A 463,540-nucleotide genomic window follows, 5' to 3' on the forward strand; every position below is an offset into this window, starting at 1 on the left:
GGGCAGCCCAGCCCTCCCGGCTCCCTCAGTAATGGACGGAGGCAATGGCGCAGATCATCCCGCCAAATGCTGGCTGATCCAAAAGCCATTTCCATCCAGGCTTGGGAGAGGCGCGTGGGCCTCCCTGCCAGACGGGGGGGCGGGCCCCTGGGGTCTGGGCACGCCCCGAGGCCAGCGGCACTCAGGGAAGGAGCCCCCTGCTGCACCAGGCAGGCCATGGCTGCCACTGAGCAGGACCTCGCTGCGGGCTGCTCAGGAGCGGTGTGTGCAGGGCTGCTCCCTTCATTTGCTCCCCCTTCCCCGGTCTGTTCTCTGTCCTTCTCAGCCGCCAGGAGCTGACGCTGCCAGCAGCACCCTCTGGGCTCCTTTGCCTCTGACCTCCCGGCAGGTTTGGGCTACGGGAGATGGGAGCACAGAAAGGAGAGAAAACCGCGATACCCCTTCCCTGCTTCCTTCCTCCCTGCTCTGGCAGCATTTCGCCAGTAACCCCTGCTTCCCTCCCCTCCCCTGGTTCCCGGTCTCACTCTGTCAGCCCTCTGTTCCAGCTGCGGTGACTGAGCCTTGCCATCCCTGCGGGGCCTTCACCTGCCCACACCCCTGTGGACGGTGCCTTCAATACGGCATCTTCATTAAACCACCTGGGGCGAGCTGTTTTCCACCGGGACCCTGAGGGACAGAGGGTGCTAGAGGAAGGGACTGGAGTTGGGGCTGGGGACCCAGAAGCGTTGAACCAGAGGGGCAGCGAGGGGCCTGCTCAGAGCACAGCCCCTCTCCAGATCAAACTGAAGCCCCTCGCCCCTATTTTGCTTCCCAGGCTGCTTGGCTCTGCTTGGTCTGCCCCTCATTCCAGACGGGTGGCCTCAGGTATATCCCACCTGGACCTCCAGCCAGAGTTGGAGGCCACTCTGTCTCCTCCTTGTGGCCATCGGGAATGAAGAGGTCCTCCAGAGATGGTCAGCTTCCCTTGGAAATGAAGATTTTAAGTTTTAAAAGGGGCAGCTCACCCAGCATCCTTGGATTTTTCTATTCCTGAGCCCCCTTCCTCATTACTGTCTGCTTACGACTGGCATTGGGATTTTATCAGGAGAACCCTTTGTTAATCACCACCTCCGTGATCCTGGCCCTGACCTAATTTCTAGGATCACGGCCAATGTCACTCCTCTCAGTCTGTTGGGCTTTCCGTTGGTTGAAGCCACAGCCGCTCCAACGTCGCCTCTGTAGTAACCCCTGAGGTGGCTCTTCTGTTGATGGACAAGTCCATTGTTTCTAGTAATTCTTACATCTAGTTGTTTTCCAGAGTTTCCAGCCCATGAGTGGCACCACCATCCATCCAGTTCCATGTGCTGAAGACTTAGGTGTCATCCTTGTACCTTTCTCCCATCTTCTCCCAAAATCCAAGCTGCCCCCTCCTCCTGGGGAGCCTCTCAAACCCACTCGCCTCTCTCCAACTCCGCTCCCAACGCCGCAGCCTAAGCGACCACACCTGGAGGCTGCATCCCCCCGGAACTCCCTGCACCCACACTGCCCTCTCCCTGCAAAGCCATTCCGCACCCCGTGGTCTTTGAAAACGTGATCAGACCGTGCCAACTCTTAGAATCCCTTCAGTGGCCTCCGCGGTGTGGAGCATAAAGACCAAGTTCTTAGCGTGGCCCATAAACTCCTGGCTGCTCTGGCCCCTGCTTCGGTCTCTGGCTGCATCTTGAACCATCTTTCCCCTCCCGCTCTGTACTCTCTCCATGAAGCACGCTGTGGCTGCCACGTGACCCTCGTGCTGTCCTCTGACCCACAACCCACCGGGCCCCCCCGTCTCCTGTTCACCCTTCTGATCCGAGGCATCGCTTCCTCTGAAAATCCAAAACTCCTCTAGACCAAGGCAGGCCTCCCAGTTAAATGTGGAAACCTGAACCGTCCTTCAAAGCACCCACCACAGGGGGAAAGATTCTGAGCAGCGTAAGGTCTCTCAGCAGCGGCACTAAAGCTAAAACCAGAAGCAAGGTATCCAGTTGGACACTGAGTCAAAATGACTGTCAATCCAGATTTCTGTTCCCAGCCAAACTACTTACCAAAATAGTGAAGGTAGTAAAAATATATAAAATCATGCAAGAAGAACTCGATATTTTATCTCTCATGTACCTCTTCTCACCGAAGCAGGTGAAAGATGGGCTTTGGACAGCAAAGATGGGACACAGGGAACAGCAGGAGGAAGGAGGGGAGCCTCAGGATGGTGGGATGGGGAAGCCACAGGGTGCAGGGCCCCGGGGGACACTTACTTCAGACTGCGGCCAGAGGAAGAGGAGGAAGAATGGAAAAGACTGAAACAAAATTAAATAACTTCCGTGCCCGATCACAGGGAACATATTGGCAACCATGTAGCAGAGCAATAAGGAAAATATGAGGATACACCGAGAACCTGCCAAACCTAAGATTGAAGCCATTGTTAATCCCCCCCAAAATGAGAAGTACTCTAGAAAAGAGACAAGGGACAAGAACATGTCTGGCTCAGCAGTTAACAATATTTATAAAGTTACAATATGAACACATTGGTTTTTCTTTAAATTTAGCCAAAACTATATGGGGGGGGGGGCGCATGTGTATGTGGAAAGGTAGGGAGTTGGTTATCATTAAGTCCCTACCTGTCCGATTTACCATGGCTGGAAAGCAAAAGACAATGTAAAAATAACTGGTAAGTCAAGAATGAGCTGCCCCAAACAATTGAAAACAGAGGCCCAGACAGACGTCACGGTCACAGCAGCATTACCCATGACAGCCAAAAGTGGGCGCAACCCAAATGTCTATAGGCAGATGAATGAATCAACGATGTGTGGCGTATGCCTGCAATGGGATATTATTCAGCATTAAAAAAAAAAGGAAGGGCATTCTGACACGCCACAGCATGAATGAATCTTGAAAACGTTATGCTCCGTGAGATGAGCCAGTCACAAAAGGACAAATGTTGCGATTCCACTTACGTGCTACAGCTAGAACGGACCGATTCAAAGAGACGCTAAGTAGAACAGAGGTTGCCAGGGCCTGCGGGGAGGAGGGGAGAGCTGTTTTCTGATGGGCATGGAGTTCTAGTTGGGGCGGTAAAAAACGTCCTGGAGTTGGCGGTGGCCGTGGTTGCACGACATTGTGGACGTGCCTCAGGCCGTGGAACTGTACGCTTAAAAACGGACAAGGGGGTTGCAAAGACACATCTGTGGATGAGCACTGTTCAAAGTTGCGGCGGTGGCTGCAGGAGCAGCAGCCAAGCGCTGCGGGCTCGCCCGGGGAGGCGATACCAGGACCCGGGAGGGGTGCGTGCTTTTCATTCCAGTCCCGGTTGCACGATTGTACTTTTAAAAATATGATTAACATTTTTACAACGCTTGCTGTGTGCAGACATGCTTTAAATACTTCACGTAGATGGGCATTTATGCCTTGTATCACTGTGAGGTGGGTACTTATAATTGACATTTTGGGAGAAAAAAAAAAAGAGTAGGGGAGATAGGACCAGAGCAGGGAGGGCTCCCGCTCCGGCGGCTGCTCTCCAGGGTCCCTGCTCCCGGTCATCCTGTTCCGCTGCCTCTCATGCGTGTGGACGACAGTGAACAAGGCAAAAATGACTTTTAAAATATGCTGCCCTGGATATCCATATATATGTATATACACAGGGTGGGGCAAAAGTAGGTGAACAGTTTTTCGTATAGAAAATGATACAATAATTATGAACAAGAGAAGCAGAAACGCTGTGTCCCGTGCACTCACAGCTGTAGATCTGTATTAGGTGCTGGTGTGAGAGGATCGGGTACCTAGGGGTCAAATACCCGCAATTTGTAGAAAAGAAAAAGCATGGCATCCAGTCCATTGTGTGGGCACAAAAACTGTTCAAACCCCCTGGCACTGCCACTGTGCTCACCTTATCACAGAACCGACGCACAGAACCACGTGACTGTTGTCTGTTTTCATCATTTTAACAGGTCTGCCAGTTTTGGGGGCTCCCCACCGGCCCTCCAATTTTGCCTCTCACCTCTCCTGTAACGATGCTCCCCACCATGGCGTCTGTGGGATACAACGCTCGAGAAATGAGCCTGGAGGGAGTAAACAGAGCTGCCTTCAGAAGAGAGGGAAAGAATTTTGCATTGAGAAAACGTGTTGAAATACTATTCTTTTAGTGAAAATAGTTACATCGCAATTTCAAATTACATTTCCATTTGAAATGGAGTCAATTTGCACCACCTACTGGAATATACAGCTCTATAGAGTCAGAGGTTTCAAAATTATGGAACCATTTTTAAGAATTTAGAGTTACGTTTCTAGTTACCTTGAAGAGACCAGTCCTTTTGCCGTGTTAAAAATGCCAAATGCTAATTTACTGTAGGGACGATTTTCTAGAACAGATTCTCTTTAGAAGCCACATTTAATCATCTAGCTAAATTAACAAATTGTACAACTGCTTATAAGAATAAAATGATTACTCCAAACACATCAACCAACGAGATAAAAATGTAAATTGGAAGCAAAACTGAAATCAATACACATTATCAGTTGCTAATTCACTATTAAAAAACGAAATTCAAGCAAACAACTGGAAAATGACAGGAAACATAAGCAAACAGGATAATAAACAGAACGTAACTCAACATTAATTAAAAAAGAACTCACCCAATGAAAATTTGATAGTGTTTATATCCAAAGTAATAACCATTTTGTCATGGCTTAATTATAGCTGAACATCAACACACAAATATTCACATTTAAGATCTTTGACATTTTTAAGGAAACCTCGACAAAAAATTTCGTTTCTCATGACAAACTACTCCAAGCAATAAATTTCTGAATATATAGTAGCAACATTTATTATTGTGTAAATTGACAGATTCAGAAAAAAATTGCATCTACGATATCTACCATTCTAGATGAAATTGCTTTAGAATAGGAGCCTAAATATATTACATTTTAATTTCTTGAAACCTATTATAGCATTTCACTTATTTTATGGGTATTTTGTCTGAAAATTGATTTTATTTTTATACGTCAACTAAATTAGATGTCAACTAAATTAACTGAAGCATAAAATATGCCTGCAAGATATATTTACAAGTACACACTGCAAAATGGTGTGCAAGTAACAAGGACCTAATTTAAACTCACAAGCACAAAAGAGCCCGTGCAATGGTGGCCAACTCATTCATAATCCCCTTTGTTGTCTCAGGTGATTTGTGCACGACAAGCCTGTTTGCAGTGACAAATGTCACGTGCAAGGTTGCTGGAAGGTTTTTCGCTCTCCCTTGAGCCCACTGCACGTGCGATTTCACTCTTACGGTCCTCGTCTGCATTGGAGAGCTTGGTGGCTCCACTGGCACCAAGTCAGCAGGCAAGCCTTCCCCAGCCACCCCTGCCGCGAGGTGGGGTCACCACCTCCTAGAAAGGGCTCTCACACGTAAACCTGTAGCCCCGCCCTCTTCTTACAGCTCCAGCGGCACGTCCTCCTGCCTGCTGGTTTCTCTCTCAGATGCCCCAAAGCCACTTCACATCCCCGTATCCCAGAGCCAACTCATGACCTACCCCCCCTACCCCACCCTCTCCCACGCTTTTCACCAGGTAGCAGGGACCACTATGACCAAGGGTAAAAATTACTTTTAAAATATGCTGCCTTGAATATCCATATATAGGCATATACACAGGGTGGGGCAAAAGTAAGTGAACAGTTGTTCATATGGAAAATGATACACTAATTAATAACAATACAAGGATAAACGCTACGAGAATACAAGCCCAAGAAAAGGCAGCATCACAGAGCGGCCTGGCTTCCCCAGGGCACCGCCCCAGCGCAGCTCCCACGGAGCCAAGGAAGTGCCCTGCATATGGGCTCAGTACGCTGCTGAAGGAGACTGGGGGCCCTGCCTTGCTCGCCTCCCAGACCCCCGGGGCACGGGGACCCGCGGCGGGCCCCCCACCCTGCGGGACGCGCAGGCACCCACGTTGGTAGCCCTCGCACAGCACTTCGATGGGCGCGGACCTCTCGCTGAGAGCCACTTCTTCCCATCCTAATCCCATCTGTCCCCAGGGCCCCGACTATTTTAACTTCTTAAACCTCTCTGGAGCCTGCTTGCCCCTCGCCCTCTCTCCCACTACCCCACTGGGCCGAAGGACCACCCTTTCTGGCCTGGGCCAATGCGAACGCCTAGGGGAGCCTCATTTACTCCGATCATGTGACCCCTTGCTCAAAGCCTTCCACTGAGGATACAAAGACATTTCTAAGCAAAGCCACGGAGGCCCTCCCAGGTCTGGCGCCTGCCTGCCTCCCGGCCGCATCTCACACCCGGAGCTGCCCCGGCTTCGCCCAGCCTCCCTAGCGCCCCCCTGTGGCACCCCCGCCACGCTCTCCGCTGCTACCGGGACTTGGCCCCTGCTTTTCTCCCTGCCTGGAATTCTCTCCCCTGACTTTCTGCCTGGTGACCTCCTCCCTGACGTTCCTGACTGGGTCACCTCAGGCTTTGCAAGTTTACATTTGGGGGGCACTCATTTGAAAGCCACTGTGTACCCCGCCAGACTGCTTTTACTCACCTTGGCGTTCCCAGCACCCAGCACGCCGCCTGCACGTCGGAACCGTGGAATCACTCCGACCAGAGCCGCAGGGAGGCAGGCTCACCTGGAGTTCCAAGCCCGCTTTGGGGCCCACGCAGTCCACTTCCCGGGGCCTGCTCCCGGCCGAGGGCCTGGTGTACGGACCCCTAGGCCCGAGGGGTGGCCAAGGGGCATGTGTTAGGAAGAGAAAACATATCGTTTAATAGCTTCCAAGGGGTGGCTGTGATAAAGAAGTGGTAGTCAAGGAAGGAGGGTAGACACGTCTTATTGAAGAATTCGCTAGCGTGATATGTAATGTTAGAGATTTAGGCACAGGCTGTGAACACCTCCACCTGTGGTCTTTCCTAGGAGCCACAAAAAAATTAAGATAACAAAAACATAGGCCCAGGTGTGGTTTCACGAATATCCAAGAATAAACTCTGTCTCTTTGCTTAGCATTGAGGTGGTCCTCTGCATCCCACCTGAGATCTGAGTTCCGAGGACCAGCGGCTCATGCAGTGAACAGGGACGTGAACGACGGTCAGAACTCCTCGATAAAACACAGTGGTTGGGGGCAGGGATCACACTGAAGCCATTCGGCATTGAAAACGTTCCAAAACCATGGCATGATGCCGAAGCTTTAAAAGTTACGTTCCTTGGGCAGTGGGACCGTGCATTTTCTTGCCTGTTTCTATTTTGCCACTGTTTGCATTTTCAAAAACAGAAGCGTTTATGTCTGTAATGAAAACCTTATTCTGTTGAAAAATCAAGTTACTATTCTGTTTCATTTACAGAATGTTCGCATTTTGTCAAAGCTTACTGCCCTCATACGGAACGAATGCTAGAAATTCTCTGTTCCTGTATTTATTTCACTGGCAGAGGCAAAAACCCCATCTTTTCAGAACTTGGTGGGAAAGGACTGTAGCTTAATTTCTGTTGTGTGTGGCAGGGAGTCTCAGAGAAGTTTCCTTTACAGGTTAAAGCGTGTTGCCTGGCTGGTAGGCCCGGGGTCTGTTTGATTTCAGGCATCTCCCGGAGTTTTTTGTACTAACCTTGCTGCCTAATTTCCATTAAACCATTTCCTTTGGTTTCCTAATCGGTGTCTGGAATTTGGTTTTCATAGCCATGCTTCCGGTGATTCAGTTTTGTGCCTCCGGACTTAGAAATGAGAACTGACTAGTTATTCACCTAGAGGGAGCCCAAGGGCCACTCTGAGAGCCCGAGTCCCCACCTCATACCTCCCGCATGCCCCTTCCATGGTGAGTCAACAACCGGTAACTGCTGTCCCCCCCAGGCCACGCCCACTTCTGCACTTGGGCAATTGCTTTTCCTGCACTGTCCCACCTCAGGCCTGACCCTCTAAGTCCCTCCCCACCCGCCTCAAGCTCCCCTGGACCCTCGTGGCCTTGCACCCCCTTCTCGGCCCTGTGGGCCCATCACCCCGGGGAACCCCCCACCGCACTGCGTACTTTCTCGTCTCGGTGCCTACACTCTGCCTTTTATAGCTGAGCACTTGCTACAGGCCTTGTCCTCTCCCCAGAACTAGGTCACAGGCCCTTGTGGTCTGGCACCCGGCTCTGGTGGTGTCTTTAGCTCCGCACTGTCCGCTGGGGAAACTGAGCCACGCGTACACTGCTTGGTCAATCTCACCATTTCTCAGAATTGCTTAGGGTTCGCTTGAGAAACCTGCCTTTTCATAGCCAGTCCAACAGACTGACTTAAGACAGTGATTGACAGAGGAGAAGAAAAAGGCCAGAAAAGGCAACGGGGAGGATTAAATGAAACAGGACTGAGGATGAGCTGATTTCATTAATAATAGGAGGAGGGCAGAGGAGGGGAAAGCAAACTAGGATTGTGCTGACAACTGTTCCAGGTGGACTATGGCGGTGGGGACAGGGGTTTGCCTCACCGTTCTGTCTGCCTAGGTGTGTATTTGACACTTTTGTGATGAAAAGATTCAAAGACAAAGGCAGAGGAGGAGCAGCAGCAGCGGGGTTGCGGACCCAGAGGAGGCTCCGGGCAGATGGGTATGAACTAAAGGGCTGGGATACGGGCCTCCCTCCACGGAGGGGGGGGGGGGGGGGCGTCCTTCTCTGCGGCAGCGCTCGTGCCCTGCACGCACCCCTCCTCCTGCGGCTATGTGCGCCTCATTCCTGTATATGGCTCCCCAACCCATGTTCTAGAAGATTCCAGATGGGAATGGGAGGCCCACAGAGCCGGGCTCCACTTCAACTAATTGTCACCTGTGCAGGTGGGCAACCTGTCACCCACATATGTGATAAGGCACAGCTGAGATCTCCCGGGGCAGAAAGTCCATGATGTTTCTTAAATCACACCCAGCAGGTCCCCCTACGAGGAAGGACACGCCCTGGACAGGAGTTCTTGCACTCTGGGAGCCTTCGGGGGGCAGGGGGGGGGACACAGAGACCTGGGCGGACTGCCTTTTGCTGGGACCGCACGTGGCTCCTCGCAGGGTCCTCCCAGTAGCTGTGAGTCGCCGTGAGTCGCCGCAATCAGATAATAAACAGTCCCTCCAGACAGGACGCACGAAGTGCTGTATCGATTTCACACACAAGCCTTTCCACAGCAACCCCAAATACCCACACAGTTCTAAGGGTGAGCAAGCCCGAGCCCCTCCAACAGAGGGGCTGAAGTTTCTCCTCCCGCTCTTGTGGTCTTTCCTACTGCCAGGCCATTAAAAGAATGATATCGGTCATTCTCCATAATGGAGAAGCCACGTCTTTTGCGCAATGTTGATAAGCAAGAAGAAGATTCCAGAGAGGTGCGACACCAGCCGGTGAGTATAAATGGCACTTTTCCACTTGGTGTGTGCAAAATGCCTTTTGTACCAGGATCTCAAAGCTCTCCAGGAAGCAAGGCCATGACCGGCACTCGCTCAGGGTAAGTGTGAATGGTCAGAGCTGCTTAAGTCACTTGTGATAAGAAGGAACAAAAGTCCAGACATTCTTAACATGCAGTGTCCCTGCCTTCTGGGTAGGAAAACAAAAGTGTGCAGATGGATAATGACATCTGTGGATTCTGGCTTCATTTCTTAGGTGGAAAAAATGTAAATAAATATGTAAAAAATTGTCATATATGGATAATACCCGTGGCTCATCCAGTAGTTACCATTCTGCCCAAGAGCTGCATGTGACGGATCCTATTACTGGGACCTTGTGACTGCATTACACTGAGAACATAAAATTGAGCTCTGCAGGGCCCACAAGGAAGACAAATGTTACAGAAATGTTCAGTGAAGATGACCAGGCTGCCGCTGTGACACTTGACGCTTTTGCTCTCAGCGATGCATCCCTTTTGTTTTCTCCACGGGAAGCCTCCTCGTATATGCTCAATAGATAAATGATTCATTAGGGGCTGCAAAGGCCGAGCCCTCCTTACTGGAAAGGCCGCGAGAACCCACAAGCAGCGCCTGGCTGCGGTGTTGATTGGAAGGTTCATTTGGCGAGAACTCTTTCCTTCTCACCCTTAACCTCAGGGGCAAGCACCGCACGCATAATGCCTGGGCTCCAGCCACCAATGAGGGCCCTGAAGAGTGGATACTTGTGACTTTGAAACTGTTCCTGGGGTTCATGGATTCAGCGTCGGAGGATAAACCTCACAAAGGCCGTACGAGCACTTCTGCTGTGAAAGTAACGCTCAGCAGAGACCTCGCTCGCACGGTACTCTGAAAGTCAGCACAGGCGAACGGCTTGCAAAAGAATCCGAACCAATCCGCGCATGGAGAACAGGAAAGAACGCCTTCCAGTGCTGCCCAAGTCATTTCCAAATAGGTTCAGATTCTTTGCTTAAATGTTATTAGTCTACAGAACAGCAATGAAATAACTAGCACCTGCTAATTAAATAAGGTATCATGGGGCTGCAACCGAGAGTGTCTCGCTAGGACACAGGTAAATTCCACGACAAGCTCTGTGTTGTCTTACACTTTAAAAGTCTTCCACTCTGGTTGGATTAAAGTGTAAAAGGGAAATAGGGATCATTAACTTGGTAATTGTGCTTGGCTTAAAGCACAGCTAGCATCTGGTTTTTGATACTATGAAGTGTCTAAAGTAGTCTTTCTGAAAGTGGTGGTTTATAAACTTTTTTTATCACTCCATTATTAGGTTAGAAAAAAATTCCTGAACATGCAGCCCCAACATTTATTTATTTATTTATAAATGATATACACTCAGTAATATAGTAATGTAAGAACAGAAAAGTAGAAAATTGTAAACGTCTAAAGCAACAAATGTTGCTAATACTTCTATTTTGACAGAGAACTAGTTCTGATGTCACCAATATTTTTAAAAAGAGATTGAAGTGGTTGACTGGGTCTCTTTTATTTTCGAGACTCCTGGTTGAAAATTTTGTGATACCACATTTGAAGGGTTGTTTTAAGTGCAGTTCATTCTAAAACTTGTTTGAAATGGCTGTCATGGTTTAAAATAGCTGAACAGGTAAGCCAATCTGGAAGAATCACGCGCTCTCAGAGCTCACCACGTCGCAGGGCGCGTTGCAATTGTACCCGCAAATTACGCAAAGGTTTCAGCTGCGATTTGGCTGGTCAGGTTTCCATCGTCGGTGAAATCCATCAGTCTTTCTTAGAAACCAGGTAAACGCTGTCAAGGAATGATTCAGGTATTTAGCTAGTTGCTTTTCATGCAATTAGTTTGCTCTGTGCATGAGGAAGGAGGGTCAACGGAGGGTTGTCAGGGAACAGAATTAAGAACGGGATGCGGCAGAGCGGGGAGAGGAAGAACCCTGCCAGCAGCCTGTGAGCCAGGGCTGCAGCCAAGTTTTGCAGGTAAACACATCAGTTGGCGGCTGATGGAGACAAGCCTGCGCATTCTAAGTCGGCCAGCTAGCTGGTCAAAGGAGACGATGAAGACGCGGATGGGTTTTTCCAAAGCCCTGCCAGTGTGGCTGCAGGGCTGCGAGGCTTGCAGTGTGGGTGGGACGTCTCCCGTCTCCCCCCTTAGCCTCCTGCCTTAGCTAAGTGGGGCCTGCACCACTGGCCTCCTTACAACTCCTGGGCGTGTTTAAAACCCAGCTCTCCATTTGGAAGATTTTTAAACATGCTTAGAAATTTCAGTTTCTCAGTGAAGTGTGCAGAAATGGCATATATATATATATATATATATACACACACATCATCGTTAGCCACAAAATCACCTAACATTGGAGAGATGGCCAAACATCTATTTTCAAAAATACAGTCTTCAGAGGATAAGATTCCTTTGAAAACTAATGGCTTTCTCACTCATTGTTAAAACATCACCTCCAACTTGAAGGAACAGGTTAAGTGTGTTTTCGTGAAACTACAGAGCACCCCAATTACAGCTACTTATCACAGAAGAGATGAGGAAATACAAGAAAATACAGTAGCTCGTTTTCAAAGTCTGACGACTCTTTTGAGTGCTGTGTCACAAGGTGATCTGTGATCTCTGGCACGTGGGCGTTCCAAGGTCACCCCTCACCTTATTACAAAACTTGGAGAGCAGGCTCGCAAGACCTGGTTTTGTCACCACATGGATGGCCACCACATGGAGCCCATCTCAGCCACCATCGGCTGCGGTCCAGAGACACTCAGGGCCCCTCCTGGGGGGAGCATTAGTTGTCCCTGTCACATCTGTGCTCAGCTTGATTGTGTGTCTCATTTCAGACAAAAGCGCATGGCAGTGGTGTTGGTCCATTCGGATCAGAAGTGTTAAGATCTAGCCTGGACGTTGGCAGTCTCGATCTGGCACTCCAGCTGGCATCGCTGCTGGCCGAGGTGGCTTCATCAGCCCACGCCCTGGAGCAAAGCTGGCAGGGCGAGTGAAAGCATGTCCCAGATGTGTGGAACACACACTAATGTTTGGGGCATTCTTATCCTGACGGTTTCTTCATAGTTTATCTGAAACTTCAGTTTAATGGAGCACCCTGTAGCTTACCCAGCAACCCCAGCTGTAAGTCCCTGGCGCTTGGGGGTTGCTTGTTTCAGCCACATGTGGCAGTTGTACTTGACCAATATCCCAGGGCACCATGGTCCAAGGATGGGCACCTGGGTCGATGCATTTTGGAAGTCTGAGCAAGGCTTCATTTTGCCCTTACCTTTCAGATTTAAAAAAAAAAACAACAAAATGACAGCTCCTCCTGCACCCCAGATTTTCTTTGGAGGGTACTACCCCAAGGTGGTCAGATACTGGTGATTCCCCTGAAAATGCACATTCCTTGACGTGATCTCAGAGATACTGATTTAGACTCTGGGGGTCGCTGGTGGTCTCACTTAAGTCTCTCAGGTGATAAATAAATTGGAAGTTCCACTGGCTTGTGTCTGCAATGTGACTGTTTAGAAGGCTACCTGGGAGAATGGGTCACGTGTCCTGCCTTTGTCCTAATCAGCTTTGCATTAGGTTCACAGCAGTTCCGTTCTCCTGCCTCGGCTGCGCTGCTCTCATCTAAAGACGATGGGACTGGCTCAGGCAACCCTGCATCCCTCCTCCAGCTCTAAACATCCAGGACCAGGAGTTGGAGCTCAGGGCCACCCAGGGTCCAGCGGGCAGAGTAAGCAAGTGAGGCTGGGTAGACGGGACTCCAGGCCACAGAGGAGACTGTGGCAAACTGTCAGGCATGAGCCCTGTTCAACTGCTCCCTGATGGTTCCCCTTTCAGAGGGGGCTGTTTAGGGCCTCGGAGGGCCCTCGGCACACCTGTCGGACATATAATTATTTTCCTGGATAGGTTTCTAAAAGGATTTCTAATTTTGCTTTGGAAAATCCTGTGTGCTGTGCATTACTGTCAATTTATAGCTGATTGGGATTTCTCTGAAACCATCATGCAGGCTGGGGGCATTTTGTAATCAGAGAAAGTCTAACCTACAAATTTTAGGATGGAACAAACTGTAGTACTAAATTTAATAATTAAAGACATTGATGTGAAATATTTGAGAGATACTTCATTAAATGTTTTTAGCTTTGATTTTGCAGATTTAAAAAATATTTCAGAGCCAACATTTTCATGCCTCAAACATTTTGGTACGTGTTTTAAAAACCTGTCAGCACTAGCCTTTCTACCTGCCTTGCCTAAGAGCTCAAAGAGTGCACTGCGCCCGGTGTTGGTAAAACAGGGATGACCAGATAGGACACTGTCCACTGAGCTCACAGTCCACAAGGGAGACAGAAACAAACAGGCAGTTTTTCTATTAAGTGACAAGTGCAGGATAAAACTACACACAAGCTTTGGGAACAGGAACCCTAAGGGGGAAGGTGAGGGGATGTCAGGACAGACTATCAGGGATGATGCCTGAGTCCACCTAGAGAAATACGCCAGGGGAGGAAGGAAAAGACAGTCTAGGCAGAGGAAAAACACCAGCAGCAGTGACGTGTGAAACGGCTTGTTCCTTGTTCCATAACCAGAAAACTATAAGCAGTTTGTTTATTCAACAAACGCGCCTTCAGCAGTGAGAGCACCAGGCATGGGGGAGGCAGGAAGCAGGGAGAGTGCAGCCTGGGGACAAGGCCCAGGATAACCGTGTCACCAGCGCAGAGCAGAGCGGTGGCAGACAGGGAAGCACACGCCAGGGGATGCTGGGAGGTGGGAGGTGGGGGGCGGGGCAGACCCCCTTCAAATGTGAAAGTCTGAAGAACGATCCATGGTTTCCCACATTTCAGTCGCTTGCATTAGAAGCAATGATAATAACTTTTAAAAACCCACAGCACATAAAAGTTTTTGAATAGGGAAAAGAAAAATAAGCACTCAGAGCTAGAAGAACATATTTATAGACTTGATGTAACTCAAGTGTGCCCAGTGTCGCCTGCCCTCAGGGGTCACCCTCCTCCCCTACCTCCAGTCCCAGCCCTGTGAGCGGCCCCAGGAAACCCAGCCCCTCCTCAGTCTTCTCTGCACTTGAGAGCCCCTGAGTACCTCCCCCGGCCCTTCCAAGATCCCTCTGCAGCTCTTTTTCGGTGCGGAGCTCCTGGCTCCCTCCATCTCACTCTTCTCTGCCTTTCTTCCAGGCTGTTTCCAGCACATTTTCCCACTAAGTATCATCAACAAGAATTCAGGCACACACTTCTCAAGAAATCTGCAATCTGAGAAAATAATTACTCCTGCCCTTCTTACACAGGACTATACAATAAAAACAACAGAATTTAAAGATTAGTAGAAGCAAAATTACACATATATGCTTAAAAGCTTAGTAAAAATTACATTTTACTATAAAATACAGGCATTCCTTGGCAATATGGCGGGTTCGGTTCCAGACCACCGCTGTAAAGGCAGAATAGCGATGAAGCGCGTTGTCATCTTTTTGCTGGTGGAGAGTTTTGCCTTCAGTTTGTAAAAAACGCAACACCTGTGAAGTGCAATAAAGTTGAGCTCAAGAGAACAAGGTGTGCCTGTAATGCATAATCAGAAAGAAAAAAATAGGAAAATAAAGCAAGCTTTAAGGAACACATTTTAAATCATCTTACCACTCATGTTTTTAAAATTAGGATTGTATAGCATTTCTGCTTTTTAACATATTATCATTCAACATCGTATCGTGTACAATTTAAATGTTCTTGCAAAAGAAGTTAATGGTTACACAAGTTAATAGTATTATGTACCAAAGGTAGACTTAACCATTCTCCTGATGTTAGATATTTGTGTTCAATTTTTTACTATAATGTGTTCCCCCCCAAAAAAATCGGGTGCAAAATACAAACAAAATTATAAATATCAGAATCAGTACATGTTGACGTGTCTACAGTGTCCTATTATATCAGATTCCTCGTTAAATAAAACCCGTGAAAATGTTTTGTTACATTTGAAAGCAATTTGCCAGTTGAGCTTGTTCAGTCCCAAGGGTTTCTGAATATGCACGTATTTACCAGAGCCTAATGTAAATTGAGAAAGCCACATAACTGCAACACAAATTAATCGTTCAAAAAAACTTCCAGTATTTTACCGCAAAGCATATTTTTATGAAGGATGTGGCTGCATTTAATTTCGCTTGCTATGACACTGGGTGCTGAGTCCGAGGGTTAGAGAGCCTACTAGCACCTTCGAAGACTTGAAACGGCCCCGGCTGTTTCTCTTGCTCCCGGCTCCTCAAAGCGCTGGCCTCCTCTCCTGGGAGCCTGTTAGAAATGCACACGCTCAGGCTCATCCCAGACCTACTGCATGAGAATTTGCCCGTCAGCTCGAGCCCCAGGTGCTTCCTGGACCACCCGGACCGCCCTCGGCCAGTGCCCGGGGCCTGACAAACCGCGGGTTCTCGGAAGATGCTGCGACCGCGGCACCTGGCAAAACCCTGTTGAGGGACCACCGCCTCTGAAGCCGGGGCGCCACTTCCACTCTCGGGACTGCGGCCCACGCGGGCATTGTGATGCGGGGACAGGACGCCCAGGCGGGGCAGGCTTGATCTGAATGCCCCTCGCCTGGCACGTCTCCGAGAGCCCGTTTGTAAACCGAGGAGGTCCTGAAGACTGGGGAGAGAAGGCTGCCAACACTGCACTACATTATATAACGGACGGCAGCACCTCCCCGCCCACGCAGGGAGGACCTCGGCGACACCCACCATGCCCCGAGCCCAAGTACACGGAACTGTCAACAAAGACCAGCAGTTTGCGAGGGGTGGAGCCTAAAAGTCAGATACCGCGAGAAGTGGTCTTCTGAGTAGGCTGTGAGAGCGCATGCGCACTACAGCTCCCGCCCCTCCGCGAAGGTGGCTACCACCGGAGGCAACGAGGCAGGGCCTCAGGCACAACGCTCGCGAGATTTGGACGTGCCACGGTTACTTCTTCCTGTGAGAGGCCGGAAGTGCGGTGTGAGGGGCGTTTCTTGGGCGCATCTGGGCGTTTCTGGCGCCTTCTGTGCTGTGCAACCGCGTAGGTGGGCCCGGGTTCCCGTCGCGGCGTCTCGGGTCCTGCTTCGCCTCGCTTCCCCGGTACCGAGGCGATGGGGGACTCCAAGGAGGCCGGGGCCGAGACTCCGCCGGCCGGGGCCACGGCTCGCGGAGGACTCAGCCTCCTGTCCCCGGGAGAGGCTGAGGAAGCTTCCGCACAGGTGAGTCCGCGGGGCGGGACCGCAGGGCTCCGGGGCTGCGGGCGCGTTCCGCCGGGGAGGGATGTCACGGCTCCCGGCGGCTTCTGGCGCCTTCTCCGCGCTTTCCCGGTAGCTCCCTCCAAACGGGAGTGCAAGCCTGTGTGCCTGTCGCCAGGTATCCAGGTATTTACTCGCAAGTCATTCGTGGCAGCAGCAGTCCTGGCCGCCCCAACCGATCGGTGAGCTAGACCCTTTCTGTGCTGTCAAGGCTCGTGCACGTAAATAGTACGCGCTTCCAAAGTGCGGCGCAGCCGTGAAAAGAGGGAGGAGACGAGGGGGTGCCAGGGAGGAGCCGCCCGAGGTGGGCCCGGGCACAGCCGCTCAGTGTTTGCTGAGGTCTGCGCGAGCGAAGGGTAGGGTCGTGGATGCGCCCCAGGGCTTGCGGGGGGCGGGTGCAAGTGACGGCCGCGAGGGGCCCCCAGGGCCGCCGCGGAGAGTCTTAGAGAGTCAGAGGGTTGATGACTAAACCTTTGCTTACAAACAAAGGAGACCCAGCTATCTTACCGCAAACTGCTTTCCGAACGGTGTATGTTATTCAAGTTAAAATACGTCTTTGATACTGAACAGAGGTTTTATCACACGTCGTATTTCGTTAACGTGACAGTGTTGACTATTCCTTGGTTCCTGTTTCTCCAATTTCTATGGATACAATTTAAAAGGTAGATTGGCCAGCGTCCCAGCTGACATCCATAACCACCCTACTCCTTGACTCAAGTTTTATCTTTGAAACTTTTTTTTTTTTTTAAAGAGCTAACGAAATGTGACCGATGATGCTCACGGGTGTCAGGGCTGTTAGTAGCAGGCGACAGGCACGCTGGCGAAGCCGGACGCAGCGGGCGTTTGTTTTCATCGAGAGGCGGGTCTGTTTCGTTCCCGGGGTGCTCATCCAGCTCCCCTCCGCCCGCTCCCTAGGGATCCGCCCTGTGCCTCGGGGGCAGCGAGGTGAAAAGCCGCGCCGTGGTCAAGTACTCCTCCGCGCCGCCGCGGGCCGCCTTCGCGCGCCTCGAGGAGAAGACGGACCTGAAGCTCCCCCCGGCCAACTGGCTGCGCGAGAGCGCCAAGCTGGGGCCGGCGGGGACTACCATTCTTGGCAACAGTAAGAAGAGCAAGCCATTTTCAAGGTAAATTCAATCCGTGGGCTTGTTTTGTTTTTGAACGTTTTTATTTCTTTTTACAGAGGGAAGGGAGGAAGACAGAGGGGGGGAGAAACACCCGGTACATGCCCATGTGCCCTGAGCGGCGTCTGACCGGCTGCCTGTGGCGTGGGGACAGTCGGGACAGTCGCCCGGCCGAGCCACACTGGTCAGGCTCAGGCAGCGTGTTTTCCCGGGTGCCCCAGACCCCTGCTCCGCGACCGCACTCTGCTGCCCGTGTCTCAGTTTAACTTGTAGTGCTCAGCGTCGGGACTCTGAGGGCCCCACCTTTCTGCTGCTAATGGGGTTGCATATTGTGAAGATACCACCAGGGCACGTCTCTTACGCGTCTGCATCGTGTTATTAACAAAGCTGAATTTTAACCCTTAAAATTCAAGCGGATGCTCTATTTTTAGCCAGTTCACACACCTTTGGAATATGTGACTCCAGAGCAGTAAAGCGACACCCGGGGAGGAGAACCGCCCACGTTGCCTGTCTGCCCTGGGGCGTTTCCATTCAGGGGCCTGGGTTTGTCAGTCCCAGACCCAGAAACCCAGTGTATCGGGTGGCTCGTGCCCTTGCCTTTGACACTTGCTGGAAACCCCGCTGGTGCTGCTGAAAGCTGAGTAGCCTGGGGCCTTACCAAGACCACAGTGTGAACGTCCACAGCCTTGTAGACCCTTGAATGTGGGGGGGCGGGGGAGGCTCTTTTCCTCTCCGCGATTGAACCGCCTTGTTTGCACACAGCATATAGCAAGTGCCGCAAGTACATTCGTACCTTAGAAGCCAGTGGTTTGGAAATTACCTTAATGCCACTTGAGGTAAGAGGTATACTTGCAAAGTGTTGTTTGTAGCAATATTTCTACTAGTAAAAAGTTGAAATAACCTATATATATGGCTTCATTTAGAAGGATGGCTTAATAAACTATGATGTGTGAACACCATGAAATGTGATGAGGTGATTTAAATGGTAATTATATTGACTGTACGTACATTGTGTTACGTACTTTATATGTTGCTGTCACTTCATTCTCATGACAAGCGTTTGAGTAGGTACTGCTGACTAATTTTCAGGTGGAAAAACTGAAGCTTAGGAAAGTTAAGCAACTTGCCCGGACTACAACATGAATTATCAGGGAAGGCTTTGCAATCAGGCGGTCCCGGGTTAAGTATCCTGGCTCCCTGCTGTTTACTAACAAAAAACGATAACTAACGTCAGGTGCTTTTCAGGCTTGTAGGTGTGCTTCATGCTGTGTCTTGTGCACCCATTTTCTTTCGTCCTCTGGCTGATTGGGGTCAGGTGTACTTTTGTTACAGCTATATGTATCTCTTAAAACAGTATTGTATGTTACTTGGAACACGGTCACAAACACTAAAATCCTGTTAAATGTTTTTGTTTCTGTGTTTGTTACCTTCCCACGTAAAAAGAATAACATCTTGAACTAACTGACCTCTCAGAGATATTTTGGGGTTTGTGATTATACAAATGAAAGTAATTGTTAATTGTTTTTATTCTAGATGTTTCCTATGAATTGCTTCTAATTATTACTCTGTTTTATCAAATCTTAAGATCCCATTGATTTTTAAGTAGCACCATTATTTTATATACCACTAAGCAGGAAAAACTAGCCAACTATCCTGGTAATAGGCACGCTGATTTCAGAGATGTCAGAATGTGGAAGACGTGCATCCTCGAAGGGTAAAGGACAGTGTTCTGTGATTTGACACTGTTGTGTCATTGTGAGCATGACCTTCGTGGCCTTTGTTCCCTTCATTAGCTTTGGGATGGCGTACGACTTCATCGATTCCGTGGGTAACGATGTGGATGTCGTCTCTGACTCGGAGGTGAGTGTCCTTACTGGGTAGTGTCATCGGGGTGTTTGTGGTAGGGACTTAGAGCATGCTCTGTTCTGTGGTCTTGAGAAACTACTGATGACAGGAGACAACCATCTGTTCATTGAACACCTTTTTGGTTGTTAAAGTAACACTCCTCTTTGATACATCTCCTTTCTTCAGAGAGGAAGGAACAACCCCCAAAACACTGGCAATAGTGATAATACTAATATTGATGGTTGTGTTTTAAAAATAGAAGTTACAGGTGATTATAATGTTTGGGATGATTTTGTATGTTACCAGTGGAGAATTAGAAATGATGCCTCTAGCAAAATCTCTTGCTCCTTAGTTGGTCAGTTTTAATCCGATACGCTAGAAGCCTAGGTCAGTGCAAGTGGGACCTATCATGTGACACTTAACTTTAGGGAGTTCTGCCGTATCAAACTAAACCTGTGATCATCAGTTAGGTTGACACAGTATGACTTGTAAAGTGCAGGTGAAGGAAGTTTGAAAGATCTGTCTTGTGTGTATATTTAGCTCTTTGTATAAAGTACAGTTTGTAGAACCTTAGGTAAATAACATTTATTATGCTTTAAAATTGAATGAAGTTAAAAATTGAAAGATCATGAATCACTAAGATCTTTTTAAACTCTTCTTTCTCTTAATTTTTTTAAGAACATAAAAAAGCTGCTGAAGATCCCCTACAGCAAGTCCCACGTGAGCATGGCTGTGCACCGTGTCGGAAGGACTCTCTTGTTAGATGAGCTGGATATTCAGGAACTCTTCATGAGATCTTCGCAGGTATTAATTTTTGTGGAAAACCACCTGAAAAGCATTAACAACTTCAGGGCCTTAGAAATAATGATTGTTTCAAAGAAAGGTCGAAGTGGAAACATAGTTGAGTGCTTTGGCAACTGAGAAAGGTAAGTTTCACTGATAATAAAAAAGCTTTGGTAAAAAGTAGAAAAGAGAATTGGCAAGAACCTTATTGATACCACAGCCAGGATTCTTGTAGGAAAATGATGAATCCAATGCAGAAAGTTGTGAAAATTTCTGAAATTAAAGGGACTAGTTTAAATTTTTGAAAAACCCTTTGATGTCTCCATTAAAGAGATTCTTGAGAAACAGGACAGCCAGGAAATGTGAGAAATGTTGTTATTCCTACAAATCTTTAGTTATTAGAATTAACTGGTTCTCTTAAAGCAGAGGCTCTCAGTCTATGTTGGTAAATGACTTTTCCCCCAAGGTATTGATGGTGGATGCTTTTGTAAAAAATAACCATGTTGCTGTTCGCGAGGTTTACTCTCCATTTCTATGCTTAACTTTTCATGGACTATTTGCAAATAGTTCATGGTTCTGCCAGTCCCATAGGCTATTTTTTTAAAGACTGTTTCTGCAGTGCTTTGGTAAAAGAAGATAAGTTACAGTCATTTAAATCGACGTTTAAAATAAATGTTATTCCTGTTAAAAAGACCGCAGTTGTGTTCGGTCTGTTATGTATGTGCTAGCTCCGGGGCAAGGTCTCGAATATGACAGTAACTGAATCACAGCCCTTGCTCCCCAGCAGCTTACAGCTTTGGTGCTATGCATAAACACACACAGATCATTGCGGTGCCGGGTGCGTCGTGGAGCTGACCCAGGCACTGAAGAAGACGCTGTGGGGAAGGGTCGCCTCCGCGCTCCTGGCTTGGGGAAAGAAGGAAGTCAGGGAGATTTCCTAAAAGAAGTGATACGGGTTGAATCTGGAAAGATAAATGCTTGAATATGTATTTATGAAACAGTATTCAAAAAAGAGAAGGTATTTCCTGTAAAAGAGTAATAAGTAACAGATGGTTTTGATGCATTGATCAATTTCTTCTGTTTTTCAGACGGGTGATTGGACATGGCTAAAAGAATTTTATCAAAGACTTATTGATCAGAAGTGGCAAAGGAAGAAAAAGAGCAAAGAGCACTGGTATCAGAAGGCTATTCTTTCCAAGTTTTTATATTACAGGTACTTGGCTCCTTGTTCATTTTATCTTAAAAGGAAAAATCAAATTCTGATCTAAAATTTAATTTGAAACCAGTAAAAATAATAATTTAAGGTTTGCCACTATGGTATTCTTGACACTTTAATGTCTTATATTTTTTTAAAAAATAAGACTATGTTTGATTACAGAATTTAGGTTTTAAAAAGTAGTTGACTTACATGAGCTTAACTGTAGTAACTGTGTGATATTTTTTGTTTCCAACGTGGCCAGTATCAATGGTGATGGAGCCGCGCAGCCCGTCCCGTCTGCTGCAGAACAGCAGGAATCGTCCAGCTCCGATCAGACAAATGACTCAGATGGGGCTTCGTGGCCCGCCCCCTTTGACATGCCTGCTTCCGTTTCCGAAGATCCCAGTGCTTCCAGTCAGGTGAGCTAGGGCCGAGGTGCTCCCTCAGTAGGCTCAGTTAAGATGACAAAACCGAGGAGCTCCTTAATAAAAATAGATGAACAGGAGTAAAAAATATTCTGTCAATTCATGTCTCACAATGAGAAAACAATACTTCTTTTAGTTTTTCAAGATGGAATTTACAAGAGGTATGAATGGCTAGATCAGATTTTTAAAATTCAAAATATTTAATTTTATCAGCATTAAAATAGCTCACAATGATTATCAATACTGATTATCTCCTTAAAGTCATGAGTATTACAATATATAATAAGTATAGTGATATAGGATATTTTAAACTTTAGATGTGTAGTAAATGCCTATCAAATACTGATTCAGAGACTTGTTTGTAATTTAAATACTGACCTTAATTTTTAGTCAGATTATTAGGCCTAAAATCGCCATTAAGATTTTCTGGATGAAGTTCCTGAGTCATTAACTCACATTAATCTTATAAAGCTTTTAAAAAAGAAAAGAGTAGAATAGTGTCTGTATTGTCTCTTACATTCTTGGTTTCTTCTTATTGCTTGTTGACTTTTGTTATTGCTTCGATAAAAGAAAGAACTAATTCCATAGATGTAAATTGTACATGTCTGTTTTCAGGAAAATATATTGACAGACTCGAAGAAGATAAAAGTATGATGTTTAACATGGTAAATTGTTCTCACATATTGAAAATTATTCATCCAGAATGTTGCTATCTTTACAAATTACAGGATTACAAGGAGGCAGATTTAACTTGATTTTGGTTTTAGTAGGTTTTAAAATGGAGAAATCGCATTAAACTATGTAATGAATTCAAGTGTTTCCTAAGTGGGAGAAACCAAGGAAAAGGAAGGAAGGAGTTAGAGTGCAGGTTGGCGTAGAGGAGCCCCAGGAGCGGGGCGCAGTGGCCTGAGAAGGGACATGGGGGCTGGGTACCAGCAAGGTCCCGGGTCACGATGTGGGGACTGGTTACACTGGTAATTTGCTTTGCCCTCGATCCTGATACTGTATTATTTGTTTTACCATGTTCCCATATGTGATTATGTTTCACCAAAGGAGTATTAAAAAACTCTTTTAGTCTTCCTTGAGTTCAAAACCCACACGTGACAGAAAGACACACTACAGAAACGCCAGTCTCCTACCAGCCATCGCCCCTCGCCCAGTCTGCCCTTACCTCATGTAGGGATCACTGCGAGAGGTCCCGGAGGCTCTTGAGAATTTGCAGACTTGCATGCAGAGGAAGTGACTGGCATCTCGTTAATGCCTCTCATGCTGTGTACTTCATACCGTGTACATGCTTGTGTGTATACATTGTTCTCATCCCCAGAGCCGCATGTGTGTCAAGTACTGATGGCATCATTTTACAGATGAGTAAACCAGAGCTCATGGGGAGTAGGTGTTTGTCTGCGGCCACACAGCTGGTGCAGACTGAGGGCGTAGAGCCTGATCTCTCTGGCTGCGCAGGCCTGTCGTGGAGCCGCCCTCTGCCATGTCCATGGCTCCACACGTTTAGTAGGGCCTCGGGGCAGTCTGGTTGTCTTAGCGATGGTGTGTTCCCGGGATGCACTGGCCTGCTGTGAAAATAATCTTTTGTGGGCTATTTTTATAACATGTTATACAGCCTAAATTTCAGCATTGAGAGATTTATTTTTGTCTGCAAGCCACCACCTCATGAATTCTTGTTCCACAGACTGAAACTGCTGGTTTGAGACCTGGGTTAAGCACTCACAGGTGAAACAGGTGTCTTTGGTATGGTCTTACAGCCAAACACACTTTTAGCTGGAACGTCACAGCCTAGAACCCAGACTCTCTAAAGCAACTACCTGGCAAACAGGACTTTGGAAGTTGGTCCATAGGTTAATAACTTGGCTGTATAAAAATTAAAAACTTGGAAGCTCTGTTAGGATTTTTAAGGGGAAGTCAGGACACCCCAAAAGCACTGGACATTCACACATGCAGCCCCGGCCTCGCAGTCATGTGTTGATGCGCACATGGGGTGAGAGGCGGGAGTTCACGGACAGAGCAGTGGGCGTGTACATGTGCTCCCCCATTGTGGGGACTGTGGGCATTGGCACAAAGAGTTAATGTTTCTTAAGGCCAGCTGCCCTGGTGATTGGGAAATCGAATGGTGGGCTGAGTCTACCGTTGTCAGAAGTCCCCTTTTGTAAAAGTGCTTTCCAAAGCTATTCTGCGGAATGCATGAGGAATAACAAGTCCTGAGATTAAATAAGCTTGGGCGTGCTGGATTACACACAGGTAAAGTAGATTTTTCTACCGCAGGACCTATAAGAGACTTTTTAATGGTAATAAGTAAGCATTGTCACTTCCCAAAAGCAAGTTGACAGTAAGTAGCGTTTGTCACAGCTCATTCTGGAACTCTTTCACCGAGTATCGCAGGGACTAGTGTTCTGTGAAACACACTGATAAATGCAGAATGGCTTTGTTATGGTGGGAGTGTCACAAGTACGGTTGGGGTCTCTTAGGAATATTTTAATTTCATAGAGGTGGGGTAGACTAAAGAGCAGTGGTATTGAAATTCACCCAGAAAAAGAGAAAAACTTAAAACTTTTACAGCTAAAATAATCTTAAATCTTTTTTGAGTAAGATGTATATGTGATGAGCTTGTTAAAGTAGCTGTGACCGTTGAGAGGGACATAGTACACAGTGACGAGAGTTACGGCTGTGTCTTGGCCAGGTTCACACAAGTAGGTTTGAGGCGTCTGCTGGGAATGCCTGGGTAAGACTGTAACGATAGGCCATTTACGAGAAACTGGCATCAGAATCACTCCTTATCCTTGCACTTTTCACAGGGAAGTGAGCCTCTTGAACCCTCATACATAGTGGGGCATGTGGCCTCAGCACCCAAAGAGCAAAACCTAACTACTTTGTTCAATGACGGGGAGAACAGTCAGGTATGCCTTCCGCGGTGTCCGCCTTGAGACGCCCGTCCGCAATCTACTTTGTCATTTAAAAACTACTCTCCGTTGGACTTCATAGGGGAAAACAATCTGCCTGATCCTGAACATCGCTTTCTAAACATCTCTGATCTTACACCGTGTCATGTTTACTTTGCCTCCTCTGCCTTTTCTTTTTCCTAGTCTTTCTGTGGATCATGGGGGGAGTTATGGATCTCCTGTGTACTCTATAATAATCTTGCTTATTTTAAATCAAAGGGCCTTAAAAATGACTTTGTTCGGAATATTTTATGGACATTTGAAGATATACATATGCTGGTTGGCTCCAACATGCCTATATTTGGAGGAGGCAGATATCCAGCGGTCAGCTTACGTCTCAGGTAAACCTAACTGGCGTTTCTGTGGAATCGCTGTCCTGTGTGCTCTTACTTACCTATTTGGGCATCATTGCCTTTCTCTAATTTTTTTCGACCTCCCCGTTCCTTCGCCAGTTGAATTGGCACAATAAGGAAAGAGCTGTTATGAGCAGATGCTGAAAGCCCTATAGCTGGGTTTTCGTTGCAGTTCTCGATGAATGAGGTCAGAGGCCTGATGCACTGGCTTCGTCTTATGTCTGAATCTGCAACTTGTGAAAATATAATAGCACTTATCTAATTAGTGAGGGAGGTGGTTTTCCAGCTTCCTATTTACTGTGAGCGTTTTCTTAATGCTCCAGGTGTGTGTGCTCACATTCGTCAATGTGAATTCTGACTCTGGCATTGCGGTGCATGCGGGCGTCAGCCTTCCCCCCTCAGCTTGTTGAGGAGCATGCAGGAAGCCCACAGTCACCCGCTGCCATCTCTCCTATTCCTGCAGAAAACTTACAACAGATACCAGTTAGAAATGCAAGCGGAGCTTATGAAAAGATGTTAAATATAACACACCACATGAGCTGCGTGTGCATATCTTGTCAGCAGAGGCAGCTTATATGGCACTTCCCATCTAGGGAGCACGGATTAAATAGTTAAATGGGAGACATAAGTCTCAGATCATTCATTATGGAACATCTCAATTAAACCAAATAACACTAGAAATGTATATTTTTAGGGATAACAACAAACCAATTAATGTGCTAACTGGAATTGACTATTGGTTGGACAACTTGATATGCAATGTACCAGAGCTTGTGATGTGTTTTCATGTAAATGGAATTGTACAGGTAAGATACAGTGTGAGTTTTCTAATAATCTCTCAAGAGCAAATTGGTGCAGAGAGTACCTCACCAAAGTTTTTAAGGCCCTTAAAATCTAAGGTATATTTTTGGCAAGGAAGGTAGCTGTGAATGAACTGAAATTTGAGCGTTTTCACATTTAAGTTGTTAATAGAATTCTAGATGTTACGGGAGTATAAATTTACAGGTTAGTTTTGAGAAGGTTGTAAGTATACTAACCCTACAGCTGTGGCCATAGCACTCTAATTTTCATGCCAGCCACCCGCATGAGTTACCTGACAGTGTCTGTGTGCTGGAGGTGGTGGTTCAGTGCGCAGATATGTACTCAGTATACGCAGTTTCAGCGGAAGGCCACGGTGGCAGCCGCATAGGTGCAGAGCTTGTAGAGCAAATTGTTGTCGAGCACGTTCTACTCATGAGGCACTTTGTACCCATTATAAATTTCGGGGGGGGGGGGGCCTGGAACAAAAAGTAAGGTGTGCTCTTTACTCAGAAGGATATCCAATGGGGAGTAACAGTGTACAAAGAGAAAATGGGAAATGGCAGATTAAGTATTGGAAGCATAATACACTGAGGTCTGGATGTTCGTACAAGGGCGAGATCACTTCTGTCATGGTCTGAAAGGGACTTTCTGGAAGAAGTGGCATCCTAACTTGACCTCGAATGATAAATAGCATTCCAAAAAATAAGAGACGGATTTGTGAAGTCTCGTGTTAGTAAACGAGGAGTTGGCAGTAAATAAACCCTGTGAGGGAACACGGGATTCCTGCAGCAGCAGAGCGGCAAGGTTGGCAAAGTCGCAGCCACATAGTAGAGAGCCTCGAATGCCGAGCTGAGCAGTTTGGACCTGGTTCAGCTGGTAACCTGGAATCAGCGAAAGCTTTGTGTCTGGGGTGTGATATTCGTGTGTTGGGATGTTAATTTGAAAACATCCCACACAGAGGACAGGCCAGGAGGGTTTGGAGGCGACGGCGGGCCAGGTGCGCATGGTTTTTAGAAGTGGCGTGATGATCGCCACTGTCGATCTGTAACGTTCTCATACTTACCAAGAATCTACAGCAGCCACAAAGGCCAGGGTTCGTTGCATGCATTTTTGTTCCGAGTGCTTTGCTAAGAGCCTTACAGGCCTGCCTTACTTGACGCTCTCGCATCAGCTCTTAGCTGCCCATACACCTTTATCCCCTTCTCATCTGGGGATTCTGGGAGCCCAAGGGAGCCACCCAGAGCCACACTGCTGGGAAGCGGTCATGCTGTCATTTAAGCCTGTCTCTGACCAAGGCCATGCTTTTGACCATTGGCTCTTCGCCTGCAGTGTGCATCGGAATCCCTGGTGGACTCTTTGGAAATCCACGTGCCCAGGCTGCGGTGTTTCAGAATGGGTGAGAGCTTTGTGGGTGATTCTGATTTGCGCCCTTGGTTGAGAGCCGCTGTTACACCATCACCCTAAATGGCAGCCTTCAGTGAAAGGCCGTGGGCGGGGAGAGGGGCGGCGTCAAAGGGAATTCTAGGGCTTGGCTCAGGCCCTGGTGTTGTGGCAGTTTGATCGTCTGAGATGGGGGCCTCGAGTTGGCGTTATCATGCATTCAGTTTGAGGAGAGCATCGAAATGCCCAGCGAGCATTTTAAAGTTGCAGGCATTAGAACAGATGGGGTTAGATCCTGTTGGAGTTGGTCACCAGGAGAATCTATGACCCTAGAACATGGGCGCCTTTCCCTGTGCCGGCGAAAGGGAGAGAGCTTCCGGACAGAGGGGAGGAGAACCAGGGTATGCCGTGCGAGATCCGGGAGGGCTTTCCATGGGCCACAGGGGGTGGAAACCAGCCTCTGGAGACTGGGTTTGGTCCTGTTTCCCAATTGGTTTGGAGTTTCTGGTCTTGGAGTGCTTTGGAAAATGTGCTGAGAGGAGTTACGGGAAGTGTGAGCACAAGACAAGCTAGAAGGAAGCACGGGGCATTTAAAAATTGTGCCGGCGAGGCCCACGCAGCCTTCTCTTTCATCGTTGCCCCCCTTCGTCCCCCCATGTGCTCATTCCTGTGAAGGAAGAGTCCACAGCTCAAGGGCAAAGTGCTCTCTCCTGGAGAAACTTCCCAGGTGGCTCTGATGTCCAGGGGAAAGGTCTGGGGGAGGCAGCCTTTGTTTACCCTCTCCCCAGTGGAAAGCCATTGGGGCGGAGAGGCTGGAAGAAAGTGGGCTGTGAGGTTTGTTCCATGTGAGAGCAGAAGTGCGATCCCACCAGAGCTTGCGGTTCTCAGGCCGGCAAAGGTCCTGGAAAGCCGCCGCTGGGCCGTCATGGGCACGGCGAGGAGGCGGGGCGGGCTCCTTGGGAATGTGGGGGCGGGACCATGGTGGCAAACCATGGGCTACGTCTCCTGCCTGCTGCGCGGGTCACCTGTTGCAGGACTTGTGTATTTGCTTGCTTTTTAGTAAGGGAAGTGTTGCTGCCTTGGTTTCTCTTAGACTGCCTTCCATCTGTGTTTTACAGAAGTACGAAATGATAAAGACAGAAGAGATTCCTGATTTGGAAAACTCTAATTTTTCTACTAAAGTCATAAAAGACATTGCACAGAATATTTTATCATTTCTGAAATCTAATTGTACCAAAGAAGGACATACCTATTGGCTATTTAAAGGTGAGCTGATTCTTGAGCAAATAATAATTGATTTGAGTGACTACTATAAAATGAGGTTTGTTTGTTTGTTTGTTTTTTCAGCGAGCGGCAGTGATATAGTGAAGCTCTATGATCTCACTACTCTTTGTGAAGAAACTGAAGATAAATACCAAAATCCATTCACAATGCCAGTGGCTATTCTCTTATATAAGTGAGTGCTGTCAGACCTGAAAATCAAGAGGTAGCCTTTTGTAAAACTTAGTGTGCAGTCACACCATCCAGGCCAAGGCTTTTAAATACCTGTTAGATTTTCATAGTTTAAAAAAAAAAATGTGTATGTACGCACACACACACAGACTGTACCGACATAAACTTGGGAGGCTGGGGAGTACAATATTTGTCGTTTCTTATGGCCCTTACTTTGTTGGGAGGAGAGAGAAGCATATCTAGATTTCAGCCTTGCAGAGAATGATAAACGGGGAGTAACGTTGATGTAAACTTATTTCTTTAGGGTTGCTTGCAACATGATGATGAAGAAGAATCAAAATAAGAAACACTACGGAACTATCAGGACATTGCTTCTTAATTGTCTTAAGTTGTTGGACAAAAGCAGACACCCTCAAGTAAGATGAACGTTTCTGTGCTCTGTAAAAAACACCACAGCATTTTCACAGAGAAACATTGCCTAGATCGAAAGCCACCTCACTCAGGGTGGCAGCCAGGGAGCCTGGGGGTGCTGTCGAGCACTGGAGGTGCGCCTGCTCCGAGTCGCAGCGCGCTGTGAGCACAGCACGCACTCTGAGGTTGGAGATGGTGTGTGTGTGCGCATTGCGTGCTTATTGAGTCAAATGTGTTATTGAAGTTAAGTTCACTAGATTTTTAATGTGGCCACGAGATTATTTAAAGTTTTACATGTGGTTCAGGTTGCATTCATCTTGAACAGCACTGTCCTATAAATGTAGAACTCACCGGTAGTGCTTATTTTCCTTTGTTGTATCACTACTTGGAAACCTATTTCATAGTATCATAAGATATATTTACACAAACGGACCTTGTTAATCACTGTTACTAAAAATTAGGGTCACCTTCCACACTTCCATATAGAGTAAGAAAAGCCTCTCGGTCACGGCCCGCAGTTTTACACTGCCCGCACCCTTAGCTGTCTGCGTTCGACAACTGTGTTTTCTGGTGTAAGGCTAGTTGTAACCTACTTAAACTGGAAGGTGTGTAGTATGTACGCTTTTTTTTTTTTTTTTTAAAAGATTCAGGTTAATATTTATTGTAGCCACATCCAGTTTAAAGATTATTTTAGAGACCAAACAAAGAGACAGCGTTTTTTGCAGAAAAAACAGTTTGTGACTTAAATACTAATTGCTGATTGAAGTGGTGGTGTTTAGTGGGTAGTGAACAGTTTATGCGACAGTGAGAAAGTGGGGCTGCAACTGTTAGGTGTCTGTGACTAAGAACCACTTAATAACAAATAATAGAGCGGAAAAAAATAGTAATATATACATGCCCATTTTAAGAGGCACCAGGATGGACTTCTCCCTCACTATGCTAGTGGGGGATTTCCCCTGGGACCACAGATTGCATAGTAAACATTAGTTGCCCATTAAAGATAAACTCATTAATTTATAGCTTATGAAGAAAAACTCTGTTTTCTCAGTTGATAGGATACTCTTGCTAATGTAGTTATAGCACTCTGCACATGAAAACTTTTGTCTCCAGGGAAACACAGTTGTCACTTTTTTTTTTTTTTTTTTTTTTTTAAGAGTGAGGGCTGGGGATGGAATAATTTCAGGAAATAAACATCAACCCATAAGACTTTAACAGTATATTCAAAGTATCAGTAACTACAGATTAGGAACATTTCTGGGTGGGTTGCAGTCTCTGGTAGAAACAGCCTGTTGGCAGACCCCCCTCCCCCCCCCCCACAGTTTGTTAGAACAGCAGTAAAACTCATAGAGCCTGAGACTGCTCAGCTTGGATGACAGCTGCTCGTATTTTTTCTTTTTATAAGATTATTGCTTCAGCCAATTACATGCTTTCAGAACTTTTTCAACTGGATGAACCTAAAAAAGAAGAAGGTTCAGAATCTCCTTTAAATGAGAATTCTGATGAAAGTTACAGTGAAGAGGAGGAGGAGATGCCGGACAGCGATGAAAATGGGTCCTATAGCACCGGTTCCGATCCTCCAGAGGATAACAAAGCAGTAGCTATAATTAAGTCTGTTGGAGAATTATCAGTTCCAGAAAAATACAAATCCATTCATCAAATCAGAGTAAGTATGTTTAAATTTGTATTACAGTGGTACCAATGAGAAACAAACATTGTCCAGTGAGTGCAGTCAGCCTCTCAGAAGATGGCATGACTCAACAGATCCTTCATGGGCCAGGGTTTCCTAATCATTAGCTTTATGAATTCTAAACGTGGATTTATGATTGTCCCACGGTAAGTGACGCACATGCAGACTTTCGGTGGACAGATTTGTGAACCACATGTCAGTGTGTTAATGTTTATGTGGGAGATTTTCCTCCCGGTGACCCGTCACAGTGGACGGGGGTGCTTGCTGGTCCATGTGCTGAGAGGCCTGGCGCCTCACCCCGCTGCTGCCTGGTGGTGCTTTCTCAGTGACCAGAGCCGCGGCCTCTGGGGGGCCCTGTCTCTGGCCCGCTCAAGGCTTGATAGACCCGGACCACCTCCCACTCTTTAGGTTCCTGTTGATGGGGAGTGTGTTGGCCGTCCTACCATCAGTTTTTTCCAGGCAGTATAATGACATTTCAGTTTCTAAATTACAGCCACCTTCCAGGCCAGCCTCCCTGTGATCAGGTCCAGGTCACCATGAGAGGGGGACACAGGCGTCTTTACAGATACTCCCTTAATGTAAGCTCTTGAGTTCATTTTTCAGACGGAAGCTCCATCCCAATGGGTTATTAGAAGACACCTCTCTGTCACCTAAGACATTGCCTGTCCTTCAGACCTCCTCTCCGTCAACTCTGCCCTCCCATTCCTTTGTGCCATGCTGCCTGTCTTCTGTCCCTCATACGCAGCCTGTCCCAGCTGCTGTGGCTGCAGTTGCTTGTGCTCCACACGCCCCTTCCCCTGATCTGCACATGGCAGCCTTTTTCTAAGTCTTGCATTCTGACGGACGTGCCACCTCCCCTGGAGGCCTTCCTTGACCACCCTCCCCAGGCGTGCTCTGTCTTCATCTCCTTCCCCAGAGGTGTCCTGGCCCCTGACTAAGCATGCAGGTCACACAACGAGACCGTCGGTGGGAGTGGTTACTGTGCTGCCACGCTGCAGTGCTCAGTAGAGGTGGAGCCGACCTAGGAGACTGGGTGTACGTTTATCTAAAACATTAGTCCTGTTCACTTGTTTGTTTTAACAGTAATTTTTAAAATTTTAGTGCTTAAAACAACATTGTGTGCTGGAAGATCTTTTTATTAGGCAGGGCTTGTGTTGATGATGATTGTTATATCAGCTTAACCTTAATACCTCACTAAGCTGAATACACAGGCACATTTTGAAATTACTGATTTGTAGAGATTTAGTAATTCCCAGGAACTGAGAGCTAGGGAATTTGTCAACATTGGTAGCATATTAATAATTCTAAATGTTTGTTTTTGAAGCCCAGTTGTGCATTTCCAGTTTGCCACGACACAGAAGAGCGCTGTAGACTTGTCCTTAGCTATGTTCTAGAGGTAAGTTTTGTTAAAATTTGTGCCTCATATGCAAATAGCACTTGTTTGTTGGTGTCTGAAGGACATTCTGCTTTGAGTTTTGTTCTCCCCTTTAAGCATAAAGTGAAAATGGGTTTTTCCCAACTCTTTGAAGTCAGGTTTTTAAAATGTTTTCAAAATACTAATTCTCCTAAATGTATTCAGTAGTCCAGATATTGCCATATGTTTCATTTCTAGCTGACCTTCAGTGATAGTAAATGTTTCTTCTTTTTTAAAAGGGCTTAAAGTCTGTGGATAGCAGCATTAAGAAAGAAAGCGACCTCCCTGCAGCTGACCCCAACACCCCAATTCCATTAAAATACGAAGACGAATCCACAAGGGCGGGTCCTGAGGGTCTGGAGAAGCAGATGGCCTTGTTTTTGGACAAAAGTAAGTTGAATCGATGTGCAGATAAGGCCTTTTTAATAGAATACTAGTTCTTTATCAACAGCAGACTCATGTCAACTCAAGCATTCATTGACAGGAATTCAGAAAAAAGATAGCATGTGAATGGAAAGTAGGGGAAAATACCTGTTCATTCAAGACGCGAAGCAGAGCAGGATCGCTTTGATGCTTTGATGCTTTGATGCTTTACAGGTCTCTCTAGTGAGAACATAAGGAACCTGCGTCTTCCGACTGTGGAACTAATGCCTTCGGCCTGGTAGGGTTCTCCTCAGAAATTCCTGCTTCAGTAAGAGCAGTCATGTGTTTTAAGGGCAGACTGAGTAAATTTATAGGGAAAAAAAGAAAAAAGAGTAGCCTCAGGAACTAAACGTCCCAGCTTCAAATCCTGGCTTTGCTCGGGCAGGTTGTGCACTTTTCTGAGTCTCATTTTCTCTCACAATGGAGACAACCATCGTGCCTGCTTTAAAGGGTTGTTCATGGATTAAATGAGCGTGTAAAGTCCTTAGTGCCCATGAGGAGCACCATCGGAAGCGCTATCCAGTGTTACCTGGGGCACTCGAAAAAGCTGGAAAGGTCACTTGCAAGTAGATCTAGTTTGTTCCTCAGGCACGTCACTTCATGAAGAACATGTGGCCTTTGAAGTAAAAATACGAGTTTCTTGTTTAAGTGACCTTTCTTTTCCCAACCTTACCCTTTTCCCCCCTTTTAAAATCGGTTTTGGCTTAAAAAAATTATTTCGAAAGCCTGTATGTTTGAACTAACACCAACTGCTTCGGGACCTCTGTCCATGAACAGAAACAGAGCGGGGGAGGGCAGGGCTCCCCAGCATTTCTGTAGCGCTGCTGTGTGCCGGCCTTGACCCCAGACGCGGCAAGGGGACCCACACTGGGATGTCTGTGCCTTTTCCATGGGTTTGTTGTTTTTTGGTTTTTCCTCTGAAAAGCCTTTTATGTGTCGTCTTCCCTCCCTCGCGTCTCAGCTGTTGAAAGCCCCGCTCATACTCAGGGCCTCTACACCCACCTCTGTCCCCAGAGTCCCTCGCTCCCCTTCTACCAGGCGCGCCTCACGCCCTCACCGGCTGTGCCTGGCAGCCTCGCTCCGGACACGGTGTGAGCCAGAGCGCCGCCTGGCTTATCTTTGTGTTTCTCCCAGTGCCTCTCACAGAAGCAAAGCCAGGATAGAGGTGCTTCGTTGCTTCGAAAGACTCACATTGTAGCTGATCAAAAACAAAAGAGAAGGAGGGGATCTTGAAGCTGGAGATGGGGGGGCGGTTCCTGCAGCATTTTGTTGTTCTCTCTGAAACTGGACTGTATTTTGTTGTGGTTTGTACTACGGGCCTCTCTCTACCTCCAGTCTGTGCAGTCTTCAAGGATAGAGGCCACGTAAGTTCATGTCCTTGTTTCTGGTGCCTAGCACAGGGCTTGGCACAAGAGGGTGATAACAGGCTGGGCTTTAAAAAAAAAAATCCTGATAGAAGAAACAGTCCTCTAAGACAGGAGAGAAGAAACACAGGCATCCACGCAGGGAGAGAGCAGTAACCTGACCTCGGCTGCCGGCCATGGGGTGGAGTGCTGGGAAGTAAGACAGAAACAAGGCAGCCTAGGGAACGGGCTAAGGTGCTTGTGCGTAGCTTCATAAGTGGCGGGGAGCCACTGTCATGTTTCAGAAGAGGGCTCCACCGCGGTAGAGCTGCGCTTTAGGAAGGTAACCTTTTGGCAATCACGTAGACTGGAGGAGGGAGGCAGGTGACGGTCGTGATGCTGGCCCTGGAAGAGGGGGACAGCTGCCAGCAGGCGGAGGCCTCCGGACATCTCCAGTGAGCGTGTCCGTGAAACACTGCCGCGTTACTCCCCCATGGCGTGGCGTGTGCCTGCCTTGTTGCAACAACAGCACCTAAGCCTGGAGTGTTTCTACTAAGAAAGAGAAATTGTGTTTTTTGGTGACGTACATTCAGATAACACGTGCTGCCTTTTCTCCGCACCCTGTGTCACAGTGGGCTCCCTTCGGAAGGGAAATTACTCTAGTCAGTCCGGAATGATCCCCGGATCTTGGCAACATAAGATGAAACTCCAGCTGATCCTCAAGTCATCGAAGGCCTATTATGTTTTGTCTGATGCTGCCATGAGTCTTCAGAAATACGGGAGAGCGTTACGATACATTAAATTAGCTTTGCAGAGCCACGGTAAGTCACTGTAAAGGAATGCATTTATCCGGCATTGGGAGGGGGCACAGAGAAGACATCTGAGTCACAGTAAAATTTTACTCCTGTTTCTGTTGTAAGATTTTATTCTAAAACTTTTTCGCACCTTGTATATTACCTAGTCCTTTATTTTCTGCTCTAAGTGGTTTAATGTGTCTTCACTTTGAAATACATGAAGCCATAATTGATACCTGACATAAAATAAACATAGAGCAGATACGATATTACAAAGCTTTCAGCTGGTAACAGGTTTTCATAATACTTACTGTATTCATTAATTCTTCATGCCCCTTTTTTCCTCCTCTTTTCCCTTCCCATGTAGACACTTACTGCTGCCTCTGCACCAACATGTTTTCTGAAGTGCTGCTGTTTCTTTCTCAATATCTGACACTCTGTGGGGATATCCAGCTGATGCTGGCCCAGAATGCGAACAACAGAGCGGCGCACCTTGAGGAGTTTAACTACCAAACCAAAGAGGACCAGGAGATCCTGCACAGCCTCCACAGGGAGTCCACCTGCCAAGGTGGGCCGGGGCGCGGCCCCCAGGGGGCCGGTCTGCTTACGCTTGCTGGGGCGTGTCCCAAGAAGTGGCAGAAATGGCAGTGTATGTTCTAAGACTAGTGCTGGTTTTCTGCACTTGTCTTTTCATGAGGTTTTTCCAGGTCATGCTTCTAGTCAACGAACCAAGCCATGGTTTCTTTTGAAAAGGAGTAACAGTTGGTAAAAGTAGATTAATTACTTTCTGAATAATTCCTGGGGGTTCAGATACAGAGATCATTTTTAAACTTAGCTCAGGGTTGGCAGTCTGACTGAATATTATCTTTTTTTTTTTTTTTTTTTTTTGAGTTACTAGATTTTTAAACGGGGACATAGGAAAACCTGGCCCGCAGCAGCAGGACCGTCCCTTGTAGCTCAGGATAGTATTAGGAGCCCTGAGGTTAGGGCCAGAAGGAGAGGAGATCGGTCTTTGGTAATGGATCATGAATTATTTTATTATACTCTTTAAGTTGTTTATATCCCATGTTGTCCACCTCCCAAAAAGTTTTCGACAGTGTACATCCAGAGAAGTACATTGAGGGGAAATGTATTTCTTTTTAGTTTTTTTTTTTTTTTTTGCCCTCTTTCTCCCCCCTTTACTCTTCTGAGTTTCTCATTTGATTTTAGTAGACACTGTGAGAAAATCCTCACTGTGTATTTACCACTCTTACTATATTAATTTGATTTAAAATATTTCTTTGTGAGAGTGAAGTTCTCGTGTATGTGAGTGTTACCATCAGGAATGCTACCCCTTCACCCCTTGAATTTGGGGTCTGCACCTGTTCCCTCCCGTCCTCGCTAGACAGCATGTTTGAGTCTTTGAGAGCTCATCGAGCAGCTTCTCCAGCGAGTCAGACCTACATGGGCAAACTGTAATGCATGTAACTGCCTCTGGTAGCAATCGGAACTTCCACTAATTAAAAAGAAAAAGATGGTTAACCCTGTGTCAGTTGACAACTTCAGTCCTGTACCAATAAGTAAGTGTACCTAGTAAAATGTGGGTTATGGGAGTTGCTTGGTATTTTTAGGCAGAAAAGCATTTATGAAGAATATTCAAACAATGTCTTGAGAAAATACAGTTTTCTAAAGAAATCTTTACTTTGAAATTAAATTTTTTGTTTTATTGATTGAATCTTAGTATGTTTATATTCCATTTATTTTATTATCTTAAAAGTATCAGATTACTTAGATGCTAAGGAAGTAAGATTTAAATGACTCACGGTGGTGATGTTTCCTTTTTTTTTCTTTTAAGGATTTGCATGGGCAACTGATCTGTCTACAGACTTAGAAAGCCAGCTTTCAGTTAGTTGTAAATGTTACGAGGCTGCTAATGAAATCTTGCAATTTAGTGACTTAAAAAGCCAAAACCCAGAACACTACGTACAAGTATTGAAGAGAATGGGTAACATCAGAAATGAAATCGGCGTGTTTTATATGAATCAGGCTGCTGCACTACAGAGTGAGAGAGTAGGTGAGTAACTCTTCATTGCCCATTCTGTTAGAAAATCACATTGATTTTACGTGGTTCATGCAAGGCACGTGATTTTATGTCATAGGTGCTCAGTTAAAAAGAATATTTTATTCTTAAATTCTCAAGAAATAAAATTAGAAAAAAACATTATTTCCCCTTGGAACTCATCATTTCAATGCCCCCCGTCCTCCAACTGCTCCATCAGAGGTGGGCTGGACAGCCAGCCTCACTGCAGGGGGGCCAGTCCGCTCACAGGCCGGGGGTGCTGCGGGGGGCCAGTCGGCTCACAGGCCGGGGGTGCTGCGGGGGGCCAGTCGGCTCACAGGCCCGGGGGTGCTGCGGGGGGCCAGTCGGCTCACAGGCCGGGGGTGCTGCGGGGGGCCAGTCGGCTCACAGGCCCGGGGGTGCTGCGGGGGGCCAGTCCGCTCACAGGCCGGGGGTGCTGCGGGGGGCCAGTCGGCTCACAGGCCCGGGGGTGCTGCGGGGGGCCAGTCCGCTCACAGGCCGGGGGGTGCTGCGGGGGGCCAGTCGGCTCACAGGCCGGGGGTGCTGCGGGGGGCCAGTTGGCTCACAGGCCCGGGGGTGCTGCGGGGGGCCAGTCGGCTCACAGGCCCGGGGGTGCTGCGGGGGGACAGTTTGCTCACAGGTCGGGGGTGCTGCAGGGGCAGTCACATAAGCTGCTCTCTGCCTGTCAATCTGTGGACTGTGCTTGACATTAGGGATAGAGGTGATTGCTAGTAGGAGGACCTGGGTTTTTTAAAAAAATAATTGTTTTTTTTATATATACGTTTATATATACTCTTATAAATTGTTTTACATATAATTTTTTCAAAATAATTGTTTTACATATATGCATTTATATATACTCGTGTAAACTTATATATATGGAGAGAGAGAGAGAGAGAGAGAGAGAGAGAGAGAGAGAGAGAGAGAGAGAAGAACCTGTGCGTTTAAAGTGCCTGGACAAGGAAGGTGGTGGAGGGGCATGGAAAGCGGCAGTCAGGGGCCTAGAAGAGGCGATAACCCAGACGCCGCCTCAACTCCACGGGACCACGTCTGCTGACTCTTTAGAGAGCAGTGCTTTGCTCGGGTGTTTTTATTTGCTTGCTGTGGTCTCCGCCAGTTCATGCGGAGCTGTGCCTGGGGGCTGTGTTAGGCTGCTGTAGCGTGAAACCACAGACAGGGCGGCTTAAACAACAGAAATTTGTTTCCCACACTCAGGAGGCTGGATGTCCAAGATCAGGATGCCAGCAAGTGGCATTTCTCTGAGCCCTCTCTCTGGGGCTCTCACCTTCGCCCCCTCTTGTTGTGTCTTCCGGTGGCCCTGGTGTCCGTCTCTTACAAGAACACTGGTCACGCTGGATTTGGGCCCCACATCATAGCCTCGGTTCACCCTGACAGCCTCTCTGAAGGCGCTGTCTCCAGAACCGGCTGTCGGCGGGGCAGTTCCGGGGATTTGAGGGCAAGGAGCGCACTGTTTGGCCCATGACAGGCGTGTGGGCTCCAGGTAGCTGGCTGTCCCCTAGACATCCTGTCCCTGCCACCGTCCTCTCATGAGCGCATCAAGGGACATTGATGGGGCTTACGTGGGTATTGGCTTACACTCTGTCTTTTTTTGCTTTTTTAAACAAAGTGAGCAAAAGCGTGTCTACTGCAGAGCAACAGTTGTGGAAGAAAAGCTTTTCGTGTTTTGAAAAAGGCATTCACAACTTCGAGTCGATCGGTGACGCCACGAACGCTGCCCTTTTGTTATGTAACACGGGGAGGCTCATGCGGATCTGCGCACAGGCGCACTGTGGCGCTGGGGACGAATTTAAACGTGAATTCTCACCGGAGGAGGGCCTGTACTACAATAAGGTAACGCGTTTGCTTACATGCTGGATCTCACCCGTTCATGCCTGATTGTCATTTACCTTCGCCTTTGCACCACTAAAATATTATAAAGCCAAAAGAATGAAAACTGTGGCGATGGCCCAGGCCTGGGCGGATCACTAGCTCACTTAGAAGTAGGCCTAAGTACACTAAGAATTCAGTGACGAAGATGGTACTGGATTCGAGGGTTAAAACACGATGATTCAGTAAAGTGTGTTGGCGTTACCAGAGTAAATGTCAGATGGACTAAAGGTCCACAGGAGATGAAATGAAAGCGCCTGAGGAAAATACGGGCAGAAGATCGTTTTGTGGGATGAGTAGGACTTTCCTAGTGTAACACAAGCAGAAATCATGAAGGAGGAGGAGGATAAATTTAAATGTGCAAAGATAAAGTTTTTTAAGGGCACAGCAGGAAGCAAAATTGAAAAGCATACCACAATGTAGTGAAACCATTTCTAGCACACGGGACAGATCAGAGGTTAATAAACCCTTGATATGTAACAATCAGGAATCACTGAAAATAAACTGTCCCAATAGAAGAAAGGGCAGGTAACCTCGAACAAAAAATTCACATATGTAATGAAAATACGTGGTTAATATGTGAGAAAAATTTCAAAATTTGAACTTTTATAGAATTTAAAAATTGAGTTTCTTTAACTATCAAGTTACCAAGTATTTTCTGGGGCAAGTAGTAACATTCGGTGGAGAGGGTGCGTAAAAACAGGCACGCATGTCGAGTACATTGCCCCCCACTTTTTGAAAGTTGTCTTTCATTAAAGACCTGCATTAGTACCTGTTTTCAATAATGGAAAGCAGTCTGAAGCGGGTGTTTGCCTTTAGAAAGAAGGTGAAAAACAAACTCAGCATCCAGCCTGTGCTTTGCAGTGAGCAGCTACAGAGGCGTGCGCATCCCGAGCAGCAAGGGTGGCTCCGCCAAGTTCCTGCCCAGGAGCCGCACGCGGCCTCTGCGCGTGGAGCCCCAGAGCTGTGGGCTGTGGCTGAGCGTCTAGGCTTTGTCTCCGCTGACTTGCGGCCTCTGTTAGTGAGGCGTGTCCCAGAAGGTCAGGAAAGCCTGAGAGAGCGAGCTTCCGAGTGTCACGCTCTCCGTGAAACTGGATGTAATTAAGCGCTCCGATCGCGGCGGATGAGATAAAAATGTGTGCGCGCTCAGTTTAGGGCCTGGGAACACCCAGAAAACTCTCTCAATGGTAACTGCTTTGCTTTCTGCCACTTAGACCACAAAAGGTTTCCTAGGAAAGCTCTGCTTTCCAGTCGCGGGGAGGCGTGTGCTTCAAAGCTGTATAAATTGGTTTAGCGAAGGATGGTCACGGCAGGGCATGTTTTAGAATAGAAGACCTGTTTTTGTTTTTTAAGTTCACATACACACAGAAAAGGAGGTAAACATACACGAAATGCCGGTGTTCTGCCGGGTGACAGGATGAAGTGCCATCGGGCTGCCCGGCAGGACCGCCCATCTCACCGGCGGCAGCAGCAGGGGAGCTGCTTGTTTTATAGTCTCACCTGGCAAACTGTTATCCTTGGACGCATCGATGTTTTTCTTTAACTTACTTGTTACGCAAGCTGTAGTTTTCATCCAGAAAGAAAACAAAGGGGACGGTGAATCCTCACGCCTCGGCCGGAGGCAGGAAGCGCCACAGCTCCGGGCAGACAAGAGGGGGAGCCTGGGGCCGACCTGCCTGTCGTCACTGGAGCAGTCACTGGAGCAGCCACGCCGACCAGCAACCGATTGACTGCTTTCCTTCTCCTAACGCTGTCCTTTCATGAGTCCGCCCCAGGCGGGCCAGCCTCCGCGGGACTTGGAGAGCGCTTGTGCTGTGGCGGGCGCTGACGCCGCTCCTCCCCCGCAGGCTGTCGATTACTACCTGAAAGCACTGCGGTCGCTGGGGACGCGAGACGTCCACCCTGCCGTCTGGGACTCCGTGAACTGGGAGCTGTCCACCACCTACTTCACGATGGCCACGCTGCAGCAGGACTACGCTCCGCTGTCCAGGAAGGCCCAGGAGCAGGTAGACTGCGCGCCAGGCTGCGGGGGTCTTCACCCTGTACCTCCTCGTGAAGGACGCTGAGCATCTTGTCCCTGACAAGCAGCGTTTAAATGTTTTTACGCTTCTTATATAAAATTATAGGCTGCTCTCTTTCCTTTTTGCCTCCCCCTTAAAAAAATGAACAGATTGAGAAAGAAGTCAGCGAGGCGATGATGAAGTCCCTGAAATACTGCGACGTGGACTCGGTGTCGGCCCGGCAGCCCCTGTGTCAGTACCGAGCGGCCACCATCCACCACAGGCTGGCCTCCATGTACCACAGTTGCCTGAGGAACCAGGTAGCGCCTTCCGGCGTCAGCTCAAGGCCGAGTCTGTGGGAAGGCCTTCTGGGGGCTTTCCTTACGCTTCGGTAGATATTTTAAATGCGTCCTGTTCTGTTAGCTGCTTAGAAAAAGTTGTGGCGTGTAGGCATGGTCCCCTTTTTTCCTTATACCATACATTTTTCTCTACTTTGATTGGGACTAAGTTTGCAAAATTATGTATTTGGCTGGGTGTTTTATTTTTATTTTTTTAATTTTAATTTTTTTGTTCAAATACATTTGTCCCCACCTTCGCATCACCACTTTCCCCTGCCCTCCTCCCCTGCCTCCCTCATATTTTGATTTTTTTTAATATAGTTAGGTTTTCTAAGAACAGTTTTGTGTGAATCTCGAAGTACCCATCTTTTACAACTTTTATTGTGAAACGTAGCATGCATATAAGAGCACATAGAATATGTGTGGAAAACGTATGTACAGTTTAAAGAATCCCGAGAAGAAAGCCCTGCGTCCCTCGCCCCACGGCTAAGGAACAGAGACGCACTACCCTAGGGTCCCCCGGTGGGCCCTCCTTGCGGAGTCTCCCTCCACACCCGCCAGAGTGTCCACTGTCCTGCATTTTCTGTCATGTCCATACCTTCTGTGTGTTACCACTTAAGCAGCATGTTCACATTTTACCTGCTTTTCAGCTTTATAGAGCGAATCATCCTGCATGTACTCTTTTGTGGCTTAATCGCCTTTCGCGTAGCACCATGTTTTTGAGATTCTTCCAGATCGGTGCATGTAGCTAGTCATTCTCTCAGCTCAGTGATATTCATGAAATGATTATGTCACAGCTTATCCATTCAGTAATTGCTGAACTTCTAGGTTGTTCTGTTTTAGCCTGTTAGAAATAATCTACTACAGAGAGTCCTGTATGCGAATTCTGGTACTCAGGTGCCTGCATTTCTAAGGATAATCTGAGGCCCAGCTTGAAGGTGCCTGCCTGCCTTCTTCCCTCCCTCCCTTCCTTCCCCTTGCTTCTGCCAGGAGGCTTGTGCTTAGTAGCTTCTCAGGGAAGACTTTCGTTTTGTTGATTTCCCTTTCTTAGCACAGTACCAAGACAAGTCAGCTTGCACCCGACTTGGGGCGAGGGTTTACAGCTGAGTTGCCTTTTTCCTGAGATTATTGTCCTTTGAGGTCCGCCTTCATCAGAGAAGATTTCCTTCCACTTTGTGCTAGCCCTCGACTCTCTGTTTTTGCCCATAGGAGGCCCCCAACCAAAATTCAGGGTTGCCCCGATGGCCTAATACTGTCAAGGCAAAAGCAGGCATAAGAGTCCTAAGACAATTCAGTAGGGGAAGGATTGTCTTTCCAGCAAATAGCGCGAGACGTGGATATCCACATGCAGAGTGGAGTTGGACTCCTACCCTACATCGCATGGTGAACTACCTGGAAATGGATTAAAGACCTAAATGCAAAAGCTAAAACTGTAGGATTTAAAGAAAAACAATAGACGTTGAAAGCGCTTAGTGATCCAGGTAGAGACTTGGTGAGGTAGATACTGTGAGACCCAGGCCTCCGGGTTTGCCTTCTGTCCGCCTTCGGCTGCAGGTCGGCGACGAGCATCTCAGGAAGCAGCACCGGGTGCTGGCCGACCTCCATTACAGCAAAGCCGCAGCGCTTTTCCAGCTCCTGAAGGATACGCCCTGCGAGCTGCTGAGGGTGCAGCTGGAGCGCGTCGCCTTTGCAGAGTTCCAGATGGCCAGTAAGGCTCGCGTTCTCGGGTCGGCGTGTGTGCGGGGGAAGGGGCCGGTCGCCTGAGAGTGAGGTGGGCCTGCGGGGCCCTCTTGGCTGTGAGAAATGCTGTTTCCGGTTTTGGGTTGCTTTGTTGTGGCCCCCAGTGACTTGGGGTAGAGACCAGAAGTCTCAACCCTTTTTGAGGTATTTTTTTTTAACTTAGAGAAATGGATTAGGTTATGTTCAGTGACTAGAAATGTTGGAATGCAGCCCATGCGCCCTTATTTAAAAAAAATTGTGACAAGTCAACGGAGAGAGAGATTTAAGTCACCGTGGACAACCTAGGGATGGAAAAGCAGCGGTGAAGGGGAGGCGGCCCGCTGAGTCCTCCAGCCACGCACGCGGCGCTGGGGGCCAGTGTGGGGAGCAGGCCGGCCCTGCAGATCCTGAGCAGGGCGAGATCGCGGGGCAGTGGGTCTGCGGCCCACAGTGCACGTCCCCCTGCTCCTCGCTGTGATCCACCGGCTCCTTCCACGTGGGGTCTTGGGAAGTACCCCTGTGGGTGGAGGAACAGGGAACAGTTACTCAGAGTTGCAGCAGTTCATCGGTTTTCCGGTTGGTTGTCTACGTCTGTAAAGTTAAAATAAGGGTCGTCCTTGACACACCGGTGACTGCACAAGGAGCCCTGGCCAGGTGCGCAGGAAACCAGGGGCGGAGCATTGCTGCCTCTGGGAGGGGCCTGGGGCCGGAGGAGGCCACGCCGGGGCCGGTGTGTGTCCTGAGACTGTAGTACCTTATCTGAACAGTTTTCAGAAGTGCTCTTTACTGAAAGTGTTTTTGTTAACTATTGACCAGTATATAATACCTGGCTGGGTGTGTGGGGTCGCTGTTTCTGGGGATAGATTTGGGTGATTTTTTTGCATTTCCATCTTTGAATTTTCTGCATGTTTGAATTTCTTAGAATGAGCAAGTATCATTTTTATAAAAAAGAATAGACACTGGGAATCTGCTAAGATGATAAATGTGGTTAATTCCCTTTTAAAAAACTGTTTCATACTTTTGAGTACCTGAGAAGAGTAATGTAGATATTTGAAGGAAAGGGTTGTTAGCCCGGTTAATGATGCTCTAGTTTACAACGCCATTTATTCTATCTGATTTTACCCTGTATTTTTTCTCCAGTACATAGGACTGGAGTTTGCTTTCCCAGTGTAGTTACTGTCTGCCCTCCGCCCGCCAGCAGCATTTCCATGCATAGGCAACAGCCAGCCTTCCTGATGCCATGATAATAGGTCGTTTATGCTGTGAAGCTGCTACATTTATGGAGTTGTGGTCCCCAAGACCACCTCACACCAACTGTCTCAAACCCCCTAAAGCTGTTGGCTCACTGGAAGCCAGAGCTCAGTGGAGCCGATGTGCCCGGCTGCTGTCTGTGGTGGGGGAGGAATAAAAGCCAGGGAGGAGGCATGTGGGGCTGGGCTGGGGGAGTGCTGAGCACGAAGCCCCTCGAGAAGCTTATGGTTGTCCCCCTTCTGTGGAGTTCTGGACTGTACTCAGTGCCCCCAGCAGTGATGCGCGACCATGCGCACTGAACTTTTCCCACGGGGAAGCGCTCCCACGCCTTGGGGTCCAGAGCGTTTGTTGGACACCAGCTTGCGTGGCTGACGGCCGTGCAGCTGGCCTGCGCTCCAGAGCCTCTGGACGTTGCAGGGCCCAAAGACTCCACACTGTAGCAATTATTCGGCTGCCCTGTGTGGTCTGGGATCATCACCCCCTGGGGGCCCAATGCCAAGGCCAGGCCTGTTTGGACAGGTTCATTACCCACCTCAGTCACGGCACACAACGGAGGGTCAGCTCCCGAGAGCAGGGGTGGGGGGGCTCTGCAGTGCCTGGTGGCTGAAGAGACGCGTATTCAGGTCCTGGAGTGAGCGAGGCCCAGGCTGCCTGCCTGCCTGCCTTGCCCAGAAAGCCGATGTGCCTGTTCGACAGGTAGGACAGTTGACCCCAGGTGTTTCAGAGACTTGGCCAGCATCATGGAGCTGGTGCCCGGCAGGTGGCCCTCGTCCCGCAGACCTCTCCTGCGGGTCCCGCACAGCTGACACTGGGTGCTGGTGCCCACTGCACACAGCTGTGTCCTCACCTGCAGAACCAGATGTCCAGGCAGGGGGATGATCCCTCTCTCTCGCTGTATCCAGTTGCTCTCCAGGGATAATTTCTAAGGAAAAGTTGGATTTAGGTATTTATTGGGCTGCTTTTGAGTTCCCTTTAGTGTTTGAAAGGCAGGATTCTTATTAACACAATGACATTGAATGGCTTTCTAGATTTGTATTTACAGAAATGATCATTTTGTGTCTAACTCTCTAGGTCAGAATAGTAATGTTGGAAAATTAAAAACACTGTCCGGGGCACTTGACATAATGGTGAGAACTAAGCGTGCATTCCAGCTCATCAGAAAGGAGCTCGTCGCGGAATCGGACCAGGTAAGCAGAGGAAGTGTTTTATCTGTGCTGCTTATGTATCCCATGCCGAGGGGTGAATGTATAGAGTGGGCCTGTGGGGTGCATGTGTGTATCCATGTATATGCATGTTGTATGTATATGTACAGAGTAGGGCAAAAGCAGGTTTGCAGTTGTCCAGGTGGAAAATAATACAGTAATCAATAACAATACAAAACTAAACTGTTTCACGTACCCAAAACTGTAGGCTTACTTTTGCCCACCCTGTATATACAAACATACGTATCAAGCCTGCATAAAAAGGTTAATAGTAACTTACTATATTTTATTGGTGGAATTATTATTAACTTTTTTTAGCTTGCAAGTGTACGTTTTTTTTAATCCCCATCTGAAGACATGCTTATTGATTTTAGAGGAGAAGGGAAAGAGAAAGAAAAACAGCAATGTGAGAGAGAAACATCGGTCAGTTGTTTCTTGCACACCCCCAACTGGGGACCGAACCTGCAGCCCAGGCATGCGCCCTGACCGGGAACCCAGCCCGCAGCCCCTCGGTCCCTGGGTGACGCTCCAGCCAACAGAGCCAAATGGCCAGGGCTGCAGGTGGACATTTTACATTCTAGAATGACTTGGTTATTAGTAAGGGGTGTAGTCTCTGTTTAGTTTTGCTTTGTGTGCATTTCGTTTAAGAAAAGGCCTTTGCTCTCTTGTAATTTCTGCTGAACGGCCCAGTGTGTGGGCTCAGCAGGCCCTTGGGGGGGCCTTCCCAGTTTGCCCACCCTTCATGCTGCCACTGCCCCTGCTGAGAGCCTCCCCGACCCCCGGGACACCTGTTAGGTGAGAGACATTTCATGGTTAGTTTGTTAAAATGATGTCAGGAGGAAGGAGGAGGGGCAGGTGGCCTAGTCACAGCCTCTACCACCACTGCCGGCCGCAGGGCTGTCCCTGAAAAGAGAAGTCTCGGGTTGCTGGCTCTCTGCCTCGGTGTAAAGCCCCCTGGATTCACGAAGCTCCGTCTGTCAATTCAGTATGAACTGCAGTTGGTGGGAGACTTGAGCGAACCAACTTCTTGTTGTTTTAGCCCAAGAGAGATGAGCCTTCCCCAGCGGCTGACACGGCTCCTGGTCTGAACCGAGAAGAAGCGTTGAAACTCCTCAGCATCTTTGAGTCCCGGCTGTCATTCCTGCTCCTCCAGTCCATCCGGCTGCTGTCTCCAGGCAAGAGGAAGACAAGGTGAATCCCACTGCTGGCGGCGGGAGTTCCTTCCCCAGCGCCTGGCCTGTGGAGGGCACACAGGTGATCGTGCCGACGTGGTGGAAGGAAGGGTTGCGTCCTTCCCTCGGCCCCATGGGTGGCCCAGGACCCCCGGCGGCGTGCTGCTCAGTGCAGAGCTGCATGGAACCCAGCGGCCGAGGGCCTTCCTCACCCACACGTTGCACTGACATTTCAGATACGTTGAGGTGCAGTGGTTCTGTGAGTCAGGAGTCTGGGCTTCAAGTCCAAGGTAATTCTAGCTCCAGGGAAGGCAGCCCCAGCTCAGACGGTGCTGGCTGGCACCGTCTGAGGAGCCTCAGGCTGGGTGTGGGGGCTGGAGGAGGTGCTAGGAGCACCCTGTGCCTCGCCTGTTTCCACAGTATTTTCTTCACAACCTGTCGCATCTGCCGCCCTTTTCCTCTTGTTCAGTGCACGTCTTCCCCCGCCGCCCACCCCAGTAGAACCCAGATGATAGCGTGAGCGCGGGACTTCGGTCTGCTCTGCTCGCTGCCAGGAGCACTTCCTGGTACATGCCGGGCACCCAAATGTTTGTAGAGAGAGTGAACATTGGTTTTAGTTGATGCGTTGAAATAAATGTCTAAACCAGGCCCACAGGCCATAGCTGAACAAGAAAGTGTGGAATAGGCGTTCACCGGGCGCATGCTCCCTGGGGGATGGCCGAGCTGTCCCTGTTGGGGTCTCTCTTTGGATGGTCGGTGGGCACCGCTGTTCACGCCACACCCGTTTTGTCTTTTGTTGTTTTTAACCCAGCAATAACGTGGAAGAAGATGTAGCCCTCAAAACCAACAAGCACATTTACTCCCAGCTTTTGAGAGCTACCGCTAACAAAAACACAAGTCTCTTGGAGAGAATCGACGTCCTCCTCCACCTGCTGGACCAGCTCGCCGGGGGCGGCGCCGTCCAGTGACTTGCCGGGGCTGTGTCTGCACAGGTGCAGCCCGTGCCTTCTGCACTCGGGGGCCCCCCCACCCACTCGGTGCTTCGTTCAATTAAACACAGAGGAAACACCACTTCCAGCAGGCGCCGCCGCTGGAGGGCGGCCTCCTCATTGCGCCGGCGCGGCAGGTCGGGGCAGCGTCACGGACTCCCCGTGGGCAGCGCTAGGGTCAGCGCCTGGCTCTGCGCGCCGGCCTTTCTCTGAGGAGAGTGTGGTGCCTCCGTATTAATAGACTGGCTGGGACACAGTTATACTTTTAAGTATTTTCGAAGTATGTTTAAGCTACATGGGTTTAAGACATTATTTTGGATAAATGTTACTTTGGGTCAAGGGAACTTTTATCCTGGTGACACTAGTGGTTCAAGTGGGTTAAATCGACAGTGTTTCCCTCCAGGCAGTGCAGAGAGGTCTGCCCGTGTTAAGCTTCAGGGCGGGGTTTCTCGAAGATGCGCCATTGCGCGGCTCTGCGTGTTCAGTGCATGCTCTGAAGGATCCAGTGTTCTTTGACTTTATATGCAAGTTGATCAAGAATAGATACTACCCTCCTTTTTTATTTTAAACTTGAAACTGTGAATAAGGTAAGAAAACTATTTTGAATAAATAAATTATTTATTTAAAATACCTTTGTATTTTTCTGTTTCACATTCTTCACACTGAGTTTTGCTGTGAACTCATTTGATTAATTTTCTGAAGGTTAAAACAATAAAAATAAAATGCTGCCCTGCACTGAACGCTCAGCAGGATGTTAGTCGGCACTTGCCGCGGCCGCAGGGCTCCGTCTCGGAGCACACGCACTGCGCTTGCGTCTTCTCCAGGCCTGGGACAGCGCTGTGCGCGTCCTGTCAGGTGCCTGCTGGGCTTCTGTGCACGACACCGTCGTAGACAAGCGCTCACCCTGCCTCTGAGCCCGGGGGCCGGCGGCCTTCAGGGCCGCCAGCGGGTCATCGTCACTGCAGGTCCTACACGTTCCCTGGCAGCCCCTCTGGCTGCCCCGCCTTGAAGGGATCTGAACTCTGCTGGGAGAGTGTGTGAGAGAGAGAGACTGTAAGATGCGTTTTTACAAACTGCTTGCTTGTACATTCAGACTTTTAGAAGTTCCTGACAAGGAGCTGACGTTTGTCATAGCTGGCAGAACTCTCGCCATTTGTCCACATCCTTGTTTGTTTGCATCGTCCTTGGGACAGATTTGCATCCATTTTCAAAAATTAAGCATGGAAGCACTTCAAGTTTTGACTGAACTGGAAAGCAGCTGCGCAGTTGGCGATGCCTCCTGTCAGGACCGCTGTCTCTGTCCCCCTGCGCAAGCACAGTCACAGTCTCTGCGCGCTGAGCCTGCTCGCTGGGGTGGGCTGCGCCTCGGCGGGACGGACAGTTTCAAAAAGGGCCCTGCTTCAGCAGGAGGAAGCAGGAGTTGGGCACGGGAGCCTCTCAGCTGAACAACCTTTTGGTCATTTTGGGAAATGACTTTTTTTGAGGAAAAGTAATTTTTAAGTGAGAAGATAGAAACCTTAGCTATCTTCCCTTGTCAAAGCCAAAGTATGAAATTCTTACGGGGGGAGGGGTGGAGAAGGTGCTTTTAAAATGTTTTGTAATTTGCTGATTTTAATTTGAAGCTTAAAAGTTCTGTGTTCTAGCTGTTCCTTGAAAGGCATTGTGGCGTTTGGGCCTGATCAGTGGGACAGCGGAATCTTTATCCAGTTAGTTTCAGGGCCCGAATTCTGTCCCCATCATTACATAAGACATCAGGGGTTTTGTCCGTGTTAAGAAGCTATATTATGCGAAAGTCGGGAACCGTAGCACCTATCTTAGAGGTAATTGATGCAGGGAAAAAAACACATCCAATTAGCCCTCGGGACATAAACTTCCATATAAAGTGTTTCCTGCTTTGAAGGGGGCGAGCTACAAAGCTGGCTGTTGCAGACCATTTGGGATAACAAAGAGCGTCCCAGGGATGGACAGAGTGTAGGGCCACCAGGCGGGCGTGAGGAGAGGAGGGGCCGGGGCAACCCCTGCGCCTGACCTTCGGCAGGACCCTTAGGGGGTGAGTGGCGTCTTCTGGGATTGGGTCCCAGGGCTGGCTCCCCATCTCCCCTGGATGTCGCTGGGGGTGGTGGGCAGGTGTGTTGGGGATGGGGCTGCAGAGCCCTAGCGACCGTGGAACACAAAGTTTCCTCAGCACTTTTTTTTTCCCCTTTTCTGGAAAAATAATTGTAAAATTATTTGCTAAAATTATGTTTTGCCTGAGCAATTGATTTTTAAAAGTTCAGTAGTACTTTTTCCATTGGTTTTAACTTAGGGAGCTCTGTCTGCTTCCGTTACTGAAAATCTGGTAGGTTTTCCTTGTAAAAGAAAAAAATTTTCGTGGCAGAGAAGCCCTTTGTCTCCCTCCATTCGCCTATTTTCATGACATGTCCAGCGCGGAGGTGTGGACGTCGCACACATCAAACCACCTCTCGGAGATGGGCTGCTTGGGGAACAGGCCATTGGCAGGGAGCCACGCGTGCTGCTTCCGGTCCCTGTCATCCGCCACTTTCCAGTACGCGTTGCCTTTGAACAGGAAGACGGACTTGTGCGCGTAGGAGTAGTAAGCCGCGTCCAGGTTCCGGAGCGGGTGGTTCTGGGGCTCCACCGCCGGAAAGGCCTCGGCCATTTTCTTGGGGTAAGAACCAAGGACTCGATTCCTATTGATATCGAACGCAAACACCTGCAATGCAAAGACAGCAGGTCTGGCTTTTCTGAAAATCGTTGATTTAGAGCAGTGAGGTAAGGAGAGCTGTGTCTTTGCACCAAGGTCTTTGGACTTAGGGTTCTGAATAATTTTCCATACAATGGGGCGATCTGCCGTGGCCATATTGGTCTGTGGTAACAGCATAACTTTAAACTGAGAACTTGGTCCCCCGAAAGTGTCAGTTAAGGGCTGACAGGAACAACCCCAGGCTGCAAAGCCGCCACTTACGAGGGACTCTTTGAAGAAGTAAATCAGCTGCTTCCGTCGGTCGTAAAAGGCGGTGTCCAGAGGGCTGGGGATGCCCGGAAACCCTTCTGAAATCGGTCTGGGGTAGCTTTTCCCTTGTTCATCTTCCGTGTGGGCCTGGTCCCGGTCGCTGTCGTATCTCCAGTATTGAGTCCCTGAGGGCCAAACAAACAAAAGTTACCGTGGCTTCTCGTAGTGAAATCACAGGAAGGACAAAGCAGACGGCTTCTCATCCAGGCCCCAGTGCGCCCGGCCCTTGCCAGGTGCTCGGGCCACTCCATGCTGGGGCTGACCCTGTGTTTCCAAATCCAGTCCTGTCACCCGAGGGCCCTGCCACCTCGGGGTCTTCGCTGTCTCACGGGCACGCCTGTCCACCCCCAAGTCTCTGGCTGTGAGTCTGACGCCCACCGCCTCCCTGGCGCCCACCTCCCCGCACACACCCTTCCAGGCCCCACCCGTCTGTCCGGTCTGGGCCAAGCCCTGACTCCTGGGAGGCTCTGGCACCTCATTCTGGGTGACAGGGGCCAGCTCTGCTCATTCTACCCCTTCACACAGACTTCTCCTATTGTGGGCTTCTAAGGCAGTTTTCTCTCCAGAATCAGACCGAAACTCCTTGGCGGGGGGTGGGGGCCCTTTCTTACAGTTCCTCGGCAAGCACCTCCGAGCCCGCACAATGCCTCCGCTCAGTCACTCTGGCATTGGCGCGATCGGGGCCTGGTGGAAAAGGCAGGGGCCCGGCACACCTCCGGTGCTCACAGAGCTCTCAGTCTGACGGGACAGGAGGAGTTACACTTTCACGAGCACTGCAGAAGCTTCCTCCCTAAGGGCCCAGGATATCTGTTCTGAAAGCACTTCTTTAACGAGAGAAACGGAGCCACGCAAAGCACCTCTACCTTTAAAAAAATAACGCTCGTCTCTTCTCCACGTCCAGATGTGGACAAAAGCGTCTATGCTGTGCGCCGGGACTCCATGCCAGCCAGTGAGGATGAGGACGGGGTCCCCGTAACGGGTCCGGTTGTTTCGATTTTCATAAAGCCAGTACCAGCTGCGGCGGAAGAAATACGTGCTAAACCTCAATGTCACTTCTCCGTGGGGGTCCCTCTCTTTGCGAATCCAGTCAAATGCGGTATCAAATGCGCCTTCACAGGAACCTTAAAAAAAAAAAAAAGGTCCAGCCCTTGACGCCGTTGCAAAAACAGCAGTTCCTGCTTTCTTGGGTGACTTGCATAGAGACCATTGCTAGGCCGAAGCTTTCTACTGAGACACCTTAAGGCCAGACCCCATATGAGAGTGGAAGTCAGCCTCCCCTGGCAGAGTGGAGGGAGCAGGAGGGACACCGGTGGCCTGCCACGGCCCTGGGCACAGGAGTTACTCCGCCTCCATTATAAACAGTGCTCCGGGTCACTCTCTGCAGGGCCTGTATTTGGGGGATAGTCACATGATCACAGTAAGTGTAGCTGATGCCTCTTTCCTCCGTTAAACTTTTAACCACCAGCCCACAGGCCCTCCGGCCTGAACAATCAAACATTAAAGCCTGTCCTGATACGGCCACGCTGTTCTTTGCCTGAGATCACAGACGACTTCTTCCAGCGGCTTCCAGGTCCTGCGGTTCTCGGGTGCCACGGTCCGGGTGGCCCACTTGTATTTAGAAAACCGCAGTGTCCAAGGAATAGAATGTGTCACGAAAGAGGGAACACAGGGGGAACGAAGTGCAAGGGAGTGTGCTGTGCTCCCCCCTAAGCCTCCGGTCTCGGCAGGGCCGCCTTTCACTAATGACTGATGTCCCTGCACCTCAAGGCAGCTGCCGGGGGGCCATCAGGCCAAGGAGCGCGGGGGTCTTCCCATGCTCCGCCGGCTCCACGGACGAACTCTCCAGGCAGTCTTACCATACAGCTTTTGAATGGCTTTTCTGTCTGACCAGTCCAGCTCAAAGGCGGGCCCCTGGGGAGTGTAATTCGGCTGCATTATGGATCCTGTCCTGTAGCTGTGCGGCAAGCCGAGGACGTGGCCGATTTCGTGGACGGCCACCTAGAAGGGAACACAATGCGTCAGTGCAGCGCCACCCTGGCTGTCGGGGAGCCGAGGACGGAGCTTTCTCTGGGACGCGGACACTCCTGCAGGGAGGCCCTGGCCTGCGCTCTCCCGCCTGTGCCGCGCTGCCCTGTGCCACCGCGTCACCACGACCTGCTGGAGGCCACTGACCTTGAGGAGGCTGATGCCCATGTCACTGGTGGGCGGTGTGAAGTGCTCGTCATCATCAAAGTGAATGTCGCCCAGGCGCCAGGCGTGTGCAAACTCCTGCCCGCTCCCATCAAACACCCGAGGGCAGCCCAGGTGCCGGCCTGGCCAGGGGAGAGGGAGGCGGTCCGGCTGAGTGGGGGGGCTGGCGCCCATCACACAGACCCCTCACCTGGTGGGACCTGGGAACGCAGACCCTGGTGGGGTTCCCTGGCTTGAGAGGCTTGCGGCCCCGTAGCAGAACCAGCAATTGCTGGACCAACTCCTCGACGTGAGGAGTGCGTGAGACGCGGCTGTTCACAAGCTGTGTCATGAAGTCTAAGGACATAAATGGAGCTGCGCACCAAGTGCTCCGGGGGCCGAGAGGCGGGAGGAGACAGCTGTGCTGGGCTGCCAGCTGGGGGGGTGGTGGGCGGGGACTGCTGGAGGCTTACGGAGGAGATGGGGTCGGTCTGAGCCGGACCCTGAGAGCTGAGTGGTCAGGGTGCAGAGCGGGTGCTGCCCAGCGGTCACACTTACATTTGTAGCACTTTTCCACCACCTGTGCCCTGTGTACTTCTCGCATTAGGAAGTCACAATGAGGCTGGCGGGACAGCCCTGAGCACCCAGATGGAGCCTGGGGGACAACCGCCCTTGTACCCCGAGGAGCACGCTGAGCCCCTGCAAGCAATGCTCACGGCTGACCTGCACTGATGTCCCCCTGAGACCCTCTGGGCTTTTTGCAAGGTGACATGCCTGTGCCCTTCCCAGTGAGTTGTAACAAAGCCACATCCACCATGTGCCTGTGCCCAGACAGGCGCCATCTCAGAACAGGCCAGGGGTTGGGGCTGGTGGCTCTGCAATGCGCTCTGCAGGTGACTGGGGCAAGAGGGAGGCCAGGGTGGGGCTCCCCAAACGGCCTCTTCTGCCCCAAGCTCCCAATATGCTCCATCAGACTACGGGGGGAGGCAGAATGGGGCCCAGCAGCCTGCAGAGAGGACACAGTGGGCGCAAAGCCTGCCAACGGGCCCTTCCTACCTCACCCGAAACCTGCCAACGAAGCCCTTCTTACCTCGCCCGAAACCCAGCTTTATGTCGATGGTGGCCGCAGGGGCGGTGAGGTCCTCGCGGAAATTCAGGGGCATCACCTCGCTCCACATCCTGAAGGCCAGGCGGAAGATGTGCCGCTGCTCCTCCACGGAGAGCTGGCTGCTGTAGCCTTCCCCCACCAGCCTCCAGGTCAGGGTCCTTTTGGCAAAGGCCAGGGTGCCCCCAATCTGAGGGGTACTCTTGGGTTCCTGGCCTGGCCCTGGGAGCAGCGTCTGCAAGAAGCGCTTCGGGCGGGCCCGGGGGTGCGGGGCCGGCAGCGGGGTCGGCGGGGTCCGGGGCTCTGTGCTTGTGGCCGGCAGCTGGGGCCGCGCGTCGGGGACGCCGCAGCGAGGTCGGTTCATGGCTGCTAGCGTGGCCACGTCCAGCTTCCCGCTGGCTGGCAGCGCATTGACCTTCTGGAACCTGCGCAGGGCCTCGGCCAGGGTGGCGCCCCGGGGACCCTCCGATGACCGGTCGCGGCGGGAACCCTGGGGCACTGGGGCCGCGAACCCCGCCCCCGGGGGCCCCTCTGCCCAGCCGTATTTGGACAGGAACCGCTGCGGGGGAGAAATGCACAGATCGGTGGGGGCGCGGCCAACAGCGTGCTCCACACCTGTGCTCTCTGAGTGTTTACACGCTACGCAGGCCGGTGTGTATTTGCGCGATGTCATCCGTATTTGCTACGCTATGTATTTACTTCTGTTGGGCAGCATTTCTACTCTGTTACCGGTGGTTTGTGCGAGGCCCCGCACCTGAGAGGCGTGTGCATGCGTGCACACCTGTGTGCACACGTGCGCGTGTATGTGCGGGCGTACACGTGTGCCTGTGGGTGCTTGTGCTGCGCGTGGTTGCGGTCTCGGCTTCCCCTACCTGGGCGGCGCGGAGGTCGGCGATGGGCGTGGCCCGGCGCAGCGGGGACGGCGCCAGGTCCGAGCGGTCCCGGCTGTGAAAGAGAGTCTCAGGCCGGGCTGGCCGCGGGGCAGCGAGCCAGCAGAGCAGCAGGGTCGGACGGAAGATAGAGGCCGCGAGCATGGCCCGGTCTGAGTTCGCCGTCCCGCCTCTGCGCGCACGGTCTCCCTCCTGCAGGAGCCGCTGGGGACGCCCTTATCAGCAGCAGCGCTGCACTGCGGGCCCCGCCCCTCTCACCCGGGCGCGAAGCGTGCCAACGGGGGCCGCAGGCCCCGCTCCTGAGGGGCTGTCCTTTGAAAACCCCAGGACCACCCCTCCTGCTGGGTGAGAACGCCCCATCGCCCCTGGCTCCGTTTGCAGAGTCCTCAGGTCGCCGCAGCACGCACGTGCGGCCGCCGCTGGGTTTCCATGGGGACGCGCGGGCGGGCACCTCTGCGGCCACTGCCACACCCACCCCAGCCAGCGCTGCACCTGCTCGCAACCACCGGGGACCATTTAATTTGGTTGTACTTTAGGTCTATTATTTTAGAGGGAGTGGAAATTGCTTTAAGTTTTTTTACCTCTTATTTTTTTATTTGTCAATGACAGTGGACATTCGATGTAACTTATGTTAGTTTCAGGTGTGCAGGATAGTGGTTAGACATTGCTAAAATTTAGGAACTGCCCCCTGCCCCCACTTAAGTCCAGTACCCACCCGGCCCACACGCATTTCCTGTGCTGTCCTTTGCAGGCTGGCGGTCTGGGTCCTTCGAGGGGTGGGGGTTTGGGGGGTTGGGTTTTGGAGAATTTTGGCTTATCAAATTTTTTTCTTATTGCTTTTGTTCCTCTTTATAAAAGGAATACTTAATCAGTATAGCAAAATGTAAATTTTGAAAGTACTGAGAATAAAGGAGGAAATCCTATGATTTAGATGGTAACATTTTCGTGAACATTCTTGCAGATGTATATATTGTGTACATGCATAGAGAAGTGTCTGTGTGTGCGCCATTTTACATACGTTGCATATTCTTTTTTCTTTTCTTTTTTTAGAGGGGAAGAGAGGGAGAGAAGCATCGATGAGAGGGAGAAGCACCCAACACTTGCGTGTCATATGGGCGCAGACCTGGGGCTGAACCCGCAGCCTAGGTGTGTGCTCTGCCCCGGGATTGGATCGGTGAGCCACGCCAGCCAGGGCACGTATGCTCTATTTCATTTCATTATTGAAACTCAGCGTACTATCATGTGCATCTTTCTGTGTTCATGAATATAGGCGTTTATCGTCCTAGTTAATGGCTACATGGAGCCCAGTCTATGAGTCAGGGATTTTTATCTGAGGATAAACTAGAGTTGCACCTGAGGTTCTAGAACATGCCCTGGCCCACACTGTCCCTCTCTGGTCACCTCAGGAAGGCAGGCAGGGCCGGCTTCCTTGCTGAGAGTGTCCGGAGAGCCCGAGGGACGAGGTCCTCCAGCCGTGACCGCGGGTGAGAGCCTGGCATTGTGATGTCAAAGGTCTGGTCAGAGCCAGCGTGGGGCTGGCTGGCAGTCGCTTGTTCATTCATCATCCAGCAAACGCTTGTGACTGTTCTGGGGACCGGGAAGACGGAAACAGACACAGCGGACTCATTCTCCCCTGGCCCCAGCCCTCATGGAACTTCTGCTCTAATGGGGGAGACGGACAACAAACAAAACAGTGAATGAAAATTTCAGGGAGTGACCAGGGGCTGAGAATGTTACCAGAAGAACTGAATGCCTTGGAGGTGGGGGTGGGGGCGTCATTAGTAAAGGGGGCAGGAAAGGGCTCTTGGAAACATAAAACTTGAGCAATGAAAGAAAAATCGGATAGGTCAGTATATTTGTCCATTTCCTTACCCACATTAATATATGTCAGCGAACACGTGTCTGACCAGTGACAAACGCACTGCACAGTGTGGCTAAAGCAAAGCCTAATCGTCGGGTGCGAAGGCATTGTTCACCTCCCCACTTCACTGCGTTTTCTTTTTTTTTTTTTAATTGAAATCTCAAACCGTGTTTTGATTAGCAGACAAACCGTAAAGGTTTTCTCTGAGGAAACAAAAACCCAAAAAGGTGCGAGACTTGGGACAAAAGCACCCCAGCGGTTCCCGCGCTGTCCTCCCTGCTGGGAGGCTGGCGTTCTGAGCGCGGAACAGAACTGAGAACTCTGCGGCTGGGAGATGCTGTCCCGGCGGCTGATGTCACACAGCCCGGGGCCCGAGGGTGTGACGGACGCAGAGGGTGCCTGTCCATTCCGCGGGCGCTGGCTGGGGGCCGTTCCTGAGAGTCAGGTCTCAATGCTTGCACCGCCGCTGGGCCCGCCGGGGGCAGAGCCCTGCTCGGGGCCGAGGTGCGAGGAGTTGATTGCCGCCGGGTCCTGTTCTCTCGGGTAACGTTGGTCTCTTTTTCACGGTCTGGTGCAGTTGGCCTCACGCAGGTCCGGTCAACAGGACCCAGGGAAGCGTGCCGGCCCTCTGCTTGTGTCTGGGAGGGCTCTCCTGCCCGCCGTTGCTCAGCATCCGGGAGGCCTGCGTTCTCCGGGCTCACAGTGTTTGACGGACCAGAGCGCGCGTCCCAGGTACGCTGGATTTGGAGCCGCTGGATTTCGGAGGGGAATGGCAGAGGGAGCTGTGTGACCTACAGGATAAGGGACGAGGGCCCTTGGGGAGACCAGGTCCTGGTCTGTGCAGGCCACTCTTGTGTCTGAGCCTGGGGGAGGGTTTGGCTGGAAGCTTCTAGCATCTCCTTAAATGCTGAGGTGGCATGACCCAGTCGTCGGTGGGAAAATTGAAAACTGTGTTCCTGTAATACGCGTTATTTACCAGGCCGGTGTGCATAGTCTCAGCAGTGTGCTACGTGCCGTCTTGGAAAGGGGCAGCCCTGAGTTACTCCCACAGAGACGTTTAAGCCGGAGGTGCTGTAGGGGGGCAAGTCTGACTCAGAAAGTGAACACGTTTGGGGTTTGAAACCATCTGCTCGGCGCAGGCCGGCAGGTCCCTTGCAGCTACACGTCGCTGCCTGTGACCGAGAGGGCGGTCCTTCCCACTCTCTGTCCTGCTGAGTCCCTTCTCTTGGACTTCACGTTTGAGTCCCCCGCCGTCCTCGAACCAACCCCTGACCCGCGCTGGGCCGGCCGAGGCTCCGAGGCCTCCTCGGGAGCCCCCTCCGTGGGTCCCACGCAGGAGGCCCTGCGGTTCGGGGCTCATCCTCCCGGCCCTGGCGGCAGCTCACCGAGGCGGCCGCAGGAGGCAGGGGAGCCCCCGCCACTGCCCGCCCGCCCTCCTCTGCCCAGGCGCGCGCGTGACCGTGGCGCCATGATTGAGAGGGTGGACATCGAGACGATGGTGGCCATCGGCGGCGGCTTGCTGGTCGCCGCGTTTGTGCTCATGTGCTGTTTCCTGTGTGTTTACTGCAAGTTGGCCAGCGTCTTGAGGTGAGTGGCGTGGGTGAGAGTGAATGAGACCCCTCCCATGGGACACCTGGGGCCCTCTGCTTGAGCGGGGCCACCCTTGCTCTGGGGCCGCACCCCCGCGGAGGTCGGGGCAGCGGGCAGGTCTGAAAAGGCAAAGGCAGGTGAGTACAGAATCTTGGCTTCTCCCCCTCCTGGCAGGGGGTGTGAGCTCACAGGGGAGAGCTCTCTGCAGACGGCTCTGCGGGCCAGCGCTCCCTGCTGTCCCCTGACCTCACAGAGCCCACCCTCAGCGGGCGATCTCCGCCCAGGGGCCGGCCCTCCCTGTGCCCCGCCGGGCACCACAGAGGGGAGACCGCGGGGCAGGCCCCGGCACCGAGCCTCTGCCTCCGGGTCCCTCAGAGGACGGGCGGAGGCGGTCTCCCCTTGCCTGCGCTGGGGGCTCTCAGGGCGCTCCCTCGCTCATTGCCCGTGGCCTCGGGGACAGCGAAACGGGCCTGGGAGGCTGGGGGAAGCCGAGCTGTGTGAAGGTGCTGGGGGACACCTGACAGTGGGGTGTAGGTCAGGGTAATCACTTGGAGCTTTTTTCCAAGTGTTTTTCACTTTATCTGGAGCAGAGGAGCAGCCCTCCCTGAGAGGAAACGAACGCGGGAGTCTGGGGGCCGGGGCGTCCCCGAGCCCGGCTCTGGCCTGCGGTCCCCCCCACCCACTCCAGACGCGCACCAGGCGCTGACCGGCCGGACCGGCCACCCCCGGGGCCAGGCCTGCGGCGTGCGTCCCTGGAGTCCCTTCACCCTACCTGACACTTGTAACACCGTCTGGGAAGGACTGGGTAGGAACTCGGGAGAGGCGCCGAGGCGCAGCCGCCGGCTGCGGTCGCATGGCGTGATTTGCCGGGCTGGGAACGGACGTTGTAGGAAATGGGCTTTAAGAAATTAATCTATGCTTTTTATAAAATCTCTGCAGGAAACTCTGACGACCAGGGGCACCCACCCCGGAGGCCGGCGGCTCAGTGGGCGGGGGCCACGCCGAGACACTGCCTTCTCCGCACCGGCCACCGCCAGCGCCCCACAACGCGGCTCCGGACAGCGACGCTGCGGAGACCGTGGCCCAGAGAGGGGGGGCCCCCACGTCTCCCGGCCCCGGGCCATCCTGTGAAGTAGAGATGTCCATGCTGAGCTCGGCTGCCTCCCGACTCCATTCTTTGCAGGTGTTCGTGGGGTGGCGGTGGGGTCCCCGCGGGCAGGAGCTGCGCTGTCGCTGGCCCCCAGGCCCCTAGCACAGGGCGCAGGCTCACCAGGTGCCGGAGGCCGGGGCGGGGGCAGGGTGGCTGAAGCTGGCCATTGTCGGTCCGGTAACACTTGTCACAAGGTAAACCTGGACACCCAGCACACGGCAGCGGACCCCGAGCAGCGGCGTTTTTGCTCGCTGCCTGCTGGCCACCCGCGCTGAGCTCTGGGCCCTGCCTCGGGTGGCAGGGCGCTTCCTGCGCTGCCGCGGGAACATCCAGGAGCCAAGTGCTCCGGCCGCTCTTGAGGAAGCTCAGAGGCCAAGAGAGTCCTGGGCCGCTGGGGCCTGGCTCGGGGAGTCTTGCGTCCCACCCTCCTCCTGGGGGCCGTGCTCCTTCCCTGCCTGGGCTTCCAGAACCTTCTGGACTGTTAACTGCCTTCTCGCTCCCAGCAAAGAAGTCCAGGCACAGCCCATTATGAAAGGGCTAGTCTGGTCCCCGCCCTGATCGGTACTTGGGAGGGCACACATTTGGGGCAGCTCTGCAGGGGGGACGGGTGGCAGGGGGTGACCTGGGTTCCAGGGCCTCATCGTCTTCCGTATGGGAAACGCTGTGTGACTCACACACGGGCTTTTCACCAAGTCCGGGGAGTTGGTTGCGTGCCATCCTGTACTGACGTCAGGATGGGTAGGTGGTTCTGTTCCCCATCCTCTGCCCAAATACCCCAGACCTACAGACGGTGCCTCTCTGGTGACCAGAGAACGGAGCCCAGCTCGGTGACCAGCTGGCTCCATCTCTGTGCCGGGCAGCCCACCCCCTGCTCCCTGGGGCTGGCTGGCGTGGGACCTCAGGTTCGGGGAGCTCCAGCCGACGGGGCTGTGGTCCCGGGGGCCCGCGAAGGGGAGTGTGGGTCTGACGCCCCCACACAGACACCCCCGCGGAGACGACCTGCCGCCAGCCAGCAGGTCGGGACCTGGCTCCACCCTACGCAGTCTCGTGAGTGGCATTTAGAGCCCAGTTTTCTTCGTGACATGGACCCACCTGCTAGGATAGTTTTGAAGGGTTTCAAAGAGAAAGGCTGGTCACTAAACGTGAAGTCAGAGGTAAGATAAAAAGATCATTTCTTCCGTAAGGGCTGTGTGTACCTTCCAAGCAGTAACGTGCTTGCCAACGAGACTGAAAGTTAGAACAGCTGCCAGCGCAACTGTGTATCTGCGGCTTTCGTAGCTTTTATCAGGAGTTTTATCAGGAGCTTCTAATGCTGCTCCGGATATTAGTCTTTTTGTTGCTGCTGCTTTTGAAAAACTTCATGATTATACAAATCATAAATCTATAAATAATATGAAAATACACAACTGCTGTGTTGATTTTAAAAAAAGATTCAGTAGTAAGTGTACGAGGAACTTCTAGTACACAAGATTTTCCTTGTAGATGTTTATTTTGCCAGTTCAACTCAATTATTTTATTATTTAGGATTTGATTTGATTGTAACAGGAAATATCAAAATAATAGTGGCTTACACGAAATTAGTTCACACTTCTCTCACACCCAGGAGTCCAGAGGCAGCCTGGTTTCGTGTCCCAAGGTCATCTTGGGCAGGGTCATCTTGGGCAGGGTCATCTCAGGGCCCAAAAGGGTTGCTGGAGCTCCACCTCTTGTATCTGCGTCCCAGGACACAGGAAGGAGGATGGGGCCTCTCCTGCCCTGACTGACTGGGCTGCATTTATGTTTCTGAAGGAGGTCTCCATATGTAGCTTACTGTAGCCCACAACTCACAAAGCAGGAACTTCAAGGTCCTTTTCACAGGATGACTACAACGACTCACACACAGAAAATCTCACCATTCACACCAGGTCTGCTGGTTTTCAGACCGCGGGCGCGTCGGTTTCCTCCCCAGAGACCGCTTTGCCTTGGAAGCAGTACCAGCCAGCGACAGCTGGTCCGCTAGGTCGCCACGGGGTTCACTGGAGGCCCCCTGCTGCCAGAGGACGCCCTCTCGCAGGGCTGGGAGCTGCCCATGCAGGGCGAGGGTCCGGGAGCCTCCACGGAGGGAGGTGGCGCGCACCTGCCAGCCCCGGGCCGTCCTGATCGCTGGCGTCCAGGCGGGTGGTTCCCCGCAGGCACACGGCAGGCGTTGTGAAGGAAGGCATAGCCCGCAGGCAGCAGCCCGCTGTCCTCGCCCTGGCCGACCGGGGGCGGGGCAGGGGGGGGGCAGCAGCCCAGGACGGCCCGGGGCCGCTCAGCAGCGGGGAGGCTGAAGCGCCCTCTGGAGGCCATCGGCCAGGGCGCGCGGTGTGGGGCTCTCCGCGGTGCAGCTCACAGGCAGGCCCTGGGTGGCCAGGGCGCGGGCAGTGGTGGGGCCGATGGCCGCGAACTGCGGGGAGGAGAGGAGGTCTCAGTGCGCCCGCAGCGCCAGGCGCGGCTGGGGGGCGAAGCGTGCAGGGCCCAGCGGACTCCCTTCTGTCGCCCCACCGCTCGCACTGAGAGCCCGTGTGTGACAACACTTCCTGGGAGATGCCCGGCTACGGCCGCAAAGTGCCTTGGCCTCCGCGCTGCCGCCACAGCACCCCCGCCAGCCCCAGTGAGGGGGCGCCCTGCCTGCGGCTCGGGCGGCTCGGGTCGGCGCCCGCCGCCTTGGCTGCGCCCCAAGCCTTAGCTGCGGACAGTTCTGTCTTGTGTCTGGGGGCCCGGGGGCAGGGGCAGGGGCAGGTGCCGCACAGAACAAAGTGTGGCAGGGATGGTGGCTGGACCCCCGGGGAAGCAGAGCAGTCAAGACCAGGGCCCTGGGACGGGGGTCAGGACGCGCCTCCCCTGAACCCAACGCTCCACCTGTGACCGGGGGACCAGCCCTGTCGCCCAAGTGTGCAGAGAGGCCACATGTGCTGGAAGGTACAGGGCCCCGGGCCTGTGGCGGGAGGGCCAGCAGTGCTGGCATTGTCCAATGGCTCCACATGACACCCTCGGCCCCCAGTCCAAGGCCACTGCCCTTGCAGGCACCGCGAGGGCTGCGATGGCATGGAGACCCCCGACCAACACAGTCCCCGAAAGTGCGAACCTAAGTCCTCCGAGTCAAAAGACAGGGAAAAGGGGAATGCTTTTAGAACAGATCATTCTGAGATGTTTCGGTGGGACACACATGTGCCAAATGGGGACACGGGCTCAGAGAGGTTAAGTAAGTTGTCCAAGAGTACCAGCCAGGAAGGGGGGCGGCGGAGCTTCCAGCCCGGCCTGGGCCGTTCCGCAGCCTGCCTGTCCAGTTCCGGCTGCACAGCCGCCCCTGCCACGGGGTGCCCGCCAGGTCAGGAGGGCTTGGACTTTACTGGCAACTCTAGGAAAATTAGTAAAAAAATTTTTTAACTGAAAAGACCTAAAGCACTACCTCACCTTAATTTGATCGATCTTGTTACCAGATAACTCTTGAATATGCTTGAGACTGTATGTGAGGCCAGAGGGGCTGAAAAACGTGATGCTGGCTGGCACGCCCTGCAGGGAGAGAACAGGCAGGGTCGGTCCCTTGCGTGAGGCCGGGAGAGAAGTTCCCCACCCGCCACCGTGGGCCCAAGATGCCCGGCGATTCCCAGCAGGCGGGTTCCTGGTTGATGCTCGAATGTCTTATCCGTGAAGACCAAGTTCAAAAGGGGGTCTGTTTAGAGAGTGGGGTGCAATCAAGAGGCTGGCGCTGCTCCTCTGTCACTGCGCAGCCCCGGGTCGGGCCTGCCTGGCCAGGGGACTTGGGCCCCAACTGCCCAGCCGAGGGGACAATGCCTCTGGCTCGAGTGGCCGAGGCAGCACTGATCCAGTGAGGCAGTGTCAAGCCCTCCGGGAAGCAGAGCAGACAGCAGCCGCACGTGGCCTGCTGCTCCGGTTTGTGTGGACAGCATGTCCCGGAACCTACGGGTGCTCGGGAGACTGTCCTGAGAGGGCGGGGAGGCATCTTACTGAATCTAGATGTGGAGAGGTCCGCCAGCTCACAAGCGCCCTCCACGCTCCTGCCTGAAGCCTCCACAGCAGGTTCCCCCCGGACTCCTTGGTGGGCACAGGACCCCTTCCCAGCCTCTGCCCGCAGCTCCCTGAGCACCTGCCTACGGGAACGCACCTGGACCTCTGTTTGTTTCAGGCTTGCTAGGCCCGGGTGCTGTGCAAGGTGCTTCATGTAAACGATCTCCTTCAACCCCTATGAAACCGTACTAGCTGGGTCTGTCTCCGGCTCACAGGCACAGAGATGAAGCCCGAGAGGTTGCACCCTTGGCCACACAGCTGGGAGGGCGGAACCCGCGGGAGGCCAGGCCTCACCGCCTGCTCTGCCCGGAACTGCACCCACCTGCTTAGAGTAGTAGCTGCTCAGGTTCACTCGGATTCCCGGGTGCGGGGCCTTCTGATAGACGGTGAGGCTCTCCATGGGGATCCCTGCCCAAGGTCAAAGCCAGGGGATGGAGTTACTGCCCTGGGACCCCGTGGTGCCTGCCCCCAGGGCATTCGCGGGGCCCTCTGACTGGCCACTGTCCTGAACGAGCGCTCGGCTGGCCCTCTGCCGCCTGCTCAGCTCTCCAGGGACCATGGCGTGGCTGCTCTCTGGGCAGCGGGAGCCCGGAGCCCAGAGCCTGGGGGATGGAGAGGCAGCAGCGAGCCGCTGCCCCGCAGGACGGAGCACGCTGCCGTCATTGGTGATCAGCCCCATCCTCAGGTTTCATCTGCGGTGGACCCTGCCCGGGGTCACCGCCACACCACCTCCGCGCCTCCCCCGTCCCTGCCCCCCCCGACGGTGCCAGCTCAGTGACACTCTGCGTGCCCCCAGCTGGAGCTGGGCCCCTGGGGCGGGCAGGCCTGACCTGGAGCCAGGAGGCGGCACCTCCACGCCCGCCCTCGGGCCCGGGGTCTCTGCAGGGCTGCCGCTCCTGTCACCACGGGCCGGTGGGCCCCAGGGAGGCGAGGGGGCAGTGCCTGCTAGTCACCTTTGTCCTTGAGCATTTTCGGCAGGGTTTCTCCTTTGAGGGCTCCACAGGGAAACAGGAGAGGCAGCGCTGAGGGCTCCCCTGTGAAGAAAGAATGGGACTCTGCAGGGCTTTGCAGGGGCGTGTGAACTGCCCGCCTTGCTCCCGTGGCCCCGGGGGCCAGCGGCCGTGGGGAGAAGGCGCAGCTGCCACCTCGCCAACTGTGTCCTGCGACGGTTGCAGAGGCGGCGCGGCACCTGGAACACTGACGCCCACGCGAGCCGGGGTCCTCTGCCACCTGTGCCCTGTACTCCCTCACCCACGGCGGCTCCCCGGCCGCAGCCACAGGGATTGGGGGCCCGGGGTCAGGCCTGGCGCTGGCACTGACGATGCCGCCAGAGGCGGCTCCCGCACGTGAAGAGGCAGGGCAGCGGCAGCCGGTGTGGCTCTGCGGCCGCTCCGACGAAGACAAACCGCACGCCCACTGCTGTCCCAGCCAGGACGGCGGCCCCCAGCCGAGTGCCCAAGGGCTCTCTCGCAAGCCTAACCACAGGTGTGTGCAGGGCCTTCGGAGACTCCAGACCCCGCCCCTCGCAGCACCCCTGTCGTCCCCGCGGGGTGCTGCGCTGCTTATTCTCATTCGCGAATGCTGGCCGCTGCCCGCGGACAGGGAGCGTCGCCCTCGCCTGCCGGGACCGGGCTGCGCCTGGTTCTCACCGCCGCCACACCCGGCGAGCCAGGCCCGCGGCTCAGCAGACATCACGGAAAAGCACGGCCTAACCTGCCTGGGGGAGGAGACCCGAAACCATCCCACGTGAAAGCACTTTCCTGCTGAGGGGCGGGCTGCGGCGAAGCTGGCCTGGGAGCCAACCCCCTCGGGACGTGAAGGGCGAGCAGGGGCGGACCTTGCGACACTGCGGGCTGGGCCAACCGCTGCAATAAAGCAACCGCCTCCGTAAAGTGAGTCACAATCTTTTGCTGGTGGAGGGCCCTGCCTTCGTCACGTAAACAGGTCTTTGAAGCACGGTGACAGGTCGGCAGCTTGAACCCAGTCTGGGATAAGCTTTCAGCCCCCATGGGCCAGGGCGTGGTGTGTCCCCATGAGGCTGGTAGACTCTGCAGAGGTGACACATGAGGCCTCCCCAGGGGAACGGTGAGAGGGGCCCGGCGGGCGCCTCGCCCGGCACAGGAACGGTGAACGGCGGGGCTCGGAGGCCCCTCTCTGTTCCTGTAACAGGAAGGAGGCCTGGCCTGCCGGCCTGTCGAGGCCAAAGGCGAAAAGGCCCTGCAGACCCCGAGTGCTGTGCGGCTCGGCGGGAGCTCAGTCAGGGGTGGCAGCAGGTAACGAAGGCAGCGAGGCCGGAAAACCCTCCCCACTTGGGTCTGCAGTGACCCCTCCCTCCTGCCGCCGCAAGCCCAGGAGGGCGCTTCCAAGGAGCTGCAGCCTGGCTGCCTGCCCTCCTCCCTGTGTGTCTGGCCGTCTGTCTGTCTCCTTCCCCTGGTTAAGACTGTCATCTGCCTTTCGCTGTTTAGCTCCTATTTTCTCTTCCATTAGAAGAGAGATCCTGGGAGGGAAGGAGAATTGTCTGTCAGAACCATAAACTATCGGATTAAACTAGTTAATAGCTTTGAGTGCTTAGAGAGTGCCTGTTACATAGTAAATAAGTGTTGGTTATGTAAAATAAATAAGCAATAAATGTGAATTGGCCTGTTTACTCCAAGCATTGGAAGTAGATTCTTAGCTTTTAAAATTAAGCTTCAGAGTTTACTCGGGGAGAAAAATCCTAAGCGCTTTGGTAAAACAAAGGTGAAAGTCCTTTTTATTCATCAAGATGGAGCCTTGCTTGGGTATCTTAATCGCGAGCAGATCTAGGAGGGCCCGCAGCATGCTGGCAATTCATGGGGGGGGGGGCGGTGACAAACGCCCTGCAGAGCAGGCCGGCCAGCACCCTCCGCGGTAAGGGCAGAAGGTGCTCCTAGCCACCCTCCCAGCGGCGGCTCCGAAACTGAGACACCAGCGGGACACCCTGGAAGTGCCACGGGCCTCTCTGCCTTGTGTCTGTGAAGCAGGGGGCACCACTCGATGGCCCTGGGCTGACAAGCAAGGGATGACGCAGTTCTCCTCCTGGAAGTAACGCACCCACGGTGTGCACGGCCACGTCCCCGGCCTGGGGACAGGCTGGGCCGCCCGTGCCACCCTGGAGCTCACGGGTGCTGTCCTATCCAGAGGACCCACAACCGTGCTTCATGAACAAGCCTCTTAGTCCCACCGGGAGGCCAAGAGCTACCATTTACATTGATTTCCACATTTAAAAGGGGCTTGGGTGCATTTGATGGAGACCATCACCCCCTGAAAGGACAACAGAAAAAGGAGCCTGGAGGTGGATCATTCTGGACCCTCTGTGGCCGGTTCAGTCCGGGCCCCTGGGGAGCGGCTAGGGGAAGAGCCCAATCGCAGGGACCCCCTGGGGCGCCCAGCCATTCCACTGCGTGTTCACGTTGTCTCTGTCTTTTGGAGCCGGGGGTGGCGGGTGGGGGGCAGAACCGCCGGCAGGCACAGGCAGGGGCCCTGCGCTGCTCGCTCCTGGCCCGCAGGCCAGGCCGCCAGGGGAGGCGCCGAGGAGAGACTCCTTTCCCTGGATGGCGGGTGTGAGACCAGCGAACGAAAGTGAGTGGCCTTTCTTTGGGGCGACCTTTTTCTACTCACTGGAACAAATGTATCCCGCAAGCTTTTCTGCGTTGCCGCAGTTTTCTCCTTCCGTTTCCAGGCCCATTTTATTCACTGGAAAAAACCAAAACAATACATCTGTTTGCATGGCCATTGAAGTCCCTCTGTTCCTATGCTGTCCCTTCCGTGCGCAAACATGGAGGCTCCTGCTTCCCAAGGCACAGGGAGATCTGACAGGGTGCTGGGTCCTGGCCCTGCCCCCACGCTCCCCAGCCAGGGGCAACGGGGGTCCCTGCCTTTCTCTGAGCCCCACTGAGCTCCTCTGCAAGTGGGGAGGACACAGCCGCACGGGACTGTTTCAAGGATGGTACAAGATGACGACAACGAACTGCTGGCCACCTCAGAGGAGCCCGGGAAAGGCGGGCGTCTCAGTCAGAGGTGCTGAACCTTCAAGACCTAGGGACACAAGAGAGCCCTCATCTGGGGAGGGGCGAGGCCGGCCGCCCACCCCCCGGGGGCTGACACAGGAAAGGCGTGCACGGTAGGGAGGAGCGGTTCCGCAGGTGACTGAGGGCGAGGGCCGCGCGGGCCGCCCCTGGGGGACCCCTGTCGCGGACTGAGCTGGGGCCGCACGCAGGCTCCCGGCTCATTACCAGGTGAGCGCCAGCCACCCTGCAGGGGAGGGTGAAGAAGGGGGACCCCGGGGCTGGGTGGGCGCAGAACGTGGAGCTGCCCTGAGAAGGGAGGCACCCACACAAGGCTGGCTCCTACCGAGTTGCCAATTGGCTGCCCACACCCTCAGCCTTGAATTCACAGACGGTGAGAAGGGGGCCCCGGCAGCCGCACGTGAACCCTCCCCAGCAACCAAGCCCTTGCAGGAGCTGCACGGCCAGCCCTCCGGGTGGACTAGGAAGGGATCGCGCACCGGGAGCCGCGATGCTGCGGCTCACGCGTGTGCGTGGCCTTCCCCAGTGCCCAGGCAGCGGGCACGTGCTGAGGTCGGGCGCGAAGGGCCCACTCTCGGGCTGCGGGTGATGGATTCGGCCTCCAGCCCCTGCCTCCCCGCTGCAGGCGGCGTGGGGGGCAGGAGCCTCAAGTCCCCACTCTAACGCAGGGCTGTTCCCCGGGCAACCACCCCCCACGGTAAGGCCCTGTAAAAAGGCAGCTCATACAAGTAAACTCAGATGGAGGTGAAAGAAGTTTGTTACGAATGACAAAAAGCGCCTTTTATCCTGTGCCAGAAACGAAGACCAAAGACACACTCCTTATCCGGAGGCACAACAGGGCGGCGTCCTTTGGTGGTTCCTTTTCCCTCGGTGGCTTACCTAGAGCAGCGGTGGCATTCCCAACCACGTACACCGACTTAGCGTTCCAGTTTCCCCTCAGAGACTCTTCCCAGACTGTAAGACATGACATCACGCGTGGGGTGCAAAGACCGCGGTGGCCATGCGGGCGGCTGCCCAGGGCCCCTCGCTTCCCCTGACCCTTGTGGGCAAAGCAGACCAGCAGGAGGCAGATCTAAAGAAAATTCCATCTTTAAACTGTTCCTATTTTGCAGGCAAATTTTAAAAAATCACTCCGGTAAATGTTTACGGGTTGAAACATTACAACCCGCCTTGCTTGAAAGAGTAAGTCATTTCCAGAGTTGGCACTAGAAGCATTTTTAATGGGCGCTAGAAAACAAACATAATGTGAAGAATTAATGTGCATGCTTGATATAAAAGTTTTTACAGTCTAGACTTTTCAAGAAAGTCACTGGTCATGAAAAAGAGGTAACCTGAAGTCTAATAAAAGGACACAAAGGTTTTATTTGCAATGTAAACCTGAAAGCAGTGAAGAAACTATCACCTTTGATGCGAGGGTTCATTTATCCGTTAGGTCAAAGTAGAGATACTTCATTTCAGGATCATAAACAATTAAATAGAGGATTCTACCATTTTGTGACAAAAATAAACGTCTTTAAATGTGAATCGAAGACAAACAGAGAAAACAGATTGTATAAATACAGGTCTATTCTGAGGGATGAGGCGGTTGCCGGCGGGCGAACACTCAGGCTCCTCAGCAGTGACATCCGCCTGGGAGCTCAGGAGGCAGCGCCGTCCTGTCTCCCGGGGTCTGTGACTTGGTGCCGCGAGGCGCCCACTGTCGTCAGAAGGCGAAAGGCTAACGCATCTATGTCGGACCTCAAGAAACTGCTCATAAAAAGGTCTTTTTCTGCTCCCTCCAAAGGTTACACAAACATGAAATAACTAGGTGCCTAAATACGTTTTGAGCTAAAAGTCACTGCAATTTTTGAACTGGAAGGGCAGCTATTTCTGGAATCTTCTAGACATCAGAGGGAAGAACAGGCCGGTGGATTGCGCGGCGGCCTGCCCCTCACCTTCGGTTTTGCCATCTCTCTGCAGGCACAGCTCCGCAGCTTCCACTGCCCGGGGGCTGGTGAAGATGAGTCCCCCGTAGTCTTCCGGGCGGGACAGCTGCGTGACAAACACCAACACAGGCGCCTGGTGACGGCTCGGCTCGGCTCGCCATTCCCGGAACTCCAGGTGCTCACAAGATCACCGGGCAAACCAGTTCGCCCCCGACGCCTGTCCGCCCACCCCCTCGGCGCTTACTGAGAGCTGAGCGTGCCCAGGTCTCTGCCGGCCTTAGGGAGCACCGGAGCGCTCCTCACCGGGAGCATCCACCTCCAGCAGCTCAGGGTGGGACGGGGGAGCCAGCAGGTGCTGCGGGGTTGGCGGGTGTGACGGGCTCAGCGAGGGCAGCCGGACGGAGCTGGGCTGGGCGGGGAGCAGGCAGGAGGGCCCGCTTGACCTGCATCTATAGTGAAAGTGGGCTACTCGCCAGGGGCCACGCTGGTGCTGAAACCCCGACTTTCAAAGGCAACGGCGATGAAGCCTACTGGCCACGCATCCGAGCCAGGCGCTGGGCTGTTGTGTCCACGTCCCCCTACCGCCTCAGTGACAGGACCCGCGGGACGGGGACCGTTCTCCCCGCGTGGGTTAAACACGGAGGCGTGGGGAGGCCAGGAGCCAGCCCCAGGGTTGCGGGGGGCATGCGTGCGTACAGAGCTCGCGGTATCGCTGAGCTCGAAGGAGAGAGCTCCAGAGCCACTCGTCCCTGATGGGACCGATGGGCTGCTGGGACGGAGAGGCTCCTGCGAGGACTGTGGGCTCTCTAACCATAGGGTTCCAGAATGATCTCAAATGACGAGGTCCTTGTTCCCTTTCAAAGCTGCTTACGGAAAAGCATGCCAGTGGGGCCCCTTGCATAGTCCCTCAGCCCGCGAGCCCAGTGCACAGGGCGTGGTGGATGCCCACTTGCTGTTTGCTGAGTTAGGAGTAATCGGGAATTGGACTCGAATGGAAAGGAGAGAACAGAAAGGCTTGCCACAGGGCGGCGGGCTGGGCTGCGATGCGGAGAGCACGAGGCGGGGCCCGGTCCCCGGGCTGTGGCACCCAGTAAGCAGGGCTGCGGGGCACCCAGCCTCGGCCTGACACACCCAGATGGCTTTACCGAGACTGTCCCGGCAGTGTGGGCCAGCCCCACGCCGCGCAGCCAGGCTGAGGCTGTGGGGACATGTCCCGGTCTTGAGTCTCAACGCTGCCTCTTACTTGCTAGAGGCCTGGGCGCAGTTGCCCAACCTGGGGCCTCAACCTCTGAGACAGGAAAACTAATGCCCGCACGGCCTATTCACGGAGGTCAGGGCCGGGGCTGCAGGACGGGCCTGCTCCGCTGCGAGCGGTGCCCTCCCCGCGCCCACTCTCCAGGGCGCCTCCAGTTCAGGGTCGGGGAGCCGGTGGAGGCTGGAGCGCAGAGCCCAACGGCACCGTCCTGGAGCTGGGGGGCTGTCCTGCACCCTTTAGAAGCTGGGCAGTGAGATGAGGGGAAGGAGGAAGTGTCTGCAGCTCGGGCTGGCACGCACCCTGCAGAAACCACGTGTCTCACTAGAAATTACAGCGCCCAAGCCCAGGCGGGCCTTACCTTCTCTGAGAGGCTGGGAAGAGACAGAAACTCAAATGACAAAACGGGGATCAGAGTGGCTTCCAGTCCACAGAATCCCAATTCCTGCAAATCAAAGAACATGGTTCTGGGTTGGCCAGGGAGCTTCGGAAAGTAAGGAATCACACGAACAGCTTCTCCGGGGCCAGCCCCTCCACGTTAGCAGGCCCCCTCCGCCACGCCTGCCCTCACCGAAAGGCGGCGCTGTGCTGTCTGGGCCGAGTCTCGGCGCTTACCCTGACGTATGGGTCCTGGGCACCGTCATCCTCCTTGGCGTCTTTCAGTAGAAGGACCTTCATGATGGCCTGGCAGTCCTTCCAGGGCGCTGTGACAGAGCAGGGAGGCAGACCTTCGTCAGACCTCAGAGGCTCTGCGGGCCACAGGGACAGACAGGAGCACAGGAGGACGGCAATCAGCCGCTGGCGGACGCGGCCTCGCCCCTGCGCACACTGACTCAGCGTGATCGGGCTCCTTCGGGAGACCCTGTCACTGATAAGGCGGAGGGACAGCATGCTGGCATGTGATATGACTTGGAAAGGCAGATGAAAGCCATCTGGAAAAGCCCGCATCCTAGCCAAACACTGAAGGCTCACAGAGGAGAAGTGATGTAAATCCTGGGTTGTATCAATAACAAGCAGAGAATGGCCATCTCACATTGGAAGGAAATAAATGGTCACTTCCATTTGAAGACACATACACTAAGTTGGCTCGTAAGCTCCTTAGGAAATAATTCTATTGACTCTTCTACTTCTCAAGTGATGTTTTACAAATGTCATCACATGTCATGAGATGATCTTTCAAAAATTTTCTAACAACCTAGAAAACAATTTATTAATACATATCAAAAACCTTATATACTTCATATCCTTTCTTCCTATAACCTCACATATAAGAATAAATACTAAGACAACATTGATAAATGCATGCAAAGATTAACACAGAGATGCACTGCCTGGTATTCTTGAGATATAAACGGCATACAGCCCAATGAACGAATTGCTTTGTACCGAAGCAACCAAACCTGGGTGGACAAGTAAGAACTATGAATCAAATTCTAATTATTGCTGCTGTCAGGCTCTTAGCTAGAGACTGCGGATTTGGGACAGTGGGCAACATGTCTATCATTTCCGGAAGTCCCTCTACGTCTCAGACGGAAACAGAAATCTTGCCTTTCTGCGGTGGCCTCTCTCGTGTCAGCTTGGCCTGACTGGAGTCCCATTTGCTCTCGGATGCCCGCCTAGTGTGGCTGGGGAGGTGTGACAGGGCCCAGCATGAGCTGGCTTTTAATAGGACGCGCCCTCCTGGGTGACCTGGGGGGCGGGCCCGGGCAGAGGAAAGGCAGGCCGCGGGGCAGCCCCAGGCTTCCCTGAGCAGGAAGCCCCTCCTGCGCGCACAGCCCAGCTTGCGCTGGGTCCTGCCCTCTCCCTGGCTTGCACCGTGGACTTCAGACTAACTCCCAGTTGCACAAGTGAGCTCCTTGCAATAAGCCTCCCAATGCTGATTCCCTACTGGCTCTGTTTCTCTGGTTGATCCCTGACCGATACACCTGCCAGTTTTGGAGGTTCCAGGAATCGGGAATGTCACTGAGTGGCACCCTCTGCTAAAGCATAAATCTGTGCAGGGCACACAAAGCAAGCAACTATTTTTGTAGGATTAAAAAGTGGAAGCTTATTGCTGTCGGAAGCAGGCACTCCTGTGGCCACGGGTCCCTACTCAGCGCCCCCCCCCCCCACCGCCCGTGACTCTGCTGGGGCTCTAGCCCCGAAATACAGACCCTCGTGCCTCCAAAAGCTAGTTAGCAATGCTCTCGAGCCGGGAGCTAGCCTCTCCCAAGAGCGCTCTCTCTAGTTCTCTGAAGCGACATCTGGACCCCCTCGGGGAGAGGAGGTGTGCAGCGTTTATTGGGGGGGGGGGACAAGTGCAGGTGCCACTAGGTGCTGTGAGGTGAAGGGGCACAGGGGACTGGGATGCTGGTGGCTGGGGACCTCTCTGAGGAGCTTGAGATCGGAATGTCCATAGCAGTGGCGGAGACTTGAAGGAGGTGACATGAGTTGAGATCTGAGCGACAACAGCCACCAGGAGAGACATATGAGTCAGAAAGAGGCGCTGGTGTCCCCGGGCGGGAAGGGGAGGCCTGGCTTGAGTGGAAAGCGCGAGGTGGTCTTTGGCATCCCCGAGAAACAGGAACCCCCTGAGGGGTGGGAGGGAGAGGCTGGGACAGCCAGCGGGATTTATGCCCAAGAAAGACCGCTGGCTCCTGTGGCCAGGACAGCGTGGGCGGGGGCGGGGAGACACGGAGGTGGTTCCAGCCGGCAGAGGTTCCCAAGTGGCGGGGGCAGGGATTCCTGCGCCCGACAGGAACTACAACGTAATCCTGGGCGACACCCTCTGTCCACAGCCTGGTGCGTGTCAGTTGGGACCGGGATGAAAGTACCGTAAGCGCCTCTCTTCTTTGACTCCCACCTGACCTTGGCGTTTGTTCACGGCCATTCTCTCAGAAAGCCGACAAACATCTAGAGACAATGCCTGTGTACTAGGGTAAAAAAAAAACCCCTTTACTACAAATCAGTGAAACCAATGACATGAACTAACGGGGAAGACGGAGCCGGCGGGTCAGCAACCTAGGCCCTGAGTTAGGCTCCTGGGCTCTGGGCTGAGTCTTCTCGAAGGATGAAACCACTGGCAGTGCCTTTATTCCCCTTTGCTTCTCAAATTCACGCTTGGACCATGAGCCCCACACTGGGGACGAATCAGAGGGCATCAAGTAAGGCCCCCACCCCTTCTCCTATCAAAGCAACACACGCTCTCAGTGTGGGAAATCTGCCAACTGCAAAAAAATAGATACTTAGTTCCTCATGAAACTAAAAGCAGAATTATCGTATGACCCAACAATTACATTTCTAGGTGTATGCTCAGAAACATTAAAAGCGGGGACTTCAGTAGGTATTTGTACACCCATGTCGGTAGCGGCGTTATTCACAATAGCCAGGAGGTGGAAGGGACCCAAGAGTCTGCTGCGGGATGAGTCAGATGTGGCCTCTCTATACCATGGAATGTTCTTCCGCCTTAAAAAGAAGTTCCGACACACGCCACAACACAGATGAACTTTAAAAACATTCTGCTAAGCGCAACAAGCCGGTCACAGGAGGACAAATATTCTATGCCACTTAAGTACCACACGCCTAGAGTAGGCAGATTCAGGGACAGAACGTGGAAGGGGGCTGCCAGGGGCCGGGCCGGGGCGGGGGGACTTGGTGTCGATGGAATGCTGAGTTTCAGTTTTGCAACATGAAAGACTTCTGGAGGCAGGTGTGGGTGAGGGTTGCACAGCGGCATGAATGTGCTCGATGCCCCTGAACTTTACACTTAAAAATGATTATAACGGTAAATTTCGTGTCATATATTTTACCGCAAACAAAGGGGCGGGGGTGGGGGGAATTACCCGCGATGCCTCAGAGCAACTCTACTGGTACGTTGGCACTGTGCCTCCTGAAACTGTTTTCTAGTTAGCCTTTCAAAAGGTCTCTCTCACACGTTACTGGAAGACGTTTCTGCACCGTTGTGGGACCCGAAGGGGCCACATTAAGCTCCTCCATCAGACGTGGAACCCTGATGTATGAGCACAAGAACATCCACGTTGTGGCCTGGCCGAGGAGACGCAGGAAGGTGGAACCGACAAAACACAATCGCAGGGACTCTGGGGATCCCCACGGTCTCTGGATTCCAATTCCTCCTGCTCCCGAAGGATTCCTGAGCAGAGCTTTTTATCCCTGTTCTGCTTCAGCCTCCAGCAGCCACCACCTCACTCCTGGGGCAGCTCGTTACAGGCATCCAACCCACTCTCCTCGTTTTACAAAAGAAAAAAAGGAAGTTGAAGTCATCTCTAATTAGTGACTTTCTAATTAACAGTCTGTACAGTGGGCTGCAAACTGGTAGCCCGCAGGATAAACCTATCTGGTCGATAAATTTTATTTGGCACAGGATTTAAAAACCCAAGTATTTCTCGTAAAAAAATCAGAATCCCAGGCTCTCTTGAAACGTACAAATCTGCCGGCGCTGGGCCAGCATTTCCCCTTCGCCACAACTGGTTGCAGCGGTCAGGGACGTCCTAGCTTGTCCCCCGCACCCTGTTCTCTCAAAATAGGCTCTGCTCTGCACCTCAGATTTCGCCACTGGCCCTTAAGTATTTAACGTCGATTTCTGTTTTTAAAGAAACTTCGAGAGGGTCGGCTAGAGGTAGGCCCTGGGATGCTTCAATTACTGACCAGGCCGTGCCACCGCCGCGCTGGGGACACGCCCGCAGGGTGGGGCCTGAGCACGCACAGGGATCCCGTAAGCTTCCCTTCGGGGCAGAGCACTGCCCCGGGACTAAAGCCCACACGCCGGTCAGCAGCGGCCTCGGGTTCCGCTCGCGACTCGTCCTGCACTCACCAGCGCCGCAGATGGGCCCCTGCACGTCCGGAGGCCTCCGGGTCTTCCTCGGTACCGTGGGCGGCGACACCTACCTACCTCGCCGGGCTGGTGAGACCCGAAAGGTCTAGGCTCTGGGGCCGTGCCCAGCCCGGCGGCCGGCACTCGCAAGTCGCCCCGGGAGGCTGTATCTCGTGATCCCGATCTGGAGGCTGTCAGGCTGCCCGAGCCGTGACCTCCCGAACCCGGTGGGCGGACCCCTCACCACGTGGCTAGAGCCGCCGTGCTGACGGCCCAGTCCTGGCCCCAGGTGCAGGCACTTGAGCCCGGCGCCGCTGACAGCTGGAGCTCGCGCATGCGCACGCGCATCCAGGCCCAGGGAGCGTTCGCAGCGATGGGTTGAACCACTGCGCGAAGGAGAGAGAGAGCCTTGGAGGGCGTGAGGAAAGATGAAGGAAGGAAGAAAACGGCAAGATAGGACCCTGAAATGGATTTGACTCTGAGGAATCGCGGTCGTGGAATCCAGCTGGGGCGCTGGGGTTGTCGCCGACTCAGCGCCGAGGTTCTCTGTGGTCTCCCAACCCCCTCGGCTTGAGTAGGTGGGTCCGGGAGGGCGGGCGAGTGGAAGTTGCGCAGGCGCAGTGAGGGCGGCAACATGGCGTCCAGGTCCAAGCGGCGTGCCTTGGGCGATGGGGTCCCGCGGCCGCCAGATGCGCCTGCACCTCGCCTCGAGGAAGAAGAGGACGACGAAGTCGAGGACGAGGACGAAGACGATGAAGACAGTGACGGAGAGGAGGATGAAGACGACGAGGTCGTCGACGAGGTGAGCAGCACTCGCGCCCAGTTCGGCTTCTATTTGGGAAAATACCTTCTGGCAGCTGAAGCCGTGCGCGACTGTGTGGGATGCTTGGAGCAGCAACTCCCCGGTACCCGAGGGTCTGTAAGCAGACCCTGCAGGTGATAAAAGGCTCTGACTCCGGCTCCACTTCGGGCTCTTCCACTCCGCAGCCGCAGAAAGTATTTTAAAAAGTTAGAGCCTGGCCGGGTCGTTACCCCCCCCCCCCCCAAGAACACCGGCACAACACTTTTTTCGGAGGCTTTCTTTAGTTTTCAGGCGGAAGCCCCAAATCCTGAAGTGGTCACCAAGGGCATGCAGATTTATCCTTTACCCTCCCACCCCCGCAACCCCTGGCCTGCAGCCTCCCTCCCCGCGCGGCGGTCCCCTGGCCGGTTCCGGAAGCTGCCAGCCCCGTTCTACCGGCAGCCTTTCCAGACGCTCTCCTTCGTCCTGCAGGTTTTCCTTCCGTGCTCGGCTCCCAGCTACGCGGTGTTTTTTCTGCCTGCCCCTCTCACCGAGTCCTGATGATACGTCCTCAGACCTGGGCTCCGTCCAAGGAGCTCCTGCCGCAGTGCCTGGCGTGACAGGCCCTGCGCGTTGGTTGAATGAATAGTGAGGATTCAGTGATCCCCACCGGGTGTCTAGCAGGCACCTCCAACTTAACACCTGCAAAGCAGAATTTGCAGTTCATGCTCATAATCTTTGCTGCTTCTGCGGATGGTCCCCAGTGCAGATGCAATGTGGGCGATGTTTGCCTATTTTTTGTAGACCAGGCAGTTACAGTGTTTTAGGTAAACTTTCTTTCTGGTCTTTTTATTCTGTAGATGGAGGTGGAGCTGAAAAGAGTGGAGGCAGAGGGGAAAAGAAAACTCTGCAGTGGGGAATAACATTTGAAGTAGCTTGGAAAGTGCTGTATGATAACTTGTTTTGTGTGCTATTTACAGGAAGTGAATATTGATTTTGAAGCTTACTCCATCTCAGACAACGACTATGACGGAATTAAGAAATTATTGCAACAGGTATTGTTTTTTACTCTTTACATGTCAATTGGCTTTTCTAAGAAAACCCAGGCCATTCAGCAGAAGCTCTGTCAAACCTCATCCCTTCTGTTTTGTATTCCCTTCCCTGTTCTCTCCACCTGGCCTGGGAGGAGCGACACTTCTTTTCCAGAGCTAACGCCCCCGACTTGGGCCCCCGCTCCCAGCCCCCTTCCTCCATGAACATATTTGAGTATCCTGTGCCCGACAGCACTTTCCCTTCCGTCCGTTAATTGCTTGAACTGCTGGTCTGTTCTTCTCTCAGTCACTCAGTCGCACCCCAACTCCATCGGTTAGAGGAGTTCTTACATAGAAGCCGTATCGCTGCACCCTGTGGGGGCTCCTACTCCCTCCTGGCCCCAGTGGAGATGGCTTTGGTTCCTGCCCTTTACAGCCTTGAGAGTGTCCTAGTCGCCAAGCCCTTTGGCTTTATGTTGGCCCTTCTCTTCCCCTCCCCCATACCTCCTATATTTCCACCGACTGCCTCCTCTTCAATTCCAGTGCCTTCTGCTTCTCTGATTCTCTTGGGCTTTTCCTTTTCTCTTGGGATTGCATTTCTGAGTCATCTTCCTGGTCAAGTCATTGACATTTCTTTATTTTTATTTGAATATGGAAATTAGAAGTTTTATTAGATGCTGTGCTTTGACTGTAATTTAAACTAATTTTTTTTTCTTCTCTTAGCTTTTCCTCAAGGCTCCTGTGAACACCGCAGAACTGACAGATCTCCTGATTCAGCAGAACCACATCGGGAGTGTGATTAAGGTAAGCAGGGTCCTTGCGCCCATTCTGATTAAATTAGTTCTTGGGCCGGGAAAGTTCCTGATTTATAGCAAGCCGGCCAGGAGGCTACATTGGAAAGGAGTCTTAATGGGGGAAGGGAGGCACATGAGAAGGCCGTTCAGGAGTCCAGGGTTATTACATGCGGTCCCCGGGGCCGTGGCCGCGGATGGGAGCGAAGGGGCTGGCCCAGAGGTGTTGGGGAGACCAAGAATGACGGGGCTGGGGAGTGACGGGGTCTAAGGGGGCGGGGAGAAAGGGTCAGGGAAGTCCCAAGGGTCTGGCTCAAGCAACCAAATGGCAGCACGGACGAGGATAGGTTAGGAAGGGGAACGGGAGTTTGGATTGTTCTGTTTTGAGTTTGATTTGCCTGTGACAATGCGCGGGAGCCGTTGCGCCGCAGCTGGAGCCTTGGGCCTGTCCTGCAGATCGGTGGTAACTGAAGCTGTAGGAGTGGCTGCGATGGCCCAGGAAGGGCCGGGGCGCAGGTCATCCCGATGTCACTGGGGTGAGTAAGGTCAGTGGCAGAGCCTGCACGGGGGCTCAGCGGAGCGGCCAGGAGAGGAAAGCCCAGCAGGAGTCAGGGACCGTAGGGGAGGGGAGGGCGCGTTTGGAGGAGCAGGGGCCAGACCCGGGTGAGTGCTGTCCTGCCGTGTGCCACCCTGTCACTCTTCATGGCCCCCGTTGCTGCCTCATACACCGCCTTGCACTTTGTGTCTTACAGTAGTGGCGGTCACCTGCTCGGCCGGTGGGGCTTCAGTTTGGACAGAGCTCAGTGCAGACAGCGCGTGCTTGCTCCGCGTGACAGTGTGGCAGTTGTCAGCGAGGGGCGGGGGGCGTCAGGATGGCTCGCTCACGTGACCTGCACGCTGGTGCAGGCTGGCCATTGGGAACCCGGCTGGGACCGTGGGCCGGGGACCCTCAGTTGCCCTGCGTGGGCCTCTCTACCAGTGGTGGGTCCCCGGGGTGTGCAGCTCAAAAGAACGGGGTGGGGGCATTTTATGAAACAGTGTCGTGCCCGCCACTCGCTGGGTCAGCTGACACGAAGTTCCACACAGGTTCACGGGGAGGGCGCACAGACCCCCCCCCTTTGATGGGAGGAGGGTCTAGGTCACTTTGTCAGAAGAGGTGGGATAGGAGGTGTCATTGTGGCCATCTGTGGAAGACACTCTGCCACAAGACCTCAACCTATTGCTGTTTCTACGTCTGAAAACAAGGACTGTGCATGTACTGACGTGGCGAACGCAGTGAGTTACTGCGTGCGGACGTACTCGGAACTGTGCCTGGCACGTGGCACACGCACGGTACACGTGGAGCTGTCTCTACGGCCCTGTTCCCGGCACCTGTTGTCCAGACCAAACAGGCAGCTCCACCTTGTTCTAATTCTCCATTCTAACTACCTCGCCGACAGCTGTACCCCTTTGTTTTCAAAGCCATTTTTAAAAAGGGTTTGTTTATTCGTGTAAGAGAGAGAGAGACTTCAGTTTGTTGTTCCACTCATGTGTGCATTCACTGGTTGGTTCTTGCGTGTGCTCTCACTGGGGATCGAACCCGCAGGCTTGGTGTACAAAGCCAACATTTTGAAGATTGTTTTTATTAACAGTTTCTACGTCCTCTTCTCTGAACACCCTGCTCTGACTCTTACGTCCCGTCCGCTACTGCAGTTTTGAGACTGTCTGGTGGAGCTGCCAGCACCTTGCGCTACATGCAGTGCACACGTTTCAGACCTTGGGCAGCACCAGTGACCTTGGGGCGGCGGGGGGGCCGGACGGCCCCTGCCCTCCTCAGACACAGCGCTCTCCAGCTGGCCAGCGAGGACACGCGGCCAGCGTCCCGGGACCTGCGGGAACCTGGGAAGAGCCGTTTTCATCCTTGGAAGAGCTGCTGCTCTAACGGGGGACGCGGCCTTCCGTTGGACCGTGATCCAGATACTCTACAATTATGGCTTCCTTGGCTTCCACAGGGACCATGGAGGTGTCCCAGAGACAGCCTTCCTGTTCCTAGGAAAGGGATGGCCCAGAGCTTTTGGTGGCACTTTGGGACTGGATGGGAACCCTGCCAGAGGAGGCGTCCCGAGGGTTTGGCAGGGAGAGGGTGGGGGACTGTGCAGGGCACTGGTGGGGGGCGGCCGGGGCGGAAGGCTCTGGTTCAGGGCGAGGTGCTCTGTGGGGCGTGGCTCAGGTCCCTGGGCACTGAGAGGAGGCTCGGGGGTGGGGTGGGGCCAGAGATGGTGGTAAGAGGGGTGCGCCACGCGTGACGTGACCGTGACCCCAGCACCATGGAGAGGTGGCCCCGTGATGCACTGCCCCGGTGGCTGACGCGCGTCAGGAACGGCGGGCGGTTCCGGGCGATGCCGACTGCTTGTGAGCACAGGGCCCGTGCAGGGCTCCGTAGAGTGGGACAGCGAGGGCGCGCCTTTGTCTGTCTGTGCTGCTCAGGCTGCGCTGCGGTAGCTGGGAGTCCTCTGCGGTGCAGGGGACCCGTCTGCTGCTGACCTGGGAGCGCCAGGGAGGGGGAAATATGCGTCCTTCCTCTGTCCTCCTCTCCCTCCCATCGGACCGCTGATCTCCCCAGGAGGCGCCTTCTCATCTCCTGCCCTCGCGCCCTCTGGTGCCGAGCCGCAGGCCTCTCTCACTCGGGCAGCAGTAAAGGCTTTGTCGTAAAGCCCACAGCCCCTCTGCCTGGGGTCCGTCAGCGGCCGTGTCCCTGAGGTCCAGGAGCCGCGTCCTTCCTCGGCCCCTTCAGACTCTGGTCAGGTCTGACCTCACAGAGGCGGTCCATTCTGTTCTCCGCCCTGATGCACTGAGCCCCGGGGCACCGTGGTGCCTCGGCACTGTTGGCCTCGCCTGCCCGAGCCAGCGGTGCTGGGAGGTGCGGCGGAGCTCAGGAGGCCCCGTCCCACGCAGCAAGTCCAAGGTCAGAGCGGGGCAGCGCCGGACCTGCCAGTTCCGGTGGGAGAGCAGCAGCCTCGCATCACCTCCTTCATCCACATGTGCTCCCCGGGGACTCGTCCCGTGCGAGGCTGTGTGCTGGGGGTGCACGAGGGGCATTCACACCTGGGCGGGCAAGCCAGCCGCACGGGGAGGGCCATGCGGGGGGCGCAGCGCGGCCTCTGGAGAAGGGCTGCCGTCCCAGAGCCGGGAGGTCCCGTCGGCGTAGGCGCTCCATCTGCGCCCTCTGCTCCCTTCGCCTGCCCTCCGCTCCCCGGCCCGCTTTCCCTCCTGCCTGAGTAAGGGGCACCCAGGCCTTGTTTGCACACCCCAGCAGTCGGGGCGGGCCGCGCTCGGAGGGCACGTGGCCTTAGGTGGGGCCGTGTCGTGGGCCCGCCCGGAAACAGGCATCGGCTGGCTCCAGCCACATCATTCCATTCCCTAAACAGACCAACGCAGTTTATTTCATGAGGTTTTACCTGTTCTGCATTTGTAGTATATTGAGAACCTGGGAAGGAAACTGTCAGAAGGGCCTGGTATAAGGAACTGTAGAGCAGGAGGAGACCGTGCAGAATGTAACGAGGAGCGGAGTCCAGGGCGCTGCAGGGCCACGAGCTGGGCGCGCGGCGGTCGGTCCCCGGCGCTCGGAGGGGCAGTGGCGAAGCAGGCAGTGTTCATGCAGGGAGTGACAGCTGGGGCCGAGGTCCCCGGCCGGACGCCACACTTCTTCCCTGACAAATACAAGTTACAGCTATTTTTCTTTTTAAAATAGCAAACGGATGTTTCAGAAGACAGTGACGACGATGTGGATGAAGATGAGATCTTTGGTTTCATAAGTCTTCTAAATTTAACCGAAAGGAAGGTTGGTTTCCGTGACACCTGTCTGAACGGCTGTTCCCGAGGCCCAGGCCACGCTTCCTTAGCGCTCGGTGCAGTGTCTCTACGTCAGGCGGCAACTTCCGTTACAGGCGTGTGCGCTCCTGAGGCCTTACTGTGGTCCCTTCTATTTTGTTCCCAACGGCGCGTGTCCCGTGAGAGTCGCTTCCTCCCCGCGTGTAGAGCACCGCCGTCTGGCAGTGGCACCGGTGTTGGCGTCGTGCTGGCGTTGACGCGGGTGGTGCGCGCGCCCCAGCAGTGGTGCTCCAACCGGGAGGCAAGGGTCTCCCCAGTCAGGGGCGTGCACGGACACCTGCTTCTGTGCCGCTCATCGCTTTTCACTGCTCGCCAGTGAGCTCTGATGAAAAGCAAAGCCAGCTGTGCACCCTCCTCAGATGAGGTGCAGGCTGCACTTTCATTTTTAAGTGAACGTCCAGTCCCGTCCACCGTTCCCCGTGAGATGGGCTAGAATCCCCGCCCCAGCGTGCCCGCCTGTCAGCGCGACCCTGCCTCAGCACCGATCGGGCGTGGCAGTGAAAGGCCGGCCCGGTCACTTTGCGAAATACCAAGGCAGTCACCACCGAAGGCCGAGGGGTTTACAGGCTGTGACAGACACCTGCCCCCCTGTAAGGGAAGGGGGACTCCCGCCCCTGAGGTTTCTCCTGGGAGGGGTGGCCTGGGATGAACAGCAAGCCTTCTCTTTGCTTTCTAGGGGACCCAGTGCGCCGAGCAAATTAAAGAGCTGATTCTAAGCCGCTGTGATCAGAACTGTGAAAAGAGCGTGGTTGAGCAGCTGGACAAGCTTCTGAGTGACACCACCAAGCCCGTGGGCTTTCTCCTGAGTGAAAGATTCATTAACGTTCCGCCCCAGATCGCTCTGCCCATGCACCGGCAGCTTCAGTAAGGGGCTTCGAGGGGCCTCTGGCAGGGCCTCTCCGGTGGGCTCGCGTAGAGGGCGTGGGTGCAGGGCGCCCTGGCGGGGGGTGAGCAGCGGTGTGGTGTGGTGGGAGCAGGGGGTCCGGGGGGCAGCCTGCACAGCGGCGTTCCTGGCGGTCGCCTTCCTAAGGGGCGTTTGTTGTTCTGACAGTGGTCTCCGTGGTCTTAAAGGTATAGGTGGTACACAAATAGGTGAGTTCGCAGAGACTTCTTACTCCCGTTCCACCAGTGTTTCACCCTCTTCGCAGGTGTGTTTCCATAACGTGAACACTGAACAATTACAACAATAACAAAAACTGAGTAAAATTCCTAAATTCCATTGGGATGTTTTATGACTAATGAAACCTTGGTCTTGACACCACATTTCTGGCTTCTCAGGGTTGTTTTATTTTTGACTGCAGTTTCAAGTTGACAAAAATATTTTAAACTTTAACAAGAGCTTAGAATTGGTCTTATTTGGCCGGGGGTCGGGGGGAGACCGCGTGGCTGGGCCCCCGGGCCTCACAGCCTGTGGCCCCCAGGGCCGGCTGCCTGTGCTGTGTGTGGGCTGCTCACGGAGCTGGAACGAGGCGGAAACCTGCAGCTTTCACGTTTTCCTTTATGGAATCACTGCATGTCAGTTATATGCTCCCCCCGCCCCCGGCTGCTACTCACGTTGCGCTTCTGGTGCTGTGGTGCCAATTTGTTCTCTTTGCCTTTTTGTCCTGGGCACCTGGAGCTCATGTTTCTTCGGTGCCGCAGGAGGGAGATCTGCTTCCCCCATCCTCTGCTGGGGAAGGTGGAACGCGTTGTTCCAGGCGCCCTCACATTTCTTGGGGGGCCCTCACACAACCAGGGCTGTGTGTGGTTTTCAGAGAGGCCCCCCTGGCCCCCCCGGACTGCGGTGGAAGCTGGGGTGTCTGTACGTGCCCTGCATTTCTACAGCACAGGAGGAATCAGTCCTGGGCCCGAGCGGGTGGGGGCTGGCAGTCACGTGCGGAGGGCACCGCAAGTGGCCATGCGCCTTTGTGTGTTTCAGTTCAATACTTGCTGTTTTAAAAAAATCCAGATTTTTATTGTTTTTAACCTGTGCACAAAGCAGTGATGTTGAGTGAATTTGAGACGCATCTGTTGCTGTGGATCCACAACTCAGCCCAACTGAGAGAGATTCACTGTACTGGTTATCATAAAAGGCACTGCCATAATCAGTCAAGTGCAGCAGACGGCAAAAACAAAACTCGCTGCCTCGGCAGGGCCGAGACCTGACGTCTGCTCAGGAAGCCTGTGTCGGAGCACAGCCGCCCGCCCGGCCCCCCTGGTCTCCCCCGTGCGCGGGCTTGTCGAGGGCTCGGTTTCACGGGGCCCAGCAGGCAAACCTCACGCGTGTGTGCCTTGTAGGAAAGAACTGGCGGAGGCACGCGAGACCAACAAGCCGTGCGGGAAGTGTTACTTCTACCTTCTGATTAGCAAGACGTTCATGGAAGCAGGAAAAAACAATTCCAAAAAGAAACAGAGCAGCCACAAGAAAGATGAGCTAATGTTTGCGAACGCAGAGGAGGAATTTTTCTATGAGGTAAGACTCCCTTGTTCCATCTGTTTGTTTACATGTATACCATCATTTCTTGACAATAATAAATCATGACTTACTGCTCTCCCATTTCGTGTCAGAGTGGTTTGCATGGGGCCGCTGTTTTTCTCCCTATCCCCAGCTGCTAGCAGCGGACACACGCCTGGCAGTACCGGGCCCCCGCCCCTGCTGCTGGTGGCATCAGGGAGGAGCGGGTCGCCAACGGTGATCTGCGCTGATCACCTGCAGGGAGAGCCGCAGGTCGCAGACCGCTCGGGGGGCGGACCGAGCCTGGGTTTACCGAGCTGGGGGGAGAAGAGGGCCCTTACCTGAGGGCACACCGACAATGGGGCGGAAGCCGCGGTGGACCTGAGCCCCGCCTTTCCCTCCCAGCCCCCCATTCTGGCTCCCATGCCACTCTGCCCATCGTCCCGGATGTCATCCGCACAGTGGGCTTTCGAGCGCTTTCTTCTGCCAGGGTAGCTTGTGCTGTGATGGGCAGCACACGATCAGGAATGAGTGATTTCAGAATTACAAACTGTCGGTGGGTGGTGGTCACCTACCGGCTTGCTCACCTTGAGGTGAGCTGGGACATTTCCGTCCGTGCCCCTCAGGGAGGCAGTTAACGTCTGCCGGTGGGCGTTCAAACTCTGCCCGATGGTCCCTTTGAGCTTGTTTTGTTCTGCAGCTGCTTCCTTTAGCTGCCGTTCTTAGGTAAACATACGTCAAACGTAGCATTTTGTGTTGTCGATGGAGTTTTGCTTTTAGGCTGTCTGAAGTGTCCCCTTAACGGTTCTTTATGTGACTTAGAAGGCAACCCTGAAGTTCAGCTACTCCGTGCAGGAGGAGAGCGATACACGCCTGGGCGGCAGGTGGGCCTTCGACGACGTTCCGATGAGGCCCTTGCGCACTGTGATGCTGATTCCGTGTGACAAGATGAACGAAATCATGGATAAACTGAAAGAACACCTCGCCATTTAGCCCCGCCCCGTGGACAGTGGTGTGCTGGTCTGTGCAAATTACCAGGAAACCCAGTGGAGCTTTACTGAAAAACTCAAGACTTTATTTAGATTTAGGTCCTCTACAAAAAGTAGGGTTCTGCTGCCCGTGTCTATGACACATTTACAAAATAGTTTTTAAAAAAGTTTTGGTCAAATTATGAATGTTTGATTAAAAACTTTCCCAATAAGGAAAAACATGGAGTAGTAATTTAAAGAACTCAATAAAAACTTCTGTTTTTTATTTCAAAATAACATACAGAGTATGACTTTGTCAGGCGCCTCCCGTGTGCGGCGTGGCGTCCTCTCGCCCCGCACGCCGCACCGCGGGCGCGCCCTGCTCCGTGGACGGCCAGCGCGTCACTGCACCGCGCACCTTTGCTCCGTAGTTCCGGGGGCCTTCTCACCCAGCCGCCGCTCCTCCTTTGTGGTGGGGGTGGCTGACAGGCGGCCCATCGCCTGCTGTAGAATGTCCTTGCTCTCACTGGGAGGCAGGTTGCTGAAATAGTACTGCGGTGCCAGCTGCACAAATCTGTTCAAAACAAAGATCGTGTTTTTGGTGCGAGACACCAGACACGTCTGGGCACTTCCCAGCCCTGGGGCCTCTGCCCGTGAAACTGGTACTTAGCCTGGCCTCCTCAGCGACTTCGTCTGCCTTTGTAGAACAGCACTTTCTCTGGTTTTTATGGGGCGACCTGATCGTTCTGGGGTACGCTGGCCTCTTGAGGCAGGCCCCGCCCTGCGCCCCGCGGAATCTCGTGCTTCCCCTCCGACCCAGCCCCGTGGATGAGGACGCGGTCAGACAGGAGGGGGAACCTCAGGGGAGTAAGAGGGAGGGTCTTGGCCTCTCTCTCTTTCTAACACACCCCAGTCTGCACCCAGCTGCCCCGCCGGGTGCCTACTGGTTTCTGTTGGCTCCTGCCTAGGCCGCCCCCGCACCCGAGCAGCGAGGCACCTCCGCAAGGGAGCCCGCGCCCGCGGGGCTGCCCAGCACGGTTGGCGCTCATCGCCGCCGTCCCCGCCCACTCGCTGAGCATCCAGAGGGAGTGCGGAAGGGTCTGAAGGAGACATCACCCTCCTTACAACTCCTCTGGTGCTTTGTGCCCTCCTTGGCAGGAACTCCCCTGCCGCTGGGAGCCCCGCGGCTCTGGGACCCGCCTGCCTTCCGCCTTGCCCCGGCCCGCCCCGGCTCCGGCCTCAGTGGCTCCCACGTGGAGAGCGGGCCGGCCCCCACCCCCAGCGCCTCCCTCCCCGCCGCAGTCCCAGAGGCAGGCCCACTGCTCAGGGAAGTCCCCTAAGCCGCCGTGGAGGCCTGCCTGTAGGCTGCTACCAGGATATACTTCTCGTAACAGAAAATAATAATAACCAAATTGCTGCTTTACTCCCTAATTAGGAACACAACAGAAACCCTCTGTCCTCTGGGACAAAACATACAGCTCAGGAGAGGTCTCTGAGGTGATGCTGATGTAGTTGTTCTCCGAGATGCTGAACCTGTGGAAGAGGACCCACTCCGGCGTCCTCCGGGCGATGGAGTAGCTGGACCGGGGGTGCAGCTGGGCCACCTGCTTGTGCGTCAGCATCAGGTAGTTCCCTGACCCGTCGACATCCCGGGCAATCTGAGAGCACAGGGGTCAAGAACCAAGGCTTTGCGTTACCATGGAGATTGATACACGGGGATGTTTCGTTTAAACAAATCCCGGAATACTGGCACAGAACGGTCAGAACCACAGGTTCGCCACCGTCGCTCCCGCTTCCAGGCAGCAGAAATACGGCGGACGTGTTCTACCCAGAGCTCTGCGGCAGCAGGACGATGAGCGACTCGGGCGAGTCCGGCGGCTACGGTGGGTCGCGTGGGTCAGGGAGCGGAGCCCCCGAGGACCACACACTCCGGCGCTGCGCGCTTCCCTCCAGCGCTTCAGCCCATTCACTCCTGGGGAAGGCCTGTCACGTCAGTGCCTCGCTTTCCCGGACGGAGGAGGAAACCCACGTGAAAACGGCACGTTCTCCATGAGGGTGGCTGTGGAGGTTGCAGGGGACTCCCAGGACCCCTCGCCCTGGGGCCGGCGGGCCTTCCCCCGGCAGAGGCCTGATGACACAGGCCCCGCCTCTGTCGGGCATGAAACCGCTGGCGGCCTGTGAGCTGGTCGCAGGCGGGGGGACGGGCTCTAGCCGATGTTCAGCCAAAGAGAACATGCTGCCAGCTTTCCCTGCGTAATGAAAGGGGACCTTTTGTCCTGTTGGACAAAGTCAACATGCTCTGGCTTAGCCCTTTATTCCCTGGGGGGACGCCTATGAAATACCATGGCTTTAACAGTGTGAGGGTCTTTTGTCTTGAAGTTAAAGCATCAGTGAGGGAACCACCCTGCGCGCGCCCCCGGCACTGGACCCGACGGCTGCCCAGGACGCTGCGGGCGGCAGGCCTGCCCGCGCTCACCTGCATGAAGTGGCCGGACAGGAGGGCCTTCTTCAGGTTCAGGGTGTTCTCCCGGGAGCCGAAAGCGGGTTCCGCGTAGGGGAGCTCGATCCGCTTGATGATCTCTACGAGCTCCGCTCGGATGGCGTCCGCCGTCCTGAGCGCGGCGCAGTCGAGGAAGTAATCCTGACACCACCTCTCCACACAGTCTGGGAGGGCGCGGACAAGAGAAGGCGCTGTTGGCATCGGAAGGGCCCGGGCGGGGCAGGTGCTCCCTCACTCTCTCCTCCATCCTCTCCCGTCCTGAGGAGGAGGTTGCAAGGACAGGACCTCGGGGCCGCGACGGGGGCCGCCTGGGCGCTGCCAGGGAGGAGCCTGCGCTGGCTAGGGTCCCACGGGGTCCCGCGGGGTTCTACGATCCCACGCACTGTGGGAACGGTGTGTTCCCACCATTACCCTAGTCGGGCTCCGAGGGAAGAGAAGAGCGTCTCAGGGCCTGCGCTTTATCTCCTGTGTGCACAGCAAGGACATGTGGGGCCACTTTTAGTCAAACTAGGACGGGAAGAGCTTTGAAAAGCGCACTCCCGGTTCCCTACGGTTCGGCCGCCATTCGAACCGCTGGCATAGTTTTCACTGCACATATTTGTCACACCACCTCTTGGAGCAAAGCGGGTAAAAGGCAAGGTGAGCCCTGCCAGCTGCCTTTGGAGGCCTCGGCCTCTGCCACCCCACTTGGCCCTCCCTCTCTGTCCCTGGAGGTCCCTCCTGTTCCGAAGCCCAGCACAGGAGCTGCACGTAGGAGTCTGCGGTTCCCTCATCACTGAGGACGTTCAGACACCCCGAACGGCTGCCTCTCCAGCTTCTGCAGACACCGCTCTCCTCCGGACCCTGTGCCCGTCCCGCCCTCCGCCAAGCCCTGGCCAGGTGCTGCCCCCCAGCTGCCCTCTGCACAGCAGCCTGCTCCTGGCCACTGCCCGGAGCGGGGCGGGGGGTTCGGGTTGCTTAGGCACGCCCTGCACTCTCCGTCCACGCCGGTGGGGGGTGCGCCCATTACGGGAGGCCCGAAGCAGTGCTCCGACCCAGTGGGCACCGAGAGATGGCGGTCCCTTGGCTGCTCCCAGACCCGAGAGGGCCGGGGTGCTAGTCTCTCCTGAGAAGGGTCCCAAGCTGGAGGCCGGGGTTCCAAGCCCAGGCCCCCGCAGCCCCGCAGCCCGCCAGAGCTCTGGGCCCAGGACGGAGTGTCTGCTGCTCAGCGGACACCCATGGGTGCATTTAGGGCCTCGAGCGCCATTCCCCTGAAGTACCTGATGCGGCTAGAGAGACAGGGTGTTCGATGAGCAGCCACTTAGCTTATTTCGGGAAGGAAAGGTGGACTTCATAGGTGATTTCTGAGAATCCCATGCATTCACTTACGCTCGCTGGCGGAATTCAGAGTTGTGTCCTGGTAGGCCTTGTAAATGTTGATGAGGGTGAAGTGGTCGCCTTCAGGATGTAAAAATGTCTTCCAGCAGGTCAAGGCAGCCTCCTCCGCTCCACGTGGCAGGTGCAAAAAGCAACTGGGAGCTTCAAGGTGCAAAAGGTGACAAGGTCAGCAGCAGTGGAGACATTGCACGTCAACGCAGTGCTCGGGGGCTGGTAGACAGTGGTCTGTCTCACCACCGTGGATAACCATGTTATCCTTATTTACTTAGAGATCAGAAGGGATTTAAGGGGAGTTGTCCTAATTCTTGGTTCTGTTTGCTTTTCTCACGTCTGCCTGTAATGCTGGCTTACGTCACAGTGGGAGTGGGGACGGGGTGCTCTGAGGCCTGAGGCAGGGACAGGATGGGAGCACAAGTCCACGTGCAGCACGGCCTTTGTCAGAGCGTAAAGTAAACCGCGCAGACCCGGAGGAACAAAGGGGCAGGAAGTGAAACCAGGTAAACAAGTCATCGGCGGGGGTGAGGCACACTCAGCAGCACATTTTTTTCAGATTTTCCTTGGTCTGCGCCGACTCCTTCGGCAAACACGAACCCGGCGTGCTCCCAGAGGTCGGGTCCGGGAACGCACTAGGCGCACGTCAGAGCCTTCCAGACCAACGCGACTGCTATAATTATCTACCTTTTTCACCTGTTCAAATACTACCCCTTCACACGGATCCCGTGCGACCCCAGCCGGTACGGGCTCGCCGCAGGCAGACGCAGCCGGGGGTGGGGGCGGGGGCGGGGGCGGGGGGCCGCGCACCTGTGACCATGGCAGCGACGGTGAGCATCTCGTCCACACAGTCGAACTCGCAGGCCGCCAGGATGGACTTGGAGAGCTGGGGGTCGAGAGGGAACTCGGACATGATGATCCCAAACTCAGACAGGTTCCCGTCGTTGTCCAGCGCTGCCAGGTAGTCTAAGTCTTCCAAAGCCTGCATCAAACTTTCCGGAGCTGGGAAAGAAGAAAAAAATCAGGAAGCCTTCTACAACCGAGAAGGAGTAAGAGGTACTGAATTTTCCCTCCCCTGAGAAACAAAGTATCTGAATCAACAGTTCAAGACGAGAAGAACGTCAGGCCATAAAGGAGGTGGTGAAGGGCCGACTCCTGAGCGGGGACAGGAACGAGCCATGCGCTCGCCCTGCATGAACGTTTCGGGGCCGTGGTGCAGGGCGGGGGCCTGAGTTACATGCCGGCGCTGCGGGTCTGGGAGGCCCCATGGCCCGAACTTGCAGGCCAGCTGTACGGGGGGACTGGGAGATCCACGCGAGTCCCCCCACCAGTCAGCAGAACACACAGGGCCCCCCGAGGAGCAGAGGGCCAGTGCCCGCTGCTCACAGGACTCAAGACACGGCCAGCCTCGACCCGCCAGACGGCACGAGCTCACGATCCCCGGGGCCCCGGGCAGGGGACAGGAGCAGGGGACCTCCAGATGCACACTGCCAGTGCCACCTGACAAATCCTAAAGTCAGGACCTGAAACGGTCACCTCATCCCAGGATGAGCTCAGGAACATTTACAGGAATCAAAATGTCCGACACCCGACACAGTAAATGCACAAGGTCTAGCATCCAATAAAAGATGATGATGCATGAAAGGCAGGAAAATAAAGATAACTCGTCGAAACTGACCCAGCGCTCACGATGACAGAGGTAGCAGACAAGGACATTGAAGAGAGTTATTCACTGGCAAACGAGGACAGAAGACTGATTTTCTTCATCCCTTTGTTTCTCTTTTAAGCGTATATAATATTGATACTGGTGTGGTGTGTATTATATATGCTTAATCTCCACCAAAGAAAATCCATTTATTCTCTTTTAAGTTTACATAATTTTGGTAATGGTGTGGTATTATTTCCACCAAAACAATCCATTTATTCAAGGAAAGATACAGTGGTACCTTGGTACTTGTAAATTCGTTCCGGAACTCAAGACGAGAGCCGGAGCCGCCGAGCCCCGAGCAAGCAACAAGCGGCGAAGCGTTTTCTCTGGCGAGGTGGCGTGGTGGCTCCCACAAGCTCTAGCAAGTGCATGCAATGGGTCCCCAGCAAGTGTCGTGTGTTGCAACACTTTTTTCTCCTCAGAATGAGTACAGGGTTTGGCACGTCCCAAAGCCAACGTGTACCGAGGTACGACTGTGTTTTCCTTGTCCTTGCAGCACCAGGTTATAATAAATAAAGACGTGTTTTTCGCCTGTCTGCTTCGTGGTAGAGCAACAAAGGCCACACCGAGAAGAGAACCACATCGTACAAGGCTGCTGTGTTATTCTACCCGGGGAACTGGGGGATTCCGTGAGCGCCCCAGGATGGTTTTCACCGGTCTCAGCTCCAGCGTGTCCCAGTGGGAGAGGATGACTCTGAGGGACCGCCTCTTTGCATCTGAGAGATCCAAGTCACAGACGGTAAAAGCTGACTTATTTGCTGTCTGAACTTTGACCCTGAGCTATTTGTTAAGACTTCAGGCGAACAGTGTCACTCGAAAGCCAGTCACCAGCTCAGATTTAGTCAAGTCCTGTTCCTACCGGGACACGATCAGAGCTCCTGGGAGAGCCCTGCCGCGGGCCGGGAGGGCTCTGACGCCCCGGTGCGTCCCGTCGCGGCTGCAGCCCCGTCGCACGGCTGCCAGCCAGAGACCAGCCCCCGGGCAGGGCCAGGGCCGCGGGGCCACGGGAGCCAGCCCACAGCGAGCCTGCGGGCACCTGGACGGCGGCGGGGGCCCGGCTCAGAGGCCCCTCCCTGCTGTGTGGTTTCTCTCACTGAGACCCAGGCCTGAGCCGAGCCCTGGGTCCGAGCCCGGGGTCCCGTCCGGCTGCTGGCGCGGGGCCCAGAGGACTCCATGTTTGGGCGGTGGCCCTGGGGCCAAACTGAGGCCTTGGGAAGTCCCTGTCCCAGGAAGGAGACAGATGGGCTATTTGGAAACGGAAGTCCGAATGCTCCGTGGGTGAGCCATGAAATGAAGAGGACAACTGCCCTGCTGCAGGAGGGACAAGTGGCAGCGACCAAAACTGTCCCCTTCAGTGAGATGGCAGAGGGGCTTGGGAGCACAAACAAGACTCCTGGAAGCTGTTCAGAGACTGGGTCCCAGAGATCAGCAGAGCTGCCGGCTGCCTTGTGAGCCACAGGACCTTTGGCAGGTGTCTCAGCATCTGCCTTGACAGCCAACCTGCCCCCAACCTGCTCATATTTATGCTCTGGAGCTGAGTTGGCTGCACAGGGGTCGCTGACAGAAGCAATGCCACGGTTCCGCCCACGGTGCCAACGCCGGAGACAGAGGGTGCCCTGGGGCCTCGGCCTGCACCCCCGAGCTCAGGTGGGAGCGCCGCAGGCGACCGTGGCCTCGGCACTTACTGTTTGTCAGTTCCCTTCCAAGGGGCCTACGTGTACTAACTAGTTCATCGCGACTCTACGCACACATCACCTTGATTCGCTCGTGTGCAGACGGAAACGTGGGGTGGAGGCTCCCAGAGGGCAACGTACCGGCTCAGGAGCGAGGCGGGAGGCTCAGAGCCCGGACCGCGCTCGGGGGCCCGTGCTTCCTGGTGGGGCCCCCGATACGGGGCCTCTGCCCTGGTTGGCAGGGACGGCCCCATCCGGCCTCTGCCCCCAGCAGGCTTTTGAGCGGCTCCCCCTCTCACCCTCAAGCGTCCCGGCCCAGACAGTAAGTCGCACGGTCGCTGGACCTGCAGGGAGACTCCATTCTGTGCCTTCTAAAATCTCCCCAGATTTTGTTTCATACTCTGGAAAATTACTTACTTTTTTACTTCTAAGAGCCTCACACTGGCTCGGGTTGTTTTTGGCATATTTGTGCCTCTTTTTCACACTCCTCCCCGCCACCCAATTATAGCAATGAACTTGTGTGGCCTTTTGACAGGTAACAGCATAACCTGCATTAATGAGAAGCCGGGACCAGAGCCCCCTGCCGGTGTGCTGAGGACACCTGTGGACCCCTTGGGGCTGTGTGGCGCGGGGGGGGGGCAGCCTCACAACCCTGCGGCCCGGCCGCACACGTGGTCCACTTCCCTCCACTCTCTTGTGAACGCTAAAGGAACCCCGGTGATTCATAAAGAAGTGGGCGCAGTCCTCCAGTGAACTCACAGGCCAGGCCATCAGTGCGCTAAACAGGGTTCCAGAGCCCCCGGACCCACGGGTCCGTGGACGCTCTGGTCCACACCTGCACCGCCAGCGCGGTCCAGCGACTGCGGGGTGAGCGCCTCTCGGCCAGCACCGACACCAGCCTCCGCGGCCCGACCGCCGCCTGTCCTCGCGCGCTTTCCCGTGTTCTGGGGGCCTCTGTCCTGTCCACGTGCCCTGTCTGGCTCGTGTGTTTGGGTTCAGTTTTCACAGACTATTCCAAAGCCAGTGGTCTAGTCACCGCCGAAGTGAGTCCCAAGTCCAGGCACAAGGACGGCATCTGGTGCAGTCTTGTCATTTCAGCTTGTCCGTCTCCGGACTTCTGTCCAGGCACCACTGCCCGGGGGGAGACCTCCGGGACCCTAGCCACAGGGGCTCTGCCACTCGCGGTGGAGGGCAACCCTCAGCACCAGGAAGGAAAAAAGTAACTGATTTTTTAAAACGGAGGTCTGTATCAAGAAAATTCAATGAATAGCCTGCAACCGAGTTGTGCCAAACTCACTCCCTCGTGGTTCGAGGGCCCTGAAAGGGCGCAGGTTTGCTGGCCTGCGCGTCTCCTCGCCCGCTTAGTCGTGTGTGGCAGCTGCCACCACCCTCCGCTTCTTCCGTTCCGAAGCAGCGAGTCAGAGCTCACCCCCAGCGAGGCTTCCCCCGAGCACAGCACAAAGCGGGCCCGTGCGCGCTGCTGGCAGGCAGAAGCCGCTCCCCTGCCCTTCTGTCCCCCGGGGGCCAGCTCTGAGCCCCACAGAGGGCCACCACGGAGGGGACAGGCATTCCGCATCGTGACGGTGTGCTGCTCTCCCAGGTCTCGGAACGACAGCCCTGCCTCTCTTCTCCCTTCATGATCGAACGTCTGCGCCATCCCAGACGAGATGCCTGGGGAATCAACCTGGTTCCGGAGGAGACGGTGTCTCGTGGGTTCTCCCCAGGTGACCGGTGACTCAGGAGGAAGGCCATTCACCCACAGGGGACCCCGCCACGGATCCACCTTCACCCTCCGCTTGTTCCAGCCTCTGCCTCCACACCCGCTGTCTCTCCTGACTTCTAAGGCCCAGCCTTCCCACACTCCAGTGTCCCATGGCAGACAATGTCCCAGAGTCACCACGAACATTCCCTCGGGTTTTAAAATTAGAGGGCGTTTACCCCTTAGGTAAAATGCTCAGCACGAACCCAACCCCAGGCCTGCCCGCGCTGCCGAGTGCAGAGCTGGGTCTCCGCCGCGCGCCCGCCAGCGCGCGGGCCCGCCTACCTGGCCTGTTCATGAAGTCACAGTGGCCGAGGCCTGCAATGTCAACCCTCTTCATAAACAGCACCATGCTCGTCAGGCTGGCTTCCTGCATTTCTGCCGGCTTCAGTGGCTGCATGTCTTTGGAGGCAAATTCTTCAGAGTACAGACAGAAGAGTTTTCCTGGAAGGGATCAAGGGAAATGGCCTGAGCATCCGTGCTCTGCGAACAGGAACGGACAGCGCCAGCAGGGGCCCGCAGCGCTACCTGAAGACGACGGGCCGAGAATCCGCTTGCGGGTCTCCGCTTGGCTCTGGCTGATGGGCTGCGTGACCCGTGAGCTGGCCCGGATCCGAGGGCTGTACACCTTGAAGCGGAAAGACGGCACCTTTAGTGTCCGGCGGCCGCGGTGCGGCCAGCTCGCAGCCCCGACGTGCCTGCGCCCCGGGCAGCAGCTGCCCTTGTGGACGCTCTGGCAGGGCCAGCCCTTGAGGGGTATTCACTGCGGCTGCGCTCGGCTCTGGGTGGGAACCCCAAGGCCTGGAAAATGGGCTCATAGGGCGTCTGCTTTCCTTGCAGCCTCAGCAAACACGCAACCTTGGCCATCTGCTGAAATACCAGCGTTGTCACTTCTCCAGTGTGACACTGGTGAGTGACAAGGGCCACGTGGACTGAAGGACTGTCACCTGGCCATGCTTTGTCTCCTCAAGGTTCTATGCAAACCGGCCGTGAACTTGGTGGCCTCGCTTTCCCAACGCGCACGGCCTTCCCCGCCATGTCGGCTCACGCGAGAACTGCGTGTGGCGCTCAGTGCTTTCCCGGGGCGGCTGAGGAGCGGGTGAAACCTGCGGGTTCTCCGGGCGGGGGCGCGTTCAACAGGCGCACCTGGCTGCTCCGGGGGCCCCCCGGCAGCCAGGGCCGCCCCGGGCTGGTGAGGCGGGGTGTTTGGGAGACCCGGAGCTTCCCGGGAGGGGAAAGCCACACAACGTCTAATAACGGCAGGGGGCGCGGGACTTGGGTGGGCTCTTTTCAGCCCATAAATGCCATGACTTAAGTCCCCGTGTCTCGGAGAGTGGGAGGCCCTATTCTATTTTTCCCGATGTTTTTCTTTAAAGACAGCTATAAAAAATAGTACTATATTCTTTAAAAATTTAGGGTGGAATTTTACCCTGTCAGCTATAAAGCCAAAATCTGCTAAAATTAAAGTCAGTGCAGTAAAAACTAATTTCCATTCAATTACCTGAGGGAAGATGGTAATTACTTTGATAGAGGGGCTACCAAAAATACCGAGTGGTACACAACTATCCAGGAGCCACCTTGCTTTGCTAAAGAAGAGCCGCTGGCGAGAGGAGCCTTGGTCTCTGCCTCCATCGCCGTCTTTCCTCGAGCCCCTCCCCGGCATCCGAGCCTCTCCAGCGTGTGCTGGACTCTCCTCTGCACACTGTGGGCACCGGGGCTCCCCACGGCCGGTGGTCCATCCTCACTCTCCGGTCAAGGAAATGGTAGGGACCCAAGAAACCGACTCTCGGCAGTAATCAGGCTGTAATCTCAGCAGGCTGTTCCACCTGCTCGGAGACATTTACCTTCCGTCTCTCCACGCCCACGTCGATCACAAACTTCACGGTGTCGCCCCAGATCAGAGCCTCCCCAGGGCTGGCCGTCAGCACCGCCCTCCTCTGGCGGACTGGGCCTCTCTTCTCGGGTTCATCCTGTGGCTTGAACAGCGCACATTTCTCTTTTGGATACAAAGGAATCACCACCAGCTCACCAAGGTCTGGGTTTAAGTTAGATCCTTCTTGACAGATAATTTCATAGGCTTTGTCAATATCCTAAAGTAAAACAAACAAACAAAAAAACCCACCAGCCATGAGAATATAGTACATTAAAAACAACTTTACCATTTTTAAAAGTCCAATTCAGGTAAAACTGTAGGCAAGAGCGGCGCAGCGCGTACAGGGAGCGAACGCCCGTGCTGTGGTCGGTGCGTGTCATTAACTGTGCGGGGAAGGTGTGGCCAGATCGGAACACTGCTTTGGGGAAGGAAACTTAAATTTCATTGCTTTTAGTCCAAGATTGTTTTCCTCTGAAATATACTAACTACTCTGCCTTTACACACTCCTCTGACTTTCCTGGCTGGAGTTCCTCATACCCATTAACGACAGGTAAACGCAGGTGACTCTCACACCAGGGCAGGTGGAGACTGTGCCGTCTCTGGCAGCAGCAAGGGACTACAAGCCACTCCCGAGATTCCCAAGCCCTGTGTACACACAGCCACGCCCCACGGTCAGTCAGGGCTGCTGCCCACGGGCACGTCAAGGCAGCGGGGACGCAAGACGCAGGCCGGGAGGGCCTGCCCCGTGCGTCTCTGTGGGACTCGGGCTTTTAGAAATACCCCTTTGAGTGTTTCACTGCCAAATAAATCAGAAAAAAGTAAATTATTTGTCTGAAAGCTATGCATAAGACATCGTGCAAAAAGCTCAAAAGGCAAGGCATTTACAGTGTTTTCCTATTTCTCCAATCACTAGGTTTTTAGGACCTCATATAAAAAAGATGTCGTTTAATATAATTCTTACATCTTCTTAATTTGTTCCCAAATGTCTACCTTCTTAAGGGCCAAGCTAACTAGCAACATGGAAGGAGCCCCATTTCATTAGACTCATTAGATTTTACTAGAAAGCTCAGTGAGAAAGATGACTTTGTGACTGAGTCGCTGAGATGGATTCCACTCTGCAGCGCTGCGCTTGGCGGAACGGATCAGACTAACCAGGGGCTGGTAGGGAGGCAGGCCTCTAGGCAAACGGCCAGGCGCCCAGGGGCCGGAGGCCTGGGCGGCCCGGGGCCAGGCGAGCAGGCACCCGGGCCGCGCATGGCGCGGGTCTGCATGAGGCAACTCACTTGGGGCAGATTCCCCAAGGAAAGAGAGTGACTGTTCATCGTAATGAATGAAAACTTGTCAAATGGAATAATCAGAACAAATCCATGTTTCCGTTTTTGTAGTCTGATCACGTCATCATTTTCTGTGAGGGCCATCTAGAAACCACAAGGAAGAGAACAGCGCTCGGGCTGTGTGTCCCTGCAGCCGGCTGCTGCGCGGCCTTCCGGGACACGCACGGCTGCCTCCCTGGGGCTACCCCATCCACAGAGGTGGCCTGGAGTCCGAAAGGAGGTTTGATTCCAGCACCCAAGCCAGGCAACGTCCGACCTCACTAAGCCTTCGCAGCGTGCTGAAGTGGGTCTCCTGGTCTGTTAGAACCTGTTTAAAAAGGCATTTGGGCCACTTGTTTTTTACTTGCTTCTGGTTGCTAAAACTTTATAGCTGTAGGTGGGTTCTAATGTTGAAGTTGTTCCAAATGGGAAAAAAAGGATGAAAGAACATGTCAAAAAGAAAAAAGCAAAGCAAAAACAGCAGCAGACGTCGTACGCAGGTCAGACTCCTCGAGCTCAACGGGTACACAGTGCTTTGAGGTCAGAGCCTTCAATTTGAAAAACATGCTTGAAACACGCATCGTGAGCCTCAAATTGCTTGCCTCTTCACCGCAGCCCTCGCCTTCAGTGTGCAGTGTGTTCCCACTGGCGGGACTGTCCTCCGACGACCTGCCACGCTGCGGAGGACACAGCAGCGAGCTGCAGGGAGCCGCCGCCCCCCGTGCGAGGCCACAGCGAGACAGGCTTCCCCAGGAGAGGCTCGGCAGCCCCCTGCCTGGGGTAGCTTCGAGCCGCACGACAGTCTGAACAGGTATCACCATGAATCTCAACTTCCACTTTCTATTTAGTGTTTCCAGTTTTCCAGGTTAGAAGACAGTTAAGGGATAAGGAACAACATACTCTCAATGTCCGGGCCTCTAAGTCTCAACTGAGCACCAAGACACAGGGCAGCAGGTGACCCTTTGGGAGTGTTGGGGGGGTCGCTTTACAGCAGGGGAGCTCAGCAAACAGACTAATGCTTAGTGAACCAAAATGTTTGCAAATACTGCTGCAATTTAAGATGCGTTTCTTAGAAAGGGCAATCAGTACATTTCTCTTAGACTGCTTGGGTTTGTTTTCGTGTGGCAATTGATTGCTATGACAGATTTTAAAATTTTATATAGAAATCAAGAAACCGTCAAACAGTCTGGGGAAAAATGACCAAGAGCTGTCAACGTGGATTTCAGAGCAAGAGAATTTTTTCAAGAGACAGATTCCAAGACCACAGGAGAGGAGTCTCTTAACGGTGCTCTTGACGTGAATGGGGGGAAAGACAAACCTGCCAGGGTCCTGAGCTGCGTTCAGCTTGTTCGGCGGTAGCTGCAGAAGAGAAAGCCGGGTAACAGCTGTGGCACTGGGGGCTGGGCCGTGGGGACAGAACTGGTTTCCACAGAAGGTAAGCTGCAAGCCGGGCGGGGGGTCCCCGTAAGCCCCGGGCAGGGAGGACCCTCCCTCAGGACAGGTCCGTCCGCCGAGCGCCTGCCCACCCGGGGCGGCCTCCGCCTCCGAGGCCAGAACCACAAAATCTGCCCAGAGCCTTCGTCCAGGTCTCTTGCGAGATCTGGAGACCCTGCAAGACTGATGATTTCTTAATAGGAGATGCCTTTCTCATATGACGTTAAGATTCTCTAACTTTCTAAGCCCTGGGATTTGATCATTTCTATCACCAGCCTAGGTAAAAAGGCATCTGCTAAAGTTTGACATTTGAAAGTCACGATGCCATTAATTACAGCTCATATTAAACTTAGAATCAAATGCTCCAAGACCATCCACTACCTCTGATCCTGTTGTAGAACTTAATTTTTCAAAAATCCAATTTGGAATTTTTCCTTTCTCTGACTTGAAAAATGACAACTCATCTGTCTTAGTTATAACCCCCGCCCTCTGAGCTCCGCGCCTTCTTTACCCCCTGCCTCCGGCTGTCCAGCGTTCGGCCTCTCGCTGCGCCCTCCTCCCTCCCTCAGGCTTCTCTGCTGCACTGACACCTTCTCACTGTTTCCATAATCCTTCCCTGTCTCCCTCGTCATTTTATGACTTTCCTTAGGGCTTCCTGCAATACCTTGAATCATGCAAGATTAGGGCATGAAAACAGAATAAACCCTGTAGTAGGCAGAGGATTTACTACTCAGGAAACTGTGTAATCTGTACATGAGACCTTGATGGATATGCTGTAGTTACCATATATTTGACATTCTAAACGCCTGTCTGTGGAGGCAGATAAAACCTAAGTTGTGAGAAAACCGTCGACGTTCCTAGGCCTGGGAGGGGCAGCCGCCCTCGACGCTCTGCATGTGTGACGGAACAGGAGCTTCTGCCAGCGCTGCTGGGAGCAGGCGGCCGCTCAGGGCGAGGCTGGCAGGGAGCTGGGCACCGCTTGTCTTTGTCCGGCTGGCGGCTCCGCCGGTATCGGACGGCGTCCCTTTGGGCTCTGGCTTGGTCACAGGAGTCCCTCTGCGTCCGGGCCACGGCCTACGGACTAGGACTCCGCTCTCTGAGACGGCAGGCAGGCAGAGGCGGTCAGGAAACTGGCCTCTAGGACAAAAGGCCTGATTCTGGAGGTTCCGGAGGCTTCTGACACAGAAGAGTAGACCGAGAAGGTGGGCAGGGGAGCTGCAGTACAAAGCGGCGCCCCAACAGGCGCCCGACCGGGTGGGAGTGGAACGGAGGCTCGACGATGCGCTCCCTGCTGTTTTTTTGCAAACACATTTTCAAGAATCCAAGTTAAGATTTTTCTCCACCTTTTTTAAGAAAAGGAGCCCCGGTATGAGGAGACTGCCTCCTGGGTGGGCTAGAAATTACCCTTTTCTGCATAATATTCCCCTGACTCTCGTAGGGACATTTGTGGGATCCTTTCTTGTTTATCAACTCGGTGCCGCACGGGCAGGTCACATTCCTCACTCCACCAAACGCTCCTGACCGTGGTGGGGGCAGCTGCGGGCGCGGCAGGAGTCAGCCCGTGTCCTCAGGGCTGAGAGAGGCCCAGCAAGCAGGGCCGGCACCCGTGGTGCCCTTGGGGCAGCCCGGCCGGGCGGGACTGGGCGGAGGGCGCGAGCTCCGGGCGTCCACAGACTGTGCCTCGCCCGTTCTGTTTCCAGGGCAGCAGCGTGTGATTTTAGAAACACTTCCTTTTCAGCTCCGGCGTATTTACCTGTCTGTGTTTCTTCCAAAGCACAAAAATTGAGGTGTGGTGGAAACAAATATTTACAGCGTATTAGCAAACTGAAACCTGTGTGTCAGTCATGAAAAGCGTCCCAACAAGGTTAAAAGGTTTCCGACAAGTAACCTTATTACTGCTAGGGTTAGAATATTACTTACTTACTTGTTCACAGGCCAGAAAGACTACAATGTCACCCTTCTCACCAGACTGGTGAATTTCAAAGATAAGGCGTAAAACAGACTCAAAAGACTCCTTCTGAGCCCCACTAAGGTACACAACCTCCACAGGGTGCTTATTTGTCACTTCTACGAGAGGCACGTTTCCATAATAAGAACTGAGTTTGCTGATCAGGAGAGGTGAGGAGTTAATTACGAGCTTCAGTTCTGGTCTTGCTAGTAAAACATCTTTAAGAAGTCCAAGTAACACATCGGTCGCGATGCTTCTTTCATGTAAATCGTCTAAGATGACGACCCCATAGCTACCCAGAAAGGGACTGGACATCATTTCTCTTTGCAACATATCATCAGTACAATACCTACAAAGAAGAAACGTTAAAGTTAGAATACTCTCGTGAGAAATCATACCAAAAACTCCTAAGGACAACAAAAGTGCCTTTGCCATGTCATTTTCTCTAAATCAGGAGCTCTAAATCTTCACTGCAGCCAGGGTCCCTTGAAGGTGACGCAATCTACGGACCTTCAACACTGCGAATACGCATAAGGAGATTTTCAAGTTTATATACAGTCACAGGCCCCTAAAGACCACCTCTGCACCCCGGGTTAAAGACCTCTGCCCTGGATGTTTATTACGGGTATTACCAAGAGCTACATTTAACAAATGCTCTGAGCTTTTGAAACAAAGTAGTGTCGCAAGATACCCTTGCCAGGTAAGCGCTGCCCCTCCCCCCCACCCGTCGGGGGGGCTTGGAGTCAAAGCAGACGCTGTCCAAGGAAGGCAGGCGAGAGTGGTGGTTCTGGCTCAGGCTCCGGGCCCCGCGAGCCCACGACGACTCTGTTGGTGACATTGTGGGAACTGATACCACCAACATGATAGTGGCACAAGTTTGAGATGTTGCCCAAATAATAACCAGACAAAAGCATTGAAAACATAACCCCCTATTTGAGGGCGGCACGCAACTGGGCCAGCGATGTTAATAAAATTGTCCAGAAGTCTTGCGATTTTATTTTTTTGTTATTATTCATTATTAAAAATATTGCTGTCTAGCACCACATGAACATCTGAGACTGTTTACATATTTCCCCGTATCATTCCTTGAAGAACCAACCCCGTAAGCCTCCCGCCCGTCTCAGGAGTTCACTTGTCCCTGTAGGCGGCAGGCCCGCTGCGGCGCTGGCCCCGGCTGGCATTTGGGAACTGGGATGGGGGATCCCCCCACGCCCAGGACTGACCGGGGACGGCTCCTGGTGCTTCCCCTCTGTACCGACAACGTGGTCTGCCCCACCTTGCTCAGGGCGCAGGGCCACTGGGACGCAGGAGGCAGCAGTGCCTGCCTGCGTGACCAGCCCCGGGCACCACCCCCGGGCCGGGGAGGGTCTCCCGTCAGTGTGCCGGTGGGACCGCACACGCAAGCTGTCCCAACTCACTGCTTGCTGGGGAATGAGCATGTCCGGCATCACCCTGCTGGGAGAGGCGCCTAGAAGCCCGCGCCTGGTTCCCGGGGATGGCAGTCATCACAGGCACGTTCCCTTCCCCTCTGCCGACCGCTCTGCGCCTTCAGTACAGTGACTCTGAGCTGGGAGGCCCCTGGCAGGTCATCGGATGGAAGGGGTGGGGAGTGGGGGCCAGGGCGGGGGTCCCGGTCAGTCCTCAATCAACCCCTTTCCCCAAGGGAAGAAAAGAGAGGACGTGAGCGTGGACCAAGCCCTGGAGTGCGCCAGGCCCTGGCTGGTGCGGTGTCCCTCCCTCAGCCATTGGAGCCCAGTTCCACGGCAGCCCAGTCCGCGCCGGTGGGGGCGGAGGCGGTGCTGCAGAAGGGCCAAGCCCAGTCCTGCCCTCACCCCGACCCACGTCCTCAGGCTCGGGGGAGAGCCCAGGCTGAAAGCCGCGTGTCTGCTCCGTCCGCGACGGAGAGGGCTCCCTCGGTCCCCACGGCCAGGTGACCGCGTCCGAGCTCTCCCGCGGGGCAGCCCAGGAGACCGAGGCATCGGCCTGCTGCCTCCCGCGTTCTGCTTGCTCTCCTCCTGCGCCGCGCGGCGCAGGCGTGGATGGGCTACGGCTCTCCTCCAGCTGAAGGAAGCACGCCTGGAACACTTTACAGCATTACACGTCGGGCAAGATGCGAACAGAGGCGGTGCATCCGAACCCGGGTGTTTCTGCTCATCTTCAGCTGATGTTAATTCGTGTGACATAATAAGTTACCACTGCCTCTTGTCGGAAAACCAATTGTTTTAACCTACAGGGCTTCCTCACTGCCCGACCCTGAGCCTCCGCTCCGCCCCAGCAGCGCTCACCCGGGCGCCGAGGAAGGCAGGCCCCTGCAGCCGGAGGTCTGCGCGCTGTGCGAGCCTGCTGGCTCGAGAGCGGGGCCAGGAGGCGCCCGTTAACCCTCAGCTGGACGGGGCAGGCGCGGCCTGGCTCTCCCCGGGGGCCACGCCGGGCGGGGGAAAGCCGGGGCTCAGCCCTCAAGCCTGCTGGCCGGCCGGCGCCCTGCGCGCCGCGGACCCACCCTCTCTGCGCACTGGCGCAGCCACGCGTGCGGTGCTTGAGGAAGTGCTGTTACTGAGAGCTATGTTAATAAAGTGGAGGCACTGCCCACGTTTCAGGCAACAAAATTTAAATTTTAAATTCCTAATGCTACAATTCTGAAAGGTAAGAATATAGAATATAGAGAAGTTTGATTAATACTTTCTAAAACTGTATATATTGAATGTGACTGTAAATAAACATTTGAGTAATTCTTTTAAAATCTGTGTTCTAGAGGGTCTGTATTTGAAGTTTATTGTCACTTCTGCAAGATATCTTGGTGTTTCGTTGAGAGAGACTATTTTACGTAAGTAACATTCAGGTGTCCACTGTTTCAGAAAAGACCAGAAGGAAGCTTAGAGCTAAGCTGTTGCACGTGGCAGCAAAGGAAGGTGGTGGCCACAAAGGACAGTCACCGACTGCCTAGGAGATTAGATACCAAGGGGTTACCAAGAAAACGAAAAAGACAGTATCACATACAGAACAAGGCCTTCTATAGTCAACAATCAACCTTAGAACTTCTCATTTATATAGCTATTCAATCTGAGCTTATGAAAAACGGGGCTAGCGCACATTTCCAGGAAAACGCATCTGGTTTTAATGTACCTTTGCTGTGATAAAAGCAGCTACACATGCACGTCGGTCACACCCATTAGCCTGCTCGGTCCGCACAGCAGCCCCGCGGGCAGGCACGAATCGCCCCAGTTCAGAGAGGGACGCCCAGGCGCAGAGAGGCCAGGTGGCTGGGCGCGCTGCCAGGGAGCAGGCGGCGGAGACCCCCTGTGCGGCACGCCGCCCCCTTCTCAGGGCACAAGACGCCGGAGGAGAGTCAGGGACCACTTCCTATCGCAGGGGGCTTCTCAGTCCATCGTCCTGGCTCCTTTGCTGCAGCCCAAACCCTGTTCGTAACAAAGCAGAGTATCTGCTGACCCTGCTCTGGCTGCACGGATGTCGGGGGGAAAAGAAAGGACAGTGTCCCAGCAACAAGAATAAGAGTAACATGAGCTAAAAAGGCACGGAGGAAGCCAGGCAGCCCGGCCAAGGCCGGAGGACGCAGACCTGCGGCAGCCGCGGCCCGCCTCCCACCCACCTGCCCAGCGCCCGGGTCCGCCCCACCGCACCTGGGCGCCTTTCCGGTCGCCGGACAGGACCTCGACACGCAGGGCAGGGCGACGCGGTGCCAGCAGGAACGGTGGCCCTCCCTTGGCTCAGGACCGGATGCTTGGCTGGGGGTGCGGCCGCCACGGCACCGTCCCGTGGGCGGGACATCCCAGCACACACAGGATGTCTAACGGCGTGCCTCTGCCCCACTGTGACGAAACCACGCAATTTCTCCAAAATTATCTATCTCTGTGGCTTCCTAAAAAGGTCATTTTATATATGTGTGTAATCAGTATTAATTAAGATAAAAACATTGTAACATTTCACTTCAGAAGTGACTATCCAAGGGTCCTTTCCAAACGTTTTCCGAAGTCTAGATGGCAACAGAGACAGCAAAATGCAACTACTAATTTCAGAACAGGCCAGAGCCATCCGTCCCTTATGAAAGCCATGACCACTCAGGAGGCCGCTTCCAGGCGCGGAGGGCGGAGAACTAGCCTGCGGAGCACAGGCCCCACCCGCGCGCTCCGCCCCCACCCGTCAGGGCCGCGCGTCCAGCTGGTTGGCGAGTCCTCAGAGGCAGGGAGGTGTGCACGCTGCATCTGCGCTGCTCACGGGCCACGTGCCTCACAACCAGTTCACAACTATATACGGGTCCGACGACAGGAGGGCGCCAGGGCTGCGGGGGCAGACGGCTGCGCGTCCGCGGGAAGCTCAGGCGCCGCGGGTCAGCACACCCGCTGCGGTGCCACACGGGCCTGACGCCCGGCGTCTTCTGTGTCTGAAGACAAGCGGTGGCAGGGAAGCAGCGCAGGACAAACCGCAGGAGTCCAGAACTGCGCTGGAGCCAGGAGCAGCGAGCTGGGACAGGGACGCTCCTTCCAGCCACCGTCACTGCTGTGGAGCCTCCGCGGCCCAAGCGTGCAGATCCAGCCGCCCCTGCTGTGCGCTGCGGCCCCGCGTTAGCCTGCACCGCACCGTGCAAGGCCGCACTGCACTGCTCCGCTCTGCCGCACCGCGCTGCGCAGCTCTGCTCCCTGGCGCTACGCTGTCCTCGCTCTGCCACCCGTCACACCAGCGCAGGGCTTCCTCCGCGGAGGGCGGACGTCATCAGGGAAGCCCGCCTGGAGCGGGTCGCCCTCGCGCAGACGAGGAGGAATTAGCCGAGCCCTGGGGGGAGAGGCGCGGGCATGGCCAGCAGAGGGCGTGAGTGAGTGCAGAGCCGCGTGTGCTAGGGCGGCTGGCAGACAGCCCCCGGGGCCCCTCCCGAGTGGCGCCGGAGCAGCACAGGCTCGCAGGACTTTGGGGCCGGCCCAGCAGGCTGCAGCCTCTCCTGAGGCCCGGGGACTTCTGGGAGACGTGCAGACAAGCGTCCCCGAGGAGGCCAGTCTGGGGACAACGACTGCGTGCCAGGCTGGCGACACAGGCCAGTCGTCATCACACATCAAGGTGCTCCCAACACAGAAGCGCGGGGGCCGTAAAACACAAGCCGAGAGTCGCCAGCGCAGCGAGGGGGACCCCGAACCCACCTCAGGATGGTCTCACTGGTGCAGCAGTTCTCGAAAGGGATCACGTAGCCAACCTCGTGACCAATGTTCACATCCATTTCGTCCGCCACGCGCAGGGCGAGCTGGACGGCCGTCTGCTGGTGCGCCTGGGTGCACACCACGCCCCCGTGCTGGTAGTGGACGGAGAGGCAGAACTCGGCACACCACTGGGGGACCTGCAGCAGGGACAGGAGACACGGTCAGCTCCCGCCGGGCTGCACGACACCCGGCCCGCTTCCACGGCGGTTTTCCCCGCCCAAGGTGTCCCCCGTGGGCCACGCTGCGTCGTTGTGAGTGAAGCTCGGGACAGCTTGTGTTTCCGCCCAGTCATTATTAGTAAACAAGTAAAGAATCAAAGGGAGTCAGCGGGGACCGTCAAAGCCTGACTCCCAGGTGAAAGAAAGGGCGATAAACACACAAGGCAAAATAAAAAATAGTTTTCACCTCAGCTCTGTTTCTGAAAAGAGAGATGTATTTACGAATTATTATTTTCTCTCTGGTGACAAGAATGCGCCACCAAAAATAAGGCGCATCACATCGCCTCGTGTGTTTGAAGCAATGTAAACATTAAACGGCATTCGGATGGGAAAATCGTGACTCACAATTAAAAGGCATTCACACCTAAATCTCAGCCATCACAACAAGACAAGCAGAGGAGCCTGCCTGACGTCCCCTGGTATTAAACGCCGCCACCGGGGCGCTGACACCTAAACACAAAGCGGGCAGGCCCGGCGAGACGGCGCCGGCCACCCGGGTGCGGGGAGACGGTGTCAGGCTGCTCTGAGGTTGCTCATGGCAAAAGTTCTTTTGCTGAAAATGTATTAAGGGTCAGTCGATTTTATTAAGTCTATTTGTGCAGGAATTACTGAATTCACTTGCATGCTATGACCCTAATGCACTGCCAATAACTTACGCTCTGTCACACGTATTTTTAAGATAAATCGTTCCAAGAGTGGTTTTTAAATAGATTTACGTTAAGTTTTAATATTTAACTATCTTGATAGTTGCTATCTTCTTGGCCCATCATGGAATTCTTAGATCTTAATCCCCACTGTAATTTGAAAAATAAACATAACTTACCAGAAATCACAAACAACTGCAAAACGAATGACTTCTGCAGCCTGCCCACCCCCTGGCTAAACGTGCAAGTGTAGTTCCAGCGTTTTCAGAAAGGTGTCAGCCCGGTCACCAGGTTGAGAGCTAATCAGTAACCTGTACTCAGTGCCCACTGGTCCTGTGAAAGGTGAACACCTACGGTCCTGCGCTCCGGACATCCGGGTCAGACTGAGGCACGCTCCAGGGAATGACGCGGCGCCACGGGGCTGGGTCAGGGGTTCTCGGCCTGGCTGGCCACCAGTCTGTCCCCTGTAAGTCACGGCTGCTCTAAGCTTCAGCTTCCTTCCACATCAAAGGGGCTGAACGAATGGGAGTTGCCCTTCCAGCCTGAGCTCCTGGGTCCTTTTCCCTGGGGCCTGCTGGGACCCCAGGGCAGGGACCCCCCGGGATCACACTTCCTGCCCTTGCTTGTCTGTTCCAGGTGCCCCCACCCACCCGCTGGACCAGGTGCTCCGGGAGAACGGGGGCCTCTGTCTCAGTCACCAAATCATCCCGGGACTCAACACACATTTGTTGAACGAGCACATCAGTTTCTTACACTTCCCATCAGTGGCCTCAGGTTCTGCGAGGCTGAACGCGCCCCCTTGAATGGCTGCACAGTCCCCAGACCGCCTACGGGGGGATTCACCTGCAAGCTTCCATCTTCCTCACTCTCTGGCACGTAATTTTTTTTTTCTTGCCAAATCCCTACTTTTTAACTTGATTCTCCTTGTAAGTGTCCGCTATGGAGGGTCCTGAGCCAAGATCTCAGACATCGGTCTTGTGAAAACTGGAGCAAGGCCGTTTGTTTGAACCCTTGTCTCCCCACTAGACCGGGGGATGCGTAAGCTGCACACGTGTCGTTTCCGTCTCTCTCCGGTCTTCACAGAGGGCCTGACACAGGGGTAATAAAGGTCAGGATGGGTGAGGACGGCACAGCAATTGCAAAGGAGAGAAAGGCTCGGACGTGGGACGCAGCAGGGAGGGAAGTAGCCGACCGCAGAGGAAGGAGGGGCAGCGCTCACCGGCAGGCCCCTTCCGCTCCAGAAGGAACGTGTGCCGAGATTCCTAACTCAGGTACAAAGGTAATGACGTCGTTAACAACAAGGGAGTGGACAGCGAAATTGTTAAGGTCGCCTTGACCTTGGTCGGAGGATGTCCAGGGCAGCTCTCCTGGAGCAGCTGGAAAGCAGGCCAGGAGCCGCCGTGGCGGGGCTGGGGCTCGGGAGGCAGAGGACCTCAGGGCCTCGGAGGCAGCGCGGGGCCCCCTCACCCCGCACCCCTCACGGAGGAGCCCTGGAAGCCTGTCAGAAAGCAGCACCGCAGGGCTGCCCCGGGTGGCGGGCTGCTCAGCTGCTAGAATTCCCACCGGCCGCAGCCACCCGGATCCGAGCATCGTTACCGAAGGCAGTAACGGAAGCCACAGGACTCTCAGCAGCTGACATTTTAATTATTCTTTCTAGACCAATGGCAGTGCCAGGGCACAGTGTGAGGGTGGTGGCCTGTGCCGGACATCGCAAGGGTCGTCGCTGGAATTCGCTGCCCAGGTTCACTGGAGCCACTCGCGTACGCCCAGCCCAGCTGCCCCCTGACTGGCGTCCAGGACAGCGGCTTCCGAACGCTGCCCTTGCACGTCCGTCCAGCGACCACGGGCCGTGTTCCCAAGCTTCTGATTGTGGTTTTTGGCCGCGTTTCATTTATCCCCATTTACTCACATAGACAAATTCTGCAAGATTGGACTGCTACAGTGTGTTTATGCTGGCGTGCCCCTCACATGGGACCGGCAGCGCAATACCCATGCCAGCCCGACAGCCTCCCTTCTCCCATGGGCCCTCGTCCCCAACAGACATTAACTCAGGATGGGGCGGCCCTTCTAAATGCCAGGTGTGATAGCGGGGGCAGACCGAACCCATACAGGCTGGGCTTATTGTAGGGCGTCTGCCGAACCGCTGACAGCCAGCTCAGCAGAGAGACGCAGGCCACAGCTGCCTGCAGGGAAAGGGGGCTCGGCCACCCCTGCCACCCCACCTATCCGCCGCCATCGCATGAGGACGCTCGCAGGGCAAGCCGCACGGCGCGGGGAGCAGCACGGGGCCACTGCCCTCTCCGCCGCCCGTCTGCGGTGCTGGCGAACCTGTCACTCCGCGCCACCCCAGGTCCGCTGCGGTTTGCTGCCCGGGCCATGCAGAGCACCTGCTGAAAAACGTGACTCAGCGAATGCTGGAAGCACAAGCGTTTCCTCGTTTCTAGGGACTGAGACACGATGGCTTCCCCGGGAGCTCCTGCGCACGCTGCACTTAAAACAAAGACCGAGCTGTTCTGTGTTCTGATTCGGAGTCCGCCCCGGGAGCAGCTTCTCCCCACGGTACCTCACGCTCCTCACCAGTGAAGGACGGGCCTGCTGGGGCTCTCAGTTTCTCTTTGGAAGAACCGCGGCCCCCCAACCCCCGCTCCCACCCCCGGCATGAAGGGAATGTTCTAAGGTGGCGCCATGAGAATAGGGAAGCTTCAGGACATGCGCCTTTCTAGGGACTAGAGAGAAGCACTGAATTCTGGGCCACTTAGGCTGTGGTTTAAACAGCACTTAGTACTTAGCAAAAGTTGTATAATTTGGTGAAAAAAACAACTGCTGTTATATCACATGCAAAAATAAACCCATTTACAAAGCAATCTATCTGGGCATTTTGGCAACATACACCCAAATATATACATGCATTTGGTCTAGAAACTCCCCCTGCTGGAAATCACGATTCCAGACACCTCATTCTGAGCTCATCTAACAATTTTTCCACCTCCTTCCAACCCCGCTCTCCATGCCGTCCTCGGGGCTGCAGGCTGTGGGGGCGTCGGGCCTGAGCAGTGGGGTGGGCCAGGAGGGGGCCGAGGGAGTGTGGGCCGCCGGAGCGCACACCTGGCTCCGGTCCCGGCTAGAAAGGCAATCAGCAGGACACGGGCTAGCCTGCCACTGTGGCACAGCTCAGACGAGGGCTCCGGGCGACCAGCATCTAATCTACATCGACGCCTCATCGACCTCAGTAACGGGAGAGCTAGAGTTGTGCTCACTCGGAAAGCAAAGCAGCGCCGCTCACTCGGAAAGCAAAGCAGCGCCGCTCCCTGGGCGGCCGGGCTGCTGAGGCTGGGAGGGCCCGTCCCCGGCCACAGCCCAGAGGGCGGCGGCAGCACGAGGGCCTCCGCGCTGCCATCGTGGGGGGAGCCCACATGAGGGACGCTCCCATTCGCCGCCAGGGAGCCAGCCCCACCTAATGGGTTTCTGAGCGAGCCACTGAGACACAGGTTCCTGCTGTACCGCACGCCGTCCCCTAGGCGCCTGGGCCCTCTGGTTGGACACAAGAGCCCCACCAGGGACCGACAGCCAGAGTGCAGCACAGCGGCGGCCCCTCCGCGTTCAGCGCCACACGCCCTGGACACCACAGAGCCTGCGCGGCCTGGCTTCGCGCGAACACGGGTAGAGTCTGCCGCAGGAGATGGCGGGCAGGCTGGCCCCGGGTCAGGTGGCGATGGCCGTACAGCTGCTCACTTCAGGTTAACTCTCGGTTACAGCCCACCTGAGTCAGGGGAAACTTCAGGACAAAAGCTGGGGAGGAGAAGTAAGCAAAGTAGGTAACTCTAAAAACAAGTCATCCTCCTTCAGGCTTTTTCATAAACCTGCCCCACAGCGGGCTGAGGAAAAGGCTCCACAAAGAGGAGGAGGCCCTGTCCTCTTCCCCCGGCCGGGCACGAAGCAGCCTTCACTCGCCCTGCACCAGAGAGGGCGGGGTTTTCAGGGTCCGGCAGGACTCCCCCCCCGCCACTGTGGGCACCTTGGCTGCGAGGACAGGCCTTTCTTTGAAAGGTTCAAACTCTGAGGTGCAAGGAAACAGCCTTGGAAGCACTTTTTAAAATAACCAATGTGCTTCCAGAATCAAGAAGACCATCCATGCTCCCGTTGTGTAAATGGGTTTAGAACAGGCCCATTTTCTCATCCCTTGAGGACTATTCTGATTTCTCTCGCCTTGAAGACACATGCTGTCTACCCACTTCACCGAACACAAGCATGATTTATTAAAATCACTGAAAAGCTAAAGATGACAAGAAAAACCATCGCTAGGTATTAACATAGTACATAACACACAGGTGTGGGCAAAAGTAGGCTTACAGTTGTAAGTACACAAAACAGTTTATTCTTATATTACCATATATTAATTATTGTGTTATTTTCCACACCAACAACTGTAATCTACCTTTGCCTACCCCATAATACCTGCCCTTAAAGATCACAAATTCTAAAAGAAAACCCAAGGAGTACATATTTAAAAAAAAGTTTACAGTCATGTTGGTTAGCAATTCGGAAACTGCACCGTGGATTTTCTAAGATCAAACAAGCAAAGCTACTGTGAGACGTGAGCACTGGCTCTCCCGGGCAGAGGAGGAAGCCCCAGAGGCGGGAAGCGTAGAAAAGCCCGGCAGTGCTGAGCGGGGGTCAGGTGTCAGCGTGAACCCACGGCATTGAAGGCGCGCAGAGACGACAGAGACAGAGATAACCCAGAAATACACAGACGGGGAGGGGGTGGATGGAGGTGGGAGAGGGTTTGCGGGGGGATAAATGGTCATGGAAAGACTACAATAAAAAATAGAGAGAGAAAGAAATACATGCAGAGAAAAACAGAGAAACAGAAATAGAAACAGTTACAGAGACAGAGCGGCAGGCAGGGAGACAGGCAGGTGGAGAGGCACGTGCGTGCGCACACAGTTACTCCCTCGCTTGGACCACCGAGAGGGCCTGGCGCCGTGACAGGCCTTGGCAACGGGCGCGTTGGCTCCCAGACCTTGGTTTCCAAGTACAGGTCTCCACCGAAAGAAATGGGGGCCCCTTGACCAAAATGGCTGTTTCCGAGGCTGGAACCAGGAGCGTCCTAGATGAGCTTGGACGATCTCACTGGGCCAGAAAGCAAAGAAGTGTCCAAAGAATGGTGGGGACGGCTCGAAAAGACACAGAAGCCATCTTGAAGGGGTTCCCACTGGCCACATCAGGGCAATCCGAGCAACAAAACAAATGGGTTTAGTATCACATGAGAATTTATGAGTCCATGCCGACACCTGTGAATGAGTGAACCATGAAAAGAAGAGCGTACAGAAGAACGCCACGCGTTCCACGGAGGGGGTGCCGGGGCAGAACGCCCGCTGCCTGGCTCCCGCCGGGGCGCGATGCCGGAGGCGGGAACCGTCAGAGGGTGCCAAGCCCGGGAGGGCAACGGCGGCGAGAAACACTCCGCAGCGTCTCCGTGCGTCTCCCCAGGCCTTTTACATAGCGGGGCAGGGGTGCAGGGACTTCACAGTGAAGAGCAAGGGAGCCACGGCCCTACCAGCCAACTCAGTTCACACTACCAGTCGCGGGACCCCGCCCCGAGGAGGCCGCCAGGGCTGCCGTGCCTCTCCTGCCCGCCACGCACGGCTGGGACCTCGGGAACGAGGGATGTGGCACAAACACCTGCCTAACGGGGCTCTTCACAAACGCCAGCGTCATGAGGCACCAGGGCAGACTGAGGCAGTTTCAGATAAAAGGCGATGTAAGAGAAACGACAAAAGTGATGTAATTTTGGACTGGGTTCTGGACTAGAAAAATATTATTTTTATTATAAAGGCCATTAGTGGGAAAAATTGATGGAATCTGAATGTCTGTAAATTAGATAATAATGATGTCAATATTACATTCCAGATTTTGAGAATTTTATTGTGGCTGTGTGTGGTTTTCAGTAAATACTGGATGAAGTATTCGGAGGCAAAGGGCATCGTAGCCTCAACTTTTAAAAGATTCAGAATAAAAATGTGTGCATGTGCAAACGTGTGTTTGCGTGTGTGTGCATGTGTGCATGTGGCATGTGGATGGAAAGAGAATGATAAAACGAATGTGATAGAATATTAACATCTGGGATATCTGGGCGAACAGTATGTGGAAAATCTTCGTACTGCTTTTGCAACTTTTTTTTATCCCCACCCGTGGACAGGCTCGCTGATTTCAGAGTGGGGAAGGGGGAGACAAACACCGATAGGAGACAGAAACATGGATGGGTTGCCTCTTGCAAGCCCTCCAACTGGGGACCGACCACACAGCCCAGGCGTGTGCCCTGACAGGGAACTGAACCAGCAACCTTTTGGTTCACGGGACCATGCTCCAACCAACTGAGCCACACCAGCCAGGGCACTTTTGCAGCTTTTTGTAAGGTGAAAATTATTGCAAAATAAAAACTTTAATGATTTTAAACTTAGCATTTGTCCACAGAAACCAGGAAAATTATACTCATTCAGTTTCACCATTGGATGCTTATGACAAACCAAAATAATTTGTTTTAACAGCTCATCATGCCAAATACCAAGTCATAATAAACCCTCGATGTTGGCAACTATAAATAAGATTAAAGAAACCCCCCCCCACCTATTGTCCATCCCTCCTCTCTTCAAGCTATGTTTAAAACAAGTAAGCCGCAGAGGTAGTAAACAGCTTGGGAGCAGCCATGCACAGTGAAAAGTATTCCTATAATTCTGGCTCAGGAAGTTATTCGTGTTCATTAGACCAATGAGCAACCCCTCGGGGCGACAGCTTCATCCTCTGCAAGGGGAGGGCTTCCACCAGATCACTTCTGCGGTCTGTTCTGATCTTTCCATCACCAGAATTGAGAAACAAATTTCATCATAAAAATACTGCTTGCATTACAGCTTAAGAGGAAAATATATATTTCACTAAAATCAAAACCTTAAGTTCAAATGTAACAACGGCAAACCAGACAGTTAGTATTCATGAACTATCTACCCTCATTTTTCCTCCTTGTAGATGCCGAAATGTGTGACTTCGGGCCTGGATCATATTTGGCCATTCAGTTATTGCTCATAGTCAGGAACATAAGAATTTCCTTGTGCCTTGGATTTCTGTAGCTTAATGAGCTTTACCAGCAAGCACAGCCAAACATCTTGATTATCAGGCGGCTGAGCATGTAAATTTGGCAGTTAAATCCTCAGAGCTACTGGGGGCAAAAAAACATGTAGCCCATCATTTAAAATATAAGCACAATGAGACAGTTTAAATGGAGTTTTTGCTGCTATCCTAGAGAAAATTCAGCGGTACACCGAACACAATGAATATCCACGTAAGTACTATTAACTGTTATTCAGCTGGCTTGAATATGTAAAATTAGGTAACTTAGGTTCTCTTTTGTCTTGCTTTCTGATTTAGAGGCCATCATCGCTAAAACCGAAGGCCGCGCTGGCACGGAATCCCATAGGTAATGAAGTCCAGCAAAGCACACAGTCTCCGCGGGGCCACTCACCTGCGAGCTTGCGCCGCACCTCGCGTCTCCCGAAACGATCACAACTTGGTTTTGGAGCAGCTTCTCCATAAAGGAGTACTTTTCCGTCCATACAGGAAGAGCTTCTCTCTCCTTCAGAAGTTTATAATAGCGGGATGAGTACGGCAGCCCATCAAAAGGGTTCAGTTCCAAATCTTCGCAGGCCAGCGGCCCCCCCTCCTCCCCGTCACTGGAATCGAGGGACTCTGGGAAGGAGCGTGTCTCGGAGGAAGGGTCTGGACAGGCCAGCTCTTCTTCCTCCATCTTGTTGGGAGGGAGCTCAGGCAGCTGACATTCCACCGCCCCGCGTCTCCGACAGTCGCCCTCTGCCACGGTGGGGCGGTCACCGACGCCCGCTCGGCCGGCCCCCCCGCAGGCCGCCCTGGCGGGGGGCGCCGAGGTCCTCTGGCCGGGCCCGCGGTCCGCTGCGCCTCCCGGGCGGGCCCACGGCAGCACTCTGCGGACACTGTCGAGAAGGCAGGCTGAAAACACACACACGAACACGGAAAATCGGGCGTGCACACAGCATTCACAAGAAAGAGCACAGACATCTGGAACAACAGCCCTGTGTTTTCTGTTAATGGGTTGTTGTCTGTCATGTTCATTGTCTGCTTGAAAGGCCAGGAAAAACGGCAAGTGTGTCAGCTGCGGTTTTCCTCCCGGAAGCGCGGAACGCGACCCACGCCGGCCCGGGTGCTCTCTGCCTGACCCCGTCACAGGCCCGGAGGCCTGACCTCCGGTGAATGGAAGGCAGCAGGGGACAGCGTGATGGAGGCCCATCGCGTGGTCTCTGATGCCGCCACCAAAGAGACGCTGAACCTCATCAAGGGAGAGCTGGGGGCCCGGGGGGAGCTACCTCCACTGAATACTGGAGAGTCTGTTGTTATTTAATTTTTAATTAAGAAGTCCTCGTGTTTAAAGGAGAATGTTTTTTAAAAATTGCAACTTACATTTGCTTGCACCAGTTTACAAAGTCAAGTGAAGGCAGAGAATCATTACCTTTTTCCTTCTAAGGCCGTGACTGGCTTTTACTAGGGTCTTCTGTTGGTTTAGTTAAGCCAGAAGTTGCCAGCATGTTTTTTGGGGATTCTAGGGTTCTGAGCCCAACGTGTCAGACTATAGAGGCAGCAAAGAGACATTTAATTTAAACGAAGGCGAGGAATTACCTAAGAAAGGGCAAAGCTGTCAGCAGTGACTCCTCCCTCCACGCTGCGTGGGCGGCCGCCTGCCCCTTCCAGGGACCGACCAGTGTTAGTGTCCGGCCAGCGCTGGGAATAGGCCCCTCTCACGTCCGCCAGGCGACACTAAAAAGAGAAACACTTGAGTGAAAGAGAACAAATCCTAAAATACAGTTCGTGATATTTTGCTACTTGCTCTTTTTACGGCGCCCCCTTGCTGAAACTATGGCTTCGGGTTGTCCGTGTTAGTGGCTCAGAGGGTCCTCTGCTAACCCTAGTAAGAGGGGGTCCCACCGGCCCAGCCAGGCTCCAGGGAGACAGCGGCCCCCAGGAGACATGTGCCGAGAGCCCCTCCGGGCCCAGCGATTAGGCCAGGACCTCCCCACGCAGAGGCCTACTCTGAAGGCAAGACCAAGAGCGGGCCATAATGTTCAAAAACTCACTCAGGGTGGTTGGGAAGAAATAACATAAAACAGAAAATGTGTAGCTCTTTCAGAGAAATAAAAACATTTAAAAACTTTGAAAAACATAGTTGTAATTGCCTACGTGGAGTTAGTGAAATATTTAGTATGCAACTTTATGTCCCAAGCGTGCGATCCTTCCAGTACACTTTAACTGAAACAATGGACTTATCATTACTGGAACTTTTAACTTTTAGAAGGTTATCTTGTTGTTTGCCTTTGTTTTAACTGGCTCAGAGATCCCAAAAGCATATTCTATTTGGTTTCTAGTGCCTACTTAAAAACTTTCTTGAACAGGTAAGATAAAAATTCAGAGTTTATTTTAAAAACTTTATTCCTAGACTTCTAACAAGTTGACATTGTTTTGCTTTTAAGTAAACCAAATTAACTGGCTTTTAAAAAAACTCTCAAATAAAAAATTCACTTTTAACTATTGATTCATACCAAATGCAGTTTGAATAGTCAATTTTTTAAAGAATCCTAGATTCTATGGTAATTTACAATTTTCAGACTTACATTACAGAAAGACTTCTGACACTCAACCAGTGTTTCTGTAATGTAATGACATGCCACTCCCTATGTATAAGTTTTTAAATCAACTGCTTTAACTGTTATATATAAATCAACTGTTCTTAGAATTCCAAATGCCTGTGCCACATTCGGCGCTTTTCAATATGATTTTGATGATTTTTCTTGACGGAATAACATTCTAAAGACTAACATTTGAGTAGAAGCAGAGTTAATAAAGTGTGCTCAGGTATTAATGTGGCTCATGTGCACAGTCTAGTTCCACAGCGAGCCAGCGGGTGAGGGCGAGGGGCAGCCGCCACCAGGTCCCCTCGGCCCCGGCCGCGGCGAGCCGCTGCTGGGGCTGCTGTCCGCCCCGCCAGGCCCGTGCCCGCGCCGCTCCCTGCCCAGGAAGCGCGCCTGCCCGTGCGCACAGCCCCGCTGGCCATTCCCTGTCCCCCGGGCAGCAGCCCAGAGCCCGGGGGTCCCCTAAGCACTGAGCACCCCCCAGAGAGGTTCGCTGTGTGCCTGAGCCATTAACAACCCTCTTAAGAAGGCCTTTACACGATACAACCTATTTTCATTCATACCTCTCATCGCATTTCACTTATTTTTAGTCTCACAGCCTGACCATCAGAATCCACTGCAGGTTTTATCATCGCCAGCTGTCAACGAGGAAAGGGTAGCTCCTGCCTTTCCCACGGTGGCAGGGCTAGAAATTAATTAAGTCATCCCTGATCAAAGGCTTGTCCTCCATCTATCATTATCCTACTTAAATCATCAGGTACACATTGAAAACTCACTATGAGACAAAAGGAATACAGAAGAAGCCAAAATCATGGACTCACCTCCTAAAATGTTTAGACAGAGGCACAAGGCCCATCATAGAAAATGAGAGAAAATTCTACGAGAAAGCATAGCATATGGCCAAGCGCCAAACGGTGCGCTCGCAGAAGAGAGAAGTGCCTGTAGTGGGCATGGGCTAACCCCGGCAGGCTTCCTGGAAAGGCCGGCGGGATGATCCGCCGCGTGAGTAAAAGGGCTGAGGGGTGGCCATTCCTGGAACCCGACAATTTGGGTGCAAACCATGACGGGAGGACACAAGGAAAACAGAGCAAAAATGAAAATCTATGGCTTTCAACATTTGACTGAACTCCTGATGAGTTTCAGAAAGTAGTGGGGAAAAAAGCACCCTCCCCCTGGTAACACAGGAAATAAAAACCCAGCAACAAAAATAAAGACTTCCTCCAACTTGTGATAGTAGGGCTGGGAAACAGGAATAACTCATTCATTTGCTTTAAAAAAAAATTATCTGACTTGCATTAAACAATGTTAATGTCCTGCTAGAGTTATTTTTACTTTGAATTCTGAGGTGGCCAAGAAATTTGAAGAAGAAGAAAGGCTACATCTGTCCCTCGGTTGCTACTTTGTTATACTCCCTGGCACAGCTTCCCTTTGCTACTTTTAGTTGAGCATCAGCAAAGTAAAACAATAAGGTAACTGTTCTACCCAGCGATGAGCTTCAGAACTTTAAAATAAAACTCCAGGCTGTTGTTGTTCACTCGATCACCAACGGCATCTTGAGGATGCCAGGGAAAAGCAAAACACAGCGGTAGTAAACCGCTGCAAGGGAAATCTAATGCCTTCACCCAGCACCTCAACCCCTAGGCCTTCAGCGACTTTCTGAGCTTGGGGTATTTCCTCCAGGAACAAAGCACACCCCTTTGTTGGAAGCAATTTCTCTAAAGCCCTTCTCATTCATTCAGCAGAGGTTCTGCAGAGCTGCGAGAGAAAGACAAACTGAACTCTGTCCCTGCTTCAGACATTCCGTCCCCCCACTTCCTCCGCCCTACCCCCTGAAGTCACTGTTGCTTTTCAAGGTTGCCGCAGCACCTATCACCTAAGCTACTTCCATGCAGTACCAGCCTCAAAGCTACTGATCAATCATTCCTCTGTACCACGATAAAGTACTTCACCAACGCATAGCTCCATTTTTTTCAGGCTTCCAATCTGCGTTTTTGAGCCCATGCCCCTTTAGCGTGGAGATGTGCAATGTTGTTATTTTCCTCTTTGCCCTCTTTTTTTTTAAATAGGCATTTGCCTAATCTTTTACTGTTTGAGGAAATGTGACGCTTCCTCTTTTTTTGTTAATAAATGCCAGGATTTTATCACTATCTTGCCACTCTTGATTGTGATATTATTCATAAGCATCACTGTTCCTTTCTTGGATGAAAAGACCAATTCATGATTGTGCTAATGATTTGAAAACATGTATCGCAGAAGTACTGTTCATCTCAGATAACATAACATCGTACTGTTGATCTCAGAAAACAGATAACATTCCATGCAAAAATGCATCTTCCCCCGTCTTTGCATTTCAAGAAGTCAGTAAAGGTACCATGAGGTGTTTAATTCCCCACCTGCATTTATTACTTGACCACTTTAGCTGATGAATTATGGGTTCTGTACCTATGGCACTGCTTGTCAATATCCACACGTGAGGCTTCGTGCCTTGACAATTCACCTGGAAAAGTCCCCATACAGTCTGAGAGGGAAAAGCCTAATTTGGTGAAACATAATAAGTGTCCGATTCCGCCACAGAATAGACGCTTCTCAGGCTCAGCTAAGCCCGAATGAGTCTCTCCCTACGGGGAAGGCAATTCTCCTCCGCCCGCGTCATCTACAGAGTGGAAATCTCCATTGGCCAAGGATGAGCTACGGCTTACAGGACCCAGAGAGGCTCTCCTTCTCATTTCCCGTAAGGATAGCCTGGAGCACGGGCAGGGACTGACCAGAGGCCGCCATCTCCAGACGGACTCAGAAGTCGATCAAGCGAGCCCCTCGCCCCCGTACTTGCTCTCCTTCGTTTTCTCCTCCTTGCGGTTCGCCGTTTCCTCGCCTGGGAGGCTCTCCTCCTGATTGTTTGCATTTTTACGATCTCCTGGCTTCCTCCAGACCCAACCTGCACCAGTGTTCTAAAAACCAGGCTGTGAAAGACCCTGGTGTGGATACTGCTACATTTAACAGCCCCGCGGAGTCCGGGCGCAGACCCTGGGGGCTGCCTCCGCACCTCCACCGCAAACCGCGAGGATAGAAACAAAACAGACACAAAAAAGCTAACCTAAGCCGAGAGCCCCGAGCCGGGCCCACTGCCTGAATCGTGACACTTGGGGTGACAGTGCCCTGCGGGTCCAGGGCATTCTCCCGGGCTCGGGACCCGCGAGACACGCCTGGCCCACAGCGGACGGCAGGGGAGGCTCCCACCGGCCCGCGGCTTCCCGTAAAAGGGGAGCGAGGGTCCCTCCCCGGGGCCCGGCCGCCGAGGGATCCCCCTGCCGGCGGGGCGGCTGTGCAGAGCTTGCCCCTCCCGCCGCGACGCCAGTCCGGGTGCAGCAGCGTCTCGGAGTCGGGGTCGAGGGGTCCGGGGTCCTGGGCGGGCAGAGGCCCCGAGGCGGCGGGGGTCGCGCTGAGCCCCCGCGGCCGCAGCAGGTGCGCCGGGGCCTGACTTTTACCTGCAGCGGAGGCTCGGAGTCTGGGGCGGGAGATCCAGGCCCCACCGCCCTTACCCGCCGGGCAGGCCGCGCTCGCGGTAACACAGCCCGACGGACGCCTCGGGACAGCGACCGGGAGCCCGCAGGTGCCCGCGCCCAAGGCCGGGACGCAGGCCGCGCCGGGGACTCAAGGGCCGCCAGGGGGGGCGCGACCCCCTGATCAGAACTCAGGGGCACAGTCTTCAGCCGACGACCCGCCGCCACCCAGGCTCTGCGCCCCCGGCGACGTGCGGGCCCTCGCGCCGGCCGGCGTTCCTCGCGGCTTTTGGTCCCTCCCTCTTGCCGTCCTCCCAGCTCCGCCCCCTCCGCCACCAGTTGTCAGGGCAACCGGAGCGACGCCGCCCGCGGAGCTCAGGCGTTAGGAGGGGCGGCCCGGGAGCTGCGGACCATGGAGCCCCAGAGTAAGCGGGCCAGGCGGGCCGGGCGGGCCGGGGGCTCCCCGGGAACGAGGGGGGAGCGGCGCCCCGCAGGCCTTCAACGCTTTCCGCCTGAAAACAAGGTTCCTTCCACGTGCTTTTCTATTTTGGAGCGAGAAGGGGCTACACCCTGCCCAAGGGCGTCCGCCCGGAGCGGGGGCTGCGAGCTCGGGGCGTTCCTCCTGGAATGAGCCCCGCAAGTCCGGTTACTGTTACTATTACCGTTGATGTTGTCTTTATTCTGATTCATTCGTTGTAAATAGCCTGCTTTTAAAACGTCAGCGATTGGACTTGCGCGGAGGCGGGTCTTGCATTCATTGGAGACCTCGTCCTTTCCCTTAACACTCTTTGACATAAAGGAGAGAGGGGGGGAAGAAAAAAAGAAAGAGCTTTGTCCAAGCATATTTGATTAATTACTAAAGGTTCTACAAGGTAGGGCACGCAAAAAAAAAAAAAAATTTTTTTTCTGTTAGTGTTTCCCACATTCTTTGGCAAAAGCTGTGCATTCTGCAATTATCAGATCTAGCAGGAGCTCTTAACTTTTTTCCAAACTTCTCCAGTGATGCAGTGCAATGCTTGGTCCTTCTTTCCCAAGTTAGTTTTGCTTCTTTTGTTCCTAAAATGAGACCAATGTTTTCTATGGAGACTTAAAAGGTCTTAACCCTTTGTGGAAGGATGCAGATGGATTCACAGAACCTTCTTTCTTTGTACAATTTCAGAAATGGAAGTTCTTAGACCAAATCCATTCTCTAGGAGAGATGCTGGCATTTTTTTCCCTCAGGCCATTAGTTTCCAATGAGTTGAAAACTTTCTTTTTTAACTCAGTTACTGAGGAGAAAGCTTACAAGTTGTGAGTTATCGTTGCCTGGGTTGGTTTGATGGTACCCTGCCACTGCATTTATAAACCTCTGGATTCTGCATTTTATGAACCTATTGACAGAAAATTAACACACAACAGTTCTAAAATTGTGGTCTCATGTCAGACTGATGACAGGCTGTGCATGTTCTCTGTTCTGAGAAGAAATGAATGAAAGAGAAGAATATATTTCAAAGACAGCAACTGCATTTCTTCAGGCGTATGTTATTGTTTAGGTGCGTAAACTGTAAATTTCACATTCTTCAGCACCTGCCATCTTTACGTGCTCACTCATTCAGTGTCTAATGCGTTCCAGTCACTGTTCTAGGGATTGGGAACAATCCATGTGGCAGTGTTGGTGGGGGCCATCCCAGGGACACTGAGCAGATGCTGCCCCAAGAACTACTGAAGCTACCCTAGGACCCAAGGCTGGGGGACAAGAGGTGGCCAGGAGGCTTCTGGAGGGAAGTAATATTAGGCAGAATGGCCCAGCAAAGGATGGGGGGAAGGAACTCCAGGCGGAGAGCCTGAGATCTGGAAGGGCGGTGTGGGTCTGAGGCTCAGAGGGGGAAGGTCAGTAAAGCCGTAGCTAAAATGACTGAGGGGCAGGGGAAAAAAGAGGAAAAAAAGAGAGAGCGACGAGGCTGAAGAAGCCCACAGGAGCCGGGTCCTGAAGGCTTTGTAAAACTAGGTCAGAAATGTATCGTGCAGATGAATCTCATTTCCTTGGATTTGGAGATGGAAAATATTTGCTAAGTAATCTATGCTTGGCGAACAACTAAGTTTATTCCTTTCCATGTAGTCTTGAGTGCTTTTATCTGTTTGATTTTAAATAATTCAAACAATCACCATTTACCTTAGGAACTTGTTTCACAGTCTAATAAACACTGTTGTGGATAAATATTTAGTAAATCATTTGCTGCTGCTAGTTAAAAGGACAAGATTAATAAATGACTTCTAAAGTCTCTTTTAACTTCAAAATGTATTTCCAATCAGATTTTACCTGAGATTCGTTATTTCATTGTCTCAAAGATATTGGAGATCCCTATGGATGTGCTATTTATCAAGTATTACAATTATGTATGATTCTACTGTTATCAATATTATATTAAGAATATCTTGTTCCATCAATATTATCTAACATTTTAGACCTGCTGTTTACATGCTACTTTTTTTACTAATGAGTTTTAAATAGCACTTTACAAGTGTAGTTGAATGTGGAGTCAGTAAATTGATTAAAAGGAAGGATTTTTTAAAATTGCTTTTAAGAATTAACCATATATCCAAGGAACTACTAGAAATTACCCCCAAGTCAGTCTTTTCCGCTCTCTTTCCACACACTTAGTTTTCTATTACTGTTAGGAATGACCTTTATTAACTGAGTCATTAAAATCCAATGAACATAAAGCCTTCAAACCCCACAGCTGGATCCCACTCTGGGAACAGGCAGAGGGTGGCAGAGGCGATCACAGCTTTGCTGAGGAACAAGTCAATGAGCCAAGCGGTGAGTCCCTAGGGACGGGGCAAATTAAAGAACCCGGGGCTGTTCCGAGCGGTTGGGCTCTTGGCTTACACGTTCACATCTTTAATTACTTTCTTCCTAAACTAACTACACTATTGGGAAGATAACCCATGCGTGAAATAGCACGGCAAATGTACATCAAATTCCTTTCTTAAAAGAAAGTAAGTGCCCTCATTTCTTAGTGACAAAACCAGGGGACCGCTTTGGGGGTCTTTGGCCCTCCTCTCATGACCTTTAGCCCACCAAGTCCCCTAAGCAAATACATTCTGAGCAAATTTTAAAAAAGGCGTATATTTCTCTAATGCAGCATCAAGGTAAGACCCAGCTGTGACTTACACCCACATTGCTGCCGGCCCCCCAAACTCGCCCTGTATAAAAAATCGAGGCCTCCTTTCGGTCAGGCAGCCGTCTCCTGTCTCCCCGCCCCCCGCCTCTGAAAGGAACGGAGTGGGCATCTAAGCTGCGCGTAGGGCTGAGACACCGGGCTTGGTGGAGCCAGGACTTCCTTCTCCACACCGGCTCCTGCTGGCCCTCCTCCACCTTGAACAGGATTTCGCCACGTTCCTAGGCGCTGCCGCCGCAATCGGTGTCCGCCTTCCCGCTCCCGGCACTGGCCACCTGTCCCACCAGCGCCCCCCACCCGCGGGCCGCTTTCCCGCGCCCCCGGAACACACCCCGGCGCGCCCCTTTCCCCACTCCCTCCTGCAACCCGGGGCTGCCAGCGCCGCCGACTGGGGCTCTGCGCAGTTGCTTCCTCCTCACCCCCGCGCCCCCCCCCCCCCCCCCGGCCCGCACCTGCGCGCTGCCCGGAAGCCAGGGAGCAGCAGCGTGTTGGAAGGCGCGTCGAGTCAGGGTTCTGCCCCCGCTGAAGTCGCTCCACGTTCTGAGGCTCTAGCTGCCTCTTCAAACGCATCTCACGTGCGGCCTCGGCTACATTACGCTTCAGGTGTATTGGTCTTTTAGTTCCTTAAACGCACAAGCTCCTTTCAGGACCCAGCAAGAGTTCCCCTCTGCCTGGGGCACTTTCCCTCCTGCTCTAGCAGCGCTGACTCAGTGTCCTCTGGATTTGCCTTAAAGGACGCCTCCTCCCTGAGTCCTTCCCTGATTCCCTAAAGGAGGCGGTGCCCCTTCCTCTATGCTCTGGTCTCTCCCCAGCCACGATCACAGCCTGTAATTCTTCTGTGAATGTAAACACCTACTTCGTCCCTCCACGGAGAGAGCTCTGGGCGGGCGCTGGCTGAGCAGACGCGCCGCTGTGAACAGCTGGCTCCTTCTCTTTACGTTGTTAAGGGCTTGGGGTGTGCTTTAAGAAGGCCCCCTTAACGCCGCGGCCGAAGGGGTTGCGCACCCGCGGCACGCCAGGTGCTCTTGCTGGGGGAGGCTTCAGGTCGAGTCCATTTAAACTGGGTGCTTATCAATGTCAGGGGGATGGCCAATATGGCATTCCTTTTTCTCTACCAGACTAAATGAGGTATTTGAAGAATCTCATTCTATTGAGGAAAATAAAGGAAATAAGCAAGGAATCTTATTTGGGGGACCAAAGTACTGCCAGGCCACAGACCCAACAAAATGTTGGCTGTGCCCTGGGTCCCTTGTGTGTCGATTGCCTGAAAGACCAGGAGGAATTGGAGTAATGAATCACTTAAACCCAGGGACATTTTAGAAAGTCTGTATAACAATTTTTTTCAGGTAGTCTGAGCCCCTAAAGAATATTAATTCTATCAATTAGGTTATAATTCAAATATTATCATTAAGAAATACATGCATATATAAATCAAGTTTAAAACTAAAAAAAAAAAAAAAATTCCAAAGCAACATCTGTTAAAGAAATAGCCGTAGTTTAAAATCCCCATCAAAATACTAAAATTTATCGCAATCCTGACCTCTGGGGGCTCAGCCAGGCACAGGCAGGGGCCAAACGACTTGACGGTGGCCGCCGCGTCTCACCGGAAGCTCAGGTTCATCCCGGCGACAGCCCCGACCACGGCTGCTCACGAGGCCTTGGGTTGGACCGCTCCTGCGGGGGAGAGGACGGGCTGTCGAGGCCGCCTGCTCGCGAGGGCCTGTCCAGTCTCGCCCAGGCCCCGCCCCAACCGGCCAATAAGATTAGGGGAGGGGTGTGCATTCCAGCATCACCCAAGAATAGCCTGAGTGACTCACCCAGTACAGACGGTGTTGCAAATCGTTTCGAGTAAACAACACACACCAGTGTTCTGTGCATGTCAGCGCCCACAGGGCTGAGAGGCAGGCCAGCGCACCCACGGGCGCTTCTCGCCCTCGGGGCCCTCCTGCTTGCATGTCGGGGCGCTCCTTTCTGACGCCCCGGGTGCACGGTCCCTCAGCTGTGCCTTGACCCCGTCCAGATCCGCAGGGACCCTTCCCTGGCCTTGTCTTCCTGGGGGATCCTCTTATTCTCACACCCCCCTGCTTCCTTGTCTCTGTCTTGAACGTGCTCACCCCCCCGCCACCTGTCTGTCCTACAAGACGTCTCCAGGACATTGCCGTCCCTTAGAAACTTTGCTCTCCGTTTACGGCCTGGGTGACCTTCTTTCCTCTCCGTTGACTGCCTTCCTCTCTACTGTGTCCGCATTTTGGAATACGGTGACCAGCAGCTCCCCACGACACAGCTTCAGTTCCAGAGACCCAAGGAGACACTGGATTTTCTTTCTCAATTCTAAAATCTAAGGGGAGGGCTCTCGTGAAGGCAGCTGGGCCAGAGGCCCATGCCGTGGTGGCAGGGTGGAGGGGCGGCGCGTCCACGACGTGCGGACGTTGCGTGTCAGGGGGCACCGGCCGGCAGACGAGGCAGGTCTGCAGAGCCGTAGCAGTTCCATATCGTGTGCAGGCCCTCCTGCTGGTTGCTGGGGCCCGTTGGCTGGGGGCCTCTTCTTCGCTGCCCCACCCCCCGAGCATCGACACAGCAGAAGCTGGGGCTGACTTAGCTGAGTTAGTTCTAAGGTCCATTCAGAGAAGCGGGGACGTACTTTTTGTGACTCAGCTGCTTGCAAGGTGACAGAGACGAGTACGGCTAAAAATCAGGGCGGGGTTGCAGCCAGGTCGTGCTGACCCATAGAAAATTGCCTTTTATTCCTTTATGGAGAATGTCACAAACATGAAGATACTCCATATCCGACCCCAAGGTTATTCACGAGGGACTTCGCTTTCCCGTTTCTCAGAGTAAAATGATCATGATAGTGTTCTTTAGGAGAGCCCACGCGCCTGTCTCTGCCTGCTGTCCCGTCCTCCGAGATGAGGTGACCTCCGCCTGAACTGTGGGATGTCTCTTGTACAAAATAGTATGAACAGTTTAGCTGGGCACGGAGAGACCGAGGGCCACAGAGCAGCCCCAGGATCCTCGCTCTACGGCCCGCAAGAGGCACGGAACTTGCAGTTCGATTTACCACAGAGTGAGGCCGGCGGAGGAGTTGGACAGCAGCGTCCTCTCCAGCCGCGGAAACGGTCACGCCCACATAGTGCTTTCTGAGCAGTCACTGTGAACACAGTGTGCAGGAAGCCACCTCCGTCCCCTTCCCCATTAAAGACCAAATACGACAAAGGTCAAGGCGAAGCTCCCTAGATTATTTCAAGAAGGAAGTGGAGGGTGGCTTCATTCAGTGGCTGTGAGTCGGGTGAAATCCAGGCTGCGAGCACTTGGAAGGCTTCTGCCTCCCAGGAGGTTATGCGTCGCCTGTCTTGACGGGACAAGAGACGAGAAGGCCTACGCCTGCCGTCTGAGGCTCAGGGGCTTGGAGTGACGGTGTGTGTTAGGGTTAGTGCTTCCCGCTGTGACCTGCGAGGTGGGCTGTTCAGATCTTTGGCAGGGGTGGCAACTGCTATTCAAGCCTGGCGATGGCTCACCTCTGCATTGTGCCTACGTGGGTGTGCAACTTGTCTTAACGTACGCCGCATATATATGACGCGCGTGCGCACACACACAGAGATACATATATATGTACTTCTTAATTTGAAAAATTTTGGAGCTGTAGAATATCTTGAAGAGTCACGCAATGGACGCTCACCTCCTCTTCACAGTTGGCCGCACTCGATTCTGTCCCCACGCTTTCATTTGCTCTCTCTTCCTCTCTTTCCCCTTCCCAGGCACATACACACATGCACGCGTTTGCTGAACCATTTGAAAGGAGTTGCATACACCGTGACACTTCGGTCCTAAATACTTCAGCACGTTTCTCCTAAGAACGAGGACATTTTCCCATGTAACCACGGTACCGTTAGCACATCCCGTAAACTTAACCTGCTAATATTATCTCATATGTAGTCCCTGTTCACGTCTCCCCACTGGTCCAGATCATGGCCTTCAGGGTTTTCCCCCCTTTTTAGATAACCAGGGTTTAGATAATCCAGGATTACACACTGAATTTAATTGTCATATTCCTTCGGTCTCCTTAAATCTAGGACAGTCTCCCTTACGTGTATATTTTCTTTCATGACACTGATATTTTTGAAGCGATCAAGCCAACTGATAGAATGTCCCAGGCTGGATTTGTCCCATTGTTCCTCATGATGCTTTTAAGTCAGGTAGTGTCACAAGGAATGCCGTGTTACACCGAAAAGGTCGTGTCCCTTCCTATCAGCGGGCACAGGATGTCAGTTCTGCATAATGTTTTGACACAATGTCATTGCCGCCACTGAAATAGGAGAGGCCAATTTTCTGGAATGAAATGCAATCAAGAGTTGGGACTCTGCGGCAAAGAAGAACACAAGCCTGTCAAGGCTGCCAGACCGGTGTTGTCAGAGCCGGCCACTCCCAGTTGAGTTGCAAGTCGGTGCTCTGTACTTTACAGGGACAGGGACGGCGGAGGGGTGGCAGGTCGCACGGACATGGAAACATTTCTTCTCTAAGAAACCCCCTCCTGGCAGAGGGGAGGGCCTCACAGGCAGGAAGGGATTGCCCGGTGGGAGGAGAATATTTTCCCGCTCTAGGTGTGGAGCACAGGTTGCCGTGTGGCTCGGACAGGGGATCAGTGGCTGGGTCATGGGGCCCCGCCCCGCTCTCTGTGTTTCCGTGTTCCCTGCCTCCCAGCGTCCGTACGTGTGCACTTACGATCCTAGTCGGGTCTGTCTTCCGTCTGCCGTCCGCGGTAGCTACCCTCACTCCCATCGGTGTCCCTTCCCTCGTGTTTGCTGGCCAGTGGCTGGCCTCTCCGGGGCCCCCGCTGTCTGTGGCCCCCATCTGGTCCCCGACGGTCCTCCTGGTGTCCTCACCTCTGTACTGGGCCTCCCTGTACCAGTGCTGGCCTGCGCGGCCAATAGTGTGTGGCAGACGTGATGTGTCACCTTCCAGAATAGGTCCTAAAAGACGGGGCTCCTGCCTTGGGCTGGTCTTCAGTCTCTCTCTCCCCTCTCTTTCACATTTCTCTATCTTCTTCCGATCGCCTCGGAATTTCACGTCACGAATGCACTCAAGTGTACTTTGGAGTGGCCCGCATGGTGAGGAGCAGAGGCCGGGAAGTGGCAAGGCTGACCCCTGCCCACGGCCCCATGGGTGAGCTTGCAGGCCGGCGCTCCGGCCCCAGCCAGGCCTCGGGCCAACGGCAGCCCTGGCGCCCAATCTGACTGCGAGCTCGGGGGGACCTCCGAGCCGGGCCCACCAGCCGAGCCGTTCCAAGATTCCTGACCCTCAGAAACTGCGAGGTCATCGCTATTTATCACTTTCAGTCACTAAATCGTGGGGTAAGTTGTTATGCAGCCTCGGAATCAGAAGCCATCTTGTATCTGTTACAATAACACTGGCCTTTCTGATTTCAGCCCCCAGTGATCTCTCCCAACGTTTGCCCTCGTTGTCTTTCTAGTCTTTTTAGACTTTATTATTTTACTTTTTGGATAAGTACTAGAGTTACAAGTTTTGAAAAATCAAAAATTGGAAGAGTATGTAGTGCAAAGTCTCATTCTTGTAACACTGCCATCCAGTTCCTGCGCTTACATGGTTCAGAAAGAATTCAACTATTATATATGCCAGCACATTTTCTACAGTTGACCTTGAACAAGGCCAGGGTTAGGGGCGCCGACCCTCCCTCCACTCAAAAATTCACGCATAACTATAGTTGGCTCTCTGGGCCCACGGACGTCCAGCCGAGGTGACCAATGAACAGCACGGGATTGAACTCTGCAGGTCAATTTAAAAAATCCCCTGTGTAAGTGGACCCTCGCAGTTGAAACCCATACGGCCCAGGAGTCAGCTGTAGACCACAGTCCTCCCTCTGATCTACACTTTCCCTGTTTCACCTGACATTAGCGGTCGGAGAGCTTTCTGTTGAGTCCATGGGGAGCTTTCTCGTACAGTCCAGTGCTCTGCTGTGTGGATTTACCGCCGTTCATTTCGCCAGCCGGCCGGGGGTAGACCTCCGGCTTGTTTCCACTCTTCTGCTGTTGTGATCGGCCGACTGGAAGGTGTCCGCACGCTGATCCCTGGCACCGGTGAGTGTGTCGCCTTCCGCGGCTGAGGGCTCGGCACTGCAATTAAGGACGTGAAATGGGGAGAGGAGCCTGGGTTATCCAGCTGGGCCGTGACGGGTCACCGGGCCCTTGTAACGGGGAGGCAGGCGAGTCGGAGTTGGGAATGCGGCGTGAAGGTGGCCACTGCGGTTGGAGGGATGCAGGTCAGGAACCGAGGACCACGGGAAGCCTCGGCTGGCAGCGGCCTCTTCCCGAGAGCCTGCAGGGAGAGCACGTTCTTGGTTTTCGCTGGGCAAGTCCCGTTTTGGACCCCGACCTCCGGAACTCTAAGGTAGTAAATCCGTGCTGTTCATCCTGCTTTGTCTGTGGGAGCTGCCGTGGCCGCCGTCACCAACAACTATAAGCAGGCTTGCGTTCAATAACCCTGTGCAGCCGACCTTTTGCATTTGTGAGAGTATATTTGCGGAGTCAATGTCTAGATGTGGAGCTGCCCAAAGGCAGGGTTAGTGTTGGTAGTTGTTAAATCTGTTTTCCGCCCTGACTGAGCCACGCCAGGTGGGTGGGGCATCGTTCCTCAGAGGGAAGGGGTTTGATGTGGATGTATCTCGCCCTCTCTTCCTCCCTTCCGCTCTCTTTAAGAATAAATAAATAAAATCTTTAAAAATATGTGTTTCCGCAGCCTCTCCAACACGTGTGTCATCAAACTCTTGGATTTTTACTGTCGTGCTAGTGAAAAATCCTAATTCCTCAAACAGCATAATTATAAAGCACCGCTTGTCTGCACAGTACGTTAGGATTTCCCTCAGAGTTAAGACCACGTCCTTACTTCTGTTTATTTTATGTTCTTGCCTGCCTCTTGTCCCCCCCAATACCTGACATAGAGCAGGTTCTTTCTGTTGAATGATAGAAAGAAATCATGTATCCGAAGGCATTTATTTTACAGTAGTTTGTGGAGAAGAAATGTAATGTAGAACCCATTTTACTAAAGTTCCATCTATGAAAACAAATTTCTTCCTTTGTTTTGGTTGAAAACATCCTAATGGCAATGATTGATGAGTGAATAGCTAGCACCTGGTTGTCTGGCACTGTCCTGATCATTTCTGATGACGGATGGATTTAAGGTTGGTCAGCAAATGCCCAGCAGTCCGCGGGGCCGCGGCCGCTACTGCAGACCCTTCCCGCTGAGGCCGACGGCACCCAGGCTCCGCCAGCTGGCGACCCTTACGATTATTTGCACATGAGCTAAAACCTATTTGTTGTACCCTGTTCAAGTACCAACAGCTGCACTGCAGCTGGGGCTGAAGGGCCTTCCCACTGAAGAATGAGACAGATGGAAACGTCTTCCACCTTCTTCCTCGTCCTGCGGCTCCGGGTCCGCACGCTGTGCCTTCTGTCGTCTGTTTGCGCTGCCCACACCTTTATTTGCTTCCAGGCCTTAAAACCCCAGGGAAAGGGGAAGTGATCACCTTCTTTAAAACATCGGAGACTTAAATTAGGTTGCTTTCGATTATAACACAGCCTAGTCGGTTTGAAATTCAATAAAAAAAATCGTAGTGGTTTTGATCTGGGAAATATCCTGGTTAATCTTGTGAGCTGTTAAAATTTTTTTTTAAATATTATATGCCGAGTTCAGCTGCCATACAAACCAATGTTAGAGTGCATATTCAGGATTTTCAGAACTTCCAGGAAACCACAAAAGTTAATGAATTCAGTGTAATAAGTCATGGAAACACAAAACAAAATGAAACAAAACAAAAATCTGTTGACAATGAGCCCAATCATCAAAATTCTTTGTTCCACAGAAAGGAAAAGGATCCATCACAATGAAGCCTTTTAAGAGAAACGGCGAGTCCCCTCATTATCCTGAGCTGGTGGCTGTTGACATAAACCAAACAAACGATGTAAATACAGGTGGACCTGCCAGGCTGCGTCCTCGCCTGAGCAAGGGACCCTGGTGACCCGTGCCGACTGGGCACGCCGCCTCCGCCTGAGTCCCGGGCGGTCTGCCGCCGGGGCAGGAGCGTGTCGGCGGAGCAGACGCTGCCCTGCGCTGGCACCTGCCCCCGCCACGGCTGGGCGGTCGGAGGGTGCCCCGGCTGCAGACAGACAGCTGGCGGCAGGCGGCTGGCTCGCCGCGGTGTCTGTCCTGCTGCATTCTCCTCCCGTCCCTGTCGCTGCTGACACAGCTTCCCAGCGGCGAGTTTCCCTTGAGTGCATGTTAGATAAAAACAAACCCATTTACAGGGTTGTAGCAGTGCCCTGAGCACACTTAGTTTACCATTAGAACTATTGTTGCTAATCTCCCTGAGTAGCCATTACGGAGTGGGACATGACCCCTTCGCTCAGGAAAGCAGCTTCCTATGGCCAGCCGCTGTTTCCTTGCCAGCGTGTAATACACGAAACGGCCCCCGTCTTTGAGATGCTACGTTCTAAATTTGCGTTACTTTTTCTTCCTTTTCCAAAACTCCGTTGGGCATCTGTTTTTACGCTTTGTACACAGTCTCGGGCATCTGTCTCTACGCGGTAACTTCCACACCACGCCCTCCGGCTCAGCTGGACCGACCCCCAGGGACAGGACCAGCCTACCTGTTCACGCTGCGTCACCAGCACGGTTGCAGTGCAGGCCCTCAGGCATTGGCTGAATAAGAAAACGGAGACCAGAAAATGTAGGCAGGATCGGAAATGTGGAGGTAGAGGAGCCCTGGAGCGATGTGCACAGAGGGGCTTGATCCAAGGCAGAGCTTCTTAACCGTGTTGGCACTAATTTCCTCCGAGGAGGAAAATTAATCCTCCCCAGAAGAGAAATTAAATACTAAGGAATAAGATTTTTGTCAGCTGTGGTTGAACTTCCAGAGGCCACAAAGGGCCATGGTAATACCTCAGCTCTTCTCCTCCCCTCCCCCAGCTCCAAGAACTAACCCGGGGGCCTTGCCCCGCTGGGAGGTGCACGGCCCGAGGCCCGGGCCTCCTGTCCCTGTGGGCTTACTTGCACCTTCTGAAGGCCCGCGTCACTGTCGAAGGGACGGCGATCGGGAGTGTGGTGTGTGAGCTCCCGGGCTGGGTTAGGCGCGGAGGGGAAGTGACGTAGAACCGTGGCAATGAGCCGGCACCTGGGCTGAGGGGGGAGGCAGGGAGCAGCTGTCACGACCCTGGGGAGGGTTGGGGGAGGCTGGAGGATGGCGGAGCCCGCTGGACCGCGCGCCAGCAGGACAGGAGCCAGGAGGAGCCAACCTGAGCACAACGCAGGAGGAGCTCTGCCGTGCGGGGGTAGGGCTGTCCGCCCCTCCAGGGACAGATTCATGGCGCATCCAGAGACCAGAGACAATCACACACGTCTCCAGCAGTTCTTCCCAACGCCACTTGCTGTGAAATGGGCGCAAGGGGGTGCCGGGCTGGACCGGAAACCAGAAGGGTGTGATCTGGACCACACAGGCTTTGCCCCCTGAAGACTGGATTTTCCCTTATAATTCGTAATTGATTGGCATTTTCAAATTCTAGATGGCTCTGTGTATTTACTTGGCAGTTTGGAATGACTGTGATTAATGGTTTGTTTCTTTCCTCATAGTTTAATTAAACTATTTTGCTCCTGTAGGTAGGAAGTGTAATGAGAGGGGAAGGAAGATTTCCAGCAATGGGAAGTAGGAGCTATCAGTGTTCCTTCGCAGAAGTTTGCAGATATTCTACAAAGGGAACCTTTGCGTGGGCCTGGAACAAACTATTCTGATTGCTTGATGTGTAGGGCATAAAAGACTGTAGTTAAAACACCTGCCATTCGCATTATTCACGGTAGCCAAAAGGTGTCCATTGGTAGCTGAACAGATAGAGCACAATGTGGTGGATGTGTACAGGGGAATACTGCTCGGCCTTAAAAAGGCTGGGAGTTCTGACACAGGCCACAACGGGGCTGAAATTTGAAGGCATCATGCCAAGTGGAATCAGCCAGTCATAAGAAGACAGATGCTTCAAATAAATCATGACTTCATGATTCCACGGTGAAAAGACGAAATGATTTGGTAATGAGTTTGATGTCCTGCATTCAAGAGAGAACAAGCCATGGACTGGGGACACTCCTCTGGAGGGATGTTTGGGCAAAAGCGAGTTTTCTAGAGCGTCAGGAGCCCCAGTGCAGAGACAGAGTGTGATTGGCTGGGAGTGCGTATCTAACCTTGTTTAGAACAATCAAACAAGGAAGTACGTACCGGGCCCGGAGTTGGCTTGGCGTCCAGGTACTGGCTGACTCGTGTGTGGTCAAGCGGAGCATTGACCCCCTAGCAGCTCCACCGTGGGCCTAGACATTTATTTCAACACCACTTGCCTAGAGCGGTCAAGTTCATGGAGAGTAGAACAGTGGTCGACAAGGCCTAGGGGAGGGGAAATGGGCAGCTGTTGAGTGGACCGGTCCAGGGTTTTAGTTTAAGGTGGTAAAGTTCTGGAGGCAGATGGTGCTGATGGACGTACAACCATGCAAATATCCCAATGCCACTCCATTGAACACGTTAAAAATGGTTAAAATGGTAAATCTTGTTATATGTATTTTACCCCAATAAAAATATTTAAAAATATCTGCTATTTGAGCACCCACTAAATGCTAAGTGCCTTACGTGCATTTCCACTAATGCGTAAAACTGCCTGGCACAGTAAGCCCACCCGTAGTTCCCAGCCGTGGCCACTGAGGCTCAGGGAGGCAAGTTCCACAGCCAAGGTTCCCACAGCCGGTGAGAGCCAGGTCTCCACAGAGTTAAATCCTGTACCCTTCCTCCCCTGCCACACGCCTCTCTAGATAGGGAGATTTCAGTGGAGAATCTCAAAAAATAACTAATAGACTTGAAATTGTAATAACGGACAAAAGTGCACTGTTTAGAGACCAGCTACAATGGCCGGGACTGGCTAAGTGCACGTGTAATTGAAAAGTAAACAGGGGCGGGCAGGCATTTCTGAGTTTCGAGATGAAACAAGTCATGACAACTGCATAGATTTAGGTCCTAGTTCAGTGAAGAAAATGAGGAGTCAGCTACTGTTTCTGGCAGAGGATGGTCAGTGCGGAGCTAACTTCAAACATGATTAGCCTAGAGAATTCTTTAACGTGAAATACGGGTGAATGTTAGAAAACACTGGAAGAGAGAATGCTCCTTTGACTCCTGGGGGCTGACCCAGGGGACCCTCAGGACGGAGGGCAGGAGTCACCCTCACGCGTGGGATCCCATGGGCTCTTTAAGACTAGCCAGCCCCCGAGCTGAGGGCGGCTCTGCTTTTCCACTGCCGGACCCGAACTGTGGCATTTAGAAAGAATCGACCCTTGAGGCACGTGCAGGATACAAAGTGGGTCCGAGGCGTGGACACGCGGCTGCCCCTGGCCGGCCTCAGCGGGTGGAAGTCACATTTTTCTTGCCAGGATTCTGCTGGGACCCTTCAAATGTCCTTCCTCCTCTTGGGACCCTGGCCTACCCCCTCCCCATGCCTGGTCCAGGGTCCGTGCCCTGCGTGGGATGGAAATGCCTGGAGGTTGGCCATCGAACTCCAGGTGAGCTTGTCCACTGAATCTGATTATTTTTCTGGGTTCTTTCCGACCTGACTTTTTAACCAACCCCGAAGCTAGGCGACTTGACTTCTGGGATTGTGTGAATTCTCTGGCTTATTCCTGGTTCCCTGCTCCGCCACACACAAGTACAGTGTCTCTAGTGCTTCTGAAGTCTTTTTTATTTTTAAAAAATTTATGGCAGCTTTTTAAGATGAGTATAGATTTTGTTAATCCTGCAGCCAGCAGTAGCTTTCCATTCAAATGATAACGCAGCTGCGACTCAACGGGGAAACGGGGGCTGAGGAGATCACAAAGGCCCACTCGCTCTGATGGTGCCTTTAAAATGTTTGTTGTTATTCACTCACTACGTTTGCTTTGTCCCCTTGCTGGGGGCCTTGTCAAAGATGAAATGTGACTTCAGCCGCTATGACGGACCGTGACATAGGGCGCAGGAGAAATGAGCAGCCATTTGGCCTGTGCATTTGGCCTTTTATGATATAGACTGAACCCTGACATTTCTGGCCTCCGAGCCTCCCAGGGCTGGGATGGCACATTATTAGCTCAGTGAGAAATGAGATGTGACTTTGGACTCGATGTCTCCTTGCAGCCACTTTCATAAGGCGCCCGGGTGCATCTGTGTGGCTTGTCACCTTCCACTTGCTGTGTTAAGTAGGAAATTTAGGGAAGTTAGGTTTTTTTTAAATCTTTTTTGCTGATAATGTTATTCTTGGTATAAAAGTCTTTCTGCTAAAAAAAAAAAAAAGAAAAAGAATTTGCTGTCTCCTAGGATAGTCCTAGTAATAAGAGCAAATACTCTGGCAGGATTGATTTTGGCAGAAGGCCATGTAAACATTTTTATTTCTGTGTGTGACTTATGGATAAGGTTGACAAACATTGTTAAAACAATGATCATAAATAGAGAATGTGTCAGAGTTTGGGCTCAGCCACTGTAGTTGCTGCTGACTGGGCGGACCCCTGGGAAATGCTGTGCCCGCGCCCGCTGGGGCGTGGAATTCACAGCGACAGTTTTGTGAATTGCTTTGCCAGACTCAAATCTATCAGTAGACCAGTGCTGTGTACGATTAGGTGATGCTTTTTAGTTAGAGTTTCTCTTTTAGAAGAAGAGGCTCAATATGGGTTTAGGTGCATTTTAAAATCAGTTTATAACATGTGTTTTTTAAAAGCCTGTGTTTATTTTAAATAAGTTTAGGGATGCTTGTACGTGCCTACTGTTGCTTTGCGGTGCTACAGAAAGGTTGGCCTGGCAGGACATATGAACTGTGCTGGCCATCTAATTATTTCACCCTCAATCAGGAAACACGCATGTCAGCCTCCCTGCCCCCTCCCCCTTGACCTGGGCTGCTCTTGGTCTTTTGCATTTACATATGCATTTTAGAGTTGACTTACCACGTTTCAGAAAAATCATTGGGATTTCCATTGGGATTAAATCAGTAGGTCGTTCGGGGGAGAACTTTACAAAATCAAATCTTCCAACCCACAAACTTCACTTACCTCCCCCCCATTTATTTTGTCTTTGATGAATTCTATATAAAGTTATGTAATTTTCTCCATGAAGGTCTCACACACTTTGTAGATTTATTACTAGGTTCATTGCATTTTTGGTGCTATTGTACATTATATAATTTGTTAAAATTTAAGTTCTAATTGTTTGGTGTATGAAGAGCTAACCGGCTATGTTTACTGATTATTTTTTGGAATCTGAATGTACGTAATCATACCATTTTTAAATTAGTTTCTTCCTCATTGCCAGTTCTTTTGCTTTTTATTTATTGTCCTTATTGCACTTGCTAGGACCTGCAGTCAAGCATTGACCGGAAGTGCTGATGGTAGCCATCTTTCTTTTCTTTCCAATTTCAGTATTTTATATCAAGAATGACATCTTTCATTTGCAGTATATTTCCCTTGTCAAAGTAAGGAAGTTCCTTTCTATTCCTAATTTACTTAGTATTTATATTTTCATTTAATTTTTTAAAAAGATTTTATTTATTTATTTTTAGAGAGAGAGGAAGGGAGGGAGAAAGAGAAGAAAACATCAATGTGTTATTGCCTCTCAAGTGCCCCCACTGGGGACCAGGCCCACAACCCAGGCACGTGCCCTGACTAGGAATCGAACTGGCGACCTTTTGCTTCGCAGGCCAGTACTCCATCCACTGAGCCACACCAGCCCGGGCTACTTAGCATTCTTTTTTAAATCATGGAATACATGTTGAATTTTATCAAATACTTTTTATACATCTGAGTTGATCATTTGCTTTTTTCTCCTTTAATCTACTAATGAATTGATGAAGTTAATTTTTTTTCCACGTTAAAATAAACCAAGCATTCCTGGAATAAACAAACACATTACCCTTTCTATATATCGCTGGCTGTAGTTTGCAAATATTAGACTTTGTTGTGAAGCGCACTTTCCTCCTTTGGCATTTAGCTCTGCGACACTGACAGGCACGCAGCTCCGAAACGGTGCTGCCCCGGGCAGTGCGACCCTTCACCTTGGCCCCCAGTGTTGTGTTTTTCAGAAAGTCACAGACGGTGAACTGTCTGATCTGTAGCTTTTTTAACACCACTTCCCTTAGCATAAAGCATGTGAAATTTATCCATGCGATGTGTATCAATCATTCATTTTTATTTTTTCTTGCCAAGTAGCATCTCATTGTGTGGACATAGCATGGTTTCTCTCTTCACCATTGGGACGACCTAGTTTATTTCCACTGTGGTTGCACTTTGAATGAATTTTTCATATACATTCACAGACTGGTGTTTGAACGCAGGTTTTCATTTCATTTGGGTAGACACCTTAGGGGTAGGGTTGCCAGACCACAGTGTCAGTATATGTTTGACTTTATATAAGAAACTCCCTCCTTGGCCAGTGTGGCTCACTGGGTTGGGCGTTGTCCTGCAAACTGAAGGGTCGCTGGTTTGATTCCTGGTCCAGGCGTGTGCTTAGGTTACGGGTTCGATCCCCAGTCAGGGTGTATACAGGAGGCAACTGATTGATGTTTTTCCCGCACAACGACGTTCCTCTCCCTCTCTTCCTCTCTTCCCTTCTCTCTAAAAATAAATAAAATCTTTAAAATTAAAAAAAGAAAAAGAAACTGCTAAGTTGTTTGCCAAAGCGGCTGTACCATTTCAGGTTCTATATCAGATATAGGAGTCAAGTTGTCTCTTTCTTCTTGAGTTTGGTGGTATAGGGGAGGCCACATGCTTCCGGACCCATCTTTGGTTTTCAGCTGGGGCTCCATGACAGAAAATCAGATTAACAAGAGAAAAACAGATTATCAAGCTTGGCAGTGCCCATCAGGGGAGCGAAAACTCAGAGAAAAGTAATTCCCAGGGGTGGCTTGGAGCAGCCTGCTTATGGATGCGCATCTTCAGAGGGCAGTAGCCTGCAGGGAAAGGACAGAGGCAGGGACGCAGTTGGCAGCGCCCCCCCCCCCCCCCCGCAGGAGGGCCGCGGGACAAGACGTCTGGCGCTGCCTGGGGGCTGTCTCTGGCTGGGAGCAGCCGCTTCCAGCGAAAGGAGAATTTATGCCCGGCCTTGAGGCAGGAAACGGGGCAGGAAGAGAGCTTTCCCTGCATTTGCTGTTGCTTAACTCTCTTCGGCTCAAAATAATTTTTATGTCAGAGGCATATTTTGGCGTGGCGTTCTGGCTGCTGTTAGGAATTGTTGGTCTGTTTAATGTGTGGAATTTATAAGTATAAACTTTTTTTTTTTTGGTACTATCCCTCATTAGCTTTCTAATTCTGTAGTGGTGTTTCCTCTTTCATTCCTGGCACTGGAACTTGGGGTTTCTCCCTTTTTTCTTGGTCAGTCTGACTAGAGGTTTATTAATTTTATTGATTTTTTTCAGAGAACCATATTTGGGCTTTATTGATTTTTCTATTTTAAATCTTACTGATTTAGTCTCTTGTTTAGTATTGGGTTGGCCAAAAAGTCCATCATGTTTTTTCTGTATGATGGCTCTAGGAGTGCTCAGTTGTCTTTAACTTCATCTGAAACAATCTTGCTAGACTGCATGTGACAGCTGTCGTATCAGCGTGCATTTAAAATAAACTTACCAAAATTGGTGAAATTTTGTGTAGCCATTTTAATTTTGAAGATGGAAGAAAATGCATAATATAGCATATTATGCTTTAATATTTTGAGAAAGGTAAAAATGCAGCTGAACTCCAAAAAAAAGAAAAGATTTGTGCTATGAACGGAGAAGGTGCTGTGACTCATTGAATGTGTCAAAAGCGGTTTGGTAGTTTCTTGGTTCTATTGACGTTTTGGCCAAATAATTCTTTGCTGTGTGGGGGCAGAGATGCATTGGAAGAAGCTTAGCAGCGCCCCCGGCTTCTGCCCACTAGGTCGTCCAGAATGGCATTCACCCTGCTGAAGAGACAAAACTGCATTCTAATGACTCCTGTGTGTGCCCTTGTTTCAGACGAATTTTGGCAAAAAAAGTTAAAACTTGGTTTTCTGCACAGCAATGGGCTTTATGCCTGGGAGTGGCTCTTGTTACGGCCCACACCGAGCAGGTCACTGTTGCGGACTCGGAGGCAGTAAAGTTTAATGTGATGTCTGGTTTGTGCTTATTTGATTTCTCGCTCCGTTTTGTAGGATTCCCCTTACGTTGCTCCGTTCCCCCCGTGCTGTTTTGGATGAGTTCCTCGCATTGGTCCTTTTGATTTGAAAGTTTTCCAGGCTCACATGGGAAGATGAGTCCAGCCTGGCGGTTAGCGTGGTGAGTCCTTGAGACTCGGGGTGTTTGCAGGGCCTCCCTTTCCACTGTGAACTCCGATTGGTGCGCCTTTTCCACTTGGCAATAATACCCTCATCTCTTCTTTCTACTGCTTCAGAATAATACCCTCGGTTCTTTCTTGCCTGTTCTTCAAGACTACGGGGACGTGCATGTTAATTCAATTTATGTGTATTCCAAGGAAACAGCCTCCTCGTGTTCTGTGACATCTTGTGACTTTCCAGAGTTGTCAATACACTTAATTCAGTCTGAAAACGTACCTGGTATAAATAACGTGTCTTGTCAGAACTACTTAATAATAGCAACAAAACCCTAATATGTACATTCTTGTGCCGTAGACTAACCAAGGTCTGAGAACAATCTGTTCATATTTAAATTTGTCATATAACGCCTGTTTGAGAAGCATCCTAACAAATTCTTTGTGTTCTGTTTGATTCTCTGTAAGGGGGGATCGTGATTTTGGAGGCAAAAAACGTGCATGCGCTGCGTGTGCCAGCCCGGAGCGGACACCCTGGTGCCTGCAGAAGCCAGCACAGCGCGCTCGTCCCCGCGGGACCGTTCTGACGGCAGGGCTCGCTTCCTGCGTGGGAGTTCCGTTTCGTGTTTGGGGGCCCTTGCGTTCTCCCAGCCGCGTTACTTCCGCTATCCCTTCTATCATTGGTATCTCCTTGGTCGTCGTAATTCTCTGTTTGAAACGGCTCTGCCTACCATTTCGGCCCTCAGCATGCTCCTCATTGTCCGATAGGAGAGTTTTTAACAGTAGAAGCCCCTGCCCATCTTCATTCTTTCCATTTCCTCCTTCAAGCTTCTACGAGGATCCTTACTTTCCATTTTATCTGATTTTTGGAATGATCAATAATTGAAGGAAAAAGTGCAAAATGTGTGCTAACTGTAGAAAAAAGGCAAACACAAGAGCTATTCAAATGCACTTACCATCGTTCTTAATTGAACCCCATCATTTTATAATCAGGCTATTCTTATGTGACAAAGGCTGCATTATCGATGGGGAGCGTGTGGAGGGTCTTCACCGGAGCGCTGGTTTCCTCGGGCTGCTTTGCCCCGCTGCCGGCGGCCCGGCGTGCGGCTAGTCCGGGGCTGCCGGATGCAGGGCAGAGTCGCAGTGCGGGAAGCAACGCCTAAGTCATGCAGCCTCACCGTCGGCTCTGCCTGCCACATGTAGCGCTGCTTGGTGTCCTACAAATCAAGAATTTGGATGCGTTTTATTTCATGAATTATTTTTCCGCCTTTCCTACTGACTTCTGTGCAGCCCGCGTTGATGTTCCGTTGTTTCATCTTTGCGTCTAGGTACGTGTTTCCTGCTTGAGATATGTTCTACTTCCTGACATTGTGAATCTGTATTTTTAGTGAGTTATGACACATTTTCAGTGCTTATCCTTTTTTAAAAAAGGATTTTATTTATTTATTTATTTAGAGAGACGGGGAGGGAGAGAGAAAGAGGGAGAGAAACACAGATGCGCGCCCCCGCCGGGGACCAGGCCCGCAGGCTCCGACCTTCGCCTTGCTGTGCGCGCCCGACCAACCGCGCCCCTCCGGCCCCGGCTCCGTGAGGGTCCTTTGCTGCTGCCCCTTCTCTGTTTTCTTTCTGGACTCTGATTAAATGTATGTTAGATCTTCTCATTCTATTTTCTTAATCTCTTTCTTATATATTCAATTTTTGCTTTATTCTAATTGTATTGGGTAAATTCTCCAGTTAGATAATTCTCTTTTCAGCTCTGCTTACTTGGCCATTTAATCTACCCACTTAGTTTTTAATTTCAACAATTCTGAGTATATTTTTATTCCTAGACTTCCCTTTTGCTTCTGCTCACGCATAATAATTTTTGTTGTATATTCAACTTTGTAAATAAGCCTTGCATCGTTACGTCATGTGCACAATATTTTTAATTGAGGTATTGTCAGTAATAGATTATCCTGTACAGAGGGTAGTTTGTTTTAAAAATTGAGTTAAAGTCACATGCATTAACTAACACGCAGGAATGTCTACCAGTAGACTGTTTCTACGCAAAAGAAGTCTTTGGCTTTTCACCAAGATATTGCTGGGGGTCGTCCCGGGTGAGGGGGCGGAGAGAACTTTTATTTCCTGCTTCACTGTTTCTGTAGTGCTTGATTTCTTTTTTTAAAGCAATGGCTTAGGTATGGAGTTTATACATATAAAAATAATGCTATCACCCTTTTGGGGAAAATGTGCTCAATCAAGTGAATTATTTTAAAAAGTTTCCAGTATCTGAACATCCGTTTTTGTTTCTTTTTTGAGATGTACAGCCTGCTTTTAGAACTCAATAGACTGAATGGTAGTTATGACCTTTATTGGTAATAGAAGTTATGCTGGAGTGCCTTCCATGTGCCGATTTTTATTTGTAGAATTATTTTGTAATTTCAGTTTTGAAAAGGACATACACTTACATATAGGAGCAAACGTAGGTTTACAGTTGTGAGTACGCAAAAGTTTATTCTTGTGTTATTATTTATTATTGTATTATTTTCCATACGAACAACTGTAAACCTACTTTTGCCCCACCCTGTACTACATTTAGGTCGTATGATCACAGCCAAAATTTTTGATTTAAAGCTAATTTCAAGGAGAAATCTCTTAAACTTATTTAGGAAGTTGAAGGAAAGAGTTGGGGGGGAGTAAGTGTGTGAAGAGTGGGAAGAGGTCGAGGAAAGAAGTCGGAAGGGGTCACAGAGCAAAGAAGTGCATGCTGGGAAGATGAAGAAGACGGATCACGTTCATGTTGAGGTGAAAGCTGCCCGTTCATAACAAGTGCAGAGAGGGGAGGTCAATCTGTTCTCAAACTGTTTCTTCTCCACTGGAGGAGAGACTTTCGGAAAGGACAACTGTAAAGTAGCAGCTGCCTTTGAATTTTGTTCATTGAACAGATTTAGTTACTGTTTACAGTGAAGGGTCTGACAATGAACCTTGGCTGTTAAGGCAGCTTGGAGCCAAGAAACAGATGAATAGGAGAAAGATGCCGTTGTCGAAGCTGGGGATTCTCATATAAGACATTATTCTGATAAATCCAAAGAACAATGCCCATTATTTATAATTAACACCCAATTTATGATCCTGGTTCTTTCCATACTGACTGCAAAAGAACAATTTATATTCCCTATTTAGAATGAGTGATTTTGGAGAGATTTATAGTAAAATTTTGTTTTTTAATATGGTAAGTTCATCCATCCTTTCTGTTTATTCTCTTTATTGAAAACCATTGCCGAAAGCTGTTGAAGAAGCAGGGGTGTGGTTATAAGGTATAAAGGAACCGTGTGGAACAGTGCGTGGCAAATAGTACATATTGGTAGGTTTTCCTTAGTAAAGTACAACTCTTCTAGAGTCCTCTTTATCAGGCGTGTCTATGATGAGGGCAGGCTTTTCTCCAGAGCCCTTAACTTTAGTGGGACTACTCCACGGCTCTGCCAATGATCTGATTCACTCGCGGGTTTGCATTTGCTGTCAGGGAAGTTTGCACTCCATGTTACCATCAACTTAAGTGTAACGATGTGTTGTCTTTCTTGCTACACTATTCTTTATACCCTCTCTGGACGGCAGCCTTGAGTCAAGAGCTCCAATGTCTTGGTATCTTGGTTTTTTTCCTTTAGAGCAGAAATCACAATTGTGGTAATTTTTGGGGGAGGGGGGAGGTTGTTGTTTAATGTTTGTATTTTCTGCAAGACTGTAGATTCGAAAGCTGGAACCCTCTGTCCTGTCCTACTGTACTCTCAACACTTAGCGGAGTGCCTACCACCAAGTAACACTAGGGGAAAATGAGAGAGAGAGACAGAGAGAGAGAGAGAGAGACAGAGAGAGAGAGAGAGACAGAACCAAAGAACAAAGAATGGTTAGAAAAAGGGCTGTTGGCAGGATAGGGAACAGAGCAAGAAAACAGCATTTGAGAGAAACTTAAGACAGGGACGCCTGACTTAAGTTTCACTCTTTATACTACACTCTTTAATCACTCTTTATACTACACACATATGCTAAAAGCTGTAGGATTTCAAAGGTTTCTGTGTCAGTACATGCATAAATTCATTGTATTTTCTTTAATAAGAGAGGTTCAGAGCACTATAGTCGATTTCTGCTGTGCGCTGGATTGAGTTAGTTTTTATAGGGCTTTATGGAAGGCAGCCAAGGAACATCTGAGTGAAGGGCTGTCACGGCTTGGGGACGTCACACGTGTGCTGCTAGGCACGTAAGGGTCCGACCTCACAGACAGGAGCCCCGGAGGCCTCCCTCGGTTTATCTGAGGTTGCCATTTCCTTTTAATGCCTGTTGGTAAATAATATGCGTCTAAATATTGACGAGCTGTGACACCCGTAGTAGAAAATAGTACATGTTCTGTGTGAGACACTACTCGCCTTTCATGGTTAACCGTGACATGTTTGGAAGAGTTATAAAACAGAATCGCTTGAGTATTTAACCAGCTCAAGTCAAACATTCACCGAGTGGCGGGGTGGGAAGTGAGCGAACCGCAGCTCACTCTCCCCGGGGTTTGCTCCGTGCCCGGCGGGGGTGCGTGAACGGGCGGGACGCAGAGAGCGTGAGGACACAGGACCCCGCAGCTGAGTGCGAAAATGAGTGGCCTTCGAGCATTTTAAGGTCATCGAAGTACAGGACACCCGGATGCCATGCCCTTGGGCGGTGAATAAGGACAGTAGTACCTCCATGCATGTGGACCTTGTTCTATTCTTTTATTAAGCAGTTCAGGCCTCAAATATATAAAATAACACCATCAGTTCTCATGTGCTGCCACCCAGCTCAAGAAACAAAATGTTGCCAACAAAATTTTTTCTTTTGTTCACTTCCTTTCCCTCCGCCCTTCCCTTGATACAGTTTTGTCTTCTCAGACGTAAGGTAAATTGTCTAATTTTGTAATGTCACTTTATAATTTGCCTTTGTGATCCAACCCCACACAGATTTATTCATGTGGCTACATTTAGACCCAATTAATTGTTTTTCCTGTCACAGGTTTTCAAAAATTTTTCTTCCATGACATATGACATTCAGTATTACATGAGACCCAATCCATTTTAATTTTAATATTAACTGCTCTATTGTACGTCATGTAGGGTTGCTCATATTTCATCCAATCTCCCCACGTTGGCCGTCTGGGTTGTTTTCATTTTCCCCCAAATGCACGGTTGCCGTGAACATGCCTGCCCAGGTCAGGCTGCAGCGCAAGTGCCGCGCAGGCAGCAGCGCGCCTCTGGACTTCGCGGCCCCTGCCCAGGGGCGCTGGCGCGCGGGGTCCCGATTTCTAGTTCCACCCGCAGGTCGGGGGTGTTCCTACAGTGTCTGCCCTCTGCCATGGCCGGATTTCAGTTTTCATAAACGGGGTGACTGCGGCCGCTCCTCACGTGACTTGCACCGTTGTGATGATCCGGAGGTGGCTGCCTGCCCCTGCTGGCGTTTGCCCGCCTCCCCCAGCACCGCGGCTTCCTTAAGAGTGGACGTGAGCCGAGCCGGGGCCCGCGAACGCTTCCCCATCACCGCTCTTAGCGTAGCCTGCCCTTTTCACTCTAAATATATTCTAAACCCCAGCGACATGCTCTGAGTCTAAAGAATATAAATAGCAACTTGGCTTTTCATATCGGACCGTGAAAGACTTTGTGGTTTTACTGGGATTCACTTCCTATAAAAGGAATCCTTTTCGTTTCCACCGAAAGCTCTGGAGCGCCAGACCATGTGGGCCGTGGAGGTGGAGACCCGGCTGCGCCCTGGCTCCTCCTCCTGGTTCCTGTGGCCTTGAACTTCGGCCCCTCTTCGTTCCTCACCTGCAAACTGAGGCCGTCGGCTTCCTGTGGGGTTTAGACGCACTGCGGATCGAGAGCCCAGTACGTGGCCTTGCTCAGAGTGAGCCCGCCGTGAGTTGTCCTTACTGTGATTAGGCAAAAGGAAGAGCCTAGAAACATATCTGGTCTCTGCCCACCACCTATTACCCACATGGAATTCAAGCAGAGCTGCCAAGTGGCCAGACGTGAACAGTAGGCGACCGTTTCAAAAGCATTGCCTGCACCTTAGGTCGGGAAAGCCCCTTGCGCATTTGAGATCACTTTTCAGTGTTGTACAACGTTATGCTTGTTTGCAGCAAATGTGGGAGGGAGGGAGGGCAGGTGTCCGTAGCTGACCCCATGTTCCTAGGGAGGGGGCCGCGGGGGAACCGGGACAAGGAGGAAGCTGTGTTTCCGACCCTTCGGTGTTGTCTTCTGTTTTTTGTTTTATTTTAGTCTTTTTTTAAAAATTTTTTTTGTTTGGTTTTGGATGTCTGAGCTGCTTTTGGTCTCTAAGAGATTGTTAGTAAAGTAGTGAGAAAGAGGCTTTGAGCAGTTTGAATTTTATATATTTTTTCAGGCGATAAGGATGCCTGGAAATAAAAATACAAGCTTTTTCGATGTAAATTAAAATGTTCTCACTGGACGGTGCATTGTCTGCCCGCAGGTTCTGTTGGACTCATCCCCCTGACCCTCCTGACCTCACTTAAAGGCCCCCGGCCCCCAAGATGAGACGGGGTGGCCCCCACCCCAGACTAGATGAGGCCTCCCCTTCCCACGGCCGTGTGCCTGGTGTGTGTTTGTGTGGCGTCAGGGCTCCCTTGGGTCTCAGTTAGGCTGTGCCTTCGGGACACGTGGCAGGCGTCCCACCAACGCGTGAATGAGCTGGTGTACACTTGCTCCCTGGAGACGAGTGTGAGGCGGAGGGTCTGCCTGAAACCACAGTGATCCGTAGGCTGAGCCAGAAGATAGTTACAACGTCTTGTGCTGCTGAGCGTCCGCCTCGAGCTGGTCTCAGTTCACCGTCACCTGACTTGTTTCTGTCACATACATGGGAGTGCAGGGAGGGCGAGTCCCGGCTGGTGCTTGTCTCGGTGGGTGTTCATTTCCCCTAAGAATAAGCAGAAAGGCGCGGCTATGTTTTGTTTTCGGTTTTCTTTTTGTATTCAATGCTGTAATAATAAAATTCACCCCTAAGTCCGCCATAATTGCCCTTCATTTTTTTCTACATTCATCTTCAGTTCTTCTGTGTGCATTGTTAAAGTTCGCATCTTTGTAACCTCAGTTCCTATGCAAATCTGCACCCTTCCCTTGGCGTAGGAAGCGTACTTTGCATTAGTCTACATGCCTCCGTGTGCTCTGAGCGGCTAAAATAGTCTTGCGTTTAAACGATGGACCACAGCGATCACAACACACTTCACATTTTGGACATTTAGGTAGTTTTTGTAGTTTTTGTTGCCACCAGCGATGCTACAGCGGTTCTCTTGGTTTTTGTTTTATGTTATCACTTATGGGCGTGCGTGCGTGTGTGTGCATGGAGTTAAGCCCAGGCAGCAGACAGCACAGAGGCAGGGCAGGGCCTGGCTCTGTGGTCTTGTCGCCCAGGCATTAACCCTTGATTTGCTGCTTCTCAGGCGCCTTGGCAGGCCCCGGCATCTCTGGGGCTCTGCCCGCCTGGAGACCGGGGAACGGGGTTGCAGTACTGCCTGAGGCAGCGGAGATTGAACGGAATGCACGGGGAAGAGCTTGGAACTCAGTCGGGTACAAAGTGAGAGTTACTAATACGGAGCCCTTCACCAGCTGGCTTGGGAGGGAGGGAGGTGGGCGGAATCCTCCCTGGAATGAGGGTGAAGTTGATCAGTGAGAGGGTGCCTTGCAGTTACTTAATTTCCCCCTTTTAGATGAGTAGAAAGTTTGAAGGTTTTCTTCACTGTGTTTACTGGCGGTTATTTTTGAAATTTTAAACGATCTCCTCCTGTCCTGGGTCCTTTCATCTGTTAGGGTTTTCTAGGATTCTGCTTCATGAAAGCGGCATAGTAAGTCGTTTGGAATTAAACTCATGTTAGCTGTCTTATTTCATTTTTAAGTGAAAGGAAAAACTGTCACCGCTGTGTGGCTGTTGTGGACAGGACCGAAAAACTCCCTCTTCAACACGTGTTCACGGCTAACGCATCCTTTGATGCCTCCGACTTCCAAGGTGCAGGCGTGATGATGACGGCCATGTCCTGCTGGACATCACGTTTTCAGTTTTGATTGCTACGGACCATGGTCAGGCCATGACGAATTGCTCCCAGGTGACAGCCACCACTGTTGCTTATGGAGCGTCCCCTCTGCGTGCTGTCCCCTTCACTGGGGACCGCCTGCCACGAGAGGCCAGGCCGCAGGGGCCCCGCGTCGGTGGGGTGTGAGCGCGGTGCTTCCGCAGGTGGTTTGGAGGGGCAGGGAAACTGCCCCCCGCTTCCCGGCATCCCGTGGTCCCAGTGAACGGTGCGGCGGCCCCCGCCCCGCCGCCATCCGCGGGTTTGCCTTCTGCGGTGTCAGCTACCTGTGGTCGCCGTCCGTCTGAAAATATTAAAATGAGACTTTCAGCAGTAAAGAATTCATGAATTTTAAATCGCACACGTCCTGAGCAGCCTGAGGAAACCCCGTGACATCCTGCTCAGTCCCACTGTGAGGCAAAGGACCCTCCCTCCGGCGTCTCCTCGCTGTGTGCACAGGCTCCCTGCCCGTGAGTCACCGAGCGGCTGTCTCGGTGCCCACACCGCCGGGCGTGTATCACTGTGCCCGGTTCAAATCGCCCTTACAGAGTCTGACGCGGCGTCACCGAGCCGCGGACCGTCTGTGGCCGGTGCCAAGTTCACACACAGAGGCCTCTTGTTTGCCAGTATCCATGATTAGTAAACAGCAGAGAACGAGAAACCCTTGCGTAGCAGGGGAATATTATCTTTTTCCTCCTTGTATAAATTCATAGGCCTTTTGGTCTGTCCCTTCTGAAACGGCATTAATTTAGAATTCCTTGTCTATCTTGATTTCTAGTGGGATTCTAGGCCACACAGCTTTGGAATAAAAATAATACTTGGCTTTTGCTTCTATTGAGGGTAACCTGTAACAGTCTCGCAACCCTGGCCTTTGGTCGGCTTTAGAGCTGCTCGATGGTGGTGTCCGGATGTGGGCGTGGTCCTCATCCTGCCCATCGGCCAGAGGCACTGGGATTAAATGAGACGGCTCCTGTGAAAGGCTCGTGTCTGGCACGCAGTAGGTTGCTCATTTGTCCCTTGGCCTGCACATATTTACTAGTTTTTAGAACACCGAAAAATGTTTCTCTGACAAAACCAACAGCCCCATGAGAGTAATGTGTAGCAGTTATTTTCATAATTATTTAAAAAAAACTAACGTTTCAGATAAAAATGACTGAAAATCATAATACACCGAATATATCGTACAGGTTTAAAATGTTAACATTTTGCCGCAGACGTCTTAAACTCAGAGAGAAACAAAGCCACACAGACGTGGCGCTGAGCCCCGCCCTGCCTGCACCCCGCCTGTCCCCCCACCCCACGTCCCTGAGACCGCCCTGTCCCTGCGGTGCTCATTCTCACCTGCCGCAGTTGCAACTTCTACCTCGTAGCTACAGGTTCCAAAATAGTATAGTGTTGTGTGTTTAAAAAATTTACATAAGCAGAATAATATATATCTTCCGAACTCATGTTTTTTTCTTCACTCATTTGAGACTTACGTTGTAGCTAGAGCTAGTTTCTGTTAGCTGCCGCGTAGGATTTTATTGTATGAAATATACCATTATGTATCTAGGTGCTTTATATGTGTTATTTAATTATTATAAAACACTCTGAGGGCAGTATTTTTGACTTGGTTTCCGAGCATGTACTCAAACCCACGTTTTCCCAATTCCACCATGCGATGCTTTTCATAGTATTAGGCAAACGAAGTTGGCAAGCAGAAGCTTGCAGGTGCTCCGGCAGGGCTCTGGGATCTGAATGTGAAGGGAGTTGGTGGCTGTCCGTCCTCCTGGCCTGGGGCGGCCGAGACCAGGGCAGCCCTGTCTTCCCGGGATGGGGCTGCAGGTGGAGGCCCGGGGCTGCAGGGAGCAGGGGCAGCGGTTTGAGACGCCAGGGAAGCCCAAGTCTCTTTCTGTCCGAGTGGCCAGACTTGGGGATCAGCGATACCTGTGAGGCCTGAGCGGCAGAGGGAGAGGCGAAGGCTATGAAAGAAGGGTAGGATACGGACCCAGCTCTCGGGGAACTCAAATCTGGCAGGAGAGGCCAAATGAGCATGAAACAACAACCGCACGCACGTAACTCGGTGCACACCGTGCTGAGCCCCTGGTCAGCTTTCTCCGAGACGGGATGTTCTGTATTTTTCTCTGCATCTTAATTTCTAATTCAACAGTATCTTCTGGAGCTCCTCTCAAGGCATCTAGTATAGAACTAATTCATCTTACAAAGCCTGTGTAATCGTCCATGCTATGGACGGATTATCATTTATTTGACCATTCCCTTATTCAGAGGTTTTTTTTTGCAGTAAATTGCTAAGAATGGTAGCACTTAATGTCTGGGCATGCGTGCGTGTCCCTGTGTGCACCGGTGGCCTGGTTTCTGCAGGAGGGGCTACCCGGAGTGGGAGGGCTGTGGAGAGAGGTGTACCGTCTTTTAACTTCGAGAGGTGCTGCAGTACTGCTCAGAGAGCTACGCTTCGTATTGCCCCACCCCCCAACGTGCGTGCGTCCTCCGTCTCCATCGTCACTTCTGATCATTATGACATTCTTGTTTTAAGTGTCCAGCTGGATAGAAAGTGACACCCTGCTGCTACCAGTTTCTGGGGACCACTAGAGAACAGGAACATCTCTTTGGACAATGCGCTGGCCATTTTGATTTTGCTGTCTTGGGCACGGCTCCTCTTTTGCCTCTTGTTAGGAGCCTTAGGGTTTTCCCCTTGGCTTGTCTGTAAGAACCGTTTATGTAGAGTAGGTAGCCACCCTTCCTCAGCTATGTTACACATTCTTGGACCAGCTGTATCCTTTGTGTCCTGTCTACCAGCCAGTTCACTGAAGGATTGACAGCAGCAGCCTGAGCTGCACCAGCTCAAGGAACGGCCTAACGGGGCTGGCAGGTTAACCAGCCTTCGGAAGGGCCCGGGAGTGGGGCCTGGTGTTGACGGGCGTGAGGCAGTCAGCTTGTTGGGGAACGTGGCGGCTCACCCTGTCGGCTGGGCGCGCTTCACGTCAGCTGTGCAGGTGTCCCCCACGTCACAGGGAGGGATACGCACACGGACCCCGAGGGGCAGGAAGGCAGCGTTCGATCCCTGAGCAGCTACCACGTGCTCAGCTGGTGTCTCTCCCGCGTGGCGATAGAGTCCTGAAATCGGTGTCATTCTTTTTTAGAAATCACGCCGCCCTCAAAGCCCCACCCCCCGGTAGTGGGCAAGGTGACGCATCACAGCATTGAGCTGTACTGGGACCTGGAGAAGAAGGCACCGCGCCAAGGCCCGCAGGAGCAGTGGGCCCGGTTCTCCATCGAGGAGGAAGACCCCAAAATGCACACTTACGGTATCATTTATACGTAGGTGCAACGTTGAGCCACTCAACATTTTCCTTCCATTTCCTGATTAGCTGGCATGGGTCTACCGTCTCTAAAAAGACTCATTTTGAAATTAAAGAAAAGAACAAGCCAGCATTGGTTGCATTCATGCTTTTTCTAAATTATAATTTTTGGAAAATAACTTTAGCTCTAACTCTGGAATTAACTCTCCTGGAGATTTGGGAGCTTCTTTGGCTCCTGAAATATTCTAATGGTATATTTAAGAAATCTGAAATGTAGAGACGGAATCAGAGGAGAGTTTGACGCAATGACGGGAGGGTCCCATCAGGCGGGTCTGTCTGCACGTGTGGGCTGAGGCCCCGCGTGTCTCCCCAGGGGCAACTTGCCGACCTCCGGTCCCACCTGCTGTTCCCTTGTTAGCTCCTTGCCAGCCACCTGCTGCCCCTCTGTGTCAATGGGGCCACGATGGTCCCACGTCAGGTCTTCCTTGTTGCCTTGACCTTGAACACATTTCCTTCTGGTTTTACACGGCAGTTCCCGTCAGATAAATATCTCCCCTCAAAGGGCCATTGCAAGTAGCTGTCTTCCACCCGGACATTTTTTCTCATGCCCCCTAACAGTTAGCTCTGCTGGAACAATTGCACCTTGTTTCTTTGCTGTCTCCTGACCAGTATTCAAATTCAGCAACAGGCGGAGAGGGTCCCTGCTTGTGGGACCTTCCGCCCCAGCTCCTCGGCAGTGCCGGGACCTCGCAGCCCGCAAACTGCCTGTCGCAGGAGTCGATAAATGCGTGCGCCAGGAGTAATTAAGAAGCCATTTCTTTGTTGGTCTTCATTCCAACTCTCATTTCTTCCCTTTGACAGCTTTATCGCAAAGGGCCTCTGTGTTTCAGGAAGACCAAAATGAGATACCAATATGGTTTCAAATTAACCTGTTAATTTTTTGATAATTGTAGGCTCATGTCTGGTTGTAAGAAATGACACAGGGATGCTGCGTGGCTTGTGCCTCGTTCCCAGTGGTGACAGTGTCAAACGCCGCAGTGCGGTGTCCCTGGCGGGCCGGCGGCATCGGCGCGTCCAGGGCAGGAGCCGCGCCAGCACTAGGCCTCCTCGCGGGCGGCCCTGTGACCAGGGAGCTGCTGTGAGGCGTCTGGTGACGCATGAAGGCCGCAGTGCACTCCCGAGGGGCCACACCCCTGAGATTTGACAGGCAATTCTTTGCTTTCCTAATTTTATTTTACTTTTTTGATAAACAGTTCTTCCTACCTAAAAAAGAAACGTGCATTTATCTGACAGGTAGTTACCACATGAAAATAATCCCTGGCCTGACGACTCGGAAGTGCTGTTTCAATTGTCATACCTGGTGCCCTTCTATGTTAGGTAGCCATTTCCCTCTAACGGCAGGAATTATGGTATTGTAAGTACTTCTATGGGGACATGAGAAGACATCATTCTGTCCCTCCATTTCCCTCCTACGCTGAGCTGTGCCCTGGCTGGTCCTCGGGCGGGGCTGGCGTGGTCCTCGTTCACTCCCTCTTCGCTGTTCCCCTTTGCGGGGCTGCCAGGTGGGCGGCTCTGCTGGACAGACCCCTGGGCTCACCGACCGCCAGCCCGGTGCATCTGCCTTGCGTTTTCCCCGGGGACCCGAGAGCTGTGCGCAGGGACCTGCCCGGGTGCCGACGGGCCTGGCGGGCGGGCAGCGAGGCCTCCGACCCCGGCGCTGCGGGCTCCTGTGCGATTCCAGCGGTGGCTCGGGAATTAGTTGACGCAAGCTCCGGCACTAGGTGGCAGAGTGAGACTGTGTTAATCTCGATCACTGGCTCTGGGTGTCCTTAACACTGGCAAGTGCCTCTCTTTGAAAAAGCGATTTTGTCTAGAACACCTGCCCTTGGGACGGTGGACTGGCGTGCCCCTCCCGGCTGGCCAGCGTCTGCCCGGGGCCCCCACCAGGCTCCCTGTGCCGACCAGTTCTTTGCGGCATCCCCAGACCCTCTGCTGCCCAGCGCGGTGGCTCACGGAATGAAGCGGCTTTTTTTCCTCTTTTGCCTTCCATCCCTCCATTCTGCCCTGCTCCACGACTTTTCTTTTTATTCTTCCTTTTGTCAAATTGTCTTTAATGGGTCTCTGGTGCTCCACAGATGAAGGTCCACCTCCGTAGACTGACCTCTAATGTCCTTGACTGAGACGTGGCTTTCTTGTCTCTTCTGAGGGGAACGCACCCAAGGATCCACTTCCCGTTCCCGGGCCTTGCCTTTCACCACACGAGCCTTCGGCCGTTGTCCCTTTTTGGACAGACTGGCCCCTGCCCCGTCCTTCGTTCGGCCCAAACCAGACCCCTGTGGTAACTGGTGCCGTATCGTGCGTTTCATTCATTGTCTCAGCGAGTGTTCACAGGGAGACCCTCCCGTGTGCCAGGAACTGTGCTGGGCCCTGGGGACCCAGCGCTGGGCAGAGAGGCGGAAATCCCCCCGCCCTGTGACATGGACACAAATGGGAAATGGGCCAAAGAAGTACACGCACAGTACGCGGCAGGAAGTCAGAGTCCCCTTCGGGCTCTCAGAGCTCGCCTCCCGCCCGCAGCCCCTGGGTGCACCGCCCGCGCCTGCGGCCCCCATTTCCCCTGCACAGCCCAGGCCGGTGGGGCGGCCTCCGCCCGTCCCTGTGGCCGGCGGGGACGAGGGCATGGCCTGGTGTGTCTTGAATTTTCTGCTCAGAATGACACAATTCTGCTGCTGCTGCTTCAGCGCTCCACGCAGGTCACCCAGCCATGTCTGAGCGCAATGGGGGAGGCGCGCAGACTCTTGGGGGGCTGATACCCGCGGGCAGTAGCCGCGACTCGCGCGGGCAGCACTGAGGTCTGGGCCTGCGCAGCCAGCGCGACAGAGGCGGGAGGCGGCAGGCGCAGCAGCAGCGCAGGGTGGGGCGTCGGGGGTGAGGTTGTGGGCGGGGGCGGGGAGCGCCGGCTGGAGGAGGGGGTTCTTGGGGCGGCAGCAGGGGCCTGGGTGGCAGTGCCAGGGGCGGAGCCCAGAGAAGGCGGGGGACTGACTGTCCGCAGGCGCAGCAGTTAGTGTCTTGCGCTTCATGTTTGCTCAGCTCTGTGTCAAATATTTGCTTATTGACTGCCGGCAGAGAGAAGGCGCGCCTTCGTAGAACTCTGCAGTTCCCGCTCTCGTGGAAGGCGTTAGAAGGCTCCTCTGCTGCCACCACGGGCAGGGTGGGCTGAGCCTCCCCGAGGCTCGATGGACGGTCTGCTGGTCACCCGTGTCTGTGCTGTCCTCGGGAGCCAGCCCCTCCTGCGGACTTATAGCTAAGTCTGCGCTATAGTCGCTGTGGGCACCCCAGCGGTCACCCCAGCGGTCACCTGTGTCCCCTGCTGTGCCCGGCCCCCTCCTTGGGGCCATCCCTATAGATACTGTGGGAGCGCCCAGCCTCGCACAGAGGTGTTTGGTAACATCCGTTCTCTAGGACACTTCTGCGTGTTCCTCTCCGGGGTCACAGAGGTGCTGTTGGCTTCAGGGGGATCGCATGGTAACACTGGATTTTGAGGGGGGCACGTTTGGTCTTGTCTTGGTCTAGAACTATGTTATTGACACCTAGCAAGCAGACTTGGGCATTCTGGCCTCAGTGAGCTCCTAAGGATCTTCTCAGATGCCACGGACCACTGAGGGCGCGGTTTCTGTGCGTCAAGTACCTGTTGTGGTGGACCCGCGCTCACGGCGGTGCAGCCCATCCGTGTAGGAGACTGTGCGTGCCAAGCTGGTGTAATTTAGATTTTAAAGTTACTAAGTTTTAGCTCATGCAGTTTTCCTGAATATTTATCTTTGTTTTAGAGCTTTTACTTTTATGGTAAATGCATTTATACCTATTTTTAACACTCCTCTGTGCCTTGGTTTCTTAATTCAAAGGTCGGTATTATTTCTTCACCACCTTGCGCACAGTTTCTTTTTTGCTGATACACGATGCCTCAGTTATCTGCTGCTGTGTAACAAATGACCCTTGAGTTTGGGGTAGAAGCCACTCACACATTTTCCCACGAGTTTGCAGCTGGGGCAGGCGGGGATGGCATGTCTCTGCTCCCCGTGGTCTTGGCTGGGGCTGGAGGACCCGAATGGCATCCCTCGGTGTCTGCCGCCTCTGCAGGGGCGCCTGGGACAGCTGGTGGCCGACGTGGCTTCTTCCTCTCCCTCCGCTGTCTGGCGTCTCTTGGTGGGCCGCCCCCACCAGGCGGCCTCGCCCTCCGGCGGGAAGCTGAGCTGCTCCACCTGCTGCAAGCTGCAGGGGCTCAGGAGCAGGACCTTGCAGGCGCCCTCAGGCCTCGGCCGGAGCCCTGCAGGGAGGCGCCATGCGAGATGTGTCCTTTGCGCGCGAGGTCCTCATGGTCTAGCAGGGGAGCCTGAGCTAGGTCAGCTCAGACCTGTGCCAGAACAGACAGCGTTCACAACGCGCCTGCTCTCCTCACGCCTGCCAGAGGACGCCAACTCAGTCCCTGGTGTCATGTGTCTCTCCTCCTGTCTAGGGGATATGCCACAAGGCACGTCGTGGAAGGCCTGGAGCCGCGGACCCTGTACAGGTTTCGACTGAAGGTCACCAGCCCCTCTGGCGAATACGAGTACAGCCCAGTGGTCTCAGTGTCCACGACCAGTGAGTATGCAAATGCTGGGAACTCACTTATCTGAAGAGAGAAGGCCATGACAGGCAGGGAGGAGGGAGAGCAGGCTGCCTCTGGCTCAGTGTGACCAGGAGCAGAGCCGCTCCCACTGTTAAATGCCGCGGCGGTCTTATGCCCTGGCAGGGCCTGGCCGTCAACTTGGACGTCTGCTTGTGCAACCAGTCAGAGCTGGACCTGTGCCCGCAATGCCCGGGTGCTGCCTTGGCGCAAAAGGGCGGGCACCTCTCTCAGAACACGGGCCAACGGGGCACGGGCTGGGCGGGCGATCTTGCCTGGAGACCCAGGCTGCAGGTCGCACGGCCTCAGGGTCCGGGGGCCAGTCCGTGTTTTGTCCTTTTGGACAACTTCCGTGTGTGCGCCTTGACTGGATGCACAGAGCTGGTTCCCAGGGACGCTGTGCGTCGGGGAGAAAGGACAGCACCGCTCGTCCACAGATGGGGGAGGGCTGCCCCTCCCCGCCCCGCCCCAGGTCACAGGAAGGGCGCTCATGTTCTCTGTGCTGGGTATTCGAAAGCATCTTGAAGGTGCGTGTGCCCAGCGCCATTTTGACCTCGAATGTTGTAAAGGATAAAATGGCCAGAACTGTTTGCGGCCCACTCACTGGGAGCACAGACATGTTGGTTTTTTTTTTTTTTCCTTTCTTTTTTTTGGTTGCACACAGGAAATCTTCCTCTTGTGAGTAAAGTCATTTATGAATGCAGTTGCTGTAGCATGTGGCCCGTGTGTGTGCATGTGTGTATTTTTCCTCCCTGTGGCTTCCCAGCGTGTCTTTTAGGCGCCTAGTCATGGCCGCTTTTGTGGGGACTGAAGATAATTCAGGTTCTCAGTTGTCCTATCATCAGTTGCAAACAAGGCATTAGGGGACCGATGTTAGTTTAGCAAACTGAGAACTGAGTTACAGTGGAGAGCACCCTCGCGCGGGCATTCCCAAACGGTGCTGTGCTCGGCTGGCTGGTGGGGAACCGAATATCCGAGGAGACTTCAGAGGTGAATCGGTCAGGTGTGGAGGTGGTCAGGACAGAGGGCTCGTCCCTTGATGAGAGGACTTCGAAGGCATTTGCCTGCATTTGGGAGCCATTGAACTCCTGGAGCTTCAGAGGCGGGAGAAGGAGGCAGACAGCAGGGAGGGTGGCTAGAGGCAGGGTAGCGGGGGCAGTTGGCACGTAGAGCCCGGGGCTAGGTGTGCTCTTGGGCCACCGCCCTGCTCCCTCCTCTCCTCCTGCTGCCCCCGTGACCCCCAGGCCAGCCCCACACTCCTCTGCCCCCTCTCTCCCCTTCTCTCTGGGGCATCGCCCTCCAGCACCCGCCCCTGCCCCCCGTCCCCTGGCTTGCCCAGCAGTTGCACGCAGAGCTCTGCTCAGGGCGGGGGCCCCGCCTGGCTTCCCGTCTCCGGCTGCCCTGTAGCTCCTCCTTGGCCCAGAGCCACCGCCTGTCCCCTCCTCCAGTGCTCTTCCTGCGTCTCACTCTATGGGTTTATCTTCCTCATCTCCTGCCTGCTGTGCACTGTGCCGGGGGGTGGGCGTGACCGGTCAGGCACGTCTAGGACGCTCGGCCAGGCGCATGGGTGGATGGGCAAAGGAAAGGCCTGAGGCCAAGCTAAGAGGATGAGGAGAAGCACCTGTTTTCTCAGCTCACTCTCATGGCTGCTGGAGCTGGTCTGCCTCCTGCCAGCCGGGAGGGGCCCCCTGACCCGGCGAGGGCCCCCCCGGCGAGCCCCAGGTGGCCACTGCCGCCTCACACCACGGCCGGGCCGGGGCGCGGTCTCTGGACTTCCTGCCCAAGTGCACACAGAGAGGGTGCAGGTGCAGAACCGTCGCCCGCTCGCCTGTCAGCTGACAAGGGCTGTGTGGGCCAGATGGGCCTTGTCCGTGCCAGGCAACCGCTCTGGTGGCCCAGGACGTTTGTCCCTGCGGCCGGTGGCTCCCACGGGCAGTGGGACGGGCCTGCTGCAGGGACAAGGGCGTGATGGAGGCTGGGCTTCTGGGCTGCCCCCGTGCGCCGCGGCGGCTCCCTGCGTGTCCCAGCACGGGCGGCACGCTCTCGGCCTTGGGCACCCCGCACACTGCCGCTGGCTGCTGCTCCTGGACCTGCTGTGTAGTCACGGTGCCCAGAGCGGACTCTCTTCAGGAGGCAGCACATGCTAAACAAAGAATTAAAAATGTGCACATGATACAAAACAGTGGAAGTTCTGCTGTGGGTGGATAATTTGCATTCAGTTTGAAAGTGTTTTAATGAATCATGCACTTTGTTTGAATAAAGGATGCTCAGCCTCTTTTTCCCAGGTAAAGAACATGAGACGCCTGCTTAAATGAGGCATGCAATTTTAATCAGCTGGGCCCTTAAAAAGAAAGAAAAACCGCTGCCGCTTGTTAATTGGCAAATCTCTTCTCCAATGAGCTCATCATTTATTCACCGCTGTTAATGGAGACTTAGGTTCCACCATGCGAGGCGTTATCGCCACATTACAACCGGGGGGTGATAATGTAACTTCTGCAGCTAACTGAGCCTCTTAACAGCACAGGAGTGGGGCTCCCGAGGGCCGCCCCGCCCCGCCCCGCCCTGCCCTGCCCCTGCCCCGCCCGGGAGTGGTGGCCCGGCGGCATGCGGTCCTCCCGGCCAGCCCCCCGACAGCCTTCCCTCCAGCAGCCTCAGTTCAACACTGGTAATTGCAACACGCGGGGTAAACAGTGGAGAACAAGGGCCAATAGGCCTTTCTTATGTTCAGTTGCTCAGATCGACGGCCATCGCCTGGGTCAGGCCCACAGAGCCTTTGGGATTCGGGGGCGGGAGCGGGAGCCGTGCACCGTGCGGCGCCCCCAGCATTTCCTCTCTGCTCTTCACGCCTCTCGCCTGGCGTGGGAGCAGAAAGACCTGCTCTGCTCTGCGGACAGGACCTCTTTCTTTCCTGTTTTCCCGTCAAGCACATGAAAACACCGAGATGTTTCCATGCGTCGGCCCACCCCTGCCCGCCTCTGTGTCCTCCGCCCGTGGCCGCAAGGGGTCGACGAGGCGACGCTGAGGAAGAGCTGTCCCGCCGAGTGACCGTTACTGCGGCTCTTTGCTGGAGCCCGGGAGCCGGGGGATGAACAGCTGCGCTGTTCTCCTCCCTTCCTGGAGCTGCCCCTTTGTTCTCAGAATGAGGAGTGAGAGCACTGATTGCTGCCTCTTGCAAGGGCCTGAGCCGGCGGCAGGGTTAGGTATGTCCTCACACCGGCAGGCCCTGCTCCCGACGATGCACAACCCCCAGCTTCTAAGCACGGGGTGAACGTCCTTCGTTTTCGGGTGCTTGCACGCGGCCGGGCTTGCAGGGCGGGACGCACCGGGGAGCGAGCTCAGCAGGCTGGCGCGCTGCGTGCGCTTTGACAAGTCTCTTCAGAATCCCGAGGAGTCAGCACTTTTCTGGCGCGTTGTAGGGTTTAAGCACCTCTTTCATGTAACAATTTGCGGGGGGCGGGAGAATCACATTTCCTTATTTATGCTGCCTGTTGTATTCAACACTTGGCACGAAGGGAAGCAAACAGTGACCCAATGGCCACCTTAACACTCACTACACACCCAAGGAAGGCGTGTGGCCGGGCGCGGCTGCCGCGAGCGCCGTGGCGGAGGCCTGCCCGGGCGGCCTGGGACGGCCCGCTCGGCCGTTCTGGCTCTCAGTGCTGTGGTCTGCAGGGCAGTGTGAGAAGCCCTAGACACAGAATGAATGTGAAGTCCTAGACGTAGCTTCATTAGTCGGATGTCAGTTAGGATGCCGCACTTTGAGATTTAGTGGAATAAGATGAACTTCCTATGTCCTTCTAGCTGATTTTATGCAGATTCCTTGTATTTTCAGTAGCAGTTGAAGTTTGAGAGTCTCAGGAGTGGGGGCTGTTTGGGGACAAGAGAGACCCTCCCACCACAGCGCCCTCCCCAGCTTTCAGGGGAGCGAGAGCGAAGGGAAGCTTCCTGTGGGTTTCGTGTGCCCGCTGAAGGATGGGTGGGTCGTGTAATGGACCGTTTTCGGTCCCCGTCCCTCTCGCCCAGGGCTCCTCCCCTCAGCGCTGCAGACACGGGCGGCCGTCCTGTGCCATCCCTGGCCCGCACTTGCTCGATGCCAGCAGCACCTGCCCTTAAGCTGTGACAACCCCAAATGGCATCAGACTTTACCAAGTGTCTTTTGGGGCAACCTCTGCCCTTTTCCACTGCCCCCAGCGGAGCCACCAGGCTGGGCGTGACCTCCCTCAGACGGCCGGGCATAGTGTGGGCATTATCTTTGGACAGTTCATCTTGATACTTTTATTTAAAGCTCTCGGTTTAAAAATATGTGTGGAATGATGAAAAGGAAGTATAACGTGGCTAAAAAGTCTTTAGGACATTGGCAAGCTCCAGCAGAAAAAACTGTTATTTCAAAACATTTTTAACCAGGCTTAAAGGAATTTTTCCCAAAAAGGAGAAAGGTTATCGGTTCAAGGTCACTGATGGCGACCCCTCTTCCTTCCGCGGCCCCGTGCCCCGCTCTGCTCTGCACATGCCCAGCTGAAGTCCTCTGAGGAGACCGGGGGCCCGTGGCTCCTGGGCCTGGGACTCTGTCCGGAGAGCTTTTCCTCCAGAAGGAGCTGTGGGGGGAGGGTTTCACTTCCCGTCTGGTGGAGGGGGCCGGTGGCCCCTGCGGGCCAGGCTGTCAGCTGGGTGGGGGCACACGGAGCCCTGGGAGGTGGTCCAGTCCGGGGTGCTGTGCGGGGGACAGAGGAAGCAGGGAGGCGGTGGGTGTGTCCTTTGTGGGGTTTAGAATATCACCAGGCTGAACATGAGCGCCGCACTGTGAGCGGCCGGGGGAGAAACGTGTCTGTCCCGGTCTCTCTGCGACCTTGGCGGCAAGGCTGAGCGCCCATTCGTTGGATGAATGGGTGAGACCTGGGAGGTGACTGGAATGGGGGCTTATCCGCCCCCTGCCTGCGGGGTCGGGGAGATATTCTGAGTGTGGGAGGCGGGAGGGGAGGTGGCCTGCCTCGGACGAGGGCGGCCGCTGGCCCTTGGCCGGCGCCTCCACGGCAGGCGCGCGCTGGGGCTCACGACGTGCCAGATGCGATTCTAAGAGCTTCTCTTTATTCCATCGTTAAGCTTGATCATAATTGTTTAAAACAGACAGTCATGGAACGTGAAACAAATGGAGCCTTGAAATAAATGCCTTAGAAGGTGGGCTTCTTTCACGCATCCCTTTATTCTCCCTCTGCTCGTGTTGGCGCTGCCGCTCCGTTCTCTTCTTCGAAGAGTCACGCTGCCGCGTCCGAGAGAGCACCCCCTTCCAGCGCCTTCCCTTTGCTCCACGCTGTTCCTCTGACTCCTGCTCTGCTCTCCTTGGCGGGGGCTCTCTTCCCTCTCCAGCTTTCCGGCCACGCCCGCCTCTCTGGGTGGGACGCCTTCTGCCCCACCAGCGCCAAGGAGACAAGGCCAATGTGAATGATATATTCCTGGGAAGATTGAAAATTTGGATTTCAAACGTTAAAGCAGCCTGTCTCTTTTTCATTTGTTGTTCAAGTAGTTTAGAGGCTTTGGCAAAAGAAAACCCAGCATGTTGTGACAATTGGGGAGCTTTTCCTTGCACGCCAGAGACATTTATTAAGTCTTATGAAATCCAAGAGGATTATTTTCCAATGTTATTGGACATTCACAAAGCAATACTTCTATAACTCGAAAATGTCCCAGGCCTTTAGGACGATCTAAATGTTCTTCTTTTAGAATATGAAAACAACGTGCTTCTCAGGAAAAGAGGGCATTGATGGGAAATGTGAGTATACCTATTGGAATGGCCAGGTGCCTTCTTGGGGGCAAACAGAAACTTCCCCTTGGGCCAGAGGAGGAGGAGCTGGGACAAGCCTTCTTCATTCTACAGGGGCTGGCAGGAGTCACGCCTGCTTGAGTGGAGTTGGTAGGGTAATAATATGGGTGTAATAATTTATAGTTTTAATTCAAACATTTCACCTAAAATGTCCTATGGTGTGCTCGAGTGCGATGTTATCGCATTACAGAATTATGTAGTTATGATGCATCATCAGCTGATTTTTGTCTGCGCCCAGTCCAGGGATCAAACCTGCAACCTTGGCGTGTCAGGACAATGCTCTAACCCACTGAACTATGTGTCCAGGGCTACATACTCACGATTTTGTAATAAAAGATTTTGTTATAAAACAGGGACGTTATTTGGGCCAGACCCTGTATTTCAGATGACTTCTTTCCGTCTGCTTTCCCCAGGAGAACCCATAAGTAGTGAGCATTTTCACCGAGCAGTCAATGTGAATGACGAAGATTTGCTGGTTCGAATACTTCAAGGAGGGTGAGAGAACGCTGCCATTTTGATTTCTTAATTTTAATTTTTAGTGCCCACGAAGTGCAGAGAAATGCATGGTGCAGCTTTATTTTCTGAAAGCTTCCCATGCCTTTGACGCGGGTGCCCGTGTTGCCCTCAGGTGGCTGATGTAAGTGCAGCATCGTTAGCAAACAGGATGATGGAGCCGCATGTACGCGTTCTTGTTGGTACTTATTTACTGCAAACTGGAAAAAGGACATTACAAGTCTGGTTATCACATTTTCTTCGCAGAAATAATTTTTGACTCTTGCTTGTATGCCATGGTTTTTAGGCAGATTTTGACCCCCAAATGCCCACATCTAATTCTGATGAAGCAGAGGAATCACTAATCAACTGTTTCTAATTCAAAAGGCTCTAAAACAGGGGGGCAATGGCTGGTACGGGGGCTGCAGGGGGTATTTGAAACTTCTCCTTCTCCTTCCTTTTGTGGTGCTATTGTAAATGTGATTGTATTCCCAGTTGTTTTCTCTTTTTTAAAAATTTTAAATTGAGTTTATTGGGGTGGCATTGGTGAATAAAATTGTGTATGTCTCGGGGGTACACCTCTATAACACATCATCTGTATATTGTACCGTGTGTTCCCCACCCCGCGTTGAGTCCCCTCCTGTCACCGTCCGTCCCTCCTTTACCCCCCGCTGCCTCCGCGCCCTCCTTCCCTCTGGCCATCTCTGCACTGCTGTCTGTGTCTATGACGTTTTCTTTGGCTTGATCCCTTCGCCCTTTGTCATCCAGTCCCTCCGACCGCCTTCCCTCCGACAGCTGTCAGTCTGTTCTCTGTATCTATGAATCTGTTTCTATTTTGCTTGTTTATGTTGTTCATTAGATTCTATATATGCATGAAATCATGTGGTATGGTCTTTCTCTGAGTGACTTATTTCACTCAGCACAATACCTTCTAGCTCCATCCATGTTGCTGCAAAAGGTAAGATTGCCTTCTTTTTTTCTGGCCGGGGAGTAGGGATTCTTTTTGAACCAGAAGTTCTGAGTGCCTTAGAAGACAAGTCCCCTGTAACCTGGGGCTCCGAACTTTGGGAAAGAGCAGGTCCCCACAAAAGTTGGAAACTGCTAGGCGGGGGGTGTGAGAGCTCTGTATTCCTCTTTGGGAGCAGGCTTGCATGCCCGTCGGTGACATGGGAGTCAAGGGGAAAGCGAGGGTGGCCGCCGTGGAGGCTCCTGTCCCCTGGAGCTGAGAGTCTGCGTGGAGACGGGGTCCGTGCTCCTTGAAGGGGCTGTGTTCTTCACGGAGCGTTTTATCGGCTTGCGTAATGGTTTTGAGTTGAAGGGAGTGCCTCTTTGAAGTGAAATTACAGCAATTTTCTCTCCTCTTCTTGTGAATTTGAATCCTTTAAAATATTCAGCAGGGCAGTCTAGGACAACACCAATTTAATGGCCCAGAAAAAATTGGAATTTTCAGTAAAATGAACCATTTTAGCCACCTGTGCCCCGCAGGAGACGTCAGCTGCGAATCCACAGGGAGCCGCGCCGAGCATGCTAATCTCTCTGTGTCTTCCCCAGCAACGTGAAGGTTGATGTTCCCAATAAGCTGGGCTTTACGGCTCTGATGGTGGCTGCCCAGAAAGGGTACACCAGGTGAGCCCCGCCCGCGGATCTACCCTGCGGGCGGTCGGAGGGTCCTTCTCCCAGAGGCGCCCGGCGGGGGTGGGGGAGGAACAAGGGTGATGGGGGAGCCCCCCTTTTTCTCTTTCCAAAATTGTACCCTGTACAAAAACAGCTGGGCGAAAACTCAGCCGCTTTTCTCATAAAGTTATACGACATGCAGGAGAGAACGTGAAAATGTATAATGACGTGGTGGGGAAAAGGTTGCCGTTTAATTATATTTTACACTATATTTTATATATCCTGAAACAACTGGTTATTGGAATCGGAATTTCTTTAAAAAAATAAAGAGAGATATTAATTCTGGAAAACAGGCTTCCCGGATAGGTTGCTAAGATATCGTTTTCACTGATATGCTTTATTTTCTCTCTTCCACATGGAGATAGACTTAAATACTAATAGCTTATTTTTAGTCCTATTCATATTTTAACTACAATGTCATTTTGAAAAAAAATTTATTTTCATTAAGTGCTGGCATTTGATAATATATTTAAAATGGTCATTAAATTGACAGTGAACTATAGTTGGATGGTCCAATTCGTTTATGTGGTACAGTTTGTTTTCAATGGATAATTTATGTAAGGGTAAAATGTCATTCCCCCCCCCCCATCTGAGGACATTTTTTTCCATTGCTTTTAGAGAGAGAGGGAGGGAGGAGATAGGCGGAGGGGAGGGAGAAACATTGATGCGGGGGAGAGGCATCAATTGGTCACTTCTTGGACGCACCCAGACCGGGGATCGTACAAACCCAGACCTGGTGTCGCATGTGCCCACGCTGGGACCGGGCATCAAACCCACAACCTAGGAATGTGCCCTGACAGGAGTCGAACCTGCAACCTTTGTGTTATAGGACGAAGCTCCAACCAACTGAGCCATACTGGCCAGGGCATCCATTCTTTTTGCTGCTGTTGTTGGCGTGGAGAGGCAGGGTTCCGTTTTCCGGTTTAAGAGCCCCTCGACTTTAAAGCGGGCTGGCCGCCTGTGCAGACAGGCAGGAAAGTGCCGTGCAGCTGTGTCCTGCACAGAGTGCCGGTCGGCTGTGGTGGGCGACTGCAGGTTCCTACCATCCTAGCTCCTGATCCAGCTCCTTTACCTTCTTTCCCTCAGGCTGGTGCAGCTCCTCATTTCTAACGGCACGGACGTGAACCTGAGGAACGGAAGTGGCAAGGACAGGTAGGTGATTGGAATGGGCCCTAGATGTTCCCAGGCTTGTGTTACTGGGCTTTGCATTTCTGACTTAGTGCAAAGATGTGATGTAGTTTTTGTTTTTGTTTGTTTGTTGGTTTTGGACAGTGGGAGCAGTCAAGCACCCTATCACAAAGGAAAGATGGGATAACAAAAAATGGCTAATTCATTTCCTTGTCACTTCACTCAACGGGCGTCTGTTATAACGCACGCACCTTCCGCCAGTCAGGGCCCGGCACACGCCGAGCACTCAGGGGTGACGGTTGTAGGTGTCGCGGCCACGAGCTCCGTGCGGGGCACCAGGCGCTGCGCCCCTTGGCCCTTTGTGCCCCGCCAGGGGCTCTCGCTACCTTGTGCTTCACTCTGTGAGCCGAGTGTCTAGTGTTTCCGAAGAAGCTAACAGCAACCCCAAGGCATGACCCAAGAACCTCTCTCGGGGAGCGGGCTGAGTATCCCACGGGAGCAGCTTACGAAAACACACAGCTTCCGGAGGCGAAGGCATGTTCGAGAAAGGCTTCAAAACAACCACTGATCTAGTACTTAGGTCTCATCACTTAATTTAAATCAACTGCTCTTCATTGGCTGTCTGCGGCGTGCCGGGCTCTGCTTGGCGCTTGGGGAGGACGGCGAGCAAAGCGCAGGGCCCCGCTGGCACTCCGTCGCTGGTGTTGCGCCCGGCCCCGGCTCTGTGGCCGCAGACGCGTGTCCCGGGAGGCTGATTCCGAGGGCGGCCAGCCGCTCCTCGCCGTGCTCGCTGGGCACAAGGCAGAGAGAGATTTGGAATAATAACAGTTTAAAAATCACTTGCAAATTGAAACATTAGTGCTCCACAGAGCTCTTAGGTAATTTTGGAACTAAGCCATCAATCAACTCAGGAGAATAATACCAATTTAAAAAGGAAAATGAAGAGAGAAAAAGCTGGAGAGGCAGGAGAAGGAAAGAATTCAAATAGCAGTAGAAACTGATTAATTAAACAATAAAAATTGAGAAGTGTAAGTGTGACCTCTTAAATAAAAATCTCTGTAATAAAATAGACCAGTTTCTAGTTTGTAAATCTAAGAAGAAAGAAAAAATTAGAAAATTGAAAGGGTACATAATGGCAGTTATAGAGAAAATTCAAGCATGAAAAGAAAATGGTGCATTTGCATCTAAAATAGCAGATTTGATCATTTTATTGAAATGGGTATTGTTGGTGAGAATAACACAAACCAATGACGAAGATATTGAAAAAATAGGCTGTTTGAAGGAAAAAAATTAAGTGAAACCCTGGCCTTTATATCATGTACCAAAATAAATTCCAGGTAAATTAAGAATTAAATGTGAAAAACAAAACCATAGAAAACTACTGGGAAGCACAGGCATGTATCCGTCCGATCTTGTAAAATGAGAGACAAAAGGATCACACGAAATCACTAAGAAAAACATTAAGAATACATTACTCCCTCTGTAAAACCTAATTGCAAACCTAAGGACAATCTGAGGACTTTTTTGCAGACATTATAGACAAATGACTGGCATTTTTAACATTTAGAAAGTCACACATACACCCCTCGAAACACTATACAGAGTAGAACAAAGCAGTTTACACAAAAAGACAATTCATAGTGGAATAAATGAAAATGAATATGAAAAATGTTTGGCCCTGATAGTAATAAAGAAATTAAAAATGGTCTATCTATGACAGTGTCCACTAGAAAATGATACTAGTGCTGGCATTGGGCGAGTGTAGCGGGCAGAGGTGTGAATTCACCCAACCTTTCTGGGAGGCAGCTTGGCGGTGTCCCTCCAAAGCCAGCCCCGCAGCCCCCGGGAGGTGAAGGGCCACCCTCCCCCAGGGTGAGGCTCTCTGGGGACGAAGGCGCGTGGGGTCCTGGGCACTGGGCTTGGGCCTCAGCACCTGGCGTTTGATTAATCACTCAGAGGCTTGGTAGAACACTTCAAAATTTTAATTTTTTTATTACTAGCAGGGCTGAACATTTTTATATTACTTTTAAATTTATTCGGCTATGAACTGTCTTTCCCTGTGGGGAGACCTTCCTCCCCCACACCCCAACTCTTTATTTGGAGAATTTTGAACGTGTAGAAAAGTTGACAGGATAGTACAACAGACAGCGGCCTTCTTCCCGCCTAGGTTGGCCGGTCGTTGACATTTTGCCATAGTTGCTTCTCTTTACAGTTTTATGTGCTTTTTGGGGGGCTACTTCAAAGTAAGTGGTAGGCATCGGGACCTTCCACCCCTCGGTCCCTCCGCTCATATCTCCTAAAGCCAGGACAGCATCCTGCGTGACCCATCTCATCGGTCCACCCAATCCCCCAATGTCACGGATGCCCGTCACCCACGGGCGCCTCCTGCTTGTCCCCCGGTTGGCCTCCCACTGCTACGCCTGGGGCTGCGGGACGAGGCTGTGGACCAGTCGAGGCCCTCACGTTGCATCCGCTTGCCTTGCTCTTAGTCTCTTTTATTCTAGGCTGACCCTATAACCTTTAAAAATCTCTCTCTTTTTTCTCATCACAATGACTCCTCGAGGAGATCAGACCAATCATCTTGTTGACTCACCCTTTTATCCCTTTAGTTAACATTGGGGAACAAGCGTGGTTAGGTTCTGGGTACGTTCTCAGCAAGGACACTTCCGAGCTTGTAGAGTAGCTTCTGGAGGCCCGAGCCGCCGGTGGCCCCACAGTGGGGGGTTCTAGGTTTGATCCTTCGGCCAGGGTGCGGCGGCCAAGGCTCTCCTGGTGAAGATGGAGTTTCCCTCTGCAGCTGGAAAGCCGCCTCGGGCCGCTGGTCCAGCACCGGGTGAGCAGCCTGTTCTCCGTTACTGTTCTCTGTTAACCTTTTCCCAGGTAACTTTAGTGCCCACCGAGGCCCCTTGCCCGAATCCATGATTTCACTGGGAGTTGCGCAAAAGTGACTCCCTGGTTCCGTGACTCCTTCTGCATTTATTCGCCGGGAGGCTTCTGTAGAAGGAGCTTTTCCTCATCGACAGGGGGTGGGACTGCGTTTCATCCTCTGGCAGCAGGGGACATGTGTGCTTTCTGTAATACCGATATTTAGGGAAAGGGAAAAAAATTCTCTTGTGACACCAAACTATTAAACCAGCTCTTTACTCTGTTTTGAATATCAGCATGGACTGGTGGGTGTTTTAAAATTGCAAGTTTTACTCAATTAGAGTGATTATTTTTTATTGAGATATAACGTATATACCATAAAATTTCCCCTCTAAAACGCGCATTTCAGCATCTGAAAATATACTGACCCGCTGTGCGGCCCCCTCCTGCCTAGGCCCAGGCCGGGCTCTGCGGCGGCCCGGGGGGACGCAGTCTCTCCCTCCCGCTGCCCTCCCCGCCCCAGCCCGAGGCAACCAGCAGGGCTCCCTGGAGCCAGAGGCCAACCTGCTCGGGACCCTCGGTGGGCAGGCCCGGGCGGAGGCGGGCTTCCGGGCGCTCCGTGGAGAGAGGCGGGCAGGCTGTGACGGCCGCCGTCGCTGTGTTACTCTCTCACGCGCTCAGGACTGCAACCTCCTTTGCCAGCCCCTGTATATGGAGTCATATCAATGCGGCATTTTGCCCCGGCTGCTTCTATGTATCATAGTGTTTTAAGGGTCATCCGCGTTGTAGGATTCATCAGAGCTGCATTCCCTTTTTACAGCCAAATGATATTCCATGGTATGGCTATGCTGCATTTTGTCTACCCACCCACCAGGTGCTGGATGCACATACACTGTATGTGAATAATTTCCGTGGCTTTTCCACTGATACCGGGGTTTCTCCCTTAGCTCTAAGCCAGGCGGGGTAAAATGTGCCCCTGAGCTTGGCGATGGGGCTCCTGGCCCGACACCCCCCTCCGTCTGTTGCAGCCTGATGCTGGCGTGCTACGCGGGCCACCTGGACGTTGTGAAGTACCTCCGGAGGCACGGCGCTTCTTGGAAGACCAGAGACCTGGGGGGCTGCACGGCGCTGCACTGGGCCGCAGACGGGGGCCACTGCGGCGTGATCGAGTGGATGATAAAGGACGGCTGCGAGGTAGGGGCTTCCGCGGCCCGCGCAGCCGCCTGGGGAGGGCCTGGGACGGCCTGCCTCAGGGTCTCAGAGGAGCAGGGCCTGCCCCTTTCCAGCCAGAACCGCTGTAACGGTGAGGCTTCAGTCTGTCCCAGAGGTTCCTCTCGGGTGGGAAGAAGGAAACGGCGCCGACGCCCGAGCAGGACCTGGTTCCGCCCATGTCACCTGCACTGTGGGCTCCCTGTCCACCCCTCATCTGCCTCGTCCTTCCGTCTGCCTGGGCCTCTCCCAGGGACAGCCCAGGGCTGCAGACGCACAGGTGCTGGGGGCTCACACAGCCACAGCCGCTCTGGTCGCTCTTGTTGCCGTTACAATTGGATTGTTTCCCCCCTCGGATTGCTTTAAAGATTAGTCCTTTCGCGAACTTCCAAAGAACGAGCGGACGGTAGCAAGCACAGACTTGGCTTAGCAAATTGAAGTGCAGATGGGGCTTCTGGAGACAGGTGACTGGAACTGGCTCAGTTACGGTGACTGCTGGCAATGCCGAAAGCTTTATTTAGTTCGAGCCTTCCAAGGAAGACAAAAGTTCCAAGGCATGGAAATAGGAATAAAGAACAAACGCCACCCTAATTATGGCTGCAAGACGGTGTAGGGCGCTGAGAAAGTGAGGGGCTGGCTGGAAGATACGCCCAGGCTGAGGAGAGCCCGGTCGCCGGGAAGGCGTTCATAGGTTTGCTCCGCTCGGTCTGCGGAGCGTGGTCCAGGCAGGGCCGGACTCACGGGGTGGGCTCTCGCAAGTCCTGCTGCCCCTTCCTGGGGGCTGAGAAAAGGGTCCCTTGAAGGGACAATCTTAGTCATTAAGATAGTCCTTTTTATTGCATTTCTTGTCTTTTAGAAACATGCACAAAGATCTGGAGGATGGGCCTGCAGGCCTGGGTGGTGGGCCGGGCCAGCTCCTCCTGTTGTGGCCGAGACAGCCACGTGGCGCTGGCTTGGTGATTTGTAACACCCCGGCTCATGGCTCTGGCCCAGGGCAAGGTCTGTAGGTGCAGACGAGGCTGGCTTTGGATGGAACAGGGGCGGGTCTGTGCCGTGAACATGGACACACGGGAATTTGGCAAGTGTCGGCTCTCTGGGCTTCAGATAGGAACACGTGGCTTTGGGGTAAATTCCGTGTTTTTCGTGGTGCTGGAGCTACTCAAATGTGTCTACTGTAGATTCTGTGTGGCTGGCAGGTGGCGGGTGGGGGGCATCAGGACGAGCCCCTCCGTGGTTGGCAGGTGGTCCATGGCCGCTTTGGGGGACCATGGGAGGGACCTGGAGGGAACTGGGGTATGGCTGCCACCCTCACCCCACGTACAGGACCTTTATACTGAGAGGGGCTGACCCACGCGGGAGCCTTTGCTGCATCCTCTAAGCCATGGGGCCTCAGGAAAGGTTTAATTGTTTATAAACCAGGACTACAAGCCCCGACCCCTGCCTGACCCTCGGGACCAAAGGAGGGAATGTGTGGGACATGCACTGAAAAATGTCTAAAGCACCATGGACTATGAGGTGGTCATTTGTTATTGAAATGTGCTGAAACCTGTGGCCCGAGAGCTCCTTGTTGTTTGCGCGAGGACAAACCGCAAACCCTAATGAAGTCGCGGCGGGAAATCTCATACAGACAAACAACCTGAGACGCCCCACAGGTTCCATGCTGGTGTGTTCCGGCAGCTGCGGGTGTCGACGAGTACGTCTGACACAGAACGAGGCGTGCGTCTCTGCCACGCACACGGGTGCTCGCTCAGGGCCTCGCTTCCTGGGTCGATGAGGCCTCCCTGGGACACAGAGGCGGCGGCCTCTGCTCCCTCCCCTTCTGAAACATGCCTTGTAAAGCTCCAGGCTGAGGGCTCTTGGCGTTGGGCTGATTGATGGGAAGCGGCCGTGTCTGCGCGGGGCGGGGGGCCCGGGAAAAGGTCCCGGCCGGCGCGCATCCCAGGCTAGGATCCGTGTGCGAGACCTGGTTGCCTGGTGTTTACCTGTAGGCGCCTGCTTCAAACTGATACGAACTGGCAGGTATAAGGGTGAGAGTGTATAGTGCCATCTTGTACCAGGAGTGATTTAAAGCTGTTAACAGAGATACTTAAAAGTAAGCAAAAGGAACTTTATTTCAAAAACAGGCGAGGCCAGGTAGGCAAGAGAGACTAAGGCAGGTGGTTCACTGGGAGCCAAGAGTGAGGTGATGATGTTTGATTCCCTTTTCCACCCCCTCTTTCCATGTGAACCAAACGTGGCTGAGGGTCCCTGTGGGGAGCTCTGGGGCGTCTCAGCGCCCTCCAAAGTGATGCTAACATAGCTTCTCGCCGCACGTACATCCATGTGAACTGAATTGGCATGGCCCACTCACCCCTTACTGGGTCTGGAAAGACCGCCATCTCAGCTCGGGGGTTTGGGCAAGCGAGGATTCCTTGGTAAGTTTCTGATGAACGCTTTTAAGAAACCGAAGCTGGACTGAGACCTATTCCTGCGGCCTCCTCACAGGTGGACGCGGTGGACACTGGCTCCGGCTGGACCCCACTCATGAGAGTGTCCGCCGTCTCGGGGAACCAGCAGGTCGCCTCTCTGCTCATTGAAGCCGGCGCCGACGTGAACGTGAAAGACAAAGATGGAAAGACACCGCTCATGGTAGGCCAGGCTTCAGAGCGCAGCCTGGCCTTCTGCGGGGCTGCGCGGTGCGGGGTTCTCTCTGAGCAGGCGATTCGTGTGGGCTCTGCCGCGCCGGAGCCCTGGGCTCCGGTCACGTGTGCTTCCCCATGGCCTGTTACTAAAGGCATGACAGTGTCGCCGCCCTGTTTTTTGTTTGTTTGTTTTTTTAACAAATACCTCTTTCAGAGTCGCCCACCCCCTCCCCAAGGCCTTTGTAGGGTCAGAACAGATCTGTGGATACAGAGAAGGCACTGCCGCCTGTACGCTCTGGCCCAGCATTTCCCATGTCATTTCAGCGTGGAGCAAGGCAGGGGCCACTTCCTATTCCTTGCAGGTGTCACCGCTGTAGGGTGACAGTACACAGGCCTGCCCGGCTAAGCGCCACGGCCCCGCCTTTGAGGAGGCCGGCGGCTCTCCTGGACCTGCCTGCTCAGGGGTGCCGCCCACGCGCCCCGCCTTTGTTTTTTCTTCTCAGGTGGCTGTGTTAAATAATCACGAGGAGCTAGTGCAGCTACTTCTAGACAAAGGGGCGGATGCGAGTGTGAAGAACGAGGTGAGCGGTCCGTGGCGCTTGTGGGCCTTCCCCTGGTGGGGAAGGAAGCGCGTGCGTGAGGTCGTTTTGTTGTTTTCTCTTTCAGTTTGGCAAAGGCGTCCTGGAAATGGCCAGAGTGTTCGACAGACAGGTTGGGATCCTCTTTCCGTCTTTCCAGGCTCCTTTTGTAGTACTTAAGACAGAAAAAAAACCCACCACCACCCCAAGCCCTTGGATTACATTCCTCTGTTTTTGTTGATCCAGAATGTAGTCTCCTTACTGGAAGAAAGGAAGAAGAAGCAGACACCAAAGCAGCCAGCTGTCCCTTCTGTCCGCTGACCCGGGCGCCGCTTTGCTCCGAAAGCCGGGTGACAGAAAGCAAACCATGACCGTTGCCCTACACACGTGCAGTCTTGCCCCTTCGAGGGCTAGGCATTTGGTTATTTATTTAGTTGAAGATTCACAGTGACTTTTGTAACATACATCCGTTCCCACTTTGAAATACACCTCTTTACCCAAGTGCATGAGACTGTACTGTCGTCTGTGGGCACCGGGCATCTGCAGACGGGGGTGTCTGCTTGCACTTGTGCCTGTTGGACTCAGAGGCGAAGCTGCACAAACACACACAGTCTCCCACGTTCCCCCCCGCCCCCTCCCATGCTGTCCTCTGAACCACTCCGGGACCTAGTGGGGATTGTGTCCCTTGCGTGGTTTCAATGACAGCATCTCTGCCTGACGTCAGGCCTTCCAGGAGGTGTCATAGGCTGGTGTTCCGTCCTGGACTGACGTTCCTCCTGAAAGCCCTGGAGGCCACGTGCCAAGTTTTCTCCTTAGCCGCTGGCCTCACATCAAAGCACAACGTTTGCGGTGCAAGACTCCGATGCGGCTCTGTTGGAGGTGTCTGGCGGAGGGTCAGCCTTTCTCAAACAGACCTGTCTGAGAACGTGCTTGCATATCCTCGGGCCTTGGCCACGAAAGGCCCGGCCTGCTGGCAGGTCAACCGCTTTGCCAAAGAATATATTAAATTCAGCCTCTGAACAGAAATGTGCTTTGAGGCTGATCACGCAGCGCAGAGACATGCAGGAGTTAACCTTAGCGAGGTCTGCTGGTTGGGGGCTTAGGCGCAAATGTGGGGGAGCTTTGATCCGGCAGACGCACATAAAGTCAGCCGCGTGCGCTAGCAGGCCGTGTGTGTGTGGTGTCTCCAGAGAGACGCTGGCTACCCCGGCCCCAGGGGTCTGCGGGGGGGGCGCGATTTTCTCGGCAAGGAAATGCCAGTGAAAGGAAATGAGAGCACTGGAGTTGGGGGCAAGGGCGCAGGGAGCAAGCACCCAGCTTTACCAGTGTTGCCCGTTCTCAGCCCTGTGTTTCATGCAATTCACAGAATTTAGGAGTTAGACATGTGGGTCATAACAGAGTCCTCTCCTGAGACATTTCATTAGTGTTTTACCTTTTGTACAAAAGTATATTCCTTTACATTTCCTGCATTAGGTTTTTTAAATCTCTCTAAAAATCAGAGCGTAGTTACAACTTTCCAAGGCGCCCCTCCCTGCAGTGGTCACTGTCGACAAGCACCATACTCTCCTCTCTGTCTTCCATGGGCCGTACTCAGCAGCGCCACCTGCGGGAGGGGGGGTGCACCCTCCCTTCTCCGGAAGCACGTGTGGCCACGTAGCTCCTCCCGAGCGAAGGCTGGGCCTGAGCACAGGGCTGACTCGGGTCAGTGAAATGTGAGTAGAAATGGCTCCTGCCTCCAGTGCCAGAGTTTTAAGAATCGCCCCGTTTCCCATCCCTCTGCCACAAGACCCGCTGTGACCCAGTTGGAGGCCGCCGTGTGAGCCCGGGGCCCCGCCCACCCTGCGAGGAGGGGTAACCCTTTCACACTGCAGGTCGCTGATCCTTAGCAGCGGCTCATTGTTGCAGGGTAACCGAACCTGGAATGGCTGCTCCCGAGGCCCCGTTGGATATTTGTGTATTTAATTTTCCCCAAATGACACTAGTGTCTTCTCAGGTCCGATGGTTTCCAGTCTTATTTTATTCAGATTTTTAGAAACTCAGGAATGGATATTGAATTTTATCAATGTCTTTTTTGCATCTCTGGTAAACATAATATGGCATATTTCCCTGCAATCTGTCAAGTTGGTGACTTGGGTTATTAGATATTTATTTTTTAAAAGATTTTATTTATTTTTAGAGAGAGGGGAAGGGAGGGAGGAAGAGGGGGAGAAACATCGATGTTCGAGAGATGACATTGATCGGTTGCCTCTTGCACGCCCCCTACTGGGGAACTGGCCTGCAACCCAGGTGTGTGCCTTGACTGGCCACACTTTTAGGGCAGAGAATTGTTTTTCTTCTTATAGTGCATTATAATCTCAAGAATTTGTAGCATTTGGGATTTGAGTTTATTTTGTGGCTCAATATACAAAATTATAAACACACACATGTACATATACTTCCAGAGGCCTTTGAAAGAAGTTATGATATTCTGTAATGTCTGAAGCATTCCATTTGATACATATCAATTTGATCTACATTATTAACTATGTTTGAGGTCTTCTATATACTTATTTTTTGACTACTTGTGTTATCATGGGTGGAGGGTGGTAAGAACAGAAAGACCTTGTTACCACTCCGTAGATCCATTATTCTTTGTATTCGTTTGTTCTTTATTTTTTTTTTAAAATTGTAAGTAGATTTCTATTATGCTTAGATTTTCATGTTGGATAAGTCTCATGTAAATGTTTATTTCTGCTTGCTTGCTTTTTGAATTTCTTCTGTGAATAAGATGAATGTTACAAAATTTATTTTGATAGGTTTTGCATTCACATTGTTCAAAAAAAAAAAAAAAATAAAGAAGAAAAGAAAAGAGAGTCAGGCCCCCCGCCCACCCCAGGTGCATATACGGGAGGGAAGGTCTCTCCTTCTCTCCTGCCCGCCCCCTGACCAGCCCGGGGCTGGCAGCGCGCGTCCCCGCCCCCGGCTCGCCTGTCTCCTTCGACTCCTGAGTACGGATCCAAACTTCCCTCATGTCTCTCTCAAGGAACGAGGATGCAGTTTGTCTTCCCACAGGAGGATCCCTTCCCCATTCGGTAGCATCCTCGGTAATGAATGAGACACACCTCCGTATTGACCTGTACACCATTTATTGGATATAATATTCTTAACAATGACTTTTTCCTATGGAAACGGCAGGCTGTGTCATCTGGAGAGAGCCCCACGGTGAGAAGTGTGCACAAAAGTAACGGGCTGCACCGTGAGGAGGCCGGTGACAGACAGTTGGCAAACTGGAGAGGGGCCAGTGGCTGACGCGTCTTTCAGTCGCTGCGCTGGCTGTGCCGAGCCACCTGGGCCAGCTTCTGAGAGTGATACCACGTGACGTTGCCACAACCTGCCCCTCCTTGTGGGCCGCCCCCACCCCAGCCCGGCTCCCAGGGTGACCTGATCGAGGAGGTGCGAGAGCACCTACCCCTGGCCTCTGCCGGTCCTGTCTGGGATGCTTTGGGGGCTTTCTGTTTCCTAACTGGGCATATTTTTTTCAGTCACTGTCCAAGTGAAGTACCTGCTTACAGGCCGTGAACACAGGCATCGCTCCACCTCTCTGTAAAACTAAAATGATCACATTTTAGCGGTTGTTTTTTCTTGTCTGATGTAAAATGTGCTATATTGCAGACTAAACATTTATTGTATGGGAGGAAGACTCACAGGAAAGAGACAGGACTTGGGTTTGAGGACGACATGGAAGAGCAAGTGGTCATGGGAGGCTGGGCCACACCGAGGACCAACATGGTGAGTTCCATCTTCCGGCCGTGACTACCGTTACAGAGTATTGTATCCGTGTTAGATGCAGTGTTTCTTCTCACACGGCACAGGCTCTCAGTGGCTGGACTATACGCTGCCACTGCTGTCCCCAAGGAAAGAGAGGGTTGTCTTTATGGGAGGCAGGGGACAGCTCATTCCCGTGTAGGCAAGTGGCTTCCGGGAGCCCCTCACTGCGCAGACATGGTTCTCAGCTGCACGGGCCTGCTTTGGGGTGAGCCCTGGGCTGCTTCAGGGCTTTCAAACCGGCTTAAGAGAGACAGACACCAATAGGAGCTGGAGAGGGCGGCAGGAGAGCCGCGTGGTCAGAGAGAGGCCCGCGTTCTGCGTCCTGCCTGGCTGCCCCCTCTCACTGGGATGAGTCCCTGGGCGGAAGTCGCTGTGGGGGCTGGGCCAGGGGGCGGGGCTGTGCGGGGGCAAGGCTGGCGGGGTGGCCCCATGCCGCAGCCCTGGGGAAGGCTGGGCCCTGGGCGTCCGGTGGGCAGCCTTGTGGGGGCAGCCACACGCCGTGGCAGCCCCTGCTTCGGCCTAAAGGGGCCACAAGCAAACGCAGGGGTTGTCGGGGCTGGAGAGCCAGGAGCGCTGGGTTTGGCCTGAGGGAGGAGCTTGTGTCTGGGTGACGAGGAGAGGCAAACAGACGTGTCAGCCTTGGCCACCTGCGCCCAGGTGTGTTCACGGACTTGCTCAGGAGTCACGGGGAGGAGCGGGCAGCCAAGGGCTGGCCTCTGTGGCCGCGGGAAGGAGAAAAGGTGGTCCCTGCCACGCCCCCCACCAGCCACCGGGTGTGCAAAAGCCACAGGGTGAGTCACGCCGGGGCGCCAGTGTTGGCACTGGGGGGCACTGGGGCGGGTTGGTATGAGGTTCATCTGGGTCGCTTGGGTTTGGCAGTGAGGAAGGGTTCCCAGGTCAGCCCCGGGCCCCCTGCTCCCAGGACACCGGCGGGGGGGGTGCCCTCTGCGGCCCGTGTGCCCAGAGGAACCAGTCCGCGGGGAAGGACCGCGAGGGCGAGGCTGCAAGGGAAGGGTGGCCGGCCCGGCAGCTCAGCCCTCGCCGGCTCCGGTGGTGCCGGGCGAGACGCGGCCGGGACGCATGGGCTCGCCAGCGCCTGGGGCTCACGGCTCCCGCGGACGGTGGGCCACAGGTCGGAGCGTCCGCTGTTCTCCCCGGGAGGCACCGCTGTGCAGTGCCGGTTTGCCAGGGAACAGTGGCCCCAGCTTTCTGCCTGAGGACGCCCCATGAAGTTAAGGAGGCATGAAAACACCCCCTCCGAGACCAGTCAGGAGCAGTCGCTCTCACGGAGTTTAATGTGTTGCTTTTGTGGTTTCTGTGATGTCATCCCACATGTGTGAGCTGGAAAAATTCACACTGGGCAGCGTAGCCTCCGTACGCATATTTTGACAATGGAAAATGTTAGGCATTGTTTCTCTTGGTTGCTACACATCTGACTCCATGTGTCAGGAACACAAACTGTTACAAAACTATTCAGGAGATAAACTTTGGAAGAGAATGCCTGGAAGGTTGGCCCCGTAGTTGCCAGCACTGTGGGGTCACGTAAGCTACACTGTGACGAGACAGAGGAGGTGGCAGGGCGGCCTCGGGCCGCTGCGGGCCTCGGCGCATCCCCCTTCTCAGTGACGCCGCGTAAACGCAAATCAGCACTATCGTGCAGGTCTATAAAACTTGAAACAACATGAAAAATGGGCTGCCACTGAGATGTAAGTATTGGTTTTTTGTTTCCATCATCCATGAGGATATAAAATGAGGGAGGTAATCCCTCCCCCCTCCAAAAGAAAACCATGGCTATTGGTTCCTTTCCTAAGTTATATTAAAATAGAAGTTATTGCTAAATATGCTCAGTTGCTACGTATTGCATCTTGGAAGCACTGTTCCTTTAATAACATCATCTGGGTACTGTACGGGGATATTAGGGTTAAATATGTTCTTATCCAGCGATACATTGCGTGGCTCTATAAAAGCGGTCCGTACTGTAGCGATAAGGAAGTGTCATGAGCTGCGGCCTTCAAGTTGCCGGTGGCGGCGTGGCGTGGGGCCACAGCATTAGCCTCTTCAGCCGTCCGACCCCCCGGCTCCCTGCGGCAGCACGGGAACGAGAGCTGAGGGCAGGCACGCACGAAGCCCTGGCCTCTTCCTCCCAGCGGGAGGAGGGGCTCCGAGGCCCGGGCGGGGGCCTCTGCAGAGACAGCACCCCCATGATGCACCATGAAAATTCTGTAAACTTCTCAGCAGTCTGGTTTGGCCTTAATACAATTAGCAAATGAAATAGCAGTTACAGTGATTCTGTACAGACGCCTCAGCAGTAACATTCTCTAACATGGATTTGCATCTTTAAGAAGTTAATAATTGTATAATAACCAGATGCATAGGACAAGAGCTGGAATGTGGTCGCACTGGTTTCCCGTGTGTGTGTGTGTGTGTGTGTGTGTGTGTGTGAGAGAGAGAGAGAGAGAGAGAGAGCGAGGGAGAGACGCGGACTCACTCCCCGCGGTCGGGAACACTACGTCGCCTCAAGACGGTGGGGTGTGAGAGAGGGTGAGGTGCAGCCTTGCTCTCAGGAAGACAGACCAGGATTCTTGGTACATTTTTTTCTCTCTGCTTCAAGGCAGAGAGAAACCATGGCAATGACCCCAGACGAAGTCTTTATCATAAAACAGAGTGAATTATGGGACTGTCGTCAATTGCCTTCTAAGGGAATGGCCCCACGGGAAGACAGAGGCACAGTGGCTGTTTACGTTGCCTGAGTATTTCGCACTTTTCACGCCATCAGACGCGGGCATCTTCGCGATCTCCCTGTGAATGCGGCTCCCCAGCTGGACGCTCGGAGAGTGAAAGGTGGAAGGGACCCCTGCCCGAGACCGCCTTTCCCGGATACTTAGGGCTCAGGCAGTTTCCTTACCGCGTTCCGCGATGCTCAGCAGGGAGGCTGCACGTGTCCAACAGATTCAGACTTTATGCTCAAAACATCTTTTAAAAATCCCTGCAGCCAAGCTTGGAAAATAGGATGCCCCCCACCCCCAAAGAACTTACTAGAAACTTATGGTTCTTTGGCCAACAGATGCTAACAAGGATGGCAGACGCAGCCAATACCAGTGAACTCAGCGTTGCATTTGGTCGTAGCTTTTGCAAGCTTGGGGCTCCTGCCTAATTTTTAATAAGCTGAACCTTGCAGTAAAGGGAGATTTTATCTACAGAAATGATTCACTAGATCTGGTTACTGGTTCACATCTGAAAATACTTAGGGCCCCACGGAGCGCCTCCCCCGCCGGAGTCGCCTGTACTCCGGCGGGGAAGGCGAGGTGGGAATTTGCTGAGCCCCTCCCCACAGTGCAGGGAGACTGGGGCGCAGGGCCGAGTGGAGCGTCCTCACGGGCACCCCGCCTTTCCTGCCCAGGCAGGCGCTGGGAGCAGCACTCCAAAATGGGCCGCTGGCAAAAGAAGTTGCTTCTATAAAGCAAGCCTTTGGGCCAGTTCTGCAAATAGGCCCATGGCCGGCGAGCTCAAGGTCAAGACTCAGCCTGGCCTGGTGTCCTGGGCTCCGTCCTGGTGGCGCCACACTGCCATGCGCCTTCCTGAAACCCAGGCTCTCCCCGCAGCTCCCTGTTCGGAAGCCCGATCCCTCCCTGCTCTCCTGGACCTTCGGGGTGGTGCCCCCGGGGGGCCAAGCACAGCCTGGACCTGAAGCGCCGGCTCTAGCGGTAGCCGGCGGGTCCCCGGAGACCACACAAGGCTCCACCTGGGGTCAGAAAGTCAGTGTCCCGCCCAGAACCCCGTCAGGCGTGTTATTTCAAGTTCACTCCGCTAGTGAAAGCACCAGAAGCCTTCCTGCCACGGAAAACCCAGTGATGGGAAGAACGCCCGCTGCAGCGCACCGCACTGCAGCAAGCGTTCCGCATAAATTAATAACTTACAAGTACCTGAGCACGTTTACAGAGCACCATAGCACAGCACAGCACCGACGGCAGTAGCTCGGAGTTCTTAACACAACGGTGTTGTCGACACAAAAATTCTACAAGTTGGTACAAAACAGTAACTCCCCCTGGAGTTGGAAGATAGTGCAAACTTCTGTCTTCACTGTAGAAAAGTGTCGGCTTGCTTTTCACTTAGCATAGGCGGCGTGGGCGGGTCTGGGCACGGGATGTGGACGTTTGGGAGCTGGTCTGTGTCAGGAGAAAACAAAGCCGGGGTCAGAGGCCTTGGCAGCGGTTGGGAGGGTGCAGGCGCCGGGGCTGGAGGCCTCTCCCTGCCCTCGGAGCGAATCCGGGATCAGAGCCTTTGTGCTGCAGCCTGCGGGCCGCTCGGGGTCTCGGCAGGGGCTGCAGATCTCTTCAGGGACCAGGCTCCCAGCGGTCAGGGGACCTCTCGGACGCTGCACCTCCCGTTCACAAGTGGACACGAGGCGGGCGGGAGGGGAGTGAGCCCCAGGTGCCATGGAACAGTTTCTAGTAGCCGTATAAAAGAGTAAAAAAGGACTAGGGGAACATTTGGTAATAAAATTCATTTGACCCAATACCTTCAGAGTTGGAGTATTGCAACCTAAGAGGTTATTGAAATAGTTGATATTTTGGGTGCACTTAGGCTGTGAGTGTGGATACACTCGTTTTGGCCAGCCAGAGCGTGCCTGCGGGGAGCGAAGCCGGGCGTGTGGAATCCCCCCTCTGGGGGCGGGGTGGCTGCGCAGAGCACCCCTCTGCTCCCGGGACATGCTGCCCCGGGGAGCGCTGGGGTCAGCGGGGGGCAGAGGCGAGGCAGACACCTCGGGAGGGCCGTCCCTGCTCCGCATGTTGGTGAAAAGCCGGGCTTTTTCTTTTGCACAAGAAAAGGAACTTCAGACCAGCGTTCAAACCGCTGTGAGATCCCTAGGAGGCCCTGCGATCTGCCGCGTCTACGCAGCGGCCCCCCTGACCCTGGGACCACTGCCTCCGAGATTTACGAGGCGGCGAGCGCTTTCCCAGGCCTGGCGTTTTCCTCCAGAGCCGTAATGGAGTCACTCACAGGAGGCTTCTCCGCTCAGAGAGGCTGGATTACTGACCCCCGGGCCTGGCCAGCACGCCACGTTTGGCTCTTCTGAGCTCATAAAGCAAGCTTCCCACTGGGGGCGGGGCGGGTGCACGCGTGTCAGGGAAGGGCTTCGCCCATCTGTGTACTGGGTGGGCGGAGGTGGGGGGGAAGGTCTGATTCGTAACATCTGCCTGTTTCTGCAGGGTACACATCCAGGCTCCCAATGCCACGTGCCTGAGCTGGAACTCGCTGGGCAGTGGCTGCCACACAGCAATACCAGGTGCAGGTGACCGCAAGAGCTCAGGTAATAGTGAAATGGGGCAAAAAAAACCCAAAACCAAAAACAAAACAACAAAAACCAAACCGGAAGGGAGGTGTGTTGGGCATTTATGACATCTGATTTTAAATATAGTCTGTATCACTGTAAGTGCACTTTAACAGCGGCTGGGTGGGACACCTAGCTTGCCCAGTTCCTGGAAATGCATAGCCCTGGGCAGCCAGCTCAGGCCAGACTCAGGACCCCACCCGGCTCACCTCCCTGCGTGAGCCAGGACTCAGGACCCGCTTCTTGTCTGCAGGGGGACGGCGTGAGAGGCAACCACAGGGGCAGAAAGTCTGAGAGGCGGTCCCTCCGTTCGTTGTCCCTAGAAGCCCCCGCTTACACCAGGTCCCCGCCTGCCTCGCGGCTCCGTTAGCCTGACGCCCCGGGGCCCCTTCTTCAGCCTGACCCTCCCGCCCTGCCTTTCTTCCCAGGGCCCAGGGGCGGGGGCAGAGTCTGCCAAGGGCTGAGAGGGCTTTGGGGGGCGTGTGATCAGCCTTCACTGTATCACATCACGTGGTGGCCCATCTCAACAGCACGTGAGGTGCCGTGTCTACTTCTCCTGGACACGCTGGGCCATCGCCAAGGGGGATGTGGCCACACCTGGGATCGCAGGCTCACAACGGCCTCCTGCTGATTTTTCTCACTGCCCCCAGGTGTGGGGGTGCAGGAAGCCTGGCCCAGACCCCCGCCCACACCCCTGTCCTGCGTGGCCTGAAAGCCCCGCTTCCCGCAGCGGCCCCACATGGCTTGGGGGAGAAGGGGGCGGGGGTGTCTGTGACCCACCTACCTGAGGGGCGCCAGGCGGAGCCCAGACTGCGGTGGGGCCAGGGTCCTGGCGGAGGCGTGGCCAAGCCGGGTCGCCTTGCTCAGAGGGTCTGCAGGCAGAGGCTTCTGGGGAGCGCTTGGCTTGCGAGTTCCCTGCAACAAACCACGAGATGGTGCATGACCACCCGCCGCTGTGGACTGCGGCAAGACACCAACCTCTGGGGCCGCCCGAGTGCCCCCGAAAGTGGGGGGCAGAACATGGTGAGTGGCCGCACGGCCCGCGGCTCCTTTTCTGGGTACCCTTTCTGAGCACCACGCTCTCACCACAGGGCTGGCCCGGGCGGTCTTCGTGCCAAGGCTTCTCTAACATGTGGAAGAGTCACCCATGGCACCAGCTAGTCCCACGCACGCAGAGGCGGGGCTCCGGGGCCAGTGCCACCCAGGGCGTAGAAACCTGCCTGAGTCTCGCGGCTTCTTTTCAATCTGTAAAGGCCTCCGAGGAGAAGGCGGTAAGCATCCTTCTCAGCATCACATTCATTCCTCCAGGTTTTCCAGAATCACACGCCAGGACCCGTTCAACAGCGGGTGAAGCAGCGGGGTCAGCGTGCCAGAGGCTCATGAAATACGCACGCGCTCTGCCACAGTGCTCTCCCAGTGTTAGATCAGAGGACCCCAGGCTCCCCTGGAAAGCGATGGCGCGGAGGGAAAGCCGAGGCACCGGGGGATGCCTGAGCAGTGGGGACGGCAGCTCTGTGAGGACGCGGACAGGGAGGCGGGACCTGGGCCCGAGAGCCGCGAGGGCGTCAGCGAGAGAGGGCGCAGACTCGAGGGCTATTCCAGCCCGGCCTCCTCGGAGACCAGCCCGTGGTTGCCTGGGAAGCCCCCGTTGCCGAACCTCAGTTTCTCCCACTCTGAAATGGGACAACACCGGCCTGTCTCACAGCATGTTGCGCAGACTAGAGAGTTCCTCGAAGCCCCCAGAACACAGATAAGTCTTTAGTAACGCCAGCCTGCCTTCATGCTCGCATTTCAAAGTGCTGCATGGGAACAGGGGAAAAACAAGAGAAGCCGCATGACAGCAGAGCCACACGTCCCTTTTGGTCATGGGAGCCGCCCCCTCTCTGGCCGCTTGCGTGGGGGCTCCCGGGGCCAGGCTGGGCACCCGTGTTGTCAGGGCTCCAGTCCGCGGAGCCCAGCTGTGCTCCCAAGGGCCCAGCGCGTCTTCGGGAAACGGGGCTAGAAGCTCCAGGGAGACGGGACACCGGATGAGCAAAGATCTAGAATAACTCGTGGTCCCAGGGCGTGGTGTTCCACGCATCCAGGAGCGCGCCAGACGATTTTAAAACAGGTGAGTGGAGCCCCGGCTGGTGTGGCTCAGTGGATTGAGAGCCGGCCTGTGAAGCAAAGGGTTGCTGGTTTGATTCCCAGTCAGGGCACATGCCTGGGGGGTGGGACACTCGAAAGGCAACCACGCATTGATACTTCTCTCTCCTTCCCTTCCCTTTTCTCTAAAAATAAATAAAATCTTTAAAAAAAAAATGTGAGTTGGGTTTCTTGCAGTACTTATCCTGCTAAAGTGACACTTCCTCAGCAAGCGGAGCTCCCTGGAAAGGGCACACCAGGATAATCACCATTTAACATGTCTTTGTAAAGAGAGGGAGCAAGCCCGGGAGCTCGTGTATACACGGCTGTGAGGAAGACGCGCCCCAATCTACGCTCGCAGCAATGGGCAGATTGGGATGGGAAGGCGCCACGAAACAGGGGCCGCCTGGAAAGGGACACTTTGGTACCAGTGCTCATTAAAGCGACGTTGAACGGGCTGTGGCATAGAAGCTTGAACACACTCCTTAGCCGGGAAGAAAGACTGTAGGACGCGTCGCTCAGCGTGAGCCCTGAAGGCAGGCTGGCTGCACGTCGGCCGGGCTCTGCGCTTCGCTGGAAGCCCATGCGAATTACTTAACTTCTCTAAGTCGTGGAAAGAGGAGGATAACAGCACCTTCCTCCTGGGGTTGATGTGAGGGTTACGTGAGGCGTTGCCTGTAAATTTCTGTGCCCAAGTAAAGCTCTCAGCATGGGGCCGGGCGCACAGTGTCGGGCACAGTGCGCTGGATCCTACAGCTGTTATTGATGGAGTAATTTACCATTTAAAGGCGCCGTGACCCTGCCAACTAGCTCTGGGTAATAAACTATGGCAATAAACCAAGCTCCACTTCCTATAAGGGCAGAGAACTGTGAGCAAGATATTAGTGTGCAATGTAAAAATGAATGTATGCACCCATAAAACTGAAAGACTTTGAGGACTAAATAATTCATTATCAAATGACACTAGTTTTGCTACTGAGTATGAATAAGTATCCAAAGATAAAGTCAGGTTTTTATTGCCATGCTAGAGAAAAAGTGAGTTATTAGTTATAATGTATCACCATATACTTAGATTTATCACGGAAACTTTGGAGATAATTAGGTTGGCCATTCATTCTGGTTTGCCTGGGCTGTTCCCAATTTAAGTTTACGGCTCTATTTAATTATTAATCCCACGCTCCCAGCTGTGTCCTGGCTTGGAGGATAAATTATACGGCCACCACAGTGATAACAGGCCAAACTCTTAAGACATTGATGCAAAGTTCTGACTTCATGCCTGGGGGTCAGCAAAGGTACCAACCTGCACCCTCCTGCCACGCCCAGGGCGTGGTTTTGATGGAACCGGGGATGAGCTAATCCCCACAGACGCTGCTTCCCAGCAGGCCTCACGGGACAAAATGGCCTGGTGGGACGGCGGAGTCAGTGACAGCGGATACAGCCACGTTCCTCGGATGTCAGGCGGGGAGCCCAGGGAGCATTGGACCTGGGCGGGGGGGCGGGGGATGGGGGCAGAGCTTCCACACGCCCTTTCAGGCTTTGCTTTCACGCTGCCTTTGCAGCCCCTAACCCCGGGCTCCGCCAGAGGCCTGGCCAGCCTGGCCACAGAGGCACCCGAGGGGCGCGGGGACACGCCCCGGCCAGGCCGCTCACGCTCAATACATGTGCCCTTGTTTCAGCTCAAACAAGAAGAGGAGAACTTCAGACCCCCCCGCTGGTCCCCCTTTCCAACTTCTAGGAACTGGGGAAAAATTGAGATACGCTGCTAGAAATGGAGGTGCGCTGGCTCCCCGTCTCCTGTTCATGTTTTAGCAGCAACCGCATGATTCAGATTCTCTAGGGGACTGGAGACACTTTAAACACAAATATCACCCTGTGCCTTGACTATCAGTATAAAGAATTCTCCGCTGTTCGCTACTTCCACGTGATAAGCAAGAGTGAAGCCGGCTCCTTCTTTCCAAAACTACCTGAGAACAGTAAGGAAAACGCACAAAAAGGAGCAAAACTCCATCTTTGGGGAAAACTTAGAACCCCGAACTAATGCACGTGAAAGGAATGCACAGTGTGCAGCAGGCTGGGGTGGGGGGGCGGCTGCCTGCTGTGGACCCCCGGCGGGAGACGGGAAGCGCCCACGCTGGTTGGAACAGGAGGGGGCGTGAGCAGAGGGCACGCCCTGCAGACGGGCTGAGCACCTGTGCCAGCCCGGGGCCCGGCCGCGGCCGTGGTTCAGGCCGGGCGAAGGCACGGGAGGCCAGTCCGCCACCGACCCTCAAAGCCCTCTGTCCCCTGTCCCCCCGAGGCAGGCCGCGCGGGGCTGGCCCTGAGCACTGGCCTGGCCTGGCCTCTAACTGTCCTGCAATGGATTTTCCGGGAAGAATGCCCTTCCTTGAAACAAACCTACCAAAAGAAAAAGGAAGAAAGGAAGCATGATAAGAAGGCAAACTAAGACCCCACCCTGGAAAAAGGTATACATCAGAAAATGAAAAGGAAGCTGGCAAAAGTGAGGCGAGAAGGGGAAGAAGAAAATAAAACAGTGATGAAAACCAAGGACCAAGAGAGCAGCCCTGAAGCCGGTCAAGGCTACGGGGGTCCTGCCTGGACAGGGTTCAAGGTGGCAGGGGTAGGCAGGGACAGATAAAGACAAAAGTGATGCGAATGCATAGATGGTACCACTTAAGGAATCTGAGCAGAGAGTAAAGACAGGAAAAAAAAATACCCAGATTTAATTTGCAGAGAGTCAAACCCATGGGTCGAAAGGGCCCACATTTCTCTGGGGGAGATGAATCTGCTCTTACCGCTGAGACGCAGCCTAGGGAAGCTACTGGGCTTCAAGCCCGCGGAGTCATGCATGGTATTCAGAGCCACACGAGTCCCTTCTGAGAGCAAAATGGAAAACCAGCTTCAGCTTTCTCCAGAGCAGATAGAAGAAGCATGTGCGCAAGAGTTTGAGGGGAGGAAAGAGTGATCCAGACTGTCCCCGAAGAAATAAAGCAGCAGCCAAATGTCTTTGAACATGCAAAAATTCAGGGGCTGGACGCCTCAAGAGCCCTCCTGGGAGGAAGCGCAGCAGAACGGACTTCGGCCGGCCGGGAAAGGAAAGGAGTGATGGCAGAAAGAGTTTACCGACGCGGACCAAATCCTTCCAACGCAGACGCAAGGCTCACAAAACTGTGGGAACAGTGGCTCTACAACACAATGTACACGCTGGAAACTGCAGTTACACAGACGGCACAGGACTGGCCAAAGTCAGGGGGTGGACCTTCCATTTCCAGTCACGGGTTAGTCGGGCCTATCGTCTCTCTACCACCACTGAAATTATTGGATAAAATACACTGAAAATTTTTCATGAAAGCATCAAAGAGGTACAAGGTAGTGAGATGTCCTCAGGCCAGTACCTCAGGGTCAGAAGCATCCAAAGAGGCGAGGTCTGAAGCTGCAGGCACTTGCAAGTGAGGAACACCTGGACTTTGGTCGCAATACCCTTCTCAGGTGCAGGAGACAGGAGTCAAAGGGGACATCTGCCTGTCGATAGGCGACCTTTCCCTCCCTGACCTCTCCCCAGGAACGCTGGGCTCCGCAAAGCAGGGCACCTCGTGCAGGAATGTGCTGGAACTGCCACCTCGCCCCAAGCTTCTGCAAGGAGGGGTCCCGTGGTGCTGGGCAGGCCTGGCTGGGAAAGGACACCTGAACCGCAAACTGCCGGAGGACCTGAAGCTAAAATCACAGCACCTGGGAGGCGGGATAAATTCCAGGCCGTGTAAAGGGCTCTGAGAGGCTTCCTGTCAAGATGGCAGAGCAGGCAACTGTGGCGCTCGCCTCCTCCCACAACCGCATGGAAATTACAACTCAACCAGGGAACTGCCTTCAGTCAGAGCTGCCTGAAGTCCGTCCGAATGCGAGTCCTCTAGCTACAGATACACAGAAGCAGCCCAGCTGAGGCTGGTAGGAGGGGTGGAGGCACAAGTGGGCGGGACCCACACCCACATGCACTAGGCAAAAATCTGGAGGGATACCTTGGCTGTGGAGGGCCCCACCCCAGGAGCCAGTGGTCCCAGCCCCCATGCCAGGCCCCCCAGCCCAGTGTTCCAGTGCTGGGGAGAGACGTCCCCGTAACCTGTGGTTCTAACGCCAGCCGGGATTGGGGCTGAGAGAGATGAAGGGCCTCTGGAGTCCCAGGCGTTCCTCTTAAAGGGCCCGTGCACGGAGTGGCTCGGGCTTGCTCGCTCTGAGCTCCAGCCCTGGGGAAGCAGCTCAGAAAAAGCCAGGGGCACCTGGGGAGGATTTGAATCATCCAAAATCAGGGTGAGGGCTGGCGGGGCAGCTTTCTCCCAGACAGAAATGTTGGCGGAGGCCATTGTTCTTTTGCTGAGCACCCCCTTTTCCCTCTGCCTACAGAGTGGGCAGGAGGTGCCATATCTGAGCCTCCATCAACCTGGCTCACACTATCTGCTTTGCCCTGGTGATTCCCTGAGGCCCTGCCCCACCCAACTTTTGGGCCCACCCAAGCTGCTTCCAGTGGCTTTTCATACAAACTGCCTCTCATGGCTCATGCTAAAGACCTCTCTAAAGCCTCTCTAAGACTCACGAACCGCAGACCAACAGCATCCGGCCTTGGCGTGCCCAGCACCTCTTGCTCCCGCAGTAGTGGTGGCTGGCCTGCGTCCACAGCTTTGCCTTTCCCAGGCACCTCCGAGCGCAGCCCGAGTACCAGCCAGCGGCAGACGGCTCTGTGGCTCCTGCTCGGCGGCCCCAGGGCAGGGCACAGGTGGTGGCTGATCTTGCCCCGCACTTCCCAGGAGGCCCCGAGCCAGGCCCCACTCGAGCACCTCCACAAGGACGCACTCAAGGGGTGGACCCCTCTGGCGCCAGAGCCTCCCTGAAGGAGTCCCGGCCTGCGGGGTGGCCCCCGCCCATCCTCATGGCCGACCAGCCCGGGGGTCAGCCCCTCCCAGTGAAACGCCCACGGCAGCCAAGGCTCCATGACGCCAGGAGGGTGCACACGGGCCACACGGTGGGAGCACCTTGAGCCCCCAGCTTGGGCGATGGGGAGGCTGTGCCACTGGGCCCTACGGGACACCTACTGCATTAGGCCACACTAACAAGACAGAGTCAAAGCAGCTCCACCTACTACATAGAAATGAACACAGGGAGGCTGCCAAGACGAGGAGACAAAGGATCATGCCCCAACTGAAAGGACAGAACAAAACTCCAGGAAAAAAAGCTAAACAAAATGGAGGTAAGCAAGCTACTAGGTGCAGAGTTCAAAACACTGGTTACGAAGATGCTCAGTGAACATCGGGGAGGAGCCGATGACCTCAGTGAGAGCTTTAGCAAAGAAAACAGGAAACAAAAATGGAGATACAAAACAAAAAAAGTCATAAATGAAGACTACAGTAAACTGAAATGAAGAACACATGATAGGAACTCAACAGTAGAGTAAATGAAACAGAATCAAATCAGTAGTTTGGAATATAAGGGAGCAGAAACACATCCAATCAGAACAGCAGAGAGAACAAAGAATCCAAAAAATGAGAACAGTCTAAGAGCCTCTGGGGCAACTTCAAGTGCACCCACATTCGCATCATGGGGGTGCTGGAAGGAGAGGAGAGAGAGCAAGAAACTGGAAACATATTTGAAAAAATGATGACAGAAAACTTCCCGAACTCGGTGAAGGAAATAGACATACAAGTCTAGGGAGTACGGAGAGTCCCCAACAAGATGAACCCAAAGAGGCCCACGCCAAGATACATCATAGCTAAAACGCCAAAGGTTAAAGGTAGAGAGAGAATCTTAAAAGCAGCAAGAGAAAAGCAGTTAGTTACAAGACTGCCTGTCCGGAAGTACCACACAGTAGGGAAAAGAGGGAGGAAGATCCCCACGTAACTGACATGAAACAGCCACTTGAACGGAAAAATAAGGACCCAAGAGAAACTAGCAGGGCAGCAGGCTGACGGCTGCTGAACGCAGACGCCAGGCCCGCGAGGGTTCTTTGCACTCTCCTCTCTCACTTTGAGGGTTTGAAAATTTCCCTGCTCGCCACAACCGCTCACTCCGCAGAGAGAAGCAGGCGGGCCTGAGACTGTGCTGTGTTCCGAGCTGTATTTTACAAAGCTTAGCAACAACGACTGCTTCTGGGAAGGGCGCCTGGTGACAGGTGGGAGGGGGACCAGTTTCCGAAGAGACTGTTGCAATTTTTAATTACAGACATATGTTACCCATTACAAAGTATAAAGGTAAAATGCCATGCATCTGTTTTCGTGTACCATTTTCAGGTTTATAGCCACAGAAATGAGTGGAAATGACACACTCCGTGGAATACTACACTCACACGAATGGCTTCCCCCTTATGCTATTTTTCTCTGGGTTTGTCATGTGAATAATTTGTGTATGATTTGAAAGCAAAGACATTCGAGTCCAAGTCACTGGAAGCCCTGGGCAGGTGGCAGGGAGAGGTTTGCAGGGGTCCCAGCCCCTGGCAGCTACCTGTGAGGTTTACCGGAGGAAGTGACTGTGTTAATGAAGCCGTGGCTCACTACATACAATGGCCTCATGGGGAATAGCTGGTATGGGACAAGGCTGGTTTCCTCATATTTAAAATTCACATCACTTCAGCACATTCCCTACCTGTTTACTGCATGCAAGGAAGAGGACTCAGGTGCGTGTGTGCCTGGACATGAGACACTCAGCCTCCCCTCCCCCGCCCCCGTCCCCCTGGGGGGACAGCGGGCTCGCCGACCTGCTGGAGGAGGCGGGCTCCAGACACCCGAGAGCCGCCCTGGAGAGTGGAGAGCAGGCAGGGGGCACGGTCCGGCGCGTCCCTCGTCAGTAGCTTTGGGCTGCGTGCGGCCAGGGAGGCTTTTCTGAAGAGCAGTGTTCTCGTAGTTCATCTCCCTTCCTTGGGAGACCATCTTGAGAAATGGATTTCCTTTTCTCATTATACGCTGGCATTTCTGATAAGCAAGGTGCTCAGCGCTCTGATGTCCGGCCCCTGGGAGGGCTGGTTTACGCGTCAGACACCCACACGGGTCAGGAGGGGACAGGCCCCATTCACTCAAACCTGAATTCCTTCTGCTGGGGGCTTTGAAACTGGGGCTCTGGCTCAGAGCAAACCAGCTGTCCCCAGATGGCCCTGAAATCCTGGTCTGAATTAATTTGTTTTGCTGACATTTACATCCTAACAAAGCACTGGCGAATGAGTTGCTGTTGCTTACCAGTAACAGCCCGTGTTAATCGGTCATCGCTCTGCAGGAGTCCGGGAAGGGAGCAGGATTTGGACCTTCTTGAAATAGACCCCCCACCCTGTGGCTACTCAAGCAAAGTCTGATTGTTCCACAGTCTTTAGACCGAAGAGACTGCGAGACCAGCCAGGCTTGCTTCACACAAGCCGGCATGTCGCAGGGCCTGCAACACAGAGCAGGGGCTGGCGGGCAGGCTGGCCGCGTGGGTCAGAAACACAGAACGGAAAGCCTCCCCTTCTTCGGAAAGCCTGGGGCCTCCGTCATGTAAGGCACCACGAATCCTAGATTTTCCAAATGCAAGTCCGCCGCTTCTGAACAGGGGCCGGCGCCAAGGAAGAGCCATCTGGACAAGTGTGATGGGAGCAGAAGGGAAGAGAAATGAAGGACCCGTGTTTCAGACTGAGCCTCCTGCCCTCCCGCATCCCCTTGTCCTCTGGCAAGAGGGGCGGGACGGATGGAAGCCTGCTGAGGCCATCCCGGGGCTCAGTTATGCCAACCGTCGCTGTCTGCGCTGCTCGGCCCCCCGCCTTCCCTCCTACCCGGCCAGCCGTGTGCGGGCCCATGTGGGGGCTTCACAGGGGACGTGGGTCCGTGCCCCAGTTCCCCACCTCCGGGGGCCATGCCAGCTGCCGGGCCCCACTGTGCCCCGCCCCCTCCTGGTCTAATGGCTGTGTCGACCCCCCAGGCTCCTCGTTGAGAGGGTCAGAAACACTGTAGGGTCCCAGCAGTGTCAGCCACATAGTTGGGGTCCAAGAAGTGCTTGCTATTGTATAACAATTCAAAACACAACCAGAAGCTCCTTCTTCCAACAAAATAAAGCACCCCCCCCCCCCACAAAAAAAAAACAACCCACACCTACACACACATGCACGAGCACATTGATACACTGTTTGGTTATAAGAATAAAAATAGCAGCGAGTCCTGCCTCTGAGACTTCCGGGAGTTTCTGCAGCGCAGACAACTGGGCCGGAAGTCGGGCCGAGGAGCGTTCTCAGGGTCTACCAGCCCTTTCAGGAAAGGACTTGGATTCGGCAAAAATCAACCTGGGAGGCGCAGGCAGTTGTTTTTTCTTGCTTCCTATTGTTCTAGTCCAGAAGCTAATCTGGCTGGGAAAACAACCTCAGCCACTGGGCTCAGAGCTCTGCTCCCTGATAAGGCTGCCTGCAGGAAAAGCCGCTTCCGCACGTTCTCCAGGGACGAGGGGCCCCCCCGACGCCCAGGGCCGCCCCCAGCCTACTCCCACCGCCCCGCAGCATGCAGGGTGCAGACGCCGCCTTGTGGGCCGACCTCAGAGGGAGCACAGGCGAGCGCCGGGGCGGCACCCCCGTGCGGCCTTCCTCTCGGGAGGGAGGCCGCCCTGCGCCGAGGGTGCTGCTCACACGCCTCCCAGAACCGTGGCACCCTGCAGCCCGAGAGCAGAAAATGGCTCTTTGGTCTGTGACTTCTTAGCACAGCCTTCTCTAGACATAACTTTCTGCGAGCAGAGAAGTGCTTCTCTGATGGGCCACAGGACATGTGTCTGTCTAACCCTTCGATGAATTAAGCCAATGACTCAGCATAAACTGCATAGAGGATTCCAGTTGAATATGTCCTAGAAATCTAACAAAAACCTCAGAAGGGTGTATCGCTGTCCCTCCCCGTTTTTCCTCTGAGAATAAACTCACACGCACTGGTGCCTGACAGTGAAGAACCTCGCCGGAGCCCTGGCCTGGTGGCTCCACTGGTCGGTGCGCCGTGCCCGTGGTCAGGGCACATACAGGGACCAACCGAGGAAGGCGTCACCAGGCGGAACAGCCCATCGATGCCCCACTCTCTTCAATTCAATCAATTAAATAAAAAAAAGAGTATCACCTGCGTTCCCTCATATTTTCTAGCCTTTGAGGGTCACACTTACTTTTAAGTTTAAATTTATTTTTTAAAAGATTTTATTTTATTTATTTTTAGAGAGAGGGGAAGGGAGGGAAAAAGAAAGGAAGAGAAACAACACCGTGTGGTTGCCTCTCACGCACCCCCTACTGGGGACCTGGCCTATAACCCAGGCCCATGCCCTGACTGGGAATTGAACCAGTGACGCTTTGGTTCACAGGCTGGCGATCAATCCACTGAGCCACACCAGCCAGGGCTCAAGTTCAAATTTAGAATCTGAGAGCCTGCCTTGTGTGACAGTGGGGACACCCTTCTATGCCCGAGCCTTTCTGTTTCCCCGGGTGCCTCTGTGTCTGGGCTGCCTGCTTCCCTGCCCTGCGGACTCCCTCTCCCTTGGGTCCTCTCCCAGCATCTCAGACCCGACTCTGCGGGATGCTGGCCCCTCTCTGGACGTCTGTCCTTAGTGCGATGATGGCTCCTCCTTCCTTCTCCAGCCCACTCGGGACTGACACTAGGCCACGGCGGTGAGCCCGCTTCTCAGAAGGCCTGAGGAGGTCTTAGAGGAGCCAGCACACGGGAAAGAAAAACGTGACACTCCGTGTCAGGCAGGACTCGTCCGCGGGGCCCTGGCTCACCCAGGGGCCTGGGGCCCCTTCCCTCCTGGAAGTCAAGTCCGTCGACCTCACGAACGACATCTGAAGTTAAGCAAAGCGATCCCTTCACTCTGGAAACACATCCCCGGCACCCCCTCCTCGCACCCCCTTCCCGGCCTCAGGGAGCCTGAAGGGGCCCCTCCCGGGAGGCCCGCTCCGCGTTCTGCCCCAGACCCAGGCCGGCATGCGCCTGTCTTTCCTCCCTTTACTATATATTATTCTTTTTATTTTAAACATGATCATAGAGTAAAATGGACTTTTTGGAATGCCGTAATCAGAGATAAACAACACAAAATACTTCGAGGTTCGCCATCACCAGCAAGTCTCTCGAAGGCCCCTGGGAGCCATTGCAGTTGCCCCTGTAACTTCTCGTTTTTCTTTCTGCTTCCTTTTCCCAGAGTCGGTCGGATGGTCTACCCAGCAGCGGTAGCTGCAGAAAATTGTCCCGGTGCTTCGGAAGGGGCCACGCTTCGCCGAGAGCACTGACCTGGTGGCATCTCTCGTCCGGGGGTGAGCACCCCAGGACGACAGGCCTCGCACACAGCTGGGGCCAGGTGGACAGCGTGCCGGCCAGAGAGGCGCCCGAGCAGGGCTGTGCCTGAGCATCAGGGAGACAGAAATCGTGACCGCAGAAGTAACACACGACTTAAACAGAGCCAACGAAGGCACTGAACTTGCTAGAGGTTTTGCTGACTCTGTTTTGGCCCATTCAAATGGAGCCAAGAAGTCAAGAGAAGGCTGGGACCCTGAAGGGCAGCAATGGCAGAATAAAGAGAGGTCACCAAGACCCAACGCGCGTCACGAGAGACCAAGGCTAAGACCATCCGCGCCCTCCTCTTCCCAATTCCTATGCACGGATGTGAAAGTTGGGCAGGAAAGAAGGCCGATAGGAAAAAAACCAGGTTCATATGAAAGATGCTGTTGGAGGAAGGCCCTATGAATATCTTGGACCGCCAGAAAGACGGGCGAGTGGGCCCGAGAGCAAACTGAGCCTGAAACATCACTGGAGGCAAGAAGGACAGATGGAAGCTGCCCTGCCTCGGGCACGCCATGAGAAGGCAGGGTTCTCCGGATGAGACGTAGATGCTGGGAGAAACAGGCCGCAGGAAGCGGGGAGCCCCGGATGCGACGGGGTGGCTCCGCGAACGAGGCCCGTGGGCGGGACCGGCAGGAGCCCGACAGGGCTGCAGAGGGCAGCGTGCCCTGCACGGCCCTGGCTCCGGGGGCCCCAGGGGCTAGGAGCGGACTCGACAGCGTGTCACGCCTCCCGGGGGGGCGGGGGGAGGCTCTGTGATGCTCCCTGCTGACGCAGGCAGCTGCAGGCGGCCACGCACCCCGCCCTGGGACCTCTTTTTATTTATTTTTTTATCACTGTACTCTCCTTTTCTGCGGCCCACGCTCTACCTTTCACGTCAGGTTGTGGTTCAGGGAAACCTGGCAACCGTCCGCTCACAGCTAGATGCGCACACTGAGTAATTTCCCCCTAAAATAGCTGACAGGCTGAAAAGGACATTGAAGTTTGTTTCCCCGATCAAGGCTCGGGGGCCAGGCTGGGACGCTGGGATTCCAGGGCTCGGGTCGCGGTGAGCGAGCGGTGCGTTGGGAAGGCGCATCTGCGGATAAGGAGGCAGTAGAGTCAACCCTCCTTGGTTTAGGAAAAAATCAAACAGAACATTTGATGGACAGACTACATGTCTTTTTTCGAGGGAACCAGCTGACTTCTTAGGTGTGAGCTTGACCAATGTCATAATGCTTACGACACTGTTTTCCTTGTGGGAAGTTGGGGCGGCACACTGTTGTGTTTGCTGTGCTGTGTTCTGTGGGGCAGAGCGCGGGGTCCTCTAACCTACAAAATGCCAGCGCCGCCCAACGAGAGCCACCCCGTCACACCTGCGCAGAGTTAACTCCCGTCCCCCAGGTGTGACTGGGGGGCGGGGGGGAGCGCGAGCTTAATCTACGTCAGGTGTTTCGGGAAAGCTGCAGGCAGACACGGGCCTGCAGTGAGAAGGGCAGACTTTTTGGTTGCTCATGGTTAAAGGCTAACATTCCCTCAGTTTCCTAAAACAGAATGAAGGCCTTGCTCGGGGCTGGCTTTAGCCGAACTCTTGCGGAGTCGCTTCCGTGGACGTCAACCGCCGGTGGAAAACACGGCACCAGCAAGTCGATATCGCAGATCACGTGGTCGTCAGGGACACCCCCCCCCCCCCCCAGTTTGACAGGGAGCATGACGCGTGAAGGGAGACACAAAAATCCCCAGGATGAGCCAACTCACAGGGAAGGGGCTTCCGGCTCCGTGGACACCCGAGACGTGCGTGCAAAACAGTGAGAGCTGGTGCGTTTTCCCCCGTTCGTAACCTTCGTCAGACTCCCAGGGGCCTCACCCAGAGAAGTCGCTGGTGTGCCCACTGCCTTCCACCAGTGTAAACCCACACGGGTTAGGGACATGCACGTGAAAGGGCTGCCAACAGCCAATGAGAGAAACAGAAGAGACCACCGGTGGGTCCCGATGCCAAAAGGGGCGGGGACTTTGCAAGCGCAAAAGGAGCGGGAGGATGCACAAAACAAAAAATACACTATTCGAAACTGGAACTCCTCTTCTACCGAAGAGTAGCGTGGAGAAAACGAAAAGACAAACAAATTAGGGAACGTGTTTACAATAAATTAGTGGGAAAGGGTAAATATTTAAAAAAAATATTTTATTTATTTATTTTTCGAGAAAGGGGAAGGGAGAAAGAGAGGGAGAGAAACATCCGTGTGTGGTTGCCTCTCACACATCCCTAACTGGAGACCTGCCCTGCAACCCAGGCCTGTGCCCTGACTGGGATTTGTATCGATGACCCTTCGGTTTGCAGGCCGGCACTCAGTCCACCGAGCCCCACCAGCCGGGGCCATGTTCTTAATCTATTAAGAAAACAAACTCTTACAAAGCAGGGAGAAAACTGTGCCTCTCAAACAGAAAATATGGGCCAAGGATAAGCACAGACAAGTCACAGAGCAAATGGCGTGCTCGGTGGCTGTGCCCTGGAGCGGCCGGCCTGTTTCCAGCAGCCGCGTCTCTACTCCTCGCCAGCGGGATCACATTAATAGCCTGAAACGGGCCACGTTGGAAGTTTTTACAGCTGAGAAACCACCTATAAATCAGGGCGCTTTTTCTGACAGCCAATTTACCAGCAAATCATTGGTAATAGATATATAAAAAGCGGTTCAAGGGTACCAGTAATCAAAGAAATACAAAAAGAAATGAGGTCTAGAAAAGATAGAAGAAGCACATTTCACCCCATTTCTCCTGCTAATTACAACAAGAGAGTCTAGGGAAAGCCCATAAAGCAGCTGACAGAGCCTCTGAGAGTTTATGGAAGGTAAGTGGACCTCAGAACTCAAGGAACTGCCCAGGAGTGAGTGCTCGTTGTTTTGTTTTTGCCTTTTTTATATCTTGACCTGGGCTCGGGAGAGGCCCCGCAGCCTGGAAATGCCGACGGTGCCAGACCGAGAAAAGGCCCAAGGCAGGCCTGGCATTTCCGGGCAAAAGACCCGGGGAAAAGCGACCCAGTCAATGAGAAACATTTGGACCACACCTGACCTCACTCCACCTGCCAGCGAAGAGCAGAGAAAAGCCACGCCCCTCCGCCTCTCCCTCCTCCTTTTCCTCCTCCTTCTCCTCCTCCTTCTCCTTCTCCTCCTCCTCCCCGGGCCCCAGGGCCCCAGTGCCCTTCCTCCTGCGCTGGCCAGCCACACCCCTTCCCCGGCAGAGGGGCCGTGGGCAGAGCTTCCCGCCGATTCTGCATCACCATGGAGGCCAGAAGGAAGTGCAGCGACACTTCTGAATGTGAAACAAGAACACAGTCAACCGAGAGTTCTATACCCGGTGAAGGCGGCCCTCAGAAATAAAGATGAAATGAAGACCCGTTCAGAGGAAGGGCAACCAAGAGGGCTGGCCGCCAGCAGCAAGTCTGCTGGACCCAAAGTGCTACAGAAAGTTTTCAGACACAAAGGAGAAGTAACAGGTTAAAAGAAAGAAACTTGGAACATCAGGAGTGAAGGGAGAGTAGAAAGCGAGTATATATGAGCATAATGGTAATATTTATGTGCGAAATGGTAATATTTAAGATGTCTGTATCCTAAAGGCAGAACCTTTATGAAAAGTGGTAAAAATTTTATATTCGACTTGACGTGATAAAATATTGATACCAGGAGACTGTGATAAATTATGCACACACGTTGTAATCTTTAGAGCAGCAGTTTTCAGCCCTGGAAGATATCTGGCAGTGCTGGGAGGCAGGACTCCCTGGGCTCCTCTGTCTAACTGGTGGGAACCGAGCTGCGGGCCAGCACTCTGTGAGGCAGCAGGTCCGTCCCGCATGGCCAAGGCTCACCCGGGCCAGCGCGCCGTAATGCCTGGGCTGAGGATGAGGAACCCTGCCCCTGAACAACCTTGCACAGACTACATAAAGACCTACACTCAGAGAGCCTGCACATAAGTCATCATGGAACACTAAAAAGTGCTCAACGAACCCGCAGGAGTTCAGGGAAGAGGCGCACACTAAGACAAAAATAAGGAGCAAGCAAACCCATAATGAAACAGTAGACATACATGGTAACATATCAATAACTGCATGAAATGTAAATAGTCTAAATGCACCTATTCAAAGATAGTGACTGGCAGGATGATGAAAAATATACAACCCAACTATCTGCTGCCTCCGAGGAACCATTTCAAAGATGACATAGGTACGTTAAAAGTAAGAAAGGTGAAGAAAGCCATGCCTTGTAAACACTAATCAAAGTAGATGCATTAGTATCAAATAAAGCACATTGTAGAACAGAGAATAGTACCGGAGCTAAAGAGGGATTTACACAGCAATAAAACGGCCAGTTCACCCAGAAGACACCCCACCTAACCATGTGTATCACAAGCAACTGAGCTGCAAAATACATGAAGAAAAATCCCATGGACGAAAAGGAGACACATTTACAGTTGGGAACTTCAACAACCCCTTTCAGTAACCATGAAACCACTAGACAGAAAAAAAGAGATATTTTGTTCTATAGGTCATATTGGCAAGGCTTTGAAATACTTGGTACTAGCAAAGTTACAGTGAGACATATTGGGACAGGTGCTCTATAATAATGGGATATAAATGAATATAAAAGTCCCGTAAAAATATTTAAAATGGTTATATCACTTCTCAATCCAATAGTTTCACTTTTAGGAATCTCTCCTAAGGGAATAAAGGGGTCCAAAATGTATCTGTCTAGACCTTTATTTCAGAGCTATTTATAATAGCAAAACTGAAGAGATGACCAAACGCAGCCACTAATTGTCAAGCACTTAAAAACATATTCCATGGGCACGTAGAGTGTTATCCTTAGGATAACTTTTTAAAGAATGTTTAATCCTGTGGTAAATGTGCAATGCTTTTAAGGCAAAAGAAGTAGTATATAAAGCCATGTCCATATAAAATAATCTAAATTATGTTTTTAAAATACACTTAATTATAGATAGATACACAATTACTAGAAGAAGATGTAACCGATCATCGTGAAAAGTTCCCAGCGATGACCTCTGTGCTTTTCACTGGCGTGTTTGTCCTCCGCGCCCCAAGGCCCCTATTGTGGATGATGTCATTCGTGGTCATGGTCATAACCCACAGAAACAGTTGTTCCCAAACGCAGCGTGAAAATGAGACGATACACAGAAAGAGCCTAATACAGCACTGCGTCTGGGATAGAGAAACTCGAAAGGTGGTAAAATTTCTGTAAATAATTTGGAACAGGACAGACAGCCACAAAGCACTCCCATTGCTATTCCCAGAGTGACCATCTCTGCCCTGTTGTCCAGGCCTAATGAACAGTGTCCCCGCACGTCTCAAAAGTGTCACGGTCAGGACAACCACTGCACGGGCACCCTCACTGCTCTCATGAAAAAAATGCTCCTAAGAGCAACTAAACAATGTCGCACCATCGCCGCTGCACACCAAGCACTGCACGCAACGCCGCACGCGGGTCACCCCACCGGACCGCCCGCGGAGCCCACGGGCCGGGAAGGAAAGCGGCTCGGCCGAGCTCGGGCGTCAGCACGTCTCAGAGGCGGGGCCTGAGCTGCGCCCGTCCCCGTAGCAGCCGAGGGCCTACCTGGGCCGGCCTGGGCGCAGGGGCGGCCGGCAGGGGTCTGGCGGGGACGCTGGGCGCGCGGGGCGCCTGGTGGAGGGTCGGGAGCACGCGCTGAGGCGACCTGGGCCGAGGGAGGTCGAGGGCGTTGAGGGGTCGGCTGATGTCCACGCTCTGACACGGGGGCAGCCTCTTGGGATTGTCCTGCAGGGTCAAAGCAGAAAGACCTGATACGTGGGCCTCACAAGTACATGTGCTTCCTCAGGGTGCCGATGGGCCCGCCGCTGCGGGGGGAGCGAGGGATGGACGTCCGGGAGGTGCACCAAAGGGAACCTATTGTTGTTTCCTTAAACTGCAAATTCTAAGGGAAGTGCCCCACACCTTCCCCAACCGGGAAGAGAGGGCTCAGTTTTATTTGGATTTCAAAACGCTGGTTTCGGTCATTAACAAATAGGTTCAAGACACCTGAGCAAGTGCCAAGCGCGGAGACACAGACCAGATCTGAAGGGAGCGGCAAAGGGGCTGTGAAAACAGGACACCGCTCAGGGCGGGCGCACAGGCTGGGAGAGAGCCCAGGGCGGCTCCCGGAGGAGAGCGGGGGCTCGGAAGCCAGCGCGGGGGCTGGGGGCCACAGCTGGCGGGTCTCTGCAGCGCCCTGGCCTCAGTGACAGGCGAGGGCAGAGGCAGCGGGAGCTTGTGCCCCCGGCCCCCGCCCTCCCTCCCTCCCTCTTTTCTTCCTCTCTGTCTAAAAACAGATTTCCTGAGGTATACTTGACGTGATTAATGGCATATATTTAAAATGTGCCGTTTGGTCAATTCCAACATATGTCCACACCCATGAAACCATCACAATAAGCAAGATAATGAACTTATCCGTCATCCCAGTGAGATTCCTGCCACCCTTCCGGTCCCCCCACCCCTTCCCTGTAACTGCGGGCCTGCTTTCTGTCACTATTAATGAGCATGCATTTGCTGGAATTTCACGTAAATGGCACCACAGAGCACCTACTCCTTCCTGTCTGGCTTCTTTCACGCGGCGTCATTATTCCGCGGCTCATCGCGATGTGGTGCGTGTCCGTGGCTCATCCTTCTTACTGCTGAGTAGCAGCGGCAAGTCCGCCATGTAAACGAGCCAAAGCCTGTTTACCCTTTTATTACCGATGGATGCCTGTTCAGGTCCCCTCCCGTTTCTGGCTCTCAGAAATAAGGCTGCTCTGGCTCTAGGTCTACGCTTGGGGGTGAGCGGTGGTTATGCTCGTCAGGGAGGGCAGCCTCCTCTATGGAGCCCCGACCTCTCCACTTTTAGATCAAGGGAGATAAAATCGTTTGCTGCCCGCTAAATAAGCCACAATGATTTTCCTGCACCAACACTGCTTGCTGCTACAACGTGGACTCCTGTTGAAGGAGTCCCATTGTCAAGGAATCTTTTTTTTTTTTAAAGAATTTATGTGTTTATTGTTATGGATACATCAAACCCCTTGGTGGAGAAATGATGTATCAGAGTGAACTCAAGTAATGGTTCATCAGGGTAGCAGGAAAGTTACCCGACAATATGGAGCCAGGAGGTACTTAGGGTTAAGGGTCCAGCTCCTCGAAGCCATAGAGTGGACAGAGCTTCCCCTGCCCAGGGCTGTGTGACTCTCAGAAATTCCCTGGGGGTGACAGTGGGCCAAGGAAGCTCACCTGACCCAGCAGGTGGCACCTGAGACCACAGGAGGGGCCCGGAGACAGGAACCTGCTTGGGTGGCAGACCCCGTGGGCCTCCTGGGGGGCTGGCTGGTCTAGGTGACTGGATAGACCGTGGCTCACAGCAATCTCCCACGATGTCACGCAGGGGACGCTGCGTGCCCCCGCAGGACCTCGTGGAGCGGCCACGGGGCACTGCGGCCTCCTGCCAGCCTCGGCCACCACCTCGGGAACCGAGGGCGCCGCTCCACGTGCTACAGGTGGGCTGCAGGTTCTGCCCCACGGGAGCCAAGCCCGCGTCCTCGCGTGCACATGGACCTACCTTGGTGGGGTCCGGGCGCGCCGGCTTCCGCATCAAGCCTTTGCTCAGGTGGGGGAGGGGAGCCTGGCTGGGCTGGGAGCCGCCGGAGGGCCGGGAAGGGCGCACGCACCTGCAACGCAACCCACGTGCTCACCGAGGGCGCTCCCTGCGGTGGACTGAGTTTTTTCTATCGTTTTCACTATCACTCTAAAAAAAAAAAGCCCGTTTACTAATTTTTTAAAACTCTGTGGGGTTAAACATGCAAAGGTAAAATCAGCTGACACTCTCACAAGATTAAAACAAATACTAATTTTTTTTCTCCCCAAAGCCACTGTTCTGTTAAATGAGTTCTTGCAGGCTCAGTGACACCTTCGTGTAAAGGCGGCGTTCCAGCAACGCTGACCGAACACCCTGGAATCAAAAGCCCAGTGAGAACATCTCAACAGCCTGCATCTTACAGAAATGCCTAACGCCAGGGTCACATGTAGTAAGCAAGCAACAAACAGTGCGAAGGGGGCGTGACCGGAGCCGCTGGCCTGGCAGAAACGTGAACACAGAACCCCAAACCTGCTGTGCGCGCCGGAAAGCCTGCCCCCTCCCTGCTGAGGGAGCCGCCCTGTCTGGAAAGACGACCCACACCCAGGCACCTTAGCTTCTCAATGGTGGTTTTCTTGTCTGTGAACAGCAGTCGTATCAAGGGCTTCCTTTTGAGATAAACTGCAGATCCGGCCGTGAGGAGGCACAGGACGGCCACCAGGATCGCCACGGTTAAACCTCGGTTATCTGAAACGAGACACGTCACACTCAGGGAAGGAGCCAGTGAGAGCGGGATCAGGCAGGTTTCACACCCTGACGTCTGCGGCCACGCGGACTCTGGAGGGGCAGCGACCGAGAGAGCGGAGGAGCCCTGCACGGTGCCCAGAGGCCGCGTCTGTGTGGCTGTCGCTCACTTCGGACCACCCTGGGAGGCGGGGCCGCAGCCCTGGCCACTCAGGCCCCCGCAGCCTGGGAACTGCGGGAACGGTGGCCACGGGGACCCACGGTCAAGGCGCCCTCAGTGCCGCAGTGGCCCCCGAACCGCATCTTCCCCATCACACTGCGCAACCCGGCTCCTTCCTCCTCTCATTCTTCGGCCTTGGAGTCTGGTTTATATTTTATTTTCACATTTCTTTGGACCGGGCCTCCTTGTTTCTGGACATGGTCAAGTCAGGAGCAGAAAGGAAAAAGAAAAAGCCAACTCACAGCTAAGGGAGATGCCCACAGGGTTTGTTTCGTTCCAGGGAGGCGAAGCCCAGCGTGTGGGGGTGAACCCTTTTCCTGGCAGGATGCAGTTCACCTCCTCCATGGAAACACCCCCTGCTGTGTGATTTGACCCATTTTGCTTAGTACAGAGTCTACGGCCCCCGCAGGCGCGGCAGGGAGGGGAAGGTGCCAGCACACGGTTGGTCTCCGCCGGCGGCGGCACAGGGGGTCCGGGGAGGACCCTCAGGGCCGCAGTTAGAGGAGTTTTGTCTGCATTTCAACTGAATTGAACCTCCTGAGCGCGCGGGGCTCGTGCGTTGGTCCCTGTTCTCCCGCCAGCGACGGTGAGGGTGGGCTGCACGTAGTAGGTGCATGGCCGTCCTTCTAGGCTGCTGCTTCGGTCACCCAGGCTGCCCATCCCTCCGTGTGCGGGGCGTCCAGCTGGCTGCAGACCAGAGAGACATGGCTCCCGCGGGGGGCAGGTCTTCACACCCTCCCCGCCTCTGGACGTCAGCTCCAACTGACAGGTCCTGCCAGGGACGTGCCGTAGCCCACACGTGACCATCGACACGTGACAGTCTCGATCCACGCGTCCATGTTACGGGAGAGGTCCTGCTTCTGGTTCCCTGGCTAACGCGTCCTCTTTGCGGACGGCGCACTGGTGATCGCGGGGGCTCTGGCTCGAGTCCTGTCGCCTCTTAACAAAGCTGATTAGAAAGGGGGTGGCTGGGGCCTGGCGTCACGGTTTCCAGTCCCTTGAAATGCATCCCTGAGCTGTGCACCGATCGGCTTATCCAGTCTAACGTTCCCTGGGCCCCAAACGGGACTCGGCGCGCCCCCAGGTGGCCTGTCCCCCGAGCCGGCTGCGCGGTGCATGGAGCTGCTCCAGGCACAGCCCCAGGCAGCGCGGTGGCTTCTCCCCGCCGACCGCTGCCCCCTCGCCCCCTCGCCCAGCGCGAGCCCTGCGCCCTGCCAGTCATGCCCGGTGCGTCCCTGTCCTTTGCCCCTAAGTTTCGCTGTCACCCCTCCTGTCACAGTGCCCTCCTGCCACCTTGTGCTCAATGTCGCTGTGGGACCCAGAGGAGCCGCTGGCAGGAGGCAGGTGCCTGGGAAGTGAACGACGGGGTGACGTCGGCTGGACAACGGCCGCAGTGGCCCCGGGGACAGCGAGGCGCGGGGCGCGGCACTGCCTCAGCTGTGGGCTGGCATGTCACGGAAGTCTCCCCCCCCAGGCATGCGGGGGAGGTGTTTACACGCACGGTCTCTTACAAAGCGAGGGCGGTGGCAGGTGGGTCCGCAATCCTGTTTTCACTTTTTGCCTCCTCTTACCCGCAGCGATGGGGAGTCGGTGACCGTGGGAACCCCCAAACCCGAGCTGCTCGTCCACACCCTGAGTGGCCCAGCGCGCGCTGCCCCCCTGCCCCTTCTCCGAGCCCCCCCAGTGCCGTCGGTGACCGGAGTGCGGATGGAGGGGGCAGGGCCCCTCTGCATCAGCGCGGAAACCCTGCTATTTTGCTACAACAAATGCTTCAAGTCATGTTAGAAAATGAAGGTGCAGCAAGAGACCAGCCATCAGGCTGAGACGTCAGTGAGGGAAGGACGCTGGGCCTCCTTCCTGCCCCGGAGGGGATGCTCGCTAGGGGCCGGGGCTCCCTGGCCCCTCTTCTCCCTGCTGCGGGGCCCGGCCCGAGAGGCGGTCACCAGGAGCTCTCTCGGCGCGGTGCGGAGGCGTGTCCACTGTCACAGAGGATGACCGGGAGCTCTCTGTCCTTTCTCAGGTCGCCGTTCTACAGATGTGCCTGTGGGGGGGGCCTTCCCTCCCGAGAGCTGTGCTCGCCACTTGGCCTGCGGAGCAGTGTTGTGTCTGTTGCCATGGAGACGATGGCACAGCCACAGATTCAACCCGCTTTGGGGATGGGTGACGCCCTTTGCAGCATCACCGGCCACCGTGTGCGAGTCGGGGGCTCAGGTGAGCGCCGGGGGCGATGCACGGGGGCTGGGTGAGCGCCCCCTGCTCCCGGGTCTCCGGCGGCGCTGGGCCAGCCCTCCGCCCCTTGTTGTCTCACCTCTTTCACTGTGAAAGGGACCTCGCTCAGACTCGCCCCTTAACTGCCCGCTGGAGCCGAGAGGAAAGGGTGCTGTGCGAGGGGACCTTTCTCAATGTCACCCGAAGAGAAGACGACAGAGGGTTCAGGCACAGCCGTGACCAGGAGCGTCTTCGGGGGTAGACGGACCTGCGTCCCAGTCTTAGCTGGGTGTCTCTGGGCAGGTCACTTAACGCCCCTGGTCCTTTATACATGAAGAGAACAATACCGACTCCAGAATCGTGCGAGGATCGGCTGAGGCAATGCATATGAAATGCCGAGTGTGGAACCTGCACCGAGGTACCGCTCGGTCAATAAGGCGGTTGCCGCCGCCACTGCCGGGCGCATCCCCTTTCTGAAGAGGAGGGTGTTTTTCTAGTGAGAGGTTTAAAAGGCAGTGAACTTCCCACCCCTTGGCCCTGGCTCACAGAGGCTGGCCTTCAAGGCCTTTGATCGGACAAGGAGGAGCACGCCCATGTGGCACTCTGCTGTACAAGGGACCTCAGTTAAGAAAAGTGTCACAGGCTAAAAACTGGCAAACTCAGCCACCCCCCGCCCCCAGCCAAAGCAGCCTGAGCGGTCTCCAAAAAGACCAGGGAAGACAACGGAGAAATTGGGAACAGAGAGAGACCTCAGGCTGCGTCGGGCCCACGTGGGGTCCCCACCTGTGTCCTGCTCCGGGGGGTCTATCCCGACAGCCACAAGCCACCCTGGCTCCCTTGGAAAGACCACCCCCCCCACCGCCCTGGCTTCCCACTGCCCCCCAGGAGCTCAGTGACCCCTCCCCTGGGGGTTCTGTCCCCACCAACCTGCTTGCCGGGTGGGGCCGCTGTCTGTGCTTCCTCCAAAGCCAAACTTGTCACAGAAGGGGGGTGCCCAGTGGGCCTCGCAGTGGCAGTTCTTCCTGTTGTTACATACCTTTCAGGGCAGCGGGGAGAAGGGCACGAGAGGGAAGCAGAGTTAGGGCGCCCCATCCCCCTGGGGCAGAGGCGCCGCGGCCAGAGCCCCCATCAGCACCCACGGGGCCGGACTCAGCAGACGTCACTGTGAGAGCAAGCCCAAACGCAGCCACCCTGGAGACCAGAGCCTGAGGCTGCGTGTGTCACCTGCAGGCGTCACGTGGCCTGCCTGTTAGCAGCCGTCCAGGGCGTCGTGATGGCAGGCAGGGCATCTCCACCCGCTCCCTCTGCTCCTCCATCCCTGCGTCCCCCTTCTTAAATCCAGGAACACTCGCCCCCGCCATCTGGCTGTGATGTGAGGCTTCTCAGTGGTGAGGAGGAGCCCTGTGTCGGGACACGGCGTCCGAGCCCTCGGGTGTCGCACGGCTGACCACCTCTGGGCACCTTCTGACGGGAGGCTGGGTGGCCAGGGTCCCAGAGCAGGCCCACAGCGGGGCCCAGGGGACACGCCCTCTAAGCCTGCTCCCTGTCTCCTGCCCGAAAGGTCTGCTTCCTCCTCGCAGAGGCTCCCGGTGGCCGTTTCCTGCAGGGTTGGCGCCGTGCGCACAGCCGACAAAGACTACTGCCCCCTGGAACAAGAGGATGGCTCTGCAGTGACAGAGAAGGCGCCCCCAAGAGGGCAGGAGGAGGCCCTGAACAAGGACCCTAACTTGATGCTAGAGCCCTCCCTGGGCTGGCTGGCTCCGGCTCACCGGGTTACCATGGCGACAGCCGGCAGCTGTGCCCCTACTGGGGTCACCGTTCCCCTTGCTGTTGCGACACGTAACTACTGACCTACTACGCAAACCACTGGCATCTGAGTGTGAAGACGGCACTGTTTCTGTGAAAAGGGGGCCGTGCCTTGGCAGCCTTGCGTGAAGTCGAGTCACAAAGGGGGCTGGGCACCGGCAAAACGACGGGGAGGCTGCGGGAGACAGGGCGGCTTCGGGACGCAGGTGGCTCCTGCGTCTGAGTTGCCCTTCCGCGTAGAGAAACAAGCCCCCCGTCGCAGCTGGCGCGCTCGGCTGGTCTCCGCGAGGCAGCCAGTGCGGAGCGGCGGTCCCCCCGGCCACCCACGGGCCTCAGCCCGGCGTTGGATGCCGCCGCATGGGGCCGGGTCACGCTTTTGTATTTTAAGGCAGAAGAGAATGTTTGGAGTCTATATCTCATCTGTGGTCTCTCTCTGCTTTCACCGACTTGTTTTTTTTGATCAATCAGCTGCCTGCCTCAGGTGCTTCAAATGAGACCGCACGTCAGGACAGCCTGTGGGCAGAGGGGGCATATGCTTCTTATGCAGCCGGAGCTACGCAGAACTAATGACCAGTGGCACAGCCTATGCTGAGTCGGGGCGCCTGGCCTGCCTCCTCAGAGATGCTGCCGGTGTCCCGCCCCCTGGCCCCGGGCCCCGGGCCCCGGCCCCGGCGCTGCCCCTCGGCCCGCGCGGCCTCCTGCTGCGGCGTGCGGCCTCGTGCGCCTTGCAGCTGGCGGCGGAGAGGCTGCGGCCCCTGCACCCCACTGCAGGGGCTGCTGGGGGCCTGGCCCGCCAGGGGGGGCTGCGGTCAAGCTCCTCATTGCCAAGTCCTGGCAGTGGCCCCGCCGACCCGGAGAATGTGGGCCTTTCCTCTCCAGCGCGTGGACGGGACCCCAGGAATGTTGGAGAGCGACAGGTCCAGGGTCCCCGCCCCAGCCTTGCCGCCAGTGGGTAAAGTGACCTCAGACAAGTCCCTGCCCTGACGTGAGCCCCGGCTTCCTCTTCAGTGAAGCGATAAGGCTGCCTGAGGCCTCCCGCCCAGCCGTTCGGAAGGGGTCTGCGGCCCAGCGAAGGCGGGGGAAGGCCCGTCTCCTACCGCCGGCGCCCCTCCTGAGGGGGCGGCCCTGTCATCCCTCACGGCTACAGCACAAGAGTAACTTTCCGAAAATCCCATAATTCTAGGTTAGAATCACTGGCGAGTGTCTGCAGGTTTTAAAAATAGAATTTGGAGAATGATTTCTGTAGACAAGGTTTCAGAAAAACGAATGAACCACTGGCGTGGCAAATCAAGATTAATATAGTTTCATTGGAAATAATTAAGCCCATCAGGCAAATAAATTATGTTTTAGACAGTTAGAGTCCTCTCCTCCCCGAAAGGTTTTCTGAACTAAAATAACAGCCTGCTGGGGCTGAAACCCAATGCATGGGGCTTCAAGAACATGTGGTCAGTATTGACTTCTTTGTTTTAATTCCTTTCGGAAGTATTTCAGTGCAGACACATATTCTGAATCTTGGTTGTAAAAAGAGCAGCTCTGTTTGAAATATTATTGCAAAACTCTTCGTAAAGAATGGTTGCTTTTACAATTACTTTGAAAATGACAGTCTTTTTTTTTTTAAAAAAATCACAGCATGTTAATTTGAAAGTTAATTACCGCTTAGTCTGATTATTTTTGTTAAATAAAAATCACATTTGTTATGCCACGTAAAGGTCGAAGAAAATCAATGTTTTTTTAGAAGACTATATGAAGGAGATGCTGCTCTGTTTTGAAAAAGTCAAGGATTGGGAAGAACTTGACACGTGGACCAGGGAGCCCCTAACCTGTCACGGACGGGCCAGGGGGAGGCGTCCGGTCTACTCACCCCCCTATTGTGGCACCGCATTGCACACTCGTGGACGCCAAAGACACTGATGTTTTGACACCGACGATTGAGGCAAATCTGCAGGAGGAAAACATAGCACGTGCTTCAGTAGTTGCGTGGCACACACATGCGTACTCATTGGTGTGTACACCTGACTTCCCAGGGCGCCCTCCAGGAGAGAACAAGACCCCAAGAACTCTGTGCCAGAAACAAGCTGTGCTTCCAAAAACAATCCAACGTGCTGCTGAGTTTCCTTCCGAAGTCATTTCCTGGCTGCAAACCCTCATGACACCCAGAGCACAGAAGCGACGTGTTAACATTCAAGGGCTGAGAAAACAAGCCTGATTTTCCCGATTCTGCATCTTGATGGTCTGCCCAGTATCTAACTTTTATCGACGTTTCCTTCCAGGTGCAAAGGACTGGATTCGGGAGAGGGCAAGGATTCAGGTAAACAAAGCAACCTCACGACTGGGCTCCTGGGCTCCTAAGACATTTCTCGGTGGGCCCCGCCCCGGCTTACAGTTATGATGCAGGCGAGCATCATAGTTTCAGGTCTTACTTTTCCATCTGCACACTTGGTGCCGGCAAGCACGAGCCCCGGGTCCGGCATGTCATCGCCCAAGTACACGTGGGTCCCGCGGCACAGGATCCGCCCTCCTTCCTGCAGTGGGATATTCGTTTCTATGGAAACGGCGTTGGTGCCAATGACTGGTCGGCTGGCACCCCCTTGACACTGGATTTTCCCACATTTGGCGTCTCTGGAAGGGCAAGAACAGACAGTCCCCCAAGGGGGGGTTGGAACCAGCCCCCTGCCACGTGGGATGCGCAAAGCGATGGTGGCCAGGACACAGATTCCACACCTCATCTCGCATCTGGCGAAGGAGCTCTTGGAGTCTTTGCCGCAGTTGCCATAAGGGTCCCCTGCAGAGTTGACTCTTTCAAAGCAGATCCCAGGGGCGGGCTTGGCACCTGGAACAAGAGCACAGCAGCACCATCACCGCCCGCCAGTGGCTTTAGGATTTTCCTGGGAGCAGCGTTGGGTTTTGGGTTCTGGGGAGCAGTATTCTGTGTCCAGAACATCTAGTGTCCCGGCTGACTCCCAAGGGGGGCTGGCCAGTGGCAGCCCAGCCTCCTCTGTCAGCCCGGCTGAACACGCGTTTCATAGCTCAGGGGACGGGCCTCGGCTGTGGCACTGGACCCGACGCGGACAGAAAGGGGGTGCTGGCTGCCCAAGGGGGCGCCTGGCTCGCCTTCACCCCATCCCACACGGTTCCAGGGAGGAAACACAAGCTCTAGCAGGTTCCAAAGAGCAATGATGGCTGACGGGGGGAAGCACTGAGACAGAGGACAAACGAGACGCGGCCACTGCACGCCGCGCCTCCAGTCCCCTGAAGCTCCCTGTGTTTGCAGGGCAGAGATTCCTGGGGGGCCACGGAGACGCAAAACCCAACCGTCATCCTGCCCGGCGGGACGGAGCCCAGCAGACAGGAATGCGGGAGGCGGAGAGCTCAGGAAATGCCCACTTTGAGCACATCTGCTGGCCAGGGGCAGCAAGCAGATCATGGGGTCTGCGACGCCAGAGCTCTGGAGGGCTCTCAAATCCTGTGCATGGTGCTCTCTGTTGACGACAACATGTGGAATTCAGGAGACCACTCCACACTCATCAGCACAAACCATGCGCCCTGCATGTGACCTGGCCCTGCCTTCTCTCCCACATGGGTGTCCCCGCCAGGTGCTTCCTGTCACATCACTTCTGACTGCCAGGTGGCCGCTCCCAGCCCGGGGGGGCTCCCCTCGCCTTCCAAGGGGACTTTAGACTCTTTAAGACAGTGACCCACTGGAGGACAAGACCCCCTCCTCCCAGGAAACAGAAGGTGTTTTCATTAGTAAAAGCACCCGCCTTTCTCCAACCTGCACTTGAGTCCCCTTCACCGGTCACGAGCATCTCATTAAACCAAAGAAGCAAACAGACACACCAAACTCAACCCGACCCTTGCAATGGTGGGGTCAGTAAAGGGTCCAGCCACCGGTGCCTGCCACTCCAGTCTCTAAACCACTCTAGAGAGGCACCCCATCTCCTTTTTAAGGTGTTACCCCAAACTGGACTCATTTCACGGAAAGGGACAAGGTCTCGCGAGCTCCTTGGTCCTTCGTCCCTCTCCTGGTCCCCTCTGCACGCCGAGCGGCTGTGGCACAGACCTGCTCGGCCTCCGCCTCTGGTGGACCTGTTTCTTCCGCGTCCTGCCCTCACATTCTTTTACATCTACTTACCGGAGGCAGAGGGGCGGGGAGGGTGAGTCTCAGGGTTGAGCCTGCACTTTGTACTTAAATTAATCCCGTTTGATGGTACTTTGATCAAAGTGCCTGGATTAGTTGATCAAAGCGGTTAGAAAACACGGGCACCTAGAATACCAATAACCCAAGGGCTGTCTGTGCATTTGCAGGAACCCGTGTGTTCACTGCCTGTCTCTCTGGCTCTGTCCCTGCTTCTCCCCTTCCGCCCGGCCCCCCTCCTATCCTCTCGTCCCATTGCAGGCTCCCATCACGCACACAGGGTTTTCCAGCCCTCGCTCTCTGCCAGGCTGGGGAAACAGTGGCGACCAGCTTGGACAAACCTCCTGCTTGCTTCTGAATGGCAAGAAGCAACAGAAAACAAACAGGTGAACGCATTCCTTGGCAGCCGGGCGGTGGGGGCGCTGTGGAGAGGGCTCCGGAGTTGGCGGGTCCTGGGCTGCTGTTCCAGGCAGGCTGTCGGGGGCAGCCGCTGGGGACGGGCAGCCTTCCTCAGAGCCCTGAAACTGCTGCTGTTTTTGTTGGGGGGGGTGGTGAGTGGCAGGCGGTGGAGGCGGTGGAGCAGAACTGTCTACGGTGCCCGCGCTCACGCAGGGGCCTGGCGTGTCCTACCCTGGAGTCTCCGAGCTGGGATGAGAAATCTTACGTGCATGTTGACAGGCCAAGGAGCGTGAAATGCACAAAGCTTCCTTAACAAAAATGTGTGCGCCAGCAGTTGTGACAAGATCCTGGTCACAACAGGTCCTGCAGCGCCAGCTCCGATTTCAGGCTGCGGGGCCATGCCAGGTGGGGTTCCAGGCCACCTCGGGGGGCCGGCGGGCTGCCGGCTCGAGGTCGGGCACCGCTCAGCACCACCCCTCACGGTCCCCTGCCCAGGGGACAGAGGCTGGGCAGTGGGAGGGTGTCCGCTGGTGGTTTGGAGCACCAGAACCTTGTGAAAATGAACTGTAGCTTAGGAGATGCGGGGTTGCTCAGGGGTTTATTTCATTGGACACGTCTCCCATGTCTCCTTTTCTAGGGGCAAACCCCTTTTTCCTCTGGGAAAGCATTTGATAGGGTTCGGGCAGGGCTCCCTTTCCCTCCCCAGTGCCAAAGGATGAGTATAAGATTCAGGCCTGGCCCTCAGAGGCTCCACGCTGCAGGCCACGGGGCGGGGCCGATGCTGGCACCTGGCTGCAGGCTGCCATCCTTGGAACTCGCTGTCGGAGGCCGCGGGACGAGGCCCTGGGCTGCTGGACACTGTCCTTTGGGCCTTCCTCCACCGCCGCTTTCCTGGAGCCGGGGTCGACCCCCTTCTCTCCTTCCTCCCATATGGCTGTCCCCTCCTCATCCGCATGCTTGCTGTTGCCTCTCGGCGTGTCCCGAGGGCAGGCATGGTGCCTCGGCCTGAGCAGAGCAGGTGCATGCCAAGAGTGAATGAGCGCGAAGCCACTGGAAAAGCCATCGTCCTCCCCAGAGGAAGCCACCTGCGGCGTCTGGGGAGCAGGCCATCCTGGTTTATATCGTCTGTGACTCTGGATTTTCACTTAGTCCTTTACAACGAGTCATGCTGACTTATGAGGAAAGAAGATACGAGGTCACGAAAAGAGAGACATTGTCCTTGCTGCAAAGAGCAACTGTCCTTCCCTCCAAGTTTAGGCAAAGTAAGAAACATTCTAAGCAGGAAATCCTCCTTCTGGGGGCTCAGTGCCGACCTCGGGAGCGGAGGCGGCTCTGCTTGAAAGATAACATCAGCGAAGGAAACGGACTTGAAGGTACAAACCCAGGGGCAAGCTTGTGAGCGCCTGCATGTCTGGAACCCACTGATGGCAGTTAGGATAGTGGACGGGGACCCCAGGGCCCTCCCTGCGGCTTTAGTGTGTTAGGGGCCGCCTGGCAGTTACCTTAGAGACAGACTGGTCTGTCACCGATAAGGCACAGGCCTCGCGTCTGGCGCTGCGGGGACCAGTGGGCGAGCAGGTGAGGCCCCCGCACCGGGCGTGGCCAGTCGTGGCCTCTCCCTGGACCGAGCCCTCCAGGTGCCCCCAGCGGCTCAGGCAGGGTCCCAGGTGGGCCCCTCCGAAGAGGAGGAGGTCCTGGAGGAGTGGGTCCTTCTGCATGTCATCCAGGTGCAGGTAGAAGCTACTTGAGGTTAAATCACGGGGACAGGCTCATCCTGACCACGTGGTCCCTGAATAGGGATGCGGACCTGAGCGTGTCTGACCGCACCCTGCGCCCGAGCTTCCCCCAGCTCTTGGTGTCTCTCCTGTGCACTTCCAGCGCCCTGAGGGGACTGGGTTGTACGGGCACCCACCGCGCCAGGACAACGAGTTCAAAATGAAAGTGTATTTTGACACAATGGTCCGGCAACCCGCATTCGGCGACACCGCTTACTCAGGTGATCCGGGCGGCGCCGAGCTAGTCACAGCGCGCTTACGACCAAGAGGGGCCATTGCAAGAGGAGGAGTCTGTGCTTTGGACAACGCTAATTAGTATTTTGAAAGTGGTACTTAGAATTCTTTTCTGATTGCTTGAACACACTCTGGAGTATGAGATTATCACCCTGAACCCGCGCAGGTGATGGCAGACGGCAGCTGGCTGGGGACCCGCGCCTGGAACCTGGCTGGGAGCTCGGCTACCTTTTCCAGTCGGGCGATGGAAAATAAAGCCATGCCGTTTTGCTACCTTGGTTACCCCAAAAGTAGGAGGAACAGCAAGCTCAATATTAGTTTTCTTTTAAAGATCAAAATTCCTGTAAAAGGAATATGCATAATAAACTGTTTAAACTAAAACAGAAAAAAGTGTAAATGACTTCTATCCACTCATAAGATGCTATCAAGCACTGATTTGGGTTCAACGTCGCTGCACTTTCAAATGTTTGTCTTCACATTTTCATGAAGACAAGAGGCTTCATGTGTCTTGAAAAAAATGACACTTTTTAAACATATATTTTATTGATTATGCTATTACAGTTGTCCCAATATTCCCGTTCGCCTCCTGCCATTTGGTGCCCCCATTCCCTCCGGCAGTCCCCCCCTTAGTTCATGTCCAGGAGTATTTTGGACACAATACCGTATTTTGCTGTGTCTAGTGCATGCTTTTTTGCCCAAAATTCTGAGGGAAAAATAAGGATGCACAGTATACATGGGTATGATTGCATACAATGGATATAATAATGGGTATAATACCATGGGAGCACATTATACATGGCAAAATACGGTAAGTTCTGTAGCTACTCCATTTCCTGTCTATTCTGTGCCTACCAATTTGTACTTCTTAATCCCTGTACCTTTTCCCCCATTCTCCCTTCCCCCCCTCCCAACTGATAACCCTCCAAGTGATCTCCCTATCTATGATTATGTTTCTGTTCTACTGGTTTGCTTAGTTTTTTAGATTCAACTGTTGATAGTTGTAAATTTATTGCTGTTTTAATGTGCATAGTTTTGATCTCCTTTTTCTTAGATAAGTCCCTTTAACATTTCATATAACAATGTCTTGGTGACAGTGAACTCCTTGAGCTTTACCCTGTCTGGAAGCACTTTATCTGCTCTTCAATTCTAAATGATAGTTTTCTAGGTAGAGTCATCTAGGTTGCAGGTCCTTGCTTTTCATCACTTCGAGTCCTTTTTGCCAGTCGCTTCTCTCCTGCAAAGTTTCTTTTGAGAATTCGTCAGTCTTATGAGAACTCCTTTGTAGGTAACTCTCTCCTTTTGCTGCTTTTAAGATTCTTTATCTTTGACCTTCAGCATTTTAATTATCATGTGTCTTGGTGTGGTCTTCTTTCGGTCCACCCTGTTTGGGACTCTCTATGCTTCCTGTACTTGTATGTTTGTTCCTTTCATCAAATTATGGACATTTTCAATTTATTGCTCCTCCTCTTCTCCTTCTGGTGCCCTTATGATTAAAATGTTGGTATGTTTGAAGTCCCAGAAGGTCCTTAGCCTATCCTTCATTTTTTTTTTTTTATTTTTTTTATTCTTTTTTCTTCTTGCTTTTCTGGCTGATTTTTTTTTTCTTCCGTATGTTCCAAATGATTGGTCTGATTCTCAGCTTCATCTACTCCATTGCTGGTTCCCTATAAATTTTTCCTTATTTCACTTAGTGTAGCCTTCATTCCTGCCTGGGTCTTTTTTACGCTGTTGAAGTACCCAAAGAGTTCTGTGAGCATCCTGATGACCAGTGTTTTGAACTCTGCATCTGATAGATTGCTTACCTCCATTTTATTTAGTTCTTTTTCTGAAGCTCTTGTTCCATTCTCTTATTTGGGCCATATTTCTTTGTTTCCTCATTTGGGCAGCCTCCCTGTGTTTGTTTCTATGAATTAGGTAGAGCTGCTTTGACTTCCTCTCTTGGCAGCATGTCCTATTGTAGGAAAGCTCACCTCTAAGTTGGATGGGGCAGAGATTTCGGTAATCACCTGGGCAGGGCAACCTCTGTGAACCAGGTTGATGGAGACTCTGATACGCCGTTGCTGCTCTGGGGTTCTGCGTGGGGGAGGGCTCAGCATGGGGACACTGCTGCTGCCTGACCTCTGGATTTTGTCTGGGAGGAAGCTGTCCCCCACACTCACCCTAATGCCAGACACTTCAGTTTCTCCCTGTTTGCCACGGGTGTCCCTCAAGCTGCTTCCCCAGTGCTGGGGCCCAGAGGGAGTGAGTCAGTGTAAGTCCTAAGTCCTTTGTGGGGCCTTTAAGAGGAGACACCTGAGAATCCCACAGTTTCTTCTGTTGCCCCAACTCCCATAGGTTTTTACAGCCAGAAGTTATGGGGGCTTATCCTCCTGGCACTGGAACCCCAAGCTGGGTGGTCTGGTGTGGGGCAGGGATCCCTCCCGCCTGAGGTATCCTTCCTGATTTTTATCTACCGCACGTGGGTGTGGGGACTGCCTGTTCCGCGTCTGCTCGCCTCTCCCTGCGTCTCCAGGTCTCCGCCCCTCCCACCCCTCTGGATCAACGTGACTTCTTTAATTCCCTGGTTTTGGGACTTCCATACAGCTTGATTTTCTGATGATTCTGGGCGATACTGATTTTGTAGTCCAGTTGTAATTTTTGCTGTGGCCATGCGAGGAGGCGAGCTGTGTTTACCTACGCCCCCACCTTGATCGGAAGCCTCAAAAAGAGCCCGTTTTCTTACTGCTACTACATTACATCAATTTACAGCTTTTGAATTCTTAACGATGGAACACTTGGATGTTTTGCCGTTATCAAAAGACGAAAATTCAACTTTTAGAGGGAATTTTGACCTCCTACTGTATTTTATAATTATACAGGAAGTGACAGTTTTTAATTACCGGTTTTATCTTCAAAGTGATATAACTTATATTTGTAACCGTAGTTTGGAAGTTCCCAAATGATGACATCTTGAATTAGGCCCACACTTGACTTGATTTAATCTTTCCTTAAAATGACTCCATTATGCAAATGAACTTCTCGGGTTCAGTCAAATCAGCTCCTTGCCCCGCCTGCCCCTGTCACTAAGTCACTGATTTCGCTAACCCCCGCCACTAACACTCGCAGGCACAGGCCTCTTGTCATAAACAGCTGAACGCTGTGTCGATCTCTCCATGTTTCTCTGTCTCTCTTCTCCAAACTGACCTCTCCATTCATCACGAAGTCCAAATGAACAAATCATTTCCTTCTCAAACAGCGGGACAAAAGGGAGACTTTTCCGACTCCCAAACAACGAGGCTCTTGGAAAAATTTCTTCCCATCTGTAGCCATCATAGATGAAGAGGATGAGTAGAAGTACTGCCCCAGGTGTATCATAAGAAACCAAACTCATCTAGGCCAGTCTTGTAGCCCTGCATGGGTAGCTCAGTTGGTTAGGGTGTTGCCCCGATATGCCAAGGTTGCAGGTTCAATCCCCGGTCAGGGTACATACAAAAATCAACCAATGACTGCATAAATGAGTGGAACAATGAAAATTGATGTTTTTCTCTCTCTCTCCAATATAAAAAAGAAAAAAAAAAAGAAAAAAAAAAAAAGAAATCAACCAGCCTTGCAGAGAAACTCTGAATATTTTCTAGTCCATCCATTTTGTCTGGCTAGCTTACACTGCCTAAGTCAAGTGGCACTAGATTCTGGTGAGGGATAAAAGAGACAAAGCTAACGTATTTCAGGCCTGCTCTGATACAAACTATTTGTGGCTGTAGACACGTAGTCATCTATAAGATGAACTTCCCAGGGATGTTTTCAGGAACCCTGCTAGTAGTTCAGATAAACAATATTGGCAAAAGTCAATATTCTGCCTGAGGAAAACTATCCCTCAGTATTTCAGAGGGAATAAAGGTCATGTCTTACTGACAGAACATCTCTGTGGCTATTAAGACTAAGCTGGACAAAATCAGCTAACTATAAGTCACAGCTTGAACATTTCTGTGTTTGACATCAAGATACAAAGTCTTGAGATGCAAGATTTGTAGGAGAAAAATCAGAGGAAAAAAAAAAATTAAACTCCTGGCCAATAAGATCATCATTGACAATAATAATTTGAAAAACAACCAGATGAACCCAAAACTCCAAAGCTATTCTAAGAGCGTGTTCCTTTGCCAGCTAGAAGGTGCAGGCATATGTTTTGAGTTTTTATCATTTTATTTGTGGGAAGATTTGGAAGCAGGATTATTTTATTGAAGTATCTTGCTGGGCCGAGACGAGCCCATTTCAACAAGGAGCGGTCAGCGGCAGGAAAGGCTGCGTCTGGTCAGGGCCGGGCAGCGGGAGCTGGAGGGTGAGCAGCTGGCTTCCCGAACGGAACCGAGCGTCCTGGATGAGTCAGCCACTTGGCCAGGCGACCGGGGGGCAAGCGGCTGGGGCCAGCACTGCAAGAACGCAGCGGCTCCCAGAGCTCAGAGCCCTTGCGAATGCACGGGGAACGGGATGCTGCACATGCGCCCCTGACGATACGTTTCCCTTTTCTGAGTCCCAAAAGCACGCCCCGCCGAGCGCTGTCATGCAGCTTTCCGGGGCTCTCAGCAGGCGCGTCCAGCCGGCGTGGGCCTGGCCGAGGACGAGCCCTCCAGCCCCAGCACCGCGAGCGCGCAGGGACCGTGGGAAGCCTGTCGCCCTGGCGGCCTCAGGGCCCCTGAGCCAGCATCCTGCCACAGCAGAACAGCACGAGCGCTTCGCAGGTGAGAGGGTGCGGGTGACAGAGGAGGCCCCTGGCGCTCCAGGCCACAGCCCAAGCTCCCGACAAGCGGAGCCGCCTGCACCTCCCTGGCGTGGCCCCACGCTTTGCGTGGGCCCTGAGCCCCGCCGCTCCGTGGGCAGGAAACAGCCCTCCTCGCCACCCTGGCAAACGCGACTCCAGGGCCGCCTCATCTGTGGCGCCCTTGGGGTTGGCTGCTCTCCCGTTCCCAGCAGCCTTACTGTGGCCCCGGGACACGAGGGTCTTGCACGCTCATCTGTGAGCTTCCTGCAAACAGCCACGTCAGGTTCTTAGAGTTTCAATGCACATACCAGGCACCGGCATCTGGCATCTGATGAATGTGACAGGTTACATAAAAGAGGTACCAGCTACGTTAGAGGGCAACAGTATATATACCCAAGGAGCTGGCATGCTGCTGCCCCTACTGCGCAGACGAGGCACAGCAAGGCTGAGCCGTCTGCCGAAGGTCGCCCTGCCCGTCAGAGGCCTGCTCGAGGCCCGTGGGAGGCAGGGAACAGGCCCCCAGTGAGGGCCATGTGCTGATTCTGGGACCGGACACTGGCGAGGGGACTGTGGAGGCGTGAGGAAGTGAAGGCTCTCCTGGTGACCCGGGTGGATCCAATGACCACAGGGTCCTTCGGAGACAGAGGCGGGAGGTCAGAGTTGGGGAAGGACCTGAGGCTACAGAAGCAGAGGTCAGAGAGGCGCAGAGGTTTGAGGACGCTGTGTGGCCGGCCTGGGGGATGAAGGGAGAGACCAGGAGCCGAGGAGCCTCTGAGCTCTGGAGGAGGACAGGGTTCGCGCCCAGAGCCTCCAGAAGGACCCTGCCCCCTACATCTGACTTCTGGACTCTGACCCCCAGAACCAGAAGATGGTAAGTTTGTGTTGTCGCAAGCCACTGGGTTTGTGGTCATTGTTTGGGTGGACACAGGGGACCCACACAGGGCCCTTGAACTGGACAGCAAAGTGGCCGCACTGGTACGGAAGGACAGGGTGCCTGCCCTTGCAAAGGTGGCTGCCAACGTCCTGAGGGCCACAGCTGGCCCTGAGGACGCCTCTGGGGTGATCTGAAGTGCTGAGAAGGGGCTGGCAGTGTAGACTGAAGTCACGAACCTGAGGTGGCTTCACGCCCGTCCCCACGCCCGTTGTTTCAGGAACGCTGAGTGTCCCGGGTGTGGGCACGTTTAGTCTACGTGCAGTGACACCCTGTGGCGAACGCAGCCCCGCCCGGGCAGAGGCCCCTCAGCCGGCGGGGCGAGGGGCTGGCAGCTCCTTCTGGGGACAGCGGTGTGGGCCCCAGGCTGCCAGGCCTCTGGCCGCACCCTCGGCCGCAAGGACAGTGAAAGTTCAAAGCAGGGAACTTCCTATCACTCTTGCTTTTGGAAAACCCAGTCCATGAGTCAGCTTGTCAGTGCGGCCGCCCGTCTGGCTCTCTGGCTGTGGTCAGGGAGCTTGAGGAGGATAATCCGATGAGATAATAAATACCAGGCTCGGTCATCGTGAATCAGAGGCGCGCAGCCAGCTGAGTCACACAGTGGCGGCGGCTCAGAGCCGCGGAGCTCCGCCGGACCTCCCTCTGGACCCGGGGCCAGACGTTATAACACAGCAGGGCACCGAAGGCACGTTTCGCCCCGAGGGCTCCGGTGCTGGGTGGGCTCTGGCCATGGGACGCTCCCCAGAAGGGGGCGCTGATCCGTCCCCTGTGACTCCAGAACCAGGCATTACCGAGTCTGGAGGGAGGCTGGGAAGGGACAGCCACCAGGGACACTCTATGCTGTGAAGACTTGGCTGGCAGCAGTAGCCACTGTCCCAAGGTGACCTCGCTTGGCTGAAAGGTGTGTGAAGTCACTAGGCCGTTCGGAGGCCATGCAGCTCTCTGGCACGTGAATAGTGAGCGCCTACCTTGTGCTTGTCATCGTGAAGAATCCCCCTCGCTTGACACGGTGAGAGGCCCCCACCCTGGCCTGGGGGTCCTCCCAGCACAGCGGGCAAGGGGCCAGGCCTGGGGGCTGGCCGGGGCCCCCCCGACGGCGCTCTGAGGCCCCAGGCGCCGCAGGGTCCTCCTGCCCCCAGCCCCAGGGCAGCCACGAAGCCCGAGGCTCGTGGAAGAACTGGGTGCGAGAGGGCGGGGCTGCATTAGCCCCCGATTGTGGCGCCCCTCAGAGCGTTCAAGGGCAGAGGGGCTTGTTGGGCTGGCGTGAGGAGGGGCTCCACCGCAGGACCCAGCCCGGGACACTCCGTCTTTGTCCTCCCTGCGTGGGTCATCGCTTTCACACACATTTCCCCGCCACGGTTTGGTGCTGAGCCATCACTTTCTGCCCTAATTTGCTCGCCACGTCACTCTTGAAATCAAAACCTCACCACAAAGTCTGACAAAAGTCCATATGGGATCTCCTCCCCCGACAAGGGATCACCGCAGCGGCCTTGCCACCGGCGGGGCTCTCTGACCAGAGCCGAGGTCACCCCTGCGGCCAGTGGGAGGGGGGAAGGACAAGGCCGGGTGGGGCCTGCAAGTTGGGAGATGCTGTGCGTGGGCCTGCGGCGGGTCCCCGAAGGAGGGGCCGCGTGCACAGGAGAGACACCCCGGGGACCGAGTCTTCCCCTTTCGTCCCTGAGGGGGCTCTGGGCCCCAGTGGTCTGTGTTCAAGTTCGGCCCTTGACTCGGGACACTGACGTCTGGCCTCTGAGCCTGAGCTGCACCTTCTGTAAACTGTAGCCATTGTCCCTGCTCCAGGGTCATGGGAGGGCGAGAAGGGACAAGTCGTACCGAGCACCCAGCCCAGAGACGCCCACACGAGGAGCGGTGAGTGGGCCGCCTCTAACTGCCCCGCCGCCTTCTGCCTGGTGCTTCCTCCGGACGCCCGAGCCTGTCACTCTGCCTTCAGAACCACCGTGGCACTCAAGGCCCCAACCCCCGGTGTCCACGGTCTTCCTCCGAGCTCTGGGCCCAGGTTCCACCCCCACGGGCCCTTCCACGGGCCTCCCGTCTGGATGCCGGCTGCCCGCTCCCCGTCCTTCCCGGTCACAGGCCGCTCGTGCGCCAGGTTGGGGCGGGCTTCCCGGTGCTGCCCTCGGCCCCTTCAGCGGCAGCGACTTTCTGTGGCACCCACCCTCCACCTGGCGGGGGTCCCTGCCTGAGTTACAGGAAGCACTTAGGCAGACAGAGCGGCGATAGGAAGTTCTGCCCGTCCACCTGTCTGTCCCGCTACCTGACGAGCTATCTGAGAGCAGGGGCCATAGATGATTCATCCCTGTCACCCACGGGCACACAGTAGGTGCTCACACGTCCCTCATGGGACAGCGCTGAGCTCCTCAGGCCTGGCCCAGCCCAGCCAGGGAGCCAACCCCTGCTGCGGACGGTGCGCCTGCCCTGCCCCGAGCGGGAGGCACCCCGTACCTGGTCCCCAGAGGGTGACGCACTGCTGCTCGTGGGTCTGACAGATGCCGTTGTAGCAGTAGCCGTCCACGCCCTGGCAGGGGTGCCCGTCGTGCAGGTACACGTTGGCTGGGCAGTGCGGGCTGGCCCCGGAGCAGAACTCCGGCAGGTCGCAGGAGTTCCCGGGGCCCCTGCACGCCGTCCCCGCGGGCTTCAGCTGAAAGGAGAGGGCGGTGAGGGCGGGCGCTCGGCAGGGAAGGGGGCGCCTGTCCCCGCGGCGCTCCTGGGGTGGACCATGCAGCTGCCTGTCCTCGTGGGTCACATAAAGGGGCACGGGTTTCAACGCCCGTCCCTTTAGAGCAGAAGGAGCCACGGAGTCTTGCTCTGGTGACAATGGCCTTCCTGCTATGCGAGGGACATCAGGGGCAGCCTCTTAGCGTCCTGCACCTTCGGGTTGTCTGATGGCCCGACGAGCTGGTGCTGGCACCTGCCACTTGGGGGCAGGGGAGCGAAGGGAGTGTGGCCTCGTTTTTCAGAAGATCTCTGGTCACCGATGCCATCGCATGTTTTAAGGCGAGGCTGACAGCTATGGGGTTAGCATTTGTGGGCAAGTTGACAAAAATAATTCCAAGGGCACGATCCTAAAAGCTATTTCAAGTTGCCCTCAGCTCACGGAGCTGGAAACCTATCTGGGGCTTTATGGGGCGCGGTGCAGAGGAAACGAAGGAGGGAACGGCACACTCGGCCGACGCCGTGTCGCTTTGCGGCTGAAGAAATTAGGGCTCCGTGTGTCTTATCTGAGGCTGCGCGGTGTGACGTCCCTGCCCACCTGCGTCCAGGAACCTCCTGCCACCCGCTGCCGCTGCCGCTGCCGCGAGCCGGGGCGCCAGCTGTGTTCACGGTCCCATTGGTTAATCGTGAGCAGAAAGGGGATCAAGGGTGTTTTTAAGCAGGACGTAAAATGTCTGCCTGCACTTCCAAATCACGGGGCTGTCAGAGGGAGGTCCCAGCAAGCAGGACACCCAGGTCCGTTGCTTCATTAGAAAGAAAGAAAATCCTGCCCTTGGAACCTCTGAGTCAAAAGCTCAGGCCTCTGCTCCAGGTCTCAGCTCAGAATAAGGAAACAGACCATGGAACTGCCCGCGATGGCGGTGGGAACGGCAAAGGTGTGAAACCGCCAGGCCGGGCCGGGCCGGGCCGGGGGCGCCTTCTGTTCAGGGGACAGCAAGATCAGGACATTGACACGTGAACCCCTGGGACAACCTTCAAGGCTCCCCCGGCCCAGCATCAGGCGTGCGTGGGATCCAGCAGAGGGAGCGGACATGAGGCTGAGTAACAGGAGTGGGGACTTGTTCTCGGGTCCTCCTCTGGTGACAGTGACAGGCCTGCCCGTGCCTCCGGCAGCACAGCCGGAGCTCAGTTTTTCAGTCCAATTACTTTTCAGCTCATAAATACCGATCACAGATGACTTAGCATGAAAATGTGCCTTTCACATGGACATTGGGAGATGCTGAAAACAGGAAGTGATCATACCAACCCCACTGAGGGGTTACTGCCTCCACCGCAGTGGGTGCTGGGAAAGGGCCCCACCCTGCCGCTGGCCCCGTGGAACCGCCCGGGCCTGCGGGCCACCCCAGGGCCAGGAGACCTCACCTGGCAGTCTTCGCAGCACAGCCCGTGTGCGCAGACGGCGTCCGGCCTCAGGGCGCAGGTGGTGGCATTGCAGCAGAGGTTCGTGCATTCCTGGGGAGGGAAGGGGGTTTGTTTGACAGGGTCGTAGGGAGCAGCCACTCAAGGAAAGCAAACGTTGGCCGTGCAGGGACGCCAAAGGGAAGAAAGAACCAGGCGGCCCGGCTCCTGAGCTGAAAACGGAGGGTTATCTCCGTCTGTAAGAAAGCAGAGTCCTGTGGGCGTTTATGGACCCGGTGGGGGGGGGCGGTGAGCCTCTGGGGAAGAGTCAGAAGCACTCAAGCGCCCTTTGTGAAGCGGGGGAGCCTGAACAGGGGGACTGGCGAGGCGGCCTGCTCAGGTCGGCCGCAGCCGGGGCTCCGGAGGGAAGGGGTCTCCCATTCCTGCAGGTCTACGGCAGTGAGCTGCATCAGGATCGCTAGAACATTGTGAACTCAGTTATCGAAAGATGTACGTAGGCGCAGGGAAACATGGCTCTCCCAAGGCCCACCGCGTCCATCAGGAGCACACACACTGGCAGGCAGTGAAGTCCAATCGGTAGCGCTTGGAGCACAGTTCCTTGCCATCCAACCCGATGCCGTCGATGAGACTCTCGCTCAGTGCAGGCGGCTGCTGAACCTGACCTGACTCCTCAGCTCAGAAATGCACAGGGGTGTGAGTGATCCAGAGGCAGGAGGGTTGAGGGCTGTGCCCACTGATTGGCAAGGGATTTAAACGGAGAGGTCAAATATTCGATGCTCTCTGAAATATTGTCCTCTCTGAAATTAAAGTGAGAGAGGAAATGAGCTCCTTTGTTATGCTGTGCATCACAAGTGCCCAGTGTTTTCCTAACAGCGGGGGGAAAAAGAGGTTGACCTCTTGTGCTTAGCTCTCGACGAAAAGTTTATACAAATTTTCCTGGTGTCTTTATGAAGTCTTGGTATCGCAAACTCTCCAGTAACTTGGAGCTTAGGCATTTTTAGAAAAAAACTGAATACTCAAAAGAAGGAAGAGTTCATGGAGTCTTTAGTATTGATTAATTTATCGTGTCCTTTAATTTTATTTAATATATGATGTATGCTAAAGAAATTACATACTGTTGGCTACAATGAAGCCAATCCTATACTGTTCTAATAGCATAATGTTTCATTCTTACAGACCATCTTGTGTGAATGAATTTGTAATTAGTATCATTAATGCAATTAATTAAGTTTTGTCAATAATCCAGAAGATTTATGGCTAACCCAGCTATCTGAATCGAACCCTGTATAATGTTATGAATTTTATTCTCATTTGGTGGTTGCTATGTGCTGCTATTATAGATACACCCAAAGTTATTAGATTTTAAATTTGTTCAAGGACTTTATACACGTCCGCAGTCTATAATATATACAATAAGATAAGATTGCTAAGCAGAAATCATGGCTGTGACTTTCAAGACGTATGGGTTTCTAACTCGTGGACTTAACCACCCTAAAAAGTTTAGGAACCTGTTTTCTTTTGAAAGACTCTGTCCCTCGCATTCCTGATCCATGCCATCAAATGGAAAGCAACATCATCCTTTTCATTAGGACCTCAATGGCCCTGCTAAGGACACATGAGCCACATTACAGATTTCCTTGTGCTAAGCGAAATAGGCCAGCCTCAGACTGGGTCCTAAGGTCCTTTAAGAACTACCTCCCCACCCCAGCAAATCACTGAATAATATAAGCAGCAGCTCACGTGGAAATGCAGCCAAGTGGAAGGGCTTTGACTTCAAAGGGGATTGATAATGTGAGAAAGAGAATGAGGTTTAAAAGCTATTTGCACGCTCCTGCATCCCAGGGACTTGACGCAGGAGGGGGTGCTCATTCCCAGCCCTGTTAGCTGGAGGCGGGGTGGGGGGGGTGAGCTGTCCCGTCCTTGGGGCTGATATAAATCCAATGCCCTGCACGGGAAGCTCTCCCCAGTCACCTGCCTTTTTAATGATGCAGAATCTACCTCTTCTGCAGTACTCTACTTATCAGAGGAGACCAACTCTTCCTCTGCTGATCCAGTTATTAATTTAGGACTCGACAGAGAAGTTCGGTAGAGCCAATGAACGCCAAGCCTCCGAAGAAGGAAGAGTAATGACGCCGTGAGCGAGGTGTCTGCAGATGCCCTGATTGTCACTGTCGTGTGTGGGTCCCCTGTGGATGTGGACTCTTTAGTTCAACGCTGGGGCCGGGCAGCAGTGCGCCTTTTTGAAAGTGGTGGAGATGAACCATGGGGGAGCGCAGGAGCAGGAGCTGGTTCCGGCGGAGAGCTGGCGACGCGCAGAGCCCCCCAGGTGCGTGGGCCAATGAGAAGCAAAGGCACGGGGAGGATTTCCTGGGCCCGAGCACGGGGGGCGGGGCTACAGAGCCCAGGTGAGCAGGGGGGACTGCATGTTTCGGTCAAAGCAATTTGGAGGCTGGAAATGGGCTGTCACAGTCTCAGACACAGTTTGAGCTTGAACATTGAAAAGGGGGAAACAAAAAATGAGGCCCTGGCCAAGGCGTACAGCTGGTTAGTGTCATCCCGATAGGTCAAGGTTGCAGGTTTGACCCGCAGTCAGGGCACATGCAGGAACCAACCAATGATTCCATAATCAACCAACGTGTCCGTAAGTGGAACAACACGTTGATGTTTCTCTCTCTCGCAAATCAATAAATAAAAATTAAAAAAAAAAATTAAAAAGTGAGGCAAAGGCTCACCTGTGACTTTGGAACATTTCTTGGAAGAACTCTGGTTGAGGAGAATGAGAGTTTTTTTCAAGTGCCAAGAACTTATCCTGTGAAATAAGGACCCCAACCGCGGCCATATAAATTTGGGAATTACATGTGAGTGAAATTTGGCTTAACACAAGGAAAGCGTTTGAGTTAATCCAATCCGCCCTGCAATGCCATATGCTGCCTGGCCAGAGAGTGAGCGTCCTGCCAAAGCGGAATGACTCCTTGACGGTGATGAGAGAGAGGACCACAGCATCAGCGGATGGCAAAACTCAGGCGTTCAAGCATTTGCTGACAGCTGGTGGCGGTTGTGGAGATGCTGATGGTGGGGATGGTGGGGATGCTGATGGGTGGGATGGACGGGGATGGTGGGGATGCCGATGGGCGGGATGGACGGGGATGGCGGGGATGCCGATGGGCGGGATGACGGGGATGACGAGGATGCCGATGGGCGGGATGGACGGGGATGACGGAGATGCCGATGGGCGGGATGACGGGGATGACGAGGATGCCGATGGGCGGGATGGACGGGGATGACGGAGATGCCGATGGGCGGGATGGACGGGGATGACGGGGATGCCGATGGGCGGGATGGACGGGGATGACGGAGATGCCGATGGGCGGGATGACGGGGATGGCGGGGATGCCGATGGGCGGGATGGACGGGGATGACGGGGATGCCGATGGGCGGGATGACGGGGATGGCGGGGATGCCGATGGGCGGGATGGACGGGGATGATGGGGATGCCGATGGGCGGGATGACGGGGATGGCGGGGATGCCGATGGGCGGGATGGACGGGGATGATGGAGATGCCGATGGGCGGGATGACGGGGATGGCGGGGATGCCGATGGGCGGGATGACGGGGATGGCGGGGATGCTGATGGGCGGGATGGACGGGGATGGCGGGGATGCCGATGGGCGGGATGACGGGGATGGTGGGGATGCCGATGGGCGGGATGGACGGGGATGACGGAGATGCCGATGGGCGGGATGGACGGGGATGACGGGGATGCCGATGGGCGGGATGACGGGGATGGTGGGGATGCCGATGGGCGGGATGGACGGGGATGACGGGGATGCTGATGGGCGGGATGGACGGGGATGACGGAGATGCCGATGGGCGGGATGACGGGGATGGCGGGGATGCCGATGGGCGGGATGACGGGGATGACGGGGATGACGGGGATGCCGATGGGCGGGATGGACGGGGATGGCGGGGATGCCGATGGGCGGGATGACGGGGATGGCGGGGATGCCGATGGGCGGGATGGACGGGGATGATGGAGATGCCGATGGGCGGGATGACGGGGATGGCGGGGATGCCGATGGGCGGGATGACGGGGATGATGGAGATGCCGATGGGCGGGATGACGGGGATGGCGGGGATGCCGATGGGCGGGATGACGGGGATGGCGGGGATGCTGATGGGCGGGATGGACGGGGATGGCGGGGATGCTGATGGGCGGGATGACGGGGATGGTGGGGATGCCGATGGGCGGGATGGACGGGGATGACGGAGATGCCGATGGGCGGGATGACGGGGATGGCGGGGATGCCGATGGGCGGGATGACGGGGATGGCGGGGATGCCGATGGGCGGGATGGACGGGGATGACGGGGATGCCGATGGGCGGGATGACGGGGATGGCGGGGATGCCGATGGGCGGGATGACGGGGATGGCGGGGATGCCGATGGGCGGGATGGACGGGGATGGCGGGGATGCCGATGGGCGGGATGACGGGGATGGTGGGGATGCCGATGGGCGGGATGGACGGGGATGACGGGGATGCCGATGGGCGGGATGACGGGGATGGTGGGGATGCTGATGGGCGGGATGACGGGGATGGTGGGGATGCCGATGGGCGGGATGGACGGGGATGGTGGGGATGCCGATGGGCGGGATGGACGGGGATGGCGGGGATGCCGATGGGCGGGATGGACGGGGATGACGGGGATGCCGATGGGTGGGGGTGGTGGGGTGGTGGTAATGTTGTCATTGTGACAATGACGATGGTGGGGGTGGCGGTCACAGCTGGGAAGGTGGTAGTGGTCATTGGGGGTGGGCGGTGGGGATGGTGCTGGAGGTGGAGATGGTGACGGTGCCAGTGGTGACGGTGGAGATGGTGAGGTGGCAGCGCCGCTGGTGGCCCTGCTGCAATGGGGAGCAGGTGACGCTGACACAGTCACCCCACACCTGGCAGCCCATGGGCCCATGAAGAGTCGTCCTAGGTATTTAGGTTAATGAACAACTGAGACAAGCCATTTCTAAGTCATCATGGCCTCTCCTGAGAAACGTGGGCAGCTGAAGCTGATTTTGCTTTTCTCTTTGGTCATGAGCAAAGTCTCCGAGGGGTCTCCCCTTCGCATGCCCCACCCCGTCACGGCTTCACGTTTTCCTCCGCTGACCTGAGAGAGTTCCCGCAACCCCGTAACGGGCCTTGCTTGTGCATGGCTACCCCCCGCCCTGTGCCTTGTGAGCCAAATCAGCCGCCACTGTGAGCAGAACCTTGGATAAAGCCCCCTCTGCAGCCCCCAACATTCACGCCCAGCTTTCTTGCGGAAATGGTCAGACTGAGACCAAACTCATTCCTGCGGGTGTGGGGAACCTCGGAGACATGGAGAAGGACGTGACGAAGGTTCTACAGAGCTGTTTGTTGGACGAAGACGGGAGTCCGTGGTCTGTCCCTGAGTCTCAGCAGGGTTTCCCCCACTTTGAGTAGCTCTCCAAAGGCGCCCTTCCTCAGCCCCACCGAGCCCGTCTGTGAACCGAGCCAAGCCGCTGTGGGCTTGTCAACCGCTCCGGCTGCACGGGCTCTCGGGAGGGAGCCCCACATGCGGACTGCCTGCTGCACCCGCTCCTCGCTTTGATTCATTCTAAGCACCACCTCCCCCCAGCTCCCAGGGGGCACTTGTCTTACCAGGAGGCCTCCCTGTCTCCTGTCTTTCCCTTTCCCTCTCAAGATTATTCAGAGATTAAAAAGCAGCTGCTGTAATTTTTATGCTGATTAACGTTACCTTGGGCCCTACTGGAACAAGACAATTTCCCGACACTGGCTGGCAAATACGGTTGAATAAAGCCCTTTGCTGGATACAAATGTCCTCTGCTTTTGCTTATTGCTTCTGAAAGCTAACAAGCAGAGAGGCGGGAGGCCCGGAGCCTGGGGCGGGCGTGCAGAGGCGGCTTCGGCTGCCGCACGGGGTTTCAACTTGGGAGGACGCGCTCGGTGAAAAATGCATGTTGCTTATTCAAATTCCCCTCGTTCAAACGCCACACAGAGAGAAAGAAATGGTGCTTATTAGCCATTAGAAGCCGGGAGGCCAAGGCTTTCTTTTCTGTCAAACTCAATGCTAAATGCTTTTCCACTGTTCTTGTCCCCACCTTGCCAAGAACACTGTGTCCCTCGATAGGGAAGGTCTTTATCTTTTTAAGCCTGTGATATAACTTACTTTGTGCCGTAGTTAAAATTCAAGAAGGCTACCTGGCTTGGGGGCCTGGCCAAGTGGCCGTAGAGGACTGTGCTGGCCTCAGTTTCTAGCCCCGCCCTCCGGCTGCCGAGCCCTGCCGTTCCGGCTGCGTTGCCCGGATGCGCCCCCCGAGCTCGGGCGCCTCTTACCTCTGGTTCCCCACAGTCACACTCCTCTCCTTCCTCGACGTAGCCGTTGCCGCACTTCGGGCCCCCGAAAGCCTGCTTGACCTCCGGCAGGTTGAAGAGGCACATGCCCACGCCCTTCTCCAGGCTGGCCTCCAGGTCCTTCCGGCTGCAGCTGCTGAACACCATGGGGAAGGGGTGCCTGCGGGGGGGCCGAGGCGTCAGGGTCACAGCTGGCCCCGCCTCGGCCCCCCTCCTGTGCTGCGACTCCCGGGCTCCACCTGCGACACCCGCCCGCGGGCTCAGCGAGCCAAGGCTACGACACGCAGTGCGGAGCGAGGAACGGCTGGGGGTGCTGAGTCCCACCGCCGCAGTGCCAGCGCCACCGACAAGGGCTGCTTTACCCTAAAGGAAACGATCTTCCTGCGGTTCTCAAACCAGCCAGGGAAGACAGGGTCCCGGGGCCGTGTTAACCGTTCCAGCAGGACGATACGATGGAATGTGAGTCCCTAGGACCTGTGGTCTAGAGTGTGGACACATGCTGATGTCCTTACTGGAGAGCGGAAGGAAGGAAGGAAGGAAGGGGCATGAATAACTGTGCTTAGCAGTTCCAGGGGTCCAGGACACAGCGCCACGGTGGGCCAGGGCTGGCCGACACTGGCAGGGGTGTGCGAAGGGCCAACCCCTGTTTTCCCCCTGCACAGACAGAAGAGTGTGGAGGGGCCTAAAGGCAGGGCCTGCTCTTGCCTCAAAATGCCAGGGAGACAAAGGGACGTGGCTGCGTAGGCCACCTTCCCAGCGGAGTTCACGTTCCTGTTCCGCAGCCAGAGGGGCCGCCCCGCCCCCTGCACCTGGGTGGGCTGTGTGGCTAATTTGAGACATTGGCTCGCGATCAGAGGTGGTGATGCAGGTCACTTCTGGCTGAAGGCATTTAAGTGATTGTTCCTCTCCAGGCCAGCTGAGCTCAGGGTGCGCCAGCGTCCTAGGGCTCGGATGTGGTGTCGCCTGGTCCTGCCTCCCTGTAGGGAGGGACGCCACCCGCAGCGCCGAGCTCCCACTCTGGAGGGCCATTCCGAAGGGAAACAGCTCTGCCATGGCCAGCCCCTGGAAGTCCGGGCTTTGCTACTGCATGAACTGCAGTCACAAACGCATATAGAGTCTCTGTCTGTTCTACATATGCATTTTCACACGTCCTCAGGCATCAAGGACTAGAAGGGACAGGCAGGCCAGGACCCGGAGGCCTGCCTACTCAGTGAGAAAGTAGGGCCTGCTGACCAGCCGCCCCGGCACCCTCTCCCCGCGCAGACGGTCACAGGACAGCAGCATCACTGGGTTCCAATTGGCGGGCCAAACCAATGCACGCTGCCCTTCCCCGAAGACGGTAGACGTGCCACTATTTCACGATCGAGTTTGGCAATTTTTCAAGACCACAGCCAAGCTGGTAATGCTGCATTGTCTGCACAAGAGTTTTCTATCAATCTCAGCTTATTAACTCTGGCGTATAATTCTAATCAACAAATACATTAATAAACAAAAGTCCTGCTCTCAGATGCAGAATAAACAAACCATGACTGATCTGTCCTGCTGTCACAAAGTCCCTTTTGACATTTTTGTAACTTCCCTCAGTAGACAGTTTATTCCAGGTACCAGAATGCTGCTGAATAGCTTCAGAAGACTATCCACAAGAAAAGTCCTTATTTTATCAACTGAGGAGGAGTTTGCATTGGAACAGCGATGGTGCATTACCCAGGGGGCTGAGCAGAGTTCTCCCCCCGCACAGGGATGCGCCTCCCCCCGATGGTGATGGGACCTGTCTCCCTGCGCAGGAGGGGGTTTCCCTGGCATGTGTGCAGCCCAGTGCCTGACCTGGGAGACTAGACAGCGTTCCCACTCAATGATATGCCGCCGGGCGTTGTGACAAACACTTATCAGTTCATTCTGGAAGGAAACTGATTTCCTGACTCTGTTAGCAGCTAATTAGGAAAGACACTAGCATAGCTGTGAGCCTCGGGAAGGGTTTACGGCGGTTTACGGCGAGAGCAACAGTCGCTGAGAGCAGCCCGAAGGAGCCGCTGTCTGACTTGCCCGCCTCACCAGCGAGCAGCGGATGTGCCCCAGGCGGCGCCAGTCCCAGCTCTGACGGGACCCCCCTTGTCACCTTCTTTCAGAGAACGCACATGCGCTGGGCTTTTGGTGGGAGGCTGACTCTAAAGAAAAGGGACAGAAACAAGATGAGTGGGATCAGCCTAGGTCCAGGAGTGGAACTCGGGCGCGTGTGGGAGAGGGGGACAGAGCAGCGCGTGGTCGGCACGGCCTTGGCGAGTCTGTCTGGGTGTGGCTGTCTGGGAAGTACCGTTAGCTGTGCCGTAATACGCGTCGGTCTCTCTTAGCTCTCTCCTGTTCTGGGGAAGGACAAGTCCCAAATGCTTGTCAAGTTCTGTCACCTGGAGTCACGGATAAACAACATCCATCCAGGTCACAGGTTTCAGCCTCACTCTGAGGGACTGTGTCTGGCACACTCCTCAAGGAGCCTCTGTTTTAGCCACAACGTGGCGCCGCCAGGAGTGGCCTTGATGGATTCGCTGATGCCATACCAGGACCTCTGGCAGGGCATCCACGGACAGCACAGAGCTGGACCTCGCACCGTGTGGCCTTACTGCACCGTGTCACCTGCCATCCACATCGGGGCAATGAAAGCCCCCACCCGGGACTGCCGGCCGCGGCTCACCGCTCCTGCCGCGGCTCCTGTGGTGGCCCCCCACCCCCCGGGGCCTTCCTGACTTGCTCAGAGTGACCCCGGTGGTGCCCCTGGGGGAGGCCACGCTCCCCCAAACCTGCCTGCCTCTCCGCGGACTGGCCAGTCAGCATTCCCTCCGCACCCCCCCCCCTGCCATCATCCAAGGACCCCCTTTCGATGACAAGGCAGCGAGGCCCCGGGACGTCCTGCCCCAGGGGCGTGTCTTCGCTGGTCTGTCCTTCTGTGAGTCCTCCTCGGGGAAGCCACGTGCCTGTTTCATCTGAAATAGGATATTCCTGAACTCTGGGCATGTAGAAGAAGTCCAGCTTTAGATGAAGGCAAGCAGAGACTACTGTTTGTCATCGTCCGATTATTTTGCAAATATTTATTCAACACCCACGATGCGCCAGGCGCTCTTCTAGGGGAAGGCCTATAAACTGTGCAGCAGCCCTGGCTGTCACGGAGCTGGCTTCCAGGGGGGCAGACAGACCTTCACAAGCTAAGGGCGCAAATTGTGTTGGAAAGGGACGCGTGTAGAGGAGAAAAAACAGAGAAGGGGGAAGGATGTGTGGGAGGGTGGTCAGGGAAGACCTCACTCGGAGGCCCTCAGGGGAGGGGTGGGGTGAGGGACAAGCTAAGGGCACAGCTGGACGAAGGACGTTCCAGGCAGAGGGAAGAGCCGGGCAAAGGCATGTGGGCCCATGCGGTGACCTAGAGGGATTTGCTCCTCAGGACAGAGGCTGGCTCTTCCTTCAACGGCACATCCAGGGAGGCGACCTCTTCTGCAGAGAAGGCCGTGGAGGTCACGCCGAAGGCCAGAACACAGCCATGGCGTATCGTTCAACGGAACGGGGGTTGCCCTGCACCGAGCAGGTGCTGAGAGCGCTGGGAGTATTTCTCATAGGAACTCCAAACTCTTATGATTTCCCCCTTTTTCAAAACCAAACTATTTTTGATGGGCAAACAAGGATCCCTTCTTCTGCTAAGATCCTCCGGTTGACTGGCGTGTAGGAATGAGAGTATCTAAAAATTACATCTAACCCAATGGCCCTCCCCCAAAAAACAGAATTTAGTCATGTCAAATAATTTCAAATCTCAAGAGATAAGGACACGTGATGGTGCCAGATACCAGAGTCCTCTAATTACAACACAGTCCTAATCTAGACGCATCTGAACACCTACTACACCCAAATAGTTACTGGTGGCCCAGGGTCTAGCGCGCAATACATGTCATTGATTATTGGCTTAAAAAGTCAAAAACAGCTCATAGGTTTGCATGAAAGATGTGCCGGGCGACCAGGACCAGGGCTGGGAACCGCTCCCCAGAAAGGTCAGGCCTCCCCGGGCAGGGCCTGTGAGAACATTGACTCCAGAGACGGGTCCCGCCTGAGAGAGCAACACCAGCAAGATGCTGGGCACGGCCAGCGCCTGCTTCCTTGGTGTCAGCTCTGCCTCTAGGCGTTTGGTGGCAGCTAAGTTAAACCTTTTGGGTAGCAGATTCACGATCCCTTCACTTAGTCACTCGAGAACTAGTTTTCAAGCTTTGAGGGGGATGTCAAGATAGTTCAAATATGGCCGGAGCTCTTTCCACTGTCCCCTTGCCAGACCTTCGTCAAAGGAACTATTGGACTCACCCACTCCCCACGCTGTCTCTCCATCCATACTCATAGAATATCAACATATTTACATAAAGAAAAATAAATATTTCATGCATGTTTATCATACACAGGATATAAAATCTACAAAGTTATGTGTAATTATAATGTATAGAAATATACATTATATATAATATATACATTGTAATATACATTGTAATATAATATAGAAATTATATTACAAATAAAATCATCTATAATAATTTAATAGATATATACTTATATGTTACATGTATTTTTTTGAATAACAATGTATTGCGAACCTACTTTAGCTAGATGATCTGTTGGGCAAACTTCCTCCCAGTAACGTATTTTTTCTTGTTTTCTACTCATGTCTGAACAACCCAGTGAGACAGGTATTATTATGCCCATTTTGCAAATGAGGTGGAGACTTGATTGAGTTCCCCATTAGGGGATGGCAGAGGCTGGATTTGAGTCCGCTTCAGTTATTAAAAACTGCCTCCTCTCCCTCATGGAGGTCAGCTCTGCACTGAGCCATCCGTGCAAAACTGCTGACACCAGAACGGTGTCCCGTGACCCCCGACGGCTGGGCCCTGCCGTTTCCCAGCCTGCCAGGATTGGAGGCCCTCGGTGTGGTCCCAGCATCTGCGTCACCTGGCAGCTTCCTGGGTGAGCGAAGGCTCAGGCCCTGCACAGACCCGCTAGGTCAGAGAGCCCAGGGGCGGGGCCCAGCAACCTGTATTTTATAAGCTCTCCGGGCGGACATCAAACTGACGATTTAAAAGTATAGCCTAGCGGCTTTTAGTCAATTCACAATGGTGTGTGGCTGTCGCCACTCTCTAATTCCAGAACACTCTCCTGACTCCAAAACCAACCAACCCCACACTTGCTAGCAGCCACTCCTCATTCGCCCCTCCCCCATCACTGCCAACCACTAATCTCTTGTGGGTCGCCCTGGATTTGCTGTTCTGGACCTTTCATATGAAGGGACCCCTTGGGTCTGGCTTCTCTCACATCGCGTACTGTTCTTAGGTTCCACCCATGTTCAGACATGTGCTGGCACGCCCTTCTTTTTCATGGTTGAGTAGTATTCCATTGCAGTAAGACTATGTTACCATGTGTTTCATCAGTTCACGGCCCAGGCAGTTTATCAGAATTAAAGTCTGGCAACATATGACCTGGATTTAAAAATCCAAACATTGTAAAGATAATCTATGGACCAACCCACACGTATTTGGGTCAACAAATACATATAAGAGAGGCTCATCATAGGTCACCATTCATGCACTTAAATTAGAAATAGTATTGCTTTTCACTGTGGTTTCATTTCCTAAGAAAAGCCCAACACACAGCATTTTGAAAACCTTCTGTGATTTTAGGCATGTGCTAAACAATTCCACAGGCATCGAACTTTCACTTAAAGCCAAATTCAAATCGTGACTGAATTTTCAGGCATCTTTACATGCTTTGGTAGGTTGACTAACGGTTCCACTGTCAGCTAATGAAGGTGTCAGGAAAGGTTCCCATGGTGAACAGGGATGTTTCTGCTCTAAAACAAGTTCCTTCTTTGGCTTCAGTGCCAATGTGTAGAACTTGGCCTTCCTTTGGCTCAGACTGTTCCTTTCTCATTTTATACCTTTGTTCCCTAAAGTATTGAAAAGAACGCTGAGCTGGGCCACAGAGCCGCGTACGACATCAAAGATCCTGCACAGGCCGTGTCAGTAGTTAAGAGACACAGGCTTCCCTTTCTCCCACAGCCTCTGGCAAGCTCGGCCCAAAGGGTTTTTAAAAATACTTCTCATAAGTTACCCCACATACGTCAGGACAGCAGCTAACTGAATGGACACGTTGAAATGGCCAACCAGTGCAAAGCAAAGAACTTGGAGAATTATTCAGAAGGAGCCCTTCCGCACGGCACTTCCCTTGGCACAAGAACCCTCTAAAATAATGGTGCCTCGGACCCAGGAAAAGATGCTGCTTTTAGCTCCGGGGGTGGGGAGAGGGGAAGCTCCACTGGCAGCTGCGCCAGGGTGACGGGCTGCTGCTCAGATGGGACCTTTTCAGTGACACATGTCCTTCCTTCTAAAATTTAACTACCAAGGACACTTGGGGGCAAATTCAGCGTGCTGCGTGCAAGGTGAGAAATGAAAAAGGGACGTGACTGCTGGGTGATTTGGGCAAATAAGACCATACACAAAATCCACTTTTTCAATGAGGAGTGCCACCTACCGCTTCCTACCGTCAACGCAGTCCTGGCTTCATGTGGCAGCCGTCCCAAAGCTGCCAAGGGAAACATGACCGGGGGTTCCTATCACTTTGGCAAAACTGCAGTCAGAAAATTCTTCTCTTGTAGGAGCCCAGTGTGCGCGTCAGCACTATGTTTTCGGGGTGCGTCCCTGAAGCCCACCGATCGGCCTTAACAGTGGGGGTGGCAAGCCCTCTGCCTGCGAAAGCTCTTGGGATTACTAGGCGACAACGGCTTTTCCTGTCAGCAACCAGGCCGCAGGGAAGCGGCTGCCATCAGCCTGCAGGTCACTGTTCTGTACGTTTCCGGTGACTCTGCTGCCTCATTGAGAAACGTGCTGGGTCCCGGAGTCCGGGTTCTCCACACTCGGGGGTGACATCAGGCCATGTGCTGACTGCAGGAAAGAAACGGCAGTGACCAGAGGAAGGAGGAGGGCGCGGCGCTGGCAGCTGCTGCGAACAGCTTGGAGCGGACACAACTGTGTGGCAGGAAAAGCCAACGTCGCAGGAAACCAGGGACGGATGGGAAGCCACCCGGCATTCTCTGTTTAAGTCAATTTAAAAAAAAAAAGAAAAAAAGAAAAAAAGGAAACCTCCCATCTTCCGCAGCTGATAAATGATTTGACAGTTAAGGAATCACTGGTTTTGGAAAATATGCTGCTTCCCACTGATCTTTTTTGCAGACTAAAATGGAGTTTTCTTCTCTCCTGACAGCAGAAGGGACAGAGCCAGCAGCCCCGCGGGGCTCCTCTGGGCCTGGGCCCGTGGCGCCAACGGTCGGGGGGGCCTCGAAACTGGAAGACCAGGTCTGAGCGCCGTCAATGAAAATGAAAGCTCCGCTTTAAAACTGAACGTCCGTCTTCACTTCTACAGAGCGGGGATTATAACAAATGCCTCACACGGCTGAGGGTGAGGATCAGTGGGCTCCACACAAACACACGCGAGTCTCTGGTTAATTTCAACGCACCATGAGATGCTTGTTGCCAGTATTTACATAGAAAATGATGCGTGTTTATTTTCCTCATTTAGAGTCGCTGCTTTGGCTCTTTCAAATTACTGCCTTCCAGTGCCTCGACCGTTCAGCTGCTGGGCAACACTTCCGATATGGGGGCAGAATTTATTATAATTGTAGCCCAAACATAGCAATCGTTAAACTGTAAAACCACAAGTACAAGTAAACTTGAGAGGAAAATGATTCGGGAGGCAAAGGAATAATCAGGCAGTTAAACATGATCCTTCAGGTTCACACATACATGGCGTTAAAGCAGAAAAAGACCCCGCTCCTTTCTGGACGGGCCAGGCTTCGCTCGCGCAACCTGAATGTGAACTTGGGAGCACAACCAACCAACCAAGCCACCAGCAAACTGAAACAAAATTGTGCTTAGATGGCTGTTACCGGCTGGGTGGCCACGGTGGTTTTCAGTTCCTGGAAGCTTCTTCCAAGTGTCTTTCCCATGCCACCTGAGCCCCCTCTAGGCCTCCTCCCGGCCTGTTACTCCATCGCAAGGCCACCCGAGCTCAGAGCGGACGATGGCCACCGGCCGACTGGACCTGGCACCGTCCTCTGAGAACACGATCTAATGACTTAAACTCTTTATTATTGACTCCGCAACCCGTTTGAAGACGCTGATCAAAAGCAGCGCCCTCGCCCGCAGTTCACGGCCAGTTCTACTTACTCCTCGCCCCCCAGGGCCACGGCCCCTGCATGGTGACCGTCTCCTCTGCCCAGGTGCGCTCGAGGCCCACGCATAGCAAGAGGGCGCAGAGGTCATTCTGCGGATGGACGTTGCTCTGCCGTGCTTCAAACCAAGGATTCTGGGGCCATCTTCAGAAAGATCTTCAGGTTTTTCACAAGTACCCCAGGAATAAAAACTTGCCAGTGCGCAAAATTCAGGTGCAGCTGAGAAGACTGCCCTGCACGGCGGGCGGAGGCATCCGCGCCCGCGGCAACGGGTCGTGTCTCTGGCATCCGTTTCCGGGGCTCTGGGCTTCACCTCGCCGTGCATGTCAAGGATAATGACTATAAATACTAGCAGCTCTTACTCTTCTGTGGCGAGCCCCTGCTGTGGGCTGGAGCTTGGTGGGCCGGCTCGCTCGCCGACACCCCGGGAGTCCGATTCTATCATTCCCCTTTTACGGATGAGGAAACGGAGGCGCAGGGAGGTTAGGTACCTTGCCACTATCATGCAGTTTAAGTCAGGACTAAAAACAGCTCTTTGGCCTGAAGGCCTGTGTTCTCCCCAAGCAGTCGCATGGCCGGAGGGCTGTCGGGAGCCCCGGGCGCGGCTTCCGGGGTCACCCCCAGGGCAGCCTCAGGCAGGACCCTCAGCATCCGTGGAGGAAAAGGCTGCTGTCCTGGAGCCTCAGCCCTTGGAGGCAGGGAAAAGCAAACCCCGTGGGCCTGCTCGTGAATCCGAGGGACCTTCATGCACCTCCCCGAACATCATCCGTATGACAGAAGACAAAGGCCAGGGCTGGGGTTTGTCCCGCACACGTGAGGTCCAGCCCGGGCCGGCCGCACCCATCTGAGGGAGGGCATGAGCCCGTGCGGGCCTCAACAAGCTGTGAGCAGAGGAGGCGATCACCCCCTGGACAGCGGTCGCTCTGCCGGACTCCTCCAGGGCGCGATGGGAGACGGGGCGGACCCCGTTCACCCTCTGCCCGGCCAGCGAGCACGCCGGCTCCCCCGGCAGAGCCGAGTGCAGGGTGGTACCACTGGGGGACTCTTCCTCTCGTCAGCGCCAGGAAGGAGAAGCGATGGCACCAGGGCCGAACGTGGACCTGGTGGACCCCCCAGATGGGCTGCGGGTGACAGAGGAAAGCGCCAGGCCAGGAGTGAAGGGCCAAAAAATGTCCTTGGTAGGACATTTCCATTGTTAATAGCAAACATCTGGGCCCCCATCTGCGGCACATTATAATTCAGGTTTTTAACATGTGAACCTTGACCTCTGTGCCTCTTCCTGGAAGCCAATTAAAGTGCAAATGTCATTTCCCAGAATTTTTAATAAAGAAAAATACCAACGGAGCTCTGGTCAGTGGAGAGGTGCACAGACCTCCAGACATCACCAGAAAGTAGACCCTTCACTTCTGAGCTTGATTGGCGGCTTCCTCCCAAACCCAGTCCTGAACGGCGAGGGACTCGCAGGCAGGGGACCCAGTGCCACACTGCAGGGACCCCAGCCCCTCAGAGGGCGCATCGGAGATGAACTTCTCAGCTTCATTACACGCAAAGGCTGCTGCCTCTGCAGGGCTCGTCCGGGGCGGGGCTCTGGCACACACACAGAGGCCGAGCTTAGCAAGGGACAGCGACTGTCTGAGGCGTCTCGCCCTTTCCTCCCACCCCTGGGGACAGTCCTACACAGATCCTGCTGCTGATCCTGCTGCTTCTGCAAGCCTGCGACCGGGAGGACACTTCTAATCTAATGTGATGGAAAAAGTGCTCAAGGCAGAGGCCTTCAGGCCGCCCCAGGAGGGCTGATGTCTGCACAGGCCCTGTCCTGGCCTCCCTGAGCTAGGGACGCGGGGTTCGCCACCATGGCAACCGGGAAACGCAGGAGTGGAGCAGGGCTGGCCCTGTACCCCTGCCCCCTACCCCCGCCCCCGGGATCGGGAAACATGTGCAGCGAGGAGCCAAGGAACGGGCCCGAGGCCACGGGCCAGAAGCTGCAGGCAGACACCCCGATCGGGTCCTGACTGAGCCTCGGCCTTCCCATCTGTACAGTGGAGGGGACCCTCTCTGCCTTCTCCCCTCAGGGCTGCGGCAGTTAGATGGGAAAGGAGAGGAGGATGGTTTTTGCCGCCCGGAACGCTCACGGGGTCTTCTGGAAGGACCCGGCCTTCTGAAAGCAAGCTGCTCCTGCTGCCGTGATCTCCACGGAGTCGCGAAACAAAAGAAGCCACGGTGCACGTGACTACCCACGTACCTGGGGTTCCTAAACCCTCGCTCTTTTCTACTTTATTTTTGCTTTTCTATTTATCATGTGGTGCATATTCTCACGAGCTCATATTCTACACCCACTGCAGGATGATGTGGGATTTACAAGAGATGAAAATGGCCATGTTGCAGCAAGCGCTAAAGTTAATGTAGGAGACAGCAGCCCAGAATCTTTCCCCCGGAGCTTCGGCCATGAACAAAACGGCGAGGGACGGCCTGCCCCTCATGTCTGAGTGTGCCGTGCTCGCGCTCCGCCTCTTCAGCCACCCCCACCGCCTGACCATCTCCTACCAGCCCGCCCATCGTCCACCCGTCCACCCACACTCCCTGCCTTCCTTCCATCCATCCTTGTGTCTTTTACAGCATAGAAGTATTTTTTTGAACTCTGCTATGTACCAGGCCCTATTCTAGGTGCTGGGGACTCAGCAATGAACGAAACAGACAAAACTCATGACCTAGTGGAGCTTAAATGGGTCCTTCGGGACATTGTTGGTTGCAGAGGGGTCCATAATTTACGCTTGACCTCGCCCCACAGCCTCCATGCCACCTGTCCTGGGGAGCGGAGGAAGCCGTGGGCATGTGTGTGTCGGGGGGGGGCGTTGACAGAGCTACAGCGGAACCGTTTTCACCCATGTCCTACCACAAATAAAATGCTGGATTAATGAGCAACGACAGGAAGTAATTCTCTGCTGTTGTAACATAAGCTGAGGTTTGCAGAACTGAATGGCTTAAAAATGGGGCACCGTTCCTGCCTCCCAGGCGTTGCACAGGGACGCTGCTTTGTACTGGGGCTTCAGTCCCTGCATGAAGCCTAAATGTGGCAACACACTTGTGGCCACTTCCATGTGGCAAACACAGCGGGAAGCTGGATTGCACAGCTGCCCAGTCTTATGCTCAGCCCAGCTGCACGGAGCCCGGCTGCAGGGAGCCCAGCTGCAGGGAGCCCAGCTGCACAGGGCCCAGGTGCATGGAGCCCAGCTGCACAGGGCCCAGGTGCATGGAGCCCAGCTGCACAGGGCCCAGCTGCAGGGAGCCCAGCTGCACAGGGCCCAGCTGCAGGGAGCCCGGCTGCACAGGGCCCGGCTGCACGGAGCCCAGCTGCACAGGGCCCGGCTGCAGGGAGCCCAGCTGCACAGGGCCCAGCTGCACGAGCCCAGCTGCACAGGGCCCAGGTGCATGGAGCCCAGCTGCACAGCGCCCGGTGGCACGCATCCCCTGTGAAGCCTGTGGTCAGAAGCTTAGCATGTTTTCTCTGACCATCACCTCGGGATAGATGCCTTTCTCCTCTTTGAGGAGTAGGGCAGCTGCAGGTTTTTATTTGAGATAAGGAACACGAAGACGGGAAGGCCGGGCCTCGCTCCTGCCAACTAGGTCTTTTGTCTGGGGGCTTCCGTGTGGGCGGCATTGGGAGTATAGGCAATTCATTTAGTTTTCTGAGCTCCAGCTCCCTCATCATTAAGCTGGGGTATAACCCTGCCCGCCTCACACAGTTTGCTGCTGAAATAAGACACCCTGAACGCAATCCTCTAGGGTCAAAGTCAAGTTTGCCTACGTTCATGTCCCCTGAGCTGGATATTCAAGGAACGGTGGCCACTCAGACCCAGCTCCCTAGCTTGACCTAGGGTGTGTGTCCAGCGTAAGAGGGGAGGACAGTGCTGCCATGCCCCTGGACCGAGACCTTTAGCATTCCAAGTCTGCATCCGTCGCAGACAGGTGACTATTTCCCAGGGAGCAAGGTCTGGTTGTACAGAGGGGAAACAAAAACGTGCCCCATGTCGACGTGTCCTTCGGAACTGCTCTCCCACCTCTCCCCAGCCGGTTCACGTTTTCCTTATGATATTGCCGGGGTGCAGCCGACTGAGCTGTTCCGGCTGCACAAGGAACTTGATCCCGGCCAGTCCCGTGTAATCTTACTGGACTCCCTCCTTCGTGGCTGCTCCTCCTTTCTTCCCCTCTCCTTGGATAAAGAGGTCCATTTACCCCTACGCTTTGGAGAAGGAAGCAAAGACTGTCTTAAACTTTTCATTGAGAAAATAATCAAATGGAGAGCTGATATGGAGAAATAATTTCCTCCAATCCCATTCACACAGGAGTCCCTTAATGACTAATGTTTTCATGATCTCAGCGCCTCAAAGGTCAAAAGAGGGTGAGTTTTAACTAAGTGTATCCTGCACTAATTTTCAAAAAAGCAAGTTCTACAGTCTATAGACCTTCCAGATACATCAAATTTCTATCCATTCTCACCCCATCCAGAGCTCTGAGGACGTTTTCATGGAAAAGTGCTTGTCATTTTAATCCCTTAAAACACATTTTCAAGTAGAGGCTTCTTCAAAAAGAAATCCAGTTCTCCCATTATATGAGGTAGAAATTCTATGGCGACTCGCCTGACCCTATTCGCTCCTTCAGGGACCAGTTCAGACTGGACGTTGTCCCAGAATGTCCTCCCGGCCCACCAACCCCTTCTAACCTTTGCTCCTGTTCACAGTGAGTTAGGAGTCCATTTTAAAAAGGTGTGAAATGCCCTGATGGTTATGGTTAAAACTTTCCCCTTATCTTTTCGAGGCACACCTTGAAATACTCAGGGCCAGGGTGAGGGGGGGTGAGGTCCCGGGCTGTACAAATGGGTTAGACCAGGAGCCCCAACGCCCCCTAACACATCCCTCCAGAGCCCCGAGCGTCCGGTCTGTGAGCCCCGGGCCGCTTGCCGGTCATCCGCAGCACAGGAGGAGTCCCTAAGCGCCAGGCTCCCGCCTTCTGTGTCTACGGCCCCTTCCGCTCCTCAGGCCCTGGCACAGAGGCCGTGGGACGCGTTGGTAGAGTCAACGGCTGGTTTTGTCATGCCTGGTCGCCTGAGCCTATTTCCTGCAGTGGGCTTGCCCCGAGTGGGAGGCCGGGCCTACGTCGCCTGGCTTTTCATTAGAGAAGGCTGAACTGGGGTGGAGGCCACCCAGAGGAGCTCTCCGTCCAGACAGCTGGGTGGCAAGTCGGTGAGTTAGAAGGAATCGACTAAGCCAATTATACAAACTCGGGAGGAAGGAGAATGGCCATGTTTCTCCTTCAACGTGCTTATCTGACCCAGCTGTACATATGGTGTTCCTGACCGTCCAGCCGCAGCTGAATGGGAGGGACTGACGCCCCGGGAGCCCGGGGTGACCCTCACGTGCTTAGTTTCTCAGCCCCCACTATCCTGGGTGCGGGACACGCTGCTGTTGCTCCCGCTGCGGGCCGGGAACACGTCCTTTACTCAGGAGCCCTTTGCTGGTCTGGAAGAGATGGACCTGAGCAGCCCCACCCCTCCGCTTAGCGTCAGGGTGCGAACCATGGCTGTGAGCCCTCTCAGCCTCACTCGCGGGGGTGGCGGTGCTCTGCGGTGGCCCTCCGAAGCCCAGCCCTGGAAGGGCGCTGGCCGCAGGGAAAGCAGAGGGCAATCGGACGGAAAAGAACCTTCTGCACTGCATCTCCAGACTGCAGAGCGGAGCGGAGGGGCTGCGCGGAACAGGCCGCAGACGGGCTCACGCAGCACCTTCGTCACGGATTCCCGCCTGTTCGTCACACCAGCGTGCAGCTAGTTTACAGACTTGTTTTTTTTTTTTTTTTTTTTTTTTACAGGAAGTCCCTTAATTTGGCAAGTGACAATAGCTCAGATGCTACATGATCTTAAAAGATAAAAAAATCTGAAAGGAGAAATCAGGTCACACCCTTGCCCCGCCTAAGCCCCTGGTGACCCGTTGCTGTGCTGGGAAGAGGCAGGGCTCCCGCCGCAGACAGGGCTCGGCCTGCCCGGGGCAGCTCCGGTCTGTGCAGCCCCGCCCCACCCTGATCCGGCCCCACCCTGATCCGGCCCCGCCCGCCTCCGGGCTCCCGTGGGCCCTGCCTCTGCTTCCGAGCCCTGGCTCAGCCTCCCCTCCGCCTGTCTGAGACCTGTGACCCCGGGAGGCTCGCCGTCCCTCTCTCCCTCTCTCCCTTGTGGTCTTCGCCTAAGTGTCACCCCCACACAGAAGTCTTCCTTCCCCAGAACCCCAGTTCCGGCCGGACCCTCCAGCCGGTGCGCCTACCTCCTTCCATCCTCTCTGTTGGCTTCCTTCCCCGTGCTTACTGGTTTTCACTTATCTTTTTCTCCCTAGAGCGCAAATTCCATGAGGGCGAGAAACGGTCCGTCCCATTCCCGGCGGAAGCCTGGCCCTCCCCAGAGAGCCTCCTGAGGGGCAGGGGCCGGGTGCGCCCGGGGCGCAGCGGCACCCGGGGCGGATGGCCCTTTTCCTCCAGCCTCGCGTGAACAGAAGCCTTTTGGCCAAAAATAAAGGACGTGTGAGGGTAATTTCTGAATGTTAATACTGCTTTTCCCCCCACTCTAGGCAGTGATATTTACTATTATGCTAAATATTCTTTCCCAAAGTGTTCCGATGAATTTCACAACTTTCTCCCTCCCATAAATGTGAGTACCTAGCTCTCACCCCCTTGCGACCAAATGCTCCAAGAAGCTCAGGAAGGGATGGGCTCCACTGAGCATGAACTCCCACACGAATTCCCAGATACCGCCCTTGCCAAAGAGCGGTTTCCAAGGCGGGTCTCACTGCTAACTACCCACAGACATAAAACACACGCTCTCACAGACGCTGAGACGGGCGTGATTAATGATACAACCGGTGAGGAAACCCCCTCCGCCACGCTGGGAACGTGCACCGTAAGTTACGGCCCACATGTGCGAAAGACCTCCGCGCACGCCTGGTATTTTCAGGCCTGCGGGTCCAACTTGTCAGCGATGGCAGCTGGTTAAAATGTCCAGTGTTCAGTTCTGGAATGTCTTGATAAGGAATAAGCAAGGTATATTGGGACGGGCTTCCCCCTGTAAACCATCTGCCGTCCTTGGTTCTCTTTGAACCTGGGAGATTTTAGTTTTGGCAAAGCAGTCACCGGCTCATCTCTCTGTGAGTCACACTTGGGACGAACACTAAGATCCCATTTTTAACATTTGCCACTCGTGCCTGGACCAGCAGTGGGGGAGGTCACAAGGAAGCTGGTGTTCGGATGGCGGCCGCTCACACGGAACGCGTGGGCGCGTTGCCGAATGACCTTCCCGTGGCCTTCGAGTGCCCTCCAGAAGCTACGCGCCGGAGCTTGGAAAAAGGCCTTTCACTCATCAGTGGTCCCAATGTCCCTCTGAACTAAACAACAACCCCAATACCGCCATCTATTTGTGGAGTGATTTACAATTGACAGAGGCACATGGTCTCACGTAACCCACCCTCCTGCTCTCGGGGGGCCCTGCGAGGTGAGAGAACGGCCGCGCTGGGGTAGCCCCAGAGATGAAAAGCAGCCGGGGACGTCGACAGTGGGTGACGGACGACCGAGGGTCGCCGGGGCGGCGTGACCTCCCCGCACTCTGGGCCCCGGTGATTAATTCACCCACTTGCTTAGGAAGTTTCTTTCCATCTGAGAAAATTAAAAACACTACATTCTGGACAGGAATGCGGGATCATAAATGAGAACCAAATAGAAAAGATTTACACAAAGGCACAAGCTCAGCAAAAGAGGAAACGTAGAAATCGCTAATAAGGTATAAATCAAGAAAAGGCTATTAGCAAACCCCTGGTAAGGGCGGAAGAAGCCTTTCAAGTGACTTGCTGAGCTCTGAACAATAACGTTCTCCCTACGGCCGTGAGGCATCTCCGGGGGATTGGCTCCTGGCCACGGGCACCGGCGTGAAGACTCTTGGGTTTGAAGGGCTGGACACAACAGTACGGCTAGGACCAGAAAGAGCTCCTTCTATTTCTTGCGCCTCCAGAATCATACAACCCCTAGCGCTGTAGGGTTTTCTCCATCTGTGCATTCCCCGCCACAACAGGCACCGGGGTCAAAAATATTTGTGAGCACAGCGGCAAAACGAGGGGGGTTGGGTGGATGGCTAGATGGATGGATGGAGTAATGAATGGATGGACGGGTGGAGGGAGGGAGCGAAGGAAGGAAGGAAGGAAGGAAAGGCTGACCCATTTTACTGATAAGGAACTGAAGAGCCAGAGGGGCCACTAATTTGCCGGTATCACCAAAAACAGTTGGTGTCGGAACAGGGGCCACCAGGTCTCTTCAGTTCCAGTCTAGTATTTCCAGCCCAGATTTTCCTTTCTTCCGTTTGTCTCTTTAACTTGCTGGGATAAGACGCCTCGCCGCGGCTCACGTGAAGCGACGTGACCACTGCTGCCTCTTGTTTTAGGGTTGCAGCGAGGCCCGACGAGCCACTGGACAGAGAGCTTACAGGGCTATTGCTTGTAAAAGCCGGGCCACATTCCTTAACAATGCATCTCTCTCCTGGGACCTCAGAACCTCTTTCGCAGGTGTCCCCTCTTCGCATGACTGTCCCGTGCCAGCATGTCTCCATGGAGGCCAGTCTCTGGCCTGCCCACCCACAAAGCGAGCCCAGAGAGCAGCCTTGGCCTTGGGAAGGCCCCGAGGGGTAAAAAGCGAGTGGCGTGGAGGAAGTATGTGTTTCCCCTGCTAGTGAACATCTTCTCACAGGAGCACGACATTCTAGGCCCGTTGGGAAGGGCCCTTTGGGGCGCGGGAGACATCGGGCCCTGTAAGCACTCAGAGCTGATCTGTTTCCACCCCATCTGAACACCCCCGTTGTGAAACTCCCCACCTATTTTCCTGGGCAAACTGTCTAGGGTTCCAGAAAGGCATTAAACGAGGGGTAATGACATAATCTACTGAAACAGAAGTCACTGCATTGAACCCTCTAAGGTCTGATGCAGTGACGTGGTGTCAGAGGTGACAACACAAGTCCCCGAGCTACCAGCCCCTTCAATCCCCCTCAGGGCCAGCCCTGTGCGAGGAGGCCCCTCTTCCCCAGGGCCCGCTGAGGGACACTGACCGCCTGGCCCCGCCCACCTTGCCGCCGGGTTGACCGGGCCCTCTGGTGGCCGCAGCACGGGAACTGTGGTCTCAAATCGCACGTGTTCTGGGGCCGAAAGGCAATTTGTGATTTCTGGACAAGGACAGCAGCATGCATGCCACTGCTGCTCAGCAGGAGGTCAGTCCTTGCCACATGGCATTGCCACCCGGTCGCCTGTGACTCAGAGCAGCACAGTCTGCTCTTGTTACTCGGGAAGGAATATCTTTCCGGAAACTTCCATGGGTTCCCTGGCCAGAAGACCAGGGAGCCCCCCACCCCCAGGCCGTTCCCCAGCGCGCCCGACTCTGTAGGCGGCGCGCGCCGCTGGCACTTGCCCGGTGGAAGGGTTCATGATGCAGCCTCCTTTGTCGGCAGCCGTTCTGCAGCTACAGCCTCTCTCCGGCGTGTCGTGGTTCATCCCGAAGTTGTGGCCCAGCTCGTGCGCCAGGGTCACAGCCGCGCCAACGGGGCTGTCTGAGTGGTCCTCCAAGAAAACACAAGAGCACGGATGTAGAGCTCGCATGTGTCCTCGGCCCTGTTTCCCGGTCCCCCTCTACCCCGACATGTACTTTTCTTCGACATTTGACTGAATCCATCCCCCTAGAAGGAATCAGCATAGAGCCCCATTATTTACTTAAAACTGAAAGATTTGACATATCCAATTAAAGCAGCTTGGGGTCCCTCCTGCTGTGGGATGTACAGGTGGCGCATACATGTGGGACTCCTATGTCTTTACATGACACAATCAAGGTGACCTTCTGCATCCTGCGTCCTGCATTGTCCTGGGAAATAGGGGCAATGTCTACTGGCTGACACGAAAGGCTGTCCTATATCACAGGAAGCTCTCGGGCCTCCACAGGCGATACAAGCTCCCTCTTATCCACGACTGAGACACGGCTCACCTAAAGCTGGCGAGGGAAGCGCACCTTGTGATATCTTAAACAAGACCTGACCACTGTTGCTGAGCACGCCCCCTCCCGTCTGCTTGGGAGAAGGATGCCTGGAAAATTCACAGCAACTCAAAATAAACGCCAATCACATTGAGGAATCCGCCTGAAGGCTCATTGAGTTACGACTGTCAGCCAGCTGGGCCTCCCTGTGGCTGGCCCTTCGTTTCCCCACCTGGGCTTGGGGAGTGGATGGAGCAGGTGCCCTGACTCTCTCACTTTGGTTGCTGGGGCTCCCTCCACCTTCTGCTTGATTTCGGGAGGCTGTTTCTTCTATTCTGTAAGCACTGCACGGCCACCTTAACTCAGCGGGGTGCATGCGTGGCTTCGCTAACTAGGGATTTAAAATGAACTAAAAGCGTTGATATATTGTGGCTTAACTCTAACTGAAATTAGGCAGTGAATGAGATTTGCAGACATCATGCCCATGAATGGCGTTTCTGGGAAGGTCTGCATGCCACAGAGAGCTGAGGGCGCCCTCCTTGAAGCCCCGGCACGAGATAAGAGGTTTTTCCTAAGAGGCCTCCGGGAAACAGCGCTACTGGGTTTTCGAGAAAGCATTATCCTGAAAAAGAGAGTCTTCGTGGGGCCTCTCGAGAAAGGTGCATGCAGATGAGGCCCCCAGGTGTGTGAGTGGGTCCAGTTGCAACCATTTCATCGCCCGTCCTCGGTCTAAGAGGAGGACGGCACGTCAAGGGAGCGAGTGGTTCTTAGAGCAGATGAAATTCCTAATAAATGACTCTGTTTGGATTTTACAGTTTCCTGTTGTAGGAAGCTTCACAAATATGTTTCAGGAAATCAGTTCTCAAGAATAACACACATTGGCGAAGAGAACGTAGTCAAAGCGCAGAATGTGAAGGGCTCAATTTAGCATGCTTTGGCTCCAGATTCAAGGACTTCATCCTTAAAAAATTACTCTGCATCTGATTCTTTTGCATCACCGAATATCTTGGTTTTGCTTTTAATTGCCAAATTGTTTTTACATTCTTTCACGCATAGGTGATTATAAGCAGAAGGTCTCTTAAGAGACCCCGATAAACAGTTTACATTTGTAATAAGGAAAAAAAAAGCGACCTCTTTATTCATCACAATATCCCCAGACCAAGACTCTTTTAGTTCAGTGCGCCCCGAAAGTGTGGCTGCCAGTTACCAAAGTAAATGACTGCTCTACGCTGAGAAAGTAGAGACACGGTATCAGGATGCAGGTTCTCAGGTGGGTTAGCAGCCCTGCTCCCTTGCTCCTTGACTTCCGGCCCTGCACAGTTGTAAGTTTCTGAATGAGGCGTGGCCATGTGTGACACGTGGGAGTTTAAGTTCAGAGGCGCTAGGAGAAGGCCTCAGGGTTTTAGATCTGGTCAAGCCATGGATCTCGCTTATCTCGTGAGTGTTACAGAAGTTAAGGGAGTTGCATCCTCTTTCTCCCACTTGTCGCTTCTTTTATACGTGGAGCGAACGAGGAGCATGTCGGAGGCTGATCTCAGCTGCTGCCAAGTCGGCCAAACGTGTTTCCTGCTGATTGACTTTGGCCTTGAGTATTCTTCCTGCAGTCTACATTTGCTTACATTTCCCACATTCATTTTCATCCATTTTTTTAAAGCTGGGCATCCCTGTATGCTTTTAAAGAAGGAGTCTTGATAAAATGCTAGCATGGAGACAGAATAAGGGGTATGAGCTCCAGAAAGCCACTTAGTATCATGAGATTGGTTATAAAAACATTTAAGCGCCACGCAGTGGCAGAACCGTCCATGCTTAGGAGGAATTCCGTTTCAGCTCCAAAAAATGCTCACACCGATTTGAAGTGGCAAAGTCAGTTAGCAACCGACCGTGGAACCATGAAACAGAAAATTATTCCCTCTTAAAACTTTACAGGCTGCTCTGTAAAAATACGGTTGGGATCTGACTTGAAATTAACCTGGCACCAAGAAAAACCAAACTTTCCAGTGACTTCCACAGTGCAGAGCACATACAGGGCTTCCGGGTTCAGGAAAAACCAGAGCACAGCCCATTCAAGCCAGAGATCAATGAGCGGGCGCGACCCCTCCACGCAGCCTCCCCAGCCTCTCCGTGGGCTCAGGCTTCCATGAACCCCCGGCACTGTCCGGAGAGGGGAAGAGCTCCCTTGTGTGTCATAGAGAAGAGGGGGGCGGGCGGTGCGTGGAGAGAAAATAAGAGTCAGCAGAACATACCTCCTTCCTTCCGCCCTTTAACACAATGGAACACTCACAAATGTTCTGTCTGAAAAGTGCGGAGGAATTCACGGGTTCTTGGAAGGGCCAGGCTCTGCTTGTTTGAAGGAGGCGGTAGAACGGCCCCTGAGGACACTGCCTGACTGAGGGCGGGTGCAAAGGGGACACTCCACTCTTGGAGCAGGGGCGGCATTGGCCCGGGGTGAACTCTCTGTCAATTATGGGAGGGGCCCGAGCAGGAGTCCCCTGCTGGGCAGCCTATCAAAGCTGCCTCCCTCTTAAATCCGTCAGAAACAAGTCCCAAATATTCCTCCCATTTTTATTTCCTTTTACAAACATATAGAGCCCATATACGACAAAAGGATCTTTGTAAAGCAATAAAGCCGGGCCTCTGCCTTCCAAGAATAAGGTTTCATACAGACGACTTGGACACTGGCTGGGAGGTATGTCAAGCATTTGCGGTGGTAAATAGTTAAAAACCTCAGACGTTTGGCTGTAGGGGCTGGAGGCAGAAGCCTCAGAAAACCATTCTAACGGTTCTGTTTGGTGAGACCACAGGCCATCCCAGAAGCTGAGCAGTGAGGGCAACCCCGGGGCCCGGGCCCCTCCCAGCGCCAGGAGGGGATTCCTGGACTGGAATGCTCTGACCAAAATCCCAGCTGAAACCGCTCCATAAATGGGGAAGACGGGTTTGCACAGAGCTATTTTTGCACGCTCACCTTTCCTGTTCCGAGGTGCTTTCTAAGCAGCCCCTCCAATATGGTGCGTTATGCAAGATCATGCAGAGAGCAACAGGGAGGGTAGAGTGAAATCTAAAAGGCATTAAGGAAAAGAACCGGATTTCACAGAGTCTGGCGAGAGGAGGGGCCCCGTGGCAGCGCCAGGCACCCCCGCTTACCATGACGACGCCCCCAGACTGCTCCGCTGTGCACATGCTCATGATGGGCGCCATGCCGATGATGGTCCCTTGGAAGGAAACCCCGCTAGGACAGAAAAGGACTTTCTTACATGAACATAGAATGAAGACATTTTCTAATACATATTTTTTGGTGTTGAACCTTTCGTGAGAAAGAATACATCATGCTCAAGAACACTGTGAGTAGGGCGCGTAACTGGGTCAAGGGTTGGGGACACATGTGACAAAACTAACAAGCAGGACGCACATAAGCAGGGACACGAGCAGTCTTAGAACGACTGGCTTCCCTCAGGAGATGCGAAGCCTCGGCCAAGGTCAGAATCGCGGCGCGAGGACACGTGGATGGGTGATTTTTATCTTTAGGTCCTCGGCCATTTATTTTCCAGTTGCATCACGGTCCCACACCGCTTTCGGGCTTTTGTGTCCGAGAGCCAGACAACAACCAGTCGCAACTCTTGTCTGTGTGTGTCGTACTCTGCCTCGCTGCTAAGGGACGAGGGAGCCGCTCCTTTGGCACAGGGTCTGTGGGGGAAGGACGGGGAAGAGCCCCAGAGGACCGCCGTTAATTCAACGGAGCGCAGGGATGGCTGACTAGGTGTTCTGTTGTCGACGGGTCTTGCTCTCCTGTGTGACATGACATTTAGGTCAAAGGCCCAAGCCCTTCCAAGATGTCCTGCTGATGGAGCCTGTGAAACTGAAATGGGCAGAAAACCGACTGACCTTCTGGAGTCAGTGGAGAAGTGAGTGCCTGCAAAGCCTCAGCACCCTGGGCGGAAGCTTCTGGAACCTATAGGGCTTAGGTGCAGCTTCCCCTTGTATGGACTCTTGATCAACGAGTCTAGTGACATCAAGACCTGTTTAATGCAAGTGCTTTTTAATTCCAACCTCACGCATTAAAAATGAAACATTGTTTGTATTTGTTGAATCTCTTTTAAGGGAGATTTATCTTGGCCATGTACGTATACTAATTTTACATATATTATTTGAAAAGGTAGGCACTTCGGCAGAGACCTTTTGGGAGCAGGTACACGGGGAACCTCATCTATGTATGTATGTGTTTATGTATTTATGTATCCATCCATCCATCCATCCATCCATCCATCCCATTACACTCTTACAAACAATAGCAGAGACTGCAGCTTTTACATTTATATCTATACAGACCATTTTAACAGACACAATTATATATGTATATAAATAAGAAGGTTATATAAAAAGCTAATTTATTTCCAGATGTTCAAGTTGGACAGACTCCATTTGGGAAAATAATCAAAACAAAACACTTTGATTCTACTTTTTAGTAGTTCAGGATTAATCAATGCCCAAAATATGAGGCAACCGCAAATACCCAAAGCAGGGGAGGAAAAAAACAACAGTGGGAATGGCCAAAGTAAATGACCAGGAATGGCACCAGCCTCAGCTCGATGGAGGCATTTTCCAGTGAGGATGGGGCAGGGTTGGTTTTTCACTTTCCACAAAGGTTCAGTAAGTTAAATCCAGTTTGCTAGAGAAAAGTGACTATAACTCCAAAGCTTTTAATTCAGGGATACGAGATACGTGAGAAGAAAAGAATAATGCCATAAGCCGTTTAAGGATTTTAATAAAAAGTTTGTCACTTTGGGAAAAATCTACTTTATACCTATTTAGATTAGGATAAGAATGCTTTTCTTTTTTTTTCTTTTAAAAATAAAGGTGTCTGTGATAGCCTACCAATGTATTGTTACGTTGTAGCGATGCGTCACACACTCCTGGCCCTGGGATTTCCTGGGCCGCCCTCTCCCAGGGCTCGGCAGACCCCCGAGAGCTGGGAGGTGCACGTTACTGCACACCACTGTGCTCAAGGTCCCTCAAGTGAGGAAGTTTGGTTCCTAATTGGTGTTCAATCCAATTTGATCGGAGGGCAGAACCCAGGGCTAATACGCTCTACTGCTGGAAGTCTCTGATCTAGAAATCCAGAGAAGGACGGTGACCCAGGGGGAGGAACAAAGGTTTCCCTTCCCCAAGCTTCAGACAATAACCGCCCAGAGGCACCGTCTTCAGATGGGACATAAACATTTTCCACTAATAAGGAAAGACACTGAGCTTTAAAAATAGCCTGCTGTGGACTAGCCCATCAAAACTAAGACTAGAATAAGTTGCATAAGGAACACGTCCAGACAGAAGAAGGGGATAGGTTATCAGCCAGAGGACGAGGTCTCCCAGGGGTCCGAAGGGCGAGAAACGCCCCGGTCGGAGCCGGTGCGCTCCAGCAAGGCGCCAGGGGCCGCGTCCGCGGGGCCAGAGCAGGGCGGGTGTGCCGAGGCCACGTGTTCTTTAGGTCAAGGAGAGGCCACGGGCGTCCTACCTGACAAGCTGGGCGTTGTCGTGGGGTTTGCGAGGTAGAAGCTTCATCTTCCTCCAGTCCAGGAACTCGTGCAGGCTCGCGAACGGGTCCTGACTGATGGGGCATCTGTCGATGTCGTTCCACACCTCCACCCCGACCAGCACGATCCGGATGTTCAGGGGCCTGTAAAACTGAGAAACACAGATGTCCCCTAGGGATCGCGGCCCCGAGAATGTAAAACGCAGGGCTGGACAGACTGGCACATTGGGAACGTCATCGGCCTGGGTGAGAAAAATGCGGCCGTGTCCCCGGTTCCCGTGGTGTTGAGCGTTCGTAGCACCCGATACACAAGGCCGTGTCCCCTGGGTTCGCAGGTGTTACTGAGCAGTTACATGCCACAGTTATGAGCCTTTTGGGTCTCGGCCCTTAGTTTTATGGAAGCACCCATTTCAAATGATTCATTGGTGATTTAAAATGTGCATAGAGATGTGGAGTATACCTAAAGTAGTTACATTACGGCTAAAGCCTGCCAGTTTGTCTCTACTGCAAGAAAAGCAGTGAGGGAGCTAGGATTTTCAGAGACTCTGCCAAAGACAGTAATTTGTTCATTTTAAGCTAAATGTTCTACCTATGAGTTAGTGAAAATAAATCTGTATTAATTTCTTGGCAAAGACTCAGACTTGGCTGACACTGTTACATTCTGTCACCTACAATCAATCTAGGAGGTTTTAATTAAATGAGAAAAGCAAGAGCTTTGCGAACAATAAAGGTACACACAGCACTCTTCTTCAGGAACTTTAATGAGGACTCTTCTCTCCGCAGCCGGAAGGCGGCTCACCGAGGGTGTCCCGGGAAAGGGCAGTCACGAAGAATCTCCTCTCTTACAGGCGGGGGCAACAGAGCTTCCGGTACACGCTCAAAGCAGGCCTTCGCATTGGCTTTCTGTGCCCCATCTTCAGGTTCATGGCTACAGCCTACAGCCCCTTCTCCACGAGCAGATCACCCTGGGCCAGAGGTAGGAAGGGCCACTCTTCCAATGGCGAAGGATGGTTTTGTCCCCGACAAGCTGCCCGGGGCAGGATGAGCAGTCAGGGGACAGGGAAGAACCACCCATGTCCCCCAACTACTGTGCTGCCTGATGTGCATCATGCGGACCGGGAGGTGGCTCCGCCCTCAGAGCCTGGGGGCGGGGACACATGGGATCGCCTGGCTGGTTGTACGACCTTTCTGTGCCTGCGACGTGCGAGGCAAGCACAGGCAGAAGTCCTCATCTTCTGACGCTCCAGGTAGCCAAGGAGAGCGACGTGGCTGGTGCTGGCTGCCAAAGTCAAGCTCCAGATGTGGGCAGGTCCTAAAATTAGTTGCTAGAAGCATCTGAGCCAAAAAGCAATGAAATCACAGAAGCTCCGCGCTGGAGAACGAAGCCCGACTCCGATGCCGTGAGTGAGGGTACAATGAACTCCCCAAGCCTGAGCTCCTCGCCCGGGGTTCTGACCCAGGGACGGTGGGCTCCTTGCTCCTCTCCCTGGTCGACCGGTGAGCGTTAGGTGAGAGAAGACGCCAACTGGAACACAAACAACATCACGGCCTAGAGACAGATGGCAGCCGTCCGGCTTGGTTCTGAGCAGATAACAACCACAGGCTTTACATTAATAAGTTAATGAGACAATTGTATGACCAAAAGGCTGCCCAACAGCCTCTTAATCAAGAATCAGTTGGAAGCACCCAGGCAAAATGGGGTTCCTGGACTCCGCTGGACCTCTGAGCACACATGTCCGGCCGCTGTCCTCTGTCTCGTGTTCGAAGTCAATGGGCATCAGAAGGCAGAGACATCGGACACCAGATGCTGATGTCCACACCGGCTTGCTAAGTGGGGCCTCAGGGCTGTCGTCTGTGAAGGGGACCCTGTTCGCCTCCGACAGGCGCTGCAGAGAAGTGGTAAGGACCTCCATAAAGGACCTCCAGGGCTTCCCTGAGCCGGCTTCGGTGCTCACTCATCAAGGAGCTTTTCATAGTCATGACGGGGTGTCCTCCAATCACATCCTCGGGACAGATCCCCGGCAGAGAAGGACCTAACGTGAAGTCCCTCTGCTCCGACAGCGGTGCTGCTGGTAGCGGTCATATAGGCTGAACTCACCTCAAGCCGCCTCACACAGTCCCTTACTACCTGCTGTGGCTCTTCTTCCCAGGACCGCGATGCCCCTCTTGGTTCCTCCTAATAACAACCACCGCAGCTAATACAGTACACGCATTCGCTCCGCCCGAGGCCCAGGGCCAAGCGCGTTCTATGCCATCGCTGCCTCGGTCCTCGAAACAACTCCGGGCTCAGAACTATCATCGTTCCCACTTCACAGTCGAGGACACTGAGACATGGAGGGACCACGAAACCACTCACAACATGGGTGGTGTGGCCGGGGCGCGAACGCGGGCGGGCTGGTCCCAGGGCCTAGGTTTTAACCGCAAATGCAGCCCCCCAACCCTGCGTGCGATGCTCAGACCCTCTGCTAAGATGATACCCTGTGGCCCCAGGGGCACAGAGAGGCTCAGCCGGAGCTGGGCAGGGCCCGCCTGGGCCATGAATCCCAGGATAGGACGCCTGTGGACACGGCCTGAGACCAGCTGAACTGATTCACCTGTTAACACAACAGCAACAGAAATTTGTGTGGCTCTCGCTCTGTGCTCGGCGTGGTTCTGGCACAAACAGAAAGGACCAGGGTGCCCCTGCCTTGGGCTCCCGAAGGCTCAGGGGTCAGCAGGGAGCTCACAGCCCTCCTTCCAGTTAACGCCAACAGAGCGAACTGCCAAGAAAGCATGTAAACCGGAAGCTCAGAGGATGCTGTGTTCCAGGGCTCAAAGGGGGCTTTCTGGAAAAACTGGATCTGGAAAAAAAAAAAAATGAGTAGAACTCTCAAGGGCAGTCTCCTGAGATCCAATGTGGCATCTCGCATCTTCCAGGCAACGGGCTTGGGAGAGGAGAGAAGACTCACACGAGAGAGAAGAGACCCAAAGAAATTAAATTCGTGCAAGACAAGTCCCTCAAGGAGGTCGTGGAGGTTCAGCCTTAAAGAATGTGCAGCTGGTGCTAACTTCTTCATGAATGAGAAGTAGGAAGACAGGGGTGAAAGGTGAAAGAGGCGATGGCAGTCACTTCGCTTGGCCGGCGTCCCCCACACCCCCATCTGCGCTCCTGCCCAACGGGTCTGCCGCCAAGTACAAGCCTCGGGCAGGCTTGCTGTGTTTGGCTCACGGGGGGGATTTCCTGAGTGTTTAAGAATGTCACCTTTGCCATTCAGTCACTCCTGGGTCTTCCAGCCCTGCCTGCCCTTCTCCCTCTTCCCTCCAATGCAGCCAGCCGAGCAGTCATTAGTTTAGAATGGCCAAGAGGAGCCAATATTTTTTGCAAAGGAGGAAGTTGCCACGGGGACAGTCACTTTTGACTGGGGCCGAGACACGTGCAGAATAGAGAGCTGCAGAAGTGAAACATGGAGCCCTCGCTGGTCCTGGGCCCATCAGGGGGCTCACATGGTGGCAGGGAGTGTGGGAGGGGCCTGGGCACCCCACCAGTGTCTTCAGTGGCTGCTGGGGCAGGTGCAAACTTGTGCTAAGCCGTTAGGCCCTCTCTCACCTGAAACAAGAACTGCCACGCCGGCCAGCCCCGCCGAGGCGGCCAGGACTTTGCTGAGGCTGATGCGCTTTAATTACTGGTGCAAGTTATTAACAAACTCCCAAACGCTCACTTTTGGTTCTGCAGACTGAAGCAACATGGAAAGCCAAACACGTCTTTTTAAAATGGATTCCAGCAAAGAAACAGTCTCGGTGTAATGTGGTTCGTGGCTTCCTTGTACTTCCAGGGTCCGACAAGGCCCTGAGTGATGCATTCTGACCTCCAATGCCCAGTGCCAGGTGCTGCCCGCGCGACTTTTGAGAACAGAGTTACACTTCTAGACGGGCCTTTGCTTCGATTTTCCTGAAAACCTTGGAAACTCCACCCACTCGCATGTTCTAGGATTGTGTGTGTGCACAGCGGCCATGAGACGCCCTCCAGCTGCGTGCGTAAAGGGCGAACGTCTTGGGGAGCCCGATGCGACGAGCTCAGGAATGAGCCAGGCCCCTCTTCCCTCTCGCCCGCCCACGTGGGCTGGAGACAGGAGGCGATGGCTGAGAGCTACGCCTGGGTTAGGACAGTGGCCACTCACGTGGCATGTGAGAACCCCTGGGGAGACCCTGGTGCCCGGCACCGCCCCCGCCCAGACACCCGGCTGCGATGCCGCTGATGCGCGAGGAGCCCGGTTTAGGCTCTGAGCGCCTCTGCACCCAACAGCTTGCCGCTCTCCCTCCTGTGCGGGGGGTGCTGCTGAAGGGCTGGTGGTGGGGACTGTTTAACCACCAAACACGAGGAACTTCGGCCAGACTCCCAGGGGCTCTTCCAGCCCTGCCGTCCCCTTTCTCACCCCCTGGTTGTCCATGAGGGATTTTCCACCTGTGGACTGGGCTGAAAATCACTTCCCATGTCCCAGAGTTGGGAGCTGTGTGTCTCTTGTAAACGAGAGGCCGCCCTCAGCCACGATGGCGCACGCTGGGCTGGGGGGCGGTAGGCAGGGGCCGGTGGGCTCCTTCCAGGGAGCCCTGGGCATGGGCTGGCTTGCGAGTTCTCCAGAGGGTGGGATGCGCCCTATTGGAGCTCCAGGTCTAACGGGGGGGCCAAGACGCCCGAGACTGGGACTCTGTGGCGAGCAGAGAGCCTGGAGGAGATGTTCACAGGTCACTGCCGTTGGACAGCACGTGTGGGCAGGTCCTGGAGCCTCTCCAGGCCCCGGGGTCCCGGGCTCTGAGGAGGGAAGTCTGCGGTCCCCCAGGACCAGGGGTGGATCCCCAGCTCCCTGCTCACTCAGGCGAGGCGAGCTGCACTTCCTCCCTCGTTTCCAAACGTACCTGATTTGAATGATTTAATTACCCGCAAAAGAACGTACCTTGTCAACGTGATTAGCGATCTCTATTAATCGCTGTTTAACTTTTTCCAGGTCCTTTCCTTGCCTCTGAAACTTAATAATTTTAAATGTCAGCATTAATAACAGCAAGCACATCCATCAAAGCTCATCTTCCCAGCTCCTGGAAATGTCAAGTCTTAGGCTTGACAAGCCACTAGGAGCCTCCCTGGTTTCCCGAGAAATGAGCCCCCACCCTGCCGAGAAGTTCCCTGGCCGGGACTTTCTGAAAGCCCCGGAATCCGCCCCCGCCGAGCGCTCCGAAGACAGGAACGTCTGGCCTCCCCGTCCTCGCGCACGAGGGAGGGTGTCAGTGTTGGCTAAGAGCAGACAGACAACGGGGAGGCGGTCCAGGGCCATTTTTCACATCGTCAACTCGATTTTAACTTCCTCAGAAATGTCCTTTACATTTGTTTTAAAAAAATAAATAGTAAAAGTATTAGATGCTCATGGCCACAAGTCCAACAAATGCCGAGGAGAGGGGACAAAAAGCTAATCGAATCCCTCTTCTCCCCTCTCATCTGAACTTGCAGGATGGGGGCGGTTTTCTGAGAAATCGTCAGCCTGTTTCATTCATATGTGTTGAGGCTATGAGAAAATGTCACCTAATTCATAACATGCAGCAGAGGCAGAAATGAATACAGAGAAGACACTCCCAAAAATTCTGGTTAAAAGTCAATGAAAAGAAAAAGCTAACATAACATCAGGCCCTGCTTCAGAAGGCAGGGTTTTTCTGCAGCATCTTGCGACCTCTTTCATTCATTCATTTCGGGGGAGGACATACAGACAATTTTTAAACTAAAACTTTTTTCCGAAACATTTTAGAATACATTCTAAAGACATCTGCCAATTCCCCAAATAATTTCCCCTGTTTGGAGTGCTTAGCTACAGAGTAACGGTTTTATTTTGTTTTGTTTGCTTGTTTTGCAGTTCTTGGCTATTTTGGAGTATCAGATACATTTTTTAATATTTTCTATTTTATAATATCAGAAAACCACTTTCCCATGAGTTGTTTATAATGCTTTTCAGGGCCCACAGAAGATGAGGTTAATTAAAGCAAACAATAACTTGCTAAACGTTTTCTCTTTCTCAGCCCGCGGCACCGAGATGCATCCAGGTGCTCTTACCTCTCGATTGTCTGCGACAATGAGCAGCTCTACGTACTTGGTCATCTTGAGGGTCTCTCTTTTACGCTGCCAAAAGGAAACATGGGTTTAATGTCCCGAGACACCTCCCTGGGGCTCCTGGAACCCTGTCAACCTGTCCCCCCCAGGCCCTTGGACTAAGGGTGGCTCATCCTCACCATCGTAGGCTCCCACACCTCCTTTCCACCTAGAAGTTCACCTCCGACCGCAACAACCTCTGTAGAACCTTCCCGAAACAAGTGACCCATTTCCGTTTGCCTGCGAAATGCTTGCACAGGAATCTCACGTGCCTGTGGGTCCCCGACCGTGAGGTCAGAACACGCATGTGCAGACACACACACGTGCAGACACACGCATGAGGCAGGCAGCCAGCCTCTCCGGACTGGGAGCCGTTCGTCTCGGTCCATGGCCGTTGACGTCGGGCCGTGTGCAGCACGTTTGCATGTCACTACAGGACACCAGGGAGCAGCGTCCCATGGGTGTCCCCTGTGCTGTTACGGGCCAGTTTGGTGACCTGAGGAAAGTGGCAGAGGCCAGACTTCGAGCGGGACCTGCACAGCCCTCAGAGAAACCCCCAGCGGCCCACGCCAGGAAGCCTGTGGCCTGGGGCTGACGGTCAAGCGCGTCAGGGGAGTGGGGAGCAGCCGGGCCAGTAGGCAGGGCACAGAGCCACGCACGAAAGAGGTGTCGGGAGGAAAATGAGAAAGGAGCAAAAAGAAAAAGAACAGAAAAAGAAACTGTCGAGAAAAATATGCCGCCAGAGAAAAGAAATCTGTTGAGAGTGAAATAGTTGAGAGGAATGTGGAAACCGTGCCTCCTGGGGTGAGGGCGGGGGGACCCAGGCAGCAGGGGTGCGACTCCCCGCCCCCGAAGGAAAGGCAGCCTCGGAAGCGGAAGCGGGTTACGTTTTAATCAGGCCCCTCAAGAGACATTCGCCTTCTTCCCTGAACTACTGGGAGAATCCCAAAGGCATTTTTAGGAGAAAAAGAGGAATTCATGGAGGGTGGTCTCAAAAAGCAAACATTAAAAACAAAAAAACAAAGCCTTCTGTTTCTGCAATAAAATGCAGTTGGAGGAAATAGGGGTTGAGCGGGTCGTGGGCCTTACGGCTGGGAACTCTGGTTTATGACTTAACTACGTGCCGCGCTTCGCGTTCAAAACCCGCATGCTACAGCCACGCTTTCAGCCACAGCACAGGTGACCCAGGCTTGCTTTGAATCCGCTTTCTTGTCTCAGAACCCTGAGGGAAACATTTTTTATAAAACAAATCCCCATCCGCCCGGGATCTCGCAAACAGATCTTTACAAGAAAAATGTTTGTCTCCTAACCCTGCTCCCCTCCCGGCCCGTCTGTGCTGACCCATGAGTTCAGGCGTCGCTAAAGAAACTGGAAACCTTGTGGAGGAAGAAAACAAATAAAGCACTATGAAAAGGATGCTTTCCCAAACTTTTTCATTAAAAAAAAAAAAAAAAGAAAAAAAAGAAAAAAAGAAAAAAGAAAAAGTCAAGCGTTGTAGCTCTATGTGGTAGGTGTGTTTTCTGCTTATAACTACATATTTATGGCGGAAAACAGATTAGCCCCCCTGGTATCCCCTGGATCTACAAAGCGAGACACCTTCTCCAAGTGCGAGGCTCCTGTCCCTTTGCCTGACAGAGATGTGAAGAAGCAGAAGCCTCTTCCCCCAGCCCCCCAATTCTCTGTTTAACCATGGACAGATTCAGCTAATTATATAGCAGAAAATAAAGGTCTGTAAATGAAAAATAAGTTCACCTCCCATTGAAAAACCCCTCGGAAGGGCCTGGTTGTTTTGGACATTTGTACCTTAGAGACGACAGGGGGGGTGAAGTCAATGACTAGGGGCTGTGTCCAGGTGGCCGGGGATCGGTGAGAACACAGGTAATTCCAGAGAAGGAAAACGAACGCACGAGCACAGTTTCCCTGCCTCTGCAGTTTTCAGGAGTCCAACTTTTCTCATGAATCAGAGAACTGCAAGCTCAGAGAGAAGCTAACCGCATGGTAATCAGAAGCCCCCAGGGAGCGGCCGGCCGCCGGCCGCGGGGGACAGGGAGGGCGTCCTCCCTCCGCTGCGCACAGGGAGCCTCAGATGACCTCTGCGTGGTTTCCGCCTGCTTAGGCTGCCCAGTTTAAAAAAAAAAAAATCACACTTACAATTTTTGATGTGTGGAGCAACATTTGAAACTGGTTACTTGATTACATTTTCAATTTGGGGGTGATACACAAAAGCCCTTCCCCAAAGAGACAGGAACACAAGCTTGGAGAATGGTCAGGACCCCGGAGCTGGAGGCCGCGGCGGCCCTCGGGTCTCGCTCAAGAGGGAGGTGGTTCCTGGGCCTCTCAGTCACCACAGCCAAGGTCCCAGAGACAGAGTGTCCCCCACCGCACCCCTCCCCACCCCAAGCACGTTGCCACGAGGGCCCTGGCGCTGGAAGCTCAAGTTAGAAAAGTGCCGTTGCGATCAGGATGACGATGGATTCTCGTTGTAACTGCTGCTTCCCGTGGGCCAGGCTCCTGAAATGCCACCCCGTCACCCCACACGTGTCTCCGGGGGCTGCCTACGCGCTGGGCGCTGGGCTGGTGCTGGGGCGAAAGGGATGGGCGAGGGACCCAAGGCGCGGCCTTCGGAAGCCCACGTTCTGGGATGAGGGTGGGGTGACAATAAAGAACACACAAAAATCAGGCCCAGCGTGTGAGAAGCACAACAAAGGCGACACATAGGGTCCTGCGGTTGGGAGAACGGCAGGGAGGGACTAAGCGGAGACCTGAGGACGAGGGGCAGGGGTGTGGGGGGACCGTGTTTCTGGTCGGGGGGCAGCAGCGGCCCAGGTGCCAAGGCTGGGGGGCGCTTGGAGTGTCACGACAGTGGGCGGAACTGCTAGCGTCTCACGGCCAGCGAAGGGCGCTGCTGAGGCGCGGCTGGCGGTGTGGACAGGACGCGGGGCCGTGGTTGGGAGGTTGAGTAGTAATGTAATAATCCGAGCGCCACAGGGGGCCCGTGCCTGTGAGGTTTTGAAAGAGCCCTCTGCCTGCGGTGGGGAGGAGGGACCCCAGAGAGGTGACGGGGAAGCCGAGTGAGCAGGCGCGAGCAGGCAAGAGCGTGGTTGGGGGCAGTAATGACGGAGATGGGCAGAGTCAAGCTGACTGTGACACAGACAGACAACAAAAGAACAATGACAAAGGTGCCAGGCTAGTGTGTCCATGGGAGGCATGACCGGCGAGTTAAATGACTCAAAAGTTGGGGACATCTTTCTCCGAACAAGGAAAGATCATTGCTGGCTCAAGTGAGGCTCCACGCCTCGACTCCAAGGCCGCTTTGTGGGTGTTTATAGGCTGAGCCGGGGTCTCCACCGTGGAGGGCTATCTCTCCACCACCCTGGCCAGCGACTTGTGTGGGGACGAAGCGCCCCTCTCGGATCTGCATGGGACGCAGCCCCTGAGGCCGGGCTGCCAGACAGGCCACAGAGCCAACCGGCAAACGAGACAGCGAGCGGGATGAATGGGCTGAATCTGATGAGCCGAACATTAATGGGAAAGTGCTGGAGTCCAAAAACCCACAGCACCAGCGAGGCCTGCCGCTCACTTATCCAGGGCTTTAATCGATTCAAGACCCAGCAGGAACCCGCACCTGCAGGTTTTGGAGCCTGAACGCGCGTGGAGAGATGCCGAGCCCAGGGCCAAGGAAGGAACAGCGCTTCTGGCTGTGCTCCACCCTGAACTTGAAGAGCGGCCCAGGCCGCGCGAGACCTTGCAGCGGCCTCTCTGCGGAGGCACGGGGCTGAGGGGGCTCCGAGAGGGAGGATCCCACGTGCCTGATGTCATCCTTCCGAGCGGCCCTGGCCAGTCCCTGACGTTCAGCCATGGCCGGGCTCTGCAGATAATGCACTATTTCTACCACCACCGGTACCGGGGCTCCTATTAAAGATGCCTGCCTGTCCAGAAACGCAAAGCCACAGCATGGGGCCATGTCATGGTGGCTGCCCTTGGGGAGACACCACGGTGTCACCCCAACAGCCAGGCTGTTTGTGCGCGGTAGCCAAAGCAAACAGCGCTTTCTAGAAAAAGAAGACATTGGCTTTTACATTTGACTCATCATTTTCCTTACTAATGGAGGGGAAAACAGCACAGATTATCCCTAAAGAAAGGATAATTCAAAAATAATTCACATGTGCCTCTGGGATGTATTACGTGATTTTTTCCAGTAGCAGATTTGCGGGGCCTCTGCCTTCCTTCCGGCTGGCCGAGGCCAAGGTTAGAATGAGTTTGCTCACTGGAGCACGGAGCTGGTGGGGAGAGGAGGGACACGTGGCCGGGGAGCTCAGTGACCGGGGCCCTTTGGGCCGCACTTACAGACCCGCGGGGCAGAGATCGGACGGTGCAGCTCGGATGGCAGGCCCCCACTAAAATCCAGGGGAAAGCCTTGTAAAATGACACACAATAGCTCAGCTTCTGTTACGGCCGGTGCATGCCCTGAGTCTGGACTTCTTGGGCTGTTCCGGGAGGAAAAATGCAAATATTTGCAGAAAAATCTCGGTTTCCAAACCAGTTTTTGCAACAGTTACCATTCCGTTGGGGCAGAAAACTGCTGGGCAAAGTCCAATGCAGTTGTTGCATTGGGTCAACAAGATCGGTCGGCTGTGGTTACATTGATTTCGCAGCAGAAACTAAAGGCAGCTCAAGGGAGGCGGGCGAGCGGCGTGGAACTGGAACATGCGCCCTCCTGTTCGCCACAGGTGCCACCTCAGACTGCACGGTACATCGTTCCAGTTCCCCAGCCTTCCACTCATCAAACATTACTTTTCGTATCGTGTTCATGATATAATTGTACTTTAAGTCAAGGACACTTTCTCTTCCATAAAAACAATTACAACTATTGCTAGAGAGAAGTATTGAGAATGAGTCGAACTGTCTTGGATGCCTTCCCTGTCCAATTTAAAGGTTCATTTCCACTTCAGTATGTGTTATTAACAAAACCACATATTTTATTCAGGTTTTTAGCATTTCCCTTCACATCAAAATCACTGGAAATTTCTATGCCAATCACAGTTGAGAGGGCTGTAGACTCAGTTACCAACTTGAAATGTGGCTGTCGAGTACAGCCCACGCATGCACTTCTTCACGAGATGCTAAAGACGTTTGAGCGTCATTTCAGCTGCCAGGTTATAAACGTCAGACTGTGGACAGCGTGTTTGACATGGTCCTCAAGGCAGAGCCTCTTGATCATCTCCTTGTTTAGGACCGGAAGGGCCCTGGCTGCGTCACATCCTCCCTGAGGTCTGGAATCAGAGGACATGCCTGAAGGGTGGCAGTAACCTGTCCTGAGACCAGGGGCCGGCTTGGTGACTCCAGCCCTCACATCTGTCCCGCTAAGGTGGGCGGGGGAGAGAAGCGGGGTGGCAACTCCAAGCCACCGGTGGGGTGGGGGGTGGGGGGTGGGGGGGTGCTTCTGAGGCTCTGGGGCTCAGACACCGCCTCCGCTACTGAGTTTCGTTGTCAAGGGGGCCACGGCTCCTGATGAGTGATCTTCCCCTTTTGTGGGGTGGGCGGAAAAGAGAAAACAAGGTTCTTCTTCCGCCATAGAAAATCCTGGGAGCATATTAACATGCAGGGAGTCGGGGTCACGTGGGCAGAAAGGGCCGGTGTAAATCAAAATGGGGGGTCCCGCCTGGTCCCGCCGAGAGCCGGTGAGGGAGCTCACGGCTGTGGGGGAAATTTTAAGGATGAGAAGAAGTTGTTTAGGATAAGGTTTACTGTTTGCATTTAGAAAAATAAGTAGGAATGACCAAAGGAATAATATGTATGAAATGTTGAACGTTGGGCAACCTAACACTCAGAGTCAGGAAAGACAACCTGTGCTTGTTGGAACCTTGAAGAACATGTCCCTACTCCACCAAGTATAAGTACAAGTGACATCACAGCTACGAGTTCTAGATTTCTTGTCAACTGAGCACCAGGAAAGCCAAGATGGAACAGCAGGAAATTGTTGCTGATTTCCTATTGCACTCATTTAGTTTCAGGGCTTCTAGACAGAGGGGGGAATGGCTGCACCCCGTCCTTCCTGAGAGTGTCCTGCCTGGCCTGTAGGACCTGGGATGGACACGGGTCAGGGGGCCACATCTGCGGGAGCACGTGGCAAAGCCTGGGAGCGTCCCGCAGGTCAGCGGGGAGACCCCAGCCGCAAAGCAGACCAGGCACCAGGAAACGCCCCTCTCGTCCCCCCCCGTCCCGCAGTGTGCAGCGGGGGGCTGTCTGGGAGCTGCGGCCCTGTCCCTTTGTCCCTTTGTTTACTACATGGCGCAGCCCTGTGTCTGGCCCACGGTGGCTTCTCACTGAAGATGCAATCAATGGTCCCTCTGTCCCCTTCTGAGTCCACCTTTTCCCATCACAGGTTAGTAAGTCTGAGCCCGACATTTGCAAGTCAAGCGTGGAGGTTTCAGTGTTTGATTATGCTCAGCCGGTGGGACATGCGCTGCCCCCAGGTAAACTGGGTGACTCCACCCCCCAGACACAGCACCCATGCGGAAAAATGTCTCCTGATGTCCCAGCACTGGGCGTTCCTAGCTGGAGCCCCCAGGTCCCCAGAAACACAACATCGGGCTTCCCTCCTACCCTTCTGGTCCACGGCCGGGAGGGTGGTGGGGATCCGCCGTCCGCAGCGGGGCCGGAGGTGTTGCGATGTAATCCGCAGGAGCCCCAGATGCCCTTCAGGGTGGCTGCTGGGAAGAGCTTGTGTCTGCTGGTTACATTTTCCATTGGTTCTAGGACATAGGTTTTATTTTCAAATATGATAAGTCCCCTGTGGAAAAAGAAATAAGAAGAAAACATGTCATTTTTAAGGGCCGCTTCCTGTTTATGACTGAAACAGAGAATGGAAGGAGAAATGCCAATTTATTGATATTCTCAGGCATTAATCGGAAGGGACATTGATTCATTATGCCAATCTTGTGAAAAGTGAGTCTGAGAAATTTTTTGTTTCAAATACTTTCTGGTACAAAAATGGACTACATTTAGTCTTTATGTATTTTTTTATTTTTACTTCTCAAATACATATTGCTGAGTGAAGAACTGAGAAAAAAGATGTTTCACCTGCTTAGAAAACAACGACCATGGTAGCTCGGGGCTTGTAGTTAGCTGGTTCCGGGACTCGTGACGCGTGCCATCGCTGGTGAAGTGCTTTCTCTCGCGGGGGGCGTCCTGACTTGTACAAGCTCTGGCGAGTGCAGTGAGTCCTGAGTGAGCGCTGAGCGCTGCAGCGTTTTCTTCTCGCCCAAACGCCACCCGTGCAGGGTTTGACGCGTTCTGAGGCTGACGAGTACCGAGGCGTGGCTGTGTTATCCGAATTCATGGACACAACTCACAGGCAAATCTTTTTTTTTTTATTTTAAAGGAAGATTCCGACATCTGGATTGCCCATCCTGATCGGCCATGTAGCGTAACTACGTCAGAGCATTCTGAGGCAGGGTTGGGCAGAAACTTAGGGCTTTTCTGTATCGACCCATTTAATTTGTGGGAGATGGGCGAGCAGAGGCACCGGCGTCGGTGCATGAAGGGTCGGAAACGCTCCCGGGAGGCCGAGCTCTGCCCGCGGGCCGTCCTTCCTGGCTGACGGGGGACGCTGTCCGCAGGGGTGAACACCCTCAGAGCTGGGCCGGCCCCGAGGCTGAGAGGGCGGCCTGCGGAGTCCGACAGTTGGGTTTAAGTTCAAGCTCTGCTATTTACTGGCTGTGTGACCGTGACCTCTTCGAGCCTCAGTTTTTTCATCTGGCAAATAGGATAATAATACTTATTTCTCAGGGCTGCTATGTCATCCAGCTAAAACTCTTAGCGTGGGGGAAGCCACAGCCGGCACTGAAACGCTAGGGGCCTTCCTGGTTAGTGACGAGGGCAGGTGCCTGGCTCGGGTCCTGTCTCCCTGATACCCCAAGGAGGCGCCGAGCTGCGTTCACACGTCGGCCCACATGTTGACACGCATGGCTCCCTGAGATGAGACACAGCCTGAATAAGGGAAATACGTTCCTGGGAATAACGCTACCTGGGCAACCGCCCAAGCGAACATTCAGGTTCGGGAATAAAAGAATACATTCTTTTAAAAAGTGGACAGATTTGCTAAACATTCTAAGTTGCAGAGGCAGAAGGTGGCACCAGGCCACAAACCACTATGCGCACATGACTGGGGAAGGACAGAGCCGAGGCTGCGTCTGCTCCCTAGGAGTGAGCTATCTCCGGTGGCTTCCAGGGACAGGGACATCGGCCTGCAGGGTGGCTTTCGTTTCTCTCTTCTCCAATGCGGGACAGTCAAGTCCTTAGCTAAAAGGTTCTGTCTGATGTTGAAAAAAGGGTTTCCTGCGGAGACATGGAAATTCGGGCAGCAGTAAACTGGCTGCGCGCTAAGGCTCTCACACACCGACCGGCTTCCGTTACATTTAGCATATTTCTCTCCCCTCGAGGAATGCATAGAATTCTCATGCAAAATTCATCTGATTGTAAGTAGACACTCCTAATGCAGTGGCTCAACCTGCTTTGAGGCACGACTCTCACACGTCCTCAGGAGAACCCCCCCCCCACACGTGTGCGCTATTACGCAGGCAGGTCGGCAGATTCAGCCCAGGAATGACGTCGGTGAGCCCCGGGGGGAGGGCACTAGTTCTTACAATTTATCTGACATCAACTCGCAGATGGGAGTACCATTTAACCCTTAAGAAATCGTTTTAAAGGTTGGGTGCTCTGTCTGTTTCCTTCCGATAATCTGAACTCGTTTCCCAAGGAGGGACCTGGCCAGGTGTTCCTATGTCATTTCATTATTGCGCATGTATTTCCGTCCTTCACTGATCCTGCGCTCAAGGATGACGCGTTTATAGGTGACGATTTACTCATCCTTAAATTAGAGTAGGATGGCGGGATTTCAATGCTCAGATAGGGTGGATGAAAGAGGTTCGAGGCAGCCGAATATTTTGAGCACAGCTGGCGCTCACGTACGCACGAGGCAGTGCTTTATGATTCTCCTGGCTCATTCTGCCAGTCCTCTTTTATGAAGTGTGGTCGGCGACGGTGGAAATAGACTCTGCTCAGGAACCTCCCGCCCTAATGGAGAAGTCGGCAACGGGACGTGCGGGATAATTAGAACCCACTGCGGAGCCGGCTGGGGGTTACCAACACTCATAGCCCTTGACAGTTGAGAGACGGGGGGGACCCGTGGGGTTTGCAGTAACTGAGGACTTTCTGGCTATTTCAAAACCCACAGATGGATTGAAAACCAATATTGCTGCTGTCTCATGTCCCCCGCCTCCCCTCGTTCCTCAACTAGTGTCTTCATGTGCCTCCACGTAGATCACGCAGTCGTGACATAGGTCATCGTCTGTCGGGGGCGGCCTGCATGCTCTCCCTTTGGAACGTTCTTTATGAAATAAAACTTGGATTTCTAGTTTAGAATGACTCATAGAAGATTTTCGTTGATTAAAGTTGATGTTTAGAAAGCCTAAATTAAGAAAGAGAACTTTAAAAAATAGACCAGGGTAAGTGGAAAACAAACACATTTGAAGGGGAAAATAGTATATGGCTCTGCTAGAAAAGCAACTTTCCTGCCCGAAAAAGAAAATGGCACTAACGTTTCATTTTGCATTACAGCATTTTCTATTTTTCTTTGGATTTCAATAAGTGAACACTGAGTAAAACATGTCACCAAGTTCTAATCACGAGAAGCAAACTACTGAAAACGTTTTTCTACTTAATGGAAAATTTCTAGAAATTGTTACTTAGTCATAAAAATGTTCTCATATCTTCTTTTATCTTTTAAGTCATCCAAAGGCCAGATGTTGAGAAATTGGGGTGAAGCCGGTCCCTTTGCTGCGCACAACTGGCTGCCCGTAACACCGCTTAATTAAATAATTGCTTTGGACTGTCTTGAGTATAATTAATCATTTAGCTCTAGAGATTGCTGGAAACCACAGACTTCAAGGATCCAGGGTTTTGGAGATATAAAATTTTGATGTTCTCACAGCCCTCACTGGCCCCACGCTAGATAAGCGAATGTAATTTACGTTGAATGTCATAGATATTTAGTTATAAACTTGGAGTTGGAAGTAGTTCTGAGTATGGAATTTCAGTCCAGCAGACTTGGAAAGCAGGGCTCCTTTCCCCTTGGTCGAGCAGGCGGAGGAGAGGTTAGAGAGCAGATGGGGCAGCCTGGGAAGAGGAAGGCTGAGGGCGCCTTCTCTGGGGGGGTCTAGGAGGATGGGTCTGCCATCGTGGGCGTGGGGCGCGGTGAGGCCCTGTCCTGGGGCGGGGGGGGGGGTTGGACGTGGTGAACGGAGAGCAGAGGAGAAGGGCGCTGCTGGGGGGCGGGGGCACCCCTCTGGCACCCCGACTCGGTCCAGGCTCGGGCTGCAGCCATTCCATGGCCGTCCAGTAGGTCCTCACGGAGTGGGTCTCTGGGCCTGATCCCCACTGTCACGGGCATGCGGGTGGCTCGGGGCAGAGCGGAGCCCCCGGCCGGGACCCTACGCTCTCCTGCCTCTGTTTTAAGAGGGTTGTGGCGCCCAGACCAGGGACAAGGGTGATCGAGGCAAAGTCGGAAGGAAAGGGGCCGGAGAGAGAGAGTGGTTGCTTTGGAATCAGGCAGCCTTACTTCAAATTTTGAAATCCTGCTGCTTTTCCTTCAAGGGAAACGAAGAGACAGCCTCTCAAATTTTAAGCTGCTTTTGTGAGCTTTCGGAGTGAAAAGCCAGGACACCCGTATTTCCTCCAGATACGTCCCTGCCCTTAAAACCCAGTTTTTAATCTCTAAAGCAATTGCATCAGGAGATAATGCGGCTTAACGTTGTTCTTATTATGATTTGTGTTACTTCTGCCAGGCAAGCCAGACCGTGGCACGTGGATTTTTGACTACCTGTCAGAAGCTAACAGTTAGAATGTATGAATTGTCCCGGCTAGTTCCGCGTTCAATCGCTCATTTTCTTGGAAAAGGGACGTTGCTCTCAATGCCGCGCTGCAACTGTAATTTAGAAAGGCAGTTGGCACGACTTCCATTTGGGCCTGTTTTTGGTGGCGCTCACAGGTCAAAGCAACTCGCCACCTCGTATATGTCTGACACACAGCGATCGCGGCCATGCTGGCGAGTGAGCACATGAGCACCGCAGGGCTAAGTTCCAGTCGGGAATGTCACGTGAAACCGGTCACGTACCATCAAGCAAAACCCCAGTACCCCTGCCACGGGCAAAGCGCTGGCTAGGTTCCGGGAATCACGTGAGGATGTCTCACGCAGGGTCCCCACTTCACGTGGAACTCGTAACCAGGTTTGGAGGCAGGAGGAAGGGGTAAGATGTTAAGCTATTACAAAAGATTTTGCGCAGCTATCAGTGACACACCAACAGTGATAACAGCAGCGGGGACCGCTGAAGAGCACACCCTCAGCCACCCCCCTTTCTAAAGTAACAGCCGCGGCGCGAAGTAATGCACTTGCCGCTACGTTCACTCTATTAATGCATGTGATCCACCGGTTTTTAGTGTAGTCACCGAGTTGCACGAACATCACCCTTATCTAGTTCTCAAATATTTTCTTTTATTTATTTTTATCTTTGTCATCATTACCTGAAGATATGGTTTTTTATTGATTCTAGAGAGGAAAGGGAGGAGGGAGAAGGAGGAAGGGGGGAAGGAGTTGAGAGAGAGAAACATTGATGGGAGATAAAAACATCAATCGGTTGCCTGCTGAACACGATCCCAGCGGGGACCCTGCTACAGCCTTTAGGTGCACGGGATGGCGCTCCAACCAGCTGAGCCACCCGGCCAGGGCTAATTCCTCAACATTTTCATCACCCCCAAAAGAAACCCTGCACACACCAGCACTCACTCCTCTCCCCTCCCCCCATGAACCAGGCTGCTGAATGTACTATTTTCTCTAATGTTATTTACAGCAACCCTGTAAAGCAGGTACCGCAAGCCCATTTAACGAACCCAAAGTCAATGGCAAGAGTCCAAGGTCACTGCAGTGCGTTGAATAGTGTCCCCCTTCCAAATATCTCCAAGTCCTCACCCCCAGACAGAACCCATGAATGTAACGCAGATGTGATTAAGGATCTCAAGATCAGATCATTCTGGATGGAGGGTGGGCCCTTAATTCAGTGGCACGTGTCTTTATAGGAGGCAGAAAAGGGAGAAGACACAGAGACGCAGGGCGAAGGCCCCGTGACGACAGCGGCAGGGATGGGGTGGGGCCCTACACAGAACGCCAGGCTGGGAGGAGCCGCCAGGAGCCAGCGAGGCAGGAGGCAAAGTCTCCCCGAGCCGCCTGAAGGGCCTGGCCTGCCGACCCCTCGCACCAGACCCCTGGCCTCCAGGGCTGTGAGAGGATCGCGTTCCGCTGCTGGGAGCCAGTTTGCGGCCGTGTGTCACGGCAGCCCCAGGAAGCTAACAGTCCCGCAGCTGGCCCGTGGCAGCACCGGGACTCCCCAGCAGGACCTGGCCCCCGAGCCTGCTCTCTGGTCCTCGGCCACCCTGGACGGACGGCCCCTTCTGCTCAGTCACCGAGAACATGCGCTGGGGTGGGCTTAGCGAATGACATGAGAAAGAGAAGCACCAGAGGTCTGTGTGGAGAGGGGCCTTGAAGGAGACCTGGAGGACGGGAGGGCTGGGGACGTGGGGAGCCTGGGGCCGGGCGCGTGGCCTCGGAGGAGCGCGTGCAGGCAAGAGGAAGGTCAACGTGCTCCGAGACAGGCGCCGTGGACCGGAGGACAGGGGCGGGTGGGCAGCGGCGCCTCGGAGGAAGGTGGGGCATGGGACTTGGGGGCTCCCACCTCTGCCTCCACCCCTCACCGTGGCTTTAGGCCTCAGGCCGCCTTGCGGCCTTGTTGCTCATTCAGCTACACACTGTTCATGCAGACGAAAATGCTGCCTTTTACAAACACTTCAAATTCCCAACTGCCAGCACCTGCCATTCCCTTTTCTCTCCGCCTTCCCCCTCCACGCCAGGGCCTCTATCGAATGGACCTGTTCCTTGCTCTGTAACCCTTGGTGGCCGCCCTTCTGGCCTTGCAGGACACTAGCTGCTTTTGGGCGCAGGCTTTGTCCTGTTCCTTTGCGTCCCCACCCGAAGCCCTTGCATGTTCCTGGGGCAGCCCTCGGCTGCAATGACCTCCAGACTGACGCACAACCTTTGGGGTCCAGGTTAGCCGAGGTTCCCGCAGGACTTGCCAGCATTCCGGCCCTTCTGCCGAGCTGCCCCTGAGGCTCTGAGCTCACTACTTCACTGCCCTTACGACAGTGTAGGAAAAGGATGTCTGACCCTGACTGATGTTAGCTCAGTTGCTTGGGCATCATCCTGCAAAGCTAAAGGTCCTCGGTTTGGTTCCAGGTCACGGCGCATGCCTGGGTTGCAGGTTCGGTCCCTGGTCAGAGCATGTAGGAGGGGCAACTGATCGATGTTTCTTTTTCTCTCTTTCTCCTCCCTTCCCCTCTCTCTAAAAGAAAATAAATAAAATCTTAAAAAAATAAAAAGATGTCTGGCTGCTTTATACACCCAGGAAGCATATTCCTTCTTTATTTTCATTGCCCGGCCCCGCCGGCACATCAGACGGTGATCGGGATGTGTGAAGGTGATCATTAAACGTCCGGGGGGTGGAGGGGAGGCTTTGGCGTGCAGGCCGTAGGGAGCCGTGTGGTTTTGAGTGCAGGGGCGGCGGCAGGACGGACGATAGGATCAAGCAGCTTTTCTGAAACACGACCCTCTGGAATGTGCAAGACGGCTGTGAAGGGGAGGGCGGAGGCAGGAAACATGGGTGGGAGGCAAGTTAGGACTCTGAGAGTGACGGTTGGTTTTGGGTGGTGACGAGAAATGTTTAAGAAGAGGCAGATGGAAGAGGTGAGGGGCGTGTGCAGGGGCAGGTGGGGGCGATCGCAGATCCCGGGGCCAGGAGGGCGGCGCCTGGCACGGAAAAGAGCCCAGGAGCGGAGCCAGGGGGGTCCCGGAGGAGTGTGGGGTTTGGACATCTCAGGCTTTGTGCGAGAGCGGGGCCAGGGAGAGCTGAGACTTGACCTTGGGAGTCCTTCAGGGTGGAGACCTTGGCTCCCCCAGATGTTTGCACAGGATGACAGAACGAGTATCTCCACGGGGGGGGGGGGGGGGGGAGAGACAGGAAGGACGATAGCAGCACAGAACCCTGGCCAGAGGCAACGTGGCCAGGGGTCAGAGGGGACCCAGCCTCCGGGTAGAGGATGATGAGCTGGAAGAGAAAATTGGGTCCAACTTGTGCAAAAGGCTTAGTGGAACCATATGGAATGAGGGGTCGGCCAGATGTGGGTTTAAGATGGAGTTTTGCCCGTTGTAGCCGAGGGACGACGGGGAGGCCACTTCCTCGTCCGTCAGCCGAGGAGAGCGGCCCCGGCCCGCGGCTGCAGGGAGCGCCACGTGAGAACAGGCCGAAGCTCCATGTGAACACAGGAGACGCCTCTGTCTGGAGGTGGCAGCTGACTCAGAAGGTGGCAACAGCGTCATGACCCGGGAGTCTGCAGCTTGGAGCTGCGGCCCCGGGAGGGGGCCAGAGGGCTGCGCCTCCGCCAGCTGCCCTGCCACACGCTGCTGGTTACCCCCGGCCTGGCCCTCGTGGCCGCAGAGGCCATGGTCAGACATGGCCTGAGTGTCTTCGCCACGCCACGGAAGCTGGTGCATGGGAGTGTACGTGTGCGTGCGCACGTGTGCCCAGCGCGATTGTGTGAGTCCGTGCACACCTGTGCTCAGGCATCCTAAACCCCATTAAAAGTGGAGCTGCCATTACACCCAGCACCTAGGTTGCGTCTCCGACACCATTTCCATTACCTGAGTGCCTGGCTGATGTCTGTCACAGCCCAGGTGGTTCCCTAGGAAGTGAAGCCTCATTCGAACCCCCAGGCCTGCAAATGATGGGAAAACTCTTGGCTTATTTCAACAGTGGGGGCCCCCAAGACGCCTGGTACCAGATACCTGTGTAGGAGACGAGCGGGCAGAACAAGAGGACAGGAAGAACTGGGGACAGCGTCTTCTCTCCGGGAGCTCACGCGCTAGCTGAGGGTGGGGAGGCGGTGGGAACGGGGTGTTTATGAATAAAATCAGGTCTCGGGCAATGGGCCGTTTTGATGCTCCAGGGCTGTGACGCCCCGCCCCCCCAGGCTTCAGCGGAAGGACGGCTGCTCGCCTCGCTCCGCTCCTCTCCGTTCCGGGACGGTTTTCCTGGCCTGCCCGTCTCGGATCAAGCCCTTCTGGAGCGAGCGTGGGGGGCGTCCCTTCTCTGCTTTTTCTCCGCAGAACTGTCATCGGCTGGGCTCTAATGAATGCGTCCCGCAGGACACTCCAGTTTCCCCCTACATTCCTACATCCGCATGTATCTTCGGGTCATGCTGTGTTTAATGCCGTTTTTCATCCCTCTTTTCTTTCTGAAGACCTGCCAGGCCCGCGCTAGAGGAGCTGCGTCTCCCCTCTGTTTCCGGCCTCTGTCCCCTCGTCTGTCGGTGAGCAGCGGACGGAGCTGGGCTTTCCCCGGTCCGACACCCCACCTGCAAGGCTGTGAAGTGGGCCCCGTACCCCTGGGGAATTCCCTGCTGATGAGCCACCCTCTGCTCTTGCAACAACAGTGCCAAGATCCGGGAAGTCTAAGTTCCCAGGAGCACCATCCCTTCCTGTCCCCACCCCGTCTTGGGGGTTGACACCGGATGCCGCAGCTCTTACTCCTCTTTTTCTGAGATCCTGGCCAAGGGAACATCACGGTAATCCTCTCTGCCAGGGGACGGGCTGTGCCAGGTGCCCGCAAGGAATGTCCTCCAGGTGCTGGGATTCGAAGGTGGGCGCTGAGACTCAGACACGCTGCACAGTCCGGTCAGAGACGGGCCCCTCTGTGCGGGAAGAAGCGGGACCCTGGCGACTTGCCTGAGCCTGGGAGGGGGGGCACCCTGGGGAGAAGGGTGGGGAGTTTTGCCCGACCCAGGGGCAAGGCCAAGCACAGAGGGGCCACCTTTGTCCTCTTTGACTCGCCCTCTGGGAATCTGCTACCCAGCTGTTCCCCTTCACTTGTGAAGCTAATCAGTTGATGTCGCTGGTTTGTAAATTGTTTTGCGTATTGTAAAAAGGGGCTATAGGAATACCTTGGAGACACCCCTTTTCTATGTACCGATCAAGACTTTGATAAACATCACCTGAAAATTATCCGACCAACCTGGATGCCTCTGTGTGTGCCCGGCCTCGGTTTCGATCATTGACAACGTCTTCCTGAGCGCGTGGAAGCTGGTTGGAGGGGGCCTGTTTGTTTCTGAGCGTCCCGGCCCTCATCCGACCTTTTCCTGAGGGAAGCTCTCTGGTTTTTCTTGGTACGCTCACTGGTGTCCCTGGCTGCCCTGATCCCAGGCCCTGGGGCCGGGTGCGGGTTGCCCTCAGCCTGGCCCAGCGGGCGAGCACAGAACGCGTTACACCCGAGTGTCGTCCCCACCGCTGGCCACAGCGGTTCTTTCAGGGATGAAGCTGTGACCTAATCCAGACCAGCAAGATGCCTTTTGGGGACCTCTGTTGAGGACATAAGCCTGGAGCTGTACACAACCCTTTGATGACATAAAAATATACTGTGCCTGAGAATGGAAGGAGCACAGAAGAAGGAGGAGAAGGAGAGAGAGCGGACTCTGAGAGTGCCAATCAGGGAGCGGCGCACACGGAGGCGCCGCGAGGAGGCCGCGAGCCCGGGTGACCGTGAGCCCGGGTGGGCTGTACGCCCGCGAGCCGTCAGCGAGGCCTCCGGTCTGGCCGGGGGGAGCTGAGGCCCCGTCACTCACGCTCAGCGCGGTGGAGTGAGCAGAAGGGGATGGAGGTCTGGCGCGGCCGGGCTGAAGGCCGGAGCCGTCACCGTCACGGCCACTTACCTGAGTCCGGAGCACGTGCTGAGACTGACCATCGAACCGGGAGATCCTTGCACGTGCCCGTGGTAGTAACAGTGACCCTGGAAAAGGAGAGGCGGTTCAGTCGTCATATTTTCTTGCCCGCTCATCATAAACCAACTGCCTCGGATGGTCTGCACCCGTTTTTAACTACAGAATGCCCTCTGGCGTGGAATATCACGCACAGAGTCCGACGTTAAATGCTAAGCTCCACGTGAGCCAGCCAGGGTCTACGGCCAGGGCTGGGGAACCACCCAGGCCCGTCCTTGTCCCTGCCACCCTTCAGGGAAGCGCTGGGGCTGAATGTGTACAAAGTCCAGCCACACGGATACCTGCGTCGGCACTGCCAGCCACCCTCCCGGAAACCGTCTTTCGTGGGGAGGGGAAGAACGTGTGGGGTAGTGAAGCACACAGTGAAATGCACTACAGCAAGGTCTGAATCGATGGCTTCTGAAAACAGAGAAGCCGGCGAGAGGGAGAGGTGAGCGGGGAGAGAGGGGACCTCCCTGGATCGCCCAATTAAGAGCGAAAGTCTAACTCAGCAGGAAAGAAAAATGGGAAGGTCCTCTAAGTCTAAGTCAAACTCCCTCTGCAACGTGGCGGCGACGTCCCACTTCCTTCACCACGTCAGTGCCTGCGAGGAGACGCCCCAGCAGGGACACTTCCTTAGTGCAGACGGGCTTCTCCACAGTCAAGGTCACGTTTGCTGTTGAACCACGGTTACGGGGCAGCCCCAGTTAAGTGGCCGACGGGCGGGAAGTGGCCGAGTACACGCCGCCCTCCTCACCCAAGACCTCTGGACGCCAGAGGCGTGCAGGCCCCGCAGCTGAGGGCTGCGCGGTCTGAGGGTAAAGCGAAGGGGACACGGGCTTCAGACGTCCCCGCTGTGGCCCTGCACGCGCGCCGTCCCTCACGACAACCGTCACTCGCTGTTTCCAGGCAGAGCTTGCCGCTCAGCTGTTCTGCCTACAAAACCGAAATTCAGGGACAGCCTTGACTCTGCTGAGAAGGAGGACCAGCTGGGATTGTGCGGTCCAGGAGATCCGACAACTCCATGCCGGAGGAGCCAAGGCACCCTCTGGGTGGGGGGACAGGACACAACTCTGGGGTCGTCGGAATGACAACCGAAGGTGTGAGGTGGGACTGGTGCAGGACATTCGTTATCCTGACGTTTTCTTATTGGTTCCAGAAGTTCTTTGGATATTCAGGATATTAATACCTGGAGGGTTATTATGTGAGAATGGTCTTGTGGACCCTTTACGGTATTTTTTTGTATAATTTCTAGTTCCTTTACAGTCAAATCTATCTTCCCCTTTATGCGTGCTGTGTATGGCCTAAGGCCATTGGCAGGTACCTCTTTATTTCCTTCTATTTCTATAGTTTTACAGTGAGCGCTTTAATCTAGCGGGAATTTGTTTTTTGAGGGGTGTGAGGTGGGAATCTAACTTTCCCCACAAACCGGAACCCGGCTATTGTCACCACTTCCTTTCCTGACTGATCGGAAACGCTCCCTGTCACATGTCAAATGCGCAGCTGTGTATGATCGGAAATGCTACAGTCACATGTTGAATGTGCACATGTGTGCGATTGGAAACGCTGCCTTATCACACGCCGAACGTGCACACTGTACGTGGCTTCCCGTTGTGCTCCCACGCCGTCCCACGGAGTCACACTCCACGGGTCCACTCCGGTACCAGCACCACCCCGCCTGGACTGCACTGTGATATCAAGATCAAGTTCTTTTATATTAAGATAAATTCACATGCCATAAAATTCCCCTTTAAAAGGACACGGTTTTAATACATTCACAACGTTGTACAGCCATCACTACCATCTAATTCCAAAACATTTTCATCACTCCAGAAAGAGGCCTTAGCCAGTCAGCCTAATGAAGACACCACGAGCTCTTCCCGTTGCCCCTCCCCCAGCCCCGGGCCACCACGAATCCACCTCCCGCGCCCGGGGACTGGCCTGCTCCACTCACCCCACCTCACGCTGTGGAGTCGCACGGCCCGTGGCCCCCTGGGCCGGCCTCGTGCCCCGAGCACCCTGCGGCCAAGGCCCGCTCATGCCGTGGCCGCTGTCGGTACCCCGTCCCTTCTTGTCTCGGGATGAAGCTGTGCGGTCTGGGTCCACCAGGTTTCGTTTGGCCGCTCATCACACAAGGAGGACTGGGCTGTTTCTACTGTTCGGCTGTTGTAATGGCGCTTCCATGAGCATCCGTGGACAGGTTTTTGTGCGGACACGTGTTTGCCGTTCTCCTGGGTCTACGCTGTGAGTGGGCAAGCGGTTCTACACGTGTGGGTGGGTTTGCTGGGCCCCATGGTACTTGTACGTGTAATTCTGAAGCACCTCTCATCTGGTCGCCGGGAACGCACGGGGGCCCCCGGTTCCCCGCACCCTCACCCGCACCCGCCGTCTCTCCCTGCCACCGTTCCCGTCCTGCTGCGAGGCAGTACCTCCCCGTGGTTTCGGTTTCCATTTTCCTCGTGACCAATGACGTTGAGCATCTTTTCACGTGCTTATTGGCCATCCGTATATTGTCTTTGGAGAAACGTTTATTCCAATCCTTTGCCTATTGTTTAATTGAGTTATTGTCTTTTCATTGTTGAGTTGGAAAAGTTCTTTATGTACTCTGGATATTAGGCCTTTAATCTGAAATATGATTTGCAAATATTTCCTCTCATTTTGCAGGTTGTCTTTTCACTTTCTTGATTATGTATTTTGAAGCACAAAAGTTGATCATATTGACAAGGTCCAAGCAATCTATTAGTTTCCTTTGGTTGCTCACACTTTAGGTATTTATCTCAGAAACCACTACCTAATGTAAGACAATGAAGATTTACACCCGAGTTTTCCTGTAAGAGTTTTACAGGTTTAGTTCTTACATTTAGATCTTTAGTCCACTTTGAATAAATTTGTGGCTTGAAGTAGGAGTCCAGTGTCCTTCTTCTGCCTGTCGATATTCAGGGCTCCCCAGAACCATTTATTAAAAGCCTAATTCTTTCCCCAATTTTTCATGGCAACCTTGCTGAGAGCAGGTTTTCTTTTGGTTGTCTTCTTCTGCCTCTCCTCCTCCTCCTCCTCCTCCTCCTCCTCCTTCTCCTTCTCCTCCTTCTTCTTCTCCTTCTCCCCCTCCTTTTCCCTCCCTCTCCTCCCCCCTCCCCCTCCTCCTTCTTCTTTTAAAGCTTCTAGGCTATTATTGCCTATTTTCTCTTTCTGATGAATTTTAGAATAAAAATTTAAGCTCTGTAATAATCCACTGAGATTTCCATTGGGGCTACATTGGGTGTATAGGTCAATTTAGTAAGAATTTGTAGTTGTACAATAGTTTTCTTGTTTATGTACATAGTATGTCTCTCCAGTTAATAAGGCTGTTCTGACGTCCTTCAGCCTAGTTTGAGATTTTTTCATATGGCTCTGGGCATTGTTCTCTAGGCTCATGCCCAGGTGCTGTAGAGGTTTGTCAATGCTATGAATAGGCTCTTTTTTCCATTATGTCTTACGCATGGGTATCTTTAATGTGAAGAAAAGCTCCTGTTTGTTAAGTTCATCTCGTATCAGACCCTCTGCGGAACCACCCTATCATCTTAATAGTTTGTAGTACATCTTGGATTTTTTGTGTTGTCGATCCTATCAACTACAAACAAGGAAAGTTCTGTGGACTCTTCTGGACCCTCTACAACGCTGGGGAGTGGGAGGGCCCCGAGTTCAGGGTGAAGGTGCGGGAGGGAACTGCCCACAGAGGGCGAGCGGTGCAAAGACGGGGGCGGGGGGAATGGGGGCTGTTGGCAGCTCAGGGACGGGGTTCGTTCCTCTGGGCTGGAAGACTCAGGAACATTCAGTGCAGCACTTGCAGCTCCCTGCCCACCCCCCGGCCGGGGGGTCCTCCCCAGTGAGCGTGTGGCTTAGGAAAGAGGGCACGAGGGACAGCGGAGGGGACAGCGCCCAGCCTGCCACGGCAGGCATCCCGCCAGGCCGTGGGGCCCTTGCCGTCAGCTGTTCCTGAGCTCCCAAGGGAAATAACTTCTGAAAGCCCCCCTCTCTCCAGATATTTCTCGCTTGGGTGCTTCAGGGAAGCATGCTGACAACTCTCTAAACAGGGAGTCCTGTAACCGGATGGAAAGGCTCCGGGGCCCCTCTCCATGGGAAGGGGGTTCAGTCGTGGCCCCCCAGCCGGCGTGTCGGAGCTGGGATGGGGCAGAGGGTGAAGGGCTGGTGGTGACGCCATAGCTCAGCCTGCCCTGCCCGCGAGAAGCCCCGGCTCCCACTGCTATACATGTTCGGGAACCTCCCCCACGCTCCAGAATTTGCTTCATTTCAGAGAAACAGGAAATGCTGCAACAGGCAGCAGAGCATCAGTTAAAGGAATTAAAAACCAAATGGTGAGTGTAATCTTATTGACTGACCTCTGAAACTTCAAAACCATTTCTTCTGCATCTCGATTTATTTTTAGTAGATTATTTCTCAAGCATTATTTCACATTAAATACCCAGGAATACAAGCAGAGCACAAATTAGCACAAAACTAATTTCCAGTTCTGAAGGAGGCTGGTGCGTTGCTGGTAGAGGAGGAGGGGTGAGCTCAGCTCTCACACACGGGTCCATCCACAGCCCGCCTCTCTCAGCATTAATTAACAGCTTCTGTCTTAGTTCTAAAACTCCTCTGGTCTCCCCTCAGCCAGCCGACCAGCAAGCCCGTGGCTCCCTGCTGACTGAGCTACGACGTGATTCACTTCCTGGGTGACCCAGGATAATTGCCAGGACTCCAAATCCCAGGTTCTCCAGGATAATTACAGCTTCACGAAGTCATTCTATTTTTTTCAATGTGATCCACTAAACGTCCAAACAAATGTGATTTCGTTTCTATACTGTAGTGACTCATCATGAAAATCCACAGCTCAGAAAGACACACCGGACACACCATGAATCCTGTGGCGGGGAATTTGATTATAGGGCGTGGAGGAGATGCGCCCTCCTCCCTTTGGGGGGCGCGACCCCCAGGGTGGTGGTGGCTGAGAGGGCATCGGGGAGTGGGTTGCAGGCAGCGTCCCCATCGGCAGCGGGCAGGCATGTGTCTCCGGGTGTGAGAACCAGGCTGCCGCCCAGGGGCCGACGCCAAGCGGCAGGGACCTCCTAGGGTGTCCGTGAACACTCGGCCTGGGAGAGCCGCGCCCGTGAGAGACGCGGCAGGCACCGTCCTGACCTAAGGAGGCCTTGCGCCCCAGCACCCACGGACAGAGCGATCGCAACGACGACCCTGGCGAGCTTCCCCAAGCTGCGACCCCTTTCTGTTGTGCAAGAGCATCGACCGTGCTGCCTTGTTGGCACGTCTGTACCAAGACGCTGTCCTGTGCAGTTGCCCTCACCTAGTTCTGCTGATCCAATGCATTCTATTTCTACCAACAAAACAGAACACAGAAAATAGCCCCGAACATGCACAACCACAAAATTATATCTTCTCCTTTACAAAACCTCTAACCCTGTACTTTATATACTTATTACTTAACCCCATGCATTTCCCCACTCCAGTAAAATAAATTTTCCTTCTGTTTACTACTATCCATCAAATATGATGGTGGGTGAAGAGGAAGATGGAATAAGAACTCGAGCTTGAAAACAATAGCCCTCAAGTTGGGGCCATGTGGGAAGGAGAATCCAGACCCTGGTCCCCACCTCTCAAGGGACCAGAAACAAAGGAACCTTCTATGCCAAACTGCTAACAAAGATGGGCCGACCTTGTGATTGAAAGGGACTGTGAGCAGACAAATCTGTCAGGGAACATGCTGAGAAAATCACTTTCAAAGCTTCGTTCCTTGGGAACTCTGTGACCCTCCCCCACCCCCGCCCTGGCCATGTGCAACGTGCCAAACTGTCTTGATTTACTGTTTGAGTCACACAACGCTCTGGCTGGAAGGGCGCCCCAGGCCATCTCAGGCCGACCTGCCCCTCCAGCCGCCCCTTCCGGGAGCAGACGAGGACCCCGCGGCCTGGCTGGTTCGATGACTAAGGTGGCAAGTTGGTTAACGGCTGAGCCATGGCGAAAATCCAGGCCTGTGGGCTGTAGGCTGGACGGCTTCCCTCTGTATCTCCTTCTTCTTTTCTTTTTAAATTATTATTTTTTTTGTTGTTCAAATACATTCGTCTCCATTTCCCCGCCACCGCTTTCCCCTGCCTCCCCCACCCCCCACCTCCCACCCTCCTCTGTGCCCTCACGGGTCCTTTTTTATTGAAGAGAGAAGCCATCTCCTAGAATCCGAATGTGGACGGGACACTTGCCCGCGTCCCGCAGAGCCTCGTCACGGTGTCCCCCAGGGACTGCAGGGACACGGGCGTTGTTCCCAGACTCAGAAAGCTCTGCAGGTAGGCGGGGTATGGGGGTGAGTGCACGCGTGCATAGGCATGGGTATGGGTGCGTGTGTGTGAACATGTGTGTGTGCGTGGGCGTCTGTCTGGGCTGCGTGTATGAGTGCGCACACATCAGTGCCTGTGTGTGAATGTGTGTGCGCCAGGTGCCAACCTACAGTCCAGCCCGGCGGTGGCCCAGCCTCTGCCCCGGTGCGGACCCTCAGGCCCCCTGACCCCGTGTGTTTGCTTGGGACTAAGACAAGGAGGCCGGGCCCTCAGAGGAGAAACCGAGTGTGCCGTCCGTCGCTTCTGTGACTGGGCTGCCTCGGCTGAGGCTGACAGGGGACAGGACCGGGTCTGGAGAGACCAGGTGTCGCATCCATGTCCCCAGGGCTACTCTGCTCCCCACCCTAACAAGAGCCAGGTCCAGTGAGAAGACAACAAAAGGCCAAGCTCAGGGCCAGCGCGGTGCTGTGCCGGGCGAATTCTGCATTTGAGGACACACGCTTAGGGAGCCGTGTTCACATTGTCTGAGGCCTCCCGCAAATGGGCCGGGACCCAGCGCGGCTGCCACAGTGAGCGCGCCGGGTGTCTCTGGAGCTGAAAGTCTTGGGGTTTGAGATTCAGCATCTCAGTTTTTAATCTTCAAAACAGGGCTGACACGTATCGTCCTGGGCTTTAGGGATCAGGGAAGGGCCCCATGGGGAAGTAGCCTGTGAGGCGTCAGGCGCTGTTACAGACCCAGGATGTGAAACTGTGCGCCTTAAACCCCGTATTCCGTCCTGGACCAAGCCCCGCGTAATTTTGTGTATTTTTGTGGAACAGATGAATGGGCACATGGGAGGGAAACTGACCCATGAGAAAGAAGGGGGTGAGATTCCCGACCCTCCCTCACCAGTTCCTACCCCGTAGCTCCGGGTCGCCCCGGGTGTGGCGTGGGACCCCGTGGAACGCCCCAGTGTGAACAGGAGAGGCCTGGCAGGAGCAGGCTCGCAGGGGCCGAGCGGCCAGCTGCTCTTCCGCAAAGACACACGCGCCGTAGGGGCCCAGTTCTCAGCACAGCTCATCAGGCCCCTCTGCCCTCACCACCTGGGAGGGGCATCAGAAGGAACGTGTGCTCCGTGGAGGGTAAGAATTGCTGTGACTTGACCGTTGGGACCCTGGCTCCAGCGGGCTCGCTCCCCAAAGGCCTGACGGGGCCCCGGGTTCAGTGTCCGCCTGTCCCACGTTCACGTTCACCCCTGGGATTCAGGCCTGGGCAGTCGGCTCCCCGACCCGTGGCCCTGACCTCTCCCTGGTCTGCCTGCAGACGGAGGGCCTGCCTCAGAGCCTTCCCTCCCCTGGAAAAGTCGCCCACGCCTGGCGCTCCTCTGGGGACTCCCCCCCGGTTCCCTGTGGATTTGGCTCTTCCGTCGTGTAGCTTCTGAAGCATCCTTGACATAGGCACGTCGTGTCACCTGTATGTCCCCAAGGACACGGACCATGTCCGCCTCCCTCCTGCACGTGGCCACAAAGCACTGGGCCTTCCCTCAGTTCAGCGGCCTTTCGAGCAAGTCAGTGAATCCCCGGGGACTGCGCAGGCCTGTCCGCCCCCACGTTCCACGGCTGCAGCTCGGCGGAACATTCTCTCTCTCCCCCAGAAGCATCTGCTGGTGTCTCTTTTAGCAAATGACGGCCAATCTGCTCCCCAATCCACCTTGCTAGTTTTATAGACTAATTCCATCATGACAAATGCAGTGGCTGGGGACATGTAATAGAGACACCCCTTCATTTTGTTCCCTGTGGAAAGAGCCAATGCGTCCCAGGGGCTAGGAGCTCAGACTCCGGAGTCAGGCTCTGTGGGTTTGAGTCCTTATTAGCTGTGGTCTTGACCTCGTTACTTAACTCCCTTATGTCTTAGAGTCCTCATCGGGGTATAAAAATAGCAAATGTTAATTGATTGTGCGGATCCACCATTGAAATGCATGGAAAACACTTTGCACGGCGCCTCGCCGTGGGTGCTTACTGACGTTAGCAGTCACACCGGGAGCTCAGCGCCCCCTGTCGTTGAGCGAGCCACGGATGCATGAATGGACGCTCGCCTGCCTGGGAAGGTAGGGTACGTCGCCGCTGTGCAATGTGAACTCTGGCCCAGGAGATTTGGGCCTGATGGAGGGGACATTGGGGGAGCTAGTGCTGCTTGGGGGGAGCGAAACCCAAGTGCAAACAGGAGTGGTATAAATAGAATGAAGTCCTAGAAGGATTGTTCCAGTAGGAGAGAGGCTGGATTAAACGTAGGTGAGATTGGAGGAGGGGAGAAAGCGTCAGGTGGCCGTGCTGGCTTCCGGTGAGAGGAAGGGGAGGGCCTGAGCTGGGGCAGAATGCTGGGCAGAAGCAGAGAGGCTGCTGTCATGGAGGAAACCCATGGCTTCCCGAGGTTCCTCCACGACAGCCGGTGCTATCGCCCGGGCCTCCGGTTCCCCCACACTCTGACCCCCCTCCATTCTGAAGCACGTCCTCCCCTCCAAGTAAACCCAGGTTATTCCTGGAAAGTCCTTCCCTTTTTCCTCCCCTGCTTCACGCCTCCCCATCCTTTGCTCTGGTTCTCATGTCCCTTCCTCCAGGCAGCCTTCCATGATCTCTTAGACCAGACGAGATTTCCTGGCCTTTCCTGCAGCACACTGGGCACAGATTTTAATTAGGTTTGAGATTCTTGGAAAAACGTCAGTCTCATCCCCACAGCCCCGCATGGGCCCCCTTGTCCTATTGCCTGCTGGGTGCTCTGTGGCGGTCACCGTGCCTGGCGCCGTGAAGGTGCCCGGTCAACCTGCGTGCAGCAGACGAGCGCATGCAGGGGACGTTCTGGAGGGCGACTCCGGCCCTTCCCAAAATTGTCTTTTGGGAAGAAAATAATATCAATGTCTTGTGCATTGTCTCCCACAGGCCTTATTAAAAGTGACAATATAAAACATAATCTTCCCTTAGATGTGGCCAGCAAAGCAGAAAGCCACAAATATTTCATCCCGTCTGGACAATAGAGAGATAAAAGGCAAGCGATCAATTCCCAAATTAAAATCAGCCACCACTGTGCTTGTCAGCCCACTGATTGTGGAGAGAGTTAAAAAAAAGACTATAGCCAAAAAGGGGTTTTTATTTTATCTATAATTTAAGTTTAGGAAAGTCCATGATGTGCTGACTTGTGGGGATAAGGCCATGAGTCAGCACATTTCTTTCTGTTTCCAGCCTGATTCAATAAAAACAACCCCCCCACAGCTGCCTCTGTCCTCACCGCGAAAGACAATACAGGCCCCGGCCTCCCGAGCGGGGTGTCTGCTGGAAGGGCCGCCCGGGCCTGGGGGTTCCTCGTGGCCGAGACTGTCCCTGCCTCACCTTGACAGTGGCTGACGGCTCAGGAGGGCGCTGAGAAACGGGCGAAGCAGGCAGCCCAAGTACAAGAGCTGCCTTTCTCTAACTCCAGGCGATAGGTGCTCGCTGTTTGGGCGGATTGGAGGTGTCTGATCACCAGCCTGCACCCGGTCCCTCTGCCCACGGAAGGCAGGTTCAAAGAGAGGTGAAGGTCGAAGGGCAGCTTCAGCTTAATTACCTCCCAGAAAAGGGGCTTCGGGGGTGTTCTGTCAGAGGATGCATCTTAGACCTGGGCAGAAGGCAGGCTTCCCGAAGTTTCCAGGGCTCCTCCACCCCACGACCCCGCCGCTAGCTGCGCCTTGGGACCCCTGGGGAGGCTGGGGCTGCAGGGCACTGTCCCTTAGCGTCTGCTCCCTGTGGGGGGGCCTGGGCACGCCTCCCCCTCCCTGGCTGAGGGAGGGTGGGGGCGGTCGCAGGGCTTCCGAGGCGGGCCTCTCACCCCGCCTGTGAGCAGGGACGGGGCTGTCGGTAACGAGAAAAGGAACAATTAAGTAATGACCCCCTTTGTCCCTAATAATGCATTTTTTTTTTTTTTTTGCCTTAAGGTCTGGCTTGTCTGATGTTCATATAGGAAGGCAAATTTCTTTGGGTTAAGATACCGTATTTTGCTGTGTATGAGGTGCACTTTTTGCCCAAATTGCTGAGGGGAAACTAAGGATGCACACCATGGGTATAATAATGGGCTAAGAATCCTGTGTACAACGCACACAAAAACGTGGGTGCACATTATACACTGCAATACATGGTCACCGTTTTGTATTTTGAGGGTGAATCTTGCAAAAATTAAGTAGCCAGATTTTAAGTTCTAAATAGGTGATGTATTTATACTTTAACAGATTTAATCCACTTACATATAATGCGATTAATGTGATGACTCATTTCTATCCTATTGTATTTTTTGTTTTATGTTTATTCTGCCTCTTTTTGGATTCTTTCTTTCTTGCCATCTACTGGGTAGGTATACTATTTTTATTCCCCCTCTATTATTTGGAATTATACACTTTGTTTTCCTATTCTTTTTGGATATTCTTAAATTTGGAAGATGCATGCTTATTAAAGCTAAAGTTAGCCAGCATCTCTATTGTTTTCTGGTACAAAATAAATTCTTACACTGTTTTAAATCTATTTGCTCCCCATGTTTTATTTTTATCTTTTTAGAGAGAGAGGAAGGGAGGGAGAGAGAGAGGGAGAGAAACATCGACATGAGAGAGAAACATTCATTGGGCGCCTCTCGTACATTCCCCGACTGGGGTGCAACCCACAACCCAGGCAAGTGCCCTGACCTGGGATCGAACCCATGACCTTTTGATCTTTTGGTTGATGGGCCGATGCGTCATCCGACGGAGCCACACTGGCCAGGGCACTGCTCTTGTTTTAAAACATCCAAAGGGAGTCATTATTGCTGTAATCATTACTTTAAACAGCATATTGAGGTTCTCTTGCACAGAAGCGCTTTGCTGACCGTGGCCTCTGACGTCCGGCCCTTGCGTCCGTGTCCTTCTTCCCGAGATCTTCTCTGGGAGAGCTGCTTTGTTAGAATCTGAGGGTAGGTCATTCTCCTTTGTCTTTGTCTGAAAATGTCTTTCACTCTTACCTTTGTAAAGTAATTTAACTGAGCGCGGCCCTGAGGCCGACAGGGGTCTCCCCAAGGCCTCCAAAGCCCGGGCTCCGCGGCTGCCGGTGCAGAGCGCGCTGGCGGCCCCGCGGCGCTTTGTGCACACCCGGCCTTTTCTCTCACAGGGCATTACGACTTCCTCCAGTTCTGCGGGTCCCTGCGGAGCCGCCCCGGAGTGGGCTGAGGTGCGGTCTTCCTGCTGGTACTCCTGTCTGTCCTCAGTTCAGGACATTCTTGTCACACTATGTTTAAACATTGCTTCTTTCCCATATTTTCACTCTGGAATTTCTATTTGGCCTATTCTGTTCTCTTTAAAATATTTATTTTGTGCTCTGATCTTTCTATTATCTGGCATTTCTGGTGGTGTTAAGTCTGGTTTCTCTTGTTCACCAGTGTTTGCTCACAGTGGCTTTTTCCGTTGTGTGGTTTGTTATTTTGATTTTGGGCTCATTATTTTCTCTCTCTCTCTCTCTCTCTTTCTTTCTTTCTGTCTGTCTTCCTTCCTTCCTTCCTTCCTTCCTTCCTTCCTTCCTTCCTTCCTTCCTTCCTTCCTTCCTTCCTCCTTCCCTCCCTCCCTCCCTCCCTCCTTCCTTCCCCTCCTTCCCCCCTCCCTTTTTTGGCATGGGCATCTTATGAACCTGGGCCATAGAAACATCCCTGTGGAACGATTCTGGGCTGGCTTCAGCGTGGGCCCACAGGACCCAGGGCTGCTGATTAGGAATTCGCTTTGGGATCGACCTACGGGCAGGGCGGCATTCCCAAGCAGGTGTTAGAAACCCGGACAGCGGCCCACCCCATCCCAACCATGCACTTGTGAGGCGAGCGGGGTTTTCAGATTCTCTATTGTTACAGATCTTTCTTCTGTTCAGGACACCTGGGGCCAGCCCTCCCTGCCCTGCTTCTCTGGGTGGAATTTTTCTCAACCCCTTCTCATGGGGAACACAGTTCCCTGGGGGCCTGCCTTCGGCGGGCTTTCTGTCAGAGGCTCCCACTCCTCTTATCTCAAACCCCCAGCACCCGGTCCTCTCTCTGGGCCCCGAAGGGCCCTCCCTTTGGGGTCCCAGGACCCCAACTCTCCAGGCCACTGCTCTGGCCTTGCATCCCCTCTGCGTTTTTCCTCCTGACTGCGCGCCTTTCTTGCCCAGGATGCCTCTGTGCTTGCTTCAGCTCATTCCCCCGCATCGCTGGGAGTCAGAAGCTGGGGCCACATGCAGACATGTGACAAAGGAACACGTGTGGACATAAAGCAGAGAGGCCAGAGCTCCCCGCAGACCATGACGGCCACCTGACCATACTATAAACGCAAGGCCCCTGCTACGCTTGTTCTTTTAAAACAAATGCCCAGAGCTCCTGAAAACGGACAACCGTGCTAGTCCTCAGAGGGCAGCCACTCTCTCTGAACCCCGATACACGCGGGGCCCAGTATGGGGCGCACAGAAAGCATTTCTTAAAAAGGGACAAAGAAAAGAACATCCGGTCCAAGTTACACATAAAACTTCTGTAGCAACCATGCTATAGCATCCTCTCAACCTGCTGGCTGCCTCTGAAGGAGGGTAAGCAGAGACAGGTTTCCTCTGAATTCTTTAAGGTACTTGCAAGATTAACACGGTCAAGTGTCAGCTCAGGGACGACGGCTTTCTGAGCCACCTTGGCTAGGGCTTCTAGAAGGGCTTTGCCCAAAGGAGCATCCCACAGTCCTTGCAGGGTGGTTTCAAGGCCAGGCTACACTACAGCCACATCTTCAAGGGCTGTCCTGGCACATACCTGGCCAAGGCCACATTGTCCTGGAGAATCAGTGGAGCACCGAGACTCTGAGGGACGCACGAGCTCTCCTCGGGGCCCAAGCGAAGGCGCGGGGCGGCGAGTGTGCTTGAGCTAGGGCAGCCACAGAGTCTGAACAGGTCTGATCGCGTACTATCCCCGTGGGCTGGACGCGCAGGACTCACCGTGTGATTTCGAGCGAGGGACACGTCCGTGCCGTCCTGCAGATAGTGGGTTTCCGTGAAGCTGCTGGCAATGAGGCCTCTGCGGGGGAAAAAACCATGAACAGCTGAGTGTAGGGTCGCATCGATATGCTGCTTGTGAAGGTTTAGGCCTCAGGGCAGCCGGGGATGGACTCCCCTGCCCAGCTTATTTTACCGAAGCCCCAGTCTTACTGGGGCTCCCAAAGGACCTCCACGGTGCAGGTTATCCAGGGAGAATCGGGGAGATCCAGGCAGGTGAGAGTCAGGCGTGTAGGCGTGGAACCATGGACACAGGGAGGCGCCCCCCCCCCCCGGTTCCTCCAACACACACGCAGGCGTCTGCGCGCCCTGGCATATGTGCACACAGGCACACACGCGTACACGCACACTGGACACACACACTGGACACACACACATGTTCACTCTTCTCTGAGGATTTCTTCTCTGTGGATTTCGGAGCTGGGAGAACCGCCCGCCTGGTGGTCCCAGGGCCCCGCTGTCTAGAATCAACGGCTCAGCCACCTGCTGGGACAATCATTTTGGATCCACAATCTTTGGCTCCCTAGTGGGTGAGTGAACCAGCCGTTGATGTTAAAATGTCAGAGAAGAGTTTAGAACAACACCGTAGGAGCTGAGGAAAAGGATTTTGGACACACTGAAATACTGAATTTCTAAGATAAACTGTAACAGGAGAAAGATCCTATTTATCTTGGCTGAGATTGTATGCCACCTACCGCATCCTCACTGGTGATAGCAAAGCATAGGAGCATGGGTTTAAGGGACTTTTCAATTTCTTTGGTAATGTGAACATTTGTAAAAATCCTTTTCAACATAACCGCGACAAGCGTTTCCTATTTACCTACTACATGCCAGGAGCTGTACTAGCTGGACCTCCCTGCTGGCTGCGGCCCCAAGTCCCCATGTGCTGGGCGTCCCTCTTCTGAGCTGTCACAGGACCCCTGGGCAGGCTCGCTGCCGGGGCCACAGCCCCCTGGGAAGGTCCGGAGCAGGGCAGGGACGGCCAGGCTGGGTGGGCCACTGAGGCCGGGGACAAGGAGCCTGGAGAGAGAGGTCGGTGGCCGGCTGTCACGCAGCAGAGAGCTCCAGGAAGGCGTGGCGAGCTGGGGACCCTGACAGGGACAGCCGCGGGGGAGGATGAGGAGACGGGGACAGGGGAGGGCCACGGACTTCCTTGGGGGGTGGGTCGGAAGGGAAGCAGAGAGATGAGATGCGAAGTCAAGAGGTGGGGACTTGAGGGGAGTGGGTCATCTAAAGAGACAGGCTGGAGAGAAGGTGATGGAGCGGGGGGGCAGCACTGCCGATGAGCCCGCGGAGGGCGGCGCAGGGCCCAGGGGACCACGGGGCGTGGCAGGGCCGGCAGAGTCCCTTGAGGCCCTGGTGGTGGTGGGGGCCTGGTCAGCTTCGAGGTCGCAGGGAGAGGGGCAGAAGAACAACTTAGTATAATTCAAATTGTGCGATTACTACTTGTGCTATTTGCTATTCATCAGTACTGTTATGTATCTCCTATTTTATGAACGCGTTAGTACTTCTGTTCTTCACAACACTGGATTCTGATTTTGAATGAACCAGGTGTATGAATCCCTAATGTGCAGAAAAGCAGGGCCCACCGTCAACGGCAGGGCGAAGGGGTGCACTTCGGGGCCTCTCCCTGAAGCTGGTTTCGGTGGGTGTCCTGGAGGATGGGCGCCACGTGGGGAGGACATGGGAGACCCGCCCAGGGAGCCGGGGCTGCAGACGGGCTTCTGGGGGGCACCAGTCCACATGCTTGTGCACCAGGGGAATTGGGGATTCCACGCAGCAACATTATTTCTAAGGTTTCCAAGGGTGAGTCAGCACAGTCAAGACCCATGAGGATTTCTGCCTAAACCGATCTCCTGCTCTTCGCTGTTACCCAAATGTCGCTGAAACGGAAACGCAAGCACAGCCGCACGTTGAGCTCTAGAGGGTTCCTAAGCACTATCCCGTTCGCCTTCATTGGAAGGGGGTGAACGGGGGCTTCTGGGTGCAGCCTGAGCGTGTCCCGTACTGCTAGGACATGGGTGACGCGCTGCGCTGGGCGTCTTCCTCACAGAACCTGGAGGAGATGGTGGCCGCTTGGCCCAGATGCGGCTGAACCGCCGGCGGCACAAACCGCCTGCATCGCAGGGCTGGGGGCCGTGGTGAGAACGGAGGCTTGGCCGCCTCAGCCCCAGCCCTCTGAGCTCCGAGGGGCCGAAGCTTCCTGGAGCCTCCTGTTCACGAGGCACTGAGGTGACAGGTGGAGGGAAGCCAGACAGATCGGGTGCTCCCGTATGGACCCCGCGGATCCGTCTGTGCCTCCACGGCAAGGGCTCCGTGGTGCACAGGCTGGGGGACAGGACCCAACCCGCTCTCTGACCCGTGCCCTTCGTGCCGGCCGGTCTACCTCACACTTCCGCAGGCTGGGAAGAGCCCAGGGCGGTGACGGAGCCCTCCAGGTCCCGCTGTGACATCCTGCCACTCCCCCGCTGAAACCCCCCAAGCCTTCCTATGGCATTTGGAATGAAACCCCAAGCCTTCGGCAGGCTCCTGGGGGTGCACAGCCTTACTCTCCCAATGCATTGTGCCTCCTCTCTGTGTAGCTCGCTCTGCCCCAGCCAACACTGCATCATCTGGCTCATTCTAGAACATTCTATCCCTATCCCACTTAGGGCCCTTGCATCTGCTATGCCTTGTGCCAGAACATTCTCCATGTGGCTTCCATGGGGCTGGTCCTTTTCATCCTTCAAGCAAAACAAACAAACAAAAATAAAATTTTTTATGAAGTACCTTGAATACTCTCAAAATAAATAAACATCTCTGCAGAGGAAACTTTCCTGGTCCTCTTGTCGAAAGTAGCTTCTGTCACCGCCACCCACGCAGCTTCCCTCTTCATTCATCTGATTACTTATTTGTCTATCTCCCCCTCAGAAAGGTAAGCTACAGCAGGGCTCTCTGCTCATCCTTGTGGCCGCAGCCCCGCCCAGGGATTTGTTAAGCCCCTTACATGCATCTCACTTGGTTCTGAAAGCATCCAGTAACCTAGTATCTGGCTCTGTAGGGTTAGGTACTACATTTTACCCAATTTAAACAAGGAAACCAAGATACATGGGGGTTAAGTGACCTGCCCAGGGCCACATTGTACATGGCAGCACCCTGTGGTTGTGCTCCAGAACTTGGCATTATTCATGACTGTGTGGCACTACCTTTACAAGCTGGTCAAAAGGTATTTATTGAGTGGTGGCTGGAAGCCCTGTGCTGAGTGCTCGGTGAATTCATGTTCAGTGGAATAATGGATGGATAGATGGGGAGATGAATGGATGGTAGGTGGATGGATCAATGAATGGATGATGGATAGATAGATGAATGAATGGAGGGATGAATGGTTGCATGGATGGTTGGATGGATGGATGATGGGCGGATGGATAGATGAACGGGTGAATGGATGAAGGACGGATGGATGAGGGCTGAGTGCTGGATGGATGATGGATAGATAGATGGATGGTGGATGGAAGAATGGATGATGGATGGATGGATGGATGGATGGATGGATGGACGATGGATGCATGGATGGTTGAGAGAATTTGAGAACACCACAGGCACATTCTCTTTTTGTCTAGAACTATCTTCTCCTAATTGCAAACATGGTTGCATATCCTTCTTAGGTACCGTGACTTGCTAAGGAGCCATGGATGAAACTGGAAAGGCATTCGGTCAAGGCTTTCTAAGATATGCGTCTAATTTAAAAGGGGCTGGAAGTCAAAGGTCCCTGAGAAAATGAGAGAGGCAGGTGGACAATGGCCATATTGGAAATGTGACAGCAATGACTCGCTGCCTTTAGATTTCCCGAGGGAGAGAATCCAATTAGATAGATTCTCTATGTCAGCAAGTGGAAACAGAAGGTGAATGCATAATTTCATGAGAACACCCTTTTCCCCTACTTATTAGATTAGCTGACCTAGCAAGGAATTCGCTTCTTTATATCAGAAAATAAAGTGTCAGGAGTTCACTTTGCTGTTTTTTCTCTGTTTTCCCGTTATAAGTGACATCTCCATGTTCTCTCACTTAACCGACATTTCATATGCTGGGTATTGGGAATAAGATACCCCAAGAGCTCACCACCTAGTGAAGAACAGACCCAAAAAGTGATTGTAGCTCCGCAATAGAGACGCATACACCCAAAGCATTGTGGGAATTCAAGGAAAGGCTTCTAACGCAGACGCCAGCCTGGAGGAGGCGGTACCCACGGGGAAGGGCGGGGAAGCAGTCAGGTTGAGAGTGAGTTGGGTAGGTGAAAGGAGGGGAGGAAGGAGGAGAGAACATTCTAGATGGAGGAAACTACATTCTCAAGCACATAGATGGTATAGAAACAGCATGTTAATGGAGAGGGGTGTAGATGTAAAACTATGGCGTTCCTGGTTGTTGGGGTGTAAAGTGTGAGTTAGGGAGACACACTGCTCAGACAGGCAGGCTGGGGACCAATCCTACAGGTTGCCAAGTATCACCGACTTCATCGCGCGCTGTGGGGAGCCATTAGTAGGGATGCGAGCGGATACAAGGTCTGGAGTGACAGGCCACTCTGAGAGACACTGAGGAGCTAAGGCTTGGCAGGGGAAGCGGCAGCAGGAAGCGAGGGGGTGGTGGGGGAGTCCAAGCCAAGGGGCACCCCAGGACATGAGCCCTCAGGACGGAAGCCTCGGGGCAGAGGACAGAATTAGGAGCCTCAGCTGTCTGCTGAGACAGGAAATTCATACAGGAGGGACGGGACCTGAGCCGAGTCCTGGCCATGCTGAATGTGAAGCATCTGAGAGACACTCTCTTGGCCACATCCAGGAAGTGGCTGGCTCTGCAAGCCCGAGATTTCTGGGGTGGCTTGAAGACAGAGATGGAGCCACTCAGACAGGACGCGCTTCCTTGATGAGAAAATGAGTAGAATCTCGTTCTTTCTGGCCAACCAGAGTATTCCCTGATTTCTATGTCTTTGGATATACAGGGTCTGGCACAAGTAACACCCCCTTTTTGTGATTACAAAATCTTTTATTACAAAATCGTAAGCATGCAATTCTGTAACATAACACTATCACACTCCAGCACACCATAGGACATTTTAGGTGAAATGTTCAAATTAGAACTATAAATTATTACACCCATATTACCACCCTACCAGCCACGCTCCAGCAGGCGTGAGTTCTGCCGGACCCTGAATATGGCGGGAAATGACCATTCTGAATTTCTGTCAAACATTATAATGTAGGCGATGTTCTTTCTTATAACATCTCTGAAATGACTTGAGTCTTGGGAAAAAAAAAAAGCCCCCAGATTGCTTTATTTAGATCAATATTGAAATTATTCTTTTCTAAATTTACCAGTATATACTTTAGTTACAGAGTTTGAATGAGATAGATTTCATCCTCGTGGCACATTTTATTTCCCACAACATCGGAGAACAAGAAACACCTGCCTTGTGTTTGCCCGCGGAGGCACTTGCGCTACCCCCCTCCCCACCTGAAGTGAGTGTATGCTTTTCCTCTGTTCTGCCACGATTCTGTTACACGACTTTCTCTCTTCTGCCTAATTTCTTGATGACTTCTCTTTCCCCACCTCAGGGGGCGCCAAGGGCAGAAACCAGCCCCGAAGCCTGGCGCACTGGCCAGCACACAGACAGTGCTCGATGAATACATGGATGGCCCACGCTGGGGCAGGATTATAGAAAAGCAACCCAGTTGGGACAGGAAGCATTCCGACCAATTGCATCAGTTCAAATGAAAAGAGATGTGGTTCAATGTTGTGGGCCCGACCGCGGAGAGGGTGTGGGGTCCAGACAGTCACATTCAGTCTGTTGTTATTTCAACAATTTCAAGGGCTGCCACGTCCTCGAGACCAATCCTGACACCTTGTCATCAATTCTAGAGCCACTTAAATGAGGGAAACAGGGAAAGGGAAGCTGCGAGATTGGCACCAATTAGTTAGAATGCAAAAAAAACAACAACAAAAAAACGCATTGCTGACATGTCCGCTTCTCCCGACTGTTTCTTTGAAGACGGCACACATGGTTTGAGGGCTTAATTATTCTGTGCAGCAGATTCATGCAAAGGCACCACCAGACAGCTCTTGTTTGTTGATTACACCACCAGGCCCTCTCTGCAATTAAAGCTAGGCTTCCGTGATCTCCCCACAAACCCATTTGGCATTCAAGGGATCCAACCCAGTTTTCTGCTGAAGATTTACATCACCACAAGTTGTTATTATCCCACAAATTACCAAATCATTCATATATACATTTGGGTAATGATGTTCTCTTATAAGAATTTGGAAATGCAGCTATGAATATGTTCCTAGGAGGGATAAATTGCCTGGAGCTTCCACAAAACATAGCGAGCAAAAAACACCATAATTAAAAATCATGATGAGATGTGTCTAGTTCCGAAAATAAATACCCTTCATTAAAACGATCTATTCCTCAACCAGAGCTGAATAAAGGCAGAGACAAGATCCAGAGGAAAATGGATCCGGATCCAGACCAGGTCCCACGCTCTTTGGCAGCGAAAGCTCTAAACCGGCTAAACCCCGGACTCTGGACGCGGGGAACCCTTGGCGCGCCTGTACCCTTTTATGGGGAGATCAGACAACTGAACAATCCTCTACAGAGACGGCACATTGAGGTGTGAAATACGAGGAGGAAATGAACAATAAGAAAAAGAATAGAGATCGGGTGTCATCTACTTCTCAGCTTATATTTCTTTCAGAACTTGATCTTGGCAAATATTTATGCTTTTTGTTTTCTTCATGGGAAAGCCATCCTGGTAAATGACGTATGTGCCAGGTTCTTGATTTGGGGAGTGGAAGCCAAGGACCGCCCCCGTCACCGTTCCTGTCATGTCATCTCCCCAGCAGTGCCATCTCCCTCCTGGTCCTGCGGCTGCTTGCTCGGTGCGTCAGGCTTCGAACGCCTGCTTTCAAGTGCATCTTCTTAACTGCTGTTGGCACAGACCCTGTGGTTATCGTCTGCATGACAAGGGAGCGGGAACGACTCAGAGGTTAAGGGACTTGTCCAGTGCCACACAGCCGAGCCCGTGGAGACTGAACTTGGCTCCATCTGGCTCCCAAGTCAGCCTCGTCCGGACCGCAGGCCAACACCGCCTTGCCAGGAAGAAACGTCAGCACGTGGCTTCAGAGAGTCTGAAAACGAGCAGCAGCAAACCCATCTCCCATCTTTTTTATGAAATTATTTTTTCCGCAATGCAAAATGGGGCTTATGCTGTTCCTCATAGCACTCAATTTGATTTAGCTACAAAATTCAAATTATTTTCGGTTATAATTTCAGCATTTTGGGATCCTAACTATTTAGAACTGTGCATCTGTAAGAATAATGGAACATTCACACTCGATTTCCTCTTGTTATTCTCCATTTTCTAAAATTCTCAAAATAATCAAAACAACTTGTTTTTTTTTTTCCTGGAATTAAAAAAAAAAGTTCCCTTTTCCCAGCTCTTTTTCATTTAGTTTCACAAACTATAATAAATAAAACTGTTGATACAGCATTTTGGAAGCTGTAGGGGACAATTAAGTTTCCTGCAAAATAATTTCCTAATATACTGCTTCCATTCGAAGGCATAAATACACAGAAGTTCGGGTCAAACCACGCGGCATTGACACTGGAGTATGCTGTTACCGCCATCTGGGACTGTCCCACGACCCCGTCCGTTCCCAGGATAAACACATGGCTCCTGCGGACTCGGTGGCAATCTGCTTCAGGACGGCAGGGCTGATCGGCCCACTGCATTTTGCAGCTGGAACACAGGAGCAGGCAGAGAGCGGGGGGCTCCCAGCTTCACGGGGCGCGTGGGCCACGGCCGTCCCTCTGCGAGGGCCGCGCGCTTCGGGCCGCATTCACCCGGTTTTCTCTGTCTCCTGTAGATCCAAAGTCTTTTGAAGGCGGCATATAACAGTTCTAGGCTGTTCTTGATGTTCCATGATGTCTTCACAGCATGAGAGTTACCAAATTTTACGAACACAGTTTGTAGAAAAACAGGGATGTAAGACTTAGAGGAGAAGTTCAAAACCCAACAAAGGGTGATTTCCTAAGGTCCACGCAGCACCCCCGCCCCCACTTCTCTTAGAAGGGACCACAGGAATGGCAGAGCTCAGCCTGCTCTCACCGCCGCACACGGCCCTGCCCTCCAAGGCAGGGACAGCCATTTCTCTTAGGCTTCAGGGCTCCTGTCTTCTTTTGTCTACGAGAGCAGCTGCCCCTGTTGTTAACATCCGTTTGAGCTCTAACAGAGCGCACTTTACACGCACGATTTTATTTCACTTTGGCAACGACCCCAGTCGGTGGGGGCCTGTTCTGAGATGAGGAGGGGCCTAGGCGCAGACGGCGTAAGCAGCTCGCCCGGGGTCCCACAGCTGGCGCTGCGTGGACTGTCCGGCCTCCAAGTCCACACTCGTGCTGCTGCCCACACGTGGCTTCCGCGCTCATCTTTTGTTGGCTTTTTCTGCTCATCTCCCTTTAGATGGACTCTATGGTATATATACCAATACCTGGCCTTGAAAACAATTAGAAAGACATTGTAGACTGGGTTGTGTGGGCCTGTCCATTTCCTGTTTATCACCGTGGGTTCCAAATGGGGAAGAGCAGCTAGGACGTGTGAATCAGGGGGTCGCCGCCTCTAGAGGGAGGAATAACCACACCGGCGGGCCTGGCATTTCACGAGGGTCGGTGCGAGGAAGGTCAGCGCCGCACCACACATCAAGGCGTATGAATCCAGTCGTGCGAGTGAATGAAAAGTCAAGCTCAGCCCTGACTGGTGTGGCTTGGTAGACGGGGTGTCATCCCGCAAAAACAAAAGGTCGCTGGCTCTATTCCCAGTCAGGGCACATCCCTGGGTGGTGGGTTCGGTCTCCAGTCCAGGGTTGGCAGGAGAGGCAACTGATTGATGTTTCTCTCTCACATCTTTGTTTCTCACCCTCTCTTCCTCCTTCCCTCCCCCACTCTAAAATAAGTAAATAAACAAATAAATAAAATCTTTTTAAAAATCACACTCGTTTACCTTCATTCATCTGTGCCAAACATTATTTGACACAAACGCAGCAGGTTTGACCCCATCTCGTCCTGACTGCCCACCCTCACCGCCTCACAAGTGGCACTCAGGGGCCGCAGCCCACGGAGGCCCACGGCCTGGGATGCGGCAGCGGGTGGTTTGTTAGTCCTTACGCAACACCATGAGGGTGACACAGGGCCATTCTGTGGATATAGAAACCGGGGCTCAGAGGGGTTAAGAAATTTGTCCAAGGTCACAGAGCTACCAAGTGACCATGCGCGGAGGCTACGTGATGCCAACATACCTAGCAGCCAGCTTTTGGTCATCACTCGGGTGTGGAAGAACAGCCCTCGGTCCCCTCCCGTCCTATAGAACTCCTGGTTGATTATTTTAAGAAATGCTTTTACCGGATGCAATAACTGAATACAGTGCACAAAGGAATCAGGGGCAAGGAAGAGCCTCTCCCCGTGGGCCACGTGCTGCAAGGGTTGGGGTGGGGGCTCCGCCACTGCCTAGGCCCCGCCCCCGGCCAGTTCCCAGCTTCCCAAAGGCCGCCAATCAGTCGCGGCAGAACACTTGGGCTGACATGTTTTCAGACAAGAAGACAAATCTACCTTCCAAATAAATCGCTGGGAGCCGTGCAGCAAACCGTGGTTGAGAGCCATCTGGTTTCGCTGCTTTCTGCTCCTGTGACGTTGGGCACAAAGTTTGACCTCATTGTATTGGAGTTTCCTCACCTGAAATGGGGATAATGCGCCCACCTCACGGGGGTCCTGTGAAGATATCACATGCTAAACACTTGGAAACACGCCTGGCCCTGATTGTGCGCTCAATAGAGGTAAGCAGCTATCATTTTGAATAAACCTGTCCGCTTCCATCCGTCTCAGCCCCCATCTCTGGTCCCGATCGCCGTCTCTGTCACCCAGGCTTCTGTGACAGCCTCCACATCCGTCTCCTGTTTTCGCTCCTGTCCCATTCCAATCCATTTTTCACACACCGGCTAGCGCGTCGAGTTTTTAAAACCAAAGTCAGGTCGTGTTACTCCTCCCCCTTAAATCCTCACTCCTCTCACAGACCCCAGAGCGAAATTCAAATCCGACCGTGTGGACAGGCCCCTTCCTCCCGCTCTGCGCGTCCTCGCTCAGGCGCTGTGCCTCTGTCCTTCTTCCCTCCTTCCCTGACTGCCCCTGTGACCCCAACAAGGACCCTTGCTGTCCTTCGTGAGCCCTCTTGGAGGATCCCCCATGGTCCCCGGAGCTCTTGACACTACTTACTGCTTACTTGCCCTATGACTGGAGGTACGGACCCCAATTAGGGCGGGGTCTCCCCTGTGATCCCCTCTGCATCTCCAGCCCTTGGACGAGGGTCTGGAACCTCGCAGGTGCTCAATGAACAGTTTTTGAAGGAATGTAGCAACCAAGAATGAGAAAAACACGTTGAAAGCACTTATGGACAATATAGAGCCATTATTGGTTTGCTGCTACTCTAGGGTGTGAGGAGGAGTTTCTTCCTAGTCCAAAACCAACACCAACAACACAAACACAATCCCCCATAACCCGGCAGATAAAAGATACATTGACCAGGAAAGGTTCCACTACCTAGACCAGAGCTACCTTTTGTTCACACCGTCGAGCAAATGATATACTTAAAGATCTAAGAGCATTTTCTCTATTTCTAGCTTGAAAAACGTCTAGCCAGATTACTTGGAACCACTACATCAACACAGCTTTCAATTTTGGACACAACTTTGAACCTGGAGACTAGGATGACTCAGGCCGGCGTGCGCCGCGCTCACACAAACTGCTGCAGGAGAGACGGCTGCATCGACCGCATCCTCCGCGCCGAGGCCGGGAGCCCGGCAAGAGCGAGGACCTGCCGGCCCGTGAGCTGTTTCACAGAAAGCTGGATGCGGTTCAGCCCGTTTTCCTCACCAGCACCGCTTGCTGAAAAGCTTTTATTGATTGGTGCTCTGAGGCGAGAGGGGGTTTTCTTGGCCTCGTGGAAACCGGCCCACCCGCCAGCTCCCAGGCAGACTTGCAGACTGGCCAGCTCGGCTCTCTTGAAGATTGACCTATGTTGAACCAAACTCATAGAATGTTTGTTAGATCAAATTTGTTCTTTTCTGCTCACTCAAAGGCAGTTCTGCTCTGCAAATTTCCGTAGCATTGCGGCCAAGAGGCAGATGCCAGCGGTGACCTCGGGCTGGCGTGGGCGAGGGGGGGAAAGGCCCTAACTTTCCCAAGTTTTCAACATCAGCCACTGAACAGCTGAGACCCCTTACTGTTGATGCCCGGCAATGTGCCTGGGCTCCGGTAAGGATGCCGGCCTCTTTTTGTTTTTAAAGGGCCAGTGTGCTGGGCTGAGGCTGCGTGCAGAGCACCCAGTGACAGCAGACCCTCGCTCCGGGGTCAGTGCCACCTCCGCCTGCCCAGACCCGGAGGCTGAGCCAGAGAAATCACCCCCCGAGCCACGTGTTTCTGCTAGCCTCTCTGCCTGCGACAGGTTCATTCAAAAAGTCCGTACCTTTGGGCCGAGGAAGGGTTGGCAAATGGAAAATTGTAAACTGAGACCATACATCTCATCTGAATTCTAGTTGCTCTGTGTTCTTCACAGGAAGTCTTCTTCTGTTGTGTTTTGTTTCTTCTTTTTCTTTTCTTAAGACACTAGAACAATGAGTGCTTGTGTACCCAAGGCGACTATTTCTGTGTCTGGGTAACCAGGCTCTAAATGCCGAGTTGACTATTTACTACCTGACCAGCACTGGGCTTTTTTTCTTTTTAAAAATAATCTGGGCAGGTTTTGCATTTAGACTTCATGCCACTGAGAACCCTCTGAGAAGATGAATCACACAGCAGCTGCCAGTACCCAGGGACATTGACAGATTTCCCTTCAGGATGAGGGCCGTTCCGATCAATTGATCAGCGGCCCCTCCCCTGGCCTTGACCTGCTTGCCGCCCCCCGCAGGCTCTCCAAGGGTGCAGCACTCTTCACACAGAACCCTCGTTTCTCCAGCCACACCTGCCTTTAGCATACCGAGAGGGGTTCGGCCAGCGCTCACAGCTCGTTCTCTATAAGCGCTTAAGTAGCTTAGTCAGAATGATGGTTGGGAATAATTTATGTTACTTGCATTAATCTTAGGGCCATAAGAACTACCTTGTTGGTGTAGTTAGCTAACATAACTCACGATAAAATACAATCCTGGGTCATGGAAAACATCTTCAATAAGCATCAGGGTCTCAAATTATAAAATTGGTTACAAACCACGACAGAGTGCCTTACTGGCTCACATTGGATGGAAGCAAGGATCCCGCACGTTCGCGGGATCTTCGGAGCGCCGCTGCTGTCGCGGCATCTGAGGTCTTCCTCACTCCACGCGCGTCGGGACAAGGCTGCTGGCGTGGCAGCAATGGCTGCCGTAGAGGACCAGGTGGAGAGGTAGCGCTCTTCCGTCTAGATGTAACTGCTCTGCGGCCGAGCCCGCAAGCCACCCTGGTGCAGGAAAGGCACGCGCCCACTTGATGCGCCCTGCCTACAACATCATTTCACTTCTCTGGACAAACATTGGCCGCCAGAAAGACAAGCGTGCATTCAGTGCTCCTGGCTCCCCAGCCATAGATCTGTTTCTCAGATGACAATATTGTGGTTTTTAATTTTTTTTTAAAAAGGGAAACAGACGAATACTTCCTATAGAGAACACAGCCACCAGAACTCAGATGGGATTTACGGTTTCATTTTCACACGACAATCTTGCACGCAAAGTTGGGAATTGGGATTACATCATGTGTGCTACTAAACTCATATTCTAAAAACATGCTCCAGAAAGGAGTTCTTCATTAAAAACTGAAATCTTTCCATGTGTCTTGGGGGGAAAAAATAGCAAAATATGTTGAGGAGGAGGAAGGTACAACTTAATGATTAAAAAATGTAATTTATGGTGACCCGCCTCAGTAATCTCTCTTAATAGTTTCATGAAAAAAAATACTGTAATTACCTACAAGCTTATTGAATTAATCAACACTGCTCGGGAGGTCAGGAAACAATGATGTGTCCTGTATGTTCGAAGGCGGAGGAAATGGATCAAACTAGAGGATGGATAAAATATCAAGTTAATGCTCTTTGTTTTTCCCAGAGGGTGGACATTTCCAAAGTTAAAGAACCCCATTTTGACTCTCTGGGGGGTCGGAGCATTGATCGGCCCAGGTCACGTGACTATGGACCTGGCCTGGGGCATTTTACTCATTTTACTGGGTGTGACAAGAGCGCCGCAGTCACAGAAGAAAATGTCCGTGCTGTCTTAAAAATTGCACGTTGACGTGGAGGGTGAAGTGACACGGTGACCAGTGTCTGCTGATAATGACTCAGAGAGGCGGGCCCCAGTGGGAACAAGCGTGGCACCGTCTTAACAGTGACCCGACCTTGGTGACGGGTGTCCGGGCAGGTGTCCGCGCCTCGGCACGGTTGAATGTGCCGCCAATAACTCCCTGTGGTGGGGGCTGTTCTGTGGGACGTGGGATGCTTAGCAGTGTCCTGCCTCTAGATGCTGGTGACAGTCCCCAGCAGTGAACAACAGAAATGGTCCCCAGACATGGCCAAATCTCCCCTGGGACACAAAGTTATCCTCTGTTGAGAATAATATACTCTCATTCCTTCCTCTTGAGGCCACTTGAAAGGTTTCAGAATAAAAACTCCCAAGTCAAAGGAGGAATGAGGGCGCGAAAGCGCACGCCGCGGATCCCATCTCAGGCTGTTTGGAGAGCATCGCTGAGGGGCGAGGCAGCACCGCCCGTGCCCAGGCAGCAGGGGACTTCTGGCTCGGGCGCTGGGCCTCGGCCTCAGAACACCCGGGGGAGTGGACGACCTCAGGCCAGGGGGCCAGCGTCTCAGGGCCCTGGGGCCCAGGGAGGCTCATTGAGCTGAGAGCACCAGTCCCTGGTTCTGTTTTATTCCATTTGCTTCCTCCTTTGTGCTTGCTCTCCTTCGCTCCCTCCATCCCTTCTTCCGTCTCCACACAAACACAACTGATTTGTCCTGAACTAAGGTGACACATGCCATGGCCCTTTATCCCTAAATACTTCGGGGTGCATTTCCTACAAACAGGGATGTTCTCCAGCTGATCACGTTAAGCTATCCCCCCGCCAGCCCACGCCATGGATGCTGCACAGCCATCTGCTCTTCCGTTCACACTTGACCTTGGCAGTGGACGTGGGTGCTCCATGCAGCCCTCAAACTCCTCCCAGGATGGAAGCAAGTCCTGGGTCAAGTCCCCTCACCTCCTTTTTTTTTTTTTTTAAATTAACTACTTTGAGCAATAATTCACATCCCATATGACTCACCCATTTAAAATGTGCAACCCAGTGGCTTTTACTCTGTTCACAGAGCTATGCGACTGTCCAGCACCATCTGATTTTACAGAACATTTTTTGCCTTCCCTTTGCCTTTGACCCTGACCTCGTGAACCTCAGCCTCCTTGAATTTGACACATTTCTGAGGCTCTTTTCATGATGCTGACATTTTTGATGACTACAGTCCCCTCCTGTAATAAAACATTCCTTATTTTGGGTGTATTTCCTTCTGATGCACTGAAGAAATCCATTCTGAACCAAAATGCTCCCTGCTGGACCCTGTCCCCAGCAGCCGGTCCCCACCTGGGCCCTTGGTGCTCATCCGTCCCCGCAGCTGACGTTAACTTCGGCCACCTAGTGAAGGTGCTGCCTGACTTCCCACTGTGACTCCCAACAGGCGGGCCCGTCTAGGAGGAGGCCCGCATGAGGAGCGGGGGACCCGCACGGCCTCTGGGGGCTCCTCACAGGCTGCTCCTTCCACTCAGGCGCCTTACAAGCAGTTACTCTGAAGTCGTCGGCTGGCCTGTGACGAGCCCCAGGTCCCCAGAGGCTCTGACTTCTCTCCTGCTCTGACTCAGGCCTTTGACTGCTTTCCCAACGTGGCCAGAGCCAACCGCGGAAGCCACGCTCTCCCTCTCTCTCAAGGTGGGAAGAGGTGGCAGGGAAGGGGAAGGCGGACCAGCCGCCGGGGAGCCAGGAGGGAGCGGGAGACGGCTTGTGGACAACACGTGTGTGGCACGTGGTTCTATGGGACCACTCTCCCTGTGGGCAGAGCAAACCTCGTCCGCCCTGCTTGCAGTCCTTGACGTGGCTACGAGCTGCCGAGATGGGGCGAGGACCTGCTCTGGGCAAGCAGGACGCCTCTGCTCAGGAAGCGTGAGGCTGGGATGGAGGGGCCCGGGTGGGGACCACCCCCGGAGCCCGAGCCCTGCACGAATGGTCAGAAGCAGAGCCGCACAGACCAGGACAACACTGCGCAGAGAAGCACAGCCAAGGAAAACAGAGCCGCGCGCGCAGGCGGTGGTGACTTTACACACAGCAAAGAACACCCCCGAGCATCCTGAATGCAGCTTCGGGCGGCCCATACGCGCGGAGGTCACAGGTCCCCCAGCCAGGTGCTGAGAACCGCTGCTCTCTCAAGCCTGGGCCGGCCGGCTGGCGGGGCAATGCTACAAACTATTATTATTGTTTCATCGTAACAATAACAATTACTCAGAAAAATAAAAACCAAAACAGGCAAACCATGGGAACACCGAGAGGAGGTTTCTTCAGGCTTTTATTTTAAACATATGTTTCTCAAGTGGTCGGTGCACGGTGCCAGAGACACAGCGTCGAGTCTATTTTCCTTCTGCTGTGTACACGATCTGCTTTGGAGACTGGCTGGAAATGCCCTGAATTCCTCTTCTCTCATCAAAAGCAATCGAGGAACAGTACAAGGAGTTCTGAGGCACAACCTCGTTATTTCATCCGCGTGGAGAGTGACGCGCGTGTGGCAGCAGTGTGAAGTGGCACGGGGACGTGGGGAAGAGGGCTTGCCCATGTGTCGGCCTGTGCAGAGGAGGTGCCACGCTGCGCAGAATTCTGGGACGTCGGCCCAGCCACTGGCCGCCCTGCACGTTGGCCGTGCAGGGCAAGGAAAAACCCTCCACTCCCCTTCTGGCGTTTTCTGGGGCGGCGGCGCCGTGCCAGGGAGCCCAGGTGGCTTTCCACTCCCACAGGTGGGCAGGATATTCTAGTGCCTTCTTGTGGCAAGAGGGGGCCTGGATGCTCCCCCCTGCCCCCCAAAGCTGTGTGATGGAAACCACACTGTCTGTGTGAGAGAGCTCAGCCCTGAGAAATGGCTGTCCTCACTCTCACCTCCGCACCACACGGGCCTTCCCCCGGGGAGTGAGTTCACCGCGGCCCTCAGGCCCCGGGTCAGGGCCCTGCGGGGCTAATGAAAGAAAACAGACCACGCACTGGGCGAGCTCGCCGATGTCCCTCAGCCCACGTAACAACCGCAGAACCACTCCAAGGAAAGCGAGGGATACTCCTGGGGACGCCATCTGCAAGGGCCTCACGAATTGATATGCATTCAAGGCCTTCTTGGCCCCACCCTGCCCCTGCCCTTGGCTTCATATGTTCACAGCCCAAGTGAGAAGAGCAAACAGTGCTCTCTGCCCAAAGCCACAGTTCAAAGTTCTGGCTTGGTTATCCTTCAGCATGGAATTAATTACCACAAGGCCTCTTAGGGGATTCGTCTATATATGATATAAAGTGGAGTGTACTGTCATATTAAATAAAGACCCTAGATGAAATCTAAGACTTACAAAGGGAAGAGAGAGTACAAAATCAGAGATGGCAGGACGTTGCCATTTTGAGAACTCTGAATCGCTGCGCTAGGGCATGGTGTCGCTTGTGTTCGGGATAAGCAAAGAGCTGAATTCAGTACATTCTGGGTTGTTTGCGTGTCAGAGTAATACAGTTCTTTTGTTTCAATGGCATGGAAAGCAATAATGTCACTAAAATATGATAATCTTTTAGGCTAAATTAATGGCCTTACGGAAAATAAATTGGAATAGAAACTTAATTCATAAGGGCTTTTAACAAAAGCTCTCTCTGTCTCTTAAAGCAGGGAGATTTTCACGGCTAAACATAAGATGGTTGTTCAGAGCGATGTCAGTGGGCCGTAGACTCTTTCCTCGAAGGGTTTGCCCAAATCCGTAGTCCTGGCCCCTAGTCATTCAGAACAGGGCTCCCTTCATTTAAATAAGCACCGTCCCATGTGTGCAGAGCAACAGTGAATCTGTGGTGGTATGATAGTTTAAGCAGGCGTGTACCAAGGCAGAGAGAGAGAGAGAAGGACGAGGGGGGAGTAGCCTGGTTGAATGCGTTTGGTACCCATTTACGGCTGCACACTGCTCCCGCTGCATTGTGGGAAGTGTTTGAGAGCCTTTATGAAAGGAGAGTCCAGGTCGTCAAGAAATACAAAGGAAAGTATACGATCAATCACTTTACCTAAGGAGGGAAGGGAAGGTAGCATGTGATTGTCAATGCAAAAAAAAAAAAAAAGAAAAAGAAAAAGAAAAAGGTAAAGCCTGAGAAGTTAGGAAATTTGGTGCCAATGAGATGTGGAGCACTGATGATTATTAACAGTATTATTATAGAATAATAGTGGCCACAACTTATTGAGTTCCTACTATGCCCCATGAGGAGTGCTGAGCACACTTTCATTCATATTTAAAAAGACTCCTAAGGCCTGACCGTGCCAGGTATAGAGAAGAGACACCACACACAGTAAGTAAATGGCACATGCAGGACTGGGACCTGAATTAGTCTGACTCTAGACCCTGCTTGAAGGTTTCCCATTGAAGATTTGAGGCTCTGATAGGAATAGGTTTGTTTGTTTGTATTTTTTCCATCTGATTATTTAAAAGATAAAAGTAAACAACATTTTGGTGTAAGAATCCAGGAAGGAAGCTGGGGTGGGGGGGAGAAGCTAGATACAAATCTGCAAACAAGCTAAAGTAAACACAATGTAATGAATGAAATAACAAAATCCAGAGTGCGTTGCTGGCGTCCGCGGAGGCCGAGGAGGGCGGCCGCTGCAGAGGCCCGCTGCCTGCCCAAGCTCCCCGCCAGCGCGGGAGGAAGGGTCTGCGCTGGGCGGGCGGTGCCCGGGAAAAAGCAACGTGCTGCTCAAAGCTTTGGCCTCTCAGCTCAGCTTCATTAAATAAGAATCTCTGTGTGTTCATTCAACTTAATGAGGTCAACCTCAATTTGAATAAAATTTTGGTCTCTAATTTGATGTCGGTTTTCCCCCCTCCAACAGTAACAGAGTAAGCTTTTTTGTGTCTTGCCTGCGGCTATCGCCGCCATGGAAAACGGCCGAGCTGCGATCTCCACACCTGCTCCAGACAGTCGACCATCACGGCCGCGTCAAACGCCTTTGCAAGTCGGATCTAGGCTCACGTGCAGAGAATAAATGCGGTCTCAAGTAGTCAACCAACCAAACAACAGCAGCAGCAAAAACCGGAAACCTCTGTAGTTACCAGGTGCCATGTCAGAGGAGTTTCGTTTAAGGTAACATGGTGCTGTTACCAATTCACATTTTTATGGAAGTGAGGGAATTTTATATGTTAAATTCAAATCAATCAAACATGTTAGAAAATAGAGAAAAATACTTGTATTTCTCTTTAGTTTACCTAAGTCCTCATTGAAGGACTCCAATGATGATGATGATGATGATGATGATGATAAAAACTTCTATGATATTTCTGTAAATAGCAATTGAAAACTTACAACAAGGGTCAGAGTCACTTTTATGGAAAAGAGCAATATATGAAAAAGCAACACATTTCTCTCTATGCTTATAAAAATGGTTTATTTCTTACTCTCCTTTTTATGATACCAAAAGTACTAGAAGACAACAAAACAGGCTGCAGGCAGAAAAACAAAATCAAAGGAACTCAAAAGATAAAATCAGAGCATTTTGCAAAGAATGTTCCTGTGAGTACCAGTAGGAAAGCAGAAAAGAAAACATTGCCCTGGTTAGTGTGGCTCAGTGGCTTGAGCAACAGACTGCAAATCGAAGGGTCGCTGGTTCAATCCCACCCAGGTTGCGTGCCTGGGTAGCAGGCCAGGTCCCCAGTAGGGGGCGTGTGAGGGGCAACCACGCATTCATGTTTCACTCCCTCCCTTTTTCCCTCCGTCTAAATATAAAATAAATAAAATCTTAAAAAAAAATAAAAAGAAAACGTGCCCATTGCGTGTGGATGGGAACCGTGGATGCCCATCCCAGGACCCCCAGTCAACGTGATCGTGTAATTCAGTTCATGAACGTAAGTGGGGTGTGGGGGCCGCTCTCCTCGTTCCTGCCAAGGGTTGTCATACGTGTCCGTTAAACAGGCAGCAGTTCTGAGGGGGACGTTTAGGGTGATAAGTGCATGTAGCAAGGAAATAGAGAGACCTCAAATAAATAACCTAACTTTACACCTTAAGAAACTAGAAAAAGAAGGACAAACCATGCACAAAGTTAACAAAAAGGAGGACATAAAAATTAGTGTGTAAATAAATGAAATAAAGACCAGGGAAACAATAGCAAAGTTTAGCAAAACTAAGATCTGGTTTTTGAAAAGATAATCAAAATTGACACACTTTTCGCTACACTAAAAAATAAATAAAGACTCAAAATCAGAAATGAAAGAATATTACAATTGTCCCTACAGAAATGCATAGGATCATGAGACTACTATGAATAATTATATGCCAACAAATTGAATAACCTATAGAAATGAAAAAATTCCTAGAAACATACAACCTCCCAAGACTAAATCAGGAAGAAATACAAATTCTGTGTAAACCAATAGTAAGTAAGGGGATTGACTCTGTAATAATAAACCTCCCAACACAGAAAAGCCCAGGACAAGATGGTTTCACTGGAGGATTCTACCAAACATTTGAAGAAAAATTAAGGCCAATCCTTCTCAAACTGTTCCAAAAAAATGAAGAGTAGAAAACACTTCCAAACTCATTTTAAGAAGCCGGTGTTAATGTGATACCAAAACCAAATACCAGATAAGGACATTACAAAAAAACTGTCGGCCGATATCTGTGATGAATTTAGGTGTTGAGTATCTTTCCATGTGCTTATTGTCCATCTGCATGTCTTCTTAGGAAAAATGTCTATTCAGATCCTCTGCCCATTTTTTAATTGGGTTGTTGGGGTTTTGTTGTTGTTGTTGTTGAGCTGTATGAGTTCTTTATACATTAACCCCTTACTGGATGTTTAATTTGGAATATTTTCTCCCACTCAGCAGGTTGCCTTTCTGTTTTGTTGGTGGTTTCCTTTGTTGTGCGTAAGTTTTTCAGTTAGCTGCAGCCCTGCTTGTTTATTTTTGCTTTTGTTTCCCGTGCCTTTGAAGTCAGTTCCACAGAAACATCACTAAAGCGTTACTACCTATGTTTTCGAGGAATTTTGTGATTTCAGGTCTTGCCATTTGGGACAACATGTATGAACCTGGAGGGTGTAACGCTATGTCAGTAAAAGGAGAAAGACAAGTACTGTGTAATTCCACTCATATGTGGCATCTAAAAAAGAAATGAACAAACAAAACAAAAGCAAACTCCTTGATACAGAGATTTGTGACTGCCAAAGCGGGATGAGCAAAGCGGGGGGCATCGGGGTGACGGATGAGAGTTAGACTCTTGGGGGTGATCCCTTTGTGGTGTATCCACATGTCGCATTATAATGTTGCACACCTGAAGCTTATACAATAAATTCTGTTACTACGTATGGTGACCCATGTTAAAACAAACATACAAAGAAAACCCCCCAAAACCAATCTGAGAGAGAAAGTTGAAATAGTTTAGAAATGTTTTGACCCTGTGGGAAAAAAATGGGTCATACCTTTGGAATGCTAAGAAACGGTCACAAAGTCCTACGTAGTCTTTCTGTCTTTCGACTATGTTCAGTATTAGGTTTTAATTAACTTTATGAACGTCGAGTAACAACAAATGCCAGGCTGGGTGCTGGGGACACAGGAGGAGTTAGATGCGGTCTGTGTACTCTGGGGGTGTGTCTAGTCTAGCGGGGGTGACCAGATGTCAATAAGGACAAGCAAAGTGTCATGGATGCTGGGTGGGCAGTACATGGCGGGGACAGAGCAAGGCTGGCATCGTTACCTGGAACAGGTGCACAGGGGTGGGAGCTTAAGAAAGGCTTCTGAGCCCTGGCTGGTGTGGCTCAGTGGATTGAGCGCTGGCCTGCAAACCAAAGGGTTGCCAGTTCGATTCCCAGTCAGGGCACAGGCCTGGGTTGTGGCCAGGTCCCCAGTAGAGGGTGCACGAGAGGCAACCACACATTGATGTTTCTCTCCTCTTTCTCCCTCCCTTCCCCTCTCTCTAAAAATAAATAAAACCTAAAAAAAGTGAAGTACAGAAAAATAAATAAAATTTAAAAAAAAGGCTTCTGAGATGGGACAACTGGGTCACGTGCGGACACCTTTGATACACTCCTTTTAGCCTGATAATTTAAATAGTGGATACTTCATAGATGACGCTTTATTAGCTTAGTGACCTAAGAACTAATAGAGTATCTGATGAATATAAAAGCAGATTGTATTACATTGGGATTTGGGTCATGATTTTATTAATTCCTCAAGATAATTCCAAGAGTTATTCTGATTTACATCCCATGGTACCCATGTCCTACTATTTCATCAGTAAGTGTGTTTGTATATATAGCCTTCCTTCCATCCCTCTGTCCATCCTTCCTGCCACTCACCCTTCCTTCTTTCCTTCCTTCCATCTACCTTTCTCCTCCCTCCCTCCCTCCCATCCATCCACCCAGAAAACTTCAAATAAGCACCTGCTCTGCACTGGGGGAGTGAAAGACAAACATGGCAAACAAATCAAAGGAGGAGGAGGAGGAGGCAGCGAAGAGCCAGGCTGGGGGCCTCCCCCTGCCATCTTACTGGGTGAAGGCTGTGGCTGGGTGTCGGCCTTAGCGGGCATTACGCTAATGCCCCAGCTCTCGGCCAGAAGCCTGGACAGCAGGGGGCTACGCAGCCTGAATGGCCTTGTAGTTCCATGAGAGGTTGCAGGAGCCTCCCCGCCTCGGAAGGAGCTGGCACCCCCTGGGAGCCCTGACCGCGTCGCCGGGTCAGCGGCCACCTCTGCCACCTCCACGGGGGCTCTCCTCGGGGCAGTGGTGCAGCGCGACCCCCCCCCCCCAAGGTGTTAAAGGCCCTTCGTCAGGGAAACAAGTCATGACTGAAACTCAGCCGCACGCCGCGCCGGCCCAGCAGTTGGTCCTGTGGGAGTGACGGCGCGGGTGGCAGGCGGCGAGTTGGCACACACCCATCTGCCGGCGGCAGGGGGTTTCCTGTGACAGGGCTCGTCAGGAACATGTCTACTTAAAACACACAAGAACGTGGAGGGCAAGGGCGCGAGCCAATCAGACACCGGAGGCCTAGGTTCAGGTTTACACGACAGCACACCATGCTCATCTGCGGTGTCTGCAACGTAACACGCGGCTCATAAGAGTCACCTATTCTGGTGCCGGTGGCAGAACTTGAACATGGAGCGTAGATTCATCCAGCAAAACAGGAAACTGCTCACTACTAGCTGTTATCCTGCGCGCACTCACTTAGTTAATACTTCCTGAATTATTGATCTCTTCAAAATATCCTTTCTGTGGGTTGGGGCGGGCACCAAAGATATAAAAGAGTAAAATGATGAGATTCCGCTGGAGGAGGTTTAACATTTCTATGGAATTGTCTGATTTATCACATGTGAGATAAAGAGAGAACCTAAGGGAGCGTGTACAGAGCTCAGGCTTCAGGCAAATGGCCAGACAGATTCAAAGTCAACACCGGCCTGAGGCACAGACATCCACATCCACAGAAGCCTGCCGCGGTGGCCCGGTGGCGCCGCGGAGGGGTCCTGCCCATCTGGATGACTCCCCAGTTTAACATCTCAGGACATCGCGGACTTATGCCATCTCGGGGTTTCAGTCCTCCCCCAGTGCTTCCGACCCTCGGCCCCGCGTCCCGTGAGCAAGGTATCCACTAGAACATCGTCCAGTGCCCTCGGGGCTCCCCGTTCTTTTCAGCTCTACTGAGGTGTGGCTGGCAAAGGCGCAAGGCACGTGGGGTGCGCGGTGTGATGGTGCAAGGGAGGCCTCCGCCGGGACAGGACCCCCCGCGGGGAGTTAACTCACCCATCGCCTCCCGCATTCACCCTCTCGTTAAGTTCTGCCCTTAGCTAATTCCAACGGCACGCCGCCGCCGCCAGTTACACCGCTGTAGTCACCGCGTTGGGCAGGAGACGCTCCGCCCCTTCGCCTGGCAGCTGCAAGTGCGCGCCCCGCCCCCGCCCCCCCCGCCCCCCCCCCGCCCCGCCGATTTCTCTCCTCCCCAGCCCCTGCCAACCACGCTTCTCCTCTTTATTTCTATGAGTTCGGCCTTTTACTTTGAATTCCACATAGAGTGACACTGCGCAGTATTTGTCTCCGTCTGTCGGCCTTGCTAACTTGGCATCATGCCCTCGAGGTGCGGCCACGTTGCCGCGAGTGACAGGAAGCCTTCCTTTTAAGGGCTACATAGTGTTCTGTGCTGTGAGTGCGCGTTCACTTACTTCCACGTTTGCTGGATCCGCCCGTCCTTTGACGGAGGCTTGGTTCCGTACTCAGGCTATTGTGAACCACGCGGTAAGGAATGCGGGAGGGCAGACACCTGTCCAGTCTTCGGCCTCATTTCTTCGGCTTAGTGTCCGGGAGCAGGGCTGCGGGATCCTACGGTAGCTCTATTTTTAGTTTCCCGAGGTTTTCTGTTTTCCACAGTAGCTGTACCAAGTAACATTCCGACCAGCAGTACAGGAGGTTCCCCTTTTCTCTGCGCCCTCCTCAACATTTGTCATTGCTTGTCTTTTTGACAACAGCCATCCTAACAGGTGTGAAGTGACCGCATCTTACTGTGGTTTTGATTCGGCTTTATATTTTAAAATGCCTCACCCAGCCCCAGGAGGCCTGCCCGGCTGTGCACACCCCCTCCCAGCAAAAAGGCATTTTGGGAGAAAAACAAAAGCACTGGCTTTCTGGGTACATAATCTGGAAACGAAGTGATAGTCCCTACATTTAAACACGTATTCCATACTCTCACTTTTAAGAAGTGCATTCGTATTGTTCGAACATCTCTTGGCTGTCCCCTCTGGCCCCGCCCACTCTCCTCAGTGCCCCGGGCACAGAAAAGGCAACGGCGCGGTGGCACCCTCCTCCAAGCTCCTTGCAGGCAGAAGCAAGAGTTGTCCGTCAGAGCCAGGCATCCGCATCCCACAAAAGTGTAGCGAATGGGTGGACAGATGGAAAGATGAGTGCATGGCAGGATATTTTGAAATCTAAACAAGGAGATGTTTGGCAATTTACGGTAACCACGCAAGACTCCGCGGGCGAGTCCTGTGACTCACACGCACAACCTCAGCATCGCAGAACCTTTCCTGCGTCCACGCTTGAGAAATGGCTGTGAACACAGCGAGTTAGCGGATGTCCTTTCCGTAAGTGAGGGGTAGCCCGATCTCGCGCTCGCTTTCCTCCAGGGGAAAGAGGATAACACTTCGATTTAATATTGAAACTCATGAGCCGAGGCATCTGGAATTAGTCCTACCAAATCTGCAGCGAGACCAGAACTTTGTCCCACCGAAGGGACATATTTCCGCCGCTGTCAAGAGGCGACCCGTCCCTACCCCTCCGCACCTGCTCCATCCTGAGAATGTCAGCACTGAACTACCAGGTCAGCGCAAACCGCTCAACTCTATTTCAGTGCCACTTAGTTTTGTTTTGTTGCATCAGCCACTTTTCGACACCAAGTCAAGCAACCCAAGATTTTATTATTTTTTGTCGCTAATGAAAGGATTCTGGACAGAAAGCCCATGGCTCTTGAGTGTCATATAAAAGGGGTCTCACATTTTTCATGTGTCCCAAAGCTTATCAGTCCTGCTCAGATTTCACGCTTAAACATTCATTGTTACATTGGCCTTCCAGATATGAGTCATTTAGACTCAAGCATTCCAATTTTTATGAAGAAATGACAAATGCTGTATATCACGTTTCAGAAATAGAAATGGCATTTTCTAGAGCAGGATGAAAGGGCTCAGCACTAGAATTCAGTTTTACAGCAAGTGGTTTTGTCAGAAGTGTGGTACTCGGGCACCTTTAAAACCCAGGGACCCTTTTCCCTGGCCGGCGTAGCTCAGTTCGTTGGAGCATTGTCCCGTAACTGAAAGGCAGCGGGTTCTATTCTTGGTCCGGGCACATGCCTAAGGTTGTGGGTTCACCCCTATGCTGGCACATAGGATCCCCAGCCAGGGTGTGTGCAAGAGGCAACTGATCCATGTTTCCCTGCCACATCGATGCTTCTCCGTCTCACTTCTTATTTCCCCTCCTCTCTCTAAAACTGATGAAACACAGAAAGTCCTCGAGTGAAGATTAAAAAAAAAACAACCCAGTGACCCCTCTGTTGGCCATCACTCAGCCCAGTCGCCTCCCGAATGTTTGTTGACAGCTGTACCGCTTGAAAAACCACAGCTGAGCAGCACGCTGGGCAGGAAACACGGAAGGGCCTCCCGGGGGATCGGCGCTCAAGTCCTGACCAGCCACTTCTCGTGCCCTCTGTGCGTGGGCAGCAGACGCAAGGCGCCCTTGTCCTGTCATCCTTTCAGGTGACGCGTGAGGATCAAAACACTCATGGCCAGTGACCAACCGCGCCCTCCACGTGGCAGCAGCTGGGTCAGGAGCGGTGCCTTCCGCAGGATTTAGAGACAAAAGCGTGGGCTGGCCTCTCACATCCTGGACCTTCCGTCTCCCCGGGACCGCCTGCCACCGTGGCCTGAGTTTTACACAGCAAGGCTGCATCCTCGCGCCCACCCGTGGGTGGCTGCTCTGGGGCTGTGGGTTCACCTGTCCCACGAGTCATAAAATATCCTTTTATCTCGATGCGCAGAAAGATGCTGTGACGGGCTACATCATCGTTTTCAAACACCTTCTCATTTCTCCAACAGAGGTGCAAAATGGAAAGTGTCTGAACTCCCCCTGGGCTTTCTTGTCGGGGTGCCCAGTGTGCCAGGCAGGGCTGTGCGGCGCAGTCTAAGTGAAATGACTTTGGTGTCGTAGAGAAGCCAGTGGTCGCCTCCTTTTCTGAGCTCCGTGGTCCCACTTGGCAAAGGTCAAGGGTTGCTGGAGCTTCTAAGTTCTAGTCACATCTGTTTTTTTTAGAGCAGGGGAAAATAATTTTTATAATGACGCCGGATGGGGTCTATTATGTGCTTCACGTGGGCCCTGCCGGGGGCGATTATAGTGAGAGCCTTCCCAGAAGACAGGAGGGACAAACGGGAGCCCGGGCCCTGGCGGGGCAGCCTCGAGGTTGGCAGGAGGACCGGGCACACCCTCCCGCGGGGCAGCAAAGAAGGCAACAGAGAGGACTGTGAGAAACAGGAGCAGGCGAAGCCGCGCGGGTGGGAACGGCCCCTCCCGGCGGCTCCTGTAAGGGCTCCTTTGCTCAGCGCTGCACCCGGCTCCCTAAATGGGGCCGTGTCCAGCAAGCGCGCACTCCCTTGCTCTGGATGTACGGGCCCTCGGGGAGAACATTTTCCAAGAGAGCCGGAGATTAGCCCGGGGAGGGGACGAGGTGACTGTCAGCGTCCCTTGTAATTCTGGAGGTGGATGATGCTTTGTTTAAAAGTTCTGTCTAGACGTGCTCCGTGATTGCGCGTCCCTGACCTCGGTCGGAATGCGGCCTGCTTGCCCGCCGGGGGGAGAGGGAGGGGGAGGAAGGGAGAGGGAGCGAGCTGCTGGGCCCTGCACTGCCGGGGGCCCGCAGCGGCCAGGGTCTGTCGGCAGACGCCAGCCAGGGCCCCGCCGGGAACTCGGCTCTACACCTTCTCTGGACTCCCCTGCCCCAAATGCACAGCGGACATCATGCAGCCGCGGGGTCTCCTGCCCACAATGCCCTGGGGGCAGCAATACTCTGTGGCCCACTGTACTTAGCAGCCCCAGCCTCGGACGGAGTCAGCCAAGAACGAATGAACAAGAGTCTGGGGGTGGGGAGCGGTGGCCGGCGCCCTGACCATGGGAGAGTTTAAGTGACATGTCCAGCGGGGCGGTTGTGTGAACAGAGGCACGCTGACCGCCTGGGGACCGCCCCGCCGACTCTCAGCACCGTCGGGATCCTGCTCCACGAACGGCCGCTTCGATGGGATGACAGAACACAGACACTTTCATCCCCACATGATTTTCTTTCCTCTCCAAAACAGCCCTGAGGCCCAGGCATTAGCCGCTTTGGTGTATGGATGGGGAAGCTGAGGCTCCGCGAGGAAACAGGCGCTCCGAAGGCCTCCCGGTCACCAGGAGTGAGCAGATCTGTCCCTGACGCCCCGGCCTGTGTGGCCGTCCCTCGGAACTCCCCCGCCCTGTCACAGTGGCTTCGCTCTGCCCTGTTTTGGGGCTGCCTCTGTGAGTGACGCCATCACCAGCTACCTTATGCATCTCACGGTCAGGTGCTAGTCACAGCTAAAAGTCTTTTGCCTTATGGGGATGACTGCACAGGTACACTTTTATCTCTCGTCTCAACGCACAGCGACAATGAAGGACAGGCGTCCCCTGAGAAAGGCCCCTCTGTGGCAAGAGCCTTCGTGAGAGGAGTCCTGTTCTCTTCCTCTCTCTTTTCTCAACTCTCCCTGGCTGTGAAGGAAATGAAACAAAAAACACATGTGACGTTGCAAATAAATCATCCAGTGCCTTTTTGCTGCTGGGAGCATTTCAGAAAATGATTTTGACCTTCCTTCTGGCTCCTTCTGAAAGCCAAGGAAACCAAAATGCTGACGCATGAGTGTTTCGGGGGCTTGGCGAATGGTTGGAGTCGGTGTCTGTACACAGGAGGCTCTGGTCTGGGGTTGCGGTCAGGTGAGGGCCCCCGTCAGGGGCCCTGAGGGTCTCCTGACTGACAGCCGCTGAGGCAGCCCTCGGCTACTTCAAGGTGACTTCAAGGAGACTGCCCACGGGCGGGGGGCACCTGCGCAACAGGCACAGACAGGGCGTCGGGTGGGAATGAGCCAGACACCGCACCGCTGCCGGGGCCACGAGACTGACGTTCTCGCTGGAGTTAGGACCCTCCCCGGGTGTTCATCTAGGTGCCCAGACCAGGAGCTCGCGGCGGCGCGCTCTGCCCGGGACCCGCGGCTGCGTCCCCGCGCCTGCGTCTCCGTGCCGTCATCCCCGCGCCTGCCCAGGGCAGCCGGTGAGCGGGACAAGACTCCATCTGACGGAGCCCAGAGACTGCTCAGCTCTGAGGGGGTCACAGGATGTTTTAAGAGTTCACCTAAGCAAGGAGGCCCCCAGCCTTTCGTGAAACACGCCAAGGGCCCGTTCGGCGCAGGAGCACCGGGGGCCCCCACACAGCCTCGACATTGTGGCCCGGAGCGGTGCGCCTCTACCCAGTAACCCCGCCGGAGGCACACCCATCCAGCCCGCGTCCAAAGGAGTCGGCAGACTTTACCAGAGGGTTTACTGTCATGGCTTATTGTTTAAAAAAACTGCCAAACCGTTGCAATCAGCAGACCATGGACTGAGGTACCCAGTATGGTAGAAGGCCGTGCGTCATTGGCAAAGTCAGCAGTGGGGTCTGATGGTGGCAAAGGAGCGACCTGTTTGAGTCCCGCCCCATGTGAAATCGACCAGAGAGATGCACTCGCTGGATTTACTTAGCTGTGCGTGATAAAACTGGGCATTCGGCAGAGGACTTGGCTGTGAAATGCAGAAAAGCGACAGATTCTTCCAAAGACAGAGCAACAGCGGAGACGTAGGCATCTCTTCGGTTAGGGAGAGAAGCCAGGGATGAGAACCCAGTGTTGGGGGATGGATTTGAACATGGGGTGAGGTGGGTACTGCTGCTGTGCAGCCTGAACTCTTTCAGAACCGAGGCCTCCCTTCCTGGCGTGTTTACATTGGCGAAGCAGGGAGAACACCGTTCCATAAACACTCCATGTGCTTATCGGGAGGAGAAGTTACACAAGATAAGGCTGCTCTGAATGCGGAGTGCTATGTGAGTCAACGCGAAATCAAACTCCGGGTGACCCAGTTTCAGACACGGAAGGGTCCTTGGCGCTTGTGTTTCTTGACAGCAGCTGCAGACACCTAATAAGAAGCTCAAAAGAAAAAAAATGCTCTCTGGAAGCTGTCAGCCCATCTCTGGGAAGAAAAGAGAGGAATGCTTTCAGCTTACAGAGACAAATCAAAGGCCAAGGAGAAAAAAGGAAGCAAACGCAGATATGTTTGCTGACACAGTGACAGACAAACGTGGAATGCAATGCAGCCATTTCTTGCGCGTGGACAAAGTCTCTAACTTTAAGAGACCTCTGGTGTTGACTTCAGTTACTTTTACTCAGATATTATTGAAATGCATACCAGCATAAAACTAGGTACAAATGTATGCATCTAGCCAACCAAAGCCGATTGATAAGCAAAACTCGACCTCCAGCCCAAGAACCCTCAACTGAACACTGTTCATTCAACCGGATGGATGTCGTGGTTTTGCTGAAGCACAGTGGCCCCTATTGAGTTTCAGGAAAATGGGACCCTGGGCCTGGATCTCATAACACCCTTGCCCACAGTGGCTGCTCACACACCTGCGGAACACGGAAGGGCACGGAAGCCTTCAGAGCTCTGTTTGTCTGAATAGGAACACCAGGCCCTGCCCTCTCTCAAATTCTGCCCACCAGCACTCCCTCCGGGCTGCTGATGAGGTCGCATTCAGCGTTGTTCGAAGCTAAGGCGGCATGAACGTGATCTCTAAAACCTGCCTCGACGGTGCACCAATCTTCAATATTGTTAGACCCCTAGAAAAATCTTTATTTTCCTTTTCCTACTCTGTTTACAAATGATAAACTCTTGGGAACTGGTATCAAAAAGATAGGAGTCCATGAAACTTTCAAGAAAAATTGCCTAAAACCTGAGAACGAGGCACGAGGTCAATGCAGAGCGCCGCCTGACGAGCCCGCCGGGGTCCGTGTGGTGGCTAACTGGGGCAGGGTCGGCCCACCGCCACTGGAGCCCTGCTGTTTGTAAATAACACCAGGTACAAGCCGCCGAAGTCCGCTTCGGGGCCATGAAGGGAGAGCTGAGTAAGTGGAACAGGGACTGCATGACCCGAAAAGCCGAGGACATTTACTGTCTGGCCCTTCGCAGGGAAAGGCGCTGACCCTTATTCCAGGGGGTGCTGTTGGGTTGATTTACTACTTGCCGTTGATTGGGGACCAGCGTCCGTCCAGTTAGACCTTAGCTTGTAAGACTGATGCACGGCGAGTGGTTTCTGTCGGGGAGAAGAGATAAACCCGAGAGCTGGGGCTTTGCCGCCCGCATGGACGTTAACCAGCTTTGAGCCCAGATGAGTGCCCGCCTCCTCCTCCTCACTGTCCTCTGAGTCAGCTGTGTCACCCGCGGACCCCTCATCCGTGAGCCGGATCAGCCTGGGACGGAAGCCCGCCACCTACTTCCACGAGCGTCGTGTTTTCCAGTTTCTGAAATTTGTACTTGGATGTAACGTATTTATGTTTGATCAACTGAGCACACGCTGATTTATTGGCCAGCTCTGGCTCCATGACCTACAGAGTGCTTTCTATGTGGAAGTGTCATGCTCGGGGGGACACCGACGTGACCGAGCACTGCAGTTGGCGGAACAGTGGGACTGTAACTCATCCGCTCCAGTCACTGCACCGCACGAGGCACGCGTGCTCAGGAAAGAGCGTGTCCAGGAAGAGTCAGAGCTGACTGAACGACGACGCAGGTGTAATCAGATACCGATGGGTCAGACTATGCACTGTTCCAGTTTTCCTCCTTTCCTTTCTGCATTTTCTGTAAAGAGCATCTGTTACTTCTTGTAACCTTTTTTTTTAAGTGGGTGGATTTTAATTTTATAAAAATTTCAATTCAAGGCAAAAATACAAGGTCAAAGCACGAGGAGCTGGCTGAGATTCCAAGAGGAAGAGGTGCTTTTTTTTTTCTTTTTCTTTCTGAGACGATAACAGGAGGCTACGTAGTTTCAGTGGGAGATGAGGGATGGAGGAAAAATTCAGATAGGGCGGGGGAGCCAGATGACAGAGGCCCCGGAGCCAGGCCGGCGAGTCTGGCTCGTCCTCCTGGGTGAGACAAAGCTGCTGGGGCCCTAAGGTCAGAAGGGAGAGAGGCAGGAGGAAGCGGCGCTGTCCGGGCCAGGGAAGAAAGGGCCCGGCACGGGGAGCGGGCAGGCGGCTCCAGGGGTTCACCTGGAATCGGCAGTTAGGGCCATGTGAATGCGCAGAAGCCTCAAAGGGGGTGGTTTCCAGGGGTGGACAGGCAAGAGCCTGACAGCATGAGTCGGGCGAACAGGAACGGCCGCGAGCCCGGAGGTGGAGGGAGGTGGCACGGGCACCGGGAGGCAGCAGGTGGGGCTGCCTCGGGGGCGGTGGGAGGGTGCTAACGGAGAAGAAAACTGTTCCCAAGCCCAGCGCCCGGGAGGAGGGCGGGCACCTGGCAGACCTCCAAGGTCTCCGCCAGCTGCAGGGGTTGGTGGAGAAGGGACCCTGGAGTCACCGTGCGGTTTCTGTCCGGCCCGCTCACAGCACGGCATGTGTTCAAGTCCGACGTGACGGATACCTGAGAAACGGAAAGATGCAATGCATATCCCTGCACGGGATGGGCCGGCTTTAAATCGAGACCGCCTGCCGGGTCGAGGGGCAGGTCTCCAATGGATGGGCACCCTCCCTGGCGAGCTCGCACCGCAGAACTTGCAGACGGACCCGGAGGGGGTTGAGTCACTGCTGGCAGATGCCACATGATGTCCAGTGTCAGCAGACACATCTCAGAGATTTCACCTCGACCCTGCCATGGCTGAGAAGCCACACTATCTGGAGAGAGGTCTAATGAAGTGTCGGAGGACGGGATTTACAGGACCAGGAGAAAGGCCAGAGGGCCTGCGAGCTCCCCCTCCCACATGCCGCTCTGAAGGGGAGCCATCCGGAGGGGCCCGGGGTTCCGGTTTCCCTGGCTCTCGCAGTGAAATAGTTGCCATCTGGTTTGCGGAGGCAGAATGTGCAGCCCGGCAGGCGCGGCCTCTTTGCTGGATGCTAAGCCGTCGCTTCTGTTTCCGGGCCTGCCCAGCGCGTCCCTGCCCCCGGCCACGGGTGCCGGCCCCTCTGCCCGCGCCTCCTGTTGGGGCCGCGCCTGGCAGCCGTCCTTGCAAAGCAAACGAACAACCCATTAGAAACAAACTCGTTTTTCGTCTCAAGGTACGTCTGGGCTCAAACCTGACAATCTGCTCTTTCCATTCTATTTTTCTTTAAACCCCACCAATTTCATGTGTATTTATGAATCTACGGTTACTGCCAAATTCCTGGCGATTTATTCACATTCGAAACTCCCAGCTGCGGTGAGGAAAGAGGAGCACATTTTTCAAGAGGGGAAGAAATGACTTTACCCAATATATCAAAAATATGTCCCATTTTATTACCACAGATCTGATATCAAAGTGAAGGAGCGAGGCTCGAAGTGAAGGCCTGAGGATTCCCAAGCGAGCGCTCCTGCCGGGCGCCCGGCCCTCCACGGCCGCCTTGGTGCTTTCCCGCCGCGCGAGGACGGGTCTACGTGGGCGAGTGCTGGGCCTCGCTTAGAAAACTACCTGCTTCCCGGGCCGAGGGCCCCGCTAGGCTCAGCGAGTGAAGGTTTGGTTTGGGGCCATTTTCTGGACTATTCAGGAACATGGAAGAAAAAAGTGGTTTCAAAGACCCGGATGATGCCGGTGAGGTGAGGTGACCCGGCGACACTGGGAGAGGCCCCCTGCCCACGCCTGCCACTAGGAACGCAGGAGTGACAGAGACAGTGAGGTGGACCCTGTCAGAGTCACACCGACAGTCAGACCTGCTCGGGCATGCGTCGCGCTAGGGACCTGTGCAGACAGCACTGACCATCCGGGACAACGGACGATCAGCTCAACAGCCTTTTCCGGCTTCCAGGGAACCAGCTGGGAAGCCACCCATGTGTCAACGGCACCCACTGGGTGCCAGGAGGGCCCACTGAAACCCTGCCCACGCGCGACTCACACCTCTCGCCACAGAGGCGGCCCCTCCCCCACGACAGCCCTCTGCTCAGCAGGCGGCGGGCACCCGCACCCTGAGTCTCAAGTGTCATCTGTCCCTCTGCTGATGCGGTGTCACCAGAGCCTTGCAGACGTACAAGTAAATTTCATGCAGCCGTGGGTCTGACAGGCCTAAACAAGCCACCTTCTGTTTCACACTTCAGTGGGTTTTCATTGAGTTAGAGAAAAGCAAATATTTTTAATTATAAATGAAATACACAAAAAAACTACCCCCACGTCCCCCCGCCTGTCCGTGACATTCCCTGAGAGTAGACCTGAGCGGACGCGCTCTTCACAGCAAGCTGCGCCCTCTTCCCTCGAGCCCAGAGAGGTCGGACTCGATCCTGAAACACGCATTACAGTTTGTTTCGTCCATGAGCATCGGCTGTGTCAGCTGGACCAACGCAACGCTTGTTGGTCAAAAAATTGACTCATGAAAACAACAGGTTCACTGGCCTGTGCTAACACTCAGGCACTAGACAGGGCCACATCTGATACCTGCTTGGGGCCTTCGGAACACGTCACCATTTATGTGACCCATCAACCGCAGGAAGGATAATGGCTTACACAGTTACCAGCACGTTACCACCTGTAAGACACTCCTTAACACCCACCATTCTGTTTATTAGAAATTCCACCCGTCGGCCTTTCTACGCAGGGCCCACCTGAGCCGCACAACAAGGTGGAACAGGCGCCAGCGGCCGAGGCTGCAGAGAGGTGAGGCTCACGCCGGGCGGGCAGGAGGGCCGCGTGAGAACGGGGAGGGCGCCTGAGCTCCTGGGGCTTTGGGGGACCCACAGTTCTGTCTTTGAAAAGTCTGAGCAAGAAATAAATAACCATGTCACTGGTCTCTAACGGGATCAGATGTCTTCTGGATCACCGGAGGTTTCAGGCATAGCCTCAATGCTAAGAGAGTTTATGCTTAAAAATGGAAACCAAATCCAGACATCGGAAACTAACCAGCCTCAGTGGAAGCAGCAGAGCGTGGAGGATAAGAGCAAGGACTTGGAGTCAGAGAAGCTGCGTGTGGCTCCCAGCTCCACCGTCCACTGGTGTGCAGGACTGGGGCCGCGTGTCCCTCTCTCTCGGCCACAATGTCTTATTGCACACCACGGTGACGCAATGGTACCTACACACGCGAGGTGTCCAGTCTGTGCCCCATGAATTCTTTGACAACATTAGCCATTTACAGCAACAGCAACATCAGTAAACGTCTATCAGGGGTGTGCATCCTTTTGGCATCTCTGGGCCACACTAGAAGAAGAGTTGTCTTGGGCTGCACATTAAATACACAAACACTAACGAAAACTGATGAGCAAACAAAAAGTTTTAAGTAAATTTGTGGTTTTGTGTTGGGCTGCATTCATAGCCATCCTGGGCCACGGGTTGGGCTGCCCTGACTCTCCATGATCAGCTGCAAATTAGTTCAGAAAGGTCAGAGGAGAGAAGGGTTCCCATGAGGGAGGGGTCCTCATGACTCAGAGAAAGCAACCCCAGGGTGTGGTTTTGAGATAGACCCGGGGAGTGTGTGTGTACAGATAGCAAAGACACAGAGGCTGTAAAAGCACATGGAATGTTCTGGATACAGTAAGCGGATCCGTCTGGGCAGGGCCCAGGGCTTTCATATGGGGGAAGGGGTAATGGGAGGTAAGAGCAAGCATGGGCCACACCAGCAAAGAGTTTGAACACCCAGTTAAGGTAGTCAGAGCTTCTCCCACAGGCAGGTTGACTTCTGAGCAACAGAGTGATAGGAAAACAGGGAGTTGAGAAAGAGCACATGGTGGATAAGGTGGGCTGAGCTGTGTCCTCCCCAAAAAGTATGGTCGCCTCCTAACTCCCCACACCTGTGACCGTGATCCTATTCAAAACAGGGTCTTTGCCGATGTCATCAAATTCAGAGGAGGGCACACCGGAGTCGGGTGCACCCCGATCCAATGACTGGTGTTCACATACGGAGAGGAAAATGTGGACACAGGCCCTGGGAGCGGAGCATCGCTGGGGCAGCGGAGACGCAGGGCGAGGCGCGGGCCGCCGGGGGCAGCGCCGGGGCCACGCGGGTGGACGCCGAGGAATGCGAAGGGCTGCCAGCAACGCTGGAGGCGGGCGAGGCGGCGGCGGGGGGCGGCTCTTCCCTGGAGCCTCGACGGAGCGCAGCCGCACTGGAAGCAGAGGCCCTTGATCTCAGACGTCTGGCCGCCAGGACCCTAAGGGGATAGATCTCGGCCATTTTAAGCAAGGTACCCATTTGCGATACTTTGTCATGCCAGCCCTAGGCAAGGAGTGGCCCTGGGCTTACGCTGGCAGGGTAGACCGAAGGGCTGGCCTTGAGAGCCGGACGTGATGGCTGCGGTGACAATGGGTGGAGCGGAGAAACCGCTCCCAGAGCCCGTCGGCAAGACCTGGGCACTTAACCGCTCTGTGGACAAAAACAAGAGGGAGGCGCTAAAGGTCCCCAGGGACGAGGGGCGTCCATCGACATCACAGGAGACCAAGAGGGAGGACGCTGGTTCGTGGGCCCCGAGCCTCGGTGGAGACCTGTAGGGGCGGCAGTGAGAGCAGGTGTAGCCATTATGTGAGTGACACAAAGGCCATCTGGGAGAAGGGCAGGTGGCCTCTGTGGCAGGAGAACCCGTCCAGGGAACAGGGGACGCGTCCCACGCAGAACGAGCCCCAGAGGCCAGGCCGGCCGCTTCGTTCATTTGCTGGGACGCACCAGGCGTGGTAGACGACCGTGCCGGAACGTCGTGGTCAAGGGGCCCTTCCTCGGTGGCTGGGCATCTGCCCCGCGTGCGGAAATCCCGCTCCACGACGCATTCCCGTGGGTTTATAACTAGTACTACCTGGGGAGAACTTTTGCTGTATTTCAAGATCTTTAGAAAAATAAACAAGGCATGCCGTAATTGTTGGTTAATTTGTTTTCAGTTAATTGATCCCAGATCACGGCCTTTCTGATGGCCGCCGCTCGTACCTCTGGCCGTCCTCCCTCACATTCACTGAACTGCAATTTTGTGTAAGTTTCATGACTATCCGATGACATGATGAAGTCTGACAATCTTTCTTTCTCATTTTGAGGTGTCCCACCCTGTAATCTGAGGGCCTGGAAAACCCCAAAGTGCTCTTTTTCTTCGTCTCTCTGTCTTAACCAGAAGAAATGAGGTCCCCTCTTCAGTCAGAATAATTGCCATCGTGGAGAGAAGATATTTTTAAAAACTTTCTCTGAAAATTACAGATTTGAGATGACAATGAAAGTAAAATTGCTGTTGAACTCCAAAGCAAAAACTTCAGCTAAAAATACAAGCCCCGCACAACACGCAGTTGGGCCGGGGGGCGCGGGGAGGGCACGGGCAGGGAGCCAGCGGCCCCCACAGACACCTCATCCTCTCCGAGTGTCTGCAGAATTCAAGTGCTTCGAGTGGTACGAGGTCCCCCCGTTCCCGGCAGCTCGCAGGCCGAAGCTATCTGAGCGATGCTGCTCTAACGTTCCTCCGCAGGTCAAACTGAGACTCAGTCCTCAGACCGCAGGAGGGAAAAACATGTCCCCATTCAAGACACTTTCCCTTTACTTCACATTGTTGCAGATGGTAGAACATGAGGGAATGAGGTATGAACTTTTTGTCCTGGCTCCTTTTAAATGTGCCATGGTCAACCTCAACGTCCCAACGTCTTAGAAAAATGGCTCCTCCGCTTGGACTAGACTGTGAAAGCACAGGTGTTCTCAGAGACCCCGGGGGGTCGGCTCTGGACCCCTGCAATAAAGCGAGCGATGCAATAAGGGGAGGCATAATCTCGTGGTTGGTGGAGAATCTTGCCTTCAGTGTGTAAAAGCACATCCACGAAGCACAACAAAACGAGGCATGCCTGCGTCCACGTGTAATAAGGTAAGCAGTTAGCGAACAGAACACAAAGACAGAGGGACAGGCAGGTGGTCGATGGGTAAAAACCATGGAAAACACTGACTGGAATTGTCTTACCTTAATACCTAACACTAGTTATGAATTTATTTAATCTATAAGAATCACAGTAATCATTTTCTAGGTGGACCTAGAACGCATTCTCTCGGTGACATAGAGATTAATGTTATATGCCATCCTCCCAACATTTGTTCAAAAGAATTACAGTTTGAGGGAGAAAAAAAAATACCTCAGTTCAATTGTAACTAAAATCATATATAAGGTAAATACTGCAACAGACGTTTTAACTTTATTTTATAAAAAGCAAGTATAGTGGAATTCCTGTGTGGAATGTAGGTGCGCTTCAGCCAAGAAAAATTATGTTTTGCAGATTTCAGACGTTCTCTTTTGAACGAATATAGAAACATAAACATGCTTTCTCACAGAAGTCAGCGAGAAAAGCGATTTGGGCACAGAGTCCACCAAAGCCTCAGACACCGTTTGACTGAAGAGCCGCTCCGTGTTTAGATAAGAAATCGCGTTTCAGAAACACGCCCGGACAGGGTTCGCTCCCTGGCAGGATCCGGCGGAGCGTCTTCCCAGGCACGGTTTCCCTCCCACACTCCCCCAAGCCCTCGGGCCCGCTCCGCCGCACGTTTTCAAAACAAGTCTCACATCTGTGGGCGGTGGCAGGGTGGGGACCCGGGGACCCAGCAGCAACTCCCTCTCTTGGGGGCCCAGCTGCTGCAGGTGGAACTTCTTTCTGTGGTAGATGCCGTCTTGGAAACACGGAGTAAATCAGCTCTGGGGGGGACCGAGCTGTCCCTCCAGTGCCCTCAGGAGCTCGCCTGGAGTTGGAGAAACTGCAGCGCGTTCTCTGCCACAGAAGCAGCCACTGAGCCGCGCGGCCTGTGACAGGCTCGTGGCCAGTCCCGGTCCTTCCTGCTCACGGCGGAGCCACTTCCTGCCACTGACACTGAAAATGGTCTGTCTCCCTACACCTACGATCTGCCCTGCTCCATGGGTCTGCTGGGGAGCTTTCTGGAAAAGTTTTCTTCCTTAATGGAAAGCGCTACACAAGGGAGGAAACATGGCTCCCTTCCCTTCCTTCCTTCCTTCCTTCCTTCCTTCCTTCCTTCCTTCCTCCTTCCTTCCTTCCTCCCTCCCTCCCTCCCTCCCTCCCTCCCTCCCTCCCTTCCTCCCTCCCTCCCTTCCCTCCTCCTTCCTTGCTATTTTACCCTGAGATGCTGCTGGGTGAAGGGGTGATGCATGCAGCCGGGGTGTCCCCAGGGACTGTGAGGGGACAGCCCGGAGAACCGGAGACGCGGCCCCAGAGCTGAGTGAACGAGCTGAGAAGCGCCACCTCTGCGGGACAGTTCACACGAGGTGGTCAGCGCCGCACTGCGGAAGCCACTCCGGGCCGGATGCTCCGTGACTCACACGGGAAAGCAGAGGCTGCCTTGTGTCCTGTCTCCGCAGGGAGGGCGCTCCTGGGAGCCCCTGACCCCACGGGGCTTAGTCAGCGAGCAGCCTGCGGGGGCCTGTCTGGCCGGGCTCGTCACCCCTGCCCGGGCCCCCGGGGCACACAGGGCTTTGAGGCACTGTGCTAACGTGGATTTTGCTTACTGGCAGGACCAGCTGTACAGCCTGTGGGTCCCCGTGCAAAGGAAAATGCTTATCCAATAAATTGTCCGGAGTTCCAGCTCAGCAATGGCAGAGCAAGGAGCCGCCGGGGGCCCTTTGTGCCCCGCGTTTCGTTTCGCGTGCCTACGGAGTCGGCCTCTGACAAGCTCATCTGACCTATTAGAAGAGGGCTCCACCCATCTTTCCCACAAACGCTCAGACAGCAAATATGACAGACTTTGCAGGCCCCACGGTCTTTGTTGCAAATTCTCAACTCTGGCTGGGCAGTGTCAAAGCAGCCAGACAACATGCAAGTGAATGGGCATGGCTGTTTCAATAAAACTTTATCTGTAACGACAGTTGGGTTTGGCCCGGGGGTCCTGGTGGGGCGACCACTGATGCAGACCAGAGCCTCCTGAACCTGGACGTGCACCTGGTCTTGTGAACATAGACCCGCCATTCAGATGGACAGGCTGTCACCCAATCTGCACTCACGGGGTCCCCGGGTATACTGAGGGCTCAGGGACCACAGCCCAACGACACACATTCATGTCCGAGAGACACTGGCCTGGATGGGAGGTGCTTCCTCTCTGTGAGTGGTGCCCGGCCCAGGAAGCCCCCCAGGCCCACCCCCTCCACGGAGTCCAAGCTCCATGGAGACAGGAGCTGGACCGGCTTCACTCGCTCCACAGCGTGACCAGCACCCGGCACAGTGCCTGGCGTGGCTGGATATGTGCTCAGGAAAGACGCCAAGTACAGGGGCTCCTTAGACGCTGCTGAATGAATTCACCGGGACGTAAGCTCCTGAGGGACAGGGACTGTTTCTTCCAGTTCTGGCATCTTTAGGAAGGAGCCCTCTGCCTTACAGATTTTAACCGTCTGTGGAGTCCCTTTTCACTGTGTGTCATCTACCTCCTATTTTTACACTGCGACCCCTGCTATTCTCAGCCTCCGTGTCCCCCCTTATCCGTCAGCCCTTCCCCCCTGTGCTGGTGGCCTAACCCCGCGCTGCTGCGGACACTCTGCTCCAAGTGGACCAGGCGGTCCGGACCCCACCCCATCCCAGGAGCTGTTGTGAAAACCCAGGTTGGTCTGAGCAATCCCAGTTCCCAGCCGCGGTGAGTGGTCAGGGGCCAGCATGCGATGAAAGCCAGGCCAGGTGGGCAGCTCCCTCAAGACGCGGCAGCCAGGTGCTGGCGGGAGGGTGCCTCCCACCTGTGGTTCCGTAGTTGAGGCGCGTGTGAGTCTGAGGAGGCCAGTGGCCTTCTTGGCCATCACAGCACGAGGCTCCTGACCAAGACCCAGCCAGAGGGACAGGATCCCCGCGACATTGGGGGTCCTCGGTTCCAGCCGTGCCTAAATTACAGCAAGTTGCACCTCGCTCTCCAGTGACATGCTGCAAAAACTCCTTCACGCTTCTTTAAGCAGGCTGAGTTGGTTTTCTGCCACTTACCAACCAAAAGAATTCTGACTATACAGAAACAAAAACACAAACAAAAACCACCAGCCCTATATACTTTGGGCCAGTTCCACTCCTCTTAAGTTTAATGGGTTTAATCACAAGAACCCACTTTCAATGGGATGGCTAAGCATCAAATGTAATATTAGTAACCGTTGTAAAACCTGAAATGAAGGGGAACGCCCACCGTCCATTGACCAGTCACCATTGCTTGCAGCTCAGCTCAATCCATTACCAAGTCCAGATCAGCGCACTTGTGAGACGCGGTCTGTCCTCCACGTAGAAAGTCCTGAGGACAGTCTGCCCTAGGTCAAGTGGACACGCGGCGTCAGGTGGGTGAGACGCAAACTCACGTCGCGCTTTCCAGAAGCCAAGACAAAACCCAGGCTGAGACGTCCTGTCTCGGTCCTGCGACCTGCTCGCATGCCTGCCCTCCCGTCGCCTGATGGCTCTTTGGCATTTCTAGAACAGGCATAACATGTTACTGCTCGGGGAACGCCGATCGGTACATGGTGGTGATATTCTTTTTTATTGTTGTTGAGTTCATACTTTTAAAAATATGAGATAGTCTGGTCACCAGATGATCAGTTTTATGAGCAAAAACATCACTGGCGTCTGGGTGAACTCCAAGAATGCACACTAATGTATACACTCATCCACATTAAAAAAAGTAACACATCATAGTCTAAAAATCTTGGGGGAACGGCTGTGATCTAGCCTTCTCAGCAAGACTTCATGCGTCGGAAGAAATGTCTTCCCCTCCGCCCCCAAGCAGCATCTAAACAAATTACCTCGAGCGCAACAAAGCTGGGTCTGAGCAGAACTCAGATAACCGAGCCTCCAAAATCTCTGACCCGCTGCTGTTGTTCAGTTGTCTTAATGGGGGGGAAAATAGAAAACTAGGCCCTTCTCCAAGTAAAGACCACTCGTCTGTGGAAGAGCACACACAGACACCGATTTCTTTCTGACCTTTCAGAAGGGACTCTCCACGGACACCAGAAACGCTGACCCCGAACGGCTTCGAGGCCCCAAATCCAAACACGACAACGCGCTGTTACTTGAGAGTCAGCTGGGCCTTCTCCTCCCTGGCCGAGAGAGACACAGGGAGCCAACTCTGAAAACATTTTCAAACCCAAGCCTTAAAGAGAAGGAGTTGGCTCTTTCAACCCTCGGACAGGGAGCTAAGTGAATCCTAACATCACACGAAGAAAGGTAGCCACCGTCTCCTGCCGTCAGAACACGTGCATTCACATCGCACGTGGATGCACCCGTGAACTGCTGTCCGAGAACACGTCTTGCTCCGCCGCAGGGCGTTTATCTGTATCTGCTGACTCCAGCCCTGGACGACGATGAGATTACCCAGCTGATACCTATGTTTTAAGAAAGACAAGATGGGTGAGTTGGGCTCACGCTCTCGGTTCTAAGGTGCTAAGTGGGGGGCAGCGTGCGGCTTCCTTCCCCTGGAAGGCTCTGCAGGTCTCTGAGTCAGGGAGGAAGAAGAGCGAGGTTTAAGGACCTGAACAGGAAGCCACTGCACTTGGACGTTTATGATCTTGGGTAAGAAAGCTCAGAAAGAGAGGACGGCGGAGAGAGGACCCGGAGAAGGGAACGGCGGGATCCAGCGCCGCTTGGCGGCAGCACCGTGAGCCGAGGGGGCGCGCTTCTGATTTTACAAGTAAGAAATAGCCACACGTTAGGGCCTTTCCTAACCGGCTCAGCTGGGCTAGAGCACAGGTTACATGCCTGAGGAGAGCTCAGTTTGCAGCCTGATGTTTCGTGTGGAAGCACATTAAAGTGATCCCACCAGGGACGCTTCTCAAAGAGGAGATCCACAGACATCTGCGCCCTTGAAATATGTGCTCAGATTTAAACTGCCTTTGGTGTTGAGGATTTTGCCTGGGCTCTTGTCTCCCGAACAATTAGCTCAACGTAAAACATGACTACTTCAACCCTAGTCATACTCACACACAGCACCGGCTCCTAAAACATCGTTTCTTTGGTGGTTCTTACCATTTTTGTAAAACTTTCTGAGTTTATATTGCTCCAGATTATATACTAAGAAGGTTATAGCTGCTCTTAGTTAAATGGTTATTTAAACACCTATATTCTTCCACATTCTTGTTCTACTCGTCTCCTTATCATTATCCCTCAGACATTCGAAGTTCAATTCCAGACTGTATCAGTCAATAAGATTACAAGGGGATCCAGAAACCCTGACACATTTTAACAGGACAACACTAAAGGGAAAAAGAGCTAACAGCTCACCTTCCAAGTGACACATGGTGATGATGCCTAATTTTTTTCACATTTGAAGTGAAAACGGTTCTAATCCACGGAACGGCATCTTGTGTGCAGGATTAGGTAGGTCTGCCAGCTTTGGGTTTCTGCGTGTGGGGCGCGGGCCGCTCTGACAAAGAACTGCTTCTGTCTGTGGACTGAGAGAAGAGGGGCGGACCCCGGGGGCCTGGGAGAAGCCACCATGAAAGCTCTTTCTTTCACATCTGTGGTTCTCAGCGGGGAGTTATTTTGCCCCTTGGCCGGTGGCGGGGCACTGGCAACATCTGGGACGTTCCTGGTGGTCACACGTTGAGGGGCAGATTGTGGGTGCAGGCCAGGGGTGCCGTGAACACGGCGCGCTGCACAGGACCCCCCCGTCCGCAGAGGAGCAGCCCTCCTCTGCAGGAGTCAGCGGCGCTGAGGTTGGGGGCCCTCCCGAATGCCCCCGGCTCTGCTGGCTGGTGGGCTGACGAGCTGTCAGAGCTCTTGAAGAGTCCGGGGTAAGAGTGACAGACAACGTGGGCGGCGAGGCGTGGGCACACCGCTCAGACGGTCCTGCAGGAAGTCACAGTACAGAGGAAGAACACAACTAGGACTGGAGGTTGCTTTCCAGTGATGGGCGACTGGCCAGCAGGAAACGTGTCCCAGGTCTCCTGGGGGGCTGACTGACACCCGGAAAGGTCTAAAAGGAACCCGCAGCTCACCACGGAGGAGGACTGAGCAGAAGAAGCGAGAAGTCTAAGCACCTTGGTTAAACGGTTGTGGGACTGGCCCAGGGCAGGGCTGGGAACCCAGAGGGGCGGCGGGGCCCCTCAGAGCCTTATCCGCCAGAAATCTTGCTCTGCAGCTCAACGAGGAGAAGACAAGACAACAGGAAGGGTGTTTCTGTGGTTACCTCCCGCGGCTTTCTGGGTGATCACGTCCCCTACAACACGCAGATCGAGTTTTTCTCAGTTAGACGCCAGCTGCCTGTCACGAGAATACGTCCTGAGAATTGTCAAATGACAGACCGTTTCTTTTCAAGAATTAATGAAACTTTCCTATCACTCATTATGCTGCTGTCAAAACAGAGACCAGGGAGAGCCACGAGCGCCGGGAGGCTGACGGCAGGCGCTGTTGGCCGCAGTGGGCGGGGGGCGGGGGGTTCTGGCCGGGGACCCAGGGCCTAGCAACACAGGGCGTGTATTTTTCATCCTTTAACTGCTTCTCGTGGCCACCTCCGGAAAATGCACACTGTCCACACCTGCGGGAAGAGGGCGAAAGGCAATACAGCTTCTGAAATCTTTATTATGAGAGCGTCGCTGGGTATGCGTTTCTTTCGCCACCGCTATAAAATTCTGTCGGACACTGAAATTGTTCCAGACTGATACAAATAAATACAGGTTACCCAACTGACGGCCTTCCTTTCTGGTCTTGGCTGAAAAGACTGAAGTGTCTTAATCCGGGACCGTTCTTTGGATTCGGAAGGAGAGGCGAGGGTGACACAGCGAGTGGCGGGGTGTCCTACTGTCACGGAGACTTTATCAGGGTGTGTGATCATGATATGATGGCCTGTCCTGCTTTGGGTGGTGACAAAGGCACCCGCGAGATTTTACAAACTGTGGGGCTCAAGGCGATGGTCGCATGATGATCAAAATAGTCCACGCATTTCTGCTGCATTCTGTTCACAGCAGAGCGAGAAGGTTCTCGAAAGAGGTGAACAAAACAAGGACTAAAGGGTCACACAGGCGTTAAGCCAGAGAGGACCCAAGAAAGGGGTTTTATGAAACAAGAAGCTCTTTATCTTTCTTTATCGGAGCTGCCATCTAATCGGCATCGAGCTTACCAGTGGAACACAGGACTCAACAGATTTTAAAAGCTCAGGATCTAGCTGATCAGTCTAGTGAGCATCCAGCTTCACGCGGGGGTGGGGGGGAGCAGGGGGCATTCTGCTAAAAACAGCTCACTTGTGACTTACTCTCCTTAACACTTTTGCTGACGCAGAATTACACACCTCCACGCTGGGGTTCTCTGGACACAAAGTGAACGCACTGGCTAGCTCCTCACGCTTTGGAGGCGGCAACAGTCAACGCGGCTGCAGAGTGCACCGCCTCTCCCTAGCTGGCAGGTGGCTCCCGGCCGCTGGCCGCCTCCTGGGCTGGCCATCTGTGGAAGGGCCCCTCGGTCACCTCCGCCCAGTCAGCTCCACGGCAGCCTCCCTGAATCAGCACGTGACAAGGCTGGGCAACAGCACTCGCACTGACGGCTGCTTTGCTCTGTGCCGGGGCTCCGCTGGCCTCTGTACAAACATGGCTGCGTCTCACACTCACGGCCTCGGCCCCAGAGTCCCAGTCCAGTATCGGCACAATGACCCCGTGGTGCGCCAGATGGGATCTTTCCATCACGCGCAAAGGTGATGGGGGTGGGGTGGGGGGAGGTGCCCAGGGAGAACATTCTGGAAGGCGTTGCGGCCGACAGGAAGCGTGGGCAGTCCCCCCTAAAGGCTGAGTCACTGAGTCAAATGAAGAGAGGAGGAGGTGCACGTTGGGCATGACTGGCGTGGGAGGCGAGGTGAGGACGTGAGGGAGGTCGCTGGGGTGCCTGCTGGGCAGAGGCAGGGGGCCAAGGACGAGATGCGGGTGTCTGTACAGGAAGGAGAGATTTCCCTCCGTCAGTGCTCGGCACCCTGAGAGGCAGACAGAGGCGCAGAGGGCCAGCTCGATGCAGAGAGAGGGCCTTTCCGGACATCGGGGTAGGGGGGTTAGTGGGGGAGGGGGCAGGTTGTGGGGCGCCCAGAGCCTGGGGGGCGGTGGGGAGGCTACGGCGGGCCTGGATGGATGGCTCCAGGCCGGTGGCACGCTGGCCCCCGTTCTCTGCCAGGACCTCCGGACTTTGGTTCAGGAACTGCTCTTTTCCCTCCTCCGTCTCTGTGGTTTGGTGGAATCACCTCCTCCAAGGGCAGGTCCTGGTCTTACTCAAGCCCTTGTCACATAAGGCGCTTCCTCTCCTTCCGGTGTTCAGGGGCCGCGGGACCAGAGTGAGGGATGCAAACTGCTGTTGCTAGGAGCACCCAGGGGGCGCAGGCGAGATGTGGCTGCAGCAGGGGCGCTAGGCGGGGGTGAGGAGGGGGCGGGCTCCCCTGGAGGCTCGCTTGCGGGTGGGCGGGGAGAGCCGCCCTGTAAGTGTAGGGATGCTTGCGTTGCATGCATTTTCTCCCTGCTGCTCTCACAAGCGGGGGGCCGATGGCGGCCGCCCTGCTCCCCTGCACCCTGGTTGACGGGATGAGTGGGGTGGCTCACTCGTTTTCTAGCCACAAACACAAAGGAGAAGGAACCTGAGAACCGTGTGACCCCGGACGTGCCAGCCACCATCTTTTGCTGCCCGGGGACAGATGCGGATGGATAGTAAGCCCACAGAGACGGACGAGGGGGCAGCGCTGGCTAACAAGCGCCCTGGGCGCCTAAGCTATTTAAAATTTTTTTTAAAAAAATTTTTGAGCTGGGTTTTCTGTTACTTGAAACAAATCTGGAGCAGCAGCTATGGAGTCCAAGGTGGAATGCAAAACTCAGGTGGCAGGAAAGGATGACCTGGGGCTTAGTCTTTGCCCTGGGAGAGGGGGTGTGGGTTCCAGGCGGCCCAGCAGCCTGGCTGTGCAGCTGGCGGCGGGTGTTCTGCTGGCGGCGAAGATGCAGCCACAGATGCCCAGTTCTCGGACGACGGTTTTTCCTTCATGCAAGCTCCCCCGACACCCCCGACACCCCCAAGACGTGAAAGGAAGTTTCACACGCAGATGTGAAAATTCATCCTAAGAGTACACATCATACTGGAGCCATGCAGCTTGGAGTCACTAATTAGAATTTTGAAAAAATAACAATGTGCTCTAATAATAATCAGGAAACTGCTGTTTTCGCAAGTGACTAAATCCTACCAACTTTATTTTAAACCGAGGAATAAAAGGTATATTCTGAATACACATATGATCCCTCCCAGGTTTATGAAAAAATAAAATACACTTATTTTGATGAAACATTAGTTGATCTTTCGGTTACAATCTCAGAGAACAAATAAAATGAATGAAGAATTAAGTGGTAGCCCTTCCTTCCTTCCTTCCTTCCTTCCTTCCTCCCTCCCTCCCTCCCTTCCTCCTTCCCTTCATTGTTCAGGATGCGCCCTCCTCTTCCTACATGTATGAAGAAAATGGGGCTTCCTTGGTTTCACAGGTACAATTAGATCTGACTTGTGTTGCTGAACAAATCTAATTTTATCTGTCTTGGTCACTGATAGGAGTTTCTTAAACATAAGCATTTGGATTCTTCTGAACTTAATTAAAAGAGCAGCTCTAATCATGGCGAGATCGATTCTTTTCAATTTTATTGCAACAGTAGGTGAAGGACTTCTCCCCTTTGGTCATGGCCGAATACTTAAGAATGCACTTGGCCTCTGAACTCAGTCCCACCATCTGCTTCCTGAGTGCTTTCCCTTAAGCACCCAGATGGATTTTTTAAAAAATAAGCGCATTATTGAGATATAATTCACATACCATAAAATTCATCCCTTTAAAGTATACACATGAGAGGGGTTCATTTTAGTATATTCATAGGGTGATCTTTTTTAAATGTACATCAGATTTCATCCCCACCCCTCAAAGCCCATCATGAGAAAGCCCTGTGAGAAAGAGGAATGGACAGAGGGAGAAACATTGATTTCCTGGTCCACTTGTTTATTCATTCATTGGTTTATTCTCGAATGTGCCCTGACCTGGGGTTGAACCTACAACCTTGGTGTATCAGGGCGATGCTCTAACCAGCTGAGCTACCCAGCCAGGGCTCAGCAGTGTTCTCAGAAGCTCCCCAGAGAAAGCGCTGGCTGCCGGAGGGACCGCCCTGCCCCGTCCTGGGCGGAGAGCCTCTGCTGCCTCGGCCGCCCCTGGGTGCAGTGCCTGCAAATGGAAGCAGGCTCCTCTGTTGAAACGCCAGCTCCCTGAGCGGAGGGAGCTCCAGATTCTGTGACAGGCAGCCTAACAAACGTCTCGTCACTACCCTTAAGAAAGAGCCACAGTGACTACCAACGTCCAATTTGAGCTTCAAAAAGATGGCGAAATCAGAAGCCTGGAAACAACCTAAATGCCATCCACAGGAGGCTGGTTGGATGAACCGGGGTTCCGTGCAGCCACCAGAGCCACGCTGGGGAAGGAAGGTCTCAGCAGATGTGGAATGACCGTCAGCAGGGACGTCCAGGGGGCCAGGCGTCGCGCGACCAGTGTCACACCGTCTCAGCCCCGCTCGGTCCAGTATTAGCTGCGTGACTTAGGAGAGCCCCTCCTTCGTTTCCCCAGCTGTGACGTGGGGGACGGTAAGAGTTCAGAGTTCCTGCCTTGGAGGGTGGCTATCAGGGGTCCCTAGGAGAAAAAGTAAAGTGGGAAAAATGGCGCAGAACGTAGAGTAAACACGACGTAAACACTTGCGACTATGCGCTACCCCGTCACCATGATTATCCACAGCACACAGACGTGTCAATATAGGCACAGACTTTCTCTGGAAAGGTTTGCAAGGAACCGGGAGCAGTGGTTGCCTCTGGGAGAAAGTCCTGGAGGGTCTGGAAGCAGACGGTCAGAAGAAGACTCACTTTTTCCCAAGTCTGCCCTGTAGGATTTTCTTTTTACTGTGTGCATTTGTTACTTTAAAATAACACTACGTTTTCATGTTTTTAATGAGGAACAGGGTCACTGACGGGAGGAGATGTTCTGGGGATGGGCGTCCGTGATGTTCATAATGACTCAGCTTGGACGCCTCGTGGGCTGCAGGTGGCCCGGGCTTGCTTTGACCCTGGGCATTCAAAACATTTGCTTACAGCGTGTTCCTTTGACGTCACTGGATGACTGGAGAGAAAACAGGACGCTCCCAACACGCCTCGCTCGCGTCCGGGACAGACGCGCCATCATTGCCCTGTGGAGCCACCGGCCTCACCTGTAACTGGCCACCTACTCCACGCAAAAACCAGGGTGGGAACTGGGGAGGTCAAACTTGGCAAGGGGGAGAGAATTCCCATAAAGACTGAAAAAACGGGCTCGGCGCAAGCGCGAGGAAGCTTGTCGAGGCCATGCCATTCATTTCCCAACTGTTACCCAATGCGCCCCTTCTCGGCTCCAGCCCAGCAAGGTGGATTCCATCGGAGCAGGCTCCATAAATCACGGCTTGCGAGAGGTCCTTTGTTTCAGCCTCAAAAAACTGTTAGGCCTGTGAGCTCCGGGAAGGGGCTCACCCTCCAGGAAGATAAATCTCTCCCTCCCTCGGTAATGCGAAATGGATCACGCTGCCGCAGGCAGTGCTGCAGGCTCGTCCTTTGTGAACGATGCCCCGGGTTCCGACCATTCGGAAGGTTGACCATATATCAAAAGGCCAGAGGGCTTGGTGGGTCACGGTGGCAGCCTCTCCCTTCCTGGAAATCAGCCAGGCCTCCAAGGTGACCTTGGCAAAAGGCCAGGGGATACTGCTTTGGGCCAAAGAGATGATTCCAGATTTTGAAAGGTGATCCTTAAAATGCCCCCAAAGGGGCTGCAGGTCCTTGTGCACGCACACACTGAATCACTGGTCCTGCTATCTTTTCCCTATAACTTCTTGTCTGCTGTGGTTTCAGCACAATTCCCATGGGACAATGAAGGGGATGATTTCTCTACTTCCCCCTCTTCTATTGGTGCTCAACTTTCAGACTCTGAGTCCAAGAATCAGGGACGCTAGCCCTGGCCAGCAACAGAGGAAGGGCTCAAATAGACGGCATGTGCACTCACGGGACTGGTGTGCAGTCAGGCATGGCGCTGTGGCTTTCAGGATGCGCGGCAACGTGGGACAGGCGGAGGGCACGTTACAGAAAGAGAGAAGGATGCAAGTCGTGTTGACGTTAGGCTGTAACACACATACATAAAAGATCCGAAGGGGACATGGAAGATCCTCATGATGCTCAGGTCATTGGATCGGGGTGGCTTTAATATGTGCCAGTTTCCACTCTTTTGTACTGTTATTACACGTGGACAAGGTTAGAACACCTCAAATTAACCATCTGTCTTTTCTCTCTCACTTAGGGAAAAGGGACTTGGCTGGCACGTGGCTGCCCATCGTTCGCATTCAGCGCAGGGCAGAGTGGTGCTTCCATCTGTCACCACGAATGGAGGCTGCGGAGCTGGGACATCCTCTGGCTTATTTACAGCATAACCACAAGTCTGTGCCGCTCATTCCCTATCACTGCACTGCACAGGGGAAGCGTCAATAATATCACGATGACTTTGCACAGCACGCAGTGGTCACTACACATGCCCTGTGGTGGCCGCATGACAAGGTACGTAAGTGTCGGATCGCTGTGGCCCACGCCTGACGTGAATATGCCTCTGCATGGCAGCTGTGCTTTAAGAAAACCTTCAAGACAAAACGAAACATGGATGACATGGAACCTCCCCCTTGCCCAGGAGGTTAGACTGCTCCTCAGAGACGCCGACCTGGGTGCTCTGAGGCTGTCACAGTAAAGGGGCGCGCAGCCCCCCAGGCTGTCACCGGTCAAATGCCAACAACGGCAGCATCTTTACCCTGCTCGACGCCCGGGTTTACCCTTGAATCGCTGGATACACACAGACCCTGGGAACCAGGAAGCCAGATAGGGAGTTGAGAGCTCATCTTGTCCCGGGCCACTCGGGGAGCAGCCCCCGCCCATCGGCAGTCCCCTCCCCACAGGGGTGTCCCCTGAGGACCTTGGCCGCTGAGTTCAGCTCTTTGGAGACGTGAGCTAGCCTCCTGGCACGCGCAAACACACGCGCCGAGTGGGATCATGGCACTGCTATTCTCTAAACGAGGAGGCAGCACTCTGTTGTCAGAAGGGCTGGTTGCCCGTCGCAGATTTCTGCACAAAGCTTTTGGCTGTGGAGAAGGTGCCGGGTTTGCAAATCTCTATGGCACAGCCTTCTCCCTTGTGAGAGAGCTTTGTGCTCATGGCGATTTGCCTCTGAAGTCTTACATGAAGTTAAATTGTCAGGGGTGTAAGGCAGGGATGGCCTCGGCCCCAGCTACGTGTTCTCGGGAGGATTCCTAGACTCCCTGAGTCTGTTTCCTCCTCTGAGACCCTGGACAAGGCGAGTGCTCATCTCTTGGGTTGCAGGAGGAAGAGCTGACTCTTCTTGCAAAGTGCTCTTTCCCGCGCCCCAGCAACCACAGAGTGGGCGGGTGTCCAGCAGACTCACCGGCGGTCCCTCCGTGGGTCTGACCGCCACGCTGGCCCAGACACTCGCCTAACGCTCCTGTTCTTAGGCCCTCACTCTGCATTTCCGGGTTGTTTTCTAACCGTAAAGGGGACTGGCACGACGGCAAAGACTTTAATTTTGGGGAATGGTGGAAGACAGCAGAGGTTGTCGGAGATGTGCGAGTTCACACCTGCGTAGGCAGCGGATAAAAGGCAAATAAATCATCTTCCCGGCTTCGTGCGCTCTGCCTTGCAAGTTGCTTTCTGCTCTCCTTGGAGACCTCAGCCTTAGTCAATACATACTCCAATTTCTTGAGAAATGAGACTTGCAATAGGAAATTTTCCACCGTTTCAGACAGGGCCAAGGAAAGAGCCTGAGCCAGCTGATCCATCATGCTTACTAATTGTTCCTCCGCTGGCCCTGGGGAGCCGAGAGGTACCGCTCCGCCAAACCTGCCGCAAATTCTTTACTCGAACAGAAAACATCCTTCATTTTGCCTTTTTCATTTGTCCAATTCATGCGTGGTTTAAAAAACTTCCCAAGTCCTTCCATTTAGAGAGGCTACAACTTGGGGGTGGAGGGGTGGGGCAGGTACTTTGCCTCTGAGATGCGCTATTCTGAATAACTGCGTACAATCCACTCTAGAAGCTCCTGTTGCCGTCTGTAGTCTAAAGTACAATGCTCTGATGTGGATTCAAATTTAGCTTCAAAGACGCATTTCTCGCATTTCAGCTTCTGCCTGCCCCAGGCTTCCGCCCTCTCCAGGCTGCCGGGGTGATAAGCACTGGAATAGGAGCAGTAACCGGGGACGGGCGCCGTTTCCCCCCCGAAGCCTCCGCTGCCTGCATTTGCCATACGTCCCCATGCGAGAAAATGAACGACCACTTTCTGTTTGAAATGTCCTTGCACCAATGAACTGGGAGTCTGTTCGGTAGGTTTATAAAATTTTTTAAAGGCCACAACTCAAATTTTTAAGAACTGTAAAGGCAAATAGCGTTAGGAGAATACCCCCAGCACCGCAGGGCACTGTAGGAAAACCAGCCGCGTGCCCCCTTCCTTCCAGCGTAGACCATGGTCCGAGCCAGACGCAGCACAGACACACGCAGAGCCGACCAAGTGGCTCTAAGGGAAAATCTGCCTGGCCTTTGATCAATACGGCTGAGCCGGAAAGGAGAGCCTACTGCTGGTGGGACAGGGGAGCCGTGTGGCAAGCGTGGCCGGTTTGGGTGTGATTATAGTAGTTAGGGTGCTTGGGCCCTTGTGCCGGCACCCTGCCTCCTGGGGCCCTCGGCGCACCCCCCGGGGCGGTGCTCAGCTCTACGGAGCAGATACCGTGACCCCAGGGAGGCTGGGTGGCCCTCCGGGGCTGGCCCAGATGTGAGCCCAGCCCTGAGCCCCCAGAGTGGAACTCAGGACCCCACCCCAGCGAAGGGGAGGGCATGCAGGGAGGCAGCTTCCAGGTGGGTCTCCAGGTGACATCTGTGTCACTATCCACAGGGGGTGTCACGCAGGGAGAGGCCCGAGACAAAGCAACCTGCAGAGCAGCCACGCTAGCGGGTCTGACTTGAGCCTTCCTCTCCCCTCCTCCCCCGCCCCCGGGGCTGGGCACCGCATGTTCAGCTCCTCTGTCCTTTATTCTGCCACAGCCCTTTGTAGCTTCCGGCTGAGGCTGTGACAGTGAGGAGTGTCCCAGGAAGGAGAAAAGCCCCGCCAGGACACGTCTCTGATATTTAGGCACCTCTGCTTCCTGGGGCCAGGAGCCCGCCGCGTCTGGACTCAGCCCCATTCCACGGGGCCCTTCCAGAGAGAGGATGCCACCCGCCACCCCACCTCGATAACACGCAGCCCTTCAGGGCCAGGCCTGAGAGCCGCCCAGGCAGGAGAGGGAGGAACGGGCGGGGGGAGGACAGAAGGGGGTTCTTCTAACTCAGAGGAAGGCTCTGGGTTGCAGCGTCCAGCCCCACGGCCACGGAAGGTTCTGGGAGCGTCTTCACAGGCCCCGACTGCAGCCCATCCCTGGGGCGCGTGGGACGCCACCTCTCCAAGCTCCGCGGCGTCCCACCTCCCGTGGCTGGCCGTGGCCCAGGAGCCACAGCGCCATCACCACACTGCTGAGCACCCCCCACGCGTCCTCCCGGGAACAGACACGGCTCCTGCCCCGTGAGTGGGTGTCTTTAGAAAGACAATGCTCCCAGTGGCGGAGCGGAGGGAGCGCCTGTTCCCACTGCTCCACTGCGGTCACAGGAGGCGTCCCCGTAGCCAGGGCAGGCAGGCCTCTCTCGGGGGAAGGATGCCCCCAGCCGTGGGCGCCTCACGCAGGCCGGCCGAGGCCCCGGAGGGGGTGGGCAGGGCTGCGTGCGTGCGTTAAAGTGTGTTCACATATCCTACTTCGCATCCTGAGACGACAAAGCCAGGAGGCGGAGGTGAAATAATGAGAAAGGGATTATTTAAAAATGCCGCACACTCGGGGACTCTGAGCTGGCAGTCACGGATTTCCAAAGCGGAATCACTTCTGCCCGGTTGTCTGGTTAGGGGCCTCGTGCGACAGGGGAGGCGATGAGCGCAGAGAGGTGAGGACGTCCGTGCAAGCGCACACAGCCTCGCAGGGAAAGGTCAGGACAAGAACTTCCTGCATCTTTCTAGCATCTCGCCTGATTATTTAAAACACTGCTTGGCTTTTGGGCGGGGAGCCAGACTCCCTTGAATAATGGGTGGAGACGCGTGCGTGGAGCACCCGGGGCTGGGAAACGAGGGTGCGTGCAGGATGCACACGAGGGTGAGGATCCCCCTTCACGGGGCAGGCTGGGCTGGTCTGCCAGTCTGATAACCAGCGGTGATTTTAGCATACACGTTTTCAGCTTTTACCATCAAAATGGGCAAAGGCTTCAGGGTGGACCCCAGTTCACGGACATGCGCTGGGAACCTGCTTCCCTCTGAGCGTTCTGGAATTGCCACGGGGCACTGCTGGCTTCCATGTACAGCGACCGTGCACAGGACGCGAGGGCCCACTGCAGTCCTCCCAGCTCACCTCCCAACTGGAACATAGGGGAGCTTTTCATAACTTTAAGAGAAATGGCGGGGGAAGCCCCCACGGCAACATGAAACAGGAGCCTGAGGTTGTGGCTGACCCCCGCTGGGGACCCGCTGCAGACCCGGGCACACGGCACGGGCAGCCCACGGGAGCCGGGACTGTGGGATCGTGCACCTGAACTATGGCTCAGAGAGAACAGTGGACAACAGAGCCACAGGCTCCGTGTGATTCCCGGGGGTCCGAGGCTGCTATTTCAGCCCCTGGTGGTCTGCCTGGGCGCATCTTTCCAGGATGGAATCAGAACCACGTGGGAAGGACCAGAGAGGTCAAGGACGGCAGCTGGAGGGGGCGAGGGCGTGTGGGTGCGGCTGAGGAGCACCCTGCCGCCTGCCGGGGGGCTTGCGTGTGCACGGGAAGGGGCGGCCGTGCCACCCTCCCGCCTGCTGAGCACACGGGCAACGGGACTGTGGGCCCTGGAGCCAGGCTGCCGCACACACGGCGACAGCTCTGCTCCCGAATCCCTAAGTCATCGTGGCAGGACCCGGCGGGGCGTGAGGCTCAGGGTTTGGGCTGTGCCATCTGTGGACCTGAGTTTGACTTCCGGCTCTGTTCCCACCTGCTGAGTGACCTCGGGCAAGATTTGGTTTTCCCATCTGTAAAATGGGATTAATAATTACAGACCCTGCCAGCACCAAGTTCACTGCGAAGGTAAAATGAGCAAAAGGCACATGGCATGCTTGGCAAATGGTGAGCGCCCAGCGGGGGAAGAGAGGAGCAGCATTCACAAGCTCACGAGGCGCCGACACTTCTGCCAGGTGCCAGGAGGCGGGGCTGACAAGGGCCAGCTCGGACTCTGCCTCCAGAACGTACGGCCTGAAGGCCTCGGGCTGGTCTGCAAACTGCACCCAGTTCCCGGGTAGAATCGTGAACGCGACCTTTATTGGCCCAGGTGAGTTACTTCTGCTCTCTGCCCTTTGTAGCAGGGGCAACAGAGACGTTTCTGCGAGGGCCATTGTTCCCCGCTCTCGCCAGCATTGTCACCACCGCTGCCGTCCCTGTCGTCCTCCCAAACCACCGCCATCACCGTCCTCGTCGCTCCCATCACCGCCGTCGCCATCAGCGGCCTCGTCATCATCACCTGCAGGCACATCAGCAAGCACTCGCTGCGTGCCAGGCCCTTTGCTCAGCCCCTGACGTGGGTTCTCTCGCTGACTTTCAAGTAAAGCCCCCTTTGCAAGTGGCACCCTTGCCACCCAAAGCACGGGCCGGCGGCCAGGGTCTCCCCTGGGAGCTCGTCAGAAACACAGACTCGCCGCGCCCCGGCCCGGCTGCTTCAGAGCCCGCAGTTCAACTACAGCCCCACCGACGCGCAGGGCAGCTCAGAGCGGCGCAGCCCCAGGTCACGAGAGCCGCCATCTCTCGGCCAGATGCCTGGCGGGTAAGAGTTACCCTCATGCCTCTCACCGTCTCCCCCTTCCTTTTCGGGGACCCCACAGGACAACCTCATGAGGCTGAGAACACAAAGGGGCAGAAAGATATACCCCAACATTGCTGTGAGGCTGAGAGAGAGTGGGACGCAGGGAGGAAGGAGAGAAGAGAGTCCTGGGCTGAGGGCTGGCAGCCCAAAGCCTGGGCTCCCTGGGGGCGGCGGGGGCGGGCGGCTTCCTGCCCCGACATCCCTGAGTCCGAGCCTGTGGGCTCGGAGGAGCGGTGGGGGAGGCGGGAGAGGGCCAAGGACCGCCCGAACCTCTGAGTCCCCAGGGGAAATGCAGAGAGACGGACGTCTCACAGGGGGTGGCCGACGACCACCTGACCGCCAGGGGACCCTGCAGGAGCCCCCCGCCCAGGGTCTCCAGTGAAAGTTCTCAAAGTCTTACCGAGGCCCTGAAAGGCCAGCACGTAATTGGCACTAACAGAAGCTCAATGCGAGGAGCGTGAGCATTTTTGCTACATTGACATGCATCCAAAGATTCTTTTTCCTCCATTCGACTTCTATTAGACACATGATTCCAAGAGATCATTTCATTTAAGCCCAAGAACCGGCCGGCAGCCGAAGGAACAGAAGCAAAACATTTTCAAAAAAGTCACTTCAAATGTGCAGTGTTGGGCTCAGATAGAGGATTTAATTTTTATAAAACCCTAAGAAGGTTTAGTCCTGCTTTTAAGAAATACTTCAATGGAAAAGATCCCACTCATAAGTCCCTGCCACACTAGAGTAAAAAAGAGAATTAGAATTCATGTTTCTTGCCGGGGGTGGGGGGGGGGTAGCTATACAGTTTGGAAATGCAGGCCAGCTTCCTCCTCAAGGAAAGAGACATTTGTCCTTCCTCATGGCGCTTCCAGGCTCTGGCCAGGAGCAAGGGGGGGCTTGGGATTCATGTTTCCGCCCACCGGTCATTGTCTGCAGCCAAGGCAGGCCTCCCAGCTCTGCTGCGCGGTGTCCAAGCCTCCGCTGTTCTCAACAAAAAAGGCTGCTTTCTCTGCAAGGACACAGTAAATCTATTTGTAAATCCAGTGATTACGTGGGATGAAATCTCATAGAATAGTTTTAAGATCAAAAACCTTATTGGCAGTGCATAGAAGCAAGGGTTGTTAGAGGCAACGAAGTCAATGGGGACGAGGAAATAAAATCCAATACTTGTGATTCCTGTTTGCCCAGAAAAACAACACAACACAAAGCAAAACCTGGGACGACCATGCACTCGGAGACACGGAGCCCAGAGGTCCCCTCAGTCACGGGACCACACGAGTGGATGTCTGCGGTGCATCCCCACGTCCCCAGATGCAGGCGGGGCCTGGGGTTGGACAGAGAAGGGGGTGGGGGAGGGCGCCAAATCTATTCATTGACTCATAGGCTCTTAACTTTCCTTTTGAGAAAAAGTCTGTAGAAACCAAATCCAGGTCTTGTTTGGTTCCCACGGCTTCATAGCCTTGATTTGGGGTTTCTTAGGAGGCAGGCCGAAGGATAATGATGTTAGATGGACTTAAACTGTTATTCATTTCAGTGACTTTATGCAATAAGTAGTAGGCTTTAAAATTATTTTTGGAATTATAAGAGTAATACATATTAAATAGGAAAAATTATAAAGAAGACATCTGAAGTTCTTAAAACACAGCCTGGAGAACGTAAATTAGCATTTTGTGCATATCTTCCTTCCATACTTTCCCTCTGCATGTGATTTCTCCCCCAACCTTTTCTTTCTCTCTCCCCTTCCTTCCCCATCCCCCCCAGGCACCGTCTCTTCTCCCGGCTGCAAAGGCAACAGCTTCCTTTGGAGCCCCGCCCCTTCTCACACTCACACCTGTGGCTCAGGTGGAGTTTTGCCTTTTTTATTTTCCCTAGTAAATGTTCCTCCTGTCAAAGGGCACAGGCCTTCCAGGCCCTCAGGCCCTGGGCCGGGGGCACACCCCATTTTCCGCGTGTACGACGTCCAGGAATGGTGCCCCTCCAGCGTTACCGTCACCTGCAACGCGCCAGCCCACTTCCTTGAGCCCGGCCGCTTCCTTCCTGTCCTTTATATGTGGCTAATTCTGACTGATCCTTTTCCTCTTGGCTGAGATGTGGCTTCCAGGAAGCCCTCTCGGGGCCCTCCGCACGCCTTGCTCATGAAGCTCAGGGCAGGTGTGTGGGGCGTCCCCGTGGTCCCCGCACCCGGAAGCAGCCCGGTCATTGAGCTGTCACGGCCGCCTTACCAATCTGTAGCTCGGGCACAGAGGGAGGGCAGGCAGGGGTGGGTCTGTCATCTCCGCCCATCCATTATCTCCCCTGCACCCAACACCGCTCCTGACTCTCAGCTAATATTCAAGAAACATATCTGCAGTGAATATCATAACCGTGTTGTAATAAAAGTACTAGGTTGGCCAAAAAGTCCGTATAGTTTATTCCATAAAATAAAAGACACGTGTTTCATTTTCACCAATAACTTTATTGATTTGGATGCTTTGAGTACGTTGGCCGTCTCCTGCTATTGGCTTCTTGTGGGCAGAGGCCGGGGGAGCTGCTAAACGTCTTCTAATGCATAAGGCAGCCCCACGGCAACGAATTAATTTGGCCAAAATGTCAATAGTACCAAGAAACTCTGCAAACCACTTTTGACACATTCAATCGGTCACAGCACTTTCTCCTTACACTGCACAAATCTTTTTTTTGCATTTCATTTGTGTTTTTACCTTTCTTGAAATAATAAAGCATAATACACCAAAAATGTTGCTTATTTTCTTCCATCTTCAATGTTAAAATGGCTGCAAGAAAATTCACCAATTTTGATTTTTTTAAAATGCACGCTGATATGACAGCTGTCACAATAGTCTAGCAAAATTGTTTTGAATGAAGTTAAAGACAACTGAGCACTCCTAGAGCCATCGCATGTAAGAAATCAAACTTTTTGGCCAACCTAATATTTTTGCATACACCTTGGAATACATTAGCTACTTTCCTTAGAATAAATACTTGATGGGAAATTGCTGAGTCAAAGGCTATAAATACATTTAATAGTCTTAATATTTATTGCTAAACTGCTCTACCAAAGGACGCACAGATTTCCTTCCTTCCAAGCTGTGCCTGATCCACCCCCTTTCCTGAAACCTCATCCACAGTGAAGGAGCCTTTTTCATCTTTGCCAGTCTAACAAACGGAAGAGTCCCTAATTTCGGTGTGTGTATAAGTATAAGCCACTTGGAGTGTTTTCCCACATATTCATTACTGATTTATACTTTCTTTGTGATTATCTTAAGCCAACTTTTTAGTGTGCATATCTTTTGTTTCTTGATTTGTAAAGTTCTTTATGCATTGACAATATTGAGGCTAACAATTATTTTTCCAGTGTGCTATTTGTTCTTTGCCCTTGATTTTTATATGTTAATGTATGTGAGTTTTAAATTTTTAATTAAATATTACCCTTGTCTCCTTTAGAGTTTTTTTTTTCCTTTACCTTTATTTTGAGGATATATATTTATATATTTATATATATATATATATATATATATATATATATATATATATAAAATCTAAGGGATTCTGCTTATGTTAGTTGCAACAGATTGCAGATTCAAAGGTTATAAGTTGAGTTTTAGCAACTGAAAACACTGTATTAAGAAAGTAAGACATCAATTTAAAAGAAATTCACTGGTGCTTTTTTTTTTTTTTTTTTGGTAAATGGAGGTGACCCGGGTCCTGACTTCCGCCCACCATATGCAGTGAATCTCTATGTTTCTGTGCCTTAATAGCTTTAGTTTAAAATGTGATTTCTTCAATCAGCCAGAGGCCAAGGTTTGCTGGGATGAGACATTCCACTCCACTCAACTGGGGTTATGGAGACTTTGCTAGGAAGTTCTTTACAACATTTGCATCTCTCTGTGTTGGAACATTTGACCTCCTTCTCCCAGTGGCTTCATAACAGCGACGCATTTTCAGGAACTTACAAAGTCTTAGGAGGGAGGACATAGAGGGAACAGAAGTAGGACATTAGTAGGAAGAAAACCTCAAGCTAATGGGTCCTTTCCAACATGCAGATGCCCCTTAAACACATCCGCCCTCTAAGCAGGACCGCCCGCCTGCATCTGCAGCTCCCCCGACTCCTGGGGCCGCCCTGCCTTCTCTCCTGTCTCCACCCAAAGGCCACCAGGGTCACCAATGTCCCTGCGGCCCGGTCTCCCCCTCCCTCGCTGGCTGCTCCTTCCCCTTCTTTGTGGGACCTGCCTCCTTTTCATGACCTCAAAGTGTGGCAGATACAGAGGGATATGAGGACTGGTCCTCGACCTGCCTTTCTCCCTGTAGCTTCCCTCTTTGCGCGACTCAGTCTAGTCTCAATGCATGTTCTTCTGAGTCCTCAGCTGGTCCGCCTCGCCCCCGCTCCCGGCCTGAGCCACGACTTAATATCCAACGGCCTTTCTGGCATCTCCACTTGAACGTTTAGTAGATGTGACAAACTTCGTGTGGATAAAAGAACCTCTAGAGATATCATTACCCACCCCATCATCCCCTGTCATGGGCTGAATGAAGGCCCTCCAAAGGTGTCCACGTCGTAATTCCTGGGACCTGTGAATATGTTACTTTGCCGGGCAGAGGGACTTTGCCGAGGTGATTAAATTAAGTGCCTTGAGATGGCAGAGGTCATCCCGAATGGTCCAGGTGGGCCCACTGTAGGCACAAAGGTCCGTATAGGAGACAGGCAGGAGGGTCAGAATCAGCGAGAAATCAGAAGATGTTACGCCACTGGCTTTCAAGTTGGAGGATGGGCCGACAGCCAAGGAATGCAGGCAGCCCCTAGAGGCTGGAAAAGGCATGGGAAGGGTCCTACCTTGTAGCCTTGAGAACTGGAAGATAATACATCTGTGTTGTTTTAAGCTACTATGTTTATGATAATCTGTTCAATGGGACACAAATACTTCTGCCACCACCAAAACTGAAATGAAATTGTTCTCTCCTCGGTCTCTTCCACGCACGCTTCGCATGCCAACAGCATAGGCAGCAGCCTTTCCCACCAGGAAGCGACCAGGCATAATCTGCCTGTGGGTGACTGATGATGGCTTCAGCACCAAGGGGAAGCCTCCCGGCTCGGGGACACAGAAACACGTGGACTGACCTACCAATGAGAAGGGGACGACACGCTGTAACTAAGGCTGGGTGGACGAGGGAGGGGAAGGGTCAGTGCGGACCTGGGGGCAGGGATGGGGAGGGTCGGAGCCTGCGTCCGGGCCAGGCCACTGCTGGTCGCTGGGTCACAGGCCAGGGCAAGCCCGAGGAGGCCCTCAACTCCAAGGACCGACCGCGGCAACAGCATAAACACGGTAGCGCAAAGGCTAGAGGAAACAGCAAGAGGAGAGAGGACAAGCTCATGAAGCGAGAAGCATCTGACAAGAGACGCAGCGTGGGGGCGGGCGAGCCCAGGGGCCCGGGGCTGGCCAGCCCGGCTCTGAGCAAGGCTCTGCACCAGGCTCTGCCCTCGCTGGCTTCACGACCTTCGTCGGGTCATCTGCACGTCCCACAGGAGTCTGTCCTCCTCTGTGAGACGGTGCTTGGCTATCCCACAGGGAGTGGGGTGTGGAAGGGCTGAGGCGCGTAGCCCGTGGAGCACAAGGCGGAGCTCGGGCCAGCCTTCATAACGGTCATGAGGATCTACTACTTCTGTGTCCATCGCTGCCCCTCTCCCATGTTCCCCTCTGGGCTTCACTAGGAGGAAGGGGCTGTGCTGTTAAAATAATGTTTAGAAATGACTGGTTTACATGAAAAATAATGGAAACGTTCAAGGAGGGTGGCAGCATCTGGAACGAGGGGGTCGAATCCCAGGGCCTGTCAGCCTGTTGGACGAGGAGGAGGGAACAGGTGGAGCAGGTGACAGCGGCAAGGGGCAAGGGGTAGAGGGGAGTGCGGCGTGCGGACGGCGTGGGACACGCCGGTTCAGGGTCAGGCTGGTGGGGCTGGAGCCTGAGGCCCTGGCAGGGGTCGGCTTTCATCCAGAGAGGGACAGGGTGTCACCCGGGGAGGACCAAGAGCACATTTGTGATTTGGAAGGAGCACCTCACTCGAGTGTAGACAATGCCAGCAGGTTGTCGCCAGGCTCCCAAGGAGTGATGGGGGGGCCGGGCCAGGCGAGTGGCAGCGGGGACCAGGAAGGGGATCGGGACGTGCGCCAGGTGGCATCCGCAGGGCCTGGTGGCCGAGGGGGGGCACGGGAGGCTCGGCTCCCTCTGGGGTGTCCGCCTGGAGCCCCTGGGGAGGCGGGGACCCGTGGGGATATTCACTGGGTGAGGAGACCAGAACCGTGAGCTCGGTGTTGGGTTGACGGCCTTGGGAATGCCCGTGGGACGGCTGAGTGTAGGCAACCTGGTTTCCGGAAATGACTGGATTGATCTGGACCCCAGAGGAATCGGAGTTGGAGACTCAGGGCTGTGTGTCACGATGGGAAAGAACTTGGAGAGGGAGGAGAGACCGGCTGAGGAGGAGCTGTGGGGTGGGGGTGGGGGGGGGCCTCGGGAGGGATCAGATCTCAGGCCGTGGAAGGGAAGCCAGGGGCGTGGTGGCGTTGCCGGGCGGAGGGAAGGGCCCTCCGCGGGTGGTGGTGGTGGGAAAGGTCCCCCCCACAGCGGGGGACAGGCAACGAGGGCCAGCATTGTCTGTAGAAAATCTAAAACAATGCGAAACTGACCAGAGCCGCTCTGCTTTTTATTAGCACCAGGCGATTCTAAACAATGTCAGTGAGAACACACTCCCCCTTACCCCCGCCTCGACCTCCCCCCGCCCCGCCCTGCTTCTCCCCCGCCGTCCTGGTTGTTCACACATCGCTGGAGCTCTCCAGACACGCACTCTCGCGGGAGGTTTACTCTGGAGGTGCTCCTTAAAATGGCAACGCGTGCTTTTCTGGACTCTGAGAGAGATGCCACTCCCCATTTTAGCCTTTGCCTTGGCTGTTAGAATGCTGCGGGGATTTTTTGCCTGCTTTTTAAAATTTTTATTTTATTTTATTGTTTATTTTTTGTTTTGTTCGTTAGCTACACAAAAGAATCATCCAAAGCAGTCCTATTTAAAAAAGGTCATTAAATTGGTTCAATTTGTAAGAATTCAGCTTTCACTTTTTGTAAAAGTACATAAGTCGTAGAAAACAAGGCCACTACTCTTGCTACCATGATATTGTAAGTTGGATCCTGAGAGTTTATGCTGTAAGTCTAAAAATATACAGAACATTCTAGACATTCACACAGGAACATGGAATTTACTCTCTAAAACAGGAATGTGTGTGGTCCTATGCTTGAATATACCTACGTCATTACGTCTTCCCATCAACAGCTCAGAAACGAAACCCACAGCTACAGCCCACGACAGTCACATTAGACAAACTCCTCTTCCCTCCTGAAGTCTTCGCTTTGGTTTCTGAGGACGAACCTGAAATCTCTGCTCTGTTACATTTTCCTCCTTTTCTTTTACAAAGAGAATTTGCTTCAGAGGCTGTGCAGACAAATGAATTATTCACACACAAGGAGATAAAAGAGGTTTCAGTGACTGAAATATTTAGGTCTCGGGTTCTATGCGTTCGATCACATTGACTAAGTAGGCACCTTGGGAGCGGAAATGAACCAAAATTAAGAAATAAAAACTGTGTCAACATTTATTTTATTATTTTTGTGGGGAGGGGGCAAATTGGGGAGAACCGCTTCCAGCACTAATGGCGGTGTTTCAAGGTTAACTTTTGCCGCTGAACTAATTCGAAGAGCGTAAGGTGTGCGTAGGGTTTAACAATGTTTCCTAGCGAGAGCCAGGATCCAAAAACTGCAGCAGTGGACACTGTACAGGAAGGGCTGTCGTTAGCGTGGACCTGGGACCCGGCCCCTCCTGGAAGACGAGGAGATGGATGGATTGCAGGCTCGCCCGGGGCAGGTCGGCGGCCCGCCTCCCGCCGCGTCTCAGACCTGCCTGTAAGTTCCCACCAGAGTCCTGCAGCAGCGGGGGGAGGCAGACCGAGGGGCTGCTCAAAGCTGTTGTTCACAGGGAACCAGTCCCCCCTCTCTAAGATGAATGGCTGGGGGGGTGACATGTTCTTCCCAGAAATGAAGGCCTGCAATAGATCCTTTTATTGTTTTCACAGAGGAAAAAAAAAGGTCATCATCTGAAAAGGAAGAAATTCCACAGATTTCTGCACCGCTCAAACCTGCAGCCCCTCTCAGGCCACGCCGCTTCCTCCTGACAAGTGTGACGCAGAGATGGGGCCATGGGTCAGTCTCCTGCTTGTAGGAAACGGTGAGGCCAAGGCAGGAAGCGTCTCCTTCCCGTCTGTCCCTCAGCTGCCAGGGAGGCCTCGGGAGGTCGTGGAACAGCAGCCATGTTGAAGGCCAGGGCGGACGGAGTCTGGGCACTGCCCTGTGCCTCCTTGGCCGGGTGGCCGGGGGCAAGCCGTAGATGGTCTCTGAACAGCGGCCTCCTCCATGGAAAGGGAAGCGAACACGTGCAGGGTTACTGTTCAGATTGGAGAGAATCTGAGCGCGGAATGGACGTAAGTAGCAGCTTCGTAGTAAATCATGTTAGTAATAGTCTTATTGATTCGTTCTCTAGTGTCTTGGCGGAGAGTGCTTTTTATAATCACGCGTTGGACTCCCCCGTGGCAAAGAGACAGAGCTGATGGGGCACAGCGTATACGTTGTAAAACAGAGCTTCTCCCCCGCCCTCCAAATCCAATAACCATCTCCTGACATCCATGTTTGGAATCCGAGGCGATTTCCCCCCCATCCCCCCGTTCCATGAGTCACTCAGCTTGCTTTGGTTTCTGCTTGCTAAGCTATGTTTCTGAAAAGTTGCATGCAAATCAGATTTTTACAATTCTGATAATATTTTCCCATTGTTCCGCAGTATATGCTCAGGGGTGATTTATCTTCATTTGTGATTCATTTTCAATTGGCAGCCACTCTTAACACTCCAGTTTTAAGCTTCTTTTCTCCCCAGACTCTGTCAGGTTGTAAAAACGTACTTTAAAATACCCTTGACATTTTGAGGAACCCCACTGACCTATTTTATAAAGTCAGGCTTTTACTTCTTTAGGAAAGGAAGGCCTTTCCACCAGCAGAGGATTGAGTTGTATTTCTGGGGCAAGAGTAAACAGCAAACAGACTGGCTTAGTTTCCATTGAAATCCCCCAAAGACTTTCAAAATCAAGGCAAAAATGATGCACAATTGAGCACAACATAAGCAGTTCGGGCACGGTACAGGGGCTGGGCTGCGGGTGGCTTTCCCCTCTGGGAGACGGTGACAGAGCAGTGGTTTGTAAAGCCACAGGGTCCTCTTCTCCTGGCCACGCTGGGTCCCCGCAAACCCTCTGATGACAGTTGAGCAAACCCGTTGACTGAAGACCAATTCTTTCTCACTTGCGTAGTAGGTACGGATGTGCTCTCTCAGTTTCCTATCCAAACCACGGAAGGCCATGGTGAGGGCCCCAGGCCCCTCGGGAAACAGAGCCGTCGGCTTGGGGAAGGAACAGGGCAGGCTGTCTGTCTCCCTGCGCGGGGCCTAGGCACAGTGAGACGCTGCTCTCGTCCACTCCTCCTCCTGCCTCGTTCGATATCACCAAGTGCGGTGGGATTTTATGACCTCATGGAAGGGCACATTCCTCCCTCCTCCACATGAAAGCTGTCCCCCCGGACGGGATGTGACTCAGCCAAGGCCGTGACCCAGAGGTACCGGCAAGCCCAAGCCATAGCCACCGGTCCACCCACGTAGGACCGCGAATGACTTCATCCCTCTCTTTCCCCCTCAGACACATTCATCACGTCTGCACGCTCCGAGCAGCTGGGATGCTGCAGGATGCGGTGGGGTGGGGGGGGGTGGGGGCGCTCACGGCCACGCCGTCTGCCTGTAGCTGCTGAGCAGGAGGCGTGGAGGGACGGCCCCTCGCACAGGGCGCCCACCCAGGCTAGTGCCACCCTCCTTTGGGTCCTTGTTGGTGTCTTGTGCCCGACTCTTAGGTGTTAAGCAACGCACACATAAAACTGGCAATCATTACGGATGGCGACCTTGAGCATGCCGTTATAACCAGCCTGACCATTGAGGAAGGTCACTCTGTGGCTGGGACTGTGCTCAGCCCTCCTTGTGCATTGTCTTGCTTAGTTCTCGGTGCTTGGCGTGGATGAGAGGGGAGCAACTGTCCACAGACCTGTGTGTCGGGGGAGGGTGCTGGGGCAATATCCGAACATGTACGGGATGCACTCTTCACTTTCAGGGTGAATGTATTTAATTGGCTTCTTTTCGGGGCGAGTAAATGTGCTATTCCTACGGACACCTGACTTATGAATAGAGAGCACTGATGGAAAAGCATATTCTACTTTAACATCTAGGCATTTCAGAGGCGCATCCCCTGACATCCTTGCCTTGGCATTGCACCAGGGACACGCTGCAGGACCGGGAAGGCTCTGGACTGTTCTGGGACGGTGCACGCCTTGCCCCGTGTACTTCCAAGCTCTGTTTCAGTGACTGTCCTCCACAGTCTAGAGTAAACTAGTTGAGAAAGATTCGTAGCTCTACTGAGATCCGGAAAGGGCGCAGAACTGGGTCAGGCTGGGGGCGGGAGGTTTCTGTTGTTCAGATGCCAATCATTTCCAGACTCCTCCTCGTGTTTTGGCAAAGCCGTGATCGGAGTACAAGGGTTCAGCCGCGGAACTGCGGGTCTGATGGTCCTGACTACTTGGAAATGGAGTGTAAGATATCTAAACAACTCATCGAGTATTTGATGTGCAGCTATGCGCGCGCACCACGCATCCAACCGACGTGGGTAGTGTTCAAAACTGTCTGGCAGGGCCTCTGTCTTCATTCCACTTACACGGAATTCTGGGAGAGAAGACAAATAGGGCGAGACAGCTGGGGCGCACGTGCGAGGCCTTCAGCGTGTTGTGGACCAGCTGTGTCTGCGCAGGGGCGGGGGCTGCGTGGAGGAGGGGGCGGGTCACCATGGAGGGAGGAGGGCATGCGCCAGGGAGGCAGGAGAAGAGAGACCGCACCTCGTGGGAATGGCCCAGGGTTTACTGGGAAATGTGGGCTCACTGTACAGTGGGAATCATGGAAAGTCTGGGGTAAAGTTTCAAGAGGATAAGCTAATTAATAGGGACCCAATCAGTTCCTTCAGCAGGAAAGTGTTACCTGAAGTTTAATTCAATCAGTATTTACTGGCATCTATTACTTGACAGGTCTGGTGCTGGGGATTCGGAGAGAGGACACTGCGTGCCGGGTCCCGAGCGGCTCATACCCCACTCGTATGAGCAGACCTGTTCCTAGAGTTAATAAAACGCAATGCTATGATTAAGTTGTGTGGGAATAAAGAGGAGGGAAAATTCTACGTAAGCCAGGGCAGGGCTGGGGTGGCTCTGTACCTAGCAGGAAAAGCTTTGAAAAGCTGACCGCGACACGGGACACTAATTCTCCAAGCAAAGGTGGCGCTGGGACCCCAGAGGAGAGACTGTGTGAGCGAGGACAGAGGACGCCTGCGTCCAGGCGCGTTTGAAGATGAGGGGCGACTCCACGTAGGTGGTTCCCACGGTGTGTGACCTGGGAGCCGCGGGCGGGGGGTCGGCAGCCGCAACTATGAGCAGGAAGAATGAGGCCGTGACGCCGAGGACCTCCCACTCCCAGAACCACGGACTCGTCAACGGAGAGCGGCAGTGAAATGCTCCACCCTGCTCTGGGGAGGAACCCTCAGCTGGCAGGAAGGATGACCGAGGGGGGACGCCAAGTCTGGCATCTTTAGAACAGAAACTGGTGGCAGGAAGTTTCCAGAAGGTGTCCTGGGAAACTGCTGACCACCCGTGTGTGCACTGATGAGACCCTGAAGCCGGTCCGGAAAGAGGCAGGACACGCCCGAGAGAAACTCTGGAGGAAGAGACACGGGAACTCAGGCTCCGTCCTTCCTTTGGGGTCCCTGAAAGTGGGGGTGGGGAGGTGTGGGGGGTGCGAGGGGGGACAGGGAGAAGCGGACGGCAGCAGGGCCCGCGGCTGAGCAGTTTGGCTCCGAGATAAAGGAGGAAAATTTGAGGGGGAGGGAGGGCTGGATGGATGGATGGATGGATGGATGGGTAGGTGGATGGATGGATGGACCGACACGGGAATTTTTCTTTAACAATGGAGATAAGTGTATTTAGAAGTTCAGAGGGAGGAGCAAATGGAGAAAGGCCTTACAGAATTAGTACAAAATAAATAGATAGATAGAAACACAAAATTCTGGAGTCCTGGGGGAAAAGAGATAACTGGGACCCAAGCAACAACAGCCCCCCACCCCACCAAAAAATGGCACTAGAGACAAAATGGCAACCCTCTTTCTCAGAAATTGGAGGAAGATGAAAAGACACCTATAAGGAGAGTCACATTTTCACGCAAAGTTAAGAGCACCGGTTCAACGCTCCGCTTTCTTTTGAACCTGTCACAAAACATCCCGATTTAACGGTTCTGTCCTCAGGAAAATGCCCACGGACAACCCAAGATGAGCTCTGCCAATCGCCAGCCTTCCACGGTAGGTACTATTTAAGCTCTCGTCGCTTGATATTTAAATGTCACTTGCTATTTAAATGAAAATGGTTTTAAAATTGTATAAGATCATTTCTCTTTGGAAAGTAACTCCAATTATCCTTTAAAACATCTGAAAGTGGCTCCTGAAGAAACCCTCCCCGCGTCCCACCTCCAGCCCCCCCCCCCCCCCCCCGTCCGCCCCTGCAGGAGTCGGAGTGGCAGGAAGTTGCAGGAGAATCAAGTGTGTGCTTTATTTTCGCACTTAAATATGATGTCTTAAATATCACTGTTTAAGGTACTCATGTATAATATTAACCCTTCTCACCATTTTCCTACACCAAAACAGCTTTGATTCAAGTCAAGTACAATGTCAACATACTCAGCAAAGAGAAAAGTGTCACAGGGACAGAGCTGATGACCAACTGTCACTTGGGTACCGGTGTCACTGCAGGAGCATGGGAGCCCCCACCCCCTCCACGGCGACCCTTAGGGACTTTGGAGAGAGCCTGCCATCGGGTGATGCGCGGGCCATCCCCGGCCTGCTTGGCCTGAGAAGCCACTGTCCCCCCCCCCCCCCCCCCCCGGCCCCAGTCCTGAGAAGAGAGTGAAGCGTTTAAGACACGTCTGGCCGCCAACCTTGGGAATAAGTCACCGACCAGGAATTCTTTGCTGCTCTCTGCTTTGGGGCACTAGTGAAAATGTCAACGCTGAATAATGATTATGCGCCTCTAAAAATACCTCTCCAATCAGCACAGTGGCCGCAAACAGATAACGGAGTCCGCGACAGTGGCCGCGTTCCCGGCTGCCTAGCGGTTCTCTGAAACTGCCAGGAGTGAGAGCGGAGCCTGCTTCCTGAGCCCTGCCGCGATCTAGGGGCCCTGGAACGGGCCCTTCAAACATTGTCATGTCTGCACATCAAAGGCCCCAAAGTCAGCGTGTCTCTGAGGCATGAAGGCGGGCGCCCTGGCGGAGGACGGCAGGAGGAAGCACAGGGGGGGTTCAAGCCCCGGCCCTGCTGGCCACTATAGTGACATGAACTTGACTGGTCATCATTGGAGCACACAGCATGGACCTCTATCCACCTGTAGATCTCCCCAGTTTCCTGGGTCTCGGTGTCTACCCAGCTTAGCACAGAGACACGTGCATGACGGGACGCCAATAAATGACCAGAAGAGCTAGAAGGAGAAGGAAGGAATGAGCAAAAAGCTGGTGTGTGCCCAGATGCCGCCTTCCACCAGGGCGCGGCTCCGGCCCGTCCGGGCGGCTGCAGGGAGCAGGGAGCCACGCACCCCGGGCAAGGCCCTGCAAAGCCCTTGCGTGAGGTTCATCCCCCAGCACAACCCAGACTCGACAAACAGGGACTCAAGGACCCAACAAACTTAACAAGCATCCCACGCAAGCTGACACTCCCCCTTTACTTAAACAAACTAGCATTTAGGACAGGGGTGCCCAACCCCTGGGCCACAGGCCGGCCCTGGCCCGGGCCTGTCAGGAACCGGGCCACACGCTGCAGGAGGCGAGCTCGAACGGAAGGCGCTTGAATTGTCCTAAAACCACCCCCCCACTCCCCCCCCACCCCGGTCTGTGGGAAAATCATCCTCCATGAAACCAGTCCCTGAGGCCAAAAAGGTGGGGAATCGCTGATTCAGGAGATAAGATTTGAGAATAAACAGAGCTCTCTAAGATAAACCACCACCGGGACGGCCCAGACCGACAGCGCTCACACGCTTACGGGGGTGGGGGGCTGGGTGTGACGGACACACGGGTGTGGTGGGCGGGGTCATCCTGTGGCCAATAATGAGGGTTTTTAGAAAGGGAATATCCTGAGCTGGCCTTGCTTTCTACTGTACCTTCTGTTCTTCTCAAAGGTTTACAAAAAATGTTTACTCTGTCAAGATTCTTACATTTAAACGGCAACTTTTCTGATGACATTTTTGGAGGGCGGGGGTTTGGAGTGAAAACCTTGAACTCCAAAGGGGGAAAAACTTCTTGGAATTTTGAAGTCATCATTGACTTTTTTCCTTACTCACTGAAGGCGTTATCGAGCCCGTTGCAGAATCCCATGCAAGTGTCAAGAAATGACAGAGAGCCCCTCGGCCCGTTTTGCCTGTCCCCCCCACGCAGCAATGTTTTGCAAAGCTGGAGTGTAACAAGGCCGCTGGGGATGCTGACAGGGACACCCCGGATCTTACCCCGTGTTCCCGTTTTAATTGTGCTCCTTTGCGGGCGTGCTTCGGCAGCTTTTTATTTGAAATAGCTTATATTATCTATCGGCTGCAATCATTCTGGGTTCTAATTGCTCATACACGACTGCTGAGTTCTCAGCCCTTGGGAGGCGGTGGCCTCATGCCAGAACTTGACAGGCGCCGTGTGCATTAACCCCTTAGCATTCCGGCCTCCGGCCTCTGGCAGCGGAGACCCTGCCTCCCCCACTCGGCCAGGAGGTGGGGGGGACCCAGTGAACCCATCGGGGACTCTCTCTGGAATGGGACCCTGCCAGGATGACACAAGGACCGTCCTCACCAGACGCTGACGAGGACAAATGTCCCCTGTTTCTTCCAATGACACCCGAGCGGCTCCATCCCTGTGCTGTCTAAGAGCTGGTTCTCTGTGCTTTCCTCTAGTCCTATTAGCTGCTCCTTGTCCTTCCTAGAGGTCTCCTTTCTGCTGAAGTCAGCAGAGTCTGCTTCTGTGACCTGCGATCAAACCTGTCAGTCAAGTAGGTGCTGTGATTCTGATTCCCTCGTTATTGGGGAGTCGGACCGGAGGAAGGTTGGGCCCTGTCCCAGGTCACATGGCTGTAATGTGGCCGAGCAGGACAGAGCAGCCTGCCCCTTGGCACAGCTGACGCTTCAGCCCCTGAGCAACTGCCTGTAGCAACGGACAGATGTGGCATTTGCAGGTCCGTGGTCCCTTCTTTGGGGCAGCTCTGGATGGCAGATTCACCCATACTCTCAAGCTGCACACGGACACTCTGTGAGGGAGTTTTCTCGCGGCTGGACATGCCTGTTCAGGACTGTGATTCATAGATCTGGGGCCACTAAGATGACATTTACACTCACTAAAAGTATCCTTTAAAACCTGCCCTTCGCTGAACCTCTCCCCCCAGGGCGCAGCACAGGAAACGTGGCTGTACCACTTTTGACATTTACTGCAAAATTTGAAAAACAAAACAAAACGAGCGACAGTGAGGGGAAATGCATCCGTCACGCGCGTGAGTCCCCGCGAGGCACTTCTGCAGCAGCAGCGCTTGCCCGTGCAACCGTTCTCCGTCACGGGCCGTCGTCGGCTCGCCAAGGTGCCATCCGTCCTAATGACTCACGGGGAGGACCCATTCCTCTCGGCGTGGTTTGTGCCAGCTTCTCGTCTCCCGGTTCGCCGGGGGGAGGGGCCGCTGCTCGCCGGGCGAGCCCAGCCCGCGGAGACAGAGCCACTCTCCAGCCGACTCTCCGTGTCACCCGAGCAGCTAGTGGCCTGTGCACGCCTGACCCCACCGGCAGATGGGAGCGGGCGTCTGCTTCCTGCTGCTGCGTGGCCGAGGCTGGACGCCGCGCGGGACCCCTGCCCCCAGGACAAAATGCCGGGGCCCTGAGAGTTCTTGGACCCATTTTGCAATTGAACATCCCTAGGGGTGAGGATCGTGGGGGGCTTCACTTCACCCACTACCCAAGCGGGCCTTGTGGGGGGCTCCGGGGGGCTCGGGGCACTGTGGGGGGAGCTGGGACCCCTAGGCCGTGAGCAAGCCTGGGTTCCCTGTGGCCTGAGCTTGCACGGGCCTTGCAGGAGACTCCTCCAGTCACACGACCCCCTCATGTCCCCAAAACACAGTGCCTTCATGGCTAGGGGGCCTGGGAAGGTCCAATAAAGCTCTTTAAACACTGATGTTGTATTGATGGCCATGCTATTAGATTTTAAGAAAGGTTTCCAGGAAAACATTGAGAAATCCCAGCATAAACAGGCATCTCTGACGTGGCACTTTGCACCAAGGAACCAGAACAGCTCCCCTCCGGGCACTGAGAGGCCCCTGATATCAGAGGCTTTGCCTTCCCTTCTCTGAATCCCTAATGAAGCCCCTGACTCCATCAGGGCCGCGTCCAGGAGCAGCTGAGGGACAGGCTGAAGAGGGGACGAAAGCTACCTGCCTGCCCGCAGAGCCCGTCCCATCTTCCAGAAGCTTCCAGGCCAGCCCACAGCCTCACTTCCATCTCCTTCTGCTTTGAAAGGTCTACAAACGGAAGAGTCCCCTTCCTTTATCTGAACAATAGCTCAGTTCAGAGATGCAGAGATTGTACCAACTAGAAACAAGAGTAGCTGGAGGGAAATGTCCCCTGGGTCCTGGGGGAGTTTGAAAGCGACGGTGATGAGATTATGTGGCAGCCACAGGGAACGGGAAGACAGCAGATTTACCCAGAAATCTCTTTCATATCATTATCAAGAGGGCAAAGGCCGGTTCCTTAGGTACCTGGTCAGCATTTTATTCTTAACAAGTTCTGTTCTTGCGGCTCTGAAGTGGGAATAACGGTAACAGTGATGAAAACAAAGGGGCTTCGGTGGCTTGGCAGCCTTCCGCGGCTGCAGAGCACTGCTGGGTCCAGTCTTAGCAGCTGCCCGTCCCCGGCGGCCCCGCAGCCCCATCCGCTTCTGCACAGGCCGCAGCCCACAGCCCGCTCCCTGCCCCTTCCTCCCCGAACACACACTCCCAGCAACCACCTGACCCAACCGTGTCTGCAGAACAGCACGCCCAGCAGTCTGCGCCACAGACAGACCAGGACAATGACATGGGACAATGAGGTTCTCCAGCCAAGATGATGGTGAGGCCCACCCCCGTGTCCCCACAAAGTCACCCGAACAAGTCGCTTGAGCCAGTCTCCCTGCAGCATCCACACCAGCTCTGGGATCAAAATGTTCCCTTGCAGCGAGGTGGTGTCTTTGCTGCTTAGAGAAGGCTGGCGCTGCCCTGATTTTAGCAAAGTAATTCCTTCTGAACCAAATAACACTCAGAACAAAGGAGAGCTTTTCTCTGCGTGGGAGAATCTGTTATCTTTATCTACTTCCTCAGGCTCACAGAAGTGGGAACGGACTTCTATGCTGTAGTTTTAAAAAAAACATGTTACTGACTCTTTAAATAGAACTCTATGCTCAATAATACAAGAAAAGTGGGGAACTATGACCTGTCACAGCAATCACATAAGAATTACATCACACATGAAGTGCTTACAGCAGCTCCATGAAATAGCTTTCATCCATCAGCCGTGGAGATGGCAGGGAAATAGAACTGTCCTCATTTTACAGAGGCAAGAACAAAGATCAAGATAAAAGTATACAGATGCATAAGTTAGAATAAAAAAAGCAGCAGCCCTCCAATGCACTCAGGACAGACTTGGCTGAGCAACTGAGCCTGGTGTTTATAAGCAGGTGACTTCTCAGCCAGAGGTCACAGATTTCTGGACAAAGGAAAGTGTGTTTATGAGCACCATGTCTGGGGACACTAGGAAGCTCAGCACCTGCTGCGTTTGCCAAAGATATAGGCAATTCCGGGGGGAAAAGGGGCTCTCAACCTCTGCAATGAGAAGACACCAGAAGGATCTTTGACCATCACATTTATACTCAATTTACACAGATGTATACAAACGCGGTGGAAAGAGTCAGCTGTCTACTTCCAATATTTAATTGGTTAATTCAGTTGTATATTTAAAAAGTATTGGTAAGTTGATTTATGACTTTTGCTTTTCTATATTCTCACATCTCACAAAATGCTTGTATCTGAAATCTTGGCCATCCTTGGAGTGTTTCTGAGTCATCTGTCAGTGGTCTAGACCCAGCAGCTCCTCCTGCATCTGAATAGATCGTGACTCAGTAATGTTCCCAGTTAGTTGTTAAGCTGCCCCGCCCCCCCGGCCTCCACGGCCCCCGCGCCTGAGGAGCCCCTGGCTCTCACCCCTCAGCGGGCCTCCCACGCCTGCTCTGGACCTTCTCCCTTTCACTCTCTGCACAGCCTCATCGGAAAACCCAAACTGCACTCTGCCGCTGCCTGGCTTACAGCTTTCCGTGGCTTCCTGTGGCAGGCAGGACGGAGCCCACAGCCTGTCCGAGGCTTGGCAGGGTCTGGCCTTTGTGAGCCCTCTTGGTGGGTCATCAGGCCGCCCTCAAGCCTCTGTCCTCTTGGCCCTCTGCTAGTGTCCATGCCCCGAGCCCGAGCCCCAGCTGCTCCTGTAACTTCCCATCTCTTCACCTGGCCGACTCCTACAGGTGCCTGTGCTGCCAGCCTGCACGCCTTCCCTGGCCGAGTCCAAGACACCTTCCCCCTCTGCTGATTCGTGCTCATAGGCCCCTCCAGTGCTTACAACAAACAGCGTCGTTCACTACCCGTAGGTGGCCCTTTGACGGCTGGCGGCCACCAGCCTGCCAGCCCTCTGGGGCCAAGCCTGCAGGACAGAGTGCGGGTTGAATGAGCCGCAGCACCAGCTGCTGGCAACGGCACTCTTACTACGTCCCAGGCTCTGCGCTCAGTCCTTTCGTGGGTTATTGATTGAATTCTTAAAACAACAGGATAATCTTGGTGATCCCCATTTTACAAACATCAAACTGGGGCTTAGAGAGGTCAGTTCCTCAGTTCCTGCAGCAGAGTTTTGCCAGGTTTCACTGAGGTTACTGGATTCCCAGCCCAGTGCTTCCATTTATCTAGTAAAATAAACACGCTTCTTGGATATCCAAACACAGTGACACAGAAAACAAAACAAAACAAAAACTTTCTTAAAAAGCTTGAAGACGATCTAAAGTTGAGCTGTAGCTCTTGTGGCTCCCAAAGCTGTCTTTTCAAGATCCCTGCAATGTTTGTTTACTGAGGGAGCTATGGCTTGCTTCCTTCGTAACTAAACAGGAAGTCACGCGCGCTTTTTGCTGCTGCTCACTTCCAGTTGTCAGGAGCATGATCTGGACTGAGAGAGCTAAATGCTATGGGAAAATGCAATTTTCGCCCTCGATACTTAAGGCCAGTTTGACGTCTGTCTTCTTTGGCTGTCGATGGCAATGGCCCCGAGCTGCCTGTCACCATGTTCTGCACATGGGGCGGGGCGGAAGCGCCCCTTCTCTACCCTCGGTGGGAATGAAGGGCCCTCGGAGGATGAAACCAGTACAATGGCCCAGCTGGCTGATCTCTGCTTCCAGAGAACATTTCGAAACTCTCACAGTGACTGCAGACTGAGAAAAGAGAAAACTGAGTGATTGGTGGTAGGGCGTGTTGGACATGCCTTAGTGAAAAGTCCTTTAGGAAAGTGGACATACAGAAAATGAACATTTACTTGACAGGTTATATTGGTAACATTTTTTCTTTTTAAAGGAGGCATTCTGGTGCCCACCACGTCCCCCGTGAAGAATGAGCTGCCCCCTCCAGGTGTGGAGGTGGAAGGTGAGGCCGGAGACCCGGGAAGCGAGGGGGAAATCGAGGGCCAGCAGGAGTCCGCCGCGGACGACCTTTGTGGCGGAAGGAGGGACTCGTGAGCAGGAAGAGCAGCTCTGAACGGAGCCCAGCAGTGGGATGTCCAAAGAAACAGAAACAAAAACAAAGAAGAGGAAGACGGTGAACGTGGAAGCACCGACGTTCTGTTCCCTGGAGCGGTGGGCTGGGTTCGGGCGGGGATGGGGTGCTGGCCCCTCCCTCCACACCGAGGAAATGAAAGCTGGCTAATGAAACATTATTATAGGCCAGGCACTGGGCAGAGGTACCCTAAGAGAATCACATCATTTACCCCACCCCGACTCTAGGAGACATTATTCCCATTGCATTGATGGGGAAACTGAGGCTTAGGGAAGTTGAGCGTTTGACCAGTGTCCCACAAACAGTAAGCAGTGTGGAACCTCTAAGTCAGAGCCCCTGACTCCACAGCTCATGGCCTCGTCACCTGGCCGTCCCCCCATACGTTCCTCTGGGCGGGTCCTTCTTGTCCTTCATTCTGGTCCTGAGAACACATTCCGGTTTAGACATCTGTCATGTGGGTTTGGTCATTGTGACTCAGACCTCCTGACTTCTATCCAGAGCAATTCGTGGGTGTGCAAAGCTGGGACGACCTCCCCAAGGTGGCAGCCTGCCTTTGAGGTCAGCTGTCATGCCAGGTGACCAGATGACACCTGGGCCCCACCATCTACAATGGTACTAGCAGTTGTCCTGAGAAAACAGGGCCGTGTGTGGGGACTGAGCTCCCCAAGGTGCCCGCTGAATTATCTGCACTCACTGGCAACCCTGCATGCGAATTTGCATTTGAAAAGTAAAACTCTGTTCCTGCCTGTGATTCTCATAAATCAAAACGGCCCGTGTTTACAGCGGAATCCGCGGGGAGAGCTGCTGGGACAGCCCTGAACGCTTCGAAGTCCTATATGGGAACCAAGAAAACTTCATCCCAGGACAGGAGACGAGGAACTAGCGGGCTGCTTTTCATCTGGTTCCCATTTAGACCAATTGGACTACTGGGGAAAGAAGTGAAAGTAGAAAATTGGAAGGGAAAAAATCTTTAGAGGCCAGCGTGTCCTTCATGGTGAATGTGTAGAGATTGATGCAGCTCTACCCTTTCCTCAGGCCAGGTCATCACCGAGGTAACTTGCCAGGCTGTGGGCAAGGCCACGTGGGAAGTTGACAGAGGGTGGGTGACCACGGCCGTGGTCATTCAAAACGAGAGGCCATCAGCCTAAAGGCAGACTGGGTTTGCTGTGACAAGGCCCCTGGGATGACATTTGCCTCCAATATGCCACCCCAAAGGCACCATGAGAGCAACAGCCCGTCTGTAGATGGCACCAGGAAATACATAATCATGCACAATAGTATGTAAGACATGTAATTGTGTATTTATGAGGATGTACACGCATATATACACACAGGCACACACGTGTCAGTAGTTTAAAGCAATTCCGATTATACTTAGAAAAAGGCAAAAGTATCCACTTCTTTGCAGAAGGCAGGGCAAGGACTGAAAGAGGGAGAACAGTGTGTTATTTATCTGAGTTTCCCATTACATTAATCAGGAATCTTAATTTACCACTACCCCGTAGTGAGTATTTGTCGTAAATCAATTTGTACAAGCCCATCCTTGACTGTTCTAGAAGATGGCGGTAGATTTAAGCTTTGCAAACACTGTGTAATCCCCCTTTCTACACCCCCCCGCCCCCACCGCACAATGCCTAAACCGGAGTTTGTCGAATGCATGAATGTCTGAACAAACAAACGAATGAACAGAATCCGTGATGTGGACAGTATCAAGTACTTCAATGCAAAAAACAAAAATGGAAAAACACATCTCAGATTAAAAGCCCTTTTCTCCATTAATAAAAAATTGAGGCTATAATATTCAACATACAAATGTTGAAACAACTGGACATTCACGTCTTACCTTCTAAGGAACCCTAATTTTGTGTCTAAATCAAAACCTATAGATTATTGCGAGGACATAAGTCAACCTGGTACCACTGGAGAATTTCTTGAGAGGTCACTGAAGTATAGCCTGAACTGATAGATTTTTCTAAACATAGCACACCGGTTCTACTTAACAAAAGGAACCACTGTATCCTATAATGACCAATAGTTGTGTGATATTACATATTTTATAACACATAAGGATATATAAGTATGTTTATGTATGTTTGTGTCAATATAGAAATTTAATTATAAGTCCACTCTGAGAAATCCCCCTCTTTATATAATATTTGTGTTTGCTTTCACTATTGTCATGTATAGGAATCCTATGACAATGATTATGAGGAAAAAAAAGATGCGAATTCATCAAAATATTTTGCCAATTCTTGTCTTCAGCAACAAAAGGCGATCATTTTCCTTGAACTCATTCCAATTAAATGAGAGGCCTGGCTCTCACAGAAATTGTGTAATTGGTCTCAATGCTTAAATACAATATGCTCTACATCAGCGAGTTTCAACGCTTTTCATCTTGCGGCACACATAAACTAATTACTCAAATTCTGCAGCATACCAAGAAAAGGTTTTTGCTGATCTGACCAAAAAAATAAGTATAATTTTGATTCATTCACTCTGAACAGCTATTGTTGTGTTGGCTGTTGTCATTTTCTTTACTTGACAATCTAAGGGAGAAGAGGTCAAGGCCCCTCACTAAATAGCCAGGTGCCGCACATGTTAAAAACTCGTGCGGCGCCCCGGCTGGAAATCGCGGCTGTACATCACTCCTTACTTCGCGTTGTAAGTGCAGTTTCTCCTGGTAGCAATCACGTCAAGAATTCCTCCAGGTGAAGTAAAACATGTTCTAAGTCAGGAAATTACTGAGACCATAGCTCTTAGAGGAAAAATGTGCCCCTTAAAAACCACCCAATCTGGTCCCCAAACTGAGAGGGCGTTATGGTCTTCAGATTACAAACGGCCAAGTCAGGACTAGAGAGGTTCATGATTTTTCCTGAAGTCACAAAGCTCACAAATACCAGAGATTTCATGGTTCCCTCAATTCAATGCTTCTCCCAATACTTCACTAAATCTTTGTTCTTAAAAAAAAGAAAAAAAGAAGAAAGGAAAAGCAATGACAGGCACACATCACACTTTCCCAAATTGTCATCCTCCTAATTTCTATCAATTTGGACTCCAGAATCGCTGCTCTGAAAACAGAGAGAAATGCAAAGGATTAGTTTGTTTGAGCCGGGGGTGGGGAGGTGTTCCATGCATTTGGAGTAAATCAGTTAATTAATTTTTGTGGGGTGTTTTTAAGCAACCTGAATCTTTTTGGGGATAAGATAGGGCATAAACCAATTAATTAATTAAGTAAGTAATAATATATTGCCATCTACAATAATGATTATATTTAGGTTCCTACATTCAAAAATTACTTTGGAAAACACTTCAGTTTTGCAACAATAATTTTCTAAACAACATGATATTTGTGTAGCGTCTACACAGGTAATTTATAGTCCACTGTAAAAAAAGCCTTTCGGATAAAGGAGTGTTTATAGAATATTATAAGTACTGTTGTTAAGTCATCTGCATCATCCTATTTGGTACAATAATCAATTCAATCCAAAATTTAAGTGTATTTTTAAATGTTTACTAAACTGTAGGGATAAAAGTTTTTAACATCATTATGTATCTTTTCAACCAACCCCTTCACATTCTATCTATTTTGTCAGTATAAAACTACAATACCATCAGGACTTTACCAAAACTGTTAATAATTCTCTAGTTTGTGAAAGCTGCCCATAAAGCCCACGTCCCCCGCCCCCGCCCCGGGAACTTCGGGGCCCCTGAGTCGGGCCGGACGGCCGCTGCCCGGCCGCACGCACAGCACGGAGGGATCTCCGTTGGAGCCTGTCGGGGTTTCCAAGAAAACCAAGAGACTGACCAACAAAATCTAGGCCAGTGGAAACCGAAGAGCTGGCCTTAGAAGGGTTGGGAAGGGTCCTCTCTACAAATAAACCGTCTCCCGGAACAACCCTCCTGCTGTGGGGCCGGTCTCACATCATCTGCTATCTGCCCACATGTTTTTAATAAGAGAGAAAATCATAAAAAAATAAAGAAACGCTTGTTCTCCACTTCTGTTAAACGCCCTTCGCCCCGCGGTGACATCCCCCAGCGCCCCGAGAGGAAAGAAGGAGCCGTGTCACAGCCTCTGCGGAACGGTGTCCCCTTTCTGCGTTTCTCAGGTGTGCCCGCACCCCTGCACCCCTGTGTTCCTGCGCGGCTGGCTGACGTCTGCGTCGCCTCAGGCCGTGGGTCTTCGAGGCAGTCGCTGCCATCTTCCTTCGGTTGACTGAAGCCATTTGTCAGTGAAACAGTTGCTTTAATGGGCCATTGCCGTTTTCATGAAAACAGTCCTCGATGGGACAGGTGAAGTTTGGACTCCAACCTAACATCGCAAACACGGGACAAGCAGAGGTCACAGAGCGCCCGATGGGACGCAGGAGAAATGGTCGCAGCGCCCCCCATGCTGGCATCCTGCCAAAAAAACCTGAATCCACTCCTGGCCGAGGATCTAACTGCCGGTTAACAAAACGCAGGGGCCGGAGGGACAGGCTGGATAATAGCCCAGAGAGGAAAGCAGCAAAGTTGGGACTGTGGAGAATTCTCCTGGACCAGCCACCGGGCTCCACTTGCAAGGGTGGCAAGGTATCAGTGGCAAGAATTAAAAAGAGGGAAGGGGAAGCCATGTATGGAAAGAGACTTGGAGGTAGCAACCAAATGCGATGCGGGGACTGTGTCTATATCCCGAGTCAAACAACTCAACTGCCAAAAAATGCTTCGTGCCCTCTGGGGAGGGGGTTGTACTGTCTGAAGCGAGCAGGGAAGAGTATTAGTGTGTCACACAGACAGAAGTGCCGTGGCCTTTCTGTCGAGGGTGTGACAACCAGAGGATGTCAACAAGAGACTCGCCATAAATACGCCAGCCGCGACAACCGCCTGCGTGGAACCAGCCCCGGCCCCCCCACAGGGAAGGCGGCGGTGAAATGACAACTACGGAGAAAGCACTGGCTCTCCCCTCGCCCCCCAGAGAGCACCTGGAAGTGACGGGACAGCCATTATTGTCACTTGGGATTCAGTGTTCTCCGGGGCTGAGCCGGGGAGGACCCTGAGGATGCAGCAGGGTGTTCAGAAAATCGTACACCCTACGGCCCCGGAAGTGAGGGTCGCGAGGGATGTGACTAAACCTGGAACCCCACTTCCATGTCAGATGCCCCTGCACACCCTTCAGCTTGGAAGAGGTCCACTCAGAGAGGCCACACTCTCAGACTGCAAGCCGGAGGGGCACCGTGTCGAAAAGGTTGACGTTAACTCGTTTAGGCGTCTTAAACTTAAGTCAGGATGGAGAACGAAAAACTCTAAAAATGGTGTTCTGACATTTTCCTATGTCTGTATGACTTCAAAGACCAAAATGAGGAGGGAAGCTGAAGGGAATTGAGTGCTTATTCGGGAAGCAAAATTCAGTCCAATTAGAAAGATCTTAAATGTAAAGGCTGAGAGACTTTAACTGAAATCGAAAGGGGCTTGCTTTAGATGGCTGCCGCCCGTTAGCTCCCGTCAACGCCGAGAACTTTCTTCTGCCCTGTCCCCCTTTGCCAGCGTGCAGAGGGGCCCGTGTGAGTCCCTAAGGTGGGAGCGGGAAGAGCAGCCCCATGGGCAAAGCCTCAGCTGAGACAGAACCCCCAAAACTAGAAGGACCTGGGGGGGCTGGCACCCGCTGTAGGCTCGTGTCCTCCGGCTCCCAGCCCAGGCCACCGCTGTACTAGGTCAGCTGCAAACACCCACAGATCCCAGAGAAATGCCCCTCCATTTCATTATGAGAACCCACCACAGGTCACCTCCAAACTGGATTCTGTTAGGCCCAAAGGTCCCCGCTCGACTCTGAGGACCATGCCCACTGCCAGCCACATCTGCGTGTCCCTGACCACCACTCAAGGTCAAGTCCTTGGTCCTTTCCTGGGGTTCCCTGTTCTCGTCAAAGGCACCCTTGCTCCCCTAGCACTTCATGCAGAACAACCGTCCTGGACACCTTCCTGTCTTTACCGCACACATTCCGTGCCTCATCGATTTCTGTGCGTTCTTCCTCCGGCATATCCCTCACCGCTCACTCTGGTTGGCGGGTTCTCCCTTGGCTAGAACTGCCATCAGCTTCTCGCGAGCCTCGGCCCCACGCCCCCTCTTCATCTCCTCCAACCGCAGTGCCACATGCTGCCAAGTGGTCTCTCAAAACGGAAGTGTATCACGCCCTTGCCCCGCTCCCAGGCCCTGCTTCCATGGGAGACCACTCTCCTTATGAAAATGCCCCCAGTGCTTAGCACAGAGCACAGGGTCCCACGCTGACCGTCTCGGTTCCCGAAATGCTTCAGGGCTCCGTCCCCTCCCTCAGCCTTGTAGGAACGCCCTTTGCCCTCCCTGGGGCCCCATGCCCCTGCCCTCATTGCCCACAGGGCCCCCAGACCAGGCTGGGCTGCCTCCTGCCTCCCTTCACGCTCAGCGCCGCGCTCACTCATTGCTGTTTGGTGACGACTGGTTGAGCGCTGGGACAAGGACTTTGCCGTGTTTGTCCCTCTGTCTCCAGGGCCAACCACGAGGTCTGGTAGTAAATAAATGTTTGGGACTACATGACTCTGTGAATACAGAAATTATTTCATTCATTTAATACTGACTAATTTTTTCTCATCCTTTGAAGTAATGAAGACTCTGATAAGGGTTTGTGAGTGACAGGAGGGCAGCTGAGAGGCCAGAACGTGAAACCAGATATAGCGCAGTCTCTGAGGCACGGCTCCTGCCTCAGAGGTTCGATCCGTGATCAGAACCGCCAGGCAAAGCGGCGGCGGGGGCTCCGGCAGGCAGGCTGGCTTCCGCTGCAGGAGTAGAGACAAAAAGGAATAACACAAAGGTTTCCAAACTCAAATCCCGGAGGACATCCCGCTTGTGAAATTAAGACCCTAACTGGTCAGGACCCCACAGGACCGGCACGTGAATCCTTCCTGGCTTTTGTCGGGACTGAGGTGCTTGGCCATCATCAAGACAAACAGGTAAAGGTTAGGCACGGCCGCATCTTGACCCATGAGGAAGATTGAGACAGGACAGAGTTATGGTGGCGCCAATTAGGCAAAATAACTCAGTGCCAGAGCCACAGGAATACGTCCCTGGATCGTTCAAACCTGATCATCAAAAATAACATGAGCTCCAATCTTTCGGCATGGACTGTACACAGACTTTATTCCATTTTGCAGACGAGGAAGCAAAGTGAATAGGAGCAGCTTGGCGCTGGGAGAAAAGTTGAGTTCCACAGCCTGGTTACCTGACCCCAAACCCCGTGTCCTTTCCAGAAGCTTTCTCCTTAAATACTTTCTCACACGACCCAAGACAGACCTTTAACCTCTGGGTGACTCACTGCCGGTGTGGTCCAGGGTGTCCACCTTCCATCCCTCGCTCGCTTGCTAAGTGCCCATCGAGTGCCCACTACCGGCCAGGCCTTGGGCACTGGAGGAGGAGGCGAGGGCCCTGCGTCTGGCGTAACGGGCGCCTCTGGCTGGCAGGGTGGCAAGCAGGGCCCGGCAGCGGGAACGGAGACAGTGGCAGGCGGCTCTCCAATGGCACGCTGCGGGCAGCACAGGGCCAGCGTCCCGGGTGCGGCCTGACCAGAGGAATGACTCGGCCTGGGCCCGCCAGGCACCCGCGCACAGGCAGGTGGCAGCCACCCTTCAGCAGCCATGTCACCCCGGGGGCTCGGGGTGAGCGTGCAGGGCTCACACGCAAGTTTCCTTAGTAACTTCACACTTAGTAAGTTTCCTTCGGGACCTACAGAGTTCGTTCCTGTCAGCCCGAGCGCGGGACTTGCATTCGGCCCCTTGAATCTCATGCTGCTAGTGCTGGCCCAACGACCCAAACCCCCGAAATCCCCACGACCCAGATCCTGCCGTTCACGGCGCGGGCGTCCTCCTCGGCTTTGCGCTGCCCAGAAACGTGAGCGGTGCACCTGTTCATCTTCAGGGAGGTAACCGACAGACCCGCGGGCCAGGGTGAGCCTGTGCGCAGCCCTAAGTCTTGATCTGGCTGCGCAACTCAGTGTGGGTCCATGTGGACAACAGTCTAGTGTCTTCCGGCTACTTACGCACCCATTGCTACCTGCGCCCCAGCGACGCTTCCCCACCAGCGTCACGGGATGCTGAGGGATGTGGTCAAATAAGTGCCTTCCTCCAGATTTAGGGCTGCATGTGAGAAATGTAAAATGCCCTTCCTGCTACTGTTCTGGAGGGCAAATTAATTGGAGTTGCCTCCAAAGAGTTGCCTGGAATATTTCCAGACTGAATAAAAGTCAAGGCCAAAGTCCTAGCTCAGCAACGGCCTTCCATCAGCGTCGGGGCCGGGCTTGAAAAGGCAATGCTCGGTGGGCTGAGGGATGGAGGAGGGCGATCTATTGCCGTCACTTTTAATTACCCTCAACTGGAGAAAGCGATGTCCACTCTGGCTGGCCTGCGCCATAAAGCATCGCAATCAAAGGCCCAGCCGCGCGGCGCACCTGCTGGAGGCCGGGCCTGAGGGTCCATGGGGACCCGGCGAGTTATGGAAGTCATAAAGCGGCCCTGCAGCTCCACGCAGACTAATGCTTCTCCGGGGAAGCCTTGCGTTTCTTTAAACATTCAATTACAGCTCTGCCAGCACAGGTTTAAAGTGAGCAGCGTCCGATCTCTGCTCACGGGGTGCTGGAGGACAGATGAACAGATTCCCTGAAACAGCTGTGCGATGCGAATTCAGCCCCACCTCACGAGAAGCCGGTTTGCAGGAAGGGCTTGTGAGTGGGTCACTGAGCTCTAGGTTACGGCTCTTAAGATTTAACGTACAGAGGCCACCTCTATTTCAGGCGTGATTTCTAAGCAGGGTTTTCATTAAAACTGATTTCTGGGTATTTCAAGGCCCGGCCATCCGTGGGCAAAGCTCTTCGGCCCTTCGACAGGTGCTCGAGGCCTCCCCGTAGCCCAGCACTTCCTGTCCATGAGGAATAAATACTTCAGTCCGCTTCTTTTCAACAACTTCTCAGGTTGTGCAGTGGCTTTTTCCCTTCAATGTAGCAAGTTTTCCTAATTTGAATAGCAGTATTTTCTTGTTGTAGAAATAAGGGGACAATCAAAAAAGCAAAGGTCTTCCATAATCTCACTACTCAGAGGCAGGTGGACACCAAAGGCCTTGCCAGCTTTTAGGCAGCAGCCTGTTTGTAATAATAAAGGTCTCCGCCATCGCTCTTAACAGCTGTGTCATACTCTCATAGCTGACTCGTAATGGACTTAATCAGTCTCCTATTGATGTATTTTTACTTTATAGATATATTTTTAAAGATTCCACCTATGTAATTTTAGAGAGAGGGGAGGAAGGGATAAAGAGGGAGAGACACATCGATGTATGAGAGAAACATCACTTGGTTGCCTCCTGCCTGCGCCCCGGCCGGGGACCTGGCCCACAACCCAGGCATGTACCCTCACGGGGAATCGAACCGGCAACCTTTCCATTTGTGGGACGACACCCAGCCCACTGAGCCACACCCATCAGGGCCTGCTGACGTACTCCTAGGTAAAACATTCTGCATGGCGCATCCTTGCACACAGGCTGCTTCCCCGCCTGCAGACCCCGACCAGGGTGCCCGGCAGCTGACCTTGGAGGGGCAGGCCCCTGGCTGGGCTGCTTGTGGAAGACTGAACAGACTCTCATTTGCCTTTACCTTTACCTCTGGGTGCTTGGACCTTCATTTGGATACATCCTCTAACGGGATGTGTTTGGCCAAAGACAGTGCGAATTGAAACTTCTCTTTTAAACCAGGTCATCGATTACCTTTTGTGTCAGAGGGCATTAGGAGCTAGTAGCAAAAGAATGTTGCATTCTGTTCATAAAACTGTTGATTTTTTGGTATTCCTTGTGTCAGAAGTTAAGTCCATAGAAAATATATGTTACCTTTTCCCAAAAATTCTTCCGCTGAAGTGTTTTGGGGAATGCATTATTCGACTGGTGACATTGACGGGCTCGGATTTTGCCAGTGTTATTTTTTCAGCATCGGAGCGCTACAGTGTAATCACAGCAAAGCGGCAGAAGCTCACGGGAGCACACTGAACACCCGCCACATATTTTCTGAAATGCAAGTGGACACTAAGGTCGGGAAGAGAGAACTAAATCAAGAAGAGAGAGTTTTGTGCTTTCTGTTTTTCTAATTTTGAGAGTATTTTGTGAAAGGCCCCACATTGGAAGTGAGCAAATTCCAATGCTCTTTTATATATAAATTGGCCACCGGCCAGCAGGCAACGCGTGCTAGTCCGTCCCCCTCATACCAGGCAAGTCACTTTCACAGGGACCACGGACACGGCCGTCCGGCCACTTTTCACACTCGGGGAACCAGACGGGCTCCAAGGAGGGCATTTTTATATGAAAAAGTGTGTCTACTATAAAGCTAAATGAAGACGTAGGATACCAACCTACACACAGGCTGTGACATCAACTAAGAAGACTCAAGGTACAAACCTTACGTACAAAAAAGTCTACAGGTACATCCACCAAAATATTAGCCAGATTGCGTTTCGTAGTAGGAGGGCTTTTTTGTTTGTTTGTTTGTTTGTTTTTTTAGCTCCTTGTTCTTTTCGTCTTACTGCACCAGACATGCATTCCTTTTGTAGTAAAAGCAAATAGCTTATGGTTGCGTTAAGTCTATCTCTGTCCCTCTGCCTGCAGCCGTAGCGCGATCTGAGGGCCCAGGATGGGTCCCGGTCATGCCGTCGCGCTTACCGCGTCCCTCCCGCAGCCTGACAACAAGAAGCACACTTCCCGAGTCCGCGGCCCGCCCTGACGCCCCATCGAGGACACGCGCCCCAGCCAGGGCCCTACCTGCTTTAGATCTTTCAGAGAACAGCTAGTTTTGTCCACTGAGAAATTTTCAAAACCATACACAAACAGCAGCGCACAAGATTAAAGTGCCCCACAGTATTCGTAAGTGAACAAACCAGCATGCAAATATGTACTGTGCCAAAAGAGACATACGCAAAGCAACACGCAGGCTTCTGTTCGGCTCCCTGATTATCCGAGATGTGCATCCGAACCTCTATTTTAAGATCATCGAGGGCCAAGGAGCACTAAAAACACACTGTCCACTGCTTACAAAAGCCCGACAGGGAGGGGCAAACACGCAAAAAATACAAAGGCAGAATTTTGTGACCAGGCAGCTCTGGGAGAACTCATTCCAGTGAAGCTGTCATTTCAGCAAAACACAAAAAAACAAACAATAGACACCCGAGCAACTCCCTGGCGGGCGAGGAGTAGGGGCCAGTTGCTTTGGAGGAGAGGATGACCCTGGCCTTCAGGCCCGACTCACGGCTGTAAGTACAGATTGCTTATCAGGGAGCGCAGCTCTTTCCTGATACCAATCAGACGGAACAGCGAGGGTCCCTGAGATCCAAGGAACCCGTGGGGACAGCCACGCAGTGGGAAGGAGTTCCAGAACATGAGTTGTTTCTACTTACGCCTGGAGGCAGACAGGACTCGGCTGGGAAGGCATACGAAATATGTAACCACATCCATGTGCTCCAGAAAAACACAAAATATCACTTTCTGGAAATGTATATCATTTTGTAAAAAAGGGGGCCAAATTTTTAAATAAAATGATAAAATAAATACTTTATGCCACCGGAGACAAACTTGGCAAGATAAAATAAACTCTTGGTGCTTCTCAGGGAAAAAAGGATTTCTACCCTTTGGAAGCTGGTTTTCCTTCTATAACCCAAGAATTGCCAAAACTCAAGTAGTGACAGACACTGTTGTTTGAACAGAACAGGTGATGCTTAAATGCTTGTCTTCAAAACCCAGGCTCTGGAAAGCAGAGCCACGAGAAAAAGCCGCTCTGTTACAAAGTTCTTTCTTAGAGCGATAAAATTCTGTGTTCTTCCACTGGGTCATCGTTTGAAGTTACTTCAGCCTCCAGTTCAAATCCGGGTTACGGATGCGTGCCCTGAGCCCTAGCTCTCTAAACGCCAGCGTAAATCACACAGTGCCCTTCGGCCGCGTCGTCTCAACGTTCTCCTGCCACGCAATAAGCAAGAACTAACGTAACTTACTCGTTTCTTTCCAGATTTATGATCAGTTCTCTGCGTTCCAGTTGTAGTCGAAAATTCAACACTTCTGGATGGTTCTGAAAGATAAACAAGAGGAGTCCGTTGAAAACCGTTTTGCTGTGACTTGCCAATATTTCAATCTGCTCCGCAGGCACACCGGATGGAGGGAGAGAGAAGTTAACTCTCTTTTGGGGGCCATTCCGAAAACCCAAGCAGAGGGGGCCAGGCCACCAGGACAAGTCTGGACAACACGTCCCCCCCTCCCGGAGGCACAGCCGTGGCCCGTGTTCCCGGCCTTCGCACTCACTTCCTTTGCCCACCTGCCCTCGGGGCCCTTCTTGACCCTCCCTCCCTCCCTCCATCAGTGTCTTCCTCAGTTTCACCTTCTCCACAAAGGGCACCTTGTTTTGCCCGACTGCTCAGGCCAGAAATGTGAGGTCCTCCCTGCAGCCTCCTCTGCCCTCGCCAGCTCCATCTAATCAACAGATGGTCCCGTTGCTTGGTCTCCCAAAACGCAACTCCCGTTGCCCCAGGGACACCCTCCACCCCACTCCAGCCGGACCTCTGTCACCTCTCACCTAGGTTCCCGCAAACCCCTTCGAACCTGGCTCCCTCACATCTGCCTGGGCTCCCTTCCGCTTCCTTCTCCAACGGCAGCAGAGGGGTATCTTTAAAAGCGCAACGCCATCAGCCCGCCCTGCGTGCAGGGAGCCGGCGCTCCCCGACCCCACATCTTCCACCAAGGCCTCCGCCTCTTCCCCTCTGAGCGCCCGCCGTGGTGCTGGGGCGTGATGTCGGCGCTTACCCGCCCCTTATCCAAGCCAGCGGATCTCAAGTGGGGTTTTACGTATCCATGGGGCATGTCTCACTCACAGAATCAAAGCTGTGTAATGTTTATTTTTAAACACGAGTGCTGTGGTTTTCATTCTGATGGCGTGTGAAGGCCGTGTTCGGGGGGGAGGCCGGAGGGACGCCCGGCGGCCGGGCTGATGGGGAAGGGCAAGGGCGGGCGGGCTCACGGAGGACGCGGGCGGCCTGAGGGAGGGCCCCGAGCTCCCCACGGGTCTCCGCCAACGCTCGGGGAGCCCCATCCTCACCTGAGCAGCGCCAGGAACGCAGCGCCGGCTCCTGAGTGGGCCCTGCCTCAGTGCTGCGGGCCGCAGAGGCGTCTCGGCCCCGCCGGCCTTGGCCACCCCCACGGGGCCGCGGTCCGCTAACCTCGGCTGTGTCGGCTTTGTGGGTCTTTGCCTTACCCGTTTATACAGTTTTCTAATATTCCACATTTGAAAGTCACTCTTAAACTCCAGAGTTCAAGAGACTTTTCTTACAACGTAGCATTTTAGCTACACTGAGTGAACTGACCCTATGCTACTATGTTTTAAGAGAAAATGGGAAAAAAAGAGAGAAAACAGGTTGTAAATGCCAATATCCAACATTAAAATAATCAGTTAAAATGAAGGAAAAGGTAAGCAAACCCACGACTGAAGGTCACTTGAATTTTGAGAAAATGCTCAAACCCTAGTTAACTGGTGCCACGCGCCGGGGCGGCATCAGTCATCAGGGGCGAAGTGCTCATTCACTTTATTTTTCGGCAGTTTGTGACATCTTTGTGTAGCTTCCTACGTTTAATGTGGTAGCCACATTAGAGCTATTTACATTTAAATTAGTTAAAGTAAAATTGTAAAATCGGTTCACTCGTCGCACCAGACACATTTCAGGGCTCAGGAGCAGCAACAGGCGGCTACGCTGCAGACAGAGAACGGTTCCAGCCTCCCCGGACGTCTGCACACACTGGCCTCCTCATCGGACGTCCCCGCGCCCGCAGTGAAGACCTAACGCCGGCCCCTCTGGCTGCCGCCGGAGTGACAGGCTGTCTCAGACACCGGTGCCTTTGGGGGATAAAATTAGGTGCAAATTCAGAGAGAGAGAGAGAGAGAGAGAGAGAGAGAGAGAGAGAGAGAGAGAGAGAGTGTGTGTGTGTGTGTGTGTGTGTGAGAAAGAGCGAGATGGGTGATTCTTTTTAAGTAATTAGTTAAGCTTGAGAGTTAAACTGGTGAAATCCCATGTCCATGTGACGCTTGTGTATATTTTCTTAGTTTAAACAGATCTTGTTTTTTACGGGTTTATTCTAGCAAATTTGTGATCTGGTGAAAACCACACTTCCTGACTGATATATTTTGGCATCTGTTGCTTATAAGAATTGTATGCATTTTTGAGGGTTTGTTGAACATTTAAAATTAATATTACTACTCCTACCCTATGAAACATTAAACATAGCACTTCTTTTGATTTAAATATCGTGTGCAAAGGTGTTTCTAGGACATGTATTTGCTTTTCAGTCTGTTGCAGGGACTTTTACCTAAATTGGCCTCTTATTTTCTGACACTTGGATTTAATTACAAACACATAGAATGTTTTCTCCAGGGCTTGCAATTTGTACTCATTAATTATATCTTAGAAAAACAAGATGTTAATTATGGTTACAATGAAATACTAGAACAAAAATATCTGTCATTTTTCTGTGAAGATGTACCTAGTGTATATATGCATATTTATATTTTTCCTTCCTGCTGCTGTGTAAATAACTTAATTATAAATTGTGTTTGTCTAAGATATTGACACACATCTCTATTTAGAAGAGAATTCCTGATAATTGTGTTTGTGAATAAAAATATTTGCAGTAACCCTCTATTCTCCTGAAGACTTGAGTGGTTTAAACACGAACATTTGTACTAATTCTGCATGAAGTCCCTATAGGAGCTGGGAGCTGTTCTAACATTCCAATGTCAACATCTTCAAACAAATACATTTTCCCTCAGGGAGGCAGAGATCTTTCTCTGCATATTTTAGTTGAGATCTGAATGGTTCAAAAGAAATCAATGGAGAAGGGAGAGCAGAGGGCTAGTTTACCTCAAAAGCACTAACTGCATTAGCTTTCTCAGTTTAAAAGCATGCATTCATTCCACTTGCTTTTGATTTTCATACGTTGCAGATAATGAACCACTGCTTCAAAATAGGAATCCTTTTCTTCAGAATCATATATTGATTACCCTAATGGAACCATGCCTTTTCCTGAACACTTGAAGAACTGCATTTGCTGAATAAATCAATTGAATGCTAATCAATAAACTGGAAATGTTTGGGCAGTCATAATTCTATTTTTCTAACTGGGGAAAATACATTCAAAGAGTACATACAATGTGTAAGTACAATTTTAAAAACAGCAATAAAATAATCATCAATAAAACCACCCATCTGGACAGTCACAGTATAACCAGGATCTTAGAAGCCCCGGGCTCAGCCGGCCTGGCCAGCCGGAACAAAATGCCACGGACAGAGGGGCTTAACCAACAGGAATTTACTTCCATGCAGTCCCGGAAGCTAGGAGTCCGAAATCAAGGTTTGTCTTCTGGGGCGGCCCCTCTCCCTCGCCTGCCGGTGCCTCCCAGAGGTGAGTCCGGGCAGGCTCCCGGGGGCTCTGGCCAGGCAGGCCTGCGAGGCAAGGCCCCGCCCGGGGTCCCCCGCCTGGTCCCGCATCCTCAGTCGCCCTGTGCTCTCTGAGGTCGCCCCTGTGTCCCTGGGCCAGCTCACGCCACTCAACTGGAGGTAGAAACAGCTGTTTCAAAAATGATTGCTTGATTTGTTAGGTTTTTTTTTTCCTTAGGATTATCCATGTTGGCCGCCCTTCTTTAATTCGTGCCGCCGAGAGCGCACCCCAACTTGAATTTAAATTATTTCACCCATGATGGGGGCAGCATATCTCCAGTCAATAAATGAAGCTTTCCACGATGCGGGGGTGAATACGACTTGCTTTTCTCCGGTGAATGATACGATTCACAGCATCATCTTCTTCCTGTTTCTATGTCCCAAAAGAAGAGCCAGTTTTCAATGACTTAGGAAAATCTGAGCCTGGCCGTGAGGTTGAACGAAGGTGGCAGTGAGTCAGCAGCAGGGAGGGAATTAAAATCTGGGGTCGACAGCCAAGTTCACCGCCATCACGACGTCTAGGTCACAACGGTCGGTTCTGAGCCAAAGTCATTCGTCTTAACCCTCAATTCTGGAAGCTCACGGGGATCTAATTTTTCAAGCAGAACAACATGAACATATTGCATTCAAGGGACTCTGAAATAACTCGATCCCTCTCCGGCACTAAATAAATGCCTGAGCCTGAGGCACTGGCATTCACGGGGCGCGAGGGAGCCATGTATTGCTCTGAATATTTAGGGGCCATGCTGATTACCACTCTAATATTAGCGCACTAGTTTCACAGCCAGGAAGACACGCGCACCGTGGAACTGGGAGAGGACAAAACTGATTTAACCGCAGAGTAACACAGTGAGGAATGAGGCGCCGCGGCACCGTCACGGGGCATCCCTGGCCTGGGGCCTTTAAGCCGTCACGCACGTGATGGTGTTGAGTCAGGAGTTATTGATAATTTCTTCTGATGGAAATGGGCATGGGCAAACACACACCTTGGGTAAAAGCTGCCTTTGAAATACACGTATTGTAGCCTTTAAGGTTTGTGCGTGAACGTGTCGGGTCACTTCCAGTGCTGACTCCCGCTGCCGGATTTCCACCGCACGATGCACAGATGTGCGGTTTCAGCCCCCGGCTCTCTCCCCGCCGCCTTCCACATGCGGGAGGTGCTGAGTTCAAGTTCTTTATTCCGTTACTGCTCACAAAATCACTAATGCTTAAGCTTGCACCACACATTTTGAAGTCTTACTTTAGATCACTGCAGCTATAGCCAGAACACCTTAAACCTTAAGGGGTGTCTAACCAGCGGCCTGCAGGCCACGTGCGGCCCAGGATGGCTATGATTGTGGCCCAACACAAAACCGTGTATTTACTTAAAACCTCTTTTTTTTTTAAATTTAAAAATCCAGGAACATGTATAAAGGACCCATGGACAAAGCCACAGAGCGGGGAAGGACTGAGGGTGGGAGGTGGGGGTGGGTGGGGCAGAGGAAGTGGTGGCGGGAAAATGCAGAGAAATGTATTTGAACAATAGAAAATACAAATAAAAAAATAAAATAAAACCTTTTTTTTGCTTATCAGTTTTCTTTAGTGTTTGTGTATTTCCTGTGTCACCCAAGACAACTCCCCTCCTGCCAGCGTCTCCCCCAGAAACGCCAAAACGTTGGACACCCCCAGAGTGAACCAGTGCCTGTGCGCCCTGCGCGCCTGAGTGCCACAGGGCTGCCGTCCCTCGCGCCGGGTCCGCCTGAGGACAGCGGCCGCGTCTGACGGTCCAGGCGCAGGCAGGCCCGGCGAGCCGGCCCCTCCTGGAGCTCGCTGCCGGCCGAGAGCCTGGAGCGAAACATCGCTCATCGCAAAGCATCAGAAAAGACTGCGGCGCAGCTTCTCCAGCTGAACGGAAATTCAGTTTTTATGTTGCCCCCCTGCCCCCATGCACTACAAAGGAAGCGGGGGGACCCCGATAGCGCTCCACCAAGGATGCCCAGCTCCACGGCAAGGCTCTTCCGTAAACGCCTCCAGCGCTAACCCACTGTACTTGGGATAACTGTGGCCTCCCCCGCACCATGGAAGGTGTGGCCGCTGCTCCCCCTGTCCCTGCCCCACTCGGTCACGCTCCCTGTCCTGCCTGCTCACCAAGCTTCCAGCACACAGGCCAGGTTCTGCCGGGCTTCCAGGCCCCGGGGCCCGCGGACCCTCTGGCTCCAGGCCTCCCTGGGCCCTTGGTGGGGCTCCGCCTCCGGGTCTCGGCCGGGGCGCCCTGCCCTCCAGGAAGCCCCGGCCACCTCGGCGGGGCCCTTTGCTCGCACACGCCCAGCTCTCCCCTTCCCGGCCTCTGTCATCATCTGGGGCGGTCCACGGTGCGCCTCTTTTTCTGGTTGACCGTCTACCTTCCCCAGTAAAACAGATTTTGCAGGGGGAGGGAGTTTCTCAGCCTTGTTCCACATTCTATTCCCAGCACCCCAAACGGGGCCACCTAGAAACGTCTGTGGGACAACAGAGCACAGCGGAGATGGAGGCTGACGGCAGGGGCAGCGAAGAGACCCTGAAGCTACTCCTGAAGGTCCCTCGGGAGGCGGGAAAGGAACGTCTGCCCCCCCCCCCGCCCCAGTCTCAGGGGGCTCAGGGCTGCAGCCCTTCCCTCCGACCCTGGGCTGCCGGCCTCCCCCGCACACAGCGGCTCTCCCTCAGGCCCACTGGGGCTTTGCAGGGGCGCCTTGCTGATGCGCAAGGAATGGGGAAACGAGGCCTCTGAGGGGACTTGTGTCCTGCGCTCCGAGGACAGGCACAGGGCTGGCTGCGGGCTGGATTTCTTACTTTTGTCCTTGGACTGCGTAAGAATTCCCAGCCTGGCTGCCAGCACCCGCGGGCGTCTAGCGGGTGCTCTGCTCCGCGTCCTCAGGGGTTTTGGACATACATGGAGAATAACCCAGAACAGGCAGAGAGGTCCAAGGGGGCTCGGGAGGAGCGGGGGGTGTGGTGAATGTCAGTCAATGGGCAACACAAGGTGGGTGGGGTAGGGCGAGTCAGGGGTCAGAGCCGAGTGGGGTGCTGGGCGGTGGGGGCGGGTGCTGAGGAGAATCACGGCAGGAGGCCCTCGAGGAAGTCTGTTCTGCCACTTAATGGCTCTTAGCTGCCCTGGGCTTGGAGTCTGGACCCTGGACTGCTCAGTGACTCGGCGGCCCAGGGACAAGACCCTGTGACGGCATGGTGGCCTGGAAGCTGGCCGCTGGGGTGAGGGCTCGTTGCTGCAATCAGCCTCTCCCTGGGGCGGAGCTGACACCAGGCCCCCCCGGGGGTGGCACGGGCACCGAGAGCTCAGAGCCCTGCTCTCCCCGAGCCCTCTGCCCGCAGAGCCTCTGCCAGCAGGAGCGAGGGGCAGACCTCCAACCCCCCACCCCTCCCCAGCAGCCCCAGGACACCTGGGGCAGGAGGCCAGTAGCTAGGAGGGGCCTTTCCCACCAGCCACGCACCCAGCGAGGCCACCGGCAGCCGTGGTGTCGCGTGCCTGGCATCCACACACACGGGGCCCCAGCCTGCCGTGTGGGCCGGGGCGAACGCTACCGCACCCCCGTGAACCAGGGCTCGTGACGGGGGATGCTGTCCAGCTGGCTCCGACAGCCCGGGGGACGGTCCCTGAGTGCTGGCAGGCTTCGGGGGACATCCTGCGTCCGACGTTCGCAAATAATGCAGCCGTTCCTCCTCCGCTGGTGGCAAAGGAACAATCATGTAAATAGGGAAGAACTGCTTCGCTTGCCTCTAGGACACGTGCTCTTTTTCCACGGAGGAGGCCGCACACCGCGAAGGGCCCGGGCGAGGAGCCTGCCCACGGGCTGGCGGGAGGCTGCGCCGCTCGGGCCGTGGGACGAACTGCCTGCCGGGCTGTGAGCTCGGCGGGGCCTCGCCCCGAAAACGGGGATGACAGCGCTCGCCCCGTCTCCCAGCGGGGCTGGCAGGGTAACGGGCCCCCCTTCTCAGAGGCATCCCGGGAGCCTGCGAATGCCTCGGCTGCCTTGGAGAAAGAGATGGTGCGTGTGATTGAGGGTGAAGCGAGGGGGAGCGTCCCGGGGCACTCAGGTGGGCCCGCATCACCGTGCGGGTCCTCGGGGCAGAGGCCCTTCCACTGCTGGGGTCAGACCGATGGGACGTGAGAAGGGCTTCATCTGCTTTGCTCGTTTTGAAGACGGATGCAGTAAGATGGGGGCGGCCCTCGACTTACAGCCGGCCGGAACACGGGGGCCTTGGCCTGGGGACCTGAGAGAGCCGAATGCTGCCAATGCCTCAAATGAGGGAGAAATAGTAGCCCGCGCCCCGCCTGCGCCCCAGAAGCAGCCCTGCCACCTCCCTGACGAGAGCCGGAGGGGAGGAGCACCAGAGGACCTCGCCACGCGCCTGACTCCGGAGCCCCACCGCGCAGCGGTCATCGCAGGGCGCTGCTTTCCGCACTCGGGCTGCGGCCCCGGCTCCGTCTGTGCCAGCGGCGGCGGAGAGCTGAGAGCACCAGGCCGTCTCTGTGAGATTTCAGCGGTGACACTTGGTCGGTTTGGAAACCATCACGCATAACGCAATACAAGCGCATGTTTGTTACAGGAACCCAAGCCCCAAGGACACCGCCAGTCACAGCGCGACAGTGTCGAAATGCCCTTTCACTTACTTATTGCTGTGTGTCTCGATCACAGCCCTCCTATGCCTTTTGTATTTAGATCTAAATGGACATAATAACTTAGTTTTTTAAAAAAAAAAAAAAGGATCGTGCGCATTCATTCCCTGAGGGCCTGTTGAGGAGTCAGCCCTTCATGCGGTTCCTCGGCCAAAGACGGGCTTAGGCCCGTGTGACTGGCACGGATATTGCAGAAGGCGCTAGGAGGTTCTGAAAGCCCCCTGTAGATACGGCACAAAATACGTGAAATAGACTAAAAGGAACACTTCCTCAGATTCGCCTCTGATAAAATCAGGGACGCCATCGCACGGGAAAACGGCGCGGAGCGCTGCCCTCCGGGATGGCGTGGCCGTGAAACAGCACGCACTGCGTTCCCTTACTGGGGAGCTCGGCGTCCGAGTCAAAGCTCGTTTACCTAACTAACTGGACGTCGGGAAGTTACGATTTTTTCCTATCATTTTTTCCACAAGCCATTTTTTTCAGTTAAGAGCTGAAGCCGCTTTTCTTTCAGAAAAGAGCTGAGCTGTTCTCAGGAGAGAGCGTGCTGTGCGCAGGCTGACGGGGGGCTCTTCACAGAGCGTCACTATAATCTCTTCCGAATAAACTTGAGCAGCATAGAAGAGCCCTTAAAAACTAACTAATCCTGCTGCAGTCGCAGGGCCCTGCCAACTCATCATGTACTAACTAACCTACTCACTAACCGGAGCCTAGGCACACAAGCTTTCCGGCTATACGTGGTATCGCAGCTAGTCGCCAACTTTTTCTAAAACACGCTCTCATTGCCCTGAAAACCCATGCTAAACGTCTGGCAGAGATCTTTGAGAATTCACTCTTCAACTTCAGACAAAAATTGGAGTATGACCGTTGCCTGCTTTCCCCGTGGTTTGCCTGTCTCGCTGTTTCTTGGGGTGTTTGGGTCTCGGGGTCGGGACAGAGAAAGACCAGGAAGAGGGAAGGGAAGGGGCTGGGGTGGAGGAGGCGCGCGGCCACGGGCCGGAGACCGGAGCGCGAGGAGAGCAGGGCTGCCGCGTGGCAGGCGTGGCCCTGCCACCCAGGGCTCCAGAGAGCAAGCCAAGGACTCAAGGGACCTCTCGGGGCCACCTGGTGACCCTCACGTCACTGGGGTCGCTGACCTGGCCTTCCTGAGGATCCAGGTTTCCACCCGGTTTGGGTCTGGGACAAAGGTCAGTCGGTCTACTTTGCGGAGTGAAGCTTCAGTTCAACTCTCTTCCTGTTAACAGAATAGTCCTAATCTAATGCCGACCTGCCACAAATCCAAAGGCACTCCTGGAAAACTCTGTCCTCTTGCTATAAGGCCCCCAATTGCAAATCCCTAGTTCTGATCGCTCTCAAGTCTAATATGTGCGATGCTAACTCCCCATGAGACGTATCCCACAGGCACCTTACCAGCACCTCTGACGCCGCAAGGGCGACAGCTTGGCACAGCTCATGTCCCCGCAGCGTGTCCACCTCCCCTGTCCTCCGGAGTACCTCTGGGCTTTTGTGGTGGACAAAAAGGGGCCATATCCTAACCCTAACAAGTTCAGGAGAGGCCAGCATTTGGGCCCTACAAACTCAGAGACTGAAAGCAACCACATAGGATGAACATAAAAGTTCCTAACTATGGGTGAGTCATGGCGGGTGGTCCCGTCCTAGGCCCGTAGCTTCCTTGGCAAAAGTCATTCTTTACCTTAAGTGAGCCTGTCCATTGCCTTTTTGCATCTATGACAACAGACCCCTGGAATGTCACAATAATCTCCCCTCTCTCCAGACCCCTCAGGGCACAATCAGAGCAGGAGACAACAAGTCCCGTGGCCACCCTGTTCCCCGAACACCACCTCTACGTGCTGTAAACCTTAATTAATAACTAGCCTGTACCCACCAAAGCTGAGGGAGTACGTGTCTCTCCACTTGACTTTCTCTCCCATCTCAAAGACATCCCCACTTTGCTTTCTCCCAACGCCTACATCTATCGCCAATACATTTCAGGTACCTCCCCACCCCAACCTGGCCTTACAAGACTCCTCTTCTGATTCTATTGTATAAAATAAGCTGCAAAACTGCCATTCGTCAGAGTGTTTTCTCAAGCCATTGAAATTTTGCTTCCTGGCAATTGTCGTCAGCTTGGCTGAAATACATGTACAAAACTTCTCTACAGGTTTGGACGTTCCGTACGTGGACACTGTCTACTCCTATCAGGGTCCTCGCTGCAGCCCCCTGGCCAGCCACCGTCTCATCGGCTGGCCCTGCACCTTCGTCCCCGAATGCAGGGCTCCAATGACACGGCCACTTCTGCGTGGGTACGAAATGGAGGGTCCTTGTCCCCCTCTCCTCTTCCGTCACCCGCTCTCTCTCCACCCTGTCCGGCAGGGGTGAGAAGAAGCCTCTTCCGGGGGCCAGATAACACATATGTCAAGCTCGGTGGGCCGCATGCCCTTGCCATGACCTCTCCCTGTTGCCACTGCAGTGCCAGCGCGGCCACAGACAACACGCAGATGAATGAGTGTCGCTCTGCGCCACTAAAACCTTATTTATGGACTCTAAAATGTGCACTTCCTATCATTTTATGTATCACGAAACACTCCCCTTCTCTTCATTTTTTTCTGCAGCCATTAAAAGATGTAGAAAAATGTTCTCCAACTCGAGTGAGCATTGAGCCCACGCAGAGGGCTGTGGGCATGCAGACAGCCGGGCCCTTGCACCGTTTCCCACCCGTGGATCTCAGCCCAGCCTGGGCACTGCGGCTGCAGCTGGCGCCCAGGTGGTGCTGATGCTGCTGGCTGGCAACCGCATTTCCAGGACCTCCGGGCTAGACGAGGTTTCACAGGGGGATACCTCATGCGGCTCATTCTACCTGCAGCTGTCGTTGGTTTGGCCCCCAAGAACATGCCAGGTCTCGGTCTGGCTCAGCTGCTAACGTCTAAAGGTCAGGAGAATTCTCAGACAAATCCACATGTGCCGCTTCTCGGGGTGGGGGGTACTCTGACAAATGGCCACCCTGGGCCTGCACTTCCGGAGGCCACAATTGGCTGAAACCAAAGTAGAGCTGCCAGGCCTCCCAGCCCCGAAGGGCCTGGCGTGTCTGCCCCTGGAGGCCCAGGAGCCGGGGGCGTCTCTCCTCTAATGTCCAGCCAGCATCGCTTGTTGTAACCCCAGCCTGGCCCGAGCAGCATGGGAGTTCACTGTCTCTGGTCTAATGTCAAATAGGACAAGGGCACAAACGAGGTGATGATTAACAGGCATGGAAGGGATGGATGAGCCCCCTTTCCTTCTCTGGCCTCCTCGTCTACTTCCTGCACTACTTCCTCCCCTTCCTGAAAGGCCCCTGAGATGTGCCTGACCTCCCGAGCCCCCCCGATGGCTCACACAGAACAGCCCTTTCTTGGTACTTTAAACTCCACTTCCACGTTCTGCCTGAAATGCAGTTATTTCTGTTCATGGCCATGTCCTCGCAACGCTACAAGCTCCCTGAAGCCTTAGCCCCCTTTGGGAATTCATCAGCGTGGCTTCAGCACTGCTTTCTTGTACATCCAAAGGAAGAAAATTAATGCTTATTGGTTCAATTAACTTGATCCATGCATTATAATACGGTGCTCACTCCTTCCTTTTTCTAATATTACGTTAGCAAAGACATTGTGCAAAGTGCAGGCTGTCCACCCTGCTAACCAACCTTGGCCTTCATCACAAAGTTCAAAGTCATGCCAGTAGCTCATTCTACTGAACCAAGGAGTATACTAGCTACTTCGTTAGTGATGCTGTGTTGACAGACTTCGATATTTAAATTCACCCTTAATACAACTTTCAGACCAAAATAGAAAATCTAGTCCTTGCTGAGAACGAGGCTGGAGTTAACACAAGTGTGTATTTTCTGCCTTCTTGGGTTAGCCTATCTTGAACTAAACCATAAGTATGTCAAAGAGACAGCCTTTAAGAGGTCACTGTGGAAACTATAGGATTTCTACCAGGACGATACTGGCAGCCGGCAGCCTGCAAGTGGAGGCAATAAATGAAGTTCATGGTCACTGCCTTCATTTCCTTCACTGGGGCTGCCCATGGATTTGCCTTTGGGAGGACAACCAGGAGGGCTTAGGGCTCCTCTCGTTCTGCTGGGAAGAGGAAAGTTTGTCCTATGAATGACCTTACAACAACGATGCACAACTGGACATGTAATCGATTTAACTGGACTTTAAAACGATGTTGACTTGACAGAAGGCAAAATAAAGAAGAGACAAGACAGCTGACAGATGCAGCACATGGCCATGAATAATTCATAAATGACCAACACGACTTTCAACCAATGCAAACCAGAATCCCATCATTTTCTAGAGAGAGAAGGCTGTGCAGAGATACCTGAAGTCCTGCTGAAAATCTTTTATTTGCAACAGTTTCAAAGAGAATAGTCCAGAAAGCACTCGGATGAGTTATGAGCTAGGAGAGATTTCATATAAACAAAGTAGTTTCTATATGTATGGATTTTTCTTAAGTACAGAACCCGATCCTACTGAAAGGCACACCGAAATAAGGAAATACACAAACTGTGGCATGGTTATCAAGTTTAAATGAAAGGTTCCCCTGCTAGTTCTTTATAAATAGAAAGCCCAGGTTTAGCGGAAGATAAAAGACATGGTCAATTAAGCCCGTCAGGAGCTTTACCCTGAAGGAGAACTCATTTTTCATGACAGCCTCCCCCCTTCCCCCCCACAAATAAATTAGAATCGCACAGACCTGGGTCAAATCCAAGCTCCATGACTTACTACCTGTGTGGCCTGGTGGTTGTTAGCTTACCCGAGCCCCTGTTTCCTCACCTGTGAATCATAATCGGACCAGCTGGGAAGGCTAAATGGCCTGGTTTATATCAATAGTTGGACGGGGTGGGGGGTGGGGGGCCCTCGGCATGACTGACAGGAGGGGCTGCAGCGCGCGGCCCTTATAGCGACCATGCCTCTGTGCCTTCGTCTGAGCCTATAGTTCGCTCTCTGATCCAGCAAAACAGTCCCATTGCTACAATCTAATTTCTATTTTGTTGTAAACCATAATTTACCACAAAACTATACACACGCATATATTTATTTCTATTCTTCTATTGGAATTGTTGGGGAAAAAGAGTATTACTCCTGAGACCCTCATCCCCACTGTCCATCACAGCTGCCTGAATAAGAAGAGGAAGGTTCACCAACTCCTCTACAATAATTCGAGAGACTCCATTCCTCACCACAAAGACATATGCAATCCAGTCCCCCACTCCACGCGCACATTTTGTTAGCCTATCCTAGAAGGATGCTGTTTATTAAAAAAAGAAAAAAGACAAAACCATGGGATGCAGAGTGGACAAAAGGCAAGCCAATCTTTCTTCATTTGACAATAAAAGTTGAATGCGAATCACGGCGATGAAGCGTTGAACAATACGCGCTCCACGGGGAAATCATGCATCCACACGCCACGTCGGTGATAAACGAGTCACGCTGCTGGCAGGTAGATTTCATGAAAGGCAGCGGCTGGAGGGAACAGCAGCTCCTATCCATCCCTGATTGTGAAAACCGTCAGGAAATTGTGCCAAGACATTTTTTAAAAATACAATGCTTTGTAGGTACCCGCCCGCTCCTTATTTTTACAGGCTGTGGGAGAGAACTACATTTTCAAAGTCATGCAAAGTCATCCTTCCCCTTCCAAAACACGTCTTTCGTGGGAGCTACACACCCTGTTCGTTCAGCTCTTTCCCACATGGGATAGCTCTAGACCGGCCACCATTCTTGGACTCTGGTCCGGGACCAAGTGAGGTGGATCAGGCTCCCGCTAGCAACCGTGGCTATGATATTTCAGATAGAAGTCACCTGGTTTACAACAGTTCAGTGATGTTCCTTATCCTCCCTAATCTGTACCTTGAGGGTCTGCAAATGCAGGTCGGGAGTAGGTAGCTTGTCACCTACTATCATCCCCAGCTCCGCACCCTGCTACTATATATATACCAAATTCCCCCATCCTAGATCTGCTTCCCTATTTATATTGAACTGCAGTCTTTGTCATTTTACTTATTGATTTGTCTTATGAGTTTCGAGCCCTAATTCCAACTAGTTGAGAACTTTAAAATCCATGAGTCTTTTAATCAACTTGATAGTTATCCGGGGCCATGCCAAACTTATTAAAGTGCAATGTTCTGGTGTTTGCAAGATGCCAAGAAATGGGAACCTTCATGCACAGCTGATGTAAGTGTAAATTCACACAGCCTTCCATGAAGCAATTTGGAAATAGTTATAATACTCCTTAGAAATGTATGTATCTTTGATTTAACAATTCTACCCCAAGAATTCATCTAAAGGAAATCATTAGAAAAGTACGTGCAGAGATAAAAGCAGAAAAACATTCAGTACAGTTCATACTGACAAGTCAGAAGACACCGCCATGTCCACCCCAGGGGAATGATTAGAACATGACACAGGAGCCACATGACAGGCTATTGCCTAGTCATTAAACTCCCGGTACAAGAATGGAGGGGTTCTGCCTTTGGCAATGATAATCTGACATGTTTGGACTCATCTCCCTGCTGGAAAAAAAAAAAAAAAACCTAGAAAAGATGTGAAAACACACAAAACCCCATTTAAAGGCAATGCAGAGTTTCCAGAGTAGTGCAGAATGCAGGACCTTGACCCAGGCGGAGAGGGAGACCCAAGGTATGAGCCCGGAATGGGAGGTTAACTTTCCCACCCAAAACATCTGCAGGTATCAGAAGTGACATTTGAGAGGCTGAACCCTTCGGCAAAACTTGCAGCAGAGCCACAGGGTTTGGGGGACAAAAACCGCACAGCAGAGTCTGCCAAGTGGAGGTACTGGTAACCCCCCCACCGTTGGAAGTCGACGTTGAAGTACGCTAGTTCTCACAGGGACTGACACCGGCTCAGTCCCTGACCCCACGCGCCCCTCGCTTAGGCACTGGGCTTAGGCACATCAGTGTCTCAAACTATCTTTAAGATATTCATATACAATACTGACCCTCAAAACCGCACCGGTCCCGGGTGGACACCAAGAAGTCGAGCCCTACACGCGGGAAGAACAATAGGCAATAGGTACTGACCTGCAGGAGATCCAGGCCACAGAGCCAACAGAAACAGACTTTAAAGTGACAATGCTTAACGTGTTCAGGAAGTTTAAAATAAGTAACAATTTTAGCAGAGAACTGGCATCACATGAATATCCCAGAATGGAAAACTACGGCTCAGTAAACAGGTTTAACAACACAGTAAACACAGCTAAAGAGAGAAATAATGAAGTGGAAAGTAGATCTAAAGAATATATGCAGAACCAAAGCATAAAGAGACAATAGGATGGGAAGTTTAGCAAAGAGCTTAGAAGATTTATGGGACACAGTGAAAGGCCTATGTGTGTACAGTCAGAGATGCAATTAAGGAGGCAAGAAAAAAACACAGCAAAAGTGACATATAAAGAGAAAATAACTAGAGAATTTCCAAAATTGGTAAAAGACATCAAGACCCACTATAATTCCAAGTACTAGAAATAAGAAGAAAAGCTACTCCTGAACTTAACACAGTGAAATTGCTGAAAAACAGAGATTAAGTTTAAGTAAAAAAAAAAAAAAAAAGATATAAAAGGAGCAAAAATAGTTGACAGATGATATCGCAGAAAAAACAATGGAGTATGTTATAGTGCTTAAAGAAAATACTTTCCACCTAGAGGTCTCTATCCCATGAAATAGCCTCCAAAGTTGAAGGTGAAATAAAGATATTTTCAGTCAGACACAAATGGAAAGAACCCATCAGCAACAGGTTGCATTAAAGAAATACAAGCACTTTCCTCAGACAAGAGAAAATTCACCGTTGACAGGTCCGTGGAGACGAAGGGGGAAACGAAGAAGAATCGCGCGTGGGAGCCGCTCGGTGACTAGTAAAGGCGAGACCTAACAGCCATTAGAGACAGAAGGGAATGCAACCCCATGGACGCGTGTACAGGACTTTGAGCCAAGCCCGGGCGCAGTTTCAGTCCCATCTTTCTCTACGGGAAGACGGCGACTCCACGAGCACAGGGTTCCTCCCTGGAACTTCGGTCAGAGACAGGGAGTGCGGATTTCGTCGGGACAAATGCATTCCTTCATTTTCCCTCCTTCCTTCAGCAAATCTGGGCCGGCCCCGTGTGCGGGACGCTGGGATGGCGGAAGGGAGACACCGTGTCGCAGGTGAGGAGGAGACCCGGGGAGGTCAAGCAGCGCGCCCGAGGTGGCCCGGCTCGCGGCGGCGGGCCCTCGCCCCGGAGCGCCCGCGTGCAGACGTCTCCCTGAGCGGCCGGCCCGTGAACGACAGTGCGCCCGCGGGCGCTCAGCCAGACCCGCCGCGTTCTTCTCTCTCTCCGGTGCGACGCGGCCGGGACCGCTCAGCGTTTTTCCTGCCACATCCCTCCGTCGCTTGCCACTCTCTCCACCCCCTTCAGATCACCCCCGGGTACTCTTTTTCCTACTCTCCATACCCTCGTAGGGTAAGGTATTTTGAATTCTTCTGTGAAACGTGCAACCTCCTACTTCCTAGGGTGTCAGCACGCAGCAGCCTGCAGCGGGAACGGTCTTCCAAACGTTCGATGCTCCAGGTCATCCTCGGCTGATGTCCTCTCGCCCTGGCCAAGGGCTGGGGTCAAGGTTAAAGGCGAAACTCCAAGGCGGCCTAGGAAGTAAGGAAGGAGGCTGCTGTTGCCTCCATCTGCCTGCGGGCACCCCCCCTCCCCGCCACCTGATAGGGCTTCACGCTGATGACCCACTGACATGGGGGCGGGGCCAGGGCTGGCGCCCGCCATGGGGCTCGTCCTGCTTCCAGGGCCGGATTGGGTCCCTCCGAGCGGCGAGCTGTCCCCTAGGAGCGCCGGCACCGAGGTCTGCACGCCTGAATCACAATTTAACAGCCGGGAGGCAAACCTTCCTTCTGCAGCACGTTGACTGTCACGTGTCTCTGTGTAATTTATGGGCAAGACCCATTTTTAGGACGCTGATATGCCTCTCTGAACAGAAGACTCTGATTTCATTTGTTGGCGAACTTATTAATGAAGAACCTCACATTTTTTTTTTAATTCATAGGAAACACAGAAAACCTGACCTGACTAGAGAATAAAATATTAAACAGAAAAATAAAAAACAACCCTTAAAAACCCCTGATGTAAGAGTTCACATGGGTTGAGCACATAATTCTTTTCACACGCCCACAGATTAAGTCAGTGCCGCTCAGACACAAACAGTGCAAGCAGATTCCATGAGATTCCACCCGCACAGCAGGGTGAGCAAGACCAGCTTCCGAGAGGGCCCAGAGGCTTCTGGCAGGGGGCCTCTTCCGCTCGGTCCGCTGAGTAAAACCAAGCAGCAAAACCAGCAGCCACTTCCACAGGTAGGCTGAGGTCAGTAGCGACGCCAAGATGACTTCACCCCCCCAGGGGACATGTGAGGCATTTTTAATTGTCATGAGTGCTACTGGCATCTAGCGGGTAGAGACCAGAGATACAGCTCACCACCCTACAATGCACAGGACGGCCCCCCACCGGTCCCAGCAAGGAACTGTCCGGTGCAAAACGTTACCAGTCGCACAGCTGAGAAACCCTGGTTTAAAACATTTCCTCAGGAACAGCCGTATTTAACCAGATGGTCTGTAACTCAGTAAGCACTGACGACCCACTGGCTTGCAAATCGCACTCTTTCTTGTTATTTTGTTTATACATGCCGAGAGATGTATCATGTGTTTTTTTAAGACCACTTTTGAATGGAAGAAAACTTGCCAAACCAGAACGACATCCGCTGCGTGTCAGTGTGAATGCAACTGCGCCGGCCCCAGAAATGCGGGCACTTTGGAAAACAGATTAATAAGCATTTAATCTGGGGAGGTTTTCTGGAAGAGATAGGTCTTCAGCTCTCGCTTAAAGGAAAACCAGGGCATGCTGGTGGGAGGAAAGAACTTTCATGTTTCTGAGTCAAACGTACAAAAACTTGGATACAAGCAAAAGGAACGTGGGGGTGGGGAGTGGGCGGCAGCAGAAACTGTGGGTTTTTGGAGGGGGGAGTATATTTATGAGAAATCAAGGCTTGTGGGGTGTGACCCGTTGGCAGGAAGATTTGAAGACGTTCATCCACAGTAACATGTCAAATCCTGAGCAATGCAAAGGCAGGGACCGTGACTAGCCCCCTGAGAAACAGTCAGAAGATAAAAACACATCGGTCCCCTCTCCTCCCATCCAAGAAGACGACATCACTCCTTGCAAATGCTCTTTATGTCTTTCCTAATTTCGAGGCATGGTTTATTCCTAGTTTACAGTCTGTGGTCGGGGCCGAATCAATCATTTTCAATTTTAAGAAACATAGATTGGGTAGCGTGTATCATGACCACGGGGCAGCCTGAGCCACTTAAGAAAAATTCATGTGCAGAGAGCGTGCGCAAACATCCTGGCCTTATCTAGCGTTTCGACATTCTCTGGAGAAGCAACAGTCCGCAGCGCACCCCCAGAGGCTTTCCTTAGGCGTCCAATGTTGCTGCTTAAATCAAATAATCATTTGGCTTAATGTCTATTGTTCCTCACCGCCCCCCAGGCCTCGGTCATTCCAAACAGTTCATTCTGCCTCACATTCGCGTCTGTGCCAAACTCCGCAAGTTCAGCCCCTGCCCTCAGACCGTCCTTCTGCGAGGTGGGGTGCAAGTTCGGCCCCCGCCCTCAGACCGTCCTTCTGCGAGGTGGGGTGCAAGTTCGGCCCCCGCCCTCAGACCGTCCTTCTGCGAGGTGGAGTGCAAGTTCGGCCCCCGCCCTCAGACCGTCCTTCTTCGAGGTGGGGTGCAAGTTCGGCCCCCGCCCTCAGACCGTCCTTCTGCGAGGTGGGGTGCAAGTTCGGCCCCCGCCCTCAGACCGTCCTTCTTCGAGGTGGGGTGCAAGTTCGGCCCCCGCCCTCAGACCGTCCTTCTGCGAGGTGGGGTGCAAGTTCGGCCCCCGCCCTCAGACCGTCCTCCTGCGAGGTGGGGTGCAAGTTCGGCCCCCGCCCTCAGACCGTCCTTCTGCGAGGTGGGGCCCCAAATAAACCCTCACTAGCTTGTTGGGATCACAGATGTGCTCCTGGATCTGTGTTCCTTTTGCGTGCGATTGCACAGATTTGGACTGAAAATGGAAAGTCAGCAGTTTTTAGAAAGTAATTGGTCTTTTATGATAGTTTAAGAATGATAAATGCGTTTTAGCAAAAACAAATTATTATTATGAGAAAGAGTGCACACATGGAAAGAGCCCACCCCTGGCATGAGGACACTTGGGGTGACGAGGACAAGCCCAAGGTATAGGATGGTGGGAGGGTCCGAAGAGTGTGAAGTGGTCTCTATATATTTAAAATAAAAGCTCAGTTGTCTCCTGTCTAAGCCAGTTTGCACTCCGTTGTTTTTAAAATGAAAACCACCAATAGAGACGGTCCTCTGTTACACTAAACTATACATCATCCTTGAAAAATAACTTTAAGAGAGAAAGGAAAAGGTTTTTTAAACAGGCTATATACGCCGTTAACAAAGAATGCTGCCTTCCAGAATCATGCAGGCCTGAACTGTGTGGGTTTCTGAGTCTTAATGCAGTGAAATACTCTTTGGGTCCTGTTTCAATTCCTTGGATGCGATGGCTGTGATGCTAGAAGTGACCTGTGCCAGAGAGGAAGGGCTGGCGTGGCTCTGGAACAGGCCAGACCTTAGGAATAAAAGAAGCAGCCCTGGCTGGATAGCTCAGCCAGTTAGAGCATCATCCTGATATGCCAAGGTTGCGGGTTCGATCCCCAGTCGGGGCACATACAAGAAGCAGCTAATGAATGCATCAGTAAGTAGAACAACAAATCTACGTTTCTCTTCCTCTTCCTCTCTTTCTCTGTCCCCCCCACCCCCCGCCAAAATCAATTATTTAAAAAAAGAATAAAAGAAGATAAGCCAAGGAAAGGACAGAGTAGAAAGCTGGGTTCTGGGTGAAAATAAGGGAGTGGGGAGACGGGGCCGATGGGTGATGTTTTTATAGGTGACATGCGAAGCACTTTTACAGACGTGACAGTGGTGTTTCTCTCAGGACAGCGCGACCGGTGCTGCCGCGGGCAGCAGGGATACCCCTTGTCATCACGGGCGGGCTGGTGAGACCCCGCGCCCCGGTGTGCTCTCCACCCTTTGGTATTCCCGTTGCTCATGCTGACCTGTGCGCGTCTCCCCCATAATGACAGCTGCTCTTACGGCTGCTGTCATTGTCCTGGAAAAGTACAAACGTTTGGACCGCTTTTCTAAGCCAAACTGTCATTGTCCTTTTATTGCCCTGGTCTCTCATGATTAGTTTAAATCTGATTAAAAAGAGTAATGGGACAGCCTATACAAGGGTCCCAGGCCGCTTCCCTCGACGGGTTACTAAAGTACTTCCCACAGAGAAGAGGTTCACACGCAGCGCTTTTCCCCAAGATACTCATTCAGGGCCCGTAAGAAGGTCTTACCCTATTCCGAGCTCTTGGAAATTTTTTGAGGTGAGGTATTATGCTGTGAGCAAAACCAGGGAGTATAGTGAAAGAAGATAATTTCTGCACAGCAGAGAAACAATCAGTGTGTTTGAAGGCCGGCTGCGCCACACACATGCTGAGACAGGCGCAAGTGTGCAACAAGCTCACCCAGGACCTGGGGCGGCTGAGGCTGCTTGAGTCACTGCAGGGTCAGGCCTTGCCTTGCTCCACCTGCATGTGAGGCCACCCCTACGTGAGGGGCCCCGTCACAGAAGTGGGAAGACCCTTGTGAGACCACCCCTACGTGAGGGGCCCGGTCACAGCAGGGGGAAGATCCTGGGCCGAAGGAACATCTAAAATTTCCCACAGTTGTGTAATATTATGTGACAGAAGACGACAAATAAGTTAAAGAAGCATCTGGTAGATTCCACAGCCTTTCTCAATCTGCTTGCCTCCTGAGATTAAGCTGTGATGCCTTAAGACAGCCATTGTACATAATGAGCTAACTTGCTTCTCATGCATTTATGCGGTGCTGGTTGGTTATGTTGCAGTCTTGGGAGAGCTGAGAAAGTACACGTGCAAAACATTTTTTGACTTCGTGGTTTAGATGAGAAACTGACAAAGGCTCAGTCTCACACAAACAGTACCAATCAATCAAGCAATCAATGAAGGCAAAGAGAAAACAGTGTAGAAAAATGAAATACTTTTTAAAAAACCCTCTACAATAATCCAAAACAAAGTAGGAAAAATGAATAAAAAAACAGATGGAAAAATAGGAAATGAAAAGCAACCGCTTCAATAGAGGTAACCATATCAATAAATACATTAAATATTAATGGTTCAAACACTCCAAATTAATGGCAGAGATGGTCAGACTGTGTGAAAAAACAAGACTAAACTCTATGCTGTCAGCAAGAAACATGATTTAAAATATAAAATGTAGATAGGTTAAACGTTAAAAAATGAAAAATGATAGACTATAGAAAATAAAATACTATTTGATAAATTGGAACTCAAAGACAGTCTGCTCATCCAAAGACAATGCAAAATTAAGAAAATTATAAAGTTAAGCCACAGAGTTGGGGAAAATATTTGCAACAGAAAAGGTTTGTACCCAGAATACACAAAGAACAGTTATCGCTCAAGAAGAAAAGTATCAACCACCCATTTAAAAATGGGCAAATTTTCTTGAACAAATAATTTGCCAAAAATAAAACATATTTGAATGGCCAATAAATGTGCACAGACGTGACCAGTCTCATGAGATATCAATGAACTGTGAACTAAAACCATGAGGCACCGACCCTTCGCCCCTGGAGGGGCCAGGCCATACACGCACGCGTTGCTGGTGCGGAAGTAAAATGGTGCTGCCACTTGGGAAAGCAATGTGACAGCTTCTCAGAAAGGTAAACGTGAACTTAGCATCTGAAACAGGAAGTCCATGCTAAATATTTTCCCCAGAGGAATAAAAGTATATATCTAAACAACAGTTTACACAGGGACAATCACAACAGCTTTATTCCTCGAATTAATCCAAACATCCATCAATAGGTGAATGTATGAACAGTCTGTGGAAGAGCCCACAATGAGTTACTATGGTAACGACCACACAAATGAATCTCAAAAACATTATACTTATCAGAAGAAGTGAGACATGAAATAGTACATATTGTATGATTCTTTGCTGTCTGTGAATTAGAGAAATTTGATAGTTAGTGATAAAAGATAGATTAGAGGCAGAGTTGATGGCCGGGATAATGGAAACAGTCAATAATCTTTATGTTGGTGGTAGTTTCATGGGTGTAGAAATTTGTCAAAATTCATTTAACTATACCCTTAAGATAGGTACAAGTTTTGGGGGGGGCTGTTTTATTTTCAAGGTTATTGTATTTTAAAAATCTCCACTCTGATATTGTTTTGCCTATCTATGATTTTAGTTCTACTAATTTTAGTGGTATATATTTTGAATAAATTCTAAAAAATGTTTTTAAGACCTATGGGAAATAAAGCCATAGAATTACGGCAGGTTAATTGAGCCGTTTTTCATTACAAAATGTCCCTCATTATTTCTAATTATGATTCTCATCTTAAATCTATTATATTTGATATTATTGCAGCTAGTCAGCTTTATTTTGATAAAGTGTTTACATGGCATATGTTTTTCCATCCTTTTACTTTATTTTTATAAAAAATGTCTGTTTTCATTTTTATGTTTTCATTTACAGTTGTTCCAATTATTCCCCCTTCGCCCTCCTCCCAGCCTGCCCTCTACTTCCGTAGCCAATCCCCACCCCGCCTCCGTGTCCACGGGTCCTTCATACATGTTCCTTGACTAATCCCTTCCCCTTCTTTCAGACAGCGCCCCCCACCCCCACTCTTGTCTGTATATTCCGTGATTCTATGCCTCTGTATTTCTGTATGTTGATATTTAAAGTGCATCTCTGGTAAATCCCGTACAGGAAGTTTGGTTTCTTACTTCTACCTGAATTTCTTTGTTTTTTTTAAATTTTTCCCAATTTTAATATAGATACTGACACAGCTGAGTTCCAGTCTGCTATCCTTCTCTATACAGTCTTGATCCAGTGGTACTTTGTTCCTTTAAAATGGAATCATGTTTATATCATTCCACTTTCTCCTAATAGCTTCTTACATTGTGCATTATTCTTTTAATGATTACTTTAGAGATTAAAATATCCACCCTAGACTTATTATAGTATGTCTTAAATTATATCTTTACTGCTTTCAGAACAATGCAGTAATATTATAACGATTTAACTCTGTTCCTCTCTTTCTGCTACGGGCGTCATAGATTTATAACCTAGATATGTTGTAAATCCTTAAACAACTCATCATGGTTGTTTTAAACAGTCAATATCCATAGTTCCCAGCACATTTACTTTCTCATGCTTTCTGAAGTTCTATTTTTTCCTCTGGTATAATTTTCCTTCAACCTGAGGGGCATCCTTTTATAGTTCTTTTACTTTCAAGTAGTGGATATAAATTCTATCACCTCTTGTTAGTCCTTCAACACTTTATTTCTCATCCATTTTTGAAGAATATTTTCACTGGGTTTGAATTCTAGGTTGGCAGTTTCTCTTAATTTCTGCCCTTTCAAAGCATCTTTCCATTTCTTCTGGCTAGTATGTTTCCACTGAAAATTCAGCTCTAAATCGTAATTTTGCTCCTTTGAAAGTGGACGCTATAAAGATTTTCTCTTGGACTTTGATTTTCATCAGGTTGATGAGGTTTTCCTTGTATTTATCCTTGTAAAATATCCACCCTAGACTTATTATAGTATGTCTTAAATTATATCTTTACTGCTTTCAGAACAATGCAGTAATATTATAACGATTTAACTCTGTTCCTCTCTTTCTGCTACGGGCGTCATAGATTTATAACCTAGATATGTTGTAAATCCTTTTATAGTTCTTTTACTTTCAAGTTTTGGATATAAATTCTATCACCTCTTGTTAGTCCTTTAACACTTTATTTCTCATCCATTTTTGAAGAATATTTTCACTGGGTTTGAATTCTAGGTTGGCAGCTTGAACGAAGTGACTGCTCCTCCTCACTTTTAGAAAGCCCTCAGCCATGGCGCCCTCCGGCCGCGCCTCTGCCCCAGCCACGCTCTTCCGCAGGGGGTTCCGCGTGCACGCACGCTAGGCTTGCGACTGTTCCATACGCTCTGTTACACTCTTTCCATTTTTTTATGTGTTTGATTTTGTTCTACTTCTCTGATTTCACGTTTGCTATTCCCACCTTCCGTTTACATTTTGCTGTTATAATTTCCAATGAATAATTAACTTTAGATATGGTGTTATTCAGTAGTAGAATGTCCACTTGATGTATTTTGTAGATTCCAAGAGACTTACAATTCTCCACGTTGAGCTTTTTCTCCATTTTGAACTTTTTTTACTATTACTATATCAATGCTAATTATTTTAAAATCCTTTTCAACTAATTACAGTACCAACTCTGCTTTTATTATTTGCTTTTGTCTCTTGATTGTCAGTTACAATTTCCTGCCTTTTTTTTTTTTTTTTTTTTTTTGTGGAATGTCTGTTTTTTCTGGGTTTGTTTTTTTTTTTTTTTTGCATGTCTTTTTTTATCTCATGCCAGACACCGTCTATGTAAGTATGATACAGGCTCCCAGCGCTACTTCCCACCACGGAGAGGCCAGCCACTCCTCCATGGGCAGATTAGACCGACGTGATAAGACCCTTCCCCATCAGGAACAGAGACGGCTCCAGGCGGGTCGCGCTCTCGGTAAGACGCAGCCCCCCTCTGGTTAGCGCCGGTGTCGTGAGAGTGACCTCCCAGGCCCTGGGAGCCTGGAGGCTCTCTGTCCCCTCATCCCTGAGAGGCTGCAGAAGACGTTCGCTTCCACCTTTTGGAGGTTTGAAGCGCAGTCTTTATCCTCCTCACCCACAGAAATTTAAGATCTGGCATGAGGCGGAGACCAATTACGTGCTCCCCATCCCTCTAGCTGGACCTTGGCTCCTAACCACCCAGAGAGCGCGGGAGCTTTCGCTCTGCCTCTCCCTCCGGCCTGCCAGGCCCCTCGTCTACCAGGGCTTCTATGTCAATTTTTACTGCTGAAGTCAAAGTGACTTCTGACAACCCAAACCCTTTCTTTACTGCTCCAAACACCCTCATAGAAATCTTGCTTTCGCTATTCACTCACTGAGCATTTTTCGCAGGTAGTATAAAAGCAAACGTTTACACAGTCGCTGTTTACATTTAACTCAAGTTTTAAGCAAGAGGTGTTCGACTTTTTCAAATCCTGATTTTCTATTTGAGGAAATGCCTTCAAACTGCTGTATTTTGCCCTGTATAATGTGCCCTGTTTTGCTCAAATTTTTGAGGGAAAAGTGACGTGCAGTATACATGGGTATAATAATCCCATATATCATGCGCACAAAACATGCGTGTGCATTGTTAACAGCTAAATACGGTACATCAGAAGCTCCAAACTATTCCCTGCGAGGCGGCTGACGCCCGGTGCGCTGGGCAGTGAGGACATGAGGGCATCTCATCCCAGACGACAAGCAGTCTCACCCCGATCGCTGGCAACTGCAAATAGCAGCTGTGACATGCACCAGGCCTCTCCCTAGGCCATCCATAGCTAAAGGTCAGTCTGAGAGTGGCGTTGTGTGTCAGCTGCCATGAAGCGTCTTCCGGGGGGAACTAGACAGATGCGTTTATCCAGTGGCGTGGACATCTGTCACTTTGGCCTGCCTGCCCTCCATGGTCCTCTCACACAGTCCCTGGACCCAGGGGTCTTTTCGGGGAGTGACTGCTCTCCCACTCAGTCCTTGTGACCGCCGGCCCTTGACCATGTCCTCTTCCCCGTGTCAAAGATGGGCATACGGCCCAGGCTTGGCCAGTCGCTTACTCCATTCCTCTGACCACACCGATCCCTTCCAGTGTTGACAAATGGCCTGGATTAGTCCCCAGAGACCGGACACGGGGCCCCTTGTGTGCACTGCTGAGAAAGAGGACGTGAAGAGCTGGGGCCGCGGGGGAGACGACCGAAGCTGCCGCCGTGGGCAGCACACGGGCCCGTCGGCGACCGGGCCTCTCTGGCGATGGAGCTTCGGAGGAGAAATCTCAGTTCTGATGATACCGGTTGCGGCACTGGAGCCTGTCGTGCCTGAAGCCAGGGGGCACCCCAGGACTTTGGTTTTGTGAATTAAAAACAAAACAAACAAACAAACAAAAACCCTCTATCTAACACAAACAGGCTTCCGTTAGATTTCTGTCACTCATAACCAAGCGTCCGTGAGCTCAGCAGGTAATTCTCAACAACAGATCATCATTCGCAGCTGGAGCCCGTTCCCAAGCACGGCTGGAAGGGTGAGCTGGGTCCAGAGGGTGGAGAGAGGACCGACGCGCTCAGTGGGAACCCTGCTTAGAAACGGGCCGTGTCTGCAACCCAGACAGGGACGTCAGTAAGCCATCCAGCTTTCAAGGGGAGACAGAGGAATTCACTCCTGGGCTCTAGCAAGTGGAGCGAATGACGGAAATCCAGACTGAGGCGATCTAAAGCAGTGGGCAATCCGGACCCGCACCTTGCAAAAAAGATCGGGGTGGGGCGAGGATTCTGTCACGTCAGCAGAGGTGGGAGTGGAAAAGGTGGCCGACGCCCGGGGCACCCCGAGAGAGAAGGCAGCGGAAAGGGAGTGGGCAGCAGACGGAGCCTGGGCGGTCACAGTGAAGCTGGCGGCCGAGTGCGTGGGCGGGGGAAGGAGCTGGTGGCAGTGGGAGGAGAGAAGGGAAAACCTGAGACCCCGGAATCCAGGCGCAGCAGCTGGACGATGGAGGAGGAGGCCGGCAACTGCAAAGCCCGTAAGGCTGAAGGGCCTGGAGGCTGAGAGCAGGGCGAGGGCTTTGCCGGTCGCTGACCTTGCCCGCAGCTGCCCCAGGCAGGTGGCAGGGCAGAGCCAGGCCGCAGCAGCACAGGGCGCATCTGGTGAAATAGCAGAGCCCAGAGCCATCTTTTGCCTTGGAGATGCCTGGTGGCTGGGTAGGGGGCAGAGGGGAGGACACGTGGACACCCTGGGAGTTAACGCTGAGGAATGTAAGGTCACGCCCTTGTCTCTGATTGTCAGTCGCCGGTAGGAAGGCAGTCTCCTTTGCAGTGGGACGGTACAAGGAACTTAGTGAATAAACGTGGGAAGCTATAATGCAGAGAAGCACATGCTTAGTAAAATTATTATCAAGAGCTGAACACTGTCTGTTCAGTGAGAAGGGGCCAAAATAGGACACAGTACTATGACAAGGAGAGTAAGATTTTACCCCGTATCTATAGTGTCAGGTGAGACAGTGGGCCCGAACAAGCAGAAGACAAGGATTTTTGCCTCTAGAGGACATCAGTGGACGCTGAGACCCAGTGCTAGATAGCCCCCCAGGAGGCCTCCTCCAGGCTAAGCTCCTGAGACAGTGAGGCTTTACCCCCCGGTTGGGGGCCCCTGACCCCCACCCCAGGCCAGGTGTGGTTCTAGCATAGCTGTAGAGATGCTACTTTCTCTACTGAGGTGTTTGGCTCTTCTCCTGGGCTGGAACTCCGAGGGCACAGGGATTATATATACTTTATGCATCTTCACATCAGAGGGTCTGGCGCAGAGTAGGCGGTCCGTTAGGGTTAGCAGATTAGGAAAAGAGAACAACTACTTACACTGGGAATTCACATTCGATACCATTGTTTGTCTGAAAGGCATATTTCTCTGTGTTTGTCAAGCAACCCCACCTCCAGCCACATTTGCTGAGTGACTACAGAAGTGTAAACGAAGGCAGGGGTGGGCGAAGACCCGAACTCCTTCTGGACTGTCCTCCAAAAACAATCATTTTATAATAAACGGCATGATGCTGATGGTAGGCCATGGCCAGTGAGGGTAAGACCGCAAGAGGAAGCTACAGAAAGAGTTAGGGAAAACCCACGGCGGGAATGCCAGCGAGGGACGCCCATAGGGATGAGTGGACGCGGTGGCGCTGGGGCCTTTTGGACACGCCGGCTCCCCGCTCTCTGACAGCCGGGCCCTGCCTCCTCCCAGCCCCTCGAATCCCAGCCCCTCCAGTCAGAAGTTGGCTGGGCCCCTGCATCCATGTGGCTGCAGCGAGGTCATGTCTGTCCTCCACACAAACACGGGAGGAGAGACGCTGTGTGCAGCTGGGTGGTCCTGACCGCACGCTGGGACGACTCGGAGACGGCGGGGTCGGTGGAGCCTGGGTGGTCAGGGAAGGCTTCAGGGAGGAGGCGGGCCTGCGGTGGGCCTTCCCGGAGGAGGAACGCATAAACAGGCAGAAACCTCTTCTGAGGCTCTGACCCTGAGTTCTTTGTCATTAAAGCGAAGAAGTCAGCCGACCGCGAGACCAAGGCTGTGGCTGGCTTCCTCAAACACTCACTCTGTTTGCTGCTTGAGCCTCTTCCCGGCTTCGGCAACGAGCGACTCTTGGCTTTTCAGCGGACAGCGGTCCCGTCAGCCACGTCGGGAGCTGCGCAACCGCTGTCCCCCAACACGGGAACCACGTCCCGCCGTTGCAGCCACCCGCACATCCACGCCCACCTCCGTGGAATTCAGTCAAGCCTTCAGACTTTGCATTGCCCTCGTTTCCTTAAAGTTAGTTGACACCTCATGCCATACTCGCCCTCTTTGATGTGCGAAGCGAAGGCTTTTGTTCAGAGGAAGATAGGGTCTCAGCCTGCTCCTTCGGTGGGGGCTGCCGTCCCCCGAGCGCTCGCCTGGGACTGGAACACGCGGGGCCACCTGGCGCGGCCTGTCAGGGGGAGGGCTCCGCGCCCCACATGGCTCTCCCCCCAGGGCTGCTCAGGTGGCTTCGCGCTGGGCAGCAGGCTTCCCCCCAGGGACAGGTTCAAGGGACCGAGGTAAAAAGTGGGAGGTCACCCATTGTCACGTCTGCCTTATTTTACGGGTGACACAGACCAAGCCTGATTAAATGGCAGGGGAGGGGGTATCCGAAGGGGGAGGATCATCTGAGAAGCTGTTTCTCACGAAGCAGCTCAAAATTATTCTACTTAGAAAATTCAAAATATTCTAATTAGGAACAAAGTCTCCTACCCTGGAAATAGAAGGACATTGTGAGATCTTACAAGGAATAGCCAGAGGCCCCAGGAGACCACATATCAGGGAGGCAGAGAACACAGAGGCCTCATCAACACCATCTGCTTCAAGGTGACGGCCCCACCCACCACCCACCACCTACTCACCACCCACCCGGCCAGATATCATTGGTGTTTATCACACACGCTTCCGCGATGGACTCTGGGGAAGAGTGCTGAGCAAAAGGGATATATCTCCACCCTCACAGGGCAGGCAGTCCCGTGGGCGGGGGGGCGGGGGCGGCAGGGGAGACAGGAAGCCAGGAGACAGGAAGGTGAAACGGCGAGGCGCAGTGCGAAGACGCGGAGAGCGGTTGCGGAACAAGAGTGGGCGCCTGCGGCAGCGAGGGCGGGGGCGAGGCTTCCTTAAGACGTGTGCTTGTCAGGGGTGGAAAGGGCCCACCCAGCGAGTGGAGGGACTCGTGAACTGGGATCCAGGACAGACGGGAGGGCTCCTATGGCTCTCCCTAGGAGGAGGAGCCAGGGACGAGGCGAAAGCCACAGGTGGACGATGACTCCACCGACTTTGTCCCCAATAGCTTCAAACAGGGGTTGGGGTTCATGCTCGGAGCTGCGGGAGGGACTGAGGGAGCCAGGTGACAGGCGTGTGAACAGAAGTCCCAAGGATGTGGGAAAAGGAGCCATTTTTATTCCTGGAGAGGAGGGCAGGTGTCCCAGGTGAGACAAAGCAGAAACCAGCGGAGGGCAGAGGGGCATGCGGCCGGAGGGGGCTTCGACGGGCGGGCAGCGCCGCGCGCGGTTGGGGGGTCGGGCCGCGCGTGGAACCTGATCCCGGTGGGGCCTCCCTGGGAGGGTTCGGCTTCGCACTCTGGCCAACCTCTGGGAGCGCCAGCCGCTCACAAACAGGGCACCCCTGGGTTAGTCGAGAGCTGTGACACGGTATTTTTAGGGGGAGATTTGCCTGAGAGCAGCTCACTGTTTGTAGCGACATTTTCAATCCTTAGAAAATGCCAGGAAAATGCCTGATTGTTAAACTATTTATGAAAATCTTTGTTTTAATGTTTTGTAGCATTCATCAAACTTAAATTTAAAAAAGCACTAGACCAAAACAAAGTCAAGATAAAAGTAAATGAAATGGAATAATTGAAAAACTGGGGACTCTCAAAATAAACATCCGTATTAACTCAAACATCTTTGGGGATCTGCTACGTGCCAAGCTCCGTGGTGGAGCCTGGGGGTTCTGAGACGCGCGGCGCACAGTACCTGCCTTCAAGGGTCCACCAGCTCCCCTGGGAAACCAATACGAAAGCCAACTGTCCTGTGTGGGTAACAGGGGCCACAAGGGAAGGGCTGACTGACTGTGTCCCCCGATAACCCGATCCATGACGGAGGTATTGGCTGAGTACTTGGGTCATCGAGTCCATAATGGAGGTTCTGACCGGCAGCCTGGCAGCCAACCAGCCGACGGCAAGGGGTGTGAACGTGAGGTGTTCAGGGAAAACAACCGCCTTAGTGCGGTTGGGCTGCTACAACATAGTACCATGGATTGGGTGGCTTGAACAACAGCTCCGGGGGCTGGGAAGACCAGGATTGGGAGCCAGCATGGTTGGGGTCTTGGTGAGGGCCCTCGCCCTGGCTTGTAGACAGCCGCCTTATCGCTGTGTCTTCACGTGGTGGGGACAAAGCTCTTCTTATAAGGGCACTAATCCCACTGCGTGGCCCGCCCCCCGTGACCTCATCATGGCCTGATTGCCTCCCGAAGGCCCTATCTCCAGAGAGCCTCACGTTGCGGGTTAGAGCTCCAGCATGCAAATCTGGGGGACCCAAGCATTTGGTCCCTAACCCCAACCGAAAGGGAAATTTCTGCTATGAGTCCGGGCACACAAAGGCACACTGCGGCCCCTGAGGGAGGGCGGGGGGGCATGGAAGGGCCGCGGGGCAGGCAGGCTGCGTGGCACGCAGGGGCAGGGGTGGGCCTCTGGGGACAGCGAGGAGTTGTTGCAGGTGACGCCCAGCGTGAGGAAGACAGAAGGGGCCCCAGCCAGGGGTTGGTGCCTCGGCCCCTCGTTGAAGGCTGCGGCCTTGTTCGGAAAGAAACAGGGAGTCCGATGGACTTCAGGCAGGTCTGAGACACGGTCAGATTTGTGCTGAAGACTCATCTGAGGGTGAGAAGGATGGATTGGAGAGGCCGGAGGGCGCGGTGTCCGTTGAGAGGCTACGAACAGGATGTGCCATTCAAAACCCGCTTTTCCAGAAACATTTTGTGGTGGGGGGGAGTTTAAATAACAACAGCATTAATGAATCTTGCCACGTACCAGACTCTTAGACACCGTCTTTTCAATCTTAGCAACAGCCCTTTGAAACAGGTACTTTGGGGGTTCCCGTTTGTCACGGAGAAGCAGAGGTTCAGGGAGGTCGTGTAACTTGCTAAAGCCACAGAGCGAGACAGTGGCAGCACCGGGCCTGACCCCTGAGGTCCTGCCCCTCCTGGCCAGCTGCCTTGTCAACAGTCAGCCTGGAGCGTCTCAGGGCTGGGGAGGGGGGTCGATGGGGAGGGCCCCACCCAAGGGAGGGCCCCGCCCAGACACCTCTGCACCCTGGAAACAGCCCCTGAGCCAAGCGGAACCTGCTACGGTGACATCCCTGGGAGTGGCCTCTTGGGGACTGTGGGCTCCTGCTGTCCCCCACCCCAATCCCACTGCAGGGCTACCATTTTGTGCATCGTAAGAGCTCAGTGATGTGGGGAATAATGTGGCTGCAGGATACCTTGTTTTAAAAGGCCAAACTCTACTTCCTCTTTGCCGGTGGACACAGAGAATACTAATAATGCCGTTGTGGCTCTGGGTGTGTTTATCCAACAATGGAATTGTCTCAGCCAGAGGCACGAAGCTCTGGAAAAGGCCCTCACCTAAAGGCCCATGGTCTTTTGTCCTTTACCAGCGGGGAAACGGGCCCACAGGCCACACTTCCATCCTGCTGTTGTCCTTGCTGAGGCGATGCTTGGCGTTTGCACGGGGCCTGCAGAGAGCAGACCCCCGACTGGCTCCCCGCTCTGGTCCTCTCCCAGGCCTGCACCAGCTGTCTGTCGCCAGCATCACCCGCCTGCTGCCGTGCCGCTGCCTTCCGAGAGATACTGCTGCCGGGAACGCCACTCGGCTACTGAGAGTCCCCGGGGGCTCCCCACTGCCTCCATGTGAACGCTGCCTCTCAGCTGGGCCCTCGAGGCCCCGCTGAATCTGAAACCTATTCCCCCAGCCCCAGTCCTGACGGTACCTCATCTGCAATTGGTGCTCAAGGGTCATTTGTGGAAACAAAGAGAGAAAAGTCCAAAGGCTAGTTTTCTACACGCAGAGCATGCAGGTGATGCTGGGTGCGGTTCCGCGTCTCGCCTGGGACCCTCTCATGGGAGGGGTTCACTGGGCCGCCTCCTTGTGTAGAGAAGCTGGGATTTGTCACCTAATGTCTCTCCCCATGGGATCCAGAAATATAAGCAAGGGCGTCCTAAGGTGGCTACAGCAAGTAGCCAAATTAACTTGTTGTCATGCCATAGGGGTCCCGGCCTGAGCGGGGCTGTCCCCGCGGCGAATGGGTCTAATAGGCCCATTCTGTGTGCGCCGCGTGTTCTGGAATCCGAAAACACGGGCAGCTGGAACCAAGAAGGCTTCTGTGAAAAATGTACATGTTTTCTCTTTGAGGCTATTTACTTAACTGAAGACGTCCAGTCCCACAGCTTCTGGACATTTATTTTATAGGAAAAGGTCTTTAATGCGCCTCCAACTCATTTCGCCCCCTGCCAGCTTGGCTGGCCAGCCCTTTCCTCATAATGCCTGTTGGTGCCAAAAGGACGTCCCTAGGTTCCTTTCTCTTAGAACCAACAAAGACGCACTTGATGTTTGGGGCGTGACTTAAGAGTGCCGTTCCTCAGGTTCCCAGTGGACGGCCCCTTCTCGCCCTGTCTGGGCCACTTAGGGAGGTGGCATGAGAAGCAGGCTCTTGTTTTCACCCTGGGAACTCGGGGTGCGTGCAGCTCGCACTAGGCCCGTTCCAGACGCTTCCCTGTAGCAGCTGCATTCCCAGAAAGGCTTCTAGACTGAACCAGACGAACCTCGATACCTGCCAATGAAACGGCAGGCTGGAAGCAGCCGGCTCTGGGACTCCACCAAGACTGTTCTGGAGACGAACCTTAAAACGCTCCCTGCCCCCCTCCCGAGGGCCCGGAGGCCTGGACTCTCCAGAACCGGAATTCTGAACTCCTCCAAAACAGCCCAGACGTGAAAACTGCAAGACAGCACACGTCTGCTCTCTGTGCCCCAGATGAGTGGAGAGCCAGGCACAGCGGCCAGCGCCGGGCGGACCAGCGGCTCCAGGGGATCAGATGCGTTCCCACGTCTTCCACTTAAGACACTCAGACCGGCAATAACCTTTGGCAAGGCAAACACATTCCTATTAGCTGAATAGGCACGGACAGAGATTATATGCCCCAGTGGTCTTGTTTTGAACTATAAAAGAAGGGTCTAGATTTCAAAGGAGCTAGGATAGAATCCTCTACCCCTGGTGGGCTCTTAACTCTTCTTATGTTTGCTCTGCAGAAGCAGTTGACATTTCCTGGAGTTCTGTGTGAGCAAACTTCAAAGGAGGCCTGAAATAAAATGGCCAATCCTTATGCATTTTTTAAAAGGGCAGAATCTCTCTAGCACCCAGCACAGGGCCTGGAACATAATGGGTTTTCAATAACTGTTTGTTGTCTAAGTGAATACGTGGGAAGAACGCCCCAGAAAAGGAGGTCACTTTGTCAGGCATATACGTGTCTAATCGCTACGCTGTGTACCTGAGACTAACAGAATAGTGGGTGTCGACTGTAATTGAACATTTTAAAAAATGAACTCAAAAAGCAGAGAAAAACAGGATAATCCTTAATCAGGAAATTTTTCCCTTCAAAAGTGACACCTCGAAACCCTTGGCTGGAGCTTCCACGGAGCAGTACCTCGTTCCTAAGCAGGGCTGCCAGCCTCGGGAGCCAAGCGGGCTCCGGACCACCCAACCCCGGGGACTGCACGGCCCCGCCGCCCGGCTCGTGCGGGGCCTGGCTGGCTCAGCATGGCACCCTGCGGACACACTCGGTAAGCGTCTACTGGACGGATCAGCTGAGAAATTGTTAAAGGTCTAACACGCTGTTTTCAAGTAGTATAACGCACGTCCCCCATGACGCACAGATGCATTTGAAGAGGCACGATGCACCTTCATTTAAATAACTCGTGTTCCTTTTATGTGTTTGAGGGGAAAAAAAAAAAATCAATGAGCACATCACACTTGCCAAACTATTAAGTGTGGCTGCTTCTATAATTAGGCTGCAATACTGCATTGGGGTCAAACAGGTAAAATATGTCACTTACATATCCGAATATAGCCCTGATAATCCCTCAGTGCTGGGGAATTGTGTGCACGTGACGTTTCTGAACTTGGGCTGACCCATACACATAACTTGTGAGACATGCCACTTAAGGCCAAGAAACCAAGCCGAACGAACAGCTCCCCCGGGAATGAGGACTCTTTGCAGACACAGCCCATGACCCTGGTCTCGTTAGCCTGGCGCTCTCACCGACTCTGTTTTGGGTTTATGACCATGTCTTTCAATTATAATGCTTGGAAAATTAGTAGGTTCAAGCAAAAAGAAGACCCTTATACCTTCACTGAGTAAAACTTGTGTATGAAAATGGTAATGCCGGCAGGATAAAATCTTTTAGAAAAAGGTCGAATTCATTTAGTTAGCAGAAAGGCAGGCATGGGGCATGGATCACCTTAGGGAAAATGAAAAGCCAGAGTGAGGTCAAGTGCTGGAGAGTTGGGAGTTAATTTTTTACAATAACATTCCAGGGAAGAGAATGTAATGATTGGGTTTGATTTCAAGAAATGGTTTAGTTTACTGAAAATAGCCATTCTCCTTTTTTGACCTATATAGGTATAGCCATTAAAAGCCAATTCCTGCTCTACTTTCTCCAATGCACCGCTCAGAATGAGATTTACTGTATGAAAAGGCATGGTGTGCCTCCGCTACAACCCTGCCTTTCAGCCTGTTTCTCCACAGGCTGCCAGTGATGAGCCGGGTGGCGGAGCGGTCTCCCTCCAGGGTCAGCACGCTCAGCCAGCTGAGGAGGCCGAGGAGCGGCAGCGGCACGGAAGCCGAGAGCACATGCATGCCTGCGTCTTGGTGTCTAACCCCTGCCTCCCGTGAAGCCAGGCTCCGTGGAGAAAGGGCAGATTCCAGGCCTTGGGCAGGGACTCTACAAGATGAAACTGGTGCCTCTTGTATAGGTTTTTTCCAAGACCCAATTCCATGTTGATGCTAGAGGTTTGGGGGGTAGGGATGGAGGTGCTGCAGAAACTCTAGGGAGAACTGATTCAATAAAGGCCTCTCTTCTTAGTGGTACCAGTGCCTCGCTAAGAGGTCACAAGAAATAAGTGAGTTAGCAATAAGCACTGTGGAAGTGTGGCCCCAGCCTCCCTTGATTGAATGGCCTGCTCCCGAGGGGGGATACCGTCGTGCTGAACGAAGTCCCTTGGCTTGCTTTCCCCTTTGAGTGACCAGGAAAGACCCTGGCAGGGCGCCAGCGGGAGCCGTCACATTTTTGGAGAAGGCCAGCGCTCCCTCCAGGGCAAGGCTGCAGCCGGCGGTGATGGGGGGCTCCCGCCCTGCCCCCCTGAGCTGCTCTGCATCGGGAGCAGCTGCGGCCATCTCCACACCAGCAGGAGACCTGGCCTGGGCACAGTGCGGGCTCGGGGCCCGTCAGCGAGCCTGGAATCACTGTATGAGGTACCAAGGCTGCACCAGGGGACGAGGGTGTAAAGCTGAGGCTGCCGTCCCCACGGAGGCCCTGCCGGGCAGGAGAAGTACAAATAGGAACAAACCAAGACAGCCCAGGCTGACCCGTGTCCCAGGTTTGGGTCCCGAGTCGTGTGGACTGAGGGCATAAAGCCAGCACAGAAGTCAGAAGTCGGACCACAGGCAGCATCTAAATTGCTCTATCAAACATCCGACAGTTTCGCTGCTCTTGTCCAAGTTCCACATGGCCACCTCTTCCCTCCAGAAATGTTTCTTGGGTTGGACATAGTTGAGTTGGCTTATTTGGGGGCCCTGCCATGTAATGATATCCAACACAGACCTAGGACCGCAATCAGGGACTAAGACAGCAGGTACCTCTCTCCCTGCATGCCCACCCTGGCCACATGCTCCTTGGGGACATCAGAGGATGGACGGATGACCTTGGCCACGCGTCTGCAGCCTCTCTTTCTGCCGTGTGCACAGGCTCAGTTTGCGTGAGTTAAGTGAGTTTGTATGACTGCGCATCGCAGAGATGCTCCCGAGGTCAAAGGCACAGGCCGAGGAGGTCAGAGCAGGCTTCGCAGAAGAAGGGGCTTCGGGAACACACAGGACTCACGCACGTGGTGCCTGCTGAGCACAGTGGTGAAGGATGTGGTGGCGCATTTTAGGCCACAGGCTGCCGGTGATGAGCTGGATGGCTGAGCGGTCAGCGCGGAGTCTCCCTCCAGGGTCGGCATGGGCCGGCCTGCGAAGCGTCTTGGGCGCCACGCGAGGGAGCCTGGCTTTGACGACAGATATCATGAGGAGCTTGGGGAGGATGAGAGTCCTCCCACCTCTGGCTTCAGGGGAGGTGGGGGGTGACAATCTTATCTTCTAGGGGCCATTCAGTAGGGAACGTGGGTGGGGGCTGCGTCCTCTTTGGGGCACAAGGCATTTACAGTAACTGGGAACTTCCAGCGGGAGGGGCCAGAAATCCCTTGGAAGCCCAGTCTCAGGGGTGCAGGCCGGGCGCGTGATGAGAATGCTAAGTCAAATGGCGAGCTTAGCACGTGAAGGGTGCCTGGCAACCCTTCCCACACAGGAGGGGCTCCAGGTGGGCAGGGAGGCCGCAGGGCTGAAGAGCACGGCCGGGGGCCCCCTCGGTCAGCAGAGGGTGCAGGAAGAAACTTGGGGGAAACCCATAGTTAAAGGACAAAGCCAAAAGGAGGACTAAAACCAAGAATTAAAAACATATGAGGGGAAACAAGCGGGAGCAGGGTCTCGGGAGCCAAAGGAAGTGAGAATTTCAAAGGAGAGTGAATCAGTGTCAAGATAAGTAAGATAAAGAGTGAAAGGCACGCTCGGGTGGCGGGGGCCACCCATGGCCGGGGCCAGAGCAGCTGTGACGAAGTGTGGGGAGTGGAGGCTGCGACGGAGGAGCACGGGGGCGGGGTTGGGACGCGCCCACCCCTCGGAGCAGGCTGGCGCGCAGGGGCAGCCGGCGGCGCAGCTACCTGGGGGAAGGCAGGGCCCGTGTTCCCAGCTGTGAAGCAGCGCAAACCGAACGAAACGCGTTGGACAGAACCCACCTCTGCCGTTTTAATTCGTTGCTATTTGATATTTGATACCGGAGACCTGCAACAAGCTTTGGTTTCGTGTTCTAATCCATTTGCCTTTCTACTTCCCATTTCATGTACTATTTCCACAAGTGCATTCTCGCGCAGGAAAGCTGGAAGCGGGACACCTCCTACAGCAGCCCAGGCTGAGCACAGCGGGGCTCTCTTGCGGCCCCTCCCACTTTGAAAAGGCTCCCTGGGTCCACGGTTGACTTTTCTCAAGACGTGAAATTGGAGCTCGGTCCCTAAAGACACTTGAAACTTCCAATATCACCTTACATGTGTGTAGTCGTTTTTAGTTTCCAAATTATTTTTATAGCCATCGTTTCAACTTATTCTTACAATGACCCTGGGGGAGGAAAGGCAGATAATCCGACCCTCTTGTTAAAGATCCAAACAAACAAGGTGCCCAAGGTCACGTTCCTCCTCCTTCAGCTACCCTTACAGCTTAATTATCAGCTCCCAGGAAGATGGCTTAAGTCTTCATTTGCAAAGGTTGTAATTTCCTATCACATATCTCAATCATTGGTGGGGGGCAGGGAAGGGGGAGGGGGAGAGGGGAAGGGAGCACTCCAGTGGCGGAGGGAGCCTTACCGCCCCCCAGCATCGTGGTTCTAAGCGTGCTCCCCGGGGCGCTTGATTGGAAGGAAGACGCCTGGGCTTTCCCCAAAGCCAATGAAATCAAATGCTTCTAGACCGGACGCCGGACACTGTGATTTGTGAACGTTTCTGAGTGATTCTAACATGCAGACAGGCTGAGACCGACTGTACATAGTAAGTCGATGATGTCGTGAAAACCAAATTAATAAAAGGGCCCTTCCTTTTGGGGGTGTTTATGATTCACCACCACCTGCCAGGTTAGCAGATGCAAAATGTCTCCAATCCAGCAGCCTCAGCGGCCTTCCCCTCCTACCTGACCGCCGCTCACCGCGGCCTCCCTCGCCTCCCTGCCTGTTACACCAGCCCCCACACGCCCCGTTCTCCTCGTTTCCACCCCATGTTGCAGTCTCTCTGCAGAGCTGTCCGAGCTCTGTTAAAACTCCCTGCCACTCCCAGGCTGAAAGCCCTACAGCGCCTTCTCCCTCCAGCCCAACCTCATCTGGGCCCCGAGACCTCTGCTCACCCTCTCTTCTTCCTCTGTTCCAGCCTATGTTTGCTGTTCCCGCTGCCTGGACACTGTTCCCCAGATCTCTGCATGGCTGGCTCACCAGTCCCTTCCTTCAGGTCATGGCCCGATGGGACTTCCCGAGGAGATCTCTCCTAACCACCCTGTCCACAAGCGTCCACCTCACACACTTCTTGCTGGCCTCCATGTTTTCCCTCGGGCACCCGAAACCCTACTCTTTGTCTGTGCGTCCCTCTGACGGTCGGGGGGAGGCCAAGGCAGGGCGGAGAGGAGGCTGCAGCCCCAGCACAAGGCCTGTGCACAACAGGCCTGTCGTCAGCGTGTGTGGGTGAAAGAGGAAGCCCCCGGGAACCAACGGGCCACTGACCCCCAGCCCTGAGTGCTTGGGAAAGCACAGTGCGGTCACAAGGGCGGCCCTGAACACTGGCCGGTGGGAGGCAGGTAGGTCCCGGGCTGGTTTGGTGGCGGGTGGGGGGAGGCAAATGAGTCGGGGCCTCCGGGAATGTGCTTGTCAGGCCGGGCCTAAGCGTCCTCCATGCTGTGGCGTGAAGTCCACCTCTGAAGGTCTCAGCAGGGCTGGGCTGAGTGAGAGCTCCATTTGAGGAAAACCAGAGGGGACTGGCACCCCGTGGCGTTCCCGGCCAGGAGCCATCTGTTCGAACCCCTGGGGCAGCGGGCTGGACTTCGGACGGCCACCCCCACAGAACGGTGTTGAAGAGTTAGGCGAATCTGTGTGTATCATAAGGAGTGCCCTTCACTGCTATGAAGGCAGCATGTGTTACCTCTCAAAAGAATAATGACAAGGATTGGTTTGGTGTGTCACATGACCAGAATGGTTACCTCTCTGAGAGCGAGGGCCACAGTGGATCCTCTTCTAAGGACAAATGTCCCTTTTCTACAGGCTTCTGTGTCTCCAGTGAGGATGCATGGGACCCACTCAGCTGGCCCGCGGCCTGGCACCTGCTGTCCAATGCCACCCCGGACCATGCCAGTGCAGACAGACTGGGCCCCTCCCTGCTCCGCGCACGCCAGCCTCTCACACGTCTGCCCTCCTTGTGTCTGGCCTCGGGAAGTCACATCGGGCCGTGACCTGAAGGAAGGGACTGGTGAGCCAGCCGTGCAGAGATCTGGGGAACAGCGTCCAGGCAGCAGGAAGCCTATTGAAAAAGTGTGACGGCTTCAATAGAAAGGTCTTCCCTGGCGACCTATCAAAGTATCTCTCCCTTAGTGGTCCCTTGCATAATTTGTTGTTTCTTTCTTAACACTTACGACAGTGTGAAGCTGTTTTTTACACGTCCCTCATTAGAATGCAAGTTGCAGAGCAGGAAGTACGTCTGCCTTCTTCACTAACTGTGTGCCTAGCACCTGGCGCGAAATAGGTGCTCAGTTAAAAATGGCGGAAAAGCAAGCACCAGGGAGCAAAGAATATAATAGGAGAGCAGGAAAGCAAGACTGCAAATCTAAACGTCTCTATTCTAAGGTCCCAGAGGCATAGCTGTGCTGTGAAAAAATAGCCCTTGACGTATGTTTTCTATACCTGAAGGTATATTCTCTTAATGCAGTTGAAAATGAAAATGGTCCCTGCTACGCTGGCGAGCAAGGACGGCCGCACATAGACACCTTTACCGAGACTCGATTCCCACCACAGGGACACACATCCCTCCCAGGGAGAACTACAGCAAATGTGTGCACGACTGTTGGCGGACCTCCGCGTGCGGCCCTTCTCACCCGCGCAGGGCCGCGGTGGCCACCCGCTGCACGTGGGCGCACCCTGGAACTACCGCGCCATAGCCCTGCTCCTGTGAGCCATGTGTCGAGCTGAGCTCCGTGGCTTTACAACAAAATTTCGTTCCCCAACTCACCTGGTTCCCTACTCCCTTAGATAATGCAGCTGCACGTGCCTCCGACCCGCGGATCCTAATCCTGGAGGTGGCATCCCGGAGGCGTGGGGACAGCTGCCAAACAATAACGGATTTCCCTAGCTTTCCACAAAGACGGTGCTGGGGGCCCGCAGTGACCAGGCTGTAAGGCCGGCCAGCAGACGCCGCGCTTCCTCCCTGGCACGCCTCGCGGTGTCGGCGAGATGGGTGGCTGGCAGGAAGGGTGACGCCGGGGTCAGAAACCGGAGCCGTCCCGCGGTGCTGAGCCGGTGGCGCACGACCACCACACCAGTGGGCGCCCTGGCCATTGCCCACCCCCCCCCCCAGGCAAAATACAGGACACCCATTAACCTTGGATTCCAGGTAAACAATGAAGAATTTAGTGGTATAAGTAAGTCCCCAAACACTGCATGGGACTTATTATTATCATTTTTTTAAAGATTAAAAGAAGGCCTTGTTTCTGAGAAGGCCACCTGGGAAGGAGCGTTCTGCCCTTTCATTCACTGCGAATGGACCCAGCCCCACGGGGGCTTCCACTGCCCAAGAAAAGTCATTCCTAATTCTGCTGAGTCATGGCCAGCGAAATGGCCTTTAGTGTCTCGCATTTTTCTTCCAGGACACATCAGGGTCACTGCGGTCGACTTGTACTATGTGACCGCGGTTGGCAATGGCGTTCACGAAACAGAAACACTTCAGAAGCTGCAGATTTGGCACTCAGATCCTTTCCCCAAACCTGTGGCCTTTCTGAATGCTCACTTTCAACGGAAACCCTCTCTAAAAAAAAAAATCAATTAATGATGTAAATCGTTATTATTACTGACATAAACATGGCCCACGACAGCCCTTCCACAAAGCTAGAGGATATTTTAACAATCTCAACTACTCTTTAAAAAAAACAAACCTGTTTTCTATTATAAAAAGTAACCTAAAATAGCTCCATGTAACACAAGGGCAAAACCATCTGCCTGATCTCTCCAAAGAGCTCATATTTCTAGAGATTTTATCACTTTCCAACTGTTCCAACAAGTTCTGAAATTTTAGAAAGTCATGTGGACTTGGCAAATAAAACTCATCAAAATATTGAATTTAATCATTAATATTGCAATTATTTCATACTATTCCTTTACATTGCAGAAGACTCAAGTCAGACATGAGTCAAAGTAAATAAAGTGTAACCCTGCATTAACATTCATTACAAGCTTTTTTTAAAAATTTTAACAAGCTTGTGTTAAAATGTTTCTATCAATAGCTGATCGATAAAACCAAAATGCTGATGGTCTAGACATGAATATAGGAAAATACCCAGCACTCAAGGAAGAAAAACACAAAAGTGTGTCTCTGCAAATGTAATCCCTGGTGTGTGTTTGAAAAATAACTTTGAACCGATGGCAAATATTGCGGTCACTCGTCGGAAGTGACACAGAATTGGTTTGTAGTTAATCTTCATAAGAATAAAGAGTTCACTTTAGAAGGATTTAAATAAAAGAATATGAGTGCGTAAGTGTGATTGTACAACTTCATCCGTCGAAGAGCCAAAAAAAAAGAAAAAAGCAAACCAAGAACACCAACCTTTGCAGTGGCGCTCCGCCCTGGGCTCCAGAGGGCTCCGTTCAAGAGGGAAGCCGTGACGACTTCATAGGCTCCACCCTGGTCCTCCGCTGGCGCCTGCGGTGTGGCAGGTGTCAAGCTGCTTCCCAAGGTGGCCCCTGCATCAGAAAGAAAACAGCCCCGTTCTTCACCCTCATCAGGAAGAGTTTGGCATCGGAAGCTCAGAATATAAAGACTCAGTGAAACACCAGGAAGCGGGGTACACCTAAGGAAACACCACGTCTAGTAAATCATCCGAAGTGGTGAAACCGATGACGTCTCGGTCACTCTCACCATAAAAACTTTGTAACTTAAAGAAAACAAAAAAGCTAGAACTTTTCCTTCAAGACTCATGGCATGTGCCCAGTGATTATCAGAGTCAAAGTATAGGATTCTGTCTTTCACCAAGCAACACAAACGCACAGACAGGGACTTTTAAAATGACGAATTAATGCTTTGCTTAAGATTAAGATTAAGATTTCAGCTCTCTGTGAAAGGTGTCCAGGCCTCCGCTGTATTAAGAGACTTAACTCCGTTTCCTGAAGTCCCGGTGAATCAGTTCAACACAATGCCAACCCCGCTCCGGGCCTCCCGGAGGCTAATTTTATATGCCTCGGTGAGAGATTCCATAGACAAAATTAATTTGCCAGTTCAGACTGACTAGACTGGTTTATGAAAAAAAAATTAAGTCGTTCAATAAACGATTATATGATCTTGTTTCTGGGGGTCTGTCTGTCCCACCAGTTAATATACCGACACAGGTTCAGCTTCGCCCAATTTCCATAAACAATCCTAATGGAAAGTATAACATTTTTCTCTTCTGGAGAGTGTATCACTTTCCCAACAAATACAGTCATTTCTCTGGGCTTGCACGCCTATGAGGTCACACTCCTGCTATTCGGTGTGACCACAGGGCATCCCCCGAGGTGAAGGATGGGAGCAGAGCGCGTGTTATTCCCATTTCTTCAAGCAGGACGCCGACGTTTCAGACCTGAGTCATAATAGCGCAGTTTTAAGTTACTAAGGAGTTCATATTTATTGGGCACAAGTGGTATTGAAATTTTAATCCTAGACATTTTACAGTCCCCCAAACACTTTTAAATCCACACCATTTTATCATTCTCAATGTGGAAGTCTGCGGTTACAGTTAGGTTACAAAAGGATCGCTCCTCGCGTAGGTAGTCACTGTCTGACACGGCCTCTCTGGAAAATTCTCTGGCTGGTCGCAAAGCACTTAAGGCTCCAGGTGTGGAGAGTCAAGGGGATGGGGAATATGGGCTGTGGCAGAGGGGTGCGCTGGGCCCCTCAGCCGCGTGGGGAGGACAGGGAGCGGGACCTTGAGCACAGGTGAGCCGGGGCGGGGGGCATGTGGCGTTCCGGGCTGGGGGCGCTGAGTCTTTAGGGCCGAGCCTGTGTCCATCCGGGCAGGGGGAGGGCCCCGGCCGTGCCGCAGAAGGGCTGGCTCAGCTGGCGACCTCTGCACGCGTTGGCAGAGGGCTGGCCGGAGAAGAAAAGAATGGGCGGTCTCCACGGGGGACACCAGGAGCCCTCCTCCTGGCCGCGGAGGGGCAGCGCGCACAGCTGGGACAGGGAGCCTCGCCCAGCGGCTCGACCTTGTGCCCTTCCGCGGGCTCCAGGTAGGGCAGGGCCGCCATCAGCAGGGGCTTTGGGGGAGATGTCCCCCGGCATCAGTACCAACTGTACCACGTGACCACTGGGTCTGTGGTCTGGCGGTTCGCCTGCCTCTTTGTTCGTTCATTCTCTCCTTCACTCATTCAGCTCCACTTTTTAACGGCCTGCCTGGTGAAAGGGCTCCATTCAGAAAGCCCACTCTTTCCTCTTTGAGCCGTCGCTTCCTTGGGCCACCTGGAGCCTGTCCCCTCTGCCTGCTCCGGGGGGACCCTCCTCCCAGAAGACTCAGCTCGGGCTGTGCTGTGCTGCCCTCCTGACTGACAGTCTTGCACGGGGACAGCGTCACCTGGACAAATAAGACCGTTTTAGAGAGTGGTCTGGCTCTGAAACAGCAGGGCCTCACACAGGGACTGTCTGCCGTCCTTGCGACTCTTCCGGAAATCAGCACTGGTTCAAAACAGAGAGTCAATGAAATGAGGGGACGGCGGCGTAGCAGGGAAGCCACCCGATGGACGGGCTGGCGAAGGCCTGTGTTTTGTGGGGGCGGGGCCCCATCCGGCCACACGCACAGGGAGCCGCGGGAAGAACGCACCTGCAGAGGGACAGCAAGGGCTGCCCTTTGTCACAGAAGGAGACAGAGCTTGAGGAGGCCCGAGGTAGGAAACCCACTGAAGCCTGAAGGCAGCCGGCCGGCTGGTGCCATCGGCATTGCTCCGCAGGCTCTGCCGGCACTCGGGCCTCTGGCTCAGGACCCTCGGGGAGATGCTTATGTTGGAATTTGCTGGAACAAAGTCACTTCTGATCCAGTGGTACAGCCCCAGCGAAGCCTGACTACAGAGTGCAATTAGGCAAATATCTTAAGAGAGAGCTGCTGCTGTACGTGAATTGGATTAAGAAGGCTTTGAAATACAAGCAATTAGAGAGAAAAGACTGGAGATCAGTTTGAACTTTCCCCTCCGTCAATGAAACATATGCCCTGTGCCAAGAGCTATCACAGCCATTATTTCAATCTTTTGAAAAGTCAGGTAAAACTGTTAAAGTGCTTGCAAGCATTTTAAAATTTCCTCTCGGTAAGCAAACTGACTTGACCGTAAGCTCCCACAGAAGCAAACTGTTAAACTGGCTAGTCTATCACAAATCCGATGGCCCAGGTGCCCACTGAATGGGACGGAGGGGAACTCGCGACCTGGCATCCCCTCTCCCTACTCTCCTGCCCCCAGCGGGGAGGCCAGGCAAGCTTCTGCGGGAATTTTAGCCGCAGTGCGCAAGGGCCCGCAAGCCCTCCCCGCTCTCAGATACTTGCAGCAAAAGTCTTTGCATTTAATAGATTCTGCAGAGAAGCTGTATGTATGTCTTAGAAGGAAAGAGCTGGTGCCACAAGCCCCCGGTCTCCTGGGCAGCCCCTGAGATGCTGTGCCCACAGGGGAGCTGGGAGAGGCGGCAACGCCACACCCTTGACTTTGTGGAACCCAGAGGGCCTTCCAAGGGCCTCCCGGGAGGTAATCAGGCTGAAGCCGGATGCGCACAGTCCTCGGGCGCTTTTTCCTCCAAGACTCTTAGTGAATAACTGTGTCCTTCTCTGTTAGGAAGGCAAAAGGTTCCAACCCTTTTCACCTACATATTCCAGCATTTTAATCCAAAACAAGCCCTTTTGGGCTGAACCTTTTCCTTCCAAGAAGCTTTATTTCCAAATATTCCAGGGAGAATAGACTGTGCCAGCACTTGTAGAAGGTTGTGCAACCTCCTCAAGAAACTGAGTCACTGTGCTCTTAGCTGAGCACGGCGTTTGCTCCCTACGCGCACGGTTAATGAAGCCATTGCTCAGCTTCTTAATTGGTTGCACGATAGTTCCCCAGCAGAATGTGCAGTCAGAAGGCTGATGCTTATGAGATTTTCTTATGTATTTACACACCGGTATTCCTTTTAGATGATACAAATAAAAGTTTTATTTGTGCAGCATGGATAGACAGAATAAATTATACACAGCTGTGAGGTATCAGAATGTACTTTATGGAGTGGTCTTGTTGACAAACCATAAAAGCAGGTCTTGAACGATGCAAACATTCAAGCCGTAGAAGCCCAGGGGAAAAAATTATACAAGCTTATGAAACAGAGAGTTTGCATTACATTTTTGTTTCTCGTAATATTTCAGCATCAACAAAACTCAGTTGCCTAAATACAAAATTTCAATAGCTGATATCAGGGAGAAACTTATGGCTGGTTTTGCTGCTGGGCAACCTGACACACTGCTGATGTTTTGATAAAACGGCCGGTTGGCTTCCGTCCCAAAGGGGAAAGAAGCGTATCCGGTATTCTGGGTCCTCATGCAATTATCTTCTCTAACGATCAGCCCTGCTCCCTCTGGGGTGCGTGTGTGCCTACTGTGCTGTCTCCTTGTCTGAGCTTGTCATCTGCAGACCTAGGACGTCCAGTCAAGCAGGAAGTCACGGAGCCAGTGGGATCTTTGCAGCAATGACCCCTAAGGTGTTGAAAAAGCCAGCAATGAAGGAACTGCCCCAAAGTGACTCCTGATCTTCCCAGGTGAGCCACCCAGAGCCCGGCTGCCACCTCAGCCCTGCTCCATCCCTGCTCTGGCCACGCCTCCTTTGCCCATCTTGCCAAGGCAGGTGTGGACCCCCCTGGTGCCCACCCATGGGCTCCGAAGTAGCAAACCGGGGGTTCCCTGGAGCCACGCCCCTGGCCCTGGTCCTGCCCCCGCTCTGACGCCTTGTCTCAGAGTGTGGATCTGAGGGTCTGCTCTCTACAGAACGGAAGAGTGTTCTGTCCCCTCGTGATTCTTACTGGGCTAACCCGGCTCAAACAAGTCAATGTAGTCAAAGGGTTTTCAAAGATCTTAAATGTGGGAAATCAGCCTCGGTATCAGAATCCAAGTTTCCAGACTTCTACCCAGGGTTTGTCTCGCCAAACCACACTCATGGTGTGAAAATGCCAGCCGCATACCAACCAAAAAATGCCTGGGTTCAGGTGCAGGTGGGTACCCACTAAAGGCACCCCAGGGGTCCCTGGGGAAACAGAAGTCACAGGATGAACCTGAGTCTCACACTCAGAGTTCTGCCTTTAGATAGAAATCATTCCAAGCACCTACATGCATGTAGGAGAGGAGAATCCATCTAAGCAGTCAAGAGCAGAATTAAGATAAATAGTCTTTTCAAAATCTAGCATAGGGAGGGCTGAGCGAGGTAGCCATTCGGAGCTGCAGAAGAAGCTGGAAGCTCATCAAGCATTTTCCCTAAGCCCCAGTATCCGGGAGCTAAAGGAGCTCTTACAGACCTGGCTGCGCTGCATCTCCTTTCAGGGAAATACGGTAGCAATGCTCCCATATGGACAAAAGGAGCAATGGCTCCTTCTGTTTGGAGTCATTGTCCGCAGTCTTAACCCAAAAACAATGCCACCCTTTCCTCTCGTCTCTCCCTGGGTGGAAATGAGGGGTGAGATTTTATAATGACATAGCTCAGGGTGCTCAAAGGAACAATGGCAAGAGTTCATGTGAAAAGAGTAATCTTGCAGAGGAAAAACCTGAGAAACACGGCTTCGGCCAGACGATAAAGGTCAGCGTCAGCAGTGGTTAAGTCATGGTGTTGGTATGAACCCTTCAGAGGTTGTGAGGAGCATAACGCTTTACCTCTGCACGCTCACCCCCAGCCCCGTAGCCCCGCCTGCTCTTGGGAAGTGCATTCCACCATAGACCAGCCAATGCTCCAGACAACAATGTCATCAAAAACAAGGTCAGTCTGAGAAACCGTCAGCCAGGAGGGATCGAAAGGCACATGTACGGTGACTAAATGTGATGCAGGGTCCTGGATGGGATCGAAGAACAGGAAAAGGACCTTGGGTCAAAAGGAAGGAAAGCTGAATGAAGTACCAACTTTAGTTAAAAATATTGTCAGTCATGTTTCATTAACTGTAATAAACGCACAATACTAACGTAAGATGTTAGTAACAGAAGAAGTGGATTTGGGGTATGCGGGAATTATCGGTACTACCTTATCAATTTTTCCTACAAACCTAAAATTGTCCTGTAACAGTCTATCACAATGGTTTTATACACTTAATCAGAGCCTTGCAAGAATAATGTGATTCTGCAGCAATCCAGTGTCAGACTGCTCAGAGACGGCGGGTCCCCGCCGAGGGATCCGCCTATCAGTGAACTGGAGTCTTGGTCCCCCCTCCCTCCTCTCCCATTGCTACTTGTTCAGATGGAGAAAGAGCCGCAGTAGCCGCAGTCAAGCAAAAGGCATAAAGTGATTAACTGACATAGCTTCCCAGAGTATAAAAAGGCAGAGATGCATGAAGCCAGTTGGTCCTTAAGCTGTTGGAAGCCTAGATCCCCCGGGGTACTCCCGATAACTTACGAACAGATAGTGATAAAAACGTCAAGTTTTCTTGATTATTGGCTGCAATGCTCTGGGGCAGTAGATGAGTGAAAAGGAGAACCTGTCACTTGGTTTAGGAAGGTGACACCAAGTGACTATCAAATAAGTACTTTGATAAAAGGGTGTAGAAACCGAAGCCGAGCTTGCAGCCATCCTCACGGGCAGGCTGAATTATCAGGATGCTGCGCGGTGCGGGGCGGCGGCCAAAGCGTTCCGAGTCAGAAGACGCAGCCTGCGTCCACCGCCGGCTCCGCAGGGCGGGCCAAAGGTAGGATGACAGTTGCTCATAAGGAAAAGAATCCAATAATTAATACATAACAACACAAGAATAAACTCTGTGTTTCCCTCATCCACAACTGTAAACCTACATCGGCCCCCACCTGCGCACGGATCACCTGGGGCAAGCTCCTACATTTCTCGCTGCTACTCCCAGCCTTCCTGCGCCCGGCCAGGCGTGACTCGCCCAATCACTGGCTGCGGAGGGCTGGCGAGAGGACCCAGTGAGAGCGCGGACGCCCGGTGTTCTTGGATGTCGTTTAGCCTCGTTTGTGTCGTTGCTGTTTTTTGTTTTTTTTTTTAAATCAGTCTTTGGAAAGAAATGCACCAAAATGCTCTTTCAGGTTTTCCTCAAGTGTTGAAGCTCTGAATTCATTATGGTTTTCTTTACGTTTGTATGTATTTCTGATTTTTCTATAATTGGCACATATAACTTTTATGACGGATACACTCTTGCGATGGCTAAAAACACACTTTAAAAAAAAAATCAATCAATTGGATTCGTGCTGACAAATCAACTGAGTGTTTTCCCCGCATCCCAGGCGCACAGCGGGGGCAGGCTGGAGAGCAGGGCTCCCGTGGAAAGAAGATAAATCACGTACTACAGGACAATTACAATTTGAAAAGATGTCTTATACGTCATCTAAAATTCAAAGAAAGCCGGCTTCCCTTCAATGTTTCAAATGGAGCCGTAGCCCAAGCGCAAGCCGTCTCTGCTACACACAAGAATAGCTTTGCGTGCCCGCAGTGTCTCCCATCTGCGGGGAGCAAAATCATTTACAACATTAACGTGTATTAGTTTACCTCTTTGCTGGTCAGTGGACGCCAACACAAGTCCCATTTTACAAATGGTGAGAGAACTAGAGTGACGCCAGGGCCATTCCTACTGCTGCCCAATGATAAGTGGCAGAAATAATAGCAAAACCCAAGCTCTTTATATCTCAAATGCATTCACTCACTTTGTCCTCCATAGCAGGGACAAAGGCGTGCTGCAGGGATTCATTTGCAGGACTTTTGGAGGCGGGAGGCGGGGGCTGAGTCAGAAGTTTTCAAATACTTTGCAAGAAAGGACAGAAGGGGGGAAATGGAACCAAGCGTTAAGATCTATACCCCAGGAGCAACTTTTAGAAGTTACAGCAAAGGGACAAGAAGGGAAGCTAGTTTATTCCACTTCCTATTGTAAATTCTTAAACGGGATGAAAGCAGGACAGAGCAGTCCGCTGCGCCCCCGCTGGGGACCGGCCTGGCCGTCCGGCTCTGGGACGGGCTCGCTGCGCCGCGGGCCGGCCCCGACCCAGCGCTTCTGCTGAAACACGCGCGCAGCCTGGAAGGCCCTTGGAGTCGCTGGGGTTCTTCCACTTCTCTGACCGGCCCGTGCCGTCCTCCACCCCTACTTCTTGCTCTGGCCAGCTCCCCTCCCAGGGGGGCTTGAACGCCTCCCTCCCAAGTCTCAACTCTTGGCCATCTTCCCTCTCTCTTACCGTCCCCCAGAGAACTCATTAATTTCCAAGCAGATGTTGCCCAAATCAATATTTTTCCATGTGGCCAATTCCCTCGAGCACAGCCTGTATTCCGCTATCTACTGGGTGTTTGCTTTTGAGGCCTTGTTACCAGCATCACCTCAGATCCAACCTGCCAGGCCATCGAAGGCTCCGCCCCACGTGTCTCGCCAGCACCACCACACCTCAAGGTGCTCAGCTGGGCCACTTCTTTGACACAGGCCCTTGTGTATCACCCATAGTCTGCCCCTCATTGGGGTGTTTTGTGCTTTGTGTTAACTCTTTTCTTTTCTGAAAACTCTCCTACTTCCTAACTAAATCCTTCTAGAATACTCACTGTCTGCCGGTTCTCCCTCTCCTGATCTTAAAGGAGAGAAACATTTGGTAAGAGCGAAACGCTATGGCAGCGTTTCCCATCAAGAGAGTGAGAACGTGAGAGGCCTCGGGCTGTGGAGAGCTCCGTGGGTTCCGGGCCAGAAGGCGGCCGGCGTGGCTGGAGGGAAGTGAGTAAGGGCTTCAGGCCTGGGTCGTGGTGGGCTGTCCAAGGCAGAGTCTGGGTTTTATCCGAGTGCAACAGGAGGGCATTCTAGAGTTTTTAAGCAGAATAAATTCTGGCTCATATTGGAAACGTTCTCCACCTAAGCCTGGAAGGCCAGAGAAGAGTGGATAAACAAGAATATTCACAGGGTAAAATACTATGTTGAGCATAGAGTACGGAATCAATCCAGTGGTGAACACTAATTGGACAGCTGCTAAGCACCAAGCCCCATTCTAATTCTTTGCAAGTTTAACTTGTTTAAATCTCACAACAACCCTGTGATATTTATCCCCATTTAATAAGTGAGAAAACCGAGGCTCAGAGAAATTAAGCAACTTGCCCACAGTCAAACGAGCCACGGAGCCAGAAGGCCTACCCACACAGCCAAGGTCTAGGATCTGCGCTCCAGCCGCGTTACAAAGTCAACAGCCGCCCTGGCCAGGAAACACTTGGCATGAAACTGGAATTCCTTCCTGGGTCCTAGGAGCTCTGGAACTCACCACCTGATCACTCCGCCCTGCTCGTTCTGCGGTGACTGCAAGGACCAGCCCTTCCGGCCACTCACTGTGCCCAGCCGTGTCCTAGCTCACGCTCTTTGCAGGAGAGGTTTCTCCCGCAGCCCTCTGCGTGCCCCCCCCCCCGCCGGTTGCACCACACCTGTCTCAGCTCCGCTGCCAGCAGCTCAGCGCGACCACCCTCGCTCAGCACTTCTCCCACCCCAAGCTTCTCGGGCCGCCCTCCCGCTGTGCTCCTTCCTCGGCGTCTATCTGGGGCTGAACTTGTTTTCCCTTCTTACCCTTCTGTCTGTCTCCGCCACTGCCCCCATCCAAGGGGCATGGCCTGTCAAATTCACTGCCGTATCCTCGTATTACCAAATGAAAAGCTCCCGCAGCCTTGCGATGCTAATGACCTAGGGGAGGGGCCAGGGCTTGGTCCCCGTCCTGGAGGTTCTGGCAGGTGACTGACTTTTAGATCACCCAGCAATGCCCGTTCCCCTGTAGGTCCCTGTACAGAACCAAACCCACTGAGTCTTATTTATAAGCCAGGATTCTAATTGACTTATTTTTAATGAGAAAGAACTGGCAAGTCAACCAGAATCCTCATCTAAGGTATTTTGCTCGTTATCCTCCCAGCAGGAAATCTTTTGTGAAAAGCCAAATTAAGATCAGAAGAGCGAACTAAGGAGCCATAATAGGAATTGTCACCGTGGACGCCTGCTACTTCCTTCTGCGCTCAAGAGGGCGCACCTGCCATGGGAGCGGGGGCGGGCGGAACTCCAGCAAGGACGCCCCGCACCAAACACACGTGGGCACAGGCCCGTGGGTGGAACGTGAGTGCGTTTTCTGTCGACTTGGTGAGCTCTCAGAGGCTCGCTCTCAAAGGCTGATTAACTCGCAATGGCCTTGGCTCTTCACGCACCCTCTAGGACGCTTCATCTTCTTTAGGAGAAAAACATGCACTTTGAGTTTGAGATCAGGTAAGAGTTTGTAGATCTGAAATCCCAGTGTGTTTACAAGGAAATGGAGTCAGAATCGCAAGCGCAGCAGCGGCGGCCTGCCCGGGGCCTGGGGCTCCTTCTGCAGGGGCGGCCCCTGCCCCTTCTCCACCTGCTGGGCCTCGCTGCAGGAACCCGTGGCTTGGGCAGGGCGGGATGGAAACAGGGCAGGACTGGAGTCATAGCTTCAAGGCGGGACTTGAGATGGAATGAGGATGGGGACACCCGTCTGACTGAGGAATGCCTACCTCAGTCCTAGTGACCAAGGTCAAGTCGGGTCTCTGGAGGCAGGCGCCGATGTGATCTTGTGCTCTTTATAACTTCCAGCTTTCTAGCTGTTGACTTTGCCCATTGGATTTGGAAGACCCACACTGGAAGCCTAATTTCAACAGTCAATTAGGATAACCAAAAACTATTATAACAGAGAATTAGAGTTCAGAGAAGTTCTAATTCGATGCGATTTGACAAACATTTACTAGGCCTACAAAACGACCTGGGAGAATCTTTAATAATTTCCACTGGAGAGATGTTTGTTCTGTTTTGAAACTGAACGCCGTGCTTTGCTGTCTTTAAATCCTTGCTTCATCTTACACAGATCAAGCCCCAAAAGGAAAGAAAACAGTTCAGTTTAGGAATCTTTAAACAATCTCCTTAATAAATACCCAGAATAATACCCAGATCGACTCTCATCTGCTCCCGCAGACAACAGAACCAGCCACCAAGCATCTTATTAGAGCCGTGCACTTGTGGATCGAGCATCATTGCCCTCATTTAAAATTCACACTAATGATGCATAATTGTTCTAAATGGACTTCGGGGTCTCTGTAAAATTAGCACTGTGTTACCCAAGTGCCGCCATCGTGAGCGGGTGGCTGGCAGTGCGGGAGCCTGCTGTGTCTTCTCTCCAGCTCCTGATCATGCCCTCAGTGAGGCTCCGCCGGACGAACCACAGGAGGTCCCATCCTCCCACCCACCCCACTAATGAATGCAGGGGGCGGGGCGAAGGGCAGGGAACAGGCGGGGAGCCCCCTAGGCCGTTGCTGCCTCTGAAAAGGGACTGTCTTCTGTCCCCGAGGAAGAACCGGGCCGGCAGACTGACAACCCAGTAGCCAAGTATAAAGAAAAAGCCCTAACAAATATTTGACCCTTTCTAAAGAAAAAACACCATATTTCTTTGTAGTTTTAGTGTGCGTTTGTCAGTGAAGTTGAACTTTTTCATTATTTTTATGAGATATTTTTATTTCTTAATTTGGGGATTATTTGTTCAAAACCTATTGCCCGTTTTTAATTGTTCTAATTTATTTATATGTAAATAACATCAAACAGGCTTATTTCTAAAACAGACAGACAACCGCTGAGCCAACCAGGGCCCCCCGCCCTCAGTGCGGAGGCCGCCTCACACGGCCAGTGGGGGTTTCCCTTCTGCTGATCGGAGTGGGGTGCAGGTGGCGGGGACCACGGCCAACGGCACCGCAGGGCTCCATGCACTCAAGGACACATTCAAGGGCCGCCTGTCAACCACAGGTGGGGCCTTTCCCATGCAGGCAACGGAGCACGCGGCCCTCAGCCCCGGGAAGGGATGGCAGGAAGGGTTCAGAGAAGGGAAGCAGATGACTCGGGGAAGGGGAGCCTTTGGCGGGACGCTTGGTCGGTGGTGGGCTCCGCGAGAAGCAGCCATTGCAGGGGCGAGAGAGGAAGGGAGGGGCCTTTCCTGCCAGCTTCCACGCTCGGTGTTCTTTCCTTCAGTCACGCCTGGCTCTGCCTCGGGCAGCGTGGCACCCAGGGAAGAAGGCTGGAAGGGCGGGCGCCTTCCAGAGCAATTGGAGCTGAGCTAGAAGGCTCCCTGCATCTGAGACGGCCTGGGAAGTCTTCATGGGAGAGGGTGCCGATTGCGCCTGGCTTTCCACGGAGGGGCCTGGGCCATTCCTGTGCGTGGGTGGGGGCGACTCACAGAGGAGAGTTGGGGGGGGCCAGTTCTCAGACCAGGTCTGCCTGCGCGGCGTGGATACAAACAGCCAAGGGGGAACGTGAGGGAATGGGGGTGTATGAGGAGGAGAAAGGTAGTTGTCCAATCCGACTGCAATAGACGTGAACAACTGGTCTGCTTTCACGTATTTTTATTCTTATAATTTTTATTTAATTATATTTACATTTTTGTGTATTTATAACAAATTGAAAGCAGGGTACAATCATATTCTTTTTCACTGTTATTAGGAACATTGAAAACATTATAAGACTATTCTATGTAATTTTAAGGACCTTTCTTCTTTTAGTTAATGTAAAAAAACATTAGTGTATTTAATTTTTATTTGAACATTTTTGCTTGTTTACATTAGACTTTGTTCTAACAGAACATTAGATTTTATTCTACAGGGAGAGGGGGTTAGAACTGACATGTCCTCCATTTCTATCCCACATGGACTTTCAAAATTACAAAACCTTCATCACTGAGGAATTTTCTTGGACAATTACTGTTTATGAGAGCAAACAATAAATCAGGATTTCTGTAAAGTTGCCAGATTCAGCAAACAAAAATATGACTTCCAGTTCAGTCTGAATTTCAGAGAAACGCAAATGATCTTTTTAGGGTATGTGCCCTGCAACAGCAGGGACATGCTTACTAAAAATCACTCGGCGTTAATCTGAAATCCAGAGAGAGGTAGAAGTCCTCTGCTGTATCTGGCAGCTCTAGACCCAGGCTTCCTTGAATACTTCACGGGCTGACAAAGCCAAAATGAAAAACAAGTCCAATCAATTCGTAGGAACATGTTCTAGTTTGAAAATGTGACATTCACCTGAGAATGCCTGAAATGTAATTATTTTCCATCACTTCAGAGTGTATGACAATATTTTCTATGGCACAGAAGGTGAGACCAAATAACCCAGTGACCTATTTTGCAGGAGGAAGATGAGGCTGGAAGCTCAGTCGAGAAGACCCCTCTGAAGTAATGGGGTCCATTTAATCTGCTGGCCTGTCTAACCCAACTGCTGGGAGACAAATCCTCTCCACAATAAAGAGCTGCATTCAGGGGTCCGCACGGTTCCATCCGTCACTGCAGCATATGTTTGGCACGGATTGAAAGCCAAGAGCAGTCTAACAGATATTTCAGGACCGAATTTATATCTTTCTAACACATGGTTTATATACGGATGTAATACCTAGAGAGCTTTGCACTTCTCAAATAATAACCCAGCTAAAATACAAATGATGTCTGCAGCAGACCACAGTACCAAAATTATTTGCTTTTTAAATATGGTAAAGAAAGCTCAGTTTCTGCGGGGCTGCTGCCAGGGATGCCTGGTTTAGCATACAATTGTTACGAAGGACAAGAATCCAAACATGTTCACGCCAAGCTCAACATTTACATAATTTCTCATACAAAGAGGAGGCTCCCTTCAAAAGCTCCAACTTTAGAATGAAATTATAAAGGATGGTAACTCAGACTTTAATAAACTGTGAAAGCTCTGAATATCTCTCCCATCTAGCAAACCACTTGGAGATCCAATCTATACCAAGGCATGCACTAATATGTTTGCTTGTGCTATTCGAAAGCAGAAAAAGGGAGCTCCATGACTCCATACGCAAGCATGCGCAGGTACCCCAAATGCTCCTGAAATGGTTTCCCTAAAGAGAAATTTCTAGATGAAAACTGAAAATTATTGAAAGATAAATACATTGTTTTCCGTGTCAAAAAGCCACGTATTGGTAGATGGCCTTTTTCCCCTCTTTTCCATTTTTCTTCCAACTATCTGCTGGCACATGGACACAGTTTCAGTCTGTATGTGCCACAGGCTGGCCAGCGAGATCCTTGTAAACACATCAGTCCCCTCCCTGTTCCCAAGGAGAAAATGGAAAAATGCAAACAACGACAAGAAAGCAGCGTCCGCAGCTGGCGCCCACTGTCGTCCCCCTCACTCTTCCCGGGCGTCCAAGAGGTTATTTCTCATGAGAAGGGCTGGCTGGGAAGCAAAGAAGTTGTCAGATCCATTCTCTGTGGAAAAATACAATGTATGTTTCTAACCTGACAGCAGGAGCACACATACATCAGAGCCGCGCGGAGAGAAGCCCTCCTGGGCACGGGGACAAGCACACCGACAGCCTCACGGCCGGGGCGGGGGCCGGGGGCTCTGGTGTCATCTGCAGCCCCGCCACCCCTGATTCCGGCGTTCGGGCTCCCTGGGCCTTCGGACTCGCACCCACGGGCAGACCATTAAACGCACTCAGGGGTCACTGGGGGCCTCTGGGGCCTCCCTTCTGTCACCGTAACTTGGCCCTCTCCCCTGACTTTAGATAAAAGGTCACCGAGTCCTCACGGGATCTTCGCTGAAGGAAGGGATGCAGCCCTCCAGCCCCGCACCAGCACCCTTCCAAGGGGCGGCCCCGCCAGCTGGCCGGGTGGGAGTCGCTCTTAGGCGTAACATTAGGTCAAGGTGGGGACAAGTTATTCCCTCTTAGTTCCCTAGCAAGTCTTTAATTGGGACAACGTCTGTTTGGCATGATATGCCTACAGCCTCCCCAGCCACTGGCTGGCCGCCCTCCTTCACAAGGGGCGCAGGTCACTGGAGCAGGGACGTCCACCGGCTCTTGTGTGGCTGGAATTCACCACATTGCTTTGTTTCACTTCCTTTTCTCTCCACACTGCTTGTGACAAAGTAATGCCGGCTTTCTAGTCAGCATAAAAGTACGAGTTCCTCTTTAAGTAAATGTGTGTACTGACTTACAGGACATATTAAAATAAATGAAGAGAAAGTACCATTTAAGTAAATAACAGCACAGGTGATTTATGGGTTGTCACCCTGGTTTCTTGGAGTTCCAAGAACGTGGTATTGTGGTTCTGGGTGTCATTTTTATTAAAATCCCCCAAACGTGCCCCATAACAATGCTGGCTTGTTTCAGGCAGTGGGCCCCTCCACGAAGCCTCAGCTTACACACACCAGCGAGCCTGTGTTCTGGGGGGAGGGGCGGGGAGGACCGGGAAGGGGCCGTGCGTGGTGTCCGGCTCACAGCAGGTGCTCCCGAGCCCTTACAGAGGGGACAGAGGACGGTTGGGAACCTCAGGACTGGGTGAGTTCCTGGGTTCTGATCTTTCTCTAAAATCGCATAATTCTTTATATTCTGTATATCTTACTAGCAACTATACATGCAAGTGATACTTAATTTTAACTAAAGTCCACATCATTAATTTTTTAGAGATTTAATGGAAAACAAATCATGTTTAATGCTTAGAACAAACTAGTTGGCCATTCAAAAATAGAAGCTTTCAGGGAGTCGTCTTTGAGGGGGAAAGTGTTCATGACCGTCTAGCCTTCTACCCCGTCCGAAGGCTAGGTGGACGCCAGGGAACTGACAGGCAAGGTTTCGGGTAACCCCTGCGCAGAAATTCCTTTTTGGTTACAGGAATACTCTAAAAAGGTAGTCAAGCAATGAAATTCTGAATCTAGATTCATTTTGTCTTGGAGTAGCAGCTGCGAAACAAGGAGGTAGAAGATTTTCACATATTTGTGTGAAAACTTGTTCTAGTCTTGGAATTTATGGTCGTTCACAGAAAATCTGTCCCACAAGATAGTTTATGTCAACCTTCAAACAGCAATTCACACAGAAAAAGGAAAATTTTTTAAAGATATAAAAAGGATTAAATTCTCTTTAAACAAAGTACACATCAAAATACATGGGGGAAAGGGGACCCAAAAATTTACTAATAAGAAAATGTGCAGTTCTAAATGCATTTATTATCGCTATCAAGAGATAAAAATGTAAATGAACTAAGCATTAAACTAGAAATAAATCAAGACAATGAAAATGAATAGAAAGAAGTTATAAAATAAAAGCATAAATTACTAAATTAGAACTCCTATATAAAAGCACTATTTTTGATTAATAAATCCAAGACCAAATATATATCCCAAATTCTGGTTAAGTCCAACAAGGAGAAAGAGAACTTGTAAATAAAGAGAAATGGGTTAAATCATAGATATAAAATGTAAATGACAATCAAGTATTACATATTCTTTATCCTAATAAATCTGAACACATAGAGAAAATAGAAGATTTTCCAGGAAACAATGTTAGCAAAATTGGCTCATAAGAAACAGCCACACCCGTGGCCATGGAAGAAGTTGACAAATCTGTGAGAGATTTATGTCCCTTGGAGACGCTGGACAGGAACATTGTTAAGGGAAGAGTTTTTACAGCCCTCAAAGGCAGATTATTCTCATATCATTTTACGGTGCACGGAAACACACACACACAAAGACAAGACAAAGGACACGTCCGGACGACGGCTGGTTGCCTGAATGGCCCTCTCCTTTCTTTGCTTTGTTCTCCTTGCTTTGGGGCTGGGCTGTGGCTTTGGGCTCAAGAGGCAGGGACTGTCACCTGCCCCCCGCTTCCGGGTTTGCTCCCCTGTCGTGGCGGCGGCTCGTCGGCAGGTGAGGCCCAGAGGAGGCTGGAAGCGGCTCGAGCACCAGAGCACCTTTGTCCCTGTGCCTTTTCCTTCCCCACGAGGAGGTGTGGGCTCGGCCTGCTGGAGGGCTGAGGGAGCCATGGGGGCCGGGCCCTGTCACCCCGCCAGCCGTCAGCGGCCCGCACACGGAGCAGGAGGCCGAGACCAGAACCGCCTGACGAACTCGCAGGCTTGTGAACTAAAGAAACGCTTCCTTGTTTTAAGCCTCTGGATCTACAACTCATTTATTAAGCAGTTTTATTGTGTCAATAAACAACTGATATAAGACCACTTTACCTTCTTAATATAGATGTGAAAAGCCTTAATTAGAACACCAGGAAATGAAATTCAGCAGCATATTAAAAAAATACAATACAACTTGACAGAGTTGGATAGGTCCCAGAAATGCAAAGATGTTTTCATACTGGGTAATCCATCACTGAATAATTGTATCAGTAAGTCAAGGAATATTTATATCAGTAGGTCAAAGGATTAAAAGAAAGAGAGAGGAAGAAAAGACGTGGTGTCTCAGCAAATGCCTGAAGACAGTTAATAAAATTTAATATCCAATGCTGATTTTAAAACGTTCCTACATTAGCTCTGGCTGGTGCAGCTCAGTGGACTGAGCGCCAGCCTGCAAACCAAAGGGTAACCAGTTCGATTCCCAGTCAGGGCACATGCCTGGGTTGTGGGCCACGTCCCCATGTGGGGGAAAGTGAGGGGCAACCACATCTTGATGTTTCTCTCCCTCTCTTTCTCCTTTCCTTCTCCTCTCTAAAAATAAATAAATAAAATCTTTTTTAAAAAAAGTCCTATATTAACACTAGAAATAGATTCTTCCTTATAATAATGAACTTGCCTCTTAAATCTGCAGTCTATAGCAAATCAGTGGGGAAACACCAGGAGCCTTCACATTAAAGGCCAAACATCAAAGGGATGATCACTACTTGTACGAATTTCTAAAGCTGATCTTTATGTTTGAGAGACTGCAAGAAAGCAGTAAAAAAAAAAAAAAAAAAAAAGGAATACAGAGAAAGACCCACTAGAAAAGAGAAATTATTCATAGGTAATATGATTAGTTACCTGGGGAACCCAGGAAAATTAACTGCACATCTATTTAAGATAGCAAGATATTTTTATAAACAGGCAAGTCCCAGAATGTATGTAAATAAATCAATACAAGAAAACACTCTTACTAAAATAAAATTGGATCTCATTTATAATGACAAGAAAAAAATACGACAAGGAAAATAACACCTAAAAACTGCTTATAAGGAACGAATTATAATGCTGTTCTTTCAAAATTATGGCTCACAGCTGGGTAAGTGCCATAATATATACGCAGCTCTTAACAAATCCGTAAGGGAAGACAAACACCTCAATAGCAAGGTGACCAAAGGGTGGGAACTGGCAATTCAAAAAAGCATCACAAATTGTTGATAAACACTGGGGCGGGGCGGGGGTGGGCAGAATTCAACGGCATCAGTATTTACAGAGGTTCTCCTTCTCCCAACCCTTCCACCCCCCTCAATCCTTGCTCCTTGTGTCTCCCCCCCCCCACCTCCCTCCCCACGCCTCCCCTCCTTCCCAGCTCCTCCGGGAAGGCACAGCAACGTACCAGAGAGACCAGATCGGAGGAGGAACTGGGTGCGCTTCCTCTGGGCTCTTCTCTTCTTGGGTCTGTCTACACCCCATTTACTCTGGCCTGTCCTCTGCCAGACGCTAAGGGCAGCGACTCCGTGAGGCAAGGTCCCATGTTGTCCAGCAGGACTGATGGCCCTCAGGTCTGGGAGTGAGCAGCAAACCCGCTCAGCCACGGGCTGGAAGCCCACGTCTCCGACGCGCTTCCCAGTGATAACCCATCGTTTGCTCTCTAACCTTCAGCCCCCTGAGTCACCAGCTAGCCCTGAAGTTAAGGAGGGAAGAGCGCTGTGGCTTCAGTAGACCCCTGCAGCCCCAACAGTAAGTTCAAAATGTGAACTGAAATATTCTAATCGAGGAAACCGGCAAAGGCCATGTGACGATAACCGAAAAACGATGACGCCTCCAGCGGGCCAGGAGGCGGCTTCAGAGAGACCGGCGGGAGAGAGGAAAGGGGTGCGGCTCGGGAAGGCGCGGCGTGGCGCAGCGCAGCGCAGCAGGGGCTGGACGGTCCTCGCCGCCTTCCTTCGCCTGCACCCTCAGTGCAGCCCTGTTCATGCTCTGAGCTTTCTTCCAGAATCTAAAGTTTACACTGAAAATGAGCGGGAGGGCACAGAAGAATTCTGAAAGAATGGCGTGGGTGTTTTAGACCCATCAGCTCTTAGAATGATTAAGTAGCAATAATTAGGCAGGCGGTACTCATCCCTGGCTAGACAGATCAAGAGAAGCAAATGAAGGTGAGGCGATCAAACCAAACACGCACGAGAAGTTAGTATCGGAGAAAGGTAGCATTTCAAGTCAATGGAAATAGAATAGAGGTCCCAACTGGGTAACCATCTGAAAAGAAAGCAGATTCCTAATCTCCCCCTGTATCACAACAAATGCTAGATGGGCCCATGATTTAAATGTAAGAAAAATAAAACCATAAAACTACCAGAGAAAACACCATGCAGACTTCACGAAGCCTGTTTTGATCTCAGAGGGATCACACGCCTTTCTCTGACTCATGAGAATGCAGTAAGTTAAAGATACACAGTCCAATCCCTGTAGCAACCACCAAAAAATAACCACAATCAAACTAAGAAACAGAGCTCTAAACAAACTACTCCATCCAAGAGAAAACAGGAAAAGAAGGGAAAAAAAGAAACAAAAATGCATTGGTCAAATACAAAAGAAAGAGCAAGATAAGAGACTTAACTCCCCACATGAACAATTAGATTAAATGTAATTGAATTAAAGGTCCCATTTTAAAGGCAGACCCTCAGAATGGATTAAAATGCAAGGTCAGCTATTCACTGTTTACAAGAAATGCACTTTAAGCATAAATAGACAGGTTGGAAGTAAAATAATAATAATAATGGGAAAGGCTACCCTGTGCGTACACATTCCTAGGCTGAGCATAAGAAAGGAGACGTGGCTACGTTGACACCAGTCAGGCACACTGACAGAAAAGAACTTCCACCCGAGGGAAAGAGGAAATGGTGTAGTAATAAAAGGTCAGCTCCTCAAGCAGACCTAACAATCCCGGATGTGTAGAAACCTAATGAGAGTTTCAAAATGCATGGAGAAAACTGATAGAAATCAAAGGAGAAATAAATAAATTGACTGCTCTAGTTCCGGGTTATACCACCTTCCTAGCAAGTGACAGAAATGATATGCCGAACATCGGTAAGCCTACAGAAGACCTGATAACACCATCCAGCAGGTGTGCGCTGTGGAACGGGGACCCAGCCGACGTCTGTGGGAGACACGTTCCCTTCAACGGCTCGTGTGGCAGTCGCCGGTAGAGACCATCCGCTGAGGGATGAGACCCGTCTCAACAACGGCAACAGTCAGAATCATGTAGAATCTATTCTTTGATCACAATAAAATAAAATTAGAAATGAGTAACAGAAAGGCATTTTTAGAAACCCTCAGCTTACGTGGCAGTTAGACAATGGATTCTAAAAGCCTGAGTTGGAGAAAAGAATTGCGAGAGAAGTTTTAAAGTATTTTGAACTGAAATATAAGGAAAACACAGCCTCTACAGTTGTGGAATATGCAGTTAAGGAGTGCTTACAGGGTTCCTTATATTTCTAAATGGTTATACAGGAACGGGAAAAAGGTTTCATGTCAATAATCTAAGGATCCGCCATAAGAAGCTAAGAGATGAGCAAAGCAAAGACAACGTGGAAGCAAAGAAACACCAAAGAGCAGAAGTCACTGGAAAAGGGAAAAAAAGAAACTCTTTGAAAACAAAGTTGTTTGCAACATGGATAAAAAGTTAAATTCTTAGCAAGATGAAAGAAAAAGTGAGGGAAATCATGAATTATCAATTTCAACCGTGGTGATCAACAGGGCGACAGATGTGACAATTTTGGGAATTAAGGACAGGGTAATCATTATAGATAATACAGTCACTAAAAGGGTAAGAAAATATGGAAAAAATATGCCCACGAACTTGTTAACTCAGAGGACACGGGCATGTTCTTTGAAAGACACAAATTACCAAAACTGGCACAAGAATGAAGAAAATCTGGATGGTCTTGTATTTGTTGAAGAAATGGAATTCATGGTTAACCCCTCCCCCAACACACACAGGCACTGTACATACATGTGCACGCACACACCTGTGTCCAAGCCTACAGAGCCACATTCATGAATCATATCAGACATGTAAGAGAGCAATAATAACAATCTCACATGGAATCTTTCATGAAATAGAGGAGGAAGGAAAACCCTCATAACTCTCATAAGGCCTGATAAGAATTTAACAAGAAAAATATTACAAACCAGTGTATCTTATGAACACAGAGGTAAATCCTTAATAAAATATTACGAAATCAAACCCAGCACTCTCTATTCTATTCCCTCTCTCTCTCTCTTTCTCTCGTGCGCGCCCACAGTTGACTCTTGAACACCACAACGTGGGCTTGAACAATGCGGGTCCACTTACACACTGATTTTTTTAAACAAATACTGTGAATGTATTTTCCTTATAATTTTCTTAATACTGTTTTCTCTAGCTAATATTGTAAGAATACAGTATAAAATCCATACAATGTACAAAATGTGTGTAAATTGACTGTTCCTGTTATCAGCAAGGCTCCCAGTCAACAGTAGGCTGTTAATAGTAGTTAAATTCTGGGGGGAGGCAAAAGTCATGAGCCAATTTTTGAATGCATGCAGGGAGCAGGGAGGGGGGTCAGGGCCCCTAACCCCAAGCTGTTCAACTGTATGTAAACAGGAAAAGAATGGCATGCTAATTTGTGGACCTAAAGAGTCCATATTCCCAGACTCATACCTAATTAGGCTGCTCCTTATTTATATTAACGCCCTTCAGCAACACTCCATTTCCTTTGATAACCTACTTCAAAATGCTGTGATCTGGCTTCATTCTTATGCTCTTTCTGCAAAGAATCGATGGTAAACCACCGATAGAGAGATGTATTATAAAAATAAACAGGGCATAACCTTAAGAAGTGTGCTTTTAAAAATTATTGTGAGTTTATCAACAAGAAACTTTGATGTTTTCAGATTTCTGTATGTAAAAATGTTTTTCTCCAAACCACTCTCGTCTGACTTGGACAAAAGCTAAGGTCAATGTAAGGAAACAATATGAAACAAAGAAACATGTGTGGTGTGTCAGTGAGCCCACGGGAGGTCCCGGGTTTTGTTTTTTGGTTGCTTTTGTAGTTGCTGAAGCTGAGCTCCGCTTGAGAAAGCGTCATTTTACCCCCCAATTGAATTTTGACTCATTTGGGTTAAAATCACTTCAAAAGTTTGATGTGGGAGTGGCGGAATGAAAAGCAAGAAAGGGAACATACAGTTCAATGTATCTGTTAGGTCACTGGATACCAGCGACAGGAAACCCAAACCCAAACCAGCGTAGACCCATCTGTGGCCTTTTATCCGTGTGCTTCGCAGGCGACCGTGGGAACGGGCTGCAAAGGGTAGAGACAGCTCCTGACTTATATGACATTATCAGGTCATTTCTATTCAGTATAAAAATAACATTCAGTAATTCCTTAGAGATGTCTCTCTTGGATCACTCATAGACACTAACTACCTGTTTGATACCAAGTATTAGGACACATGGTCTTTCTTAAAGAGATCTTCCAAACGTGCTACTTCATTTACCGGGAAAGTCACACAAAGAAAAAACGCTTCGGTGCAGGGTAGAGCTTGGCGAGCCATGTCTGTTGGGAAGGAAAAGGAGCCCTCGGAGCAGAGGCTCTCACAGGCTGTGCCGCGTGCACTGCGCAGCTGCGGTGCATTACGTGCTGGGGGCCCCAGGCAGTGACGTGGATGTGGTCTCTGTCACCAGCAAGACAACCGGGCGATTAAAACACGGTAAGTACTCCGCCGGACGCGTGCGGAGCACCTCAGGCGCACCGCCAGGGGGACCCGCTCCCGAGTTGAGCAGCGTGCGAGGGCCCAGAACGGGATCCCCTGCGGCGGGGATGTCTAAGCGAAGCAGGAGTCAGGCCGCCCGACGGAGGTGAAGGCGGGGTCAGAGCCGGCCAACGGAGGCACAGACCGAGCACGAAGGCCAGGGCACAAGCGAACAAGGAAGGAATGAAAAAGCAGAGACACGGAGCCACCGCATGCATGGGACGCTGCCACCAGTCCGGATGCCTGGACGTGCTAAGTGGACGCGTCTCAAACAGAAGCTTCCAGCGTCAAAGCCGTACTTGGTATCAGCAGCGCCTTAGCTAATTAACTCACGTGCACGCCGGTCGATGGCTCCCAGTGACCGCCGCCCCTGCTATTCATGCCTCCTCCAATCTCCTCCCCTCAGGAAGGCTGACCTGGCGACTTGCTTCTAACCCCTGGGACATGGCCGTCACCCCCACGATTAGGTGACAAAGGGTGTGACGTTTGTCTTTCCCGCAGCCTCTCCATTGCCTTCGAGGCTCGCGTGCTTTGATGAAGCAGCTGGACCAGGGGAGAGGCTCCCTTGTTAGGGGATGAGGCAGGGCTCCTGCCAGTGGTCAGCAAGGGACCGAGGTCCTCAGTCCGACAGCTCTCAAGGAGCCGAAATCCGCCAAGGACCACGTGCGCTTGGAAGCAGGTCAGTTCCCGGTCTGACCTCCGGGGGAGGAGCCCCTGCGGGGCGGACGTGGTGACTGCAGCCGAGAGAGAAGCAGAAGCAGGGGACCCAGCTACGCTGCCCCCACAATCCTGACCCACAGAAACCGTGAGATCACGGTTATGTGTAATTCTAAACCACTGAGTCATGGCAGCTTGTTACACAGCAAGAGGTAACTAATACACGCATGCATGTGCATTCACATTGTAGATTTCCTAAAGCCATCATGGGTAAAGGCAGTGGGGCAAGTCCTACATTTTATCTGCGAGAGAGATCAGAAGATGTATAATTACTGAACGGTAAGTTTCCCTGCATATAAAACATGTTAGTGAAGTCCACGTGTTCGTTCAATACAGAAATGAAAGGTCACAGAAGTCGGGCCCGGAAAATGGGCCCCTGGTCCTCTATTCCCTGTCCATCCCTGAAGGTCAAGGGTAAGTCTCCAGGACAGACACTGTGAAGGTCTCAACCTCAGGGCCTGCCTGGAGAGATGAGCTGTTGGCTCCTCAGACCCCGAGACCCCAAGGTCGACGCAGGTGAGAAAGCTGGGACGCTGCCACGCCTGCCAGGGCGGTCGGGAGCCGTGGCTCTTCCCCTGGCGGCCCGTGCGGCGTCACTCGGCCTCAGAAATCAACCGTCTGGTTTGGGCGGGCTCAGCCTCTTACGAGATGCAGGGGCTAAAGCAAACCGCACCTTCTCTGTGCCTTCTTCCCATCATCTGGGAAATGGAAATATTACCACCAGCCCCACGCGCCCAGCGCTCCCTCCATCTACGGGGAGGGCTGTGCATTACAAAACGCTTCGCCCAACACGCTCCTCACGCCGCGCTCACCGCCGCCCAGGGACGGAGGCTGCAGCACCCTTACTCTTCTTGGGCACATAGGAGGCTGAGGTTCAGGACCCTTCAGTAGGTTCAAGGCCACACGGCGGCAAGGAGGCCAGGCCAGGGCTCGGAGCCAGGCCTTCTGCGCCTGAGGCAGAGCGGCGGCCCCTGGCCCAGCAGCCCCTCGGCTTCGCTACCACAGCGGAGAACGGGTGCGCCCGCGGAATCCGTGTGCGAGCGACGTCGGAGGTAAAGGTGCCTCGTTATTCGATGGCGTTTATGTCCATAAGAGAAGAAGTAGCTTCTGTTAGGGACTTTTTTAATGCTTTAAAACAGCTGTCTTGGCTTGGCTTTTCCAACTACCTCCTGTCTGGTCCCCCCTGCCTTCCCTTTTGAGATGACTGTCCCCCTGTCCCCCTGTCCCCCGTGCCCCTGTAACCAGGGTCCTGGTTACTCACCTGTACTGAGTGAGCGCAATGGCTGAAACACACTCTTGAAGGGTGAACAGACGAGAAAAAGAGAAGAGGCTGAACTGTGAATAATTGTGTGAGGAAGTTTCAGGACAACCGTTCACTGCAGATGAATAAATTATGCTTAAAGACACAGATTCTTTTCCCTGCTAAGAAATGATGAACGGAGTCAACTAAATCCAAATTTTAGGGATGAATCAGGCATCTGATTTTTCGAGATCAATCAGTGGAGAAATCAGTCCGTACGGGATCATGTTAGGCGTTCCAAATTTCACACAGGTGTATGGATGAGCGTGTCAATCATTGGCTTTCACGCGCCCCCATTTTACAATCGTCCTCTGTTCTGGAACTTCGAAGTATGGGCACGTTCAGTATGCGCTCCTGGAAGGCTCAGGAGGCAGGAGTTGTGGTGGCACTGCTGCTGGCAGAGGCGTGGCTTCTGGGAGGGCCTGTGGCCCTGTTTCCCAGCTGTTGTCGTTCTGCCTCTGCCGGAGGGAGAGGGGAGCAGCTGACGGCTCCCCTCACAAGGCTCAGCTCAGCCTTGACCCCAGCGCACCTCGCGCCGCAGCTGCCACCGCAAGGACGGACATGCTGCAGGACAGCAGCTGACGCGCTCTTGCGACCCAGCTTGGGGAGCCTGGGACGCGGAGAGCAGGGGGCCCGGTGGGCTCCGTGCCGTTTCTGTACGGGTCTAGGGTCCGCTCGCTCTGCCTGCCCCGCGGGGGGGTCTGCGCCCCCTCTCACTGTCCTGTGCCCGGCGCCTGGCGGAGTCTGAGGGCAGCATGCTCATCAGCCTGTGGACTAGGAGCCACAGACTCAATGCGGGGACTTCAGTCCTGAAGGCAGGGCGCGCTGAGCTGACGCGGACAGAAAGCCTTCCCACTGCGACCACATAGAAAGACTAAATATAATGTGACATTTTAACAGTATGTACATAAGTAAACTAGAAGGGAGGAGAGGAGGTTAACGGGGTCCAGACACATAAGAGGAACTCACAGCTGAGCATTACGACCATGCCAATACCGTGGAGATGCAAGGCGGCCGGCAGACCGGCCTGCAGCCTGGAGAGGGGCCTCAAATGGCCGGAGGCCGGAGCTCGAGCGCAGGACACACGAACGGGGGCTGGGAGCCTCACATGATGCGAGGCTCCCACGGGGCTGCCCTTCCCAAGTTCAAGGGGCTGAGCGACCCTACCCGATGCCCCGGGGAGACTGAAGAGCGGCTCGCCAACCCAGAGGGCTGGTGAGAGTTAAGGAGTCTCCCAAGAGAAAAATATAAGAACTTCGAGCCTTTGCCACATGCACGTGGAGACCGAAGTGACCACGGCCACATGAAGTAAAATTTCCAAAGTGAGAAACTAACATGAAAACTGGGCTCCATGAAATCCTTGAAACACCTATCGTTCGTAAACAAAGTGTCCCGCTGCACCTCTCATAAGCTCAGGTGCAGAGAGAGGGGGAAAAACTAAACCCGAGTTCATGGTTGAAAATGGCAAGGCACTGGAAGAGGCGATCCGGAACAGTTCGGACTCAGCACCCTAAGAAGGAGACCACAGAACAATCTGGAAAGGATAACAACATATCGGTATATACCCCAAAGTTTTCACAGACATAGAAGCATACATAGAAACCCTAATGGAAGATAATGAAAGGACATTATTTGTAAAAGATCTAGCAGGCTTGGAAAAAGAATGAAATAAAGATTTGATAAATGAAAAATTGCAGGCAGTGGAAAATGCAATGTAAGCCCATGGACTGTTAAACAGCAATTTAGACTCAGCAAGAGAGCATTGTGAAATGGAATTTAGAGTTGGAGACATCGCCCAGATTATAAAGCAGAATGATGAAGAGACAGAGAGAAATTAAAAGCAGAGTGACTGAATGAAAAGGTCCAATTCTAGGTAATAAAAGTTCCAAAGAAGGTAATAGGGGCAATAAAGACAAGACAGCAATTAAAGAGAAAATGGCAAAGAATTTTCCATAATTGATTAGATTCAAGAAGCAGAGAAGGGCCATGTACACAAATTAAAAATAAATCCATATAAAATATGTTAATAAAACTATAGAAACACACACACACACACACACACACACACAGAACAGTCTAAGGAGGCACCTGAGAATGATGTAGGTTTAGTGCAAAGGAACAATCGTTAAGCAAAAGACGTCAACAGCAGCAGGAGTGGCCAGGGTACAGAGGGCAATACCCGCCGATGAACGGTCACCCTCGAATTCTACGCTTAGCTAAGCTAACGTTCATGAAAAAGAGAAAACAAACGTTTCCCAGGCAAGCAGACACAGAGAACTTGCTATTCACAGACCCTCCGTGGCACACACCTTTGACGAGAAACGCTGAATCCAGGAGGCAGCTGAGGTTCGTAAGAAGTCAACGGTGCGAAGAAACTGGTTACACTGGATAAATCAAAACAAACCAGGGCAATGAAAAGAAAACCAAGCCTACCACCACCCCATAGGGTTTAATGAGATGTGCTGCAAAATGGTAGAACAAAATGCTGGAAAACAACACAGATAAACGAGAGGCATGAAAGAGGCATCGACACGTCCTCAGCCTGTAGTCCCGTTACAGGGAGGCCAGCGACCGGCCTCTGCGCACAGCCACGGCTGAGGCGCGAGTGTTAAAGATGCAACAGTACTATTAAATCGTGGAAGCAAACACAGAACATCTACATTAATAGAACAGGAGAGAAGTAGATATGTCCATAATCCTTCAGCAATAGGAGACAGAGAAGAAGAAAAGGTATAAAAATAGCCATGGTAAGTAGTGATAAAATGGAGGAAGAGTTCAAAAACACCAGAAATCAGAATAAATGTGAGTGGATGAAACTGGGTGGATACAAAGCAGCAATTACAAAGTCTTAAAAACCCAGACTATTTTGTTTACAACAGACACATGTGAAATTTAATGACATGGAAAATTCGAAAGTAAAGAGGTAGGAAAAGATACAACCAAAAAAAAGTAACCAAAAGAAAACAGATATAGTAATATCTGCATCAGACAAATCTGAACCTTATACCGTTTCATGGGCCCGACAAATTAACCTCAAATTGTATAATGCAAAAACTAACAGAATTACAAGGAAAATGGGAAAACCGTGATTATATTATAGTCTTCAAACCTCCCTTAGAAACAGAAATATTGAACAAAAAAAATGTAATTTGCCATAGTGGAACATTTAACATCAGTTAACAAGCTTAATCTAATTGACATATCTAAAAGGCTATACCCAGTACTTATTAGTGAATATTTTCAAACACACATGTAATTTTTATAAACATTAATACATTAGCTCATAAAAAAAAAAAACCCTTCAAATACGAGAGTCAACATGACACAGGTCACTTTCTCTGATGCAGTGCAATCAAATCAGGTGTAAATAACAAAGATCACCCCACTCGAGCACTTGGGAAGTAAAACCCACCCTTCCACACTCGTACACACGCCAGTCAGAACCTGTGTCTCAGAAAGTTAATAATCGAAGATCACAATGCACGTAGCGGACTGTGGGACGCTTTGGACGGGATGACCTCACACTGAAAGCAAAACGTGTGCAAGAGCACACGCCGAGTCGGAGGGAAACTCCACCCTTCGCGACGCAGGAGGAGAAAAGGGCGACTGGAGCTGAAAGAGCGCAGCTTTGAGCCCAAGAAGAGAGAAGCAGAAGGATAGCACAACCTCCAAGAAGGGACCTTGTGTAACGACACAGAAAAAATGAAGAGATCTAAACCACTAAAACGCAACGGGCTAATTCCAGAAAGGAAGAGAAAACATGAGTCGCACTCTAGCCATTTGAGGGGATTGAATCGATTGTCAAGTTTCTGATGGAAAAAACAGCGCACTTTCATGCTATGTAAGACAAGTTCCAACAACTGTTAAAGAAACAATAACCTGTTATACCTCAGCTGTCCTAGGAAAAGAAAAAGATGGAAAGCTCCTCGACGTGCCCCATGAGGCTGACAGTCCTGCTTTGAAATGAAAACTAAACAAAGACATTTAGAGAAAGGAAAGTTACTGATAATTCTCTTAGGATGTCTATGAAGTCAATCTACAAACTATGAGAACTAACAAAAATCAAGCCATGTGTCTCAATACAAAATCAAAATACAAAAATAACTTTGTATTTTTTATCAAATACAAAAAAATAATTTTCTTTATACTGAAAACATCCACTGGAACTTATAAAAAAGACAAAATTCACAGATAAAACAAACATAGCTGTGAGCTGGTTGTACCTGCAGAAGCTGAGTGATGGGCACATGTCTGTCCACTATGGCAGTCTGTCTACTTTTGTGTACATTTAAAGTTTTCCATATGAGAACGTTAAAACCTAAAAATAAAAACAGTGATACCATTCAGAATAACAACAAATCTATTAGGCCCTCAGGGTACCTAGAAATATAGCTTTCAAAGATGTGCAAAATTTCAGAGAAAAATTACTTAAAATTTATTGAATAACATTAAAGAAAGCACGTAAATAATGGTCATGGGCTGTGACGACATTAAACCTTCCATAGCAAGAAGGTTTGATGTCAGGAAAATGGCAATTGTCTCCCAAATTAATCCGTAAGTTCCCAGGGGTATTTTGCAGAATTTAACAAGAAGATTCTCAAGTTCATATGAAATATCAATGATTCAAGAATAGTTGAAACAATTTTAAAGGAGACTAAGGGAGAAGAGGGGGAATTGCCTGTTTCTGAGTGCTTAGCTTGGGTCAGGCACTGTTCAGAGCGTTCTCCCTGTATGAGTGCATTTCATCTTTCCCACAGCCCTGTGGGCACAGATACCATTATTGTCACCGTTTCATTGAGGGACAAACGGAGATTGCATAATTTGTCTGAGGTTTAGCGTGACCAGCCATCATGTTTGCCCAGCACTGAGGAGCTTTCTGCTACGTGAGACTCTCAGTAGCAAAGCTGGGCGAGTCCTGAGAACACGGGATGGTTGGTCACTGTGTCACGGTCCCGTGTCTGTAACCAGCGGGCAGAGCTGATGTGCAAACCCCAGCGGGCCGCCCTCGCTGCCTGCCCTCTGTTCCCCGCTATGCCGACCAGTCTGAACGCGTACAGCTTCTTGCACAGTGTAGGACGCTGAAAACAGTGTAATATTAGAAAGAGGATCGATCAAGTCTCCAACACAGAAGGAACCCAGAAGCACATCTGTCTTTACATGGTGTTTATCAGAAGGGGGAAAGGATCCAACACATGCTACTAGGGTGTCTGGTGACATTATCTACAGGGGGGAAATAGATGTGACCCTCATACCATAAATACAAAATAAATTCCAGTTATACTAGAAGTTAACGATGAAAAGCTAAAATTTAGAAGAAATTATTTAAAAATCTCTTTTGAAGCTTAGGAAAGAGAGGAGGATTTCTTAAACCACATTTCAAAAGAAAAAAAATGGGCAAATGATAAGAATAAATAATTCAAAGAAGAAACACAATATAAACACATGAAAAGTCTTGGTTTCTCGTAATAAGGGAAATGCCAATTAAAACAATGGAACATTTCACATCCAGCTTGGCAACATTTAGAAGTCTGAAAATGCTAAGAACTGGCAAAAACACGGGTCACTAGATCTCTAACAAGAAGGAATGTCAACCGGTACAACCAGTGTAGGGAGTGATACAGCCCAACACATCAGAGCAGAAAGCTGGCATATTCTACCGCTCAGCACCCGCCCTGTAGAAGGGGATCGGTTCAAGTATCTCTGCACCATCTTGGAATCAAGAAGTTGGGAAAAGCAGACATTTCTCAATAGGGTGAGACACAATGAATCATTCAGTCATTCAACTAAAAGGAATGAAGCAAGCACATACGTTAACCTGAATAAGTCTTTAAAATACATTAATTTTTTAAAAAGCAAGTTGCAGACGGCTGTTGTATATAGCAGGGTTCCATTTATATAATATCTAAATTCAAAAGCAGTATCAAATATTGATCAGGGATATGTATATACACATAAACCCACCAACTTTAGAATGGTGGTTACCTTCTGCAGAAGGAGAAGGAGTTGGGTGGGTAAGAACAGGGAATCATTTTAAATCTATCTTTAACATTTTATATCTTTAAATTTTAAAAATTCTGAAGTGTATATAGTAATCTGGCTGGTAAAAATACAGGTGTGTAACATATTCTATGTCCTTTGGACAACTTTTAAAATATTTCATGTTTTTTAAGGGAATAGATGAGGGGGGCCTAAATTCTTTAGCAATCATCTTTTTCATGCTTGTATCTCAGATTATACTGAAATTGGCTAAAAAATTATTTTAGCTCAGAAATTAAAGTGTAGTTAAGATGCCTCACTTCAAGGAATACATCTGTCTCACTAACCAGTTGCATTTAAGATGTAACACAGCCTCTAAATCCTAATTCAGCATCCTGAGACGACTACCAAACCACCCAGGATTTGAAAAACAAAAACAAAAAAGCAAAACCAGGCTCTCAGAGGATGCCCAGATTCACCTGACCATAGATCTCATGAGAAATGCTTACATCCTCTCCTGGCTTTAAGGACAAATAGAGCAACACACGACACAAGGCCTTTCTTGGTCCAGCCGCAGGCGCGGGGCCCACCCCCCGCTGCGGGGAGCCGGCGGGGTTCATCACCAGCTCGCCCGCCCGATCTGACCGGGGAGCTTCCAAGAAGCAGGTCAACAGACGGAGCATCCACAGTGTCCCGATGAGGCTGCCCAGCTTTCAGCAGCTGCCTAGAAGCAGGGCTCTTAACGCAGCCTTGGAACGACGGGAAAGCTTCAAGGGTAAGGGACAGGCAGGCGGCACTGGATCATTCCGCTCCTCGCCCCGCGGGTCGGTCGGAGGCAGGGGATGCTGGGCGGAAAAGGAATGAAGCGCAAGGAGACAGAGTGAGACGGCAGGCCCGTGGGGAAGCTGGGGTTCTCTGCGCCTCTTTCAACTGGCAATCAAGTTTAACGGCACCGCGTTCTGTTTAGTACCAAGCTAAGTCACCATCTCATTGCTATAGACATTTTAACCACCCCACAGACGGAGGGCATTGATGGCGGGGTGTCGATCAGCCTAGGTGAAGACCTGGCCTCCACCTCGGGGTGGCCCTGTGCCTGCCACTTGGCGAGGCCACCTGAAGCCCAGCCTGGTCTCCTTTCTGTTGGGTGAGGGTGCGGCTCTCCCAGGAGGCCTGCAGGCGACAGTGCACGCAAAGGTCTCAGCCCGGCTCCAGGCACCAGAGCGCGTGATGAACACCTGTTGAAGGAACTAGGCGCTGGTATGAAAGTGGTAGGTTTAATAATGTACTGAAAAACACCCATAGAGAAACAGCTACGGAAAATGCACAGAAACTATTTGCTAAAACATTCCGTCTAGATTAGACTAACCTCACATTCCTGATCGCGGAGAGCTGACGACGCAAGGACAGGCCGCACTGCCGGGCTTCACAGTGCAGCTCCGCGGGCGCACAGCCAGGGCGGGGCCAGCGCGGGACGCGCCAGACTTCACTACAGAAGGAAGGTCTGAAAACAGCGCCCACACCTGTCTGTGCACGAGACAGGTAGCGCAGGGACAAGTCGGCCTACAGAGGCCTCCGGAACACACTCTGTTGCAAAACCCAAACATTTCCCGGGCAACTGCACCGCGTTCACCGCGGCCGCGTGCGCACCAGGGAGGAAGAAGTGCGGGCTTCACAGCTCCCGCAGCCACAATGTCTACCTAATTAGGTCTATGCTGACGCTGAGTATTTACAGATGTTTAAGAAAAAAGTTTCAAAACATTAAAAGCTGGATGTAATTTCTGTTTCCACAAGGAAGGAAGGAAAAGAGCCAAATGAGGAGGGAGGGGAAGACGCCCCGTCTCTATGAGGAGGGCGGGGATAAAGGCATGACTGGCTTGTCGGTGCAGGAGGCACACCCGCAGGCAATACCACCGCCACCGCCACCAAATGAAGAACTAGAGTGACGGTGACAAGTCAGAGAAAGCAGCCGCGCTCTGGAAGACAGAGGAGGACAGGTGAGGGGCTACCTGCTCAGCAGAGAAGACAGAGCCGGAGCCCTGTTGCCTGGAGACAGGGAAGCCACCGCCAAGGTGGCGTGGGCAGAACCCCTAACAGGCCTGGGAAGGGGAGGCCCCGGGTCCCTCTGATGGTCCCTTCAGCTGGGCTGGTGACCGTCCAAGGACAAGCGGGTACACCAGGGCCCTCGCACAGCCCACGCAGTGAGGTGACTGCCCCACCGTCCCCCACAGACCAGGAGATGGCTTTGCTGGAGACCCTGGGGCAGGCGGTTCTGTCCTCGAGGCCTGAGGCCTAGCTGAGAGCGAGGCAGGGGTTGTCTGGTGCCACATCGAAAACCAACGAATTTAATTAAAAAAAATTTAAAAAAGAGAAAGCACCCCGAAGGGAGAGACATCCCCGTGAGCCCTGCTCTCCTCACTCAGCTCTGAGACCCTGGCCCCAGGCTTGCCCTCCTCAGAGGGGGCTGCAGGTCTCCTCCCAGGGGACGGGACCGGCCTGAGAAACATGACAGAGGCCATGACGCGTGATGGTCCTCACATCCAAGTGTGAGCCTTTGAAGCACACGGGACTTTCCAGGGGCTTTCGGGGGTCTCACAGTTCAATATAAACAGGGAGCCAAAACGTAGGCCCTTGAAGAAAGTCCGAGACCATCACAGGTGGGAGCGGGTGAGGCTCTCAGAGCGAACGTGAGGATGAGGTCAGCACAAACGATGGTTAAAAAACAAACTACACTCAAGAGTTCATAGAAATTTTGCACCCATTATTTAAAAACTGAACAGCCACTTAAAAAAAAATGGAACATTCATAGAAGAAACACTCCATGGAAATTAAATATCTCGTAGCAGAAATAAATAACTTGAAAAGCAGAGCTGGAAAGTGAAATTTGACTCTCCCAGAAGGTAGAACAAAAATATAAAGAGATGAAAAATAGGTAAGAAAATTAGAGGAAGTTGTCAGGAGGTTGGGACCTCCAGCTTATAGCAGTTTCAGGGACAGCACGATAAAAACAGTGTGGGAGAAATCATTGAAGAAATAGTGCAATCAAATATACTAGAACTTAGCAGCATGACGTCTTCACACTGAAAGGGCTACAGAGTCTCCAGCGCCATTTCTCACAAGAACTTAGCTAAAGCACATCATCAGGAGATGCGGCAATACTACGGGGAAAAGATCACGGGAGTTGTCGGAAAGAAAAACAGACTACACTCAAAGGATGGACGGACAGCCATCAGGGTCTCAAGCAGCAAAGGACAGAGAGGTGACGAAGGGAGGTCTTATAAAATGTTGAGGAAATAGGACTTCGCCTTGGAATTTTATACCTAAACAAACTAGCAATCAAGAGTAAAACAGATAATACATATTTGCGTGCAGACACATGTTCTAACCTTCTTTCCTATTCACAGGACTCAGTTTTATTTGCAGCAGCTAAAAATATTTACTTTTCTATCTTCCCGTGCAGCTGGCAGTGGTCCTGGGTCACAGTTTGGCCAAGAGAAAATCTGCTACAAAAGCCTCCAGAAATATTCATATTTTTCTGATAAAATAGATTTGGTTGGCTCTGCTCTTGCCTCTTCTGTCCTGTTTCTTCCTGGAATGCAGATACAATGCCAAGAGGTACAGCAGCCATCATGTGACCAGGAGGCAGCAAGGATAAAGGCGAGAGCCAACACGTAAGTATGGCAGATACAAACAAAAGAGCTTAAGTCCCTAATAGCATCACTGACCCTCTTCACTGCTTACTTCACAACTGCACGTTACGTAAAGGTAAGGAAAAGGAAACTTTAAAATATTTCTGTGGTTGGGCTTTCTGTTATTTGCAGGTGAAAGAAAGCATTGTAACAAGTTCTAAAAAATAGGTTATCTCCCTTGTACCCTTCTTTGGGAAGTTGCTAGAAAATGTGCTCCTCAAAAACAAGGAATAAACTGAGAGAGAGTTACGGTGCTCACAAAGCAGGCGATCCAGTACAGGAAGGATGTAGGAGGAATTTCCAGCATCGTGGTAATACGGGCAGAGACAACAGCTATACTGCATGCCTAAAAAGTAACTAGTTTACATTGGAACTGGCAGAGAACACCAAGGGAAAAAAAAATGGATAAATTACCTAGTGTGTCTGGTACTGTTGAAAGGAATTTAATACTTCCCCCAGGAAATTTGGAAGTAGAGATTAGTACACGGGAAGAAAAGCAAAGCATTTAAACACCGAAGCAATAACTAACTCAAGGAAAAACAAAGAGTTGCAAGAGGAATGAAATGGAATCATAGAACACTGGGTAGCTCGACGGGGCACAGTATTTGCAGTCATGATGCAAAACTGAATGCTGCTGTTAAAAATGATGGCAACACTATACTGGAAAGTTGGAAAGAAGAGACGCCAGTGTGGCTGGGGTAGAATGAGCGAGAAAGGTAGGAAAGGAGGTCAGAGAGAAAACCGGAGATTAGGTTATCCAGAGGTTGGGAATTTCTTTCCCGAGAGCCAGAGAAAGCCACTGGGGGTTTCAACAGGAAACCTGCATGATCTGACTCATGACCGAAAATGATGACTTTGGCTGTGGTTCTGGAAGAATACACAGCGTGGGGACAGGCAGGGACACCAGCAGGCCCACGAGGAGGCTGCCGTACGGGGGGTAAGGGGCTTCTGCAAAAACAGATAAAAAGAGGAGGAATATATTCTGGAGATGGGTGGCTTATGGAGAGAAAGCGATGGCCTTCAAGGTGTTAGCATGAGGCATCTGGAAGAAGCAGAGGCTGCCATCACTGAGCTGGGGAATCCTGGGGAAGGAACGCGCTCGAGAGTAGAGGGTGTGGGGTTTAGGGCTCGGCTTGGGTCCGCCAGGGCTGCCATGCCACGGAAGGGTGCCAAGTAAGCGGCTGCTCTGGGGCTCAGGGTACCACACAGGGAGACAAGCCCTGGGATATACTCTGCCTCCAGCGAGTAGCAACTCCTCCTTTTCTCTTGCCAACAGAAAGAAATGTTTCATGGTACATTCGGATTTTCAAACAACTTCAATGCTATGATGCTTGGGCACTGACTGATGTAAGGCTTGCTATCGAGAACCCAGGATAAAGAAGGAATGAATCCTGGGATAGCACATGAAACCCCCTCAAAATGTTTAGGTCCAACTGGCTTTCTATTCTGAGTCTTTATCTACCCTAAGGAAAAACTCTCTCCACCAAAGCTGCAGTCACAACGTAATAAAAGCCCCCCTCCATAGAATATTTTCCCATTATTAGCTTGAATTAGTGAACATTTTCCACTTAAACACACACACACACACACAACCCATGCCCAGTGGAATTCTGTCTATGTGTACAGAGCATGTGTGGAGTTAAAGGCCACCTTAGCCACACTTTGTGATTCTGCTTCAGCTTTTTAAAAAGTTCTTTCTCGAGAAACATTCAAAAGGACCGGTGGGTACAAAAGTCTTTCAAAACCGCTTTTGAGCGCCACCATACCCAGTTGCAGGTCAGAGTCCTTGAACCGCGCAGTCAGCGGCGGGATTGCTTCTTGGCCTCCTCCGCGCTTCTTCATGGCTTCGGGCAACCCTTTGATTTAATCATTGATTCCCAAATTGGCCTGGCTTGCCGGGTGGATTTTAACGAGAGCTGGGTTTCGGCCACATAACAGGAGATGCGGTGGGGGTGGAGGGCAGCAGTGGCAACGGCAGAATAAAATGTACCATAAAGTGGTAACGGTTCGCGACTGAGGCCGGTGGTGGAAGAAGAAAGCCCTGCGTGCGGAACCCCAAGAACGCAGCGCGAGAGGTCAGGGCCGGGCATTCAACGGTAGAGCGACAGCGCCTCTAGCGGCAGAGAGGCCGCGGCGACGACTGCGGGGAGCATCCGAATTGTTAAAAAGACACCTGCTGGGTGAGGACTCATTACGCAAAAAGAAGGACCCACAGGTGCCCGGTTTTAAGGGGCTAGAACTCGGGAAAATCAAGATCTACCAAACAGCTAGAATATCCGCATTTTAACTTCGAAATGAGTTGTCGCTTTGCACAAGGTTGATTTAAGCTTTTTTTTTTTTTTTTTTTTTTATGGCCATCCAACTGACGAAGTGGCGAGAGGCAGGAAAATTCTGCTCAAGTTTGGCCACCACAGACAACCGGGGAGCGACCCGGAATTAACTGAAGAGGGGAGGGAAACTAAAGAAAGTAAAAGTCAATTTTTAAAAAGTGGAGGCCTCTGTGGATTGTGGCAGGCACACCTGCAGAGAAGGGAATGGCCCACCTGCGTGGTTACTGTGCATCCCCCAAGTGTGTCCGTGGCGAGGATGGGTGGAGAGGGGACTTTGTGAGGGTCGACCCAGAGCCTGGGCTGGGGGAGTCACTAAGGGTAAGATGACCCGGTGCACATCGTCCCTGGCGACACGTGTAACTGTCAAGACTTAGACGCCTTGGCAAAGGACACCCTAGGAGTAGGGGACAGGGCGGTGGGGGGAGCGCGCAGCCCCAAGGCTGAGCCGTCTGGGCTACGCGATGGCGGCTTCCCGGCCCCGAGCCAAGCGCTCCCTCCTTCCCCCGGGAACTGGCACCTGGTCGCGGTGGTGGTGCTGGAAGGGAGGTGGGGAGTGTCCTCCCAGCGCCGGTAGCCGGAGCCCGAGGGCTCAGCTGATGCACCCCAGTGCGCGCGTTACTGGGCAGCCCCGCCCACCCGGCGTCCCCCCAGGGCTGCGAGAGGTGCCCCCGCGGGTGAGTCCGCAGCCAGCGGACGACCCCAGGCGGCGGGCGCGAGAGTCGAGCAGGGGACCGGCAGGGAGCTGCCTGGGCTCCTCGACTTACCTCGGGCGGCGCCGGGCGTCAGCAGGGCCCCGGCCAGGGCGAGCAGGAGGGCGCGGGCGGGGGGCGCAGGCGGAGGGCGCGCTGCCATGGTCGCCGGCCTTCGGTGCAGCAGCTCTCGGGGTCCAGCGGCGAGCGCGCACCATTCCACGCGGACGGCCAGCGGGGCTGGGAGTCGCGACCCGAGGGATTTCGTGCTGCGGGCAGTCAGCTCCGAACCCCTCGCACAGCGCCCGCGCCGCCGACGAGCTAGTCTAGGCTTTCATTTTTTTTCAAAAAAAAGTTTTCCCCCCGTGTGTGCGCGCGCGCGCTGCTCTGGCATGAGCCAGCCTTGACCGTTGCCGTAAATGAGCAAGCTGTCCGAGTTGGCCCGGAGACGAGGAAGATCGTTAGTGAGACAGGGCAAGCCTGTGAAATGGATCCACGGCCAACAGTCACCGTCTCATTACCACGGAACAAATTATGGTCTCCCCCGCACCCCGCCCCCCGGCGGCGTCCCGCGGGTCCTAGAGACCGCTCAGGGTCCCGGCCAGGGTCCCGCCCAGATCCGGCGCTCGCCCACCCCCGGGGCGGCTCGGTGCAGGGCGCCTCCCGGGCCGCGCGCCCCGGCGGCACAGACGTGGCCCGGAGTGCACACATCCCCGCCCCAGGATGATGTGGCCGCGGGGCCCCGGGCGCCCGGCTGCCAAGAGCACACGCGGCTGCACGGTCCAGCTTTTCCAGTCTGAGGCTGGAAATGATGACTCGGCTGCTCGCTCCCCGGCTTGCCGAGAACCCGCGGAACGCGGGTAGCAGGTCTGAAAAGGCGGTCCCCAGCCCGGCGGGCGTCCAGGGCCATCCCCTAAGCCCCCAAATGGAAGTCTGGTGCCTGAGAAATAAACTTGGACTTGCAGGCAGGCACACGATGTCTGGGCATAAAGCTTTTGATGTATTGCTTTAGATTTTACTTTGATACATTGACTCACGTTTCTTTTCCAAGGCGTGGACCCAGAAAAGGGTATATGGCCATGTTTCCCAAACTTTTTTGTTTTGGAGAATTATCTGGGTTTGTCTCTTAAAAATACAGGTCCTGGGCGCACTCCCACGCCTTTGGAATGAGACTCTTTAGGGGGTCGGGGCGGGGGGGCATGTCAGGAAACACCAGTGAGGTGAGTGGTGGGCTTTGCCTTCAAGCCCAAATTCTGGGTGACCTCCGCCTCTTCTGCCTGAGAACCTGGCTTAGTGTCAGTTTTTAAAACAGGATTTCGTCTCTGGGAACCACTGGGAGCAGCAGCCAAGACGGCCACAGACTAAGAGGGCTAGGTATGGCGAGAATGGTTCTTGCCCACCTGGTGGGGCCGTGGTAGTTCCCAGCTTAGTGGCTCCTTAGGACCCCAAGGGTTAAGGAGCTAATGCCTCCTCCCCACCCCGATTATTTGACCCTGAATCTCCTAAGAGGAACCAAGCCTGAGTAGTTTTCAAAGACCCAAGTGCCTGTACTTTGGAGCCAGGAAGGAAGGCCACCTGTACAGAGCTGCCCAGAGACCTCCCGCTTTTTCCGACCCACGTCCCCTCATCGGAGGCGGTGGCCAACATTTGAGGAAATTCAGTGTGACTTTTCTCACTGTCTCCCTCCACCCCTAGATTTCCCCCCGGGTTCCCAAGAACCAGGTCAAACTCCTCAATAAAGTGCAGGACTTAAAAAAAAAAAGCCAGTCTAGTGCCGGGGTCCCCTTCCTTCTCAGGGGCAGGGAATCGCAGCACATCATTGGGAAGCAAGGCCTGGGTCCCAGCCCCGGGTGAAAGGCAGCTCTACTTCTAACTCCCAGGCTCTGTACAGCCCCCACTTTGCTCCTGCGTTCGCTCCATCCGCAGCTCGCACGCCGTGTCAGGGACTCAGGAAGGCAAACTGGTGAACAATGCCTCTTGCCTTCAAAGGCTTTCCTGTCTGTGGGACAAACTGATGAACCATGGCTAGTGCACAGTCTGAGCTGGGTACTTAACCTCTTTAATGATCATTTGATCATTTACTACGATGTTATTTATGACATTCTTCGTAGAATCAGAGTATTGTGCTAAAGTGCATCTTCTGCAGCAGCTCATTTAAAACCTTGAACTATACGGATGAGGACGCTTCTGGCCCGGAGCTGGGTCGCTTCACCGTGGTCACGTGGCTCAGGAGTATATCAGCACTGCCCCGGATCTGTTCGCAGATCAGATAGTCTTTAACCTGTGTCTTTAACCCTGACTTCAAGCTTCAGGGTCAGCACGTACCACGTGCAGATAAACTCCAGACCTCCCAGGTGGGGATGAGCATTGATGAAGGACCGCAGGGTGTGTGAGGCCTCCAAAGCCCTGGCTTTCGCCCTGGAGACCCTTGGGAAGGTCTGGGAAAGGAGTCTGAGAAAGTACTCAAGTGGTTCTGATCATTGTGTTCCCTAGGACTTTCGGAAACACTGTGCAAGAGAATTCAAAGTTGTTGCCTTTGAGGTCAGCGGGCTGGCCGTGCGTTTGGGCAGGGCCCGCGGCTGTCCTCCTGAATTGCTCTGGCTGGTTCAGTTCTTCATAATGGGCCCGATACATGCTGTGTGCTGGGCGGACACTTCATACCTTTCCTCTCCTAATAACCCGCTTCTTTTTATTTCTTTAATATTTGGCTGTTACTCTTGACTGTAGAAGTCCCATTTGAAAAAAAGAAACAGGAAAAAAAAAAAACCACCCTGGTTGCAAAGTTCTCTCCATAAAGCTAAGTATGTCCCAAGACTGCCCTTGGCTATTGATGGAATGAAACAAAACAGCCCGTGGGGGGCGGGGGAGAGGACAGGAGAGAAAAGCCTCGCCCCAAGCCTCGTTTCTCCAGCGTCTGATTCGCTGTCTCTGGAAAGCGAGGAGCGGGGGCTGACGCATGGTTCTGGAAGACTTCACCCCCGTCGGCGACAGCCAGCTGGGCCGAGGGCCACTCTGGTCCTGCAGATGGCTGGGCAGGCCTCTGGATGGGCCTTGGCCTCCACGTTCACAGGAAACGGAGGCCGGCATGGCATTCAATCCCGGATTGTTAGGTAATGGTACGGGGTCAGAGGGCAAGCTCTGCTCATTAAAATTGCAGATAGATGGCTTGTTGTCCCTTCCTTTCCAGAAGAATTGACCTTTGCCATGCCATTTCCTGTGGGCTATTTTGGTGTGAGGGCCTGGGCGCCCACGATGAACAGGGCACTTATCTCTTACCCGAGTTACGTGGAGTTCGGCCTGCTGTGAGGACGAGCAGATGAACAATGCAGGCGGATTTCGCGAGGCCGGGGTTCGGCAGGCAGCCGCGTCTGCCCCCCGCAGTCCGACCTGTTGATGGAGCCTCCGACACAGGCTCACAGAGCTGCTCTTGGGGTCCGAGTGTGCGCCCCCACTTGCTGCAGGACAAACACACACAGTTGCCCCCTGATTAGGATTCTTGGGAATCTTTTTAGCTCCTTTTCTTGGAGAGATTGAAACTCGTGACCCTCTCAGCCCAAAGTAACATGTGGTCCATTTTTCTTTTCCTAGGTCTTCTCGCTTCAACAATCAATGGTTTCACCCCCTCAGAAACCTGCTCCCCAAGAGCCGCCTCTGGGCAGAGTGGCCCCGTGGGCTCTGAGGCTTCCATTACTGCACAGAATCAGTATTTCGGGAGCCGTCCAAACGCAAAGAAAGAATGGCATTTGGGGATGAGGGACTCGTGGGTGCTCTCCTATCCCCACCTACACTCATCTGGGTCACCTGCCATTGAACTTCCCCTTACGTATATCTACGGCATCTGGCTTACTGACCAATCGCCCCACCATTCTCTCTGAAGGCACATGGCTTTCACGTGGTGTCGGGGACAGGGAAGGAGGCAGCCACAGCATCATTCTGCATCTTGACTGAGTTTCCTCCAGGCAGGATGGTTGAATGGGTGACTGAACTCATAGTGCTGGACGGCTGACCCAGGCCTGGGAACAGCCAGGCCACTCAAAGCAAACTCTAGGGCTGTGGGGTTCCCCGAGCTTCCCTGAGTCCATTCCAAGCACGGTGAGCCCGTCTGCAGCGATCCGATCTAAAATGTCACTGCTGGATCTCGTAAGACAAGTTTTACTGGCTGCCGAGGAATCGGCAGGCCTCTGCTGTTGGCTGTATCTTGAACGCATCAAAGACCATGTGGAATCCCAAGGTCACGCTTGCTCCTGGGTGGGGAGACCCCCGGGGGACGCGAAGACGCTTCTACCTGTGCAGCCTGGCCAGTCACTGGCAGGTTTCTGCTCTGAAAACCGGCACCAGGTCACGGAGGCCAGGTGAGCGGGGACTGGCGGGGGCTCTGTAGACAGGCCACGGCCTCCCCTCTAGTGTCCCACAGCTTCCTCCCAGTGAGAGCCGCCGCCCCGCTGCACAGTGACTGCAGGGAAGGCCTCCAAGACGTGCATACCTTTCTGAAACTGCTTATTTACCTCGTCCCTCTTGTGGCAAATTACGCCATGTGCCTCCACTTCTGTGCTCTTGACATTGGAAATAACTGGACACTGGCCCCTCCTCGTGTAGTGGCGCACAGTTCCTATTTCTCTTTACTGTTTTAGGCAAATCAACCCCAATTTCTTTAACTTGCCTCTTGGGTCCTATTCTCACTCTCTTTAATCATGGGTTTTGCTCTCCTTTGGATCCTCTCCAGTTTCTTGATTTCACTTAAACCGTGGAGGCCAAATGGGGCCGCGGAGCTGCGGGGAGGGTCTGCCCGCGGCCACGGGAGCGGAGGGCTGGTTCGTCGGGGCGGGGGTCCGCCTGCTGGAGACTCTTACCTCCTCCTGGGGGGGCTGGGCTGGTCCCTGCCTAGGGGGAGGGAGCAACCCCGGGGGCCCTGGCGGCCGGCTGGTGGGACGGGGAGTGTGTGGCGCTCTGTCCGTGTCCCCGTGACCAGGCCGCCCTTTCCCATCACCGGCGTTACGTCAGTCCACGTCCAGGGTCTCTGTCGTTCAGGCCGCTTTGACTTCTCGTCTCTGCGCCCTGGGGAGATGCTTTCAGGTGTGGTCCCTTTCTCCCGTTAGCTCCGTGATGGGCGCAGGCAGAAAATCCCCAAATTTCTGGGGCCTGGCACCCCGCCCCAACTCGGGCCGGGGACCTGATACAGCTTTGATGGGGCAGCAGCTACCGAGCAGTGGGCATCTCCCCTCCTTGGCCCATCCTGACCCAGTGGCACCGCCCCTCCCCCCGCCTCAAACCTGCCCACACCGGTCCGTGGAGGGCACACAGCACCGCCCCTGCGGGCAGGAACGCCGCCAGCAGCCCTGTCCCCCTGATGTCCTTAAGCAATGCTCACCAGTGGCTTTCCCAACTGCCTTTGTCCTAGACTGGGCTTCAAAATAAAGAGAAGACGTTAACCAAACATTCCCAGAGCCCCTTCTGTGTTCTGCGCTGGAGGTGAGGGGCACAGGCACCAGCCCCAGTTCCCATGACCCCGTAGCCTTGTGACGCGGAGAATACCTAACAGAAGGCTAATGGCCGCCTCGGGCCTGCGCCTGCCGGGCCCTGGCCACCGGGAGGAGCCCCGCGGCCCCCATCCAACCCTGGTAACCGCTCCTCTGTGGCCGGAGGAAGCGGAGGCACTGCAGAGCGTCTTGCCCTCAAAGGCAAAGCTGGGAAGAGCTGCAGCTGGGCCCGCAGGCTGGCCTGTCTGACCCCAGGGACCCCCCACTGCATTTCCTTCCCGAAGACGCATGCCCGACCCTTGAGTCACGTCTGACCCTTCCTTCCCCTCTGCCTCAGCCACGCCCTTCTTATTAGTCACGCGTCCCATCCATCCCACCTCTGAGTCCGTCCCCCCCACACAGGCCCAGGGCGAGGGAGCCGGGGGCCTCCCTCGATGACAGACCCCACACCTGAGCTCGTCTGGCTGCCGGTCCAGCTACTGCTAATACAGGGGCACTTTTCAAATGAAAATCAGGCAAAACCCCCTGGGCCCTCCTTGCCCTCAGGAAGGCTCGGATCTCTTCCGGGGCACGTGGTTTACGGGCAGAGGGTCCCTCTGCATTTGAGACTTCAACCCTTTTTGGGATTTGACCACAACCCGCGTCCCCAGCCTCACCTCCCTCCCGCCGGCACACCCAGCCCCATCCCACGGGCAGTGGGCATCACAAAGCACTTGGCACCCCGCGGTTTTCCGCATGCGTCCCCCAGGGTCAGGACGCACTTCCCCTCCCCTCGAACAGCCTGTGCTTCCGTGTTGTCCCACGTCCTCTCTGACCTGCTCGGCCCCCTGCCCTCCAGCATCGGGAGTATTGCCCTGCACCCTGAGGTGGTTGTGCGCATCTGTCCGCTTTGGTACGGAGCCCCCGGGGCCAGCCCCCTTGCTCCTCTGTGCCGTGTCGGACGGGCCCAGGCCTTCCCCACAGCCTGGCAAAAAGAAGGGCAGCGGTTGCTGGGCGACTGGGTGCATGAGCTGACTTGCAGCCGTGTGCCACCCGGGTCCTTCACACTGTCCCCTCTCTACACAGCTTTCCAGCGCAGGTGCCAGAGCCCACGACCCCAGCAACCCCAGGGAAGGGCCATTACTGCTGAGGTCTAAGAAGGTGCGCGGGCCGTGTTTCGTGTCTTCCCCAAATCACTCTCCCCACGACCCCCCGACTCTCCCAGGGAAGGCCCGTCGCCATGGAAACCACGTTCGACCTGATTGCCACGGAGCTGGCATATGAACCAGGACTGGTTCTACTTTCTCAAATCTTTTGCTTCTAACTAAGTCTGTTACTTCTGGTATTGTTTTTGAATGTAATAAAAACAAAATAAAACTCTTTTAAAGCTCCAAACAACCTTAAACTGTGTTTTGCTCTGGTAATCAGACAATGAGCAAAGAGTGTGGTCTCTTGGAGAGATTGCCAACCGCGGAAAAAGTAAATAAAAGCATGAGTCAGAATAATTTGAAACCAGAAATGTGTGTCGGCAATAACTCAGACACTCACATGGAACAGCCTCGGTCACAAAATCAGATTTGATGGGTTTTAAAAATTATAATCTCATAGGTTAGGCAGCCCCTGCCACCTGGTAGAGAGCCAAGAAGCCTTACAAGCTCTAGTCGTGGGAAATGAAAACCCTGCACCCCCAGGAAAACACTCTCCCTCCTGGGGGCAGGCGCAGACAGTCTCATGTGCCATAAGGAAAAATGACCCACCGTGGCGCGCAGGCAGCGCGTCATGAAAGAGGAGCCGTGAGGGGAAGGCGAGAGCCGCCGCGCGGCCGGTCCTTCCGGCGCCGGCCAGCCACAGCTCCGACGCGGGGCGGCATCCCTTCTGGTGGGGGGAGGTGACACCGGGTCCCCCATCCAAGTGCGCTGCACTGGGGTACCAGAAGCATTACCCAAAGCATGCATTCGCGGGGCAAAGCCAGTCACTTCTTCACCTATCCACAGAGGCAGGCAAGGATGCTGCTTCTGCGTCCCCAAGAAGAGTGTTGTCCCCACACCTGCATAGGGCTGCCCAGTGACCATCAGGCTTCCGTCTGCCAGCTGGGTTTTGATGTCGCGCCCCCACTCTCTCCCTGGAGGTGGCCATGCTGGAGACAGGAAATGCACACTGTCAGCAACAGGACACCAGAGCGTCTAGTGACACCCCCTCACCCCCCCACCAATGGCCCTGTAGGTCTAAACGGAACAGATACTGGAGGTCTAAACAGGAAGTCTTTCTAGTGCTGAACCCCACTTCCTCCTTCTGCTTAGATTTGTGGCAATTGACCTATTTTATGGCTCTTTCATTGACCTACTTTTGAATTCTATTTTGGAAAATGACACAAAGCCCCTTGTGTCCCTGCAAAGAAGGGGGGGAAGCCCATGCACAGGCACACGCGGACGCCCCCAGAAATCAAGGCTGTGCTGCTTCTCCAGAAAGGAGCCTTTGTTCTCTGTCACCAAAACAAACACACACACAAAACCCCCAAAACAAAAAACACAAGCTTGTCAGAAAGTTCTGAAAAGCGTCAACGTTCCTTTCAGAAGTAAAAGGTATCTATGTTATTTTATTAGGTGCTTATTTTCTGGTAAAATACCTCTAGGCACATGTCAGTCCTGTGGGCAGAAAGCCTCACCTGCTTCACTAAAGCGACTGGTGGGTGAGTCGTGGCAGATCGAGAGGCAAATGTCCCTCTGAAACAGCCCCCTGCATATCTGAGCTGTAGCCTGACAGCAAGCTGGTGGGATAAAAATTCCTTACATTTTTATGAGAGAGAATTACATTCTGGATGGCAGATGACTAGA

General features: G+C 53.0%; 7 protein-coding genes and 1 long non-coding RNA gene across 15 annotated transcripts; 3 read left to right on the plus strand and 5 right to left on the minus strand.

Annotated features, from left to right (window-relative positions):
- Positions 1-14,597: 14,597 nt before the first annotated feature.
- LOC129077350 (uncharacterized) lies at positions 14,598-16,134 on the minus strand. 3 transcript variants are annotated; one of them, XR_008529819.1, is made up of 3 exons: positions 16,087-16,134; positions 15,475-15,646; positions 14,598-14,923 (listed from the first exon to the last, which is right to left on the minus strand). It is a non-coding gene; the product is annotated as an uncharacterized LOC129077350 (long non-coding RNA). The 3 variants fall into 3 exon arrangements; XR_008529818.1 differs by having other exon boundaries at positions 14,598-14,880; positions 15,775-16,123; XR_008529817.1 differs by having other exon boundaries at positions 15,775-16,123.
- Positions 16,135-16,295: 161 nt separating this feature from the next.
- EDRF1 (erythroid differentiation regulatory factor 1) lies at positions 16,296-48,147 on the plus strand. 2 transcript variants are annotated; one of them, XM_054581681.1, is made up of 25 exons: positions 16,296-16,574; positions 17,526-17,734; positions 19,525-19,591; positions 20,255-20,380; positions 21,448-21,572; positions 21,820-21,976; positions 24,790-24,891; positions 25,153-25,274; positions 25,981-26,092; positions 28,586-28,733; positions 28,815-28,923; positions 29,224-29,335; positions 30,733-30,993; positions 32,342-32,413; positions 32,671-32,821; positions 34,830-35,018; positions 35,359-35,559; positions 36,826-37,044; positions 38,678-38,901; positions 40,785-40,943; positions 41,108-41,257; positions 42,830-42,983; positions 45,317-45,432; positions 46,487-46,638; positions 47,431-48,147. In XM_054581681.1, exons 1-25 carry the CDS (start codon positions 16,467-16,469, stop codon positions 47,585-47,587), a joined length of 3,702 nt encoding a protein of 1,233 aa, XP_054437656.1. In that variant the 5' UTR covers positions 16,296-16,466; the 3' UTR covers positions 47,588-48,147. The 2 variants fall into 2 exon arrangements, with proteins under 2 accessions (XP_054437656.1, XP_054437657.1); XM_054581682.1 differs by lacking the exon at positions 24,790-24,891 and having other exon boundaries at positions 16,297-16,574.
- A 1,871-nt stretch (positions 48,148-50,018) lies between these two features.
- On the minus strand, positions 50,019-54,929 carry MMP21 (matrix metallopeptidase 21). The gene is made up of 7 exons (XM_054581237.1): positions 54,768-54,929; positions 53,881-54,454; positions 52,794-52,933; positions 52,478-52,619; positions 51,485-51,742; positions 50,574-50,746; positions 50,019-50,321 (listed from the first exon to the last, which is right to left on the minus strand). Exons 1-7 carry the CDS (start codon positions 54,927-54,929, stop codon positions 50,019-50,021), a joined length of 1,752 nt encoding a protein of 583 aa, XP_054437212.1.
- Positions 54,930-61,676: 6,747 nt separating this feature from the next.
- On the minus strand, positions 61,677-75,611 carry UROS (uroporphyrinogen III synthase). Of its 3 annotated transcripts, none has more exons than XM_054581787.1 (10): positions 75,470-75,611; positions 71,275-71,408; positions 71,021-71,104; positions 69,417-69,513; positions 68,362-68,436; positions 67,076-67,150; positions 64,390-64,470; positions 63,759-63,844; positions 62,822-62,920; positions 61,677-61,811 (listed from the first exon to the last, which is right to left on the minus strand). In XM_054581787.1, the coding sequence occupies exons 2-10, from the start codon at positions 71,335-71,337 to the stop codon at positions 61,677-61,679; spliced, it is 795 nt and encodes a 264-aa protein (XP_054437762.1). In that variant the 5' UTR covers positions 71,338-71,408; positions 75,470-75,611. The 3 variants fall into 3 exon arrangements, with proteins under 3 accessions (XP_054437762.1, XP_054437761.1, XP_054437763.1); XM_054581786.1 differs by having other exon boundaries at positions 71,275-71,363; positions 75,470-75,605; XM_054581788.1 differs by lacking the exons at positions 71,021-71,104; positions 75,470-75,611 and having other exon boundaries at positions 71,275-71,407.
- Positions 75,612-76,080: 469 nt separating this feature from the next.
- BCCIP (BRCA2 and CDKN1A interacting protein) lies at positions 76,081-85,641 on the plus strand. Of its 3 annotated transcripts, none has more exons than XM_054581684.1 (7): positions 76,081-76,271; positions 77,231-77,305; positions 78,005-78,085; positions 81,803-81,892; positions 82,619-82,806; positions 84,220-84,394; positions 85,199-85,641. In XM_054581684.1, exons 1-7 carry the CDS (start codon positions 76,104-76,106, stop codon positions 85,367-85,369), a joined length of 948 nt encoding a protein of 315 aa, XP_054437659.1. In that variant the 5' UTR covers positions 76,081-76,103; the 3' UTR covers positions 85,370-85,641. The 3 variants fall into 3 exon arrangements, with proteins under 3 accessions (XP_054437659.1, XP_054437660.1, XP_054437661.1); XM_054581685.1 differs by having other exon boundaries at positions 85,202-85,641; XM_054581686.1 differs by having other exon boundaries at positions 85,232-85,641.
- Positions 85,642-85,689: 48 nt separating this feature from the next.
- DHX32 (DEAH-box helicase 32 (putative)) lies at positions 85,690-120,460 on the minus strand. The gene is made up of 13 exons (XM_054581683.1): positions 120,179-120,460; positions 115,687-115,824; positions 114,503-115,002; positions 106,068-106,261; positions 100,897-101,269; positions 96,197-96,442; positions 94,881-94,980; positions 94,638-94,796; positions 90,023-90,214; positions 89,213-89,362; positions 87,821-88,008; positions 86,821-87,002; positions 85,690-85,918 (listed from the first exon to the last, which is right to left on the minus strand). Exons 3-13 carry the CDS (start codon positions 114,782-114,784, stop codon positions 85,747-85,749), a joined length of 2,238 nt encoding a protein of 745 aa, XP_054437658.1. The 5' UTR covers positions 114,785-115,002; positions 115,687-115,824; positions 120,179-120,460; the 3' UTR covers positions 85,690-85,746.
- Positions 120,461-120,595: 135 nt separating this feature from the next.
- Positions 120,596-172,419, plus strand: FANK1 (fibronectin type III and ankyrin repeat domains 1). The gene is made up of 11 exons (XM_054581687.1): positions 120,596-120,618; positions 150,892-151,069; positions 155,564-155,688; positions 161,945-162,026; positions 163,575-163,649; positions 164,784-164,849; positions 168,719-168,884; positions 171,384-171,527; positions 172,024-172,101; positions 172,187-172,231; positions 172,345-172,419. The coding sequence occupies exons 1-11, from the start codon at positions 120,606-120,608 to the stop codon at positions 172,417-172,419; spliced, it is 1,047 nt and encodes a 348-aa protein (XP_054437662.1). The 5' UTR covers positions 120,596-120,605.
- A 7,591-nt stretch (positions 172,420-180,010) lies between these two features.
- ADAM12 (ADAM metallopeptidase domain 12) lies at positions 180,011-455,711 on the minus strand (the record flags this gene model as incomplete). Its single annotated transcript, XM_054581238.1, is given in 25 exon segments — positions 180,011-180,071; positions 182,022-182,152; positions 199,248-199,427; positions 201,232-201,340; positions 201,858-201,993; positions 205,346-205,454; positions 208,086-208,163; positions 208,645-208,843; positions 208,946-209,054; positions 220,897-221,092; positions 222,529-222,618; positions 228,890-229,067; positions 246,621-246,769; positions 250,317-250,401; positions 252,679-252,848; positions 257,628-257,699; positions 258,770-258,835; positions 265,412-265,598; positions 275,675-275,751; positions 289,003-289,081; positions 376,072-376,145; positions 418,243-418,379; positions 455,326-455,484; positions 455,487-455,634; positions 455,637-455,711. Coding segments are annotated over 25 exon segments (3,054 nt in total), but the record flags the coding sequence as incomplete, so codon positions are not given.
- Between the last annotated feature and the right edge of the window lie 7,829 nt (positions 455,712-463,540).

Source organism: Pteronotus mesoamericanus, unplaced genomic scaffold (assembly GCF_021234165.1).
Source record: "Pteronotus mesoamericanus isolate MK-2021 breed Mesoamerican mustached bat unplaced genomic scaffold, CSHL_Meso_final contig_657, whole genome shotgun sequence".
Lineage (NCBI taxonomy): Eukaryota > Metazoa > Chordata > Mammalia > Chiroptera > Mormoopidae > Pteronotus > Pteronotus mesoamericanus.

Bases quoted from the DNA above. Each gene is read 5' to 3' on its own strand.
- EDRF1 (XM_054581681.1), top strand. From the start codon at position 16,467: ATGGGGGACTCCAAGGAGGCCGGGGCCGAGACTCCGCCGGCCGGGGCC. The intron at 37,045-38,677 runs GTGAGTAACTCT...TTTTAAACAAAG, and splicing joins ACTACAGAGTGAGAGAGTAG to TGAGCAAAAGCGTGTCTACT. The intron at 45,433-46,486 runs GTAAGCAGAGGA...TTGTTGTTTTAG, and splicing joins TCGTCGCGGAATCGGACCAG to CCCAAGAGAGATGAGCCTTC.
- MMP21 (XM_054581237.1), bottom strand. From the start codon at position 54,929: ATGCTCGCGGCCTCTATCTTCCGTCCGACCCTGCTGCTCTGCTGGCTC. The intron at 52,620-52,793 runs GTCAGTGGCCTC...GTTCCCTTCTAG, and splicing joins TGGGCATCAGCCTCCTCAAG to GTGGCCGTCCACGAAATCGG. The intron at 50,747-51,484 runs GTAGAGGTGCTT...TTTGGCCCTCAG, and splicing joins CGAGCGTTATTTTTTTAAAG to GGACTCAATACTGGAGATAC.
- UROS (XM_054581787.1), bottom strand. From the start codon at position 71,337: ATGAAGGTCCTTCTACTGAAAGACGCCAAGGAGGATGACGGTGCCCAG. The intron at 71,105-71,274 runs GTAAGCGCCGAG...TTTGATTTGCAG, and splicing joins CCCAGGACCCATACGTCAGG to GAATTGGGATTCTGTGGACT. The intron at 64,471-67,075 runs GTGAGTAGAAAA...CTTTCTTCACAG, and splicing joins TGCGGGATACATTTGTTCCA to GGGAGCCCTCAGCGCTGCCT.
- BCCIP (XM_054581684.1), top strand. From the start codon at position 76,104: ATGGCGTCCAGGTCCAAGCGGCGTGCCTTGGGCGATGGGGTCCCGCGG. The intron at 78,086-81,802 runs GTAAGCAGGGTC...TTTTTAAAATAG, and splicing joins ACATCGGGAGTGTGATTAAG to CAAACGGATGTTTCAGAAGA. The intron at 84,395-85,198 runs GTAAGACTCCCT...TATGTGACTTAG, and splicing joins AGGAGGAATTTTTCTATGAG to AAGGCAACCCTGAAGTTCAG.
- DHX32 (XM_054581683.1), bottom strand. From the start codon at position 114,784: ATGGAGGAAGAAGAGCTGGCCTGTCCAGACCCTTCCTCCGAGACACGC. The intron at 106,262-114,502 runs GTGAGTGGCCCC...TCCCTGCTGCAG, and splicing joins GGTGCGGCGCAAGCTCGCAG to GTCCCCCAGTGGTGTGCCGA. The intron at 101,270-106,067 runs GTGGGTTCGGGG...TCTTCTTTGTAG, and splicing joins ACCAGTGAGACCATCCTGAG to GTATTGTACTGATGATATGT.
- FANK1 (XM_054581687.1), top strand. The intron at 163,650-164,783 runs GTGAGCCCCGCC...TCTTTCCCTCAG, and splicing joins GCCCAGAAAGGGTACACCAG to GCTGGTGCAGCTCCTCATTT. The intron at 172,232-172,344 runs GTTGGGATCCTC...TTGTTGATCCAG, and splicing joins CCAGAGTGTTCGACAGACAG to AATGTAGTCTCCTTACTGGA.